Source organism: Chroicocephalus ridibundus, chromosome 3 (assembly GCF_963924245.1).
Source record: "Chroicocephalus ridibundus chromosome 3, bChrRid1.1, whole genome shotgun sequence".
Lineage (NCBI taxonomy): Eukaryota > Metazoa > Chordata > Aves > Charadriiformes > Laridae > Chroicocephalus > Chroicocephalus ridibundus.
Window position 1 is genome coordinate 83,013,024 of NC_086286.1, and position 576,716 is coordinate 83,589,739.

At 37.9% G+C, this 576,716-nt stretch overlaps 2 protein-coding genes and 1 long non-coding RNA gene across 7 annotated transcripts; 2 read left to right on the forward strand and 1 right to left on the reverse strand.

Annotated features, from left to right (window-relative positions):
* Positions 1-99,136: 99,136 nt before the first annotated feature.
* On the forward strand, positions 99,137-375,260 carry ASCC3 (activating signal cointegrator 1 complex subunit 3). 4 transcript variants are annotated; one of them, XM_063329882.1, is made up of 43 exons: positions 100,401-100,417; positions 107,171-107,275; positions 117,373-117,516; positions 118,283-118,433; positions 120,754-121,337; positions 143,769-143,889; positions 146,393-146,600; positions 147,351-147,492; positions 148,071-148,196; positions 171,159-171,359; positions 171,818-171,958; positions 201,317-201,481; positions 212,984-213,160; positions 216,327-216,398; positions 235,693-235,827; positions 271,160-271,351; positions 271,680-271,904; positions 279,759-279,878; positions 284,042-284,206; positions 285,090-285,176; positions 287,425-287,601; positions 289,673-289,898; positions 293,597-293,751; positions 297,592-297,690; positions 298,173-298,341; positions 300,281-300,501; positions 301,900-301,985; positions 303,476-303,642; positions 303,776-303,921; positions 304,030-304,150; positions 306,214-306,356; positions 316,140-316,277; positions 316,375-316,495; positions 319,904-320,036; positions 322,628-322,753; positions 332,627-332,738; positions 333,025-333,159; positions 350,193-350,417; positions 364,141-364,292; positions 364,804-364,954; positions 370,705-370,911; positions 372,823-372,998; positions 373,096-375,260. In XM_063329882.1, the coding sequence occupies exons 3-43, from the start codon at positions 117,427-117,429 to the stop codon at positions 373,241-373,243; spliced, it is 6,636 nt and encodes a 2,211-aa protein (XP_063185952.1). In that variant the 5' UTR covers positions 100,401-100,417; positions 107,171-107,275; positions 117,373-117,426; the 3' UTR covers positions 373,244-375,260. The 4 variants fall into 4 exon arrangements, with proteins under 4 accessions (XP_063185954.1, XP_063185953.1, XP_063185952.1 ...); XM_063329884.1 differs by lacking the exons at positions 100,401-100,417; positions 107,171-107,275 and adding an exon at positions 99,137-100,203; XM_063329883.1 differs by lacking the exon at positions 107,171-107,275 and having other exon boundaries at positions 100,325-100,417.
* On the reverse strand, positions 360,997-389,260 carry LOC134513351 (uncharacterized). Its single transcript, XR_010070383.1, has 4 exons — positions 389,130-389,260; positions 363,919-364,045; positions 361,601-361,702; positions 360,997-361,459 (listed from the first exon to the last, which is right to left on the reverse strand). It is a non-coding gene; the product is annotated as an uncharacterized LOC134513351 (long non-coding RNA).
* A 5,251-nt stretch (positions 389,261-394,511) lies between these two features.
* On the forward strand, positions 394,512-452,243 carry SIM1 (SIM bHLH transcription factor 1). Of its 2 annotated transcripts, XM_063329886.1 has the most exons (12): positions 394,512-394,621; positions 395,407-396,100; positions 406,536-406,618; positions 407,689-407,778; positions 407,919-408,027; positions 408,146-408,231; positions 409,424-409,623; positions 409,736-409,842; positions 410,747-410,894; positions 431,928-432,093; positions 439,426-439,831; positions 443,019-452,243. In XM_063329886.1, exons 2-12 carry the CDS (start codon positions 395,926-395,928, stop codon positions 443,747-443,749), a joined length of 2,301 nt encoding a protein of 766 aa, XP_063185956.1. In that variant the 5' UTR covers positions 394,512-394,621; positions 395,407-395,925; the 3' UTR covers positions 443,750-452,243. The 2 variants fall into 2 exon arrangements, with proteins under 2 accessions (XP_063185956.1, XP_063185958.1); XM_063329888.1 differs by lacking the exons at positions 394,512-394,621; positions 395,407-396,100; positions 406,536-406,618 and adding an exon at positions 406,932-407,070.
* The last annotated feature ends 124,473 nt before the right edge of the window (positions 452,244-576,716 follow it).

Genomic DNA, 576,716 nt, shown 5'->3' on the forward strand with positions numbered 1-576,716 from the left:
ATACCTTGCAGCTTGGCCTCATGTCGGGCTCAAGCATCAGGCTTCTTATCCTTTCATTCCCTCCTGCTTGCCAAAGTCATACCCCAATTCATACCTTCACTTTTCTGTCACCGAAATCCTAGAGAAGAACACCAGTCCGCAACCCTTGCATCCTTAGCAAGTACCCTCTTTTTTGCCAGACCTGGTAGTTACCAACAGATGAGCTGCAACTGCCTGTACAAAGGACCCCAGCTGCGTTCAGACAGTTACTCGGACTATGCGAAGAACGTCATCCCACATTTCAGAAAAGTTCATGTACAACCACAAGTTCATGTAATACTAGTTCACAGAGTTAATGATATTTATGACCCAGGCTGGGAACCTATTTCCTAAAGAAAATAAAAATATAAAACCTTTCCCCTTGTTCTTAACCCATCTTAATTTAGTCATGGCACAGACATAATACTAAAGGCTTCAAATACTTTATAGGCCAATAGTTAAACTAGCTCAGATGGAGCAATGGATAACATGGCCATTGGTGCCATTTTATACACAGAGTCTGCCAATCCCTCACCCCCAACTTCATTTTGCCGAGCTTCAGGCATCTAACTGAAAAATGTGAATTATGAAAGAAAAATGAGCCTTTCTTGGGAGGTGTCTCTCTTATCCCACAAAAATAGATGTTTATGGATCTCAGAGAGCTACATGCAGTAGTAAGAGGCAAAAGGCTTCTCCATGCATTCTTTCTGAAGTTGCAATACTGTTAGAGGTTTATTAATTTGCTTAACTAATCCTAAATTTAAAAATATACTGTTTGACAGTGGAAAGATACCACTCCCCTTCCGGTCTGTGTTTGGTTAGAAAATATTTTATGACATACTTAAAGAAAATGAGAGGCAGACATATCCATAGTGCATGTCTATTGATTTGTCCTCATAGCTTCAGGTTTAAATATTAATTTTATGGCCTTAAATCCATTTGCTCCAGTTTCCTTTGTTAAATTCTTTATTCACCATTGAACTGAAGTGAGGAAACTAAATATTTCCCAAAATAAAAATGAATAATCAAACTTGCCTTCAGCTCCAGGTCTGCCATCCACGTGCTTCCTGGTTATCTTTCACATATATCTTTTCATTAACAAGGTCTGGCAAAGCATGAACTACTCCCAGTGAATGCAATTGTGTAGAGCCATTGCTGTTCAGTCAACAATGAGGGCAAGGGAGCATGAAGTAGAAGGAAAAAGTTAGGGCAGTGGGAGACATTTTTTCAGTAAGCAAATTTGAAATAAAAGGCAAAAAGTGAAATGCCTTAAAAAAAAGCCAAAAATTAAATGGAGAGTAGCAGAAGCCCTCCTTTTCTCCCTAGAAGTCCCCTGACCCTCTCTGCTGAGTCACCTTGAGCATAACTCTTCTCCTTTAACTCCTGACATTGAGCCCTAGTATGACTGAGGTGACTCACTCCCACCACAACTGCTTTACACAGCAACTGTCGCACAAAATGAATTTCCCCTCCCCACTCAAGACCTTCAAAGTCCATTCTAGCAATTTGAAAGCACTACCTCCTTTTATGCCATCTGACATATAAATGACTGAAGATTCTCCAAGGGAGTTTTGTTTTCTGTCCTGCTACACATATTTAATAATCACATTTTACAGTCTTATCAGTATATGTGAACATCCACTGAATGACCATTCTTACAACTTTACTTATAGATTCAATGTAATGCTTACCCATAATTCTGCTAGAGCGCACACTGAGCACAGTGCGAAATCGAATCTGACTAGCAGAAATTTGACTCTCTCAATTAAGGACAAACTAGCTAAGGACTGTTCATTAATGACAACGACAGACAGGTTTCGACTCCAATAGAAGGATTACTATCATAAATGTATAAACATCTATTCAAAGCTGGGCATAAAATAGGATATATTTAATTGTACCAGTATAAAAGCATGCAAGTGTAATAAGAATTTAATTGCAGTGCTACAATTTTGATAGAGTGTGATACCTGTTCAAAGAAAGAGATTTTCATCCAACACTTTACATAATCTTAAGTTTTTGTTTTGGTTTGGATAGGGCAGGCTATGACATAAGAAAATCGAATGTGTCTAGTTTCAAATTTAAACAGTGTCTTCCTACAACAGAGAAAATATTGATCTTAATTTTGACCTCTTCTGCCGTCAAAGGATATAAATATTACCAAAGTAATCAAAGAAATCATTTTGATGAAATGTTCATCTGACTGTGCACATTGGCAGTCTTTATCACAGTAACTCATAGTCACAACAACTTATGTTTTAAAAACACATTTTGATTATAACTTAACTTAAAAATTTTAAATTCTAAAAGATTTAGGATACTTATATTCAGCAGAAATTGACCTTAAAAATATTCTTATCAAGGAACAATTACCACTAGAGAATCAGAGTTTCTATGCATGGGCACAAGTGCTAAATAACCTTAATAAAGTAGTTACAAAAAAAAAAAAAAAAAAAAAAACAAAAAAAATCCACAAAAGACCAAACTTGTGTAAATCCTTTAAACTGATTGTAACAGACAGAAGACTTGTTTTGCTTGTTGCTTCAGGACTCAGCTGGCTAGGTGGCACCGGCAGAGCTGCTACAGTTCCATAGTTCTGGAACAAGCAATAACAAGCAGCTCAAAACCTTAAACACTGACTAGAAGTCAAAGCAAGCTGCCCATCTGCAGTATGTAAGACACTGAGTAGTTTAAGATCCCAAACAAACATTGAGACAATCAGCTCTGAAAAAGGTCAGTTCAATTTGTTTGATTTCACTACTTTTCCCGCATCTTCCCACTCAAATCCATATTTCATGCATATATTCATGCATTTTTTCCATATAAAATGCTTCAAACATTCAGCCTCATGAGAAAAACCCATCTCAAGAGATTTCAAGACAGGCTGTAATGTTACACATTCAGATACCACTTCTCACTCGCCAAAATTTCTATAGATGTGAAAATGCTTATATTTTATATATATGCACATATTGTATTGACATCATTAGAGAAATCTATCATAAACATACCAGTGCTGTGTAGCCCATAGCAGCTTTACATAGTGCTGCCGCCCACTTAGTGATCTTTTTTATCCACATTGGAAAGTGCCATGCCAGCAGAACTACCAATATCCTCATAAAGGCTATACAAGACAGGCCAACAGTACTTGATGCGGAACATCTACATTTTCCACCTATCAGACCAGTCAAATGGCTACTGATAAAATCATTAGTTTAAAGATAAAGCGTAAAAAAAAAAAAAAAAAGAACAAGAAAAAAAGAAAAAAGGGAATGATTGAATCATTTCTGTTATAATTACCTGCACAAGCGATGATGAAAATAGATCAACACAGGAGGGAAAACCAGCAGATTTTTTACTTCACAGAACAGTTTGCTTGATAGTAACTAATTTTTCAGTAAATAAGTCTGTAGAACATGAATGCAATTGTTATGCTATATTAATATTAATATTAATAACAGTTTACTGCACTTCTCTATCCATCTCCCACATTAGTAATGAATTTGAGGCAACATATTGCAAAGGAGATGCATCAGCATTTTTTCTCCTTCTCTTCTGGAATATTGTCTGCTCTCACTTAAAACCAGACTTATCCCGTGTGAATGACCTGTGCCAGGCGCAGTGGGAGCCAGGGGCTCCCCAGGTCCCAACCCACTATCCCAGCCAGGAGTGGGAAAGCTGGGGGGCACCTTTGGCAGCCCCAGCCCCAGGCATTGGGCACCTCTTTGGGGACAGGCAGGGCAGGACTGTGGGGACCCGAACACTGGCCCTGGTGTGGCATTGTTGGGGCAGGGACCGATGGTCCCAGGGGGCTGAGATGGGTCCCTGGGCATGGTAGGGGGAGCCCTGGGAAGGTGGGCAGGAAGAGCAAGAATTAGCAGTATTCTCAGGGCCCTGGAAACCCACATCTCAATGCTGGACACTATTTTCTGTACAAAATTGCAGACAAACTGAAGAATTCAGACAGTTACAGCAGATCTCTCTTTTGGCTTTGTAAGTACTATAGACAGTACCTACAACAGCTGTATTCATATATAGTTTAAATGGGGAGGAATCCTCCACAGGAAACAAATGCCTGTGACTGCATATTCAAGATCTACTCTTGATCTACTGCAGTAGCAAGACATTCCTACTGGTAAGGAATTTTTTAGATATAAAGTGATTCATTTTTTAAACACTCAAAACAACTTTTTGCAGGAAAATTCCATATTCAGCAAAAAATTCCTTAGGGCTCACCCGTTCCAGTCAGTTTTCTAACAGAAGAAACTGAAAAAGCAGGTAGTAAAACCATTTTCCACATAATTCTCAGTACCATAAGGAGAAGGAAGTGTTCCTCCTTTTTCAATTCACACAATCACTATCTCAACTTTTTTTCCACTTAGATGTAGGGCTACATGTAGCAATAAAACGCCATGATTATACAAATACAATCACTTTAACCATTTCACTATTTGGTATTTGGGAATACAACTGCAGCATTTAATTTACTTTGCTTATAAATTTGGTTCATTTTTAGCTGAAGTTTTCAGCCTCTTCCCCCAGTGCTTTCTCACTCCAGTTTTCACGCAATTTAAATGAGAGACTCAAGGACTGATTTCTTGATGAGCTTATGCAAAAGCTCTATTCATCTTTCTGCATCGCTCAGCCAACGCTATTTGTATATTTGTTTACCATGAATTCCCTGCCTTTCCTGTACACTGGCATGATGAAGTTCTGTGGGCCAGTTTTACACCACCTAACCAAACAGCTTAGGTTAAAAAGCATTTAAAGAGATTATACTCCTATGATACTTTTGGACATAGTTATTGGAATCATGTGTGGACTTAAGCTCCCACATAAAAAGACCCTTTATTCCCCAATGACCTCTGAAATTTATGGGTCGTTTCACTCCTAATTTGGGCACCTCCATCAGCCCTTTGAGGAATGACACACTATGTCTTTGACACTATATTAAGACATGAAGACCACCACAAATGTAAACTAACTACGTCAAATCACTAAAAGTGCTTTTCTTTAATGTAAATACATTTCCATTTGCTGGTTTATGCTAGCTCTTCTGTATCAGTTAAGGATTGTATGTTTTCTCATCATCACCTGACCATAATTAAGCTGACATGTAGTAAGCTTGGACTGATTTGAAGGAAAAAAATGTTTCTGTAGCCAGAAGTAGTTCTCTATAATGACAAACGATGATATTTGCCATTACATTTCTAAATTGAGTTTTCTGAAACCACCTATAATTTTTTAATATTAAGTATTTCCTTGTTATGAATTAAATGAGATAAAAATTCCTGTCCACCCATGCTGTCCTTTGCATTTCTAATGCAGACGTAAGTGAAAACACAGATCTACTGCCTAAAGTAATCACTTTGAAACACGTATGATCATAAATCACTCTAAGAATGATTTTTTTTTTACTAAGGGATTACACAAACACCAAACCTGTATTTTTTTGACAGCAGTTCCTGAAAAATACTAACTTACGTCAAGCTAGTACAGTCTAAAATGCACAAAACACACTATGGTTTTATTTCAGAAGTATCAATGCCTACAAAAATGCACATTAATTTATGCTATTTTAAAATAGAGTCCTTGAGTCTGTGTAAAACAACCACCCTGGAACTACATTCATTTGACCAAAAGGAGTAAGAAAACAGCTAGTAATTGAGCGAACTTCCTTTAAAACCATCGTCTGGGAATTTGTAAATCTCACCATCTGAAAAGCCCTGACTTAAAGACGTCACACCTATCTACCATTCAACTTATATCTGCTAGTAAAATGAAAAATATTAGGATAGACAGAAAGCCCAACAGCCCTGCATGGTGTTAGCTTTGAAGGAAGGAGCAAGGCATGAATACCACAAAAATGTCCCTGTCAAATTAGAGTTGCCTGGATTGGTAAAAAAGGACGCTGCAAGCTCTCCTTCTGTACCTTTCCTTCTCGCCAAACCACTCCATCTCCACCACTCTTATCCCCAATTACCTTCTGCTTAATGCTACTGACTGTCCACTCCAAAATGCCCACCACTGAGCTATAGGATGGTTTGTCTACAAGAAGAGCTGTTAAACGTAAATATGCACAGCAAGAACTGAAGAGCAGCTGCAGCCAGTAAGCTTTTGCTTAGTGGCAAACTCCTCTTCAAACAACTTCTAACATATTACTCTTCCCTTTCAAAATAGGGCAACTTTCACTTCATAACAGAGCTCAAAAACTTCAGAATCAAGATGCAATTGTCCAAAATCCACTCAGATTTCTGGAGGCAGAAAATCAAGATGTGCTCAAGGGAGCAAGGTGGTGAATAGTGGCTCAGAGTTTGGTTTTTTTTCTTGGGTAAGTGGACAAAATGAGTTCACTTTCTGAGTAAGATTTCCTTAAATTCCATTGGCCAAAATCTCACTTCCTGAAAACCGTTAATAAAGTACTCTGATAAACATATAAAACAACAAAAAAAACCCACTACCCACAATTTTACGTCATCTTAAAGACCTGATCACACAGTCTCCCTGTCACTCTGCCAACCGGAAAATAAAATTCTATTGCTTCTCTGTAGAAATAAAGGTCTTATTTCTACAGAAAGCCTACAAATGCTTAAACTTCTAAAAGCTTCTTAAGGCTAAATCATTATTAATAGCAAATTCCAACTGAGAAACGCCTGCATTTAGAACATGACCCACATCATGTTCTGAGTGGTAATATTGCCTTCTTACCCCTCTTTTTTTTCCTCAGATAAAGAAGTGAAGTGATGTCAGTTCACACAAGGGAAAAAAAAATAAATTCAATGAGCTAAAAAGATACTAACAAGCATTCCGTAAACCAAATCTGAAGCATCCCTGAAGGATACAATTCGGAGTATCACAAAAGACTGAATTAAATGCTTGTGCAAGCAGAAAGACCTTAAAGTATGGAATGAAGTTTAACAAATCCTGTCAAATCAAAAGTGAAATAAGTTCCTTAAGGGAGGTGCATTTTGTACTTCTCTACAGAATTGGAATGTTGTTAGTTTTGGTATGAGAGCTGATCCCAAGCACAGTTTGGAATCAAACAGTGCAGATGCCCCATCCTGCCACATAATTCTCCAGCTCTGTTACGACATTCCTCTAGGAGATCCAGCCTCCACGAGGGTTGCTGCAATTGCTGACATGTCCAGGGAGCAGTAAAGGACTGCCTGCAGTGTCTGCTAACACCTCTCATACCTGTCATACAAGAAAACCAGGAAAACACATGGAAATTCTTTATCACTGCCAAGAGTTTTAAGCTACCTCAACAAAAGACTGTGGCACCTCAGTGCCATGCACAGTGTGACAGAACTTCAGAATGGCACTATAAAGATGCTAAGGATCTCACAAAGAGTAAGAATACAAGTTATGAGCTTAAGTTGCAGGTGATGAAAACACTTTCGTAACATTTTGTATTCAGGGGGAATCAGTAGTAGTTCTTTCTGGTTAAAGTATCTGTCTTGAAGAGAAATGCTTCTTTTCCTACTTTCTTTTTTTTTTTCCTTTATTGTGCTAAAACTGAACACACTCCTATACACTAACTAGCTTTTATAACAGAAGAAAATCAAACTGAAATTTCTGCATCAAACACTTATATTAACTTTGCAACCATACAGTTTCAATCTTTTTTTCCAAAGTCCTGTGTCTCAGACGAAGGCCCACTCAGTAACTTTGAAACTGTGGAAGGACGTTTCTGTGAGAGAAAGCTAATACCATATATTCAGATAAGAGGAATTAAAATCAGCCTTCTAATAATAAAACATCACTTTTTGGCTAGTAAAGTCACATTTATGGAGTAATATAGGGCATTTAATCTGCTTAACAGACAAAAATCTGCAAGTAACAACTAAGAGATATAACTGATTTTGACTGACTGATCAGGGGTCATGTAATTCTATGGTCAGGTGAACATATGACTCGATATGAGTTACGCAAGGTCAAGAACAATCCAATGGCACAGAAACCGAACAGAGAGTTGGTATGCCTGAGACATTGTTTTAGCAATTAACTGCACATTAATTGTTAAACAAATTGCTTATTTCAGCTAGAGAGCTGCATCCTTTTAAGCAACTCACATAATCTAAAATACAGAATACACAAGTATCACAATTTTTGTTCTCCTTCTAATATTACAGCTTTGGAATCAATTTATTTGGAATAAATTTCTTTACATATCCTTCAAGATCCCTTTGATTTCCTCATGGAATTAATGGAGAAGTACGCACCCCTACTCTGTAATGAAATTAAAATTGGCTAGTTCACAGGTCCCTTATTTTTAGGCCATGTCATAGCCCCCAAGAACCATTTCAAGGAAAAAGAGAAGGAAACAAAAGACACTTGTAACTGAAGATGTGTAGAAACTACAAATTTCTTTCTTTCTTACCAGTATTATATATTGTATCTTATTCTACAGAATAGTGAGTTTCAGACACAGAGGCAGTTAACCATTAACTACAACTGCAGAACAGCATAAAGGGCAGTGATTATACTATTCCCCAGCGATTCCTGAAAAAAGCCACCGAACGTGGTCCTTGTCCACACTTGCACTACAATCACCGCAGCAGCACGTTGGCTGCAGCTGTGGTTAACAGTCACTGTCAGCGACAGATAATTTCATTGCATTAAACAAGATGTGAAAGGGCCACCATGGAAAGAGAAACTTAATAAAGGAGAAACTTAAAACATAAAAAAAACCCTCACCCTAGCACAATGATTTGCAATGAACATCGTTATTTGAAGAGCAGCAGAGCTCTATTGTGTTGTAAATATAATAAAATGCTTCCTGCTCATGTGAATCACTTGTTAATGGGACTATTGTGCCATTGTAAATTACTGTAAAGTAACATTATCACATGCATCATCCAAGCCATTTTCTAACCATTCATCAACATTAACTGTCATTGTGGAAAGACACAGTTTCCTGTGTTTAGAAGCTACAGTCATAGATATATACAAAAAGCAGGAATTTCAGTCACAGATAATTCAGTTCAGATGTTTATTGTACACCTCCTTGTCTCTACACCATTTTTGGAATGGAAATTATGTCCTAAAGTATGAACCAGAAATAAAACAATAGAGCAGACTAAATGAATGATGTGTAATAGCTCGAATTATTGCAACCCTCCAAAAAAAGTATGTTATCTGTTTGAAACATTCCTGAAATTTCCAAGCCAAATTCTGCTCAGACATTCATAAGGAGGTAGAAGTACGTGTGGGTGGATAGGAGACAAGGGAATTTACATACAAGGTAATCTTGTGTTTGTTTTTAATTCTGAATTAGAAAAAAAAAAGTGAATGAATGTTCAATGACAGACATATGAGCATTAAAGATGCCCTAACAGCATCACACGGGTAGCCTGGTCTACCTAGCTGACTGACCACAGGAGATGTTTGTGAAAGGCACATAAACCTGACCACCCTCTGAGGTCCTGGAAGTGGACACTCCCCTTGGATCCCCAGCCACTGGATTAAAGGCCTTGGGAGCTTCATCACTTTCTAGCCCCTCTGTATCTATTTATAGTTCCTGAATTTGTCTAATTCCATTTTTATCTGTTGATATTGTCTGTCTCTACCGTTTTCTGTGGCAACAAATTCCAACATTTCACTGCTTGTTGCTTAAGAAACATTCTTTACCAAAAAAAATTGGTTTCAAATTGATCTCTTACTAATTTCAGGTAGTTCTAGTATCATAGTGCTTTGTGAGTAATGGTTCTGCATTTACCTCATCCATCACCTTTATGGTTTTGCAAAACTTCCTTTACAAAGAACAGTTGTTCAAAAGATATGCTCTTGTTTATGTTAAAATTAAGCTTGGTTTGGGACTAGGTTTAACCATTCTTGTTAACAAGACTGGTTAGTAGTGAGTTTATTTAAGTTTGCTTCAGGAAACGAATTCAACTTCTCAGAGTTCAAAGAATTTCTCTATTTTATCAACCTCAGTAAAATACTGTAACATCTGATATAATGCATTGGGTCTACGTGGCAAGGTTTTGCTAGCAGGAGGGTTGCAGGAGTGGCTTGCGTGAGAAAACGCCAGCAGCTGCCCCCATATCAGACCGAGCCAGTTTCAGCCAGCCCCAAGGACCCACCGCTGGCCAAGGCTGAGCCCATCCATGACATTGGTAGCACTTCTGTGATAATATCTATAAGAAAGGGTAAAAAACACTGCACAACAGCAGCTGCAAAAGAGGAGTGTGAGCATGTGAGAGAAACTCCGCAGACACCAAGGCCAGTGAAGAAGAAGGGGAGGAGGTGCTCCAGGCACTGGAGCATCATGGTTTGGAAAGTAAGTGAACGTATAGCATGCATGTGGGTTGTCCTGGGCCAGCCAAGTTCAATACCATTGAATGATCCTATGTATTTGCCACTGTAATTTTCCAGCATAAACATAGCCATCGCAGAACAGATTTTTAAACTATTTGATATTAATCATCAATTTCAAGGAGAATTAGGTATCCAAGCATTTTTCTGAAACACCAAGAGCTTTCAATCATTTCAGAAGCATTTAAAAAAAATTCTTCATAAGCATGAGTATAGATAGCTAAGTTAAAATGCCAATGTACTATGCAAGACCAGACAAAAAATAAAATAAATATTTATTTGTTTGGAAATAAATCAGCACTCTCCCATGGAGTATTTTGTTCACTATTTTGACACCCTACCTTGAACAGCTATTCAAAACTCATCCACTGAAAGCTTTGTTAGATCTGCCTCCTACAGCATCTTATACTGTACATTTATGGAGACACAGTGCTGGAAAATATGGATTGCCATTTTGATCCAAACCAATACCTATGTTTCTTCTGTACTCTACATTTAGTATAACATTCATATTGTCCAAAACCGGGATCTCAGTCTTCACTTCTTAACATTCACATTTTATTTGTTTGCACTGAAACCTTTTGAAAACTGGAAAAAATTTTAAAGAAATGAACAATTAGCAAGTAAATCTACTGTATTTTTTAAAAGTACATATGGACTCAATTTTAACAGCTCCACAAAAGGTAGACTGCAGATCACCAAGGCAATTTATGAGCTAGAAGTTTCTAAAAGTTACAAAGTAGGTTGTTATACAAGAGACTAAAAATAGCTGTTATGATTTATCAGGTCCTGATTCCTTTGGGGCTGTTACAATTCCGAAGAGAAATAAGACCCCTTTTGTTAAAGCTCTCCTTTTGTGTTTATCTGGCAAACATGACATAGGCTTTATTATTTTTTCAATAACCCATGAAGATTGTTATATACTCATTTCATAATTTGGAGCATAAGTCTGTAAACCACACATACTAATGGAGAGTTTTCTAACAAAAAGGAATATATATTTTTTTAATGTTACTTTAGGCAAAGAAACACATTTGTAATGCAAACTGGTAGAGAATAAGCAATTTAGAGCTATGGCAGAATATCAAGAATGACACTCTCCTTAATGCATCCCATTACATGCAGATGCTGAAGAACACAGTGCTTAATATCATGCACTCGTCTCCGGCAATGAGGATTGAAAGCTTGAGCCTGTAATTCTTGAGGCAAAACTTTTATTCTCTGAAAGACTGCAGACTCAAACCATATGTTTCACTGATATTTTCTTCTTTAGCTCTATTGTATTTTGTTTTGTATATTATGTTAAATCAGATCTTCATGTCCTGAATGTAGTTTTCCTGACTGCTATCCAGCTAGAGTTGTCTTTCTACGCCTAGCAGGTACTACAAGCTGCTGGGATGAGAGAGCGCCATTCTTTGAGAGAAAATGTCTTCATCGTTCTTTGGTTCCTTAAAATGAAGGAAGGAAAAGAAATCTAACCTACGCAGCTGTATGCTGGACCGTATGACAGACAAAGCAAATCTTCTGGCTATCAAAAAGCAAAGTAGAAAGGCCTGGTGTTTAAGAGAACTGAGCTGATATTTACTGCCTGCAGGGTGTAAGGCAAATACCATGGCATAGATGACAGCTTCCGTTTTCCCTTTCTGCTTGATGAAAAGTGCTTTATGAAAGAAAGAAAAATTGCACTGATCCTAGATATGCGCACAGTATATCCACACATCTCCTCATAAATGTTTAACTGAGGCTGTGTGTCCACAGACGGTTCCCTCTGCAGCAGTACAAATTTAAGCAGTTATTCTCCTCTCTCTGCCTTATGCTTGTTTCCACATCTGTGCTGCTCGCTTGTTTTTGTAAATATAACTATCTGTAGGGCCACAGAGTGAACTAGATCAGCAAATTGATCCAAGGTAAAATAACCATACTGAAAATAAAATGTGGCTGAGGGTTGGAGGAGAAATTTTCATTCGTGAACCAGTTCAAAGATAGTAAAGATACACAGTGGTGCTACAGGTAGGATAACAAGAAGGACCATATTATAACAAACATCACAAATAAAGTGTATGTGTATGATGAGAAGAAGGTAACATAATTATGTAATTACGTTCTGCTGTATTGATCAAATTAGAAACTTAGTTTTTTGAGACAATATTTTTAAGTCATTTAGGCTTTTACTCTTTTATGAATTTCATGGAATAAGCATTCCCAGCATGATGTAGACCTTACCTCTATTTAAGCACTAACTTAGGAAAGGCAGATTATTTATGAAAGTGAATGTACTGAAGAATCCTCTTCTTAGGAGGTAAACCTATCCTCGTTCTTCTTTTCAAAGAAAATGCTTTCAAAATTATGAGTAACATGTTTGCTGTCTGGACGGAGGAGGAGGAATCTAACGGTGTGTCCACGTGCTGTGAGGCCAGTGAAGCCATGCCTTTAGACAGAGATACATCTCTGCCACAGACTCCTGCTCTGACCAGTCAAGTTAATGGAGGCTGACACTAAGGAGAGAATTCTCCCGAAATAATCCTCAACCTTGAAATATAATTTTCCTATAAGCACAATTTTATGGTATGAATAAAGACTGATACCTTTCTTTTCAGAAAATATCCTGAATTTGTGATGTTTGTCAGAACTTTAATTGACCCAACTTTCACTTTAGTTCACAAGAATTAAAAATAGCTATCAAGTGGGTTATTATTATAAATGATTTCTCTGTACGAAATCTGGATGGATTTCGGATACAGGTACTCTTTAACAGAAGGTGCTTGGCTCTGAAATCTGCCAGCCTACATTCTGAACTAAATGCTATATAGCATCTTTAACATCCAATTGTCCAGAAACCTTCCCTAAGGCTACATCACTACATTTCAGTTATAACCACCAAAGTCAACAGCAGAGAATACACAACACATTTTAGCAAGTATATTTCTCCACAACAGAATACGCTCACACGGCATCAATATTACAGTGCAACTTGATTCCCTCAATGCTCAATCCTGTTTCTCAGTCACATGATATGTCTACAAAGTACTAGAAATGTATGAATTGTCCTTGCTTGTATATTGAGAAAGCTCGTGGACGTACTATGGACAACGCTACCCAGCTTTGTCAGGTTCTGCCTGTGCTCCAAGCAGACAGCTCTGAGGCAGTCCAAACTTTTTCGGTTCAAGTCAACAGAGCACAGAATTAAGGCACATGATAAAGGTCTGATGCATCCAGGCTGAGGCATGAGAACAGGAAACCAATAGCATGTCCAAGGGGTGGCAAATCTCTGCTCCAAGAAATGGATGCTTTCCTCTTGGTAAAAGTTACAGTCATGAGTTACAGAGAAAATTACAAGAAAATTGAATAGATAATTTTATAGATTTATTCCTCAACCCCCCAATATTCTTTCCTAACTATTATATTTAAAATATTTTCTTGTCATTCAATGAAAAAGAATGATAGCCATACTCTTACAACCTCATCAAAATAAGGAATTTCTTTTTTCTTAAAAAGTTATCTCCTGTAACTTTGTCATAGACAGTACAGCCTCAATTGTCAGGGCAATTTTCTGTTAAATCACTCCTTATAGGTCCATCAGAGAGCTGCAAATATAAATCATTTCCAGAAACCAGTTTCCAAAGTCGGTGCAATTATTATATGCCTGCAATTTTTTTAGCTATAAATGTGGTGAGAATCATAAAAAAAAAAAAATATTCCCACTATCAAATCATCAGCTAAGCACTGCTGAAAGCAAATAGCAATTTAGGCATCACTGTTAAGCTAGAGAAATTGCACCCCACTTGTTGATTTCCAGACTTCTGATAGCGGAGGCACTTAGTGTTATCTCAATCAAGAGCAACAATAAAGCATGTCAGATGCAAAAAGAACCATCAAACGGCCGTAGCCAGATTCAGTCGCAGCAGCTCAGAACATGGAGGCGGCAGGAGGACAAGGAAATCCTCCATTTCACACAGATAGCTTCTGTGGCTCTTTTGTGCACAGGGCACTCCATCCTGTGGAGTGACAGAAAAGTGAATGCTTCAGAGCTATAGGCTTGGTAAAAGTTATATGGGTTGTTTGAGAAACCAGCCCACAATATACCTCCTTCAGCTGCGAGGCTCAAGTGATTGGTCTACTGAAGTCTCTGGCAACTGCTTAATCAGAAAAATTTTACAGAAACCATACAGATCAAAGGAAGGAAGGAAGGACAGACAGAAGGAAGGAAAGACGGATGGATGGAAGGATGAAGTACTTGTCATTTCCACTATCTAATTATCTATGCTTTATCTAACGCCAGTCACGGAACAAACTGTGACTAACACCTTTGCAGAAAGGCAAGTTTGTTACAAATGGAGACTAATCTGACACGGTCCTGTGAGAACAAAAATGTCTGCAGTCAGATTGTATTGACAACTTCACCCCAACACAGTCAGCAATGGAGGAACAGTGCATCAATAGGACAGGCAAACCATGTTACATATCACACACAGCCCCTCGTACCCCAGACTGCTCTGGGGAGGGAATGAATCTCTTAAGCCAGTCATTTCTGATGTCTTGACAGGTACTGCTGAAGAGCAGCCTGTAAGGTATTTCTGATCTGTCATATAGAAGCACTGGTTTGATACGTGGTTTACTGATTCCTCAAGAAGGTACGGAATAAAAAATGTCAGACCAAAATAAAGAAAACAATGAGAGTAAAACCTGACTTTTACAGATAGATGGTGTAGAAGGACTCAGGAGAATTTAGATTTAGCAGTACCATAACTCCACTAAGTGGGAGAGGAGAGGAGAGGAGAGGAGAGGAGAGGAGAGGAGAGGAGAGGAGAGGAGAGGAGAGGAGAGGAGAGGAGAGGAGAGGAGAGGAGAGGAGAGGAGAGGAGAGGAGAGGAGAGGAGAGGAGAGGAGAGGAGAGGAGAGGAGAGGAGAGGAGAGGAGAGGAGAGGAGAGGAGTCTCTCCCAAAGTTATATTTACTGTCATATTTCTCATCACATACGTACATACAAATCTACCAGTGGTGCCATGTACTTTTAAATAACAATCCACAGAATAGCTATTTGAAAATAGGGAAATATATGTATGATTTTTACACTTGGTTATTACAGTTGTCAGGACATTATATGCAGGAATAAGAGGCAAAAGCTAAAGATCATGGTAACTAGGGTCTTGGTTTTTTATAAACATATGTTGAAGAAGAAGAGTTATCCCTCACCTAAATGATAAATGTTTTTCAAAACAGAACACTCATTAAATCATGTGGTGTGAATTTACGAGTGATCCAAAACTGAGGTCCAAAACTGACCAAAAATGGATAGAAATTTTGACTAAAATTCCTAGGGCAATATGATAGATTCTCTTCGCAATTTGTTAAAGAAGCAATTTGTCTGCTTAGCAGACAGCAGAACTACTTTTCAAGTTTGTCTTTAAGTGTCAACCACAGCTCACAGGAACAGATCTGGTTAGAGCAGATACAAATCAAAGAGTAATCATCTATTAATAATAATATTTAAAATGTCAGCAAAAAATGTTGGCATAGCATATATGCCAGTTAAAAGGAAAACAGCATTAGCTAAAGCCAAAGAAAGCTGTAGATTTAAATTTGAGGTAATCAGAAATGGTTTAACAGCAAAGTGTAGATAGTAGTTCATGAAGAAAATCATTCAAACTATTTCACACAGGCCTTTGCAGTAGGGAGAACACCTGGAGAAGCATAGTTTGATTAAGGATAACTAGCAAGGACTCTGGCAGGGAACTGTCATGCTTATCTAGCCTGTTGGAGTCCTTTGAAGATACTGCTGCTGTAAGAGATAAGGGGAATTCAGTGGATGTAATATGCTCGGATTTTCAAAAGTATTTGACAAGGTTCCAAACTAGAGATTAGTGGTTGAGGTAAAGAATAAGGGTTAAAATGGGCTACTGGATAAAACGACTGGATCAGGAGCAAAGTATAAAGTATTGTTATAGAAGGAAACTTCTTACAAATTGGAAAGGGGTTTGAGGTCAATCAGGTTAATAGGCATGTGCGGAAGTCCAGAAATACATTATTTATGTGGTAGTGCCTTGTGAACTGAATTGCCAAATATCCACATCATGTATGTTTGCATGCAAAGTGAATAATGAAAAAATAATATCAAAAGCATCACAAGAAGTAAATCAAAGTGAATTTGAAAATTTTCACAAGCAAGTGAAAAAAAGTTAAATAATTTAAATGAGACTGCTGACCACTAGACCAAATGCTGGCCAGAAAAAAAAAGATAAATGGGGAAAACACCATTGCCAACAACATACAGTTTGAAAAAAAGTCAAAGTTACTGTTACAACAGATTTTTTGTAAATGAAACAGCAAACAACTCTGCAGAGATTATTCTACTGCCATATAAGGTAATAGGCAATAATCATGGATGCTCATGGATCTTGCAGTTGTTATGCATAATGCTGCTAATGCACACAAAGGATACAAACGTGATATTAAAACAACAGAATTTTTAGTGTATCAAGAAAGATAAAGGAGCTATTCTTATCACTGTTGAAGAAACACAGAATCTCAAAACAAGTTTCATTTTTTTTGTGGAGGCATACCTTTTTACCACCAAGAGATTAAAGAGTAAGGAAACAATCAATTGCAGACTTAGGATTCTGAAAGCAAAAAAGAAAAAAAAAATAATATTGTATAAAAGCCTATTAATCTACAAGTGAGTTATTTGGAAAATTTACTACAACAAAAAGGTTGCAAGTTTAAGGAACATCTAGTGGATTATTAATAATGAGCATTGTTATATGAATGCAAAGCTATTCTCAGCAAACATTGTGCCAATGTAAATCATCAACCAGGTTCTACTGCCTTTAGATGACTGCAAAAGTAACCAAAAAATCCATTCATTCATGTTAGCATTCATGTTAGATGTTTAACAACCCTTCCACATTGGTCTTGCAAAAGAGCAAGGTGGGTCAGTTGATTTGAAACCATTTCCAAGAATATTTCTCCTCTCCATTTTTTTTTACCCTCCACCCTTCTTCCCATGTTTGCCAGGAATTAACCTACTAAACTTTTAGAGAAGCTTTGCCTGGTCTATCTGCTTTTCCCTACAGCCTCCAACCCTAGGAGGTGTGATTTCTTTGCACAAATAAATGTCCTTTTTCCCTATAAAATGTGCCTAACTCCAGAGCATTTGGAATTACAGAGAAAGTCAAGCGATTTTGCACTATTATATTTCAGGTGAGAAAAACACAAAAACTCCTCAGATTCTCCTTTCCAGCATCATAATTCATCCTACAACTGTAAAATCCTAATTCATTTCAGGCGCCATCAACTGCCTTCCTTAAATACGACAAATACAATGGTCCAAGAAGATTGCATACATGATCTTATTAATGCTCCATAAGGCGAGGAATTTTAAATATGTAAATACAGTAAAATAAAATAAACAAAACTTCACTAGCTATTTTTTCTTATTATCATTTGTAGATGCATATTGCATACAGTTGACTTAATAGGCTTTAAATTTATTCAGCTCAATCTTTGCTTCTATAATGAATGCAAATGTTGTCTCAGAAACCAAAATATAGAAATAAGTTTTATAATATACTACCCAATGCATTCAGCTCTAGTTGTACAGAGGTGTTTTATAACCCAATACACACATTTTAAATCAAGGCAAACCATTTCAAAAGGCACTCAGAAGAGCAATGACATAAATAATATTGTAGAGGTCCTTATTTCTTACATATCGGTAATTTCTGTATTCAGTTTATTTAGGTAACAAATTACTTTTTGTTCATTTTTAAACTGCCTAAAAAAGTACGTATTGGTTATGAAGGTGGAGGCAAAAAATCACACCACAATCTTCCAGAAATTTATATTAGATTTGCCACTAATATAGGTGCTGCAATTCGGATTTAGTCCATGATATTCTTGTGGGAAACAGGCTAGAAAGCAAATATAGCATGGTTGACTAGCATACAAAGGCACTCTTTAAATCCATTGATGATAATATGTTGGGTAAGGAATATTTTTCTCATCACAAGCATTTTTCAATTTAACTTCATATTAGGTGTGATTGTAACATACCTATCATTTGTCCTGATGCATTGGAACATGGTTTGGTGTGCCGGATTAAGTGAACATTTCATCAGAATTCTGAAATGCAACAAAAAATTGTAACTGATACACAGTACTTCAGAATATGTAGTATTTTTTAAGTATTTCCATGTATTTGCAAATAATTCTTTTGTAGCTAAGATGATATGCCGTTTTTAGCTTTGGCTTTATGCACCAGCTCCTACTCTACCATGATTTTAGTTACCATATGTTACCATGATATGATTACAAAAGAAAAACCATTCCTGAAGGATCAGAATGGAACACAAAATAAATAGAGCGGTATTTTAAGGATAAATGTTATTCTTCTCAGTCATCTCCTATCTTTAAACAGCCGTAAGCTTTACTGGAGAACATGGAAATAATCTTGGATACACAAGAGAACTCCTTGGGTAATGAATTTATTAGCAAGGAGCTAAGGCTTAGAAATGATAACATTAAATCTTTTTTAAAATGCCTTAAAAGAATATAGAAAATATTCTGCTTAAAATATTTAAAAGAAAACTTGAAGTCAACCGTAACTGTGCTAGTCAGCCTCCACAAAACCTGAGAGCAATCAAAAGTTTGCAGAAAATCTTGTCTCCAAAAAGCTATAGAAGATTTTACTGAATTCCTTTCATCTTGCCTATAATGACCCAGGTGGCAAGAAAACATTTGTTCAGAGACAATATTATTGCCTTATTTTTAAAGTGTGTGTTTTCCAACTGTGAGCGTTCTAGTCAAACCTTACTGATCTCTGCCTGAGCATTGGAAATGTTGAATCTTCTGTCAATGAGGATCTTAAACCTCATAAAGATGATGCCTTAAAGGACAGGATCTGCTTGATTATACCAGAAATAAATGTGTTTTATATGAAATGTACAAAATGTATGCTTATAAAGGCTTAATTCATGAGCATCACTCACGTCAAAGCAGCTCTTTGTATAAGGAAATTTGTATGACACATATGACATGAGGTACAACTCCTTTGCATTGCAGCATAATACATATAGAATATATTCTACACACTTATTTGTTGCTAGTCTTCAGAAAACAGACACACAAATCTGACTGGAATAAAATAACATCTTTATTATTGTTTTAGACTGTAAATAACAATTTCCCTTCCAAGGAAGAAGCATGCTAAATTTCATTTCAACTGGATGAAATAATCTCCCAGATTTTTCTAATCTCTTAAAGTCTTGCTAGTCTCTTGATTTTTGTTTTCTTAACTCTTCTATTAGCTGTGGAAACATTGTATTGTGTAACTAGATGCTTCAGCAACAGTTTTTGCCTTACTGTTTGCAAAATAGAAACAATTTTGGAGAACACCAAGTCAAACAGATGGGGGGAAGCAAAATAATTAATAAATAATACTTTGCAGCCATAATAACAGCAGAGTTGGAGCTGACTGAGAAATGTCAATGAATGATTTTACATCAGTCAATTTATGTAACTAAAACTTTATGTTGAAACATTTTCAATAAGAATTTCATCCAGAAAAAAAATCATTGGGTAATCTGGTCCATGATTAATTTTTTAATAGAACAGGAGAAGAGAAAGTGACTTTGCCCCACATCAATAGTCTAGTGGATAGACTCACTTAGCAACTTCAGGCTCTCAGGCTCTCAGTCAGAAACAGAAGGAAATGAGATTCTCTGTTTGAAGTGAATGCCTTGGCTAACGTGGTTTGTCTCTCCCAAAATACCTTGACCTCATGCTGGTGTAGAACAGGACTTTTAGGCTTCAAAAATTTTCACAGGATAGAAAATTTTTTACAACCTTCTCTGCTTGAAATTCCCTTACTAAGATAAATACTTACATCTTGAATTTTAAAGCATGAAAATCTAAGACCATGGTAAATGTAGGCAACTTTCACATGAAAAATGTTACCAAAAAAAATCTTCCTGTAACAACTTGTCAGTATCCGTAGTGGCCGCAATACCTAAGCAATATATGATGGACCATATGAAAGCAGAAGTGAATCATTTAGAATGATTTTTCATAAAGTATTTTGTGTAAGTCATTCACTTAACTTTCTTTGAAGTTTCTCTAGTTTTCTGTGACATGAGGATGTTAATCTCAAACAGTACCTCCCATGTGCTGCATTTTTATTGTATAGACTGTCAAAAGGATAGGGACCTCAGGGTTGAGGTTGGAGAATGCATTAGATTTCATTCAGAACCACCACAGAATGCTGATGAAAGTGTGCTGAGAGCCTGACATCTTTGTTAAGCTTTTCGTGCTTAACAAAAGCAAAAAAAATCCTGACCAACTTTAAACCTTGTATTTCTTAAATAGCGAAGAAGATTTACTTCCAAAACATAAAAATAAAAGATGAGGAAATGTTATATAGTTTTTGTTGCTGCTGACTTCACTTTGAAGAAGTGTTTCTAACTAAGCAAGGAAGAGAGGTTTGCCAGGGGCATATGTAGAGAAATATTTAAATGAGAAAATGAATTTAGAACAGAAAAAGAAGTTTATAATATTTAAACTACGGCACAAGGAGCAGAAATACCATGGAAAATATCTCTGTAGCTCTAACTTGTATTTTAGATTGCATTCAAGTCCTCAAATGGAGTTTATGTCCACTGCAGATAAACCAAGCCAAATATGAATTCAGGATAATTGATGAGGAAAGAAAAGCTTTTAAAGTTGATGGACTGATAATAGAAGACACTCAAGTCTTTAGCTGACAAGGAGAATCACTGACTTAAAATAACTTCTTATAAAAGCAGATCATCTGGTCACTGGTATAAGATCTTTTATGATGAGAAGCCAAATGTACAATGCTGCTAGGTGTACGGTTCATATCTTCAGATGCCTAAAGAGAAGCTATTGCATGCCTGTCACTTTTTAAAGCGAAATAAATTGTCCTGTCCTTTTTAGTCATTTTTCTAAAATTCTGAACCAGAAAGCTATGTTCTTTTATCTGAAATGTGCATTACTTCTGATACCGACAGTTTAAGCCTTAACAAGAGAGTACAAATCACTTTCAACCATATAATACATCGTTTACATAATAAACAACTGCTAATTCCACTGTATTTACATCAAAGCAGTTACTTTATATCTTAAAGTTCCCTTGACTTCAAGACATATATCAAAAGACTGGAAATTGCTTTATATGGTCTTCTTGCTAATAATTTCATCACTAAAAATAATGAGCTAACATGGAATTGCTGACCTCGAGGTAATAATTAAATTTCCTCATTTTTCCCTCAAGCTATGTCAAGAGTATGTGGTCACTGCTTAAAAGTGGTAAATATTAAAAATATATATATTTGTGTCTCTTGAAGGTGTCTCTCTAGAAAATTCCTTTTCTCTAGGTAAATCCATTTACGTACTAGTTAGAGTAGTTGCCCCAGAGTTCTGCAACAGTAAGCACCTCAGAAGGATGAAAGAAATTAAGAAATGACCCCCTCCGCCTCTCTCTTCACCTCCCTTCCCCAGTACAGTAAGACTGCCACTGCTACCTGATGGTTTGGTAACTGGGTGGCAGCACAAAAGCAGCAGGAGTCATGAGAGCTTGCAATATATTTCCCAGACCTGAAACAACTTTGGATAACCCTTTGGATGGTACATATGACATGATAGTACTGCACACATCTACAATAAATTATGGCAGTACTGTTCATTTGAGGACTCATCATAGCTGATATGATTAGGCATGACAGAATGATCGACCTTTTTAGATATACTGGAATAAGCAAGCTCAGTTCTGCCTCAAGTCTCTCCAGCCCTGAATGCCTCCACACTGGATAACTGCAATTTCTCTCAATGGCTGTTCGAGTGCTTTTGCCATTTTTAAATACATTATGTACAAGGAAAACCTGTACTATTGTTGGATAGCTTGCTGAACACCTCTTGCAGAAAGGGGTACAGTCAATTTTACCATCAAGACTGCCACATAAAAGTCCAACATATCAAGATTTCTCTTTTTATTGCATCACTAATACTTTAGTATATGAGGTGAGCTGAACTACATTTGAAGAATGATTCATATCAATTATAAACTTATTTATAACCTCTAAAAAGTTGGTTGTTTTTTTTTCCCCTTGCTACCATTTAAGAGGCAGTACTGGCAATCTTCTAGGAGAAGGATTACAAACTGTGGTATGTAAAAAAAAAAAAAAAAAAAAAAGTGCAGATATTGATGTGCAAGTATTTCCAAGATTCTTTTTGGGTATGTGGCTGAAAAATACTGCTGTCCTCTACGTCTCTTGCTTCTATCAATAATGGTATGTACACTGCTAAGTGGTCATCTTCCTTCTCAGATAAAGCTTGCTAGCCTATTTACTTGGGTGTTAAACTATTAACAAAAAGAAAGACCAAAGCACTTGCTTAGCACTAAATCAAGTTGTATTTTTAAAAAGTTATCCAAAACCAAAAGCCTACGAAGATATTGAGCTAGGGGCTTGAGTAATAAACAAGATGAATCAGAATTGTTTGTTTCCATGCCCAAACTTAAAAGAATTGGTATTGCTGCACCCTTGTGAAATGAATTGCGTAACTTGAAGAATAGGATATAACTTATTCAAAAAGGACAAAGAAAGCGAAGTGGGAACTGAAGCAGCAGTATACCAAAATACTTTTAGCTGTTGCTACTTACTGTACTGGTTTTGGTTGGGTTAGAGTTAATTTTCTTCAGAGCAGCTCATATGGTGCTCTGTTTTGGATTTGTGACCAAAACAGTGCCAAAAACATAGGGACATCTTAGCTATTGCTGAGCAGTACTTACACAGCATCAAGGCCTTTTCTGCTTCTCATACTGCCCCACCAGTGAGTAGGCTGGGGGTGGGCAAGAGGTTGGGAGGGGACACAACTGGGACAGCTGACCCCAACTGACCAAAGAGATATCACAGATCATACGATATCATGCTCAGCAATAAAAGCTGAGGGAAGAAGGAGGAAGGGGGACATTCAGAGTTATGTTGGTTGTCTTCTCAAGTAACTGTTACATACCGTGAAGCTCTGTTTTCCTGGAGATGGCTGAACACCTGCCTGCCGCTGGGGAGTAGTCAATTAATTCCTTATTTCGTTTTGCTTGCACGTGCTGCTTTTTCTTTATCTATTAATCTGCCTTTATCTCAACCCATGAGTTTTCTCACTTTTACTTTCTTTACTTATACTTTCTCTCCCCATCCCACTGAGGGGGGAGTGAGTGAGCGACTGTGTGCGGCTGAGCTGCCGACTGGTGTTAACCCACAGCAGCTACCCATAACTGACAAACAAATGATCCTTGAAAAGATTATGGATCACTATTCAAATGCATAACTAGGCTTCCAAGAATATTGATACCGACTCTTACATTAGAAGTAAAAAAAGCGATATAGGAACCTTTATTCTCAGTGAAACTTGTCAGATGTTTCACCCTCCAGACACAATTGATTTCATTAGAATTTATGGCATATATGTCAGTCTCCTAACTTAGGAACATTTTCACCCATTTTAGAGAAATTCCAGATTCATTTAGTTATGATCACAGAACTAAAATTACTTTGTAGCGAGTGCTCTTGTTTTGAATTTATTTGCCATACCCAAGTGCAGTAAGACAGAAAAAAGATTTATATATGTTTGGTGCTTAAAAAATAGCATTTTCACAAGCCTAGAAGTAAATTATGAGTTAAATCAACTAATTTTATGAACAGAAAAATGTGACTTACAAATAAACTGATTACATTACTTATTTCAAAAATCTGTAATTAAGGAACACACTAATGATTGTATTGGCTTAGAGGGTTATAAAACCAAGACATTACATATAATAAAAATTAGCATATAGCCAATGAAGACTGTAATTTTATATCACTGACTACAAATTAAAATGTAGGGAAATAGAAGGACAAAAGATAAAATATCTGACTATTAATTTTGGAAGATGTAAGAAAATATATTCTAATAATGGTAAACGGTAAAACTGTCAACAGCAATACAAAGCCCATAGAAGTATGTAATAAACATAGCTCATCAGTTTTGGGGAAAACTGTGGTGACAAATGCATCACACAGAATAAGAATTATCTTCCACTTCATCAATAATTTCAGAGGACACTGCATTTCCTTAATTTAGTAGTTTAAAAATTGTGGTTCAGATATTTTTTTACCTGAGAATTTAAGAGCATTTACCAAGGAGTTTTCTGGATCCTAATACAGATTTTCAACAAGACTTAGACCTTTATGAGATACTTATTTATCATGAGACTAAGCATTTAAATTAAAAATAAATGTAAAATAACATATACTGTGAACACTAGTTGAACCTGATGTTCAGAGCACTACGAATTTTCAAGTGTTACTTTCAGTCAGATTCAACTTTCGTATTAAATTTGGCCAAAAGGCACTGGAAAGTCTTAGAGGCATTCTCTACCCCCATCACTGTAGCTCTTTATTTTATGAAACATTTAAAACCATGTGAGAAGATTAAAATCTGATTTAAAGTTCAAAATTTGAAAGCATAAAATCCAAAGCCTTGCATTTAGGATAAAAACAGAACATTCCAAAATTACGGTCTATAAGCAAAAGTTTACCATGAATAGGAGGCTCTAACTTGACATGGTTACAATACTCTAAGAAGAATTTTCAATGGAAAAGCATATATGTAGTCACCTTAAGCAACATCTGCCAATAATTAACATGGACAGACCTAAATAATACCTTTGGCTATTACTTACAGTAGAAGACAGGGGTAACCACACAGCAGGATCTGTGACTTGACTTTGCAATCATGAGCTTGTAGTGACACAGCTGACTAACTATGGCATGTTACAACTATTGTTGATGACTGAGGCAGATGTTTGTCATCCTTGCCAGCAGCCTAAACTGGCAGATACTTGCCTTAACATGAAGCCATCCGTGTGATACAAAGTTATTTTCTTCCCACTTTTCTGTGAGACCTTTTAAACTGATTGACTTTCACTCCATTGCACTGTTATCTTCTGTGCTCACTGCTGCTCTACATCCAAATCTGTTGACCCTTCTGAAGGTCCAACATCTAGCAAAGTTAGACGCTAGCTTTGCTAGCTAGGTAGGTAGCTTTGCTACCTAGCTTCGCTCAGGTAGCAGGAAGATTTCCTGCTTGTGCTACAAGCAATATGACCTGTGAATGCAAGTTTTCTAAACCTTTTGTAACTATGTCAGAATGAATACTGTATTCTGATCTTAAAAATACAGACTCATTTATAGTTGGAGTAGAGAAGAAAAAGCTTCCTGACAGAATGGAAGCATGAAACTTATGTTTTGCACAAGAACGTAAAAAGAATACAAAAAGACCTTCTGTTTTAAAAACATTGGTCTGAGGAAGCTTGATTGAAACAATGAAATTGAAATATACCTAAATAGCAACAGATCCTAGTTGGTTTGCACTAGGATGAACGTGAGAATTTGAAAAGCTGAGAGACAATGTTAACAATCTTCTTAATTTAAGGGGGGGTCCATCTCAGATGTTTGTCACCATTAGCTCTAGCAATATGCAAACCCCACTGTGCTGGTTCCACAGCATTTCTGAAGATACTCATTCAACAAACACACTGCCAAATTGCAACTGTTTTTCTTGCAGAACTATGTTGATTTGTTGTACTGTACTTAGTAATTTTGGATAATAGCCATCTGAAGCATCTTAGACAGACAAGGAAGTGTTGAAGTACTCCATGGTTTTTTGACAATTCCTTATTGGCATCTCCTAGAATTCTTCAACTCATTTCCCCTCTTGTCTTCCCTGAAGTAAAATGCATGTGGCTGCAGCTGTAAAATTTCACTCATTGCCATTTTTGTTGCAGTAAAGTCTTTCACTTAAACTTGATTATGAGCCATTTCTGAAATGCCAATCAGAAAGGCAATATGCCAAGAGAATTAACACGCATAATAGCCACGAAAACAAGAATGAAGGACTACTTTTTTATTATATCATAAGTTGGCTCTGTAACCTTTTCTTACATTATCCTACTTCCTTCCTGAGCACTCATATCCTCAGTATTCCGATATGGTCCATTATGGTATCTATCCACAATCTTCTTTCTGAATACTCTCATTTCTGTTCCACAGGACAGTCTACATGCACATTTTGAAATGCAGTAAGGTAGAAATACATTAACAAAAATGCATCATAAAACCATATGGTTGAATACTGTGGCCTATATGGCCATACTCTTTAAACTCTTTAAAGTAACCTTCACTCTTCACACTTTACCACCTTCACTCTTTAAAGTAACTTTAATTGATCTTGGAGTATTACATCTAACATTAGGTCAGGCTCTGTACTACCCTTATCATGACAGTAACTGAAATTGAAAATTAAGCAACAGGACTAGCAGCAACCAATCTGCTTTGTGCACTACCATCTCACAAACTCAGATCCAGTACAAAATGTGGAGAGGGAAGAGAAATGGATAAACAAAAGTGTGAAGAACACCATTAAACATAATATGTACCTTGCACCACATTTATAGACATAACAGTTAAATACAACTGGAATTATTAAAAAACCAACCAAACAAACATAGAATAAAGCTGAAAGAAGTGGACAAACACTAGTTACAGCCCAGAGATCCTGCAATTGAAAGATCCCAGGCAAGGTACTTCACATCTTCACCTCTAGTTTCTTGCTCTGCATATCTACCTATCTATCTCATTCATTTTTTATCTCCTTGACAGGAACAGCCACATACCACAGCTTTGTATAACAAACAGAACAGAGATGCTGCAATTTAATCCCACCACTCTCATTAGTCCTTTTGCTAAGAAGAAAAAACCCCCACACACTTGAATTCTGTCCAAACTGTCTGCTACCATGGAAATGGAAAATCATCTTGGTAAGAAAATGCTACATTGTATCTACTAATATTTCAGCCAAAGCACAGTCTGTAGCAATAGAGACTTTGGCAGAACTTTATCCCATGACCTGAGAGTTGCTCGGTACATCCTATGAGATAACTAATGGTCTCAGTTCCTGCTCACAGAAAATCCAGAAGTAGCTGAAGAAGTTTGTCACTTTACAGGAAGCACTCACTATCTTTGCATTGTTAGGTCTTAAAGTAATATCTAGGAAACAGCTCTTACTTCCTTCTTATAAATGTTAAGGACATCCCATTAATATTGATGACAATACAACAAAAGCTCAATGCAATTTTAAAAATAACTTGTTCTTGATTGTGGTCAAGAATGGAGTACCTTTGGAAAGTCTGGAACAAGTTGTTGAAGTAATTTAATGAGCCATAAAGTAGTGGGAGTTGAATATTTCTATATTTTTAAAAAGGAAGCCTTTTTTGATGTTTCAGTGGAAAGAGCTTGTGGGTTTTGCATTTGTATTTCAGATTAGACAAACTCAGTTTGTATACAACATCTAGGATGACCTTTTTTTTTTCTCCTTTCCATTTAAGAAAAGATATTGATTTCTACAATGGCAAAACCAGAAGAGACATCTGCTACATATTATTCAAACAATGCAGGACACAGAATTATTGTGTCTGCATACAAAATGCTAGAAGCAGATACAAAAATTAAAGGTTCAGAAGAGTAGAAAGTATGAAGTAACGGTAACATATCATTGCAGAAGAACTGTTAAGTGGAAAATAAATTTTCACACACATTTAACCTATTGTTTTAAAAGAAAGACAGTTTTACCAAGGCATCAAATAGATCATTTCATCTCTTTTTGCCCTTAGTTTCACTGTGTAAATAGAGATAAACCTGTACTTCAAACTGTTTATAGGTCTTCAGAAGAAGTACCTGTTCTGTCTTCTTGCCCAGTCTTGGATCAAAAAGAAATCTGAATTCTGGCTTTCCCCTTACTATTATTCCTATTTTAATGAGGCTGAACTGAAAACATTTGCAATCTAACTTTTGAAAGCTGCAGGGTTTGTCAGGCTTCCAGTATTTTACAATGTCTCTCCTGGCTGCCAATACAGGCAGATGTAAAAATTTCCTCAAGTGTGCCTTGTGTGTTAGTTCATTTATACCTTGAAACAGGCAGATGTCAGGGGAAAGCATGAGGGTAGAACTCATAATCTTGCTGACAGCAATGTTAACATTGTTCCAAAAATTCAATATGAGCCTAATTCTGCTACTACCATTAAAGTCAGTCAGATTTTGGCTCTTGATTTGAACGGATGTAGAAATACAGCTTAGGGGAGGCCGTACAAACAGCACTTGGAGAACAGTGACATTTTAGATTTTGAATACTTGGATGACTGCTCATTGTGAAATTAAGTCATTTTCTTTAGGTTCTACTAGATGCTGATAGCAGTTTATCACACATGGCCTTTCACAGATGAATATGTCACTTATTTGCTGAAACAAAGCTTCTTATTTCCTACCTAGCATACTTACCATATGCCAGCATTTCACAGTAGAGCCAGAACCAGTTTAGCTCAGTCGTCCTCCATACACTCCTTAATGTGACAACAATTCTCAGTCCCCATACTTCCTCCATCCTTCAGCCACCTTTTACACAGGCAAACAGGCTTCCTCAGCAGTGTCAGTTTATAATTACACTCAGAGTTTCTGATACTGTTTCAAACCAGGATTTTTAACCACGATAAGCAACATCTGTCAGAAGTAACCATGAAGAAGCAGGCACTTTGAAGACAGACTGATTTTCATTACCACATAAATGTAAACAGCTTGATCTTTAGCTCCTCATAGCACATATTTGTAGATGTAAAAATATCTTGACCTGGAAGATATCTTGACCTGGAAGAACATTTAGGTTTTAGATTTTCCTTTTTCTCCTTATAGTGGGCAAAGCCATGTTACTCATATTACTTACCAGGGATCCCCCCAAGAAACTTTCTTCCCTCAGAGTGAAATAAGGTCTAGAAATAAGATCACAACACGTCTAGAAAAAAGATCACGACACTTAATGCTTCTTCTGTCAACTGTTCCTAAAGGAACTATCAGAAAAGTCTCTTCAACAGGAAAAAGTACTGTCATTACACCTTCAGGAATAATTTGTGTTTAAACATCCTCCTCGCCCGCTCTCTTTGGTTTCACAACAGTGGTCAGCCTAAACCACAGTGGTCCTCAGCCTCCTCCTGCCAGATGCATTCTCTGCAGAGGAAAGACTTCACAACTTTCCTGCATAACAGCTAGTTACACATGCAGGGAGAAAGGACAGCTTTTGCTGGTCGGATTAGAGGAATTTATGAGTAAGTGTCGTCTTTTGCCTGGTTTTGGTGAGGGGAAGGTTTTGTTTCAAGTTTTTTGCCTGAAACTGTTTCTGCACTTGTGTCTTCTCCCTCTTTCTCCCACAGTAAATGTATCTCTAGGACATTGTTACATTTTGATGCCTGAACTCTTTAAGCCAGGAACTTGGCATGCCCGCTCACAAGGATTCCCAGTAAGTGTTCATGAGGCTCAGACCAGATCCATAATAGCTAACCTAAAGGTCAATGGAAGAAATCATCTTTGACTCCAAAACTAGGAGTCATTCCTAAATTTTGTGAGTTTCCAGAGCAAGGAAACTCTCAGATTTCCATTTCATTGAAATTCTACTTCCTTTATGAAGACGAAAGAGCAGAACAGGTATCTTCTATTTTTATTTTCTTTCTTTAACAACCATCTTTTTCTTCTCTCTCCTTTGATGACAATGTTGCCCCCATTTACCCACACAAGTTAGAAAAGACTAATCTCAGGCACTTGCAAGACATCTTCCCAAGGAAGTCACACTTCTTAAATGTGTTCATCTGCAAACACTGTTGTGATACATGACAGTAAGCAACAAGAGATCCAATTGAATTTGTCACCCTTTACATAAGACAGTTATTAAGCCAGGAAGCAAATTAGTTTAGCTTGGGAGTTTAGTTACCTTATATTTACTGTTTTTATCTGAGGTTTTAGTGTTGGCAGTTCAGGTTTTGCAATTTGCAAAAAAAAAATAAAAATCTTACATTATCTGCACAGCACTTGCATAAGTATTGGTTAATTGTAAAACAGTAATAGGCACAGGGTGTTGATTTTCTGAAAAATCAGACATGAAAACCCATATTGCAGACAAACTACTACATTGCTTATTTTCTTACCTTGACAAATATTGTATGACACACTTTCTCTTTTTTTTTTAAATACATACTTTTAACACTTACATTTCTGCCTTTATATATTTACAAACTTTCATAAATAAATATTCCCTGAAGTTTCTGGCTACCATTTAGCTTGCCTACAGTGAAGCACTAGAAAGGAAGGTTTCAGAGAGACATATAATACAGACTGGGAAATGCTCTCTACCTGCTGCTTTGCAAAATTTGCTCTATCAATCAGCAACATGCATTGGAATAATTATGCCAAGGTGTCACCCTGAAGCATGACAATATCATAATATGTAAATGTACATCCATGACAGTTAGTTTGAGTCACTGGTAAGACCGAAACTGATAGCACCGAAAAATTTGTCACAATGAGTCATAATGTTAAACATTGAAATGGCACTTAAGTTTTGTTTGCTACCTTTGTTCAGTTTGCCATGTGCTGATATTCCTTTTAGAATTTTCCTTGTTTTGAGCTTTCCAAGTCTGTGCTACTGAAAAGTCTGTGATGATGAACTGCGTACAAATCAGAAAACGGAATTATTTAAACCATTTCATAGATTGTATAGTGAATAACATGAAAAGAGATCTCCAGATGGAATATCAGAGAGAAAAATGTGAAACAAAGTTGGGTGGGGGAATTAAAGATATTAATAGCTACATGAGTATGAAAATTAGATATTTTATATATATGGGGATCTTATCAATGCTTACAAATACTTAAAGGGTGGGTGGCAGGAGGATGGGGCCAGTGGTGCCCAGTGACAGGACAAGAGGTAATGGGCACAAACTTGAACATAGGAAGTTCCACCTAAAAATGAGGAGGAACTTCTTTACTTTGAGAGTGGCAGAGCACTGGAACAGGCTGCCCAGAGAGGTGGTGGAGTCTCCAACTCTGGAGACATTCAAAACCTGCCTGGACGTGTTCCTGTGCAACCTGCTCTGGGTGACCCTCCTCTGGCAGGGGGGTTGGACTAGATGATCTCCAGAGGTCCCTTCCAACCTGCACCATTCTGTGATTCTGTGATATTCCGGTATATAATGTTATTTATATTTTTAGATAGCTACATCTATAACTGCAAATTGGTTCTAAACTACAGGAGGAAATTCATCTAATGTGAGACCCATAAAATTGACCTAGTAGTAATATACTACTAGCTCATTAAAAGATGAAGCCTTATACAGCACCATAAATGTACAATGCCTCCCTGAGTCAAATATAAGACATTTTCTTACATAAGTATAAGACAAGGGCCCAAATCCCAGAATCTGGAGAATGGAATAAATTCCATATGCAAAGAAAGATCTGCAGCCTAACCTGCAAGCTTGGAGAGAAAGGCCAAAGCATACAGCAAACAATCACAAAGATGTTCAGGATGAATGCATTCCTGAGAGGAAATGTTCTCAGTACAGAGTCAAACAGAAAAACGCATTTGAAAAAAACCCACCAGAGAGGGTCTTGGATTGTGACCTGAGTGAAGCAAAGTGAACAAATGTTTTTGGGTAGATGGCAAACATGAAAGCTTGTTGTTAAGTCTAATGGAGGGATGATACAAATCCATGTTCACATCATTCTATAAAATGCAATACATGTGATATGCTAGAAATGTGTACCTTGAAAGTATATTACAGCACGAATAGAATTAAATCTGTGTAACACAAACTGCTCTTACTATGCACAAGACATAGAAGTTCATCTTGACAGTGCTCCATTCATATCAATTAGCTACAGGTACAAAAGAGAAATCCAAGAAAAGGGACTCCTTCTAGGGCTGAAGTTACAGGTGCTAAGACGGGTAAAAAAATGTCCCTCAGATAATATTCAAAAGTGTTTGAGTCCCTTGTTAATGTGAGGAGGTCCCAGAATTCCACTGACAGCATTACTTGCTATCATGATTTGGAGAAGACCTGTAAAGTTGTATTGCATGGTATGTCACCAAACAGACAATATTTGAGGTGCTTATTTAGACCCAGCACTATTGAAAAAAAAAAACCAAAACAAACTAAAACCAAAAAAACCCAAACCACCAAAAAACCCCCAACAACAAACAAATACATCATCCCCATTTTGACTTAGCTGTCATCATTATTTTACGGAGTACTTGCTTGAAAACATATAGTAGCTTTTTCTTCATCATTGTGTTGTTACAATGTGTTCATTTATGCACCTGTGCATAGCTTCAGCAATTATTAAAAAGGCCGGAAAACAAAACCAGACTATCCATAATCCTGATTTACAAAGTACATTCTCCAGCTGTCAATTCATTGACTGGTCACCTTACTCTTTTTTTACACTTTGATCATTAAAGCTCTCCCAGTGGCCTCGGGTACATGTTCAATCAGAGAGGAGACAGAACTTGCCTTAAAGACAGAAACACTCTGTGAAAGAAGAGATTCTTCTTATGCTCCAGCAAATTTTGTTGGTTAACAGTGAGTTATAGCACTTTACCTAACTCTAGATACCTGTGCTAAGTCACACCAACAGATCACCAGAATTGTTTGCATGGGAGTTTCAGAGATTCTTAGCAGACTGGAAAATACCACACTGACATTTCAACCTTGTCTATATCCCTGAGCGCACTATCCATCAAAATAAATGCCATCATATCTACACTGCTTATATTAAGATTGGAAGAGATCCAAGTCTTTGTAATGTGCTAGGAGCAGTTGCATTTGGCCCAGAGGAACTGGAGAATAAGGGTAGAGAAGATTCATTCCCCATCGAAATGGGGATGAAAAACCTCTATTGATGCTAGCTTTATTATCCCAGTTGATTAGAAACAGTTACAATCAATTAAATGAATGGAAACAGCGAAAAGAGCTTCAAATTCACACAATTAAAGATAATCTACTCATGTTTTGATATCACCATGGTATTCAACTATCGTTTGCTATATGGTTTCTGAGAAATTAAAATTGAGAGTTCTATACCATCATGAATCGAAAACAAACTGCTATTACAAAGCAGTTACATTTTAAAAAGCGATAGCAATCAAAGATAATTATGTTCACAATTTGTTCTGATCACTTCTGCTACCCATATATATCCATTTGATTTTCCACTACACTTCCCCTTTTGTCAAGTGATTTGAAATACATCAGCTGCTCCAATCACATTGTAATCACTTCATTTTACAATGCAACACAGCATGATGTAATGGAGCCTAAACAATTCTACACTGTGTGGCCGTACAAAGAAGTTCTATAGTATTTTTCAAAAGTGGGGCTGTAAGACTCCCAAAGTATCCATCTACCCCTTTTGTTTGTTTTTTCTAGTGTCATCCATCAGAGAGAGACCCTCCGCAACTCCAGGAGGAGAGGACAAGACACTCTTCTCCTGCTCCAAGCAGCTGTGATTTCAAAGTGAAACAGTCCTGGTTCTACTGGACTGAATTATTTAGTCATCAGAATCCAAAACAAAGAGGTTCTATAGAGATGGAAAAACATGTGGGTTGAATGACAAACAAAGTATTATTTACTGAATGTATTAAAAATTGTTTTTCCAGACACATTTCATCAAAGCAAAGCTCCATTCCTGGGAAAGCAGCTATATTCACAATCAAGACAGATGTACAAGTCATGTGAAATAAGACTGCCGCTGGACTGAATTATTTAGTTGTTTGCTAGAGACTTGATCAAATTCAGCCTCCATGTAAACAGACAAACTTAAATGGGACACAGTTTGAGGTGTTCTACAGCCTGATTGAATTTGATCCTGTGTGTGCATTGGATCTCTGGAAATGCTAGTGTAAGAAAGTCGTCCTTGTAGTGAACATAAAAGATGTTTTGGATTAAATACTCCATAAGACTCAACAGCATCATTCATAAAAAAGCAACAATCAATCATGTATACATGAAGGAGCTTGAATTTCCAATGTGGCCAACTCTTGAAAAGTCTGTGAAAGGTAGACAACTAAACGCAACTGTATTTCCAATAACACATTTCTTTTCTTGGAGAGGTGAAGTCTTTTTCTCATCATATATCCAGATCTGAACAATTTCCTGCCTGTAACATTAACTGTCTGTTTAAATACACTTTTAGTTTACAGAAATTTACTGAAATTCAGAAACTCAACTTTGTTCTTCCAACAGATCACTCTGAATTTTAGAAAACTGCATTTTCTGTAACACATATTCATGAAGTAACAGAAAATATTGTAAAAAATTGATCATAGAAGAAAGGAATGCTTGAGAAGTGTAAATGTATTTAAAGATTGCCTAATATACATAATTTATGTTAATATGATATCTAAACAGTATGTGAATAGAGTCTTTTCATATTAAGCCACCACTTTACCTCTGTTAGAAATGAGTTAACGGTTTACTGGTTTAAGCAGCTGATATTTTAACATTTGTTGCAGATTTTCATTACTTTGTGTTGACAGTTGCAGTTTCAGTACCATATACGATATAATTTTATTTGCTTATGATCAGAGTAACACCTTTTTAATCCTTTTTAACACAGTTTCAGTTTTCAGCTCTTCATTAGCCAGAATAGCATAAAATGGAAGGAAATGAAGTGTGAAACTTTACAAAAAGGAACACTCCTGCCATTTTCTCCATATCTCCAAATCAGTTCTCTTAAATTTGTAAGAAACCAAAACCATAAACATAAAGGGTTTAGATTAAAACACGACATGCAAATTTTATATGATGTTTGCAAGATTTATAATAATGGTGGAGGATGTACTTCACATTGCAATTTTTTTTAAATTCTAGAATACAGATATTTTTATAAAATCTTATACGACTGGTAAGACACAACCATATAATATGATAATCTAAAGCCATACTGATTCTGTATAATCTTAATAAAAATGTGGAAACTGATTACATAAAGTAAAAGAGCAGAGCAAAACAGGCAGGAAAGTATAGCAGTTTTATGATAGCACAAATGAAAGAAGTATCACAAGTGTTCTCAGTAAATTGATCACATACAAAAAAAGTCAATGGTAAAAAGCTATGAGCTAAGCATATAAGCACGTAGGCTATTGCTTAAGTAAAGATACATTGCTATTATCCTTCACATCTTACTATTGAGTAAATCCAAGGTCAGAGTACAAATGTAACTGTTGCCAAACACTAAGAATATTGTTTCTGTGGGGTTTTTATCTCAGCAAAATGTGTTTGTGCTTGCACTAAAACAAGAACCATAAATGACTTTTTTACTTCTAGGGAAACATTTTGAGGATGAAAACTCCTAATGAAAGAGAATAGTGCTCAGTAACCAATTGTCATAGCAGATGTTAATCAGTTGCACAGTCAGCTGGCATATGTCTTCTAAAAAAAAAAAAAAGGAAAGTTGACAGAGTTCTTGACCACCAAATCTGACCAAAGGCAATGAATATCAGTCGTAGTAGTTTACTAGAGCAGTTCACTAGTAGTGTTTCTCTAGAGGAGATTTGTGTTGAGCTGAGATATTGGGATGAGGTTCCAACAAGCGTGTCCTAGTAGATAACTTGATAAAACAGCATAACAAAAGGGGGTGGGGGGGGGCGTGGTGTGGGTGGTGGGCCGGGTGCCTCCATCACATCAGTCATTGAACAGGGAGGTGGCAAGAGGAACTGGAACATTTTGTGTACAGACTAATGCTAACAGTCTGCCAGAGGAGAAAGAGCAAGGAATTGCTTGTACCCCTTTTGCAAACCAGTATTTATGAAGTTGGTGAATGTGAGAGAGAACAAGTGGAGCATGAGAACAAGTGGAAATTATCCCAGCAGAACATCTCTGTACCGACTTAAAGGCCCCAAGTTCCCTGAGTCACCCAGGGCTACAAATGGATAGAAACTCTTCCACAATTATGGTCCTCCAAAAAATAAGTATGTGGGTGTGTCTGAGCCAAATGTTGAGAATGGGTCCTGACTCTCTACCAGAGAAACAGGTGGAGAGTACCCTTAGGCTGCACAGGAAAGCCCACAGCCCACCACCTTATCAGTTGAGCAAGGAGTAAATGTACAGAGGTCAAGCACCTGGAGCACTTTCCCCTGCCCTGAATGATACAATATTCCATGTCCACATTCAAAATGTGTGCGTAACAAGAAAAAGGGGTAGAAACTAGGAAGTGCATGTATTGCAATTTTAACCACGTTATTGAGACTTATATGAATACGCACTGAAGTCAGTAGTTTTAGAGAGTCCACTAAACAAAACAGAATACATATTATCACCTCCCTGAATTAACTTGACACAAATAGTGTGGGAGGCACTGTAGGTGACTAAGTCACTAATGAAGCATAAAGACACAGGCATTTCTGGTTATAATTCTTATTCCCAACAGTGATCATCTGAAGCTGTCTATAGTGAAAAAAATCAATTTCTCCTTATTGGCTTCAACTTTGAAAATCTTTGTATTACTAACAGTATCTACAAATATTCCATATAAAATGAATGTGATGCTTCAAAACTGAGAAGCTTTTCCAAAGCGCCCATTTCCTCACCATGTGGCAGACAAGTTAGTACTTCTTTTAAAGAAGAGTACCCCTACATAAATGCATAATGAGGTTTATAAAACATTGCCTGACATTAAACACCTCTTTATATAGCCCAAAAAGAAGTCAGCTACAGGGAGCACTGACTGTTGTTTTACCACCTACTTTCTTTACTGTCGTGCCTCCACACACCAACAAACTATGTAAACAGAGTCAGCTTTAACTGATGAATCACAAGAGCTGTATTACTGGAGGCAGCTTAAGAGGATGTACTTACTGGGAGCCAACGATTCTAATGGCTTTTGCACTTAAATTGCTTAATACTGCCTAAGGGTGGTTTATACTATCTTAGAGGATCAGGCCAGTGCGTGTGGACCTAAAACAGTGTTACAAAAGGGGCATAACATTGTCGTATACACCTCTCTTAAACTGTATCACTGAAAATACAGAGAAACGATATCAAGCAGTTATTTTATCTTAATAATGTTTTCTTTCAGGTAAGAATTTTAATTAGATTTGCTAAGTGGTAAGAGCAAGGAACTTTGTTTCCCATTTGTGAAAACTGACAAAACCAAATTAGATGTCATTCTGCTATTATATTAAACTTGCCATAAATGAGAAGAAGCAGGAAGACAAGAAAACATTAACATAAAATGAGATTAAGTGACAGGCCCTAATTTTCCCCACATCAACCTTAACAGTGAAAGGGCTAAATTCTTACTAAACAACTGAAGTTATCTAACAATACCTAATAAAGCATGTCATACCTTCTTGTTATACAGTGGTATTTCAGCATAGCAACTAGGATTTAGCCTATTTTACTACCATGTTGCCCAGTTTGGATGTGCCACTACATTAGCAAGTAGCGCAGCGCTACGGGAGTGGATCTGCAAAGAACAGCTGGTGATTAGTGTTAACTCCAGAAGTCGCTCAAGGGTTCTTTAACCAGATCACAGTTTAATTTCACCCCAGAAGAACTGAATCTATGTTCTCCAGGGCCACGGGGCAGTGTGTATCCAAGTGGGGGCTATCTGGAAGTTCTCTATGAAAGTGAACTTCTGAACTAAACCATTAACGTAGGTACATCCCATGAGTTTGAAAAAGTGCCCTTTAAGCCTCTTAATAACCTAGGCCTTTAGAGTGCCAGATCTAAACTTAGATTTACAATATGTATGGTGTCCTAACCAAGGGATAGTTCGATTAAGAAAAATGGGGGGGGGGGGTGTCTCCAATTCACTAGTCATCTTCTGCAATACTTAACTTGGGTTTACTACTGCTGAAATACTTACATTGCGTTTATTAACCTAGTACCTTAGATACTAACTTCAGATGTGATTTATTCCAAAAGGATGCAAATTGAGCAAATACTATACACGTGTAATATCATCAGTGTCCACCTAGCACACGGAAAGGGAAAATTTTCAGCAGATTATAAGCAATAATCATGATATATTACAGGCAATGCTATTACTGTGTCATCTAAGTAAAGCTAATCTTTTTGCATATGTTAATTTAAAATACTATTCCTATATGCTTGTTTAATTTCTGTAAAAACATTTTACTTCAGATAAACAAGAAGCAGTTTTAAAATAATACTGACATTAACCTATGAAATGTCATATCAAAGAGTGTTTCAGTAAATCTTGGCAGATTATATAAATCTGGGACTTGATTCTGCAATTTCAAGTCCCGCAGTCATTTCTGCTGGAGTCTTTATAAAAGTATGTCCATTAACTCAAATAGTAAATGGGACCAATGCAGAAAAAAGATGACAGTGAAAAGGTGTAGCCTGATGCCTAAAAATTCTGTACTATCAATGACAAACACAGTATTTGGAAGTTCCTTGAAACTGCCAAAACTTTGCCCCCGTGCCTATATTTGGAAACTGTTTCTCATTACGCTGCACCAGTAGCATAAAGGGACCTTAAAACAGATATGGAGTCTATAACAATTATATACAGTTACAGTGATAACTGTATATAACAGTATACCATTATACTCCAGTATACTGTTACTGGAGTTATATAACAGTATACCATTATACTCCAGTATACTGTTACTGGAGTTATAACAGTAACATCCACATAGGTCTAAGTACGAACAGGAGTCCACACTTGGATTTTCAGCTGCTGAAGTAGTTGAAAGCTTCAATCATAGATGTGTCCTGTTTCAAATCAGCAATATTACTTGCTGTGAAAACTACAGTACAAGATAAAGCCTCTATTTTTATACTTCTTATATATAAAGAATGTGAGTAAATTACAACACAAAAAGACTCTTGTAAATGAGTATTTGATAATAAGAGAAATCATTTATTAAACATAAAATATGCTATTTCAAAAAAAAAAATTAGTTAAAATGAGAATGGCAACAAGATGGGAAAATTAGGTTAATTACTTGACCAATTGTTTATGTGATATTTTGAGGCTATAACATTTTACAGAAATGCAAATTATTGAGACTATAATTAGCTATACTGTAATTTCACAGTCAACCACTTTGTACCAGTTAGTGGATATTGTATTACTTTCTGGACAGAAAAAATGAATGTAACATTCCAGTAGCTATTTTAATGACACAGATCATAAACACTGTGTCTTTGATGATAGTACTACTTTATTTGTCGTTATAATGCCGTGTTTTACCTATGAATGAAACTTTCATGGGAGGGAAAAGGTGATTTTCAAACACGTACAGATCAGCCACACCAAAAAAAACAGGACTATGACCTTGTACAGGATTGTGCTTACAAGAGAAGCATGTTAGGGCTATCAATTTGTTGTTATCTGTGCATACGCTGAGCTGGCTGACTGCTGTCATCTCTTATTTACTTGTAATTTTCTGTAATTCATTATACATGAGCACTTTCATAGACAAAATATAAACTTCTGAAAGAGGAAAAAGAATTCAATAAACACCAGTCTGTGTCCGCTACCAGTATGTGAAAATCAGAACAAAAAAAAACCACCCCAGAGTGCTTCCTTAAGCGTAGCAAGATGAACATAAAAATAATATGTTCCCTATGAAAAGCAAATTGACTTTCTTAATGCTTCAATTTTCTAGCTTTAACTAAGCAGCTTTACCCATTATACGTGGATTAAAAAATACTTCAGTCTATTTTGTCATATAACACTACAGTAAACTCTTCATGAAGACTCAGTCATACGTAGTGTGTTTGCAGTTCATCGTAACTTCAGAATACCCACATTAGTCAACCTTCTTTTAAACTGTTACATTCAACAGTAATTGTTTGGCTTTAAAGTGTTATATTTGGGAAGTTTTATTCATGTTTTTCATAAATGTTTCAAATTATATCATTAGTAGACCATGATTTCTACTTGTAGTATTCATTCAAGTTTCAGTAATCATTTAAAAGTTTTCTATTTGTAGGAATGATATTCTAATGATTACAAGTTAAATTTAATTATTATATGCCTACCAGTACTTCTGAGGCAATATTACTTATTAATATTACAGACTAATAAATAAGTCTATTTGTGAGATTCACAAACTTCCCGAATTTCTTTTTTTAGTTTCAATCTATACAAACATTATTAAGGGATAACAACCCCGGCATAGAAACATAATGCCTACAATACATTCAGAGTAAGACTAGAATGTTAAATGCAGGATATAGTAGACTGTACGTTGCCATGCAAAAATTCATTTAAGACAAAGAAGTTATTAAATGGAGCAGACTAATATAACGTCATGTAACATACACTGAAGTAGACAGGCCTTTATATTACACTTTTAGAAGAATGTCCAAAAATAATCACAGAATCACAGAATGGTAGGGGTTGGAAGGGACCTTCAGAGATCATTTGGTCCAACCCCCCTGCCAAAGCAGGGTCACCTAGAGCAGGTTGGACAGAAATGCATGCAGGCAGGTTTTGAATATCTCCAGAGAAGGAGACTCCACAGCAACTCTGGGCAGCCTGTTCCAGTGCTCTGGCACCCTCAGGCTCACGTTTAATGTACTTTGACAATTGAGACTACAAAAACTCACAACTGGCCAGCTCTTTATAGGCCATTAACAAGAGTTTCTCAAACCACGGTGTACGATGATCCACAGTATGTTTTTCCCATTAGTGCAGGTATTCATCTGGATTTTTCTTTATTCATATGAAGTTTCAGGTATGATTTTTTTTAAAAAATAATGCAACACCAGTAAGAATGTGGGATATCCTGTTTAATCTCAGCAGAGTATGAAATCTTTTTTCCCCTCCCCAAAGATCTTCATCTGGACAGTGATGGAGTGCATCAGAGCCATTTAGTTCATAAACATTATTTGCAGTAGCTGCAAGACAAAACACTTTCTGTCAAAATATTTCATGAAGGGAAGTAGGATTTATTTTTAGCAAATATGGAAATTCTATACTTTTTTCCCTTCTGCTTTGATCTCAAAATAGCAAAAGGGTGAAGGATGACTATTGTAATAAATATGCTATACTTACAGTAAATATACTACGTCATGTAAGAAATCTGTCACAGTGCTATTGCCACATAGAAATTTTAACAGGTTGTCGTGGTTTGGATTAGAAGAGGTTTAGCTGCAAAGTAAAATTACTGAACAGAAAACTGGTTCTGTTTTACCTCAAACCAGGACACAGGTCTACTTAGCACGCCACTGCTTCAACAAGACTTGACTACATCCTATTCAAAACCTGTCTTAGTGCATGATCCGTCAGTCAGCACACTACGCAGTGTGGGTATGTATGGCAGTGACACACCAGGACTCCAACTTAAAGTGGGACTTGTGCAATCTTGTGCTACACATGTAATAGCCCTGGCTCAAATCAGGAACTATCAACTAAACAGTGACATGCACTTATCTCTTTGGGATTTGGGAAATCTTTTATCTCTTAACATTTTGGGGGCGGGGGGGGGAAGGATCCCTTTCCAAAATAAACTCTTTTCCATTTGTATCTGCCCTCAAAAATTTCCAAAGCAAAATGCTGACTGAAGGAAGAGGAGCTTTTCAATTTGTTCACAACTGCATTAAAAAAAAAAGTCAAGTTGACATCCTTTGGTCAGCCTAACCCTGAAAAACACTGTACATCATATTTCTCATTTCAGGATTACCCTAATTCTCTCTGCTATACAGAGAGAATTGTGCAGCTAGTTTCCATACAGAAAAGATCACCTTCATCCAGAATACTAATTTGAGTGGAGAAATTATAACTGTACATTTAATGTTTCTCATGGTCTTTTTACACTCAAAATTTTGTTTCCAGGAAAAGAGGAAATGCTCCTTACATATAAAGCCAATAATTTACTGTTAATACATTCAAAATATTAACAATCTATTCAAAGAATAATTATTAGTGTGGATCTAATTATTTCAGAAAAAGAATACTTCTATCCAGAAAAAGACTTCATAATACATTAAAAATAAACACATTTCCTATATTCTATCCCTTCTCCTGGTGTTATGCTCACCCTTCCCCTGCTCCTCTGGGTCCTAAGGAGGTCACTGGTTTCAATCCAGTACTGGGGGAGAGGGAGGGGCTGTCACACAAACTGTCAGCATATGTGAGTTCTTCACCAGGAGGAGTATGATGCTCATGTTGATGCCTTCATTCTCCTCCCTCTAGGATCCACTTGGAATCATTCTTATATGTTTACTAACCTGCTTTTCTGCCTTGCTAAGAAGGTTAACAGTGTCCTGGGCTGCATTAGGAAGGCTGTTGCCAGCAGATGAAGGCAAGTGATTCTATCTCTCCACTCAGCCCTTGTGAGACACACCGGGGCTGGGTTCACTTCTGGGCTCCACAGTACAACAGAGGCAGGGTCATACTGAGAAAAAGTATGGATCTGAAGAAGTGGGGTCTCCAGTACGAAGCCTGCACCCCATCTCTTGGCACCCCTGTGCCTCCACTTCCCAACGCCTCTTGCTGTCACATCAGACCAGCATTACCCTGTAATACCTCATTATGTTAGAGTTGTGAACATCTCACTCTACACAGAATAACTGCTTGTTACTATACAAACCTATGGTTGTACTGTACAAAGATAAGCCGAAGTGAAACAAAGTAGGCATAACCAAAGCAAAAATTGCTATTAGCCCTACGCCATGTAAAACACAGCTCCAAATATCTGAAGAGAAGTTCAGACAGAGCAAACGTGACAAGCCTCCGTCCTGACACCTTCCAAACTTAGTAAAAAGCCTGTGGCCTGTTACTAGCAATGGTAACACCATATTACAGGCCTACAGTCTGCGGAAGAATAGACAGAAGACGTAAGCATTCAAGAACAGCAATGACTGGTTCAAAGCAGACATAAGGAAGAGTGTAAAAATCTGACATAATGTTTTCTGAAAAAAAATATGTATCGTAAGTCTACAGATCTGCACTGAAATGCTCTATTTGAAAAGTCTCCATTTCAAAGATCCCTTCCCATAAGATGAAGAGGGAAAATCAGGATAAATGGAACAAGATCACAGTCAGCATAAATATAAGTGAAGGAAAAATAAATCAGCAGTTTACCAGCAAGCTAGGAACCTACGTGACTTGCTGGACTTCCCTTTCTGAATAACAAACTTCCACGTTTAATCAGGACAAACAGAAACCTCCCTTCTGATATATCTTTTACAGTCAACTGTTATTCAGGAATTGGTTAATCAGGCAGTGGTTAAACAAACAGGCAAAGAAAGCCTTTACTTTTACAATCACCTACAATAACTTCATCTACAAAAACATAAACTTTCTATATATTTGCATTCCTATGTATCTTCCATATTATGTTGTATTATTGATTTTGATGAATCTTCATTATTAAATTCCACAAGTATTTGTGAAATGGGGGAAAGCAGACTTGACTCTCAATAGTATTAGAGAGTGACAGGCATTTTATAGAATAAGATATGTTCCCTACCTGAAGCATTGATATGAACAGAAAGAAATACCACCAAATAAAGTGCAACAGAGCCAAAAACTACACCAAAGTTATCAAGCTTTAGATCTGATCTTTCTTTATCAAAGAAACATCATGCAGACACTTCTCATATGGCAGTGAAGTCTTGTGCATTATTGTATCATCAGCTGCATTACATTTGCTCAAAAGAAAAGAATATACAGACTTCACCGTTTCTTGCAACTAGCCACCTCCAACTCCAACACAAGCACCTCAAATCTGCCTACCTGAAAGCAACATAAGGCACAAGTAATATAACTATTAATAAATGCATACATAGTAAGTTCATAAACAGATGTTATGTAACAAGCGCTATAGAACAGATATATGCCAGATGCTCAACCTTCAAATGCCAGCCATAGCATACATATACATATACACATAGCATACAGCTTACCTACCCACATAATTTACAAGTTTGGTTACCAGCTTCGGGGATAGGGTAGTTGGTGAACTGGTGGTACCTACCCAGTAATACCACTACACCTATAGTTTGATCTACACAGAGAACAATAGAACGCCACCATGTTAATCATAGAAATGCCTACACTGCTAATACTTCTGCTCAAAGAATACCCACAGAAGATTGACCAGGCTGCTAATCATTAAGGAGCAAATTCATCCCCAGCATAACACCACCACCGTCACAGAACTTGCCACAAGTTATCACACCAGATAAATTTGGCTGAGCATTAAAATGCTCATTACTGTAATTATGATTTTTTCTTTATACAAATTCATTGAGAATGATCTGAACAAAATTACTCTAGAGCTGATTAAAGCTCATGAATTTACATTATCATCAGCAGGAATATTCAGAGCCAGTTAACAACATGTAAGTGATCGCATTGAAAAATAATAAAACTTAGTAATTGGGTGTACAATACAGAGTGTATCAGATTTAAGAAAGTTTGGGTTGTTTTTTTTATTTTAAATCATGTGATAAATACATACATTCTTCATGAGATAAACGTATTTTTCATTACTGCTGAGGTCCTTAAAATACAGCATGTCAAAAATATTCTTTCATGACTGTAGCTATATATAGCCTATATGTATATAGCTATATGTAGCCTATATATAAAGAATCAAAGTCAATCAGTTATTCAAAAAATGAAGATTAACTGCTCTGAGTGAAAAAATTAAATTCCTCAAAATATGTCCCAGTCTATTATGAGAAGTCTTTATCCCTCCTCAACAATCAAGGCTTACAAGAACACTCTAAAAAACTTCAGATAATATCAGAATACCCCTTAGCCTCTGCCAGTTAAGTATATAATCATTTGTTTTGACTGTTCTTTATTTAGCTCAACAGAAGAGTTTAGTCCTATCTCATGCAGGCTCTCACCACTCTATTAGCAACATTTCTTTCTGAAGTTCAATGAGCAGCATGACTATAGTTGTCAGGTGTTACTTGTTCCCTCATTTCTTCCCTCATATGGAACTTTTCTTTGTTGATTTACTTATTTATGATGTGCTGTCCTAATTATTGACAAAAGCAGAGTTGAGGAGTTTCTCTTTACAGCTGCAACAGAAGGAAACGACTTTTCATGTTTCGTCACTTCTAGGGAAAGATCCACCTACTCCACAAGTCAAAGGAATTTCTGCCTTTGATTGTGCCTTAGTTTCAGTTTCAAATTCAGATCTCAAGTATTCCTGTACTTTAGGGATGCAGGTATCAGGGACGGATTCAAGTTCAGCACTCAGTCTGAAGAAGCCCTAATATAAGCTGTAGAAAGGACCAAATTCACATCCAAACCCTCAAAACTACATGATGTGTTCCTGATAAAAACATCTCTCCTAACTTCATATGTGCTAAATCTCAGTCTAAGTTTTGCATGTAGTGATGTTGTTAGGATTGCCTACCAACAGAGAGGTTGTCTCTTCCCTTTTCCCTTAAATTCTGCAAGTCTCATTTTGAGTTAAAATTAGTAAGACACTGAGTTTGATGGTCATGGTTAACAAATAATACCTGTATCTTCGTGACAGATCTTAGAAAATTAGATATCCACACACATTTTCCAATAACTTTGAAAGGGCAAACCTCTAATGCTCTTAGTCTTTACTGCAAGAAGCTATAGAAACAGGAATCGAGCAGACTTCACAAGGAAGCCTTTCCAGTCTTCCTTATTTCTTTTCATAAGTCAAATGTTTCTATAAAACATTGCCAGAAAAAAACCCCTCATATTAATTTTTTTAAATTAATAACCAAAACAATGGTAATAACAACAGCTCTTCTTACATCTTCAGAAATAGCCATCAAAACCTCTCCTTGTCACTATACCTTGAGCTTCAACCCTCAAAATCCACTCATCAGAAACTTTTGGTGCCAATGTAATATTTACAAGGTAAAAGTAGTGGCATCACATGACATCATACCATAGATTAAATCAGATGTATGAAACTAATGAGAATAGTACAATTTCTTGTGTGTTATGCAAATCGGATGCATCCAGCTATGCAGATCACATGTCTTATATGAAAATTTATTCAGTGCACTGAGTACAAAACAAAACCTGACGGACAATTTGGAGATTTATCATTACAGTTTGTGCCAGCTGAGTCTCTACATCATCAGCTGAAATGCAGTAATTCCTTGTAGTAACCAAAACTCATCTACCCAATTAGTTCCATGAGTAACTTAAATCTGTTTATTAATGCATACCAATCAGACACAAACCCACCACCCACAAGTGTCAGCAAAGCCCTTCTATTGTTAGCAAAATCTAATTATTTCCACATGTGTAACAGAGGCAGAATAGAACTAGAAATTTTTTGTTAGATTATCTCCACATCTGTAATAAGGAAACACACAACAGAAGGTTTTTTTAAACAGACTCTTAAAGAAGAAACTGGAAGAACTGACCTTATTTTTAATTTCTGTTGCTATGTTTTTGATGTATACATTCTTTGAGTTTGATACATGATTTTGGCCTCATTAAAAAGTGGATTAGTTAGCTGCTAATATAACAAAGAAAATATTAAATATGAGCCTAATAAAACATCTGATTATCTACATTTTTATTTCAAATTTATTAAAAAGAAGGAATTATCCACCTGTAACTCTGCTTCTCTGTAAATACCAGATTCATTGAACTCCTAATCTTGGATGGAGAACATGCCTAGCATAAGGCAGAGCTTGAAGAATGTGGTCCTTGAACACCTCGTACTTCAGTTCCAATTCAGAAAAAGACAAGCAGCAATGAAGTTCTCTCCTCTCTCCAAGGACTTTCTACTGCAGTGCCTCAATGAGCAGCAAGCAGAGTTCCTCAAACCTCAATTGTTGCCCAATAAATACCTGTAAAATAAGTTTTTCCCAGAAAAATGACTCTTGAAGAACGTTATTGACACATAGAGAATATTGTATTGAGTGTACCCAAAACAAAATGGGCAGTACAACTACAGCCATTGCTGTGAAAAAGTGCTGTCCGCTGGAATTCTTCGTGGTAGTAATTCTTTGTGGTAGTCAAAGATTATCCGTTCAGTGATTTTCATGAGTTACATAAATCTTTGCTCTGTTTTTATCTTGTACTCTAAAACAAATTCAATTCTTGACGTAAAATTAAGAGATACACACACAGAAAACCTCACACAAACACCTTGTGTTCACCTTGACAAAGTGCAGCTCAAAGGTCTCCAAAGGAATTTGACTCTGGGTTCCAATGTCAAGATTATTTGAGACTGTATTCTACATCCTTTTATCCTAAAACACCTGTAGTGTAGCACATAAACCTTATTGTGTATAAGCTTATAACATGTACAGTTGCAAGATACTGTCTCTAAACTACCTGCAAAAAACCCTGCGGTTCCCCATATCTGTGCAGTTACTGAACACTGTACACAGTACTACGTTAACACCAGCCTCAACAACACACACACACACAGACAAAATTTAAATAGGCAAAAAATGGGAGAAAAGGATGCAGCAAAATTGGCCTTGAGGACAAAATGGGATAATTTGAGTAAAGGTACCCTGTCAGCCTATTCTAAGAAGGCGGCTATCCACATCCCTGTTTTAAAGACTGACAAGATTAGGTGAGAGAATACTTGCCTTTTTTTCTTTATTCTATTTTTCTGAAGACAAGCAGAATTATAAGGAATTATTTATCTTTTTTTTTTCTAAAAACACTCCTGTGATTAGCAGGAGAAGCCAAGACTCCATGCGAAGATCAGAAGGGTAGGAAGGCAAGTTTAGGTTTTAGACTGACTTCTTGAAATACAAAAGGTTGAATCGATGTGGTTTATTGCAAGTAATGTGATTTAATGCAAATTGCACAAGTTTTAACACAACACTGAGAAATAAAGAAAATATTACATCAAAGCTAAGTTACTATTAATACTAATGACGTGGGTATAATGTTCCTGCCTCAGTACAGGGTGATGAACTAGATGACCTTCTGAAGGCCCTTACAGCCCTACTCTCTATAAATATTAAATTAAACTAGAAATACATCAGGGCAGTGACTCTCAGTATTGAATTGGTGCTAAATCAAATTAGCCACCAATAATAATCAATCTTTATTTAGCCTAAGGAATTGTCTGTCTCTCAAATTATAAATCTCAGGTAAGAATTCTACCAAAGCCAGTAAAAGCTGGAGTTTGAATAGGTAAGTAAATTAATAATGTAACCATATCACTTAACGTCTAGAACACAATCAGAGCTAATTATAAAGTTTTCTTTTTCTACTCTGATCAGTTTTCACAGGTACAACTTTCCTTCTCTATTTAAGGCAGAAGCTAAATATCCTTTCTTCACAAGTCCTATGCGATAATAATTAGAGATTTAGGACTTCAGCAAGTATTATTGCAAAGTGATAGTTAGGAAAAATTGTATCTATCTGGATCATTTCTTGTTTTCCCTATTTGTACTACAAAGCAAACATAAACTAGGTAATCTAGAGGAAAATTCTGGCATTATTGTAGATAACTACCTAATCCTTATTGATTCTTTCCATGATTTCAAAACGTTGTTCCTATTTTTGGACATGAGCAGAAAACTATACTTCAAAAAATTAAGCGGAGAATGGATCAATTTTAACTCCAGAAACAGTTCTCTAATAGTTCTACATACTATAGTTTATAGTATGTGTTTATATATATAGAGAGAGATTATAATTTGTAGATTATACAATAATTATAACTCATGCCCTAAAACATGTTTCCTGCAGCAAGGCAACAGCTGCAGCTATATTAATGAAGTTTAGTACCACTTACCCCTAGCAAGCTCATCCATATTTTCCCTCCCTTCCTCCATTGTTACTAAAATTATTTTCACCTGTACAGCTGTTGCACTAAGTCTGTATATCAGCTACAACAGATTAGTTATGATGACACACTGTTTCTATTTTAGAAGCAATCAAAAGATTCACAGCCATTTTTCTGACTATTTCCATAACATTAATTAAATTGCCACTCTGATTTTGCAACCCTGCTCTAAAATCAATTTTAAGAGCAATGCTAATGGGCTGCTTTTAGACAACTAGTCTGAGGGACAGATGTGACATTATTCGTATCTTGAAATCTTCCTTTTTTTCAAAGTCGCTTTTCCAGGCAGATACGTAAAGCTGCAATTTTATATTGAGATCAGGGTCTGCTTTGAAAAGGCTCCTTGCAGATACCCCAGACAGAGAATAGCCCGGCCTCATGAAAACTTTGTTCAGAGAGGTCAGGAGTTATTAAGTGAGTTTCTTTCCTCCGGTAACCTGAAGTGAAGCCTCCAGGACATAGTGCCACAGTAAAGTAATCCCTTCTTTTCATAGAATCGGGTTTTGTTACAAGTCCAGAAATACAAGCTGTAGGGAGAACACATACTACGTTTTGTTTGAAGGAATTGGGAACTTAAATCTACACAGAAAACATTTTCAAGGAATGTGTCGAGGCCACTGGCAAGTGTGGAGGCCAGCAGAAAAACATCAAGGCCCCTGAATGACTCTGTATAGATATAATGTCAGCACTGGGAACATTGTCTGAGGTCAGTGATCTACAGTGCAGAACCCACACTGGTAAACTGTGTTTCCGGGGGCAATGATAAGAAATTCAGTTGTTTGGTTGAAAGTTTCAGATGAGACCGTCAGCCCCAGAAAATAAAGGGCAGAAAAAGTAAACTGCTTGAAGAGAGATGTATAAAACCAAAGCAAAATTCAAGGAGGCAGTGAGAAATGGAACCCAGCACCGAAAGCCAGAACTCCAAACATACCGCTAACCTAATGGGGTCCAGGGAGAAGCTGTGAAGCACTGGCCATTGATTTTACACTGGTGCTTCAAATGACCATAATTTTGGAGAGCTAGAGGACTTTTGTTCTGACTCACACAAAGCATCTGATACAAAAGAACATGTATCCAGCCAATTTCATTTCTTTAGAAAGAGACATTGAGCAATAATAGCATTTTCTTCCTGGTACAGTTTTTACGGGAATAGCTGACTGCAATTTCAGAGAAATTTCTTACAAGCACTGAAATATGGTATGGAGACTTGTGGGGGGGGGTGAGGGGAGGGAGACATTTCTGATGGGGTGTGTAGCTAATAAATACCCTGAAAAAATCACCTGCCTTTGGTTTTATTTCAATCACCATCTGTTCTATTTATTTCCCTAGGATAAAGGCAAAACTATGCACGCAAAAATAGGAAATATTTGTCTTTGCTCCAGTGTCTATGATTTAAAGGTGAATCAATAAGCAATAGGGCTAAATAGGACTAGGCTTACAAGTAACTTGTCCAAATGTCTTTTACAGCTTTGAACAGCAACACTAAGCTGTTCATAACACTTGCGCAACTTCCAGTATCCTCTACCGCATCATATTTATTCATAGGATGTTGAGCCATTTTGAATAATTTCACGCATATCGATGTCCATAATTGTTTCAGGCACTCCAATAGCACATGCTTCATTACTGGGTGTTATTCCAGAGAGATTGTTTTTTGTCAACACTCCCTCCACACTGAACAGTTATGAACTGTATCATTTATTTTCATTATTTTTCTCCACGCTGACTCCATCTTTTAAAAGTGTATTGGCTTTTTTGGCATTATTGGCATTATTTAAAGGTAGTATGCTGTTTGTTAGCATACAGTGTTGTCATAGTGGATGACAACTACATTTCTCTGCTTTTTTATCTCTTTTCACATAAGTTGGTTGAGGAAAAGACCTTGGCGACTGACATTATTATTGCCCTTGCAGAATTGTTTCTGAATAGTAAGAGTCAAAAGAGCCAATTTGATGCAAATATGATGCTCACTTGATGCTACCCTTCCCTGGTAGGAAAGATGGGACTGAAACCCTGAAAGAGTTCAAACCTGGAACAAGTTGAATAATTTTAGTTTATTCTGCCTTCCACAACTTAGTAATGCAGAATTTCACAGCTATCCAGAGCAGAGGCAGTATTTGTCATTTCAGTTATGCCACCCTGCCAAATTAAGAGAGGATTAATTAACTCCTAGTTTCCTTCTCTTCATCATTCCTTCCCGTAGCTTTTGTTTTTTGATCAAGTGACAAAGAATCCTGCATTTGTTACCGCATGTACAACCACATGACCAACATCTGCTTGGCAGAAGGCAACAGCATGTTGTACGTCTGCACACTTAAAGACTCAGTATACCAGAGCCTTAACACAGACACACAATATACATACTACTACATGCTCTATGTACATACATACTCCACATACTGGATAATCTCAATGACAGCACACACATTGTTGTGTTTCTGAGTATCTTACTTACACATATCACATACATATAGGATCAACTTTGAGCTTGCCCAGTTTTATGCTCAATAATTGTCAACTTCTGCTAGGAAACTCATGAATTTTATTTTTACAGGAGTGGCTTAAAAATGTAAGGTTCTTCTCAACTTTTTTTTTTTTTCTGTGGTGTTCTGTAGCATTTCTATTTAAGCTTTTCCCCACAGAAATGAAGGCTTTAAAAAACATTGAAATCCAAAGTTTAGTGAATAGGAATAAAGAGACAACTTACTGAAAATAGTCTAACCCGGTCAGCACAGATCTCCATAAGAGATAATTTGATCTGGAGAGCCAGACACAATTCTTCAAGTATCTTAATAGGCTTATGTTGCACATCTCTGCTACACAGCTGTCCGCGGCATAGATATCCTTATGTCACAATGATCAGGGATTGTAAAGAAAATAATAAAATCCAGATGGCAATGGTTTCACAAAAGATTACAAAACTGTTACTGTTGGTATACTAACATCTGCATGAAAAAGAGACATTTTCCTTTCTCTCTCCTCCTACTATTCTTAAGCCTTTACTTTGATTGCTTTTTCCTGGGGTTTGTTCAGACTGTGATGACAAACCTGGTATCACTTAAGTATCGAGGCAAACTAAAGACAGATTGAATTGGTGCAGCAACATACAAAATGAATCAGAAATCTGTTCTCACGCCTACAAAGAATCAGTGGATCTTCTGTCTTAACGAAGCCTTGGTTTTCAGTCAAGGGGAATAAGAAAAGGCAAACAGGGAACCTCTGTGTCTCATTAGAAACAAAAAAGTGATTCCAGCACTGCTCATCAGTGTTTGAAAGCAATCATTTTAGTATACTGCCAGCTCTGCCTTTTCATTTTCTTTTCATGCTGAACTGACAACTTTTACTCCATCCACAAAGAGGTTGACAGGTGGAGCAGCAGCTGAGCAGCTGCAGGCATTTGGCTGCCTGTAGCTTGCTGCTGGTGGCCGAGAACTTCTCTTCGCTCTGGTGTTCATCTCTCTGGAGAACTTGGGAAGCTAGCAGCACAAAGCCAAGCCTTTTCTACTGCATCTGCACCAGTGGTGCAAAAGAAGCCAAAAAGGTTAGAAGGACTTCATCTGTCTCCCACTATTTCCAAAATACTGATATGCATGTCTACCTCTTGAATTAGGCAAATAGGACAGAGAAGACTCTATTGCCTCTGAACGGTATGACAAGAAACAAAGCATGTTGAAAATACACCGCAACCACAGGTTTCACATTAAAATGTGATTACTTCTCAGCCATAGAAACCTGGTAGATCACAGCAGTTACTCCACTTTAGAGCAGACAGCTCTTTTCAAAAGTCTGAACCAAAGCTGAGGACCGTGTTTGCATTCTCTAGCATGATGACTTCACCATTCTACCACCATCTCCAGTCTACGAGAGAGATAAAATGTGAATCCCTGAAAGCAAGAAACCAAAACCCAAGGCAGTCCTGGTGGAGAGCAGGTACATATCACATGCCCTAAATATACTGCAAGTAGCTGGTACAAGGAGAGGAAAACGCAGAGGTTGCATCTTTCATCTCAGCCACCTTCAGTGCCTTTTCTGCTACTCTGTTCCATCCTAAACTCTTATTACAAACCTCCAGGACAGTTACCCATTCAATCATCTGTGACATATACGGCTGTTCATTCCACTTGCAAATGTGCAATACTGACAGAAATAACTGTCTGTCACAATATTTACTTCCAAAATGAAATGAAAAAATGTGAATCCAAGAGCTGTGTTAAAACATAGTGCAATACATGATTTAGTGTGTCTCTGAACATAAAAGAAATCCTCTACTCCAATCAGGGAAACATGCACAGGGCTGGCAATCAGGAGGTCCTCAGCTTCTTTCCCATTTCTGACATTCTTTATACTTTGTTGAAGGAAGAGTCCAAGGAGGAACAAGTTTCATTGCTGTAGTTTTTCCTTACTACATGCTAGTGACCTGCTGAACTTTCCTAAATCTACCACGTAAGTAGACAGATTTATATAAAAATATAGTTACTGCAGCTTTTAACCTGTCTGGAGATCTATAGCAAACAAGTAACAAACATCTACCCCCTCCAGGAGCTAACTTTTGCTGGATCTGAAGATAGAGAAGGATATAGCCTAGCTAACTTCTGCAAATCATTCTGTTACCCAATGTTAACAGAAATTATAAACTGAATTCAGCTCAGCTACGTTCTCTTGTCCATTTTCACAGTCTCTGCCTTATTTACCACATTAGGTTGTATTTATTTGTCACATCCACACAATTAGGTGACATTCAGAAGCTGCTCACCTCGTCTCTTCATATCTTAACTTAACCTCTGCTAGCCTTAAAGCTAAACAACACACAGACAGACAGTCGTTCTGTCTGTCTTTACTCTGCCCATCTGCCAGTAAAGAATTTGAGTACGTTTGCCAATTTCAGTCAAATCTTAAGGATAAAGTTTAAGATTAGCCAGATAAGTCGATTACTACACAGTTTATGAAACTCTGTAGCTGAAGAGAGAGACCAAAACTCACATGCACCAAAGGGAAGGAAAACTCAGTCTCTATTCCTTCTGTCTGTTAGCCAGCTGCTGGAAATTATTTCCCAAGGACAGCCTCGCCAAACGGCACATGGTCCCCACAGCCAACTTCCTGGGGAAGGCCCGCTCCTTCAGGCCATCGCGTGACCCTCTTCCCACAGAAATCCCTCCCTTATTCCAGTTACGTGGTCTATTTACTCCACCCCTTTCTGCCTTTGGGGGCTGCCATTTTGTAAAGTGTCACATCCTGCATGTGATCACAGAGCGCCCTGTGATGGCCAGCAGGACCAGCTGCCCCTTCCCGTTTACCCAGAAGCATGCCAGCGTGGGAAGTCCCTTCCCACTATGCGCACGGGGCCACTGTTTTGTTTCAGATGGCAATTTATAGTTGGGAGCCACCATTTTGTAAACAGTCATAGACCACCGTGTTTTCTGTGATTGGATCTTAGTCCCCGCGCCTTCCACACGGTCAGGAGAGGGGCAGGTCCAGGGGGAGCGGGGTCAGCAGCCCTTGAGCTCGGCAGCACTGGAGCAGCACCTGAGGCACAGTCCTCCACAGGACTCCAGCTCCTCCTCCCCTGCCCTCCCCTCACCATGGCTCTACAAATATATACGAAGGTATTTTAATTGCTTTCCTACATTTAGCTAGCTAAATTTAGTTGTATGCAATGCTACTGAAAGACACCAAGGAGATTCAGTTCTGGGCTCTGGTGGTTACAATTCACCGTGTCAGGATGGGATGAACCCAGTCCTAGAAATGCGGGTTTTCTTTTGTACCTCAGCACTAGAGATGACCTTTTATTTTGACAGATAGGGCATTTCATCTCGCGCATCATAATTATGTGAATGAATGTTGAATTGCTTATTGCAGTATACATAGCTTTTAGAGACTCCTTAAAACATAATGACTGCCAAATTACCCTGGAGGAAATGATGTTGCAACACTGTAGCAACAATGTAGCTCAATGAAATACCTCCGGGTAAGGAAAGATTAATCTATGTTGAATCGTAACCGATTTCAGTCTCTCAGACTCACAATCTCATATCCACAAGCACCAAGATGTGTGTGAGTAGTCTGCCAAATATTCTGGCCCTAAGATATCTGTATCCAGGTAGTCTGTCCAGATTGCTTGCAATGACATGGAGGACAAGGGGCATCAGTTTTCAAGTTGTTTCCCACGCTTCCTGGGTTTTTCTTAGGAGTGTGCTTATTTTGGATGTGTTTCATCCTGCCCTTCGGGAGCTGGCAGTGATTAACCTCTCTATCCTGTCCCACCTCCGCAAGTCATCAGGATCCAGTTACTGTCTCTGTTTCAGATCTGCTTGTCCTGAAAAATTGTAAGTAAATGTGTGCTGGGATCTTGATGACACGCTACCATAGGAGTCAGAAACACGTGTGATTTTTATAGCCCTTCTCCTCCTGGCATTTTCACCCATGCGTTCACATTCAGTCTCCCTTCATATCAATGTAAATGTTTTTAATGATCTTCCATAGGCCCAGAAGATTCCTGGGTTTCTATTTTCTAATACGTTGTAGTCACTTCGGTACCTGCTGGCAATAAAATGACAGCTGCCTGTTATAATTCACAAGTTTTCCTCTGAAAAGACTCCCAAGCTTCTGGTACTGGCCCCCAGTATTTCAGTATTATATTATAGTAAAATTTCCACCTTCCTGTCTCACAGTTGCAAAAGAAGATAAAAAATCACTTCTTTCTATGTAGTTGTTTTGTCTATAAATTCTAACCTGACCCAGTGTTCATATCCTATCTCTATTTTATTTGATTCTAGTAAGCTTTATGGTTGGTCTTCCCAATTTATCATCTTCCATTACACACATTACATTATCCCTTTTTACGCAAGACAGATTGGAAAAATTTGAGTTTGCCATTGACAGAACAGACAGAAAGAAGTCCGCTGAGTAACAAAAAAAAAGTATTTCTTTCATTTAAAAATAATATTCTAAGTACTCTTACTGTGAGTTGTCATAATACCCTTTCACTGACAGTCCTGCTACATATTTGTCAAGGTCTACCTTATTGGCTAATCAGAACTTTATTGATTATAATAGAGATGTCACCTGACATCAGATAAAGATCTTGACCCAAGAGATAAAGATCTTGACCCAAGTTTTATACGCAGCATTTATAGTTAGGAGTCGCAGCTGTCTCTCTGCTCAGATTAGCAGTATAGCTATCACTGGCAGATAATAAATACAAAGTTTAGTTCACATATCCCTTTAATGAGAAAGTCAGGATGTTGAAGGGAAAACAGCTTTGCAAGATTCAGGCAGACATTTTTAATGAATTCATATTAATAATAATAAACTTATTTTCTGCACACGATTCTACCACAGAGCATGTTTCATACCATAGTAAACATTGAAATGTAACTTCAAAATGCACACAAAGTTTGTATCTTACATTCTGTTAGTACCATTCATATTTCATAATAGGAAAGAAAGAAACTATTCAAATACTTAATCATCAGACCATTATGATAATTTTGAAAGTTGTTTCAGAACCATTAGTATGGTCATAAAACTCTACTGACAAAAGTGTTAAGAACCTGAGCCTTGAAAGACAGATAAATTAAATCACTAAAGAGAGATCAAGCAGCCTCTCCATGCCTTTGTGTTGGTTAGGATTGTCATCTTCCATAGCAGCCCTGAAATGTCATCCTGTTCCAGATACTATACTCCACAAAAACATGAAACCACTATATTGTTAAAATGTGTTCCACAGGCTCCTGCATGTCCCTCGTACACCTCCTGTACCCTTTACAGCCTAGAAGGAAGCTTATGAACAGAGGCAACATGCATGGGCTTGTTCAGCAGCCTTGTAACATCAGGGGTGTCAAACTTGCCTTATACCTTTTATCTGTTTCCTTCTATTCACACTAAAACTTTACTTACTAATTTCATTAGCCGTTGTTAAAGGTCTTGTACATTCTATACCTACAGTTTTAGGTATATATGTATTTTAATGTATGTACTTTCATGTGTATGTATAATTACTTGCTACGTATACACACATATAAATATATACATACGAAGTGCATGTATAAATAAATACCATCTATATTTATGCATATTTCTACACTGTTTTATATGTAAATTTATATATAGAAATACAAATTTATTTATAAATGTGTATTTTTCTCTATATTAGCATTTTGCAGTCCAAATGGGCAGCCAATCACAAGGCATGGCCCTGTCAGAAATGGCAGCTCCTCACCATAGAACCGCAGCTGAAACAACATTGCAGCCCCAGGGTATTTAGTGAAAGGAGAATTTCTGCAACGACATCCTTCCAGTGTGGACAGAAAGGCTAGGCTTGTCCTGACAGCCAGTCACAGGGCTACCTGAGAACTCCTGGGGTATGACAGTGCCCCAAAAAGCCATCAGCCAATCACACAGCGGTATGAAAACCTGTGAGTTACACCACCCTACAAAATGGCAGCTCTCTGCCCTAAAATGGTGGCTGAACAAAATGGTGGCCTCTGTGTACGTAGTAGGAAGGGGCTTCCTGTCATGAGGTACATTTGGGTAAACAGGCAAGAGGCAGCCGGTCCTGACAGCCAGTCACAGGGCACTCTGTCATACATACACACATGTGGGGTATGACATCCATACATGTCATACATGTGGGGTATGGTATTTTACAAAATGGAGGCCCCACAGGGGCAGGAAGAGAAGGAGTACAGAAGCCGCATGACTGGAAGAGGGGAGGGACTTCCGGTGCAGGGAAGTCACGTGATGGCCAGAAGGAGCGGGGCTGCCATGGGACATTTTTGGGGGGATCTTCTTCTCTTAGATGAAGACTGCCCATATGCTGCTTAGATCACGCAGGACAGTTAATTCCTGTTTCTCAGTTCTTAGACCAAAAATATGGTAGAGCTGGGATAACTCAGGAATAGGAGAGGCGTAGGGTTTAGGAAGAAGAGGATGGTGAGCTCTGAGTATCACAGAGGTAAAAACGCAGGAAAGGCAAAAACATGAACATTTTGTTTGTTCACATTAAAACTATTAAACAGCGAGGGATTTATTTCAGCAGAAATAAGGGGGCACGCGTAACATTCTCTTACGGCAAGACTCAAAGCTATTTTATATCAAAGCATCAGTTTACCATTACCTGGTCAAATGGGACACATATTGCAAATGCCTCTTTTCAGAAGCTAGGATCCAATTCCTGAAATGGATCTATCACACCTTATTTTTTATAACATTTCCTAGTAAATTTGGAACATCTAGTTCTAGGGAGTCTTTTTGTTACGCCAAGATAAAAAAAAAAAAAAAAGAAAAAGAACTATTCTGAAAAGCAGACCAAACATTTTAACATTTTAACTTAACAAAAGTACCCTCATTTCTCTTTCTTGCTAACCAGTGAAAAGGGCTTACTTTGACAGATTAACAGGTAAAACATTAAATTCAGTGTTTCAGTGTATGTGCAGTTAAATGCACTTCCATCAAGCAAACTTTTTTCTGCCTTAGTCAGACAGTATCACAGAATAAACTGTTGGAAATTTAGGTGAGGTCCAAGCAATTTCTAACTTCCAATAAGTGATGGAAAATTTGGAAAATGAGTTATAGAACAGTAATGGTACAGTATAGTACAGTAATTCCACAAAAAAATCACTATATTTATCCTAGAATAAATCTATATTAGCCTTTACTAAGTAATTTGTGGCATATCTGGCTGCATTCTGTAGTATAATACGGAAATCAAAAGAATTCTTTGTACTGTGACTTCAGTGTTATATATTTAAGAGTAAGCTCTGGAGTATAGAATATTTTGGTCAGCTAGAAGTGTTTTGGAACATATTCAAATCAAAGCTGAAAATCTGCAAACAGATTTTTAAATTTGATTATTTATTGAAAAAACAGAACTTACATCAGTCCAATCTGATGCTGTTTCAGGTCATATTGACACTGGACCAGCCATTACCAGCAGTTGTCTACACAAGGAAAAGGCAACACTGATTTCTTTTTTGAAGTATTGTATTTTAAGTCATTTACTTCCTGATTATGGCTGTGAAGCTACAAGCTTGCGCATTTATTTTACTATACAAATACTCTTTTTCGGTGTAAAACACTGTATTCATATACTTACCAGTGAACAAAAGTGTCTTCATGTGATTCTATAACTCCTGTGTTTTCTACAATTACCTACTTATAAGCCTCATTGTGTTTTCCTCACTTCAAAGCCAACCTACAAAAAATATCCTTTGAAAACAATGGAAATTCCTTAGATTCACATAGCACTTCAGAAAGTTTGATTTAATGCTATGACACAGTTGACAGTCTTTGATCAAAGAACTTCACAACCTAACCTTGTAAAATATTCAAACCAATCTTTTTGTTTCTGCAGTGCATTCATTAAATAGTCTGCTAGCAGTGTTTGAATTTTAGACTTTAAAAAAAAATCCTGTTGATTCAAAACCAAGTCTTTTTTCTTTAAGAAATCACAACTATAGCAAGCATAAAAAGGTTGAAATAGAAAAATTGTAATGTTATCCATATTATAAGGTTTGGCAGTAGCTAAGAATTCATTTAATAGGTCTAAAGCCTTGATTTTCTATTACTCAGTTTTCTGGTAATCCTTTAGGAGTGGAATTTTCCATGTGCTTGGTCTTACCTTTTGGGGAAACTGATTTGAGTTTGGGAATTTTTCTACAAAACACATTTTCCATTGTGCATATATACCAAAGTTGTATATACTACTTTTCCTTAGTATGTTTCTACTAAAGTGCTTAAACCAGAAACTTCACAGCTAGACAAATTGTTGAAATCGCCAACCAGAAAAGCACTGTGAAATGGAGAAACCATACTGAGTATTTTTAACATTTTAAATTGTCTGTAGGTAAATTTTCACCATAGGTCCAGTCTAGTAAATTAAAAAAATCTGTCTCCCAGATTAAATTAAGTTTACGGAATAATAATAATTAGCAGAAAATATATCTAAGACAGGAAATTAAAATAAAGCTTCTGGCCACTGAGAAATTAATTTCTAGGGCAGTTTCCATCCCAGATAGCATGAGAAAAGGAGCTAAAATGCTTTAGAATTTTGCTTGGGTGGCATATAGAAAGGATTGCATGACAAAATTGGAATTACAAGAAAGTAAAATTAGGCTAATTAGTTAAGTAATTATGTTTATGCATTGGTTCAGCCGAACTAGGGTCACCCATAATCTTTGTCAAAACTTGTAGTAATAGGATGAAACAATTTTGTTCTTTTCTGGTTTTCTTTCAGTGGCACAACATGGTTATGGATTTTTGTTTTTATTATCAGTCCTATGTTTGTTAAATGTTGCTGTGGGGGATTACTTGGCCTTGGCAGGGTGGCAGCATGTAAAACAGATGATCTGTAGAATTCTATGAAACTGCATAATTGTTTACACTGACAACATCCTAGACTCGACCACCCAAGCAGAGATCCCTTCCAGTCTTCTGTTCCACTGTTCTCAGCATGGCCTGCATTAAGACTTCAAACTCTATTTTGTCTGTTGGGGGAGTTTTGCTGGAGAGAGGAGGTGGGGAAAGAATTGTTGTATTCATGGTGTTGCATTTGAATCAGTGAGTGATGGTAGTGGGCAACTCCCTGATGTGGTCAGGGCAACATCTGCCAGCTTGACATGTCATCTAAAGGAAGTTTGCTGCTTGCCAGAGGCCCAGATCTGGGATGTTGAGGCAAGACTGCCAAAACTTTTCCAACACTTGACTATCGCCTCCTGTTCTTCTTCCATGTGGGCACCAATGGTAATGCCAGGGGCAACCGGGAGAGTATCAAAAGTGACTACAGAGCTCTGGGTGTGACAGTCACAGGTATGTGGGCCCAGGTAGGGTTCTCCTCAGTCCTCTCAGTGAGGGGAAAAGATGAGAGGAAGAGACAACTCATACCACATGTCAGCAGTTGGCTGCACAGCTGGTGTCAGCATCAGGGTTTTGGTTTTCATGACCATGGGACCCTGTTCATGGGATCAGCATCTGCTTGGGAGAGATGGGATCCACCTCGGTAAGTAGGGAAAAGGTATCTTTGCCAGCAGCATGAATGATCTGGTAAGGAGAGCTGGAAGGCTTTCAACTGGGAACAACAGAGGAGGCTGAGAGCTACCAGCAGCCCTGTCAGGGAGTGATGGTCAGGGTTAACAAGCAAAAGGCCTAGGGTGATATGAACAAAAGTGAACACAAAATCAGCAAAATAGGGCTTAAGCTATAATCTCCATCTTCTGCATTAGCAGGGAAGTGCCTACAAGGCACCAAACTCTTTTAGGGAAGTCAGCATGGTGGAGTGCCTCTATGAAGTGCCTGCACACTAATACATGCAGCATGGGGAATAAATACAAGCAGCTAGAGATCTGTGTGCAGTTGTAGGGATATGATCCCGTTGGAATCACACGGACATGGACCTATACAAGGTAAATAAGAAAATGACCATCATAGTGTGCAGTAATTCACAGCAATACGGTAGGTAAGGAATAAGATAACTTTTATAAAGGGAAGTCATATCTGGCAAACATATTGAGCTCCTTTGAACTGGACAACAAGCATGTGGGTAAGAAAGATCCTGTTCATATAGTCCTGCTGGCTTTTTGAAAAGTTTTTCATCAAAGATTCTAAAAGAAATTTAACAGTTATGGGATAATGTAGAAGATTGTTCAATGATTATATGTTCAGATAAGAAACAGAGTAGAAAATGGTTGATTTTTCACAGTGAAAGGCGGTAACCAGTCGATTGTTGGAAGCAAACAATGTTGAGAAGAAGAGAGAGAATAACATTATGCCGTTACAAACTCCACAGGGCACCCAGACCTGCAATGTTGTGTAGAAATCCCTCATGGTCAAAAGGATTTAGTAGATCTGCAAAAGTTTCAAGAGAGCAAAGATGATCTAAGACCTAAAAAGGCTCCCATAAAGGCTGTATGTAATCACTCAGCCTCCAAAAAAACCCAGGGATTTTAATCAATTCTTCACTATTTCTTCCCCTTTAAGAACTAGGGGGCAACAAATGAATCTATCAGACAATAGGCTAAAACCAATCAAAAAGCAGTGTTTCTTCACACAATATATAGTTATATAGTGCATGTCATGGTTAAACCCTGCTAGGCAGCTAAATCCCACACAGCCACTCACTCACTCACTCACTCACTCACTCACTCACTCACTCTCCCACAGCAGGATGCAGGAGAGATTCGGAAGGGTAAAAGTGAGAAAACTTGTGGGTTGAGGTAAAGACAGATTAATAAAGAAAGCAAAAGCTGTGTGCACAAGGAAGTTAAAATGAAGAATTCATTGACTACTTCCCATCGGCAAGCAAGTGTTCAGCCATCTCCAGGAAAGCAGGTCTTCATCATGTGTAATGATGGGTTGGGAAGACAAATGCCATAACTCCGAATATCCCCCCTTCCTCCTCCTTTCCCCTCTCCCAGCTTTTATTGCTGAACCCGACATCATACAGTACAGGATACCCCTTTGGTCAGCTGGGGTCAGCTGTCCCACCGTGTGTCCCCCCCATCTCCTTGTGCTTATACTTGCTGGCAAGGCAGCGTGAGAAACAATAAAGGCCTTGATGCTGATCAACACTGTTTTGGTCACAAATCCAAAACATACCACCATATGAGCTGCTATGAAGAAAATTAACTCTGTCCCAGCCAAAACCAGTAGAGTATAGCATGCAGAATATTTGTCACAGTATGCTGTTACTGCTACTTTCATGGGAGTCACACCTGGGCTGGACGAGAGGCTCCTAAATATCTACAAACCATTTTTTTTGTGGCAGAAATTGCTGACGGATGGGAGAAAACCCCTGAGAAGGATCATATATGCTTTCCCTCTTCTCCCCTGCTGTGGACAGCCACTGTTGACCACTGCTGGAGACAGGACAGGTGAGCACAACTGACCTTTAGTCTGACAAAGTGATTACTATTTTTAGTAGACCTGCACACATTTACAAGCAAATTGCAGTCTTGCACATTGACATAATATAATAATGGTCTCTGCTTAGTTCTTTATTCCTAATAAATCCTAGCACAAATGACATCTCAATTACCACATTTCATTACAACTCTTAGATAATTTTTCTCTTTTTCCCCAACTGAGTTCAAAACATGCCTTAAAGCACTCCTCATAAAGAAGTAAAATCTTTTTTTCACAGTAGGATGGCTCAAGGGACAGTTTGAGATCCAGTTAAAGAAGGAACTAGTTACTAATAACAAGTGCTTTAATTAAGTAAGGTCTGTTTCTTTTGTTTCCTGGGTACTATTGTTATGTTCTTCAATATTACAAACTCTTATTAGAACAAGCATGCCTTTCTAATCCTTGCAGATAAAACAAGGTCAGAACATGGACCATTGTAACATCTGCATGAGTTAGCACTCAGGGCTCTGGGATGTGTGAATTGCTTAATGGGTTGTTAACTCAGATGTGCACTGATAATAACTGAAAGATCAACTTGTCAACATTACTTATTTGGCTACTGATCAAAGCACTATAAGAGGATAAGGGAGATAATATGAAGGTCAGAATCATTTTCTATGGGATTTTACTTTAGCACACGAATATTGTTACTCTAATAGGCTACTGAGGAAAAAAAAAAACAATTAAGAAACCCAGGGTGAGCCTATATCACAGAATCAGTTGTGGAACACCATTCCAAGCAGGGAATCAGTCTGAGGTGCTGCATTTAAAACTCACTGGTGAGCCCAAGGAGTCAAAATGCACAAGATAAAATCTTGCTCAGGGGTCCGAACAGGTTCTCATTTTGGTGTCTCATGTGTGTGAAACCTAATTTACAATTCCTAGAGTTTCCTTGAGTTCAAGACCTACTATCCTAGTAACATTCACTAGAGAAGTTCCTATGGCCTAGTTATGCAAGGAACTCTGCAATAGAATAAAACAATGGCTGCCTGGGAGAATTTAATCTAATATAATGTCTAATATTATTTTGAAGGCAGGCACAGAGCAAAGAAGAAAGAAGGTTTCATTCAGTTTCAGTATTCCAATGAAATTACTTAAATGTTATCAGCTGAATGGTTTTGTTTCATTATGTAGGTTTCTGCTTTCATGATTTTTTTTTCTTTTAAGCAGAATTTTGTTGTGAAAAGAGCTTGATGAAAAGAAAATAGGAGAGGGCAAACTGTGAGGCACCAACCTTGGGGCAAAATCATCCACAAGAATCTACGAACTGAATGTGACAATGACTGAAACAGGCACAACATTTGCATAAAACAGTTCCGTCTCCTGCAAGCTTTTCACTATCATTTTATTAACAGAATGTCACAATTGTTAAAGTGAAAAAGATCAAAAGTGGACAAGTTTTGCCAGGGAATATAGCACCCAAGTATGCCCTGTTACAATCTCTCCAATAAATGAAAACAGAAAACTAAAGCCACAAAACTTGGTTCAAGAAAAAAATATAAGTTCCTCTTCAGTATCAGTGGGTTCTTTCAGTCACTTTTAAGGAAGGGAGAAAATAAATCTCATGCCAATGACAACAGCTTATCTAATTGGAAAAATGTCTTATTTCTCCTATATTAGCAGTTTTGCTTCTGCTAGGTGGCTCTGCTAGAAGATACTGCAATTCTTCTCAAGTATGCTGTATCAAATCTATTTTTTTTTGCAAAAAAGAAAATATATCCAATGTGTCAACAGTGATTCGTGGGCTGTAACTGAGCAGGTACAAGTTTTAGAGGTTTCTAGGAAAACCCAGGCTATGTGGTATTGAGTTGTATCTGTCATCTTGAATCCCTGCAGCATCAGGCATGTTAAAACAAAGCTCCTGTCCTACCACATTGTGGGTTCAGACACATCTGAACAAATAAATCACTGTAATACACAAGAGCCTCTACAAAACATGGTTGTCACCTACTGACGTTTATTAAGCAAAAATCTGGCAGCTAAAATACATGAAGCTGATGCCAGTCATTGGGAATATGCAACTATTTATATTTAAAAAGACATATATGTCAAAATAGAAAACACAGTGTGATCTGGGATCTCATTACCTGCTACAACTTAAGGAAAATGATGCAACATTCCCCTCTAATGGGCAACAATATTTTTAAACAGTGGAATCACAAAGTATGGTTTCCTCATCAAAAGTTTTATTTTAAGGTCAGAGTAAATTATTGAGAAATGCAAAACAAATCCTCTAAATTTCAGAAGACCACCAGGTTATTCCTGCTGAAAAGGATTTCTCCAGGAAAAAAAATCAAGTCTGTCTAAAGCAGCTACTCTTCCATTAGCACATATTAGTCCTGCGGATGCTACCACTGGACTAAAAATGAAGATACTCGGGGTGCTCTTCTGTTAATGTTTTAGTTCAGAACGAGTGCCTTTTGTTGTGAATTTTTGATCATTCCTGCTGACATTCATATTGCAGAGCAGTCTTGGAGAACACAAATTGGATTGCTTTCAGAGGAACCTAAAACAGAAGCCGTGCCCCAGAGTGACATACACCTAGTGCATTCAAACCAAAAACTGTCATCACTGCAGAGCAGAGCCAGTCTGAAGCAACACAATGCCCTGCAGATGAATATGTGGACATCAGGTCCTTATCATCACCTGTTTTGCTTTCTGATCTGCTCCCAGTGCACTATTTGCTCATACGGATGTCTCTCAGTTAGCCAAAATGGAGGTAGACAAACTTACTTATTTCTTTTCTTATACCCTTGCATGGCCCTAAACCAACGTTGCAATAAATTCTATAACAATAAATCACAAATGCAACCCCTTACATGTAGATTTAAAAAGTTCTGTAAGGCATGCCAGTACACTGCAAATTTAAAAACCAAGGACATCAATAACACAATAGGATGGAAAGCCTATCTCCTATTGTGGTCACTTTTGCAAATAGTGCTAATGATATTATTGGAATGACCTATTTAATATAATCAGCTCTTTACAAAGTTGGAATTGCAGTATTTTACATATTTTAGACATGCTAAAATATTTTACAGGCTAAGTAACAAACTGAGAAGATACAGGTTTGCTTCAATACAAAGAAAACCTGGGGAAGATTCTTGTATACAAACACCATTTCAAAGCACATGCTCCTGGAGGACATTCTCATCCTGCAGTACTACCATCCTGCCTCAGTTTCATCACAGGGTTCACTAGAGTTAGGAATTATCCCTCCACTTTAAGTGTTATAGTCTTCTCCCAGAGGCAGAATGTACGCTTGGTCAAAACTCAATTCCTTGATCAAGACTTTGGCCCAGCAGAGATTTTAACACACTCAGTAACAGAGAAGCCAATTGCTCTAGCCCACAGGTCCCCTACTCTTGAAGAGCATGAAAAAGCAATTATCTAGGTCATAACTAATTCATCTTAGCAAGGAGGCCAGACTTCCCATATGCAAAATGCTTCAATTCAGAGACAGGTCAGGCACCCTTTGGCAATCACATTTCCTTTCTTTTAGGCCTACTACCCAGCCCAAATGCAGAAAATTTTACCTAGTTAAGTTCTACACTTTTAACTCTTTGGTAATTTTTAAAGATTTGCAAAATACCACAGATTGTGGCAAAAAAAGGCATAAGAGTGAAAGGATAATGGACTTCCAGATTACCAAATTCTTCTAAATAATATTTTGAGATCATAAGCAGTAAGGAGGTTGAGGACTATGAATAATATCTTCCGCAAAAAATAGTGTTTTACTTAATACAAAACCCTTAAAATAGATGTCTGGGATTTAATTTAGTATGGATTCAGAAGTAAGAGTGCCACCTAGTGAGTCGCTGTTACCATGCTCTCCAGCTCCTTGTTGAATTTATGGGAAATCCCCCACCTGCATCTTTGAATTTAGGGGAGAGTGTTCTGGAGTGATCTTTTTTTTCTATGCTGTAGCATATAGCACAAACAGAAGTTAAGAGCTTGGTGCAGAAATCACTGGGGGGAGATTCTATAGGCTATGTTATTCAGGAGGGCAGACCAGGTAATCTCAAAACATCATTGCCCTTAAAATCCATTAAGGTAAGTCATTCTAGCTGGCAAGCTCTGACAGGCTGGAGAAAAGGGATATTCAGCAGTGATGTTAATATATATTCTGTTTCTCTTACATATGTGCTAGTGTTACTTCATCTTGTGAAATTCAAATAGTCCTTGAGGACAGTCTCCATCTTTCTCCATAAATGTACCTAACCCAGCTGGTAAGTCATTCATTCAGAGCACAGATGGGAACGGCACAGATGCTCTCCAGTCTAACTTAAATCATAAAATTCCTGTTGAATCTCACCAATGTGCAACACATAAAACTCTGTGAATTACTGTTCACTACTCACCAGACAACTACAATCAATAAAGCAAAATACTCCAAAGTCTGATTGATATTTGTAAAGGAGAAGTCTATACTGAGACCTATACTCTGTCCCTATACTCTGTCCCTAAGGGACAATATAATCCTCGATCTGTCTGTTCCATCACCTAGTACATACTTTTCTAAAATTTATTTTTTTAATTGCTACATACTAATTTCTAATCCCCACGTTAAGTATCTCAGAGATGTCCCAAGGCTTTTCAGCCAGCCAGCAAAATCTTACAATAACAGATTAAGTCACACAGGGGTAAACAGAGGAAGGGAAGGAAAGCGGGAAAGGGGAGCCAAGGCTACCACGCGGGACTCCCTTTCCTTCCCCTCTCTGCTGACTTCACCTCCCGGGCCATTCCGTTCCACTTGTAGCCACTTCCCCTGACCAATTCACATCTACCCCTTGTATCAGCCCCACTAAGCCTCCCAGGCACCCAGCAGAGCCAGGCCAAAGGCTGTGGAATATACTGGAAGGCATGACTTTACCCCTGTGAAAGGGGTAGAAACAAGTTATTTCTGAGGGAGGAGCAGTCCCTTCCCATAGTTTTCATCCCCCACCTCAGCAGGGGCTGCAGCCTGTGAAGGCAGCAGATGGGGATGGACCAGCTCTCCCCCTCTCCATCTGAAGCACAGGCACTCCACTACTCTCTGCATATTGCCACCCCAGTTAGCAGCTGAATTTCCTTAAGCCTCCAGTGAGCTCTGAATTTTCCCTTCCTACAACTACATACCTTGTTCAAACCAATTCTAATAAGCCAATATCACACTCATTCTTCTCCTAGAAATGGTTACTTGCATTTTCTGTGTGCTTATGTGCATTCATGCCTCTGTCATCCATTTGGATTTATTCCCAGAGCCGCTTTTTATTTGACAGACATTGTTTTCTGTAATTTTTATACCTTGTATCCATGTTTATGGGAGTGTTATTTTGCTCTGTCATATGCCCAGAAGGGACATTTACAAAAGAAGAAAAATATCATTATCTTTGTTTAACACCTAGTGAGACTCAGACACAGAGGTTAAGTGACTTACAAAGCAGAAGTCATTGGCAAAGCTGGAAAGAAGTCAGTTATCTTCCCTCTTTGAACACACTGCCTTCTAGACTGAAAAAACCCCACTGCTGATTGCAAAGGAACAGATCAAATGATAAATATTGCTGGTTCCAATTCTATTACACTATTAAGTAAATCTTCACTTGTCAGGTAAAGCCGTTGGTAACTCACTGTCATTAGTTTCAGCTCAGTGCTCGTAGCCTGTAGGAACAAAGGTACTACATCGAACATCCATTTAAAAAGCAATTCCATAACTTTGAAATGCCACTGGTTTGCCATCACTGATTTTGTAATTATTTCAGATCATTTCATAATATTTAGAAAAACTGTCTAAGAGTAATTGTATTACATGCAAGTTCATTTGTGAAAAACAGCTACCTAAGCCTGAAGCTGTTTTTTCTTTACAGAGATGGCTCTTTTATGTCTGATTTTTATTAAACGGTAGTGATCAGATAGATATTCAACATAAACTCAGAAACTAAACATTAAAAAAAGGTGCAGTAAAGGCTACAAATCTCAAAGCAATTCAAGCAGAAAATGAAAAATGACAGATCTGGTGGTTACACTAGCTGCTCACACAGTATATAAGTAATATTAATACAAGTGTGGACTTCTAAATATGTTCACAGAGTAAAAAGCCCCTCCAACAAATGGATCAGATAAAAATCCTAATTCTAAGTCAGAAAACTGCTCCTGGAATCCCATGAAACAGGCAACCTGAGAACCTGATGACATATTTTGATCATTAGTGGCAGAAAGGACATTTAGGCATTAGGAAAAGGACTCAATAACCACAGACGTCCTTTGCAGCTGTTGTGGGCTTTTTTTTTTTTTTTTTTTTCCCAGCAATCTACCTGTAAAAACTAGAGCTGTCCAACTTCTTTTATCTAAATTCAAGCTGTCTCCTGTTGGGAAGGATGCCTGGCAGTAATCAGGAGACAAGAAACTGTCACATTACTGAAACATTACTCTGCAGAGCAGTGAGCAAAGAGTTATTCCCACACTTTTTTTCTGAAGTTATTGCTTGGAAGCCTGTTCACTTTCCCCATTCTGTGCTGGACTTAATGTTTTCTGTATTTTGCACTTCAAAGCTGTGGCAATTCTTCTGAAAGATGCCCTAGAAGAATCACCTTTAAGGTGAAATGGAGGGCAGCATGCCCTGGATGGGATGCATCACCACTAGTTAATGATGTGTTCTCCTGGTCCACCATAAACACAGATCTAGACAGGAAAGGGGAGACAAAATCAGGGAACATTAGAGGTTCCCATTGTAAAATTATGTCTTCGTGAAGAATGTGGACAGGATCAAGACAAAAATTCCTGCTGTATTTATTTTTGTAAGGTGAGCTTTTATGATCAATGATGATAATCTTGTACTGCAGAAATTTATATTTTCAGGAAAAAAAAAGTAAACTATTATTGACAGTTAGGAAAACTGATTAAAAATCAAGATCTATTTTCGTTATTGCAGTAGTGCTATATATTCTAATCAATGATTTCTTAAGGCTAGACCTCTATATGAAGTAAGACAATCACACTTAGTAATTCCCAAACATACTGAATTAGAATTAGGAATTTCTAATTTAGAAACTTTTTAGGATGTCAAAAATTTCCGCATTACTGATACAGTCTTTATTTTAAACAGTTAAATGAGGGAACCATTACTGTAATTATTCAAGTTCTGTTGAGCTAGTTAGGACTGAAAAAGATCAAAACTTTCCTTCCAAGGTAGTAACAATAACTTGATAGACTTACAAATGGACAATACAAGGAGAAGCGCTGTTCCATGATAAATCTATATGAGCTTCACTATATAGTTTCTTTCCTCTGAAAAAAGGGATGTTTTTATTTTCCCCCCAGGTTATTAGTTTTACTTAGTAAGTGCATCTTCCGTAAATTTTTACACAGAAGAAAACTGACTTAAAAAGAGTACTGAGTCACTGACAAAAAAAAAGTTTAAACTGCAAGGTTCATATGATTCTAATAAGCCTGGCAAATCCAGGGTCAAGGTAAATGTAGGGCAAAAATGAACAAAATCCCTTACAATATAAAAAGTACATGATTCAACTGAGCTGCTTCCAAAGTCAACTACTCAAAATTACAAAATTATTACAAAATTACACATTTTCTGTTACAATTATTATAATAGGATTCTTGCAATAATATGCAGTTCCAGCTTCAGACATCTAACTTTAGGTGCTCAAATTCACAAACATGTGAAATAGCTACCCGAGCCTCTATTACAGTGAAAGTGGATGTAGTCTGTGTAGTCATTTGAGCCTCAGGAGGGCCCAAAGGCAGAATGCAGTTTCCTAAACATATGTGCCTATGGTCATCTGAAGTGTTCTAGCAGACCCAAAATACAACACTGGAAGATATTCATGGGACTTGGAGAAGAATTTCATCTTTTGTACTGGCAGCTGCAGAATATTTGAAGGCAGGTGGAATGATGCTAGCAGCCTAGGTTTACAGAAGTGAATCCTGCCCAGACTGTCAACTGTGGGATATTCCTCCAGTTCTGTGTGCCTGGATCTGCTGGTGATAGGCATGTAAGGCACTGCTCAGTCCAAAGTCCTAGGGAACATTTATAAAAGGTTCTCCACCTCATCATGCAAATTGTTCTGCTCCCTCCTGACCTAGAGTTTGCCACACAGAAAGAATCCAGTGTCCTGTTTTTTTCTGAAGGGTAGCCCGGGGTACCAGCCTCACCTTAGTGTACTGCCAGCTCTTTTCCTGCCTGAACCCCTGCAGGCTCTGCTTGGTGAGTGGACTGTCCGTGGGTGGGAGAAGTCCAGAACCATGGTCAGAAATTTATTGTTTCCCAGCATGTGTGGGCCTTGGATGTATCCTACACCTTAAGCATAGTGCAAGGTCAAGAGAAAGCCACACAGAGGATGTGCTGTTGGAGCGGAGGGGAAAGAAAAGAAAGGGAGAGTCTGCAGCTGGTATGTTACCAGCTTCATGCCATGCAAGAATGATAAACTGCAGTCCTGCCTGAGCTGTTTCAGATAATACCAAGGTGTGGAATGCATTCATTGTATGCAGTGTATCATTTCCCTGTCAAAACTGTAGCTGGTTTCAACAGAGGGAAGGGAGGGGGAAGCCATGTGCATGCTCTGATAAAGATATCTAGGAAGGACAAACTTCTTCATGTGGCACATGTTCACTTCTTGCCCAAAATTATGATCATTTATGTGGTGAATGGACAGCAGTCTCATAGTTCTTTTGCTAGCAGCAAAAACTTTTGGAAATGGTAGTAGCAGCAGAGAACAGCCTGCTAACCAAAACCAAAAGCATATTTGCTTGCCAGATCCTACAACACTCTCAACTTTTATATTTTATCTTAGAAAAATATTTGCTGGTGCTGCCTTGATCCCTCAAAAATAACTTACCTTTCTGTCAGATTGTCTTTAGTCATTCATTCCCAGAAATCTCTGGGAATTAGCATTTTTAGAGCAAATGAGTGAAATAAGCTAGTGGATTCATTTTGATTGGTCAAAATAACTTGTAAAAATATCCCCATATATAATATTATATATCTTTAAACATTATGTGCAATTTTTTTAATAAGGGAGATTACAGTTACAAAATTATGGAGTCCTGTATAAGGTGAATATACAGCAAATACATATTTATACCAATTGCTATGTAAAGTACAAATAGTAGGGGACTGCTGTTGTCCCACAGAGCCCATATTAGTCCAGGATTCACACTGGTATATTTGAGAGAAGAGTGCAAGGATAGTTCCAGCTTCCCATCTGCTGACAAACCCCGTACTCAAGCATAACAGTACACAGACCAAACTGCTATATAAGGTGACAGAGAAGCAGAAAAAACACGGAAGAACTATCAAGATAGGAGCACCAGAAAGGTATTTTCTAGTTGCAGCTTGCTTCTTTCTGTATGTAAATGAAAACAAAAATACATACAGGTGCTTATTGCAACCTTCTCCAATATGTTATAAGAAACATACCCTGAATAAAATGACAGAATTTGATAGATACAGTGCTAGATAGAAATGGAAAGATATTTGAGAGCTATGGAGCTACTGAAGAGGGTCCAGCAAAGGGCCAAGAAGATGATGAAGGGACTGGAGCATCTGTCATACAAGGAAAGTCTGAGAGAGCTAGGACTGTTCAGCCTAGAGAAGAAAAGGCTCAGGGGGACCTTATAAATATCCGAAGGGAAGGTGCAAGAGGCAATGGGCACAAACCGAAAACACAGGAGGGTCCCTCTGAAGATCAGGAAACACTTCTTTCTGTGAGCCCAAGCACTGGCACAGATTATCTGGAGAGGTGGTGGAGTCTCCCACCTTCGAGATACTCAAAAGCTGCCTGGACATGATCCCGGGCACCTGGCACTAAGTGACCCTGCTTGAGGAGTGTTAGACCAGATGACTTCCAGAGGTTCCTTCCAGTCTCAAATATTCAGTGATTTTGTGAAAATTTTTTGCAATATTGTTTCATCTTATTTCATCTACATTTTAGAGTAAATTATAAACAGCCTAAACTAAACATAAGCAACACTGCACTTTCAAGTTACAAAATAAATGGCTTGAGTCAGAAAGGCTCAAGTTAATTCAGATTTTTTTCCTGTGGGACATTTGCATTCCAATGTAACCTTTCAGGTGTGAAAACATGTTTTCTTTCTACAAGTTTAATACCTCAATCATACATTGATCAGGTAGTATGCAGTGAATGAAGCAGTATTAAAGTCAGTAAATATGGATTTCACTCAGGACACATCATCTGTCTTGGCTACTAAAGATCGTTCCATGTAATTCATTTTCCTATAGGATTTTATTTAAACATACACTGTGTTCCTAAAGCAACCATATGTTTTTATCCTCTGTTTTGTTCACTACTTTTTCCACAAAAAGTTAATTATGTAGACCAGGCCAACAAAATTTCTTCCCAGGATATAAAACTTCATACACAAGGAGCAAATGACAAAGCCCTTTAACTTTTATACAACTAAACTGACTAGAAGATCATATATGCAAATCTACAACTACATTTGTTTCTATCCTAGTGCTTTAGAGGCCTGAAATATGGGGATATATTTCATATGTAAGTATAAAATAAGCAATACAAAATTAGCTTATTTTTTAACCATAATGGGAGTTCCCCATAATCTTGGATTGTATTTCCAATATACAAATACCACTCAATGTAAAAAAAAAAAATCCTCGTTATTGAAATAGTTCTAATTTAGAGCATGAAACAACTGCCATACATATGACAAAACTTGTTATTGAACTGTGGAAGTATAGTTGTTTAGTGTACAGCATACACAATTCATTGGTCACAGCAAAACTAGAGGGCACTTTTATTTTAGCTGCTCAGCATCGGAACAGATCTGTTTCCCTGTTATGTACAAACAAAAGTAAATTGAAAATATCAGTATTTGAAAATAAAGGGATAAACTTGGAACTTACTTCTGGAAATCCTCAACATGCAGAGCTTCCACTGAGCCAAAAGGATATTCTGATTTATAGAATACAGAACAGATTTACAGGGCTTGGTTCTTTCAGGAACCTGAGTTTGAGAAGTAAGTTTTGAAAGTGGCACTCCGAATCAGTATTTTGATTAAAAATGTTAACCTACTGTGAGAACACGTCGTGGTTATAATAACTACAGTAACTTAGATTCATATTTTAGTAAGTAGTGGGAAATATATAAATAAGAAGGAACATCTACAAAATATTTCATAACTAGGGAAAACAGAATGAAAGAAAGTGTCTATATGTCATTGAACTCTAGTGGCATGGAAAATTAGGCCCACGCTACTAAGAGCTCACAGAATTGTAAGCTCACCTCTTCCCAATAATTTACATGCCAAATACGATACTGTTTAGACTGCATATTATTTTATTCTGATTCAAGGAATGGAATTCATCTCATATACCTTGAAAGCTAAAGGTGCAGTCAGAAAATAGCTTGTTTTATTCAAACAGAATTTCCCTTTTCTGTATTGTACTTGCTGTCACTTCTAATCTATCCCACGTGTCACACTGAAGAAAAGAGAGGTCCTGTAAAATTGAACATGCATTTGCAAGCTGTTGGGCCATTACAGCTAATACTACTCAATATTTTTTTGCAGCAGCACCTAGAAACAAACAAGCCAGATACTCCTGCTGAGATTATCTCAGATATCTTGCAATCTATACTTGATTCTCAAACAAGTTATAAATATGCAACTTGTTAGTCATCACTTGTGTTCGTTGCCCTTTTTACTGCACTTTGCTTGAACATGTTTCCTCTGTTAGCCAGCAGCTTTCCACAACCAATGTGTCCAGAAAAATGACCATAATGTTCTAGGGTTTCATGTAAACTCCACTTTATTTAGACAACAATGTGATGATTTAAATTTGACAGATTCCCACTCCGCTTGATGCTTTTAAAAGTGGTTTTTGGAAGGGGGACTCAGCCATAGAACAAGAAACATCAATTATTTACACGACTATCCAATTAGTCGGTGACTCTCAAATCCAATGTCTTGGCACTGCAGGGGCACTGACTCGTCAGGGATAGCACCCGCAGTATTTCACCAGCAAGAAGGAAATATTGACAGGAGCAGCTGTGACATCTACTCCCTGCATAGACAGATATCCTGCAGTCAAGATCAGAAAAAGTTAATTATAATTATATATTACCTAGACAAAGGAAGTGGGAAAAAAAACACAGCGAATTTCTACATTAGAGTCATAAACTAAATGGGAATAGAAGTCTACAGAGACAATAATTAAAGAAGTTCCATTGAAAGACCTGATGGAGAATATCTCGATAGTGAATCAGTGCTAACGCTCTTTTACAGCTAGATGATTGCCATCACATGATTGAAATGAGCGAGATTTAAATAGCATATCAATAAATAAAAAAGGTGGGCAGAGCATTTGTCTCATATGCTGAATAGATAATTTTATCATTTTCAGAGGAATAATGTCAGGTTTTCTCCATTCATAACTGTTGAAATAGGTTCTTAGGAAAAATTAAAGCAGTCATAAATCATGCAAACATAAGACCCTCTGATCTAACATAAAATTCCCGATAAAAATGATAGGTGCAATATAAATTTTGAATGAGTAAATGTTATCTGAACTGAAACAGCACTGATTAATTCCAAAAGTGACTTGGGGAGTGGCTTTTATACTTGTTACACCAGCTACTTGCTCTTGAACATCAGCAGTACGAACTCAGAGAAATCTCCAGTGACCATCTGTTCAGAGACATAATTTTGCATTTGCAGTTGATTCTGTGGATTGAAATACAGAGTTACGAGCATTTCTGGCCTCCGCATTTAGCTTGCATTTGAATTGCCTCTGGGCTGTAGAGCTGCTGCAGGCGCGCGCCACACAGCTAGCGGAGTACGAGTCTACAGTTAAATCAGAGCTTCCCATTAAGGCAGATCTGCAAATCTTAACACTGTACTTTGTGTCAGCTCCCTGCAGCACTGCAGTGGAGAGAGACAAGGAGGACAAAGCAACACAGTTGATTCCATCACGGAGCAACATAAATAGAGATACCCGCAGGTATTAGAGATTCAGCTGTAGGGTATCAGCAACAGTGGCTCAAACACTCGGAAAATTAGAAGGTATTTTCAAATGCCCCCAGACCAACCCTGTAGCACTTCCCAGTGATTATTGTGGCAAAGCTGTAAATGAAAAGTAGGTAGAGGTAGTTGATGTTGCCCAAGGAGGAAGGGGGAAAAAATAACATTTGCAACCCATAGCTGACGACCCACATACTAACAGAATGTCTTCCAGTAACGTGGAAGAAGTAACACTACCTTAAATCATATGGGATGAAGCTGTGCACTGCATCTTGTCCCCAGCATGCAACCACCCAGTCCTGCTATAAGTTTTCAATGTGAAACAATCTATGTATGAATGCTCAAGTTTCCAGAGGCTGGGAAGTGGAAGCTCAGGCTCTGATACTCCCTCTATGAGGAAGGCAATAAACCAGTACTATGTTTAACTTCTGAAAACAGGAGCTGAGGTTATTTAGGGTCCCTTTCCAGGAAGAGAAATATGCTTAGAAGGAAATGTAAATCGAAGAGGATTACCTTTCAAGAAATCTATGACTGCTGACCACAGCATCTATATAGGAATAATTGTATGAGTTAAGTATGCTTTTCTGTTTTGATGACCACTAGTAAAGATAATAGGTCCTATTCAGTTGTTACCAGAAACAACTGCATTGAATTTTCTGAAGGCACACGAACTGTCTAAGCCCCTGTACAATTAACAGATATTGAGAAAATATGGATTGTAGAGTGTAGAGCCACTAAGCAACTGCCCTATACAGGGCCAAATTGTTCTCCAGGTTAATGATATTGAAAATATCTTCATTGACTCACTGGAATATGACCACCGGTAGACATCTACATTTTAAACACAAACTGAATCCCACTCCAGCCTTTTTGCCAGACATTTATGCCATGTAGTAGAGGTTCAATTTCCCTACACAACTATAGGTGGCTTCTTTTTCTGAGGTGAAAAGGGAAAATAGGAATGGCATACATATAAATTTATACCTAAGAACAACATGAATGGAAATCAGGGCATTTAGGAATTTGGCAATTCTACCAAAATTATCTAGTTTTAGATAATTCTTTGGGTGTCTGTGAGCCTAAGTTTCTTGATCCCACCACACAACCTCCATGGTCTCAGTGACAGATAAAAAATATCTAGAAAAGGTTCTCCTCTGGACAATAAAAGCTCTGCCAGACCTTGAACCAGTGTGACCCAACCTAACGTGTCAGTGTTTTGTCAGCTCTGCAGCTGTCATCACCCATTAGCTCTAAACCAACAGCTCCAAAGTTCTGTAATTACAGAGACATACACAGTCCATGAAAGTTATATACTGAGAAAAAGAGAGGCTTTCTTTTCCATTACCACAAAGATGATGGAAAGTACAAAAATTGTATGGAATTCATCAGCAATGAAAGGAAAGTTCAGTGAGTTCCAGCTAAATCACAGAGATGATAGTGTTCTGACTGTTCTTTCTAATAAGGAAAACATGAAAATCCGTATGATGAAACGATAAAAGGATTCAATGACTCATTACCACTGATCTGCCTAGCTCTCCAGTCAAGAACATACCTAACCATTTCTTAACTCCAGCCTGATTGCCTGTAATGTCAAATGCATTATGCGGACACATTGTCCCATGTAGCTGAGGGCCAGTCACATGATAGTCCTCATCTGCTGCTTCTATCAAAGCTTGCAGTCACTTTTAGGACACATTGCAATGCAGGAATCATCACTACCCTAGCTAACTTCTGAAAACAGAGAGCAGGTACAGTGACCTAACACACGTATATCCTATTTAGACCTGACTAGTCTCATACTGAGCTAACATGGGGTTTTCTACATGCTCGTCATGTATAGAGCCAACTTGGCGTCTTTAAACAAAAACATCTCTGTATTATCAACACTGTTATCAGCACAAATACAAATCATAGCCCCATACTAGCTACTATGAAGAAAATGAACTCTCTCACAGCCAAAACTAGCACAGGTTTACACAATCCTACTCTGTGCACAAAATACTAGATATGTTACCAGCTATATGTAAAATTTCAAGTTAATACTAAATCACCTTTCAAGCACTGTATTGTCACATAGAATTGCTCAAGAGGCTGATAACGATTAAATGATAGAGAGTTTATACTACTGGAAAATAGTCTGTATCTTCAGTATGCTTATTCTCATTAACCTATTATTCCTATTAACATTTATATACTCAGAATACATTACTGTCTGACAACGATGATCAATTCTGCATCAAAATGAGAAGTGAAGACTGAAACAGTGAACATTTCCGTGAAATACTATCAGTGTTCTTTAATTATATTCATACCATTGTTAAATCTCATCCTGACATTAACCAATTGAAATTAATCATAGAATCATAGAATCATTTAGGTTGGAAAAGACCCTTCGGATCATCAAGTCCACTCTTGATGGACTTCACTCTACAAAGTGAGTGAACTCCACTCTACAAAGTTCTCCCTTACACCATATCCCTTAACACCACATCTAAACGAGCCTTAAACACATTCAGGGATGGTGACTCCACCACCTCTCTGGGCAGCCTATTCCAGTGTCTAATAGCACAGCTTTATGAGTGTCCAATAAAAAACTGAATGTGGGATAAGAAACTGTACCTTCTTTCCAAATGTTCAGCTCATTCAAATTGACAATCACAGAAATTACCAACAGTAGCCCTTAGGACCCTAGTCATCTTCCAGGACAATATGAGAATAAAGAGCTGAGCCTCCCACTGGGCAGATGACCAACACCTCCTTTGACAGAAAATTGATCACTCATCCTAAAACATGCAGGAGTCTGTCTAGGACTAAATAAATCGTTAGTAGACGCTAGCAACTTCATCAACTACAGCCAGCACCTAATCTTCTGTAAGCAAGCTAATAAAGAAACAAGCAATCAGTGTCTCCTGTCACCTGTCAATGTTCCGGACAGACGTCAGGAATGCTGCAGGCCAGGGGCAGCACGGGAGCAGCACTCTTCACTTTGATAGCTCATCTCCTCCAAGGCAGAAACAGAGACAATCATTCATAGTTATTTTACACTGTTCAATATTTCTGATTTTTGAGCAAGTTCATTGCTACTCTAGGGAGTTGCAGGAATACATAGATTTTCCTCAAAATAACTGGATGAATCCTTCATTTCATACTCAGTTTTGTTGTTCGCCCTTTGCCCAAAAAAAAGTAAATACAGAAAATATTTTCAGCACCTGTTATCTTTTGTGTGTGTGAGTGTTGGTGATGTCCACAAAAAAGGTATGGATAAAACTGTACCACTTTTTTCATTTACACTCATTAATTCATCTATGACCAAACCACTTTTCCCAAGTATAAAAAAATCTGCTTCCTTAGTAAATAGTCCCATGACCCAGTTCAGCTTTACGTTTGCAAGAAGCTTTAAATACTTTCTTTTTAATATCTTGTTATCTTACATCATCAATTTTATTCCACCGGAAAAGCAAAATTTTCACATTCAAGTGACATACAGTGACATGTCCCTCCAGTCTTGCCTCTAGTCTCCTCTATTGTGCTTGAAATTGAGATATCACTATGGAGAGAAAACTAGTTCAAACTTTTTCTAAAGGTAATTTTTTGTTATTTAAATCGTATGGACTATAACTCTTCAGTCCCTTACGACCTGGAAAAGCTGGGATCATGAGAGCAAAGGCAAAATGATAGGAAGATAATAAAATAGTCTGACCAGAAAAATCAAAGTTTAAACTAAGATTGTTATGTTGCCTTGTAAGTGAAAATAGTAATCAATCTGAAAAAAAAAAAAAAAGAAAGATAAAAATAGTTATTCTTCTCTGCTCTTTTTCCTCCTTTCTCTAAGAGAGGCTTCTGATCCCTCAGTTCAAATGCAGGTGGTTCAGACATCTGATTTTGCTTTCCATGCACTTGAAGAAAAGGAAACTTATTGTCTGAGATGGGGGCAGGGGCACAAAAACCAGCTGACAGTAAAGGAGGAACTGGATGCACCATATGGAATAATAACAATAACAATATCAATAACTACTATTACTAGTAGTAGTAGTAGTAGTAGTAGTAGTATTGTTATTATTATTTAGACAAATTGTTGGTTTTACCCATAAATCCTAATTAAAATCTGCAAGGCTGTGATCACATTGCCCCAAAACCTCTTGCAGAGAATCTGGAAAGTATTTTTAACATTTTCCTTACAAAAGAACTCTCTAAAATTAAAAGAACATGTACATAAATGTCATAAAGTTAAAAACAAAGAATTTGAATACTACATGTTCAATCAAGACTGAAGAGTATTTAGTCAACTTATTAATAAGTTGCATAACAGTCAATATAAGCTATTGTTTACATACAGGCTAAAAGAATATGTGAAGTTTAATTTATTATCTTGAAGTTGCTTCAGAATCAGCAGAATGCTGTTTAGAGAGTCAAAGTACACCAGATTTTTGCTGCAGAGTGTCTGTCTAGCTTGCTGTGGTTCCTAGGGGTTTTGTCTACATCCATATCTACAATAGCTTCTTGTATACAAAAGATCCATAAGGCATTTGTACGCGTAGTTTAGAAAAGGATAGGACAATGATAACTGTCACCTTTGGCAATTTGAAAGAGTTGTAGTTCCTCTGGCAACATCAGAGAATTGCACTGCTGTTGGTTTTCAGGCTCAGACATGACTAACACAAGACAGTGGCAGAAATGCCATATTGCCTCCAAGTTTTCCCTAACCTTTTGTAAACTTCTGCATTTCACGTTCTCTAAAAGCAAAGACTTAGACATCATAGCTAAAAAAAAAAAAAATGGAAGAAGTTCTATAAATAGAACTTTGAGTGAGGAATGCACACAAAAATCCATTGGAAATTTATTTCTAACACTGATGATCCATAAAGCCTGACACAAGTGATCCAAGAAAGAAAACTAAAATGCCATATGGCAGTTTGCTTTTAAGGTTATGGTGTGCTCAGATAGTCTTTAAAACCCTAACCCATTTAGGCTGCAGTACTAACCCATGGAAGTTGTTATGCCCCTGTACCCAAAGAAAGAACAAATCCCAACACAGAAAGAAAAAAAAAAAGCGTAGGCTTATAAAATCTATGTAAGGACTTTCTACGCTGACCAATCTCTGATCACCTGTGCTCTTGGCGAGTCCAGTTCAGTAGCAGAAAAGGACATAAGCCCCATGCAAATCCTGGGCCACAAAAGCATCCAGAGCTATACCAGGTAGTGAGAGCCTTCGTTGCTATCTGTAAGCGCCCTGGAGTACAAGCTCGTGGGGGTACAACCTGAAAGCCACAGTATGAGGCCACCTCTTAAGGCAGTGCCCAGGATGGAAGTGTAGATGCTGAAAGGTCAAAGCAGGCTTGCCAGAAGAGATTATTTCAATGGAGTGAAAAACAGTGGGATACCTGGTGAGCCTAATGAAGATAGGACAGATATGGCACGGCAGTTACACCTTTGCAAGCAATTCATAGGCTGACTTTTATTTCTGTGAAAACAACACCACCACAATAAAATTGTAAGCAAGAAACATACTGGAGCATTGGTAAATGAATCAATTTTTTTCCCCTTGGTTTGTTCGGACATTCAGAAACTAATTAAAAACATTATCTATCTTGTTGTAAAAAGCAAAGTACCTCCATTGTTCCAAGAATCTTGTGCTAAATCAGATAGCAAACCTGACTTTCCTATATGCACATAGTACTATTCAATTGCTTCAAATATCCAGCCTGGGAAGGTTTGAAAACTCGGAAGCATACTTATCTAATGCTAACATTCCTACCACAACGCGCAAGTTCATTGCCCTCACTTTTTTCAAGCGGTAGTAAAGATCCATTCGGGCTAGAATGCAATGACTTTACATAAGTAGAAATCTGAAACAGGACGATTGCAACCGGGCTGCTTGGGCTCCCGAGATAAGAGTGGGAGGCGGAGAATTCTGCCCTTTGAGAGAAGGTGCCAGGTATACTCAACTCAGGGTATTGCTATCTTTAACTGCCACCAGTGTCTTACTCATTTTGCCAGTCTTTCCAGTAATACTGCCAGGTCTTCACATGTTCCTAAGGCTGAGAAACAGCAAATGAGTAGGCGCTTCAGCAAATGAGTGTCAGAAGGACAAACTGCAGTGCAGGGAACAATAACTCCACCTTATACTAGAAACTGTATAAAAAACATGACAGTGTGACCCCATTTATTTTCCAGAAGTAAAAAGAAAAGGCTATTTAAAATGAAGATAACACATTTTTCTTTACTGCAGAAATTGGCATTTATTTTATAGAACTTAAGAGTAAATTGATTACCTATAACCCTGTTCTTAAACATAAAGCAACATATTTATTTTACTTTCTATATCTGATCTGTAGAAACTTCTCCCTTTTCAGTGTTTGGCTAAATGCAGCACCAAAAAGAAACAGTCAATCCTCAACAGCAGTAGGAAGCTAAAAGTATCCATTAATTAGTTTTATGACCTGATGAGCATAGATACCAGCACTGATTAGCTGATTACCTCATGAGTGCTTGTTACAGTTATAATGAAGCAAATCAAATAACACAATTTGTATTTGGGAAACTGGAAAAACTGAGCCAAATAGTCACTGACACAAGCTGGCAAAAATCAATAGTGCTAAATTTGCACCTCTGTTCCTAAGTGCCGGTAGGTGGTCATTTGGTTAAAGCCAATTACATTTGTTAAACTGATATACTGCACCAGTGAAAGCAAAAGTCAGAACTTGTTGATTTCTGAAATTATGCTGGATTTCACAAATCACTGTGTGGAGTCAGCAGCAAGAATACATGAAACGAAGATGATGATAATACTTCCAGCACTGCTGATTGACAAGCACCAGTCTACAGTAACGAGTTTTGTTACTTAGATGTCGACAAGCATTTTAAAGGATACTGATACACCGAGTTCTGTCATGTTTAAAAGTTTATGCTGACAGCTCGGTGGTTGTGCAGGAAAATGAGGTGGCACGCTATGGCAGAAACAAAGCAAGAATAATGAACATCTGTATCAGTTAAACCAAAAAGTCTCATGATGAATATCTGGGAGTCTAATGATGACAATGCTGCTACTGAACATGAAAAGGTATACAGCCATTTAATCCCCATGACTACTGCAACAGGTAGAGAGAAATATGTCCCTGAGTATCTCTGATGAATATTACCAATGAAAAAGTACATGAGCTGTAGAAAAAAGGAGGTTCACCAGCAGAAAAAAAGAAAGAATGAAAAGTGATGACTGAGAAGCATTTTCTACATGAACCAAAGAAAAGATTTCTGAATGACAAGATAAAATCACGTGGTCTGATTTATTGTATGATGGGTTTAGGATAAATAAAACAGTTAAAATGTCGTAACAGAATAGTCAGAGACATTTCAAGAATGATGGGGATGGCATCTCAGCTTAATGACCTTATTCTTCAGTAAAAACTGCATGAAAATGGAATTCTTATGTGTTTTTCCCTGTACTGTGGTGAATAAAGCAAGCTGTAAAAAATTAGGTGCATAGAATCTGAATGCATAATAAAACCAAAAGTTTTTTTTCTTTCAAGGCAGATGAACAGAAAAATAATGCTAATTCTATGTTGGTTTTTCTTTTGTTTTCTTTTATTTCTCAATACATACTTTAATAAAATATTACTGGGGGTTTTTTTGGGCTGTTTTTTGTTCTTGTTTTTTTTTTTTTTATATTTGGCTAGTTTTATGATTTGTTTTACATTGCTGGATAATGTTTAACTACGGTCCTTAATGATCATTTCATTCCTAGAATTGCTGCTGAAAGCTTGGTTTGCTACTACTCAGAGATAAGCAGCTTCCCTGATCCTCTAAAAGATGTTGGTACTAAAACAACTTCTAGAAGTGGAATGTATGAGGTATACAGTTTAAAAACAACAACTGACATACTGCCTTTTCGCATAGCAATGCTTGAAATAAGTCAAGTTCAGGCAACGGACACCAGAAGGGAGAATGACATCCAGAATTAAGGAACATTTTCAGACACTGTTCTTCCACAACGCAAATCTGAGAGTATTTAACTATTGCTAATCTACCAAGGTATTGCAGAATAAAAGCTGTGACAGCTGAGGCTACCGCACCCCAAAGAACTAGAGAAGTAATGATCAAACCCAACACCTTGACTGCACACAGACATAAAGCAGAGAACATACTCTTATGATATGTTGCCTCTATGTCAAAAAAAGTTGAAGTTCGGAACTTCTGTTTCAGTAGCACCCATGTAAACAGAGACAACTGACTTGAAGACATTTCATGGTAATTTTCTCTTTGGATGATTTAAAATCATGGTATACTGACTCGAGCCAAGTCATTAGATAAGAACAAGTCATTAGGTAAGGTTTTCACAGAACTAAACTTAACAGGGAGTTTTTAATGTTGCCATGGCAATATTAGACAATGCACTCAAAAATCTTTCAGCATTTTTGTTAATTTGCTAGCTTGCTTTTTGCAGAAGAAAGCATTCCAAGACAAAAGGTAACAATATCTCAATCTATTGAGAAGCAAAACCTCTCCATTAAATTTGCTCTTCCTACTGAAGAAACAAAGTATGTAATTTACTTTAAAAATAAATATTATTAGACTTAGTCAAACAGAACCTAATATGAAATACGGAAATCATACTGAATATAAACCCTAATATTGCATTGTAAGTAATTTTCTCTTGTAATTTCTAGCACAATATTGCAGCCTCGCAGCCCAGCAAATACGGAGTTGCCATTGCTTGTAACAGATCACAGGCTTAGCATTAAGTCAATAACACAAGTATTCAGGATGGGTCAGGCTTTGTCTGGACTACTCTTGGCTTACCTGGAGATTTGTTTTAGCATGTAACAGAAACTACCCAATGAGCAGGTCACTACTTCCTACTTTGTTTTAGCTTTTGCTGAGCTTCATACAGTCGTACAAATAACTCCTATTGCTATATATATTTTGTAAGTAATAAATAGTCAGAACATGTAGTTATGCTATGCGCAATGACTTACCTATAACGGTAGTGTGAAATGCTGCGTAGAGGAGCACAGGCATGTGATGACAGTGGAAGCCTTGAAAGCACAGGCACAGAAGACACCAGAGACCACTTGGCAATAAGTAGCAATGGTCATCAATTACTGGTCATCAAAGCAACGCAGCCTTCAGAGCTGGGCAAAACCAGTTTTAGGGGTGACAGAGCAAAGAACAAGTATCTAGGACATGTAAATCAAATACTGTAAATTTGGATGTTAACATTGACTTGAAGACCAATGGAGAAAAAGCCAGGTGCAAGGTGCAGACTGTTTTAACAAACACATAAAAATGACATCAAGTGGATCCTAGAGCGAGGCAGAAGACTTCACCATCATCACATTCCTTGCAATGAGGAACGTGTGAAGCTGATGACCCAGAGGGACAGTAGAAGATTGAGCATAACATCACAGAAAGGGGTAGATACTTGAAAGTTTGTGGATGTATTTTTTTAACTGTATGTAATTTGAACTATAAGTATCTTATGCATTTATACCTTTCACGCTTGGTTGCACTTAAATATATTGTGTTTGATGGAATGTATCTTACCAAGACATGTATGTCATACAGTATAATTCTAAGCCCTCATTATTTATCACTGACAAATTTTCAGTTTCAGAGGAGTGATGAAAACATCCCTTAGTGCTGCGCCCACTTCCAACCCTTGCAGAACTCCTCACAGGGGGTGATTTTTTGTTGATAACTACATATTCATAGGTTATTTATTAGCCACTTCATTAGTCCACTGAATGCATACTTTGTCACTATTGTGTAATGCCGATTTTGTAATCAAGATATGATGTGAGACATGGTCAAATGATTTATAAAAATGAAAGTATGTTACACCCAAGCAGTTCCTTTTAGCAATCAAATCTGTAATCTTAGGGAATGAAATCAAGTTTGTCTGACATGACATTTTCTATGAATCCATAGTGACACATATTAATTATTTTTTAAATAATTCACTATCAAGTCAGATCTTTATTAATTTTTATTTCAAGGATTATTTAGTCATGTCACAAGTTATCCATTTGTTTAGTCTTCTGGAATTTATCTACTATTCGAAGATTTCTTAAGAATGCACATCAGCTGGTCAGACATTCCTTTAATCATACCTTCTGGAATTCTATTCAGACCTGGTGAATTTGGAATCGTCTGTCACAGCAGATGTTTTTAACCTTCTTAGTTACTAATGGACAATATCACCCTCCTATGAAAAAGGCCTTTATTGGACTTCTTTCAAAATGCAGGAGAGAAATATTCAGTGACAATCATCAATGAGCAATGTAGTGTATTCATATTGCTTGAATATTTTTTCACATCCTTGAAAAATTACTCTATTATTGTTAGCACAGCCACCATGGATCTTTTCCCAATGTTGTTAGATTCCTTCAGCTTCTTTTTAACAATAATTCTAGCAGGCAGTTTTTGGTATCTATTTATTATTTCATGTGTTGTATGTTGTATTTTATTTCTAACTTTCACTTTACCAGTGAGGCACAGAGGACTTGCTTTGACTGTGGGATCAAATAATTTTGGTCCTCTAGTAAATTTTCATCAGTTATTTCTGATTAATGCAAAACACTCATCTGTTTGCCAGACTGTATATGAACATAATGGCTAGTCTTGATTCAGCCAAGGTGATTAATTCATCTTTATCTGCTATAATGATGACCAAAACAGAGAAACAGCATGCTGGTGTCAGAATCTTTAATGTTAGAAAAGAGTCATCTATAATGTCTAAAAGAACTAAAGGATGCTTTTTTAAGGGCTATATGAGACCTCTAATATGCCTCTAAAGATTACAGCATTACTGAGAAAAACTTATTTTTCTTTTCCTTTATGCTGTTCTTCAGTCTTCTGGATTATGCTAGTTAGCACAGTGATGTGTCTTTAGCATACCTATTACCTCTTTTGCCTATTTTGTTCTCCTAAAGTGGGTAATAACCACTGATTTTAATGTTCTAATCATGCAAATCAACTAATCAACTTTTAGGAATACCAATTATACCAACTTTCTTCTAATCAATGAGAATTTCCAATTCCTCTTGCTTATTGCCTTCAAACAGCAGCGTATGTGCTACAGTAATGTGTGCCTGCAGCCCCAAAAGCCACACACATCCTGGGCTGCATCAAAAGAAGGGTGTCCAGCAGGTTGAGGGAGGTGATTCTCGCCCTCTACTCCGCTCTTGTGAGACTGCATTCCTGGAGTACTGCATCCTGGAGTACTGCATTCAGCTCTGGAGCCCCCAACATAAAAAAGACATGGACCTGTTGAAGCAGGTCCAGAGGAGGGCCACAAAAATGCTCAGAGGGTTGGAGCACCTCTCCTATGAAGACAGGCTGAGAGAGCTGGGGTTATTTAGGCTGAAGAGGAGAAGGCTCCAGGGAGACCTTATAGCGGCCTTAAAGGGGGCCTACAGGAAAGATGAGGAAGGACTCTTTATCAAGGAGTGTAGTGATAAGAGAAGGAGTAACGGTTTTAAACTGAAAGAGAGTAGATTTAGATTAGATATTAGGAAGAAATTGTTTACTGTGAGGGTAGTGTAATGAGACACTAGAACAGGTTGCCCAGAGAAGTTGTGGCTGTCCCACCCCTGGAAGTGTTCAAGGCCAGGTTGGATGGGGCTTTGAGTAACCTGGTTTAGTGGGAGGTGTCCCTGCCCATGGCAGGGGGGTTGGAACTAGATGATCTTTCAACCCAAAGCATTCCATGATTCTATAATTCTATGATATAGCAGTTGAAAAATATATTCTTTCCACATCTGTTGACCTTGATCACACCCTGAGTTTGTATTTATACCACATTTGCATTCTTATTAAGTTTCCTTTTTTATTTTTGTGTTAATAGCTTCATAGTTGCTCCAGCTAATCTCCAATTGAGAAGATTATCACCTTTTTTCCTGTGAGAAGTAAGCTCCAGTATTTATAAATCCAACCATCTCTTAGGATAAATGTTCGACAAACTGAAACCTTCCCTTTCATACCAGCCATGCAAACAGCGGTCCCCTCTGGTATCTTCTGCCTTTTCAGTGCTATTAGAATGACCCTAAGAAGATTATGTGGGCTTTTGTCTTCTGCCTCCCTTCAAAATAACTGAAGCTTCCTGAAGTGCAGAGTTCCACGTGAATGTCATGTAACTAATTTCAATGTGCATCATCCCTTACTAATATCTCATAAGTATCTGGTGGATTCTCTGTCTTCTCTTTTCAACACAGAGTCATCAGTGATGATTGCTTGCCCTCCTGGGGTATTTGAACCCTTTCTGTATCTGCTTGCTTCATGCAAAAAGAATATGAGTCAAGATATTCAATAGGCTTTTGTTATATTCTTCCAGAAACAAGGGAAGTGTTGCTGATCATCTGATGTTCCAACACTTGTAGAGGAAAGTGAATGTCGTTCTAGGTAAGGAGGCACACTATGTGCAACATTAACATCTCTTATGTTATAATGCGAACCATAATCATGACTTCAGAGGCATTATTCATCACTGATACATACATTCTTCTAAAAATGTGAAGTATTATTATTTATGGAGAAATATAAGATTATAATTAAGAAATTGCACTGTAGTATTAGCGAGATTAAGGCATCAAATGTTTATCTGCTAGAAGCATAAGAAAGCATTTGTCTTCTAGTATGTTAAATACCATGTGGCTGATCTTTGGCTGATAAACATTTATGGCATGGTACTAGTTAGAACCTAACAATGGTCAGACTATTATTGCAGATTTCCAGCAGAGAGACTACACAGTTTAAAGGAAATGGTAGTCAAATGTAGCAAATTAATGGACAGCCTTTTAGGTCTACCCTGCCTTAGCCTTAGTTTGTAAAGCTTGATGTGGTAACAGCAGTAGATTTAAAGTATAGCTCGTTAGGCATAGAAAGTAGTAAACAGAAATCTTAGTAATTTATAGGGCATGTTTTCAACTCCTTTTACCCATGTCATTTTCGCGTAAGTAATGTATAATACAGTGCCCCTGTGCCAGAGTGCAAAATGTAAATTTGGCATCACAGTCCCTGAAGCAGCTTTGTCACCAGTGTGATCGGTGATCGCGCACTGTTCTGTGATTAAAATATAAAAACTGTTTGATCAGATACATGATGAATAAGATGGGGGGGGAAGCACAGTGAATCCAGCAGCCTAACAGAGGTAAAGCTGCTGCACATCCCTGCCTCCAGGTCTAACTAGCAGCAAGGCTGAGAATATATTCCTAGTAGTGTGGCACACACACACAGAGCACATATATACACAGTATATATACATATATACACGGCTGGCCACGCAGATCAATACAAACACACAGAGCACTCACACAGCACCAGTAGCCTCATGCTGTTCCCCCTCCAGGCTGAGCAAGATGAAGGTCTCTCAGTGTGAAATGTATATATACATATGTACAGTGTAGGTCCCTCCAGCAGCTGGGCTCAGTCTGCCCAGTAGTTGCCCCTAGATCCCAGTCTCCCCACTTGCTGGCACCTGGATATCTGAGGCCCCGAGGCCACAGTCCCATTCCAGCTGCTGGTACCTCACTCACAGACACACACACACACACAGAGATGGCTGGAACTCCCCTGGTCCCCAGTACCCAGCTCCTCCTTGGTCTCACCCTTAGAGGCACACCTGGCTCCCCGGCCATCGCACCTACTCGCTGGCTAGTCCAGCTTGCTCTTCACTAGTGCTCACACACCCTCATGCACACATACACTCGCTCTGGCTGCTGGCACCACAGACAACACAGGCTCTCCTCCAGTGGCTGGCACTTAGACCCTCACACAACCACACAGCACAGAGAGGCCCTCACCCAGGAAAAGGTTTAGAAAATGGACTTTGATAAGAAGGTAGGACAGACTGCGCTGATCAGGCACAGGGTATGACCAGACAAATGTACCAACCTTGTTTACCTGCCACTGGACCCTTCAATCCCCTTAACCTTCTGTTTTCCTATGATAGCTCCTCCTCAAATCACTTAGATTCATCTCCTTCCCTGCCTCCTTTCCTTCTATAAACAGCCCGTTATAAGTCTCATGCAATCCCAAACGCTCTTCCCCTGTACCCCATAACGTGTCCCATACCCCTATGCAGTGACCCTCTCAGTCCAAAAGGGCTCCAGAGACTCATCCGGATGGATGTCATCCTGGCCCATGGCTGAGGCTCTCTGGGGATGCCCTGGCAGGGGCCTGGACAGGGTGTCCTCTGAGACCATAATCCAGGTACCCCCGCCACCCACTGTCTCTCTGTGCTCCCTTCTGTGTGTCCAGACAAGCTTTTTACCACATAACCTAAGAGAAACATGTGAGCCATATGACAAAAAAGCAACATATCCCTTCTGTCAAACTAAATATTAACATTTTAAATAAGACCACTCTGTCAAAGGGTCTTTCTGTTCAGTTCACACGACAATTGTCTCCAATGCAAGTAATTGGTTCCCTGAATAGTCTTCAAAAGGGAGAAGGGGCACAACGATCACATCAAAAGGATAATCATACTTATTATGTGTGTTAAAGGACACCTGGACAATTCTTATGAATCCTTTATGAGGTACAAAGAAATAATCTCAGCAGGAACATCTCAACATCTTTTTCTATAGAAGTATTTTAAAAATTCTTTTGGCTAATACAATTCCCCTGAATAAATAGGTGAAAAACTGTGGTATCCATAACAAAAGACTTACTATTCAAAACTCTATTTATTGATTACTTTATGCCAACCACCCTAAGTCAGAAGTGAGCACACCAGCCTCAGCAATTTACAAAGCATGAGATATTACTCATCTCATATTGGGACAGCTCTGTCCTTTTGTGTCCTCAGGCATCACTCTTCCCAGTGTCTCCCAACTTCACTCTGTTTTTCCTTTACATTGACAATTCCCTTTCCAAACAAGGCAAATGTTGACATCTGTGTCTGATTAGATATGTTGGAATAGTCTCTTTTTTTTTTTAATAGCTTTTGAAATGATTTGCCTGAAGTCATTCTCCAAGTTAGTGACTAAGCACGACTTAAAAAGTACTGGCTAGAAATTACTCTATCATGTTTCTAGTGCTTCTGCTTTGTTGCTGGTAGGAATGGCCTCCTGCAGTATATGTGACATGAATCCCTACAGTGCTATCCCATCTTGTGTCAGCAGAGCTTTCAACAAAAATATTTTGGGTTTCTTTAGGTGCTTCACAGGCCTCAGAAACCTCCTAATATAAAAAAAATACACAGCGATAATCTGGATATAACCCAAAATTAGTTTTTAAATAAAAACTTGTATAAAATCCTGAACGTTTCTTTTTCTCTTTGTCTAGATATACATATACACACACATATGTCAGCATTTTGTGTAACCAGTGAACCATTAAGCTACAGTGGACCCCTGCCAGTTTCTCACAGCTACCAACCCCCTTCACATATTCATTTCTGAAACAAACCCCGTGATCAAAATCTAACCTCTTTTTTTTATGGTGCTACACTCAGTGACATGAGCCAGAATGGCAAACATCTAGCAGCATAACTGACAGGAACCTACCACCTGGCACTGAAAAAGATGTTCCACTTTCAACAGAGCTCACAGGGATATCCAGCATCCTGCCGTGAGGCCGTGGGACTTGGAAAAAGCAAGCAGAAAAGGGAGTTGAGATGACATTTGCAAGGGTAGCTGACTGAGCGAATTATGACTATGTCCCAGTTTCAGAATCTGGTGGAATATTGTTGTTCATCTTGTCATTTGATCATGCAAATTTTCCTTTAAAGGGTCAATTATCAGTTAAAATGAGAAAATTATTTTTCTCTCTGTGTCTGTCCAGAAGACCAACCTTTTCTTTCTTTCCTGTGAAAATTTGGCTGGTATTCTGAGGTGATTCTAGATGAATATCATCTGCTCTAAGTAAGTATCACCTTCAGATCACATAAACTACAATACAACCACTTGCTTTTGAGGAATGCATCATACTGGAAACATAGAGCGCTTCTAGTCTGAGATAAGTAATACAAAAGACTAGTTCTCGGCATTCTTGGCTTGAAACTGGGAAATTTCATTGATATAAGGGGGAGCTGTAATGATGTTGCTTTTTCCAGTAATTTCTTTCCAAAACCCATGTGAATCAATCACATTTACCTTCAGCATTATCCAGAATTTAGAGATAAGATATTGATACTTTCTTCAACAAACTACTTTCTTCAGCTGCTCTTCTTTGACAAACTTATTAAGGAAATATAAATAGCACAAATCATTGCAGTAATATACTTGAGATGGAGAACCAGTTCTACCAGTTTTTGTATGTGCTACCAGGACATATAGAAATATGAGGAAAGATCAAATAAAACATAAGATGACAAGTAAGGTCTGCTCACCAGGTTCCAAATCTGGCCCTACAGTATTAGCAATCAATATCAGCCTAAATGAGTGTGAAGTGCAGCCTGTTGACCATGATGATTCAACATTTCAGCTCAGTTCACTTCAACACTACTGAAATTATGTATATAAAAGAATTATTTAATGCGCAGTCTTTCAAAATCACTGAGAAAAGAATGAGGAAGAAACAAGAAATAGGATACCATATATATAGCTCAAACCAACATAATTTCTTTCTGGTTTGTATTTCTGAGCAGACCCCATTCCTAACCACACATATAGTTCTTACATTATAAATAATTTTAAAAAATAAACTAACAAATTATGAAACACAGGGTTCCACTCTAGCCTTCTCCCTGGGCTTAACGGTTTTTAATAGTTCTATACTTCATGACTGTTTACCCAAAACATTATCCAACAGATCGTCTCGCCCTGGCAAGATACTGTGATATCAACACTTAGGCAAGTTAAGGGTTCTCAGACCTGTGAATGCCTCTCACTAAGTCTAAAAACTGGCAGCAACGTGGCTGCTTCACAGAATCATAGAATCATTAGAGTTAAAAGGTATCTTAAAGGTTGTCTAATTCCACCCCCCCTGCCATGGGCAGGGACATCTTCCACTAGACCAGATTGCTCAAAGCCCCATCCAGCCTGGTCTTGAACACCTTCAGGGATGGGGCATCCACAACTTCTCTGGGCAACCTGTTCCAGTGTCTCACCACTCTCGCAGTAAAGAATTTCTTCCTGATATCTAATCTAAATCTACCCTCTTTCAGTTTAAAACCATTACCTGTCATCCTATCACTACACTCCCTGATAAAGAGTCCCTCCCCATCCTTCCTGTAGGCCCCCTTTAGGTACTCGAAGGCTGCTTCAAACATCAATTGTCATTTTCATACAAAGTTTTACTCTATCCATTAACGTAGTATAAATTAGGAGAGGATTGGCTGGAGAAAAGCCTTTTAGGAAGGGATCTGAAGGTGCTGGTCGACAGCAGGTTCCATGCGAGTCAGCAGCGTGTCCTGGCAGCCAAGAGGGCAAACTGCATCCTGGGGTGCATCAAACCCAACATAACCAACCCGTCAAAAGAGGTGATTATCCTACTGTATTCACCGTTGATGTGGCCTCACCTTGAATACTGTGTGCAGTTCCGGGGCCCAGAGTTTAAGAAAGTTGTGAAAGGATTGAATGCATCCAGAGGAGTGCCACAAAGCTGGTGACGGTGCTGGAAGGCATGTCCTACAAGGAGCAGCTGAGGACTTTGGGCTTGTCTAGTTTGGAGAAAAGGAGGTTGAGGGACAACTGCATTGCTCTCTACAGCCTCCTGAGGAGAGGAAATGGAGAGGGAGGTGCTGGTCTCTTCTCCCTTGTATCCAGTGATGGGAGATGTGGGAATAGTTCAAAGCTGCACCAGGAGATTTCACATTAGGAACATTTCTTCAGCAAGAGGGTGGTCAAACACTGGAACAGGCTTCTTAGAGAGGTGATCGATGCCCCAAGCCTGTCACTGTTGAAGAGGCATTCGGACAATGCCCTTAAAAATATGCCTTAGCTTTTGTCAGCCCTGAATTCGTCAGGCAGTTGGACTAGGTGATTGTTGCAGGTCCCTTCCAACTGAAATTATTCTATTCTATTCTATTCTATTCTATTCTATTCTATTCTATTCTATTCCATTTCCATTCCATTTCCATTCCATTCTATTCATCTTTAAACAGTTGCATATGGTGATTTTCACAAAAGAAATGTTACTTTTTTGTTTCATGTTCAGAATGGAATTATGTTTCCATTTGTTTTGCTTTCTTTTTTCATCCTCCTTTGATAAAGAGCTGGCAAATATGTCAATGCAAATTCATGAAACATGACACGTAGTGCAGTCATCTTGCTATGATGCAAGCATGGATCAGACTAGACACATGACCAAGGTACAGAAACACTATGGCTAAAGAAGACCCTTAAAAATAATTCTCTAAACCAATACTGGAAAATCTTTTAAAATATTTTTGATGTTTTCTAAGTTCAGGCTCTTTGTTGGATATAATAATATAAATTTTCTATTAGATTCTGATGTATTTATTTTAAAAAGCAAGTAAAAGGTCATAGTTTTCTGAAAGAAAAAAAAAGCAAAATAATAATGCATTCCATATTCAACTCTTACATATGGAAAGTCATTTGTGTTGAGATGATGTGGGAAAACAATGGAAGATTGGCAAGGAGGATTGTAAACATACTCAAGTGACTAGTGACTTGCCGCTGAGGTGTAGAAAAAACTGTTCAATATCTTCATCAATGACCTAGACAGTGGGATCCTCAGCAAGTTTGCAGATGACACCAAGCTGAGTGGTTCGGTTGACACACCCAAGGGACAGGATGCCATCCAGAGGGACCTGGACAAGCTTGAGAACTGGGCCCGTGTGAACCTCATGAGGTTCAACAAGGCCAAGTGCAGTATCCTGCACCTGGGTTGGGGCAACCCCTGGTATCAATACAGACTGGGGAATGAAGGGATTGAGAGCATCCCTACCAAGAAGGACTTGGATGTACTGGGGATGAAAAGCTGCGTCATACGAAGTGTGTCCAGCAGGTTGAGGGAAGTGATTCTGCCCCTCTACTCTGCTGAGACCCCACCTGGAGTAGTGGAGCTCTGGAGTGCTCAGCACAGGAAAGACCTGTTGGAGCAGATCCAGAGGAGGGCCACAAAAATGATCAAAGGGATGGAGCACCTCTCCTATGAGGACAGGCTGAGAGAGTTGGGCTTGTTCAGCTTGGAGAAAAGAAGGTTCTGGGTAGACTTTATTGTGGCCTTTCACTAATTAAATGGCGCTTATAAGAAACATGGGGACAAACTTTTTAGCAGGGCTTGTTGTGATAGGACAAGGCATAATGGCTTTATTTAAAAGGAGAAAGATTTAGAACAGATATAAGGAAGAATTTTTTTTACAATGAGGGTGATGAAACACTGGAACAGGTTGCCCAGAGAGGCGGTAGATGCCCCATCCCTGGAAACATTCAAGGTCAGGTTGGAGGGGACACTGAGCAACCTGAACTAGTTGAACATGTCCCTGCTCATTGCAGGGGAGTTTGGACTAGAAGACCTTTAAAGGTCCCTTCCAACCCAAACTATCCTATGATTCTATACTAATCATTGTTTAGTCTTGTGTGCTTGACAAGTAGAACATTTGTGTTTAGATAACACAGGCCTGTGATAGACTCAGAGGCACCCTATCGAACACGCTTGAGATTCCTGCACTGCTGTGGGAAAGATCAAAGCACAGTGGTAAACTACACCTCCATGAATCCTTGATAAACAGGCAAAACCAGCAGGTTCGTTGATCCTCTAGCATGGACCAAGCTTGGCAGTGCCCATGTCCCTGCTTGTGTGCTTCTGCCCAGGTGCTGCTTCAGGGATCCCTGGGTTGGCAAGGTAACGAAAATAAATTTACTCTTTGCATTTCATCTGTGGTTTTCTGGTTGTTTCTGTGTCCTGCCTGCGCTGGCTCACACAGTCTAAAAAATCACTACGTTAGAGCAGAGCAACTGGGTGTGTTAAACCTAGGTACACTCATATCCGGTAGAAGATAGCATGAATAGATTGAAGTCAGAGAGCAATGCAGTAGAACCAGTAATAATGGAGATGATATATCCCCTTTATATAGCCTTCATTAGATCAAAAAACGCTCAGGTCTCAAAGAACAAATTTGAATTATGAATTTTTATGCAGCAGTTTTCTGCATATTTTCTTCAGCAATACACTGTGCATTAAGTTTCAAGAACTCACAGACCACTAAAAATATCTTTGTGACTTTTAAATAAAGTATTAAAAGATATGGGAACAAGATGACTGTAAAGAATTATAGCTCATTTGAATGACAGCATCTTCGACGCACCAACTTTCGCTAGCATTGCAGTTGTGGTCATGCACAATATGATTACTTTGTAATCATGGGCAATAGAGATTTTTGATGTTTTCTGAGGAAGCTGCATTATCCTCACATAATAACATTGATTTAAAATTCTTCTCCCAGTGTTAGTAACAGTGGCATCTGCAGAGAGCACTTTAGTTCTGAATGCTTGATACTCTCATCACAGCAGAGATCAACAGTGAGTCAAGGATGTCTGTCGGGTTCGTCTCACAACTTCAACAAAGGCAGAATTTGTTGAATTTTTTGGAACACAGTGGTTTAATAAGTTTTCTCTTGGCAAAGTAAAGACAGGGTCATTCTAATTACTAGTCCATTTCTTTTCTGAACCTGAAATACACTTCAAGTAACTGTAAAATTCATGGTTCACGTATTAGTATTAGTTGTGAAAAAGAAACAAAAGAGTCAATTCAATAGCCTATAAGTTACAACACATTTGCAGCTAATAATTTCAGTGTCACCAGCTGGCAGTACGCTCAGTGACCATAAATTAGGTTTTGCGAGTACCCATTGTTCTCCATATGAAAACCCCTTGTTTAACTCTGAATGCAATATTTCCTGATTAAGAAACACGTAAAGTGAGAAATACAGTACTCAATTCACTCATGTAAATTTTCATGGTATTTCACAAACTTAAAATCAGATACATTTCTCACTTCCCAGGTTCTACAATTTTGGGCCTACTTCACTGAAACCTCTTTCTAAAATTCTAGTTAGAACTTCTCACATGGCCATGCTGGAAGGATTTAATGCAAAAGACAGAGAGAGACTTTTTTACGCCTTTTTATTGGGCCTCCAAGAGGCACAGCAGTCAAACAAAAGGCAAGACATAATGAACTGCAGGTTTAGATGCTACAGAATATTGAAAGGCTGCCAAAGATCTGGTACTATACAAAAGAGAATACACAAAGGATTATTTAAGGTATGGACATCAAACAAATGAGGTAAAAGAAATAATTTTTTTTTCCTGAGGTGCTAATTCCTCTTAAGGTCATCTCATAATTTACATTTCTGTCTATCTTAGTCCATAAATTGGCTGAAATTGTACTCACCTTGTATACCTCCCTTTAGTTAACTTTAGACATTACGTTAATGTATTCACATCTACATTTTAAGCTCCCTTTACCGATAACTGAGAAGCACTGGCACTCTTACAGTATGATTCATCTGATTGTGGGTTAGATGGACAGAGCCTGTGTGCTTCCACTGATTCTTAAGCAAATGCAGAAAAGAAGTACAGACTAGATTTCTGTATAGTAGGAATGTAAATTTTTTAAGACAAAGTCCTCTATATAAATATTTTTTATGACTTCTATACATCATATGTGTTCCAAAAAAAATTAGTAAATACTGAAGAAAATCAGAATTTTTTTTGCTGAAGTACTTAGTAAGTCTATGTTGAGTCATCTGCATTTGATAAAATTAATTCCATGCAATGTCTGGCACTTCTGGTCCATTAAAAATCTACCAGATAATATCTTTATTGTAAAACATCACCTTACACATTCATTCAGTATGAATGCAACTGAAGACAGAGGCCACTTAGTTAAAAAACTCATTCAAAAATTATTTAAAATTTTGAACAGTAGTAGGTTAGTATGTACAACTACTTGTGCATTTAAGGTCTCCAAAAGTTAGCTTGTAGTAGGCTGCAGTATATTCCCAATGTCTGCTGGGAAGTGAACGTCAATAAAACCAAAGAGCTACAAGAATGTAAAGTTTCAATATTTTCCAAGACAAGAAAACAAACGTAACCTAGTAAATGTGATTATTTTTTTCCCATTAGTAGAGGACCTTAGGCTTTGTATTGATCTGATAGCGCAGGGTCTCAGAATTTGTCTGGCCTTGTCTCAGCCTCAGTTGGTTTTAGCTTGCTTTAACAGTTGTTTAGTGGTCAAAAGACTATGGCATGATGTGTTTTATCTTAAGCTTGGTCAATACCACATATGGTAGCAGTCTGACAAACTGAGGCAGTCAGTTTGTACAAAATTATAGCCATTTCTGTCAACTGAGGCTGAGAAGGCTGTAGGGCAACTCTCAGATTTGACTTGGGAGCTAATGAGAAGGAAGCAGATTGTGCTAAAAAAACATATAAAAACATAATCAGGTGACAAGATGGGAGTAAGAAAGCAGGAACACTGGGCTCCCCCTAGCAAAAACAAGAAACACCCCAATGGGAGGAACATTATCCTGAGGGAAGACCTCATGATGCTGACATCTTGTAAGCCTCTCCTGCATTCTCCTTGAGAGGGACCGATAGGTCCCTTAGGATCTAGAGGGAAACTTGAAAGGTGATCATACCACAAAAGAAAACGGTAGATACTAGGAAGGTTTTAGCTGCATTATAAGAGACTTTTCTCTAGGAGAGAACTTGGACTGCTAGACTGTTAAAACATTAATTGGGCTGAAAGTCAATTCTCGGTCCTATATATAGCAAGTTCTCTTTTGCCCATAAACAAAATTTTGACTGCAACACAGACAAAGCTACAAAGCCTGTAATCTTAGGAGATCCATGGGTAACATGACCTTGCAAAGACAAGTTATTCCTTGCAAAGCCTAGGTTTGTAGAATTCATCCTGAATGTCTATTAAAAATATACATAAACACCTTTCATTATTAAGTATACATGTATTGCCGTTTATCTGTTAGAACACATTCAAATTATACTAGTTTTGTCTACAAATGGCAGTATACACCTTACCTCAGTATTGCTGCAGCCTCTCCTGTATGATAAGAAAAAAATGTTTTGGTTTGTTTTGGCTGGAAATTTGCTTTTATGGGAATTACATGTTTCAAGAAGTCAGGAAGGCAGGACAGAACTGTAGTATTTGTTAAGTGACAGCTTTGGCTCACAAGTCTGTAATGGAATTTCCTCCCACCTTAAGGAAAGCAATATGCCAATGACTAATCCTTACTCTCCTGACAGATCCATGCGTTAAAAATATATTTATAAAACATTCACATTTGCTTTGCAAATATAGTACTAAAATTATGCTGCAAAAATTGAAATCCTGAGGTATCTAGCATCAAGTTACAGCACCTTAATTATAGTACTTACTCTTTGCTAGTCCACTATGAAGATTTTTAATAACATGATGATTGAATAAAAGTGGCAAAAATTTGGGATTTCCAGTGTTTAGACTAGTCAAATGCTAAGGATAAGTGATTTAGAAACATTATAACCAGTTCCACATGACTATCTACCAAACCCAAAATACATACGCTTTATGATTCCTCTAAACTGTATATGTTTCCTTCTTTTTAACATGGGATGAAGTATGTTACTGTCTTCTTGGGAATGTGTTTTTGAACATCTCCGTGTGTACAGATACACATGCAGGCACATACAGGCATGAGTGCTTGCCTTCTTTCACATGAGCAGAATCCGTGGTAGAATTGCAGAGATGAAAGCAGTTCAGTGCTCTGAGAAGAGAGTGCCGTTACATGCTTCACAAGCCAGAACACAAGACACTTGAAAAGGCAGAAGTCAGAAATAAATCCTCTGAATGCTAGCAGTTAACTAGTTGGTAACCTCTTAAGAGTCCAGTTGTGTTTGTGTACAGACACCCAAGCATGACGGAGTGATCGCTTTTTTCCTTGCAACTTGGTTCTGTCCTAAAGTTAGCTGTCATCGCTCATTCTTCTTTCCCTCTGAGCATCATTTTACTATGGTGCCTTTGGATTAGAAACCCCATTGCTCAGGAACACCTATGCAAAAGCACGTAAGGTACAGACTGGCCTACAGACGTGCCCTGGGAAGCAGTTAAGCATGCACTGATGGACGAGCCGGTAAAGATCACAAAGGGCTGAAAGCCAGGGAAACCCATGTCCGGGAAAGCCACCGATGCTGTAAGAGAAAACGCCGCCGGGAACTGCCCCCACGCTCTGTCTGATCACGGAGGGCACAACTTGGGCGGGCGGGCGGGCGCAGGTGGCGGCGCAGCACCTCGGCGAGACGCATTTTTCTACACAGAAAAAGGCAGCGGACGCCGCCAGCGCGGCCTGTAGGCCTGGGCACGGCGCCGGCTTTCCGCGGCGCGGAGAGGCCGGGAGGTAGGGCGGGAGTCAAAGGCCCGTCCTGGACGTGGACGGTAGAGAGCCCGGCGAGGCGGCTGAGGGGTCCAGGCCGGGCCGGGGCACAGCGACGGGCACGGCCACACACCACCAGCGCCGCGCCTCGCTTGGCTTCGCCCCGCCTGCTCACTTTACGGCAGTGTCGCGCCGCGCCAGCTCTTGGCGGCAGCGGAACCAGCAGGCCGGAAGGCAGGTGCGCGGCGGGCTCGGGCCGGGCGGGGGTCGGGCGGCTGCGCGGGGTGGCTGGGTCTCGCCGGGCTCGGGCGGCGGCGGGGGCTCGCCGCGGAGGGGGTTGGCTGTTGAGGGGCAGCGAGGCCGCTGGCCGGTGCCGGGCCTTGCCTCCCGGCGGGGTGCCGGTGGCAGGGCCAGCCGCGGCGGGCAGGCTGGATGTCCTGGCCCGGTGGTGGGCCCGGGCCCTGCTGTCCGCAGGCGTGCGGCTGAGCCCCAGCGCGCAGCTTGGCGGGCGGTACGAGGTCTCACTAATAAAGGCCGGGTCCCGTTCTCCTCTCCTTCTGTGTCTGGTTTTGGGCTTGGTGTGTGGTTACTGGGACGGGGGTAAGAGGAGTATTGTCAAGTGGGACACGGCACAGGTGTTGAACGGGCCTGAATGCCTTCAGTACTTACTGCTGATATTAATACATGTAGTGTACTAGACATTAAGAATGAAAAAACAGCACGTGGTCATGTAGAGTGTTTTTCCCTTTCCAATACTTCTTGCTTCGTTTTGGTTGGTAATGGTAAACTTTGGTTGTAAAATGCATGATGATCTCTTGTGCCTTAAGGCTCACCCTTCAGGAAAGTGTATCCTATTGGAATTCAGATAATACCTGTATTTAAAAGCTTTTATGAGTTCTGAATTTAGATTTTGTTGTTTTTAAATACTAACATTTGTGTAGATCCTTTTCAATCTTTAGGCTTTTTAAAGAGTTGACTGTGGAATAGTACTATTGAAATGGAACCAGTAATCTTCGCTTTTGCAGAGAAGAGATCTAATCGTAAAGTTTAGTTATTTACTTGAGTAAATAGCTTGACTTGGTCTAGTCAATGAGTAGAAAAAATATTAGAAATTCCAGACAAGATACAACAAGGGTAATGTATGTCCACATGGTATGTTGCAGAGACAAATTTTTAGGAGGAACAAAACCAAACCCGCTGTCAGTTTAGGTGCAGTCTGGCTTTCATCTGAAAACCATGTTAATTATATCAGTGAGGTGCTGAGTAGAAGTAAACACACTGCTTTTCAGCAGACCCTGTAATAAAATAATTCCCTTTGGATCTGGCTTGCTTCTGCCCATGAGAAAGTAAACTTCCATCATCCTGGAATTAGGTGTGTAGATATTAGGAGGAACTCTCTCATTTATGTGGTAATACTGACCAACTCCCAGCTAGGGCCTTTAATGCATTGAATAACTTAGTTTAAATGTTAGACCTGCTTAGTTTTCTCGAAAAGTTAGCTTGGTCTTTGGAAAAGGTATGGTCACCAGTTCCATTGAATCAGACAGAAGATAAGAAATTGTCAAATGATAGTATTTTGGTCTGGCAGTTCTGTGTGGAGCTTTTTTTGAAGCTAAACCTGAAGTGATGCCTAGGTAGGCTTTCTGTTTTTAAAATTAAGAGGAGCGCACACTGCTCTTTTTCACCCCTTTGTTTTCTTCTTGTTTCTTCCTTTCTGCAGCTGATGCATGTATTTGAAATATACCAATGTGTTTCTCCTCCCAATAACCAGTTTAACAAGTGACCTATAATGTATAGTTGGAAGTTTGTTAGAAATGTTGATAGCTGATGTCTGAGACTAAGAAGAGAAGAAAACAAGGGTTGGACCAACAGATTTAGAGACATTAGGCTCCTAAATCCCAAATTGTAATCCTCAGAATCTCTGTTGTTATCTAAACTTGCAGCTGTTCTCAAACAAAATGTTTGTCTAGTGTCTCTCTCCTGTAGCAGCCAGTACTACAGGTGATGTAGGTAACGTACTGAAAAAAAATATATCGGAAAGCAAATACAGTGATGCCTTCACTTTCATATTACCTTTCAGCAGTCAGTGATTTAAATAACTGATGATCTGCCTCTAAGCTTCAGAGTTCAGTAACTACCAAGGTATCTGACTTCCATTAATTCATCTAATTCTTTTTTTGAGTATGCTTGAACTTACAGTGTTTTTGGCATTTTGTGACAATGAATTCCCAGATTTAATGATATTCTACATGGGAAAAACATTCCACTTGATATTGTTTTCACCTGATATTCAGTTTTATCATGTACCTCCTTACTCTTACATTGTGAGCAATAGTCAGTCATTCTGTATTTACCCATTCTTGCTTTTTAAACATCTCATCACATCATAGAAATGAGCAATTTCATGTTTATTGCAAGTACAATCCCTATGGGGCTCTACAGTCAGGGCATTCTTTATGCGCGTCTCTCTCTGAGGAATTTGATTGCCTCTGTTCGCACAAAACAATGCGAGTATGTTTTTGTGCTGGATTTAGGAGTTAACTTTCATCAGAGCTGTAGTGCTTTAGATTTGTGGCTTAAACAGTGTTGATAAGACACTAGTGTTTTGGCTGTTGCTGAGCGGTGCTTGCATAGCATCAAGGCTTTCTTTTTCTCACCCTGCCTGCCCAGAGAGTAGGCTGGGGGTGGGCAAGAGGTTGGGTGGGAACACAGCTGGGACAGCAGACCCAAATTGGCCAAAGGGATATTCCATACTGTGTGCTGTCATGGTCAGAAATAAAAAGAGGTAGAGGAAGAAGAAAGGGATGTTTTTTGCTTCTAAGGTATCTGTTGTTCGAAGGGTGGTGGGGCACTGGTCAACCTGTGGGATGTGGTGAGCGATTTTCTTTACTTCGCTTGTGGGTTTGTTTTTTTTTTCCCCTTTCCTTCCTCCATTAAGCTGTCTATATCTTGACCCATAAGTTTTATTACTTTTATTCTTCCTGTTTTCTCCCCCATCCCACTGTGGTGGGGGGTGAGCGAGCAGCTGTGTGGCTGCTTGGCTGCTGGTTGGGATCAACCCATCCCAATACTTTGCGCAGACACCTGAAAACATGATTGAAGGAAGAAGTAGTGCGCTCTGGTTCTGTGGTAACAGTGCTCACTGAATTAACCAGTGGTGTGAAAGATCCCTATGCCCTGTGTTCCTTGAGGTAATTTTAGTCACTTGGTATAGAATATTCCTCTTGAAGTTGTACACAACTTGGTATAGTTTGTTGAAAATCCTTTAGGCTAGGGTGAAACCAAGAAAGACTTAATTAGGCTACAGTGCCTATGCTGGACTGCTTGCACATTTACCGGTTTGTCCTTGCTGAAAGGGCAGTTGGTGTTTTCCTTGCTTTATTCAGTCCATTAACATGTGGACTAGAGTTTGGTGGCCAGCCTCTAGCTGAGCGCATCTCTCTTAAGATGTGAACTAAAACTTGGTGGTTTTTTTCTGTCTTCTTAAATCTTGACAATGCTGGAGAAGAATAACAGGAAGGTGGAGAATGTTTTACTCAACTGATATTTTAGGGAGAGAAAAGTTGCTAGCTCTCCCCTTTTGTTGTATGCTGAGTTAGGATTGTAGTTTAGGGATATGGATTATACACCTCCCTAGATTTTGCCGTCATTTGTTCTATGGCATGTATTTACTCTGAGCCATCTGTTACTTTTGCTTGCCCAAAGGCACGTTGGAAGTTTGGCCTGAAAATAAACTGAATCTGATATTACAGGCCTGAATTGTAATCATAAGCTGGTCACACAGTAAGAATAGATGATCATGGAGTGATGGGTTGGTGATCGAAGCATTTATTGTGTGATTTGTAGAGTAAACTTCAGTTTTCCGGTTATAATCAGATTCTGAGGAAGCTGTGAGAATGAATATAGATGAGTTTGTACAGTAGTGACTTCCTTGCTTGAATTCAAATATTTCTTAAAACATAGACAGAAACATTTATATCTATATCAACCCCTCCTTTCTTTGAAACTGACGAAGACTGCTGAACTGAGTTGCTTAGTGAGTCTGTATTTGGAAAATGGATTCTGATTAATTTGTTCAAGAAATTGAAGGCATTATTCTTAGCTGCTGCTGTAAGGGTGAACGAGTTGTCCTCTCCTTGAAAGATTAAGGAAGACTAAAGAGGATTTCTGGAAGTCCTCGCTTCCATTTCTTTCAAGAAATTTATTATTTATGGTGAGTTGACCCCAGCCAGCAGTCAAATGCCCACCCAGCCTCTCACTCACTCCCTTTCGCTGTGACACAGGGAGAAAATATGAGACGTGTAACAGTTGCTTGGGCAGACAAACACCGTAAGCACAGATGTTGTCTCCCCCCTTACTTCTCCTTTCCCTGAGGGTTTTATTGCCGAGGATGACATCATATGGTATAAGAGCTTTGTAGCCTCTGAAGCATGAATATAAAAAAAATGCCTGGTTTTATAATTTTCTTGTTAGTGTGGCATTTTTGTTTATAGGGAGTCTTTAAAAGTTGATTCTATAAATCTGAACAGTTTGTATATCTGCCGTGTTAAGTACTCGTGATACTTGTTCAAAGGCTTTTAACTGTTAAATAGGAGAATCTTGACTAATGTGTTACATACATTCTAACAGAACACAACTACATTTCTAGAAATGTAACCATTTATGAAATTGCACAACAGGAAAAAGTCCTGCTTTAACCTCCTCATATTACTAGAGACATAATGAGGCTATTTTCCTTTTCATTATATCAGCCAAGAATGATAACGTTATGCCGCAATTTTTGTTCTCCTCCCTATTTTCTCATGGAATAAGCACGCGTTTCTGATAGTTTACAAGCTTGGTGAAAAGATGGTTAGGGATCTCCTCACTGTAGGAAACCGTACAGGTGTCTCTCTCAAAGTATCTTCTTGCATGTATTGCCAGCACTGTAGGCAGTCGGCCCAGGAGAGGTCGGCAGCAGCTGTTTGTCTTGATTCTAGTTAGCGCATGTTGTAATATTGCAGGAATGCAGCACTACTTTCTTCTTCTTTTTTTTTTTTTAAGTTCTAATTCTAAACTGTAACAATAATAAATTATCATTAGGAAACTGCCATTTGCTGGTCACCAAATAGCTGATGTGCTGTTTGAAGTGCCTGTGTTGCATGTGAACTCTAAAGAGAAGACAAGGGACTCTGTCTCTTAAATCATGATGTTTCTCAGGAAATTAGGAGTTACTGGGCACTGAGTGTCTTCGGCAGTTCGGTACCTCCACATTGGTAAGAAAAGCTGACAGAGACTTTCTGAAGTAATGTTAGAAAGATTGAGGGGTTGCACACTGCTAAAATCTACTCACACTTAGGAACCTTTAAATGTGTGTTTTTAATGTATTGATATAGGACTTAAATGCAAAATGAAGGAACCCAGTAAATAATGTTTATAGGGTACTTATATGATCTATGACATTTAATTAAAGACATCTTAGTGTATGCAAAATTCACCTTGCTAGAAAGTGGTCTAATTTTGGATAAAATGCAGAGCTTTCAGCTCCGAAATTGCTGTGTATCATTGGGAAGGTATTTACTGTATATTTGTAAGGAAGTATGCACATGACTATAGTATCCCGATGAGAGTTTTCATTGATATTAATGAGAAGGCTTTCCCTACTTAAATAATCTCATCTTCAGTGTTCACTGATGTTACTAACTAGCAGAGTTTTCCTCAAAGTTTCTCATAACTTTCTGCGTCCTCTACTCAAAAACTATGGCAGGTTCCACGTAAGGTGCTGAATGGTAGAAAAAGTGTAAGAACATTTTTTAGGAAGTACTACAGACGTTATTATAAAAATTAAATGAATGCAATAAATCCAAATGTTGCTAAATATAGCAAACACTTAAAATTCCACAATACCCTTGCATTATTTTAATGAAATTGTTGTGTTTGTGTGGACAAAGACAATTGGTTATTTTTACTTATATATACTTTCTACATATTTCTGTATTACTCCTTGCAACCATTGATAAGAATCCTTACTCTCACAAAAAATGCTGGAAATTGGATGAGCTGATAGTTTGGGGAATTTTTTTTATTTAGTAATAGCCAAAGTTGGCCAGGACTCTTGTTTCTTTCAGAGGACAGTTCCATCTTTTTAGTACGTGGCAATTAAATGAGTTTGCTTATATGTTACTAGAAGTACTGTAGAATTTACAGCTTCTTTCTTAAGTGGTCTAAAAATCTGCATGTTTCTATTTTGAAAAATAATTCTGCAGTTTATTTTGAAGTACTTGCTGATTTTCTGCTTCAGATTGCCAGCATTACTTGTATTATTGATTAAATTGCTGAACACAAACATTATTTTATATTTTCTCTAAATGAGAAGTCTTGTTTCAGTGCTTTTGTAGAACAATCATTCTTTTAAGATTAAATATGAATCTTATCCTAGGTAGTATTGTGCTTACACAGCTATGGTGTGTTATCTGCTAGATGCAATGATTTTAATAACTGTAACTAATTACTAAAGTCCTCAAAAAGGACTCTTGATGTATGGTAAGACACTTAATTCAGAATTGACATCCTGTCTTTCCAAGCGACATGGACGTTGCCAGAGATTTTTCTGTGAAGAGTTCACTTTACACCATGCTGAAAAAAATGCTAATTTTGTGATACACTTCTGATGAAGCTAATGATATCCACCACTTTACTTACGGTCCAGTGCGATTCTTGGACATGGTTTTTGATGATGAATTCAGCAGAGTATAAAATAGCAATGTCATAAAGTACTGGAGACAGTGTTATTTAACCAGTTAATGAATCCTTGGTTCTGATTTTCGTGGTACGAATAGCAATGCAACTCATCCAGTCAGTATTACAACTTCAAAAAGACATTCTCCCATGGTTAACTTATCTGTTGTCACATGAATCTCAGAAATATATTTTCCAAGTATGTAAGAGTTTCACCGGTGATATAGTTGGACTTCTCCACATACACAGAAGACTTTGTTTTCTTTTCTTTCAGATCAGTTTGTAAAAATCACTTGTGATACCGTACATGTATGTGCAACGATGTTGTTGGCTAGAAGCGTTCCAGAGTGCTTGCTGTTTTGGGATCCTAAGGATACTGGTACTGCCTCCTGCGCTTGTACAGGGATCTGGGAGGAAACCTAGTGCTTCAGGGGCACTTATACTAGATGTCCTATTTATTGTCTCTTATGAAAACAGTCGTCTTAAAAATAATGGCAACTGATATAGAACATCTTTATATGCCTCTTAAGAACTATTTTCTAGGCTTTCCCATAATACTTTTTGATTTTACCTCTACCCCATTTCACAAACTTTCCCAAAGTTATTTCAGGAATCTTACAGGATGGGTTAATGAGGAATGAGAGAACAATTGTACTCGTACAGCCTTTCCCCTGTAGCTTGAACAACAGTGTACAGGCAGGGTCTTGAGGCTTAGTGTATCTGGCTTAGTCTTTTGTTTTACTGCATTTGAAATTGTTCTTAAATGCTAAAATAGGTTATGCTTTTCTCAAAAGGGATGGTTTGTGCTTCCTTCAGAAGCATTTGGGGGAGATGCTCCACATTCAGAACAATTCAGTTCCAACTTTGAGGCCTTGAAACCGTATTTTGAAAGAGATCAGAGTTAATTACGAAGGATAATAATAGTATTGAGTGGATAATAAACATCCAGTTATTTAGAACTGGGAGATAATATAGTATTTGGGGCATTTGTTTAATTGTCTGTAAATCTGATAAGTGATTCAGGTGCTTAAACGCACACCTGTTGCCAATTTAAAAACTTCACAGAATTAGACCTTGTATTCGGCTCCTGTTTCAGAGGATGCGAACATCCTCTGTGTCACATCTACTGGCCCATGCAAATTTCTGTGATACTATAAAGGGCCTCAAATCTCACTAGATGCTATCCTTAGGCATTAAATCCCACCCAAGTGCCTGCCATAAGGGAAGTTTGAATCTTCCTGCGTGGTTCAGGCACAGGTTTTTAGAAATATTTTCACATTTTTGGTTTTCTATCCAAAACAACAGCTGGTTTTGGAGAGAAGAATGTCAGTGCATGTGCCTAAATGCCTTGAAGGAAATGGGCTGTAGGCTTTGTATGGTACTTCTCTCTCTAGAAGCGTAGTAGTGTCTGGTTACGTGTGTTGTAAACGTAGCCACCATAGACACATGAGGTACTCTCATACTAAATACACAGGTATGAGTCGACAGATTGACAGAGTTGTTGGTGCCACTATTCAGAACGTGAATTTTCCTGTACAGATTCCCAAGTAACATGCCTGGGATGTGTGTTGGGGATCGAGGTAAGAACAGTAGATCTAACAAACCATTTGTCAAATTCGTTTGTTAATGGAGAATGACTTTGTTTCTGCTTTCCAGTCTGGTTTCCAATTGTTTAGGAGCTCGACTTTAGACCTGGCTAGAAGCAGCCTTTAATTAGATTACTTTTTAACATTCACCTAGACAAGATTGGCAAACTTTGGGAGTAAGTGTAGGGTTTGTATCTCCAATTATGCTTTTGGGACTGGGATTAGAACCAGGTGGTTCCCCCTCACCCTCTCCTAAGGTTCAAGGGCAAGTGTGAGTGCTGAGTTTTGGGGAATAATTTCTTCCTGCAGGCATGGACTGATGCTGTTTTCACAGGAAGGAGTGGCAAAAAGAATTCGTCAGCTCTCAGTTTGAAACAGTCAAATGTTCTAGATTATCCCAAGGTTTGTAAGACTGAATATTTTAGTGTCGTAAGAGTGGGGATGGAAGGGTGGTAGAGTTGGAGAGGAGCAAAACTAAGCATAGCCTATTTCTTGAGCACAGTTTTCAAACAGGTTTACTGATAATGAACAGAAGTTGTCCCTGTACGGTATTTTTACTGTTTCTGTAAGGTCTGCTGAAGGTCTATTATTTAAATTGTTACATTTGTCCCTTCTTTTAAACAAACCTATGCTATTCAAGCTTGATTTGAAATATAAAAAAAAAAAAAATTAGTTATTTCCTTCCGTGGAGAATTCCAAAATGGAATTAACTAAATTATGAATAAGATGTACTTACCATGAAGAATATGACTTAGCTACCATAATTGCGGCCATTGGATACACAGTTTGATATTTTGCACTTTGTTAAATAAATGTCTCCTTTTGGTCTTACTCCTTTTACGCTGCTGTAGTAGCTTGAAGGTGTAATAGAATTCCTTTCCTTGTGGTAGTCCCATTTTCCTTGAAGAGTCCTTTGGACTTGTTTTCGTTTGTGTACCAAACTTAAGAACTTATTTCTCAGAAGAAAATAAAAAGCAGAACCTGATTTTAGTTGTACACCAAGCTCATGAGCCAAGTGTAATTTATCTTGTCTTTTGAAAGCTAATTATTAGTTAACTTCACTTGCTTCCATAGCTTTGGATATCCCAACAGTAAGCTTCTATTATATGCATTGGTATTTCAGTTAATTAAAGATATTTTGCATTATCCAAAAGTGGCTTTCTTATTATAACTTTATTATTTAAAAAAGTTAATAAAAATAAGGAAAGTAATATTCTTGCCCTGCTAAAGTAAAGGTCCAGTTTATTAATGTCAGTGGTATTAATCTGAGTCATTATCTCTTCTGCTCATGTAGTGTTACTAGCTAATTCCAAAAAGATGTTTGGATTTTCACAGTACTTAGCAGTTGTCTATGTCCAGGCATAGATGTGTGTTATCCATGAGAGATGTAATGTATCTGACTGCGCACCAAAGCTGATGCTATTTTTGATAATTCCTCCTGTTAACCTGCCTTGATTGCATAAAGGTGCTTACACAAGTTTGTATAGATCGTATTCAACAAATCTTTCTAGAAGATCTGTAATGTGATGATTTTTGCCTCTTGCACAATTATGTTACACTTAAACGCTTCTTGTATCTTTGCAAGATAGTTTTTCAATATGATTGTTTTCTGGTTCTTGCTTTTCTTCTTGGGTTACTGAAGGATTTTGACAAGTAGATGCATCCATTCTCTCCTCTTATGTAATGTAAGGTCAGTTCACCCTCTCAGATGGATTTCACTAATGTTTTGAAGTAAAGTGTTATGGGAGACCACCTTCTCTTGTTCTGAAAGGGCTAATGTACCTGCAAACTGTTTTCCTGGGAGAAGGAAGAGGGTGGACAACCAAGAAACAGCTTCCTGGCATAGTTTAGAAGCAATGCTAGAATGGGAAAAATTGTTTTGGTAAGCTTTGCTTGGGGCCACCTTCAGACCTTTTGTGGGCTTTGGTATGGTAATCAACCGAGGAAGTACAGTTAAGCCCCAGCGGTGGCAAGATTACTTGTTATCACAGGTATAAAGGATTGACTTGATCTGCGCAGGATGATATTTTTAAAGCAGACTGCACACAGCAGAGAAATACAGATTCTTTCTGTTCTTGCCTTCCCATTAGAGCTGAGAAGATAAAAGCTTTTATTATTGGTTTTCTGCTACAGTAAGCCTATTTATGTGTGCTGATTATTACTTGTACAAATTTTCATTTGCAGGTAGTCACCCAGTTGTACCTCCATTAAAATTTTATGGTGAATCTTTAGCAACTGTTATAAGCAATTCTTTTACCTCCTGAAGCGGAGTTGCAAAGAACGTGGCAATGCCGTTTCTGTGGCCGGTAGTTAGTGCTGGGGGCTTTATCCTTGAGTGTGCTTGTAGATTCAAACTTAGGCTGGTGTTCACTACAGGAATGCGTTACAGAGTGTTTCTTACTACCATCTGAACAGGTGCTCTAGCATGGCCTTATCACAGCAGTTATGCAATTATGTGTTCTGTACGTATTATTACAGCAGTTATTTTTGCTGGAGTGCATCCCATGTCCTCTCAGCCATCCTTGGTGAGTTGCAACATGCGTTACTTAGCTGTCATTATTAACTCAAAGGTTTTTTCTTTCTCTCGTGTATCTGTTGTTTTTCATCCTCCCTTTACGTCCTTTGGACATGTATGTCTGTATTTACCTTCCATACACTTCCTGTTTTTCTTTAGTGACAGACATTTCTGGAATGGAGAAAGATTAATCCGCTGGGGTTGTTTTCAACCTCTGTTGATGACACGGTATGAAAGGGAGAAACACACAGAGCACCCTATTAAGCTAAAGCAAAAACACACACTTCCACCTCACCCCCTATCTTGTATTTGTGGCTTATGTCTAGTGTTTAAATGAACATACATGTTATGTATGATGAAGTTGGAAATTTGCTTATAGTACATCTCCACATAGAATCATAGAATGGTTAGATTAGGAAGGGACCTTAAAGATCATGGGCTGGGACACCTCCCACTAGACCAGGCTGCTCAAAGCCCCATCCAGCCTGGCCTTGAACACTTCCAGGGATGGGGCATCCACAACTTCTCTGGGCAACCTGTTCCAGTGTCTCACCACCCTCAGAGTAAACAATTTCTTCCTAATATCTAATCTAAATCTACCCTATTTCAGTTTAAAACTGTTACCCCTTGTCCTATTGCTACACTCCCTGATAAAGAGTCCCTCCCCATCTTTTCTGTAGGCCCCCTTTAGGTACTGGAAGGCCGCTATAAGGTCTCCCTGGAGCCTTCTCCTCTCCCGGCTGAACAACCCCAACTCTCTCAGCCTGCCCTCATAGGAGAGGTGCTCCAGCCCTCTGAGCGTCTTCATGGCCCTAAGTCTCTATTGCTTGGAATGCAGTCTGTCTCTTGCTGCAGGAAATGAAAAAGTTAAGTGGTGGGGTGCAAACATGCAGACATTTCTCAGTCTAGCAATTGAACTACGCCTTGTTCTTGGTAAAGAAAGATGAGCTATTCTGAAAAAGGGGTTGTTTAATTTTTTTCTAATTTTTTTTTTCCACAAACGACAACTATCCTTAGTAATGATCTCAAAGCACATGTAAAACGAACATGTTATTGGGCCAAGACAGATGTTTAGTATCACACCAAAACCATATTGGGCATAATCACAGGGAGCATCTCTCCATCTGACACTACCAAGAGCTGTGTCAGGCAGCTGGTGGTGAATCCCATGGGCATGGCAAAGATTGTGGCAAAGAGGGTGTCTGGAAAGGGTTAATACTGAGTGCATGGCTTGCAATTCCATTATTTTGTAAGGTTTTTTTGGTTTAGTGACTTATGTAATTAAGATCTGAAATCGTCTCTTGTATGAATGATGACACGCACAGGCACTGTTAGGCCTCCTCATTATGTTGAAGCATTTGTTTAAATTCTGGTATTCACTGAGATGAATACCGTGTGTCGAGCAGCCGCTATTTCTTCCTGAGTACATATTCCTTAATCTTGACATATCCCTTTCAGAGATTGACCCAGTCTTGACTGGAGATCAGCAATATTCGACCCAGACAACTTGAGAGAATTCCAGTGTGAAATCTGAGGCTTTTGCAGAAAATCAGATGTCTGAAAGTGTACAATTGTTACTACATCATATAGCACTGCTTATAAAGCTGCAAAATATGATTGTAGTATCTTGCTTTGGCCTGCTGTTTATGATTAACGTCCCAGACATTATTAAACCAATATTATCCCTGGCTGTCAGCTTTGGCGCTAGGTGCTGTATTTGTACTGTTTGCATCAAATGTGCTTGGATAAGAAGTTTAAGTGAATCTAATACAAATGTCCCCTAATACAAATTTACAAATGTTGCAAAATGGCTTTTTCATCTAATGCTTTTATTTGTTTCTTTAAAATGGCAGTGAGCAATACACACTGAATAGAATGTGGGGTTTTTTAAATATTGAGACTTATTTGTAAATAAAATATGAAGTTTATCTCTGTGTTAATGAAGCTGCTGAGGTTAACTGGAGCAATTCTAAAATGTGTTCATGTCACTAAAATGTAATGCTTCAGGATTTTTTTATTTTTATTCCTCTTGCATAGTAGTGCAAAGAAGTAAAATATTCTGTGTGTGGATATATTTTAAATGTCTTAATTTGTCCTCATGGTCTTGCTGTTTTTGTGTTTGGTTTAGGTAATATTGTGCTAAATGTTAAAATAAACATGTTTTTGATGTTTTTAAAATATATTTAAAGTGCAAAAAGTTACTGCACTGTCCCTTTATTTTTTGTTTTGTCTTATGACTGGGATATCTTTTGCCTTTTTAGCTTCCTTTGCATTTGAAATGTTTCCACTTTCACAAGTGAAAGTGGCATTTGATCTAAATACTATGTGGTCAATAGCAAGCTGCTATTAATTGCCAATGTCTAAAGCCTCTTTTTCTTTATAATGTTCTTTGATTAGATTAGTAATCAGTAATAACTTCTTCAGGTTTTATAAATGAGACGTTTACATAGACAGCAAGAAACTTGTTAATAGTTTAAAGAATTATAGGCAATATAGGCAAAACCTAGTGACATGGCTTAATATTCCTTAAATAGTTTAAACAAAATGACTGCTGTGATGTTTTAAGGGACCTATAGCAAGTCAAATACTAGATGCTACAGAAGCTGGTACTTAAGGATAACGTAACTGCAGATTTTATCTGTGATTCTGTTAATGCTATGTTATTCCATCATTTGTAAGTAAAGAAAGATTAGTGTTCAACTTGAAGATGGAGGTACCAGATCTGAGCCGTCCCCTTCTCTTAGGCCTACTGGGCAGCTGGCTTGTTTTATTAGAAAGTATAGAAATTGAGTATGTTTAAAAAGGGCATCTCTTTGACCATAATCTCTGCAACACTTCAGTGGGGAAGAGGAAGAGACAGTTCTGTTATTTGCCTGTAGAAAAAACATAGGAAGGCCAGGAGTGGGAGGAAAACTTAAGTAGTTTGTGAAAATATGAAGTGGAAAACTTCTCTAGTAACGTTCATTACCTTTGTAATATTGCTAGCAGTTTTTAAAAATGTTTCCATTTAATGAATAAAAACCTGCTGAGATTGTGATCCAGGTTTACTGTTAGGTTTATTTTCAAACAATAAAGCTTGAATGGTTTCATAGCTGAATTCTGAGTATAATCTGCTTTTATGTTTTACTTTCTCTCATAAAAAGTTTCCATGTTAAAAACACACTTGCTTTTAAAAGAAGTAAAATAAGCTTTAAAAGTTATTGCCTCTCATCCTCTCAAAGCTTGAGAAAGGTGGATATTGCTTTTTCTGCTTTGCAAACAAGCTTGGTGAAAAGTTAAGGTTTTTTTAAGAGGCAGGGAGTCTGAGATAGTGATAGGAATCATTAAACTTCAGTTCCTTTTCCTAAATATCATTAGCAGAATGGGCCCAAATTGTCCTTACTTGTTGGGGAGGGGGGAGAGGTATTTTTACCATGTGAAGATGCACTGCTCTTAAGGTTAGATTCCCATTCCACTTGTCCCTCTACAAACATGAAATAAGATGGTACCTGTTCTTACACCTTTTTCTCGAGGGGGAATGGGCAGAAGAATGGCAAAATTTCATCTCGCATCTCTATATGTGGGTCCTGGTGCAAAGGATTTAATCACTGCTGCCTTTTAGTTCCTTGTTCCAAAACCTTAGCAGGGTCATTTTGTAGTTAGTACAGACGTTTCAGATCAAGCTGCAGGCAAACAGGTATATTTCTGTCAAATCAGAAGGAATTCTTTGCTGTGGGGGTGGTGAGACACTGGAACAGGTTGCCCCGAGAAGCTGTGGATGCCCCATCTGTGGAGGTGTTCAAGGCCAGGCTGGATGGGGCTTTGAGCAACTTGATCTAGTGGGAGGTGTCCCTGCCCACGGCAGAGGTTGAACTGGATGATCTTTAAGGTCCCTTGCAACCCAAACCATTCTGTGATCCTATGGATTAGTTACCCTTGTGGTCACTGTGGGAAGACAAGCAGTAGCTCATCCATTCTAAAGGTAGTGTGATGCAGGCAGGTATCTACATCAGCAGGCTTTACACGAAAGCAGGTAACTAATATTTTTTTTTTTTAAACAAATGTAAATTTATGCTGCATCTCATAGGGCCACAGCATTTTTGGCCCAGTATTTACAGCTGCCTATAGGATGCTACAGAATAATTGTGTAAGTTCCTACTCTTCACCTTGGTTTTCACATTAACAGTAAAGTAATTGCACCTGTCCCCTGCCTTCTAATTGATGGCTATTCTTGTTTTCTTGTGGTGCCCTGGTGAGTGTGGGTGTCGTGGACCAGAAGTGAAAGGCGTGTGGGGTTTGCCTACAAATAAGGTGCAGAAGCCTTGGGCAGCTGCTCTGCCAGATCAGTCCCCCTGGGGACCGGCAGGTTCTGAAAACACACAGGCACGTGTGGAGCAGCATTTATTAGTATAAGCTCAACTGTAGGGCTTCAGGGCTGGATTTGCTCTTTGTCCAACTTGTGGTCACGGAGGTGTGCCCTTACTTGTTGTCTAGGGTTCCAGGTTTTTTATTTCAGACAGTATTAATAACATGATGAATAAAGGAGGAAGAAATACTCCTTTAAAACTCAGTTCCTAACTGAGATGGGCCTGCTGGAGATGCTTTAAAATCTCCTAGAAGTGTGTGTGAAAATTGAACCTTTTAAAGTGGGTTCAAACTTTCATAAATTACTGTGCATGTTATTTCAGAAAGGACAATTAAGATAATAATATTACAATTATGTTGGTATGTTATTGTAAAGAACCATAATTCTATAGAAATAGGTATTTGAGTGTAGGTATAAAATAGATGGGCAAAATCGAGTGATCTTTAATAGCTAATAGCATTGGAGCAGTAAAAGAGTGATTTACCTTTTTTGTTTGGTTCCAAACAGAAAAGGTCAGGTTAGATTCCCTCAAATTTTGGACATGTTGCTTCTCTTCTGTAATGGTGGCTATAATGTTCAGAGGATGTTTTCACTAGGAGCTACACTGATATGACCTCCATGTCATATATCCACTGAATGTCTCAAAAGCCGTGGTGTTGCTTGGCTCTGCTTCTAGGCTTTAACATGTCCTCTCTATCACCTTCTCAGTTACAGATTTTATCTTTCCATATTTTGTAGCTTCGTCATTATAACGTTTGTCTTGAAAGTATCAGCTGTTGTGATAGCTTTTCTCAAAAAGCATCTTGACGCGAGGTGAGAAAACAAGCAGACCTGACAAGTCAGTGACATTTCTCTGCCTGTGACTGGAACACTGCATCTGGATTTGCTTCTGTGCTGTATTGCAAAGTTGGTAGCTAAAATACAAATGTAGTCATTAAATGAAGAAAAATGTTAAGCATAATTGGATTAAAGCAGGAAGTTCTGTACAGTATATGACTCTGGGTGGGGGAGAAGTCATTTTATTAACTCTGTTTTAAGTTCTTTAAATTCTGGATGGCTGATGGTCTTGCATGCTAAGAATGATGCAGATCATTAGGTTTGTAATGGTATCATTAGTTGTTTCAAAAATAATCTAAATCTGTGTCTATCTGCTACCATCAGAAACTGTAGCTGTGCATTAGGGTTCATTAAACAATTCAGCTGTGGGCACCTTTCAAAATTAAACAACTTTGAGAATAGTTTCAGTAAAAAGCTTGGAACGAGTACAAGTTCAGATGGAGAACAGCTGTGTTTTGCTGTATGAGCCTGTTTCACACAGGAAATAAGACCGCACAGAAATAGGCTGTAGTCCTGGGGAGAGCCCCGTGCTATGTACGTGTGTGTGTGTAACGCTCCCAGCTGTGAGATGAAAACATCCCGAGGCACGCTTTTTTTCAATTTTCCAGCAGCCCCTTTATTCCCTTTATCTCTTCCAATAGTTCAGTGCTATGCGTATTATGATCTTTTTTTTCCTGTTGTAATTTTCTTTGCCTGTTTGCTGGTTAAAGATGGCTAACCGGTTGTCAAGAAGGATGCCCCTGCATCAGTGCTGGAGGCTGTTGATGACCTGAAAGCTCCCAGTGTGGGCTGATTCAGAGGAAATCTTCCCGTGGGTTGTAATCACTTACTGATGTTGGGAGCTAAAGTTCAGTTACATAGATTTCACTATAGTACTCTTGTGTTAGTGGTGCTAAAGGAATAATTGCCACTTCGCCTCATTGCTGGTAACTTTTCTTTAGGGAGGAGAGAGAAGAAGAGCCTGCTGAGTGACCTCTGCATGTTACCGTGTCTTGCCTACGCTCTGTGCCTTTCACATTCCTTCTATTGAATTTTGATTATCAGCATTTTGAGAGAGAGTTTTTTTTTTTTAAAACTTGTTTAATTGAAGTGCCAGCCAAGTTCTGCTTGCTTAAAAAGGTCTTTCAAGTTTGTGATGCGAGTTCGCATTATAGCATTAACAAAGCCATGTTATTTGTTTTGTTCTCATCTAGGTGCTTGAACTGGGATTTGATTTCTCATCCTATGGATCACTGAATGAGTAACAGATGGCCTTGCCTCGTCTTACAGGCGCTTTACGCTCCTTTTCAAATGTCACTAAACATGAGGATTACAGTGAAGAATTAGCTGACTTAACGGTAAAGATATTTTTTTTTCTCTTCTCCAAAGCATAATTGTAAAGTATTAGTGTGTATATAGTTAGAATAGTTTGCTTTCTTCAGTTGCATTGCTATTTAATAAAAGTAGGCAAGCAAGACTGGGCAGAGTGTGTATAGTTTCCTCTCCTTTCCTTCATAGTGTCTTCACTCAAAGTCAGATTTGCTGTAGCTTTGTGATTTATGTGCTATATGGATAAGGTTGCTTGGCTGTGTTCGTGCAGCACTGTTATTTCATCTTTCAGGAAGTTAAGTTGGGCTGGGCTGGTATGTTTGGGTTTTTTTGAGCTTACACAGAGCTGGGGAGCCAAATGTCTCCCTTTGAATATTATATTCACCTCGGACTCTTGTTGGGGGGATGTTTAGAATAAATGCAGTTATACTGAATGTAGGTACTTTTTCCCCCAAGAAATACTGCATTAAAGCAATAGATATATTGTGGAACCTGTAATGTGAAACAAATTTGGAATCTTGAGCGCTGTAAATCGCTTGAAGTTGCAAGAGTTTCACTTTACAGAGAATTCTGCCTTGGAAAGAGTAAAGTAGTGAGAGAGCGTGTATGTGTGTATCCTCCTTCTTCCTTACACTCAGGAAAGGGTGTAAAGAACAGATAATAGGGGAAACTGAATGCAATTGGAAAGAGGTGGTTTTATCAGGTGTTTAATGGTAAAGGAAACTCCATATAGTAATTTGAAATAAAAAAACAAAACAAAACCAAAACCAAACCCAAAACATTTTGCATTTTCAGATTAAAAGATCAAAACTACATGAACAGTTGCTGAAGTCTGATCTTACTTGGAAGAAGATAATAAAGTTTGTTGATGACAATTTGGACAAAAAAGAACATCAAACTGTAAATGGTGATTTAAAAACTATATTACAAGCTGCAAAACAAATAGGTATGTTTTCATTCCCTAGTAGTCTAATAATACACTGCTTTGTTGGGGTTTTTTTCTCAAGCTGCTTTCTGCTTGCATACTTTGCATACGGGTACAATTTTAGTTCTAACTTGATGCGAGGCTTGCCCTGAAATACCTTGGAAACTCCAGTTAATCTGATATGTATATGCACAATCTGGCTTTCTGTTTTATTTTAAAATATGATTCCATTAAGTGGAATCCTTGCTTTTTGATAGTATTATATAGTGTGTGGTATGGTTTGTGATCGACCTTCAGTAAGCAAAAGCAACAGCTTCTTTTGGAATGGCAGTACACTGAGAAAAGAACAATCTTGGTGTTATCTGCTTTAATTCCATGTGATTGGTATCATGAAAAATTGGACTGCTACGCAGGCAGATAAGTAATCTAAAAAATGTTTCCTGCTTGAAGTGTTTGATGTTGAGGAGAAAATAAATAATAAATTTCACTTATCTGGAATTAAGCTTTTAAAACTGAAATACATTATGGCAAAGAAAGTGTGAAAACTTAGTTTTTGATCAACAGACTAAAACTACTAGTTTAGTACTTCTGACACAAGTGACTTTAAATAACGATGTGTATTTCTATGTTAGGAATACGAGTGAGGTTCATGCACCCAAGTTTAGGTCTATATAATTTTTTAGTCTTGGATTTATTTATTTTTCCTGTGATTTCTATATGGCTAATGCTGAGAGGGAGGCTGAGCCACCTTTTTCCTTTGGGATCTATTTACGTATATATTGTATACGCGTGTCTCTTTATGTCACGTATCTTCCATATGTAGGTATCTAATTATCCTGTAAATATCACCTCCAGTCCTCTCCGTGAGGTTTTCTGCTTTTCAAAGTTCACCATAGGGAAATTCAAGAGAAATTCTGAATTTTTAGGCACCTCCATTTATATGTTAAGTTTCTAGTTTCTCAGCCTTGTTCCATTTGCTTATGCTGGATTTCTTTTGCTCTTTCCTGTTACATTGTGGGGAAAAAATGCCTTGATTTTGCTGGGGTTAAAGTCTAACCTAAGTTGAATCAAGTCATAAGTAAGAATGTCAAAGTAATTTGTAATTTTCCCACTAATTTCGTTAAGTCGTTTAACAGGCAGAAAACAGGGACGTAGTAGAGCAAATACGTAGGCCCATAACTGGATAGCAGAGGTATACAGAGGCAGGCACAAGACAGTTTTGATTACTGAAAAGAGAATTGCCACGCTTACTATGCCAGAAGTGCCATTTTGGGGGGGTTTAAAAAATGAATAATACTGTTCCTTTTAAAATAGAGAGTTCATTTTAATAGTTCTTTTGAATTAGCCATACCAGGGGTTTATCTTCAGTTTTATCACTTAAATCATACTGTTCTCTGCTGGAGTTCTGCTGGTTGATCCTGATATAACTGAAGAATTGACCAGATAAAGACATCTTGACAACAGCAGCATGTAAATCTCCACAGTAAGCTTTTAAGATGTTTTAAAATTTATGCTATCTTGTGAGAAAAGCTAATTATACTAAAAACGTTGGAGTAATCTACCCAGTTTTTTAGAACACATTTTTTAAACTTAAAAAAAATTTCTGCATTTTGTCCTCATATAAAACAAACAAAAACCCCAGTATGCTGGCTGGTTTTGTTTAGTTTATGCTTGATGACTTTTAAAATTTTCTTCAGTAGTGACATTTTGGTTCCTGATAGGTGGTTTTGCTTATGTTTTCCTTGAGTACCTTTGAATATTTGTGTAAGAGGTAAATTTGTCTTTTTCTCTAATACTTTATTTGCATAATATGTTGTTTTGTAGGTAGAAAAACTGCCCAAAGAAATTACAGCAAATAAATGCATGAATTTAGATTTCTAACTAACACACATTTTGTAGTAATTCTGCTGGGAATTACTACAAGAATGTAGTAATTCTCAGATGAGTTCTGTATGTTTAGTCTGTTATGAATATTCAGATTAGGCAGTGAATAAACAGTGAGACAAAGTGGAAATTTGTTACCTTTAAAAAGCTCATAAATATACTATTGTGAGTTTAAGACCTCAGGCAAGTTTCTCCTCTAACTTGGAAAAAAAACCACTGGTAATCCTTAATATGAATTTATAGTAAGTACAAGGATAATGAAGACAGATGCCTTATTGTTGTATACCTTTTATAATTCAGTACCTTGCAACAATTGCTACTTGTTGTTATGGTCTTCGTTTCATATCTCTGTTGATGAGACTTGCAGCAAGAAATTGAATACAGTTATGTTTTAGACAATGAAAGAGAATTAGTTTGAAGTGTATAAAGTTACATTTGTTTTTGGTTTTGTTAACAGTTGGAGCTGAAAATGGACAAGAAGCAATTGAAAGCGGAGCTGTTTTTCTCTTTAAGACATTTCACAGGAAAAACTGTGTTGGCCATGATGAGACAAAGGCGATCAAGCAGATGTTTGGGCCATTTCCATCATCATCTGCTACTGCAGCTTGTAATGCCACATGTCGGATTGCTTCTCACTTCACTGAAGAACAGCTTACAGCACTCGTACAGATGGCTGAAGAGCAAAATGGTGATAACAGAGTGTTCTTCGGTAAAAATATAGTGTTTTCATTTGACATGCATGATTTGGATCACTCTGAGGAGCTGCCTGTGAATGGTGAGGCCGATACACAGAAAATTATAAGTTTAGATTATAACAAATTTCTGAATAGCCAGCTGAATCACTTACAGAATCACTGTGATGAGAAATCTGATCTCAAGTCTTCGGAAAAAGTAGATGATTCTTTTTTATGGTGTGAAGTTGGAAAGTATCTGAATGAATCTCAAGGAGGTACCCCTGGAGGGCCAACGACAGAAGACCTCTGCTGTACTTTGTACGAGATGCTTGCGTCTGCCAAAAGTGGTGATGAACTTCAAAATGAGGTATAGTAGTGTATTAACTGTACTGCATGTATTTGAATATTGCAGAAATATACAATTATTTCATATTGCATTATGCCAATATATTTTATCCAAGTGTCATCTGTTCTCTCTCTTTTCTGTTTTTTTCTTTTTTTTTTGTCTTGAGAAAAATTACATGGCAGCATCTTAATTTACCAGGCAGAAGATGGATGCAGCATAAATTTTATGTGAATAGTCTCCTTTCCCCCATAACAGACAGGCAATTATTTTTTTTTTGGCCATTTGCTCAGCTTCTCCATACTTTCTTTTTAAGCATTAGGCAATTTAAGCTACGGTATGTAAGTGTGAGGAATTGCAAAGCCAAACTGAAGTTAACTTTCTTGGGCAGGTTCCATCTCCATTTTCAGAGCCTTCCTGTTGGTGGAAGGAAAGTTAGAGGACTGCGCAGGTGGTGCTACTTTAAAACTTTGTCATATCACTTCTATTTCTTTCGATAAGGAAAGGGGGTGGGTTTATTACAAGAAGGGCAGAGAAAGCTTGAGGGAGAGAGAACAGTTGCTGTGAGACTGGAGTTGAAGGATAAGCGTAGTGGTAGAAGGGGGAAGAGCATGATTAAAGGCTTCATTTGCCATAGGGACCTGAAGTTTATTAATTGTACAGAGATAAAGATTTCGATTTCTTTTTTTTTTTTTTTTCTGGATCAGTGAAAGGCTTTTCAGATATAGTCACAGGGTATGCAGAAATAGTTCCATACTCCTGCATAATGCCTACTTAACGCCTAAGTTTAATCTGTAAAATGTTAAAGGAAATGCTTGAAACCTTTCACTTGAAGCAAGAAGAAATAACTTTATTTTTATTTTGCAACTTTATGATCATAATTGTTTGCTAAATCAGTTGGCAGAAAGTTCAAGCTATCAGTTTTTATGTACATCACCAGTAAAGACTTAATTTCCTTTAGTTTTTGAAACAAAGACTTGCTGGCAAAATTTCTGTCTTGATGTCTTTACAGGAGTTTTAATTTGATAACATGAAGAAATTGTTTACTAATGTACACATACATTTCTGAAGATTATTTAGCCAGAGTCAATCCTTTTCTTTGCATTACTAAAGAGAAAAACGATTCTTTCCCTTGAGTGTCTGAAACCTGTATCTTATTTTGGACTTCTAAGAACTCTTGGTAATAAAAAAATAAATTTTCTCCCCATTCCTTCTTATTTCGGCCCTCAAGTTGCCTTTCCTTGCAACAATCTTATTAATTCATTGTTCATTGCACAGTGTGGATGTCAAGGAGGGGGTAAGACTAATTTGAACCTGATCATCTTTTGTTAAAGGTTGCAGTTAAAAGGGTGCTCTCTGTAAGAGTAGTCATGACTTGAAAATTTATTCTGGGCTTTGGATTTTACCATCACTTAGGGATTTGTTTTTTTTTTTTTTTTTATTACAGCAATTTTGCTGGTGGCATCATTAAAAGCAGATGGTGCTTTTAAACCTGAAGATAACCCATTTCTAGAACTAGGTCATAGATTTGCCGTATGAGATGGTATAACAAGTATGTGATTGATCATGCATACTGAAAATCTTACATTAATTGGGGTGATGCATTCATGCTAAAGACTCTGTTCTCTATGAAATTCTGGTTTTCTTTATGAACCAAGAAAAAAAGAACCATTAATATGAAAGGATATTTCTTTGTAAATAAAAATCCAGATCTGTAAGATACACTTTCATATTTTAAAACAGTGGCCGTGTCTATTCTTCTGTTTAGGAAGATATTTATTATTAAACAAGAAAAGAACATGCTGGTGGTGAGGATATTGGCGAGTGGACTTTTCTAAGACATTTCCATTTGATCCTTTAGCAAATTTTATTAAGATTGCAGATCACATTAAGAATATGAACATTTTTAGATCATTTCAGGGGTGACATCCTGTGTTTTTTTGTAGTGTGTGTATAGGCACACACATGTATGCTGTTCAGGTTTTCATCTACTTAATGAACTCTACAAAGAACTGAAATGAGCTTCTTTCTCCAGCACTGTATAGCTTACATTTGAAGTGGTTGGTGAGGTAGAAGAAATTCTTTGTTTTCACTATATAAGAACATTGCATGCTTCCTTTGGGACAGTTTGTTTATCTGGCACATCACTGGTGACTCTTAATTAGAGGAAAATTGATTCTTATGCTTGGAGTGATATGGGAGTTATAACTTATTTTCTGAGTGTTTAGGACACATACTTTTCATTGGGGACATAAAGTCTAGTAAAGCTAAATGACAGCTTCTGGAGCATGCTTTTTGCTATATGTCAGATCTTGTTGATGAGTATGAAATGGTAACGATGCGGTAACAAGTCCATTATTTAAAAACGGAAAGAAAAAGCTGGTAGCAGACTATAGAGTTTTGCCCAATAACCGTCATGCTTTTTTATTATTATTTTTTATTAAAATTCAGTCTGCAGTGCGTTCCTCAATTCAAGTACTCAGTTCCTAGTGTATGACACTTTCAGAGTGAAGACTTGAGGCATCTGAGAGCATTTTAGCAACTTGGCCACCTAACCCCTCCCAGGGTATCTAGGAAATAGTTGGAGGAGTTTAGTCCGTCTTCGGTTACACCATGCTGTTCTCAGAGGCTGTGTCTCTTTCCTCTGTGAACCCTTGCCATAGTTTATGTGCAAAATTTTTCTGAATTTTATTTTGGAGATACCTTACTCTATTTTCACACTAATGCAGAGGTATCATAACAGAACAGGAAGACATTTCCTATGGAGGTAAAATAACTAGAAGGGAAAAAAGGAAATGCAATCAGAAGTGTCTTAAGATCTAATTTATACTGCACAGATTATGAAAAATTGTGCAATTTATTCATCTCAGGCCAAGGGAAGAACTTTTCCCAAATAAAATTAAGAAACATTAATGTCATTCAGCATATTAGATTAAATGATGTTTCCCAGGCAAAATCATGTTAAATGCTGTATAAATGACTAGAAGAACACTAGGCTATGATGTGAAACAGCAGAACTGTTTCAAGAAAATTACATTGTAAGTAGTAGTTTGCATATTATGTGAGTAGCACGTATGTCTACTTATCTCTATATATGATATATTTATTTGACCATTAAAATAAGGCACAAGAAGTTTACCGCTTAGGTTCTTTTGTCTGCTCTACAGTTGCGACTATCTCCAGCTCTCCGCATTAAAATGTAACGGATACACGTACTTGAACTACAATATCCAGGGCTTCCATCAGTTAAACACAATCCAGCTGTATTGCAAACTGTCATAGTGCGAAGCAAGCCTTCCTTTTTATTTCATTTCTAAGAAGAATTCATTATTCATCATTTCTACTGCAGAAGAAAGATATGGCCTCTTCCTTGTTCCGGGTAATGAAAACTACAGTAAGAGACCAAAAAGTAGTAACGTGGAGTTTGAAGGTGCTGAATCCTTCCTTCAAGGGTCAAAAACATTCCTTTCAAATCAAAGTAGACCTGAAATCAGAAAAGTACAAGTTGTGGAATATAGGTTTTATATGATGGAAAAAAAAAAAAAAGAGGTCAAGAGTTGGGCAGCACCTCTTCCTTAATAAATCCATCAGTAATACATACTCTTCATTAGAGCCACAGGGTTACAGTTTTGTTACTGAAATTCAGTTCTTTTCATGCTTATTTCAGGATGGAAGTTAATAGATTATTTTGTTGTTTTGTTAAATAGGATTTTTTTTCAGTGTGATGTTTGTGTCTCTCTGAATGCTTGATGTAGCAACAGCCTTTTAGACAGTTTTCCCCAGGCTCTGCTGTGTGGAGCTCCGTTGTCTCTCAGGCTTCTGCCTGTAACTCTTTGTTAGTTGTCTTTGTCACTGGTGGCAATATAATGATTTTTTTTTTTTTTTTCCACTTGAGTTCATCTGCATTGTTTCTGTTGCCCTGTCCTAATCCCACCACAAATATCTGCCAATATGCTTTGCTGGTTGAACCTGTAAATGCTCTTGGGATCAGGAACAAGGGGACCTTAACTAATTTGTCAATTCAACGAACTGGCAGGAAGCTCCTCTGTGTCTGCCACCCGCCTTTCTGCAAAAGAAGTACAGAAGAGCAAAGGAAAGCAAAATCTGTTTAAGCTTTCACAGAATCTGGAAGGGACCTTTTCTCTCTGTAATACGATACTTTAAATGAAAGAAGACTCATTAATAAAAGAATGTGGGAAAGTTTGTCCCAACTTCTCATCTGAAGACTGCTCCAGAGTCTTGTTGCCTGGGTGGTTAAAATGAACCCTTGTTATCTGCTTTCTAGCTTTATTCAGGGATGGTTTTATGATCACTTTTCCTGTGCTACAGTTGTCCTCTTTTTTTTTTTAAACCAATTTAAAAAATGAGCATCAAAGAACTGCACTTGTAACTTTTTTCCAGACACTATTACGCCTTTTCAACACTGCCTTTCCTTTCATTTACCCTTCAGGCAGTTCCTTGCCAACTTTTAATTCTTCTATTAATGCTCATCTTCACGAATTTAACAAGTCCTCATGTGGAAAATTGCAATGTTTTAAATGAAGTCCAGATGTGAGACAACTGCTATTTGTTCATTTTCTAGATTAATGAAGTGTTAGACCAAGTGATGTATCATTAGTAAGCCCATGCTACGTTTATGCCATTTTCCAGTTACCTGGAAAGGATATATTTTCCAAAATATATCCTTTAAACTCTTCTCCAATCTTATTTATATTTTTCTTATCTGCAGTGTTATTGCATTTATAGATGTGTGCTCCATGACCTACAATTTGATGTGTCATTTTTTGAAGATTTATGAAAGATTATCTTGCACTGAAGCTGCGAGAACAGCGAGCGCTGAATTTTGATCCTAGCTTCGATGTGACCATTTTTATATCCATGCTCTTTTCTCTTTAACCACCTTATCCTTATAGCCAAAATTTTTTTCTTTAACTATATAAAAATTTGAATTTTAATTTAAAAATTGAAATTAATTAAAGTAACAGGTCAGTAATTAACACTGTCAATTATTAAGAATCAAGGTTTCCCTTCAAAAGGGAAATTTGTGCTGCAGTAAGGGACCTAGATAGTAAAGTCTGCTGGTCCGTGGAACTTGGAATGGAAAACATGCCTGGATACTTTCAAAGCAAAAGGCACTAAAAATTATTCCCCGATGTAGGGATATGAGCCAATAAATAAAAGAAACACATAGCAGGAGATGAGGTTTTTTGGTTTGGTTTGATTTTTTTTCTTCTGTAGGCATCTTTTAAGAAGTCTTTCCAATCTACCCAGTCAAATCTAGTATAGCATCATAGCTGGAAAAATACACAGTTCCTTTTAAGCAGGAAATTCACATATCAAACTCTTATTAAATGATGATTGCAGTTAAATAAGGAAAAGAAAAGGTATTCAGAGATTACAAAGCTTTTTCCGGAGTTAGACAAACTTGGATTTCAATGTGTTTTTTTGATACTTAGTTTTCAAAAGCTAAGTTGTATTTCTAAAACTATGTATCCTTCAGCCTGCAGCAATGACTTTTTTTTTTTTTTAAAGAAATTCTTCATGTCTAAACCAAATATAATGGACAAATCGGACAAATTTGGTAATAGAAGTAGCAGCTTCCCACTGCAGTTTGCAAATCACAGGGCACATAATTCATGGTAAAACAGGACTGGTCAGTGTTGTAATTCTGATCAGAATGGAAACTATTGAGCTCAGAAGTCAACAGATAATACATTTTTTTTCCCTGAGCACTTTAATAACAGTTGGTAATTTTTTTTTACTTTTTTTTTTTCCATGTATCTCATGGATACTATAGAAAGATGCATATCTTTTAGAACGTAGAAAGCCTCTGTGTTTTTGTTTTGTTTGTTTGTTTTTTAAATACTGGCTGCTGAATTAATTTCCAATACCCATATTAATATTGGGTAGTAGGTTACTCTACAAAATGATGGGTTGGTAAAGGAGATAAGACCCCTTAAATTGTCATGGATAATGTTCACTGTTGTGTTTGGACTTTTTGAGGGGAAAACACTCGGTGTTTTACAGTGCTGCAAGGAAAGAGCGTTTTTCGAGGCTGAGTAAATATCACTTTCATCTATTGTGATTATCTTCCAAGAAACCTCACGGTTCTTGGATTACCATCACTCTATCTGATGATGTCCCCTCTTGTTTGAACAAATCTTCGTCCCCCCTTACAATTGAAACAGTTATTATTAAAAAATGGTGATACTGCATTTCACATGACAGTCTGATCGTGACGAAAAGTGTGTCTAGACTGACTTTGATCAGTGCTCACCTCTTATTCTGGAGAATACATGTCATCAACTAAATTTCTTTTAACTCTGTTGTTAATACTATTTTATTGGTAGGTATACTTGTTTCCTTTTGCTTATAAAATGGAGAGGAAGGCAAGCAGCACAGAGCTAAAGCTATGAAAGCTATCTGTAGTTATTATTCAAATGTTAGGCTTTCTTAATTAAATCATACCCATGCATTTTATTGCCCTGCTTTGAGCAGTAAGATGAACAAATAAAATCTGGGTCATTCAGCCTGGAGAAGGGAAGGCTCAGGGGGATGTGAGCTGATCAGGTCTGATGGTAAGGATATCTCCTGTCGGTGATACCCAATGACAGGACGAGAGGCACTGGGCATGGACTGAAATACAGGATGTTCCATATAAACATAAAAAACTTTTCACTGTGAGGGTGGTCAGACAGAGGAGCAGTTTACTCAAGAGGTTGAGGAGTCTCCAACCCTGGAGACTAGATGATCTCCAGAGGTTCCTTCTAACCTCAACAGTTCTGTGATTCTGTCATTTCAGTTGAATAAATAGAAGTAATTGGGGAAAATTCTTCTGTTATAGTTTCTCCTAATTCTGTATTAACTTAAGTCTTCATTTTTCCTGATAGATTTCTTGCATTAAAATCAGTGTAAACTATTCCTTACACTAGTATGTTCTTTTTCTAAGTTAAAAAACTTCTTGTTTTGTAACAAGTTCCTTCGTAGAAGAATCTCATAACATAAATAAATTGAGTAGGCCTTTTAAGTACTTGTATTTTAACCTTACGTGTAACTTAATGAGTTGGGGTATACAGGAAATAAATAGTCCTTGTGTTGCAAGTAATCTCAATTAGATCTTAGTGACCTTAATTTCGTATGTATTAAATTGGTCTCCTAAATTAAGTATCTATAAATAATGGACGTTTTTGTTCAGAGAAATCATTCATTTAGCTTCTTGCATTAAGCAGGAATCTGCAATGGTCATTATTCTCTTAAGAGAAAATATAGAAAGTGTTAATTTACACAACCAAATTTCTAATACCCTTTAAAAGCCTAACATTATTTATGTGAACATTTAAAATTTTTTTCAGGTGTAAGCTAAGACAAATGTTACATTGTGAAATGATGCTGAAATATAGTTCAACAGGAAAGAGCACGTTTTAGAGCTTATAATGCAAACCAACTACAAAAGGATTTTTGAGTTCCTACAGGTTGCACACATTTGCTCACTACTTCAGGTAACCAAGTGGAAGAGCATATACAGCATTGCTCAAAATCACGTTACTTTAAAGTAAGACTAAGCAGGTCTTAAATCTACATTTAGATTTAAGATTTAATTTCCTACTAGTGTAGATTTAATTTCCTACTAGTGACTTGGGTGCTGTTTGTCAGTAGCACACATTACAGACACTGTTCTCTGTATTTACTTCTTGCTCATTGCTTTTAATCAGAACTTTAGTGTTAAATTTTACAAATAAAAACTGTATGTTCTAGTTATTAGTATCCAAAAATTTGATGACCTGAGAAATGTTTAACTCTCATTTCTGAACCTGAATTCAGTTTAATAATTCTCAGGTCTGTATTGAAAGTGATTCCCTGAGCAGTCTGAATATGTAATTTATTAAGAGCTCTGAACTCTCACAGTTCATGTTATAATACTGTGAAAAGTGCTTTGACATTTCATTTTTTGCAGACTTGTGTGGCGCTCAGTTGCCAGTGTTGAGATCATTCTTCTGACGTACTGTGCAGGCTCCAAGAGAGATGCTTTGGAGAAACAGGCTGCATTATCTGTGCACAGTACAATCAGCTCTGGCTCAATATTTGACTAATACTTTTGCTTGGCTCAGACAGCAAGTGGATCTTGTTTGCATATGCTGCGTAGCCATTCCCCTAGTTACAAGCTGACCTTCTCCATCAGAAAAGTGCAGCGTGCGGGCGTGAAAGTAGATGTGTACCTACCTTTCCTTAAGCAAGATATGACGTGAAGCGTCAGCTTTTTGCTGCTGTGTAGAATGCCGGGTATTGGACTTTGCAAATGCTTAGCTCCTCCAAATATCAAATGTGAACACTCTGCTATCGGAAACTCAGCTTTACTTGTCACGAGCTCGGCACAACAGTCTAACTGTGTGTGCTTCAGTGCTCCCAGAAGGTTCTCTGTTCCCTGTCAAAGCCCAAGTTTGGCTTGTCTGTTTAAGCTGCTGTGCCCTTCTCTTCAGGCTTAGGGCTCCCAGCTGCAGCTTTTCTAACTCATCTGAAGCAGAACCAAAGGTGCTCGAAGGGCCCCAGCGCAAGGCAGCTGTTTTCCCTGCACGGTTTTCATCAAGCTATTCTTAGGTGGAGAAAGACTTTGGTGTCTAGGGAAATTTGAATGTATTTTGAAATAATAATTAAACATGTGTAAGTGCAAAGACAAAACCTCTAGGATAAAATGCTCGCATTATTAAATTCAGTTGGAGATTTGTCCTTGATTTCAAAAGCGTTTTGTTTTTACTACTTGTCTTAGTCTCTGCTTATGTTTTTAACTTATTTTACAGGAGTGTTTTCTGAACTGTGTATGTATAAATAGCTGATATTTTACATGCACAGCCAGCAAAATAACACCATTACAAAATAGGATTGCACTAACATGTATTTCTACGTGGCTTGGGAAGGTTTTGCCACTTAGAAAAGCTTCAGTGTTATGTTGCTGTTGCATTTTTATGAGACTTTCCCACCGAGGAACTGGATATCTGGTTGCACACTGACTGGTTAACTACACCTTACTGATTTTAACTAGTTTTAATCCAATGAGCTTCACACTGTTAATAAATTACACTTGAACAACTGGTATAAGCAGATATATTAAGAACTTTATAAAACATTTAGCAAAAACTGAATGCTCATGTAAGCAGAGCATAGTCATACTGCAACTATTTCATTCAAAATGGAAAAAAGAGTTAGATTACATTAAGGGATTTTTTTTTTATTAAAACTTTGACTAAATAGCTTGTTTCAGAGCATGAACTATTTTTTTATGAGCTATCGTATTTATTACTTACTTATTTATCGTAACAGACAAAAGATGTCATGAAACTGCTTTCAAAAATGCATTAATGCAGGGAAAATCTTTGATATTTGAGGCCAAAGAGCTCTAGTGCTGGAGCTAGGCATGGACTCTGCAGAAAAGCAACAAAAGCATTCTGTGCTTCAGCATCTTGTATTACTATATATTATATATAGTATAATATAGTGTATTATATACATAGTTATATATTGCTATATTTTATTACTCAGCAATGTTTATTAAAGCCCTAAATTTGTGGAGATTAGGTTTTTGGAGGCTACATGTAAGAATAGCGAAAAATTGTGGTATTTTCTTTTGTTATGTAAAAGTCATTATTAAGCTGTTCCTTGTTATTTTTTAAGTTCATTACGGACCAAAAAAAAACTGTGGTAGTTAGGTGAGTGAAGGGATTTGTAAGTGGAATTTCACAATAAGGGGCCCACTGACTCTCCTTACCCAACATGATCAAATTAAAAGTTAAATACCCTAACATGCTAGTTAAATTGGCATTCTTTAAAAAAATACAGATGCTGAAAACATAAAAGTATGCATCCATGTATGTGGATATTTAAATAAAAAACAAAAAAGCTACAACCAGAAAGTGTTGTTTTGGCTGAACATCTTTCAAGAACATCAACATCTGTGTGTATATATCCTTTTGTAACAACCTTGAAGACCTTCATTGTAAGCACTGCCAGATACTTTCAGTGTTACAACTACATTTTATAGTTGATCTTAAGTGGAGAATGTGTTAATATGGACTGTCTATTGATAGGGAAAGCAGTTTCAGAAGATGACTTCATCTTTACTATATATAGGAGGTGCTAAAAAATAATTGGAAAAGGGTTCACAGGAGGTCCACTGTATAGAAGGTAGCTTGTGAAATAAAGCATGGAAAACTGAGGAAATGAACTATGAAAAAATAATTGCCGCTCTGGCTTGATGCGAAGACGTAGAAATAGTACAAACATATTTAGTGTGGGAGTAATGCATCAACGAGCTGTGGCTTGCAGGAAAAGGCACTCAGAGAGAGGGAGGGGATAGCAATAGACTGGCAGCATAAAACAAACATTTTGTAAATATTGGCTGTTCATCTTGGTGAGGAAAAAAATCTCACCAAGAGTTTCGGTTAACTTTCAGATTTTAGGCGAGTTTGTTCCCAGTGCTAGCATAGCTTTTACAGTAACCAAGCAATTTTCACAGTTAAAAGAAACGTGCATGAGCAGCAACTCTTAGATCTGTTACACACAGACCAGTTGTCTACTCCTTGTGAGACATTCTTCGGAATGCTGTAAGCTACCTAATTGCTCCATTTGGACATGGAAATTCAGTTGTCTGTAAGGGCTTTAAGCAGACACTGAGAATCAGGAGTAGTTTTTATTATCTCAATAAATATTCGATATCCATTTTTATAAAGGGCATAGCTAGACTACCAGTGCTCTTTAGTAATGGGAATTGTCACAGGCTGTGTCGGTATGTCCCTGTTACATACTTTCTACTATTAGTAGTAGTTTTTCATTATTACTGAACCACCGTTCATTTGGTATCTTATTTTTGCAATATTGAACAAAGTCTGAAGTGATAGCTAAAATGTTATCTAAAAAGGTACCTTAAAAGTTATAAATGGCTTATTTTTGATGACAGAAGAAAATGGAAGTACTTATCTGACTTCCAGAAATATTCATCTTCTGGTCCTGGAGAACTTTTCAACCAGCCCCACCAGTGATTGTTACTAATCTAGTAGTGTTCATAAATTTAGCTATAAGTTTAGGAAACCTATCTAGGATCCTTGTCTGAATGTTTACAAATGGTTATGAATCCCAAGCTTCAGTATCATAGTTTAGAGGTTTGTTAGAAAACATGGAAGAGCAATATCTAGTAATTTTTCCAGGTATCTGTGACGTAACAAAAATCAGGAAGTGCTCATAGCCAGAGTAATTTTTTAATAGTTCACATTCCTCCTACTTTCTATTCTGTCATTATTTGCCTATGTCCTCCCTAAAGTCACTCCAGAATTTAATTTCCAAACCTCTTTGAATTCAGTATGGCTCCTCTTTTGTCCTTGGACAATTTAGAAGACTTTTGGCAGGGAACTTCCCTGAGGACAGAATTTCTGTTGCTGTTGTATTACTTTCACATAGCTGTTTCCTAAAAATTAATCTGTTAGGTTTGTCTCTTAATAACCACCACACGCAAGTTTACTATAAGGAGATGTTCGCATAGTTGAAAGTAAACAAAATTCAAGTTGTCCTTAGAAATTATTATTTCTTGTTTAAAATCAATAAAGAAGTGGGGTAGCTCTTGTTGTAGGGCTCATTTGAGAGAACATTCTGTTCGAAAGGCTACTGCTTAACATCCAGTTTGACTTAAAACCAGATAATTTAAATGTTCCTTGCTATGTATATGCACCACATGAAAACTTGGATATGATACTATGTTGGTCTAAGTTAATCTGTATTTTTCCTAACATATTGTGAAATTATAACATTAGCTGTTAGTTTTGTGTATTTGTGTGTAGCCTTGCATCACAGATATTTTCGTGTAAAAGCAACGTGTCTCATAGAACATGTTTGCTTTTTAGCGTCAAAGTGGCTCTTCCTTTTGTTCAGTAAAAGGTCTTTCTAGCCCTAACAAATTAACATATCACAAAGCTTATTCCCCATTACCTAGTTCATAAAAGCAGTCCCCATTATGGGAAAGTACAGGCATATGTGGATCACCCCTGTGGTGTTTTATCTTTATCTTATCATCAAAGCTTCTAACTTGGCATGAGACTGGCTTTTCAAGCTCATATTCTTCTCTTTGTAATTTTATTAAAATTACTAAGAATTTTTATATTCAGACATACAAAGCTTGGGTCTCATTATTCTTGAACGTAGAGCTTAACTGCTCCGCTTTCATATACAGAAAATAATCCAGTTTGGGTTTTTTTTTATATACGGTTTTCTCCTTTTTTAGTTGTGGCCTTCTTTTTTTAAATCAGAAGTATACAGCTCTGTTGATGTCCAAGGACTGTTGAAACCCCAAGGATGATAGGAAACTTTGTCTTTTTGTGAAAACAGAGCCATGCTGTCTCCCTTCATAAGAAACCAAATTGAATGGCGTTTGAGTGCTGTTTTCTGAGGACATAACTTAAGAAATGATGAAAGAGCCACAGTGAGAGCCCAAAGATGCTAGGTTTCATCCTGGTGCTAAGAGCTGGTCGCTCTCCTTCCTGTCAGTAACTTTTCCTCTTTCCTGTCAATTCCTTCAGTTTTGTACTGAGAGAAAGCTGCTTGGATCTTTGAGGTGGTGTGAGGCTTGATCTATTCATGATCACTTTTGAATCAGGTTTAATATAGCATTAAACTTAATGAGATCTTTTTCTAGAGCAAGCTCCTGTAGCTGATAGAACTTTTAATTTTGATTTTCTTTGATGCAAAGAAGTTCTTTTCATGGAGACGTAAGGAACTACAAGTTCTGCAAGAAATGCAGTCGGATAACACGAGTAAAGATTAAGGCTTACTCATTAACTAGACAAAAAATCATTCTCCTCCAAATCATTTTGTGGAAGGCGGGAAGGGGGAAAACCCTGCAAAAAAAACCCCAAACAAACCAAACCTACAGCTGCTTGAGCTGCAAAAGTCACAGAGCAAGGTTTCCTGAAGCTCTCCATCTTGTGTGGTTTCCAACACCCCACGTTTGCCGCAGCTTTGCTGGCTGAAGAAGAGCTTGTGCTGGTGCGTCCCTGCCCAAGCCTGCGGACACCGCTGGGCTGGCGCTGTGGCCGTGCAGGGGAGAAGGGCAGGAAACACAAATAGCAGTCATTTGGATCAGTCTCCTCTGCTGGCCCCAGAAAATTTCTGTCTCTCTGTCAAATTAGAAGTTACTGAAGAGGCGTAAAACTTGTTTGTTTGTTCACGTACTGGTAAACGTGCAGAGTGATTTGGTAGGCCTTGCTTCCTTGGAAAGCTAGGCTAAAAATTAATCTTTCCTCTGCTGAAGCCCTTTTTTTTTTTTCTACACACATCTAAAGGAATACAAAAGGCTATGTTTCGGGAAAAACTTGTCTTGTTTCCTTCTCACCCACCCGAGCGTGTGGCAGCCCTGGGGCTGGTCGAGGTGAGCAAAGGTGTGAGGCCTTTGGGCCTCGTTCCCTGGGGCAGCCTGCTGGGCCCAGCAGCCTTTCATGGAGAGCTTAATCGCTATCCTAATTGGGATAAAACTAGCTTTCAGTATTAGGGTCCTTTACTAGTCTTCATCATCCACCTCCGTTAAGCAACCTGAATAAACTGCTTGGCTTTTTGGCATTTTCTTGTACCTTGTCGTTACACTTGAGGATAGCAGAAGTGTTGGACTAGAAGCAAACGGCTGCATGCTTGGCAAAGTCCTTTTTCTAAAACAGTCAGGTTTGGGAATTACTGTCCTTTAAGAATATCTGTAGATTTTTGTCTTTTGCAGGAAAGAATTCTGTGCCAACCACCACCGTGTTATAAGTATCTGAAATCATCAGTCCTAAAAAATTTGGTTTGGATGTTTGATTCTGATACAAAAACTTCTTCTACAAATGTATGTTTTCTGCTGGGTAAAGTGAGAATGTCTTAGCCCCGTATCTGCTTTGCTGTTTGCCCTCAGTACAGAATGAAATGGCATCTGGAGTCTCCTATTCAAGTTATGCTGTCTTAGATTTTTTTTTAAATATTTTTTCTCTTCAGGAGAACTTGTATTACTGAAATAGTGACGCAGTCATCTATCTAGTACCTTTACAAATACTCATTCAGTAATTCCAAATTTGCCTGCTCCCTGTGCTTAGAAAAGTGGCAAGTGCAGCAATTAGCTAATTTTAGCAGTTTTTTTCCTTCAAAATTCATAAATAGCTAATCTCAGAATATTTCTGAAGATAAATACTAGTTTAAGAAATCATGTAACAGCAAGTTTTTCTATGTTTAAATTGGTCTTCAGGGCTTCCTTTTCAAAAGGCATGTCAATAGTCTGCTGTTTGTAGCTGGGTTTGACATTATTTCTAATTACTGAAGTCTTTAGGCTAAGTAAGCTGGTGGAAGTTGCCTTGTAGCTATACGTTTGAAATTTTCAAAATTAGTGCATCAGTGTAAGTTTCTAATTAGTCAGTGTTAAAACATTGATGATCTTGGTGATCTCTCAAGTCTACTTATTTTCACTTAAAAATTAAGAAAATTTACCAAGGTGCTTTGGTTTTTGTGCTTGTCTGTCAAGTACATTAGGCAGTTTTAGTACAGACTTGCACAAGGAGCTGGAGGAAAACTTCTAGCAGATAGTTTAGAATTATGCTGTGACAGATTATGCTATTTTTTATATAAGAATAGAGATATCTGTAATCAAAACTGATAGGAAATTAAATAGGTAAGATGACTTTTTAGGCCTATTAAGCAATATTTGCATGTGCTTTCAATTTGATAGTCTGATTTTTTTGAGTCTTATTATATAAGAAAAATAATTATCTTAATTTTTTCCCCTGTAACTGATCAATTTCTGTGTTTTAACTTTAGATTTCAATTTGATTTAAAAGAAGTCTTGGCTAATACCAGTAGGCTGAGTCTTCTAAGAAATTAGTTTTCATGTTTTAATACTAACTTTGGAGTTTTTCTTGCTGTGATTCTACTAGTGTGTAGTTGAAGTAAAATTGCATAGTCATCTGTGGATACAGAAATAGAGTGTATGCAAATGTGCTGAAGAGAAACGATATTAAAAAGAACGATTGTCTGTGTCTTGTCTCTATTTGTGCATTGAACTTTTACAGCTGGATTAAAAATGTGTCCTGGGCTGAAGACCAGATTTCCAGCATTTTTTGTTGCACTGCAAATGAAGTAATAAGAGCAACCAAAAGTTGAATGTTGAGTAAGAATTTGTCATTAATGCATTATCTTTATGCAGGTATCTTTCCCAAAGACAATGTTATATGGAAACTTCTCCATCAGCTTCCTTACTCTGTCTTCTTCTATCTTAAGATCCTTAAGATCTCTCTGATGACAAGTAGTAACTTCTCATTCATCCTTGTGAAGCTGGCACTTGATTCCACTGGAGGCTGTCTGAGGGCCAGGTGCTCCTCGTCCCATGAAAATGCTTGCCCATCGTTCTGTCGTATCTGATCCCAGTGGTTGCTGAGGTTACGGTATGAGAATCCTCCAGCCCCCGTACCGATGAATAGTGATCAGAAATGCATTCTGCATACACATAGCTTATCAGCAACTCACCTTCAAAGTGCTTGAAGTGCATGGCCACTGTGGGGCAGGTACAGTTAAACTGAGCTTGTGAAGACTCTGTGCAAGTCTCCTGGGTGGAAATAGTTCCTAGGATTGGAAGATCATACGTATATAAGTGGACTTAATGTGCTGGGCTGCATATTCAAAAATGCCAGGCTTGAAAAAAGAAAAGCAGATCTGAGAGCAGAAAGACTTTCCCACACACCTAATACCTGTTGTTAATAACAATGGTAAGAAATTATGCTTCATCTGGCCTTTCCTGTTTTAATCGACCTGTAAGAAACATGAAAATACAGAAAAATTGCTTTTTGTTTTCAAATCAAGTGTTCTTCTATGATATTTAGATGTAAGAGATATTAGTCCGTTACTTTTCAGTAGCACAGTAGTAAATGGTGGTCAGTGTATATAGTACATCCACAAAGTTTGTGTTGAATTTTCTCATGGAAAAAAAAGCCTCTATCTTCAATGTCTTTGTTTTTGTTACTGAATCTTTTAAGCAATAGCTAATATCAGTTTTTCTGTCTGGTATTCTTGGGGTAGTATATCCAGACAGATTTTGCAGTAAGTCTGTAACCCAATAAAAAGGTCTTATTTTCCCTATAATTTTTGAAAGGAAGCAATCATTTCAGTTAATCAATAGCTACTAGAACAGAAGAAACTTGAGATTATGCTGTGGAGATGATTCTTCTACAGCTGTTTGAAAACTGTGCCTTGTGAAGCAAAATCATCTGCAAACAAACTACTAAGTGCAGGCATAGCAATTAGTTGTGGAGGTGGTACTCTGCAACCTAGACCAGCTGTTAGGCTGTAAAGGTAGAAAGATAGAGGACAAACGCTGTTTGGCTGACTTTGGTTTACTGTTTCATTTACTGCTGCAGAGCAGTACTGAGTACTAAGACTCAAGCAAGGTACAAGGACTGTTCCTAGTCTATTTTTGTTTGCACGTAAATCTCAGGAAAAATTTTGTTTTTTATAGGATCCCTTTCCACCTCATACAAGATAAGAAAATCAAGAAAATGCCTTTGTGATGGCAGAGAGTTTATGATGTCAAAGTAATACATTCTGTACCTCATATTTGAGGTCACACTAAGAACCTCCAAGGCTCCTTGTAAGTTGTGCCTTACAGAATTGAAAAGTGAATATAGCTATTTAACAATCAGAGTAAAATTTTGTTACAGTCTTGAACTGTGAGTTCCAGAATGAAGATATACTTTTTATGGCTGAGCCTTACTTGAAAAAATGGCTGTTTATCTGGAAGGCTGCTGCCTGTGTCTCCTCACTTTTCCCATATAACTAGCATATATTCAGTAACAATTATTAGCATGGGGACCTTGCCTCACCTTTCTAATACAATATGACACATCTTGTCCTTTGGTTCCTAGATTAATTGCTCATTGCACTTTCTTCCAGATACTAAGGCTATGCACATAAAGTGAAATGTAAAAATCATTCAAAAAAATATGAGTGGCCATATATCACACTATTCTACGTCTTTATGGTCACTGAGTAGTAGCTGAAGTCATCTGTGACCTTTGTTATTGAAGGCAGTGGGGGTTGCCTTTTCGGTGCGGTCTGTTACTGACTTCAAGGAACGTTAATAGTTTGGCTGGTATTCAAGAAACCGCTGATTGACACACAGTCTCTCCAACAGTTGCCCATTCTCTAATTTATCTCATTATAACTTATAAAAAAGGCAGCTATGAACATTCACCAGATTCCTTTGCCTGCTTTCAGGGTCTTGGATGTTGACTTTTCAGGCCAGAATATATAATAATCTATCAAATCTGAAATGCCTACACTGAGTACAGAATTATGCCCCTGTGCCACTTTCTGTGCCAGACCTCTCACAGATTTTTGCAAACAAGATTGCACAGATGTTTTTTCCTAACAGGCTGTCATGAAAGGGTCATGATCTGGGTAGCTATTTTTTTTTTTTTTACATGCACTGTTAAACGTTGTTTAAGGTTTTTCCATCAGCCATGTTGAAGTCATTAATGGCATTTAAGTTACAGGCTCAAGTGCCGGGAACACGTCTGCCATTCAGACCTGCACCATTTTTATTTCAAGCATAAATTTCCCTATTGTCCCCTTGTTGGAATAAGCACTTGAGATGAGTCGTGGAAGCTCAATATGTTAGAAATAAATATGATGCTAGGAAAGTGTTGAAAATATTTCCAGGAACATCCTGTTACTCTGGTAGTTTTTTCATTAAAAGCTCCCATTAGGCTGTCATCAACATGGTCCTCAGCTTCACTGTCCTTCTAAGATTCATTGCGTCTAGTTGGCATTTGAATGCTAGAAACTTCATCCTGCGGACTGTTGGATTGAATATCACCCTGCAAGCTCCTGGGTTTGATTAATGGAAAGCATTTCATTTGGAATGGAGTATAGTAATCAGCCTTTTAAGCTACATAAATTGCTAGGACTGCATCACAGTTTCTCAATTTGCCTTTTCTTCTCTAGAAGAGAAAGCAAAATGTTTAGAAGTAAAATGTTGTATCCAAAATTTTTTTCTCAACAACGTAAAACCTCTGAAGAAGCTCTCATTTTCTATAGTGAATATTAGGAATTTTTATGCAGTTTACACTAGATATTTGTCCAAAGGAGCAGTGCAACTAATTGGGGATTAGTGCTTCATCACTTGGAGAGGCTTAAAAGTAGATAGGATTGAAGAAGTTGCCTCATAGCTTTCTCAAGCTTTCCATTTTACATAAATGGTTACTTTGTTTTTCTTTCACTACTCCGCTTTGAGGAGTTTGAATCTTTGTAGACATACTCTGCAGTGTAGTAGGGCAATCACCTTAACCACCATCATAAGGAAGCCTGTTCTGTGCATTAGGAAATGACACAGCCTCCCATGACTAGTAATGTGTTTGGTTTTTGTAAATCAAGATGCAAAGCAACTTTAATAAGCAGTCGCTTCAGCATAGTGCCTCTGGCTGAACATCCAGGCATGAGACGGAACTGCGGCTGTCAGGACTACATCAGCATTTAGTAGGTACTGCAGGGTGTTGTGGATTTTGCACTTTTACAGCTGGTTCAGCCACTCCAACCTGTGTTGATAATTTCAATTTATACCATCAAAAAATAAAACTTATTATAGGAAAGGTATGTCCTGGCAAAAGGAGGCCCCTTTATTCAGATATTTTCTGTGCCTTGGGGCTTTGTTTCTCCTAGTAGGCATGAGGCAGTTTAACACAGCTCCTAATTTTCTCTTTCCTGCTTTTTGATTTATACAGTCAACCTGTTACTATAAAGTGTAAGTGCTTTCCAGTATAAGATTGATAGCAGTAGTGGGGTGGTTACTTTGTACAAACTTTGGCACCTCTTTCTCTTTTGAGTAAGATGAACTGTGTGGAAGTTTGTTTAGTTTTAACTCATGTTTTCTCTCTAAATTTTCATCAGGATTATTTGGGTAGTAGGACTATATAATATTAAATATATAATTCTTACAGTGCAAAGGTTTTTTTAAGAAAGCAAATTTTGTGCTATTTCTGAAGATAGACTCAGCATTCACTTTATTGAAGTTGGATCCCAATAAGTGGTGGTTGCTCTCCAGCTCATACTGTTTTTCATGAATTACCATAAGGTGCAGCTGCTGCTTAGATCTTTAATGGTGTCTATTGTTATAGAAGTTCAGTTTGTTGTTTAATTTGTTTATTACTTTGAAAATTAGGCTTAAAAACACCAATGAATGTCGAAGTTTTTTTTTTTAAATGGTAGAAATCCTTGTGAATGGACCCTGCCCTGGTCTTGGAAGTCTAAACAAATGAGAAGATTAAGAATTGAAACAGCGGTATTCTGTGGTAGTTCTTAATACCTTAATTAGGAGGAAGCAGTGGATTACTCCTATAGTATGAACAAATCTGATGATTAGTAACATGTTGATCATACAAGTCCTCAAGTTTAGTTATTTTCTGCTCTTTGAAAACTTTTTCTACCATTGTCACCATTTCTACCATCAATGGTAGGTGGTGACAGATCTTGCTCTTTAATTTGTTCTCCATCTCTCAGCACTTATACTTCTGTCTTGGTTTAGCTCTCAATGGTTGTTTTCCAACCGTGATCTCTGTCAGGCTTCTAGTAGGTGTGGGAGACATCTTGTCAATAAGAACAGGTCATTGCTTCTGGACTTCTGTATGCTTTAGCTTTTTCTCCTCAGTCTTGAACAACAAGCTCAGTCTGTCTGAGCTGTTTAAAATATTCTGAAAGCTTCCTTCCTTTTCAGACACCAGCAAGATTATTTAGGTGATACAGACAGTTCTCAAACTGCTGGTGGTGAATGAATACCACACTCTGTCCACCTATCAAGAAGGCAAAATGGAGGGGCTTTTACCACATGAGCGTTGCGTAGCCTGTCATGTGTAGTGCTGTATGGGTTCGGTTCTCTTTGACTGGTAGGCTCTCTGGAGAGTAGGATAGGCAGTTTCACCTTGGCACTCTTCTTTTGAGCCCCTAGCTCACTGGGGGTGGAGTAAGTGATACTGTTTTTACTTCATGACCTCTGGCCATGAAGTTGAATGCATCGTGTAACGTTACTGCTTCTTTGTACGGCTCTGCTGTTCTAATTGGTTGAAATAGTTTTGTACGGATGGTTTTTGTTTCAGAATATATTGGGAAAACAGGAGTGGAAAAATATCATCCTGTTCCAAAAAACAGTGCCATCCATTTCCCCATCAAAACTCATATTTTCTGATTAATGCTTTTGTAGCTTGTTCTTAACAGCTTCTGGTGAATAGAGGTGCTTTGAAGTCCTGTGCAGAGCTGAAGGTCTGCATTGGATGTTTTAGGGCTAATGTGTTGTTTGCCTTCTGTGGGTGCTGGGGTGTGTTTGTTTTGGTTTTGGGGGGTTCTGAGGGGCAACATGGTAAGCCTAAATGTGCTTACACTGTGTGTGCTGCGTGGATGAGAAACTAGTGTTTAAGCCCAGATCTGGTTGAATTGAAAGCATGTTGTTTCCCTGTCTTGCTGGTATTCCACAGTCAATAGGACATTAGCAGTGTTGAGGCAAGCTTGTAATCAGTTCTTTATACAAGTAAGATATTTCAGATACACTTCTTTTCTTGTTGCTTTTATAATTATTTTTTCCTTCCTGCCTGAAGCATTTACCCATGGAAAATACCTACTCCTCAAACTTACCAGTACTAATTTGCCACTTTCTTTTGAAATATAAAAACAAGGTCATCTTCTATCTTTAGATAATATTAGCTAAAATGTGGCAGTAAAGTGACGGTGAATAGCTATGTAAAAGAGAAGAACTAATGATCATTGTTAGTGAAGGCTGGATAAAAAGAAATCCATCACAGCTTGAGATCCTTGACAGCAGAATTGACGTCTAGCCAGCAGTTCCCTGTCCTGTATTTTTGTAGTTTGTTCCTTTTATCCAAGTATAGAATTTTCTATTTGTCCACATTTATTGCCTTCTTTTCTTTTTTTGCCGACTGCTTCTCCAATTTGTCATCATTGATTGTTCTAATGAAAGAAATACAAGACTTTTCAGAGCTTTTATTTCATGGTCTCTGCAAACTCTGCCATCACTGTACTAATTTGCACAAACCATATGTTTTTCACAGAAACCTTGAGGGCCAGGACTAACGCTTTTTCTTTTTTTTTTTTTAATTTTTAAACGACAGCTCATATTATGAAGTACAGATTGGCCTGAAGAAAAGGATCATTGATCTGATGCCCTTGGCACTGTTCAAACTTTTGCAAATATATGAAGAGGCAGCATAAAGTTATTTCGAGGTGTTCCCAGAGGGGACGAGTCTCAGACAACCGCAGAAAAACTCTGTTAGGGAGTTGGCAAATTAAATACAGGACAGCAAGAGACCTCTCTCTCTCCTTTTTGTAGTTAGAACAGAAATACTTGAATCCTACAGTGTTGAAGTCTTACTCTTTCATAGAACGTCACATCAAAGTACACCATAACTTTTATTTTTACAACCTGAAGTTGTATGAATACTATTAGCAGCAAACTTAAAGGACACTAAGGAGAAACTGCCATATTTTTCTTTTTGGGAATTGAAAAAAAAAATGGAGAAAAACTGTTTCAAGCATTATTAGAAATCAAGAATGAGTTCTGAGTAACTTACTGCTCTACTGTAATGTTTTGATTTTTGACAAAATAATTACAGATAAGATGGACAAGGAAGTGCTTTTAATATTTTGTGTGGGCTTTTTTCCCCATTAAAAGCAGTATTATGTGGAAAAGAGAACTTTAAATAGGGAACTGTGTTTATCTACCCTGCTACAACAGAATCATTTGCATAAGAGAATCATTGGGCTAATGCTTATTGGTATGGAATTCTGTTCTGGTGTACATCACCTACACCGTGTGTTTGAATTGCACATGCTCACACACAGAGCATTATGTGTGCAGGTTGTATAATTGAAGTTGATACTAGCATCGTCTTAATTGTTTCTTCAAATTCCTGCTGTACTCCACAGCTGTGACTTTTATTTATTTTTTTTTCCCTATAGGATGTGACTGTGAAAATGCAGTAGGCTATATCTCTTATTCACTGGAATGGGAATAACTTCCTATTTATCTGACTTCTATGAGAAAGCATTGGTTCTCTTGATTTATCTGCTTAGATTGTAGAGGAATAAATTTGCAGCATAGTTTATGTAAATAACCATAAAGCAAGACACATAAAGTTTAGTCTTGAGAAGAGTTAAATTTTATACAAGAATCGCTAAGAGAAATGGATTTTTTTTTAATAGACAAAATTCAGTTTTTAAATGTTTCCAGCTGAAAACTTTCTGTAATTTTCCCTTTTTGTAATTGAGAGTCTGGCTGAATACTAGCAACGATACCTTTTGGGTTGAATTACTTGGTGTTGAAGTTCATTAATTTGTTGAAATAGTGCAGTCCTATTTATAAATTTACATTAATTTGGACAGTGACTTATGACTTTGTTTTCTTTGTAGTTATTTGAACTGCTGGGCCCTGAAGGTTTTGAACTCATAGAGAAACTCCTACAGAACAGATCTCTGATTCTGGAAAGATCTTTGACTTGTCCAAATGATAACAGGTTCCAGACTCTGCAAGGTAAGCAACTACAATGTTTTTGTTCCAAACCAGATAAAAAGTAGTTTCTAACTGTTTAGTTATATTTCAAACAACAGTCCTGTGTATGTGAAAAGTAAGCCAAAAAAAAACCCCAAAAAACAGGGAGGGCATATTTATGTGGGCCTAAACAAAGAAATCATGGTCTTATACAGAGGAAACAAATACATAGTGCATATATTTATTTACTTTTCAACTGCCTGTGGGCAGGTGTAATTTTTAAGTGTATTAACTATTGGCACTGTATCTGTTTTAGTGGATTACTCTGGAAATAAGTTCATCCTTGATTATTCTTCATCTGCTTTCCTGCTTGATCTCTACTTTTGTACTGTCATCAAATGTAGGTCTTGGGGAGAAAAAGCACAGTAACAACCACTTCCAAAAAAAATAAAGTGAAGCTCAAGGATGGACAAGTGAAAGGAAAAAACGGGGTCCAGGTTTTGTACTGTGATTTTTGTTTTTATAAAATAAATTGCCTGCGCAGAATAATTCTTTTAAAAATCTCTTGTACAAATTGCCATTTAAAAACAAGTATTCTCACTTTGTCCTCTGACAAAAATAGATCTGTCCCATTGCATGTTCACAGCACACAGAGTTAGAAAAAAGTGAATAAAACTAGTAATGGTGGACTTAAGCATGGCTTTCTGTCTTGGTGTTTATTCCCTTCTGAAATAAACAAATAATAAAAAAATACATTCAGTAGAAACTGAACTATTGTAGTTTTTCTGCTATGTACAGATTTTAGTTACACAAATATTTTCTTCTCACTTCGGAGAAGTGGTATTTTGGAAGCTATTATGAATTTATTCTTCATTATGCCATCAATAAAATCTGTCACAGTAATTTCTGCTAGAGTGTGGAGAAATAATATTTTCAATGTTGTGCTTTTGAGACAATAGGAGAGCATTACCGATTGTATGCTTTTTTTCACTGATGAGAGAACCCTTCTTTCACTGTGGTAAAGAAGTCAATGATATTTGAGTATCTTCTGAGATTGAAGATGCTCTGCCCCAAGTTCGGTTTATTAATTTTAATAAGGCTTTTTTCTTTTAAGTTGATCAAAATTGTATTTCTAATGGGGACTGAAGTTTTATCTTTCCAGAATTGCATTTGGGGAAGGGTATCATTTGTGTCTGCAGAAACGTAGTTAACTTTGAGTAATTTGTGTCTTAAGAAAATAAGCACGAGTCAAGGAACCGTACATGTACTGCATTTTTGTAGCATGCTGTATTATTTGACTATTTCTTATGTAATTTACTTCCACGGCAGTAAAGGTGATTGTTGTGCTTATCAGACAAATCAAGTAACTGTTCTTTGCCCTGGTGTGTGAATTAAATTTAGTCAGGAAATTGTATGCATTATTGTCCCCTTTTAATATGAGGGGGAGAGTTAAAGCTACAGACATGATGGTTTTAATGTGGACATTTTGACAGTTTATTAGAATTTTTTCAATGCTATTTAACAAGTTATAGTCACCTTATCCAGTATGCGTGCTTTGAGATGTAGGAGTTTCACTGTTAGTGTAGGTGAAAACTAAGCAGCACAAATAGTTCAAAATGTCAGTCAACTGTGTTTATTTGATGAAAAAAAAATTTCAAGTTTTTGACTCTAGAGTTTGACTGCAAAAGTACATATGAAACATAATTAAGTATGTAATAGTCAGTCAAGCCTACATTAAATTAATAATCTGCAGAATTTTGAAAATAGAAGTTTAAAAACACTGGTATAGTTAAAACAAGACAAATCACCCCATTGCATATAAAAGACTTGGTTGTGTCTTTGGCTTTGGACAGTAGTGGCCTCAGAAGGGTGAATGTGACTGGGCTTTTTTGGGTTCCTTGCTCCCCTAGATCGATTGCTTACTGTAGTTGTTTTGTGGTTCTGTTTCTTCTTGATTCAATTCTACTGCTTAACCACATAAAGGGAAAGAGTCCTTGTGGTTGTATAGAATAGGATTTATTTTCTCACTTGTTTAGGAAAATTACATTGTGAGTGTGTTTTCACTACAATCGTGTTACCTAGTAAATATACGCCAATTTTTATGTGAAGAGGCTGTCTAAAAAAACCAGCCTGTTTAATCTGTTTTCACACCATTCTACTCATCAGCGTATACACAGAAGAGAGGTAAGTGGCATTTCCAGTGTCGATGAAGTCGTCATAAACACAGAAAAGAATAAAGCTCTTCCTGTTGCTGCTAGCCCGTCCTCTTACTTTGGGATGAAGAATTTTTGTTTGCCTAACAGTGGTAACTTTAAATGTCCTACCTTTGGGACATGAGCTGCTACTTCTTTTAGATTTCATGAGGCCAACTGCTGCATGGTCATCTAAATAAAGCTAAGCTATCTCTAAAAACACTCCCCCACCCCCAGCCTCCCCCCTGCCAAAAAAAGAAACCAACCAATAAAATTAACCTTAAGAATAAAATTCTGAAAACAAAGATGGAATCCAGTACTTATGGAGATGCATACCTGTTCCCATATTTCAGAACAATGCAAGAAGTTTATAGGAGAAAATGCTAAACCCAATTATGGTTGTCAAGTTACAATTCAGTCTGAACAAGAAAAGCTGTTAATGAAACAATATCGTCGGGAAGAAAAGCGGAATGCCAGAAAAGAAAAACAAGCTGGGGAAGATGGAGAAGTTTCTGGAGAAGGGCTAATGTGCTTTGATCCCAAAGAGCTACGGATGCAAAGGTAATAAATGCCAAAAGTTGAGAAATGCTTCTGTTGTAATTACTCCTTGAACATATCATAATAGTTTATTTTCTTTAGTTTGCTTTGGTGATTAGGTGATTCTGTCTTCAAGTCACGTTTTATTACAAGTGTAGAGATTATTTTAATATGAAAACCTAATTTTCAGGGAAAGAAAGCAGCGATCTGCTTAATGAGACTCTTCTTGATCTTATCTATGTGGGCTGGAGATGCAGATTAGAGGGGCAGGCTATCTTTCTTAGTGCCTGTACGCACACTACTTGCTTAAGATTTATGAAGTCTCTACTAAATCTATCAGAACTATCTTTTCTTTTTCCTCAAGATTAATGGGTACTATTTTGCATGTTGTCTGCTAAAGGTAGTGGGAGGAGTAGAGGAGGGGAGGGGATAAGGAGCAAATAAGCTGTTGTATTTCGTACTGAGAAAAATATAGTGGGACTGGTATTTAACTGTGAATACATGTTGCTGTATTGCTTAAAAAGAGGCAAAACTGCATTTGAGAAAGCCTTGCACTTACCAGATTGAACTTTTGGGTTTTATCTAAACAGTGTGTTATAAGGTAACTGATGCCAGAGAATAACACTTTAAAATTCCTTTGTTCATTATTTTATGCAGTGTTTTTTTCCTTAAATTTCTACAACTGTTCTACAATGACTTTAATATACCACATTCGGTTTTTGTGATGGCTGCCTAAAATGGGCAGAATTATCACAGTTATTTTTCTGCTCACAGAGAACTAGCACTTTTGAATGCTCGAAGTATGCCAGTCCTAAGTAGACAGAGAGAGATGGACTTCGAAAAAATTCATTATCCGCATGTTTATGATTCCCGAGCTGAAGCTATGAAAACATCAGCATTCATTGGGGGTGCAAAGGTATGTGTTTGGTGCATGACCCTTCTTGAACAGTGTAATCTTTCCCATTGAATAATGTGCAGCAGGGTTCCCTTTGTTCCTTTAGAGAGTCTCCTCCTTATCAGAGTCCAATGTATGAAGCAGTGCATCTTTGCAGAGGGTTTTATACACTTTCATACATTCTGTTTTTATTTTGACTCTAGAAGAAATAATCTCATTCTCAATTAATGTATTTGTGGGGTTTTTTCTAGGGTCACTTAAATCATTAAAATACCATTTTTCTCTTTCTATCTTTTTGAAACCATTGAAATGACTTTAACAAAATGAATGCTTTATGAAATTCTAGACTTAATGGCTTTTGAAATTTAATAAAATGGAGTTATCTTTTTTGTCTTTTGGGGACCATTTTCTGAGTAGTAAAACTGATTATTTTCCATTTTGGGGGTTCAGTGCTATCTATAAAATGAATCAGTGAGAATTGCTTTTATTTTGGATTCATTTTTTGAAGGAAAGCGATGAACCATTGTTTAAAGTGGATTATACATAATGACACTTTCTGTTTTCATACTTCCAATTAATTTCCTGTAATACCGTTACAGGTGTTCTTACCAGAGGCAGTTCAGAGAGAAAACAATAAAATGTATGAAGAGGTGAAAATCCCCCATAGTGAACCAATGCCTATTGGTATTGAAGAGAAAATTGTTTATATTAAAGACTTAGATGAGGTGAGTAAACCATTTCAAAGATATTAAATTAGTTTTTACTTTATATTACAAAAAATTAACTGGAAAAGATTACTACTTAATATTGCGGTTTGTGATGTGTAAATGCACCCAGTTAGTTTCTTCACTACTAATTTTGAGAATATTTGTTGGGGAATGTATTTCAGTGGTATAATCCCTTTCATGACGACTCAGATTGGTGAAATTCCTGCTCTAAACGACTTGTTCATGAGTTGCAATTCTCAGTTCCTTTGGCATTACCTGGTTTTAAGCTGGGATCTGGATCACTGAAATGAAAAGATTATGGTGATTCTGTTCTCTTTCTGGAGACCCCATGGAGACGTGACACATCTTGATTTGTGAAGAGTGGCTTGTGACTGCACAGCACTGTTTTGCAGTCCATGAGACTAGTCTTATAGTACAATGCAGTTGTTGGGGGTATTGAGTTACGGTGTTATAGACTGTAAGGGGTGCAAAAGCTTCAGGAATAGTGCTTTTCTTTAAGCAGAAAAAGGCAAATCATTATTAGGAAAATTTTGATGATAGAAAATCATCGTGGGGGGAATCATCAGAGGGCAGGCTGGAAAAATACAACTAAAACATTAACATTTTAACTTTTATTGGTTTAAAATGCTGAAAAAGCTGAGGTAAGGGAACTACATTTGTTTTTAGTATTTGCAGCCTAGAACTTGCAGTATTCATCGCATGTACCTGCGTGCTCCTTATTGTATATGACAAATCTGTTGATAAATGGAAGATTTTGCTATTGATTTCAACAGGTACATAAAGAGCAAGCTGTATGTGCATATGAAGAAGGTTTTAAGTTTCTTAGCTCTTCAGCAGCGTACAACATAGAAAAATGTTTCCCACTTTTTTCCCTGGGGGAAAACAGGAAATGAGAATATAAATCTAATACGGTTACCCAGAACACTTTACTGGGGTTCTGAGTAAAGATTATGCCTTACATAAAGATTTAACTCTTTTTAAAACAGAAGACAGTTTAATTTTAGAATCAGAAACTATTCTTTTCAGCTTGGGTGACAGTAACTAATGTCATGTTTATGAAGTGACTGACAGCTTAACCAGATAGAAAAGTTGAACTGCTTCAGCTGTAAAATGTGACATTTTATATGACAATTTTCAGCATGACAGCTTTTTGCAATGAAATGTCTTTCTCCTAGCAAAATACTACCTACTAATCTGTAAGCTTTTCGCAAGAAGTACCAATATTTCAAGAGACAATAACTATTTTTCAGAAAAAATATAGTTCGGACAGAAAAATAAATATCTAAAAGAAATAGTTTGCAGATTTTTACACATATAATGTTTAAATTAAATGTTACAAAATGCATCAGTTATACAAATTTCGTGAACAATTCGTCTTCTTTGTAGGTAGCGTATGGTCAAGAGGCATACTTCTCAGTTTTACAGTGAAATTCTGAAATAGAAACAATCTTCTTCAGAACTTTTCCCTATGTTTCCTATTACAGAACACCAAATAGGAGTGTCGACAGTAAATACGATTTTGAATGTTTGAACAGTTATGTATTTAATTCCCACCCACAACTTTGATACCAGTTTGCAACAAAAGATGACAAATCTATGAATAATTTGTCCAACTGCAGAACTGTCAGATTCCCATTTCCATGACTGAGACTCATAGATTTGAATCTTATTCAATAACACCTTTTTCTCAATCAGGTAAAGAGACTGAAATTGCCAATGTGTGTATTTTTTAAGATAAACTGGTCAATAAGTAAGTATCTTGGTTAGGGGAAGATTTCTTTTTGCTTTCTCTGCATGGCTGTTCTAGATCTTTAAGCTCATAAAAATCTTGGTTGGTGCTTAAAATTTTGGCCAATAACTGGAGTCAGTTTAAAGGGCAAGAATTTTTTCTGTCAATGTGGTTTATTCTTTTTTTGTTGAACTAGTGTGAGCAAAAGCAGAAAATACAATTTTTTAGCTTTCTCCCTAGCATATATCACAGAATCACAGGTGATTATAGGTGCTTATATATATAGGTGCTTATAAAATAGCTCTCATATCCCTGTATAGGTATGTTTGCAAGATTATTTAAAATATAAATAGATTTGCAAGAAGAGGTGACAGTAAATGTCACTGTAGATAGTTCATAGCAGCACCTGAAGGCTTCATGAGAAAGTTGAGAGTTTTGCTACTATTGACTATTATGAGATGCCATTAGTAGTAGGGTTTTGTTGTAAGACATTGAGTTGGTCTAAATGTACAGATTAAGGTTCTCATTCTGTTTAATGAGTCAATATACATGCAGCCAATAAAAATAAAGGTCCCCAGGAAAAAAGCTCAGAACAACCAAACAGTCTAGTGTTGCCGTTCCAAGGGTATTTATCACACAGATGTCCAAGCACTTGCTGTTTTATGGAGAAATCCTGGTGGTTTTAAAAATGATAAATACTCTTCTTCCTTTGAGTTTATCTGTTTAGTTTTCACCTGTTCTCCATTTCACCAGTCCCATTTCTGTTATGCTTTGGTGAGTTTCTTACCTTGCTGAGAGCCGGCTCTGGCTGTGTTTCCCTGCCTCAGGTGCTAAGATCTGTTCGTCCCAGTATTCAGTTTGCATTTTCTAAGGTGTTTCTCCTAGTAAAATTGTCTCTTTTTTACATCCAGAAAATAGATCACTCTTCTGCTTTCCAAGAGCAGTTTTACTCACTTACTTTCAGGCTTAAGCATTTTAGTTCTCATTTGCCACAGAGCCACTGCGAGGAGGAGGAGGTGGGGCAGGTCAGAGCCCCTGGTGCTCAGCGCAGTGGGGGATGGAAATCCTTCCTCAGCTCTTAAAGCTGAGAGATGTCAGCCTGCTGGGGAGAGGCCAGCTGTTGTTGTAAACTGCTGGTAACCTCTCTGGAGCTACTTTGCCTACACAATAATGATAAAAACAGTGATCCCCTTCTTTTTCTGTATATTTTTTTGGTAATAAAAGGCTCTGTTCTGTGAGGTCCAGCGTTCTTTTCTTGCTTTGAGAAGCTGCGACTAGATGACAGAAATAAAAATGGGTTTGCACTACAGAAGATTTTGACTTTTTCATCTAAACACCTGCCCTCTTTGAAACTTGAGGGACATCTATGGGACATACAGGTCATTGCTTCAGCTACAGAGTATGACAAATTTTGTACAATTAGAAAATTTCCTGGGCCTTCCCCTGGGCTCTTCGTCACTTGATAACTACCTTGCCAAGTGCGGAGAGGTTAGGTCATCAGGAGAACTACTGTACAGCTGACGTTCTAGCTTATTGTATTGTAGAGGGAAGTGTGCTTTTATTTAGAATTGATTTATGGAAAGGTTTTAATGCCTGGTGTAGATTTCTTTTTAAGGGAAAGACATTTATATGCTATTGATAATATACATAACCCTACATCTTGATTTGAAAGTTTCCAGTGGTACCTTCACTCATTCAAAGTTAAAAACCTGAACAGCATCAGTTTTCCCAAAGGACTGAAAAGACATAAACCTCACTGTGAAGTGTGACCAATAAGAAAGGGCATAAGAAGAATGGTAGCAATTCATAAAATTAGTTCTTCACTAATGCTTTGTATCAGCTATGTTGACAAAAGTGGGCCTGGCAATGTACAAAGACAGACCAAGAAGCTGTGCTGAAGTGTGCGCGTTTCACAGAGAAAGTATTTTTAGAAAATGCTTCTATTAGTAGCATAAGCGTTCTAATAGGTAGCAGAGGTGTCAGTCAGTTGTGGTGAAGAGACTAAAGGCAAAAAGTCTTCATTATCCAACTTAATATTCACATTACCTAGTAGGTGAAAATTCTGTTATTCGGCTACTAGTTTGTATTTGTGTCACCTCTGCCTTTTAACAGACAAAGGAGCTCTACAGAAGAATCTGTAAAGTATAGGCATAACATAATACTGGTAATGAAACTAAAAACTTTTTTTGTCAAAAAGTTTTTTGTCAAAAAGTTTAATTTCCCTTTAATTTTCCTGTTAAAAGACAGAAGGTAATGAATAGTCTAAAATGGGCTAGTTTATATTCCTTCAAAATTGTTTCACTTTCAACTGAGTATTAATGCAAGAATTTTTGAAGTGTCACAGGAGCTTCTCTTCAGTCTTTATGTTTTCATCTACACAAAAGTAATTTTAAGGACTCTAGATATTTCTCATCAGTTACGTGATTTTGATCACGTTGTCAGCAGTTTGGGTAGAATCTTTGACTGTGTAACATGCCTATTGCAGAATACACTATTAAATTTTATCTTCAAAGCTCTTAAGATCAGAACTGAGTTCATAATAAGGAGTTCATTTGTATTTTGAACTGTTAGCCAAAAGCTAAACCTCTGGATCATGTAAGCTGAAGTAATCTTTCATTTTAAATGTTTTTAAGTATTAGTTCAGATTTACTTACATTTTTTTCTCATTTCCTTAGGCTGACATAAACATAGATTGAGAAGAGATGAGAGAAATGTATTCCTCTATATATTAATTCTAACGAAACACATTTTAACCACGTTTTAAACATACATAGAATCATTTTTTTATTTGTTTCTTTTGTACAAATATAAGGCAAAATGACAAAACTTCTATGAACTAACTCCAAAAGGAGCAGCAATGCCTTAAATTAGCACAGGCATTAATAGGAAGTTCTTATTTATAGGATTGGCAGTGTAATCAGGATGCATCTTCAACTGCATGCCAGAATGAAGAAAAAACACATTTTAGCTAGGTTTGGCACTATGTTATCTGAAATCTTAGGGCTAGTATTTTCAAAGTTAAGTATTTAGTTTGGTTAAATCCTCCGTGTGAAGGATCAGAGCTTTTCTAAAGTGTTTAACTTCATGATTAGTTAAATTATTCCACAAGCAGATTTTTCTGAAGCATCATGTAATCAGTACTTGGAAGAATCCAGATGCTAAGATGAAACTCATGATACAAACTTACAAAAAAAATCCATATTTTTGTAGCTACCATTCCTACCTAATCCCATTATGCGCTGCAAATATGAGATCAGGAGCAGCTAACCTTTCATAATTTAGCAGCCATAAAAGCATAACATAGCATCTGTCATAAACTGCTGGCATTAGTGCTCTCCTGTTATCTGTGTTGTACCTTTTTCTGCTTTGTCACCGCTACCTTTCTACACTATGATCTGAACGGCTTCACCTCCTGCCACAGTCTAACTCCACCTGTGTCATCTCATATTCTTTTTTTCCTACCCCCATTGAGTTGGGAGCAGGAGATACTGGTTTGCACAGAGGGTGTTGTGCTCCTGCTCAGGAACATCTCTAGCATTCAACGGCAGAAGGGTGCGCTGTGTCCCACAGGAGTCGCAAAGGGTTCTTGCCTTACCGCAAGGCAGCAAATTCCACCCCCAACTTGATATGTAAATATTTATTATTCTTGGCATTTGTTATTATTTGGAGAGCTATGTTTTCATCACTGTATAAGCACACGCGGTTTATAAGTAGCTGGTTGGGTTGGTCACACCAGTTTAGTGTAAAGTATTAGGGCTACAAAGATGATTAGGGGACTAGAACATCTCTCTTAGGAAGAAAGGCTGGTGGACTTGGGTCTTTTCAGTCTGTAAAAAAGAAGACTGAGGGGGGATCTTATCAACACTTATAAATACTTAAAAGGTGGGTGTCAGGAGGATGGGGCCAGTCTTCTTTCAGTGGTGCCCAGCGACAGGACAAGAGGTAACAGACACAAACTGCAGCATAGGAAGTTCCACCTAAACGTGAGGAGGAACTTCTTTTCTTTGAGGGTGGCAGAGCACTGGAACAGGCTGCCCAGAGAGGTGGTGGAGTCTCCGTCTCTGGAGTCATTCAAAACCCGCCTGGACGCGTTCCTGTGTAACCTGCTCTAAGTGACCCTCCTCTGGCAGGGGGGTTGGACTTAGATGACCTCCAGAGGACCCTTCCAACCCCTACCATTCTGTGATTATGGTGCAACTACTTGTGAAAGTGGCATGCTAGCTAGGCTGTTTCAATAATGAGAATTTAAAAAATGGAGTAAGTGCAAGCTTAGATTTATTAGCTTTGGCTGCTTGACATGCAGCTTGACCATTACTGAAATATATTTTTTGTACTTACTCTAAAGGCGTTTTTGTGCCAGCCTTTTTGCCAAATAAATGTACCTTTAAAGTCATAAACTCAGGTCAGGGGAAGTTCCTCTTCAAGACTGTGAAAACAGGTTTTATCTAACAAATTGCTGTTTGTGAAAAATGACTTTAGCTTTTTTCCTAAAGTGGGTGTTCAAGGTAGGATTTATTTCTTTGTGTCATATTATTTCCATTTCCTTATACTAACACTGCTTAGTGGTCTAAAAAAGAAATGTGTTTTTTTCTCTGCATTATGTGAAGGAATTATTACAAAATCAATATTCTCTTTTTTCCTGTAATGTTTTCTTGGTTTTACAATTGTACAAAGTAAGTCTACTGAATAGAAGTATGGATGTTTTTGCATAAATTACATTTTTCACATCCAGAATGTTGGATCATTTATTCCAAAGTTGATCTTGGTGTGTATCTCAGTTGCATGTTTTCCAAACAGCAGTTGGCAGTTGGACTGAATTGAATAATTTTTAAAAATAATTATAATTTTATTGAAATCTTGTCATTTATCCAATGAAGTATACTAGTGAATTGCTCTGAGGAAAGTTTACAAGTTCCGTAATCATTAGTCCCAACTTAAGACAAGGAAAAAAGCCATGTAGGTTATGATACAATGTTTTTAATAGCTGGTAATGTATATTAGGAATTGCAGTCTGTCTCCATATTTCATGGGGGGGTTCCAAAGAAGGTAGAATATGTGCAATAACAGGTTAACAAGAACATTGGAGTTAAGATTCTACAGTGATGTTAAAGCCTACAAATTCTGGCTTAATTTTCTTCAGCATGTGGATTAATGAGTATTTTATCATTACTTTAGAATTCCAGATGCAAAATTTACAATTTCTGCATCACATTGTTTGACTATCTAACATAACTTTAAAACAAAACAGAGAAAAAGGGACTGGATAAGGTAATATCAAATAGACTTGATATGGTAATTGAAATAAAGGTACACTGCAGTGATAGCAAGGCTTTATGAATGTTGTAGTACAACTTTGAATTAATTCCGCAGTGAAATGTGAAAGTCTGAATTCCTTGATTTAACATGGCACACGGATGTCCGAGCTCCAGCGAAGCAGACTTCTTAGGAGCAAAGCTTGGGAGGATCAGGGATTTCAGCTACCCTCCAATTGCCATGAGTTTGAGAAGCGGAAAACTAACACCAAAAGGGAAGGTTAGGAATGAAGTAAATAGATGTGGAATCAAGCAATACTTTACAAATGGATAATTTTGTCCGATAATCTGAGATTATTGTTCTAAACATGGTTCCACCTATATCTACTTTCTCCTGAACTGAGTGTATTTTTGCATCTCTGAAGTCTGTATTAAAATATATAAAGTAGGTTTCCTATAACAACAGAATAAGAGCTTATGTTATTGCTGAAATGAGAGAGAAAAGAATGTGCTATCTCAGAAGAGGTGTACTGAAGATAAAGATTTTCTTTTATAAGGTACCCATAGTAAAACACAAAAAGAAACGAGGTGTCGTCAGGGATAGTGATATCAAGGCTGTTCTAAAATAAAAAAGCAAGAAATAGAGATTGACATTTTGTTTTCTGACAAAACCCATAAAACACAGTATTAGATATGTTCATCTCATAGCCACCTCATGGTTTTCCTCCAGAACATGTTATTTTGTAACTTGTACAGATATTTTTAAAAACATTTTGAAAGGCAGTGGTACCTGGCAGTAAGGATTGTAGTATACCCTTAGCATTTGTAAACTGTGATTTTTGACTAGGCGAAAAGATGTGTTTGACACTATTATAGTTTTTGAGAGGACATCTCTTACCACAGGATGAGAAATTGAAACTATTTTCTCTGAAACATAGATGTTTAGGCAGGTGTGACATGACTGGAATCATTTGTCTTTGTCCTAGTGTCATGTGCAGTTTAGTTGAAGACATTTTTGTAGTCTTGTGCTTTTATTCTTTTTAAGATTATCAAGGCTTTTGTCTTTTTTCTTTAAACGTCAGTTTCTAAACACTATTAGGATAGTATATTGTATAAAACATTATAGCTTTATTTGTTTTTGTTGTGGACTTATCTGTTTACATACTCATATAAGAGTCTTTTAACTTAGAAGTTTGACGGTTGTGTTACGTGAACAAGCCATATTTAAGACACCAGAGATGTTGAGGGTAGCAAGGATGCTATGAAAAATGGATAAATACGCCTTTGTTGTGTCAGTCTGGGTTATGGTTTTATGCACATTTTTATTTTCAGAGGCTTGATATTAATGAAAACGTATGTGGAAAACAGTGATAAATATAGATACAGCAAGAAAATAAGATCCTTATGAACATAGTATTTTCAAATGTCCTTTTCTAGTGAAGTTGTAATTGAAACTTAAACAGATCTTATTATTTATAGATACTTTTTTATTTTAAGTATTAGTAATGTACAACTTTTTTATTGAAAAGAGCTCTGTAAAATCTGAGTTATTGCTTCTTGGGCAGTATAAGTTTGAAGACAAGCAATTAATTGATGAATGGGTCAAAGTCTAATACTGAGAATATCTGTACTGAGAACTTAATTTCTTTTAGTCTGTTCTTTAAACTAGCATGGCTGTGGATGATATACTAAGCAGAAGGTGCTGAAAAATATTTAGTAGATACTGTCATGTAAGAGTTGCATATTCATACAGTTATTTGGTATTTTGATCGCTCCTTTTCACACAAATAGTAAATAGGAATAGGGAAATGCACTTTTTAATAATAGCATGAGGTAAAATTGACTGCATCTGATTTGAATAAAATGTTAAGCCTGTTTCATTTTCTACACAGCTGCCAAGTGTGTGTATATTGTGTAGTGCTGCCTCTGAAATGGTTGAAAATCTGATGGGAACACTTACAAAGGCAAACCAGTAAAGGGCACCAGCTGCTGAAAAGCACCTGCCAAGCCACTGTGGGAATAGATGCATCTGCCTGTAGCTAGAAGTAATTTAACAAAGTACCTGCTTTTACCTGTCAGGATTTTAATTTGTGTAAAGATTCAACCAGTGAAACTAATTCTGAATACCTAAATAATAAAAAAAAATCTGTTGGTTTTTGGGTTTTTTTTGTACAAAAGAACATCACTTCTGAGCAACAGGAGTCTGTGAAAGGTTCTCATTCTCATAACTGTTTTTTGTTTTTAATAAAAACAAACTCAGATATGGCAGATAAAAGTCTCAGCTAACTGTGCATAGTGTCTTACTAAAGGATGCAGTTAGTATGGAAGAGATTATGCTACCGAAGAGGCAGGTTTCCAGTTTTTGTTTGGGTTAGCTTGAGAGACGAATCTCAGGGGGTTTTGTTGAGAATATATGTTTCTTTTTTCATTGCAGCATATTTGATTCGTTGTGGATGGTAATGTGCACTCAAAAATTTTTTACAAGCCGAAGTCATTAGACATATTTCACAAGTATTTTTTAAAACTGTTGTACTTTTTGTCTTTTGATACTTAAATTTTTATTGTTCCCACACATTGTGGTGACCTTACCACACAAGTTCATGATCCCTCACCTACCTTTAGTTTTCCTACGATGGATCAGCAGAAAAACTGTGAATGCTGCTGGTTTAGTTGTGATTTGGGAGAACAAAATAGCTGTGTTCTTGCAGAAAAAAAACTGTGCGTATAGTCTTCCTTTGTAAAATTAAGGACAAAGTCATTTTACATCTGTATTGTAAGACAGTACTGGCTTCTTGGTTAGCAGTAGTGTGAAATTAACTGAAACAGAGAAGAAAATTGAGTTGTAGAAAGATTATGACAGTAATAGTTATTCCTCTGGGAATATTCTTGTGTTTGCCATTCTTTCATTTTTACTTGATGAGTTAAAATTATTACTAGTTTCAACTATAATTACCCTTCAGAGCACTCTGTTAGTTTTTTTATTTTTTGTTAGGTATTGTTTGGAAGAAATAGTTTATGTTGTGTTAGGGATGAGCTAAAGTAAATAGCTTGAAAATATTATCCTGAGGTGGCTTCTGTGTTACCAGTTTAAATATTTGTTTCTACATGAACAGGTATAACTGATGCCTTTGTCTGCATAAAATGGTATTGACTTCATTAGTGTTTATTTAAAAATAAAACTACTGAAAGATATCTGTACTTCAGAAGCGTATAATAATATGAAGTGCTGTTACCCTTCTCTTAAAGACAGGTTTAAATTTCCTTTCAAAGGAAAACAGTATTTGGGCTCCAAATTGTGGTATTGAACTGACTATAAATTGAGTGACTTTTATTTATGTATTAAATTTTGTAGAGTAAAGCCAATGACCAATCCAAGAAGCATTTTAGGTAGACATATTCTGCCACACAGCAGCTGCATGTAGCTCAAAGAAATCCGGCTTTGTGGTTCACAGCATTTTTCCCTCTTGTACTTAATCACCGTAATATTTGAAATCCAATTAGATCTATCTGGTGACTTTGCAGCTGTTATGTTTGACCTCATTAAATGATAATAATAAGTGAAATATTTAAATTGAGAAAACAACTTGTTAAATGTTCATTTTTCATTCTTTAGGGAGGCACATTTATGTCATTGACTGAATGTATAGAGACTTCTTGGTATAAAGCACAAGCAGAGATCTGTAAAGTTTTTAATGAAAACAACTCAAAGTGGGTTTAGTCATTTTGATAATTAAGACTGGAGAGTGAATAATGTGCTTCTGCTGCATCCTGTTTAGGGGATAACCATTTCTCAATGGAATTTCATAGTATGAGTGTGGAAGAAGAACGCAGTAGTCTGCTTTACTTTGATAGCATACCTGAAGGCAAGCTTTCGTTCTTAGGAGTAATTGGTCTTCAATTTAAATTTAACTAGAATATCCTTTATTTCTCTTTATACTCAACACCAAAATTGTTTTTCATTTTTAGGAAATATAATCTCAAAGTGACAATTTTCAAAGATGAGGGAAGTGTATGCTATTTCTGATATGCTGTAACATTTAAAAAATTAACTCACTGAAAATATATTAGACAAATCATAGTTTGCCTGATTTTAATGTTTGTCTTTAATTAGCACAAGTTTCAGTACTCTCCTTGAGACACGAATCTCTTACTTAGGATAAGAATGTCCCAGGTCTTTCAGTAATAGAAAAGGGACTGAGGTTGTCCATCAAGGGATTCAGTTAGAAATCACCAAATAGTTTTAAATATTTTTAAAAGGTTTTGGGATAGATGAGCTACATGACTAGAAGATTGACTTTATATCTGATAGACTATTCATCTCAGACCTGAAGTTTTCATTAACTTCAAGATCACATGGTGAATGCTAATGTAATGGAAGTTTTAAAATTTTTGAAGAGTAGTAGTTGTTTGAGTCTACAGAACAACAGGGACCAACAAGTAGTGTAAAGTCTCTTAAAGCGGGAAACAGATTTTGTGTGTGTGTGTTGTATCATATTCTAACAAAATGTTTTTTCTGAATTCTGATTGGAAAATTGGAAATATCCTGCCACAATCTTTCAGTTAGAATATTGAAACAGAGCACATCAGATACGAGTTATTTTTTCTTTTCATTGAATGAATAAATGTGCTTTTTATGATACTAACAAACACAGTAATAGTAGAAACCATTTCTTTCCTCTGTAGCATGTTGGAAATTAATCTGGAGAAGGGAAATAGGAACTTTGCGTTTGTGGGAAACAAGGTATAGAAGAAGAAGATTTTATTTAGCTCTTCATAGGAATTACTTACCATTGAACGTAATGTAATGAAGGAAATTTCTGTGCAAATGTTCCTCCCCTGCTTTTGCCCTCTGAATCTGAAAAGGATGGGGGTTTTTTCTGAGTCATCTGAGACGATGTAGGAGATAATTTCTTGTGTTCCTGATTCTTCTCCCCGTTGCTGTTGGCACCTGTGGACCTTTGTCCTTCTGGACCTCTAAGATGAGACTGTCTCCCTGCCATGCATAATCCTTAGATGGAGACTTTTTGGCTTCTTGTCAAGTGTATCTTTAAGCTACATTAGAATGCCTCTCTCAAGTTTTGCATCAGTAATTTGCCTACATCAGAAACAAGTCTGTTTAGCATATCAATAGGTACTATAGCAGCAACACAAAAAGTCTGGTCCAGTTGTAAGCTTCAACATCTATCCTTTTCAAAGTATGTGTGAAAGCTCTGTTAAATCTGTAGTGCCATTTGCAAAGCAAGAAGGATCTTCTTCATCATCTTTTCATTTTTTTGTGATACTGTAGTTTTCAGTGTCTTAATTTTCCATTAAGAAATTAAGAATTGCTGAATGGAAATGCCCAGATGCAGCCCATTAGAAAGTTTTGTGTCTTTATCCTGACTCATACGTCAGTTATTCACATAAGTCTGTGTGGTATGGGAGGTTCTGGACTTTGATACCTTTTGTCTGATGTCTGTCTCTTCCTCACGGTCACCATTTTTCAGGTTTGGCCAAAAACTATCTGCTCTTTTCTGTCATTCCTATTAGATTTTCCAGTTATCTGTCTAGGCTACTCGCAGTAGTCACACCTTTTTTTAAGGTGAGTATATGCCCTCATCAACACAACTTACTGCGTAGAAATCTTTTTTGTTTTTTTTTTTTTGTTTTTGTTTAATGCTAGTAGTGGCATATTCTTTCAAAACTGCAACAAGAATATGGAAGGAAAAGAATAAATTGGGTCTCTCTTGATATGGTGCGGTTGTTTCAAAATTCTGCCAATGAGTTCAGAAATGGTGATTGATGCAAGAATTCAACTTTCAAAAGGTAGCTTGTGTGTGCTTTCATATCATACCACAATATCTTTATTTGTGAAAATTTAGCTAAAACCATTTTATATTGGTTGCATAAAAGGGCTTCAGTTTTTGTGCTGTGTGTTAGTAGATTAACTTTTTTCTCACCAATGGCCAGAACTTACATAATTCCTTTCCTGATGCGTTTGTTATCTTTCCTTCTTACCTATTGGATTTCTCCCTTTTTCTTGCGGTGTCTATATTCTTGAACAACTCAAAAAGGGTTTTCTGTATTAACTCTTCGAGTACATTTTTTTTTTTGAGACAGTGTGCCTCTAACAGTGATATTTTTTCCCTTTTCTTTTAAAGAGATGCACTATGTTTTCCAGGGGGAATAAATTAAGGGAGTGATATGCCATCAGCAGAGCTAGGAGTCTGTTTTAGTTGCATACAAGTGTAAGAAATTATGAGTGTTCTCTGAATTGAAAAAAAAACCCCAAACCTGTAGAATAGGCTGTGGCATATAAACATCAGTTACCTCATTGTTCCGTCTAGAAGAGTCAAGGAGATGGTGGTAGTGGAGGTGTCAATACATAGTAATCCAATAGGAACCTTGCTGTTAAGGGTAACAACATTTTAAATGTTTTAATCTTCACAGAGCTTTTTGCATTTCATTCTTCCATGCTCTCGGCTTTGTATAGCATTAGGTTATTTTTAAAGTTTAAAGGAAAGAAACTTTATTTGATACTGTTACTATGGATGAAATGTGAGAAAATTTAAACTCAAATCCTTCTATCCTCATAAAATTTTAACTTCTGATGTTATTAGGAAATGCCACAGCTGTTGCTAATTTTCCTTTTGCTATTTTTCTACTACCTGCATTACTTCAAGGTAATTTTTGCGTCTAATTCACAAATGGCATCAGAAAGCTCTAGAGGAGGCTGTGTTCTGATCTCTGTGTCATTGCTGTAATTCTCTTGGCATCAGATACTTTTGACTGTACAATAGTGTCACTGAAATCAGAATCTTGCCTGTGTGTCTATTTGGATGCCAAAGTTTATGTACATTTGCTGTGTTGTAGAAATAGTTGCTTTTATGGAAAAATCTTTCTGAAACACTTTGTTATGCATTTCCTCAAATCAAATCACCAGAGGGTATAATCATTCTGTCTATAAACTTTTGTCATATTATAACTAGGCTGAGGAACATAGCAATTCTCCCAGTGAGGGGAGGAGATTCCCCAAGCTGTTTCAGTGTTTTAACTCAGAGCAGTGAAAGCCTTGGAGCTATGGTGCTTTCCCATCATTTCCATCAACTTGATTTTGGGTCTATATATGCAAAAGTCTTTGGTTTTAATCTATACATTGAACCAAAGATTATTTCTTAATGTTTTATTTTTAATACAATAATAACTGATTGAATAATTCAGAAATCTATAGAAAAGGTATGACTGCTGCAGTTGTTTGTATAGCATATCTTGTCAAGAGAATAGTTTAGATAATGTTGGTGGCAATGTATCTATAGACTTAAAAAGGATTTTTGTTGAAATTACTTCAGGCGTGTTAGCTCTTAGCTGTCATATATGAAGTTAAATATTTTCCCTAAAAACTCTTGCTTTTGAATGGATCTCTGCTCTTTCTTCAAGAGAGCAGATGGTAGAACCTGACGGTTTAAAAAAAAAAAAAAACAAAACCAAAAAACAACCAAAACTTACAAAGATATGGTGGGGTTTTTTTATTTATTCTTTTATTTAGGGTTTTTTTTTTTATTGGTCTGTTTTTTCAAGGAAGCCCCTATGTTACCATAGTTAGTAGGAGACTAATTTACTACTAGATTTTGCTGCAACTTGTTTTTTAATGCAACTGTTCTGGACTTCCTCTGGATGGAGACTGGTTCTTCTCTAATGAAAGCTTATTTGTTGAAGAACACTTGCTGTTATGACCTGTCCGTAAGTTTCACATTTCTGAGAACGTTTCTGAGAGTAACTGTTCAGAAAAATAACAGTTTCGGTATCTTGGCAAGCATGAAGTCCAAAAGTCTGGAGGGGAAATGTTTAATCAGGATTTAAAAACAGTATTCCAAATAAAGTAAAACCATAATATTTTTCATAGTTTGTGTGCTATGATAGCTTTAAGCAGAGGTATTCCTTTCATATATAATGAACATATGTATATATGGATACATTTTTATTCTTGTGAACTCTCTGTCAGACTCTGGGAAAATTTTGCAGTGTTTGTTTTGAATTTAATTACATTAATATAACCTGAAAGTGTGACAATTTCCCTGGTTTCTGACAGTTACTGCTACTTAAATACCTATTGTATTAACCAGTGAATGTGGTGATAATTTTAAAAATCAATCTAAAAGATGATTTTTAATTCAAATAAAAAAACATATTCAGGAAAGTCTTGTGGGCTATGATTCTGTGTTCTATAGGATGTCATAGTATAATTTTATCCTTTTTGTTCATTATCTGTCATTTCTAGGAATTTCTTCTGGCTTCTTAATCTAATTAAAGGACTGGAACATCTTTCATGTGAGGGGAAGCTGAGGGAACTGGAGAAGACGGGGCTCAGGGGGAATCTTACAAATGTATATAAATACCTGATGTGAGAATGATTAGCAAAGAGGGAGCCAGACTCTCCTCAGTGATGCTCAGTGACAGCACCAGAGGCAATGGGCACAAATTAAAACACATGAAACTTCACCTGGACACAGGAAAGAATTTTTTTACCGTGAGGTGGTCAAGCACTGGTACACCTTGCCCAGGGAGGTTGTGGAGTCTCCATCCTCAGAGATATTTGAAACCAACTGCTCACCCGATGTAGGTGATCCTACTTTGAGTAGGGGGGTTGTACTAGATGAACTCCAACCTAAATGATGCTGTGATTACCACTAATAGTGACATGGGTAGCTATACTATGCAAGACTAGACTAGTCTAGTCACTTGTAGCATGTACAGCTTTGAAACCAGCTGCTGGTTCTCTGGTGCCTGTTGTTACTTGCATCTGTCTAATGTGTTTTACTCCAAGCTTCCTTTATAGCACATAACTCTTCAGGTACTACACTTTGGATGAGACATAATACGTACTTACTCGAAGAAATTGTAATGCTGATTATGGCTCAAATCCAATCCTAAGCTCTATTTGGTATGCTTATATAATTTTCATATCTTTGTGTATGCTACTTGTTCCTACAAAAATTGTCCCCCTAAGTCCAATGAAATCTCACTGGTAATGACTTGGCGCTAAATGGAGCAGATCCAAACATCATGCAGTTTTTCGTTCACATGTTATGAGCCTTAGTTTAAAATATATATATATATATATGCGCTCTGAAAGACAACGTTTCAGTCTTTGAGGCAGGTAGGAAACTATGTTCTCAAATAGTACTCCTAAGATAATATCAAAATAATTTGACCTTTATGGTATTTATATAGTTATATTTTGATTTATTTATTGTTGTTCCTAAATCTCATGAGCTGCCACCTCCATGAAAGTAGCAGAATATGAAAAGTATCATCAGGAGAGGGAGACTGTGGAAGTCCGTAGGCATTACATCTATGTTTATTTCTGAGTGTACCTTCAATAACAAAATAGGATTTACACTGGCACAAAAGTGCTGTAAGTCTATACATGTATAATTAGAAAGCAAGGGGGACTACTAAATGTTCGTAATTTGAAGGGATAATGGGAATGTATTTATTAAGATGTGTATGTGTGTATACATATGTATACATAAATATGTATTTCTGTGTGTGTATGACTGAGTATGCATAGATACATGTTTTAACCAACAACATTCCAAAGTACAGCAATGGGGAAAGGTGACCTAGAGATTATTTGCTTGCCAAAACAAGGGACATCATCTGAGCTTTGTTTCCTCACGTTCATGGATTTTCTGTGAAACAACGTGGATTTCTCATGCTATTGCCAGTTTTTTAACTGAAAGTGCAGTAGAACAACTGACGGCAGAATGGAATTTGTTGCATCTGAAATACATAAGACCTTTTGATTAAAATATATCTACATATATTATAAAATATACCTATATTAAAATTAAGGCAATAAGTAGGAGAAATGCTGAAAGTTTAAACTTCATTTGAGTGCAATGTATTATTTTTATGATAAATGGATAGTAATATTATTTTGTTATAGTACAACAGAAGTAGTCATCATTGTGGAGCATTTATTTTAGGCAGTTTTATGCTATGGAAATTAGCACAGATGATTAACATTTTTTTATTTCAGACCATGAGAAAATTTGTTTAGTGTTCAATGAAAACTGTAAAAATTAATGTGGACAGGACAAAATCTCTTTTAGAATGAGGTATACAATGAGAATGACCTGTAGATAAATCAATAAAATATGATAATTCTAAGGAACATAACACCCAAATATATTTTCTAGATAAATTGCTAAGAATTAAATATGGTTATACTTTTTTCTAGTGTTGCTCTGGATAGATTTGGTAAGACCTGTTATGCTCTGTCTGTGAACACCAATACTGAATTTAGAAGCTGCTACTAAAGTGCTGGCATTGTACCTTGAAGTTGACTTAAGACCACATTGGGCCACCAAGTGAAAATTTGTGATACTGAGGTTAATTGCATCTGATAAGCTGTTTCTGTCAACTAGTGTTAATGCATAAAGTGATAGGGAGAGTGAAAGAAGATCTCTGTTTTTAATGGAACTTGTAGTTAGCGCCCCTTTGTTCTGGGTGAGGGAGGGTGCTATAGACCGCAGCAGGTTTCAGAAGTATGCCTGGGGAAAAAAGTATCTTCTGTATCATATTTATTAGACTGTAGAACTACACAGTCTGGCTAATGAATGGCATGACTAAAACTGCCTGAAGTGGTAATGGCCTGTGCTATTTGGAACAGGCACTAAGTTGTTAAAGCAGTTGTGTTTCTGAGCTGTAGCTTGCCTGCAGACTGAATCGTATGGACTCGTTCAAGAATATTACTTTAATGTCTTTAACAGTTTTGTCCTATTTTTAAAATGCCATTAGAGCACGAACACAAAAATATAGTTTTAACAAAATGACTAATTTAGAATATCTTCATTAAGTGTAATCTCATTTACTTGTAAATGCATTAGTTGTAATAGTAAATTCCTTGGGAAAGAACTGGAAAGCTTACTGAAGTAAAAATGAAGGGTTTACACATGCATATCAGAGCTGCCTTGAATATCATCTTGTGCTTTGTGGAAAGAGTTGCTTCTCAGTGGTCTTTCACATTGATTCATGCTTATGTAAAAATGGCACCACATTAGGCATGAAATTGTGTTTGTTGAGAATAGCACTCACATTGTATTCTGCTTAAAATTCCTTTGGTTTCTGTAGAATTCTAGGGATAAATCAGCTATTGAACAGAAAGCTGGAGAATGTTGCATCTTATTCACCTTCAGTAAAGACACAGATTCTGCCATCCAGTGGCTACCACTCCTTTAAGGAAAAAGAGATTTCACTGCTTTATCTGAAAAAAAAAATTGGTCTGTAGAAGTCTTGATTGACGTTAATATGCCAGAGGGAAAAAAATTGTTTTCAGTTTTCAAACTAGGTAGTTTGTGCAAATGACCAAAAAATCAAATCTTCTAGTACGTTTGCCAAACTATGGACTTCTGTGCATACTGTTGCATTTTTGTCCACTGTCCATTTTTTTTCTTACTGATTTTTCATGGCAGAACTACTGGTTTTGGATTATGCACTTAGCAGACTTACTGTTTGGAATAAAACAATGTTTCGGGGAAGGGTAATCTGTAATAATTTTTTCAACAAATGGGGAGTTGGCTTGAAGAAGTCTTAAGATACCGTTTTCCTCTGGAATTCCTTTCTCTCATAGCCTTTTTAATCCTTAATATGTTCCTGCAGAGTCACCTTTCAGAGAATATTACGCGTTGACTGTGTATTGTGATTAAGAGTGTTGTGTATTGTTTTGTCAGTGCCCACATTTTTCTTGTGAGTTGCTTGGAAATTAGTCAGTGTGTTGAATGAAAGTCTAGATTCTGGTCAGAATACCATTATTTTGAAAAAATGCTTCTGGTTCCTAACCAGGCTTTTATGGGGTTTATTTTTTATTAATCTTTATTTGACTCTTAACGTTCCCGTTCCAGTCGGCTTAGCATCTTTCCAGAAAAGAAGCTGAGGTTCATTTTTCTAATTAGTTACGCAGCTTCCTCTGGTGTTTCTGGGACATCTGTTTGTTTATTGCTGCTTACCAAGTCAATCTTCATCCATGGCATTACTACTTTCCAGTAGGAAAAGAGACAAGAAATTATTTTTATTTATCTAAATATTTATTTATTTTTGCTAACAATTACATATCCCAGGGCTATAATATATGTAATTTCTTTTAAATGTAGAAGAAAAAGATGTCTTACACTGCCAACCTAAAGATTAAGAGAAGCTGGAACAATATATTCTTACAGGCAGTAGTTTTAGAAAACTCTTAAAGACACTTCATTTAAGGGTATTAACAATCACACAACTGTAAGGAGACAGAATCACACAGTGGCAGTGGTTGGAACGGACATCTGGAGATCATCTAGTCCAATCCCCCTGCTAAAGCAGGTTCACCTAGAGCAGATTCGACAGGAATGCGTCCAGGTGGCTTTTGAATATCTCCAGAGAAGGAGATTCCACAACCTCTCTGGGAAGCCTGTTCCAGGGCTCTGCCACCCTCAGAGTAAAGAAGCTTTTCTTCATGTTGAGATGGAACTTCCTGTGTTCCAGTTTGTGCCCGTTGCCCCTTGTCCTGTCACTGGGCACCACTGAAAAGAGTCTGGCCTCATCCTCTTGACACCTGCCAGCTAGGCCCAAACCACGACAGCCCTTTAAACATTTATAAACATTGATGAGATCCCTTCTCAGTCTTCTCCAGGCTAACCAGACGTAGGTCTCTCAGTCTTTCTTCTTGAGAGATGCTTCGGCCCCCTAATCATCTTCATAGCCTTCTGCTGAACTCTCTCCAGTAGTTCCTTTTCATTCTTGAACTGGAGAGCCCAGAACTGGACACAGTACTCTAGATGTGGCCTCACCAGGGCAGAGTAGAAGGGGAGGATGACCTCCCTCGACCTGCTGGCCACATTCTTTTTAATGCACCTCAGGATACCATTCGCTTTCTTGGCCACAAGGGCACATTGATGGCTCACAGTCAGCCTGTTGTCCACCAGGACTCCCAGGTCCCTCTCTGCAGAGCTGCTTTCCAGCAGCTCAACCCCTAACCTACCCCTAACCTGTACTGGTGCATGGGGTTATTCCTTCCTAAGTGCAGGACCCTACACTTGCCCTTGTTGAATTTCATAAGGTTTCTCTCTGCCCAACTCTCAAGCCTCTCCAGGTCTCGCTGTAGGGCAGCACAGTCTGCTGGTGTGTCAGCCGTTCCTCCCAGTTTTGTATCATCAGCAGACTTGCTGAGAGTACACTCTGTCCCTCATCCAGGTCATTGATGAATATGTTGAACAAGACTGAACCCAGTATTGACCCCTGGGGGACACCGCTAGCTACAGGCCTCCAACTGGACTGGGCTGCTGTTCGCAACACTCTGAGCTCTGCCATTCAGCCAGTTCTCAATCCAGCTCACTGTCCACTCATCTGCCCCTCACTTCCAAAGCTTACCTATGAGGATGTTATGAGAGACAGTCTCAAAAGCCTTGCTGAAGTCAAGGTAGACAACATCCACTGTTTTCCCCTCAGCTACCCAGCCAGTCATGCCATCATAGAAGACCTGTAGATGTAAAGCTGCACGTGTTCAACTATGAGACTGATGACTATGTCTGTTGTTCTTCTCTGAAGATACTCACACTTGACTTCATTTAGACAACGATGTTTCTGCTTTTGTTTAAAAAATGCTTCTTTAAATAACGTACATATTGTGCAATGTAACGTTTTGTTAGTTCAATTCTGTAATCACCAGTTGTGTTTGTGAGTTCTCTCCATAGATCCTTTATTATAAACACTGTAAACAGTGTTTAGCGGTGTGAACTATACGGTGTTTATAATAGCTTCTAAAACCAATTATGTGGAATGGGAGAGAAAAGGAAAAATATAACCATTTTCAGCAACCTGTCAAGAAATCTCAAAATGAAGTAACAGGCAAATTAGAAACCTAAAATGACTAAGAAAGCCATAAAAATAGCTGATTGAACCCTGATAGCACTGATGTAATCAGCAGGTCTCCAGGAAACCCATTAACACTTTATAATGGTCTCATTCATGGAGATGAAATGAATTTTGAAGACGATACACCAAATAAACATTATGTATACCAAACTTGGCGCAAAACAAACAAGCTTTCCCCCTGCAATCTTGGAAGCAGAATAAACTGTGAAAGAACATTAAAAGTGAAAAGCGTTGCGATCTTGAAATTCAGTCACTTAAAAAATTGAAGAAACTTGATGAAAATACTGGAAGTAGTTGCATTAGCTACATGTATTTTTTTTGCTTCACCAAAGGCACTTAACAGTTTAGAATAGATATTTGAATATATTTGAGATGTGTCAATGCGGTCTGTGATTTGAATGGAACTTGTTTTTTCAGTGTTGCATGAGAAGTTTTCAACCTGAAAGCTTTGCTTAGACAAAGGTACTGCTAAATTGAAAAGAATATCTTCAAAAATAAATAGTATGTTAATTGCATAGCATTTTCATTGACTTTTATATCAATGAATGTTGGTTTTTTTAATATTTCAGGTCCTCTAGAATAAACTGCAGTTGGCATTCGTTAGGTACATCATTCCTCTACATTTAAGAGTAGAGCATTGTCATGTATTGTGAAAATGGTGCATTAGCCTAAATTTGTAATTGGCATTTCAGTCTCTCACACAGAGACTGCTACCAAGAAGCTGCAGCAAAGTGATAGAGCTAGTGCTGTTTGGCACAAAGTTAAATAAAATAGTTGATTTGAATAGCCGGTAAAGCTCTCATTCCTAAGCTTGTGTTACTTGAGGTAGTAATAAATTGGTTCCTGCTCAAATAATTTGCTTGGAATTGGAAAGAATATTATTAACATTAGAGAAACTATTACCACAGCAAATGACTGAATTAACTAAAGCACCTAGAATAATGGAAAGGGAGATCGTTAGAAGGTACTTTCAGGACTGTTCTTTGCAGGGAATTTGTACTTTTTTTGTTTCCTACAATTAAAATAAAAATTATAATCGCCAAAAATATCAGTAAGATACTTTTCATGATTATTATTAGAAGCAGTGCAGTAATTAAATCTGTAGAAAGCAAATAATTCTGTGTTATGAAGTCTCTTTTAAGTGTCTGTGAAAAGTGACTAAGGAAAAAGCAGTTGAAAAAATTTTAGAATCTTCAAATGCAGACATTGTAACTGTCTACAGTAGTTCTTTCTTGATGAAAATCTCATTTTTCAGAGAGACCAAGAGGAACAAAAAAAAATTTTTTTATAATTGATGATTGGTACTTTATAAGATTTAAACATCATTAAACTGTAATAACTATAGTTGCCTATATTAGCTATATAATTTAATTTTTTAAAACGTGTTCAAGGTTTATTTGGGACTATACATACAAGTTTTATGTTTCTTTGGAGGCTGCAGTTTGTTGTAAATATTGTTGGAGAAAGGTCTGAACATTAACAATTGCAGGACGGAGATTTCCTCAGAAACAAAGAGAAGGTTGTTACTGAATTTGTGTGTGTGTGTGTTTGGATAATTAAACTTTATTGCATAAAATTAATCAGAAAGACTTTTTTTAATAATCTATTTCTTCAGCAGGTTGCTGTGTATTGCTGCCTCTTCTTCCATTAGAATAGCGGTAGTTTGTCGTCTTAGATTTAAAGATCATATTCGTCTAATTTGACTATTGCTGTTTTACTGAAGTTTAATTATTAAAAGGTCATTATTTTACTGTATCGTTGTTGATATATTTATTTATATCAATCTTGATTAAAAACAAATTAAATGCTGAAATAGCGTGCAGCTAAAGACTTTGATTTTAAGAGATGTTGTCCTGCTATATTTTGTTTTCCTTATGGATTCAATATTTGAAGGTTGGGTGGGGGTGGTACCCTCAAAATAAAGACTGTTATAAGTATAATAAAAAACATAATAAATCTATTGCAACAGATATCCTAAGTTTTGTTACCATGTGGTTTTTTTTACTGTTAATGTATGTACACACACACACACACACACACATATATATGAAAAGCTCAACGTATGTGTGTTGTTTGTTTTAACAGATTGGACAACTTGCTTTTAAAGGCATGAAAAGACTAAACCGTATCCAATCTATAGTTTTTGAGACTGCCTACAACACAAATGAGAACATGCTGATCTGTGCCCCCACTGGAGCTGGGAAGACAAACATTGCCATGCTGACAGTCCTTCATGAAATTCGACAGCATGTCCAGCATGGTGTTATCAAAAAGGATGAGTTTAAGGTAGGAGTTTAATGACCACGTAGCAGCTTTTTAACTTGTAAGGTAAAACGCATTTTATGTTATATAGGGAACATGAAATTGGGAAGTTTTCAAGGGTATTACACTTTTCCAAGTAAAAGATAAGGCTAGTTTTGATTTACTTCATTACTGTTGAAGCTGTTCTTATTTGTGTTCTAAAAATCTTATTATGCGAGTTAAAAGCTATGAAAACGCATTTAGCTTTGATGCAGAACCAATTTTCAAAGTGATGAGGCTGTATAAACAAAATCCATTGTCCTTTAAACAGCTGCACACTTATCCAGCAAAGATAACTACTTTTCATATATCACTATTAAGATTTTTCACCGTAAGTGCCTGGCATCATATTTCACAATAAATTGTGATTTGTAATGGTTGCCATGAAACAAACGACATTGCGGGGTTTGCTCATTTATCAAGCGAGTGTCCTTTTGGTGCAGATTGTGTATGTTGCTCCTATGAAGGCTTTGGCAGCTGAAATGACAAATTACTTCAGCAAGCGTCTGGAACCACTAGGCATTACTGTGAAAGAGTTGACTGGTGATATGCAACTGTCAAAAGGCGAAATTCTGCGAACACAGGTATGCTTGGTATTTTTAAATACTGTTTTGTGTGTGTGTTCCTATCTCTTCATAGTCTTTTTTAAAAAGTTGTTGTAAAAGTGTTGATGAAGCAGATGAAATATTATTACTGAGCCTGTAATTACGTTGGTTGTGTTCTAAAATGTGACTTTCAATTCTAAGTTATTAAAACATTAATACATCTGAAATATCTTAAGCAATGGACTCATTAAACTTTTTGGTTTCTCCCATTCAGTCTACGGCACCCCACTTCCCTATAACCCCTGTATAAAATCTTACCTGATTTCCAGCTTGTGAACCTTAGTGGATTGTGCCCCCCTACCCTTTCAGGATTATAAACCAAGTGTTGGATGTATGTGTTTGCAAGAACCTAACATTCATAATTTCAGATTTGGCATGCTCTGATAATCGCCACCTTTGAAAAGCTGAAGGTCTGGTCTGCAAATGGTAAATTCTAGATAAAGTTGAAATGCTGTAGCAACATTGTTGCAAATAGGTCAAAATAATGTTTACCTTTTTTATGGGGGAAAAAAAAAGTTAATAAAGCTGTAGGTTCCTGTTAATGGCTGATTTTACTTTTCCTTTTTAAGGACAAATGAGGAAAAGTATGACATCACTAGAGTAAACGTTTTAGCATTCACAGAAATTAATAAATTTTACTTTTTTTAGCCTCATAAGTGGTATTGCATAGATGGAATTTTTCTGTTTTAGCAGATACTTCATGTTATATTTATTTCAGGCAAATGTTGTTTGTGTCAATGAAATACCGTTTTTGCAAAATATTGAGATAGTTTTACATCTGTTCTTACATAAAGTTCATTGTCGTTACCCTCCCCCTCCTACCTGGTCCAAGAGACAGAATAAGACTTGATTGTATTATCAATATGAATATTTATAAATGTAAGTTGCAGGAATTATTGATTCAGGTGAGTCATATTTTGTCAGTCTTAGCTTTGATGTATTTTACATTTTTATGGTAAGACTGAAGAAAGCTTAATTATAAAGAAAAATTAATAATAAAGAGGACCCCTGCAGTAGGCTAGTAGGAAGTCCCAGATAACAGTCCTTATTAGAAGATGTATATGCATACATCTTGACACAGTCACAATGCTGTGGCAACCAATAAATAACAAAGCAATATCACTGGTACCTTATCAGAATTCCTTTGCAACACTCTGCTTAAAATTTGGGTTTACAAAATAAAAAACTTACAAATAGTGACATTTTAGTCATTTAAATTATTTACATAGACCAAATCATCATTTAAAATTATCTCCTGTTTTCACAATAGTTTTCAGCTAGGGCATGTAATCAAGTAGGTCAGAGTTTTAATAAGCGAGAGAGCATGTGTAATCACTGGCAAAACTGAAGTGACAGTGGAAAAGCCTGCTCTGAATGTAACTACAAACTTTGACGACCAGGATGAATGTAGAATGGAAAAGTGCTATTTTGCTGTTTTCTCTTGCTGTCCTAGGTTGCAACAAAATTCATAAAATCTCACCTCATTACTAAGAATCTGCTTACATCCGGCAAAGTAATGAAAGAAAAAACAAACAATTAATTTCAGGCATTATTAAGAAATGTGTATGGAAAATAGTTTACAAAGTTGGAATTTGTATTACTCTAGAAATGGGAAATTATTAATAGATACAAAGTATTCATTTAGAGCAACATAGTAAGTTAAGTGTAGAAAGACTGTCTGCTTCATCATGCTTTCTTTAGTCCAAAATACCATTGGTAGCGTAATTCTTCATTTTCTTTTGGGGAAGCGGCTAAAGTGGATTAATGTATAAAAATCAAGAAGAAATGACAAGGCCCTAATTTTGCTTCTTTGCTCTTCAAAACATTGCAAAGGTTAGACAAATAATAAAGACCAAAAATTCTGTGACTGAAATACTCATTTTTTGTTGTCTTTTGTTTGTTGTAGCTAGTCAGTCTTTCCTTATGATTAATCAGAATTGTAGGAGGTGCAGAGGAGAGATAACACCAATCCAGGAGTTACCGATGTAATTGCTGCTGCAGTTCTTGCAGACGCTGGAGCCCAGCAGTGGGCTTTGTTTTATCCCTGCGTATCAAAGTGCACAGAAGATACGTAGCCTTATTATAAACTAAGGAAAGGGCACTTACTTGTGCTGGATCTTGCTTATTGCTCTTGGTATATATTGTTTCATGTGAACAACATGAGCTTTCATTATCTATGCACTTAAACCACCTCGTCCAAGCAGATTCCATTCATTGTTTTTTACCTGATGTTAAATTGATTCTTGCTTCAAAATTTTATTTCACTTGTCAGCCTCTCTAATGTATGCGTTTCTCAGACAGGAAAACACTGATATGTGTTGCTGCTTTGTTTATAGTTTCAGAATTGCATTGCCAATCACTACCCTGCTTTCTAGCTTTTACTAGTATAATTGATTAAAAGCCTGTGTTTAACAATAAAGCAGTTTTCCTGTAAGAATTAACGTTACAGTAGGTGGATGCGTGCACATAATTTAAATACCCAGGGATAGTATATATAGTATAGGGGATAAAAGGCAGGAGTAGGATCATCAGCTGAAGTAGGTGCAGGCATTTCTGGTTGGATCACTGTTTCAAAAGATCTCAGCTGATTCTTCTGGAAACAGAGGGCCTGATATAAATTTTCTGTGACAGTTGTCTTCTGCCTTTTTTCTGAGCAGTTACATTTTCACTATCTTCATTTTCATCCTCAGGTGAATCAAATCAGTCACAATGAAAGATGTAAAAACGAGGTGATTGTCAGGTATTAGTTAGAAGTAACACTTCAGTGACAATCCTGATTATTTTCTCCTTCCTTTCCATCCTTCATACTTTGCTTGTGCGTATTTAAATATGTGTGTTTTGTAAGTCATTATGTGCATCTGTTATGCTTATTCCAATGAGGAAAAATTGCTTTATCTGACAAATTACTAACTGTCTGGCTTCTCAGGAATCCGCCCTTAATGTACAGTGGGGTCTGCCTTTATTACTTTTTCTACAAATATTTTGAAAAGATGAAAATGCAACCCAAAAAAAAGTAATGAGTAATTTAAATTTTCATTCCTTTTATGATGGAGTAAAATCTTTTAAATGTTTTTAAAAGATATTCCCATTAAAATGTTCTGTAGCACAGTTTTTGAGAAATAACTTTCTCTGTGCTTTCCATGCTGTCATTTATATTCATCCAGGAGGCAGACGTGTCTCTTGCTGCTCCATACGTTGATGGTGTTACGCATTAGATGAGTTTACTACCATGTTGTTCCATACTATACTTTGAATAGTCATTAACAGTACTGTGGTTCCAACACATACTTCAGAAGCCAAGCTTTTATAAAAAGTTATTTCTAATTTTACGAATAATGAAATTGACTTAAAAATAGAAATAATTGTTTTGTTGACTCCTCGGTCAGTCTTCTAACCTGCTCCCCGCATCCATAAAGTGAAAGCCACAGCTACCACGTATCTAACCGTAAGATGTGGGATGCGTGTTAAAGCTGTAAGACACGATTTCCCTTCATGTTTTTGTGAAAAGGAGTAAGTGTAAATATTTAACTTGTCAGTTTAATGTTTCAGACAGAATAGATCCAGGGTCCATTACCAAATAATTTGTCTATGAATAAGTGCTTCGCTGAAACTGGGAACAGAAGAAAATAAACCCGTTACAAAAATAAATTACTCTAGCTACTTTGCTGGTTCTTGTAGAAAGTTTATCTTACATTTTTAAAGTTTTTTTTCATAGTCTAAATAAAGATACATTAAGTTTTCACTTCCTTTTCCTCATTAAAAAACAATCTAAGGAAGTTTATTTCCCGGCAGTTGATATTTTTTCTATTGGTTGTATTCTAAGAATGTTTGCATATTGACCTACTATTATCTAAGCAGGTTTTGTATACTGACATACTATTGTCTAGGAAACTCTGCTGCTTAGACATCACTTAAACCACAACGACATTAAGTATTCTTTAGCCATAATCTATTGTTTGCTAAGTTGGTTTTGGTATGTTAATGTTTAAATGGAAAATATTCGTAAGTAATAAATTGTGTATTTTGGTTGGTAGCATTCGAGATAATATGAAGTGTTTTGTTAGAAGACAATGGATTATTTGGGTGGTTGTTCTTATGGATTTTTTTGAGTGTACATATATGTAGCTAGCTTCTCAGTCTTTGCTTTATGCAGTCTAGAAAATGATATAACACAACTTCACAATCAACTTCTGGGCTTTCAGATCAATTATCTTTGACCTTGTGTTTGCAATAAATATAGTAGTAATAGCTATCTTTTGAAAGTTTGGTGAATACAACTGGGACTGGAGCAGCATTAGATTTATAATGTAATCAAGTCTGAAGTCACTGCCCTGCACTGGGCACAGTGTATTTTAAGTTGATGATTAGCATGATGCCTTAACTTGTACAAAACAGTGGTAGCCTCAAAGGAGTTTCAGAAATGCCTTCTGGCCATAACAGTTATTAACTTTTATAGGTAGTGGGCATCAAAAAACATGTAGGAGATAATTTCTCTTTCATGTTTTCTATATACATAACATGAAACAAAATTCAGATCCTTGGCATAGCACAGTGAAAAACTATCAGAATTTCTTCCACCTGTATAAACCCTAAAAATAATTTAAAAAATCATCCTGTTAAAGATACTTTCTTTTCTTTTTAAGGAAAGTTATTTTACTCTTCTATTGCATCTCCAGTTACTGTGAATATTCCTCACCCTTAAACTAGTACTTCAACAGTTTTATACAAGATGTGTTACACTGCAGTCCTTGTCAACAGCTAGCATCCTAATTCAGATGAACGCGTATAAGTGAGACTGACATTTTAAACTTGAAATACATTTTCTATCATATTTTTGCTTTATTCTGTGCCTCAGACCTGCAGATGTAAGCCAACCTTCTTTTATTGGTCCTATGCCTCTTGCTTTGCCTTGAAAGCTGCCAGCCTGTAATGAGCCTTACTCACGACAGATACGTCTTGGTGTTAAGGTCAGATTATCAGTGCTTTCTGTGTTGCTAAAATTATGTAGTAGTTGAAAACAAATCTGGTCAAATTTTTAATGCAGGCTAATTTCCCCAACCTTATAAACCTTTATATATCTCTGTTCCTTCCTTCTCATATTCTTGGAGTTAAAGGGTTTCAGAGAGTAGGAGAAGGAAATTTATTGCCTTTTAAATAAATATTATGGGGAAAAGAATCAAAGTGCTATTGTGTGAATAGTCCTGATTCTGTCACTTCTGAACTATTGAATCCTTTTTTTGGTAACTCTCTTGGAATATAGATTTATATGTTTTTTTTATTACAGGAAAGTATTTCCATTTGTGTTATTGTTCTTGTTGATCAAGAAACTGATTTTACAGAAAGCAAGGTTATTAATTTAAAATCTACTATTGGACTTTCTGTAGTGTTTGCATCGTATTAATGTATTTCAAGTACAAAAAGAGAGATGTATATATTTTACTGAAGTGCAAGGTTATGCCTGCCAACGTGGGCCTGACAGCCTTCACAGAAACAGACACTTCTAAAACTTTTAGGTTTCTGCAGGCCTCCAAATATGTCTGTCTTTTTTTCCATCATGGATTTGATAAAAATTAATTGCATGTCCAATTAAAGAAAAGGGGTATCGGAAGCGAATGGTGTATCTGACCTTAGTCTGCCTTCAACCTAAAGGGCTTCTGAACGTTTCGTCTTAATGCAGACAGGAATTGGGAAACCTACTGTAGCATTCACCCATTTGTTTATTTTTTTAAAAAACTGCCGTCTTCATAATGTAATTTCACAACCCTGAAAAATTCCCAGATGTTCAAACAAATCAAATTCAAAGCTTAAATTTGTTTGCTGTAGTGCCCTGTGTCAATGAAATATGCAGAGGCAAGAAGTGAAATATTAGATTTTTTTTATCAACGCAGCTCAGTTTAAAAAACAATATAAAAAAGGGGCAGGGGGTGGTGGTGGCGAAGAAAGTCCTGCTAAATCTGACTTTCACTGTTAGAAAACGGGCAGCTAGCTGTCATATTTGTTCTCTGCTCATTAGCCCGTGTAAGCTAAAATCACATTGTTTTAAGAGTTGATTCTTGATATTGCTCGCAGTTTATGTCAAAACTATCTTAGCATTTTTCGAAGAAACCATCCTTCAATGCTTTAGATTTGGAAGTGATATCACTTCCATTTGCCAAGTGTCGAACATGTTGAGCAGCTTAAAAATATGAATGATTTCCAAGATCTCAATTAAGGAAGAAAAACCACCAATAACTAAGCAGAGTGTCTTTTCATCACCTTATAAGCACATTGTGCCTGGTTTTGGGGTGTCTGTGCCCAGGTGCATGGCAGCAGGGGGCTGCAGGTGCTGGACACAGCACATTCCAGCCAGCTTCAGCAAACCCACCGCAGGGCACAGCTGAGCCCCCCAGCCAGGCTGATGGCAATTCTGTAAAAGCATATTCAGGAAAGGGCAAAAACAGGTACTGCAGTTGAAAGAGAGATAGGAGTGAGGAAAAAAGTGTGAGAAACAGCCCAGCGGACACCAAGGTCCGAGCAGAAGGATGGTGCTCCAGGGCAGCCCATGGAAGAGACCATGGTGGAATAGATATCTGCACTGCAGCCCAAGGAGGACCCCACACCACCAGCAGGTGGATGGTGCCCTAAAGGAAACTGCGGCTCATGGAGAGCCCATGCAGGAGCTCCTCCGGGAGGAATGACCTCCCAGCCTTTATCTCAATCCATGAGCTTTTCCATCTTATTTTCTCCCCATGTCCAGTTGAGGAGGGGAAGTGAGAGAGTGGCTGGGTAGGCATCTGACAGCCATCAAGGTCAAGCCACCACAGCTAGCTTTAGTTTTGTATTTTTTTTAAAATAAAGTTACTGCTTTTATTGAAATTTTACTTTTGGTATTTTAAATCCAAGAGAAATGTTTTCTTACCGTACTGCAAATTTTATTAGCTAGTTGTTTCTCTTTTTAGCTTTAGCTAGCTGTTTATACTGGAAATAAGAGTATTTGGAACAAAAGGGCAATTCTTATCAAAGAGCATGAGTAATACAACAGTACTAATAGTGGTTTTGAAAACACCAGTGTTGCAAATGAAAAGAGAATTTGTGTAAGCTGCATTTGCATTGGCAAATACGTTTGTCTGATTACTGAACAAAATGCTTTTCTTGAGGGGAGGAAATAGCCTGAAGGACTGAATGTATTTTGACATCTTGAAGATTAGCTGATTAATTGTACTTGTGATGGCTTGGCAGAAGTGAGAAGTGAAGCAGAGACCACAAAAACATCAGAGCTGAATAGGGCAAGTAGTTCTGAGAAAGGCAAATGGCATCAGGACCTTTGAGTAATATGGATGATCACTCTGATACATTCTGTCAGCTGATAGACTCTGATATTAAGTCATGAAGGCTGTATTCCCTATTGGAATCTGATACTAATAAAATGGAATAATGCCTTTTTCTTAAGTTCTTATCTGCAATATAAAACTAATCAAGTCTGAAACTATTTGAAGCAAAAGAGGGCTATAAACTTGAGGTGCCTTCTGTTTCATCTACAGCTTTCTTTCTCTGATACACTATTTCTCATTTCCTGTGCTTTAATAAGGTACAGAGGTGCTTCTAGGTAAAAGCAAATAGTGAACTTGATTCCTGCTACTTTTTTTTTCCTATAGAAATGGAAATACATAAATGTTGTTAATCTTCATGCATTATATTCTATGGTATTCTGCTATATATGTGCTTCCCATTTCATGCATATACAAAGCCCATTGTTAAAAGCTGAATGTACACATATAGTAATTTACCTTATGTTCATAGTAAGTATGTGAGATAGTGATTCTTTAGAGTAGTTACTCATTTACATAATTCTCTTAAATAAACACTACTCATTACATTACATGCACTTTTATGTTTATGTGTAACCAGAACTTAGGACGTCTTTACGTTAGGCAAAGGGGGTAAAGGATGAGAGAGTATTTGAAATCAAAGGGTGGGGGTTTTATGCGCTCAGGAATTGGCAGAAAAATTAGTGATGGCAGAATTGTCACTAAATCATGTTAGACATTGAGGGTTTCCTTTTTTGACTGCTGGACCTATTTAACTCTGAAGCCATATAAGTAGATTGAATTGTGGTAAATGTCATAAACCTATGTAAGCAGTACTTTCAATGTTGAGTTCTTCCAAGAAAAAGGATTTTTGTATAAAAGAAAAATATTGGAAAACAGAATTTGGTGGTGTGGGTTTATTTTTTTTAACACTATTTTTCTTGACTTTCTTTCTGTCCATTTCATAGGTTTGGGTAGGAATTAATGAGTCCTGTGGAGGTGGTCTTTCAGGGAACAGTTATAAAGAAACTCTCTTAAGCATTGTTAGTATGGAATTTATTAAGTAGTGTGCTAAAAAGACCTCCTAGCCTGGCGTGATACACATGAAGATACTGGAAACTGGCTATTGAATCTATAGATGCAAAAGTATAGTAAAACAAATAATATGGCTAAGAATTTGACAGATGTACCTGATCAGCAGAGGCAAAAATAATATATTAATTCACATTTCTGCTACCCGCAGACCTCCTTGATTTTGTTGGCTTTGCAGCATGCCCTTAATTGCAAGTATGTTGGCCTTTTCGTTAAACATATAATGCTAAAATGTATGAAATTACATTATATTGTGAAATTTAAACACGGAAAAGTATTGTGTTTCTTATTCCTCCCAAAACGTTACTTTCCACAAATATGTTTCTGTTTCTAAACTGTCTGTGTTGATAAAGTAACCTTCAAAATTTCTTGATTAGTATGGTACCTATCAAACAGAATCTATAGGAACTTTATTTCTCACTTTCCTTTATTGAATGCAGGAATGTCATCTTACCATGCCTGTCACCATACTCATACAAAAATATTTCAATGCAGTGACCAAAAATTATGAATTTTTTAAAATTCAGAATATTAACAGCTCTTCTCCCTTAATAACAATTCTCAGGCTATCGTATTGTACTGCATTTAAACAGAGATAAAATGTAGGAGAACACTTTTCTTTTCTTTAGATTGACATAGTCAATTGTTATCCCATTCATATTACCATAGCATTTTGTGAAACATATATGAAGTGCTTACACTGAAAAATTGCATAGAATATGCAATCTGAAATGCCTTTGAAGCAAGATAGTACTATTTTATTTTCCCATCTCTTGGTGCGTCGTCCCTGTCTGATCTCTTTCTCCTTCTCCAGTATATTTTGTCCATCCCTGTAGGCACTTACTCTGACATTAGTCTTCTGTAAGTGGCCTTCATCTACAATTACATGTCATTGTTCTTTTACTTGGAGTTGTTGAAAAGACCTGTATTATTGCTGACTTCAGATGCCAGTCTTGTTTCCTTCCAGGAATAGAGCGGTTCTTTGCTCTAGAAACTTTGGACATATTCAATGCAATAAAATCTACAAATCTTTTTCGCTACGAAGAGATAATCTGTCATGAAGTGGCTATCAGAAGTGATCCAGAGATTATAAATCTCACAGATACAGAAAAGCCCTCCTCTTTTCAAGTTGTTCATTTCAAAAGAGTTGAGCCTGGTTAATATTCTCTCTTCCGGTATGCCTAGAATTAAAAGTAGTGGTGAATTCTATGCACACCCATAGCTTCAGGAGCAGAATATCCTCTTTTGATCAGTATTTGGACTGAGAGATAATATTTATCAAGAGGACATCAAAATCTAATACAAAAAAGAGGAAGGAAGGGACGTCCGTCTCTCTCTCTAAGAAAACTTGTAGAATATTTCTCGGTAGTACAAACTTGCTGAAAGAAAATTTCCTTTCTTCTGAATTTTCAAAGTTATGCACTATTTAAAATGGGACTCTTTCTTCCTTTAAATGAGGTAAAAACCATGCCTTTCAAATGAGAGAAATATACCAAAATATTTAGAACAGAAATGCTTGATGAAGTGTATGGCTAAGTCAAGAAAGATAAAAATCTTTTTATATAGCGGGATTTCTGTATCCCAAAGTCATCTCTATTTCACACTGTCACCTCCATTTGGATTTCCTTCATTTCATAAGTCTTCACAGTCTGAAAAATAAAATCTTGCTCCCTCCTTCATTGTTAATGCTACCTTCGGGACAAATTATGTTTTTAAAAAAAACAACACTATCCAGCATCTCTTTGAGGCAGTGAGTCTTGATGGGACTCCATAGACTGTTACCTGTCTCTTTCAGTCTTACTTTTTTTCTGTAAATGTTAAGTGTATTAGTAAAGTTCTGAAAGCAAGACTATTAAAATAAAATCAGAAGGGATGTGTCTTTGTACACATGCAAATACCTACTGTATTGTGTCTAAAGTTTTGAAATACTCTTATTTAAGGTTTTGATCTTGTCAGTCTCTCTACCAGTACGTAGTGTGCACTCCCAGTTGATAGTAATCTGGTGATCAGTAACACTCAGGTCCTCGGCTGGGCTGAATTAATTTTCTTTGGCTTTTGGAGGGAGAAAGTGGAATCCCAAAAGCATTTTGATGGATAAGCAGAAGGAAAAAAAGATAGTAATTTTTCTGAGAGTATCCTCCTCAGAGATCCAAAATAGAGAGTAACAAAAGGGAAATGAAGCCATAATCTGGATGAGGTGAACTTGCATTTACTAGAGTCTGAAACTGGAGAAAAAACTTGGAGCCCTCTCCCTTCCAGGTTGGGCTCACTTCTGTAGTGTCACTATGCCCATCTGGCTCACCTCAGAAACAAGTTTTCAGTTTCTTAGCACTGTAGTGCTATTTCTTGACTCTTTAAAGACAAGGAAGGAGCTTTTCCATGGTGATATTTTTAGGAAGTATTTGGTTTTCCCACAGTTTTCTGCCCTCCTTACACCAACTGGAGGAAATAGTAAAGCAGGTGAAAAAAATTGATGTTAAACAGCAGAGAGGCAATTTGGGGCCTGTAATGTTAATTCTATGACTGAATTCTTTAACCCTCAGAAATAAAGGCAGTAAACTCTGTGACTTTGTGTGTAGGGCTCCTGGTCGTCTCTGATGATGAAAATGATTAAGAAACAAATCAAGCTTTGCTTGTAGAAGAGATTTCTGGATAACTTTTCAGTGGGTTCAGTTAATAAGCTTGTTGCTTAGTTGAATTGTTGTCTGCATTCTTTTTATTGTTTTTGTTGCTGGGACAACTACATTGCTTTTTCAGGCTGATGTTATCGATCTGTGCATTCAGCATTGTACTTCAGTTTTTTTGGCTTCAGGCTTCCAATACCCTAGTGGGATTGTTGGAAGCCCTTCTGATTTACTGCTGTCCCATTAATATATGGGCCTATGACAGCTAAGATTTTGCCAGGGGAGAAAAAGTACTTATACACCATCAAACAGTAGCAGTTTGAATAAAAAGTAGTAGTCCTTTATAAGGAACTGCAGGTGCTGCCTGTGACCTAAATTAATTTCTAGATTTATGACAGAATCCATCTTGATTTACTAAAATCAGGCTTCCATGCTTCAGAAATCAGAATTGCTACTCTATGACATTCATTTACGTTTTATTTGAAATAACTTATTTTTCAAATAGACAGATATAGTGGCTTATTACAAAACATGTCTACTTGCTTGCTGTTATTGCTTGCTGTATTGCTTGCTGTAGAATTTTAGTACAGCCTTTGAGTAACCTACTTTTGTTTAATAATCAAATGCCACATATTCTGATAAAATGTGTAATTGACTGGCATTCTTTGGTATGACTCACTTGGCTAAAATCTATTTAGATTGGGTTGGAAGGTGGGAGTTAATTTTTGTTTTAGCAGTAAAATGTAGTTGAAACGATGCCAGATAAGATTACAGTACTTTTGAACAACAGGAAAAAAAATGTTCTGTGTGCTCTGTGGTTTAACTACATAAGGGATGTAAGGATATAAGAGGTTTTTTGTAATTGCATTCTTGGTTGTGTGTTCCCTTTTATTGGAAGTAATTATGTTCATGCCTGACTTAGCTCCATTTCCTACAAGTTTTTCTGAACCTTTTTGAAAACAAAGTTATGAGTGTTTTTTCCTTTTTTTTTCTTTCTTTTTTAATGAACTTATATAACTCTTTGGTGTTGGACTTCAGCACTTAAATGAAAATATACAAATATTCAATTTGGATGAAGAGCCCTTGCTATAAGTATATATTCTTTTTTTTTCCTCTTGAGTGCGCACATTTTTTCATTTACTTTAAGCTTAATCAGAATAAATTCACTTTTAATATATCTGTACTTGAAGCACTTCCATTAATCACTGTCTCTGCAGAGGTTTGATATTATAGTGGAACTTTAAAAGTACTAGTGTACAAATATAAGAAAAATAATTGTCTTTTGGATACACCATTGATCCAGACTGCAACTGAATCTATTGAGAGGAATGCTGTTGCTCTTTGGTTGTATGGCTAAGACCAACAGTGTCACCTGCAGGTGAATCAAGTAGATTTCTTAATTTTTCAAGTGGAAATTTCAGACACACAAGATAACTAGATAAGTAACTTATTGAAAATGGGAAGATCTGATTTAATAACTTTCCAATGAATATCTTAAACCAATTTTGCTGCTTATTCTTGTTATGAAATTAACTGCAAAATGTCATTCAAAGTATTTTAAGAAGTGCTTACTAAAAAAATTTTGAAATCATTCTTTGATGTGTATAAAGGATGTTTATTAAGAATATTCTGCCCATTTATTATTAAAATCAAATTACACTGAAAATGTGTGTGATTTATGACGTTAAAATTTGTTTACAGTGTATGGTTTTTTTTATAGAGATGAAAATCATTGTTTATCAATGTTTCAGTGTTTATGAATCATTATGAATTTCATTGTTTAGGAATCATTGTTTACCAATGATTCATCTCAATTCATTGTGGTAGAATATTGCAGAAGTGAATATGAAGTAAAATGTGAAAAGTATTGCAATTGGGTTAAAAAAAATAAAATTAATAAACACTTTTTAAATTTGTATATGTAAAAGATTGCTTTTAGATTATTGCATCCATTACATCAATACAATAGAAATTAATGGTGCCAAAGTTTTCTGAAAGTAGAATGACATACAAATTTAATTTATGTTACAAGAGAGGAAGCCCGGTTGAAACTGCTAAGTTGCCCTCCCACTTTTGCAATAGAGTGCTGAAGCTCTTATGGGGCAGCTGCATTTGAGCTTTCTATTCCTTTTATGTCACTCAGGTGGGATATAGATACCTATGTATATCAATCAGTCTTGTGGGTTCTGAGCATAGAAAGAGTCGAATAGTTAGTGTAGACTGTCACGTGTTGGCTAGTGGGCTGTAGTATTTAGAGACCTCCGTGTTAAGTGGTTACCTTACGTAAGAGTCAGTAGAGGATTAAGCTTATTTCTTGGGTCTTCACAGACAACAGTTTTGGTTTGTACTGTTTTTAGAATGGTTTTGTCATTTAAGAAAATACTTCAGACAGTGGCATCAGTGGCATCAAAACCCAAATGTTACTTCTTCATGTCAAAGGCATAGCACTAGGCACAAGATCTCTTTGCTGCTCCTTCCAATTATTTGATCTTGCTTTACAGTGTTTTACACAGACCATCTTATTTAGGTGTATACTTGCCAAGTTCTATTCACTGCTACGCCTCTCAAAACGGATAAATGTTTCATTGATTTGGTTACCTTGGTATTGGGGCAAGGGGGAGAGAAGTGAGTTTCTAGTATAGTAGGAAGTTTCAAAGACTTTTAATTCAGTTGTGTACTAATATGCAAATATTTTAGATCCAGTATTATAGCTGTAATAAGTTCAGTTGGCTTAATGCATTTATGTCAGGCACCATGATTCTTGAGTTGTAATCTTTTATGCAGAAGTTAGAGTGTTCACTTAACGCGCTTTAGAAAGTGCATTGTGTGTAAAGGTATTTATTTTATGTAGGATTATTAACCAAATGGTGTGGCATTGAAAAACGGATTGAATAGTTACTGCAATAGTTTCCAAAGTCCTTTATAAATCACTTAACAAGGATGTGTTACTAACGAGTTCAATAAGCTACTTAAGTATTTTTTAATCTGGATGGAAAACTCCAAGGCTTTCAGACTTAGGAGTCTCTTGCAGTCCTGTGAATTTGTTATTCCTAGTTGATGCCTCCAAGCTCAAGAGGTTCATCCTGATGAGCAGGAAATCAAACAAGAATGGAAGGAGGCCTGCAGGACAAAAAGCAAACATAAGAAGGGGGCATGCAAGAGGTGGGTGCAGGAACAGGTGACCTGGCAGGATAGTAGTTGCTGTTTGAGCTCAAAGGGACAGGGTTAGGTGAGCCAAAGACCAGGAGTGATCTGAAGGGCAAGAAGAAAGGCTTCCATGAGTGTATAGCGAAAGGAAGACTGGGGAAAACTGCTGCTGAATAGGGCAGGGGACCTGGTGGCAAAGGACATGTAAAAGGGTGAGGTACTTAATGCCTTCTTTTCTTCAGCCTTTGTTGTTAGGACTGGCTTTCAGCGATCCCAGGCCCCTGAGACAAATGGGAAAGTCCAGAGGGGGAAAACTTAGAACTTGGTGGAAGTCAGGTTAGGGAAAGTGCAAACAAACTGAGCATAATACAAGTCAGTGCGATCTGATGAGATTCACCCAAAAGTCCTGAGGGAACTGGTCAAAGTCATCATGAGGTCATTCTCGATTACCTTTGAAAGGTCATGACGATCCTCTGTCAGGAGACAGAGCATACCCTCAGCAAGTTTGCAGGTGGTACAAAACTGGGAGGAGTGGCTGACAGATCAGATGGTTGTACAGTCGTTCAGAGGGACCTTGTCAGGCTGAAGAAATGGGCCAACAGAGATCTCATGAGGTTCCAGAGTTAAATGCCATGTCCTGCACAGGAGTGGGTCAGTAATCCTATGGACCAGTCCAGGCTGGGGGCTGATCAGCTGGAAAGCAGCTTCCCAGAAAAGATACAGATGTTCTGGTGGACAACAAACTGAACAAGAGCCAGCAATGTCCCCTTCAGTCTGGGCTGCATTCAGAAGAGTGTTGCCAGCAGCTCAAAGGAAGGTGGTCCTTCCCCTCTTCTCAGGCCTCGTGAGACACATCTGGAGTGCTGGGTCCAGTTCTGGCCTCTCCATTATAAGAGGAACAGGGACATATTAAAGCGAGTCTGACAAAGAGCCGTGAAGGTGATTAAGGGATAGGAACATCTGATACATGAGGAGAAGCAAAGCAAGCTGGGGTCATTCAGCCCAGGTATGAGAAGGCTCAGATAGATGTCATCAATGTGTATGAGTACATTGTGTATTCATGTGTAAAGAAGACTGAGACAAACCTCCGCAGTGTCCAATTGAGAGAACAAGAGGCAATGGGCCCAAACTGCAGTACAGGAGATTCTCTGTAAACATAAGATTTTTTGATTTTTTTTTTTTTTTTTTTCCTCTGAGAGTGGTCAGACACTAGAAGTTTGTCTAGAGAAGTTGTTGAGTCTTCACCTTGGAGATACTCAACACCCAGCTGGCCGTGGTCTTAAGCAGACTCCTCTAGGTGGCTCTGTTTTGAGTGGTGGCTTGGACTTGCAGATTTCCAAAGGTGCCTTCCAACCTTATCCATTCTGAGATTCTGTAAAAATCAAGATTAGTCTATTTTGATAGAATTGCCTATGTGATATTTACTGCGTGTATCAATAAAAGATGAGCGAGGAACCATTTTAGACACCATTTTGCCTGTTACAATGTTCCTGTATAATGATTGAAGATGACATTTTGTCAAACAAATTTCAGATTTTCTTTTCCAGTGATGGAAAGCTAATAAGCAGTATGCTTTTCATATTTTTATATGTAAAATTAAGACTAAAAATCCTTAAAAAACATTGCCTGAATGTTGAATTCTGAAGTACAGTGAATCTTAATAAGTAACAATAAAGACTGCCTCAATTGAAGTTCTTAATAGCAAAGAATCCGAAATTGAAGTACTTCATGCTATGAACTAACTGCTCATCTTTATATGAATAATAATGAATTTATTAAAAACACCAAATAAAATATTATTATAGGGTTTTGTCTCTGAGGCTTTTTTTGACACTGAGGATGTAATCTTCAGTAAAACTTGTAAGAATATAATTTTCGAGAGTGGCTATTATCATTAATACTTTATCTATGAAGAACTTGGAAGAATGATTTACTTTTGTTGGTTTTAATGGTCTTTTATAGCTCAAAAGATTCTATTCAAAAGGAATCCACGTGTCTATAAAATTACTGAGCAACTGTTTTGCGCTTCCAAATACTTTTTTAAGCACAGTAAATTTTACAGGATAAAAAAGCAGTCTTTTATAGTTAATGCAAATGATGCATTAAGTTAGACCCTTCTCCCAGAGTACAATTTAAAGGTACTCAGAAGTCCAATTATCTTTGATTTAGATGTAAAAATTGCCGAATAACAGCTGTGCCTGCTGAGTGAATATTCCTCTGCAAAAAGATAGCTTATTTGAGTAGAGCTGAGGACAGGTTGCTCAGGGAATGCTTGCCTCTTTTGGCTCTTTTTCAAATTTAACTGCTCCTGGTCATTTGGAAATGCAAGTAGATTACAAAATAGCATCAGAGCAATTGAGAATTTATATTCTCTAAGTTGTCATTTCTCATGTTACAGAATATTTTAGGTTGTTTAGCGTTTATTGTGACTACTTGTGGAAAAAACCCCACATACTTCAAATTAATACTTACAAATGTTGCACATAATCTTGCTACATTTGACTGCATTTAAAATTACAGCTTTTTCAATACTATTTTTTAATATAAATATGCTTATCTAATATAAATTACAAATTTTTTTAAAGAGCCTTTGATACTGAAGAATCACTTGACGTGCAATAACTATGTTGAAATATACTCTAATTTACAATAGAATCAGAGTATATAACATTAGTATAAAGTATTAGTATAATAAAAGTATTTTATTAGCATAAAGTGTGTGAGTATATACTACAGCATATAGCATTACAGTATATATTAGTAACATTAAATGATTAATATAGAATATAATTAGAATATTTAGGATATGTGTTATGTACATTTATTTAGAATTGAAATTTGAAAGATATTTTTTAATTGAAGTTTTGAGGATGTTTACCTTGGTGTGAATACAACATTGAGTGCAGTTGTGTGCACTAAGCTGATCTTAAAACTGTAGAAAATAATATGGCAATTAATCTAATTTGTCCTTCTGCGAAAACAGATGTAATACATATATTTCACTATTGATAAATATTGGTCTAATTTGATCTTACAATACCCTGGTCACGGAGCTTTCCTAAACTTCCTGGTGAATTTCCTTCAGGAGTTATCTGTCTTTGCTCTTAGAAGATTTTTTTTATTATTTTTTTAACAGAAATCTTTTTTCAACATAAATCGTGCTCAAATGTTATTATTGCTTTCCTTATCCGAGTGTCTGTCTTCCCCATCCACTGCCATTTGCTTTTTGAAGACTCTTGTAGTTGTAGTTATCTCTATTCAGCCACGTTTATTTAGCCTAAGCATCAATTCATTTAAACTTTTCAGAAAGGTCATGCTTCGTTTATGTTTAGTCATTCTCGTTTTTCACTTCTGGACTCTCAGTTGGTTTGCACTTCTTGAATTAAGTTGCCCAAAACATAATGTATTGCCCCAAGGTCAAACTGCTGCTGAGCTGAGTGGAAGGTTTATTTAGCATGTCCAAATAACAGCCTTTCTGTTCCAACGTTTCATATTTTGAAACAGCATAGCAGTTTTGGTTCATGTGCAGACTGATCTGCTCTTTCTCTTTTCCCTGTCCAGCTACTGTCTTGCCAGTTGTTTTACATCCTATACTTGTTGAGATAATTATTCCTAAGGATCAGATTAATCTATTTTGGCTTTAGCCATGTAAAAGTTAGGCAACTAGTCTAAACTAGTTGCACAGACTTATAAGGAGACCACTAAAGAGAAAAGACTTCTAAAGCTGATTTGTATTAAGACCAATGAATTGAACCGGCTAGAGGAACTCTAGACAACTAGTTTAGATGGTGAATTTCTAAATTAGCGGGTAAGATAGGCAAGATGAATCGCATCCACGTGTAGAATCTTGAAATTGTGTTACTGACTGTCATCCACTAATGCATCTGTTCTTTAACTTATTAAGGCATTTTTAAATTCTTACTCCATCCTCCAATGCATTTACGGCTCCGTGCAGCATAACATCAATTGAAAGTTTAGTGAGTATAATCTTTAGTCTGTCATTAGTATTATTGATGAAAATATGCAATAGTATTGAGGTGGATAGATTCCCATGGAACTCGATTTGATTTGATCCTTTCATTACAACAGCGAACTGTTGGTGTTTCTTCTGAGTGCTGCTTAAAGTATCCTGCTTAAATCCAAAGGGTGTGCTAGTTTTTAGTTAATAGAGCTGGAGAATATAAATCTGACAATCATACAGGAGGTCTGTTGCAATCACCTTCAACAGTGGTTATCATTAACGCTAGCATACATAATTTTCTCTGGAGTGTAGACTTGAAAGCAAATTTCACGAAATCACATCTGCATGAAAGCAAATGAATTGGTGTTTGGGTTGTCGTTTTGTGAACAGGTGTCACAAAATTTGCAGTCTGGTCTTTTTTCACATAATATTGTGTTAAACCACATCGTGGGGTAATGCTTTACCGGAGCAGAACAGAGGGGGAAAAACCTGATCAGGAACAACTGCTTCTTGAAAAACAGTTCCTCACCTTTAGAGAAAAAGTTATCCCTGTGTTCCAGAGAATAGGTTTTTCATCTCCGATTTTTTTCAAGTACCAGGAAAAGGAACACAAACTCTCTCCCCCTGCACTGGCTAATCTTAAAATAAAAATAAATAAACAAATGGTTATAATTATGTCAACAAAAGTTATTCTAAACTTTTTATATTTACAGTTACTGAGATGTGCAGGACATCATGATGAGCTTTAAAAGAGTGCCAGTATAAATACAGTGGAAAAACTGGTAGCTGAGGTAGTCTTTTATCTTTGTCTCCTGAAGTTGGGCAACCCAAGCCTAAAGTTTCCCTGTAGAACAGAGGAGGAATGACTTTGAAACCCTTTTCATTGCAACTTTGAGAGAAAAAAGAAAAAGGAAAACAAGCAAACAAAAAACGCACCAACCAAGTGGATAATATTTCATTTCTCAGAAAGATAAATCTATTTCCAAAAATTGTTCTTGTACTTAGTTTTTCCTTGTAAATTCTTACCCAGTAAACAAACTATCAACTTTAGCCCAAATATTGCTATAATGATGTTTAGAAACATATACAAAACCACTCTACACTCATGTTTTGTTGTTATTCTACTGTTCTATATGAAAAAGGGGCTGGGAGAGAAGAAAATGCAAAATAAGGCTGGGAAGATTTGAAAGCAAGCAGGCTGGATGCAGTGTCTCAAGAGACAGACGCTTGCTGAAAGTTGTCAGATCTGATTAAGGGAGCTATTGGCATCAATCAGAGCTGACAGTAGTATATCAGAGGTTAGTATAACTATAATTAGTGAACTGATTAAGAGCACAGAGGAAAAGAGGGTAATGTTTTGGATCAAAGTCCTTTAAAACATTTAGATCATTACTTAAACTTGAAGGCTGAGTGGCTAATTTTATATTTTACAGTATAAGAGCTAAATTTCACAAAGCGTGCAAGCTGTTCTTTCTCACTATGGTTATTAAAATAAGATTTGTACTGACTCCAAACAGTTTTTCCCTAGGAAAAAAAATAGAGAGCAGGTGCTCTTATCATATTACTCCTCAGTACAGCTATTGTGATCCTAATGTATATTATTTTCCATAGTTTCTCCTCAGATTAATGTAACTACTACACATGTAAAGCTTTATATTCTTTTAGTAAGAATATAAAAAACTTCAGTGCTTTCACAGCAGCAACAAAAAGGAATTCTTCTATCTGATTCATCAGCCTGACTGAGTGTACTGGGTTTGATTCCGGTTTATTTTGACTCTGACAGAGTCCGTTGTATTGAGGTTTAAAAGTTGCGTTGGAACTTCTAAATGAATTTTGTAATCACTGGGACATCCACTTGTAATCACTGGGACATCCACGACTGTGCTGGAAGCATAAAATTTTAAATCTTAACGTACAAACTTAAATCTGTTCATCATAACTGTGAAACTGAGTATACAACAAATAAAACAACGTTGAAAAAAAATCAGTTCAACAGGACGTGTTCAATAGGATGTGTCCTAAGTATCTTGCTGTGCTAAGGAGGGGTGCTGATACATTGTGAATCAGTTGCCTTTTCATTAGGTGGATTCACTGGCTTCTGTAAAGGAACTAAATCACCGTGAATTCCTAGGATTAAGTTAAAAATAAAACATAACAAAGTTGTGTTTCTTCAGTTAAAAATTCATTTGTTGTTTTAATGAGTTCTGAATGGCAGCTGTTACAATTTCTGTTGTTCCCTTGTTGATTTCTAGACCTGTTGTTGATTGATTACCGGTGTTAGCTGTGGTGGCTTACTAATTGCTGCTAATATGCACCAATATAATGCACCTCTGTAGGTCTAACAAGAAAATATCAATCTTTTATGAAGATACTTTTATAAGTATAGTTTTATTATTGAATCTTTCTAAGGTGCTTTTATATTTGTATATATTTATATGTGATCCTGTATTGCCATTACTTTAGACCACAAATACATGCTAAGATTTGGTATAGCATCATCTATTCACCCAAATGGGCATACTGCTCATCTGCACATCTTTGTGCTGTAAGGAGTCTGCTTTACTGGAGACATAATTCTTTTTTAACGGTGTAAAACACAGCATCAAATGGTTGTCTCTGATTTATGAAAAACAAAACATTTCTATTCATTATTTATTACTTCCTACCTTCCTGCCTCGAATTCTTGTTTTGCATTACTACCCTCTGTTTTACTTTCTATAGGTTTATTCTCTCACTCTCTGCCTGAGCCCCAGCTCACATGAGGTTTTGTGAAATGCTTGAATAAATCATACAGAGTAAGAGTGCAATAAAAAGAGGAATAAAAACAGCATTATGAAAGTGACTTGCAGGCTGCTGCTCGTGTAACATATTTTGATTAAGTTTTACCTCAGAGAGTGCCAAAGTGGTAAAGTGTCCCTCATGGGGTGTGATATCACGTATCTAATATTAAAATTTGTGAGAAGCTCCAAAGCATTACTGATTAGAAGGGAAATATTTCCAAATTGTACAAAGCCTCAGCATAGCAGCTCTCCCTATAGAATTGCAAAATATGCTGCATTCCAATGAGAGGCTGCTCTGGGTGGATGTCTGGAGTTGTGTGGAGTTGTGTTTCTGCACAAGTAAAGCTCTTGCACTGAATTTTCTGCCAGAACAAAGCACCAAGATAAATAGTTATAGCATGAATAGAGTAAACTGTGTAGTTTGCCCATGTCCCTTTGCCAAAAAGCTGTCAGAAGATGAGCAGTGCTGGCTGTGACTGAGCAAATTTTGCTGTAGGATCAGCCACATATTCTTAAATGCTGTTTTCAAGTGTGCGAGGGGAAATTATAGATGTGTGTAAAGAAGTGGGAGAAGGAGAGAGAAGACCAGTAGCAAGCCTTTAGAGGACAAATGCTCACAATGCCACAGGCATCGGGTGGTTATTATAAGATTTGATTTTCTTTTTCCTAAGGTTACTGAAATAATAGGAGGGTTACTTAATAGGAAGTGGGAAAGGTACGAAGAAATGTTACTGCAAAATGAAAAAGAAATGGCTGTTAATGAAATTACAGTGGAAATGTGTATTTCTTGTTGATTTAATCAATGCTTTGAGAAACAATATTATGCACTTCAAAGAGAAAGATAACATAAATTGAGTATTTGCTGTTTATTTAGCAGCTATTCCGATGATTTCAAAGCAAAAAGGAAGTAGTGCTTTCATATAAGTACGCTAAATAGGAAAATATCTCTGTTGTGCTGCAAGGGTACGATGACATGTGGTCATGAAATTTTTGTGGATCTCGATCCAACTTTGGGAAGATAATTTCATTTTGGAAACTGCCCGTAACGAACAAGCTTTATTATTGTGATCATTTGACATCCACAGCATTTTCCCGATGCGGAGGCCTCTGGATTTGTTCATTATAATCTTGAGATTATTCTGCAGTTTCTTTCTAGAAAAAATGGTAGATATTAATGCCCAGTATATACAATAATATGAATTCAAAGTTACAGATCAAATGTTTGAAAGTATGTGTGTTTACCATTATACATATTTTCACAATTCTGATATAATAAAGGCATACATTTTTATGTTCTATATTAATGAAAGGTGTTGAAACTGCGTGTTGGTCCGTATTACTACTGCTCTGCTTACAGTATGGCAGGGTGCAGGCTTATTTCAGCAATAGTGCCAGTGCTCAGAATATCAACACTATCCAGTCTAAGTACAAGGTACTTTTCTACCTTTTATGTTAGAGCAAGCTACGTAAGCCCATATTAAAATACGATGTGCTCACGCGCAGGGCACGTGGGTAAACAAGTGATAGAGAATATTAGTGTAATGCTTTACTAGAAAGGACTTGCTTACTGCATTTATTAGTGCAGTATAAGAACCTGTGTAGTAAGGTTCTTATAGCCCTACAAGATGATGATTTTATGGAATCTATGCTGAGCTGGAGGTGTGTTGTAGTAGAAAAATTTTGTGTACCATAGCAGAGAACTTAACTGTTCCTGCCTAGATGACAATGAAGTCTGTTGCTGTGGTTGGTTCTTTTAAATAATGGTCATGGCTAAATGTTAAGATTGACCACTCTTAATAGTGGTTGTTATTCCTGATGACAGATATTTGCTGCTTCTCTGAAAAATTCCCAAAAAAGATGTTTTCCCTACCTTCTGTGAAAACTTCCACATACCGTTGCACACCGGCTTGTCATCTCTAACAGTTCCCGGCCTAACGTTTGCATAAGACTACTACAAAATTTTAAAAAATTTAAAAAAGAAAAAAGAAAAATCAAACATTTTCAGTTACCATGATTCTGGGAAACACGGTACGTAAAGAAGTAATTCTAATAACTCATTTGTGAACACAGTAGCAGAAAAATTAAAACACAAGTGAATGCTAAGCTGAAGATTAGTGAAGTGTTTGGGAGGTGGAGCGACTGCTCTATTTGTGCAGTTATAAGAGATTTTTCTCAAGAGATTTTTCTCAAAAGATTTTGTTTTGTGCATCCTCTGTTTTAGTCCTTCAGAATTTTTGTACACCTTTTCCCATCTTGGTTACTTTTATATTCAGAGCTTTTTAATTCATCAATTCAATTCAGATTTGTCCTCTGGGATTGTTTTACTGGCTAATTCTAGTGCCTGTAAGATTGGCAATTCTTTATTTGGAGTTAAAATCTAATGGTTGATAGCAGCTTTGTAGTTCTGGAAAAGACTTTACTCATTCATTTTGTAAAGATTATTTTATTGAACAGCTCACTGGCAGCAAGATCTGCTTTCTGAATGGGGTTGATTATAGCAGACTAGTTTTCAATCTTCTGTTCCTGCTGTTTTTTGGGAATGTTTCTTTTTTATTCTCAGGAACGTCCATATAATCTCTGCCATAAGAAATTTAAGAATGTCTTTCCTTTGTAATAATTTCATTAATTCATTCAAAAGTATTGTATTTAAATAATAGTTGAATTCTGTTTATCTGTACGTCAGGAATAAAAACTTTTAAAAACCTGTTGGAAGAGAAATTGCCAAAGGTACGATTTGGCTTGTAGGGTGTCTACTCAATCACAATGTGCAAACTTCTATAAACCCATTGTCAGTCACAAAATTTAGTTTGTTATCAGGTCTGATAAAGCAAAGACCCAAAATGAGAATATCTTTAAAATTTGCCATGCATGCCTACTTCACTAATGATGCCTTATCTTCTAGAAAGGTTTGAACACATATAAGGTAGACTATTTTGAGAATCCACTTCTAAGATAATGGGACAGGGAAAATTTAGTTTACTAACCTGATGATTCACAGCCAACTGTTCTCCCTCTTTTTTGTAATTGGAATGGTATGTTGTTTAAAACAAATATGGAACACCAGTCCCTTTCTCCAGTCACCTCAGTTGATGTTTAACCTGACGTTTGAGTCAGGCAGTTCTTTATACATTCTGGTTTGACAATATCTGGCAGATAGTAAGAATGATCTAGGTCTTTTCTAATTGTTTTCTGGAAATCACAGTAATGGGAAGTTATCTGTTGTGGTTTTTTCTTAGTTTTGTTTTATTGTTGTATGTATGAAAGGGACAAAAGGTCAGATAAGTGTCAGACATACTTGGGGGCTGAAGTGGCTAACGAGAGGAAAACTGTTTGTGAAAATGGTCTTGAGGAACTTAAAAGCAGTGAATTTTGTAGTATGGGATGTTATAACTAAACATTTAATGTAGCTTGTTCTGAAATATTTTCATATGTGCATTTGACCTGTGGGAGTGTGCATTTGAGAGGACTGCCATACTTTTACTAGCCTCAGAGTGTGTGCACAAATTATTCAAGCAGAAATCAGGTGCTAGTTATGTGCAAGATGTGTTTGGGAGAACTTAAAGCAGAAAAAACCTCAAAGGATTGCAAGTGAGCTATTGAAAAGGTAAACCTGCAGGCTGTGCCAACTGCTAGAAATTAATGTTGGACTCTAAGAAATCAATGGAAGGTCATTTGATTTCAGTAAGACCGTAAGTGTTTTCAGACTAAGAAAAAGCCTAAAAGACAACAAAAACCCCAGCATTTTTCAGCGTGTTGATCTTCTGAAACTATGGTGAAAATGTAACTTCCTCTTACTGTAAAGTTTGGCTTCTGAGGGGACTGAAGAGAAACTGACAAAAATAGTTAGCAAATCATGCAATTATAGAAAAATGCATTTTCACAGTCACTCAGAATTTTGTTAATTGACATTAAAACTATCAGGTAGTGTCATCCCTTTTGACTTCATTTTTCAAAGTGAAGTCATTAGACTTACTTGTTTGCGTTCCTACATGAACATTATGTAAAGTAATGTAGGGATGTGTTAAATAACCCCAAAGCTAAATTAAATAATTTTGAGTTGAAAGATTTATTTTTATTTTTTTAAAAACTGTTATCTTTTTTTGGTATAAAAGTGAAAATGAGCAGCAGTCCTCATCTAAGACAGAGGACTTTGTGATAAGCCCATGTTTTCCCCAGTAAAAAAAGTCGGTGTGGAATAGTTACTAATGATAATCCAAAAAGCATGGGAAAAGGAGAACTGTATGTGTGGAGAGAAATTTAAGTTGACAGTAAAAATATTGACAGTTAACCCATTTCTATTCAGCCATACCCTAATACAAAAAACAGATTGGAATGTCTTGCATGAGTTGCAGTTCATTAAGCAAATGTGACACTTTATTTTCTAGCTATTTCAATACTGAAAGAGGTGAAGTGGTGAAATAGCAATATAAATGAACACGCTTCTCAGTGTGCTGATAACTCGAGTCAATGTGAAAAAAGAAAATATTAAAAAGATGTTTCAAGACTTGGTTATTGCGTCCTTCCCTTGCCCCCAAACAGAAAGCAGAATCCTTGGGCTGCATCTGAGTTTTGAATTTATAACTTTGCGGATAAAATACCTTGTCTCTGAAAATGAATTATAAAAAGAAATGCCACTACCGCATTTAAAACTAATTGTGAGGCAGATCATAACGCTGCTTTGTTTATTATTTTAATTGAAAAAATAATCTGTATCTTTGTTAACATTTGCTGATAGTCAACATTTTCTTTTAGCTGATATTTTTAATTAGCGCTTTATACATTTGAATTCAATTTATGGTTTGAGACTACAAAGCTCATGTGTTTGGGGCTTTTTGGTGGAATTTTTTTTCAGCTGTAATTTCTATTCGCAAAATAAATATAAGAACCAATCATATTTTCTGGCAAGACGTTCTCTGGATAGCTCTGGTCTTCCTAAATGAGACACTATATCAAGTATAGCTTTTAATTCAGGTCATTACTTTGAATAACATTGCTGTTTTAAAATAAGATCAAAGTAAATGACCATTATAATGAATATTTAGTCATCACTCAGAAACAGAGAAATTAATGATACCATTTTAAATATATATCCTGATAACATGACTGACATTTAAAAAAAAAAAATGTGATCTGAACATTGCCAATTTAGATTTAGCAAATTAGTTAAGTAGCTTGCATTTGTAGTATTTCACACCTTAAAGTCTTAATATGCATTGCTAAATATATTTCCTGACTGTTTGCTAATTAATGTTCTGTGGAAGTACAGCTGCTAATTTTTTGTGGTTGACATGGCTCATTTTAAAGTGATAACAGTTGCATCTGTAGTAGTGTTACAATTCAGTTCATAAATTATGGTCATGCATTTTTACACCTACTATTTTGTAGGAGTACAGGCATTTGAAAAATCTGTATTTGCTAACAAAATGCTCCTAGTAATATTTTAACAAAACGTAGAAACACCACACACCCCACCATTCTCTCAGTGATATTAGTGACTCGGTGAGTCTTTCATGTGTTAAGTTTTAAATATTGCAGGACAGGAACATCTTTTTCTGTAATATCAAAAAGTCTCTTCAGGAGTAATTCTTGGTAATTAGTAAAGACTGATATATTCTGATGGTAAAACAGTTGGACTGAAACAATATTGTGAGGCAGTGCAGGGAAAATTTTTTCTCCGGGGAGAATAAATAAATGTTGCCAGGATATATCTTGTGAAAATTGAGTGAAGAAAAAAGTATTCATAAATGCATGTGTTTTGTAAGATACAATTTTTTTTTTTCTAATACTTTGAAAGAAACACAGCAGGAGATAAGCAATCCAGGAAATTCCTGGAGTGCATTGCTGAGAACCTCCTCCTCCAGGTAATAGAGGAACCAATGAGGAGAGGTGCTCTGCTGTACCTCATACTCACCAACGAGAGCCTCATTGGGGAGGTGAAGATCAAAGGCAAACTTGATAGTGGCAACCATGAGATGGTGGGGTTCAGGATTGTGAGGGAAAGAAACAGGGCAAAAAGCAAGCTCACAACCCTGGACTTCAGGACAGCAGACTTTGTCCTCTTCAGAGATCTACTTGGAAGAGTCCCATGTGATAAGGTGCTGGAGGGAAGAGAGGCCCAAGAAAGCTGGTTAATATGCAAGGATGACCTCTCCCAAGCTCAAGAGCAGTCCATCCCAAAGAATAGGAAGTCAGACAAAAAAGCCAAGAGGCCTGCATGGATGACCAAGTTGCTCCTGGCCAATCTCAAACACAAAAAAGAAACATACTGAGAGTAGGAGCAAGGACAGGTAACCTGGGAGGAGTACAGAGACCAGAGACATTGTCTGAGCATCCAGGGATGAAGTTAGGAAACCTGAAGGCCAATTAGAATTTAATCTGGTTGGGGATGTCAAAGACAAAAAGACAGGCAACAAAAGCAAGACTAAGGAAAACGTGGGCCTATTGCTGAATGAGACAGGGGACCTGGTTACACAGGACAGGAAACTTGGGAAGGTAGTGGAGCCGGTAATCCTGGAAACAATTTCCAGGCACATGAAAGTCAAGAAAATCATATCATGAGTAGTCAGCTTGGCTTCACCAAGGGGAAGTTATGTTTGACCAGCTTGATAAATTTCTATGATGAAATGACTGGCCAGGTAAATGAGGGGAGAGCAGTGGGTATTGTCTACCTAGGCTTCAGTAAGGCCTTTGACACTGTCTCCCATAAGATCCTCATAAAGAAGCTGTTGAAGTATGGGCTGGCTGAGCAGACAGTGAGGTGGATTGAAACTGGCCGAATGGCTGGGCCCAGAGGGTGGTGATCAGTGATGCAAAGTTTAGTTGGAGAGCCAGTGACTAGCCACGTGCCCCAGGGGTTAATACTGCATCCAGTCTTGTTCATCATCTTCATTAATGATCTGAATGATGGGACGGAGTGTACCCTCAGCAAGTTTGCTGATGACACCAAACTGGGAGGAGTGGCTGGTGCACCAGAGGATTGTGCTGCCATCCAGAGGGACCTTGACAGGCTGGAGAAATGGCCTGACAGGAACCTCAGGAAGTTCAACAAAGGCAAGTGCAAAGTTCTGCCCCTGGGGAGGAATAACGCCATGCACCAATATATGTTGGGGGCTGACCAACTGGAAAGCAGCTTGGCAGAAAAGGACCTGGGGCTCTCGGCGGACACCAAGTTGAACAAGAACCAGCAATGTGCCCTTGCTGCATTAGACAAAGTGTTGCCAACAGGTTGAGGGAGGTGATCCTTTCCCTCTACTCAGCACCACTGGGGCCACACCTGGAGTACTATGTCCAGTTCTGGACTCCCCGTGTTTTAATAGTTATAAGTTCTTTTTTTGTGAAATAAGTGAGACTTTAAGGTAAGCTTTGTGCCTGTCCCAGTAACCTCAAGCTTTGATACATAGTGACTCATTAAATTTGTTATGAATAGGAAATAATTAATTGTCCTTAAATCATAGTCGTAACTTGGAGGCAAGTTACTACTGAATTTCAGCGTGTAAGATTCAGTTCTATGGGGGTTTTATACATAGAGGTTGGCACTTAAATAGGAAATTATTTTTATGGAATAGTATATGAGAAACCAGCATTTCTATTTCTATTTGAAACAGCTGCTGAGAATTTTTTGGGGAGAGGAGTGAGATGCTCTCTTTAGAGTGACCACTTTATATCTGATTTAAAAATGCTACTTTCTTGAATTCTTGTGTTAAGGTCACGTGAAGTGACTGCTGAATATGTTGTCATTGTGGAGAATGGAGGGTACTGCAGTTGTTTGGCAATTGGAGATTGAATGTACCTCAGTTTTATCTGTCTGATAGTCTGTTACTTAGGGATTTATGCAAAAAGAGAAGCCATTGCAAGAGCATGCCAGAAATGGCACCATAAAAGGGACGGGCGTATTCACATGAAACAATAAGGCTTGGAAGTTACCTTTTCCAGGACTGGTGGAAGTTGTTAGATCTGTTTTACCAGTGCAAGGATCAAGGTATCAAAATGTACAACTTGAAAGTATGCCTTAGGGAGAAAGCATTTCATAGGGACCTAGGAACTATCAGCTCAAGCGTAGGTATAAGGGGGGGGTCTTAACTGTTTACTGTGCTGTGGTGAAGGTTAGAAATTTTTTATCACAGATGATTTTTAGTGGGACACATACGTTCAGTGACCCACACATTTATATAAGGAGTCGATTCTGGATAGCTGCTTAGTTGGTTTAATGTGGAAAATGTATACAAATGCTGCACAGTAGTTTGAAGTTATCAGTTGATATTTCCGTATGTTTTTCCGTACTGAATCCTACTAATGGCCATCCAACACATGTAGATGCAGAAAACTGTGACTGCCTCATATATAAAGTAGGTAAAACTTAAGATACCTTTGTTAAGTTTGTTAAGTTACATTTACTCTCTGGATTATTTTTTTTAAATGCTTAATATTTCTTTTTTCTGCTCTACTAGATGCTTGTGACTACTCCAGAGAAATGGGATGTAGTGACAAGAAAAAGTGTTGGTGATGTAGCCCTCTCTCAGCTGGTAAAACTCTTGATTCTCGATGAAGTTCATCTGTTGCATGAAGACAGAGGACCGGTACTCGAAAGTATAGTAGCACGTACATTACGTCAGGTAAGAGCAAAAAATCTTCAAAAGAATTTTATTTTGTTTGAGAATGGATAGATATCAGTGTAGGAGAAATGGTAGACACTGAAATCAAAATGATTAGGCAGAATTTTGATTTATAGCTTTTATACCAATTTATTTTATAGCTATTCAGTCCTAAGAATGAAGAAAGGGTTTTGTCTTCTACCTTCTCTTCTGTATTATATCAACTATCAGATTCCTACGATGCATAACTTATTACAGAGCTATTTCTTTCTTTACTTATGATTTATTTACTTAATTTACTTACTGTACAAGTAATGGCAAAATTAAACATTTTTAAGTGAACAATAATCAGGTTAGTGTTTTAACATAACCAAGATGGAAAGTGTTTTCTTACCACGAATGCTGATTTTTAATTAGCAGTTTTCCTAGGAGAATTTTTTTTTTTTCAGTTAAGAGTGGTGTCTTAAATCTAGGTAAAACTTTCAGTACTGCTAGAAAAATATTATGTAATTTTTATTTTAGCATAGTTGGTACTTTTTTTTCCCCATGCTTTAGTGGTACTTTCTAAATGCCAAGATTTGAAATGCCAAAAGGAGAAGAGGGTGAATGTGTGGGGTTTTTGTCTTAAGTCTTATACAAAAGAAGGATTTGGAGTTAGACAATAAATGAGATTGGTCTCAATGGTGAGATGTGCATTTACAGTAAGAATAAAATATGGAATTTAGGGATGAATAAATAGGATGGAATTAGGATAACAAATAATACAAATAATGGTAAGGAGAGGATGGAGTGACATTCCTTTTTCTTATATGCAAAAGTATGTCAATAAAAATAATCTGTAACAAATTAAAAATAAACACCGTTGGTATTGTTATGCTTCTTGTTTGTAGCATGTTAAACATTTAAAGCCTTTTAGCTTTCAAAGTGCTTTTTTCTTGGTAAGTTTCTTCTACACTAACCTTGTTAAGGCTTGCTGAATCATCTAATTCCATCTCCTCTAAGAACAGAATAAAATGGATGTCTGCTGTAATCCAGTACAGAAAGTCTAAAGCTCCTGTATAAAGAATAACATAAGTAATAATTCCTTAGAAGTTAAACTTGGAAAGGTTTTTATGGAGAGAGGGCTTTGTAAAGTTTAGACTACTTCAAGGGCACTGAAGCTTAACCTTTTTGATATTTTATTTTCTTTCTTAAAAGTTTTTGATAACCTTGTTTTCTTCAGGTGTCTTTAAAATAAAGCATTTCAGCTTTTAGCAGTGACCATGATGGTCATTGCCTTCATGGCAGATTGCAAGACTCATTCATTTTTTAACACGAAGTTTTGTGAGACTTGTAAGGTAGGCTTCTAGAGCCATTTTATCTGCCCTACATTATGCAGCTTGGCATCCTGTCTCTGCTTCATTTGGACACAAATCTCCCATAGATCCTTTTCTTTTCTGCCTGTGCAGGTAACTTAAGGAATATAAAATCTGAGGCAATTATGTCTTGGGTACTGAATCCTACCCTTAGTGCATTTATTGTAAGATAGCAGTATCTTGCTTCAACACTTGTTTAAAAAATAGCTCTCTAGGGTGCTTTAATCTTCTAGGATTTCAAGGTTTGTTTTACCTACCAAGTTGGAGCTTGACTCATCTGGAATTGAAGCTACTCATTTGTAACCCTTCCTTAAGTGAAACAGTTGGGAAGAAAAACAAAACACAAATCTTGAAATTAACTGTCTCACCACCTTTCTAAAGACCTTATTTATGAATCTTTACAAGAAGGTAGTTGAAGCGAGGGAAAAATTACAGTATAAAAGGATATTAAAGAAACTCTACAGTTAAACAGAAGACAAAACTGCTTGTAGAAATATTCAGAATTATGCAATAGAGAACAATTCCAGCCCAAAATATTTTGAATTGCAAACATCTCAGAGAGCTTGGGGACATAGAAACAGGAGATGTTTTGTACAACTGTTTTACCTTTTTAATATAGAAACAAATAATAAGAGGGTTAGTTTTAAAAATTACACTGAAATGTTATATACTGCAGCATCTGAGCCTGCAAGCATAGCTCTATGAAGTTTGCAGCATACATCTGTAACTAATTATGAAATTACTGGAACTTTTATTTCATGACTAAAACAGGTAACATACATTTTCTGATTTTAGAAGGATTTCACTGGAGTTAAGTGAAAATACTATTGTAGGTGTTTTAAGTGTAAAAATATCATATCTGATAATGTTTTAATGATGTTTTGCAAAGAAAAAATATTTAGTTACATTTCTTTGGTTCTGTTCCCTGTGGATAATTCTGTGTTATGCATTTTGATACAAATTCATAAATGTCCCTGGAGCAGGAACTAAACCCAGGATATTCAGCCCATCCCTGAAGAATGTCCCTCCGACTTCGATGATTCTGTATGAAACATTAAGCTCCTCTCCAGCCCTTCTGAAAGTAGTTCTAGAACATACTTTCATTTATACATGTAGAAATACCATATTTATTCAATATTCATGCACACAGGATGTAAAAATAATTGTTCAATTCTTAAAAATTAATAAAAAAATAAAAATAAAAAAAACCCACTGACAACATCAATCTAAAATATCCTTATGTCAATTACATCACTGCAGTAATTGCTGAAATCAATTACCTGATTTGTAAACTGGTTTAGACATCGGAAATATCGACTATTTTTTTCCTAATTTGTAGCAGAGGGATTCAGAAAGTGATTAAACAAGTAATTCAAAGAAAAATCCATTGCAGATTAATAGTCACTAGATCATAATGGGGTCTGTGGTAACCGGGGCTCTGCTGGCAAATATCATTGACATTTTCCCAGTTTTTGTACTGCCCCTTTTGGCCACTGTGAAAGACACTGTCTTGAAGTAGTTGGATTTTTGGTCTGACCTGGAACAGTCATTTCTTGTATCACTTCTAGGACAGAACTGTGATAAATTCCTTTGAATACTGCTTCAGCCTTTCAATAAATCACTGATAGCTGCTCCAATAAGGGGGTCTACCTATAGTTTCATCTGGGTGATACTTCCGTAGCTTGTATACGAGACTATCTTCTGAGACAATGTCATGATTCCTGTGCAAGTCGGGATGTATAACGTAGTGGCTTTTACATTTTGCAGGACTTGGTATCCTGTCATATAGAAGAAGTGTCTCTCTTGTTTTGTTGGAGTGTGTGAGGGTTGTTTTGCTTAGATGGTGCATAACAGTTAACAGACAATGGATTTTTTTTTTTTTTTGGTCTTTTTAAGAATTAGTGTTCAACAAGCTACTTGGAGCTACAACCATGCCAGAAAATAATGTTTTGAAATGTGTATTCATGTGCTGTACAAATACAGCTATACAAATACGTTCTCAAAACAGGAATATCCTGATGCGTTAGCAGGTCTGTCCTAATTTGTACCTCAAAATACTTGAATTTTTGTTGTATTTTCGTCTGGATGAACACCGAGTCACACCACTTACTGTAAGACTTTAACATGTTCATTTTAACCTATGGCATTTTTTAAAATCAGGTTGTTTTTAAACCTCGGAGGAGCATATATGTTGGAATTGCTGACACTTTTACTCATAGCAGAATGAACAGCATATTCGTGCATGTTTGCACTTTTCAAATTTTAGAGAATGTTTTTGCAAGTGATTTAAATTGACTTCGCTTAACATTTTGGTGGGAAAATTGCTTTAAGCTCTGTTATATACTGTAGGTATAACATCAAACAACTTCTTTGAATCCAATTTATAACTTTGATGTTTAAAGTTTTAGTCTCGAGCATAATGCAGATGTAAAACTGAAATGCTTAAACTTTTTAATCAAACTTTCCACACTTCTGTAATATCTACTAAGCTTATTAGCTTGAAAGCAAAAACATGACCGCTTTTAAAGGACACTGAATTATTTTGTCATAATTATTCAGAGATTTTGATGACTTCTTTGCTGGTTATGGATATTTTTTCACAAAAAGCCTACTGACTATTATACTTGAGTGATATATGAGTTTTGATACCTTCTCTCAACTATGTGAATGATAAATTAAGTAAGAGAAAATCCATAGTAAAAGATTTCTCAGATTTTGGGGAACAGAAGCTCCCATCGTAGACACATAAATATTGTTCTCATCACAGTCTCATTCTTCAAATTTGAGTTTTAGTTGCTTTATGTTTTTGTATTAGACCAACAAAGTTGTTAGATAAATAATAGGTGGGACAACACAGCAGGAGGTAAGCAATCCAGTTCAGAGGGGTGCTCTGCTGTACCTTATACTCACCAGCAAGGGAGGGGCTCATTGGGGATGTGAAGATCAAAGTAGTAGTGACCATGACATAGTGGAGTTCTTCTCCTTCGCCTGGAAATTCTCATGTTTCATTTCTGAGCTTTCTTTCCTCATAATACCTTATTTAAGAATAATAACCTTTAAGAATAAATAACCTTTTCCTCTCAGCCGTCATGTAGTTTTCCTTGCTCTGGATGCATTTCCAATATCTCTACTTCCTTATTATCTCCTCTGCCTCTTTTTTTCTGTCACTTTTTTTCCCTCTCTTACCTCCTTACTAGCAATCGCAAGCAAACAAGTTCAGAGGTTTCTCACCCAATGCCAAACACCTAATTGTTATCAAATTAGGAATTTGTAGGTGCTCGGAATCCCATTCTTGATTAAGGAAATTTGAGCAGCTAAAAATAAAAAAATTCAAGGCTGATCTCTAATGACCTAAAAAAAGCTGATTAGGTCTATATATGTTGTCTCTAATGGTAACCCGCTGTAGTTCCTCTATGTGTCTTTTGCGACTATAGTGGCATTGTCATTTCATTTCGTTCTTCATTTCTCATCTTCAGCGACTGCTTTTAGTCTTTTGTCTCTTTGATATTCCTTGTATAGGCTAATAGAGTTTCTCAGCATCTTCTATTACAGGGTAAACCAAACAAGCTTACTGAAACCTTCTACAATAATTTTTTTGTTTCCAACTATAGTGTTGTGGGTCTTCTTTTGCTGAACTTTCTTACATTTGCGATTGTATTTTTAAAATATGTCAACAAAACTGGGTATAGAACTTTTGCATTAGTTTTGGTTGTGGTATATACCGAGGTAGAGCATTTTCCTCCCGTTGCTCAGTTCTATCCTTTTTATACCTCTAAGAGTTGTATGTACTCAATTTGCTAACACATCATCTTTGGAGCTTGTATTCAGATGCTTGTTCATTAAGTCCTCAGACAAACCTCTTTATAGTTGCTGCAGGTTTCACTTGTTGTTATAGGAATGTTCCTTGAGAATAGTGTCTCGTTTTGCAGCTGTGGCCTGCTTTAGAATGAGCTAAATTAAAGGAAATTTAGTTTGAATGGGACCATCAACCTAGATTTATCTGTATGGCTGACACGCACATCAGTTATATTAATTCTGCCAATCACCTGCTCTTCTTGTCACGGGTTACTGTTTATTTACTTCATATCATGGATAAAATTATTGAATAGAGTCGGGCTTAGAAAGCAATTAGAGGCATCTCTTTTTAATTGCTGTTTTTCAATTATACATTCTCTTTAAAATCTGTCAGTTCATCAACTTGTGATAAATTTAATACGTGTTTTGTGGCTATTCTGTGATGTTATTTTTAAACGTATGTTGCACAGCTGTATGTCTAATGCTTTACATGAGTCTAGGTCTATCTTGTTATCTTTTCTGGCAACCTTGTAGCTGTGTAAAAATGACTTTTTTAAAACAACATACTTTTTTAAAACAAAACCTAATCTCCATTTGTTTGGAAAATGTTATGTATCAGATATTTGAATTAATCTTCAGAAGCTTTTCTATTACTTTGCATGGAAGTGATGTCAGGAAGTCATTCCGTATGTCATTTTTTATTATTGATATGTGAACATTTTTCCATTTTTGTGATACATCCATGGAGTTTAAAAGGTAATAGTGATTGTCATATGTTTTATGTTCTTTCATAATATGATAACGCAGTTAAACTGATTTGTAGAAGGGTTCATATTTCTTTTTGTTTCTTAGTTTGCGAAAGAAACAGTAAGCATAGCATGAAGAGGCATTCTGTCATTCAAGAAAGACTGACATGGCACTGTGCAGGGCATACAAATCTCTTAATAGGAATATTCAAAAATGTAATTTCTTAAGGCAAAGTATTGCATACTTAATATTTAGCTGAGGGAAAATAATATGGTTTCTAATAGTGCTTTCTGCATGGTTACATTTTTTCAGTACCTCTAGATTTTTAAATATGTTCTAAATGGAGGACTGAGATCACAGTATTTTCAGGGTTCATTGGAACCAGAGTAAAACTCATTTATAAAATTACTTAACTAGATGGTTGCCTAGTAACAAATGCATTCTGTGCAGAGTGTTTGAGTTGTAGATAATGTCCTATGTGGAATCTTCAAAACAGTATTAGTAATTGCATTTTTACTATGTACTTTTGATTTTGCAGTTTTACTGTTTTTTCCAGTTTTGTTCCTAAAACTAGGAAATTGACAGCTATGTGGACTGATTGACAATCTCTTAATTCTTTCATTAGACAGTAAACACGATATCAATAAACAAGTAAACATTGGTGAAATGTTCTAACAACTTCCTTAGTTGTTTTGAAACACCTTTAATTCTTTTTTTTTTTTTAATGTTCTAAGAATTGCTCCCTTTTTTCCCTTTGTTTTTCTTTTTTTTGGATAATGTGAAAAACATAGGTCTTGTGCGAAGCTGAAATTTAGAGGTATTTTTGATGTAGGGTGATATCTAACTAATAACTAACATGAATCCTCATATGCAGTACTTCATTCTTACCAGTGTTGAGCAGAGAACTCAGGAATCTAAGTTAAGAATTTATCTTCTTGCACATCTAGACTGAAAACTAAGAAACGCTTGTGTCTGTCTTTGTGTTTATCTCGTCTTTAGTGTACATCTGAATATCAGGTTAATTTCTAACCAGTGGACAATTCTTCAAAGATTAGAATGTGTAAACTTGTCTGATTCACTTAAATCTGTGCTCAAGTTGAACAATCAGGGATATGTTTTCCAGCTTGATTGTAATTAATTCTGTGAATGTGATATCTTAACACATGGAAATGGGAAGACTGCCAAGATCAGAAAGTTCAGGAAGAACTTTAGAAGTCAGATAAAAGAGTATCGCTCTGCATACTCTGTATGCTCTCAAGTGGTGGCTGTAATGTAATGAAATGATATGCAAATCTTAAAACCTATCAGGAAGAAAATGATCCTGCTTTGATCAATTTACAGTCCAGAGGGGCACTTCCTATACCTGATCCTTTATCATTTACAATGTAAACGCAGTTGGTGCTTGAGTGTGGCAGTCGGTACTGATAGATATCTTCTGTTTATTTTTTCTGTATACATGGAATTTCATAGTGTGATGATCGTGTTCTGCGAGCATGTATGGTGAACATGCTGCCAATTCTTCACATGCCATCCTGAATGCTTCTGAATTAGATATACTAATTAGATATGTCAATTAAATATAGTTATGGTAATTTTATTTCTTACTTCCTGGTGTAATATCAAGTCAATGAAATAGAGTAAAGCTTTCAAAGAACATGTTGTGCAAATACTGTGACAGTACAGTTTTTCTAAGAAAGCCTTGTATGTTCCAAATGCTGCTTATATTTTTACTGAGATAATTAAACACATACGAAGACTAAAATGTTTGAGATTGTGTGCCAGTGTGAACAAAACGCACTTAGCTGTGTACCACCAGCCAGTGGTAGGGAATGTTAACAGAAAAATCTGTCAACCAAAATGTCTTTTCAGTAAGCCATGGTGGAGGCCTGACCCTCCATGGTGGAGGCCCCATCCCTGGAGACATTCAAGGCCAGGCTTGATGAGGCTCTGAGCAACCTGATCTAGTTGAAGATGTCCCTGCTTACTGCAGGCGGGTTGGACTAGATGACCTTTAAAGGTCCCTTCCAACCCAACGCAATCTATGATTCTATGATAATTTTTACTGCAATTTCAGAAAAAGGCTATGTGTTCATAGTGTCTTGTATAAGAAGGCACAATCTTTAATGGGGGCTTCTAGGACCAAATAAGGTCCTTCTAGGACCAGTGATTCAGCACATGAAAAGTATTAGTGTTTGAGTAGATTGTATTTACAAAGGATGTCTGCACACTTTTAGGGCTTACTTTTCTTTAGAAGCATCTGAAAGCAAAACATTTTAATGCTTGCTCTTAAAGGGACAGTCAGAAAAGCAGTTGAAAAATGCAGACAGAGAATTCTGTTCTAAAAATGTGTTAGACTTCTAAAAACCATTATGAAAAATAAAGTCTCTGTAGTGCTTGGATAGATGAATAATAGATACATAATTGTAACTTAATTATAATCACAGACAAAATGCAAAAATAAGTCATGTTATGGTTGCATATTCAGGTAATTTTGGTTTTCTAACTTTTAAGTTTAGCATAGTTTTAGTCACTGCTGTTTGTATATTGCCATATATAATTAAAAGAATAAACAAAACTTGTTCTATATATATTTGATGATGTGCAGACACGTAGGGTTTTACTTTGCAGTTCAAATTTGGTGTAAGCATAAAATAATTGGGAGAATTATTGTGATAAATTTTGTCTTTTATGGTAAATGTACCTCTTTTTGCTTCTTGATTATTTTATATATACATATAAATCATTGATATTTTGTCTTGCTAAGTGGATATAAAAGTAGATGGTAAAAAATAAAGATATTTTGTTTGGATGGCCTTGAAAGAAGTTGAAGATATTGATGGAATGACTTAGAGTCTTAATAGAGTCTTTATTTAATTATGAAGACTGAAAAAATGTTACTATAGAGCAAAAGATGACGTTGCCTGGTTTCGTATAGCACTCCAACTTGATTTTTGTGGCTTGATATAAATAGAAAACTAATCGTCCAAATAATTTCCAAATTTTAGATTTATAAATTGAAAAAATTATGTAGGCACTATATACATATGAACAAAAAAATGTAAAGTATAATATAAAATATACAAGACTGTATTTTGTTTTAAAATGTGCTATGCGTATTAGTAATTTTAATGACTTGCTTGTGTTAACTTTCTGCTGTGGTTTTCGTGTGGAGTTGTAATTCAGGGTTTTCAATCAGCTCCTCAACTCCAGGGCCAACTGCCAGATCAGTGAAGTTAAATGGCTTCTTTTTACAAAGGTTTTGAAAGTGGCAAGTCTCAGTAAACTGTAACTGTTCTCTAGGCATTGTTTGGATTTTGAAAGAAAACTCTGAACAAACAGCTTACAGTTAATTGGTGTAAAAATTCATACTGCCATGGTTATTAAGCAGAGTTCTTGTTAATTGTTTAAATACTTGAAATGCTTTTCTATCCTCAGATGGAACTGAGCACATTTTCAAACTAGTGCTCTCAGGCTCTGAGGAGATTTGAAAAAAAATGTTATTGAATTTAGCAAAATCAAATAATGTTTTCCAGATTGGATCTCAGTTACACTTTCAGATTGTTGTACGTAGTATCAGGTGATTGTGAACAAAGTACAGGACAAATATATCAGCATCTGGTTACTGTTCTTACAGATTCAAGCTTTTTTAAAAAAAAAAAAAATGTATAGACATTAAGTGAATCAAACTTTTGCACCGGGTGCAGGTGCCCAGGCCCTGGCAGCAGGGAGGCTGCAGGGGCGGCCTCTGTGAGGAGAGGCCGGGGCTGCCCTGGGCCGGACACAGCCGGTTCCAGCCGGCTCCAACCGACCCAGCCCCAGGCAGGGCTGAGGCCCACAGCCAAGATGGTGATGCCACTGGAAAAACATATCAAAGAAAGGGAAAACCACTGTGCAGCAGTTGAGAGAGATAGGAGTGAGGAAAAAAGTGTGAGGAACTACCCTGCAGACACCAAGGTCAGTGCAGAAGTAGGTGGTTCTCCAGGGGACTGAGACAAAATCAAACCAAACCAAAACCAAAAAAACCCACACAAACAAAAAAGAAAACCACCCACTCCCCCCCAAAAAACCAACCCCAGTCTCAAACCTGTGTGGCTGAGGTTGACTATAGCCCTTAGGTTATCACATCATCCAGCTATTGTGTAAGTTGTGTAGTGTCTTACACAACATCCAGTTGTGTAAGAAATGATCATGCTTATTTGTACTCTTCAAAGTGAATGCGGCTTTTATTCCCTGCAGATGGCAGACTTTTGAAAATGGAATCTCTCATTTATCCCAGTCATCTCAAAATTTGCATTTACATATAAGATTTTTTTGTACGTGGGCTTTCCTCTGCAAAGCTGCTCTTTGAATAAAGTGCAGGGCGGTTAATCAGAAGGTTTTCTGTGTCATTTAGTTGGTTACATCCACAGTTTAAGCATCCAAATTTTTGCCATGGGGCATGTCCATTACCAGGCAACATAGTCACTTGCTTAGTGTGCTTTGATGTCTGTGGAGCTGTGGGGGGTGGTTTCTTCTAGGATTTGGTTTATTATTTTGGTGTACTTGTTATTTGCCAGGTCTCTGTTATGGTATGGTGTATTTTATCTTACTTGAGAATGCTCTCCATATACTTTTTAATCATCTTTTTAAAAACCTTTAATTCAAACACCTGAGTGATTCAAAGACCGTATTCTAAGTAAAACTTCATATCGTTTTGAACAGGTAGGTAGAATTTACAAGCCTTACTCATCATGGGACATTCAAGCATTTGAGAAACGTTGAGAAGCGCATATATGATTTCAGTTATAGTGTATAAAAAGCCTTTTGATGAAAATTACTGTGAACTTTGCTTCTAAATAATTATGCTAGTAAGAAAGCTGTCAGCCAGCCTACACGGCTCTTAGTATTCCAGAAGGAAACGGGAAAATTCTTGTGTACTTTCCTCATTCAAGTCTCTTGTCTGGTTTCATTCTTTTTGAAAATTACCTAGATATACATATAATATGCAGGCTTTTATAGGGAACAGAGTATTTCATTGTGAAGCACCAGTTCTGTCCCTTATTGAATGGGAAGGCATGTAATGCAAACATTTGGCGCATATTAAAAAATAAAAAGTTTCAGAGCGACTTCTTGGTATTTAAATATCTTCAACCTTGCAGAAGTACTGCTTCATACTGGAGAAATGAACTAGAATAGGCTAAGAGAGTTGTGGAAATCTCTAAGCAAAAGCCAAGACTGAGGAACGGCATAAGTTAGATTCTCCTTTCTTTTCAGAATTGTGCTGTGATTTGAACTAAGGAAAAAATGATACCAAATTATCTGTCCTAGTTTTGCCTACAAATTGGACTATCCCTTCTTAACAAAGCCAGTTTTACTGCTATTGTTCCTCCATATCAGTTAATGACTGCTAACTTTTTGGAGGGCAAAAGTATAGTAAAATAGAAAGATGAATAAGCAAGATTTGATGGAATTGCAGGGTGCTCTGGTTTCTTCAATATAGGATAATTACTAACACATCTATTGTTCACCTTTTGTGGAAAGTGTTAACTGCTGCTTTCACAGTACTGTTTTATAAGGGATGTTTTAAAAGTCTCTGCTTTGATTTCTTGTCTTATAACACTTGGATCATTTACTTGTTTTTTAATAGGTTGAATCTACACAAAGTATGATTAGGATTTTGGGCCTTTCAGCTACATTGCCCAATTATCTCGATGTTGCTACATTTCTACACGTCAATCCCTGCATTGGACTGTTCTACTTTGATGGCCGTTTCCGACCTGTACCACTGGGGCAAACCTTCATAGGAATTAAGACAACCAATAAGGTAAAGAATGGCAAAGAAAGGGTTGTTGTTTGTTTTGATCACGCTTTATGTAGGTATGTGTAAGGGGTACTGGTTTATTACGCTACAGGAGTTTTAAGAAGCATATTTTCTTCTCTATAAACATAATTGAAAGCTGCTTTAAGACTCATATTTCCTCAGTTTAAAATACTTGTGTAAATAGGTCTTGTTGCAATTGGATACAATGGTATCTAGCTTTGCATTGCCTCAGATTCATTAGTAAGTTTTTCTTGATTAAGGAGAAATCATCACCCTCAAGTGCAGAGTCACTGTAGCAGCTGATTATTCTGCCTTTCTTGTTTCAGTTTTTCATTTTGTTAGAAACAGTGATGCTTCTTGTTTGGTTGTAAGGCTGCATGAGGAGTGTTGTAAGAAAAATATTTGTTTATTAAATTGAGGTAATATATATATTAATATGACATGCATTAATAATAGTTGGATATGAGTTACTGATTAAAACCATAGTATGCTAAACCATTAACTGTCACATGTGCACGTCTGATAGAAAACACATTAAAATAGTCCCTAAATAAGCCTCTTAACTCTTTGTGTTCTTGCTCATTTTGGGAAGCATTAAGGCCACGGTCAGGTATAATATTCTTATTAAAAATTAAAATAATATTCTTATTAAAAATTCTTATTAAAAATTATGTGCCAAGTAGCACATAAATTACAGTTCTTCTTTTAATACAGGAATTAATATAAACACTTTTCCATAAGATTTCCTGTGCATCTCACTAGCTGATAATTAATGGTTATACAGCTCAGCTTTTAAAAAATCTTATTGTGCTATGATTTAATTTCATAGACGTCAGAACATCTTCAATCAAAAGTTAATTTCATAGCTTAATCAGTAGTAGCATTTTGTTTTCTTTTTTGTAAAAATGGACATTGCCTTTCTTATTAGGTTATTTAAATAGTTAATTTCATGTGCAGGAAAGAAACTTATTTTACAACTGTAGGGAGCCATTTCAAGTCTATACACACAAGACTAGTTTACCATATGGTGCTTACCATGATTTTCATGTTTTAACCTTCGTTAAATGTTTCAAGTACGTTCACCATTATTTGCTGTCGCTTTTCTTTAATCTTTTCCTGATACTTGATTTGAGTATTTATTTTATTTCCACTGTATGCTAAGAAAAAAAGGAAAGACTCCATTTCTTTGTGCTCGCTTTAGAATGTGTTTGTGATTTAAAAATCAAAGAAATATTCAAGTTATCCTGTAAAGTTTGAAATAATTAAAAAAGAACAGTAGGTTTAAAAAAAAAATGGGGAGATGAGAAAATATTAGGAGGTAATAGTTACTCTGAAATGTGAGTACCTGTCAGACTAAGACAACTGTTTTGGTAATACCATAGCCAGGAGTTTGTCTTTTTACTTTTCAGAAGAATTTCATTATGGATTTCATAGAGTAAAATACATTTTGCAATCGAGATAATACACTTTATAGCAAATGAAAAGTAAAAGTATTAAGCTTCTCTGAGAAAGGATTCTATTCAGGATAATGCCAAATTAATGCCAATATTAACATCATGCTGCTCTATATGAGAGGAGGAAAACAATGTAAAAACCCAAAGAATCAAAAGCATTTCTTGCAGAGCATCACCAAGTGCAATAAATACTATGTCTATATACACACTGATGAGCTGCAAGGAGATAGAAGGCTGTTAGTTTATTTAGGTATACGCTTTGCCACAGCTTTCTGACATCCTTTATCCAAAAAACCTCCCAAAAATTTGGAATTAATTAGTGATTTGCTGAATCACGTGCAAAACTGTAGGCAAGCTTTCAAAGGCAAGGCCAGCATGGTGTATTTATTATGCATAGAAGTTAACCAGGAAACTTCTTAAAACTCGGTTCATTGAAACTCCTAGAGCATATGGGACCAAGACTAAGTTTGGCTTCTTCAGTCGGAGGTCTGTTAATGTCAGATACTTTTCTTTATGCATGTTTTTGTTTTCTTCTTTAGTTATAAATGCAAAGAATACATAAAGTTGCATTTGTAGGTACATACATATATGTGTGTGTGTCTACTTTTGTATTTACATACTGCCTATATTATGTTTCTCCTTAATGATTTTCACTTATTTGAAAAAATAATAATTTAAAATGCTAAGCTCTAATTATTTTCAGAATAATTAGACTGGCTATTTGTCTCTTGCACACATGTCCACATTGTCGCATCTTTTTATTACTATGCTTGTAAGATACCAAATACGAATGTTGTCTTCTTCCCTCTAAATCTGTTTTAAAGCTGTGCTTTTCAACTTTCAGCTATTCTAGATAACTCCCGACTATTAAATTTCAGTTTTTTAATTCTTACATGCTTTGCTCTTGTAAGACGTTTCTTTGTGTCCAAAAAAAGTCCAACTATCTTCTTTCCACCCATGAATGCACGAATGAAGAATGGAGTGATTGTTCTGATTTTGAACTTCGTTTATTTATTTTGATTCATCACAACTTCAATACTGAGGTGCATTCAAGTAGATACGTGCTATTTATATTGTGATACATTAAAGAAATAGGAAAAAAAATCTTTAGCTTGAAGAATACTTTTTATTTTAACTAAACTCTTTATTTTGGAACCTTCCTGAAACATTTTATTTATCCATAATTGGAAACTCTGCACATGGTACTCACCCTCTTCCCCATGCATGACCGAACATGAAGAAGTTTCCGTTTTCTACGGCAAATAAGCTGACAATCTGTAATTTCCTGGATAAGTATATATACAATGTAAAAACTATTTTTATAGTACCAAAGGGAAAGAATTAATGTTAGATAAGATGATACATTAAATGGATACTTCATCAATATCCTGTAGAAGTAAGGTTCCTCAATATGAAACAGATAAATTAAAGAATAGAACTGGGTTACATCTCTTTCATCATTAAGAAAAAAACAAGTCACGTAATAAATATTCTATCCGCTGCCCTTACTTGTATTTTATCTACTTAGTTTCATGTTCTATTTGTGAATTTAAGAATAAAAAAAAGATATTGTTAGGAATGGGAATCAGTATATTATAAATTTAATCACATAATCATATTTTTTTTCATGATTCCCTGTAAACTGCTTCATATGTAGTAGAAAATATATAAAGATAGAAATGCTTTTAATATGAAGTATGATGTTTGTTTTTCAGGTGCAGCAGCTGAATCATATGGATGAAGTATGTTATGAAAATGTGCTGAAGCAAATAATGGCTGGACACCAGGTATTTATTTTTTGTTGCAGTTTGCATTCAGAACACACATAAAGACATTAGTTTTGATCATCATAACAATGTATTAATAATTTAAAAAAAAAAATGTAATTGTTTTGAGATATGTCACTTCAGAGGTCATCTCTACTCTTGAAAACACTTTACAGAAACAGCATGCAAGAAAATCTAAATTGGGTAAATAGTGTTAGTTTCTAGATAAGGTGAAAATTCCTAGTACTTTATATCCCTTAAAGTAATTAATGTATATTTATGTCACTTTTTTAAAATGACAAGGCAAAGTAGGTCAGTACTTTAGAGACCTTAGACTTAAGTACATTTAATGATTAAAAAAATTAAAATAGAGCATATAGTTATTCTTCTTAGACTTTCCCATATCTTTCAAATCCTAGTGTCTCCTGTTAGAGATGAGGGATGAGAATTATGCAGAGTGTTCAAGACATGGTACACAAGGGCTCAGCATCTGTCATTTGAATTATCCTGGGTTTGGGTTTTGTTTTCTTTTTAAAGGTAGTAATGCTTCATTTTGCTTTACAGTAGAGGTTTCTGCAGTGAATTTTCAAGTTCGATGTTCCCCTCTGCTAAGATGGTGGGCTTACCCTGTGCCTGAATAGTTTATTATCATTGTACTCCTGAATCACCCCCACACAGCATCTCATTTTTGTTAGAATTGTGCACATGCAGCAGTAGTTGTAGCAGGTATGGCACCTGTTCAGAGCAGGAGCAAATGGTAGTGCAATGTGATCCTTGAAGAGGCTTTTCATTAAATCACATATATATAAAACTCTTTCCCACGCAGTCACACTAAGAATTGCACATTTTCTCTTTTTCACAGAAAATTGAGATTGTGTTTTTTGAAAGATGAACAGTTGGTTTATGACTTGAGGGGGAAAAAAATATTTCAACAACAGCTTCGTAGTCCTCCTGCTCCCCCCTGCTTTAACACCATTCTTTCACTTCTCTTGTTGATGTCAGTTACTGTTGTTACATTCAGAAAACTTTCATGAAGACTACATAGGGAAATGCTGATTTTTTCTGAGTGAAGACTAACAAAATTTGTTGGCAGTACCAAGGGAACTTTAGTTTATTTTCTTCTCATGGACAATTATGCACATACCTTACCAAATTCCTAACACTGAGGTACGTGTAGTTGCTTATCTTTCAATTTCTTGTTATGATTTCATGGATTTTCACTTGCTGTAGATAAACCTACAAGTAGCAGATTCTTTAAATCACTATGTCTAAATAAAATAACATATCTTGGATTCCTGGCAGGAAGTTGGATGCTGTTCCAGCATAGATGTTGTACTTTTCTTCCCCTCTCTTTTCTTCACATTGAGGAAAAAACTGTCTACAAACATATATAGTATTATTTGAAAAATTCAAGTACAATAAATTAATTCTAGCAGGAGATGGTTTTGTAGCTTTTCTTTAGAATAGTTTTAAGTTCCTGTAGTAGCAGCTGAATGCATGAGTGTGTTGTTTTAAAGCATGAGCTACAGCTGAAAGATGTCAAGTGAAGAACTGTAGTCTACTTAATGCTACAGTTTCAGCAGCTAACACTATTGCTGATCTCAATTTTTGAAAATTGTATTTGAAACCAACAACCAAATAAGGAATGTATTTTCAGACAAAGCAGAAGTGTGGTTTTCCTTGCTATATAAATGTTGGTTTGATTTCAGAACACTCTGGTTAATTTGGTTCAATTGATTGTAAATGTTAAGCATTTTCTTTGCTTTAAAATGTTTCTTCTGATATGTTGTAGAACTCTCTTAAATACACGTCTAAATACTAACCAGTTACACTGGACTTTTCTTCAGAGTATTTAAAACATACTGGTCTTGATACTTAAGAAACAAACATTCATATCCTGAAATGAATTATATACAAACACTTCGTATACAGTCTTTGACAATGCAGAATCAAGCATATCAGCTCATTGTGTAATACAGTTAATTATACTTTGTAGTATTGTACCACATATTAAAAATTGGGGCTTTTTCCTTTTAATGACTATGCTATGACAAATGATCTGTCTAATCATTAAACCAACTCAGATGTTTAAAAAAGTGGAAAAAAAATATCAAAATTGAAATGCCTGCCCTATAGTGGAAGGTAAATATGAGTGAAGGGGATAGCGGAAGTGAATATGAGTAATATTACACTAGGAAGGTTTTATTTAGTGTCTTTGCACTTTTGATCTTCTAAAGTTACCACCTTCTTCTGATTTTCTTAGTTTTTAGAAATCCATCACCTTGTGTCCACGTTCGCCATGTGTTACCATCATGTTCTGTTACCTTTCTTAACTGGTGTTATCCTTGAAATCTGTGTTTGTTTACATTCTATGTGTGTTATGTTTGTTTGCTTTTTAAAAAAGATGTGGTTATTTCTAAATATACTGCTTAAAAAGATATATTCACACCTTCCCCCCCAGGAATTTCCACAGCAGTTGTATATCTGTATGGAATTCAGGAAATGGTTGGAATTTTATAACTATTCAAGCAGTAATATGTGACAGACACAGATCTCATTAGCAGTGCTCCAGAGAGCCAAAAACCTACTTGTTCTGTTTTATGCTGAAGTGCAAGAAAGCAATACCAGAATCAGAGGAAAATACTCTCCCTCTTCTGAAGTTCTCTGAGTCCACCTTCCTTTGGCCATCAAATTTTCACAGTGTTGTCTCTTTTAAGATTCTTTATCAGAGTCCTTGGAATGTCTTAATAAACTAAATTCGACATTGTTTGTTTATCTACTGTTCTGTTAACTTATTTTCGAAGAAATCTACCATGCTAGAACCAAATAATTTCCTTTTATGGAAATCATGTGGATGTTTCCCTGTCATATTATAGGTTAAATTCTGTTGCTTGACTGAGTTATATGTTCATGTGTTTTAATAGATGTATGTGTGTTTTCATTTTTTAAGACTAAGGCTGGTAGGAGGTAGTTGCGTTCTACAAGCATGTGTTTTGACAGATGGAGAGAAGCTTTTTATGTTGATTTTTCAACAGTCATCCTCTGAAAGACTTCAAGCTCTTCCTGGCTACTGGGAAATTAAGAGTTGGTGATTCAGCCTTTAATTTTGATCCATCTGCTCAAACTAATGAGATATCTCATTTGTAGGCTTCACTTTGAATTACCAAATGCAACTGAAGCTATAACATTTGTCTTATAGCACAGTTCTCCTCTTGTTTAACTTGAGGAAAGATATAATGATAGATGGCTTGCCCTACTGAGTTTTCTAGGGTTTTCGTTACAGAAACTTTTTATCATGACTGAAGAATTAAGATCAGAAAATGTCCCGAAGGCTTTCAGGTGCTTTTTAAGTCGGTGTGCTCTTTTTGCAGGATTACTAACAATGTAGATCTTCATTAGGAGGTTTCACTGTCAGATCTTACCTCTTAAGACTGCTTTAAGTGAGAACTTCTAGTGCTGTTACGTCTGCTTTCCTGGGACTGTCCTTCTGTGCTCAATAGTAGCTGGTGAATATTTGTTTTCATGTTGTACTTTGAATTTACTATGTTCTTACATTATCTGAAAAGATGTTAGATCCTCTTGGACTGATTTGCACTTTGGAGTTTTATTTCTACCTCTTAATAAACCAAAGATTCTTTAAACAAAGAAAAAAAAACACAACTGAAGTTACACACCGTTCATCAGAGAATATGAACTCCATGATCAGTTGCAGGTAGCATATTTTTGCCAGCATTTATCTACTGAGATACTGTTCCCTTGAAGACTGGGTGAAGGCTTAGTCACCAAAAATTATCATTCCCTCAAAGCCATTGTAACTGTCTTTTGTCAGGCAGTCACCACGAGTGGGCCACATGGATTAACAGCATTAATTCAGCTACAGAAGTGAAAAACTTCTTACATTTTACAGCCCTGTGAGAAGGGCATATAATGGTGACGAGCATGTAGCACCCTTCTGAAGCAGCCTGTGGAGAACCTTGTGAGATCAGCAAAGACAGTGACTGAAGACCAGACGTATCAACATCAGTTCTATAATAAAATGAAACATTGCATTACTGTCCAGCTTAGGAAAATGCATATCATACTGTCTTTATCTTCCCAATGTATGAGGAGGAAAACACCCTTGTCGTGTTATGTTTTGAGAAATTACATAGTATTTTTAAGATGTTTTTTTTTTCCTCTCTGAAACATATCATAATTAAATTTATCTTTATGTTAAAATTCCTCTGTTAAAAAAATATGGAGCTGTTGCTCTTTGCCAAGGTTCAGTTGCTTAAGTTAGTATCCTAGGGAATTAACTCTTTTTGACTCTGACCATCACTTCCGTTGTATAGGTTTGCATCCATCGTATCTCGTGCTTTTGCTGACCTTTTGCTGTTTTATCCAACTAGCTTGGTTACCGAGAGATGATCATTTGTTTCTGTCATTGTCCCCATCACCTCTTCAATATTTTTGCTGTTGTGAGTTTGTCAGGACCTTACTGTTTGCTATCTTCTTCTTTTTTTTTTTTTTTTTTTTTTTTGGGTCTGAACATTCTCTCTTGATCAAAAAAAAAAAGTAAAAACCTGAAATTGCATAAGATTTCTTGGGATCTTGTTGTTAATTTCTTGTTGTTAATTTCTCTTTCTCAAACTGCCCTCATAAAACTCTCTTGGTTTTGCCACGTTCCCCAGACTACTCATCTCTTCTGTTTCTACAACCTTTTCTTATTTTTTTTTCTCATAGCTGATTCTCTTTGATATTACTTAAACCTTCAAAAGAATTCCTGTGTTCTCTTTGCCCGCCGCAGATACCTAAGTTTCAGTCCTGGTTCCTTACCCACTGCACGCTGCTTGTTTGCCATTTTGGCTGTTTATTGCAGTTTTCAACTTGGAGTGCCTTTGTCATTCTCTTGTGTTCTGGAACCTCTTTTCCTTTTTAAGACAATGAATGTTTCTGTTTTCCCACTGCTTCTGAGAGTTTTATGTGACTGAGATGACATACTCTCTGTTTTAACTTTTCTTCCATTAGCACTGGTACTTAGTGAAACTCCTTGAAAGCTCATTTTCTCACTGAACTTGCTATTTTCAGTTCATAGCAAAAGCTGACTGTTCGGTGGAAGTTCTGACGTTTTTCTGTGGTACTCATTGCCCTTGCTGTCTGTGCAGGCATTGAGGCTCAAGGTGTCAATACTTAAATACTAAGGAGACATCATGGCTTTACAGGAAATAGTTTCAATTCGCAAGGAAGAGCTTTTCTGGTGGCCAAAGATGCCAGGTTGTCTGTTGCAAAGAACCTGGATTTTTGAAACAGTTAATAGCTATTGAAAGCCTCATCACAACATCTAAAAGCAAAGGCAGTAGTAGTATTCCTACATACGTAGCAACAACTCCGGTTAACTTGGGTGCCAACAGGCTTTAGGAATGGTAAACCAGTGGAGATACAGCAGCCTTTTTAGAATTAACATGCTGGGACTAAAAGTGTAGAGGAAAACCACTTGAAACAATGAACAGCCATAGACAAACCATCTGTTCTCAATGATGCACTATGAGTGATGATTTCAGTCTGCCCATTTTCGGTTTATTTCAGTTCAATTTTCTTAATAACTTTTTGAAGAAAGGTGCTTTTTCAGATGCCTGTTAGTTTCTGAGCTTATGCTCTTCTGATTTGAACTAGTTTCTTAGGTTTAGCTGGCTGCTTCTGTCTCACCATTTTGCTTTTGCAGTATTGTCTCAACTTCATCTGGTATACCTATGACAAGCTTTACCTCTTGTCTTTTAAAATGAAATTTGAATTATTTTTTTTAACCTGCAGAATACTTGTTAAATTTTTAATTAGTGTATGCATTGGGTGGTTAGTATGCAGTTCTCTGGAGAAAAACCTTGCTTTATTAATTAGAATTTATGTACTTAATTAAAACATTAACAATTAAATTAATACATCAATTAAAACATTGTTCTATACCACTGTTCTGCATTTAGTTCATTAGAAGTAATAATGAGATGCCATGTATTTTTTTAAATCTTGGAATAATTTCTAAGTATCACCTTGCATAGATTTTTAATACTTTACTTTTTCAAAACATAATTTTTGATGTCACAAATGATAAACAGATTACACTTGAATTTATATAGTCAGAAATGGTTTTGTGCTATATATTGCACAGAAAGCATTCACTTTGTCTGTAATTGTTCTCTATTTACAATAATTAACTTGAACTTTGCAGTACTAAGAAGTGTCATCTTGTTTTTCTTACGCTATCTTAAGCCAAAAAAGAAACACTCAGTAGTTATTTTAAAGCTATTACATTAAATTGTCAGAAGTGAATTTGACAGGTATTAATTTCATCTGTAAAAATGATGGATTAAATTTCTTTATCAGTTTTCCAGCTCCTATTTGGTTGCAGAAGCCATGTGAAGATAAAAGTTTAATAAGCTTAGTTACTGCAACTGTTGACAATGCTTTTATAGCTGTGTCATAAGATAAGATTTAATAAAACAGTATTTTCTTCAGAGGTCTCTCTGGAACTTCGTACCTTGAGAATTAAGCTTGTCCTGGTATTTTTGCTGTGTGAAATATTGCTTATAGCACACTTTGGACAAATAACTCTGAAAAGTTACTGGATTTGTTAAAATGTATTCTTTATCTGGATTGGTTTTTTTTCTAGACTTCCATGTTGTGGCCTAAAGAGTTTGTTTCAGTCTGGGTTTTTGTAATTCTGTATCTATACAGACTGCTTCTAATCCATCACCTGGTGTAGCTTATTTGCATATATATGTGTATATATTGCTTCTGTATTTATATATGCACCCATATATGTAGGTACATAAAAATACACAAATGCAGAAGCTAAAGTGGTCTGGCAGGATAGATGAATTATGACTAATCATTTTGGAATGTATTTATCTGTCAGCTGATTGAGTGAAGGCTTGAATACTTTGTATAGTTCTCTTTAGAAATTCCTGTGCAATTTTTGCGCAATTAGGGCCCATTTCTGTGTATGGTTTCTTTAACAAAATCACAGACAAACTAATTCAGTGATGGTGCACTATTTTTATGTTCTGCATCTTCATTATTTATTTATGCACTTCATTTCCACAATAACTGCCTTTTGCAATTTTAAGGATATAATAGTTAATATAATATTATGCCTGAATAAATGGAACTTTGTCTCTTACTTTAATTAAAATTACTATATTGTTGTGCTGTGTAGAAGATACTCTTCAAAAAATGTTACACACCAGATGTTTCATGTTATTGTCAAATGATACATACATACTATTTTTCTTTATATTTTCCAGTCAAATCTGTTTAACTTTAAGCATTTTAATAACTTGTCAACTGCCTATATGAACAACTGAGGAAATTGCTGGAAACGGATGCCATAGGTTATGTATATTCTATTATTCTTCAGTTAGGTAGCCTTCTAAATTAGGTAGCCTTCTAAATATCATGTGTTCTATTTCTGTGCCTTCTATGCTAGTTTTTGCATGTATATTTGTATTTACATAGTAGCTTGTCTGTGTATGTGTACTCAGGTGTTCGTGATGTGTTTGGTTTTGTTTTTTTCTGATGATGTAGAAAACCTGTTGATTAGGAGGAAAATAGATTCTGGATGAAGATATCTTTTTTTTAAAATCAGTACTGCTAAGAAATAAGCTAGAAAACCTGACTGTTCTGTTCTTTAATTGTTTAGTAGGTTTATATATATTATTGGATCTTAGACAAGCACAAGATATAGAGGTTGACACAGTAATTTTCTTGCTCTTTTTAGTTAAGTAAAAGGAATGGGAACAGATATGAAGATTTCTCAGTATCCTCTACGTTCCTTTCCTTCAGTAAAGCTGAATAGAATCTGTGTATTGCTACTGGCTCCTGGTTAATTTTTTCATATTATGGATGGTGTGTATATGTATGTATAAATAGTTTTGAAAACATAAGAAGAGGTATGGTAGACATGACAACTCTTATTCTGGACTGATATTTGTCAGAAATATAATTTATGATAGTGTAGAAATATTTTATTATATGAAGTCAAAATAGTTAATGTCAGAACAGGACAAAGGGAAGTTGTTGAAACAAATTCTTGCATGATCTTGTTTTTCTAAAAAAAGATGCAGTGAAAATCTGCTTATAATTTTGAATAATAATTGTCATTCAAGTCCATTGGCATCTGCAAAAATGCAATTGTTAACTGCCTAATGACTTATATTTGCATAGTAATAGACTAGCTATTCTTGCTTAATTTTCTGTACAGGAATAGATATTGCTATTTCTTCTTTCTATCCTGTCAATTAAAATTCAGAATAATTTCTACTACCTGTAGGAGTCGGTAAAGTATTGTTTGTTTTATTGAATAATTCGCTCTCTACTTTAATTTTCACTCTTTCATTTTTCGTCTGCATTTTGTCATATATTTGGCTAATGCTACAAATTGAAGATAGTGTAGATCCCATTATACTTTTCTGAAACGTGTTTCTTTTAGTGTCCAAAATCCATATTTAAGCATTGATTCCATAACCGAGCATTTATTTTACAGGCCATATAATGTAGTTGAAAATATAATAAAACAAGCTCATAAACACAAGTGCTTGCAATTTTTAAAGTAATTAATAATTTAGAACTTCCTAATGTAAATTAAATCAGACAAACCATTCAGCATACATTAAGGGAAAATGTTTATAACTGCTGTATAGGTACAAATGAAGTGAAATGAAGTTTCATATGGGCAAATACTTTTTGCTCAGAAGCATCCTTCCATTAGTGCTACAGCATACACACTGACTGTTCTTCAGTGTAAAGGTTTGGTATCATCAGTCTCCTATTTTAATGCTAGAGGCTTAATGTCAAACTTGTGGTTCCAGAACTGTTTTATCCATAGCTTTGAATGGAAATGACACTGAACCCCTGTTATTTTTCATTTTTACTTAGTGGCAGAGGGCACAATGTCATGTTTTACATGAACATAACTGGATGCCTCTCTGAAATGCCTGTGCACTACTACATGCAGCATGTGGAACAAAAATGATAAATTAAGGGGCTGCGTCCAGTAGCTGAGCTGAGATTGTATTGAGATCGGAGATATGATGTGATAGCTCACGTGACTGAGTGCTGCAATGGTTGGAAACAGGCTCTTAAGCAAGGTCAGGTGAGGACAGCAAGAAACTCGCTTGTCTGTGAGAGCACAGCTGGTATATATGGAGGTCTGCCCAGGGATGGTGTGGTGAACCAGCTGAGAGCTTAGGAGGAGGATTAGCCAGCAGACGTTGTTGTGGGAGTTTGCTACAGACCCACCGATCAGGAATAAAGTAGATGAGGACTTCTTCAGAAAACTAGAAGAAGCTTCATGTTCACTGTCTATGGTCGTCCCAAGGGACATTAGCACCCAATGTCTGCTGGAGAAACAATACAGCAGGGCAAAAATAATCCAGGAAGTTTCTGGACTACATTGATGACAACTTCCTAGCACAGGTGATTAAGGAGCTGACAAGGGTTGATGCTGTGCTGGACCTTGAACTTAGAAAAAAGAAAGGACAGGTTGGGCTTGCGAACGCTGGGAGAAGCCTTGTCTGCAGTGACCATGAGATGGTGGAGTTCAGGATTCTGATGGAGGGAACAAGGCAAAAAGCTAGACTACAGCTCTGAGCTTCAGGAGAGCACTTTGGCCTCTTCAGGGATCTGCTTGGAAGAATCCTGTGGCAGGTGGTCTGGGAGAGCTGGTTGATTTTCAGGGATCACATATTCCAAGTTCAAGAATGGCCCATCCTGATGTGCAGGAAATCAAGCAAAGGTGGTCTAAGGCCAGCATGGATGAGAAAGAAACTCCTACCAAAACTCAAACATGAAAAATAAGCACACAGGAGAGTAAATCAGGGACAGGAGACCCAGGAAGAATATAAAGGCATTGTCCGAGCGTGCAGGAAAGCCACACCCCATCTGGAGGTGAATCTGGCAGGGGGGTGTAAAGGGCAACAAGAAGGGCTTCCAGAAGTACAGCAGCAGCAAGAAGACAACTGGGGAAAATAATGTCTCTTTGCTGAACGGGGCAGGAAACCTGGTGACAAAGGACATGCAGAAGATTGAACTATCCAATGTCTTCTTCACTTTGGTCTTTGCCTACAGGAATTCCAAGGTCCCTGAGGCAAATGGGAAAGATCAGAGCAAGGACTTCCTTATGCTTACCCCTACATAAATCTATGCAACCTGATCGGAGACACCCAGACATGCTGAAGGAGCTGGCCGATGTCATTGCAAAAGCCACTTATAATCCTTGAAAGACCACTGTGATAAAGGGAGGTTCCTGAGAACTAAAAGACAGAATATGTCATCTCTATCTTCAGAATGGACAAGAAAATCATGTCTGTAACCTAATTAGCAGGAGCTGAGTTGAGGTTATCATGTTAAAAAATGAGGGGGGAAAAAGTCAGAGGATGAGGAAGTAAGTTAATCAACTTCTCGTTTAAAAAAATATTCCTTGGTCATCCCAGGCTAAAATGTCTTTTAAGATATAATCCTAAAAAGTCAATTTAATAACTAACAGTAGTAAGGCCATTTTTTGTGGTGGAATCTACCTTTCATGGGGAAATCTATGCACCTTTTAAATCATCTCTTGCCACCTGGAAATCAGTGAAACAGTAAGTTTTCAGAATGCCTATAAATTGTATAGAAACAAGAAAAAGATATCTTAAAATACATATATATGTATTATTGGAACTATCTGGGACTATTCCAACTGTATTTCTTTTGCACCAAAGACTTATGACACCTACAAAAAAAATTTTTAAATGGTAATAGTTCCACAAGTTCTGTGTTTAAAAGTCTGCGATTAAATGGGAAGATCTTTTGCTCCAGACAATACAACAAAGGTAGAGTAAAGATAAGGAGAAAGGAAGAAAATAAAACCAGGAGCAAGTTTATACTAAGAATTAGAATAGAGTTACAACAATAACGATTGTAAACAAGTCAGAGAAGACAGAGCCGGAGGTGCACCAAGAAGGAAACTGAAAGAGAAATGAAAATGAGGAATAAGAAAGACGGTAGTATTTCAGAATCTGTATGATAGTAGAACTTTTTTTATGGATAGATTTAGAACAGAAAAAGCTAACTGAAGGAAGGGCAGATAGGAAGAAAATTAAGCAAGTAACTCCAATAGAATGTCCTTATCATACTTTTTACATAGAATTTCATAAGCAATACAAAAAGTAGATGGGACTGCATGATATAACGTTCATTAGGGTGGGCACATCTTAAGTAAAAAATACATTTCCACATTAAAAAAAATACAAAAATTGAAGTTATAGTACAGATGTCCTTAAAAAGTAGTAGTATTACAGATAGATAAATGAGCAAGTTCACATTACAATAGTAAAAATATCTGTAAACTAAATAGGACTTACTACCCTTAAAAGCTGGTGTATCTAAATAGAAATATAATTAGATAAATAGCTATGTTAGAAATTTTTTTTAATTACATTCTGTTGAGGTTTTTTTGAAAATCCTAGTTTTTGTTTAAACAGGGATGTTCAGAAGTAATTTATTTGAGTGAATAATTAAATTAAAACTTAGCAGAGACAGCAATTGATGGTAATCTATTGAGAGTTCAAAATACATTAGAGTACCAATTAGCTGATGTGGCATTATAGATTCCTTTGTTGTTGTTATTAGTTAATATTAATTAATATTTTCTGTTAAAATATTGCATAGTATTGTGTAGCTTTGTTCTTCAGCAGAGTTTGTACGGGTGTTTTAATGGTGACTCTTACTGAAATTTTTTGGCATTTTTGACCCCTCAAGCTTGAACGAAAATTCCTGAATTCTAATGCACATTATTTAATTTTATATGATGAGTAAATTCAGTCTGCTTTTTACTTGTGAAGAATTTTCGATACAAGAGGAAGGATATGTAAATTGTCTCATTAGAACTAGTTTGGAGGCAGCTTAGTAATCCTTCAATTTTCTGTAGTATAAAAGAAGCTCTTAATACAAATGCAGATTATATCAATATTTCTTTTAAATACAAGATGTACTAAAATTAATTAAAATAATTAGACAATAAATTCCAATTCTCATGTCACCTTGGTAAGGGACGCAGCCTGTTCAGCTTTTTCTGTTCCCATGGTGTTGTTTAATATGCAAAATACAAAAATCTGCTAAAATAAAAGCAAGATTTCTACATTAAACATTTTAAGTTTTAGTATAGGTCACCTTATAAAAATTCTTATTTCATATATTGCTGTTCTTTCAGTTACTAGTTCTGGATAGTGATTTTCATAAATTATTGTGATATTAGTGAAAGGAAGGGGAAATCACATTTATACACCATCAGGCTGTCATTTAGATCTGGTAATCAAGACATTCTGATTTTTCAGTGAGTATCAAGAGCTATTTCATTTATATTTGCATGGAATATGCTTTTCATTCTGTAAATGTTAGGGACCGGAATTTTGCACTGTACCTCGGCAGATGGGGAGAAATCACAACGCAAGAAAGAAACAATTTTATTATTCTTTAGAATGAGGCTAGACGTTAGCGAGTTGTACTTAGTCTAGGAGATGGTGCAGTTTAATGAGGTGCAAAGGCTGATGTTTTTAACATAAACAGGTGCAGTCAGTGCTCCTTGGGGAGAAGTTTTGAAACCTCATTAGGAATTGAGTTTTGTAAAATACCTGGAGGCGTTTCGTGCTGGCATTAAGGGAGAAAGTGGTTGGATGGATTGATCTGTTGATCCACATCCCTAACTGTTCATTTTCAGTGGAAGTAATACCCGAGTCAAGAACTGGATACCGCATAAAAGAACATGTTATAAGGATTTAGCTGAGTGAAGCCAAACAACGTTTTGAAGCTAGAATGAAGTCTATATACTTGTCTCTAAAGTACATAGTTGATATAGACATTGCATTAAATAAATTCATTCTTTCATCTTAATTTCTTTGAAAGATGTGATGCAAAGTCAGTGGAAAAACCTAGGCCTTCTGTCCTCAAGGAGAGTTGTTAAGTGAAACAGAGATGCTGAACTGAAGCATTCAAGTGACCAGCACTGTAATAACAAGATGGAAAGATACATGAGAGTCAGTGTGCTTCCCCAAAAAGATGAATGCACCATTTTGGAGTTATCATACAGAATGTTACTTTGAAAGCTGTGTTTTCCAGTAGGAAAAGCTAGCACAAACATCTTTACTGTCCAAGGCTGAAGAAAGGTATTTCAAGGGATTTCAAGTACCTGATTTATAAGTATTTGCGAACCATTGTAGGCATTTTTGTTATGTGTATGTGGGGTGTGTTTTTTTCTTTCTCCTCTAAGTGAAAATAGAAGTCCTACTAGTGTCTAGGTACGCATCTCTGATAACAAAAAAGTACTAGTTCTCGTAGGTATTTTGAATAATAGCGCAGTTTTCAGTGCTATGGTGATGCAGTAACACATTCCAGGATTACAATCTGGAATATACAACACTTGGGGAATGCAAGCACTTCCTGTTGTGAATTTTAAACAAAGTCTTTAGTGAAGGTGTTTGATTTGTTTCATCCTTCAAGAAAATTCTGGGGAGGTAACCTAGCTAGAGACTTTTGCTTTCTCCTTTCTTGTATATTTTTTATCATTTAAAAGCTTTGGTTTCAGGAGAGCAGCAGCAGACGCTGTCAGCACTCGGGCTATATACACCAGAGCTAGCTTTGAACTGCAGAGTACAGATCTAATTACACAGCTTGTAGCTGTGGAACCACTTCTCTCTATTCTAAATTAGTTTTTCTAACTTATTTGCATAATTTAATGCACAGAGATTTTGCCACTGAAATATAATATTCTCTGACGCAGTTAGGACAGGCTAAATTAACCCTCTTAAGACTATATTGCTCTCTTACAATGTATTTGGTAAATACTTACTATCTTCATTGGGGGAAAAACATTCAACAAGGTGCTATATGTCAGTTTTTAGCTAGGGATGGTTCTTTGCAAACATATTTGGTGGCGTACAGAGATTACAAGTAAACATTAACCTTAAGATTGGGCACCTCTAATCAGCTAATAAAGTGTTCTGTTTTTTTTAATCAGACTTGTCTGTTAGCCTCTCACTGAGAAGTTCTTTTTATTGTCAGAAATTTGTACAATCTTTTTAAATTTAAAAATTTGTTCTGGTGTTGATATGTGATGATGAAATACATAAAAGTCAATGAATTCAAGTATGCATTATTAGTTTAAAAACAGTGGCAGGTAAAGTTCATAAAGAAAATGTGGTACACATCTGAAATTTAGCTATCTTTCTGTAAGAACTGTAGAAAGGCTTCTGGGTAGAGTAGAAATTATACAATGCTGATTTCTTAGTTATTGCTTGCATAATAAGGTCTTATGTCTTTCTGAATGAATTATTGTTAATATGTGTGACATTGTCATACAATGGGAAGAAAAAGACGATACATAAAAAGTGTTACAGAGAATACTAAATGTGGTATACTTTGACCAGTGAATATTCTGAGTTTTTATGCATTGGACCTTTATTTCTTTTAGTTCATTTTGTGCAAGAGTTTCATATGTTAAAGTAGTTCTGTGTCAGGACACATCTTCATTCCAGAAGTTTAAAATTGTGTGATGGATACAATAGAGAATAACAGGAAAAGAAGAGATGGTCTGTTACCAAGGACAAAGAAACACTTCACTGAAAATTTAGATTTTTGCCTGCCTCTGACAGTTTATGTCTGGTGTTACAGAAGCTGAAGATGCTGAAGTGTGTACTAATCAGGGCTCCTAAATTTTGAGAATTATGACATAGGAAGCATTGATCTGATGATTAAGAGTATTGGCTGTTCATGGCTTCAATAGAATTGATAGGAGCTCTGCTTTGAGTTTATCAAGTCTTATGTAATAAGAACTGTGATCTCACATCTTAAGTTTTACACTCAGATAGTGAATACACTTAACCTTAGTTTCACTTGCGAGATGGGAATATGAGGAAACAATGTTGTATAAATTTTTCCTTGGTGTTAAGTAATCCTGACTTCTTGTAACGATTAACCTCACAGCAAATCCCATTATGGAATTGTTAATTCTTGAGAGTAGGCTTTGATCAGAGTATGGTAGATAAAACAAGGTAAAAACTAGATCCTGATTCATTAATTGAGTGTTGTCTGTTTCACTTACAAAATGTGTCAGGTAATGTTTCTATGTAAGAAGGAAGATTAAATACAGACTGTGTTTGTTAAAGACTGGCTTCCCAATTTAGCACCATCCTATTTTCTCCATATTTTGCATGGTAGCCTAACCAGCTCCTTCAGGTCAGGGCTGGCAATTCCAGGATTGGTGGGGTTTTTTTTGGTCATCTTCAATTCCCTGTCCAGTACCCTGGACTGTATAATTTTATTCCTGCCAAGAATTAATTTTTTCTAGAAATTTCAATTTATTTTATTTTATGGTATTATTTCTTAAGGCATTTTGGTCTTCTCTAGTGCCCTTCATAGCTGTGCTTTTAATATCTGCATTTCTTGAGCTCTTATGTATCTTACCTAGCATCTCAAGTAGATGACTGCAGGTGTACCTAGTTCTGTACAGTTATTACATTGGTAAATTTTCCATAGTGCTACATAATCTTTTTTGTCAGTTTTTTAGATTAATCCTTAAGTCTGTCATCATTTCAAATAAAATCAAGGGACTAGACCTTGAAAAAGGGTTCAGATGCTTTCGTACTAAGACAAACTGGTTATTGAGTAATGTGTTTTAAAGTATGTCAATTGGAAGAAAAGTGTTGCAAAAGTAATGCTATGTAGTCATTTTAGAAATGTTCAGTGGCCTGGATTTAGTTATACAATATACTTACATTTATATGTTTGTATAATATTCTATACCAGCTATAGTATGTAATATTATACATATAGTATGTAATTTTACATATAGTATGTAATATTATACAATAGTGCCAGCTATTACATTTTATTTTCCTACAGAAGTTCATATTACATTGAGTTTCTAATGTTTTTGTATGGCTAGTAAAAGTTAGATATGAATGTTACTGCTTTGTCCACCAGTGTACTACTTTTAGCACAGTTTCATCCCAGGAAAGAGATTGGATCACATCTGCTTTCAAGGTGAGGTAAAATTAAAGGCAGGGAAGAAACCTGAAAAATAAAAACAAATTTTCTTATAAGTCTTCCAGATAATATTTCCGTATCTTTTTGGTGTTCCTTATCATTGTTTTAGTAGGGCCAGGGCATCAAAGTGACCGTTGACTTCAGAGTGTCAGTTCCTAAAGGCTCTGCCTGATTATTGTGACTGGAACTAAGAGGAATTTTCCTCACACGGTTTCAGGAATGGGCTCTATACAAGCGTTGCAGTTGCTGTTCATTTTTATAATAATTTAAAGGATGATTCTTTAATTAAGGTCCTATTTTTCTACTGTCATCTTTTCTGTGCTCTACTTGGTGTAACTGTAGTGACTTACGGGTTTACGTGGTCTCATTTCCCAGTACAACTTCTTTACGCCCTTGTTTTTTATAATAGGTGTAGGCCACCAAACTGTTACACCTAGGTTTTTTGGGTTTTTTACTGTAGCTTGTTTAGTTTGAAGTTACTTCCTAATATGACTCTTTCTCTGTATCCTGTTTAAACAAGCCATAAAGAATTATACTCTGGTTAATTAAGAGGTTTATTGGCTATAGATGCACACTTATGTGCAGATTTGCTTGCTATTTTATTTGACTTGTTTTATTAGTTCCTTTTAAACTTTAAAAGCTTTCCTGCTTCCAGCTGCTCTTTTAGCTTTGTCTTTTTAGCCTTACAACTCCCACGCACTCCAGAAAATTCAGTCAGACCACACTTCATTTGGTCTTTGATTAGGAATTTTTAAAAGGTCAGGAGAACCAGTAAAATATTTATCAATATTATGTCAAAGCATGCAGAAATATATTAGTCTAATATGTTTGAACTTAATTAGTATTAATGGTGTGTAAACACTATTCTCAAAGTCACCATTTTAGATGTAAGATGTAGGTAGTGATCTCAAAATTAATGCAAGACTGAAATAAAATAAAAGCTAAAAGATTAAAATATAATGTAAAACCAATCAACAAATCTATTTTGTGGTTAAATCATAAAACTCCTTAGTGCATATGTGACACTGGTTTTTTTCTTCTTTTTTTTAAATTACCTGGATAAAAAAGACCGTTCCTATTTCACCTTAATGCCCAATACTGAATTTCCTCAGTTTCTTAACTTTCAGAATTTAGCTATTTGCACGAGATGATTGATTTTTCATCTATTCGGCAAAGAGTCAGATGTTAATGTGACTCCATTTAAAAAGGAAACAAATTGGTAAATTATAAAATCAAGTTGATTTTAAATATGAAGGTTTTTTTTCAATGAAACCTGTTGACACAGAGTTTATAATTGAGAATTCACTGAAGAAGACATAGTGAATCTGATAATAAAAGGAAATTGCTGGTTTGAGTATTTACAGATTTTTATTCAGGCTTTCTATAGAAAAAAATTACAAAACGGTAAATAGACAAGTTATCGTTAAACAATTAATGAAAACAGAAGAGACATACACTGTACTTTTGTTAGGTTGTGGTCCTCTTACTTTCTGAAGAAACTTTAAAAAGATTTTGCCAGTATGTTGTTTTTAAGTTAAAGAAAATTGGTATGTTGCGAACTGTGACATGTATCTTAGAATATTTGTACTCTAGATGAAAGCTAATAATTGTAGGGGTCATGGTGTTACTAAACTGATGATGGAAAGATGTTCCATCAAATAAGCTAAAACAGGTAAGGAGCAGTTGCTCCCAGTAAGCAAATAGTTATGCACACATTGTTTCTCTTTTTATTTCTTCTCTGTATTGTCACCTGCATTGATTGTTTCTAATTATAAATTTATAATTTATATAAATGCACAACTATTATGTCTACTTTTATATAAAATATGTATGTTATGCATTTATAATTAGATTATGAATTTCCAAAGTAAGAACAGAGGCAATATCTTGTTTAGTTATACCCTAACTATCACTACTTTCTTAATAGTGTTTCATTTAAAGTAATTTAATCGTACACTGCAAGTTGATACAAGGATGATGGTGCCAAAGGCCAAAATTAAACCCACGACTCTGTAATTTGACTTACCAATCTTAAAATTCAACTGAAACTACCTTAAATGAGAACTGTAAGTCCATGGTTACATTTTTAATTAAAATTAGATGGACTTGCAAAACAGTGTTTGGCATTTACTCAAGAGAGAGGCATTTAAACTTTTCCATATATGAGTTTTAAGAACACAGAAATTGTCATACCTGGTCAAAGTGAAGAGCTGTCTGACCAAGTATGTGGGGTCAATTTAACCAAACCCTCAGCAATACAAAATGCTTAGGGGGACAATATAGAGTGTTTTCCATAGTGTACCTTTCCCAGCACTGTGTGGTTAACAGACATTCAGAACCGTTATTAAACTGGAATTACGTGTATTTAATCACTTTTCCCTTTCTACACCAATTGGGGGGGCTTCATCTTAAATGTGCCTTGCAGGGAGTCTTAATTTAGTATCAGCTTAAATTGCTTCATATACCTATCTAAAGGAATAAGTATTAACATCTCATTTCTGTCCCTCAGTTCAGATACCATATGTGAAGGTAATAAGTATAATCAAGTGACAGTGGGGTTGGTTGGATGATACCCAACTGTATTTCCAAACCCTACTGCAGACTTGCATACAAGTAACTTTTGATTAGTGCTCAACAATTAGTTGATATTTTCAGGGAATTGTCCACGGTGTTTCTAAGGTATCTTACTGAGTGATAGTATGTGGTTTAAAAACCATAATCATGTCTGTTAGTTTAAAATTTGTATTCCCATATGTGTTTTGCATTTGTTGGTACTTAATTTTATTCTTCTCTTTGATTGTTCGGTGGTTTGGGACTGCAGTATCCTCCTGAGATTCTTTATAGTCAGTTTTTGTTTCAGCTGTCTCACATAGTGAAGTCGTACCATCAGGAAACTTATCACCTCACTGTTTGCTTTCCAGATCATTTAGGATGTGTGAAATAACAGAAATCTTTACATCAATGGTAATCTCCCTACTTTGTGAAAGTGAACTATTTATTGCCAACAATCATTCCCTATCTTTTAAAGACTAAAGAATTAAAAAAGAAAGACAACCTTCTCAAAAGCTCTTTGAAAACGTTAAATACAATATAGGCAGGATCACTCTTCAATTTCCCTAAAGCAACATTAGTTTTCATCAGTATGTCATGTAATAACTATTTTTTTTCATTCATATAGGGAATATTTTGTAATTAAAGTGTTTTCATTATTTGATTGAGACATTATTTAAGATTTCTCATCAACTCTGTTTCTTTCTATCTTAAGGTTATGGTGTTTGTTCATGCTAGAAATGCCACAGTACGAACTGCTATGGGTCTTCGAGAAAAAGCAAAGAACAATGGTCATATTTGTCACTTTTTGTCACCCCAAGGATCGGATTATGGACAAGCTGAAAAACAGGTAAATGAATAATTTACGTTGGTAGTCTTCACAGTCCTAGAATTGATATTTTTATGAGACAGTCCAAGGCGGAAATAGAGAAAGCATTTTTGAGCTTCTGGGAAGACATATTTTGCTCTAAAGTGACGTGTGGAATTGCTGAATTGAATAGAGGAAAGGAAGGAGTAATGGTGAAGGAAAAGTGCTGTTACTTTCAGTTTTTTAAACAAAAGCTGGTAATAGGTTGCGGTTTATGCAGCTTGAACTATTTGACAGTAGTTTTCATGTAGTCTGCAGCTCAGGAACTCCGTAAACCACCAGTTGCCACAATTCGGGAGAGTACGTCCCCTGCTTTTTGTGCTCTTTCCCTAAGCATCTGCGACTGTCCACTCTTTAAGACAGAAAACTCTCTTAAAGTCACTACAACTTAGCCTATAAATTTAACACCTTTCCAGACCCATCTGACTTCCCTCATGCATCAATTAATGGTGGGCAATCAAAAAGTAATCTATTTGGGATTCAGAAGTGGGAAAGCCATTTGAATCTCATAAGGGTTTAGCCCTTTTAATCTGATCTATTTTGAGCAGTGGCCAAGTACTTGCCATCTGAGACTGTACATTTTCATGCTTTCTAAGAGTTCTGTGTATGAATTGTATTAGTTGACCTTCCAAATTTTTTTCTAATATCTAACATACAGAAGTAACTTGGTCTGCAACAACTTCTTTTCATCTGTTCAAGCAATATGCCAGTATTTCTGATGAGAGGATATTTCCAAAACAATTCTTAATTCAGTGTTATATGTGACATTTACATTTGGTGGTATTAATTGAGGTCTAAAGATTAGATTGTCCTGTTAATATTTCTTAAAATGTTCTTTCTCTCTGCCCAGCTAAATAGCAGAACATAAAGGAGATACTTATTCATTGTAGAAAGTTTAATCTATGTATAAGATACTTTCTCTCACTGGAAAATGTGTTGATAAACTCTTAAATATTTTGGGCCTCTGAGAATTAGGAATCTTGTGAGGGTTTTAGATTCTGTGTCTGCCTTTAGTTGTAATAAATATGTTACCTTATTTTATATTTCTGAAGAGAATGTGAAGGGATTCGTTCAGATTTACTAATTATGAATGGAGCATAGATGGTAGAGTCAGTAAATTCAAATTTCTGAAATGTAGAGAAAATTCTAATTTAAAGAAGATTTTTTAAAATTGGGGTCAAGTATGTTCTTTCTGTCGATACTTCTGAGAGCTATGATAAGTATTTTTAAAACTATGGGAAGTTATAAATTCGTGTCCTTATATTTCATGAAATATAGTATTAAAAAGCCCCACTTTTTCTATTGGATGTTAATATCTGCTACATTATAAAAATAACATCAAACCTGAACCTGGAGATCCCATGTTTCTACTGTAATACTGGTAATTAATGCTGAACTTTTTCCATTAGATTTCTTAGAACAAAATCTGAAACTCTTAGTTTATTAAAAATAATATTAGGTTTTAATGCTAATACAGAAAAAAATATTTTAAGCTATTGAAAGTACCAGTGCTTATTTAGAAAGTCAAAATTATTGCAAATGAAGTTAGGAGAAGTGATGTGCTTATTTCAGCAGTGCCTATTTTGTGAGGTATCTGTCAAAGAAGTATTTGTCCAACTCACTCTATTTCAGTGAAAACTACTGCTGTATGTTTAGTTCTTCCCTTCATTGTGGGATTAAATAAATTAGAAATCATATTCTTATGTTAATGGGAACTGCAAGAATGTCACAGAGAAAACAAAAGTTCTAAACCTATTTGGAAAACAGGTTATTACTACTTGTGCTTGGATAGTGATTTAAGGTAGCATTTATAGAACAAATTAAAGAGAGTGGTAGATAAGATGGCCTATAGGTTGGTTGACTGCATATCTGAAATAACCTCTTTTTCTAAGGGCATTTATGCATCAGACTGAAATCTAAGGGACACTGAGTAAAACAGCAGATTTCCCTGCTCTTTCTTCTGTCCCCTACATCCCTACCCCAGCACACATACATTTATTATGAATCCCAGCATCTGTTCAAAATCAAATTTTGAATTGTTTGAGGATTCCAATGTTGATCTGTGTGATCTGTAGTTCCAAATGTTGATCTGTGTGAAGCATTGTAGAAAAGCTGACTTTGCTTTAGAAAATAATTACAGAGGTTTTCTAGCTTTTCTAATAAAGCAAACTGGCCTTCATTGTAATTAAAAGCAAATGAATTCTTCTCTTATATTTCATGGGAATATTTGTTCCTTTTGACTACTTTCTGCATTATTACAATAGCAAAACTGCTGCTTTTGCTATTTTGACTTGTATGTTATATGCTTTTTGACTTGTATGTTATAAAATGTAATTGGAGAAGCACGACCGGTGTTGTGAAGAAACACTTCACATCCTACAATACAGCCAGAAACTATAGTTCTCATTATACTACCTCAGAATCTTAGGAAGGTAAGCTAATAAGTAATAATAAAAATAATTGAAAGATTCCCAACAAAATTCCACTAAATTAAGTGGTTATTTTGATGCTAAATAAATTTCACTGGGAATTCCCTGAAAAATTTAAAAACTGTCACAACAAATGTGGTCATTGTATGAAAGATATGATTATTCTCCATTGGAGATGCCTGAATCTTTTATGTCAATATGATTTTTTTTAACGTAATGAGTAGACATTACAACAAGAAGTCTTTAAACATAGAATAACATGAAGCACATACCAGTGTTGTCTGCTTTTTTTTTTTCTTAAGATGTCAGTGTCTTTCACATTAAGTAATATCAGATTTGTGATACTAGTAAAGAGAGATTCTCTCTTGATTTATTTTTCAATTATGAAAAGTGCACTTGAAATCAGGGTATTTTTTTTAATGAACTCGTTGTCTGTCCCTTACGGTAGTTGTCATCTTTAGATTGTATGCTACCTGTCAAAATAACGTATTCAATCAGCTCCCTTTTCCATGAGGGAGTGAACTGTTGGTTACCAGAATTTGCCCTGGTAGGGTATCCTGGTTTTAGCCAGCCTCTTTCCTGGCTGCTCTTCAGCTTCAGCAGGAAATTCTAGTCATAGTACTGGAAAAGGCATTTTAAAGGGTGTAGTAGTCTACGCTACATCAAAAGGAAGAATCAACTGTGTTTATAGCATTTCTGACTGCTTCAGAATTTAATGTGCAATATGAATGTGTTTTGATGTGATATAATACTTACTACTTGTGGATATAGCAGGCAGATCGCATCTCTGATACAATGCATCTTATGTACCATATTGGTAAAGACAGAGAAGGAAGAGAAGGAGAGGGAGTTGTGCTCTCTGTTAGTTAGATCTTTGGCTGTGCAAAGCTCCACAGCGAAAGCAAAGATGTGCAGCTCCTGTCTGGTTCAAGATCAGAGCAGGAAGGAACAGACAAGGATGTTGTGGTTGAGGTCTGTCATGGACAACCTGTCCATGGGGAAGTAGTGGATGTGACTTACTGAGAGCTAGTGGGAGAAGTGCTGCTGCTGGCAGGCCTTCATTTTTATGGGAAATTTCAGCCATCTTCTGGGGTTTTCAGGCAACCCAGGAGATTCATAGGCTGCGTTTAGAGACAGCTTTTGAATCCAGCCAGGCCCCTCCTTGGCTTGCTGCTCAAGCAGGGAAGAACTGGAGGCAACTGTTGCCATGAATGGCAAGTTTGCTTGCAGTAATTGAGCTCAGTATTCAGAGGAAGGCTGTGATCATAAACAGCAAGAGTTAGGACGGTGGTCTTTAGGACAGCAGTCTTTGGCTTATTCAGAGAATTGCATGGTGGAATCCCTTGGGAAGTAGAAGAAGGAATCCCTTCTGTGAAGCAGAAGAATCTCTCTGCTTTTACGCTGAAGAAATGGCTTGAATAGGGAAGCGTTTATTTTCACTTTAAGCAGAGACGACTTAGTATCATGATGCGGGAAGTGGAAAAGAAATTGGGAAGAGAGAGGTAATGAAAATTAATATTTAAGTTGTAAGCTTAGCTTTAAATGCTATTAATACAAAATGTGAATAAACCATAGTCACTATATGTGTTCATTCTAAGCAAATTCCAAAGGGAATTTTGAACTCGTATGTGGGGAAACCACAAAGGAACTTGAAGCATGAAAGTGTAATGTGAGGAACTGTGGAATCTTTCCCAACAGAATTTGAGAAGTTCTTAAGAACTAGTACCTAGGAAGAGTATAAAAGATGAGGCCCAATGCAATTACAAATTAAGCTGGTGATGACTGTCTTGGAAAGCAAGACCAAGAAGTATGACTTTTAATAACAGAACAAATTCAGAACCAGGGACTGATAAGAAGGTACAGTTGTGAAGACTATAGCAATGAATGAGAGAGAATTGTGTTCTCCAGCAGAGTTCACATAATGTTCTTGTGGCCGCCCTGAGTCTAACAATGACTATCAAGAGACAGTATAATTCGTTGCATTCTTCCAGTGATCAGTACATGTGATATGCACATTTTACATTAATTCAAATTCACATTATTTTATTTCTTATGCATGTAAATATGACCTAGATCTTGGGGGAAAATGTTATTGTTGTTGTTATTATACAAACTATATGCTTCAGTGTACTTCAGGGCTTCTTCATTGACCCACATAAATAAACTAGTAATAGCAATAAAAATAGAGTGAAGGCCTAGTCATACTGAAGTCTGTGGCAAAACATCACCAATAACTTTTCCCTGTATAATTCTATTTGTCCTCTTTCAGGATGCATTCAACAAACACAGTTAAATTATTTTATTTTTACTTACCAGAAAAAGTAGGTATTTCGTTGGTTCTGTCTCTGCTACCTGATAAATGTTATCTACAAATAGAGTTTTGAAGATATAAAGGAAATCTAATAGTTGTTCTCTGTTCATAGGAAACTTGTTGCTGTTTAAAATAAAAATGCACATCGTGTATTGAAATGATTATGTTACAGCATATACTTTGAGGCGTATTTTAATTTATATACGGTTATCACAATAAGGATACTAATCCAATAAGATATATAGTCTGCCAAGGCAGCAACTCTGCATAAGCAATCATCAATAATCATAAAATGAGTAATATGCTAGCAACATTTTGCTGAGCAATTAAGGCTAACATATTAAGACTTATGAGTACACGAAAGATTTCAGTGATTACAGCATGTAGGGGATTGTTATTAAAACAATTACTGTTCAGTCTAAATTTTCTTTCTTAGCAGTAAATATTTCTAATAGAAGTGACTATAACAGCAGTAATCATAGGATGGGTTAGGTTGAAAGGGACCTTAAAGATCATCTAGTTCCAACCGCCCTGCCCTGGGCAGGGACACCTCCCACTAGACCAGGCTGCTCAAAGCCCCATCCAGCCTGGCCTTGAACACTTCCAGGGGTGGGGCATCCACAGCTTCCCTGGGCAACCTGTTCCAGTGCCTCACCACCCTCATAGTGAAAAATTTCTTCCCAATATCTAATCTAAATCTCCCCTCTTTCAGTTTAAAGCCATTACCCCTCATCCTGTCACTAGATGCCCTTGTAAAAAGTCCCTCCCCATCTCTCCTGTAGGCCCCCTTTAGGTACTGGAAAGCTGCTATAAGGTCTCCTCGGAGCCTTCTCTTCTCCAGGCTGAACAAACCCAACTCTCTCAGCCTGTCCTCATAGGAGAGGTGCTACAGCGCTCTGAGCATCTTTGTGGCCGTCCTCTGGACCCGCTCCAACAGGTCCATGTCCTTCTTGTGCTGTAACGTATGTGCATCTTACGAAAGAGTTTAATAATCATGTGTTTTGTCATAGGAACTTTCTGCACTAAGATTTGTAAAGATTTCAAAGTGTAACCGATAAAGACACAAGGCACAGTGACGTCAAGCTGTGTGTAATGAGATTTTTTTTTTCCCTTAACTTTCTGCTTCCCCTCCCATAAACCCATCCTGGAATTAAACACCTGAGGCTGGAACAGCACTATATGAAGCATGTGCAATACACATCTACATTTAGGTAACCTGAAACTGTAGGATTTTTCTCCTTCACTGGTAGTTCTAATACTGGGGAAATTTACTGGCTAAGGTAAGAACTCTAGTACCACATAGCTCTACAGATAGGGCCTACATATATAGGTGTAAGTGACTGTCACCAGGAATTATAGCTGTTCAGTTTTCTGCCATTAAAACTGTCAGAAAAAAACATTGTTATTCTAGCCCAAGTGTGGTTCTGAATTGAACGAGTGAGAGTGGTAGAAACACTGCAGAGACTCACTAATGGATTCATAGTTTTTGTGGACAAGAAGGACCAGCTGTTGTGAAATGTTAATAATGTGATGTAGAGAATTGAGCAAGGCCTGAGTTTCTGTTTGAGCTCCAGCAATGATTTCTAACCTGTATATAGCCTTGATATGTGTCATTCTTTATGTCTGAATTGGCCTGCCTACTGCTCTAGACCTAGGATTCACTAAATTATTTTCAGTGTGAAAGTTCTTATTCATTTAAATAATAGCAAATTGTTATTAGGGGTAGGTCGAGCTACTCAGTAAGTGTCTTAATGGCAAATTTATGGTTGCCATGAAAATATACTGGCAAGAGCATTGATAAATATTCTTCCATAGGTGTTTGCTGTTCAGAGAGACTACTACTCTAGACAGACTTTGTCTGACCTGGCACAACAGTTCTTATGCCTTATACTATAAATCATATACATCTTATGCAATAAGTTGAGTATCAGCATGATGAAACACATGACTTGTAAGAGCTTTTCAGGGTTCTTTTTAAAATCCATCCTCAAAACACGACCTAGGTTGTTTGTTCCCAGATATCTCAAAGTTCAACCCGTAGGTGAGCCAAATGGCACTGTGGAACTGACCTGTCTTTGCAAGCATTTACTGTTCCTTCTGAGTGCTTTTGATTTCCAAACTGTGCCTTTAATCAGCATGATTGCATTTTAAATTTCTGATCACCAGCACAAGTATGAAATATCCATGGGCCAAATTTGATCTCTGAAGAACCTCATTAGACATTCTGTCAAGTCAAAGTTTCTGTGTACAATTAATTTCTTTGATCATTATTGCCTAATTTTAATCTCCTTAATAAGTGAAATTCATTTTATATAGTACTGAATTCCCAGTGCCAGACCATATAAATGGAATTTCTGACAGAAGTCTAACTGTATTATATCAATGCTATGTGATGCAGAATGATTAATTTAAGCTTCATAATGATAATATCATGTTTATCTGACAAGAGCTATCTTGTATAAAAGGGTGTTTATTGGCCCAGTTCCCAAAATATCAGACTGCAGGCCATTCAGTCTTGCCGTTTCATCTGACATGAAATTTAGCAATACCTGGCAGAGAATAATCTTGATAATGTAATACAATCCTTATTTTGTATTCTGTATACAGTGTTCACTGTAATGGATGAAGAAGGTGTTCAGAAATATCTGAAATCCCATCTATGACTTAAAAGAATGAGTAATACCCAAATCATGCATGTTCTAGTCTAGACACAGCAAGCGTAAGTGAAGGCTACTTGAACACACAGGAGGAACTGAAAAATAGAATAGTTAAAAGCATTGGATTCTTTGCTGTCCTTTAAAATTTGAAAGCAATTTTGCTAATCCTCTTAATTATCTGTCAAATGTTTTTAAATTATTAGAAATTAATTTTTAGAGAGCATTCATCAAATATTTGATGTGTAATCATTTGTTTGACATTTAATTATTTCAGAGCAAATCCCCATTTTATTTTTGTTTTACTAATAACATATCTAATATTTGATATGCCATTAAAAAAACTATAAAAATAAAATGAGGATATGTATTCAAATACATTAGGCTATATTAAATGTCAAACATATATTGAAGTTCCCTATTTGTTTTATAATTACTATATTTTTTTACATTTGAAAAATATTTGCTAATTATCTCTCAGAGAATGGAATGAAGCTCTTTATATTTCTTTCATGGGATATTTTATTCAGTAGTCCTGCTTAAAGGTCAGAGACAAAATTCATGAGGTGATGTGGTCCTAACAGTTGATGGCTTAAAGAAAAATGTGTTCTGTATAGAATGATCCTATTGTTTTAATGAATCCTGAGCTGTGGAATTTAGTATTAAGAGGGATGTAGATGGACATTTAGGTCTTGGAGAGGCCTATTTATGGAGAAATATATTGTGAACAATATATAAAAATCTTGCCTTCGGGTATTTTTAGTAGTATTCCTATATATTAGGGTTAACTTAAGCATTAACTATTGTGAACTGAAATAAAAAATTGACAGAAACAGTAAATGGTTTCTTTTTGCTTTTACTTTTCCTGACCTTTAGAAAGGAAAAACATTGGAAGCTTGATGTATATTTGTTGTTATGAAGGTTACTTTTTTGTGTCACTCTAGAAATAGTATTTGCACAGCTTTAGATTTGTAGTTCTGTTTTCTATTTGTAGTTCTGTGTACTCCTGTGCATTGTATACAGTCTACTGGAATTTTCTAGTGTTTTTATTATGAATTAGAATGTATAAAATGTATGGCATAGATTGAATTCCGTTTTCGACTATCTTTCTGAAAATCAATCTCTGATCCCAGGATTTAGTATTTGTTGGCTTGTCTCTCAAGCTCTGATAGTTACAGCTCTGAGGGAACAAGTAACAGTCTTCTATCTTGTGAAAAATAAAATGGACTTTTTTTCCCCCTAACCTATGGGCTTGCTCGTATATTCTGTTTTATCTATCATGAGCTTCAACTTGATACGCAACAATGCTTAGTTTTATCCTGTTTATCATTGGAAAGCTGCCTCATGAATATTTATTCCACTTCCAGAAGTTGTACTGTGTTAGTAATGGGACTCCTAGAAGCAAAATGGGTTAGCAAACCTTTTTCGAGAATGATCTCTGAATTTGCAAGTACAGCTGACAGGGGTGCTGACGTGCTGACGTTTTTGTTCAAGGAACTACAAAAAGGTGTTTTATGCTTTTGTACGCAACTTCTCAGCAATTTCAGAGTTATTCAAGTTAAAATCAGTAATGGAATTTATCACTGTAAATGTAAGATTTAATGCCATTTCAAACTAATCCTCCATGGAAATGCTCTGATAAACTGTAGGATAATGTGTTGCCTATAGCATCCCCTTTCATTGTTGACAGAATTTCCTATTAATACTAAATGTGCTTAGTAAGATCATTTGAAATTGTTGTCATATTTATAATATGATTAAGCTTCTCTCCTTGAATCAAGTCTATCACAGCCTCCTGCAAGGTAGTGCATCATTTGCGTTCAGTAAATTCAGATCTTACGGTAAATCATTTTTTAAAATGTCTTCTTTATTTGTGCTTGTAAATATAGAAACTGAAATTCAAAGTTGCATTGTTTAAAATAATGTTTTTAATTGTTAGTTTAATTCTAAGATATTTTTTATGTCTTTGATTAAAATACACTGAAACGTCCTTCTCTCTGGGATGTGGGAACAATGTTAGGCTAATAGAGGTTCCTTGATGTCAGACTGTGACACTACATACTGTATTGAGTAACTCTAACAAGTTATTTGGTTGATTCTGCAGTCACAGATGTTTACACAGTCAGTAGCAGTATATGTGTATTTTTTTCCTTTAAAATAGGCATAAATATTGGTATTACTGTAAAACTAACTCATTTCAAAATAAATAAGTGAATGTATTAAAAGTATAATATATTTAACCATTTTCCTATGCATTCTTAGCTATTTCTTACATCAGAATTTGTGATCTTGTCTCTCCTGAAGTTTTAACCTCATTTCACCTACAGAGAAAAAGCCATGCAACATTCTTTTTTCCTTTGTGAAAATATCCTTCAGCTAGCTGCTAGAGTGTTTTAAAATGTAATCCAGGTCAAAAAAGAAAAAAAAATTATTGTGTCTTTTCACAGTAGTTATTAATTGATAGCTTCCCTGGCTAAGATGATTTCAACTGGAAATCTCATTGTTACATAAAGTATATATGGAAATCAAATAGCTATCCTAATAATAAAGAAACGCATTTCAAAAGAGAACTTCAAAGCTGTTTGGGAGGGAAAAACAAAACCAAGAAAAACTCAGTATGATTGTTTTCATATTCACAAGCTTGGGAAACAGGACTACATTCTTTCCACTTTAGTAACACAGCCTTCTACCCACTTTTCATTTTTGCCAGGGTTTGCTTTCACCCTAGCTAATGAAGTTCAGGTATATATTAAAAATACGTAAGATTTCTTGAGAGGATTAAAGCTCCCTTTTCTTCATGTTTTCTTCTGTCATTTGACAGATTCAAAGGCTGGCAATATCTGGTCACTGTGAACACTCCAGCAAGAAGAAATTATAAGATTAATATTAAAGTCAGCATTGGTGCTTTCTGCCTTGGCCCCTCTTCAGCCCTCCCTCAAAGACCTTGGTTGGCTCAGCTGTTTTCAGCTGTTTTAAATCCCTAGGGATTGTTCCAGGCAAGAAATTTAAAAAAAAAAATGCTTAATTTACTAATGACCTCTAGATTACAGGGGTCGTTCCTTTTCCAAGATGTGCCAGTTAGCTCTTGGCTGCAATGTGTAATCTTGTGTGATGTGTTCACAGTGAGAAAGTAGACAATAATCATATTTTTCAGGCACCTTTTCTTTACCACATTGGCAAATGGTTCTGGTCACATGCAATTTAAGTAGCTTAGTGTAGAAACCGTATGCTGACTAGAAAATAGTATTTAAAGTATTCTACTTAGGAATTCATTTGTCATGAAATAGTGTAGCCACAGTAGTTATTAGTAATGAAGAGCAATGATTGAAAATTTAGTAAGAATTTGTGGTTTTTCTGTTTTGTGCACTGACAGTGAATGTTGCTTGTTGATCAGTTGTACGTTGTATTTCAAAGTAGTTACATTATTCTCAAACAGACTTGATACTGTTCAGTGATTGGCATTCTGTTAGAAACTATATTTGATTTCTTTCACAGGAACAAAACAGTAAATTTTATGAGGTCCAGTGAATTGTATTCGCTTTTTGTTTTTTCTCTGGCATCATAGTTGACATATAAAGGATCAGTGCAAAAGTGTCAAAGTACTATTCTTTGGGGTTGTAAATGAAGGAGATAATGGAGAGGGGTTTTTTTGAGGTTGGTCATTGCTTTAGAGATGCAGGCCATCACAGAACACCCTTTGTAGTTGCCTTTCCTGAAATTGCCAGCATCCTGGTCTGTATCAGGAACAGTGGGGTAATTAGTACTAGGGAAGTGATCATCCCCCTGTACGCAGCACTGGTGGGGCCCCACCTTGAGTACTGTGTCCAGTTTTGGGGCCCTCACCACAAAAAAGACATGGAAGTGCTGGAGCGGGTCCAGAGGAGGGCAATGAAGCTGGTGAGGGGTCTGGAGAATAAGTCGTATGAGGAGCAGCTGAGGGAGCTGGGCTTGTTTAATCTGGAGAAAAGGAAGCTGAGGGGAGACCTTATCACTCTCTACAACTATCTGAAAGAGGTGGGGGTCGGTCTCTTCTTTGCCAAGTAACAGGTGATGGGATAAGAGGAAATGGCCTCAAGTTGCTCCAGGGGAGGTATAGACTGGATATTAGGAAAAATTTTTACTCTGAAAGTGTTACTAAGCATTGGAACAGGCTGCCCAGGGAAGAGGTTGAGGCACCATCCCTGGAGGTATTTAAAAGACGGGTAGACACAGTGCTTAGAGATATGGTTTAGTGATGGTTTTTGTCAGAGTTAGGCTGATGGTTGACTAGATGATCTGAAAGGTCCATTCCAACCTAGGTGATTCTATGGTTCTATGAAATAAAATTTGGAACAAAACCTGTAGTTCATAGTTATCCTGTAGAATAAATCTAAATCTATGTGCTTTCTTCTGGGGTTGCTTGAGTTTTTCTGTTTTCCTTGAGAGTTTCTTTTGCTCCCTGAGGATTCATGTGAATTGATTTATCTATTTAAAATGTGAAACAATAAGTGTATAGGATATCTTTAGACTGTGGGGTTTTTTTAAATTGAAGCTTTTGACCTGTCATAATTGAAAAATGCATGTTCATAAACACCTAATTTATAGGAAACACCACTGCAATATGACTATCTATCTCACACTGTCTCTTTAGAAACATGATTAGAATAAGCGCAATTAAACAAATACACCTGTTGCATGAAATATTCTATTCACTTACCTATTGATAGATTTCCTCCTGTTGAACCCAGACTGTGGCAAACATTAGATTTTTTTTTTCCCAAGGTACATTTAGATGCTTAATTCAGTTTTTCATTTAGAAAACATTTTCTTAACAGATGGAGAAAAATATTAAGTTTCACTTCCATTTGTATTCTTAATTTCATTTATTTTCAAAATAAGATAGCTTTCCAAGTACAGTTTATGTTTTTTATGGTTTGATGGAATGGATGCTCACTGTTTCAGTTGTTGTCCACTTTACACTTCCAACTCCCCCAAATACCATAATTTAGGCAAATTTTCTTGGGGTTTTTAACTATTCCTTTCATTTATTTGCACAATACGTACAGTAGATCAAAACTGGACAGAAGCATTTTTGCACTGAAGTTTGCAACGACATCTAGTTTAAATGAATTGTGAAATAATGAGGACGAGTGCACACTTTTAAGAATTTTAAATAAAAGAGCAATTAGGAGCAACCATTAAGAGTGAGTGAATTGAATTTGATCCACAGTCTGTTAATACCACATACTGAGAGCTGGAGGTGCTTTGGAGAAAACAAAATAGGTTAAAAACTAATTAAGCATATTTTCAGAAAGTTTCCCAGAGAACTGCCAAATATTTATTGCCATACATTTCTTTTTTAGGTTTAAGTTGTGTTATGTGTATAGTCAGTCTCTGGTTTTTAGCATATCCTCTCTCTGTTTTATATTATCAACACTTCTCCATGGTAGGAGGCCAGAAGATATGGAAGCCTTGATATCTCCATTTAGTTTTATCTTCTGGTGGTTTTGAATTAATCTTAAGCTCCTTTGAACTGGAATTTCAAAAGTCAACAAAGATTCAGAAGAATCCCTGCTTATTGGAAATAATTTTCCTGGAAAAAAGCATTATATTGTATAAAATCACAAACAGCTATGCTTTAGGATTTACAGATACCATTGCATAATCACAGTAAAATTGTAATTTTGCCTAAATTTTACTAATCTCTTATGAACACCATAATTATTTCAGAAACCTCTTTTTGTTGCTAGCAGATTGTTACATCAAGAACACCAGAGATTGATTACAGAAGATTTCCAGGAACATAAAAATCTAAAAAACTCCACTGCTGGGATTTTGAATGAGCACCATGTAAATATGTATTTGGATACATCTTTGCAGATGGACCATGTTAGTAATTTTTAGCTCATTTGACCAAAAGACAGAACTCGAACTCAAAGTTGTGTATTATGCTAGTGGGAACTGAGAGAGTATCGTGTTTTTGTCAAGGTTAGAGTATACAAGAACTGTGCATGAACTATAATGAAAACTGATAGGTAACAAAAAAGGAGGTTACTCTTTATTGTGGAATGATAATAAAATTGCTAAAAAAATGGGAGGCAGATTTGGAAATATATGGCTTGTGAGAAGCTGCTGCAAGAGTGCAGATAGGAACACAGCAGTATTAGGAGACTTGTGAATTTCAACGCTTACGTACGAATTCTTTGAAAATGTTCACCATCCCACCAAACAGACCGTCTTTGGACAATATCAGTACAAGCAGATAAAGAATTAATTTTCATCAATAAAGCTAAAAAACGGAAAATGGGTAAGCTTCTGGAACTTTAAATTTTATTTACATAAAATTACAAGAAAATTGTTATGCTTTTGGTAGAACAAGGTCTGAAACTAATTCATTTTTAGTACTCAAATGAGATATACTGAAAAACACTGACACTGGAGTAAGTATTTTCCTAGGATATTTCCTTCCTATCAAATACTAACTTTACTTAATAGGTCAACCAACTTGACTAAGAATCACACAGAATCACAGAATGGTTTGGGTTGGATGGGTTCTTCAAGATCATCTAGTTCCAACCCCCCTGCCCTGGGCAGGGACACCTCCCACTAGACCAGGCTGCTCAAAGCCCCATCCAGCCTGGCCTTGAACACCTCCAGGGATGGGGCATTGACAACTTCCCTGGGCAACCTGTTCCAGTGCCTCACTACCCTTACAGTAAAGAATTTTTTCCTGATATCCAATCTAAATCTACCCTCTTTCAGTTTGAGGCCATTACCCCATGTCCTATTGTAACACTCCCTGATAAAGAGTCCCTCCCCATCCTTCCTTTAGGCCCCCTGTAGGGACTGGAAGGCTGTTATAAGGTCTCCCTGGAGTCTTCTCTTCTCCAGGCTGAACAACCCCAACTCTCTCAGCCTGTCCTCATAGCAGAGGTGCTCCAGCCCTCTGAGCATCTTCGTGGCCCTCCGCTGGACCTGTTCCAACAGGGCCATGTCCTTTCTGTGCTGAGGATTCCAGAGCTGGATGCAATACTCCAGATGGGGTCTCATGAGAGCGGAGTAGAGGGGCAGAATCACCTCCCTCGATCTACTGGCCACCCTTCTTTTAATGCAGCCCAGGATACGATTGGCTTTCTGGATTGCAAGTGCACATTGCCTGCTCATGTTGAGCTTCTCATCCACCAGCACCCCCAAGTCCTTCTCCTCAGGGCTGCTCTCAAGCCATTCTCTGCCCAACCTGTAGTTGTGCCTGGGATTGCCATGACCCAGGTGCAGGACCTTGCAAGATTTGGTTTATGATCTCCTGTATGGCTATTATGTTGACAGCTGCTGTGGAACCAGCAGACTCTGTTTCTTCTCCAAGCAAGAGTCATATATAATATATGCACTAAATATTTTAAGAAATTCTAAAAACCCAGAAGTGCCATGTCCTAGTTATTTACCATACTCCAAATGGAAAAGCCATTTCAGATTAATACTGTCAACACTTCTAATGCGTTCTCTAGAATGGGATATTAGGAGAATATTAAGAACCAGGGTGATATTTCTAGAACATTTGGACACCAAATGTGTGGGATGAATTGGAAAGCATTTCAAGCAGTGGTTTTATTCAGCTTCAGACTTTTGTTGGGTAAAATCATTCCTAACCTGAAAGGAAAATTAGAAAAACAACAATAGACAAGCAGGACAGATCCTGTTTTGACATATTTGCAGATGATGTGCATATGGCCTGAAAACTTTTCCAACAAATTTACACAAGACTTTCGGATTTGAAAGTTTTTTGGCTTAGAATTTATATTTCTTGGTATAGTTCACATTTAAAACAGTTCTAATTAGACAAGTAAAACTTTTCAGCATCATCCTGTCTTTGCGGAAGAATATTTTGTTCTTTTGATAATCAATAATAGTTAGGAGATCTTAGCAAAGATTTTGTATATTTTTTTTTTTTTTAAGTCAAAACTAGTGGAGCGTAAATTGTGATTACTTTTATAGATTATATGTATTATATATTAAAACCAATATGTGATTATAAGCATTATGATATCTTGGTTTTTCTATGTTGATATCAACAATTACTTAATCAACCATTGGTCCATTTTAATTCTAATTAAATATATAGTTCTTTGTTGCCTTTTTAATAAAGAATGGTCTCAGCATATAGTGGAGTTGTCATGTTTCTGACGGTGCTTGCGCAGCCAGGGTACCCCATTCCTTTATCCTGCCCAGTACCTGCCCAGTACCTCGTGAGTAAGTTTCTCACATTTATGTATTGTGCCCCTTGCAATAGAAATCAAAATGCAAATATATCTTTTGTGTATCCCACCTTCAGATATCTGATCTGCCCAGCCATTTAAAAATGTCTAATGAAACATATTTGAAGCTTTACTGAAAATATTTATCTGTACATAAGTTTTGCTATATTGTGATGGTTTATCACCTTTGTAAGAAAACTACATACGTGATTTCAAAAGTTTGCAAATTCTATGGTGAATCTTTTCAGTGACAGAAGGCAGAAATTGAGAAAATATGAATTGCTGAGATGGATGTGAACATAGGCCAGCAACTTCCCTAATTACTGATGAAACTTAAGCAAAGGTTCTAAAAAAAAAAATTAGCCAATTGGCCATGTTTCCCAATAGATACAAGAGGACTAAGACCAAAATTAAGTTTGTGTAGGTAAAGATAAATAAAAACATTTATAGTCAGTTCATTTTTCCTAACAATCAAAAAATATCTTCAGATAAGAAAAATAAATGGGGTTGTTGTATAACTGTGTAACATACTAGTTGTTACCTGGGGAAAAATATTATGTGCACAACTGCCGATTGCTAGAACTCAGCAAGACCTGAGATGGTCTACCCTGCACACCAACAAAGTACTTGTGACCAAAAGAGTTTGCAGCATCTTGGTTCTTTGAGAGGTAACATTTACTGGCTGCCACTCAGTTTTCACTGGCAAATTCAACCTCCACTTCATAAGTCCTACGCATCAACCGTGAAAGCTTCAGGGTTTCTGATGTGTTTTTCTTTTGCATTAAAGGGTTTTTTTTCCAAATAAGGACTTGTAAGAGCTTTTCTTTTCAATAATGACCTTGAGTAGCATTTTTGAAGAAGTCATGTTGATTTCTGCCAGCTGCTATGGGGATCATATTTCTATGTCATTTTCTATAGGTGATGCTGTACGATTCATTTTGATTATGAGTATTAACACTGTGAGGTGAAATTTGAATTTGCCATGTGCAAAACTGTCATTATTTCTGTGCTTAAATTTATGATCTCAAGTTTAGCAATTGATGTGCTAAGGTTTCTTCTCTACCTTCTTTTTTTCTTTTTAAGGTAGATAAAAACTGCAGGAAGCTAGTTCGACATTGGCTTATAAATTTGGAAGTGCTAAAATTGAGAACTGTTGTCAAAATGCTAAAAACCTAGTAGTGCGTGGCAAACCCTTAGGCTCTAGAATTTAGAGTACCAAAAGCTTTTCAAAAGCCTTTCTAGACTCTTTGTAATAGTAATAAAAGCAGTTAGCTCAAGAATCAAAGGCCATTGCATCAAAGATGAAAAATACTGCACATTTCCTGTTTGTGAGGGTGTGTCTGGCTTTGATATACATGAATTTTGTAATAAAATGTAGAATTCCAGTGCAAAGTCTTTGATTCTAGAGATCACTTTTTCCAAGTATTGTGCTATGTCTGTTTATCAAGGACAACAACCAGAAATCTGAAGAGAGATGGAAACCTTTAAGCATCGCATTGCCATGTTTTCATTTAAACTGTAGTATTGCTGAATAATTAAACATAGTCCTAGTTGGTTTGCAATTGAAGCATCTCATTGAAAAGCCTATTTGAAGCTAATGGGAAAGAAACTCTTGGCTTTGGAGTAAGCCCTAAGGACACAACTTAATACAGCACAAAATAGTGTTTCATAGAGAAAACACAGCATAGTGTTTAACTTTTTGCAGATGTGGATTTTCCGCAAGCTTCTGGAACTGAAAGCAGTAAGCAACTGTGAATTTGGCACAGTGATTCGTGGGTTAAAAACACTCATAGATTCACCAGTATTACTTATAATTCTTTTATGGTCCCTTACACTCAGAAATTATTTTCTGGGCTCTTGATTCAATAGTTATAAGGTAGTAAAAAATGTGTTTGTACTGCAGCATAGCATGGAAAACATATTTGGTTTCTTGCTCCATGGGTCTGTAATTTCAATACAGCTGTAATAGTTATTTTCAGGTATTCTTGTAGATTTTGTTCCTGTGAGGAAGAATATTCCTTGAATTAACCACCAAGATCTCTGATCTAAGGAATATATCCAAGATGATGGTTGTAAGAGACTTCAGTCCTTTCTGTTCTTTCAGAGTACTATACAGGTCTACAATTTGTTGGTTCAGAACCAAGTAATAATTCTTTATTGGTTTGACAATCACAGCCCTATGCGTTATTTTTTTCCAACACGGTCCAGTTTCTTCAAATTTCAGATTTCCACACTTGTGGGAAAATTAAACATTAAATGAAAACAGATATTTCTGAAACTGTAATAACTACAGAAACAGGTGGAAGGTTGCCAACAAAACCCACAACTAATAAGAAACTTGTAAAGGGAAAAATAAAATGGTAATTAAAAACATAAATAACATAGCTAGAGCATATTGGAAAAAACCCTAGGTGTATAAGATGCTATCCACATGCATATTCCTATTTTATGTAAAGTGTCATACAGTTCTCATCTTGAAACAAAACTAGTACTGGGAAATAGTTAAAAACTAAATCAAAAAACAGTAAATAAATAATTTCAGTTAGGTATATATGAATTACAACTATTAAAAGGGCTCAGATTTTGGGGGGAATGTGTGACTACAGCAAAATGATGCTGTTACAGAGAGTCTGGAAATCTCTCATTGGAATTCCTCATATAAGGGTTCATGATGTTGAGGAACAAAGTAAATTTAAAATATCTCCAAAGTATTTTTCTAGTGTGGAAATGAATGTTTCTAAAATAAGGGAGGTGAAACATTACTTAATTTTAAGAAAACAAAGCTAATCGAGATTCTTTTTTATTTTGGTTTCAGATTTTATGGTTTTCAATGCTGAGTATTGAGAGCCACCTTGTGGCCATACTTTTTAATGCACGTGTATGTTGCTGATTTTATGGTAGCTGAAAGACACTTGTTCACTGTTTCAATTGAGAGCATTCTGACCACTGGGAATTAAAAATAAATACATAAATACGTTCTATTTCCAGGCATCTAACCTGAAGTGCAACTCTCTGCTTGACCTGAGAGATGGGTCCTTTACATTCATATGAAATTTCCAAGATATTTTTTCTTATTTCCTTGTTGCTTCCTTTCCTTTTCTCTTCTTGTGTACTTTAATGGATGATAGTATAATCATAGAATCACAGAATCGCCCGGGTTGGAATGGACCTTTCAGATCATCTAGTCCAACCATCAGCCTAACTCTGACAAAAACCATCACTAAACCATATCTCTAAGCACTGTGTCTACCCGTCTTTTAAATACCTCCAGGGATGGTGCCTCAACTGCTTCCCTGGGCAGCTTGTTCCAATGCTTAGTAACACTTTCAGAGTAAAAATTTTTCCTAATATCCAGTCTATACCTCCCCTGGAGCAACCTGAGGCCATTTCTTCTTGTCCTATCACCTGTTACTTGGCAAAGAAGAGACCGACCTCCACCTCTCTACACCCTCCTTTCAGATAGTTGTAGAGAGTGATAAGGTCTCCCCTCAGCTTCCTTTTCTCCAGATTAAACAAGCCCAGCTCCCTCAGCTGCTCCTCATAGGACTTATTCTCCAGACCCCTCACCAGCTTCATTGCCCTTCTCTGGACCCGCTCCAGCACTTCCATGTCTTTTTTGTGGTGAGGGCCCCAAAACTGGACACAGTACTCAAGGTGGGGCCTCATCAGTGCTGCGTACAGGGGGATGATCACTTCCCTAGTCCTACTTACCACACACTTCCTGATACAGGCAGGATGCTGTTGGCCTTCTTGGACACCTGGGTAAGAAGGCCAAGATAGATAAGTAAGAAGGTACACAAGATAGATAATTTACATGTGTAGTAAGTATAACGTATAATGTACTTGTATAGTGTATGTGTACAAAGTACGTGTATAGTAATGTACATTCACTGTTGCTAAAATACACAAATTCTTGAACAGTGCATGTTTTAGGAACTAACAAAATTTGACATTTTTAAGCATTTGTTTTTCTATGTTAGTAATTTTTATGATTACTGGAATAACAGTATATAGTAAATAGAAAAATTTAGTTTGTATTTCCTTTTATGAAATATATGTATGAAATTAGTTTCAGGCATCAGAACTGGGATTATTTGGAGTAAACGCATGAGGACGAATTGATTACTCCTGAGCACAGCTTCGCAAAATAGCTTTATGAATTTGTGTCTTTTTCTGGTGGAGAGACATATCAGTATTTATTGGGATTATAAAGGGGCAGATGTAAATAAATACAGGAAGTCATCAGTTAAATAGCAATCTAGATTTTCCAGAATTCAGTTTTCTGTTCTGTAATATAACATATATGCTGTGTGTAAAGGTGGAGGTTGAAGCAGTACCAGTACTCTACCAAGCATTTTCTTTTGGGATTTTGAGGGGTTAAGGGTGGGATTCCCCATGAAGTTTATACCTACTTCTGATATTAGTGGAAACCTCTTTTCCTCTATGGCTGAGTTTGTACTGAGGGCTCTTGGACAACTTCAGGGTTTCACAGGTAACTCATTCCATCAAACACAAAACTCTTGAATTTTACTCTCAAACTAAAAATTAAAACAATATCTGTAGAAATTTGCACCGATAAGAAAAAAAATCACTTAACATCTACTATTCTTTTTCTTGTTAGGAGAAACTTGAGATTAACTGGGCATTTAATACCATTCTTTGTCTGACAACAACTGTTTGGGAACATTTCAGTTATAGTATGTTCTTATCAAATTTGTCACATTGGGGAAAACTGTTTCTTGTCATACTTTTAAGTAACACTATGACCTGTACTGAGTGTGGTGATGACACATTCTGTGAATGTATTGCATAATTTTGTCCATGGCAAAGAAAGGGCTATGAGAATGTAGTATTTTATGGGAAGGTGCATAATTATATTTGGAGTTTCTAACAAGTACAAAATGAATTTACAATAAATAATGCCTCCTGATTAAGTTGCCATTGTCACCAATGGAGAGGATGTAATGCCTCCATTCCTGTTTTTACTGTAATGTTCTTTAGTTCTGTTATGTTCAGGCATTTAAAGCCTTTAAAATCTGATTAATTTTTGTGAATAGGGCCATTAACTTTGCAATTGTTTCTTCAGTTTCTCTGTCATAGGAGGTATTCAGTATCAGAATAAGCAGGAATTAGTGTGAAGACAGATAATGCAAATTCCAATTTACTTGGAATAGTGAGTGATAATTAAGAGCTATTATTGATATATGCCATCTGGGAGTGTTGAGACAATACCACCTGAGTCGGTTACAATAGAAATTTGTTGCAATGGAAAGTTATTTGAGGATCTGTTTTGTCTTTAATTCTTTCCAGGATAATACGTGTTCATTAGTCTAAATCTGAAACATGCCAGTGGAGTGCTTTTCAAGGTAAAATTGTAGCACACAGATTTTAGGAGACTGCACATGGTAACTACAAATTGCTCCTGCTGTAATTGGTGGAGTTCAGTGCGTCTCGGGCAGTGGAGCCAAGAGGATGTCCGAGCTCAACCATGAGCAGACACCGGGGCAGTCAGGGAGCAGGAACGCTGTACGAGCCCTGACGCCCATTGACTGTGAAGGGTTCTCAGTCTCCTACTTAAGCTGTACATGCATGTGGACATCTACCATGTTTTAAGCTCAGACTGAACCCTGCCATATCAAGCTGCTGGCAAAGTGGCCTGTCTCAAATGGTCAGGCAGTTACTTTACTTTCTAGGGACATTTCTCTGCGTCAGACAGCATTAGCTGGCTCTCTTATCTTCAGTTTTAGCAGCGTGCAGATTAAACAAGCACGATGGAACTATCTACTTATCTCAAGTGATGCCTTCTCAAAAAAGAAATAGAGTAGCAAATATTTTCTAGGTTGATCTCAAGATTGAAAAGGCTATGCCAAGAATTATAAGCCATTGGTCTGTTTTCTATAGATCTGATCAGAAGGGCTGTCTGATATTATCGCAGAAAACAGGCTCAGTAAGTTTTCCTCTAGTGAGTGGTCACTGGGGATAGTAGAGATAACACCAGTGTTATAGGTAAGCGTAGCCTCTCTGTTTCCATTCTGTGTAAAATTTCTCTGACAAAGATAATTGGCAATTCTATATTTGGAGCTCAAAAATGAATTTAAAAATTAGCTGAAATACAAATACAAAATTAACAGAAGGAAATACTTTTGTTGAATAGCTTCAGATGTTTAGACTGGAATTTGCAAAGTAAGGTATTCTTAGATCTGTAAACCATTTTCTAAAGATGAGTGATGATGTGATCAAGTTTTCTTTGTAATATATTTTATATTATTTATTATTTATACATTATGTTTACATTAATTTTATATACAATATATCATTTTACGTTAGGTTTCAAAGTGCATAATGAGAAAATAAAGCAAAACAGTAAAAGTTTTTAAAATATCTGTCACACTGAATCTAATTAGAAGTCTGTATGGATTGCAAGAGTCAAAGATTCTCCACTTTTATTCTGATTTTAATTCGTAATTCAGTATTAGCATCTTGAAACCACTGAAAACTGATATCCTGGTGATAACCCTGTAGTGTGTGTGTGTTACAAAACTCCACAAACATGATATTTGCCTTAGCACTGAACCATGGTATGTGCTTCAGTTCTGTCCAGTCAGATAAAGTTTCTCTTTATATAGGAAAGCTATTAATATTTCTTGAAAGTGATTGCAATGTTAGCTATAGAACTATTTTACATAGATGGTATTAGCTCTCAGTCTTAAAGTAGGGGAAAATGTTTTCATTTTTATGTATTTTTACTTTAACTTCACTTATGTTTGTCATTTAAAACAATATAAACTCAGTTTTAAAATGTTATTACTTCAAGTGGTAAATTATATAGACATACTAGTTTTAAGGCAAGTGTTGGCATTGTTTGCTATTTGCTTTCCTCCTAGCGTCCTAACAGCCCAACAAATGCAGCATTACAGATACAGGTTCAACTTTTAGGTAAAGAATTTTGCAAAGCCTTTTGAGATTAGGCTGCTCTTATAAGAAGGCAGAGTTGTGAGATTAAAAACATTTTTAAGGAGAGGAAATGCATGAAGGAGGTAATGATTTGAACAGATATGACTATTAATTGTACAGAAGAAAGACTAATTAAAAGATTAAAGAAAATTAAGTGTCACAGTATGGCATCTAACACTTTTGAACAGTCATTAGCACTAATGTATGCACGATAAGTAAACAGACTATGAAAAATGGAAATTAATCAGGGTTGGAGAGGGACTGTGGAAGCAGCACAGCAGCTCTCCTCTCACCTGTTTTGTTCTGCTATGTGCTGCATTGAGAAAGTAACAATCCCCTTACTTCTTACTATACCAGGTAATTTAATCTCTGTGGTATGTTTGATATGTGAGATATTTTCTTAAATTTCCTCTCAGATCTATCTGCTATGTGGGTAAGACACTTAAAGATAGCTTGCTGAAGAAACTGCGTAGCCTGCTTTAAAAGAGTGGTATATGAATCGCAATATCTTAACAATAGTGAGTTCCTCAGTTTTGGCAGAGAATTTCTAATCTAGTTTACAAACCCCAGACAAAGCAAATCGATGAATTAACATCAATGCAGTATTTTTTGCTCAAATCTCTGTAAATATACTATAAAACTTACTTGCGCAAGAAAGTAAGTCCTCTGCTCAAAATACCAGCCTTGGAGAGGAGGTATATGTGCTAGGTACATGCTTGAAGAACTGTAGATGTAGAAAACAGTCTTTCAAAGACAAATTTAATTATACATAATTGTCTTCATCTCTGTGATTTTTAAACTTTATAAAGCAATTATCTTGCAGGCTTCATGAAGTATGAAGCATAATGTTAGTAAGTGATGTAAAATATTTGGACTATAAAGGCTGGATTTAGGGGGATTTTTTTTGTTAGAGAGGGGGGTAATAAAGGCTTTTGTTTTTTTTCAGAAGATAGAATTTAAAACTACAAGGGATCTCACAATTTAGCAGAGGTCTGTGGGAAAATACCCTACATTTGAACAGGATCTGGCTGTAAAATTGAGCTTTATGGAGGTGACCCCACAGTGCTCCTTTCTTGTATCTGCTGGTTTCCTCTGGCACCAAGCCTAATAGTTGCCTCAGTTTAACTGACAATCTGTCTCTAAATTCCCAAGTCTGCTGGCCAGAAGAGCATACTTATTTCATCACTTATTATTTCATCACTTATTAGGGCTACTTCTGTGCCCTTATAGGTGTGTAAATACATCATGTTACCTTTGAAACTGACTTTGAGCAATGTTTAATAGTCCACAGGCTTCACAGTTCTGCACTGAGATTGCGGAACTTCAGAGAGCAGCCTGCCAGTAATTTGGAATAAAACTAACAAAAAAGACAACACGGTTTGTTAAAGGTGTTGATAATAATCAGATGACGGCACTGATAATCAGCATAAGTCTTACAGATGTCATTTCTAAGATATAGGGGTTTTGTCCTGAGGATACAGTGGGAAAATTTATGAAACAGTAAGGCAAGGAGATAATTCAGGGAGATATGAGGTTATGGAAATCTGATGGGACCTGCATTAGAGTTGGGACAGGGGCACAAGGAATATAACATTGATAGGAAACCAGGTTTCACTGGTACCACCACTTGAAAGTCTATTGGTTTCTTAAGAGATTAAAAAATCTCTTTTGTTAGTACTTTATCAGATAAAGGAAATAATTATGCTTTACTGTAATTAATCAGATTATACTATATAAATATTGCAATATGAAAATACATAAACATCTATAATTTTTCATATCCTTTGGAAATTTCTCAAAAGTGCTTGTCTTGTAAGATTTAACAGTCGGTGACACTGAACTACGAAGTGTTACTAAGGAGTCCTTGAAATTTTCTTAAAATAGCAAAGACAAAGGAGGAATAAAATGTCTTTAGTTCTGAGACTTGTTTAATATTAGCACACAAATAAAAAAACCTTTATGTGATGCTAATTACATCATGAATTTTCTTACGGGTCTTTGTATTACACACATATCAGTGAAAAAAAAAAACTATGGTGCTGCAGATGGTCTGATGTTGTAGTTTGGTTATCTTTTTTTCTTGTTAAAGTTCATTTTAAGTAGTTCAAGTTATTTGATGAGTGGTGAGTAAAATTTTGACCTTTTTTAGTTTAGGAATTTTTACCACTTTTATTGACTTGCATTTTTTTTTGTCATGTCTGCTTAGTTTATTTCTTCCATGCTGAAGGGCATAAGCTAGAAAAGTGAAGAAACCAAGCCACAATACCAAATTAAAAGACGTTTAATACCTAGGGTTCATGTCTCCAAAAATTATTTTCATGTTTTAAGATAAATTTCAGCTTTTCATGGTCAAATGCCAATCTAAAACTGTTTGAAAACCCTAAGGATTATTAATTCATACTGCATATTTCCAGTTACCTATAAAACTTATAAGATAAATTCCATTCTTCTGAAGAATCCTCAGTCTGTCACTTCGCGTAGCTGTGAAGTTGTAGTGGACTGTTACGGTTTAATTATGAAATGAAATACGCTTAATGTTCACAAATGGATTTTTTCCTTTCAGGGTTAGTGATGTCTCAGTTAGTATAGTATTTGAGGAGGAGTTGCACTAAAAATCATGGTGCTATGTAATAAGCAAGCTGCAGCTGTATTGGAAAGATCTGGAAAACACTTGCTGCTTTCATTGTCTCAAAGTGAAAATGCATCCAGTATTGTCATGGCTCAGCAAAGTGGTAGTTTTGAGTGTTACAAAGCAGAGAAGGTGTTCTCAAATATAGCAAATATTTTTGTAGAAACCACGCAGTATCAGTTTCCTGTTGAAGCAGAAATATTGAAGTCTTTGCACAGTTAAGCACAGCAACAAAAGGTTTAACCTAGGTCTCCAGAGGATGTCAGTATTGAAACTGAAACCAGTACACATTCATCCTTGCTGTTGCAATTTTACACTTGCATGGCATCAAACTGTGTCTCTCTCTATCAGTTTCTTTTCGTGCTGTACATCTTCCCTACTGGCTATTTTTCTAACAGCATACTGAAAACTTCTGCTGACAGCAAAACAGACCAAGACAGATAACTTTTTAATCTGTGTGCTCCAAATGGTTAACAAATATGATGGTAGGACTTCCTGTTTCAAGGGCTGGAGAAGAATAGATACCTTGCTGCATTTTACAGAGAGAGAACAATTTCATTCTAAATCGATGAGGAAGAAAACGAGAGCTTTACATGATTTTGCATGTGTTTTAAAATCGTCATGTTAAACAATCTTAATTGATGTGCATTTTCATGTTATTGCTAAACTGAAATGTTTTGACTCTTGTTTTAATAAGACTTGAGATTATTTAGGCACAGATCTCTGTTCACTGCGAAGTCCAGATTTTCATCATAATGAAGCAATACAAAAATGTCTCTAAATATTTTTATTGTACTTGCTATAAACAACAGAAAGATGCTTATCGTTGTACGAAACGTGAAAATTAGTGTTATTTTTACTGCATTTTCACTCAGTGGTGAAGCTTAAACCGGGTCATTAAAACCAACATTTCCTTTCTGTCTAAACATAGTGCTGTTTTCCATGTGTGTTTACAGAGAAGAATTATTTTTCATTCTAAGTTTTTAAACCCTTTTTCTGAGAATCAGTAATTCATTCAAGTATAAGACAGGCACCACAGTCTGGCTTGAAGTGAAATGTTAGGTTACTATGGTCCCTGTTATAAAATTCTGGCTTAAACTGAGGTAGTGTATTGTCTATACAAATAATTCCCTTTTTTTGCTTTATAGCAGCTAGGTATTAAGTGAGGTAATTTGAAACTATGTATGCATCCTCAGTGACTTGTTGCAAATCCATCATTTGTGCATGGTCAGACTTGCGTTCGCAGTTTGTTCTTAGCTTGTCTGGCTGGGTCAAAAATGTAATATTTTAGCAATACTAAATTTTTTTAGCTTCTATCATCAGTGAGATCTGTAAACACTTATCTTCTGTGTTATAAATTATAGAACTGAGGAATCAAAGGTTAAATTTAATGTTTACCTCTTGTTTAGGGTTTTTAATGTGACTGCTATTCTTTCTCCTCTCATAGAATCTTACATCATTCTCTATGCACCATGTAACTTTTCCAGTGCAAAAAAGATGGGGCTGCTGTGATGTAACTTTGTGTACTGTAAAAAGAGCACACTGAATAAGGCAAGAAATTTCTGGACACCATACCAATCTATTTTTTAACTGGCAGCCATCACTCTCTGATGTGCCAACTGGATGAAACACAACCTTGTGCAATAAATAGGTTATGATCTGTGGTAAGGCCAGGGCAATAGAAAAATGTGCCAGAAATTCTGCCTTACACCTCCTTTCCTTGTGAATCAAAAAGAGAAGAAAAGGATAATTCTTAGGAAATTTTTTGAAACCATTCAGAAGAAAGACATAAGGAATAATGTTCCTATTTGTACAACTGAAAGTACGTTTTAAACCTGCATTATTTTGCAAAATTGTAGTATTATCTATCATATGCAAAGTACATCAGGGAATCATTGAATTGCCAGATTTTAAATTTCCAACAGTTACCACTTCTGTGGTAGTGTTCCAGCAATAATTAATATTTTCTTTATTAGCAGAAAAATTATAAGTTTTCACTCTTCACTTTTGAAAGCAGACAAGTCTTTTTGGTCCATGTTTACAGAATTCATTTTCCCTTAAAGGGAACAAGAGCTTCCCAAGTTTTTTCTTCAAAGAGCACCTCCAAATACTGACCCTGTAAAAAATAGAAGAGTTAGCAACCTGGTCTGACAAGTAAACAAATAAGTCTACATAATAAAGATAGCAAAATGGTATACTAAAATACAAGTATCATCTAACCGTATCTCAAGACTGATAGTCATACATAATGAAAATTGTATAGCTTTGAAGAAAAGAGGCCATTATTTCACTTGAATAAAAAAATAGAACAAGATGGTCATAACTTGGATAGGCTGTTTGGCAATTGTTCCTAATTGTCTAAATTTCTCCTCCCTTCTCTTTTTCATACAGTTTTTCTAATTGTGGTGTAAATACATTAAAACTGAATTCTTTGATAGTTCACTCTGCAATGACTCTGTGTTTTATGAACTACAGAAACCCAGTATGTTATATATACCTGAAATATTTTTTTTAGTTTTCACTGAAGGTAGCTCTGCTTTGCAGAAAATTGTGTGCATGTAGAGAATTGCTTTTAGTGCAATAACTGAAAAATAGTCTGTGGCCTTCTGAGGACTAAGGACGGATAGATTCCTATTCTAAACAAGTATTTCTAAATTACAAATTGCCAGGAGACAACCCTAGATCAATAGAAACCTGCATACACATAAAGAGGAGAAGGTTCAGAAGAAAAACAGTTATAATACTATAATACAGAAAATTAGTCCTGAATTATGTGCTCCTGATGATTGCACTCAAAGAATTGTTATCTTTACACTGGTAGAAGGCGGCGTTTAAGCAAAGCAGTCACACTACTCTCCTTTCTTTCTCCTTCAGAGGTATTTTTAGAGCACTTTACAGAACTTACTGAGGTGATTTGAGTAAAATTGATCAGAGCAGTAACTCATAGGTTTAAACAATTCTAACTTTAATACAGTGAACTTAAATCTCCAGAGGGAGACAATTAGATTATTGACTTCCAGGAGAAATTCAAACTGATTCACATTTGTTTGCTGTAATTACCTTCTTCAAATACTGTCTTGCCAGGTACCCACTGATTATAACCCAGTAAAAGAATAAGTGTTGGACAGAGATATTACTTCAGGGTAACTATACAAAGTTAATAGCTAGATACATTAAAAAAGTGAAGATGTAGAGAATGAGCATGCATACTCATTAAGTTGAATAGCAAATTGGCCAGCCTGCCTGCATCCAGAAATGATCTGCTAGGTCATGCAAGTCATCTTAGTTGAGGGGAGCTCTCAGTAGTCTTTGGGTTCTTCGGAGAAACCAGCTGCAGGGTGAAGAGTCAGTCAAGCTAATGCTGCTATTCCCAGGAAAGAGCGAGGGATGTAATAAGAGGGAGAAGCACTACCTGAATCTAATATATTGAACCATTGGGTGACTGATTTATAACTTTACAGAAGAGCTTCATGAGAAGCTGTTTATGTATGATTTAGTAGGCTCTATGCTATGTGTATTACTATGTGTTTAGTAAATACTAATAATTTTCCATTTCATGCTGTTTCTCAAGAGGCATGGAAGGTAATACAAGATAAGGACCAATTGTTTAATATATATTCATCACAGAAATGTAGTCAACTTTTAAATCCTTCAGGGAAAATTTTGTTCAAAGTTAATTCTTTGCTTCTGTAATAAAATAATAATTTAATCTTGCTCTTAGCACATAATATGCCACTTCATCCTTGTCCTAGAAACAGCTGCTGATAGCTTAGTTATTATGCAGACAGTACAAGTTGAATAATACAAATAAAAGTTCTAATTCATAAAAGGAGAGTCCTCAGGTAAAATCATTGTAGCTCAAATGCATTCCTATTTTCCCTCTTTAGACTCCAATCTGTATTTCTTCACATTCAGTTTCTTTCATAAACTCTCGGGTAGTGTCACAGCTCAACTCCATGGTTTAGTATTTGCTCTAGGTTTCTTATATTTGCTCTAAATGTGCACGTTAAGAACCTCATGCTTTTTTTCTGTAACAAGAAATTATTATATTTTGACTTCATATTTAAAAACCCCTTCTCGTGTTTTTTTTGGCGCTAAGTTTTGATCTCTCCCCTTTGAAACAGTAATTGCAAATAAAAGAATACAACTTATGTTAAAGATTTAACTTGTATAGATTAATTAATATGCAGTAAATTCTGAAGAGCAAAAAAGGTGAATGGTCATGCAATCCTTTGATCATTTCTTTCCATTTCTCTCAGTCCTCATGCGTACTGAAGTCATGTTTGGTTTTTGTGTTTAAGGAACAGGAATAAGCCCACTAACAGACTCTCAACTTCTCTTTTTCATTCTGCTTCTCTCAGACACCTTTCATTTCCTGAATGGATGGAGTCTTTTCCCATCTTACCTTGATATCATAAATTTTGAAAGACAATCAGTATTCTTTAAATGAGATAACAGAGCAGGTTCAGCAGTATGATTAATATGCATGAGGAAGAGGAGGCTTTTGTCTTGTTGGAACCTCAAACACTTTAGAAGGTGAACCTAAGAATTACACTTTTGGATGTCTTCAGGAAAGTTACAAAACAGTTATTTTGGAAATAATTGAATTGTATGCATCACATAGTAGTAGTACTAATTAAAACCGCCCTTCATTGAATGCTGCAGAAAAAGATAACTTTCATTGGTTTAGGTGTCTCTGATATCTGTGCTATCTGAGCACCAGCACTCATCAAGTAAAGCTAATTAGGCCTCAAAATTAAGAGCTAGTACTTTGCAGGGTGTCAGGACAGTGCAGAGAATGAAGGATGGGAATAAATTGCTCTGAATTGCTCAAACCAGTGAACAAATGTGATGGCGCATTCTGAGCAAACTGCAAGTGCTGCCCTATTGTGAACTCCACAGAAAGGAAATTACAATGATTGAGTCTTACGGTCACAAGCACGAAGTTTTGCTATAGTAAGGTGATCGTGAGAAAAATACTAGAATAGCCTGTGCTGTTTCTGTTACTGGAACAAAATACACGGTAGGCAAAAACTGTGTTATTAGTGGGGCAAAACCACCAAAACTCAAAGTTGCAAACAAAAACATCTCCAAAATGAGGAAGCAAAAAGGAAAAATAAGTAATTTACAGAAAAAAAAAGAAATCTAATTTTACCACGCAGTGGTGAACTACTTAGTCTGTCCTAGATGAGTGTAGCAACTGGAGATTAAAGAAAAGACATAAATTGATGTTTCACTTATCAAGAAGGAATTTATTGGCAGCTGCTTCTCATAATCAAGCTTTATTACTCCTTTTTACTTGATTTTAGATAAAATAAGGAAATAATACCCATAAGCCTATTAAAAATTTCATTCTTTGGTTCATGTAGTATTGGCAGTTCAGACAAAAAGCATACAGTTTATAGTCTTTATGAACTATGATACCTTTGTGATAATAGATGCAAGCCAAAGGGTAAGGAAGGGTGTTGTCTTTAAGTATTTAGCTGACGTACCCTAAAGTTTGATTGAATCTTTTTTTCTGCTATATATGTCTCACTTCTCATTAAAATTAAGTAGGACATTTTGCCGTGTCTAATTGTGACATTTTTAATGTGTCTTAATCAAGAACTGCATGAAATTCAAGATGTTTAAAGGAGAAATATAGGTGGCAGCAAGCTAAACAAGGAATTTATTTAATACATACTGTTTTAGATGCACACACACATGTAAGCAAAGGTCATAAATCTACAGCCCTCTTGAGCAATAAGGGAGGCGAAAGAAAATCAATTCTAATCAGGAGACCAGTGCCAGACCTCATAATAACAACTTCTCCATACACCTGAGGCACTTAGTAACATTTTGTATAAATTTTAAGCAAAACCTTTTAGTCTAATAGAACAAGATGGGTGTAGTATAACTCTTTATAGTTTCACTTGCCTTATTTAGTAGTTGTTGATTTTGTTGTCTCTGCAACCATTAAAATCCAGATTTAATAGAATAACCATGCAATTCATTGGCACAAGAGTGTAGGAAGTTTGTTTGCAAATATGTTGCCGTTAAAGGATATGCTGTGTAAGCAGTCTTCCAAGCCATTACTAAGATATGTGATTTATTTTTTTATTTTATTTTCTCAAGTGTGACTTTATAAAATTAGGTTACTTCATTGTTCTTGAACTAACTTGCTTTGCCCACAAATTTATGGAAAGAAAATTAATTCAATTTCTGTGCGGTTAATGGAATCATTGAGGATAGTTAGTGATTTGATTTGCTTGACACTTGTTTTTTTCCTATGTCAAAAGTGGGCTGTGAGTTTTTCATTTAAAAAAGTTCATCATCTGTGTTGGAAAAATTTTATTTAATGTGTCTCTAAACTGGTTACGGTGCAACCTGGAAATCTAGCAGTTCATAGATTCAATAAATAAACAAACAGACAAAACCTGCGAATATTAAGCATTTTAAAGATGTTGTTTTAGAATGTGTACTAGATTTTAGAGTATATGGATAAATTTTCTGAAAGCAGCTATATGGATACGTTTGGGTGTACCTATTATTTTTAAACGATTGATTAATCTTAAACTTGTAAATACTTGAATTATAGTCAGATTAGCATTGCCAATCTTAATGTGTTTTCTGTCACAAACTTTTCCCCTTTCTCCTCCTTTTCCTATATTCACAAAGTCCTTTCTCTAAACTAGTGAAATAGTAATTCCTAACACTGTGAACAAATAGTTTCCTTCCATATATTGTACAAGATTTCACTCTTCTTAGTTGCCCAGTAGTAAATTACCCTGCCTTTCAATTATATTAGACAACATACGAGTACTGCGTTCAGTTTTGGGCCCCTCGCTACAAGAGGGACATTGAGGTGTTGGAGCGTGTCCAGAGAAGGGCTACAAAGCTGGTGAGGGGTCTGGAGGACAAACCTTATGAAGAACGACTGAGGGAGCTGGGGTTGTTTAGCCTGGAGAAGAGGAGGCTGAGGGGAGACCTTATCACCCTCTACAACTACCTGAAAGGAGATTGTACAGAGATGGGGGCTGACCTCTTCTCCCTGGTGACAAGTGATAGGACGAGAGGAAACGGGTTCAAGTTACGTCAGGGGAGCTTTAGATTGGATATTAGGAAACATTTTTTCACTGAAAGGGTTATTAAACATTGGAATAGGCTGCCCAGGGAGGTGGTGGATTCACCATCCCTGGAGGTGTTTAAAAAAAGGGTAGATGGGGCACTTAGGGACATGGTTTAGAAGTGGCTCTTGTCAGGGTAGGCTAAAGGTTGGACTCGATGATCTTAAAGGTCCCTTCCAACCTCAGCAATTCTATGATCCTATGATTCTATAAGCAATCATGTTACAAACAAAGGAATATAATTTTTAAATTGTAGAGATTTGACAAGATTTCATAGAATCATAGAATAGTTTGGGTTGGAAGGGACCTTTAAAAGTCATCCAGTCCAACCCCCCTGCCATCAGTAGGGACATCTTCAACTAGATCAGATTGCTCAGAGCCCCCTCCAACATGACCTTGAATGTTTCCAGGGATGGGGCATCTACTATCCCATCTCTGGGCAACGTGTTCCGGTGTTTCACCACCCTAGTCGTAAAAAATGTCTTCCTTCTATCTAGTCTAAATATACCCTGTTTCAATTTAAAACCATTACCCCTTGTCCTATTGCAACAGGCCCTACTAAAAAGCCTGTCCTCATCTTTCTTATAAGCCCCCTTTAAGTACCGAAAGGCTGCAATAAGGTCTTCCCGGATCCTTCTCTTCTCCAGGCTGAACAACCCCAACTCTCTCAGCCTGTCCTCATAGCAGAGGTGCTCCAGCCCTCTGAGCATTCTTGTTGCCCTCCTCTGAACCCGCTCCAACAGGTCCATGTCTTTCCTGTGCTGAGGACTCCAGAGCTGGATGCAGTACTCCAGGCGGGGTCTCACCAGAGCAGAGTAGAGGGCCAGAATCACCTCCCTCGACCTGCTGGCTCTTTCAGCTACCGATTATAATATTTAAAGTGTAATTTTTTATATTGAATAATTGTGCTTTTTAAAACTAATTCTTTTAATACCTGTAAAGTAGTCATGTGACACCAGTACAAACAGCTCTACTAAAAAAGTGAAATTTCTGATGGTTGTCCTATCACATAGGAAGATTTGCTTTGTTTAAGACAAAAGCCAATTAAATTATTAAATGTTTACACCACGTTCTGAATGTAATCAGTATCAATCCAAATTTCTGTGTCACTGTGATTCTCAGATTTGCAGCTGAAGTAAGTTTTCCACATGCCTGTTTTCTGTGAGATTTGTTGTTCATATACTGTAAATGCAAACTTTAGTGCATTTGTGTTCTTTATGCAGTATTTGTTTCCATTTGCTGGCTCATAAAGAATAAGCTTCGTGAACTGCACTGCCACTTTCTCTATTTCTTATTTATTCATTTTTAAGCACTACAGCAGTTAATTAAATTTGCCAAAAAAATCATGTGTAGTTAAAAGCTGAGTTTGATTTCCCTTAAATGAATAGTAAATAATTACTGCTAAAGCAGGAAAGATCAGATATTGAGAAGCTGGATAATTGCGAAGCTGAGAAATGTGTTTTTCCTACAGTATTCTTCTTTTCATGTCCTCCTTCATAATTGCATTCCCATCTCCCTATTTATTTCTGTTTGCAGAGATTTATTGCTCATGTTTGGCAGTATGCCAGTACTGTGAACCATATTTTGCTTTGCTTTACCCAGCCTGTATCCCTTAAGTCAACTTTCAGTTGCTGTGTGTCAGGTACTAGTAAATGCGAAGATTTAAAATAATAATAATAATAATTTTATCTAGAATTAATTCACTATAATATACAGGGCTGAAAGTACAGTGATAGTCAAAAAATTCTTAATGCTCTTGTGGTCTGTGGAAAAGTAGAGATTCTCTGCTGGCAATGATAATAAAGAAATCTGTTTTAGGGAAAGATTAGAGTCATCGTCATCACAGCCCTCCTGGTGTCATATTCAGCAGTGATCAATTTTGGAAGACAGTGAGTGCAGCAGTTACAAATGTGGAAGAGATGGGAGGAAAATCAGAAGTGTTTGTGGAAATTGAGGAACGTTGAAACATTGAATATCTGAGGAACCAGTAGCCAGGGTCAAGGGTAAAGAGACTGTATACAGCATGCTTTCTGACCTTATATTTAATCTCATAAAAGCTTGGTTGAAGGTCCTTTATTCCAGTTTACAACAGGTTGCCCTGCCTTTCCTCCTTAATTGTAATAAAAGAGCTGTACTTCTTGTGGTACTTGAGCTTTAGCCCAAGGCCATGTTTCTGAACAGGAGGACAACTATTCCCATTGGGCTAAAATGGCATGAACTCTGGTGGTTTGGGTTTCCTTTTTAAGTGGTTTGGTTTCTTTTTACCTTCACAGTTCCTTCTAGAAGACACACTAGAAGCAACTTGAGTTTCAGAGTTTGGTGTTTGGAAGGGTATTAGTTTTTCTTAACTTTGAGTCAATACTCAGTTTAGGTGAAGCATGATAAGCTAGCACCCAGAAATAAGGGAGACATGCTTACGGACCTTATACACAGTGGGAGGCTGGAGGACCTGAGATTTTGCAGACTGAGATCCCAGCCTCCTATGTGTGGGGAAGGTAAAAATGAGGGGCAGATGAACAGTTTGATTCCATACTATGAATTTATTAATCTACGCTGTGCTGAGCTGATGGTGGTGGGAAAGGGTATCCCCTCTTTAATGTTAAGTATAGTGTGTGGCCTGATGCCTTAACCCTGTTTTAGCTGCCTACATATTCTGAAAGAGACGCTTTTAAGAAAAAGCAATATGTGAGTTCTCAGTTTTGGTGTTCATACTGGTTATCAGTAAATTTGGATGTCTGTTTAAGTGAAGCTATATTTTTATGAAAGTAGTCTTTTAAACAATTAAGTGTATTCTTTGGAAGGTAAGAATAAAATTCTAATTTGACTATAGGAAATCATTATATACTGGCATTGATAAAAAGTTTTACATTAATAGAAATAGTTCCTTTTGTCTGACTCATAATAATATTCAATAGGGTTTTTTTCCTGTAATGTTTTTAATACAGTGCTTCTTGTGCTGTAATTAGAAGTGAATTTAATTTTTATGCTCATCCATTCTAGGTACAGAGATCCAGAAATAAGCAGTTACGTGAGCTGTTTCCAGATGGATTTAGTATTCATCATGCAGGAATGCTGCGGCAAGACAGAAGTTTGGTTGAGAACTTGTTTTCTAATGGACATATCAAAGTCCTAGTTTGTACAGCTACGCTCGCCTGGGGTGTCAATCTTCCTGCTCATGCTGTTGTTATTAAGGTAAGAGCTTCCATTACTCTGCACATGGGTATGTGTCTTAAAAGAAACTTGTAAAGAGGCATAGATAACAAGATCTTTATTGTGGGTTTTGGGCCTGGAGGGGAAATGTCTGATTGACTTGAAATGTTATTTATATCTCATTAAACTGATTCTCTCCAGTGGGAGTCTAGTTTGTATAGTAAAGATTTAAATATAGCAAAGATTATGAAAGGATTAGTTAAAGTACACTTCTGAAATCATGCTATATTTGCCTAATTTCAGTATTCAGCTCATCAGGATTATATTCATGTGTATTTATGTTAATTTTTATTAACTTTTCCTCAACCAGGGAACACAAATATATGCTGCAAAAAGAGGCTCCTTTGTTGACCTTGGAATTTTAGATGTCATGCAGATATTTGGTCGAGCTGGACGGCCTCAGTTTGACAAATTCGGAGAAGGCGTCATCATTACAACTCATGATAAACTCAGTCATTACCTGACTCTTCTTACTCAGCAGAATCCCATTGAAAGCCAGTTTCTTGAAAGCCTTGCAGACAACTTAAATGCAGAGGTAACCTTTGAATCATTTAGAGAAACTAGCAACCTTTAAAGGGTTAATATTATTTGAAACAAAAATGCAATATTGTCACACTTGGTATATCTAAAATGAAAGTTTTATTTATTGCTGGTAGTCTGTAGGTGTGTCTGTTTAAGAGGAGTGAACATGTGAAAATGTGGGCCTTTTACAAAGGTAGTAGATATTAAAAGTAGTACGGAGGAACAAAATATCATTAAGATAAAACAAAACCAAAAGATCATTCAGTAGAAACAGTTAGCATTTACCTTTTAATCAGAAGTGCGTTATTGGAATTTAGTAAGTGTTCTGCGTAACTGCAAATTAAAATCCACAAAAAAATTAAAGCATGTCTGTACATAAACAAACTTACTTCACATGGTTGACTGCAGTATAGGAAGAATAATGTACTTGGCTTGAACTCTTCTCTTTGTTCTGTTTTACAGTGGTAATCGCAACTAGTTTATTGTAAATAGCAAATTCCCAGTTTGCTTCAGTTTAAATCTTAAAATGCATTTTTTTTGAAAATGATGTGGTTGTATTGAAGATACTGACGTCTGTCATATTAAAATATAATGATTCAAAAGCTATCTATTGTAATAACCAATTAAAAATGTGTATATATACATGCATAGACACTTTTTACAAGGAACCCTCAGAAATTTAAACATGCTTAAATGAAGAGGAAAATACTGTTTTTCAAAGGCCGCAGACATTTTTTCAATAAAAGTAAAGGAGTTCAGCTAAACTGAAATGTCCAGTGACGCTTTAAAACTGATCATCCCTTTGAAAGATATGACATTTGTTTGGGCTATTAGGAATAGTCTTGTTTTTAAGATGCTTCTTCTGCTGTATCTATATAGATCTTACATATTTCTGTTCATTTTTTACCTTTTCGTCACGTTGAAGTCTGCATTATTCAATCATAAATAATAATTTTAAAAGGAAATCCTGGAAAGGAGCAGAAATTGATACAGTGACCTTTTAAAATGTAATGATTCATTCCTTGATTCTTTACAAATGACACAGTTTGATCATTCATGATTTTGGTTGTGGGTTTGTTTTTTTTTTTCTTTTAAGGGGTCTCATAAGCTATTTCTTCATTCCTGTTAACAGGAACAATCTCTGCCCAAGTACAGTCACACATCAGAAGCAGAATGAGGTTTAATTGTATTCCAAATATTTCCACACACAAATGTGGGGGAATGAAAAGTATTGACACCTCTCTGTGCTCACAGCTATTCCTCTTTACCTCAGTGCTCTGGAGCGGTCTGAGTACAAGGAGGGAGAGAGAAATTGAATTCCCCAAGACCATGAGACACAAATGTGACGAAAAGGAGCCGTTTGCAATTTTCCCATACCTCTTTCTACCACAAAGGAGAGAGGAAAAATAAACAGAAAGCACGTTAGCAGTGGGCAGGTGTAGAGCTCTCAACCATTTCCTTCTGACAACATTTTTACATTCCTGGAGGTAGACACCTGTGAATATTTTCTAAGTTGAACTGGGTGGGTGTTCAGTTCTTAATATATTCTTAGAATGTAAAACAATTTTAATTTCTCCTAGGCTTTAGGCTTGTGGTTTTAGCAGCAGTTTTTAAAGGTAGTAGTATCTTCTCTTTTATTTTTGTTTGTTTGTTTGTTTGTTTTCTCTGCATTTAATAGTAAGGACTCTACTAGCTTAAAAGTTGTTAAAAAAATAAAAGTCACTGAAGACTTAGAAAGGTAAATACCATTCCCTAATACCAGCTGAGTATGCCCAAATGGATACTTAATGAAGAAAAAGTACCAAAAAGCAAGACATTCAAGAGAGAAAGGGCTCAGTAATTATGAAACACTAAAAATTGTCCAAAAGACAATTGCCAACAATGAGTTTCGGGAATTTTAGTTCAGACTGACAACAGTAAAAGCAGTCTCCATTCGTGAAGCTTTATGTAGATTTTTACTAAAAAAGAGAAAGATTTGTTTGTCCAGGGAAGTATGTATTTCTGCTAAGTAGTTCCTTTTCAAATGTGTACACGTTACTGAAATTCCTTCAAGAAGTAGAGAAAATCTCAATAGAAATTTAGTGACTTTTAATAGTAATTGAGTATCCAACTAGTTCTCTGAAAAATATTGCTAGGAAAAATAAATTGAAGGTGTAAAATTAAGAAGTTAATCCTCCTGCCTTGTTAAAATAGTAGAACAAAAGAAGAAAAAAAATAATGGAATAGAACAATAATTCCTTTTCGTGGGAGGTAGTCATTTAAACTTATCCAATCAAGGATACATAGGGAGTATGTGATGTACAGTGTAATAAAAGCTACTTCTGGTGCAGCACTTCTGCCGCAGGATTTGGGGTTTGGTGAATACAGCACTTTTAGCACAGGATTTGCGGTTTGGGGAAAAGTGCAGAAAACTGGCAAATTAGTTTAGACAGAACTATTTCTTTTCAGATTTTATCTAATGATAGTGTTATCTGAAAAGAACAGTGTACTCATGGCTTTAAATTACTGTAGGTTCTGTAGCTGTAGTACAGTTACAGCAGCTGAAGATGCAGTCACAATTTTGTTAATCACTGTGATAAATGGTTGTTAGTAGAAATACCAATGGAAAATGTCGAAATGCAGTAGAGTAACAAGGGCATGAAACCACCATTTTTGTCATCTGATATGTGTGATGTTACTTATCCTTTTGTCATGACAATCAGGAAAAATTAGCACCTGCCAGATTACAGGAAATTGATACTATGAGCAGTTACAAGGAGCTATTGTGTTAGGTTTTTTTGATAAGTAACTTCATCTTTCTTTATAATTGGAGTCAGTCTAAACTTTTATATATGCTGATTTGATTTAAGTTAGTGGAATTGTCTGAGAAAGATATAGGTGTTGTAGAAATTGTTATGTTTATCTGGAGATGACTACTCCATAAGCTGCAGCATTCTGAAAAAAATAAGTACATTTTAAAATATATGCCATCGTACTGATCAGTAGCTAGTCTTAGGAAGCACATTCAGTTTTGGTCATCTTTTATTGACACTGCCCTTTTGGCAGTAGCAATAGCACTATATGGAGACAAAATATAGGTTTATTGACTGATTTGCTACAGAAATCTAGACAGGATGCTGATGACCACTGTCATCCTTGCCATAACAGAGTGTGTCGTTAGCACCAGGAAATCTGCACTAATATGTAATAAAATTATATATTTTTGGAGCAGAGTCTGCTTTTATTGCAAGTCATTCAGGAAATCCAAACGCTTATGCTGTAATTATAAAGAGAAAACAATTAAAGGGCAGAAGCACTGCTGAATTGTTCAAATTCTTAATTTGTTATAGACAGATCAGTAGTTGAAAGAAGAACTAGTAAAATCAAGGCAGCAGTTGGAAATATGAGAAGACTCCATGTTTCCGCAAGAATATGAAGTTGCTTTTATAAAGACTAGATCTCTTGGCAGAAATAGGTAGGTGGTAAGAGTGAGGCAATGATTCAAATATTTGGGGTAATGTAATCCTAGACACACAATCACTAAGTGGAATCCAGAGCCTTGGATTTTGTACCTAGGCTTATGTGGTGAAGGAGTCAAAATTTGGGTAATGATGCAAAAAAAAAACAGTGTATTTTTAATTCCCATTTCAAAATTAATTTTCTAGAAGCAGAAAAATTTCAGAGGATGGGCAAAGGAATAGATCAGCTTCTACGAAAGGTTAGACTAAGGAACTCTTTGCTGTGGGGAGTTGTATCTAAAAGGTAGAGTAGTTCAAAAACTGTGCAAAAATTGAAAGGTATCCAATGCAAAGGCAATACCTTTAACTAAAGACCTGGAGATGCAATAGTTTAAGAATTTGGGAGAAATTTATATGGTGCTTGCTTCTCATTGGCACCTTCTGCCGTTTTGTGTTTGCTGTTACCTACTCTCAGAGACAGAATGCTGGCCTTGATGTCCAAGTGCATTTAGGAAAGCTACAGAGTGGGAAAAGCTGAAATATACCCAACTTCATTGAGTTGAAACCAAAATTAAGACTTTGAACATGTATTTCAGCACCTCGATCCACTGAGAATTCTCTCCTGCAGATTTGTGTTGAGTTTTTGTTTGGTTTTGGGGTTTGTTTCATCTGAAAATGAGCAGATGATTATCAACATAGGCATGGAGATGCCCTTTTCCTTTTCTGCTGAAGTTGTGCCAGTGGGCATAATGCAATATAAAAAGGAATAAAACAAACAGCTGGTTAGGGTGCTTAGTAGAGAGGAGCAAGTCCTGGGTCAGTTGACCAGCTGGCAAACAGAAAATACCTACGGCTGTATTTTCTGGAAATACAGGAAGAAAGATAAGATGCAGGGGATGTGGTTTAATTAGACCATAAACTTTAACTTATCTGGGAACTATCATCAATAGCTCATACAATTCAGGTCACCATGCCTTCCCTAATTGTTTCCACCTGATAGAGCCCTCCCTGACATCCACAGCTGGACCCCAGCTTGTTGCTGGGAGTGTTCCTTTCCCCAGAGAGCTTAGCAACTGAGAGGATTTGCAGTGCCGGACAGTAGGTATACCTTCCCCAGGGGTGTGCCTTTCCTTGCCTTTACTTATAATTTTGTTGTGAAGCCAGGAGTGTGAAAGGTGGTGACTTGTTTAGTTTGGACAAACCTCATAATCTATTTTTTGCCTTGCAAGAGTGGGCAAGTAGTGTGGTTCTCAGAAAAGACACAGAACTCCTTCAAAGCCCTTCCAAAAAAATCGCTCAGGAGCTGGGTGACTGAGCAGATGGTCTGTGAATGGGCAAAGCGTAGGCTGGGGGTAACTGAAGTTTTCTCCCTGGGTGTCCTGGTCCCTGGGGCCTGACCTGACCTGCATAAGACCAGCAACCTCGTCTATTCTCCCCTCACCTTCTTCTGCTGTGTCCAGATGGTAGGCAAGTCATTGGAGTTAACAGATAACGACAACTCTGACGTAGTTCAGTTGTACTTAGAAATAGTCCTTTGGTCACATGTGACTGGAGGAGATTCTGTCCCACTTGGGAAAATTCTAGTAGCATTCAGAAATTATTTCAAAAGCCATACAGGAACCATAATCGCTTCAGACGCTGAAAGGGTAACTCAAAATACACTGGTTTCCAAAGCAAACAGAAAATTGTGTATAAAGTTGTTAGAAAGACTCCTTGCTCTCTTACCTTAACAACAAATATTTGATTCAGATCCATGTAATGCGACTCAATTATACAAACATAAAAATAATCATTTAAAAATTCTTATGTAAAAGATAAAGTATATTATATAATACATATGGTATATATTATATATATAATATTTTATGCCCTTTTCTTATGTATATACAGAGATAAAAACTTCATTTTGCAAAAAACTACCCCCAAAAAGCCATGCTGCCTGTATCTGTTTACACTTTTTTGAAAATCAAAACCACCTCCTCTGAAATACTCTTCAACGTGATAAAGTCTGTGGGATAGCATTTGTAAAACAAATGATTTAATGAAAATGCAGACTACTGAGCACATCACCCGGCGATGGTGACATCAGCCATTGAACAAGTAGTTGAAAATTTGTGATGGTGATGATTTTTTTCATTTAAAATGACACAGTAAATTGGATTAATATAGTACTCAAGTTTTCATTTTGTGAGTGCAACATAATTATTTGTGTTTGAACAGTTAAAAAAAAGTGTTTTGTGACAACTGGTGCAATCAGACAATACAATGTCAACGTAGTAAATAGTTCTACTCACTGATTATTCCATCTGTAACTAAATACCTAATAAATGGCTGAGGAAACGCTGGAAAATTTAGATCTTTTTTTCTTTTATTTTAATAAACTATGGCCTTGTCTATTTATTGATTTTATGAATAGTACATATCCTAGGTCTTAACAGAGGTCCTCTCCTAACTTTGTAAATCATTTATTTCATAACTACTCTTCAGCGTTTGTATTGATAAGATAACTTCTGTCATTCATACTGCTTTAACAAAGGTATACATTTTCAAACAATCCATAAGAACTTTACTTGAACACTAGATGGCAGCAAATATCTAGAAGTTGCTTTTTTTCTTTGTCTCTGCATATTATTCAGTGAATAATCAATAAAGTTGGGGGAGGAAGGAAAGTGCGGTATGAGATTTCAGTATGGCATCTGAAACCTGACTGTGTTTCATAATAACTTTTTTCCCCTTAGCTTTACTTTTAACTTATGAAAATAATTAATTTGTAAGTAATACAGTCATATATTGGAACAAATGAGGCAAAAAGTGGGTGGTTTTTTTGTTTCTTTTATTTGTCAGACTTCACTGTGTTCAATAATGACAATTTTATGTTTTCATGATTGTGAAAGTGGTTGTTTGGGGGAAAATGTTACTATTGGACTGTGTTGTGCTATTTCAAGTTGTGTGTACTGAAAGATATTTGAATTGTGGAGAGAAACCCAAGGCTGAAATTAACCTGTGTAGCAAATTGAGTAGTAATAACCTGTGGACTGTATTAGATGTTTTCCCTGTAGCAGTATATGAAGAACTGAATGTTTTTGTAGCTACCTCAGTGCATTTTATAGCTATATACTTTGCAAAACAACACAGTGGGGCTTCCCCCAACCTCCTTATGCCGTTGAAGAACAAAATATCACTTGAAGAACATGTGAGACAAAGGTTGGGGTTACTCCATGTTATTAGTCATTGATATCAACAAGGTTTTGCCAGATTTAAGTTATTTTAACTCAGGACGGGTTTTGCTTGCATTATTGTTTTTTACTAGATATTATGCTATTTCAAAAAGAATATCTTTATTATTATTAAGATCTAGATGCTTAGATCTGAACGTGCATATGAAATCACTTGCAGTTGTAGAGGGTTTTTTAATTTTTGCTTAGTCATGTGGAACGTTTATATGAAATCCAAACACTAATAAACTAAAAATAACTTTTAAAATGTAGTAATGGATTACAAAAATTCAGTAAGAGGGACTTTTGCTTGTTTTAAAAAAGCAGCAACAACGAAAAAATATTTGTTCATGGGACATGCAGGAAATATTAAGTTCTCCTCGTAAAATCAGGTTAACTGGAATAAGCAGTAAAAGGCTTCTCATTAATGTAACGGATACAAAATAGAGCTGAAGTTGTGAAGTAAAAATGTGTGTCTGGTAAATAATTTGGTAATAAAACTATTGAATTAGCAAAAAAGTCAACTAGCAAAAAAAACTTTTGGTATACCTGATTTGGCCTTGAAAAATAAATATTTGTGTATATATGTACATATTACCTGTTCAATTTTGTTATGTTTTGGTATAACAAAAATGTAGCAGGTACCTGTATGTTTTACTTGCCAGTTATAAAACGAGAAAACGATTTGCAAAAGCTGTGTGTAAACAGATTGCCAAAATATGAGGGCATGATGAAGAAAATCCTAAAGATTGTCGGTATCATTTCATTTAGGACTTGAACTGGAAATCGCTTTTACATTGGTATGAAAAGTTAATCTTTTAAATGTAGATTATTTTTTTAAGGTACTCTTACTTAAATTACCTTGAGCATATTCACTAAAGAATTATGTTATTTTGTTTGTCTTTTATATAACAAGCTTGCTCTGTATCATCTTTGAATTCTAAAAATTGTAAGTGGTGTAGGAAAGATCGTGTGGAGCACCGTATCTATAATATTATGTCACAGAACATACCGTGTTATTAGATGTTCATAGGATGAAAATGTATAAATGGTTCAAGTTATTGTCTATGATTATTTTAAAATAATTTAAGCTGGAAACATATTGACACTTTGTTTAATCTAGTGCTAACGATCTGAATTCTGTGTGGTTTTAGCCAAATATTTATGTTCAGCTGTAGCATATACATTTAATTTTGTCTCTTTTCTTCCTTCCAGATTGCTCTTGGAACAGTAACTAATGTGGAAGAAGCAGTAAAGTGGATAAGTTACACTTATCTTTATGTACGGATGAGAGCAAATCCATTAGTATATGGCATCAGTCACAAAGCTTATCAGGTATAAAATGCATTTTAAAAAAAATCTGTAACCTGTTCTGGGTCTCTAATCCTTCCCTGATGTGAGGATAAATATTTGCTATTTCTACTTACCTGACATCAGCAATTCTTTTAAAGTGCTTAGAAAAAGGAAGATATTTTCCGTAGCAGAGTATTTTCAACACTAAATGAAGAGGCCCCTTCTGTTCGCATAAAAAATACGTTTTAACTGGCCAAGTTATACTCCAAAGGACAACGTTAATTCTTATCAGACAGTTACTTTAACTTCAGCTATTGTCAGTGTTTCAGTATTATAGGCTAGATATAAATGATAAAATACAGCATTCTTACATTACTTGCTTTCCCCCCCACCCCATCAGCTTTTGGTTTAGAATGTTTCATCCCATGATATCTTGTAAATTATAAAATGACATTTTTAATTGGATTTTTTTTTCCTCTCTTGTGATTTAGTAATAATAAGATTTTTTTATTATTTTTTTGTTTTGTTTATTTAGAAGTGTTCTATGTAGTGATATAAATCAGAGCACATAAGGTTTCCTTCAAGTTTAATTCATTATCTGTAAATTTTAGGAAGTTGCATAGTTCATAGATGATCTAAATAGTATTCCTTTTTTCTGTACAGCTGTTTATAATCTGTGTTAATATAGTTTAGACAGCATAATTAAGCCAAATGCAGGTGAAACTCTCACAACTGTATGGTAACTGCAGTTTATTTCACATGTCCTGAATCTGTTTTGTGACTTCATAATTTGTCATGATATTGTGAGCAGCAGTTCCCATCATTGTCACATGTAGAGATATATGTCAGGAGATATTTTTGGGGTAGCTTTTGTGTCTGATAGGGGAAGCTGAAGAGGAAGTAGGTAGGCTATTGTTTAAGCAATCTTCTGCAGACACCTTAGAATTCTGGGCATCTCAAGTCTTTTCTATAAAAAAGCCTTACAGTACATTACCATATGTTAATATAACACTACATAACACAAATCACAAAGTAAATGAACAGCAAAAATTGCTTTGCTAGTAAGAAGAATGTTGTCCCATTCCTATAAATTCCTTCTTTTTATTTTTTTATCAGGTATTTTCAACCACTGTTATTAACAAATTTTAGACGAAAAGAAATGCAACCATGCTGGTAATAACCGTTGAAACAAAGTAATAAAACACTAACAAATATTTTTTTATCAATTAAAAAAATAATGATCAAGAGTTGCACCCCCTCCCCTTGCTTTTGTTTTTTTATTCAGCTGCTGAGAAAAGTGGAGGTTGCCAGGAGGTTGCCAGCACTTGTCTTTTCCTGCCACTAACTTCCTTTCTACCCCTTCTGATTTGATGTGCCAGTAATAGATGTTCCTATTTTTGTGTTAAGGCAGTAACAAATTATATCAATTTGAAGTGTTATCCATTCATGTAGGAGCAAAACCAATGCCAATCCCCTTATTTTCTAGATAAACCAGTTTTAAACTTCAAAGCTAACGCGTTATAGACAGTATACGGATGGTATAGTGCCAGATGCGGGCATAACCACAGATTTGCTCACTTAGGCCATTCTATTCCTTCTGTTCTGGTTATAGGTATCCAATTTTCGTAATTGGTATCTTATTGCCTCTTTGTAATGTTGCAGCGTGCCAATTTCTATCTTTGTTTTGGCTGACAGCCAGCGTTACCCATTCAAAATCCATATATCTGCATAACCATCATGGGTCACACTCTTCCCAGCTGTACAGTAGGGCTAAGAAGATGAAAACTCCTTCTCCTTTCCCTTTCCACAGGCGCTCGCCACATCCAGTCATTACTTTAAAACACAAAAGGTCCAGACTGTCCACACAAAAAGGGTGTGTTGTAGTGCACAGGGAGACCAGGGCAAGCACGCACCTGCCATGCACTGACACATTCTGCACCCCACGTGTTACCTTCGGGATATTTGTGTTCCCCACCTAGCCCGTTTCTGGGCTGTGCTCAGGAGTAGGCTACTCCAGGCCCACTGCTTTGATTTGTGACTTTTCAAGTTGTTTGCCAGAAGTGTCAATAATGCCTTTTACTGAGTTGGGAAAATGGCCAAAATTTATGATGAGCAGCAAGAAGAAACAAAGGGAGGAAGGGAAAAGTGGAGCAAACTGAGTGTCATATTAGTGAAGCCTGTGGTATGAATTACAGGCATTTTCTCATCCTTTTAGGGTTCCAAAGGTAGATGAGTTTTTTTAAGGTAACCCCTTCGTTTGTTTTCTCCTCTTTTTGGTTCCACTCTCTCGTGTTCCCACAGTAAGCAAAGCTTTTTATCCCTGTAAACTGTATGTTTATGTTTAGAACATCTGTAAAAGTCAGAGGAGCTTGTCCCTAACACTTCTCTCCATTAGCTGGAGAAAACAATGTGAATAATAATGTACTTTATCATGCATTCTTGACTTTCCATATACTCCAGAACAGCTCAGTTTCTTGCTGTGGACATGCCAAGGCTCGTTTTTAAGAGTGTGGCTTAAAGCTGTTCTCGGCTGGATCTTTTACTCTGTGGGATTTCTAATTATGCGTGTTCAATGGGAAGGGTGCTAACCATGGATTCTCTAGACTGGAATATTGTTTCACAGCCTTTTCAAGTTGGTGACCTTTCCTTTAAAGTTAAAACCTTTGTATTTGTAAAAAATCCTAGTCTACTGTTACAACTTTAGCTTTTCTGGATGTAAGGAAAAGATTGGCAGGTAATTTGGGCTGGCAGAGGAGTATGGAAGCGTTTTGATTTTTTTTTTTTAATTATTGTCCCCCCCCTTTTTTTTTTAAGATATGTTAAACATCTGGCATCCTGATCACTTTTTTTTTTTGACCACCTCTGCTCTGAAATCTGACCTCAACGCATGACTCGCTATTGAGAAAAGCACTCTAGAACCTTTGTCATCTTGGCTTTTGACTTGAAACTGAGGCAAGCCATAACTAAGGAGAAATAGCTTCAGAGTAACTGGCAAAGACAGAGAATATTAGGAACTACTCTTGTGGCTGCTTTGTGGACATGACTGTATTCATCTGCAGCTTCAGTGAATACGAGGTGAAGCACTTCGGTGCAAAGATGAAACTGAATCCTGGCCCAGGGAAAACCAGAGCAAACCAGAGCATAGCAATTCTTAAAGCCTGTTCCTTTTTGCAGCCTTTGTCATACATCTCTGGTGCAGATTTACCAAAAGGACTGGAATGACTTGCTCTGTAGGAAATCTGAACTATACAAGCCCTGAAATAACAGTGCTGCTTGTGGACTAGAACAGAATGTCAGTCTTTTTGAATTTGGTGGCTAATCATTGCTTGTGTAATTAAAGCCATATCTCAGGTGCACATACACCAGAGGGTTAACATGACTATGAATCCCTTTTCACCCATCCCTCTCAGTCTGAGTATCCCAGGGGCATGCTGTGGAACGCACAATTATACAGCAGTCCCACTGAGATGGCAGTTTTGTCCTGCTTTGTATGTACTAATGAGATAATGTACGTTATTGCTCGGAAAAAACATGCAAGTTCCTGAACTTTGATATGAATAGAAGTATTGTTGAGCACAGCAAGCTCCTTGTGTGCTTTTAACGTGAATGTTTATACAGTACATCTATAACTCAATAATTAGAATATCCCAGCTGACATACCCAAAGCTTTTGGGGACATCAGAGGTTTTTTGCTGGTTAACATTTTCCAGCCATCCAATTTGAAGATTATTCTATTTGAGATACAGTTAGAACCATCTTCATGTCAGATACCCAAACAGGGTATATCTTCAGCCATTTTCATAAATAAATAGGAGATATCATAAGATGGCATGGTTTTGTGAAGTGATACAGTAATGATAATTTCATGAAGAATTTTATCATTACAATTTCTTTCAAAAACTTAAATGTAAATTTGTTTCTTAATCATGCTGTTTCGTAAGTAATATTAGTCTACATTGTATTGATAATCTCAAAGCATTGTAAAAGAAATATTATTCTGATTATTTTGTCCTGTACAGGCTGGTTTTGGTCGGTAATGTCAACGTAACTGTTATTAGTGAGATCTCAGGAAAATCGTGACTTAATAACTGTACTTTCCCTTTGTTTGATTTCTGGCTTTGTAGGACTGGGTTATCTCAATAAAATTATTTATTTAACACTTTTTTTTCCTTCTATGCAAATAAACGTGTGCCTTTTGTGTCTAGATGGATCCAGGTCTAGAAAAGCACAGAAAACAACTGGTAATTGAAGTCGGCAGAAAACTGGACAAAGCCCGCATGATTCGCTTTGAAGAACGAACTGGCTTTTTTTCTTCAACAGATTTAGGCAGAACTGCCAGCCACTACTATATTAAATACAATACTATAGAGGTAAAATATGATGTTCTATTTCTGGGGGTTTTTCCTTCTTTTTGAACCTATACTTAAAATAGTTGTAAGATATTACAGAATATGTAGCTGATTTGTTCAATATATTTTCAAATCATATTTATTGAAAAGGGGAGAGAGGGAATAGAGAGGGAAAAGAAAGAAACAACGTATCAAACAACACTGAAAAATTAAACTTGGTGTGAAGTGAGACTTGAAATTCCTATATTCTCTGCCTTCTTTTAGGTGGATTATAAGAAACATTTTGATATCAACATGATATCAACAGTGTGTGCAACCATTGGTACATCATAGCATATTCAAGAATAGAGTCTGATAACAGAAAAGTTTTTCTGCATGAAAATCCTAGCAGGTTCCCCATCTTAAGCAATTTTTGGCACTATAACCAGATTGTGTTGTAAGCTTGTAAGGAAGATGCATTTGTACAAAAGTTTTGTGCAATTTTGTATTGGAAGCTTAATTTGATGTACACATTCATCTTAAAACCATTCTTTTGTAGAAAATAGGTCTTTTTCTTGAATAAAAGCTGAAGACTTGGCATTAATAATTTTAACTGTTTACTGTCACTTAGTATAATTAGTCTCACAGATTTATTCACTCAAATATGTCCCAGACTTTTTTTGAAATGTCCATAGATTGCATATGTCTCAATTTTGGGGTGCCTAAGTTTAGAGGGACTGTTCTTCTGCAAGTGCCAAAAAGTCATTCTGGAAATTGTTCCTGTTTAAATTACATCACTCTGGTCTTCCAGTAGCTTACATTTTAACCTTATATGCCTTTTAAAATCTTGGTTAATGTTTCTTTCTCTTGTGCTATTTGTATATTTTTATTGTCAGTGTTAAATGAATTCATTTTATTCTAACAGACTTTCAATGAATTGTTTGACGCTCACAAAACAGATGGTGATATTCTTGCTATAGTATCAAAAGCTGAAGAATTTGAACAGATAAAGGTAAAGTTGTATCCTTTCATACAAAGAATATGTCTTTGAACTAGACACTTCTATACTACTCACTCCATAAATAGTATCTATAGACCCAAGTTTTGTTAAATATTAAGCACCATTTCTAAGTAGGCATAATTGCCAAGAACTATATATACTCTCACTCAAATTTATATGTAGTTCAGCTTGAACTATAGTGCACATTTAATAACTAGTTATGGATCTTTGAGAATTCCTTTTAAATGCTTTTAAGAGCTCTTCAGCTCCTCAATTATTAACAGGTGAAGATAAGTGTCCATTGGAATGGTGTACCCAGGGATGAGATAGTTTTTCTGTTTGAAGTTTAAACCATTATTAGATGTCTCCCTGAACAATGTGCTTTATCAGAAGCGAGGCAGGACTCACTGAAGTTAACTCTGTGATATACTTCATGCAGAAAACAATATTAGTTTAGAAGAATGATAAATTTTGTTAATCTACATAAATTTGAAATCTAGAAAGTTGTTGTAAAAGATTTTGTTGTGCAGGCTAGACGATTACTGTACTATCATACCCCGTTCAATTCCAGCCTCCCTTTTTGCCTCCCGTGTGAGTAGGACACAAGACAATACATTGCAAACCGGCATGAGCTTGTTTGCCCATGCTTCCATCTCATAGAGGTGCGAGCCAGACTCCACAGGGTTTATTAGCTCGGGCTCATTGCCATTTTACCACAATTATACAACTTTCAGATCAGAGTTGGCTCTCATTCACCTGGCTCTGCGATCTGGCAGTGTGAATCCCTCACCATCTACATATTTACATATTTGCACACATTGTCTGAGTATTACGATCTCTTTATCTAATGGAGAAATTCTATTTTGCTGTAATCTCTTCTATTATAGAAGATAATAAGCGGTGAGGTTTCACAGTGATACATGCAACATTTTCCAAGCTAGAAGGGGATTTTTATGATAGTGATATTGCTTTGCTAGGTCTAAATTTAGCATAATTGAATATTTAAAAGGAAAGCATATGGAAAATATGATGTGGTATGTTCCTATATTTGTGATAAAGTTAGTAGTGATGCTTCTTAACTGAAGCATACCTTTTCTAGTTCGCTTTCTAATATTTTTATTGTGTGGCATCAGTGCAACATCATTTCCATTATTTTGTGATTCATTTGCTGTGCAGCTCTGAATGTTAAAACTAGTAACTGATTTTCACAAGAATAATTCAGGATTTACCCCACTGTGTGATAAAAATTGTGACTTTTGTTAATATGAATCATGTCTCCATAATGCCTTTTAAAATTCTGTATTTTGAGATAGGTAAGGCACCATTAGCTGAAATACAGATCTGGATTTGACCTGTGCTGTGCTATGCAAGAGCAGAAAAAAAATTATCAAAAATGCTGTTGTAAGCAGAGTATAATATTCCCCTGACACTGGAGTCATCTGTGCTGGTTGTGTCCTTCACCTTTTTCTTTCCTGTAGGGCCAGTGGCTGCATAGTTGGGGATTTTAACCCAATTGTCGTAGGGTCTTTTGTATGTCAGGTAGTCAGGTCCAAATGAAAATTACTTTCAGCTGGTTCCCTGCAGGGACCAAACATTTACCCTCTTTAAATAAGTTTTACACTAACAGGCTATCAGTAAATCAAAGAATATGTAGATTTATGCTGGTTTTGCCATGCGAGGGTCATCAGTTAGAATGTGAAATGTTATGCATTATTCAAACCATAGATATGAATATTTCTTTACTCATATTAAGACTTAATCTTATTAACAGTGAAAATTTTAATATCATGAATCATAGTACTTCACAGTTTTGAGTTAAAAACGTATTACGCCACATGCAAACTATGTAACTATAATGAGTACATTTAATGTTAATTCAAGATTGCCCTAATCCAGATGGACAGAGGTTTTACTCTGGTCAAATAAAAAATGAAATCTCATCAGATGAAGGATGGTAGGGTCAGAAGATTCAATTTTTGTGGCATATCAAATTTTTGTATGTCAATGGCAACCTTAATAGATGGTGATGAATAATAAAATGTAATTGTGTCACTATTAAGATAGTTTCAATTATGGTCTATTAGCTACATTGTGGAAGATATAGGTTTGCTGCTTTTTTTCTTCTTTTTTTTTTTTTTTCTTTAAAACTAGAGACTCCATTTAAATATAATGTAACTATGTTATAAGGAAAATTTGATTTCAGTGTAAAAATTTTTATCAAATTGCTCCAGACTCTTCATAATGTATAATTGTGTTTTAGGTAAGAGAAGAAGAAATAGAAGAGCTGGATACCTTACTGAATGATTTCTGTGAACTTCCTGCTCCAGGAGGTGTGGAAAACAATTATGGCAAAATAAATATCCTCCTTCAAACATATATTAGCAGAGGGGAGATGGACAGCTTCTCCCTTATTTCAGATTCTGCGTATGTTGCACAGGTAAAAACGGTATTTTTTACTTATCTTCTGCTGTCTTCTGCTGTTTTCGTTCTCACAAGTGTTTACAATTATGTAAGTAGGCCTTGATCTGCAAAATTTTTGTACATTTTTATGCAAATTGATTTGAAAATCAAAGCCTTGTGTGTGTGCACATCTGTGGTATAATAATTTAAGTAGAAAAGATTTGCAAAAGCCTACGCTGGGAGACTATTGCATTTTTTGTTAATTATGAATGTCCTTTTTGTTCTTATTCCCCCGTAGTCTTATTATATTTAGTAGTTCTAACTGCAATTGCACAGAAATGTTATTCTTAATTTACTGGGTTTTCTTCTAAATCTGGAAAACGGTTGCAATCTGGTTTTATGTTTTGTTTACTTCTGTATTTCATTCTGCAAAACATAATTTGTGTTTCATCCACATACCTCGGTTGACACAAGAAAGATGTGCTATTACAATTTTATTGCTAGACGTAATCACGCAAATTTACATATGAGTCTGTTTGTCAGCTTGATTTGACACCTGGATGGTTGATAGTTATACAGCGTGTTTAGTTATTACACAGAATAATATGAGAACTGCGAGTCTGTGACACAGAACTGCTTGCTTACACAACTAGAGCCCATCTCGGAAAGAAAGGGGTGTTGCTTGAAAGTTTAAAATTCTCGATCCCAAAGAACTCAAAGTGGCAAAATGCTCGTAGACAATCCTAGATGTGCAACAATAATGAATGTGGAAAATATATTATAAAATCTTACCTTTTAGCCTATCCTGTGTCTCTCTTTTTTATTCCTTTTTTTTTCCTTTTTAACAGTCAGCAACATATTGCATTGAATCATTTTTGTCTCATCCTTACAAAATCATTTTGGAAAGAACTGATTTTAAAATTGCATTTAGTTGGTGCTAAAGATGAGAGTCAAATATTCAAAAGTATCACGTATAGGTATAAATGGAAAAATTCTGAAATCATTATGCACATCATAAAAATTGTGGTACTTGCACAGCAAGATCATTTCCAGTATGATTCTTTTAATCTTTGCTTTCAAGACAATTGCTTTTATTTGTCTCAATTACAGCATTTTTAGTGAGGCAACATGGTCGTCTTCTCAGATCTTCATAAATTGTACATGCGGAACCAGTGCTACAAATTGTGATTTTTTTTTAATTGGATAGTAACTATTAAGAAAATCATTCATCCTTTCTAAGTAAAAGAAATGTGCTTCTTTAGTAACATATGCTTCCTATCATGACCAAATAATTTTCTATTTTTATTCCTGTTGGCATTGCAGAGACAGTAGAGAATGATTGTATTCTTTTCAATGAATCAAGAACAGAATTGCTAATCCAGGCATAGTACTGGTAGGCCAAAAAAAAAAAAAACAACACAAAAAACCCCCACCGCTTCATAATACATCTTGATAAGTTTATGATAGCAATATCATAACTTACATTTTCAGTATAAGACTGACATCATTCAAGCTTATGTTTATAATTTATTTTCCAAGTCCAAGGCAGATTTATACATTTTTGTTATACAGTAGTCTCAGAAGATAGTAACACGTTTAAAAAAAAAGTCACTACTGTTAAACTTCTGTGCAAGTGTTGTGAAATTCAGTATGAAATGGAATGCTATTATGGAAGCACAACTGAAGTGAAAAATTAAAACTTAAATTTCCATATAAACTGAGTTTGCAGATACATATTACACGGGGGAAGAAAGAGGAAGATATTAAGTATGGTAAGCAAATTTGTTTCAGAAGTGATTCAAACACAATGAGTTTAGAACTTGCTAATGGTAGCATAACTGTGATCAAAATTCTGTGGCAGACCTGCCACTACAGCTTTAATTAGTTGCACATGTTTCTTTTCATAATTTCTGCAGGCAATCATGAGGTAGTTCTGCCACTAGGCAGTGATGGAAAAAATAAAGTTTTCAATAATGTTTGAAATAAGTTTGAAAAGAAAAATCTATTGTTATGGTTTGTCAAAGATGAGTCTATGAGATCCTTTTCATTTTACAAAGAATACTTGAGAGAATTACAACATTTTTGCTTTTTTTTTTTTCACTCTCCAGAATGCAGCTCGTATTGTTCGAGCTCTTTTTGAGATTGCCCTTAGGAAACGTTGGCCTGCAATGACATATCGACTACTGAATCTCAGCAAAGTCATTGACAAGCGACTGTGGGGCTGGGTTAGTCCTTTGAGACAGTTCTCAGTGTTACCACCATCAGTCCTCTCAAAGTTGGAAGAGAAGAATCTCACTGTAGACAAGATGAAGGACATGAGAAAAGATGAAATAGGTGAGAAACTGGCAACGCTGATCTGCTTAAACTATTAGTAATCAATGGACAAGTTAGAACTAAATCTGAGCCATTCATTAATATGCCCACTCTGGTCTGGAATCCATGTAAACACATTAATATGGTGTTATGGTCTGTCCAATAAAGAAGGTTTATTCAGTCTCCGCGGCTTGTAATACAGCACAGCTTTGAGGGTAAGACTAGCCCATGTCCTGCCAACCCCAGAACACACGTGGAAAGGAGATATATGTTTACATGTATTTACACTTATGTATATATATACATATTTATGTTGACTTATGCTTCTCTTCTTGCTCACATTACATAATACACTACTATAAAAGGCATCTGTTTATTTTTCTCCGTTGGCAAAATATGGCCTTTTTTTTTTATTGAAATACTGTTATCGTGAAAAAGAATAAAAGCAGATTATTATGTCCTGGTATACTATCAATAAATGACCTGCTTCTGAAACACTGCATTAATTTTCATTGAACACATGTGTCATTGCGGCAAAACCTTAATGGAATTTTTTTAAGAATTTGACACTTCGATAATGAGACAATCCACAAGCCTACTGATAGATATAATGTCAATTTCTAGTATGAGTGTATAGACTATTGTGCACAAACTGTCCACCAGCTGGTTGAGGTTGAAAAAAAAAATTGTTTATAATGTATTTATTTTTCCTGTCTTAGTGTATTTTTCTTATTTGGGCTTTCTTTGCACCTGTTATTGCCAGGTTGTTCAGAAACAAACTGCCATTTTTTTAAAAATCTAATTTTACAATACAAATACAATTCATAGTCACTGCTTTTTAGAAGTTATGACCTCTGAGTTGATATTTCTCTCATTTGACAAGAAAACTACATTCCTAACTTAGAAGGTTTGTTACATGCCTAATTTGGGTTGGAGAAAAGTTGAATAAATATGTAAAAGTTTGCAGAATTAGAGGCTATATTTTTATTTATAAGCCAAAACACTATGAGAAAATTTTAAAAGCTTACTTTAACTGTGTATTATAATATATAGTAATTTTAAATGTATTAAAAATATAATTTTATTTCTAGTGCTAGCATCAGTGCTTTTCTATTCAGAAGCCTTATAGCACTTTTTTATTCAGATTTGTTAATTTGTTGTGTATTTGTGAAGTCTTTTTAATACTTAATATTCTTTTCCATTAATTGTATTAGTGGTTTTTTCTTTTCCTTTTTTATGCTTCTTTCTCCCCATACCTGCCCTTGGAGAAGCAAGACATTTTGTATTAAGATGCAAAACCAGTTTTGCTTCCTTCAACGTAGTAAAACTAATATTGATAAGATGGCAATGTATCAATATATACCTATAAAATGTCTAGTTTTAGATTAACTTAGTTTGAAAGTAGGTGAGAGTAGGATTTTACTGTGAAAACAGGTCATTGCTGACTATATGTAATGATATTTCATGTTCAGCCTTCTAAACATCAAAGCAAATTGATGTGTGCTTCTCTCTGCAGTGCTGTTACTTGGCATGGTTCGTCCTGTCGAGCCTCTCTTTCTGACACCAAGGGTGTGAAGGAAGTGCTTGCCTGGCAGCCACCTTATTTTTATTTGAATTCAAAGCCATGTGGAAATGAGAAAAGGCACAGTTTCCAGGCGCTGCCTTGTTGTCTGACTCCGTAGGACTAGTTTTCAGTCTTAGGGTTTCTTCCTTTCTAATGTTATTGTGACCTTGGAGATGATAGAATAAAACAGACAGGAGCTATCTGGCTAACTCAGTCCATGGCTTAGGGAGAGGTAAAAGCATCAGACGCGTGCCAGCTCTCCCAGTGAATGAAGAGTGTGTTGTGTGCACAGATCCTGGATCCCGGTGTACCACAAATTGGTCAACACCAATCTATGCTCTGTTGCAGTGTAATCATGGAGTTTCCAGAAAGCCAAGAAATCACTGTGTTATCTGAGATAAATACTTCTGGTTTTTCAGAATACAGATGACAATCGTTGTGGAATAAGCAAAATTTCTTCTAAGCATACCTATTTTCTCAAATAGACAGCTTTTGTTCCGAAAGTTTTAGTATTTCTTAAATGCCATCAATAGTTTCTCATAATGTGACTATTTAAAACAAAGGAGGGGGTAGGGGGAAGAGAGAGTTTTATAGTATTTTACAGTAGTTGGGAGAGGAGCCTTATTGTCCCCTAACATAAGTGTACAAAACTTTGTTGCTGTCCTGTACAAACACCTCATATATTGTGATAATAAAGTAATTTTTGGCATGAAAAAGTGTACTTGCCTACATAAGCTTATTGATTCATATCTTTGAATATTTGGCACCTACCTTTATTTAACACAATTTCTGAAGTTTTACATCTAATTGCAAAAGCTAGTCACAGTGCAAGTATGTTATAATACTGCATATATCACCAAGTTGTACCAATATAATTGTTTTGGGTTTTAGTAATCCACTTGCTGGAGGTGCCCTTATTTTACTAACTGCAAATTAAACTGATTAAATATGTGTTAAAATTTTTGCATTAGGGATTTGCTTCTTAAGCAAGATCACCGTTCATTACTTCAGAGTATAGATACACTCGTGTGAGGCAAAATCTGCCAGTTTGTTAAATAAAACCAAAGAGGGAAAGTCAGGATGAATATAAAAAAATTAGGAATTGCAAGGTATTATGCTTCTAAATTTCATGTCATAGCAAGAAAAAGTTTGTATCACCTTTCACTTTGCACATAGTGCAAATAATAGGATTTCCTCTCTTTTTTGTCTTCTTTTTTTTATTTTTAATGGGAAAGCTTGCACAGGAACCACATAATGATATCAGAAAGTATCAGTAGCCTTTTGTAAGGTAGCCTTTATCCGTGAGTACTTATATCCATTGCAATTAAAATTTAAAATACACTCCACATAATTGTATAAGCAATTTCGGCGAACATGTGATAAATCAACCTTCTTTCCCTAAATAAGCTAGAAGTTGCAATATTTTTCAGGAAAAAGAGAAATCACTGCTACATACCTTGTTTTATATTTAAAATGAAGAGCAAGGGAGCAGAGATTTCAGCTATGAAATACAAGTAGGAAATTTTTTTATTAAATATAAGCATTTTATTGCCTTAGTTACAAATGACTGTGACAGAAAATAAAAAGCACTGCAACGTTTAGTTTTTCCTTTGTCTCAGTTACACACTGGTGTATTCTGAAAGAGAGAGCTACTGTGATATGTTTACTAGTTGTGTACATTTTAAAGCTGTTAACTACCTTTAGCCAGTTTCATTAAAAGCGTTCTGTCTACTTTGAATCACTACACAGGAATTGCAGAAGTTCAAATGTGTGTCCTTCATTAAGTAAAAGGTCAGTATTCATGCTTTAAAAAAGAACTATATGGCTTGGTAAGAGCTTGGTCAAAAAGTCAGGAAAGGAAAGGGAAGTGGCTTGACATAATATGTTTTCAGTGTGAATTCTTAATAGTTATTTTAACCCCTTAGTTATAGGCAACAGAGGGGTTAATACTGATTTTTCTAGGGTCTAAATTGCTAATTCAAGTTAAGTATTACAAAATATTCAGACATGCCAGGTCAGGAGAGTCAGACATTTACGCACCTAAGAGCAAAACAAGCAAGCAATAATACTCCTCTCTAAAAGCCCATTTGAAAGTCGGAGTTGTATTATTTTCCCTGGAAATGCAAATTGGTTACACCTAATGTTTTCTTGGCAGGTCATATGCTGCATCATGTGAAGATTGGGTTAAAGGTAAAGCAGTGTGTCCATCAAATCCCCTCCATCATAATGGAAGCAACGATTCAGCCAATTACTCGCACGGTGCTCCGAGTTCGGCTGAACATCACTCCTGACTTCACGTGGAACGATCAGGTAAAAACGAAAAAGAGGTGGAGGAAGGACGGGAAGCATTAATTTAGCTTCATTAAAGGAGATGATCACAAGGAGTCCATAGCTGTTCGGTTAAGGAAAAAAATAGTTATTTTAGCTAAAAAGCAAATTTGGTAATAGGAATGGAATGACCTTTAAGACTTTTCTAGAAGAAGGCACCCAAAGATCATCATTTTATTTCAATTAATTGTTACAGGATTGCGCTGTTTATAATATGTTGAAGCAAGTGTTTATACTGAATATTAATAGTAGTCACACACAGATTTGAGTTATATGCCCAAAAAGGAGAAGCAAGAAAAAGGGAGGCACAGATGGTGCTCTGAAGTATGAATGAATGTAAAACGCAGAAAATAAAGCCTTGAAATACAGTTCATGTATGCCAAGTTCTGCTGCTCTTTACAGCTTTACAAGTGTACATTCACAACATCAGTGCCTGATTTTTTTCTGTTGGGAACTTGTCTGAACAGAAAAACTGAGATATGTTTGGAATTATATTCATCTATATTTTATAGTGCAGATTTATATGAAAGGAGTTGTACTAGTTGCACACCCTTTGATTCAGAATCTGTTCATTAGAAATAGATTTAAGATAAATCTAAATTAAATATAAATGTCCACATGGGGGCATTGTATTGTTGCTGGTACTTCTGAAACTTTCTACAGAAACAAGGCAAAGATACCTAAATGGGCAAGCATACAAGCATATTTTTCTTTTTTTTACGCTTAGGAGATTTATGCTTAAGATAAATTATTCTGAACGGTAGATATTAAATATCTGTTCTTTTATTAAAAAACTATTTCAAAATCCCTTAGATTACAAATTTACCTTAATCACCAGTAAATTAGAGTTTTATTCCACAAACATTTAGATTATTTTAGAATTTATTTTCCCTGCCTAAAATTTCCCTAAATTTTAGAATTTCTTTTCTTTTCTTTTGAAAGTTTCACCAAGTTAGCTTATGAATGGGAGATTAATGATCAAAATATAGAAACTCAAATTTTGTTCACTACCTGGATTTATTACAGAAATATTTGAATGGATTCTTAACATGAATTATAACATGAGTTATTTTTTGCTGCCTTATTTATGTGCAGTACTTCAGAAGAAAAACAAGCATTACTTTTTAGGATTGAAACAAATTTTTATTATTCAATCTTTCATCCACTTTACCTGTAATCTATTAAAGACCAAAAAAAACCATGACTGTTCTTTATATTAAACTGTATCTTAATACAAAGTAATTTCGCCATCCGTTTTTAGGTTTTTCTGCAAAATCAGATTCTTCAATATTTTTACAAATTGAAAAGGGGTCTACACAGAATTATACTCTCTTACTTTGATTCTGAACTTCTGAAGTTATAGCAAAACTTCAGCAAAAATCAGATTTCTGGTCTGACCCTTAACACCGTTTTCCTGATGGTTGCTTTGGAAATATTATGATTGCTTTATCAGTTCAACTTATGGAGCTCTTTTTATGTGAATTTCTATATTGGTACTCATCAAAACTTGGAGAAGTTTTTTTTCTTTTTTTTTTCTTTTTGTAAAGTAGCTGTTGATTTTCCTGTTTCTTCGGTAAATGAAACTTCTATCCTAGTAAATAAACGAAAAAAGCTGTTAAATTTTAACAGTCTCTAAAAATGGATAACCGTCTTAAATTCAACCATTGATGCTCTGAAATTGCTTCTCCATCATCACACATTATTTTAGCAAGCTATTCAGAAGAAGACGGTAGAAACTTACAGGTGTAGCTGTTATTGGCACAAAACCTAGCTGCCAAAGATTCCATTCAAAGAATGGGAGTAGTCAAATAAAATCAGAATATTAAAAATTTAAATACCATACTCACCTGAAATACCTTGCTTGGCTAACATTAATGGTTTTAAGACTGTTCCTTTGGATACTTAATTCTAGATACTTGGATTGGATACTTAATTGGATACTTAATTCTAGATTGGATACTTAATTCTAGATACTTAATTCTAGATACTTAATTCTAGAATGGATACTTAATTCTAGAATGATCTCATCACAAATTTTGCACTTGTCTTTACAAGAGAAAGAAGATGTGTTTTAGTAATTTTGAGATATGACATCATTTTGATCTGTAATGGTTGCAGCTTTCAGTGCTGGGAGCCCTTAAGTTCAGTAAAAGCATGTGAGCCATGTCCGAGTGGAAAATTCTTACTATAGTTAGAAGTAGAGGGCTAGATCCATACCCAGACAGAGCAAGTAAGCCTTACTGCAGCCAGGAGGAGTCCAGCAGAAATACAGAATAATGTAACTAGTATTAATTAGTCAAGTCATATATCAGACATGCAGTTTTAGGAGAATGGTTGCTCAAAATACAGATATGCGTCAGTTCTGAAGAGCTCCCCGGAGTTCTTGAGAATCATTACTCGAGTGCATGTTGCGTTGCCTGTTCCCACGTTGCCCTTCTTTCCCCATGCAGCTTAGTCACAGGACTCTCCAAAACTAAGATGCTGTTACAGTTGATGATAAAATTTCTGACCTTTGAACTGTATCGCCTTCCTTAATACTTCTTTCCTCTCTTAAATTCTCCTAAATCCTGATGAAGTAATAGTCTCTGCAGTTTTTTAAAATGTCGCCTGCACTGACCTATGTCCTTTCAGTTTCACTGCTTCCGTTCCTAGTGAAGCTGCTAGTGAAATTCAAATGTAATGAAAATAAATGTCAGTGTCTTTACTGTCCATGTACTAATCTATTGTGCAACGTTTTAAAAAAGAAACAAAAGCACTTAAGTTCTAAGACATATTTTTGTCCTCAAAAGCCAGTACAGACTTTTTTCCAACACATACAAAATAATGAATTATGCTGACAATAATGTGTGCTGTGTGAATCAATACCAGATACCTGTAGCATTAAAATTGCTATTAGAAGCAACTATGCGCTTTCTTGGGTTTTCTCCTATTAACTAGAGTTTAGGAATAATTCCAACTTTTTTTCACCTTCATACTAGTTTTGTACCTTATCACAGTCCTCATCAGAAACATCAAAAATCTATGTTCATTTAATAGTATGTCTTCCATAGTCCTTTACTATGCTTTCTCCTTCTTTTCCTATATACTTTTGTAAAATGCTTGCACATTGGCACAAGTTATTTATTCTGACAAAGAAACGAAAATGCTTAACTGAGCATCCTACCTAGATATGATTTGTGGCTGGCATTGCAAAATAAGGTACACAACAAAGCAAACAAAAATCTAGGATGGAATAAAGTGTTGCCAGGTGGTGTGGGAATCATCAAGAGAGAGCTCTGTTTATGTTCTTCTCACTTCACCTGTAGCAATGACGAGAGCTACAGCCTTCTGAATCCACTTACTGTATCTTTCTAGACGAGAGGGGAAGAGAGAGAGGAGGAGAGAGGAATGTCACAATTCAATGTCCAGTTTTTCCTGAGAGAATGGTTTTGACTGAAAAATGAACAGTGGATAGCAAAAGACAATACTCTATACAGAATCCAAACACAGAAGTACAAAGAGGAGGAAGGAGAAGGAGTCCTTTTTTAGAAGCCTAGAGGAAACCCTGGGAATTCAGTCTATTTATAAACAGCTGAGGCATTAGCTTCAGTTGCATTTATGTCATGTCCATTTATGTTATACGTTCCTTAAGCAAATTCTTCTTGAAACGTAATCATTAAACAGACTAATCTAATTAGAGATGTCATATTGTTCATACCTCTCATCTCTATATTTCTGTATTCCTTTGTAAGCCTACAACATTTAGAAATATATCTGATACACCCAGCAAATCTAGAGAAGCTCATTACAACTCTAACAAAGCTATCTTTTCTACTCTTAAAGGTACACGGCACTGTTGGAGAGCCCTGGTGGATTTGGGTAGAAGACCCTACTAATGATCACATTTATCATTCAGAGTACTTCATTATTCAAAAAAAACAGGTAATGGATTTTATTCGAATCTCATAGCAAGGCAAAAAGCAAGTTAGTGAGATATGGATTTGTAAAGTCAAACAATGTTTTGACCTAAACAGATTTTCAAATCAGTAGCACAGCTTTCAGTTTCAGATGTATGTGATAAGCTTGGACTTCCACAAAGAAGTTTTATAATATCAGATGTCCCTTTTTCTTCTCCTCCTTTGGTGGGACAGTTATTTCCAGGTGAAAAAAGAAAGACTGTAATGGTTTTGTCTGTTAAAGAAAAAGATGAAGAGCAAGCCTTATTTTTATATTTTGAAGTCCATGGAAACAAAATCTGTTCCCAGTGGTGAAATATTTGATAAACATGTGAACATTTTACACATGGAGTTGCACACATACTTTATTTCTTTGTGTCAGTAAAGCTTATGGAAGTGAGGCAAACTATGATTTTTCAAGTTACTGATTTGTCTGTGCAGTAATTATTGTCTACATGTTTGCATTAGGTCATTACTAAAGAACCTCAACTGCTGGTGTTCACAATCCCTATTTTTGAACCTCTTCCTTCTCAATATTACATTCGAGCTGTGTCCGATAGATGGTTAGGAGCAGAGGCTGTATGTATCATAAATTTTCAACATTTGATTCTTCCAGAGAGGCATCCACCCCACACAGGTAACTTCAAATGTGATCATTTTGTTTTAATTCATCTTGTTCTTATTGATTTTCCTTATAATAGTGCAATAAATCTCTTAACTTCTGCTTCATCATAGAAAAGTATGTGGAATTCCACTTTGTGATATATTTGTATTATGGAGACCGTTTCTTCACTAACTTTAAAGCTCTCTAAAATTTAAAATTCCTGAACAAAAAGCAGCTCATTTCATCTCAACATAGTACCAGCCTTTTAGTTACTCCAGGTTCTCTATAAACCATAGGAAAATTGAAACTATCATATAAAACTAAGCAAATCTCTGTGTTACAGTTTGTCTTATCTTAGTGCTTGTAAGCATTACATTTCTTCTGGACTGGTTCAAAGTAATCTTGGAGTGGATGGTTGTATTTTAATTGGCACTCAGCAAAGAAAAAAAAATGAACAGAGTTAAAATTTTGAAAATATGAAACATTTTATTATTTTTACTAAAATAAATTCATCACAGGAAGCACTGTTACAGTACCGAACATCACATTTCAACTCAGCACTGCTGATCAAGTCATGGCCTTCCCCTCCCCCTCCTTTTTTAACACTTGGCACAGAAGCATATGTTTGTGTTTTGCTTCTTTTTTTCTGGATACATAAATTGCTTTATACATTCATTGTGCCTGATGTCATTGTAAAACCTTTCCACTGTAATTACATTTGGCTCATCTAGCAGTCTATGAAGTGAGTGCCTTCAGAAATACCCCGTTCTCATACGGTGTTGTCCTTTGGCATGCATAAATTCACATGTGTTTGTGAAGTGTTTAGCTATTGTTATACTGTACCTACGCTGTCTGGAAAAGCATGTGTAACCTTTTTATCTAATTGACTGATCACTGACTACTATTCAGAAGAAACAGAAAGATATTTACACATCACCAGTTATGGAGCCTCTAGGATTTATGGTAATTGATTTCAATTCCCATCTGGTTCCCACTCAACAATGAAGTACGTAGAGGCCCTGCTAGGCAAAAAACCTTCTTTCTCCTCAACAGAGCCCAAGAAATCACAGTTTCAGTGGGAATGCTAAAACAGCCATAAGGTATCAGTGAAAAGCATGTGAAGAATATTAGGCATCATTGCCTCACTAGATTTTATGACTCCCATATCATACCTTAATGTGAAGCACCCTGAAAAGGCAAGGAGACGTCCAGCCACAAAAAAAAAAAAAAAAAAACCAAACCAAACTTCAAAGCAAGCATCTGCATAGCAGAATCACTGCAGTCTCCTTAATTTGGTAGGATTCCAAATCCAATCTGGTTATATATATCATCTTCCAAATTCCACAATCTCTAATTGTTTGGATAGCAGATGCCATCAAGATACATTGAGAATCATATATTGAAAGGCTGTTTGTTTATTTATTAAGATTATGTCTTTAATTACATGTTTAAAGGATTAGATGCAAAATTTAGTTGTACTAATCTGATTTGTATTACGCCAACAACTTAGAAACTCCAAAGAAGCCTTCCTTCTTAAAGAGAGTTTTTCCCTTGAATCTGAAATATACAGACTGCGCATGCTGTCATTCGACTCTGCATTCTGTTATCATAAGAAGCCGGACATGCATATAATCTGATACAGTGGGTTTAGAACTTACTACAACTGGGATAAAAGGAAACAGCTTTAAGAAAAAGAATAATTTATGCAAATGAATGGTTCACAGCTATCAGAATACTAACAGCAGTACTTCCAGAAATACTTCAGAGCTATAAAATCAACTTTTCCTTGGTCCTCATCGAAGTTAACAATGACCCAAATGTGGACTCTATGTCATATGAGATATTAAGTAAAATAATTTCCAATGGCAGTTGTTTTCCACTAAAGTATTGGTTAATGTCTTTATCTTCATAATAAACTATGTTATGTCGTGGCATCTCTTATCATGCACTTATGATTATTTTGTGGTTTTAGAGCTTCTAGATCTTCAACCTTTGCCTATCACAGCCTTGGGACATCGGGAATATGAAGTTCTGTACAAATTCACACACTTCAACCCTATCCAGACCCAGATATTTCATACGCTTTATCACACAGACTGTAATGTTCTTCTTGGAGCACCTACAGGTTCTGGAAAAACTGTTGCAGCTGAATTAGCCATCTTTAGAGTTTTTAACAAGTATCCCACATCAAAGGTTTGTAAAATAGGTTTACTAGAACCATGTTGTATAGGCATGTTTTCAGCAATACAAAAGCCTAGAAAAAGACTATGGCAAACTGAATTTTGCTTTCTCCAATTTATACCTGTCTGGTTACAAAATGATACTGCATTACGTACATTATGCTTCTATTTCAGCTTTATTTATTAATCAGTGTACAACTGGTGTTAAATCTAAAAACACGTCATATGGGATTTCGTTTTCTTTACTTACCTGCATTTCCTGCTTTAATCTCTTTCTACTAGTAATAGTACTGTTTTATAGCTATTAGTTCCCCTCCATGTGAATACAACTAGCCCAGCCTCTCTTATTTAAACGAATAAGTTGCAATTAATTACTAAAAGCCAATTTTCTGTTACAACTTGCCCCTGTGTTTTATTTCTTAAAACAAATTGTCTAAAAGGTGAACAACTTAGCTTTTGGGGTTTTGTTTTCAAAGTGAAGATATATCTGTATCTTGACATAGCCATCTTGTCTTAGTTAGCCACATTTTAGCGTTAAAGTCTTTGGAAAAGGTATTTGTATCTGACTGTGAGATTTAATCAAAGAATAACCTTTGAAATTAACAGAAATCTTGTACATAAATCCCTTATTCATCTTTGAAATTCCAATATCTTCATGTGATTTGTTAGTCCAAGCGAGGTAAACAAGACAGTCACACATTTTCAGCTTATCTGTTAGACTTACAAAATAGCCAGTTCTCAAAGGAATATGTCTTTTAGGTTTTAATAAAGCTGAAAACCTGGCCATATATTTTAAAGAATGTATGTGAATTCTTCACATAGCACTTTCTTCATGTTCAAAAGCTTCAGACTATTTAACCATAAATCTGTAAACAAATATTGTTTCTACTTGTCAGAGTATTACCTCCTGCGCAGCAGGCATATTTGAGGAAAATATTGTGACATTTTGCTTAAAATAATTGGCTTTTTAATTGAATTGGTAATGTTTTAATAATTTAACGATATAACTAGAAATCAGGTAAGATATTGCTTGGTGGAAATTCTGAATATTTCTATTATAGAATGTTAGCTTGCAGATTTTACAGTCCTGCCAAAAAATGTCATTATTTGTATAAGTGGGTTTTGATATTAAATGATGCGGTAAATACTTCCATTTCAATAAATTATTCTTTCTCTTTCTTAATTAATTTGCTTGTTAATGGCTCAGGAAACAAAGCAGTATTTTCAAGTGTTAAGTCTGTTTTAAAAATATAATCCTGTTGTAGGTCATTTAAGGAGCTCAGACCTTAATCAATTTATAGATAATGAGTATGTTCAAATCTCACAAGTATTAAATAATTTTTTTCTTTACAGGTACACTTTATTAAAGGTTTCTTGTTTAACTTCTGGTTATGTGACTTCTCTTTTGCAGGCAGTGTATATCGCACCCTTAAAAGCACTCGTTCGTGAAAGAATTGAGGACTGGAAAGTTAGGATTGAAGAAAAACTTGGTAAAAAGTATGTTTCTCCTTACCTAATAAGAGAAATGAGAAGCAAAAGAACAGCCCATCAAGTATGAATAAAATCTACAGAATACTTTTGAGTGTTTCAAAATAGGTTTTGATTGTATATTATATAGCAAAATCAAAACTAAATAAGGGATACACTTTGATACCCAGTCAAAGCGGGTGTCAAACAAGGGATACACTTTGATACCCATTGTCATTACTTGCCAGTATAACAAATATGAAGCTCAGATTTTGCTGCAGCATCCTTGGAAATTGAAATTGCAATCCAAAATAAGTGTTCTTTACAAACCTCAGCTATAAGGAATCATAGGAGTTGCATGAACTGTATACTAGTATTCATATATTGTCCTTCATATATAAATTAGATATACTTTTATTCCTTGGTAACACTAATTTCTTGTTGATCTTCTCATGTGTTGGAGTTCAGCCATTAATTAGATGACATATAAGGTATATCAGTTATGTTAATGCTTTACAAAATCATACGTTCTTGAGTTAAAAATTATATCCATTGGATGCATTATTTAGGCCCTTTTCCTTTCCTATATATAGATATATAGCTCTTTTTGTAAGTTAAATGTTTCAATAGAAAGAGTGTAATTTCTGTGTACATGAAATTACCACTGAGATTCCTGCTATTATCATAGTAGTGACGTATTAATTGGCAATTTTTTAAATTTTTTGGCTATTTTAATGGACTGTGAGGATAAATTAATTGCCTCATAATCTTAAAATGTTTTCGGGTAATACTTCCTTTTTGAAATTTACTCTGTCACTTGTAACTAAAATTTTGAACAGAATATACACACTTTTTTTATGGAGAATTTTTATTATATGTTCAACTGGATGTAGAATGTGTCATAGAAATGTCAAAAATCCATTATATTCACTCTAAAATGATGGATCATCTCAAATGCTGTTTGTAGAACTAGTCAGGATAATAAGGCAAATAATTGGAAAAACTCTGCTAATCTTCCTGAAAAATGACCTCAGGATAATTTCTGCTCCAGTCTTAATGGAACTTCACCAACAAATGCAGATACACTACAATCTATCCTCGTTATTCAAACCAGAGATCTATACAGAACAGGAGGCAGCAACTTGGTAGCTTTCTAGAAAGCTTTCATCCTGGGTATGGCAGGATGTTATGATTCACGTTATATACTACGAATATTCTTATTTTATCTTCATTTTGAAAAATTAACCATAGATGGTTTGGGACTCATATTCACCCTCTTCTTTTTATATGGTTTTGTTAAGGAATGGTATTTATATGGTGTTTGGTAGGAAAACAGAGACAGGTTTATTTACTTAAAGCAATTCTGAAAATCCTGTTAGAAGTAGTTGACCATAAACAAAATGACTTTGGTTAATTTTGTTTCTCCTCTCCTTTAAGAGTTAATGTTTAGGAGTTAATATTTGAACATTAGGATGTTCTAAATCTTTGTAAAGCCAAGCCACTGTCTTTCTGGATTACAGGGTTGTAGAGTTGACAGGAGATGTGACTCCTGATATGAGAGCTATTGCCCAAGCTGACCTGATTGTTACTACCCCAGAGAAGTGGGATGGTGTCAGCAGAAGCTGGCAGAACAGAAGCTATGTTCAGAAAGTTTCCATTCTTATCATAGATGAGATCCATCTGCTAGGTGAGCATGTTTTGGATTTTTTTGATCAGAATTGTTGCTAAATTTGTGTGCTGGTACTTATGACGTGAATATACTTTTTGACATCTGAACCTTTTCTTTTTCTCTGTTTTTCAATTGACTTTTCCTTTACTAGGGGATGAGAGGGGCCCAGTATTAGAAGTCATTGTGTCTCGAACAAACTTCATCTCATCTCACACAGAGAAGCCTGTAAGAGTAGTTGGTTTATCCACTGCTTTAGCAAATGCCAGAGACCTTGCTGACTGGCTAAATATTAATCAGGTATGAAAAATGTTTCAGAAGATAGATATGTATTTGTGCTGCAGAAAAGCAAAATAGCAATTTATGAGATAATTCAAGGTAAAACTTGAAAAAAATGTTTCCTTGTAGATGGGTCTGTTCAACTTCCGACCATCAGTACGGCCAGTCCCTCTGGAGGTGCACATTCAGGGCTTCCCTGGCCAGCATTACTGTCCTCGCATGGCTAGCATGAACAAACCTGCATTTCAGGGTAAGCAACAAACTCCCAGATCTTTTCCTTCTTTCTGTAAAAGAAAGAAAGACTTCGAGCACTTTACACAGTTCATTTGCAGCACATTTACAACATGTGTTACTGTATGTACTCTTGGCATGTATAGGGGGAATCTGCTCTGCTAATGGCCCAAAGCTATTTGTCTGAAACATAAAGTGTGCTGCAAATGCAGCATATAACAGTGGAATGTAATGTATTTAGAACAGAAGAATAAAATTAGTGCTAATGAACGGGAAATAAAATGTGTTTTCTCTTAGTGTTTGACACCATAAAGGAACATTTGTGTAAAAATATTTGAAATTTAGAAAGTAATAAAACTATTCATATTATTAATCTGCTGAGGTATTTTCATATGGACCGCTGTATGTAAGCATTAAAAAAATTGTGAACAGAAGTTGCAAGTCAGGGTAACCTCCTATAATTCTAGTTTCAAAGCAATAACCATAAAATTCAAAATTTGTAGTGCATCCAGATATGCTTCTGTTTTCAATTTTTTATTCTTAACAAAGCTGGCAAGCAGGATAGATTTAAGAAAAACTCTCGTATTTTATTTGAACATGTTTTGGTTTGGTTACATAAGGAATATTTATTATATCAATTAAAAATAACCTCCAAAATAAATTTTGTAATGTGAACTGCTGTTGATTGTGAGGTGACATTTGTGAGGTGACTTTTTAGCTGCTTTAATTAGCCTTATGACAGAAGCAAAGTATTGATTGTGGACTAGAGACCAATCTTGACAGCTCAAGATTATTTACACCTCCACAAGAGCATTGTACAAAAACACTAATGAACAATAAATCTGTCTTGGGCTGTTCTACCACACCTGTTCCTGAAGCAACAAAAATCCATTAGATGCTGGGCTTTTAAAATATATAGATATATTGGCATATATAGTTGTAAGGTATAAATACACATGAATTATCTTATTTCAATAATTTCACGAGTGTATAGTGTGTGTGTATGCAAGAGCACATGCTGGGTAGTGTTCCCGAACTGGGGAACAATATGTGATGGCGGATAGTATGAAGTAGTTTTCGGAAATTAATAATCCATAAACTTAATTGCTAGAATGAGAATTACATGAGAAAACACATAGATGGATTTATAAAGTTTTAGAGAGAGTATTTTAAATTCCACGTACACCTGTTTATACTTCTAGAGCTTCTTGATGTTAGAAAATCTGTGGATGTATGATTTATTGAGGGCTTTTTTCCCCGCTTGTTTGGCGTGATACAGTCAATGTTATTTTAGCATTTCCATGGCCATACTCATTCCTGAGACCATAAAAATTTTGCTGCAACTTGAAACTTTTCAAACATGGGCTGAGCAAGAAAATACTTTTTTTTAAAAGTCCTAAAACATAATTGGTTTAAATAGATCAGACTAATTAGTAAACAACAGAATCAGTTATTTTGTACCATAATGCCTACTTTTCATGGCAGCTATTGAAAAGTTACTTTCTACTTCTTTTACCTTTTCTGGTTTTGGTAGATTGAAGTGATCCTTTGCAGGCAGACAGCGGTTTATGCAGTCTGAGCTCTGGGTCAGGCAGAAAGCAAGCTTTGAACCTTGATGGCACTTAGCCTGAGACAACATATCCTAATAGGGTAGAAAAAATGTAACATACTTATTAGGCTGAGATAGAGAAATTCACAAGCTTTGAAGTCTAGAAAGCTTGTCCAGCTTTAACGATGTTTTGGTGGTTTGGTTTTTTTTCCTAACAGCTTCTTTTAATTTGCTTATAATGATCACTGAAGTAGCAGGGCAAATTAACTCAGACTTAGCTAAGCATAGTTACATGATCTTTGATTCAGAGATGGTATATGCTCACCACAGTTGTATCTATCTGGCAGAACAGAGAGTAAGTATACTAGATGATCTCCAGAGGTCCCTTCCAATCCGTACCGTTCTGTGTGATTCTGTGATACTTAGTATGTATATCATCTGCAGAGAGGTATATCTGCTGTCTAGGTATTGCAAAGAGAAACTAATTTTTGTCATTAAAGGGCCTAATTCTTAAGTTCTGTTTTTCTCAACAGCAATTCGGAGTCATTCTCCAGCCAAGCCTGTTCTTATTTTTGTGTCATCCAGACGTCAGACAAGGCTTACTGCCTTAGATCTGATAGCTTTCCTAGCCACAGAGGATGATCCCAAACAATGGCTGAAGATGGATGAAAGAGAGGTAGAATCATTTTATTTGTATTTGTATTTCATTGATGTTTGTTTGAAAAGAAAATACATCTAAAAGAAGAGAGTCATGTGAGGGTAGATCTCGAAACAGCTATGCATATGCTAAATTTCAATATGAATTAAAACTAGCGTCAGCATTAAGACTATATAAGCATCTTTGCAAGATCTGAACTTTAGAACGCAAACTCTTTTATCTTTGTTTTTCCTGCATATCTATTATTAATACTAGTTCCATTGTCCCAGACAACATATATCACATGGTACAAGTCTTTGATACAGAGATAAGACAAAGAATAAAAGAAAGAGGACTAGGGTTCTCCAAAGTTTACAGCTGGAAATCTGTGACGTATAGATGTTGAGCTGGAATTTAAACCAAATCTCCTTCAGTGTTTTAGGAGCAAAATCATCCTTCTCATAAGATAACTCTATGTGTAGAGGGTTATGCGTTTGCATATATATCTGTGTGTGTGTATGTACATATGTATATACATGTATCTATACATCTATGTTCATACATATATACATATACAGATACACTGCAGACCCAACCGTTTAGGAATGGTTCAGTCTTGCATATCAATGAAATACATCGATGTTATGGAAAAAAAAAAAAAGATAGCTTCTGCCAGTATCTTTGTTCTAAGAATATAAAGATTACAAAGTCAAACACTCAGATGTTAAGCAGTGCTGAGTAAAGGTTTAATTTTTATTCTTTTTCAAGCAATATAATCTTTAATTACATTTTCTTGTATTGTTTCTCAGAAGAATCCTTCTTTCATTTATTGCAAAACATGAATGGCGATCAAATAATAAACAACTGTTCAATATTCTCTTTTATCTGCATTAATCAAAATGTATACTAGATTTTATTTATTGCACTGGGTTCAGCGCCTGCTGTGAATACAGAATTATTTATTTCCTTCTGGATTAATGGTCCCAATTATAGTGTATTATTGCTTCAAAACATATTTTTTTTTGGTTGATATTCAGATTTCCTAGATTTTGGAAGTTAGCTTTCTATAATGGTTGCAGACCTTCTGCGTAGGAATTTCCATTGCAATGTAATGCATTACTCATAAATACAAGATCCAAATTGAATATTGTATGAATATTTATATATCAACAGTTGTATGAATAGTTATATAGTTGTATACCAAAAAGTATAGGTTTTTAGATGAGATAATTTGATTTTGTTTGCTATTTGCAAAAAAATAAAGTGTGACTTTTCTGAGATAAAGCATAACACCTGTATCCTTCCTCTTCTGGATGGATTTTAAAGGAGAAAATGGATGTCTTGGCTGATAAACTACTAATACTAAAACACGTCTCAATTTGATGCTGCTTTTCTAACTGTATAAACGCTATTTAGTGTTTTCTTGAGCATAATAGAAATATTTCATATCAAAATTATTACTGCATAGTACTCTAGTACCTTGTGCTAGTTTACTGTAGTAATCTTGCCTACAATTACAATATGCAACACGCAGCTTGCCCTAAATGACTTGCAGTAATATGAATAGCTTCCTCATGTCCTGTGAGCTACCACTATCCAGAAAAGAACTGTAACTGAACCGTCTTCACTTGCTGGAAAGGGATTTTCTATTGGGAGTCTTTGAATTTCATACATTTCAGAATAAACCTCTGAAGGTTTTGAAAGAGGAGCCAGCAAGGACAAGCAGGCTTTGCATTTATTAGTTTAATAACCTTTGCATATGATTGGTATTTGAATTAATAAGGTGTATGTTTGGAGCATAAGATACCTACCAAGTTACTCAGTTCTGATTACGTAAATATAAAAGACTGAGGATTAAGTCCTAAGTTGTTATATCTTACCACTTTTATACAGAATACAGTTGTGTTTGAAGTACCCACGATTTCAAGGGGACGTTTCTTTAGGTAATTATGGGACCAGTTTGTAGTTTTATGTTTTGAGTGAGCATGATTAGCCTGAGTTTCATTTGATATTGAAGCAAAAGACAAAGCTATAGTAGTGCTACATATATAGTGTATGTGCTGTTTAATTCTTTATGCAAATAATATTTCTTTTATTTAAAAATTCTAACTTCAAGTTATATTAAAGTCAGGCTTGGACTAGGTGAAATAGACAAAATATTGTCTGTATTGCTGTGGCATTTTTAAGGATTAAAAATAGAATTAGTTAATACTTGCTTTATAGTAGGTATCCCCTGTCTTAAACACTTACCCAAATATTTCAAGTGTTTCTCAATTCCATATGGGATAAAAATGGACCAGTTCGAAGAAATAAATTGTTGTTGCCTTTAAACAACATTTTTTGTTGCCTGTCAGTTTTTCATGTTTGTTTTTTGCCAACCAGTGTTCCTTTAGGGGACCTTACAGACAAATGACTTAATTTTCAAAATATTTGTAATTGTTAATTGTGAAATATGTTGAGATATAGAGATTTTTCATAAATGGGTGTATACAAAGTTTACAAGCTTTACAATAGGCCTTGGCATTTTTCTTCATTTCTTCAAAATGCTAATTTTGGCTGACATAAGATTCCTTTGAGAACTCATTGGTTAGTTTTGTTTAATGGTGTAATTGGTTTTGCTACATGATGGCCAAATGTTAATCTATGTTTATGTTAGCTTCCCACTGGGTAGACTTCATAAAGCTTCTTAAAATGCTGTAAACAATGCCATCCATAATTGGAAGACTGATATTGAGGTAGACACAGATTCTTACAGCAATTAGAGTGATTTTTCTCTGTTACCCTGCATGGCAGCTTTTCTGTGATGGTAACAGAGAGTTTCAGGCCTTGTTGGGGAGGGATTGGAGTAAGGAAGAGACCAATACTGGATTTTTGTTATCTGTTTATCAGCTGTGCCATCATGTTAGCTTCCCTCATCTTCTCTGTAGAGATTCTCCCTGTAGTGGTAATGCCAAACCAGGCTCTCATGTGAAGGGTTCTGTTCACAAAACTCCAGACTGCTTGTCTTCACAATACTCTCAGATAACAGCCAAATCCACCCCCATCTCTGCCACCCAGCTCCACGTATCAAATTCAGACAATATTTCAATCAGTTATATTTCAAAGGGCATGAACTTGTGTGAAGCTTCTGGAATGCATATTTGTATGTATAAATGACGTACAGAAACAACTCTTCAACTGTTGCCACCAAAGTAGACAACAGCATACCTGGATCATGGAGGAATCATACAAGATGTTCTTTCCCTCAAAGGAGTTGGTAGTCTAACAGGTGCAGCTGAATTATAGTCAAGAAGGAATTTTGTTCTACATCCATCATGTATTACAGGCAGCTCCATTCGGTTTTGGAGATGGTTCTTCCTGGATGCTTGCCTTGAATTTCATGTCTGATGTACAGTTTCCTGCTAATACCCATGTTCCTACAGTATTCAGAAAGTTGAAAGGTGTTCAGAAAGTTGAGACAGGAGTCAGTCTTCATAAAACTGAACAGTACTTGATGAAAATTGCTGTTTCTAATACTGACAAGTTTTTCAGTTCTACTGGACCTGTTTTTGCACAATAGATCTGTTTAATAGATTCTATCCAACTGAGTTTCAGGCTATGTGCATGTTTTTTATGAAGAAAAGTCCACACAGATACCTCATGTCTAGTTTAGTCTGAGCAAGGAAGCCCCCAGTGCTGTTGAAATACCCTGCTTAGTGAGATTTGTAGCCAGTACTTCAAAGCTCATCCCTACATTTGCTAATTGCTATGCATAGCACATGCAGAAGTTCTTCATGATTTAAGCAGAAATGCTACATTTTGCCCAGAATATGAGTGGGCACTGTCTTGAAGAAGACAGAATAATTACCTATCTTAGAGCCTTAGAGGTGGTGTTTTTTCTTGCTCTGTAAGGTGCATTGTCCATACACATTCCAAAATGAGCTCTCTATCCCTCTTACAGTTTGCAGTCCCGACACAGAATTTATTTTTTGCCAGAGTGAAGAAGCAGCTGAAGCTGCCTTCCTAGCCATTTGCAGTAGTTGCAAGGACGTCTCAGTAGACATCACTCTGTAAAGATCATCCTTGCTATGCTTACAAGACACAGGTGCATCATGACATAAATGTGAATAGGTGGTGCATCTTAAAGAAAAGACTGCCCCTGAAAACTGAATCATTCTTCTTTTCTTTTTATTGTTCATTGATGCCAATATGCCAATGAAAAAAGAAAACCTTATGCTTACCCTCCTTTTTGTATAATCATGAGATGATTTTTTAAATATATGCTTTCTAGCTAAAATTCTAATTTGGAGCTGTCAGCCAGGACTGTCATGTTCAAGCTTGTGATCCATTACTTATTTCATTAAAAGGGACAACAGCTCAGATTATCCTTCTGGAAACAGACAGTGCCACCAGTTTGTGGTGGTAAGCTTGGGTAAGATCAGTTACACTGTTCTACATTAGGAGCTGACTAAAGAAGAACAAGTCCTTCTTTCAGAAATTGCATCTACATCTGTGGTGGTGGCAGATGTTGCAACTATTTTACAACATAATTTATTAGAATCAAGTTTTCAGTTTATTTATTTTTCTCTAATGTTTTTACTGCTTTTTGTTCTTAACCTAAAACAAAAGTACAAAGTAGTACTTATTGTTTATTGTTTGAAGTTAGAAGGCAGTTCTCACCAGCAAACAAGCAGGGTGTTTTCTTATTTGTGTTGTTTTCTTTTTTAAGAAATTTATTCCCTGGCCAGATACTTGGATACTTTATTTTATTTTTTATATTTACAGTGCAAGGACTGAGAAGAAATGTACCCATGTACACAGCTTTAACTTTAACCACAATGGGTTTTGCATTCTGCTTTGTGCATCATTTTACCATCTGCATCTTGTTAAGACTGTTCTTTATGAAACCTCTAGAAATAACTAAAATCCTTTAGCACAAACATACCTACTGTAACGTTCAATAGCATCCATACCAGGCAACAGCCAGCTTCCACTGAATTCAAGGGCACTTGAATGAAGGGCATTCATTGACTCCAAAGGAATGAATCAGTCCCATACTGGTTTTGCGATTTTAGAGATGTGAGTGTATAAACATGTGTGCACTAATTATGGATTTGTATATGTGTTCGTACACTTTGTGGAAATATGCATATGCATGAAAGTGAATTAAATTTCTGGTTTGCATTGCTAAAAAAACAAACCAACAAAAAAAAAAAAACCAAAACCCCATCACAAGAATTGTTGGAAAAACAAAAGATGACTTTTCCTTCTCTAAATCAAATAACCTGTTATGTCCATGTTATTGTTCTGATGTAATGCTGTACTATAAAACAGGAATAGAATAATCTGGTCTGTGTTGTGAGTAGGTATATTGCTGTCTTTTAGATGAGATTTTTAGGGTTAAATGTGTATGTTTTAATAATATATCTCAACTGTTTAAACCATATTTTTAAAAGTTTCTTGAATAATCTTATTTGAAGTGGTTCAGGCACCTTGTTTTGTGTGGGAGAGTTCGGGGGTTTAAGTCAACTCTTCATCAAAAATAATTTTATAAGATTACTTTTTTTTTCCTGCCTTTAAAGATCAGGAGGGTACCCCAGAATGATTTCTAAGTGTTTCACTCATTATAGAAGTTCGGCTTCCTTCTACAAGATGTTGTTTTTATGACACAAAAGTGTGTCATAAAAAATTAACATTTAGTTATAACAAGGAGATGTTTTTATTTCACTTAACATCTGTAGCAGATGTGAAATATGTAATTATTTTTGTAAAAGACTTCATAACTTTCACGATTCTTTTGTTTGGCACATCTTTCTTCTATTGGGCATTTTAGACAATTGATAAGCATTATTCAGTGGCATATGGTCTGAGTCTGACGTGCTTTGAAAAGAGTACAGAGTACTAATAATGAGGATTCTGTGAAAATGGGAAAACCAGCACAACAGATATGCTTTGAGAAAGTATGGGTTTTTAGCATCTTGAAACAATATATCACACTCAAAGGGACAGAATTGGGCTGCACAATCTGTTAGCTCATTCTTGTCCAATCTGGTCTCCTCCTTTCTTTTGGAGCCAGCATTGTCATCAACTTGCTGAATTATACTCTGACTGGAATGTATTTCAGGCACAGGGTAATGTATCTACTTAAATGGAATCCTATCTTTCTACAAAAGCTTTTTAAGTATAATAAATTTAAAATATAAAAAAGTTCTATTAGCTTAAAGTAAATGGTTCAACAGTTTACATATGTGCAGGAACAAAGAAAATGACTACTTACTAGTTTGAGAAAAATCTAGCTTGTTCAGAGATTAGAATATAAAAGGTAGAAATAAACTTTATTTTTTATAATAAATATTTTGCAATGCTATTAGACTCCCAAATTGGGTTTCAAAGGTTTTTTATTAAAAGGTAGATTCATAATCAACCTAATGTTAGCAAAACACAGGAGGTATTTTTGTTTGTCCAAAAACGTGTGAATGATAGCAAAACCTTTTCCGCATGGGCCCAATCCTGCCTGTCCTGGAGTTCAGGGAAAAATCCCTCCTTGCACTAAGTTCCCTGCATCAGTGTTGTATGGGCGTTTTTTATGTCAGTACCATGTATATTTCCTTTTATTATTTTTAATACACTTTTTCTGTTCTTAAGATAAAATATATTTTCTTTACCCTTTTATGAGTTAATATTACAGTTGTTTTCAGACAGATAAATAGTAATGAAGTTATAACAATTCAGAAACATTAGATTTGTTTTATAGTCATGATGCTGTGTCTGTTTCTGGTTAATGAACCTATTAATTGTGCCATTATTTCTTAACAGAAAGTGATAATATTCTTACACTACACTGACATAAGAGAGTTATATTTTTAAATAAATTGTCATGAGAATTTTAAGCCTTGGATTGTGCCTATGGGTAAAATAGTTGTGTTTATTACATTGATTTATGTGAAAGTAAGGGGTCAGCTAAAAATGACTAGGATTCCCTGCTGCTAAAATGACAGGATAGTAGTACAAGCGCCAGCTCTCCTGCTAAGGGTTCTTTAGTTTTCCTGTGGTAAATTACACTGCTTTGCAGGTATGACTAACAGCACCACAGGCCACCGCTGTAATACAAGTCAGAGGGGAAGAAAAAATAACCACCACCGATTGTAAAAGCAAGAAGAACATCTTTGAATAAATTCCCAGCAGTGTGAATTTAGGATGTTTTGTGCTGGCAACTACATGGCAAAAAGGTTTAGCTCAGGTTTTGTACTGAAAATAACTAACACTGTAAAACTGCACGTGCTGAAGGAGCAGTCTAATCACTACAGACTAATCCAAATCAGCTAATTTGACCCCTGTACTCTTCTAGAGGAAAAGGGAGTTTAGATTCATTATTTTCCCAATACCAAATTCTGCTCATGTGAATAATGAAATAAATGTCATTGGGACTGGCTTGTTCCCTTACATTAAAGACATAACTATCATAAGGTGACGATTCTTGAGGAGGAGGAGAAAAAATAATTCAGCAATATAGTATCTTTTGTCAGTTTTTGAATGCAGAAATGGAGTAAAATGTAAATGCATTAATTTTTTTTTTTGTTTATTTTTCTGATATTTACCGGTGCTGTTTTCTACTTTTCATCTTAATTCCCTGTCAAATGTATACATATACATAATATTTTGCAAAATGTCTATCTAAGTGTAAAGAGCCTGTGCAGTGCTAGTGCCGCTTCGTAAATCCATAGCACAAAAAGCATTAATAGATTTAAAAATATATTTAGCAACGTATGTTGATGGTCATAATTGTAGGGAAAACAGTATACAGGTTCTCATTTCATCAAGCTTTTTTTTGTCTTAGAAGAAAAAAATCTTTAAGATGGGTCATAATTCACATTGTCTGCACTGCAGTCACATGTCTACATGTTGACTAGAGAAATCAAAGGTTTGCTGATTGTATCTAGATAGATAAACTTTATCCTTTAACATATCCTCCTTTCATTCAGTTCTTTACTATCTTCTACTTGTCTAGCCCTCTTGTTTCCTTTTCCTAAATAGACTTATCCGTTCTTCACTTCTCAATTCATTGTTTTTTCCTTTCTTCTTCCTTTCCGTTCGTTTCAGTGTTTTATAGTCCCCCTTTCACTCTTTTCTCCTGTAAGAATCCTTTTCTTTTCTACATGCCAGCTCAGTTTATACAACAAACCTTCCATGTCTTATAACATAGGGAACTCTTAGGAACATCCAGGCAACTGCATTGTGGGGGCAAGTAAAGTTTAGGAGCTTCCATTGACAGATCAAATTGATTGGACGAAGCCAAAACTTGAACAATATTTTTTTTAAATTAGGTTCTCTCTTACTTCTATCCGTTCTGGTTCTGTTAGTCAATAGTATTTCAATAAATAGACTTTTTAAAATCCTTTGTAATTTGCCCTTCCTGGCAAAATTTATTGATTTACAAAATCTGTGTTGTTTGGTTGTGGGTTTTTTTTTAATCCTGAATGTGGACTATTATATTCTCTGGCTTTTTTATACCTTTTAAGGATTTTTTTGATAATAGTAGTGACATATGTTACTTGGGCTTAGATAGTAACTCATGTTAGTAACATTAAGGTCTGAGAATTATAAAACCCAGGAAACATTAAGAGAAGTTTACAATTCTGAACATTGGAAGTGCAACACCTCAGAGTCCTAAGTGGAATTGAAGATAACACTGTGGTCGTGCAGGTATCATATCTCAGTACTTTGAGATACTCAGTCCAAGACGAGACTGAATACTCAGTTCAAATTCTTCAGTTACCCTGAGTAATTTGTTCTGCACTGCTACTTTTTCTCTAACCTTGGCTATGCCTCCTAGGTTAACCCTGAATGATACTGCCCGTAAGTATGCAATATCATCATGCCACTGCTGGTGGCACCAGGAAACCACTAATAAGAGATGAGGTTTGAAAGTTCCTGGCTATAATTATATTAAAATCACATAAAATAATAAATGGCCTTAAAAATAAAACAACAGAAGAAATACTGAGAGGTAAAATTACTTAACAGGACAGAAGTTATAAAGCTCTTGTTTGTTATTAGTGAGGGGTTTTTCACAGAGGTCATCTACAGAAAGAAGTAAGCTTATTATGGAATTTACTACCTGAAAGAAACATAGTTAAAATGATAGTAGTTAAAATGATTCCAAGTAGTCATTGACATGAGATTTGAAAAAAATAGTAGTAGTAAAAAAAATAGCTTTTTGTCTGGACTTCTAAAAGTTTTAAATGAAGACCCTTATTGTATGTTGGGATTCACTACAGGGTTTAAGTCTATAAATTACAAACTCACTCTCAAAAAAAATGTTCAGATTAATTTGCATTTCAGCATGTGAATAGGAAACTTTTTTGATGAATGATAATTGCAGAATTATCAAACTGAAGAACTGTGTCTGTCTTTTCATGGGCATTAGAGAGCACCAAATTTATTTTTTATGACTGTTACTATGTTAGTGGTTGCAGGGATTTGCTATGTTTTTATACCAGTTCTAACCCGTTTGATACTAGGGATTGCATTAAACAAACACAGAGCAGAGTGCACAGCATTTGCCAGACCTGTCAAGATATTTTCAGCATTTTCATTTCCTTATCTGCACTATTTGTTGTGTCAATAAAGTCATGTGCATTTTGTATTCCCCCCATCATTAATCTAGTATTTGATTTTTTTAGGCTAAAACCAGACTGTTCAGAAACTGAAGACTGTCTTTTCCTGTTTGTATAAACAGCATTGAGCAAATTATCCTTGCTATAAAAAAAAAGATAACAACCCTAAAAGTTTAACATTTCTGAGTAATCTGTTTTAAAACATGCAACTATTCTTCTGTTACAGATGAATGACATTATAGGGACAGTTAGAGATTCAAATCTGAAGCTGACACTTGCTTTTGGAATAGGCATGCACCATGCCGGTCTGCATGAAAGAGACAGGAAAACTGTGGAAGAATTGTTTGTGAACTGCAAAATCCAGGTACATTTGTTGAGTCCTGCCGTAATGAGTTTTACATGGAATTTTGAAAGTTGGCTTTTTGTTATATATACCTCATTAATCTTTCTTTCTGTTTTAGGTTCTTATTGCCACAAGCACATTAGCTTGGGGTGTAAATTTTCCAGCTCATTTAGTAATTGTTAAAGGAACAGAATACTATGATGGAAAAACAAGGCGTTACGTGGATTATCCCATTACAGGTACTTACATATATTATGGAAATGCTCATATGTTGAAATGTATTTCAAGTGTATGCAAACGATCTGAATTATTTAGTAACTGATCCCTGAAAATACCTAATTTGGGTAGAGACTAAAAGTGCTGAGAAAAGAGTTTCTTTGTGTAATGCAAGTGGTGAGAGAACTCTTAAGATTTTACATAGTAATGAAAATGTTTCTATTTTGCAAATCTTTTTTCATGCTAAATCCCTTTAATGTGTATGATTCAAAGTAGACATTAAAAAATTAAAGCGACAATATAAAGTCATATTTAGCTACCTAGTTAATTGTGTAAAAGGAACTTTTCATGCCTGCGAATAATTTTTTTCAGTTTTGAAACCTTTTTTAAATAGAAACAGATTTTTAACAATAAGCTTAGCCATGGTTTGAAATGCAACAGTTGAATCACACATGCATGAGAACATAAAATTTATATGTAGTCACTGGACAGTAAACGAAAAACCTTAACTATTCTAGTATCTTCAGTGATGTAAGTGATACTTCAAGTAAATGATACTTCAAAAATAAGCAGATAAATTAAATATTTGAAATTCCGGTTTGATATAGACTTTTATTGCTTTCTGGCTCCAGTAAACTCCACTTTTCATAAACTGTTCTGCAATGTTTTCAACAAGCTTAAGAAAGTGAACCATGGAAGAACTCCTTTCAGAGTTCAGACAGGGAGAATATTTGTCTGGATGGTACTAAGCTTGAAGAATGAGGACAAGCTAAATTTATTCCAGGTTTCCTGTTCTATTTTCCCTTTCTCTTTTGGCAAGAGAAAGTTTATTTTTAAATAATCCTATATATGCCAGAGATGTGTACACCAAAGGATAATCTAAATGTTATTTGTAATGTAAATAGAGAGCTTGCATCTTTCTAACCACACACTGTCTTTTCAGCAAGAGCAGCTGAAAAGACATTTCAGCTTACTAATGAAAAAAAGCTCAAACTGAAAATATTACAGGGGTTACTTCTCCCAGTAACCCATCACAGAGCTTTAAATTAAGTGGTTAGTGCACTGCAGGAAACTTGGGATTAATTTCCAGACCAGCTCTCTTGTTTAAAGATTCTGGAATGACCTGGGAGCTTCGCCATGCACATTTGCATTTTGTGACAGACTTAGGCTGAGGTAAACTTAGTACAAACGGTCTCTGCAGTGAAGTAGTATCTCTCTCCCCCCGACTGGAAGAATAGTGACAACTGACTTAATTACTGAGTGGGGAACAGTGATGAGGAAAGAAATCAACTAAGTTTTAAATTTTATGTTGAATCTGTAGGACTGTCAGAGAGAAGTAATCAAGAAAATTATATATTCAAAAGAAATCAGAAACTCAATAAGCATTGAAGACTTACTATGCTGTTTTAGAAATCTGTTGTACAAGTACTCACGAAGGCTTTAGGGAATGCTTATACTTTCACTCGTTAGTGCCTTTTTGAATTCAGGTGACTTGGACATTGGGGATTGTTCAATTCTTGAATTTTCAATAAGGCTGGGGGGTGCAGGGTGGAGGGGTGGATGGAATACCATCATCTGTGATGGAAGCATTTAGATTTTGTCGTCTGCACTGCAACAGAAAATGCAGATTCCTTACTTTATGAAGAAACATGTGGTGTGGTTTGCTTAGAGCATTTTTATTTTTAACTTTCTAGAGAATATTTATGCATCTGGAAGTTCTGTGGATAGGTAGTACAGTTTTGCAGCAGCAATAAAATGAAAATATAATGAGTTTCTTTCTGAAATACTTCCAAAATTTCACAATACTGTCTTTAATGCTGCCCTCAAGTTATGCCTTCACTGTTCTGTCATGGTATAACTTCGTTTCTTCCCGCTGACGTTACCTTTCTATATCAGTGATGCATTTGGCTCCAAGCAAGCAGCCAAGGGCAGAATGAATCATTCTGGAGTGTTCAGTAATTTCAAAATTTCACTTCTTTAAGTGAAGTCAGAGGCTTTGGGGAGGGCCTTTTCTCAGTTACCAGACATTTAATCAGCCAGTTGGATCATATTTAACATTTTAGGAGTTTAGTCCAGTGATTAAAAGCAGCCAAGCAACATACAGTCAGGAAAGAAAATATTGGTTTTGGATAATTACGTAGTGGATATTGGCAAAAATAATTTCCTGACACTTTTTGGTAAGTCCATTTCCTATACGTTATTATGCACAGTTTAATTCATCACATTAGAATAGCAAGCAGTTGTTTCATCACCCCCGTGTGCACATACTTATTCAAAAACATCGTTTTCAAACTAGTTTCATTTTACATTTTCATATCGCTGTGTTACTAAAACTGGTTTTCATCATTGGGCTGTTTTTCTTATCATTGTCCGTTGCTATAGGCCATTCTTCACCCTCTAGTTTTCCCTTCCCCAACTGACCATTGGACCAAAAGCTTATTGATTCTGAAATTGCTTTTCAAAATGCCAGGTAGTGCAAGCCACATCTTGTGCAGGTATGATGGAGCTCATAGAGAATACACAAAACATAAAAAGCTTTAAAATAAAGATGTAAAACTTACTTATGAATTGCTTTCCATTGTTTCTTCAAAGTTAAATAGCAGTTGGAGGCACCAAAAAGGAATCAGAGCTCTGTTGAGCAAGACACAAAACAACCTATGCAGATGCACTCTCTGATCATGAGAAGATGCAAACAGATAGATGATAAGCCTACTTGTCTTGGTGGCCGGGTGGCAAGTTGAGCATGTTTTGTATAAACTAGTATTTTCAGTGTTTATAGAAATCATTAACTAGTATTTGTAAGCAATGACTTGTAGGCAGAGTAGCAGAGGTAAGCTTTAACTGTACCTGCTTTTAAATTTGTATATTGTGACCTGTTATAGGGACAACATATGATACGAAATCGTCTCTACCCCAGAGCTAATACGTAACTGAAGTTAGGGTGGTAAAGACCATAGCTTTCAGGAATTAGAATTTGCCTTTACCTTTTTTTCCTCTAAAATATTCAAAACGTAGGAAATCAGATATAGCAGAAAAGCTTATACAAGGAACTGTCACTATTGTGAAGTCAAATACTTGAAAATTAGGAAATAATAGACAGTTCTCTTACTCATCATCTTTAATTGCATGTGATCAAACAAGGGATGGATATGGAATGGAAGGAGAGTAGAGGAAATTTATATTAGTTGTAAGCTTGGATTCTATTGCAGTGGGTGGTCTTCAAGTATGCAGGAAGATACTCTCTGCCAGCAAGAAGTTCATCGTAAATTTATCTGAGATGGAAAAAAAAATTTAGATCTGTGAAAATCAATAGGCCATACGAGGCCAAAGAAATCCAAAAATCCTGTATTGCACATTATAAAGATGTAAATACATTTATTTATACATTCAAATAAATACATTTGTTTTATACATTATTTTCTCTTTGACAGATGTACTTCAGATGATGGGACGTGCTGGCAGACCACAGTTTGATGACCAGGGAAAAGCTGTAATTCTAGTTCATGATATTAAGAAAGACTTCTACAAAAAATTCCTTTATGAACCTTTCCCAGTGGAATCAAGGTAAAGATATAGCAATCAGAAAATCTGATCAAACTATAAACAATACTACAAGTGAGGGATAGAGAAAAACAAAACAAAATTCCAGTGCCAAATATTTCCTAAATATCAGGATCCTAGAGGAAAAACATTTTCCAAAAAATATTATTCATCTTTATGCAGAAAAATCCTTTCCTCCGTGTGTTTTGAAGCACTGTTGAACTCTTTAGTCCATTCCCAGATAATACTACAAAGGCTTCTCTGCTTCTTAGTGTTGTCTGAGACATTTGGATGAGAGCACAAATGGTTCTTCAAGGCCAGTGTGTAGGACAAATATACATGATCCTCAGAACCCTCTCTGAAATTATGTGACAAATTCTTAATAGGAAAAAAAAAGTGAGTTTCTGGCACTTTTTGCCTAGAATACCTGTACCATTATTGATATCACATTCTTCAAAATCTCACAAGTGCAAAAAGAAATCTGCATGGTGTAAACTACTAATAATACATTTTCAAAACATCTTACACTTCAAAACGGCAATATTTTTGTCAGAAATGTAGAAACACCACCTTTTTGCAGCCTCTCTGAACTTAGTTCATACCAACTTTGCTGTCCAGCATAATGTAACTCGTGCCTTCGTTGTGATATTTATAATATACTCTGTTGTTCAGCAAGAAGCAGGACTAGTTACGTAGGTCTCATATAGATGCATGTTTTCATGGAGGAATTCTCAGACATGTAATAAAGCATGAGCGTTACTGAAAGCTTTTCTCCATGATGAAGAATTCACAGTATTGTTCTCCTAGGAAAACTTCATCCCTCAACATAAGCGATAATGGGACCTCTGTCTGGTCAGGAAATTTGTAGGAGCTTGAGAGTGCTATCCACCTGTGAAGTACAGTTGAAATGGGCTGGTGTATTTGAAGGTTAATTTCTGTGGTGCACAGACAGACGTAAAATTTTTTCAAACAAAGAATGTGGAGACATGCACTTCATTTCCTTAGGAAACCACACTTTTCTTTTTATAATGTATAAATTGCACTTAGCACAAAAGGCTAGGAGTTGATCTTCTTCAAAATGATAGCTAATAAGTCAAAAGAGCAGTGTGATTAAAATGATGATAATCTATCCAGACTGTATGGCACTAGCACGAACTAGGAAATCTCTCAATTCATTGGTAAATAAAAAACTGTATCTTCAATATAACAGTGGTAATCACACCTTGTTCCTGTTCGGAATACTATAAATATTCTGTGTTTCTAGTAGCTCATTTTGTCTGTATATATTTACTTTGTAGTTTGATATATTCCATCTTTTACTATAAACAAAGACTATTTGATAAATTTTCATATTTATATTCACATATTAGTAGAAACCTCGTCCAGTTCTATGTTGGTTGTGATCCGATTAACTTAGAGTTGTCTTGGTCTCTTTTATGATCAAGTATTTAAAGTAAGAGGCTTCATAACTTCAAAGAGAAACTGTTTGGGTTTTTTTGGAGGGTTTTTAGTTTTAGAATGCTTTTCCATCTGTTCTACCAAAGAGCAGATATATCAGCTTTGTGTAGGATTTCAAATTTGTAAAATTAAACTTCATATTTTTTTAATTAAAGGTTTTTCTAAAAGCCATTGTTTGTGTTTTAGTTAGACTTGAGTACACAACTCGTATGACAGGCCTTGTGCTCTCACTGATCATGGGTCTGAAATATAGCACATTAGAAGCAAAAGAGAAAGCACTCTTTATTCTGGAATAGCTATTGAATCATCTGTCCAGTTTCTGTTGGACAATCTGGGTAGAACAGGTTCTTACCTTCAGAAGTGTGCAATCAGTGGTATAGAGCAATTAAAACAGCTACTCATACCAAATTATTCTTTACTTTTAGCAACAGGGCAAGAACAGTATGAAAAGAAAAAGCATTATAATACAAGAAAAAATAGGTTGATCCTTAAGGATATTTGCCATTCCCTGATTGAACTCTAGCCAGGCATGATCTCATTAGATACCCTAATGGAGGTCTTTGTTCCATCTAATGACACTAAACAGTATTTTACTTTGTAAGAATAATTTTAAACTGTTTTTTTTTCTTCTGTGTTTCTGAGTTTAGATCTTTCAGGGTAAAAGTAGCTGTGCCTTTTTTTTTTTTTTTTGGTTGGATGAAGATGAGGCAAAATCTGGGGGAAGCAGTTTTGATGTAATTTTAATAGCCCTCAAGTATTTGTCAAGTATTAGCTAAGCTATTGCCACTGTTTCATTTCCTGTTTGTCTTTCCATATGATTCTCTATTGGATTAAACCAGCATGATCATATGGTCAACATACAGTATTCAGAAGTTACCACTGAGTAGCTCCATCTGAGTACATTCCATGAATGACTTAAACTTTTGCGTTCTTGGTCCAATCAAAAAATAATTTGGGTTTCATTCCACTATCATGTAAAGAAGATGACTGACCTTGCAATTACATTCCCCCTTCTTCCCCTCTTCTCTTTTACCAGAAGATAAATATATATTTTCAGATTAAAAGTAATAAACCTTTTAATGCACAACTCTACAAAATATATTACCAGTCTTTGTGATTGTAAAGTCAGCTAAGTCCTCTTGTTTCCTGTTCTTCAGCTTGTTAGAAGTGCTGGCTGACCACTTGAATGCTGAAATTGCTGCTGGAACAATTACTTCTAAGCAGGATGCAATGGATTATATCACCTGGACTTACTTCTTCCGCCGACTTATAATGAACCCAACGTGAGTATAAAATACAAATGCAATTTAATCTAAAGGTAACTTGAGGGTAAAGTTGATCCAAAGGTGACCCTGCTGCTGTTGGAGCCTAGAATACTTAGCAGTCTCCAATGTAGGAGCGTTACTGGCCCACACATGGAATGAAACTTGTGTGCACATTTTTTTAATATTTTTTTTCTCTAAATATAAATGCATTTCTTGGCAGATAACTTTACAATTTAGTGACAACTATAAAATAGCCTTATTGAGGGGGCTACATCAGCATCCCTAAAATAAAACTCCAGATTGTCGCATTCCTTTAGGTATTGTATTTATAACGTGTTACTTTTTTTTTAGCTACCACATTGATATGTTCTGCCCAGTATTCTATAGAAAGTCTATTAAGACCTGGATTTTGCTGATAAATGAGGGAATAGCTATCAGCTGTTTCTCTGTGATAAAGTTTACTTTCATTAGGGTATCCTGGTGAAACCATGTGTGCAATATTTTCAATGATCGTTATCATGCTGCCTAGCTCCAGCTGGTATGCAGATCATTCTGAGCTGTTCCAGCAACATAGCCTGCCTTTGCCACAGCATTGTTTTGGGTAAATGGTATGCTACCTATCATGTGATCATTCACCCACCAAAATAATGTGGCAAATAAAGAATTGGGCATTTATAGCACTCAATATTTCTTGATGTACTCCAGAGTGTTGTGTTTCTGAAATCAGGTTAATGTCCATAACATTTGGCTGAATTTTCAGCTGGGTTCTTTATGGTCAACTGGTAGGAGCCCGCAGGTGATAAAATAATTTCCTTTAATTCTTTTTTAGTCTTCATTAGTTTTGAATTCTGCATCTACTCCTATGCTGAGAATCTCCCACAAAACAGAATTCTATCTATCTAATCTTCTTGGGAAATAAAAAATGCAGAATGATAGAACTGTAAACTAAAGAAAACACATTCAGTTCTCTTACTTCATAACTAACAAAACGAATACACTTATGTGGAAGGTATTTCTCCCCTGAGAGTGACAAACGGCTAAATTCTGGTTTTGTCTAGGTTAGATGTGGGTAAAGGCATGTTTATTTGTATGACTTTGGAATTTACACTTGATCCATATTACAAATAATGTTAAAAATTATGCCACTGCAGACTCCATTCTTTTTTAGTATAATGAATAAGTAGTGTTATTTTAAAATGTCTAGCTCTTGAATCGCTGTGTTGAAGTGATTTTGTTGATTTGTCTTTGGCAAGCTTTGATCATGTGGTACCTGTGGTAGGTAGATTTTTAAGACAGAACTTGTAGCCCAAAGGCAAGTGTAGAATATAGAAATGTAGTCTTTTGATTTAATAGGCAGGCTCTTCCCAATATAAAAGAGGTTCCCACTGGAGTGTGAGACTGGCATGTTTACTGACAGTCCTTTCTTTCTCAGCAGTTGCTTTAATGTGCAGTGTCATGGAAAGCTAAATCTGAAGTTATCACCATATCAACGTTTAGGCAAAAGTTCTGCTGTTCATAGAGCATTGTGGGAAGAAAGGAGAAAAAACAAAAGTGAGATGCAAAGCCTTTGTAATAAGAAACAAGATGAACAGATCTTGACTAGTCATGTCCTTAATGGCAGGATAGGAATGCATATTGAAGTTTCTAATGAAATTGGAGTCTTTCATTGGGATGCTACACGTGCAGGTTGGAACAGTTCACATGTTGTGCTCCTTTACCCTCGGTCTCATCCACGCGGAGGTACTCAGCATTCCGTCTGTACTCTGTCATGCAGGGAGAAAAATTAAGGACTGTGTCCCTGACTATGAATTAACTGTGTCAAAGAGGTCCCTTCTAGAGACCCAGTGCAAATGCAATGGATGTGCAGACTTTCCATTCTTTGACATGTTAATAAATTCTATTAAGTTTCATCCAAAGTAATAAACCAGCCAATTAGTAGAGTTCCTGGGCCTACTGTCTGTTATTTCCAGACCGCCTACAAGCCAAGCAGTTCCAGTGCGGTAAATGTTTGAATGAGATACATCAAAGAAAAACTGAAGAGTTTTACGAAGAGAAGTCAGTGATACTTGAGATAATTTTGAATAATTTGCAATATAGTAGTGGACTTCACTGTGCCATAGATGAGCATATGAAATGGTTGATATTACCAAACAAAAACTATTTGTTGCCTTTAAATAATCCAAAGGTTTTAGGGTTTATTTTTTCACAAGAGTAGGAGCACAAGGGCTGAATTTTGGTTTGGGTAGTTACACAATGCCCACCCAGTGTCACTTGATACAGTGTTGTTTATCATGTCCTGCCCCAAAGCAATTTTGTTGACTTTCTCTCCACTGTGATACAAGAAGTATTTCCCAGCCAGCAGGTGATTTTACCTTAGCGGTGAATAAGTAATTCCCATGTGCATGATTGGTAAATTGCCTTGGGATTCATTGGCATAAAAGTCATTGCATGTGATGCTGTAAATCCCCAAAATAATGGGCTTAGATAATGTGCAGAAGATTTATATTCTCATTTATTGCCAGTTTTAGCTACTTGTATATTAAAGCTGCATAAACAAATCAGGGATCATCCCATTCCAATCCAGTATCATAAAATGCCTTACTGAATGCTTATAATTTGTACTGTTTAAGTAATGTTAATCTACCTTTGTTGTGAGACAGAGACCGAAATATCCTTTTGCTGTAAGTATTCAGGTTTCTTCTAAACATGCAGTCATTACGAAAGTTTTTCTGTCACACTTGAGATAATTTATTAGACTTGTAATAGTGGCTTTTTTTAATGGTGTTGATGAAAACCTTGGTATGTTATGATACTTCTTTTCATCAAAACATTTTAATTTTCCTGTTTGATGAATCCCTGTATCTTGAAATCTGTGAAATGGGTTTTAACTCTCTAGTTAAGAGGAGCAATTGAGATGTTTATTTGGGGGAGTGGAGTAACTGAGTGCTAGTTTTGTTCAGAGGCATACTGACTAGCAAATGAGAGGTGGGGGCACAAATAAAAAACTGTTTATCAAAGTATATCAGTCTCAATATCCAGAGTTTTTTCCCTCTTCTTTCCCTCCCCCAAAGCAATTATTCCTAAATGTCAAGGTTTTTGAATTTGCGTGCGAAGACAAAGTTTCTGTGCTACTTCAGTCAAGTACTACAACGTGTTCTCCTTTCCACATACAACTGTAGTTGATATGTTCTTTACTTAGTCAAGATCATACAAGACAGATCAGCGAAGTGCCCTGTTCTTTGAAAGGGGCTATTTTGAGAGGCTCGTCTATCTCCTTCCCTTGGCTGAAATTCCTTGACTATTTCATGCTTTCACCCTTATAAAAGATTGTAATCTGCAACTTTCTACAAAAGAGAAATGGCTATGGGAAACATTTTCTGTAAATCAGGTTATGATACTTTCCAGATACATGTGCAGTAAAAGAGAAATAGAAATTTACAACATATGTAAAGTTAAGCAGAATCGGCTTTCATTTGGAAAGTTAATTTTTAGATATTCTGAGAGCACATATCACATCACTGTTAAAATGTGTGGGGTTTTTATGTATTTATAAATACATATGAGGATAGGTGTATATACATACACACTTATAAAATCAGTTTTCTGTGTAAATTCCTTGTGAAGACCTGAAAAATTGTTTTATTAATTCATTCTTAGAATTATTATTACTGGTTTTTTTTCACTTTGTGTCAGTCTTACAAAGTTTTCTGGAGTGAAAGAATAATTTAGCATAAATTATAATTAAATTATCTCAGACTGATGCTCTTATCATCACACACTTATATTTTACTTTAAATTTCCTTTTCTCAGTATGATTAGCTGAGCATGTCTAATAACATGTGAATAAAACATCTGAATAAAAATTATGATTTTAGACTGTTCCAATATAGTTTCTGATATTGAGGTGACAGCTAATATCAGCCAGTCAGGATAGGATAATATGTATTTCAGTGACAAAATCACAGTTATTCAGAATTTTAGGGCTAGTTTGGAATTATATCAGAAGGGAGGGGGGATTACTGAAGAGAGTTAAATTAACTAAGATTAAGAGATAGAATGGAAAAGTTGGGCAGTAGATACTAAGAACAGAAGATAAGAAGGTGCAAGCTCATAACAAGGGCTTGTTCTTTTAAATTATTAGGGTCACAGTGATGTGAAAAGTACAGTAATGGTAGTTCATGGTATGCTTTTACAAAACTATTCACACAAATTAAGTTTTTCTGATTCTCTCAGACTGGGAAGCCCCAGGCTGCTGAGTATTTGAGCCACCTCCTGTTCCCCCGTCTGGTTCAGTCTTAAGTGAGAATGCAAAGCTGAAGACCCCGCATCTCCCCATTCAGAAAGTGAATTCCCGTAATTGTCTTCCTACTCTTGGATGCGATTTACCTGTACAAATTATCTGTTGGAATATATCATAGGAAAATTAAATGCCCGATTGATATGTAAGGAAATTTACATATGCCTATTCCCTCTAATTTCTCATCTTATAAACGCATTTTAGGAGATAAACTTTCTTGTAAATATCTTCATTAGAAGCACTGATGTGGAGGCAAATACCTTGCTGGTGTCAGAGAAACTGAACTGAACTGAAATCTTCTTAAATAACCACAATGTACAATATACTAACAACTGATTAAAGATAGCAATGTATCTATTTCCCATACCTGGCATAAGTGAATATATGAATGCAAGAAAATATGGTACAGGTAAAATACATATAGAGATTACTGTCTGCAGCATTTGGGCATGCTGTAATGCATTTTAGCAAGCCGATCACAGACTCCAGAGTCAGTCAGTGATGCCTTAACAACAGAAGTGAGTTGATACATTGGTTCGTAGCTCTCTGGCTATGAAGATCCATCAATTTTGCAGTATACTCACTACCATTTCCATGGTACCATTTGAAGATGGCAGCTGCTGAAGGCCACAAGCCGATGAAAGTAAACACAACTGATGACTGCAGTAAAGCGATTTACAAAAATTACTGTCTGGGCCCCCCCATACTTGTTCATAACAAAATTCTGCTTTCAGGACTGTAAAATCACAGAAAGAACTCTTTCTTGCTATCAAGTGAATGCTGTAGATTCTTCTTTTTTGTGCGTTTGTTTCAAAAGGCCTTCTGGCTAGCAAGTTTTTTCTTTTAATATTTTTGTCTGACTCTGCCACCGATTTTCATTATGTGTGCCACTATTACTACCGTATAATCTGAACATAAAAAACATGGTGCTGTAACAAATGACTTCACAGCATTGACAGTTATAGCAGGACCGTTTCAAGGCTGATGAAAAATTTCCCAGAGAGATCTCAGGTCAGGTTTACATAAGCTAAACAGGAAATGATTGCCAACGTTCACATTAAATCCTAAATGTTTTGTGTAACTTCATCTACATTTTATGTTCCTGCACGTCTCTCTGTCTTTCTCAGCTGATGAAATTCCACCCTTCCTTAGATTAGAGAAAGAAGTTCATGTTTCACGGTTTGTTGTTCTTGCTAAGCTCTACAAGGTTTGGGATTTAAAATATATTATTTAAAAGACAATAAAAAGTTCCTTCGGTTTCTGATTGTTTAAATTTTACATACTTTGTAAATTTTTATGATACCTAGGGGTTTGTTATTGCTTTTCCCCAATGGACTACTAATGGAAGTTAGCCTGTCTAGCCCATGTGCTAGATGCTGTTAGGATAAAACTGCCTTTGACTTTCACACCTCTCAGGGGACGAGTAATTGTTGTGTTCAAACAGCCTGTAATTGTGATCCCGCTGGCTTTCTCAGTACGCTTCTGGCTATTAGAATCATTAAACAACTCAGCACCTGTTAACAGCATTGTAAATATTCAACCCTGCTTGTGTGCAGGTTGAGTCCAATATAGGAGAAGGCTTACAGAGCCCAGCCTCATAAATTAGAGCCTCTGACAAGTCAATTATTGTGAAACTGGGCTTCACTGTGAAATAAATGAAATGGTGTGCTGATAAAAAGGTAGGCTGTCTGTTTATAGCAAAGGGAAAATAATGACTAGATGATTCAATGCAGTGAGCATGAAACTGCATTGTTTTTATTCTTTATCTGTAATTAAATAGTTAGGTAATATAGCTTCATAGAGGAACTCACATACGATGCAGTTTTTATACTTGGAGTATACCAACATGCAAAATTCAACTTGCATTTATGTCTGTGCATTCAAAATACTGTCTAATGTCATGATACCTCTGTTTTCACTAATGATTTTAACATAGTCTTTCTAGATGAATGGCTTTGCTTTTTATTAGGGGAAAATGTGCTGAGTGACCAAGAAGCTCCTGTGGGTGTGCTCAAAATTATATTTACCCCATTATAGATAGTAGTTAAAACACACTGGTACCACTTCACTCAAGATTACAAACCATTTAAGATTTTTCTTTGCATTGTTTTATTTGCACTAGGCAGCTATATATTTAGTCCTCTGACAAAAAATTACCAAAAATCAGCAAATTTAAAATTCACATGGTTTTTAGAAGACATTAATGCCTTTAAAATAGCATCTTTTATGATTTCAACTGCACTGTTAAATACTGCAGAGCACAAGATAAAATCTGCTTGAATTACTGTCCTAGATTTCAGTCTCGGAACAGAATTTCAGTGTATTGCCCCTGTCTCTTCCTTTGTTTTATCAGTATTCATCATCGATGTTGTGGTACTGCAAATAATAGTGCTGCGACGATACGGTAAAAATCTGAATACCGTGATAATGAAGCGCCTTAATTAGAATCATTTCAGTAGTGCTATATTCCATTTAGAATAAATACTAATGAATCATTAGTGGTTTAGATGTATAAAACAGAAAATCTTTTCACATCCTTAAACAACTTATGTAGTTAATTTGCTCGATTATTTTCAGAAGGTAAACAAAATGTTACAAAGTCATTTCTGCTAATAAACAGAATCTAAATGTGTTCAGTGATAAGATGGCAGGCAGATAAAAGGTGCAGGTGGAAATATTTACCATTTTTTATCATTACTGTATTACTTCAGTAAATTTAAAAGGGGACTCATGAAAATTAAGTTACATTGAAAACAGTGTTAAGAGTACTTTTGCTACAAATAAGTTTTCTTTGCGTCAGGCTGATAACGTGTGGCTGTCTACCATATAAAACTTTTTAGTCAATATAAATATTCCTTTTATTTTTATTTGGTTTTAGACAATAGCTGTGTATTAACATTGAGAGTTTTAAGTATTTGAGATCATCCTGGCACGAACCCATATAAAATATCACAGAGTTGAATATTCCACTGCCATATATATACACTTTGTTGTTGTCTAACATAGCTGACTGTTTCCTGCTATCAGAACAGATTTTTTTAATCTTTTTCTCATAGTAGTAGTGTTTTACACCAATTTTACCCAATTATAAGTGAACATTCAAAGTATCAGAGAATTAACCCCATAATTTGGGATTAATAACAAGGGAAAAAATCTGGAAATGACTGTACTGCTATTTAGCATGCAGGTTTTTTTCAGTTATGCTATCGCTATTCAAAAAGGTAGATGTTAAAAACTGTATTTAAGAAAATAACAGTGCAAATGAGAGTCTGCTAATAAAATAGTCATGCAAGGATGCTTGCAGTATATAAAAATGCAATTCCATCTTTTGAAATTTGCTATCAGCAGCATTACAGTAATCAAAATAGAGCTTAATTCAGAAAATGGGATTCATCTGCCCAAATATAGCATCAACAACTGAACTGATTGTCTAAAGTTCTTTTTTTTTAGGCAATGATTACATTCCACCCCATCCTAAAGCAGATATATAAAATACTTCAGATGAATAGCATTCTGCAAGCATGCATATCTCTCCATTGGCAGTAAAAGGAGTTAAAAAGACTAACTCAGGTGTAGCTGTAACTGTTTAAAATCAGCTAAAATGAATCTCAGCACACTGTTTTACAGCCTGTTGTTCACCTGCACAAAATAACACTGAAAGAACCTAATCTCCATTACAGCATGTGGTATTGTTTCCAGTGGGGATGCTGAGTACATCGTAACAGTAGGAAATTTTAGTAAAGCAGCTAGTATGAACAAAGGAGCATCGTTCATCGTTGCAGCAATCTCAGTAGTCTATTTGTGCGTCAGTATTTTACAGAATTAAATGAGCAAGGACAACCTTTTTTACTTTTTTAACATTTTTTTAACATTTCAATAAATCGTCACATTTTTTTTCTGTTTGAATTCCACTCGGAAATTGCATGATTTAATTGCTCTGCTTAAATTCAGAATTTTTAAACTTTCTGAGCATGCTCAGTTTTTCTTTCCTGCTCGTTGAACTTAATTGTTACTTTCTGAATTGGTGCCTTTGTTGAATCTAGGACACAAGGTCTTACTACATTTTTATCTGGAGTTTTCTAGGTAAAAGCTCTTTATGCAATTATGTTAGTGTGAGTAAGAATCTTATAATACAGCTTAAGTTCTACAGTTAAGGAGTGCAAACTTCAGTCACCGGGTCTTTTTTATATGCTGGCATAACAACATGTTTTGGCACACTTTCCAAACATTTTTCGTTCATACAGATAACTAAGAACGAGTGTTACTATATATAGTTTGCCTGAAAGTGAACATGTGAAGTAACCACATTGATAAATACCCTATTCCTTTTTTTAGCAATTTGAGCTTTGATAATAAAATGACATGGAAATACAACAACAAACACCAACATCTGGACTGGTGTAAGGTTACGTTTTCAAGAAATGTCATTATATGCCTAGTTTTTATTTTCAGAGTTCAAGGATGTAAGGACAGTTGCTATACTTGGTGGGTTTTCTTCCTTTCTCTTGAAGTTAAAATACTGTTACTTATGTTAATATTGCCTTACATAATCAGGAAGATATACTTACGCAATCAGGAAAATTTTTCCAGCCCAGTTCTGTTTGTATCAACCTTTCTATTAATAGACAGATAAATTACAATCTTTCCATGTGTACCTGCTTGTATTATGTTGCTTACTCCCTGTTGTGGTTTAGATCAGATCGGCCAATGGGGAGATGACAGATGCTCTCCCCCACCTCTCGCTCCAAGGAGAGGAGGAGGAGAGATAGAGAGATTTATGAGTTTAGAAGGAACTAAACTACTTCAATGGACTATTAAAATAAAAAAGAAAGAATGAAATATATACAAAACCGTATCAAGCTCCCAGGATGATGTCATCGGCAGGCACTGAAGAAGTCCCAGACTGGACTCAGCGACAGATGGGAACTGGATTCCAGATCTGGAGTCAGGAACCCACTGATCAGGATCAAAGGCAAACGAACAGACAGGATCCTTCTCGGATGTTGGCCATTGAAGAAAAAGGCCTGGCCCCTTGATCCCTCAGCTTTTATACTGAGCATGGGGCAGATGGGATGGAATACCCTGTTGGTCAATTTTGGGTCACCTGTCCTGTCCGCTCCTCCCTGCAGGTGACACCACGCTAAGCTTTTCCACTTCCGACCTCCAGCAGGGCAAATATCGAAATTAGCTGACCTTGGTTCTTATAGCAATAAGTATAAGCAAGAGCCTCTCTGCATACCTTTCCTTGGTGTAATCAGGTCTTATCACTCTGAGAACAAACAGTTTTCTGCACAATATGCTGTTAATTTCAGAGAGTTAGAAGAGGCTTAGCTAAGAAGTAAAATTACTGAACAGAAAGTTGGTTCTGTTTTACCTCAAGGCAGGACACTCCCACAAACCATTTAAGAATCGTGAATTTCATGTTAGACTATATAAGGAAATAGTTCTGTGTTTAATTGTTTAAAGTGGATATTGCTCTTCCAAGTATGTGTGTGTATCATAGCAGCCTTGTAAGTTTTTCTATAAGACATTATTGTTAAAAATCTTCAGTGTCAAAAGTATTCATGTAATGCATCTGTTTTCAATTTATCTAGTTACTATAACTTGGATGATGTGAGCCATGACACTATGAATAAGTACCTCTCGAGCCTTGTTGAGAAATCCCTCTTTGATTTGGAATGCTCCTACTGTATTGAAATTGGGGAGGTAAGACTAATCTGTGCCTTACAAGATTCAGTAAGATGCATGCTCCTAAAAGTTGGGAACAGCAAGATACGTGCTTCTGATTTGAGATGTCAGAGTTTGTCTATGGAGCTATTTGTAAGACTTACACTGAAAACTGAGCTTAATTAGGGTTGCAGCTAAATTATGATGCTAAACCATTTTTGCTATTCTATCTTACAAAGTAGTCTTAAACTATTTTACAGTTTTGTAGGAACCATTTATATTGAACCATGTAGGAAACTTGTATATTTGATTCCTCTTCTAACAGGATAATCGCAGCATTGAACCTCTGACATATGGCCGCATTGCTTCCTATTATTATTTGAAGCATCCAACTATTGGGATGTTCAAAGACCAGTTGAAACCTGAAAGCAACATTGAAGAATTGCTCTTAATTCTGACAGTAAGTACTGATATTTTAACTTAAACATATGTAACTCTTGACTCTTAAAGGCACTTAAAAGTGTATGAAAAAACACTCTGAAATTAAGAAAAGCCTTTCTTCCCTGATCTGTAATTTCATTCTTTGTTATTTAGAGTAATATACCTGAATCGTTTTTGTGTTTCAAAGTGTTTCATCTAATCAGTACATCAAAATTACTGTATAGACCTGTTTCTCTTCTTACGTCTTTTATAATGTTCAGGATCTATACAAATCTGATATTTGAGTTTTTTTCAAAGTAAGTTAGCTAGAATACTAAAATGCCAGAATACTAACTGCATATCAACATCCTAAATCTCTACCAGGGCCATCACTTTGCTCTGGGACAATCTGGAAGATAAAGCAGCTTTAAGAAGTGGGTGAAATGTATGGGGAAGACCTGTTTCCTAGAATGCCTTCTTTTCCTTCTCCCAGCCACCTCGTGATCCCTGAGGGCCAGCTCATGCAGTTAGTCTAGTGCAATGCAAGGCAAAAGATTTTAGGGTAGAAAATTGGAGACAGAGTGTATAATGCAGTGTGATAGTATTACATTCTCATCATAAAAGAATCAGGTTTTACTCCATTTTCCTTTTTAAGTACTCATATCTACAAAATCATCTTTTTCAAAATGGTATTACTCCACTTGTACATTTGGTGTAACCCAAATGTATTACTCCACATGTATTTGAAAACAAGAAGTGCCTGAATATGATCCAGGAAAGCTTATTTCTGCCCGTTTATGATTATAGCCTGTTACTTGTTTATAACAAGTGGCCCAAATTCTTTAATATTCTGATTTCCAAGTGTTAACTTCAAAATCTAGAGTCTCATCTTATAGCATTTATGTGTTACTTTTATATTCATTCTTGTTTTGACATGCTGCCGAAATTTCTCTGAGGAGAAATACAAGAAGAAAAATTAAAATAGTGCTATTCAACAGTTTGCATCTCAATAAAACCTGATCAGCATTTTATGACACTAGGAAAGCCACTTTTCTAGTACAGGGACTTACTTTCTGATAAATTTGTCGCCTGCTGCAAACATTCAGAGTGTTACAGCTCAGAAATAAAGGCCACAGTAATCTTTTATAATGGAATGTGTTAGACAGCCTAAATAGGGGAATTGCTATCACTGACCCTGCAATATCTATTGTTCTGTTGTCAGAAAACATTGCAAATTATATGAAATTCACTGTATTCAGCTCAATTCAAGATGGTAATCAACCACAATTCCTGTATATGCTGTATGTGAAATAACTGAAATTTTAAAAAGAAATACCCACTAGTGAACAGAAGTTAAGTAATTTAATGCTGAGTATTCAAGGTGAGAGCTTTACTCTAACTGCTGTCTTTTTAAAATCTCCTCTTCTCTCTAGAGAAAATTTTCTCCACCTAGAAACTTCAGAATTTTTTTTTCAGACAAATCTGGACAGGGAAAGTTAGAGAATAGCATTAGCAGAGATGGGGGATATTTCATGACGCTGCCTAAGCTAGTGAGCAACATATGGAGGATGAATGATGGAAGCAGAACCTAGTGCTATCTATCTTATATCAGGGCTCCTCATCTATTTAAATAGCTTGCATCCATGAAGCACAAAGGTAAATGGCAGCTATTTCTGTTGTAGATGAAACCTAGGACCCTACTGTTGGGCAGAGATTGTAAAATTTAGAATTCATTAATCTTGCTTTAATTCTAATTTTTTCTTTTTTCTTAGAAGTCTTAGAAGTTGTCCGTTTACAGTCATAAGTGGAATGAGACTAAAAATAAAATCAGTTAGGGGTCAAAATGTGCCACGTGTCAATTTGAAAGATGAAAGCACTGTGTGAATGCTGGATGCCATTATAGCTGACAATTTTTCCTTGCTTTTTATGCAGATGTTGATTTTCAAAATTACTAATGAAATTACTAGTCTGTATTGTTGAAGGTGTAAATTGAAAGGTTTTTTTGATTCTGATGCAGTGTTGAAAATAATTGCCATTTCAACAGAGTTACTGCCAAGGATTTTTTTTTCCTCTAAACACCGTGAATTAATGAGTTTTATAATTACGGCAGTTGCTTCACACCTCTATTGTTAACCAATGACATTACATCTGCCTTGCTCCACTGGTGCCCTCCTCCTTCTTATTGAAGCATTTAGCAGTTTTGGCAATGGGGAATTACATGGCATGGGGTAAGTAGTCTAATTAGCTATAAGTGAAAATCCTGAGGGAAAAGGATATTTAAAAAGTAATTTGAAGAATCTCTTAATGATGCTGGAACTGACAGCGTAGCTGTAGTACAAAAAGGCCTGTTATCGTTGCAAAACACAATTATAATTGTGATTATTCTGCTGATCACTCAGTTTTAAAGTTTTGAATTTTGGACTGTGTTATTTAAGAATAGCCATCCAAAAAATTTCTCAAATGCAGTTGCAGGATTTTGTAGATGTGGCGTGTGGGTCTTTTTTTTTTTTTTGGTACTGTTCATACTCTTGCAAACCTTGAGACATTTACAAGTTTACTAGATTGGTTATTAAGAAAAATTTCTTCACTGAAAGGTTTGTCAAGCATTGGAACAGGCTGCCCAGGAAAGGGGTTGAGTCGCCATCCCTGGAGGTATTTAAAAGACATGTAGATGTGGTGCTGAGGGACATGGTTTAGTGGTGGACTTGGCAGTGCCAGGTTAATGGTTGGACTCGATGATCTTAAAGGTCTTTTCCAACCTAAACGATTCTATGATTCTGAGTTGTCTGATGTAAACAAGGAAGAGACAAGTGTACAATTGTAACAAAGTAAATACTGATCTTGTGGGTTTGAAATGGGATGTATACAAGTTTTTACCAAATTGTCAATGTGTAACTTGGAAACAAGCAAAAGTTTGTTCAAGACAAAACCAGGAAAAACACAAGATTGCATTCAAGAATTCAGAGATTTATGATCATGTTAAGGGTTTTAAATCTGAGTTTGACTAAGGGATTTTGAGTTTCAGATTGATATTTTGCCATGTTGATGGGAGTGTTCAGAATTCAGGATCATTCACCAATGAATTATCAATGAATCTTTGTAATTCATGTGAAAAAGTAGTTTTGAGTCATCTTGTTTCTAGTACTGATGGGTCTCTCAAAAAAGTCACGTGATTTGTTTCCACTTAGTAGTCAAGACCATTCATAGCCTTCTCCAGTATCTGTTCTTTTCTCTGTTTTTATTTTATCTTTTCATTTGATCATCTGCCAGCATTTTGCAAGATCAAGATGAAAAAATTCCAGTACGGTTTAGGGGCTGAAATATCTGTAACATGAACAGGAACATGGCACAGGGGAAGAGCCCCACAGTCATGTTGTAAGTACACGGTAGTTAAGTGATACAAATAGGTGAGGTACAATCCCCTCGCGCTTTCCCGTCTCTCAGTGAATCTGTACTCGAGATGTTTAATCTGTCTTGGGTTTGCAGTTAGCAGGCGAAGTTCAGATTCAGTTACTTTTGTAACTGACTTGTGCTAGCGGACCTGTAATTTTTCGGAGAGAAGATGTTTGATGCTTTTCCATAGAGCTTTCTTTAAAACTTTCCTAACTGTGCTGCAGACAGTAGTAATCCAAATGAGCTTAATCACTGTTGAGTTATGGTGCTTCTTGCATTAAGTATTATTGATGAGAAAGTGTTCATGAATTATTACTGACAGGCTGGATTTCCCTGAGGTACCTAAAGACTGTTTCTTTTATTCTGAAAGTTAGGTGTGGAGATTAGAACAGACGTCTGGGTAAAAAACAGTGAGAGATACTTCGGGGTAATTTTTGTCATTTCCTGTACTAAATCAGCAGTCACCGCTAATAGTTTTAAAATTAAATGAAGGTTTGTTGTACCTTGAGCAAAGGAGGTCTGTCTTGATGATTGATCAGGACTGTGATGGCTAGATCCACTAGCTTCATGATTTTTTGTGATTTTTTACTACACTTATGTGGTTATCTGCTTATTCATGCTTCAGTTACCACTTGGAACTTCTAGATAGTATCACAGTGTTTTTAATAAAATAGTTTAAATTTGAAAATTGTATTCGGCTTCATGAAAATAAAACAAAATGCTACAGTGAATTTTAATAGCATCCAAATTTCATCATCTATATCCACTATATTCAAAATATCTCGTACTCAGCGGAAAGAGTACTTACACATGTGAGTATTCACACATTAAATTTGTCTTGATTTTTCTCTAACCCCAGTAGATGGAGCAGTTTTGAATGTTGCTGCAGTACTTGAATACAGTAATTTTTTTTTGACATCATGACACAATTATTTCTTATTTTTCTTTTTCCAAATGATGGTTTGTTTTTTAGTTTTAAAGGATCATATGCTGCCCACCTTTCCAGAAAAGCACAATCAGTTGGTAAATCAAGATGACAACTAACTGAACATGGCATAAGTCTTTCATTTTTATGGCATCAATAAGAAAGAGTTATACTCAAAACCAGAAAATATAAAAGCTTCCCGTCTCCAATACACATGACTTTCTAATCTACGATTAACAGATTTTTTTTTTTCCTTACAATCTTCTTACTCCACTTGTGTCATTACTTGCCAGTTTAAAAAACTGAATCAATACTCAGGAAAGTTAAAATAAAACCTATTTTAAAGTTCAAGGTTTCTGACATACATTTCCCATGAGGTAGGCCATAAGACAAGAACTGTTGTCTTGGAAATAATGTGGTACCTTTTTTTCTTTTCTTTTCTTTTTTAATTTGTTTTGATTGCAGTGCTGCATCCAAGGGAAAATCTCGTGAAAGTGGATATAGCTGTGGTAGTGGAAGCCAGTAGCCTCAAGCTATATCCTCATTTCAAACAGCTGCTTTAGTAACCTTTTCTGACAGAAAAATGAGGAAATAAATTCCTTTAACAGGAGCTATAGATGCAGTTACAGCAGTGAACCACTCATGCATACTAATGAAAACTATTTTGATGAACCAGGAAACTGTTACACTTGTATGTGCTAGGGTAGATAGGAGTACTGACCTGGTCTTGTGCTTACAAATGTGAACGTTGGCTGCCATCTGTGGCAAATCAATGCTTGTCCTTGGTATATATGCTGGAAGCAAGTTCAGTGATAGCAAGCTGGTTCAGCTGACTGCTTGAAGCTGCAGGCAATTCAACCGCACACCACTTATTTATTTATTTGTTTATTTGTTTATTTATTTAAGCAGAAAAGTCTTTTACTTACCACTTGGCAGTTAGAGCTGTAGCCATCCTCATTATGCAAGATTTCAAACTATGCATGGTTGCGTACGGGCAGCCAACAGTTTGCAAAGGATTCACATTGAAAATGAAACGGCTTTTTTTCAGCAGTTATGTCATATGGCTCTATTTTCAAATATACAATATATTTGTTGAAATGCTGTCTGGTTTTGTTGAAAGAAAATTGAAGTTCTAAACTACATCTTCGTTAAGGTAAAGCCGAACGTTTTATAATACGCAGTGCTGCTTTGATGAATGGCTGTGGGTTCTCATGCCCCCAGTACTCCAGAAGGCTGTCTTACAAGCTCAGTGTGCCTTTAACAAGTCAGTACGGTTTCTACCTACTTTGTGCCTCCCGCTTTGTAATTAAAGCGCGACAGGCAAATTTAGGCCCTCTGCAGCCTGCAGTTCTTTTGTCTTCCCTGGTTTCTAGTTATTGCCTTTGCTTTTGATATAATTATACTATTGTACTATAAATTGTAGCAGTTACAATTATATTGCTGATGAATTTGTTTTCACAGAATTCAGCTCACTTAGTGACACCAGCTCAGCCTCACTGACTGCTGTTTAAAGGCACACAAATGTTTTTCTCTGTCAGCAAAGAAGTTATTGCTCAGACTTGTAAAACTGTTAAGAAAGAGGATGGCATTTTGTAGCTTGTTTGCTGATTGGACCGGAAATTTCAGGATAAGGATTGGTTTGGCTGAAACAATTACATCATACAAGATTGGTATCCAGCCTATATTGTTCCTTTAGCATAGTAGTTTTTTAAAAAAGGACATAAGAGGATTACTGATCAGTCCTTAATGAAGTATCTGACACGTGTGTTTTCCTATTTACATTTAGATTCTTTGTCTCATTCTTTTCTTTACTTTTCCTGATGGAACCTGGCTAGCTTCAGAAGGCTGAATTTTATTTTAAATGTTCATGTTATGTATTTTCACAGATGAACTTTTAAGAAATCAGCCTCTCTTATTATTTGCCTAGTATTTACAAGGTGCCTTATTTCACAGTTACTTAGGTAGCTCCTGCTACCTATAATATTAGAATAAGTTGCAGAGGGATTTTTGCTACCAAAAGGCCAAAACTTTTCTTAGCATTTGAAAAATTTAATATATATATTTATAAATTTGGTATAGCATAGTAAGCTTGCTTTTAGAGAACAAACAATTGCAGATTTTCTTCACCTCTACAGCTTAATGAACATGGGCCAGGCACCCAGCAACATATTGGAATTGTTATATGTGAAAACTGTCAAATTATGCACTTTTCTAAGTAATTTTATCTGGGATGATGCTTGAATACAGCTTTCCTTAATTTATAGTATATCACTGACCTATTTCCCATGGAAGAGTCAAATCAGCCATCACCGATTTGATTGGGTTGCCCGCATGCCAACTTCCCACTGCTTTTCCTTTCTGTCTGCCAGTGGAAAAATATAGCAATCCAGCAAAGATTACTCAAACTACTAGTTCTCAGAAAGAGAAAATATCTCAAGTCTATTCCTTTCACTTTAGAGGGTGAGAAAATGGCTAAAATCCCTCTCACAACAGGTCTCTCAAATCCTTCTCCTGTAAAGGTGAAGGCATGCTACTATGTTCGCTTATGTTTATTTAGTGTGTGTATCCATATCTACTTAGAAAATACTTTTAGGTACAACCGATACATACAATATTAAGAAATTTTATCTTAAACATACTAAATCATTGAATGCATAATATTCTCTAGGTTAATGGGGCGAATTCCAACTTTTTTACCATTTGCTTAAGGCAGCAAGCAAATGTAAACAACATGAGGTGTAGATAATAGATTATTTTTTTCTTTTGTATATGATTGTCTTAATATTTACTATATGCAGTCATATAAGATGCTAATTTTTAATACTTCTTTAGCTATAAGAATGCGTGTTTGCTTTCTCTTGATTCACACAGAACAGATGGATGCTTGACTGCCTGCTAATCCACAGCTGGAATGGTTTCAGCGGTTTCCACGTTGCTGGGTTAGAGTGGCTTTTCTAGTGGACTGAGAGGGCAGCAAGAGAGGGATATCATTATTCATCAGTATCCCAGTGGGATCGCTGCCAGCAGAGATTAATTTTTTCTGTTATGCTTGTAAAACAAGCTCAGGTGGAGTCTCTAATCCTCAGGGCACGGGTGGCAGATCAAGGAAGATGCTACAAAGCTAGTTAATTTTCAGATTCTAGGGGAAACAGAAGCTCTGTTAGATGTATAAATACATGATTGCAAATTTAAGTAGCTCAAATCCAAATGGGATCTTCCCAGACATCTGGTACTGAAAAATCTCTGTTTTCTTTGTCTTTTAAAAGAAGTTCTTAAAACTTTATATCAGAGGCAAAATACGTGCAACTCTCTCTTAAATGTCAGTTATCTTTCCTTTTTTTTTTTTTTAATACAGTTCTTACATTGTACTTTAGATGACTGCCTTTATTTACAGATAGAAAAGTCATGGTATAAGTCTATGTAGGAATACTGAGTCTACAGTATTGTCACAAATTTGTGTGCAGTGAACATAACCAAGAAGAATTATCACTTGCCATCCAGAAAGGACTAGATCTGCCCTAGCAATGCACAGTACATCCCATTCAGGTAGCTCAATGTTCTGTTAAGGTCGTATGTGGTACAAGGGAATTTTTGCCATGTTATTCGCTGTATCAGACCACTGGTCATTCACGACAGAAGCGTTGATAGAACTTCCTCCCATCAGGCACACCGGAATACTGACAGATAGTCCATTTGTTTAATATACTTCAAATAGTTCTCCTTTTATGGTTTTTTTTTATTGATATTGTTGTGATTACCTCACTTCCCCACCCCTGTAATTATCAGTGTCTTCCGTCTCTGTGTTACCTTGTAGCTCTTCAAAACATTGGGTCAGATTTGCAAGCAATGTTAATCCACACAGTCACACTGAAATGAGTGGAGATGTGCCAGTTTTTATCAGCAGGGAACTACCCTTATTGAAATTTACTTGCAGCAGCTGTCACTTCCTCTTACAGTTGTTTTTTTATTATTATTATATTAAACTATTTTCATTTGAAAGTGCTCAGAGTGAGACCAGTAGCACTGGCTTGCTGAAAAGACATTGTGCGTGTAGGCACCTTCCAAGTTTCCCATATATTTCTGCCAGTTCATATTGTTCTTCTATTATTCTGGGCTTGAGCCTCTCTTGAACAGAGGCTGCTTGTCATTTCACCACATGATGACAGGTATTCACGCCTGTGAACTTTTTATTCCCTTTTGTCTCTGGTCACATAGTAGTCTAGATCCGGAATTTAATCCAGCACAAAAATGCAGCAGTGTGCATTTGTGGCTCCCCGCTAGGGGAGCTGCCACAGGTCAGCAGATCTGAAATCTGTTTTTCAACACACAGAGCTTTTACAGCTTGCCATTAACATATACAGTATGTATGGGCCCCATTTCACATACAGAATTAGTAGTGCTTACTCCTGTCTCCGTGCCGAGTAGCATTAACTTAATGCAGAGATCTGTTAACTTCTTCCCTGGGTCTGGGCTCTGCACTGGAAGATCCCAATGGAGGATCAAAGCCAAAGATGGAAAATGACTGATCGGTTTCCCGGGGAAAGCCGCATGCCAAAATTTGCTATTACAATTTTTATTGCTATCATCATCTCAATCAGTAGTTGAGCCAGCTGATTCAGCCAAGCTCAGCTTCAAAACGTGGACAAACGTCCAAATGGAACCAAAGTAGATTTCTCATGACAATCAGACTTTTTTTGAATGTATACTCAGAGAGGTTTTCCCAGTTTTGTGTTAGCGCATTACTGAGTTCATGCACTGAAAAGCTTTTCTGTATTAGTGCAATACAATTAGTTTCAATACAGCCAAAACCAGTCACTTTTAAATCTTTCCCATAATATGACTTCAGATTACAGGGGAAGAAAGTTGTGAATCACTGCCCCATGTAGGTATTAAGATTTTAAAAAATGGGGTGATGATAACACATTCAGAATACGCATGAATTCTCATGTGTTCAAAGAATTCTCAAGAAAAGTAGTAGGAAAAGTCAGGCATCTTGGAGAGCTGAAAATCTCAAATATACTATTTCCAGTGATCAAATGTAATAATTCTCTCACATCACTATAATTCACTTTATAAACGGAATTTATACCATTCAATTTATGTTTTTTTGCTATGGTTGAAGTAACTTATTCTAGGTGAATGATGTGTATGCCGTACCAGTTTCCTTAAACTGTGCTTACTTATAATCAGTAATTTAACTTAAAAACCTGAGAGTGAACTAAAGCCACCTCTATGAAAGTTGTACAGCCTTAATACTATGAAAGTACCTACACATTTCGGGGAAAAATGGATGTATTGTAAGAATGGTTTTTATTAGGACTGGCCAAAAAAGTAGCACTGAATTATGATTGTGACCACAAACTTTATGAAATAAGGATTGTGAGACACAAGACTTACTGAGAATCATGAATTCATTCCTTGTTTTAATATGTTTTAGCGAAGTATGCAATTTAAAAAGGAAATTATTCTGAAACAGAATGGTTCTGTAAGTATATTTTTTACCATTTGGTAAACTAATTGCAGTGATTGTATACTGTATTTTCCTGTACACTGAAACCGAGCTTCTCTGATATACTTAAGAAACTTTAGGGGAAAGAAAGGGAATAGACTTTTCAAGTTAGTATAGAAGTCCTAATAACTTTTTTTCCCATGTCAAATTATTGTTATTTTATATAATCCCCCCTCTCACACACAGCAGCATGCTTGCATTTGCTTTTAGCAGCTCGATGCTGAAGCAGAGGTCTGTGATTTAACTTTGTACTTTAGAAGTTCCCAGATCTGCCAGGTCACTCTCTGCTACTGGTAGCTAATATTGCTGACCTCCTATTGCTCTGTGCGGAGTGGCAAAGGTCTTTCAGACTCCTGACCTCTGGTCATCAGGAATGTCATCAGTAGTTTGTAGTTTGGATGTTTTAAGTAAGAGGTGAACTTGTGAAATCTAAACCCTTCAGGGTGTTTTTAAGTGATCACTCAACTGTTTCATTGCCCTAGCTTGTACTTTTTATGATGTCTGTAATTGTAAAATTTGTTATCATATGCAGCTTTTTAAAAGCAAAAATCAAACACTTGTCTGTTTAAAGTGAGAAGTCTGAGAATACAATTATATGGGATTTCTCTGATCAGTAACGTGAGAACTTAGTAAGAATCGTAAGAACTTTTAACTTGTATGTTCTTATAAACCATGTTTGTAGGTCCCATTACTGAAATGTGCCCGTTTTAAATCATAGAATCATAGAATTGTTAGGGTTGGAGGGGACCTCCTGAAAGGTAGTTATAAATTAATTTTAAAAAAAATAATAGATTTACATAATTGCATGCTGGTGGGTTTTACAACTTTATCTCTTCAACTTCTCATGCTCAACTGGAAATTTCCAGTGCCCTCTCTGGTAAATCTTAAATCTGGAGACAGCGCCCAGAGTAGCCCAGCCTCACCATTTTGCTCCTACCTAGTTAATTGGGTTAACTTTACAATTTGAACTCTACACTTTTCTCTTTTTTTTTTTTTTTTTTGACACATATCTTCTAGCTGTAAAAACGCATTAACCACTACTTAGGTAATAAATAAAAACGTTAGTGTTTCTTTCAAAAAGATACTGAGCACCCCTTATCCCTTAGATGTTTCTCTCCATCCTACACATATCTGTTTGTTTCCCTCCTGTCTTTTTTCCAAAAGCAGAGTGGAGTGTACTCCGACGGAGTACTAGAGAAGTGGCGGGATCATTTTCCCATTACCCGAGCTGGAGTGGAGAGCTAGGGCAGGCAGAGTCCCCAGTGGCAGGCACCGGCGCCAGAAAGGGAGCCCCTTCTCCGCAGCCAGGGACAGCCGCTGCCGGGGGGCTGCAGCTCTGACTCCCCCATGGCCCGCGGCGCAGGGACTGGCACGGGGCTTTGCTTTCTGCCTTTCATCCCTGCCAGCCACCGACCCTGGAAGGAAGGGATGGGAAAGCTCCCATGGGAAAGAACTGCACCGCAGGGTTGGCTCTAACGTGCTGGATGCCATTGGATTGCACTGCACACACGCGTGCAGTTGAGAGGGAGAGATGTTACAGGGTGTATGAAGGCAAGGAGCTTATTCAGAAATGGCCTCTGTGGTGAGTTACAGTATCATGTAGTAAGTAGATTCTAATCTGACCATTTTTGTGGTCGTCTTCTGCATCACGTTAGCCACTCTTGGAGATCTCTACAAAACCTCCACCTGCTCTGTTTCTTAGCGGAGCCTGTCAGGATGCCCTAAAAATCTAGAACGTCACTTCTGCAAAGTTTGTCTTAAAAGTATAACTTTACAGGTGTAAAACAGAGTGAGGAAGTTCTTCTTGCAATGTCTGCTGTCTAAAAGACGGCTTCCAATCTAAATATCCCTGGGTAATGTAGCGGCTTCAATTGGCTTGTAGAAATGACTTCTTTTTTTCTTTTTGTCTATAATATGAATCTTGAAAACATGCATCACGTTTGTTCTTAATACTTATAAGTAGTAATATATGTTTATAACTGTCTTTAACTGGGATATTGTCCTAGACCTTTTATATCTAAGAGTAAAAAAACCACCCAAACATTTTAAACTTTGGAAGTCTGAATTATGTCCCATAAAACTGAGACCAAAGCATATACATTTACAGGCTACCAATAAACTCCTTAAAATAGGAGTTTATAATGGAATCCCTATCACAGATATGATTTTCAGAGCGGTAATTCTAGCAAGTACTTCTCCAATTCCATTTTTTGACCTATTTTACTTTTTGGTGTGAGCTGAAGAACAACTTTTAAGTATGTGGTCAATTTGGGCTTTTTTTCTTTCTCCCTTTTTTTTTTTTTTAAAGCACGTTTTCTCACATTCATTTGTTTTCTGAATATAAATCTAAGCTTGATTGTGTTCCAGCTGCCTTGCAGGATACATCTATGTAAATTTAATGTCTTTCCTTATAAATCAAACTCGCACTTGCAAATGTGAAGATAAGTTAAAATATAAATATGTTGGTTAATTTAAATAATTTTCATAATATATACTTGTGTCTTTATTGTGTCACACAATACAGTCTTGTGCTCTTGGGAAGAGCATGGACAGAGGAAGATTAACTTGGGAACTTTCGTTCATGTTTGTATTTTCCTTATAATACAGTTGACAGGGTCAAATGAGACTTTTGCCAGCACATGAATGGAGATATATATATATGTATATGTAAAAAGGGGAGTAAATGCAAATGTTTTTAAGTGCAGAAATTCAAGCATCCTCAAAGAAAAATTTAGAATTTATGAATCTATTATAAGACATTATTACACAGTTACCTAGCTGCTCACAAACTATCAGCGCGTGTTCTTTCTCTGTTTTGACCATGCTACTTTTCTCTGTCCTCTACTAAGGGTGACACAGGTATCACCCAAATGAGGACAGTTACACGCTGCTTTAAGGATTGGAGTCCAGCTACTTCCTATACACTGTAGCACTGCGTGGAAGTGACAGGTCAGGATGCTGCAGTAAAATGCTCCGTAGCGCTTTGTACAATGGAACAAAAGACAAAAGCCAATTATATAGTAATATTCTTGTTGAGCTTATATTTGCCTATCCGGTTACTTAAGGGATCAACATATGCTGTTGTCACTTGGAAAAATAAATTGCATATTGGCATAACTTTGAACTTCTGATAGCAGAGAACTAAAATATACTTCATAATGTATTATTAGTGTTAATTGCAGAACAGCTGTAAAAAAACCCCCCACATTTATTTATTGCTGTTTATTTTTTATTTTTCATTCTACGCACGAATGGATGATTTTTGCAGTCCTTCAGCATGTACTCAGACTAACAGGATTTTAAGTCGTTTAAACCAAGGTTCAGGTGAAGAGGATGTGATTGCTATATTAGCTAAAAATGATCCTCACCTTTTTTCCTTTTTTATTGTTCTGTTAGTTACTTTTAATACTAGTTTTCTGCAAGATTTTTTAGTACTTCAGGTTAATGACTGTAAATTTTGGTGTCAAATTTTCTAAGAATGCTTTTCCCTTGTTTGTTTCTACATCAGAAACTTGAAACAGAGCAAAATACATTGCAGGTTTATGAAAGTTGAAAATATGGTGCGTTTGGGTTCACTGTACCTATATAAAAAAAGAACTTCTATGCAGTCAGTCAATTCTAAGGTAGTTTCAATAACAGCATTGCTAAAGAAAAGACTACTGGTTCGACTCTGGAATGTGAGGAACTATTTTGGGTTTGTTTTAGACCCTCATTGTTACAAATTAATCAGCTGCTCTTTAAAGTCTAGAACTCATTAACTTTCTGAGTTTTACTGTTCCCATGACTGAACTGAACTTAAAATATTCAAGTTTACTTTAGCTGCTCACCTTGATCCCGTTTCTGTCTGTGCGCCACAAGTATCCTCCTCTCTCTTGTAAACAGACGGCAAAATGTAGTTACTTGAGATTTAAAATATTTCAGAAGGTTTACATGTGGTATAAGTTTATAGTTCAGCTCTCGCTATAAAACAGTAATTTTAGCCACATTTTGTGGGTAGAAAGAAAACCCGGGGGGTTTTAACCCTGTGAATGCTGCAGAGCACAGTACTCGCCATGTTGGATACCTTATTTAAATTTTAGTTCGGTCTGACTCCTTAAATGCCTCATAGTAGCGGAAAATTGCAGGAGATATATTTCAAAATGGGATGAGTTGTTTACTTTTAGAACAATTCTAACAATTCAAATAAAGGGTGGTGATAAGCTGCATATCTGGAACAGGACTCTAAGATGGTTCTGCGGCTGGTGTTATGCAGGAAACAGAATTCAATTATCCAAATAGCCCTTTGGCCTTGTAAAATGTAACTATCGAGTTTATGCGGGTCTACGTGTGACATTTCTCACTGGCAAAGCAAGTTACTGTCTCCTGTATGACCCTGCATCGCATACAAGTTGAAATGCAGGTTTGAGAGGATTCTTAGACCCTCCAAACGATGCAGCAGTCTCTAATGCCCAAAAGAAGACGTTATTGGGAAAGTCCATCACAGACCTACAGAAAAGGGAGATGTGACATGACTCCCAAACGCATGATTGCAGAACCCGTAGCTAAAATTCCTAGTTATCTCCTGCTATACTCCAAGTTGTGCTTAACTGTGTAGGTGCTTGTAAACATATTATTCACACATGGGCTGCAATAGTCCCGATTTAACAGAATAAAAAGGGCAAGTGAAAAATGTACAGCAGTGCTTTGTGGTTTCACTATAAGGTTTGTGTTAAGTTTCTTGACTTTAGAATGAAGATTAATGATTGATACGTAATTTGATCTGTTTTCTCGCCCGTGGAAGTAAGAATGGTATTCAGATACAGTGTACTAAAATACTACATATTATATATTGCATGAAATAGATGAAGCTATAGCCTTTGCAGAACAGATTGAGATTCACAATGAAAAGGAAAACCAAAATGAAAAAATATTGAGTGAACAGCAGGGCCCATTTGAGGTGATTACAAAGGATGTTTCTTTATTCTGTCTTTTCTTGTGCAACCTGAAAACAGTAGCAGGGGGTTACAAGCAGAGTTCATCACAGCCTTGTCAATCACTGTCATTTAACATTTTGCAATGGAAGATGTCTTTATTCAAGGACAGCTGGGCAAATCAGAGAAACAGATTTGCAGTTAGTAGTCTGTCCAGCCTACACTAAGCAAACAAGGACAGGGCAGACATACTGGCCTCTCACATAAAAATATAATGGACTCTGCTGACCTCGGTGCCCTCCATTCAGCTTCATTCTCAGTTGTATAAAAGCTTCACTACCCATTCTCAATTTCCTTTAATTACCTACATGATGCAGATAAGAAAATGAACCTCACTTACTTACAGTCAATGATCACAAACAGGAAATTAAGTAGGCAAGTTGTTTAAAATAAGAGGAGTGTTTCGGAGGTAAATAAAACATGTGCTGGGGAAGAATTAGGGAAAACGCATTTTCAGGAGTACCAATTGGTCTGGAGTGACTTGGCTGATCCTTCTTCTTTCTGCTACTTTAAACTGCAAAGCAAAACTAAGTAAAAAATCTCCTTGGTAAATATTCTTTAAAATATCTTTGAAGGAGAAGCCAGTTAAATAAAAAGAGTGAAGCAAACATGCAGCCTTCTATAGGGCTTAAAAAGATTGTGACCTTAGGTTCAGAGAATAAATGACCAGAGTTTTCACAAGAGATCTGGCAGAGACATCCAGGATTAAGCAGCCGTTGTCTTTACTCAGTCTTCACTTCTAATCTGCAGTTGAGATATGAAATAAATTAATGACATTCTGATTTTCTTTCCAAATCTTAAATTGTCTAATACCTATCTTTCCTGTTACACTTATATCAGAGTTGAGGTACACATTCATTGTGCTGTTAAAGAAAATAAAAAATGTGCTGTCAGTTTCCAAGGGGGAGAAAAACATCTGTGTAACTGTTTTGAGGAGCTGTCAAAAAAGGTTCTATGAGGTAGGATATTAATGAGTGGATATGGTACTTTGCAAGTCAATTAGGTAGTTCAATTAGGTGTTCTAAAATTGCCATTTTTCTTTCCCTCTTTCTGCTTTGGTTACCATTGTGAATACTTCATTAATATGGGTTTGCAGGAAGTCTGACTGGAGATTGAAGACTAAAATGCATCATATTGAATCTATAGTTGAAGAGGAATGTAAAACCCTGAACACTTTCATTTAATGGTCTCTGCTAAGCCCACGGTTTGGAAGACATTGGCCTTCGGGCTACCCAAATTACTTTTTATTTTATGCCAAAAGAAATACGCTTACTTAAATTACAGATGGAAAAGATAGCACATATTATAAACTCTTACTTTACTTGCAAGTTTTATACTTTAGAAAGATCATTCTCATTCCAAACAAGAATATGTATACATACAGGCATAAGAGGATTTTGTGGAGGGAAAATAAAACGACCAATTAAGTCACAGAACTAACTCTTCAGCTAAAATTATTCTTCTTAGGATGCTTCTGTTGAATTTTCTTTCTTTCAGAGGCAGTGGGTTTCCCTAGCAGGAGAATAAACATCTCTGCTCTGGCTACTAGAACTTGTTCCTCTCAGCCCCAAGGATGTTGCTACTCATAACTACATTCAGATTACTTGTTGGTGGGCAGCTCCTTCTTGCGACAGGGAGAAAGTTCTTAGACGGCTTTCTTTTTGGCATGAATGGTGTTAGTCCCACTCTGGAGCACAGAGGATGGTTTTCACCACCCATTTACAATTTTGCTATTTGCTTTGGTCGCCGATTATCTGTTGCTTAGACACTGGCTGCCTAAAATAGTGAAAATATATTTTAAAAGAAATGTACCAGAACTGTTTCAAACGCACTGTGTTTTGAATACAAAAAGTAGAAACCTTGAAAATTGAAAATGTGAATTATTGACTTCTTCATAGCTAACCTTACAATGTTTTTGTGAGACAACCAGGGTAGGATATCTGTAGGAGGTCATCTCAAATACTGAGCCCGTCCAATGAATGTACTTATTTCACTGCTTTCATTTTCTTCTTCTCTAACGTTAAAATCAGCTATGTGGGAAAAAAATTAAAACCTATAAATGTGTGAATATTTGTGAATATTTTACTAGCTATTGTTTTCCCGCACACATGATTTTGATAAATAAGTACGCTTTCTACACATTAAAACGCTGCTATTTTAACAATGAAATCTAAATGTAGTAAATTAAATGCATATACTTTTAATGTCCTAATAAGGAATAATAATTATTGTGAAGTCAATTACAATGGTTAATTTTTATTATTTTTTTTTTAAAGAATGCTGACGAGTACACAGATCTGCCTGTGAGACACAATGAAGATCAGATGAACAGTGAACTGGCAAAACATCTTCCAATTGAAGTCAATCCCCATTCATTTGACAGCTCACACACAAAAACACACCTCCTGCTGCAAGCCCACTTCAGCCATGCCATGCTGCCTTGTCCAGATTACGCCACTGATACAAAGACAGTGCTGGACCAAGCAATTAGAATATGTCAGGTATAGTAAAGACAGTTCAATATTTAACTCGTGTTGTTTTACCGTATATTGTCAGCGTGTCGTAATATTTTGACTATAGAAAAATCTGAAGATTTCTTGCAGTCCTGTGGAGCGCTGGTACCACAGAGTATGATACCACTTTGTTTAGGGGGGAAGGAGATGCCCATAAAGATGCCCACTTTACACAACTGGAGGTGAACAAATTTATGGTAAAAGACTGTGGTACCCTGGTTGGAGGCATCTGTTGCCATAGGGCTCGCCTCTCCTTTCATATGCAACAGCTTCCTACCTTCGAATCGATGGGCCAAGGATCGATGGGCCAAGGCCAATGGGATGAGGTTTAATAAGGCCAAGTGCCGGGTCCTTCATTTTGGTCACAACAACCCCAGGCAACGCTACAGGCTTGGGGAAGAGTGGCTGGAAAGCTGCCCGGCAGAAAAGGACCTGGGAGTGTCAGTGGACAGCCGGCTTAACATGAGCCAGCAGTGTGCCCAGGTGGCCAAGAGGGCCAATGGCGTCCTGGTTGTATTCTGGTGCCCTGGTTGTATTCTGGTGCCCTGGTTGTATTCCTGGCTTGTATCAGGAATAGCGTGGCCAGCAGGAGTAGGGAAGTCATCGTGCCTCTGTACTCGGCACTGGTGAGGCCTCACCTCGAGTACTGTGTTCAGTTTTGGGCCCCTCACTACAGGAAAGACATTGAAGTGCTGGAGCGTGTCCAGAGGAGAGCTACCAGGCTGGTGAGGGGTCTGGAGAACAAGTCCTATGAGGAGAGGCTGAGGGAGCTGGGCATGTTTAGTTTGGAGAAGAGGAGGCTGAGGGGAGACCTCATTGCCCTCTACAACTACCTGAAAGGAAACTGTAGAGAGGCAGGGGTTGGCCTCTTCTCCCAAGGGAATAACGACAGGACCAGAGGAAATGGTATGAAGCTGCGGCAAGGGAGATTTAGATTAGATATTAGGAAGAATTACTTTACTGAAAGAGTGGTCAGGCACTGGAACAGCCTGCCCAGGGAGGTGATGGAGTCATCATCCCTGGAGGTATTTAAGAAACGTGTAGACATGGCTCTTCAGGGCATGCTCTAGTGCCCAAGATTATTGTTTGTGGTGGGGTGTTGTGTGTGGGGTTGTGGGTGTGGAGTTTAGTAGGTGGGTGTTGGGGTTTTTTTTGTGTTAGGTTTTTTTTTTTTTTTTTTTGTGGTTGGACTCGATGATCTCAGAGGTCCCTTCCAACCACTAAGATTCTGTGATTCTGTGAATCATGGAATATTGTATGTAAGTCATTCCTGTGTGGGTGCGCTCCCTGCAGATTGTTCTGCTGACCCCCAAGAACCTGTCTCTTATGGGTACTTTGATTTTTATAGCACCCAAAAGTGCCATGGTCACTGCCAAGCATAAATAAAACACATTTTGAAATGCGATTTGGGACAAGATACAGGGTTTTTCTGTTAGCTTGTGAAAAGATATGTCTTCTATTTCCCAATTATCACAGTCAGAAAGCACGCTTTTTAAACAAGATTTTAAACTCAGCCTGGAGGCTTGTGACTTTTACTGTTGTACTGCAGTCGCAACCCACAGAAACTAACCTCACCATGCAGAGTACTGATAACAAGAGATGGCATGCACAGCTGCGTGCTTCAAAAACATTTTAAAGTAGAAATTTGAGTTTGGAATAGAGGGCTGCCATATCTGAAAAGTGCAGTTACAGTTAGAGCAGGAAGGGTGAGCTCTAGTTGATGCAGAGAACAGCCCCCCCTCTGATTCTACTGGAAAGGAATAATATTCTCTTTAGCAGAACTGCACAAGGACTCATTCACAGGTTCTTGAAGATCAGGCAGCCTTCAACAAACCATTCTTTTTACCTTCCTCGGTTCCAGATCTGTAAAACAGGGACAGTAGCTCTTTCTTCTTACAGTTTTTGTTTGCTCAAATTTTAATATCCTCCACGATCTGCACGTCAACTATCAGAATGAGGTTTTGATCTTGTTTGAAGCCTGTTGGCAATGTGGTAACTGCAGACATCATTGTGTCAAGCCTACCAGTTTGTAAAACCACTCTATGAGAAATTATTAATCGGTGCTCTAGAGAGACTACGTACCGTGGGCAATTCCATGTCCCGTGATCTGGGTGGGTCTCAGCCTTACGCTAGCAAAACCTGCGAGCTTGTAATACCAATATTGAACAAAGCAAAACTAAAATGAAGAAAAGGAAAGTAAGAAGCAAATGACTTACTTATTGTTACGCAGCCTTAAACTTGGCAAGCAGCAGTGCTTGAATGCAGGTCTACTCCAAATATTTCAAATCAATAAAATCATGGTGCGGAAAGCTTCCATGTATGAACAGTTACTCTTCATAATGCTCAGTTATTAACAACAAGAGAACAACGGCACTTGCTTAGGTGAGAAAATTCACCTTCGTTTCAAAGAAATTACATACTTAAAGTTCATTTACACATTTGTGGAATTAGTGTTTGGGTGGTTAATTACATATTTGGGAAAAATGTAAATTAAATATTCTTTTTAATAATCATTTTGCTCAATATTTGTCCTGCTCTGCTAATAAATGTAATTTTTAATCCCGTTACTGCATAATAGGTATTTCAGAAACACCAGTCACTCAGAAGGAAAAAAACTAAAATATTCAACAGTTCTTTTAAACTGGAGTGGAGTTCAGAAGAATCCCGTGCCATACTGGGCCTTGGCACTCCGGCCTTCTGTTAACTACTACATAATGATACATATACAGTCATGGGTTTTTTTAAAAAAAGTTACCCTTTTAAAAAAGAAAAAGAAAAAAACATGCAAGCATTTTTGTATTTTGAAGTTGGCGCATGGTTTACGTCTCTTGGGAGAATATTTGTTCCATCTTATTAGTCACGCTTTCCAAACGGAGGTTAAAGTTCCCAGAATCTAAGCAATAGACAGGGTTACACTTTCAATACTGGTTGTTACCTTTTTCCTTCGCCCTGACCTGCTGATGAACTCTGGGTCAACAGAGGTGGAAAAAAAGATGTTAGTTGTGAGAAAAGGAACTGAACCATAGCAGGATCCATTGATAAACACATTCAGTGGGTGATGTTCTCTGCGTGTATGAACACGTGCTCGCGCCCCACCAAACGTAAAATTCAGCACCGAGACAGGAATTGGTTTTTGAGTTATGTTAAACTTTTGTTTATTTACTTACAAAGTACTTTAGCTGTTAAGGTTGTACAGCTAACCTTCAAACTGTGACCTGAACATAAACTGTTATTTTTGCTGGCGGGTATGTGAATGACAGGGTTTCCATATCAGCGCTGCTCTTCTGTTACAAGGAAGCGAGATCTTTCCAAGAGCTTTTACAAGTGGTTGTATCTCGGTAGGTACAGCAGGCCTCCACCCCAGGTCCCCTGCAGGTCAGATTTCCCATCTCTAGCTACGAGACGTAAGCAAGCCTCTTTCCATCGCAGGCTGTTAAACTCCTCCGCTCTTCTGTGCTGTCTTTCACTTGAACCAGCCTTCTCGCCCATGGCTCCTTTTGCATCCCACCCGTTGTGTCCTCCCACCCATTCCTCCAGCGTCCTCTGGGCTTCTTTCATCACCAGTGGTTTTAGGCTGAGTAGTGTTAGCGGTCAGTCAGAAAACTATGTTAACAACATCAGATAGACATAGCTGATGGATTTCAGGTAAGATTCCACTCTTTCCTAATAAAAAAACTTTATGCAGTCACTCTTAAATTGATTTTCCTGAGATGTCTTAGACGTTTTAGTTTTATGTTAGAATTCTTTTCCTCTGTACTCAGGACGAAAGACAGACGTCATAAGCATTTAACAGAATCTGAGGAGTCGTGGTGCTGGCTCAATAAAGGAATGTGATTGTTAACGTAGAAAATGGAAGAAATATATTCTGTTACAGTCTTCCTATAGTTAGCATTTGTTAGGTATAGATGGAGTTCTTTATAGCAAGACAAAATTTAGTATTTATTTACCCAGTATGAAATACAGAATTCTTTCCCTTTTACTGCAGAAATCTGGGGGATTGCAATATGTAACCTTCTGGAAGGTGAATGCCTCTCTGCCCCCACACCCATCTCTGTAATGAGCGGCCACGGAGGCGTTGACTAGACCGAAGGAATGTCCCTGCTCGATACTGAAAAGCTCACTTCAAAAAATAACAAGTTTGTTATCAGTGACAGGCCCTCATAGATAAAGCACAGAAGGTTCCCATGGCTCAGAAAATCTGCCATGACTTCCTGTGTGATCTTGGGCGAGTCATTTAATTTTTATTTGCCTCTGTTACCTTTAACACAGTTACAGCAAACTGCAGATTCTCCTCAGGCCGAGCACTCTCTCTGCGTTATTTTTACTAGGGAAAGACAGAGGTGTCGGTAGGATGGTGCCGAGCACTCCAGCAGCTGCTCAAAATCAAACACTTCTCCACTTCTTGCAGAAGAACGTCAAAGAATAATTCTAATGAAATGATTTGTCTAATATTTTTATAGAATATAATTATTATTGTAAAGACAACACCCCACCTTTTTTCCTATCTCTGATTTAAGACTATGTGAAATGGACTAAATCTAATCTCTTTTTTACTTCTTTTGTCAAGCCTTATATTTTGTGACTGTGTATTCAGCGATCAGTTCTTACTCTGCTGTTCTAAGGCTATCGCCTATATTTGCATTAATTGAAATGGATAATTGAGGCAGTAATACCGTCAGCCTCAGATTCAGCAGGGCAGTCTCTTCTAGGAAATAATGTGACAGTTGCTGGCTTTGCGTTGGGATTGGCCACAAGCCTCCACTTGTAGTATAATCGTTGATAAAATATTTTAATATTGCCAGGAGCAGAACTGCCATGGAGCTCAGCCTTAACCTTTGAGAAGTGTTTACCTATGGATGTGTTAAACGCATCTCAGCAGGGTACCTGTGCACTGAGAAGATGGACATGAAGTCAGATTCTAAACTGCAAGGACTAGTTTGCACGGGAAACGAGAACCCTGTAACGCTGTCACTCATGGCCTGCCTTTCCCTTTCATGTTACTCCTCCAGACCATCTGATTTGGACCGGAAATAAAAAACTCTCTGGGTTAAGCACTGCATTTCCTTAGCTGGACGACGACATGCACAACACCGCTTTACCCGTTCTAAATTAGTTAAAGTAAATAAGTTCTTTCTGGTCATTTAAATTGCAGCTTTTGCTACAGTTTTGCTTATGAGAATCATCTTTGTGGTACGTGTTCAGTCATCAGATATTGCACAAATATACTGCCCCGTTCGGCTGTCTCTTAAGAGCTTGCTTACGTAGTACATGCTTCCTCTACGAAACTGCAGGCTGTTCTGGCTGATGGTGGGAGCTGTATCTGCTGCTCCGCACCCAAAAGGTACTTTCCGGCCATATCAGCACAGCTGCAAACAGCAAGAGGCGCCCGAGCTGCGGTTCCCCGACTAAAACAATGAGAACGTCCCTCAGCTTTGGACGCCCATCTTCCCCAAACCCCCTCAGCTCCTCACAGCCACTACAGCTGTCGGCCTGGGGAGCCATCTCCCTTGGATCCTTTGTTTTCCTGCCTATGAGGACATGGAGAAGTTCTTAAGCATCCCAAGCGTGTTTTGAGCTGATCTGTTGTCTGTGGTCAGTGGAGGCGTGCCCCTTACTCGCTGCAAGGTGCTGGGAGTTAGGAATGGCCTATTTTACAGCTGTGTATGGAAGATTTGTCCAGAAGTACCCAGGGAAAGAGATAATTGTTTTGTTTAATGGGTGCGTTAGCAACTATAAATAAATGGGCAGCTTTACTGAAGGAAGGGAAGAGAATCAAATTAACTTGAAAATGCAGAGGATTATTCCGAAACAAGTGAAGAGCAGAGGCCGTATCTCTTTAGCTACTACACGCATTCTTTGTGTATGCGGTGACGGCACCATCAGATGCAGTGGTAGCACCATGTTTGCCATTTTACTTAAATACCGGCTGCTCTCACGCTTGGCTGGCTGGCTATTATCCCACTTTAGGAAGGTGGAAATAATAGAATAATTGAAAAACTTGTAGCGCATATGCTCATTTATAAATCCTAAGCAGCAATGGATAGCTCTGCGGTGAAAGGATCTGGGCATGGGAAATGCTGAGGTGGAATTACGTGCTGCCTGCTTGTCTTTTATAAGTATATATAGAGATAGATAGATAGATAGATAGATAGATAGATAGATAGATAGATAGATAGATGAGATAGATAGATAGATGAGATAGATGAGATAGATGAGATAGATAGATGAGATGGATGGATGGATGGATGGATGGATGGATGGATGGATGGATGGATGTGGGGGAAGGGTGGGTTACCTTTGTGGCAGTGGTGGTGGGGTTTTTGCTTGCCGTGGATAACTGGTGACCTGGTGTATGGAAGCATCTTGGTGACAGTTTAATGATCGTTTGGTGCTGCTTACACATAATCCCTCCCCCACCCACGACAAACCTTTTCCCAGTTGGGGCTGGAGGAAATGAGTAATGCTTAACCCATTTGTGTGATCAATTCACTTAAGCAGCTACTGTGAAATGTTAATCACAACTTTAATTTGTACTGCATTAGCATTTTGATTAACTTGTAGGCTTGCTAGCACACTTGAAGCACTTTTACTCATAGTTACAGCTCGGAAATGACTTTTTGATTAATTAAGTTTGTTAGACAGCAGCTGAGCTTCCTGAATGCTAACCTTATGGGGCTAAAAGTTCAGGAGAAAGTTACTGGGAATAACTGTTGCTGTTGAAAAGGATTCTTGTGAATGCACTCAAACATTTTTAATTATTGACAAAATATTACATTATTACTTTGAAACTGACTTTAAACTCTAAAGAGGGCAAATTTATTATGAGAAAGATGCTGTATATTTTTCATGAGTTTGGTAGATTTGTGTAAGATTTGGAACAAATGCCATCTTTAAGACATCGGTTACATTTAGGAAACTGGGATTTCTTGCCATGAGATTTCTCTCAAAAAATTTTATTGTATTTACAGTTCACTACCATAGTAGAGAATATGAATTTATTAATTACTAATTTGAAAATAAATTGGATATTGGGACTCAACAAGTTCTGAACATGTTGGGTTATGCCCGACCAAGTTTATATTGCTGGTATCACATTCCATAGCTGCTTTTCTCTCTGTAATTACTATTCCCCAAAAAAATCAGTAAGCGCCCAAGGGTCGCACTCCACTAAATGTAGACAGTAAGTGATTTGTCCTTTCCCTGGTTTTGATCGTACTAATAATGTTACTATGGAGGGTAAAGGATGACTACAGGGATAGGAATCGTACAAAGCAGCTAGGAAGGTCGTAATTTGCATACATCAGAGGGACCTTTATGATGATGGGAGAATGAAGAATTAGTCTCTCGTCGGGGGGAGCAGAGCATATGGAGGAGGGAGATGAATGTGCTTGTGAAGACTGAAGGGAAGGGGATGCAGAGGGCACTATAAAAGGAATGCCTCCTGAACAGGATTAATTACATCTTATTCACTATCTCTCTCATAAAGTGCAAGGTGGCGGGGAGTGGTCACAGGCTGAAACTATAGAGCTGTATGATTTAATTGAGCTGAAAGAATCCCCCCCCCCCCATTTAATACATTTCTAAAAAGTAATCTTGGACTAGATCTCTGAAGTGCAAAGGTTCTGCAGATACCTGTTTTAACAATATATAACGTAAAAAACGGAGTGACCTTAAAACCCTCTGTAAGACTTCTTCAAATAAATTCCAACTTTTCAAGTCAGTTGTTGTTTCTGGAGTATATAATTGAAGCATCGTAATCATGATTTATATAAAACCATGAAACTTATAGTGCATGGCATGCTTTAACATCTGGAGAAATATTTTACTTGTATTAGTATGATGTGGATCATAATACGATATTACATACTGGAAAGCTTCCTATGTTTGAAGCATGTGCAAAAAAGATTTATTATTATTCTGAAATCATAGTTTTCAGGAAAATGGGTAACATGCATATGCTTTTTATTATTATTATCTATAAATATTTGTCATACAAACTGTGTACTCCTAAACAGCTGTAATTAGGCACCATTCTAATGATTTTAACAGATCTATGTTAAACAGATCTATCTAACAGATAGATCTATAACAGATCTATCTAACCCATATTTCTAAGTGAAGTCTAGTCCTAGACAACAGAACTTACATTAGCAGGCAGTGAAGATGAGAGTGGGCATATTCTGAGCATTTGATATGACACTATAAACAAATTCAGGGACAAAAACAGGTACAAAACTCAACCAGGCTTAACTCTGCTTTTTGATCTAACTGTGCAATAACAGTTTAAAGTATTTTAGTCATACACAGTTTATTTATATTAAATTATTGTTTCCTTCTTCAAAGCATCGCTGCAGAATAAGACTTGTATTTGTTTGGCCAAGAATGTGTTGGATTTACTTTATGTAAACTTTCAAGTCTAAGGTGAATGTCATTCTATATAGAGGGCTGTATACATTTGTGTACCAACCTTCCATTCCTGAATGAAGGCGCTCAAGAAAGTGTCATAGCCTGTGAAGCACTGATACAAAAAAATAAAATTAATCTTTTAAGAGGGGAGAAGTTTGAGCAGTGTAGCTCCCCGTGAGTACTCCTGAAGTTTCAGCCCCCATCCACCAAGTCATTACCACCAATGGCACGACTGTAGGCCGTCGACTTTTAGCTGAGTAATCACAGCTGTAGTTCTCAGCCACAGCGGCACTTCTTACATTATCTTGGTCTCCTTAGCTAGCCTCTGTATCCAGAGCAGTTATCATCGTTCATTTAGCTTCATTGCCACTTTCCTTAAATACAATTTAGCCTCAAAATATGGACATTTATATTTACAATGTGTAAAATTAGATTTATATTTACAGTATTTAAGTAGAAACGCTTAGTATATTCAGAGTTATATGGCAGGTGACTTCAAACAGAAGAAATTATTCCAAGCAGTATGCAGTGTCTGTTAATAAGATGCAAGCTGTTTCATTTTAACACTTCAATAACTTCTCTTAAAGGAAAAAGCTATTTAAGTCATTCGAGTAGATCAGAAATTCTGCTGGTTGTACAGTCTCTGTTCCCCTGCCACCTACCCAGTCGTACAAGAGTGATCCACAATATCTGCCTTTCAAATGAAGGATGTGAAAGTAATACCAAAAACAGTGTTAAAACTTCGCAAAAAGTTTCTAAAATAAAAGATATTTCAGTTGCTAGGCAAATCTCCTAAATGGATGGGGGGTGAGTGGGGCGGATACGTTCATTACGGAACAATTTATTATCTGTTATTTTGAGCACATATTCAGAGTGCCTAAAAACACCAGAGAAAATCCATGTTTTGCTGTCAGTGCGTGTGCCACACACTTGCCTCTCCCACATCCGGCCTCCATCTTTGCTTCCCCTCAAGGCAGGGAATTATAAACCATAATTTAAATTCCAAGCATAGGTAGGAACTTTGGCTAAAAAGAGTCAGAGTGTAAAATCTCAGCTTCGTGTTAGACCGGAAAGGTACAATTTGATCAGTTTAAATAATTCAGTGCTTAAGGCTAACCAACCACTGCTCCTGAAAATAAGACGATGGAAACCTGATAATAGATGCTGAGGGTTTTGTATTAATGCACTCCTGGAAAGAAGAAAGAAATAGCAAGATTTTTGATCCAAACATTTTGGCATTCAATTCTGAATATCATCAAAATGAAAATTTTTGCCATACCCGACAGGTACACCGACATCCATCGGTTATGGAGCATCACCATTTTTGCCCTGCCCCACCATGGTTTATAGCTTGTTGCTTCCCATGTTGACACAAACCAAGCCATTTTCGATAATGTCAGACAAAATGTTAAAGGATGTGTCACTAATTGCTGTTATTACTTTGTGGTGGTCCAAGTACGACACTTGAATGGCTTAAAAGCTAATGCCTGATTCTTTCATTGAAACCCATCTCAGTACAGGCCTCTGCTTTTATTCTCCTAAGTGCAGGACGAGGCCCAAATAAGATGATGGTAAACATATTTTTCATTATAACAAGCAATATTTCCCTTGACTCCATCTATTTACCCCACCTTTTCTACTTTAGCTTAAAGAAGTGGTGGGCTTAGAACTTTTTTTTTTTAACTTGTTGGTTTACTAAAAAATATTTGTATGTTTTTTTCTGTAAGTAAAAGCATCTTTATAGTTTTGTTGTTTCACTTCTTGCACTTACTGTCCTCTTCTATTAATTTTTTCTCTATGATGAAATTCTCCTGGGTTGGCATGAAATTCTGAGGCTAGAAAGGCAGATAACCAATTTGTGCCATTTCTCAGTTTAGAAAAATATTCTTAATCTGTTCCAATCTTACAAACTATAACACATTTAGAAATTACTTACTTCTTTGCCAAATTTGAGTTAAAGTTAAGCCACAAATTTCTAGAAAATCATTCTGGTTTGTAGTTAAAAACAAGAACAAACCAAACAAGCAGCGACTGGAGAAAGTAGAGAGACTAAATGTTATTCATCAGATAACATAAATATTAAATACTTATCATTTTTTCTTTTATATTATTTTCTTTATTTAGTTGCTACATTTTATATAGCTAATTTAGAGGTAGGGAAATGACTCAATTTGTTACCTTGAGTATTTATAGGAATTTCAATAACCATTTAAGTATCAAGCATCTGTGTGTTTTACACTTAGCGGAAAACGAAACGTGTGCGGGTTTCCAAGGCAGCGGATGAAACAAGCCAACTTTACCATTGTTCTGACGTTTTCACAATGTCACTGTCTTGGATTTCACATCCAGATAGAGATGCTGTGAATAAATTCTACGGGTGAAGAAGCAGAAAATAAGGAGGAAAAGAGGATTTGCCATGTGGATTCTTTATAACAATGTGGAACACAGAGTCTCACACACACAGGCTTTCCTTACTCCCTACGGGATATCTATCCGTAGGCCTCTATCAATTTCTAGGAGATTTTCTAGGTTGAAAGGATCCTCCAGTTAATTTCAGTGTATAGCTTGTTTTAGATTTATCTTTCTCTTACGTCTTCTCTCTTCCTTTTCCCCTTTTCAAACCTCTGTTAAAAGGGGTGGGGGTAGGGGAATAGATTATTTTTTTAAAAAAAAAAAAAGGAAGAAAACAATGAAAACAGTGTTGTGCATGTATCCTCAGAAGCATTTTATGAAAGTGCTTTGTGTTGACTAAAAATACAACTTACCATATTGTTCTTGCTGCTTGTGGAAAAGCCAGGATACCTATGCCCCCAGTGTTCTTCACGTATATACAGCAGTCTCGTCATTGAGGAACATGATGTTTCGGGCTGTGTCAGAATAGCAGAAAGGAAAGAACAAGAATCAGGTAGCGCAGAATAGGAGAGAGACCATAGTGTCTGAGCAACACACTCAGAGACACAGACTGTACCGCATGTGTAGCCTTCAATACATTTTAAAATGTGGAAGCACGTAAAGAGCAGCTCACCCTGTAAGTTTAAAAGATCACTCTGATACATGCTGAGAACGATTCTCTCCTCATCTGACTAAAAATCATGCGAGCCAACACATAAATCTACAGGCCATGAAGCTGCTCCTTTCAAATGTGACTTCTAACACAATTTTTCTTTTCTATTGGGTAAAAAGAATCACCTGGAAATCACCTCCGTAAGCCAAGTGAAAAGACAGAAAAAGAAAAACATTCACGTTGTGGTGTGTTTTCCTTCAAAAAAGATGAGTTTAATGTTAAATCTAGATCTTTATTAGCCAAAAGGCACTTTTATCCACAATTCATGAGAAATGAGACAACATTTGTGTAATACAGGATAACACTTCAAATATTTTTCTAAGTGTCACTGATCTTATCACCCTGATCTGGAATAAAACCTGTTGAAATTGCATTGTAAACCGCTAAAATAAACTGTGTGACTGGCCCAGGACTGAAACTAACTTGTGTCTTTAAACTCAGTATTTCTCCAGAATCAGTGTAATTTAATTGAAATAGCTCTGCGTGTGTAAACAAGTCCTTTGTTTAAAGAAGATTTCACTGTTTAGTTTGCCTTAAGTAAATGCTGCCTTTTGTTTGTCTGTAAAACATTTGATTAAATGTAAAGACTTACATAGACAGCTTCTCCTCATTACACTAGTGGCTGGAAAATAAGTTAAAATGATGGAGGTATCTGCTGTCTAAGGAAGTATCAAACAATATCATTGTCTTTAAAAGAAAAACCCATGGAAGCATCTTAAGTCTAGTCTTAAACTACAGCTCTCCTACTACCAAGAAGATGGGATTTAAAGAAGTGTTGAAATTGTTCAGTATACGAGATTCTTTTCTTGCTTTCTTAAAAAACATTTTCTAGTATTTTAAGGAAACTCCAAATTTCCTACATGGCAAATCGCTTTTAAATATGTGACTTTCTACTGAATTAGAGGGTTGTAATATGAAGACCCACACTTCATTGTGATTGTAATGGTACTAAACAACAAAATAAGCATGACAAACAACATATTATAGCATAATTTTCTTCACAGTCTGAAATGTTTCTACAAATCATAATAATTGTTTTAATGTACTCTAGACAGGGTGAAAAGTATATATTCAAATGACTGCATTTACTGTTAAAAAAATTTTGTTGAAACCAAAAGCTCACGTTTGAGCCTTTCTCCTTTGTTAAGAATTTAAGAGAGAATTTAAGAACTCTTAAATTCTCTTTCAGACTAACCAAACAGCATTTAAGTCCAGTCAGGAAAAAAGCAAGTATAACAATTTTTTCATGTCAGCGCGGCCACTTACAACACACAATCCATAATAAATTTTGCAGATTTAGATCTTCCTGCTGGTGATACTTGTCTAAAACATAGTAAGTAGAAATGGAACAGAAACTCACCAGACATGGAAGGCAGGAGGATCGTTAACACTTTGAAATGTGATGTGTAGCTGGATAAGGGGTTTTTTGTTTGCTTGGGGTTTTTATGTACTTTGGGAGAGCTTTTCAGATTCAGGATAGAGATGCCAAAAGAGAGACAGCCAAGCATCCCTCGTTCTCAAGACAATCAACTGTTTACAATGCAAAGGGTGAAATCCATGTTATTTCTGACTGCTTTTACTCACCCGAGGTAAACTATAAGCTATTTTGTAATCTTTCTTCAAGATTTCAAGTTAGGTGCCAGTGTTGAACAAAACCTCAAAAATGCTCATTAAGCTAAATCTTAGGGCTTTTGTCTAGTCCAATTTTTTCAAGTCCTTAGGTTAAAATGTGAATAATAACTGCTGCTGCTAAGTGGCTTTAGTATTAATTTTTGATCAAATGTAAATATGTTGTTGTTGTTCTTAAATAGTTAAGGATTTTTGAATAAATACGCAATTCTGGTAACGCTCTCATGTCAAAATATAAACCAATACTGCAGTTAATTGTAACTTCTTCCTTTATAGTAAACTTTGAGATTTATTCCTTTCATTCTGAGTTGGATTATGTAAAAGAGAGCTTATTTGTAAAGAAAAGATCCCAGCTTCTGCTCTCACCCCCAAAAACGTAGTGTAAATTACCTTTTCAAGGGTAAGAGATGATGATGATGCAGGATTTAATCCATCTGTTTTCAAGGTTAATTCAAAAGGTGCCTACTGCCCTCAGTAAAGGTTGAAGTAAATTCCTATGTCGAAGTCCTAGAAATTCCTGTATGTTAAACATTAAATAAATGCTTTTACTTGTATGAACGGGTACACAATTATACTTGCATTCTCATTTTTTTATACATCTCCTTTGATTAGGCAATGCTGGACGTTGCAGCACATCATGGCTGGCTGGTGACTGCGCTGAATATAACCAGCCTGGTGCAGATGGTGGTTCAGGGTAGATGGATACATGACTCTTCCCTCCTTACTTTGCCCAATATAGAGCTACACCACCTCTACCTTTTCCGGTATGTAATTCTTCTAAGCATTTGCAGGTTTGCGGTTTCATTCCACCTCTGGCTGCTGATTGTGTTTGAATGTCGTTGCTGTGCCCGCCAATGTGCATTAATGCACCAGAAGCAGAACTCATTCTTTCACAGCGATGCTTTCCCAAATGGAGTTTCTGTTTCTGTTTTCAATATTCATTGATTAATTAACCCCCACAAATTATTTTGAGAACCATGATTCCAGACAAATTAACAAGAGATCACTGGAAGGGTTCCAAGTCCTAACAAATCTAACTCTGTATATTAATTATCTCTTTATTTTAATCCACTATAAAAATACATTAGTATCTATCTTAATATCGTAGATAATGCTAAGCTCTACAGATGCCTAGATGATGCAGTAATTAATGCTACCCAAAAATAAATGACCAGCATTTAATAACAGAAACCAGTATCAAGTTTTACCACCAAAACAACTGAAAACAAATGTTTGCTTTCCCTCCCTGGGCACGTGTTTTGCTCTCTGGGTCAGGAAGTGGAGCCAAGGCAAAAGGAAGAGCATGCACGGAGGTTACCAAGGCCCTATCGAGTGTCTTCCCGAACTAATGGCTGCCTGCGAAGGAAAAGAGAATGTTTTTGCTTCCATTGTGGACAGTGAATTGCAAACAGCACACATTTCACAGGTAATACTGTCTATCTCTGGTCATTATCAATGTGATTGGAAAGGAAGAGTAGTTGGGAAAATACTCTCTTCACTTCCATTCGGCAAATGTCATGTGATGTTCCGTATAAAGTGCAACACGTTCATTGCTCTAATTTCAAGCTGCCGCTAGCATTACCGCGTTTCTCCTCTGCCTGTTTTCTTAATGTTATTTTCACTTATTCCCTGCTAACCAGTAACAGAGTCTGGCTTATGGCTGATATTACCACATCTCTTTGCTCTAAAGATGCTTCTCTCGGTCATTCAATCTGCTCAGTGCTATCCACCTTTTCATAGCCAGCTATGCGCTAGGAATACATGCATCGCAAATGTCATCAGAGCTGGTCTCTGAAGTGGTCTGTCGAACATCATTTTTTTCTGACAATACCCTTAGTAAAAGATCCAGCACTCATTTTCTGTTTGAAACAAAAAAAGCAGATGAAAATTTCACACCTCGCAGAGGGAAGAAAAAATACTGTCTCAAAATGTTGAGGCTGCTGGAGTCTTATTCTCAGTTTGGTTTTCAAGCCATTTTCAGCAAAGGGCAGCTATATTCCATAGTATTCATCACATGCTAAGCCTCTTGATTTCAAATAAATGTACGAAAGATGAAAACTTCAAAAGCCATACTTCAGATGTTTTTTATTTGAATATTTAAAAGGACAGCAATATGTCCTGTGTTTGACTGTTCAGCTTCAGTTAAACCTTTTACTGGTATGCAAACAAGAAGAAAAGTACTTAAATGTCTATAACAGACATCTGCATTTGTAACTAAATTAACATCAAAATTTTGAATTAAGAAAATGTATTGACATCAAAACAAGGCTTCCTTTAACAACAGATTTCTAACATAATACACATTGATTTCAGTCCAACTTTCAGATGTGATAAAAAATTAGAACATTGTTGTAATTAGTTCAGGGAGAACTCAGAAGTAAACTTACTTAATTTATTTGCATAAATTGCCATTCTGTTATCTTTAAAAGCAAATGCAAATTGGCTCAGTCTGATATGATGATGGTTATTTGGCTCAAAAGTGCTTCAATTTGCGTAGCAATCTGGTGTCGTCTCTGCAGTGAGGCGATCCCAGGTAACATACAAATCCTGAATTATTCCAGAAATTAGTATGTTTAAAGCATCAATTTAAGTGCTAATTGCAGTAGTAATGAGAAAAAGCAGTACTACTGTGAGATTTGCATCTACTGCCCCATCAGTATGCCTGGAACGGCTGCTGACTGGCAGAGGATTTGGCTGCTAATTAAATAATTGTATGCATGGCAGTGTTCTCGTCTGATTCAATAGATGAAGATTAATCCTCAGATAAATATGTTTGGCTGGTATTGAAATGTCTTAGCAGTTTCTTCAAAAATAGCTTGTGCGTATGTGGTGTGTACGTTCACACTGTGAATGACTCTGTGCCTCTATATGTCTATGTTTGTAAATACAGATGCATATAAAGAGGGAAAAACATAATGCCTTAGCCTCATATAAGGAGAAAGTTTCATTTCCATGAGTTGGGAATGGCCGTATTGGGTATAGCAAAGCCATGACTGTATTACGCAGGTCACTGCAAATGTGAAACATTTATACCAACATCTTATATGCTTTATGGCATTTATTTTTTTTCAGAAAAAAAAAAACCAAAACTATTGTAATAGCTTGTAGAGAGTTAAAATTCATATTGAGACTGCCTGTTGAGTGCCTTCATATGTAAAGTACTTCAATGCACACTTAGACAGGGACCAACCAAGAGAAAAATTCTTCAATAAATAATGCATCTTTGTGATATATTTTCTATAAAGAAAGAATATAAAATTACAGAGATTAAGCCTAGCATTCTGGCACCAGACCTGAACAAAGTCAAATAAAGTGGTAAGCACACCACTAAATTGCCAAAATCATTCTTTTCCTAACAAACCTTTTACTTGTCACTCACAGTATATTGAACCTATATCTTAAACCTCTTACTAGCATGAAACTGGTAAAACAACTTGAGCTTTACATAAATTTGAGGCAGACAAGAAAAGGAAGAAATTTCACATTTGGAAAGAAGAAAACGTCTTTTAAGCAGATTGGTAATTAATTTTTAAATAGCAGCTCTTGAAGCTGCTCATGGATTCGGAATATTAGGCTAAGTCCTGGTGAGACAGATTATTGGCAAAAATGCTAATGATGTTATCAAAGGTTCATGAAGAATTTCTCACGTGATTATGATTTGAATCTATAGGTTTGGTAGGTAAATACATGTATAGTATAAATGTACATGTACACGTTGGGCATGTTGATGTATTTAAAAAGAGATAATATGCGCTTGTGTCATCCTATACAACAAAAAAAAACCAGTAAAATTGTCAAGAAATACCTAAGTGACATGGGAGCCTGAGTTTAATTTTCCAAAAGTTAGTTATAATCCTAAACCTCACTGAAACTCAGCAACGCTTTAAAAGCTGACAGCCTAAATTCAAAAACTATTTAGACTGTAACTCTGATCTTTGGACTAACCTCCGTGTTTGTTTCAGTGATTCAGTCTGAATCGTATTTCTTTAACAAATCTTTTTCAGTTTCAAAATCACTTAGGCATAAGGCACCTTTTAAAATACTAAGCTGATATTTATATTATTGAAAGAGAAAAAAGAAACTTTAAGATTGAAAAAATATTATCCCTGCTGTAGTATTGGCTGCTTTTATTCTGGAATTATCTGTGTTTCTATGATCTTTTTCATTTCCAGCTGCTACAACTTGACTTTTTTCCTCAGTAAGAAAAGCATTTCTTCATTTTCCCCACATTGCACGGATGATAAAAGGCAGCCTGCTGTCCATGCTCTATCAATGATCACGCAGTACTAACTTTGCCTTTCATTTTCAAATACACAAGACCTGGAGAATGACATATTACAACTACTTTATTATCTAATTAGAAAGTTATTCAGAGTTACTTTTTTTGCACTATAAAAGCTACATGAGGACATGACAGCCTTTGACAAATAGAATGTGTTGGGGTTGTACCATATAAACCAGACTAAATCATAGTCTTAACAGAGTGACAGGTAACACAACTAAAGGGGTTAATACATTATGATCTATGCTGAAATTAAATTTGTTCTAACATAATTGTAATGACTCTTGTCCTCTGAGACAGTATACATAAAAGTTTTCCAGGTAGATGATACCTAAAGCATAACCAAAGGTGCGATCACCAGACAGGTATATATTGAGGTGCCTCTACTGAACACAGAAGTGCGCTGCGTTGGTGCACAGAGAGTCTCACACGGTAGGTCTGTACGGTTCCTACAGTGAGCTTCATCTTAAAAACCTTCACATTAAATAGAAAACATTTTGCCACTTAAGGTGTTACTACTTAAGTTGTCTCATCCAGTGTGATCTGCTGGAAGTGATTTTAGTAGCGTCACGTGTGTTAAATGTAGTGAAATCCTGGCAACAACTAATTAATTGACTGTGGTGGTTTTTCTCCTTCTTCAAGGTGCTGCCTTTTTACCTCCCTTTTCCCTTTCAGAGTTGTGACAACAGGGCTATCTTTTCCCTTAACGCTTAGCTTTTATTTTCTGTTACAATTTTCCTGCCCTTTCTTAGCTAAGGCAGTATTAAGAACATCAGTGCAATTCATCGGTGTCTCCTGCCTTTACACTGCAGTTCCTGAGTGCTCACAGCTGGCCCTCCCCACCTTCTCCATTGAACGGACACAGCTGTTCATGCAGCACACAGAAGAGGCGGGGAGAGAGAGAGATTAGTTGTAGCCTAAATCAGTTTTCTCATTTAGTTCAGCCAGGCTCTGGTAACGCAGCCATTTTAATCCAACCTAAGTCCGCACTGCAGCCGAAACGGGCAGTCCTACCCTCCCCGTGCCATTTTCACCTCTCCTGACCCAGCTCACCGCACAGCTGCACAAACGCTGCGGATGCTTCGGACGAGGAGGTGGGAACAAGCATCTGGGGACGAGGGGAGGAGGGATGATATCAGCCCTCGTGCTGACAGTCAAAATGGCCTGTAGCCAAGTGGCTTCATGAATGTTTGTGCCAGCAGGGGAGGAGGCTGGACCACTTCTTTCACTGGCACTGAAGGTTCATGCTTATTTAGAGAACTCACAGGATTAGAGAATATGCTTCCACAATCAGCTTTACGCTGATCTAAGTTCATGCTATCACCACCAAAATGAGCAGCAAGCTGACCCATCTAGCTGCACAATCACAGCATGGTCATGACAACGTATCGGCGACGGAGGGGGAAAGAGCTGGCGAGGAGGATGTTGGAGAGGGGGATGGCACCACCTTTTCCTATGGCAGTGCAATCTTAGGGCTGCTTACGCTGACTGCTATATCCCTCATTTATTAACATATACCATTACATGTATGAATCATGGCAATGATGTCTCCGAAAAGCAAACTGAGCTTTTGTTTTAGGGCACTCTGTCTTCCAGCACGGAAAAAGTAATCACAGAGACATCAAGCACAATCTAAATGAAAATAGATCTTGTTGAAACACAAGTTGGTCAAACCAATACATGAAAAATAAAATATACTGTAGGCTTTTTCCAGATGAAACATTTCTGTTCTGTGCCAATATTGCCCATGAGACTATGGCTACCCTTTTCATTCCCACAAGTTCTCATTTTGGCTGGCTCTTTACCAAGATCAATATTCTTTTTTTCCTTCTCCTTCCCACCCTCTAGCTTTTCATATGTGTTGTTTGAAAACAGGGATGAAGTGCTGATTCACATTTTGGTCTGGGGATGGAGGGGAAGGAGGGCAGGGCAGAGGGTGGTTCTTGTTTTTTTGTTGTTTTTCTTCCAGTGCCAGTCTCATCTGTCTTTTTCAGCCATAGCAAGGCCACAAATCACTGCTTCCATTCCACAGCCCACTTTTCCTTTTCTTCTTCCTAACAAATTTCATTGAGTGAACATGCTGATTTTCTTTTTACTAAATGAAAGCCTGCATTATTCCTCTCCATTTTCGTCACAGCTGCTCAGAGCTGCTTTTTCTCGTCTGACAGAGACCAAAATGAGAGGTACATAGAGCTACGTTTTCAGGATGCCTCTTTAAGGTTGAAGAAAGTGTCATGTTCAGCTGCACAAACTGTATGCCTCTAACAACAGTTCTCTCCGCAGGGATGAGAAAGTTGAGGGCCTGTTGCAGTTCATGAGAAACCACAGAGACTTAAAGATTCCTCAGGAGGACTGTAGGAAGGAGGGTTTGTTAAGATCAATGCAAGAAAGTCTTAAAAAAAAAAACCTAGGGATAACTTTGGATATGCAGTTGAACTTTTGGTTAATTATCTGAACTGATCCTCTGAACTCTCTGAGGTTTGCCCATTGCTAATTAGCACTGCAGTGACTTGTTCTTTATGGATTATGCTAAGGAAGTTTAATTTAAAACTTAATTATACTAGTTTTTAAGTGGCTTATAGGGAAAAAATACTTTAATCGGGAGTGGTAAAGAATTTTTCCTGTGTTCAGACGTCAGTAATCTTAGTGAGGCACATGCAATGTGCTTCAGGAGTTTCACGTTTGTTGTATTTGCTTAGAAGAAAGTAGAGTAAGAGGTTAATGAAAACTATTTTATGCTTATGATTGAGAGTCATACGATTATATATGATGTTCTAATAGACAATAAAATATTATAGAATAAATATGTAAACTGCACATTGAATTGTTATTGTTACAGTGACAATGATAGTCTAGATTGTCTTGTAACCCACAGGGATCTATTTTTTCTACAGGCTTGGAATTTCTTGTGCCGTTTGCCAATTGTAAACGTCAGCCTGAGCATTAAGGGCTGTTGGGACGACCCAGTTCAGCCACAGAACGAAGTGCCTGTTCCTTCTTTGACAACAGACACGCGAGATGACAAAAGATGGATCAAATTACACGCTGATCAAGAGTATGTGCTCCAAATACATCTGCAGAGAACCCAGATGGGGTATCAGGTAGATTCATTTATCATTTCCTTCTCAAGTGCACAAGTTTCCAATAATCCATTTACATTATCAATAATGCTTTATACAGCACAACGGGGTTTTATGGTTAAAGTATTATGTAAATTATGAACACTTTGAAAGCCTTTTCTTTGTTAGTAATGAAGCAAATGGTTTTTCATGTTGCAATAGGGTAGTAAGTAGACTCTTAGAGTAAAATCCTACAGCAATTCAATTTCATGAAAAAATTTTCTCTATTTTTTACAAACCAGAAACCCAGAAAGTTCATTTGTTTGGGTACTATAAGCAGTGACAGTAGAGATGATAACTTCACAGATGGTATTTAAGTACTCGCCCGCTACAAACTCCTACCACTCGTGCTCTTGCATATCCTGCTTCCCCAAACCAGTTTCTAATCTTCCCTATTATAGTCCCGTGTACCTCCAAACTGCATACCAGACCCGTACCTATTAATATGTTTCTAGTCGTAACACATCCTCAGACCTCTGCTGAGGATAATTTGCATGTGAAGCTTTTCAAACAACTTCTACCTACAATTCTTTTCCACATCTAAATTTCAGTCCCACCCCTTTGGCCAGTTCAAGCACATCCCATTTCCTCTTGGGCTGGTCACCTCACCGGGCCTAGCCAGAAACACCAGCAGCTGCACAGGTTTCCAGCTGCAGTAACTCCCTGTACCTGTTTGTCAGCTCTTGGAAGCGTCAGGACCCCACCTCCTGCATTCCAATCAGGCACTGCTGAAACTGTAGCTATCGCTTACTTACAGCTGCATTGTTTTCATTTGCATACCATAATTGGCATATGGACCACCATGATTGTAATTTTGCTAATGAATTTCTCTAACATTTCAAACAACTAAGAATGATGATTACCAGCATCTTTGTTAAGATGCAAAGAAGAACTCAAGATAAAAGCAGAAAACAGTTTTGGATGTTAGTTCTGAGACTCTGAAGACAACTGCATTTTGATAAAAATAGTAACAGAGATAGGTATGTTCTGTTGTAAATCCTGAAGTTAACTTACATTAGTTAAAGAATTATATTTGAAAAGTATTCTTCTTTCCCAAAAGACTTCTTGTCCTGACTAGAGCAGGTTCACCATAGCTTCAAGGGAAGACTGTCTCATTTGTAGGAAGGAAAAAGGGTCAAAGCTCCTCCATAAGTCATTCTGTTTGCTGTGCCTGTTACTGACAGAGGCTTTTCCTAACCAGAAGCCCCAGAGAAGAAGGGAGCAGGAGCATTTCATGCAGCGATCACTGTTGTATAAGCCTCTCCTAAAATTTGATCCCTCTGTTGTAAGAAACAGCTGGATCAAACTGTTTCTGAAGCTTCATTGCTACGGTGGTGCTTTTTCTTCTGTCTAAATCTTCAGTTAAACCTTTCCATCTACAGAACACGAAATGAATGCTGATTGAGTCTGCATCGTTACATCTTCAGCTTTCAGCAGTAAAGTCACTGTCTTAAAGAATCACTGAAATAATCTTTCCTTTTGCTATATCAACCTCAAATAAAGACTTCAAGTGCTGTTTTTGTCTTTATATTAATCTTGAACAATATTGTTTAGCTTTATTTAAAGACACTAGATTTGCAATTAACCCTTCTGCAGAGAATAGCATTCGGAATATATTAGATGAAATTACAAAGAAACAGAATTTCCATTCGAGTTTTAATAGCTTACAAAATAAATGGAATAGTATCTCATATTCTGGATTTTATTTTATAAAACAAAGGTTTCATTTCTTTTTAAAAAACCTCATCTGGAAAGAAATAACAAAAATATTTTAGTCTGGCTAAATTATATGTAACAATTCACAACAGGTTTGACATTGTTTTCATTCAAGGAAGAATGGCATTTTGGAAAGGTGATTTCTAGTTTTCTTAAGATGTTTATTTTCCCCAACAGGGAAAGCAAGACAGTAAAGCAGTGGCTCCTCGATTCCCCAAAGTTAAAGATGAAGGATGGTTTTTGATACTGGGAGAAGTCGATAAAAAAGAACTCATCGCCCTGAAGAGAACTGGATATATCAGAAATCGAAATACTGTTTCTGTTGCTTTTTATACTCCAGAAACTCCTGGAAAGTATGACAAATTTACAAAATAAGTTCTCTAATGGTTATCCTTTCCAAGTAGTCAAGACCTAATTTGCAAACTAACGATTCTGCTTTTTGCGTTTTAGGTGTATCTACACATTGTATCTCATGAGTGACAGTTACCTTGGCATGGACCAACAGTACGATATTTACCTGAACATTATCCCAGCCAGTACGTCAGCACAAGTCACAACAGAGGTGTCTGATGCCACGAGTCACCTGGCTCTGAAGTAAGGTGATCTGAAAAGTGCATTCAAAAGAACTGGTCTTGCAGCTAAGACCTCTGGTCATTCTGGACATCCAAAAATTCATTTGCCTTAGTGGAACCAACTTCAAACCTCAAGACAACTAGGAAACTGCAAGCGACTACTGTATTGACTCTGGTAACACAGAGTTAGCCACAGTGGCCTTACTCCTTTATGAAGATTTGTCTTTTCTTGTTTCATCTTTCTTCTTTCAGAAGTTACATTGTTAACTGAATTTTGACACATCAAAATAAAAGACAAAAGATGCTGTAATTTGCGCAAATTTAGGGCTATAGTCTTCATTTTGAAAAGTGTTCTGTAGCCTATGTATTAATGTAGTTTAAATAGTCAACTTTTTTAATTTATAGGGCAAAGTACACAATTTGATCTAAAAACCATCTAAATATTGACAGATGTGTTATATTTCATCTTTAATAAAATATGTCCATAAGAATGTTTCACATTAGATTCTTCAGTGTAAAATATGAGATATATAGTAACAAAATCCTCCACATGCACGTACTGTATTTTGAAGGCAATAATCTAAAGGAAAAATTTCACAAATTTATATTAATTATATATGCACTAAATCTGGTTATAAAGGCATGATAAATAGTATAAAATATTTCCAGTATAGCAATGATGCAATTTATATAGATCATAATTAAAGTTTACCCTTTACATATGTTCATACATATGTATGAACATACATATATATACACCATACATACTTATTACATATTTACAATTCCTTTAGTGTTTTCTCCTGAATTTTGAAGGACTAAGGCATATAAAATCTGGTGCCTTGTTCTAGGGTTCAGTGCTAAAGTGGGCAACTACATTCTGTAAAGAAGGCAGAGGGAGGCTCCAAAAAGGGGCTTTACAACAGACGGCTTGACAAGCAGGGAAGAGTTCTGCCAGACGACAAGTAGCATCTAAGAGATAGATGCCCAGCTCAGTGATAGTACCATGGAGGCACTTCTGTCAACAAGACATAAGTCTGAAAGAAAAAGGTAGTAGCATGTCTGCACCACAGAGTGATGAGATGCTTACCTAGATCTACACATCCTGAGGCCAGTCCTCTTCTCAACCTTAAGGGGATTTGAAATGCTGAGCGAGTACTTGGAGGAAGCATACTGCTAAAAGATCGCACATCTTCATACGGATAGACTAGACCTTAAACAGAGTACTCTTATTTGAACTTGTTCGGCTTCGCATTTAGCTGACAGCCATTCCCTCTCTGAGGGATCATTTTGCTACCGTTTCCATTGTGTTTCACCAGATGAAAGAACACAGCAGAGTTGTTGCCTGGCAGCTTCCCCCCTAAAAAAGACAACCCTGGTGGTGTTGCACCCACACAGAAACGCAGAATGGTGAGGTTGGAAGGGACCCGTGGAGGTCACCTGGTCCAACCCCCCGATCAAGCAGGGGCCCCTAGAGCTGCTTGCCCAGGACCATGTCCAGACAGCTTTTGAATATCTCCAAGGATGGAGACTCCACAAACCCCCTGGGCAACAGGAGAGAACAAAAACAGAAAGTCGTCACTATATTTACAGACGGATAAATGATACGACTTCCTCCTTTGCCTTTTAGACTATATCCAATATAATATGGTGGTGTGTCACACAGATTTTTTTCAAATTGGTAGGCAAAAATTTGGCTAGACACACATTTACTTAGTCCTACGCCCATTTTTAAGAGACTTGTTTTCTCTAATCTGCAAGTATATTTTCACAGAAATTAAGTCCTTTCTTTGGGAAAATTCTTGGCTGAAACAATATATTGTCTCTCAACAATTTTAATTAATTAGGAAAAAAAAAAGCTATGCCACAGTCAAACAACATACCAACGTAGTGACGCTAGCTCTTGTTGCTTTTTAAATGCACATCACAAAACAGTCTAACTGCGGAGTAGCAGACAATAGCTTCAGTATTCTGTATTAACCAATTAAAGAGTTTCTGTAATGTCATTTGTACCATTTGTACTGTGGTTTGGAAATAGTGTATATAATTTCCTAGCATGTTAATTGTTTTTACAAATAGTTCGGTGAAATTTCTAAATAACATATTTGAAACTTTTTTTTTTTTAACAGAAGTATTGGATTCATGAAGACAAAGTCTGAATGAATATAGAAGTAATTTAAGCAAATTGATTAGAATCAGTATTTATCTGAAAAATCCAAGATTAGGAATTCTGATGCATCTGAAACAGCTGCTTAGGAGGAACAATCAATATGTTCAATCCAGTGGTATCTAATGGTGCAAAGTGAGAACAGCTATCTAACAAAAGCACAAAAATCAAACACAATTGAAAAAGAAATGAGAGATAAATACTTTGGTGATGTGATTATCACCATTATGGATAAATGATCAAATTAACAGCACATACAGAAATTTTTAATGTTAATTTAAATTTCTCATTGCAGTTTGCAAGCAGGTTTTTCTTCTTCTGCGCGCCCCCCCCTCCCCACCCCTTTCTGGGAGCAGCTGCAGTTAGTGCCTGCCTGCTCAGGTACGATACTTCTTCCAAAACTTGGAAAGAGCAACAAAACCCATCCACATATTGTGTATAAAGATGTATTTAAGTCTGCCTATGTGACTTCACCCTTTCCATCTTACCCTGTCCTACTCTAATAATGGCATCATAGCAGTAGTTAGCAGGCGCTAGAGGAGGTTTGGGAATGTACAGCCACCCCCCTTCGCTTCTTAAGGAGCTCTTATGATGCAGTCTGTTGTTTAGAACCTTACTTAACATTTCAGTTTTCATCTAAGTACTGAATGTAGCACAGTGACACCATGAAGCCATCTTCACTACTGCAGGTCTTTCTCTTTTGTTGTAAATTGGATCTTTGGAGGCCCTAATTTCACCCAGATGAATTCAGGGTATTGTGCTGCTGACCAAAAATTACTCTTCCTCGACATTAGTTTGCTTCTAGAGACCATCTCTGGATGGTCATCCTAAAGGAAACATCAGGATGTCTCTCATCAACCTCCACACTGGAGTCTAGCATAAGGCTGCATTTAAAGAAAGGTAAGTTCTGTAATTCCAATTTTCTAGTTGTGAGGGATGCTTATAAAGAGAAGAAGGTATCCCATGTGCACCTGCTCTTGCACATCATGGCCTGAATCCAAATTCCTATGTTTCTTCCACTACCTGTAAACCCTACAATCACACCTGTTCAGAGACAATTATCCATATTAGTGGCAGTAAATTATCACAGAAGGCATTTTTTGAGCTCATCTCTCTGTGATGTGGTATGGACACTATTCTAGTCTATGTAGTAAGTACTGAAGCAGGACAAAGTAAGGTAATACAAGCAAACCGTATGTATTTTTTCCACATCCTAAAGTCTGAACTAATGCTGAGAGCAGAAAAAAAAATGTGTATGATAATTCTGTAACTAGAAAGCCAAGCCATGGATGTAAAAAGAAGCCACCCATCCATCCAAGTGTGCTTTATGCCTCCTACAAAATGGCAAATTTGCCTAAGTGATTTTTATATAAAACTTTTTTGTTTGTTTTAAGTATCCTTTCTTCCAACTAAATTGCATACCTTTCGCCTTGATTTAGTTGCTTACATTCTAATATTGCCATTTAATGTGCAATATCTCACCTGGCCTCTACATTCAGCTCCAGAACATGCGCCATCTGCAGAGGGCCATCAGATGAGAAACATGATGTTGCTGTGTCTGTCACTCTCTGTGGATGCCTCAAGTAACCTAAGGCACCTGAAATAGCACTAGGTATCTACATTCAGGTAACCAAATTGAGCCCTTATTACTTGTTTAGTCATAGGTAAGCAATTCAGTTGCTTAACCGCATCTAATGCACTTTAAAATCACCAAAGATATTTCAGTTGCCACTCCAGAAGACAGCAAGTCTTCCATAAGTCCTGTGTCACTTCTGCTATCCCTGTGCAGGTATGCCTATATCATAGGGTGGGTACTTACTTACATACTTAAGCTTAATTAGCAAATCAAGCCTATGCTATTGTGTAACTCAGAAGAACCATAAGTGTTCAAAATTCTCTCTTCCAAGGTATTTTATGAGAAGGGAGAATTCTCCTGCTTCATAAGAAGAAATATTTTCTGACAAAAGGTTTGGGTGCCGTAGGATGCCCAGACAGACAAAAAAGGCGAGTGGGGCTGGTGCTGAGAATGGTCACCCCATTTCTACTTATATGCTATGCCTATTCTATCAGCTACGTTTGATTCCTACCTGTCTTTTTGAAAACACAGCTTCTTAAACAACACGTCTTTTCAGAGCACACTGCAATTCAGCAGGCTGTGCCAAGACTTACATCCGCAAAAATTTTGACGCACATTTTTCTGAAGTGATTTGCAAAAGCTCAGGAATGAACTAACCAAGTTTGTTATTAATGTCACACACTGGTAGCAGTAAGAGGTTAAGCTGCTTTCATGAAGTGTGTGTGAAGGGGACTTCTATATTAAAGGAACTCCTCTGTAAAGCAATTGTACACTAAACAAGTCTCTGTGTAAATAATTGCTATTAAGGATTCAATCTAGACAGAAGAAACAAGCTGTACAGAAAAAGATTCTCCACAGTGATTACGCCATCCTGCAATTAAATATGTTTACAATATGTCTTGTACTCAGATCTTCTAATGAGCTCCATACTGCATCAGTGCGCTTTGAATCCAGGACTCTCCAAGCCACTAAGCCTTTCTTCTGCATCTCTACGCCTACAAAATCACAACCACCTTCTCGGCTCAAATCTCTCTTAAGAAATAAAGAAAGTTAAAGCTTCACTAAGCCCACGCATTAGGCTTCACTGCTACCTTTCTCCTCCACCTTACTCTTGTCCTACCAAGACTCACAATAAAAATATGCACCCAAAATAGAAGGCTTGTATCTCTCCTTGCAGAAGATCCGTACACAGAATTGGTGACATCCCATTGCACGATGACAAAGGTCACACAGGTAAGAGGATAAAATGGACATCTCATTTAAAAATATCATAAGCGGCCATTGGGGGGGTGGGGGATGTCTAAATCTAGATTTTAGAATAGAAATGAGAACACGGAGGGGAAGGGAAGTAATATAAAGATGTTGGCTAGAAGTATCGTTCATGTGCTACAAAACCAATGCAATAAAGAATGAAGTGTGTTCATGGCTGAATATTATCATTCCCAATAGTAATATTCCCACTAAGTGTAATCATAGCAGAGGTGAATTGGGCGTTTTCGAAGAATCACGCTCTCCATAACATGACACCTGCACAAATAGTTATAGGGCTATGCTATTAATTACTGGCAAGAAGAACAGTAGAAAGGGGAGTCTAGAAATATCACCATCTTTTTCTAACTACACTCTAAATCTCTACAGAAATGCGATAAACAGCATTCTTCACACACTAGCAAATTTGCACCTTGGAATGGAAATAACTCAGTTTCTACCCTGTAGTGCTAATGTGGGAAAATTAGACTTATGTACTTAACAGCAGTACTTTCTTCTAGCTAACAGGATGAAATTGTTTCAGATGCCAATAACACATGGTGAGTTCCCATCATGTATTTGTCGGCAAATCCAACTAATTAGGGACTAATTACTCATTGTAGCAGCACAGTAATATCAAGTTCTGATAAACTGTCATCTTTGTAGCTGTGAAGATTCCGCAATTAAGCCTTATTTTATTTTCTCAAACGATTGCAATGACTAAAAGGAGAGCTGGAAAAAAACACCAAGAGGGTTCTGCCGTCTCTGTAAAAAGGCCCTTTCATTCACCCATGACAAAGCAAGATTTATCCTTCAAGTTTCTTTTTTGCTATTTTGCCCTGCCTAAAATACAACATAAAATAGTTCCACTCTCTACCAAGAGAGACTGCATGACTACCTGACAGTTTACCCCAGTCACAGCATCTTGCTGTTCCTTTTGCATGGCTCTGTCCTGTCACATCCCACCCCTGCCAACACGGTGATGCAGTCTCCCATGTTACACTTGGACTAAACTTTCTGGGATAGGACTTCTAGGGGAATTTCACTCTCTGTTTATAGGATGCATAGCACAGAGGAAGTCCTGGTTCCTGGTTCGCTTCCTGCAAGCTGAGATTTACAAATAACTGCATAAGGCCCTCCTGTGCTAAACTCAAAATATGATGCAATGTTACTCCAAAAATATATTAAGCAAATAAGACAGGTGCGAAATACGCAGCACAGTTAGCAGTGTGATTAAGGCAAATGCCAATTTAATTTTCGTTTTAATTCTAAGCGACTTGATTCAAAGAGGGGATGAGCTGATCCAGGAAAAGAGGGATGTGGAGATTTCTCAGTTCTCCCTGGTAATGAAATGCTCAGAACTGACCAAAGTGAAATGGTTATGGGCCATATCCACACGTGTGATACTCATCTAGACAAGTTCTGCCTCTATGCATCTCGCACATTTTTACTTGACTCCTACACACAAACATTGACAACATCTTTCAGCCTCATCCTTGCAAATATTAGGAAAATACATGCTCTACACTTAGAGAGCAGTGCCTCCATAATTTACATGCAACAGCATGTGCATCAGAAGGCAAACCCTTCCTGCATCTTCACAAAGACCCCTTAGCAAAAGGTTTAGACATTGTAAAATGCATTCATAAAGGATTAACACTTTGCTTTCATCCAGTTATATATAGTTGCAATGCTACCCAGTAACTTAGAAGAAATCACAGCTGGGTAAAGTTTCTGAAACTTTTGCTAAGAATTTTTGCCTTCTGTTGGTAAACAACACACAGATATGGTCACCTACAAATAATTATCCTTCATAATTTTTTTTCCTTTTAATTGAATTCCACATCAGTAACTTGCAGCTGGACTGCAACAGTAGAGGACTTTTGCCCTTGCACTTTTGGTGGTCCTCAGGTTTTGCCTTCACAGCCTGTGACGTACCCAAGGAGTGCTGCAATAGCTTTTTCATCCTGTTCAGTCTTATCAATAGTCTGGCCACAAACTTAAAACTTGGACAAAAAAGAAACAAACTTGCTCAACAAGTGGGGTTTTTTTTGCAGATACGCTCATCATCCAATTACTGCATTGTCATCCCATAAGTCTACAAGACTTAGGAGAATTGGTAACAGCTGACTCAACAATACTTTTTTTTGGTCCTAAAACTGTTTGACTCTTCAAGCTGGAAGTACAAGAAAAGAGGAGATACCACTGTAACCCTGAAGACTTGACTTAGACAGAGCACTTAATTTTTCAGTGAGTTTCACTGAAAAATGGCTACCAACTGAGGAAGTTGGTAAAGTTAGGGGGAAGAAAAAAAAAAGAGCGAGAACAAAAGTTGGGAAAAAAAATGTGAATGAAATATTCTGGCTTGTACCCCAAGATAAGAGTTTAAGTTGAAACAAAGACTTTCTTAGGATAAGGACTGTGTATCCTTTGGGAGAAGGACACTCAGTAAAATCATTATCCTGTCAGGATGAAATTATTTGATTTTACCTGCTCTAAGCATGTCTAGAACTAATCTGTCTAAGCTCTAAACTACCCAGATCATGTTATTCTAAATGAATAAACAAATTTGTTTTCTTTTTTTTTTAAAAGTGACATTTGAGTAAAAGACTGTGCTAAAATAATTTTTAAAAACATGACTAAGTGATGAATGAAAGTAATCATAATGGTAAAAAAAGATTTACTTCATCAATGAATTAATTTAATCCAGCCCTATAGAACCAAGAAATGCTAGCAATCCTCTAGAATTGTGTCCATTCATAAAGCCATGAGACATAAAGCAATAACATTAAAACTCTTTAGATGGTTAAGAGTAGGAGAAATTACATTCGGGTTACACAAGCTGAATGAAGCATGATCATATTGTTGCAATACAAAAGTAATAAGATGATGATTTTTATTTTGTTGATGTGTGGGAAAAGTGATTTTTGCAGGTTTTTTTCTGTTTAGCTTTTTGGCGACAGAAAAGCAGGGCATTGTGCATCATCTTTGGGCACATAAATACAATCTGGAGCTGCCTGGAAAATTGTCACACAACATGCAGTGACAGCTCTTCCCTTTTGTTGCTGGAACCAAAACACCTGCATCAATGTTACTCTGTACTTTGAGACCAGGAATGCTCTGAGAAAGACCGATCATTCAGTTCGTTTTCTGTCTGGTTGGTAGGAGGTGCTCAGTCAGGTGTCGGCTCTCAGGTATTGTGCTTTGACTCCCAAATTGACAAGACGCACCCAAGTTCCACTAGAGCATGTGCAAGTTTACATCCACTCCTCTGCCCTACGCATCCTGCCATAGGGGTGGAGGAGTATGTCAGCCTTCCAGGTCATGCTTCAGTTTCCTTCACTGGCAAGAGAGTGTGCCCAGAGAGATGCTCTGACACACTGTTTTTCAGGCACAAGAACCTAAATTTCTATTCCAAACTGAAATGCACCTCAACTAAATTGAACCTTGTCCAAAATTTTTCCCAGAAGCAGGGTCCTCAGGGAATACTGACCTTAAAGAACCAAAGCTTTTAAGAAATAGGGATTATTTTTTTTTTTAGAAATAAATGGTCCAGACGGATTGCTAGAATATTCTATTCCTTGTAAACATTAAATAAAAAAAGGAAAAATCTCACCAAAAGGATACTAACAAGAATGCGAAACACTTTGGTTCTTCGTTTTAAAAACATGTATTACCTACCTATTTTTCTTGAAGTCTTGGGGAACTGCTGGATTAATTTAATCAGAGCAGTGAAAATCTTTTTGGAAATATGGATGCTGCTAAGGAAACGAACAGAACCTGGAAAGAAAGCCCAACATTCAGTTTACACTGAAGTTTCTTTTCTGTTGATGCATTGCCCTTTGCTTCAGAGACCAGAGGATGAAATGCATTCCCAACATATATTATTAGCAGATCAAATTTAGTTTCTGCTATTACTTTCAAGGGATTTGGTGAATAGATGGTAGCATTAGCATTATCAAATCCTTCACTGAGACCTAGGACTCAAAGATTAACAGCTGCAGATTTTATAACATTTTAATTCAGGGATAAATCGTATTTTCTTGCATTGGATGGGTAGGTGATGTCCTAAGGTTATTTAATTCTTAGGAACCATTGACTATAGAAACAGGCTAAGAACTCATGACCATGAAAAATTGCTAATCAGATGAAATTAGATGAACAAAATATCCCTAATGAGAAAAACAGGGTAAGAATCCCATCTCCAAGGGAGGGACAGAACTTTGAATCACACAGACAGGGCTGCTGTGAGGCAACAGTCCTGTTTGTTTTTATTATACAGTCTCACCCGCTTTCATTACAACAAATTATTTTGGCATGATGGCACAGCTTCCACAAAAGCATACCTCCACCATTTACTTGGTGGTTAGGGCACATTAGGGGAAAACACGGTCAGAAAAGGGAAGAAAGAACTGAAGGAGGGAATTTTCTATGGGAGCAAATGCGATAGTGGCATGCAGCTAATTTTTAAATAAGAAAGCACAAGTCTTATCTCATTCTGAATGACAGCAAGCCTCTATTTTCAGGGGAAGGTTCCAAGTAACGTATCCTAAACAAACAAGCACCTCTCCTATAGTCTTAGGCAAGGTACCAAATGTGAGCTACATTTCTGTGTTCCACCTTTGTGTGAGGCTTTGCTGTTCATATGCAGTTATCCGTTCTCATTTAAGATACCTGATCTTCCATATTCACCAGATAGGGGAATTTCAGCACCTCACATCTTGAATTCCACTCTGGGTGCACGTGGGGGTGAGATTCTTGCTATTTAAAAATCCTTTCTTAGCTATAACCCTAAACAAATGCATAGTCTTTATTTTATAAAATATAGATGCTCTTCTTTCCATTTTACCCACCTATGCTTGTAGCTCTCATGTTACATCATACCAACTTGATCTTAAGAAGTAGTCCGCGTTCAAAACTGGTCCATATCCTTACATTTGGAAGTACAGCATATGACATTAATATAGATGGTTATGTCAACATTTCTCAGGGAAGGAAGAATAAATAGATTCATGGTAGAATACTACACACATATATATGTATAATTATAGTTATATAAATATTATAGTAACATGAACATGTTACTTATTAACATGAACATAACAAGCCATTGAAGTTAGCAGTTACTGTTGCCACCACTATTGAAAAAATGAAAGAACCCACCAAAACTAACATTCAGAGGAGAAATGTCACTTTGATGTTTTGGAAGAGCAAAGATATTACTGACTGGAATCAGATCCCTGTCTATGCGTTAGGTTTATGCGTAACTGGAGAAGACAATCTCCTTCTAAAATTATCTTCCGCTACTCCATTTCTTTACTTATACTCCTTTAATTTCCTGCAATTAAAAAAAGGGGGAGACATGACCACTTTGTTCACAGTCATTATTTCATTCTTTTATCTGCCATTTATCTTTCCATGTAAGAATCCCTGTCCAGCTCAGATCACCAATGCAACACTGTTCTGCCATCTCTCCTCCAAACCACAAAACTTCATGCTCTGAGAAAGAGCAATCTAATAAGACAGAGGAATAAGGATAAATCAAGTAATTCACCGTTTGAAATTTATATTTTTCCTAATTCTTCCTTTCCCATTATTATGGTCACTCTTCCATTTCAGCCCTTACTTCATCCCCATTTCAATTTCCCAACCTGTCTAGCATTGCTTCTCTTTTCTCTGGTGTACCTTCATTTCTCTTGTAGATAAAAATTAATACATACATCTAAACAAGTTCAAAAATTATTTTCTTACTGCTACCCAGCGCATTCTTCTCTGGGCTTTCTGTATTTTCCAGTGCCTTTTCCATTTCTATGCTTTTATCTTCAACTTGTGTTCCAAAGTCTGATTGTGGCCTTGCCTTTCTTTTTCCATCACCTTTATTACATGATCTGTTATAATACTTTAGTTATAGTAGTTTGGTTTTGATCCCAAGTGCTGATCACAAATATCTTTGTGGCAGATCAAGCTCTCCACTGAAGGAACTCCATGCCAGCATCTAATTGTGAGCTACAGTAAAGATAAGCTACACCAAGCCTCATTTTCACATTTTCTACCCATCCATTTAGTGTATTTGCTCACAATTACTCCATGTTTTGAGCAATACGTAAAATAAACAACGCTTATTTTGTCTGAACGCCTATTTTGTCTATACGCCTTTCTTGACAGAAAAAGGAAAAAAGCACTCCTTCCTTCTCTTGGGAAAAAAGTTAAATGGTGTTAGGCATCTTCAGGAGGTATCAATATGTATTTTGCTGTCAGTAACAATCAGTAACACCTAGCAATAAGATTAGACTACCCTAGAGTTTTCTGTCTTTCTCATTTTGGCCACCCTTTACCTGCACCTTAGAACACTGTCTGCGATTGCACTTTTCCCCAGCCAAACAATCACAAAACCAGGAGTTTTCCACAGCTACGCTTTCTTCGTTCTTTCACTCATACTGAAAAGGAATGAGCAACACAAACATAAATCAGCTTTCATTTGACCACAGGAGATACAGGTTGTTTTTTTCCCCAAGCCTAGACTATGCTCTTCTACCATCTGAGGCCCTCGAGCAACCAGTTAAGTAACAGCTGACTGAGAAACCAGCCAGGCCACAAAGTGTCCACCGAAAATTTCATCTCCAGGGTTAATTTCAGCTAATGCTCTCTTGGTCATGCAGTACTACTGAAACTGTCATAGGCAAAGGCTGCTTACCACATGACTGTTTAAGAACAGATTCCTTTCAATTTATGTATAAAATAGCAAGTTCAAATACTCCACCACTCAAACAGCATCAGTTGTCAGGCCCCACACGTGCACTAGATTGGATCATGGCACAGAAGGATATAAATCCACATTCTTCAGATCATAAATCAGTCAAACTGGCTGACTGACTGCAGACAGGATGCCTGTAGCACTGGGTTATTCTCCAACTGCCCATTACAAGATTCCCCTGGTGCATTCAGCACTGTGAGAACCAAGATACCGGTTGGATTTTCTTGTGTTATGTTTCAAATTGTTGAATATGGATATCTCATGACGTTAAAAAATACGCAGTTCCAATGTTCTGATACTATACAACACTTCTCCTCACAGAACAATACATTTCTCAGCAAGTATTTCATTTCTAAAATAATTTTTAAAAAAATATTAATTCAATTCATTACAAAATAGCTTGCCTAAGCACACATTTAAGACAAACTCATTCCACTTCATGCTAATTCTTGAATCTATGTTAAAAACAGAACACCTCATGGGTTGTTTTTTTTGCTTTAAAGTGAGGGGAAAACCCTATAAGAAGACCAGATCTGGGGTACAAGATAACACAGACAATTTCCAACATAAATGCTAGTTATTAGGTGTCATGTAGAGTCAGGAGTTGCCATGGAATCCATTTGCTTCTAAACCAGCTCCTCCTGCTGGAATACTTTCTCATTATTATTTCTTTCAAGTAGCACAAAAGGAGCCGGCTATAGAAGAAATGTTATTTTAGTGTAAAGTTTCGACTATGTCTGCAATCAGACATGAAATTAAAATCTAAATTTAAAGCTATATTTCTGTTCAAATGTAAAGCTACATTACTGTGGTCAGAAGAATGAAATCGTTGTAGACTTTTTATAGATTCAGCAAAGCAGAGAAAATAAATTATAGCTAAAGTCCTCCTTTCAGCTGTCTTCCCATGAGTGAAAATAAATGTCATATCTGATGTCTACTGTTTACGTTTTTGCTACATTATTCTCCCATTATGTTTAACTTTTTAACATTTTCATACTAGTTATTCCATGCAACAGCAGCCTCATTACCAGCCTAATTACTAATGTCCTGGTATACAGAACAGTGTGAGCATGCTGGACACTGGATTTATTAGGCCAATGAACTCACTTGTTGTGATGTCAGTTTCAATAGACAGATTTTTGAAGAAAAAATGCGATCATGCCTTCAAACTCTTGACACGCCAATTATTGGGTTCCAATTCTTTTGTATACAATGTACTGCAGTAAGACTGGAGGACAATACTGGAAAGTAACCAGCAATATTAGAAAACTATGTCAGTGATTTGCAGCTTGGCATGTTAATACTTATTTATTAATATTATTGTTCATTATAGACATTGACTAGCTTTGCATCTGGAAGCCCTAAACAGAAATAGGATCCTATTGTGATCAACACTGTATGGAGATAAACACAGCCGTTGCCTCCAAGAGCTTGTATTGTATGGTCCCAGCCTTGTAAACTGATCTGGGTAGATAGATTCTTGTGCCCCCACCGAGTCCCCCAGCCCTCCAAGGCGGTCAGAGCTTCCTGCCCAACTCTCCTACGTGGAGAAATGGCAGGCAAGCTTTGGGTGCAGGGAGCCTGAGCCACTCTAATCCATTCCTCTCCCACCCTTTAGCAACTGAACTACAACTCGGCTTAGGCAAGTCCACCATCTTACCAAACTTCTGACCCTTATTTACAACTCTCAAACTCAAAAGTTTTACTCCTGACAAGAAATCAGAGGAAGCTCTGTGCCATGCAACACCCTTCCCTCTCCAGACCTGTGTTTCCTAAGGTTCCATAACTGCAGGTAAACTGCCACCCGTGGAGAGGTCTGTTGTACTTCTCAGGAAGCAACAGAGTACAACAGCTTCTGGGACAGGCACTACCCTTGGAAAAGCAAAAGAGCACAGATAAGCACGCTAGGGACAGAGAATCCTTTGCCCTGGAGGGAAACCAGAAGGGGCACTGGAGCCCTACAACGAACAGAAGCAGCCCAGCATCAGTAAACAGCAAGGGCTGGGCTGGAGAGGACAGGACAAGGAGCTAGAAGCCAAGCATAACAAGCAGGCCAGCAGGGCAGGGACCTCACCAGCCAGGGCCCACCTTGCACTACCTGAGCGAGGAGAGCAGGGCTGGTGCAGAGATGGCAGGCAGGCTCAGGCAAGAGCCCAGATTATTAGGCAAGTCCATAACAGCAAGGCAGGTCCAAAGTCAAGCCAGGAAGTCAGTCTGTGGGTCTGGGTCCAGAACAACAGGGTCCCTAGCCAGGTACAGGCATAGCTGCTGGAGCCAGGAACCCCTGCAGCCTGGCTCAGGTAAGCACTGAGGGCAGTGGGTGGAGCTGCCAGGTGAGGCTGCTCAGGGCAATTAGGGCTTATTAGTACACTCAGGGACCTGCCATCCACAGTTGTCTCCTCTCTCACTAGTATGGCTGCTCTGACAAGTGGCTGGGTTAAGTGGCGCACCGGGAGTGTTTTGTGCTGAAGCCAAAATTAAAACTGTGCTCCAGTAGGTTTTGGCACATTTCAAAAACATGGCATTAACACCACCAAGCTATTGCCAGGCCAAAGAAATGACAATTCCTTTTTCATCTACCAGCTACATCTGAGAGGAATTACACAGGGCGAGCAAGCCCTGGAGCTTCCTCCCTCCAGCTGCAAGTAGTGGACGCTCTTCAGGAGAGGCACTGCAGGGAAACTGTCCTTGTCATAGGCTCTAGCTTCAGCTGGTTACACCCAGCCGTCGCATTATGTAAACAGAGTCCCACCATCAGTGAATAATAGCCAGAATTCAGGGTTTAGACAAAACATTTCAACAGCGAGGCAAAACCTAAAGAAAAAAAATATTAATCACAGGCATATGCCAAGCCTTGGGAAACACCCCCACCCCTCGGCAACAGATTTAGCAAAAAAAATAGGTTAAAACTGAATTCAGGCTTAGGAGTCTGGTGCTGTTTCCCTGTGCCCCCTTCCAATGTAAACAATTGATCCCACAGTGTCTTCCTTGGAGACATCATCTCCACATCACTTCTGAAGAAAATGGTTACAAACTCAGTTCATACCGCAGTTGGAATAAGGCATCTATTCACCACGTGGGGAATGCAGAGGAGAATAGCAAAAGGCTTGCAAAGCACCCAAATAATTCAGAAATTCCTAAGTGACAGAGGGTTGCTCCCAGCTTAGTGTGCAATGCTCATAAACGTAATTAGACTCATAACCACAAACAGGTACGAAACTAAAACAAGTAAAGCTCCACTTAAAATCCACACAGAGAATGCCTCCCACCTCACCTTACAACAAAACTACAAGCACTACAAGCATCCTGATGGTTATGATGCACACCAAGTGCAAGGGGCACCAGCTTTGGAGCTGTCAGGCAGTCTCACACCCTGCATCCCTCCTTTTTGGTCTGATCAAGCCTATTCTCCAAGGTGATGGGAGGCCAAAAGCAGAGTTTCATTGCAGCAGGGAGGGGTGGTTCCTCTTGCTATTGATTTCATCTGAAAAAGCACGTGCTATTTCGAAGCAAAGTGCATCCTCGAGATGGGTTATGCTGCTTTCCTTCACTGAAACAAACCAGTGGTACAAGTCTATTTGTGACCTCTTAATTATCAGGTTGATAGTAAGAACAGGCTGTGCAACGGATCCCACTATTTTAAGCATTATTCTTTGGGGTGCTGAAATTTAAACAGGCTTCTGCTGACAGATTTCCCCCCGACTAATGAAATAACTTCTTTGCTAATGAAAGCCAGGCCTTGGGAAAGGAGATTTCAGTGATAGCGAGGGGCTGGAGGAAGCCTGACACAGCTCCAGCTCTGCTGGCATACGTAAGCGCGTGCCGATCTCACGCTGTACCTGAGGCCTGGAGCAGACCAACCTCCCAAGTAGGCTGGTCTTCACCACCACCATCAGGCCTGGCTTCCGCGCAGACGGCCCGCTCTGGGGCGAAGCCTCTACGAGGACGCTCCTGCTCTGGGACATGGGAGAGCAAAATCCAACCTAGCAGGCAGAAGTAAATAAAATAACGAAAAGGGGATGCTTCCCCCCCGGCCACAAAGCTCAGACACCCCCTCTCCGTTGAGGGGCGCGGAGCGCAGGGCCCACCCCGGGCAGAGCAACGGCGGGGGGGAGTGCGGAGCACTCCCAGGCCGCCTCACGCGGACCCCTCTCGCCGCCTCCTCACCTTCTCCCCGGGGCCGCGCCGCAGGTGAGGGGACGCTGACTGGGACAGCGGGACGGCGTTGGGCCAACACATCCCGGCGTGTGTCTGTCCCGTCCCTCCGTCTGTGGGTCCGGGGAGAGGGCGGCGGCGCTGTGGGGAGGCGGGGGGGGGGGGGAGGGGGCGGGACGCGCTATGAGGCGCCCTTTCCCGCGCACAGGCGCGCTCGTGCCAGGGTCCGGCGCGGCGCGTGGGGCGCTGCGCGTCTCGCGGCCGTTGGCGGGCGGCCGTTGGCATCGGGCGGCCGTTGGCGTCCGGTGCGGGGGAGGGCGGCTACCGAGTCACCAGAGAGCCCAGCGGAAACGCGGCAGCCGAACAAAGCCCTCGGCCGCTGAGGGCACGCTCCCCCGGAACGCTCTAGGGGCAGCCCGGCTCTGCCCTCCCACGAAGGAGAGGCGGCAGAGCCCGGCGGCGCCCGGCTGCCTGCGTCCCCCGGGGCGGGGGGGCTGCCGCCGCCATCGGCGCTAAGGACCCACCCCTCCTGTCTCCGTCAGGAAATAGCGTGGTGGCGACCTGGAGGGGAGAGGGGTCCACTCGCGAGCCGAGGAGAGCGTGTCTTGCGTGGGGGGGGTGCGGAGGCCCCGCGGGAGGCAGCGAGGCCGCGGGTGTGGGTCTGGGAGCCGCCTCCCCGCCGCCGGGCAGGCCCTGTGTGGCCGGGGGAGCCCGGTGCAGGTGAGGCGAGGGGGGAACTGGGATCGCAGCACCGGCACGGCCCGGGCCGACAGTACCGTCCGGGGCAGGAGGGGAAAAAATAAACAATCGTGCAGGAGGAAGGAATCTAAGAGCTAAGGGAGGTGTCTGTGAGGACATAGGGAGGGCAAGAGACGCCCTTTAAAGTTTATAATTTCTTCAAAGTTCATTTCCAGTCCCGTATCCGTGCCCAAACCTCTCAGCCCTTACGAGGGAGTTTCAGCTCTGTTCGGACGTTCAGTATACCAGGCTCCTTTTGAAATGCAGAAGGCAAGAAAAAAGTGCCTGGGGGTAATTGTTACTGACCTTAAAGTAGGCATTTTCCCCTTGTTTCTTTTTATTTAGTTTATGTTTTCGTTTGCTGCTCCACGTAACAGTAAGATAGCTTGACTTGCCGTCATTAGCAAGAGTGTATTCAATAAGATAAGGGCTAAAAGGTACTGACCTTTGACTCCACTGGAAAAATGAATATAAATCATCTCGTTACATGTATGCCAAAAACAATAAAATTGAAAGGAGTGCGTGGTCAAGAGAAGTGCTCCCCCCCCCCAAGCATCGCTTAAAAAATCCACAGATGCATCGTCAAAAATTGTTTAAAAGAGTTAAGGAAAACAACTAACAATCACGCTGGTGGTCGATTGCTCTAATTTTGCAATGTTTCTGTAATTATTTTTAAGAGATGCATTCGGAACCGCTTATATCCGAGAGCTGGTAGCCAAGGGTCTGTTAACTATTTCCTGTGTTTTGTTAGAGTTGTTCGTCTTTCTCCTTGTCCTACTCCCCTGAACATCCTAATAACATTAGCAAAAGAGCAGGAATAAAGTACTTAGAGCACGGCTTGAATCTCGGAGGTTAAGATCTAGATCAGTTAAAAGATATTAATTGCTTCTGAATGGTCTCAAAGAGCATTTGCCGTGTGTATTTATGTCAATAACGCCTTGATTAGGGCACGTATGGAAATTGACATCACACTCCAATTCACCGGGGTACGCAAGTGCGTGTGTCTGAAGTTACCGGTCTCTTAAAGACAGTCTGGGTCTGCAGCCCCCACCCCACCCCCCTGGGGCGAAGGGAAGGCGTCGCCAGAGGCGTCTCGCTTTCCAAGGCGTTTAAAAGGCGGTGTGGGGGGGTTGTGAGCTCTCCTCAGCCCCCTGGGTCCGTGCGAGGCCGAGTCCTGCCTTCTCCCCCCACCCCGCCCCGGTGCAAAGCGGGGGGAGTTTTGTCGCGTCAGAAGAATCTGCCCCCGTTACCAACACCAGGCCGATGGAGTGTTTTTAGGCAACCGCGAGAGTGACCCGCATGGTTAATTCGCTAATACTTACCTTTTTTAAAAGGCTATCAGGAAAGCAGTGTGTAAGCGATGCCTCATGCTTGAAAAGATTTTTTTTCTCTCTGCATAAGAAACGGCCACCTTATTCTTTACGGGGGGAGGGTAGTAAACACATCCAAATTCATAAACTTTATTAATACTGTGATACAGTACGCCAAAATGCGCTGGAGAAGAAACTGGATCAGACGTGTCCTATAGGGAAGTGACCCAGTGGGGTTTTTCTTTTTTTTTTTCCCCTCCCGCTTTGATTTGTACACTTCTTTCTCCCCCCGCCTCCCCCCCCACACACACACACTTCGCCGCACGCACACACACAGTTGTGCCTGGCTACACAAGTTTTCTCCTACACGTAGTTGGAAACCTGTCTGTGAAACGCTTTGTTTTCACCCCCAGCCTTTCTTCGGATGTCCCATTTTATTACGCGTCTTTTGAAATCAAATTGCGCTGTAGTACCTGCTTATTCAATTTGCCAATATTATCTGTTTTCCGGAGTATTCTCACCCGAGAATAAACGCGGCGGAACCCAGCACAGCTACCCTACACGCGTCAGGCAGCCGGCGGGTCTCTCTTGGCCCCCTCCCTCGGTGCCCCGACCCGCCGTGCCAGCGGCAGAACGCCGCCGCCGAGCTGCTCCGCTCCCCACTTCAGGCGCCGCGGAGAGCGGGCGAACCGGGATCGCGGTGTGTCCCCCACCCCGGGGGGCTCAGCCCCTCCGCTCGCAGGTGTCCCCTCCGCTCCGACGGCTGGTACGCCGCGGAGTAACGGCGGGACGGTCATCCCGTCGCGGTGCATCCACGTTATCGATTAAACAGCACCGTGGACTCCCCGCCGGGACCGACGGGCTTCCCCGGGGAGCGGCGGCAGCCTCGCTGAGCCCACCGCCGGTGACAGCGGGCGCCGGGCTGCTACGAAGACCACGAATTTAGCTACCGTGGGCTGCCTTTCTCTGTATACCTGGAACAAGGCAGTGCTAGCGCTGATCTCCGCCGTCAGAAGTCGCGTATTTTGACGAATAGACAAGGCTAATGTCTGTGAAACGGCCAAATTCTCCCATCACTCGGGAGCTGCCTCTTGGGATCTGCTGGGAAATGTCCCTGCCGTAACTGACCCCGCGCTTGGAATTCTGTAAAGATTTGTCCATGCTTAGAATAACTTGGAAAGCTGAGTAAATTCCCTTTCGTACGCTCGTTCTTTCGCATCTTGTACTTTATCTACGGTAACATTTATACGTTAAAAAATCTACAGTGGCGCTCGTCGGGTCCGAGCCCTCGGGCTCCGGCCACGGGGGGAACCGGGGCGGCCGCTGCCACCCGCCCGGGCGGCCGCTGTTGGGGAGGGACCGGGTCCCGGTACACAGGAGAAGCGGATCCTCGGTGAGCTGCTGTCCTCGCTGGGACTGCGTGGGGTTGGAGAGGTGGATGCTCATGTTCCCTGGTATGAATTAGCAGAAGTGTATCCTACTGATTTATTTATTTTTCCCAAACCAAGGGTGTTATAAAAGACATTCTCTGCGGCTCATGTTGACAAATAACTCGTGAGCTACCTGACAGTGTTAGTCCAGTTGTTGCCCATATGTCTAAATACCCTCCAAGAGACGTCAGTGCCGTTTAGCAAGAGAATTACCTCAAATGAAAACCAGAAGGAAGATGTCGTTGTTTTTTCTTCTCCCCCAAACCCTCTTTACACCTGATGGCAGTAACACACAGGGAAGATTTTTGAAAATTCAGTGTCACCTTCCCCCATGGCAGCGATCACTTTACAACATGATGGGAGGCGGGGAGGGGTCCTTTTTTTTCCCCCCTTTTTTTTTTTTTTTTAAATCCATACCTTCACTAAATGACTTGCGTTCGTGTTTGTTTAACAACGGGGCGCTTCGGTAAACAAGACAATCAAAAGAACATTTAAGACTACGTGGATACATTTCTCTGCTGCTTGTAGACGCCTGGACACCCAGAGGAGTTGTTGAACGCCTCTCCTCCCATCCTTCCTTTATTTACCCAAATGAACACAGGGAAAGCTTTTAACCGAAGGGAGATTTAAGGTGATAAGCAGCGAACAGGCTGTCGGCACCGGGAAGCCTGGGCTTCAAGCTGCAGCCCTCAGTGGGGCGAAGGGGATGGGGTGCTTCAAAGGCTAATTTTTGTTGTTGTTGTTGACATTTTTCTTCTTTCAAAAACCGAAGCCGTTTCTTCTTCTTCGAAATATCCCGACGGTCGCCTTGCCAGTGCGATTTCATTTTAAAGAACTATTCAGCCGAACTCTCGCACCGACTGGTTTGGCAATTCATTCAGGCTTTTTGAGCGTCTCTTTTGGTTTTAGGGAAGACTCCACAACCCTTCTCTCCCACCACCCACCAGGCGCTCTCTTTCTGCTCTATCTACTCTTTTTTTTGGGGGGGGGGGAGCCGCGTCTGTTTTTTTTTCAGGGGACCGCCGAGATTAGGAATAGTCCCGCTCCCCGGGAAAGAAAGAAACCCGCTCTCTCCTCATCCACTTTGCGTCCAGTTCTAAAGTGCCTCTGTCTCCTGGTGTAAGAGGACTGGGTTGGGGCTTTTTTGCCTCTTCTTTTGGGTGGTTTTGTTTTTATTTTTTCGAATCACCAAGATTTGTTCAAATCTTTTTCCATCCTTCTCCCTCCCCCGCCGCTCGGTTCCCACTGTCCCAACAGCTCGTCAGCCCGGAGCGCGTCGCCTGGATCGCGATGACCAAAAAAAAAAAAAACACACCCACTTAACACCCCCCAAATTAATAAAAATAAACCCCAAGAGAGTGGGCAGGTACTTAGGAGGAGGGGGGTAAGGGGGCGTCGCGCGGGGACGCGCGCGAGGAAGGTGTCCCCCCCCCCGACGCGCGCCTCCGCGAGACGCTCCCCTTACCCCCCCCACTCCCCGCGCGTCACCGCCAGGTCAGAGGGGTGACGCCCGAGGCGCGGTGACGTCACCATCTCCTCCACCAGTGGGAGGCCGGGCGCGGGGCGGCGGCGGCCAATGGGAAGCGAGGTGGGTCCGTGAGTGGCATTGGCGGAGGGGGGGGAGAAGCGTGGGGGGGGGGAGGGAAACCGGGGAGAGAAATGAAGTTGTGCTAAAAGGCTTTTAGCCATCAAGAAGTTATTAGGCATTTCTCAGCCGCAAATTAGAGATTCTTCATTAATACCAACCTCGCCCCCCCACCCCACCCTACCCCACCCTAAACCACCCCCCACCCCCCGTTATGTGAAAGGGAGAAGCCTGGGAGCCGATAAAGGGGATGGGGAGGCGGCAATGTCTGTCTGCCCATCGGTGTGAGGAGCGGTGACAGGCGCAAACTTTTTCCTTCCCCCCCCCCCCCCCCCACTCCCCCCCCAACCCGCCCCGTGCCATTAATGAACCAATTAAAGAGTTGGGCTCCTCACCCCGGGAGAGCTCTCTCCTGCAGGCTGCCGGGCTCAGGGACACAAGGTAGGTAAAAAAAAAAAAAAAAAAAAAAAAAAAAAAGATGCAAAGCCCCCCCCCCCCCCAACAGGCTGCCAGCCTCAGCAAGGAGCCGCAGTGATGTGTGGGGCTGGGCTGTGGGTCGCTTCCCTCCGGTGGAAAAAGAGGAAAAAAAAATAATATTAATTTGGTTAGAAAAAACGTGATGTTTGGGGGTAATTCCGGCCCGGGGCAAGGCCGGGCAGAGCGTGGCCCCCTTGGCTGGGGTGCGGCTGGGGTAGACACCCCCCCCCGCGCCTTTCGATCCCAGCAGGGGAATGAGGGGAGCACCCGAGACGAGGGGAAAATTAGAAAAAAAAAAAAAAAGGCAGAAATACTCCGGGATTGGAACCGCGGAACCGCTTGGCCCGCTGCTGGGCACGGTGCGCGGGCAGGTCCGGCCGCGGCCGGGGCTCGGCGGGACGGTGCCCGGCACCGGCCGGTAACCCTGATCCCGCCTTTGCCGGGAGCCGGTTTCTGCCTTGTTTTCGTTCCGGCCATGCCGTGCGCACCTGGGCCGGGGGGTGCGAGGGCTGTGGGAGGAGAGTGCGGGGCAGGCTCCGCTACGGGCGCGCTAGATGGGGAAAATAGACTTCTTTTTTTTTTTTTTCCTCTCTTTCTTTCTTTCTTTCTTTCTTTCTTTCTTTCTATCCCCTCTGGTGGGAGAAAACACTACACCCGCCGCAGGCTGTTTGTTGATTATTATTTCTCGCGGCTCCGCTGCGGCGTTGCGTGGCGGCTCTCTCACCCCAGGACTGCTGTTGTCTTCACAGAGGCTCCCCGGGAAGTCACAGAGCGCCCTGGGAGGCAGCCCGCGGCCGGGCGCTTCGGGCCTCGGATTGACAGCGGATCACGGGAAGAAACGGGATTATTATGATCCTCTTCCGAGGAGCTATGCTGCCCGCCATGAGTAGGAAAAAAAGCCAGAAATACCTCGTTTGGTTGCTGTGTGGTGCCGCGAGCTTCTAGCTTTATATATATATATATTATTATTATTTCATTTTTCCTGCAGTTGCTTGGAGTCTCTGAGCTGCATTGGATAAATGCCTTTCCCATCCGATTGACTCTGCTTTTCAGAGAATTTTTTTTTTTTTTTTTTTTTTAAGAACACCTCTCTGGTCTTCGATGCTTGTTTGCATTTTACGCAACTAAACGGTTTCTCAGAGTAATGGCCGCGCTCAGAATCACTGCCTGATGCTCTGGAGAGATGAATCGCGGCTGAAAGTTTCCCCTCCACCTTTGGATGAATCTCTGGAGTTTAAATTGTAGGAAGGAAGGGGGAAAAAAACACGATGAAAGAGAAGTCCAAAAATGCTGCCCGGACTAGACGGGAGAAAGAAAACAGTGAATTTTATGAACTGGCGAAATTACTACCCCTGCCCTCCGCTATCACCTCTCAGCTGGACAAAGCATCCATAATCAGACTCACCACCAGCTATTTAAAAATGAGGGTGGTTTTTCCAGAAGGTAGGTGGGAATGCCTATTCGCCTCTATTTCCGTTACGATCCAGGTGTCGGTTGTCGCTTTTACTTAGAAAAAGTAAATCGCGTGGGGTGGGGTGCGCTCGGATGCAGGCTGCGCTCCGCTGTCACTTTTCTCTGTCGTAAATACTTTCCCTTCAGTTCCTATGACAGGTTGGGTTGGGGACTTACGGTGCTTTTGTCAACACTTGAAGGCACTGAACTCTGCTGCGTGTTTTGCTAAAGCAAACACGGGTTTTCTCCCCCCCCCCCCCCCCCCCCGCCCCAGTCTCCCAGTTAAAGATGTGCATCCCCCGCCAAGCACGTGCGTGGCGAAAGAGGGGACGATTCACCCCTATTTATAGCCGTACTATGGGGGGGAGTTAATATATGGGTAAATATTTACATAAGTCTATGCAAAGTCCTAAAGCCTTAGTTCAAGTATGGAGCAAAGGTGCGGTTACAGGTACAGCACACGCGTACAGGCGTGCTCACACACACGCAACCTAAATAAATAAGCCAAGCACACCGAATCGCATGGTGACTGTGATGTGTCTCGATCTGAGGATCGTTAGGGCAGTTCGAGGGCGTTAATCGACCTCGGAAGTTTTTAACAGAAGTTTTATACTCGGGACATATTCAGTTCCCCTTCCCACCACGCGTCCGAGGCTGGGCCTGATTCTCCTCCACGGTCAGGCGACAGTCAACTTGGCGTTGACTTCTCACGGCAGCAGCGACTGTCCCGCCTGTCTGGCAAAAGCAGACTTTAAGCGTCCAAAAGTATGCCTTGCTTTCGAGCAGAATTAGGATTTAAAGTGACCGTCTTGGGGCTTCTAGATCGGCTGCCAAGAAAAACAAACAGCACAGAAAGTTAAGAGGGTCGGAATAAAGTTCTCCTGTGTTCTCGCTCTATTGCTTTTATAAGAAGTAGGAAACAAAACCAAAAAATACTTCAGTAATCTTTCATTTAGATCGGTCAAGTGAGATATTGTCTGCATGAAAGGAAAAGTATTAAGAGGTTTTTTCTGACCCAATAACAAAGTTCGCTACATCTTTCGTTGAAAAGAGTGTGTACATAAGAAATAGCATAACAGAGGCATGTCCCTCTGTTTTCTGTAGCTGTACCTCGGGTCGGTCGATCGGTCTGGCCGACTATTATGTTTTAGAACTCAGGAGTGGGTATACGGCCTGTTTTGTTGGTTTGTTTGTTTTGTTTTGTTTTTAAACTTGATTAAGTCTGTCAACTATTGGTCCCAAGTCTATTTTTTAAAAGTAAACATGCATTCGGGTAGTAATTTGGACTGGAGGGGATACCCCCGCCCCGGTTACATATGAACGCTTATACCTAGAGTTCACAGCAGTAATTTCCAATCCAGTGCATCTTGCAACAGTTCCTTTAAACAACCTCCCATGTCTCCGAGTCACTTAGGACAAAAGAAGGGGATAAACGAAACCTTTAAAAAATAGTATTAATTAAAGCCTTCCTCAGGCCACTTTCCTCCTCTGTGTGATCTGCCACCTTGAAGATCATTATGCGGGACAACCCTCTGTTTCAAAGGAGTCCGAGTTGTCCTTTATACTGTCAGCGCATACTTTATAAAAATAAAGCTATTGCAAACTCTGATGCCCGTGATGTTCCTAAAAGGATTATTAGCAATGATTTGTCAACTCCTGCGGTCTCAGTAGGCTACCTTTCTGCGTGATTTCGAGCAGGTCTCGTCAATTACTGGTGCCTATGTAGCGGGTTGTTTGATCAGAAGAAGCATATGGTGTTGCTTGTAGGCTGTGAGTAATGATGGGAAAAGAAGAATAGCTGATCCCCGTCCCTCGGTGGCAGCGCAGGATGTTTGAATGCCCTGGGGAACCGTGTGGCGAAGTGCGCCGGGGCCGGGGCCGCTGCCGGCCGCAGCAGATGCTAATTTGGGCGCGGAGACAGAGGGGGCGGCTTAAACGGGGCTTCGGAGGCGGCAGAGCCTTCGCAGCCTAATTAAAGGCAAACTGCAAATTAAAAAGAAAGGCAGCGAGCAGGCACGGAAGGGCTCGTCCCTCCGAGGCCGCGCTGCCGCGGGAGGCCCGGCGCCGAGCGGGCGGCAGATCCACGCGGGACCGCGGCTCCGCGCACCCCCCGCGCAGGGCCGCGGAGGGAGGGGGGAGGCACTGCGGGCTGGGCACAAAGGCCCGAGAGCGGAGGCGGGGGTGCGCCTCGTGTCGTTTCTCCGCGACCCCACGCGGGTTTTCCTCTCCTTCCCACGCATTTGCCAGGAGGCGGGTGAGCGGGGAGCGCGCCCCGGCCTGGGGAGGCGAGGAACAGGGGGGGCGATCCTGGTCTCCCGGTGCCCCCAGCCAGAAAAAGAAGTCATTGCTTCGCTGGCAAGGGAGGACAGGTAGCGGCAGCCACGGAAATTACGCACGAAAAGCAAAAACCTTTCTGAAAGAAGGACGCCGGGTAGGAACGTTGGATGGATGGAATGGAGGGGGGGGTCCGTTTGCTTGTTTTTTCCTTGGGGAGGAAAGCGATACAAGCACCGGGACAGACCCGGGGAGTTGGCCAAAGGGCTGGAGACGGGTGTCAGAAGGCTCGGGAGCGCGGCGAAGTGTCATGTCATACATTTAAAGTGGTCTTGGAGGATTCAGAATAGAGAACCGTTGTCTCACCCGCTTCCAGTGTAACTCACACCCCCTTTCCCCGGTACAAGAATGAATTTCCATCTGCCCGGAGAGTGCTTGCATACGGGCTGGTTGTAAATAATCACGTACAGAAAGATATACGCTCCCCATCGCCCCGCACACGCGGGGCTGGGGACAGGCAGAAAGAATCGGTGTGCATTTGTCTGCATATTTTTACGTCTGAAAGGTTCCTAGAGAGAGAGAGAAGGTGGGTAGATTTCGGGTTCATTTTGGAAACAGGAGAGTTTTCTGGGAGTAAAATGCTAGGAGAGTCACGCACAGAACAATCACGGTACCGTTTCCGTCTCACCCCCAGAAATGTAAACACAAATCGATGGCACCCAAAAAACTTGATAAACCGAGCAGAGATTTTCCGGCGGGCTCCCTCTCGTAATGGGTGTATAATTCTCACAAGCTATTAAAACGCCTGGGTTGTTCTCTCTACCCCCGATTTCACTTTACTAGGTCTCCAGCAGATAAAAACTGTCAAAGGCGAAAAGCGTTCAGCTGCTTAGGTAGCATAATTTCAGTGCTAAAACTATTCCGTCTCAGGAGGAGAAAGCATGTAAAACATATAGTAGTTTTCGGTGATCAGACAGCTTTTAGAAAGGCTGAAGATCTGCTAAATCGCTGAGGACAGTAAGGAAGTTGTTGGGGATTTGGTTTTTTCTTTTTTTTTTATTTTTTTTTTTTTTTTAAGCAGAACTTCCTAATAAATTCACCGGTGAGTTAACGTTCATTAAAAAAAAAAATCCTAAAATTTCAATTTTATATTAAACAGTTAATGGCAAGTAACGTGGTCTCAAAAATTTCTGGAAAAATCTCCGGGATGTCGAAGAATTTTTCTTCAAAAAAGATCCGGTCGCTATAACTAGCGGGGTAAATCTTCGCTGACCCTCGCCAGTATCCAAAAGTGAAGGGAGAGGGGAGGAAAAAACAAAAAAAAGAAAACAACTAACACACCCTCCCCCCCAAAAAAAAACCCCACAAACAAGTGGCGCGATACATTGTTTGTTTGTTGTTGTTCTTTTTTAGTTGGGAATATTTTGAGGGTCTTACTCTCCTTACGCGAACAGAGAGGGAAAAGGAGGGTTTGCAGTCTCTGTCCTACGGGGCACGGATCGTTCCGGCGCGGAGAGGCGTTTGATTTTCGAGACAAAAGCACAGGCTCCGTTTACATAAACTTTAGCCGAATCAGGATGGTTAACATTTCAATATTGAAACCCTTAATCTTGTTTTATTTTAAAGGGGGAAGAGATCAGCAGAAAAAAAAAATCCGTTTCCCACGTGGATAGGTGATTTAATGCTGTTTTTCTTACTGCTAAGGGAAATGATTGAGCATTAGGTTTCAGTGTTTATTTTCTTACAGAAGTTTTTCTCATTTAAGCTGCAGTTTACTCTCCACGCTGCCTCTCTCTTTAAGTCCAGTTTTGATGTGAACTTAAGATGTGAAGTGCAGAACTAAACTACCAGCATGATCGTTGAAAAAGCAGATTTATGTGTTAGAAAGAATACTAAGTAAGATGAGTGGACAAAACCATATTTTATTTAGAAATATCCTCTCTCTTCTTTGCAACGTATGCACCTTTTAATGTTGGAGAATATTTTCCCACTTGCATATAAATAGCGTGTGTTCTCAAGTGCATTGATGCAAACCGTTCCCTCCCCAGTTTCTTCGGAATAAGGGCTATTTGAATTTGCATCTTCTGTTTGCGCTCGAAAATTTGCCGGATTTTTTTTTTTCCCTCTCTCCAATTTGGACACGATTCCGTTTGTTTGCATTTCAGAGCGCAATTCCGTTACCCTGTGTGTGCCAAAATGCTGGTATTTCTTTCTAGAGCGAATCGGTCTCGGCATTATTTCCACTACCGTTTTCTTAATAGGGCTGTTTGTTTAGTCAACGGGACTTTTCCTCCCTCTTATTATTATTTTTATAAAGAAAGCGGGATGCTAACTTATCTCTGCTTCAAATGAACACATGTGATTTACCGAGATAATAAATCTTTACAAAACCTTGCTAATGGCATCCGCAGGCAGTTGGAAATGGGCAGCATTTTTTTTTTTTTTTAAACATAGCTTATTCCATTTCATCTGAACCCTCCGACGGCCACCCACTCCTTCACAGAAACCTCATTTGGCCGAGATTTTGAGTTATCATTAACCACTGCCTGTTAAATTAACTGAGAAATCAGCCCTGTCGGGCGCTAGGCGATGGCAAAACGGAGCGCTGGCGGTAGGCTATTTAATTAAATGGTTAATCGAATCAAGCTAATTCCTCGATAGAACATCCAGTTGCCTTTTCGCTTGCCAGTGGCTAGGATGTACAGCTTCTGTCCCTGCGGCTCCCGCTGCTGTTATTTATCATTTTCCCTCGGCAGCGAGGGAAAACGACCGCCTTGAAGATGGGGACAGAAGTGTCCTGCCTCCCTGTCCCCAAAAAACCATCCGTGCCCCGCTTCTCCCCAGAGCAGCTGCAGGGAGGGATATAAGGCAGGGGCGATGGGGAGGTAGGAGAGGTGCTGCGTTACGAGCAGCACACGGAGGTGAAATACCCTCCGTAAAGCTTTACGAGCGGCTCCGCCGAGCAGGTTGCACGAAGCCGGCGTGCGGGGACGGCAGGGAAGGGGAGACCTCCGGGGCGGGGGTGGCCGGGGGTGCCGCATCCCTCTCCCTCGGCGGGGTCAGCATCCCCAGCGTTGCGGCCGGCGGGCGAGCTGCCTCTCCTCCATCTTTAACGGGCAGAGAGCGGCTGTTCAAAGGGCAAAAGCGAACCCACCCAAACAAAAGCCAACGGAGACGTCCCCGGGCCGCGGCCCCCGGGAGGCGGCGGACAGAGCCCGGGAGCGGAGCGGCGGTGGCCGCTGCCCGGAGAGGGAGTCTTAAGAAGCGCCTGGAAGCGAAACGCGCGGTGGAGCTCCTGGGACCCCCTTTAGGCGGGAGTTCTCCGCCGCTGCCCCGGCGGGACGGCGCCCAGCGCGGCCCCGCAGCGGAGGGCTGCCTCCGGGGGAGCCCCCCGCGCCTCTTTCCATCCTCAGCAACGGGAGAAAGCGCTGCCTACGGGCCCCCCCTCCAAGCCCCGGCGTGCAGGGCTGCCGTGGGCCTTGCACCCCTACCCGCGCCCGCGGGCCTCGCCGCGCCGTGCGGCCGGCTAGGGCTCAGGGGCAAGTCGCCGGGGAGGGATGTCCCCAGGGGTGTCGTCCCCCATCCCCCGGAGGTAGCTGCCTCTGAAAGCCTGCCTCCCCCCAAAGGAGCGGGTCTGGAGCTCAGGCTGGGCTCTCCACTATGTGATTTTTTTAAACTGGGACGTCAAATCGCCCGCTCTGCCCTTGTTGTCGCTACCGTGAATCCGGATTGCGCCGAGATTTCATGACGGATAGTCCGTTGGGGAAATCGTAGTAACCGCTTTTAATAGCCAGCAAATCAACATAAAGGAGATAAGGGTTTGTATCTTCTGGCCACCCCACCCCCGCCGTCCACCCCCGCCCCTCTTTGCCAGACAAAGAAGGGTCTCGAGGTGGGTTCTGCGCTGCAGATGCTCACAGAGGGACAAGTAACCCGGAGATCAACCAGGGCCAAGGAGCTGCCCGGGCCTCCTGGAGTCTCATTTCCCTGCGCCTGCCTTCCCCCGCCTTTGCCTAGGTCAAATTAGAAATGATTGAGGATTCTCTTCCCCGTTCCGTGGGACAGAGGAGCTCCTTGCGACAATATCGCCACTGGGTAGGGACAATATCCACCCAACCCTTCCATTGGCTGCCGGCATCAAGGCTCGCATCAATCAAATGATGATGGGAAGGACAGGGCCAAGGCAGCCGAGCCCTGTGGCGTGGGCCGTGAGCCCGGCTTTGGGGGGTCAGGCTGTCGGTGGGGACCGGCTGGCCAGGTGCCGGGGGTGGGCACGGCTGGGGAGAGGGCATTTGACATGGACTCTCCGGTGTAGCTGTCCCATGGAACGGGCGGAGGTGCTTGTCGGTGTGAAAAGCGCAGTGGTTTTCCATTGGGAAGCGTCGAGGGAAATGCTGAGTCAGCACGCTGGCTTCCAGCAGGGTCGGCGCAGTCTCGGCGCAATCTCGGCGCAGTCCCGGCGCAGGCTGTTAGGTAATGAGACTGTTGTTAGCAAACCAAGCAAGAGCCTGGCTAAAATGCCCCCTTTTTTTTTTTTTTTTTTTTACCCCTTCCTCCTGATGGTGGACACTTTCTTGCAGCCCAAATTGTTTATCTTCTTAGGGAGAAAAAAAAAAAATCCTCAAGTGGAGTAGATTGTTAGGTAGGAGCCTATAATCTATATTTTGTCAAGAGTATCAAATTCATTCCGAAAGAAAAGCTCGATCCATTTATTTTTGCTGCTTGAATATCACAGCTGGATGATGCCTTGAGCTTACGCTAGATGGTTGCTCATCATTCATTCGCCAAGAACTGGCCTAAATGGTGCCTGTGGGATTAGGTCAATTTTAGTGGATCTACTTCGCCTCATTTGGTTACTAATTGGTTTCTTGTTTTATAAATCGAAATCTCATTTTCAGGAAATTACAAAACCCATGCAACCAGTCCATTGAGGTAATCCGTGGGTCGGGGGTATTTAAATGGAAATGGTTCTACAATGCATCAAGTATTAAGCAACAATAAAACTTCGCCTCTATTTCCAAATGAAATGTGAGCTCGCAAGCCCCTTAGATCCATAATAGATACATCCCTTCTAAGGCTACTTATGTAAATATGATAAACCAGACTGTGGGGAGGGGGGACGCAGGGAAGAAAGCAAATTTTATCTGCGAAGGTTAATGTGGCATATCTTGGAAATCTTCCAAAATAGATTATGTTTTGCTTTGTCTTCGGCCACTTTAGCTGGGAAAATCCTTTGCCTAAAAACGATTTAGTTATCCTTCCCCTCACAAAGCTGCTTGTTTCTATTCCAAACCTATTATGCTGTTGGCTCTCCAAATTACAAGAGAATCTTTAGATCTTGTTTCCAAGCGTAATCCTGAAGCAAAAAGGGAGAGCTGATTTCCTTGTTTTGTTTTAAATAGACAATCAAAGGATTTACAGAATTTTCTGCGGTAGGTCAAGTGCAAGAAATCACAGTTTGCCCCCTCGATAAAAGGAAATTGGATGTTAAAGGGAATAGACATGAAAAAAATATAAAAGGGAATATTAATGGAGAGGTTTTCTCGTATAATCTTTAAAAACAGTATTTAAGGGGCATCAGGGGACCCCGTCGATTTTGGAGAGGCTGGGCTTGGCAATGAATAGAGACAGTCTCCGACCTGAAAGTGCTGAAACATCTGAGAAGTACAAAAAAAAGATATCGTCTCGTGTGACAGGATTTCAAAAAGCCGGCTCAGGTAGACAAGTGAAAACGTTTGATTATAAATCATTAATAGACACAGCCCAGCAGCGCGGGGTTTCCACCTGAAACCCAACGAGGAGTTCAGCGCCCCGTGAAGAACCGCCTTCCCGCGGGGAGGTCAACCTGTGATGCCCACGGGCTGTTCATTAACCCGCCGGGACCGGGTTATTTTCCCTTTCAGAAGAAGAATAATTAGAGCCGTAAACGCCGATTAATAAACAACTTAAATCATAGGCGGGGAGCGCAGATTTAGTCCTGGATACAGAAACCTGTCATTTAGATGTCCCTCCAGGTCGGGGGACGTCGCAAAGAGCCGCCTTGGCCGCCTCTGCTCTAACGGGCCGTCCTGGCTCCCCAGCAGAGAAACCTCTGATGAGCTCGGGAAAAACAAATACACAGCGGGTTTTTCTGCCTTTCTCTGGAAGCTGTGCAAGATTTGCCAGCTCCTGGCTGATTTCGGCTGTCTCCCCGGGGATAGGGGAGCGATGCCTCCCGTGCCCCCCCCGTGCATCCCCTGGCGGCTTCACCCGCTCCAGAGTGCGCAGGGAAGAGTGAAGCCCAGGAAGTCAGGAAAAAGTCACCGGGTCCCCGTCAATTGGCGTGGAGGAATTAATGGGAAGGAGCCTGTTTCTGGCTGGCACCTTTGTATAACGCTGGGGCTTGCAGGATGGGGGCCAGACCAGAGAGACGCCTTTTGTAGGGCTGTGAAGTTAAGGAGGAAGGAGAGAAGTGTAGGAGCGATGAAGAGACAAGTTGGCGTGAAGAGGTGGACGGGGAAGGGGGGAGAAGAGAGGGAAAGGCGGGGAGGAGAGGGGTGCATCCCTGTGCCGCTCCGGCGGCTGGGAGGGCGGGCGAGGGCCGCCGTGGGATGCCCCGTTCAAACGGCGCGGAGGAAATCGTTAGGTTTGTTTAGACCGGCAAACACCTAGGTAAAGCTGGTCAATAGCGAGGGATGGCCGCTGCTGCCTGCTGTCGCCACCTCGCCTGTTTGCCTCGAAATCGCCGGAAAACGGGGTCTTGCCTTCCCCCAGCCCGCCCTGCGGGAGGGAGACCTCGCCGGCTCGGCTCTCACCTCCCCTGGGCGATCCGCACCCCAGCCATCAATCAGGATTTGTATTTTTTTCCTCCCTTTTACTTTGTCTTAGTGTCTGTGCCTGTCAGGCTGAGCCTTGTTTCATGCCATGAGCGTAAAGTGTTTTAACTGCCCCGTTTAAATTATTTCAGCAACAACACTGTGAAAAGACATCACCCATAAATAGTTTTACTCAGGTGGAGTAATTTCCATCTGGCTTTTATTCCTCCTCACTTTGCATAGGAGAAAACAAGCGGCATTTGAAATATTAGGTCCGGAGGGATTAATTTCTGGAATGGGGGGCTGTTTGGAGAGAGATCATACCTTCTGTAGAGAGACCCATCGCGCCTGCCAGAGCAGCGGGGAGGAGGGAGGTGAATCCCGGAGACAGGGCAGGAGGTGAACCGCTTCCTGGGGCAGGAGGGAGGACGGTCCGTGCCGTCGGACAGTGACTTGCCCGGGCCGCCCCAGAAGCGCCTTACCGCAGCCATGTCGGCTTAGCGACAGGTAGTTTGCTTTTCGTGGGCTTGAGTGGGGACCACTAAAGGGAAAAGCGTTTTAACACGGGGCTCCGGAAGGGCTGGAGGAGTCGCATTTGCTCGCTCCTCTCTCCCTCCCCAAACAGGTAACTACAAACCTTCCAGGTGAGAGGACGGTGGCCCCGAAGAGAGAAAGAGGCAGGAGGTCACAGAGCAAACTGGAGAGTGATCTCTGCAGAGTAGGGGTTCTAAGCCCATCCTTATCACTCCTTCTCGAAAACCAGCTGGCTAATTACCGGGCAAGTTGTGGCCGAGCCCTGCCTTCTGCAGAGCAGTGCTCAGGTGCGGGCAGGACCCATCCGCAGCGCTGGCCCGGCAGCCCCCAAGAGCTTTCTCTGCCCAGACACTGTCGTGCCACATTAACCGCATCCTTCCCTCGACATCAAAGGCTTCCCCCAGCACACCCCTTTCTTTCATTTTAAATAGTTCCCAGTGTTGCCCAGGATCCCTTCGGTGACGTTAGGAGGAAGGCGCTTTCCCTGAAGTTCAAGGAGCCAGTTCCCAGTAGCCGAAGGCAGCACCAAAAAAACCCTTTTATCTAGCACGCAATTTCACTTAGATCTTAGGAATTAACTTAACCGTTGACTCAAAATAGGACTTTTGGTATTTTTCTCTCGCGGGAGTTAGGTCTTTAAAAAAAGTACACAAAAGAGGCTTCTCTGTGCAACGAAATCATGTCTGGTTTTCCAAAGATTATATGTATACATGTTTTAGAGCGAATACAAACAAAACATTTTTTAAAATTCCTCTCCAGCAGGCTAACACGAGTCAATTTTTCATCTCCTCACCTTACTTTTTTTGTGTGTCTTAAATTAACAGGACTTGGAGAAGCCTGGGGCCACTCTAGCCGAACCAGCCCGCTGGATAATGTTGGACGGGAACTGGGATCCCATCTTTTGCAGGTACTGGTCTGGAAACGGCAGCCATATGGTATTAATGATTAAAGAAATCGTTCCTTCTTCTGAGCCTTTAATTACCACCTTGACTAATTTTTAACTGTTCACGTGTTTAGTAAAACAAAAAAAAAGGGGGGCGGCGGGGGCTTCAGAAATACGAACCGTCGCGGTTGGATGTCTTGTGTTGTAATGGGGCTGTGGTTTGGTCCCGCCGGGTCCTTTGCCCCAGCACCGGACAAAACAGGGTCCGCAGCGAGGGATTCACAGCGTACCCCGGCGTGTCTTCTGGGACCAGAGAACAGGACCGTGACTTTTCCCCAAATTATTAACAAGGCGACAAGTCCCGGCAACGCGCTGAACCTCAGGGATGTGTAGAGACAGGGAGAGGCTCTAGAGACAGGTTGGGGGAGGCCGTCCTGGGCTCAGCAGGCGCAGAAATTAGCATAGACACAAAACAGGTAGGACACATTTGAAACCTCACTGCTGTTTGAAATATTAAGGAATATTAGCTGTTACCGTCACCAAGCATTTTTGGTGGCGTTTTGTGGCCTTTTGGGAGCCTATTCTGCCCTCGGCACACCCAGAAGTCCCATCTATGTCTGCTGAAATGTGCCTGATAAATTTTCTGGTCCCTTATTTACACTACGGAGAGTTTTAGATCCTCCTCGCTCCCTTAAAGTTTCCTTAGCAAATACTCAAGCGCTAAAACTCCCAGTGACATTTGGAATGGGATAGAAGCGTTCAGGATTTCTAGGATCGACATACTAATCACCGGGCAGCCAGGAACTCTTCTTAGATACTTCCCAGGTACTTTGCATTACCGGGACCTTTTGAACTGGATACCTCTGAGAAGTGAGTTGTATCCCAGGGGTCCAGGAGCTTCGGAGAGATTCCTGTTCAGGACTTGCCCGTTTCCTTCCAACTTTTTGTATAATCACAGCCTGAACAGGGATGCCCGTTTGCTAAAATAAATCCGAGGGACAGGTATTTCATGGATCTACCTGTCTTCATGGGTGGATCTATCTGTCTATCTATTGACACATTTATACTTCCCACCCCTCAACCCTTTCCTGCAGACGTTGGACGGTTTCATATTTGTCGTGGCGCCGGATGGCAAGATCATGTACATCTCGGAGACGGCCTCGGTGCACCTGGGCTTGTCGCAGGTACGCTGGGGTGGGGTGGGGGTGGGGTTGCTAGCCCCCGTCCCTGCCTGCCTCCCTCCAGGCTGCTTGCGGGAAGGGTGAGCGGTGCCGGCAATTAACCCCTTCCTCCCTCTCCTCCTCCTCCTCCTCCTCCCTCGCAGGTAGAGCTCACCGGCAATAGCATTTACGAGTACATCCACCCCGCCGACCACGATGAGATGACGGCGGTGCTGACGGCCCACCAGCCCTACCACTCGCACTTTGTGCAGGGTAAAGTATACAGCCCCCTACCCCCCCACACTCCGCTTGGCCTGCGCGGCCGCGGAGGGAACCGCGCAGGGGCGCGGAGCCCGCGGCTCACCCCACCTCTGCCTTTCCCCCCTCCCAGAGTACGAGATCGAGCGGTCCTTTTTCTTGAGGATGAAGTGCGTCCTGGCCAAGAGGAACGCGGGCCTGACCTGCGGGGGCTACAAGGTGCGTGTCCAAGGCCAGGACATCCCCTCCCCCCCTCCCCCGCAGCCGTCTCGCATCCCTGCTCCGGCAGCGCCGAGCACGCTGGGCGGGCGGTGAAAACGGGGACGGGAGTGGGGATGAGCCCTCTGCCCGCGGGGGCTGTCCCAGCCCCGTGCTCTTTCATGTGGTTCAGAGCCAGAATTTCTCTCGGAGTTTCAGGTTAAAGAGCTCAAACCACAAAACCAAGCAATCGAGCTCCCCGTGGGGTTTTTTGTTTTATTTTGCTTTTCAAACTGAACCTCGCACAACCACTGACGTTTCCGAGGTGTCTGGGAAGCTGGCAGGTGACACAATGGCAGCCCTGGGTTAATTTATTTCTTTATTGGGTAACTCGTCAGCTTCAGGGGCAACTCTCCAAGTCAAGGGTTTTGCCCGGGTGTTTCACAGGCTTCTGCTCAGGGCTCCTGGGTGGAGACAGCCCCTGCACCTTCTCCCTGCTTTTCTGTCAGCTGCACAAAGCCGGACAACGGTGGGTACCAATAACCCGAGAAGGCGTTGTGCCACGACGTACCGTAGAACAAGAACGTCTGTTGAACTTACTCTAGGAAGAAACACCCTAATGATAGAGAAGTAAGGGTGGAAGTACACAGCAGTCATCTGCAAGGATACATTTAGGAGATATACCTAAATCTACGTCCAATCCAAAGATACTTTCTGGCTACGGATCGTGTCTGCTCTATCTGTATAATAGACATATCTTACACATGTGACATATGCACACATGTAAACTCTTTCTCTCACACGCATACACTCTTCATTACAAAGTTGTAACTGGCTTGGCACTTCCGCGTCTTTCCTTTTTAGAAGAATAATAAAAGCGTAGTTAGGAGGTGGTCCAAAAACCACTTAAGTCAGTGGAAAAAAAAAAAAAATCTCGTTGACTTTAATGGGCCTTAGATCAGTGCTGAACTCTTGTATGGAAAAAACCCAACCCCAACCCAAACAGAAAAGCAGAAAACCCACAGACGGTGCCGCTTTGCCGGAGCGGTGGCGCGGGGCAGCGGCTCCGGGGCACCCGGCGGCCGCATCGGCACCATCCGGGTGGGCGGGGGGGGTCTGTCCAGGACCCCTCGGCGGGGAGGGACGGCTGCTACAGCACACCCTCCCCCCCACCCCGCCAGGCAGCCCCCGAGCCTTCCTATGTCTCCGACAGGTCATTCACTGCAGCGGGTACCTGAAGATCCGCCAGTACAGCCTGGACATGTCTCCCTTCGACGGCTGCTACCAAAACGTTGGCTTGGTCGCCGTGGGCCACTCGCTGCCGCCCAGCGCCGTGACGGAGATCAAGCTCCACAGCAATATGTTCATGTTTCGGGCCAGCCTAGACATGAAGCTCATATTCTTAGATTCCAGGTAGAGATGGGGTTCTTTCCAAATCTATTCCCCTAGCTCCTCCCCTCTTCTCCCTCAGGCCTCCTCTCCTGTCCTCTCACCCACTGATATTTGCTGCTTGTGTCTCTTGCAGGGTAGCTGAGCTAACAGGTTACGAGCCCCAGGACTTGATAGAGAAGACCCTTTACCACCACGTCCATGGCTGTGACACCTTTCACCTGCGATGCGCACATCACTTGTGTAAGGAGATAGTGTTCTTGTATAGACCCTGCCCCTCGACCCCCGCCTTCTCCCTCTGCAGATGGACTTTGGGTTTGCTAGGATTCACCTCTAGGTCGGAAGGGGAAAAGCCAGCGCACTGGAGGGGAGAATAAACAAATTCTGCAACAGGTTTTAATGGAACAAGTCTTTAGAGACTGAACTCCGAGCTGGAGGCAGGAGGGAGATGGAGGGGATCGGCAATGAAAGGCTATTTTCCCCTCCTTAGCTCCCGGTCGTAGGAGAAGAACTTCCCTGCACAAACCTCAGGCACTCAGTTCACTTCAAATTCCGGTTAGGAAAAACTCTTTTTTCTTGCTCCAAAAAGCCATGCCAGTGAAATCCAAATACTTTTGTTCCACTTCCACCAAGTCTCACAAATCTTGTCTGTGTATCTAATTTTGACTGCAGTAGTGAGCCCGATTCGGAGAGCTGTTCTTTATTCTATTTTGATATCATGACGACATTAATACATGGATAGTAGAATAAAAAGGATATTAATTTCCGGTAAATTTCCTTACGGAGAATGTAACGAGAAGAGATAAAACCCAAAACCAGATTTATAGAATTAAATCTCGATGACGATATGTCGGGGTGGGGGCGGGTGGGGGGATTCAACCCCCCCGGTGTATTCGCCCTGCCCCATCAATCTCCCCGAAGAACCTTTGAGCGGGACCGAGACCAGCCCTGCACGGGGGTCTCCACCACCCTTGTCCACGGGGGTTTCGGTCCACGCTGCTTCCCCATGTGATGCTAAGGTGTTCCCAGTCCCTCCCCTCGCCCACGGGGACCTGGGGGGGTGGTGGTGCTGCTGCACCCCCTTCCCATGGCCGATCGGAACGGAGGCGGGAGCCGCGCTGAGGGTCTCCCCGCTTTGTCCCCGCAGTGCTGGTGAAAGGGCAAGTGACCACCAAGTACTACCGCTTCCTGGCCAAGCACGGCGGCTGGGTGTGGGTGCAGAGCTACGCCACCATCGTGCACAACAGCCGCTCCTCCCGCCCGCACTGCATCGTCAGCGTCAACTACGTCCTCACGTAAGTCAGCCCGGGGGCCGCGCTAAATTGCGCGGGGTCGAGCGGAGCCGAGCACCCGGGGTGGCGGGGGATGGGGCGGTGAGCAGCTCTGCGGGCCCGGGCCCCGGCGGCCGCTCCTCCCGCCCTCCGCTCCCCCCCGATCACGGCTGCTGACCCCCCTCGCCGCCCCACTGACCAGGGCAGGCTCGCCAGGTCTGCTAGGAAACACATTGAACACTTTCATCTAGATGAAGGGTTTCCCGTCTGCCTGTTTCTTTCTCTTTCGAGAGGGGGAAAAGATTTAGAGGTTTGTCACCCACATATTTTGCTGCCTTCCCCCCCCCTTTTTTTTTACAGTTTAAATGCACCCAGCATTAAATTTTATTTAATGCAGCGTAAAAAAAAAAAAAAGGTTTCCACGTACGGAGTTATTTATACTCAACAAACAGGACATCTGTTTTTCTTTTCAAAAATCTGGGGTTTGAAGTTCTTAATTTCATCCAGAGTCTCTATCAAAGCTCCGAGATTTCTTTTTTGTTCTTGGAGAGCGATCCTTACGGTGAACCACAAAGAAAGTTGGTGACCAGAAGGGTCAGTTAAACTTTAAATAAAATAAAATAAAATAGATTAAAAAAAATAATCAGAGTGACTGCCGAGGTACCGTATATCTCAATGCATCTCCTGGTATTTGGGGATTTCTAGGTTGTGTTCTAGCTCCACTGCTTAAACTGAAACACAGAGGCCCAGTGAGGGAGGGGAAGGTCGGCCAGACTATTTTGAAGTGTTTATCCCCGTGATTGTCAGCATCTCCCCTGGACGTGGCAGTAGCTGCTGGCGGTAGCGCTGATGCTTCACCGGGATCGCAGGGCCGGTCAGGCCGGGGGTACCTCGTTGATCCTGGAGGCTGAATATTCCTCTGTTACGCTGCTCGTTTTTTATTCTGGAGACAAATGTAGGTGTTGGAAAACGTCTGAGAGGCACAACCCTCCTCTCTCCCAAAACTGCGGCGATTGCAGCACCACGACCTTGCCGTTGCGGGTTTTGTGCATGCACAGGTGGCGAGCGGTTTGGTAGCCGAGTTTGAGACATGCTTGCCAAAACGAAGTGGCTCGTTCGGGAGGCAGCGGCTCTGGTCGTGTGTGCGGGCGCGGCTGGCGGGGTGGGGAAAGGGATGCGGGTGACGGCGCCTGCATTGCTAGTGCGTAATCGCCTCGGGACGTAAAGTGATAACGGGCATCGTGCTCCTAGGTGGGCAGACAGGGGTTATTGTACCTGCATGAAAAAGCATACATTTGGCTCAGCATTCTGGTGTAGGGAGTAAACTGCGATTCCCCTTTAAAGAAAATCCCTTTTATTCGCTTTAAAAAGGGATGCGGGGCGCGGCGGGCTAATACCCTGGCATTCACCCAGCAAGGATGCGGATTAGCAGAGGCACCATCACCTCTCTTCTAGCTGTTCCATGCATTTGTATGTCCATTTCCCCTATACCAGCCCCTCTCTGTATTTTTCGCGTTTTATGCGTCTCAGTCAAGTCCAAGCACTTGCCTGAGGTGAACGGGGAACTGCAAAGACAAGAAATCAGTGTGCCGTAACGCTAAGAAACAAGGAACCCGAAGGCAACTAGCATGCTAGAGTGGCTTTGCACCAGGAAGGCTACATGTTTTCCTATGAGCACCTGACATTAGCGGTCGTTTCCCTCTCCTTTAATCCCGAAAGAGTGAACATCAATCACGGAACTCTACCTCAAATGACCCGAGTGGAAATGCAACATCCCAGCGGATCTGCTTAACGTCAGCTGCAGATCCGGCTCGATCTGTCCCCTGCTTGCCGGGGTGACCACCACGGCCACCAGCATTCCAGGCAAAGCAAGCAGGGAGTACCCTGGTCCCGCGGGGGCCGGTCAGATAAACCCCTCGGAGGTGTTTTTCAGCAGCGGGACTGGTCATACCATGTGCGGCCCTACCGCCTCGGGCTCCGGGCCAGTGCCGCGGTCACCACCAGTGCCACCGAGCCCAGGGTGGCTACCAACGGCTCGGAGGGGCCGGGAGCATCGCAGTCAGCTTATTCGCAGTCCGTTCGCACCTCCACGGCCGACTGCGCAAGGGCGCAGAACAGCCCCTACGCGCTCCGCGGCTCCGCGCCCCGGCAGGTTTTCCGTGCCGCCTGGAAGGTGGGCTCGGGGAGCCCCGCCGCCTGACACCCCCCGCAAAACAGCGTTGTCAGGAGCGGTACCAAAACAGCGCTATTCCTCCGCCCCAGCTGATTTTTCGCTGGGGGCAGCGCCTTTATATTTTCGTGCGTGTATAGGGATTTTTAGAACAAGGTTATAATTTAAACCTGTTTTCAGCTAGGCTGATGCGTAGGAGGACTATAGCTGTTCTTTCAAGATTTCCCCGTGGAGGACGAGGTTACACCGCGGCGCGACTTCGTTCCGCCTCGGTGTAAGGCTCCCCTTGCGCCCTTTGCTTAATTGCCTGGAGTGGACGGCGAGAGGGCAGCGAGGGAGGCAGGTTCGCTGAAACGCAGCTGGTGAACGCTGGAAGGTCCATCATTGGATGCGGCAACTGTCATGTGCTGCCGGCGGCTGCAATGCAGGCACCACGACTGCATTAAAATCTAGTTTTGGTACGTTCGAGGTCCTCGAGGTCTCATCAAGCCTGCCTGGCTCTTCATTAGGGCGCTGCAGAAGAAGAGAGCGCGTCCTTCTTGCTTCTGTGGCAGGGCTGCTGCTGCTACAACCGCTGCCCTGAGTCCAGGGGATGGGCGTAGCTTCCACTGCAGCATCTTTATTATTACTGTTATTATTATTATTACTACTACTAGTAGTAATATTATTAGTTATTAATAATTAGTAGTTAGTAATAATATTAATTTTTTAAAAAATTTTATTATTATCCTACGGCTAGCCTGCCGTTCTGAAAAATAAATGAGAAGAACAGGCCCTGCCGCTTGCCGGGGGGGACTGCAAGAAGAGAAATGGCTGGCTTTTAAAAAAACGTGACATGTAAGTCAGCATCTGCAAGCGGTAACCTGAGGTGGAGGGGAGCTGTTGAGGAAAGGTTCACGGTGGGAGGGTCGGGCGGGAGGGTGCTGAACTCCTCGTACCTAGAGCCGGCTTAGTTGTCTTAATGAGCTATTCAGAGTCAACGTGTTATTGCTCAAATGAGGAAGGTAGGTGGGGAAAATGAGAGGTTATGGGGACCTGGCGTTTTCCTCTGGTAAGAGCTAGACTCCGTTCCAGGAGGGCCGAGTAAAGGTCCTGTAGCACTCAAAATTTCCGAGTGCTTAATATACTTTATGCCGGTATAAATCCTATAGCTACGGCGTTTCCTAAAGGATGACATCGGATTATTCCAGTAAACCAGGAACAGCTGAGATGCGCGGCTCCTCCCACGCTTCACCCGCGCGGCATCGGGTGCGTGGGCAGAGCCGCTTGTGCCGCCGCAGCCTCCTCACGTTATAAACCCAGCGAGGGAAAAATAGTCCTTGTGGCGGAGAAAGACAAACCTTTGCGTATGGGCCCGTGTGTAAGGAAGCCGGGGAGAGAGCAAAAGAGGTGTAAACTGGTGGTTTTGTGTTCTGAAATAACAAAGAGAGTGGCGTTTGGGCTCGCAGGGTGGAGCTTGAAAGGTGGGATGCCTCTCGCCAAAGATTCCCGTGGAAATAGGAGATGCCGGTCTTTTTTTTTTTTTTCTTCACGGAATTGTGGTGAAAATAGCGAAAGGGATCAGAAGGTTTGGAACGTATGGTGCAGGTTTTTGACCTGCTGGGTCCCTGGTCCCCCCCACAGCACTTCTTCACCCAGGGAAAGCCCCAGGAGTCTTGTTGGTTTTTTTGTCCCGGTTTGCTCGTGGAATAAGGAGCTTTTTCTCACTATTGAGAGGAACCTGAGCGCTCTGATGTTCTGGAAAGGAGCGGGTTCTGTGTGGTATAAGTACCAAACTCGTCTGGAGGATCAGTTTCACTGCAGGCTGAGCAGGAAGAGCGAGAACCTCTTACCTTGTAGCTTCCCAACTCCCCTGGGCGATATAGATGATGAAAACGGAAAGAATGAGAAACGGACCCCCAGCCCCCAGTTAAGAAAATAAAAAGGGGTCATTTCCATCTTCCAAAGCTTTAAGAAAGGGAATTCTAGGCTTGAGAACAAATGTTTGTAGTAAGTATATATGCTGAACTAAATAGGAACGGTGGCAAGGGCGTTTTAGCAACAAGAGGAAAGGTTATTTCTTGTGTTATAGCAGTGTGTCAAAAATTAATATAAATGACCTTTAAGGACTCCAGCTTTAAAGCACACACAATTGCTCTTCTTTGTATTCCACTTGGCATACGTGAGTACAGACACAGAATATTTGTTTCTTTTCTTATTTGTTCTGTACACACAGTTGCCATACCATTGATTATTAGCTGTGCATGTTTATCACATAAAGGGACTCAAGTATGAGTCAATTAATAGAGAATGCAACTGCTGAAGTTAAGTTTATATTTAGATCGCAAACAACCTCCTTTTAAACAAATGGATAACGCAAAGTGCAAATCCTTTGGCTTTTTGAGCACGAGCAAATATTATAATAATCTGTCCCCAGAGAAAGCTAAGAAAGCCTTCCTATATACATTTCATTGTCCTTTAGCATTTAAAAGAATAGCAATAGAGGTAACATAGACAGATAACATGGATTAGGTAGCTAATTGTGATTAATCTCGGTTCTGATGATATAGTAGGTATACGATATAGTTCCAGTTGACCTCACACTGCATTATGTAACTGGATGATTAGCAGCAGAAGTTGAACGCAATTTGTTTGAAAGATTATTTCACAAATAACTGCCATATTGACGAATGTTTTACTTAATAATGTGGTAAATGCAATTTAGAATAAATTAACTGTTAATTGTATCTACACAGTTCATCTTTAGATTTTTATTGCTATTTCTAGCTTTGTGTACTACTAGATTTTAAGTGATTGCATAAGCAATGTGGTATCATTCTGAGTGATGGCTCAGACTTTGAAAACATTCCTCCTGGGCATAGTAAGCAGTCTTTAGGAGAACTTGTGTTTCATGTAGAAACAGAACTCTGTCCATATTTTTGGACAGTAACAGTGAAATATTTCCATAGCTTTTCAGAAACGTCCTCTTTTTGGCCTGTCTCTGGGTCATCGGGTCTCATCTCCTTCTATTCGTAGTCAGTGGGAGAATCCACAAACAATATTTCCATACCTATGGGCCCGCTTTTCTTAAGTGTTTCTCCCAAATCTGGAACTGCCAGATTTGGAACTGGCCAGAGTCCTCTTCTTAGTCAAAAGAGAGATACGAGAGAACATGTATCTACGAGTGTGTGACGGAATGTGTAGGACAGTGAATACACTGGGAAAGTTATTATTGCAGAAGAAATCCTGCACACCCTTACTCATATCATTAGTGGAACTAGTTGTATGAGTAAGATTAGCCATCTAACTTTAATATTTGAGATAAGCTTAGTGACTTCAACTGGATAATGTATTTTTTCTTAAATAGTTTTAAACAGTAAAATCAAACTTGACCTGCTGCTTTTCCTTTATATTTCTCTGTATTAATGGGAATTTTGCCACTTAGGTAATTGTGCACAGAACTGGGTCCCACTCGATATGTTGAATCCACAATGTAGGAAAACCTAAGACTGGAAAGCCTACCATCATTCACATGATCGGATTAGCAACGTAAATATATAAAGGAATTGTTTTAATCAATTAAAATGCTTGGGAAGCATTATACCTCAAAGAAAAAAGTATAAAAGGATTCCTCTTGAACTACTCAGTGCAGTATTCTGTTTGTTCGCCATTAGTTTTTATTACAGGCTTGTCTCCCTGGAACATTGTTTATATATTTCTTGCAAATAGGAGACAGGCTCTTCCAGGTGTCCACAATACGTTTCTGCAGTTCTTCTTTGTTCATGTAGGGGCTTTCTTAGCTACCATTTGTTTAATTCACTCCAAATTTCTATGCTTGTATTTAAACCAGGTGACTGTAATGGCCAAGGCACTAAAACTGTGGACCAGAGTCTACAGTCACTGCTTGTATGAAGAAAGTTTTATTTGCTAGAGTAAGGATTAAAGGATCGCAGGTCAGATCCATAGGAAAAAAAAAAAGAAAAAGCAGTCATTAGTTTAAATGCGTGCATACTGATAGTCTCACACAGCACGAAAGTCAGGGTTGCAAATAAGTGTCTCTAGTCCAAGAAAGAAAAGCGACTTCAAATGCTTTCCACTCCATCCTTTTCCCATTCAGTGTGCCGGCTGTTCCAGGCCTTTGGAAACTCCCTCCTCCCAAACAGGGAGTTACAGATCTTGTAAAATGATTGTCTGGGGCTGAGACACATTGAGCAGCGGCAATGGCTGAAGCAATTACTATCTCCAGCTGTCTGCCTCACTCCACTGATGAAAGGTACAGGGCCCGCTGCAGGGACTCTTATTCCTAAAATGCCACAGTTTATGGTTTAAGGTAAACTGCCACAGATTTCTTTTTACATGGAAGCGTTGGACTGTACACTGCAGCACAGCTGTTCCTGCTAGAGAGGTTGTTCACACTTTATCCTTACTCTGCCCTTCAGCACTTTGAATGGCATAAATGAGGCTTGTGAACACCACTACAGCAGCTGGGTGCTTCAGTCCCTTTGGGGATCAGCCCCAGTGGTCTTCCTACGCGGCGGAGGAGGGGGAGACCATAGGCCGTGGAGCTCAGGATTGTGTTCACTGCTCTGTGGTAGTTCAGAGAGCTGCAGACAAGTGAGGCAGTTGGAAGAGCATCTGCTAGTTTTACCACACAACGTTTATGTCTCATCTATGGATTGTGTTAGTGGCTGTGCAGAAGAGGGAGGCCACGCAGTGGAACTGCTACCAAAGGCTTCCCCTCCACGCTCTCACCCTCTCAATACTCTGCGCAAAACTGGGTGCAGAACTGGCTCCTGCTCCCATAAGAGCAACAGTGTGTTCCTTAAGCAGGTTTACAGTTTTACTAGCTCTGCTTCTGTTTCCTTAATCTGTTGCGTGTTTGCTCTTGCTGCTCTGTGCTGCATCTCAGTGCTGCTGTGATTCCCATGTTGTTTCACTGTAATTATCATGAGGTGCAACAGGTGTGTAAAGTTACTAAAGGGCTTCTAAAGTGAGCTCTTTCCTCTCCGTTATGGTGTTCTTGCTAGCTTTTATTCGTACACACGCAAATGTGGCATTTCGACATGGCCTAAATTAAGTGTTAACAAATAAATCTCCTTTGTCCGTTCAACAGTGGCAAGTATCTGTTTAAAATCTAATTCTCCTTCCCTCACCTCTCTTTTGTACTTTACAGCGTGGGCCAGGCTCCAGCACACATGTTCGTACTCAGTAGGTTACTTCAGAGGCAGCCCCTTTCACTTTGATGACACTATTTATGGAGGCAGGCATCGCTCTGTGTGAACAAGGGTATAGCGTCTGACCCTTCTGAAGGCTTGGGATGGCTGAAGTCTGGAGTCAATCACATGATCTTTAACACAGTGAGACGATTTATTCCTGTTGTTGTCTTTTGTTATCATCCACTTAGTGCAATTAAATCGCAGAAGTCCTGATTTACTAAAGCACTTGAGCACATGGCAGGCTCTAAAAGTGCTTAGACATAACTTTCAGTACATGATTATATCCCAGTGAATTCAGTTTTGAAATAAAAAAACCCTTAGGCACACGCTTAGAAATAAGAATATTCCTGGGCTTTGCCAAATAGAGATGGCTTGAAGGACGCATTTGTTACTGTGTTGAATTGGGACCTAATAAAGAACAGCCGTAGTTTTTCAGCTACAAACCACTGTGTATAAATCTTGGGGGCAGCAATGTTGAAAATAACAGCTATTATCTGCTGAAGTTCCAGTGCAGCTATGGAAACTCAAATGCCTGGCTAACTAAAGTTTGGCTACATCCCTAGCATTGTGTGGATATTTTGACATAACCTAGAATGAAGACCTTTAAACCCATTCAATATTCAACGCTCTTACATCTGTGCTGTCGGTTGGGAAGTGAACGTGCACAGTGTGCCCTGAAGGCAGCCTGTTCCCAAGTAGCCTGTGGCTTTCGATCATCTCTGTACTACGTTTGGCAGCTGGTAGCCTGGGCTGTTGCTATAGAAAACTCTCTCCCTCTGACTTAGGCCCTGGTTAACTGAAATCCACCCAAAGGCATTGCACACTATTTTTTTCTTGCTGTTTCCAAACACTGTTTTGTACACAGAACAAAATAATAACCTTTAATGACTGCTTCACGAGGCATGTCCCAGCAGAGTATTTGCTCAAATAAAGGCTCGACTTGGGGATAAATAGCCTGATAGCACCCTCCCATTTGCAGACAAATTGCTGAACGGTGTTCCCCAAAATAATTCTGTTGATCTTAAGCTGTGAGTAGGAGAGTTAAAGAAAAAGTGTTGTCTTCTGCAAGATGGTCAGCCTCCTGAGTGCTTTCTAGTCTGTGAAAACCAGCAACGGGGGTGGGGATGTGACTTCAGTCCAAAGAGAAATGCATACCTGTGTGACTACAACTGTGTAACTTAAGGTGGGAATATGCAGTTAGGGCTTCTCTGGTGATATCTAGTGAGTTCAAGAAAGCAGTAGGAGATGTGGTGCACAGCAACATTTGCCCAGGTGTGATACTCTGGAGTTGCTGTATACGTGCTACAGAAGTGGTCACCACACGTATGGTAAATCTCATACTTTATAATACACTGGACCTGTTGTACAAACCCAAATCAAACATTCATTCAGTCCAGCTGCAGATCAGCTGCAGTGTTGGTCCAAGCACAGTTGTGGGATGGCAGTGGAGTCGGTCTGCATGTATGCTGTGGACATTTTTATGGGAACATACAGTGGCCTGGTCAGAGGCACTTCTGCGCATCCAGAAACCCTTGATAAATGTGCACGTGAAGCAGTAACAACAGAGTGGCTGAAGCCAGCTAAGGCCCCTGCCTGTCCAAGTCAAAGCAAGGACACAGAGGGCAAAGGTACTAGTCAGATGGTAGATTTAATTTTCAGAAGAAGATTGTAGCTAGGTGTTATTGTGCTTTATTAAATGATTTTTATTTATTTGTTGAGAAATTTTAGATATGCTTAGTAAGTATTTCACTAGTTATAACCATTCAACACATTGGAGACTTATCCTTCAGTTTCATAAGATGGATTTTAGCATGGGTATGCATTTCTGGAACTATCTATGTTAATGGTGAGTTGTTGTTATAATTACTGTCAAAAAGCACTAACTACCATTAAAAGTCTCTTTTCCATATTTGATAGAAGGCGTGGGGTCAGCAGTAGTTGTGCAATGTATGGTGGTTTAACTTAGTCTCTGGCCCAGGGGGTCTAGGTAGTCAAGCAGGTTATCTTGTATCAATTTTAACATTTAATGGACATGCTTAACAAATAGAACTGCGTATAATGTATACTTTGAGGAGACAGAATCAGTGATTACCAGGAAAGTATCAAATACAGTGGAGTATTACTTGTTATCTTATAGCCTCATGATATTGGCTTTTCTTCCTATTTGTCTCCTGTTTTATCAGCATAACCACTTTATACATTGTATGCCTATCAAAGCTGGATACCTATCTGATCCTATCAAAGTCTGATACGAACAGAGCCTTAGACCCAAGTGACAAGTAACGTTGAGTGGGATCTGGCTGCTGGAGAGGTTTGACTGTGAGTGGGGAGAAGCTAAAAGGCAGTTGTCATGGTTTCAGCTAGCGCTATGTTTTGGATTTGGGATGAGAAATACTGTTGATAGTGCACTAATGTTTTTGGTTGTTGTTAAACACTGAAGGCCTTTTCTGCTCCTCACACTGCCCTGCCAGCGAGTAGGCTGGGTGGATACAAGAAGCTGGGAGGGGACACAGCTGGGACAGCTGACCCCAACTGACCAAAGGGATATGCCGTGCCATGCGATGTCATGCTCAGTATATAAAGTTGGGGAAGAAGAAGGAAGTGGGAGATGTTTGGAGTTATGGTGTTTGTCTTCCCAAGTAATCGTTATGCGTGATGGACCCGTGCTTTTCTGGAGATGGCTGAACACCTGCCTACTGATGGGAAGCAGTGAATTAATTTATTGTTTTGCTTTGCTTGTGTGCACGGCTTTTGCTCTACCTATTGAACTGTCTTTATCTCAGCCCACAAGTTTTTCCTCACTTTTACTCTTCTGATTCTCTCCCCTGTTGCAACCTGGGGGAGTGAGTGAGCAGCTGCATAGTTCTAGCTTTCAGCTGGGGTTGAACAACCACGACATCAACCTAACTCAGGTACAAATAATGAAATGAGAAAACAGGTATATTAATTTGTAAAAAAGACTGAAAAGCCATTCTCCCCAAATGCCAAAGCCCACATGCAAGTCCTTGCCTGTCTTCCTCCCTTTACCTCCTCTAAAATTTAAGCAAAGTAAAATTCAGTTGAAAAGCATTCAAGTGTCTTACCATGCTCGCTTTGTGGCCAGACAGTGGTCCTCAGGGGCAAAGTGCTCTTCCCTGGCCAAAGCTGAGGAACTCTGGACAAGTGAATTAGCAAGACTTTCACTGTAGATAAATCTTGCTTCTTCTGAGGAAGGTGAAAGTCTTATGACAAGAAAGGACTAATCTGATGAAAGAGAAGGTGATCTACTGTAAATGGGACCTCCTCACCAGATGGAGTTCATGAATCCTTTTGGACTCGACATACCTCTTCACTATGGGGCACAGCTGATCAGAAAAAGCAGGCTGGAATGATGGACAAGTATGTTATGAAGCATGCAGATAGGAAATTTCCCAGGGAGGAACAAACAGAATGAACAGTAAACCATTTTTCAAGCACATTTTTTTTCTCAAATAAACTATTCCCAGATCACAGAAGATTATCCAAAAAGTCATAAAAGAAAATCTAACTAATTTTTTTAAGGGTTCACCTTAGGATCTTAGGAAGGTTGTCATAAGAAAAGCTTTAATTATGGGAAACATAGAGGAGTTGATAAAATCTGAAATATCAATAAATTAACTTTTACAGTAAGTTATTGAAAGTAATAACAGCAAATTGTCAGGACCACTCTTCACTGCACAGTTTCAAAGGAACTGAAGTATGAAATTGCTTAACTACTGTGGTATAGAGTGTAATTTAAGAACAGCTATACAGGATCAGACACATACAGGTAGTGACCATGGCAAATACTTTGGAAAGGGTTTAAAAATAGGACAAGCATGCAGTAATGCTTCCCTAGCGCTTTCTCCCTGTCTTCAAGAAGTTCAAGTGTCTTCCTAGAAAGAGGTGAGATATTTTAGTGTATTAGCTATCAATGTTTTGTGTTTTTTTTTTTCTCCACAAATTTGTCTGTTTACTTTTTGAAACCATGTGAGTTTTTGCCAAGCTTAAGTAAAAGAGATAAAAAAGGGCTCCTTTTGTTGTGGAAGTGCCACCTTTTCATTCCTTTCATAGCCCGTACTTGCATTAGACGAGCAAGTGAAAAACTGCTTCCTACTCATTTTCTCTGTGTCGCTCATAATTTACAGATCTTATTTTGTTTTCCCAGCCATCTCTCTCTCAGCCTGAGAAGTCTCCTTAATTGTTCCTCATAGAGAGGCTGTTCCAAGTCCATACCCTTGCTGTCCCACTCTGAGTTTTTTAGGTTTTCAGATGGGATGGTAAGAGTACAGGATATCTGAGGTGTCAGTGCATGAGGGGTTTGTGTACGGTATGAGGTATAATCCTCATTTTTGCAATCCTCCTTTACTGCATAATGATGCGATGATGTGCATTTTCTTACACGCAGGGCAGTCTGTGTTACCAGTGATCTCTCCGCAATGTGATGCATCTTTCGTTTGTGAAAATTCTCAGTTTAAGTGGTGAAACATATGAATTAGAGGATTATTCACCAAAATGGAGTTTAAGGCTACTAGTTTTAGAAACAAAAATCTGAAACTAGATTTTAAAGACCATACTTAAGCCCCACAGAGGAGAGTGCTGTGTATGCCCCTAATAACTCCGAGTCCATAGCTGCATAACTGTCTTTTGTGGTTTCTAAATACCCAGAAACAGGACTTTTATCCATCTTTTTGCCATCTTTTCAGTTACCATTACTTAAAAAACATAAAATAGTCGAATCTTGAAAGTATCTTGACTGTTTTAGCCCTTTTCCTTGCCATAAGGGGATAGAACTGGTATGAGGCTCTTACTCTGAAAAAGTGCCTTGATTTTAAAATGAAAACACCAAACATCCTTCATGAAAATCACGAGGAGCTACTTTTGGTTCTCCTTATTACATACTTAAAGTGATACAGGAATCTTTAGGATTTAGAAACCTTTTAATTTATAATCTCTGCCAAAAAAAAATAATCAGCATCCTCTCAAATCCTTTTGTCCAAGCATATCATATACCTATCTAGTATGCTATTTCCAATAATTTCTGCTCAGTTAGGTACACAATAACAATGGTATTACATGTATTCAATCAAGTATTTTTATTCATAGAATATATCTCAAATTTATTTTAGCAGTTTAAATAAGTGAGTTTAATGTATATTTAGTCAAGCATTACAGTAGTAAGGGCTTAAGTAGATTAGAAATAAATGAATCCAATTAAAGAACATGTCTGTGAAATTTGATATGTCATAGGCATGAACGAACTGTTTGCACAGAAGCTGCAAGGAAATCATTAATGATTAACTATCTCAAAGAGGTTTAATCAAGGATAAATGGTATAGGACATAGTTAAAAACATTTGTGTTGAATACATGGAGATTCTGAAATAACAAAAACATGCTTTGCATCACAGTGACATGAGTACTAGTCTCGGGAAATGTATTTTTTTGTTATCTGTGGTAGACGTGCAGCTGAGAGTTAGCTTAGTAACATTAGCTATCATGCATTGATAACAGGAAATTGTTCCTTCCAACAAAAAGCTTAAGTTTAATAGGAGAGACAAAGATATTTCACAAAAGAAATGTTTCCTACAAGAACACATTGTTATCCTCCCTTCCAGAGCTAATATTCGGCGAAGTTAAGGTAGGGATTCTCAGAAATGATCAGCACTGGGCTAAATGTGACCCTACCAAAACTAAAAGTCCCATTGGCCACCTTGAGGGCAAACTGAGGCCAAGGGCTTGCTAAAATCCTATGATAACATGATTTGTCCAGTGTGACACCAGTAGTCTGTGGGACGGTTGAGAGTTGAATCTGTATTACTTGGCTAATAGATCGGTGTCTTAAAGGTGTCAGTAATATTCAGGGTATATTTTTTAACACATAAAAATATTAAGGAGTCTGAGATGGGAAAATCTACCCTGTATAATAGCAGTCTGTTGCACTGTTGTCAGTCTGGCTTTCTGCAAAATAGGAACCGTCTTAGATAGGTGAGAATTGATGTCTATATGGCATTAATTCCTAAAGGGGTGCTGCGTACACGCACTTGCTGTTGCACTGAGGTGACATTGGTTCTTATGGAGTGGTTGAAAAGGAGTAGTTGGAAGAAAAAAAATCATATTTTTAAAAGTCTCATTTAACAGACCTTTGGTTTATTCAGAAGTATTATTTTGAATGTGCAGGTGAATTTCAAGTAATGGAAAACCCCAAACAATTACAAAGTAGTCACCACAATAATTTAATAAAGGCTGACAGAATGGACATGAGTCATGGAGTTCTGCAATGTTTAACATGCCTTCAGATAAAGTATTCTTAACTATTTGGTGGCCATCCAAAAAAAAAAAACCACAGCAAAAAAACTAACATTGCAGGCTGTGTAATTCTAATCCAAATTTCTCATTATCAAACAGATTCTAATATATGCAAACATTTATAAAATCCTGCCAAATATATTTGTCCATTTAACTTGGCAAGCACTGAATATACATCAAACATGACTTTTAGCCAGTTGTGCTCCTAGGCACCTCACATTTGAAATAAATGTTACAGAATTAAATTCCGGTCATCATATTTTATTTATTTAAAGCATTTTTTCAGTGCTACCTCTAACTACAAACGGTAATTATATTCATATATAATTAGCCTAGGATGTCTTAGGCATTTTATTCACAAACAATAATAAATCCCTGGTGCATATTTTCATCTAGCAAATCTAGTAAATAAAGGCAAATACAGTGTACAAAGGGCTCCTTTTGGAGCCAGAGATGGCTAGGCATGCAGTTGGGAATGACAAACTGTACCTTCAGACTGCTGGAAACTCTGCCACACCATGATTATCTGGAGGGCAGGATGTTTTATTTAACTCCAACTGACAGTTAAATGATTGCATTCTGAGATGAGAAACCAATCAGGGAATATATACAATTTCTCTGACAGTAGTTGTCTAGAGGATATCCTCAGACGTTTGTGTTAAATGATCCGTGTAGGAAACTTTGTGCTTCAATTTTCCTGAATGTATCAAATCATTTAATTAAACTTCCTGGTTTGGGTTGCTCTGTCTTTAAAAGCCCATACAGGAACATGATCTCATGTACGTGTATCTCATGGCTGGAGAAGCTGTAAACTTTGACTCAACAAGACGTAAACAGCTACTGTGGCTTGTGCTATTTATGGAGATAAATGTGTGCCTTGAACTCAATGAAGGGATCCAATATACAGATCTCATACTTCTCCGAGCAGATGCATTGCTTGCCATTAAGGGTACTAATGATAAACAACCGCGTGAAAGATTTCTGGGGGGTATTTTCAATTACTTTGGTGACCAATAGGTCAGGCCTATATGGGACTTTTCACTCGAGAAGCTTTAGAAGGGAGGGTTCCTAATATCATCCCAATAACTGATGGAAAAATTGAGGCAGGGAGTATTTCTGAGGTCACACAACTGAATGTCAGTGTAGTTTCGTAACAGTGAGGTTCAATGGCTTTTTTCCCACTTTGTCCCGAAATTTGTCTTCCTATATGAGCAAAGTGAAACCTCCTTATTTTGACTGGTTCTGGAAGATGCTAAAGGGTTTGCATACGCTCCTCCTGACAAGTCTCGTGAGCAGACTGAGGCCTTTGTAAACATTTCTGAGACACATTGTACATGAACAGAGGACACAGCAGACGAGGAAATTGTCTGTTTTGTTGTACCATCTGCTGATTTAGAAAGCCATGAAGATGACAAACAGCCAGAATCTGTTCTCTTTTCACTCATCTGCTGAACGGCGCTCTGTTAGCATTGCATGAGCTGGAGTGTGGAAATGTTAAAAGTTGCAGGCATTGTTTAAAAGCAGAAGAATGATACATTACAGTATTGTGGTCAGACATGCATGAGGAACTGCCAGACTTTTACCACCTTCATGGCTGATTTTAACTGAACTGCAACAACTCAGCAAAATAGGCTGAACATTGATGACATTAACACCTTTCATTTAATCTCACAATTTCTATTCTGTGTTCTGTTAGACTGGCAGAAAATCTGACAAATATAATTTTTCTGATTTTTAGCTACAAGAAATGCAGAGTGCATATGCCCCTTTTAATAGATTTTTTTCTTCATTTAAAGCTAGAGGAAATGATGAATGTATATTACGTGTTCAATAGAAATAATAGTGCAACCAATTAAAATTACACCTTTCTCTTGCATGAGCAATGCTTTCCACTTTGCTTCAGTTGTGTGAATGATTGTACCCATGCTGTAGGAACGTGCTGCATTAAGATCATCTAATGCTTTTACTTTCAGCTTGTACTTCATTAATTACTTTAATATGTGTAAGGAATGACAAAGGTGTAGTTATCCAGTGTTTGTCAGGTTTAGGTGGTCACATGGTGCCTTTTTATTCTTTATTTGCTACGATTTCCAGTGACAGTATGATCCTTGCATATTTTTCAGACTATCAATTGAAAGATACCTCAGAATAAGAGTAAGATCTGTTTCCAGTTGCGTACTGATATTTTGATTGGTGCTGGAGAGAATGAGCTGAAATGCATTTCTGATCCAATGCTGGAACTTCACTAATGAAAACGGAGTTTCTGTGAATCTTCTTTAAGGTGTTTAAATTTAGTGTCTTTTGATGGAATTAAATACACTGTAAATATCTGCCTTATTGTTGCTTATATTCTCAGTCACTGCATGTATAGCTTATTCTTTCTTTCTGGCATGTTGTGGCATTAACATAAAAAGAAGCCATTTCTTATGGTTTTTGCAGAGTTTTTCATGGGCTGAGCATTTTTTCCTCTTTTTTTTAAGGTTTTCTTCTTGTTTTGAAGGTTATGCTGCTTATGACTGTAGATATATAAGATCTCTGTTCTTGAGTGTCCTGGTTGTCCTTCTTAAGTTCTTTTGGTTGAATCTGGATACTTATTCTTCACTAATGGATGTCATTATTTTACTCCTTCCTCTGGATACATCCTGTTGAGCTGCTCTTTCTGTTTGAAAGCATTTTTCAGGGCTTAAATTCTTCTCTGTTCTATAGCCAACACTGTGTTTAAGTAGGGAATCTTGATATCTTCAAAACTGTTTGTGCTTTTAACACTCTAACGTTAATGTCTAGTCTCACTTGAGTGTTTAGATTTTGGTTAAAGTAGTCCCAAACTTCACCCTTTTACTTGAAAAAACACAGCTACAAAAAAGCCCAGCTTGTCTGTGCAGTTTTAGTTTGTCTTGGGCCACACTGTGCTCCCTGGGCCTCTGTCACTGATTCCAGCCTTTCCAACATTATTTCTAGCAATGCTGACTCACCCTTTCCTCATCTTTTTTCCTTCAAAAAGGCTGTGAAGAAAAACTCTCGTTTTTTTTCCGTTTCATGGTGAGGTCTATCCACACACTTAGTTGACATATTTGTGCAACCTCTATTTTTTTGCTGAGAATTCAGGTTTTGTGGTGCTCTGCTCCCTAACTGTTCTTTTTTGGGTCTATCTGCTAATGAGTCATTATGTCTTCCTCAACCTTTCATTAGACAGACTGTTGCCACCATGTTTCATGTTGCACATTTTGGCAGTGGTAGTAGGCAGAAAGTGTCTTCTAAAGCTGAATTGCAAGAACTTTTCATGCAAGTGTTGCAGACCCTGCTGGCATCCCAGTCATGTAAAAACAGGTTGACTTCCTCTTCCAAATGCTTTTCTGCTTCAGCCTTTGTCCTTCTCTATCTATGCAGCTTGCTATAGCTAGATCCCTTTAGTAAAAAATGCTTTGTACTTTCAGACTCTTTATTGCAGGGAAGCGCAGTTGGTACAGCCATCAATCCTTGTTTTTTCGTGATGCTAGCTCTAGTACATCAATAAGTGCTTTCAAAATTAGGGTCAAGCTTTATAATGGGCACTGGAAGACACAGAGGCATGGCACAGAGTGGAAATGCTTCTGGGAGTTAGACCTGAGAAGAAAATGGGAAGCAGCATATTGTAGCAAGAGGATTTTACGCTTTGTCTTCTTATTTCTTTTCGCTTACAGTGAAACGTGGTGATCCAGTCTGTAGGTGCCTAATACATTGACCATACTGGCCAGATTCTCATATGGGGGGGAGGGACAAGACAGAGGAGAAATAATACATTTTTGGAAGCATATGCTACCAAAAGCATATGCATCCAAGTTTTTTGAGGAGTCAAAGAGGACCTAGAATTTCCATCCAACTGTGGAACGAGTGGCTGTTTCCCATCATGAAAAGGTGGAGGTCTTCAATGTGTTTCCCTTTGCAAAGAAGCATCACTTTGGTCTTGTCTGGATTCAGTTTGATCCATCTGTTCTTCATTTAAGAGCTAATTTCCTGTAGTTATTCTGATGTTTTATAGTGATGATAGTTGCATCAGAAAATGAGATAAATAGTAGATTGTCAGCAACATACTGTTAGCAATTGAACACATGCCATATCACTCTCTCTCTCAGCAGTCTCATGTAGATAGATGTAGATTGTATGGATCCCTGTGGGATCCTGAAGGTGAGGACCTTGGAGGAAGAGGCTCGTATCCATCACCTTTTTTTGAATTACGTGTAGAACACAAGATGCAGTACTACCGTGTTGCTGGGACTGTGTAATGGAGGTTTCAGGTGTCTGAAAACAGGAATCTGCAGATTACAGTTTCATGGTTGGCGGAAGTTTTATAAATTACTCCAGGAAGTTGTCAGAATTTCCATCTGTAGTTTGTGTATCACTAGGAGTCCTGGTTCCTCTAGTTCTTTGCCTCACAGTGCATGTGGATATACTCAAATGTTTTAATTTCTTGGTGGAACATCTTCTGCATCTGACACTGAGACCACAGGACCCTTCCTCCGTGTTTTCTTTGGGTTTTGGTTTTTTTTTTTTTTTTTTTTTTTAACTTCTGGTATTTATCTTGGCCTGTTACTATTGGTGTTCTGGTGTCTATCTTGTCTCTTCTGAAGGGTAGCTGTGCTAGTATAGGATTGAGACAGTATTGAATCATGCCTTGGTGATGTAAAAAAATTCAAGTGTTTCATCTGCAAGGAGAGTACAGATGTGTTCTTTTTCTAAGGGGAAATTTTGCATTCGGCAGCAAGAAGTTCAGATAGATTTCGTCTTATCCTTTGTTTAATGATATTACTGTCTAAGCAATTGTCTGCAATAACAACTTGTGGTGTTTATTCTAATGTGTGGTGTTCTGGGGGGGTGACTGCTCAACATAACAATACCAAGGACTTGGAAAAGTAACACATAACGGCATGCAAGGTTTTGGGTGGCCTGATTTGCCTGGTTTTGTTTAGATTCCTGTGCCCTAGAAGTTTTGTGCAGTGTAGTCTCTGTGATTCGAATGCTTGGTGCTTGCACAGAGCATAACAGCAGGCAAGTGGTGTTGGAGTGACAGTCTGTGGTCTGAATACTGGAGTCATCTTTCAACCCATTTTTTAAAACTCTTCCACTGACATGAGAAAGCAGCAGACTGTTACAGGGTGGTGTACACCAGAGATGGGGAGGTAATGGCAAGAGTGCAGAACTACAGGTTCTCCAGCAAAAAGGGAGGCAAAAGGGTTGGCAGGTTTATAAATGAAACAGGACCTCCTCATATCCCTAAGGCTGTGAGCAATTTATCTGCTTAGTTTTGACTAATTTTCATTTCTGGAGGCAACACTTTCTGAATCTGACACCGAGACCTTTCCTTTTCTTATAATCGAATAGTCAGAGGGAATGTGTATATCAGGATGAGACTGATACTTTTTTTCAGGACTATTGATAATATCTTATGCTATTGTAGTAGTTAAATATGAAGATTAATTAACGTCCTTTCTGATGTTTTGTATAACATAAAGATAATTTGGTAGACTCAATTATGGAGACAGATGCTTTGCATATCAAGTCAAGGTGTCTGGATGGAAATTCTGAGGGTAACCACGGGAAAGATTAATGGTTTCAAAATATGTGGATGAGCCTTACCTGTCAAATAGGCCAAAGCAAATCCCTACATTCAGATGCTTTGACTGCAGGCAGGATATTTGAAATGCAAATATTAAAGCAGAGGCCTATCTTTATTGCAGTCAAAATTTGAAGAGATGACCTCATTAAGAAGTAATTTCGCTTTACAAAACATTAATTATACTTGTCCAATCTCTGTCTACTATTGACTGGAAACAGTGAAATCAGCATAGCTCTAATGTCAGTGATTCATTTTCATGTGTTATATATACATGGATATGTATACATTGTCTGCATTGCCGAAAAAACTAAGCCTCTTCAACCAACAAGTTTGTTGTTTATCACGTGCAAAAAAATTTTAGCATAGAACTATCATGAATTAATTTATCTGTTCTGCAGATTTATCTGTGGCATTCAAAGATTCACCCTATTTCATTTATTTCACTAATTTATCCAGTTTATCCTTCTGCCCCTGACTTTTGTCTGAAAACATTTCAGTGGCCTAAACTGTGATATGCTCAGTTTGTGGTGCAGTTTCTTTCTAAAAACTGTTAGACTGTCACGGCTTACATCAATATATGTGTGATTATAGAGCAAGATATGGTTGCTAAAGCTGGGTGAATAATTTATTATTAATATAATGCATTAAGGATGAGTCTTTAGGATTAGATGGAGCATGGGGTAATGTGTGAATGAATATGTTGCCTCCTTGACTGCATAAGAGAAGAATTATTCTTCCCTTGCTCTCCTACTTCTCTGCTGATTAACACAAAGGAAGAGAAAAGCCATGAATCCTTCCTCTTTTCCTCCAGGTAGGTAGGTCAGGAAGAAACTCTTGCTTCATTCTCTTTTAATAAATCATTGTCAGAATAGGTTCCGTATGACTACATGAAAGCTGGAGAGCTCATTTCTTACTCCCCCGGGTATCAGCAGACATGCAGATGTGTGGAGAGGGGTGCAGACTAGTGCATATGCCCTCGTTATGCTTAGTGAGACATTGTGAATAATGCCAGCTTTCCTTACTTTTATGTGTTAGAAAGTTTGAAGAAACTAACACTGAACTTCACAAACTGCCATTATATGTAGCTCCCTGTAGAAAACGTCTAGTGTCTTGTGAGTGGGGGTCAGACCATTTAAATCACAAGATTTGTATTTATTTAGCTGTTTTCTCTGACTGGTAAAGTCTTTCAGTATAAGAAACTTCAAACAGAGGAGTAAACAATTCTAAGACACATAGAAGAAGAAAAATTCAAAAATTTGCACTGATTGCCTGGAACCCTGTAAACAATGAAAAATACAACCTTAATGATGAAGTGTTTTCCATTAAAAAAGAATGCTTTGTTCAATTTATTTAGACATCTACGTAGACTGTTATGTTCACCCCCCCACACGCATGAACACACACATGTAGACACACGTGGTAAGTTTGTAGTTGTACAGTTAAAGGAGTTTTGAAGAAAATGTATCCTATTTACTGCTTAGCTATGTGACCAATGCGGAAATGTAATATAAATCTTAGAAATGTCCATCCCATTGGTTTTTATTACTAAAGAAAGTAGATCAGGATGATAACAGTTGGATGCAAAAAGCAATCATATTTTCAGTATAAAAATAGTGCTATTGTTTAGTAAGCTATACTACTTAAATGTATCAGGGGGTTATACTGACTGGCCTTGGATGGTTTTATTCTTTTTCCTTAAAAATATCTTTTGTTTCCACCTCCTGCTAAGAAGGAAGGAATGTTTCCCATTAAGATATGAAGTGAGTTTGTTTTTCACTTTCACCTTTTATATAGGGATACTGAATATAAAGGACTACAGCTCTCTTTGGATCAGGTCACTGCTACCAAGCCGGCATTCTCATACGCAAACTCAACTCCGACCATAACGGATAATAGAAAGGGAAGCAAATCTCGCCTCTCGAGCACAAAGTCAAAATCAAGGACATCGCCATACCCACAGGTAGTTGTCTTTGAAAAACAAAATTACATCTTTCTGAATATCTTGATTTCAACTGCTATTTTATCCATGTAATTAGAACAGGTCAAAGAACATGATACTCAATGGGAATAAAGGACAACAGGTTCTAAGAACTTGAGACAGGAATATGTTTCCTTAAATGGTTTCTAAAAAGCTGGAAACATGTTTCAGCATGCATAATAAATCATCTTCAATAACAATAACAGCATAGGGCTCAGACTTAATGAGGAGCGGGCAGAAGGACAAGCGAAAATGTTGGTTTTGAAATACTTGGTATGAGAGGATTGTGAGTTTTGCCATTTGAGAAAGCTTGCTTTTCTTACTTACTCTTTACTAATTCCAGCATATCTAGAGAGCTGCCAGATGTTTGACAGCAGTTTAGTACCGAAATCTTAGTCAGAAGGGCTGAGTTTTGAGGAGGGAAAGCAACAAGCTAACTTGCTGAACTGGAAAAAGAAAGTTTATGTATGTAGAAAGCTTTGAAAGGGAGAAAGCACTAGGAGGTGGCCACTGGCGTCAGTAGACTTTAATTTCCCAGATTTCATTTTCAGGCCTAATGTGTGAGGAACGTGTCCCCCTTCGGAGAATGGACCAGACTTGAACTGGAGCTTACCTAATACATTTCTGCGGACAATGAAACTGCACTTGCATACTTACATTGTCAACCCTTTAGCTCAAATAAATGTTTGTTGAAATAACCATTATGTTAACTAAATAATGATGCAAGTCTTACTGCCCTTATGCCACCACACAGTGGACATAAATGTATGCATTCATGATTGAAGAGCTATGTATTTTTAAAGAGTCCAGGTCAATATTTAATTGATAATGACCTTGATGGCTACAGTTTCTCTGCAGGCACAATGGTTTCTAATCTGACCTCTAAGAGTGTACAATGTGAGCCCAAGTGTCTACATCACTTCCTTGTTTTCTTTTGTTTTCCCCTCAAAACTACCCAGGGTAAGAATTTCAGTTAAATGACATCTGCTTTTGGCACAGGGGCTATTCAACTGAGCACCTTGATATGAACTCAGATTCTTAATTTTAAAAATCTAATTTTGCCAAAGATTGTTATGGCTCTTGTTGTTTAATCATTTGTTCATATGCATTTCTGTGGGTTGTTAAAGAAGAGTCTTTCTCTTGAATGTCCTACACCAAAAAATTGTAATAAAACTGCTTTAAAGAATCGGGAAATATACCTATAATTAATTCTAAATTAGATTTTTAAGATTACTATCTTTGATTTACTGAAATTGCCCTTCATCTCCCCTTACACAGTCCTTTCAGAAGTCCTCATTTGCTAGCAGGACAGTTCTAACTGAAGACCTGTAATCCTCTCACATCAATCTGCTTTCTGAAAGTGCGACTTTCATCAGTACTTCCTTATTCTCTCTGCCACCAGAAAAAGTCCTGACCTAGCAGTGCAGCGTTGAGATCGTTGGTTTATCAGGGATTGTGGTCTGAAAGCTCAGGACATTTAGTTTTCAGTTTTGCTTTGCATCCTTGTTACCAGCTGCCTGGTAGTAAAGTCACAGATTTCGTCATTCAAAAAGAAGCAGCTGTGCTGGTTGCCAATATCTTGAAAAACGGTCATACCGTTCATTGTAGCACATCACCACAAGCGACGTTGGCAGCTTGGCTTTGCAGCCCTCTCATCCTTCTCCACCACTGAATAAACTGTTGAAAGACTAAGAAAAGCTGTTGTGAAGAACATGCAGCAGGTGGTATGGCCTGTGTCCCGCGTAATTTGCCAGTTCAGTTGCAGAGAATTAGAGTGTGACTCAAAGCTATGGCTGAAAAGTGAGGCCATGGGTTTTGGCTTACACAGGAGCCTGAGTTTTGGTGGAGGAAGGAAGCAGGAAGTTTATTAGTAAAATAATGGCAGCGGGGCACAGTATTTCTTAAAGTTAAGAGAATTTAGGAGATTTTAAATGTATGTAACATCTTTTTCTTTTTTTTTTTCTTTTCCCCTTACCGTTTACTTTGCTTCACTCTTGAAGAGAAAAGGGAATCATATGCTTTATTGGGTGATGACTGAGCATCCTCTCCCTTGCCAGCTGTGTGCCCCTAGGAGAGCTACACAAGTTGTGAACTGTATGAAAACGAAGTTCATAAATTTCAGCGGAATGCTTACCACCAAGGCAAAAGGTGGATGTTTTAGTCACCTAAGACAGTGTTAATGTTTTTTACCTCAAATCTTGTGCAGAAGGAGACATAGTGTAGACTCTTTAAACAAAAACTGAGTTTGTTAAATTGGAGGCATTTGTCAGCATCTGATTGACACGGACTGACGTTAGTGCAGGTGGCTAGTGGGATCTGTGAAAACAGCCCCAGGCAGGGGAAGGGCAAGCAGAGAGGAGAGCAACCCAAAATTCATGACACAGCTGCAAGATTTGCACAGATGCTTTGAACAGTGGTCTTCTAGTCCTCTTCTACCAGAGAGGTGGAGAGCTGAAAGAGGAGGATAAAAACCAGGAGAGATGAAGATTTGCAGAAAAAGGAAATCGTGAGTTGGTTAAAAGATGCCTGTAGTATTCTCCCATAATAATAATCATTGTGAGGTGCTCACAAAATCTAGCCCTGGACCTCATTTATTTTGTGTTCCCAAAAGCTAGCCCTGGACCTCATTTATTCTGTACACAGGAAATAACAGCAAGATTGGAAAAACATTTTAATTGTGATCATCTGAACAACTGCTTTGGAGTTTAATCTTCCATTAATGATGATTGTTTAAAGAAAAGATTTAAAATTGTCTGTTGTCTGCCTCTAATGGGAATGTTTTATGGTCAGATCTGGATAAACATTTATTGCTTCATAACTCATTTTAGTTCTTGGGTAAAGATTATATATATATAAAAAGAATGCACGCATATAAGTAAGGATGTACCCAAGAGCCGTTGGATGGAGGCTTTGATGCGTGCTTACAGCATGCATGAGTTTTTGGAAGTAGAGCCTTCTCTAGTAGATGTATATTATACACCTGATTTTGCAGGTAAATTGATTTTATAACTCCTTTAAACAGATAATCTGGATTAATTCTGCAATCCACCTCTATTTGGGCTTATCACCCAATGGAGTAAAGATAATAGAATCAGGCTGAATTCTAGTCAGCCTTTTTTTTTGTTGTTTCTCTTTTCATTTCTTCCTGTAGCCTAAAGCTTTGGCAACTTCCAGTGTATTCAAAAGCAAAGCAAACCCCTCTTTTTATAGTAAACATAACTCCTGATCTGGTGAAGAGTCACCAGCAGTGGGGGTTATTTTAATGGACATGCTGTATTACTTTAATCTAAGCCTTTCACCATCTGTTCTCCCTATAATAGTGAATGCAAAAAGAACATATTTTACATTTCAGGATTACATTAGTAAAAAGTAAGATAAAAGTGATTTAAAAGCATGCATATGTTCTTAGTACAATGCAGCCTGCATCTGTGATGTTTTTTCTCATGGTTAAGACACAAATCAAGAGGGAAGCTGCTAATGCTGATGTAGTGAAAGTTTTTCATGGAAAAGAGGACTCTGAGAGGGTTTCACTATATATTTAATGTTTATAATGATAAAAACCTGAGTAGGCTGCCAGAAAATTAGATATCTATAACATCTATTGTTTGAACATCTGGCACGGTGTGTGGAGCAGGCTGACGTTGCTGTGTGTGACAGGATGAGTGCTCAGGCCAGCGAGACACCTGTAGGAATGGAAGGTCAGGCAAAAGAAAATCACCTGAGAAATATTAAATTGTCTGCTGGCCTAATACATTCCCATGGGCTTTTGTAAAGTAAGCTTTTCTTAGACATGGAATTTATATTTTCCTATTTCCTTCCCCCTACAGCCCTCCTGAAGTTTTTCTTGGAGTGAAAATAGCATCAGTGATGGCCTGTAGAAAGGGGCTTTCTCTGTCAGTGCTAATCCCGCTGGTGTGCTGTCGCTGTGATGGTACACTGGGTTAGCAGTCTGGAAGACATTTCTAGTATCTGGAGGTGGCAATTCAGTTTCCAAGAACCAGCTGGAGGACCATTTAATTTATTTATTGTTGTTATTTATGCCAGAAGACAATTCAGAAATCACCTGAGGGGATTTCAGGTGTTGCTTGTCTGAAGTTCTTTATCATGTTTAAATGCTGTCTGCTGGTTAAACTTTGTCAAAAACCCGAAAATAATAAATCCTGCCTGATACGAGTCAGAAGGCAAAACTTAGCAGGAAAGAAAATATTTCTGGTGAAGCAGGACTGGGATTGAAAAAAAAAATAATATTTTCACTACTTTTAACTGGCCATAATTATAATTATTTATGATTCCTTTTTCTATGGTCTTTCATCACTTGGCATATGGGACCCTAATTCTGACTTGAGAGATAGTGTTTCTACTCCCGTTTCAGTAAAGCAGTGTCTTTGATCATCCTTTCATTTCTCCCCCCCCATCAACATGTCACACATGCCCGTATTTGGAGTGTCCACCTGTCAACATCGGATTCCCAGAAGAGGCAGCAATAGGACTGCAGTGGTCGAGGCAGCCTGATGATGCCCAAGAGAGATGTGATTAGCTTTAAAGGGAATTAGACGTATTTTTGGCCTATGTCTGCTTATGTTGTACCTTAAGAATAAGCAGTCGTGTCAGACCTTCGTAGACAACGTGGGCCACAAGCAATTCACTGTGTTAATTTAATTCTGTCCGTGGCCTAGCAGCTGCTACGGGTCAGATCTCAAATAATCATCGTTTACATCAAGTACAAAGAATATGCATGAAGTATTGTTGGTCTTGACTACATGGCTACATGACATTACATGGTGCATTTCTGATATACTGAACATGTACCCTTGGAAATGGTTTCCCTTTCTTTAAGAAAAGTGCACAAAGGCCTGTGCAATTGAATCCTCTGTGTCTAGGTTCAAGATAAACAAACAAACAAAAAAATTGAGCAAGTTTTCAGTTAAATGGACAAATTCCCTCCAAGCGAAGTTATGTTGGACCCTGAGGTGTCCCTAGAGACAGAGATCTAACAGAAGAATATCTGTTAGAGCTAAATGAAATTAAGAGTTTTCAGTTTGAAAGAATCTTTAGCATTTATTATCATCATAAATTGTCCAAAAAGTGAAATTTCATTATAATATTATTAGAAATTAATTTTCCTTGTCCTCCTCATGAAAGAAATATATAATATGAGTTTTGGTTTTAATAAGGAAATAAATGAACTTTTAACTTTTTATACTTACATTTATTCTTATATTATCTTATATTTCAGCTTAACTTTTTAAATTAAATTTTTAAATTATGAAAGTCAAACCCAAAAAGAGCACTAAAAATAATTCTAAAATTAAGAATAGGTACAAAAGTAGTTTTCCTTTTGTGAATTTCCATTTTAACTAAAATTTAATAGTCAAAATCTTGTTGATAATTTCTAATTTTTTCATTGGAAACTTCATTTTTTCTGTATATTTTTGTCAAAAAGTTTAAAATACTGTAGATATTTATGAAGATATCTTTGTGACTAAGTAGTTTGAAGACATTAGATCTGAAAGGATAATAGAAGAGTTAGATGTTCCAGTTGGTCGCATAACACTGTGATGGCTGAATAAAGTTTCTAGTTAACATATTCTGAATTACTGGCATTTAAAAGAACTCTTTTGAGGCTCTGTAACTATCTTAAATCCATGCAAAATCAGATTTATCCATTCATCTCCATTCTCTTGAAATGGATATAGTGGTACTAACTTGCCGACCCCCTCCATATCTACTGGTAGACTTTTTGCCTACGGGTATTCTTCTGACAATTTATAACAAAATATAATCGATCTCCTCAAAGCCGTGACCTTTTCTTTCTTTTCTTTACATAACCTATCGTGTTAATAAACAGTATTCACAAATATAAACTGGAATACTGAAGAAATACCCAATTAAATGCCAAAACTGAAGTAGTTCCACTACTGATGTTGCACAGATGGTTTAAGTTTCTGTAAGTCAAACATCTGGTCAGTACTTTCGATTGGTAAGTGCATAAAACCTTGATCCTGGCTGATAATGAGGAGTTTCATAGCAACTCAATCTAATGAAAAGGAAGGTAAGCTTATGTTTTCAGGAGAGAGGCCTAATGCCTATTAAAAGAAAAGGCAGAGTGGGCATCTGGAAGGTGAGTGACAGAATGAGAGAATTCCAAGTTTTCATGTTGTAATACATTGATTTGTGACACGAGTGTGCAGTACTGAAGAGGTGAGCATGTACAGCTTTGGTCTCATCCCAATCCATAATCACGGGTGAAATTGATTTAAAGATGTTCCATGAAGTTTGACAGTCCCAATAAATAAAAAGTTTTAAAAATGAGATAGCTAAATCCTAGGAGGTTTAATAAGCATTCTTTTTTTTTTCTTTCTTTCCTCAAAAGTATATAAAATTTTGAAACGTTCATTATGAATATCTAGAAATCTGTGACATTTAACTTAACCCTTACTTCTCCCTAAACAAATGCCCATGCTCCTATTCTGTCTACTTTTCCAACTGCCTGCTAGTCGCTTCTGTGTTGGGAGAGCCCTGCTTAAGCTGGGGTGCCAAATGCCCACTCTGCCTGCTTTGGCTAACAATCACCTTTTCTGGCAAATAGTTTCTGGATTTTCCTTGCTGCCACATTGCAACAGAGCTGTGATTTTTACCTTCCTACTGATCTGCCATCACTTCAGAGCTCTACTCTGTAGTGCTTTTGGTAGTCCCAGAATCTACAGGAGGCTTCCTTTTCTTTACTAATAGGAGGAAAGAAGTTCCCAGATACCACTCCAGGTAAGAAAAAAAAATCCAACAACAAACAATATATGAGAAAGAGTGAGGGAACCCTTAGAAAAAGAACTTTAACAACTCAAAATACATTCAGTTCCTCCTTTAACAGCTTGAAATACACTCAGTTCCAATTTGGCATGCGAGAATGCTCCAGGAGCGGTGTAATTTCAGTCCCTGTTGAAAGTGTTTTACCGAGGAGTGTTGGAGCACCATTCCTGAGCACAAGCACTAAGTTTCAAAGCAATAAGAAAAACCTGGACATATTAAAAAAATATTGAATTGCAACATTGATGTTGCTGAGCCTAGTATTACACATCATAAAGGAGATGGGTCGACATGGGATGTTTTAGACTTTCATGAGGTCTGTCCTGTCATCTGTGAGCTCATTACAGACTGTTGTACAGGGAAGGACTAGGACTGCAATCAGAAGGTGCAGATGTGTGGGCTCGGTCACAAAAACCACCCTGTCGCATGCACACTCCCGCTTTTCAGTGCCGTTACTTGCAGATTTCACCCAGGCGTAGTAATTTCCCCGCTGCTTCTCCTGTTTTGCAGTATTCTGGATTTCACACCGAGAGATCCGAGTCTGACCATGAGAGCCAGTGGGGCGGGAGCCCCCTGACCGATACGGCTTCTCCCCAGCTCCTGGAGCCCTCGGACAGACCGAGCTCCCAGCACCATGATGTCTCCTGTGCCTACAGACAGTACTCAGACCGCAGTGCTCTCTGCTACGGTTTTACACTCGACCACTCCAGGCTGACCGATGACAGACATTTCCATACTCAGGCCTGTGAAGGAGGCAGATGCGAAGCCGGCCGGTATTTCCTTGGCACGCCACAGCCGGGAAGGGAGAGCTGGTGGGGTTCTCGTTCAGCGTTGCCTCTGACGAAGTCGTCCCCTGAGAGCAGAGAAGCGTATGAAAACAGTATGCCCCACATAACTTCGGTGCACAGGATTCATGGTAAGAGATAACAAGGATTTGCAGAAGTGGCAGCATCTCAGATAAAGCAACATGACATAAACATGCAGCTGTTTATGTGAGAGACAAAATGAGAGAGACTCTTGACGCATGCCCTTGTCTCAGAGATCACATCTACGGAGATGAGGAATACTTACAGTTCAATTTGAGTTTGACAGTCTGGTTTATGTGCAGAAAAAATATAATTTGTTGTATATTTTTTAGTTTGTGAAATTAAGGTGGGAATATCTGACTGGTGAGCTCTTAAGGATGATCTTAAAAATATGAACAAATTTATACACTTGAAAGAAATGTGTAATTTCTTTGGCTTAATATCAAACTACTTTGGATGGAATATATTTAGCACAAAATTAGTTAAAAATAAACCTAAGATGGATATTAAGAAACCTTTGAAGTCTTTGGAGAAACTGTTCTCCAAATTACTTTTTTTCTCTGCACTGGTTATTACTAGATTTGCTATTTTGCTGTTTCATTTTATTTAAAATTAGCAATTCAAATTAACATTTGCTTTTGGTTTCAGACATTTTATCCTCAGCTATAATTTTTAGTCAATTTGAGTCTCTCCGTCCTTCCAGCACCAAGCCTGAAGCCTTGCTTGGTGTCTGGGAGGTTGTAACCTCAGCACATTAGCAGATCTTCAGAGGCTGAAACTGATCAAGAATCCAAGTGAAAGGCTGATCTTAGGTTTGGAAAAATCCAAAGGCCCTTGAATTTAAAGGGTAGGCTAAAAGTTGAAAGACTGCAACTGACCCAAAAATCAGAGTTTGAGATTGTAAGGATAGATGCAGAATTAAAAAAAATGCTTTTCTACTGAAATAATCTGTCAAAACATAGGTTGTATCTGAAGAAATCCTAAAAGCTAATTACATTAGTACCATTCCATTGACTTGCAGAATGAGGCTTTGGAAATAAAAAAACCCCAAACCTGTATTATTTTACTTCAATCCTAGGAAAATTATGCTGAAAATAGAAGAATGATTAAATATCAAGTTCTAGGAAATACATTCAGAGGAAAAATGAGGAAAGAAAAGGATGCCTACATTTTGCTGATGAATACTGTTCTCCACTTTTCCTGTGAGAACAAAGTTCCTTCCAAGTGTCTGTTCTGTACTTCTGTCATACTTGGTTTTCCTCTATCTTCTTCTTCTCCAAAAAAGAGAAATGAGCAGAATATGATAATTTTGCTGGCAAGTTTTATGCATGGTAATTCTTACAGAGCATAGAAAGATAGTAACATAGAAATATTATACAATGCAAAAGTGTTAAATATTTATTCTGTACTTTTATCAAGGATAATCAATCAAATGGATAATATAATTTGATTTTAGTTTGTTCCTTGGTTTTGCTGCAATTCCAGGTGCTGCAGTTATTTTCTTTAGTGTATCGGGTCTTACATGTTTCAGTGGGCCTTCAGTCTGCATGTAGCTTTGGGATTAAAACTTGACACGTTTGTCTCAGTTGAGAGGAACACTTCAGCTTCCCTTGCAAATGTGCCATTTTCATTTAGATTTAGGCAGTTCCAAACCTTGGCCTTTCACAATTGAAACTCTTTTTTGACAATGGTATGCGAATGTTGCTGTCAGAGAAGTTTATTTGGGCAGAAGACATTTTCTTCCCTTTCTGTTCTTTTAATGCGTCTTCTGGTAGTTCTGGCTTAGAGTCACCTTACAATAATGACAATTCGCTGACCAGTACGGCAGGCCCTGAATATTGCATGTGAGCCCATGTGTTTCTGGTCACCCTCATGAAGTCTGGGGCACTGTAAGTATGGTCTGTGCAGTGGGACAAACAGAGCATGTGGTTTAGAGCCATGGCTGACCAGGTCCCCAGAGAGTCATGGCGTGCCTGACACACTGCCTGCTCTGGTGGCTGGAGATCCCTTCAACCTCCAGGCCCTGCCATTTTGGGCCCAGACCTTAAGAGGATGTGAAGGATAAAATTATGCTTGTGAGATACTTGCACCTACAAAGGGCAGGATATGTTTATTATGAAAGCTCGTCACTGATTTTTTAAAGAACTCTGCAATGCAGTGGTAGCGATCTGCCACCCAAACAGACCCGTAGCCCTTGACCCAACACAAAACAGGGGCTCTAGTCTGAGAATGGTTTTCCTTTGAGGAGTTCTGTCAATCAATGGGCCTCATCCCCAAAGAAGACTTTGTATGTGCTGAGGAAAAGGCATCATTAAGTCATTTGTGCAAATCCAACACATGCCCTCCTGCAGGCACATATCTCTTCAAATCCTTTATTAAGCTCTTTATTATAGTGTGGTCTTAGTTGGCTGTTCAGGTGTGGGGGTCACTCACTTTCTTCCTAGAGAGGACTGACAGGTCTGATTCTGTCCTTTCAGCTACGTGCAAGCTGAACACCTTCTCTAGTACGTCTATAGGTCTTATTATTTAGACAGAGGTAAAAATAGTTATATTTTCCTATTCTAAAAGTTTTATACACCAAATATTTATGTGTTGGGATATGAGATCACATTTTCCCAGCAACTCTGTCTGTGAGCTATGGGTTCTTATGCTTCTAAAGAATAACTGCTTCATTCCTTCTGTTTATTTATTGCCGTGTAACCCGCATAAAGTCACCACGGGGCCACAGACTATTCCACAATGATTTCTTTCTCTGTGTTTTAGCTCCTGGAAAGGGCTAAGAAGACACGCTGGAGTCACGTACACTTGTAATTCCTTGAGATTTTTGTTTTCACCATGGTCCCAATTCACTCAGACTTTTGATGCAAAGAGGTAGCGAGGGGTCAGGGGCCTGAACATCGGTGTTGTGGGCACTTCAACCTGCCCTAGGGTACCCTGCCTGGTCTCTAGCTGCTCCAGGAGACACGGAGTTCCTGTAGAGTTGGTGCTGTATCTGCTGGGCCTATGCAGATGCTTGGTTACCCTAGAGCATCTCAGATGGCACTGGATGTCTGTGTTGACGTGCTTAGATCTCCTCTTTATATTTTCAGCTGTGTTACTTGTTCCATGAGCAGACTGGAAACTAGAGATTGTTACTGAAAAGCAAGGAGTCTACCACAGTCATTTTTGGTGACTTTGTTACAATTCACTTGCCTCTGTCTTGGTTTTCTGTCTGTAAAATAAGGTTCAGAGTACTTGTTCTTCAAGATTGTTTGCCTCCTTCAACCTCAATGCTTGTTCCCTTTCTCTCTTTCCTAGGGAGAGGACACTGGGATGAGGACAGTGTCGTTAGCTCACCTGATCCTGGCTCTGCCAGTGAATCAGGCGACCGATACCGTCCTGAGCAATATCAGAGCAGTCCGCATGAGCCCAGCAAAATTGAAACTCTAATAAGAGCCACCCAGCAAATGATTAAAGAGGAAGAAAACAGACTACAGCTGCGGAAAACGACTCCTGATCCTCTGGTCTCCATTAATGGCACAGGGAAGAAGCACGCTATCTGTTTTGCAAACTACCCTCAGCAGCAGTTGGCAGGGGACGTCTGCCGCGTCCCGACAGTTGCCAACACTCCTCCCTGTGAACACATCCAGCAACGAGATGGAAAGATTATGAGCCCGCATGAAAATGACTATGACAACAGCCCCACAACACTGTCTAGGATAAGCAGCCCCAATTCTGACCGAATATCAAAATCTAGCTTGGTACTAGCTAAAGACTACCTGCATTCAGACATGTCCCCTCATCAAACCCCAGGGGACCACCCAGCAGCCTCTCCAAATTATTACAGCTCCCACAGGCAGTACTTTGATAAGCATGCTTACACATTAACTGGATATGCCCTGGAGCACCTATATGACACTGAAACCATTAGAAACTATTCACTAGGCTGTAATGGATCACACTTTGACGTGACTTCTCACTTAAGGATGCAGCAAGATCCAGCACAAGGACACAAGGGGACATCCGTTATAATAACCAATGGAAGCTGACGCTTTTTTCTAAAAACTTTTGTGCTTTAAAAAAATAACCTTTGAGATCTAATTGGAAGATATTATATGTTTTCATGCCCTTGTCGTTACCAGCATTTGATATACCACAGTGCACTAGAAAGAATAACCTAAGGTTTGGGGGGATAAGTTGGTTAACACACATTACTTTTAAAAAATAAAAATGCACTGGCATGCAGGGTTAGAGTGGATGGAGCTAAACTCAAAGTTGGTGCCATGCAAGGTGAGAAGGGTGGAAGAGGTCTAGGCAGGGAGCGCTTGGGGCAGGCTAGCAGAGTGATTTATGCACGTTGTGTAAGAGGTGGTTGTTTGGAGACGCTGCCAAGATCAGACCTTCTGAACTGCATGTGCCCCACAGGCCCCAGCCAACAAAACTGCTATGCACTCCTTTTACACAGAAAGTTGGAATGTGTTCCTTTGAAATACACATCAAAATGTGTACTTCTGGTGATCTGTTTATTCCCTAACGGCCGAGTGTGTTTTGCTGCTCCATGGTATAAAGCATCCATGGCTAACCAATGCAAAATCAAAAAGGGGCGAAAGAAGAGAGAACTCCCCAGAATTGTTATTTCCTTGTACTCACATGCATAGCTATTTACATATGCTTGATTTGAGAGGAGTCAAATGAGCAGTATCCTTATGATTAGTATGATCAAATATTTACTTCTACTGTACTTAAAAGCAGGAGGGCCTTTCTCAGCGTAGTTTTGAGAAATGCATAGGGCTTGGTTGTCTTGATGTAGAGATGGGAGATTGTCCTCCTTTTTTTTGAAAGGTCTCACAAGGTGGGTAGTGGAGTGAAATGCAAGAAAATTGTCAGGAGAAACAGGGATAATAGGCTGGAATGAGGAGTGGTTCAAGATAAACACATTTAACCCTATGGCTATGTATGCCATTTAGTATTAACTATAAAATAAGGAAAAGTGGTTGTAAGTGGCCAAATAATTAAGGATTAATTTGAAACACAGAAGGAACTCAATAGAATCATAGAGATTTTGCTGTAAAACACAAAGGCAATTGCATAAGTGTAAAAATATGAGAGGTGAGAATAGACAAAAACTGCATGGTGGTTTGTCCTACTTCTGGTAAGATTTTGGAGTAAATTAAGAAAGTATAGAAAATTGTAACTACTCAGTCTGACATACAGTAAAGTTATAGGTATGACTTTGACAAAGGGATATGCATTCTTTTCTTGCTTGCAGCAGAAAATTTAATGAATATCAGAACATATTAGGGATAGCAAAATCAGTCATATGTACATAAAAAAATACTAAGGGAAATCAGGGTTCCAAGAAATTCAATTGTATTTAGAATGCTGATATTATCAGGGTCTGTCCTAGAGTTATAGAAGACATCAAAAGAAGCAGAGAAACTTTTTGCAATTTTAAATAATCTCATGAACAAAGAGACACTAATTGATTGGAAAAGAGTAAATAAAAAGCACATGCCAAAAAAAGTAAAATAGGGCATATGTAGGCACAATTGCTAGACCTGTCCTTCTTTGTATGGCATTTATATGAAGTCTTATGGTTGACTGCAACGGTAGCACCACACCAATGTGGAGGTAGGGGACTTGAGGTGGTTACTAAAATGAGATTAGCACTAGGTCTAGCTTCATTTGTAACATTAAGAAGCTCGACATATGGGACTGAGTCATCAATGGGACTAAATATAAACCAGCATGCTATGGGTGGGTTAAAAATATCTATTTTCAAATAAAACTAATCAGAAGCAAAAGCTAAATAATAACATTATAAGCCACGTAAGTAGAGATGTACTTGAAAGCAGAGGAAATTACCTCTCTGAACTTGGAATATTGTGTATAGTCCTGGTCACTCCAAGGCAGATTGTGAATCTTGAATTGAGTAGTACCTTACTCCATAAGCAATCTCTGTTGACTGCAGTGTGATCACTCCTGGTGAAATGTACGTTGAACACAAGGAAGAGCAACACAGTCTGGTCTTTATTATCTAAAGCTCATAATAGAAAAGGTGGAGCAGAGCTCAGCAAAAGATAAAGAGACTGAAAGATCTAATAAAAACTTTAAATAAACTGGGTCTGTCATCTTTGTAAGGGAAAAGAGTAAGGGGGAATGTCACTGATGTGCACCAAGCTCTGCACAGAGGAGAGATAAATAATGGTCTAAAACTATTTGAACTAGCGGCAGAAACGAGAGACAGGGCATTGAATGTTAGCCAAGGCAAAATGAGAACAAAATGATTTGGCAAGAAGTTTATTTGACTAAGGGCCAAATGAATAACAAAGGTCATAAAGAGAAGCAGCTAGAGATTTTTGTTTGTTTGTTTGTTTTAAGATAAAAACAAGGCAAATAATTGAGGGAAAGAAAAACATTGACAACTGTTAACTCAGAGGAAGGAATGGACCAAAATGGACTTCTTTCAGCCCAACAATTGTATATATTCCTAAAGCATAGGAATGAGAAAGTATTTTTGATAAATCTAGTTCTGGATACATATTTATTTCACTTATTCCTATGAATAATATGAATAAACTTGTATTTGGAGTCTCATTGTACAGTATTAAAATACAATTTGCAAAGCGAATTAGAGTAGAGGTACATGGTATCATATTATCCCTACTAGTACATATAAAAAAATAAGTCTAAGTGTCAATATTATTTTGTATTACAGAAGAGTTTCCTAAACTGTTTGGATGAATGGGATTTTGTCAGCACCCAATTTTCTTGGGGTCACCAAGCACTCTTGTTATCAAGCTTTTAATTAGAAGGCAATAGAGTTCTGCAGACCAGCTGCAGTTCCCTGGCTGTGGTCTAATGGCCACAAGTAGTCAGGAAACCACAGCTTGGGCGCTGTTGTTATTTGCGTTCTGACAGGCACTTTTGAAAAATAGAAGACTTATAAAACAAACAGGCACAATATAAGATGCTTGTACTCCATATGATTTCACCTAGGAAAAAAGCCAGTGTGCTATGCAATAAAAATTCCCCATTCTTATTTGCTGTGATCCCAAAATAAAACTTCCCAAACTGTAGTTATTTATCCTGTTTTCGATAGTTCCAGTCCACTACAATGACGAATGCAGCAAAACACACTGTAATGAACGGAACCCCTTATATCTCAGTAGAGAGGTCTGCACATGCAGCCACGTTGTGCTACAAGCAAAGGCTGATGCTCGCTCCCCTCGTGGGATTCCAGCAACTGGCACTCCTTAGCGCTTCAGTACAGTCTGCCGGAGATAGATGCCTTTTGTCAGCTAATTTGCCATCCTGCTTCTTTAGATAGCCAGGAATTTCTTCTTAATTGGCAGAAAGCATCGAGCGTTGTAAACATAGACTCCGCGTGCTACATGCTACATGAAAGCAAGTTTGCAATCTTAATTATAGCATATAGTATCACTGCAGCTCATATAACATGTACTTTTCAATATGGTATAAAGCTTATTTTTTCCATTACATATTTATTTAATTCAAATTTTCATTTAGTATCCTTTAAGGATATTTTCGTCTTTCTTTTTTTCTTTCTTCCTTTTCTAAATCAGATGAGATGAGATATTTTGCAAAATTGAAAAATGCAAGGCATTTGTACCAAATACATTACAAATGTATCACATTAGCTAAAGGTTATCACTTTAAAGAAGGTATGTAGGTTGTGTTTTGGAACAGAAACAATATAAATTGCTGTGTTGCATCGTTTCTCTAACATAATAGTGTTTTGCTATTGGCAGCAAATTAATATTTTGTAGTTACTCCAAATACAGAGTGACCACAGCTCTTTCAAACCATTTCCTATTGATATCAGTGGATGATATGTTATGGTTTTGGTATATGTCTTTTGTTTAAAGAAACAAAAAAGATCCCTCTTCTTTATACAAAATGGCACCCCAGGGGCATGGAGTTTGTAACTTTGGACAAATTTGCAAAGCATTTCTAAGATTAGAAGAAGAACCTTACTCAGCAATTTGTCCCATTGACTCAAATGGGAATATTTGTGGAGTAAGGTACTACTTAATATTTGTAAGGGCAAAAAAAGCTGACTTCTTGTGAACCGGCAATAGGTTTGGCGTTTGTTTGCAAATTTTTTGTTTAAATCTCAGGAAGTGAGTATGGAAACTATGGAAGGTACTAGCTGTAATGGCCGTGTTTCTACAATACAGGTTATTTCTACACGCTTTGAGAAAATGAGTGCATCTTTGCACTGAAGAGCCCCAGAAGTATTTCTTAAGCTTTAAATGGCTTTTGTTGATGTGTCTGCAATACTGCCACAGGTTACACAGTGCAATTCTGCTCTTTTAAACTCTTTTAATCACTCTTATCTGAATCTCATTTTTGTCTCTGGACATGCAGCATTTATTCATTAATGCCCCTAAGTATGTTAACCACCATATGTTCATTTATGTGAACATCCTGAGTGAGTTGGAAAAAATAAAAGCTTGCAAAGTATTTCTGGAAAAGACACAGCTACCCCAGAAAATCAGACTGGCTGTTGCGAAGGTCAGTTAACCTTTCAGTCAAGGAACAAAGCTGTGGCGTACGCATTGTTTTCAGACCTTCTGCATACAAAACTGTATATAACGGGGATTATAGCACACAGTACCAAGATTAGACCTAGATATGTCTATTTTAAGGTGGTTATAGTTAATGTCTGGCAGCAAATGGATTCAGGCTCTGGTCTTTCCATGAGTTGCAAGTTTACTTAAAACACCTAAGGGTCTAAAGGCAATACAGGCTTTGTTAATAGGAACAATGGTGGATGAACATGCTTTCCTGTAGGTATACTGGATTAGGTCCAGACGCCTCCACAGTGTGGAGGAGAACCTATTTTATTTTATTTGCATTAGTATTGACGGTTAAGTATTTCGGCTGTATGCACTGAGATGCAAAAAAAAAAAAGAAACAAAACAAAACCCAAAACCAACAACAGAAAAAACAAAACAAAACAAAAAACCCACAGTTTTTTTTTCTGTAACTGTTCAGTTTGGTGTTAGTAAAGTCTGCTAGAGGTGTAGCCGAGGGTTTAACTTTTATTCTGAAGACCAATAAATTAAATAGTCTTCTATTCAGAATGATGACAGCACTAGTGTCACTCCATTTCACATTTCCTTAGAGGATTTATTAATGAAAAAAATTTTATGTGGGGTTAAACTTCACTGTGGCATTTAGCTTATGTATACAAGAGTTCTGTGGGTAAATCTGGCTCTAAGTTGCTAGGAATACATCCCTTTCTGAAAAGAGGTAATTTATGACTCCATCTATGAAGCTGTATTTGAAAGGAAAGATCAAATACAGGAAGAAACAAAGCTTTTTGTCTGGTTGTACTCACTAACTCCCCTCTCACATGGAGTTCTCAAGATTTCCTATTGTTCTAGGATTCAAAATACAGTTTTTAAATGTTTTTATTTATTGTAATTTGGACTGCATGCATTTTTTTTTTCCAGCTACCGACACAGTGGGAAGTTTAGAAACACAAGAAATAATCTTGCTCACACATTATAGAACATTGGCACCTTTACATTTCTAAGGAAATAAAGTCTATTAGGAAAAGTATTTTTAAGGCACTGCAACTTTTTCCCCAAGGTAAATATTTCAATGCCTAAAAAATATAATAATCTAGCAAAAAAAAAAAAAAAAGCACTTCAGACATAATGAAGCGTTTCGTGTTTGCTTTAAACTAATGGGTTATATTTATGGAAAAAAAGACACAGATTGCCAGCATTTCAAATACCATGCCTTGCAATGTATAGGGTCTAGTGACATTGTAGCATAACATCTGTAATTTGAAGTTTTCCTTTGGAATGTAATGTAGGAAACACAATTTAGCTATGTCAACAATATCTTGCAAAGTGTTCCCATTTATAATTATTTATATTGTAAATAGCTTTCTGAAGTAAATTTGAAGTTAATGTGCATAAGATGTATTTATTATGTGAAGATTTTTTTTGGTTTAAAATATAGCTACCAATATGGAATTTTTGTCTGGTTTTCTACATTGTAAAAACTAAGGATTGTCCTACATAGGACACATATTCAGGAATTCATTTTAATTAATGCGAGTATTTCTCGGAACTGGGAGGAGACATGGCAAAAGGAATGTATTTCGATTCCTGTGAATCCTAAGTGCTCTCTGAATCTTGAATGAAGTTTATCAAATATGAAGGGACACTGATAACGTACTGCCACCCCATTTAAGAAAGATGTCTAAATCTGCTCAAATACTATTCTGTCAGGAAGAGCTGACTCACGGGAGCTTAATTAAGATTAATTGTCTACTTTGTGAATAGCCTGCCATGTTTCTTGAAGCCATGCACCACCCCCGTGCCTCAGCTAAATCAACTTGCTGACATGGAGAATGATACCCCTTAGGTGCTTAAAATACTATACTCAGATATAGAGCAGTGTTCTGACAAAGGACTAGGTTAAACTGCGTTCAGGCCGGAGAGCTGGCTATTACTTGGGCTTGTGGCTTGTATGGTTCAACTGACCCATAATAACATGGGCCACCGTGCAGCAGCTCAGCTGCTGCAACCCTTGCCTGCTCTGGGGTTTAGGTCCTTCCTAGCTCGAGGGTTCAGGGTCACAGCTCTCACGTTCTAGACCAGTTTCTGAGCCATCAAACACCGTCCTCTCAGTCAATCTCGTTGTGGTTTTTCCCTGCAGGTGAACAAATATGAGACTGATGGTGTCAGAGAGTAGATGGTGTCAGGGCCTGATGCTGCGGTTGGGTAAAAAAGCAGCTTTCCAGGAAAGAAAGTGGTTGGTCACATATTTTCCATTCACAAGACTGAGAGCAAAATACATAAGCAGCGGGGATGGGGGTGAGATGCACAGAAGACTCAGTTTTGAATCTCAGGTAAATCAATCGCATAAAATGGAGATGCAATTGTGCCACTGGCCCTTTGCTCCTGCATGGACATAGGCACTCAGTTCTCGGAGACACTCCTGGGAATTAGGGAATACTCTGCAGCAGTGAGTTAGATGTTTAAACTACGTTCATGATTTCAGCATATCCCATGGGGTAGTTTAGGCCGTTCCCCTCTCCTTGGCCTGAATTTGGCCTTGGTTCTCCATGCAGGCAGGAAATGGTGTCATCTTTTCCCCAAACGATGCTATTTAGCTGTGCAAAACATGTGTCGGGTTTCTTTCCTTCTTTTTTTTAATTTTTTAATGCATGGTTGAGGGGGTTCAGAAATGCCCGTTATTGACCTACCTCTCTGTCTTTGAAGCCCATGCTGAAAAAAAGACACTGAGAGGCACTCATGGGACCATATTGTTCTTCACAGGGCAGCAGTGGTCCTAGTTTCTCCATGCTCAGCTCTGCAACAAAACTGAGTATCATCCTGGATTCTGTGTGCTGAAAGTCCTCCCACATCCATGCCTGCTCTTGTCCCTCTTCTAGTGCATAAAGAATACCCATTGCCCACTGGTCTCTATTGACTCTTGGCTCTTACATTCATTGGCAAATTGCTCTGCAGTGAGGAAATCTGCTGTCATGGCCATTGTAATAAAAGTGTGTGATACCATCAGGAACTTCCTCTATCCCCATATGGTGGCCATCAGAGGCTTCGGCATCAGCAATTTCATTTGATGCAGCTCCTTTGACTGTCAGAAGGTCACAAATAGCCTGCTGCTGTGCCGCCCGGCATGCCTGTGTGAATAAAAAGGGCTATCCACCGCAGCAGAAACCCTGACAGACTACATGGTTTCTTCGTGGATGTTAACAGGAGTTCTCCTAGGCATACACACAACACCCTGGACTATGGTTCAGAGGCCAGGTGCAAGGCTCTGTGTACGTGGAAACAGATGGACCTCACCATCATCAGGCCTGCTCGTCCTCGCAGACATCTCTCTCTGCCCACAGTCTGTCATTGCCTTTCTCCCCAGTCCTCTAATTTTCGGCACTCTCAGGCATTATGCCTTCTATTTCTCTTTTCTCCCTTCTGCCCCAAGCCCTGGCCTGTGATTTCACAAATCCCGTGATCTAGCTTGCCCAACAAGTGTCGTCTGTTGATCCTGAAAATCTTGTTTTCCTTTTTATGAGGAAAATGGCTATCCAGCAACTGTTTCCGTCACTTGCACTCCCCTTTCCCTTTCCCTTCTTCATACAGCTGGTGTAAATGCCATACTGAGGACCCTGCAATCTTTTTCTCACAGGCATTAGTTCTGCTACAAGAAAGCTATTGGTTGGGGGAATGGAGGTGATGAACTTTTCTGAAAAGCTACAGACAAAAGATGATAGATGCCTTCAGCATACCAAATACACATACTACTTTAGCTGCATTGCAGAATGTCATCGCTCTTACCCTGCAAACAGAACATAAAGATGAAAACTGAAACCAGAGGACATATGCCTGTGTTGGAAAAATAACAACAAAAGCTACTGTCACATGCACCTGAGAGGGAAACGCAAAAATTGTGTCTTTGTCTAAGCATGCATTAACTTACATGCAAATAATGAAATGTTCATTATTACTGTTCATCTCATCATTATTTTTCATTTGTTCATTATTATCACGAACTGCCATCAGCTTTGTCCTTTTTATCATTATGTATATTTCCCACCTGTTATCTATACTCTTTTAAATCTATAAATAAAAAAAATTCTATAATAAAAATTTATATTAATATAAAATGCAGAGCATAAACTGAGGCCTAGGAAATAAAAACCAGAAAGTAGCAGCATATTCCAAGCTTTCAATTGACTATAAGCTGCATTATTTGGTACCCAGTGTAGCAGGTGGTAAATGTCATATGGGAGCCATCTTTCACTTCCAGCAATATTCCTGGGAATTGTTAGTATGATGTATTTGGTAATTATACCAAACCTGTGTTACAAACAGATGAACTTGTAACATTATCAAATGTGCCACTTTTTAATTTTTTTTTTTAAAGTAAAAACGTGACAAAATGGCAAGGAAAGATTAAGGTTCTTTTGATTATTTGATTCACTTTCAAAGGACAGACTGGAATTTTTCTATGGTTCTTCTGTCTCCTTTGAAGCCTAAGGTAGTTCTGAACTGGTCAGCCTCTCGGGGTGGTTTAGAGCAGCCTTGAGGTTGCACTGATGTTTGCCACCTACCGTGGTTGTCTACGTGTCCATTACACGAAATGGTTTTCTGGCTTGTAGAGAGTTTACAAGCACAAGAGGGTTGAAACAGTGGTGAGCATCTCACCAGCATTTAAAATACTTTTTTTTTAACGTTGATATTGTCTGTTTTGCAAGATAACACAGGTTAGGTTGCCACCTTTCTCCTGTGCTATTAGCTTCACAAGTGGTAAGAAGGTAACAGAAGATGTGAAACTGTGCTTTGTCCCCCCCCGCAGTCCAGCAAGACTGAGTGAACACCCAGAAGACTATTCTCATCAAGGCAGAATAAATGCCTGCCTGCCTGGTGGAGTCCTGCCTGCACGCAGCCAGATAAAGCAATTTAGGCGGGAATGCCCTTTTGCACTGACAGTGGGACGGCTGGTGAAACCACGTTTGTATGTGCAAGCCAGCCAAAAGCCCATGCGTGAAGGTCAGTGTTTTCCATGTTGGTGCTGTGCCCTGTCAAAGGACAGTAGGATGGCAGTGTGCTGAGCCTTCTGCTGCTTTCCTCTTACCTTTGCATCCACTTGCAGCCCAAGATGGGGAGCGCAGAGACTGCAGAGCAGCTCACGCATTTCTAACAGGAGTCAGATCCATTCGTCTGAAGCTTCTTAGTTTTGATTCTGACACAAGACATTTCATCAGGTTATGAATTATTTTCACAAAAGCAGAACCGTGTCTTGTCTGTCTGGTTTCTCTGTGGGACAGTCGTGTCGGTTTTATTTTATTTTTTTTTTAATACCAGTGAAAGGCATCCTTTGTGTTTTCAATTTGGAGTGCATCAGTGAGGTGAAAAATCCAGCGTTAGTGTTATGTCTATTTTAGTCAACGGCACAACTGTGCATTTCAGTTTTTGTTTCTGCCTTTTCTTTAATCACAAAGGCAGAGCCTTTCTTCTGTGCCGCTTTCTATCTAACCTCCAAAACAACTGCAAAGTATTAGAATGACTCCAGTATCCTCTCCAGCATGAATGTTTCTTGAGCTCAAGAGAAATGCCCACAGTTTCATTAGGCTGGTTATCTGACAGACTGCTCATAGAAAACAGCTGATTCTTTTTTTTTTTTTTTTTTTTTTTAACTGAACAGCTTCGGCTTCCTGTGATCAATCTTCTTGGCTACAGCAGTAAATATGCTAAGCTGCAGGTGCCAGCAAGCTTCGAGACGGTCTGAGGCATGGATGCTGACCCACGGTTGTGTTTTGTGTGTCATCAAATAGCCTACCTATTTGGCCTATTCATTAACTTTGTTTTTTAACTTAATGCGTGCTTATTTACTTAGGGAATTAGATCCAGTGTGGGAGAGATGCAAAACAGCCAGCGGTTTAGGAGTTTAGTAAATAATCTCAGCTTTGTTCAGTTTTGCTCTAGGTCAGGCTGCTGCATGGAGTAATTCCATATGGCAACCTGATTTGAGCTTACTCAAAGTAAACCTTAAAATGGATTTTGGCAAAATCCATCCAGCCATCAGGAACCCATTCTCAGTTTCTGCTGAGGATTTCCTGATCGCTTGCTTTATTTAAAAAAAGAAACAACAAAAAAACAACAGAAAAAGAGAAAAACTTTGAAACTTTTTTACTGTCTGAAATACCCTTCCTCCGCCCAAATCTTAGCCATCAAAAAGCCCTTTAGGCGGCTTTAATGTATGCTGGGAGCTATAGAAGTTAGGAGGTGCAAAAATGGCTTAGGCGACTTTGCCTCCCCCCAGCTTGCTTTGCTCCGTGCCTTCGGAGATGCAGGGCGGTGGGTGCAGCTTCTCGTGAGGGAGAGTTGTGACGGGGGGGCACAGCATTTGCCTGCTCTTCACCTTTCTGCCCCTGCTCCTGTGCCCTGGCGAGGAGCAGCAGCCACCTGGTCCCTTGCCAGCTTCTGCCATGGAGGGTGCATGGGCTACCGAAGCCTCTGCTGCTCGGGGAAGGGTAAGAGGGGAGCACGGGGATTTGAGCGGCGAGAGAGCCTCCTGCGGGGTGCCGCCAGTATGCGAAAGCCAGGGGTAAAATCCTGGCATTAATGAAGTCGTTGACAGAAATACTTTGGTCCCACTGAAGCGTGGCCAAAAATGTAAAAACATTTTGGAAACAACACTCGAGGCAGCTCAGTATGCCTCCCTCGATGGAGCGAGTGGAAGCGTAAGTAAACAGAGAGATTTACTCGTGTTCGAAACAAACATAATTAAAAAAAAATGTGGGTAGGGAAATGAGTACACACACACAAAATCCTCTCTTGTCATTTAGCTGAACGATGTCAAATGCCAATAAAAACCCTGAGATAAAACTTGGGATAGAGCGTAGAAATTCTGGTTGGGCTATTTCAAAGGGGGGCTCTTAGGAAAAGCTGCTGATTGAAATCAATACAGCTAGACCCGGAATCTGAAAAGACCATTTCTGAGACCTGAGAGGGTCACTGAGCAGAAGTGTCGGTTGATAGTATTGCCTTCACCAAGGTGCTTCGGTGTTTGCTTTAGTGACTTGTAGCTGGTGGCTGAGCATACATTTAACATCCCACCTGAGATCGCCCTGCTGGGGGAAGGGAAGTTTTTAAAGACTTCTATAGTTTAAACAAGTCCCACATTAGCACGTCACAGATTCTGTATATTAATCAATAATGTTTGATTAATGTACTGCATCAAATGAGTTGAGAAGGTTATTTTTGGTGGAGAGAATTGAAAAGGGATTGAAGTTATCTGTTTTCTGCTTATATTCTTTAAACGCATTCATTCATTCATTCATCTGATTTTTTGACGAGCTGTGATTTATCACATGAAACTTTTTTAAACAGCCCTTGGTTAATATTATCATTTTCCATGCAGTAGTAGTGATAGTGGTATTTATTTATTTATTTATTTATTTATTTATTTATTTATTTTATTATGCAGCACTTTATTCGGTAACAGCTTTACAGGGAGGTGCAAAATGCAGATACTTTATATCTTTAGAAATTACATTAAAAATTTCCTGGTAGCTTATCAAAAGGAGATGGAAAAGTGGTTAAAAGATAAATAAACAGAAAAATCACACTTCCATTTTTTACATAGCATTGTTCTGTAAAATTGCAGTGTTATAAAAGTAATGTCAAAAATTCAAGGGTAAGAAGTGAATTTTTCATTTATGCCAAAACAAATGTACTGTATTTTGATTACAGGATACTTTTGCAATGGCTATTTTAAAGTGCTGGGTTTGATACTCACTTAAAAACATGCTGTTTTTTGAACGGGTGAAGAAATCTTTCCAATTCAATTACACTGTATTTGTATCACAAGGAGGTGCAGAGGGGAGAGCATTCAGATAGAGTTTGCCCAGCCCAGTGTTTCCTTTTTAATTACTATCTATTTTTAGCACTCAGCAGGTCACTCCACCTCACTGAGGTAAGTGAAGCTGTACCAACTTGTTCCAGCTAAAGATCTCCACATCTCTCTAGTTGTCATGGTTCCCTATCAGAATGAAGCTCATGCAACCACGTTGCCTCTTTGCCCATCTGTCAGTCACTTCATCCTTAATATCTTTGCAACTCTTCAGTCTAATTGAACCAAGTTTTCGAAAGAGATGTCAGTCTAAATTCCAACAATTTTTGTAAAAATAGGATCCTATGGAAAGGCAAGAGACCTTCTATGCTGCAGCTCAAGTAAAAGTGAAATATAAACTTTCCTCATACAATAACATCAGAACATGGAAACTCAGACATAAGACACCAGACCTTAAGGAGTGAGGTTCAGTGGGCTATCTTCTCACAGAACTGTGTATTTTATTGTATTTAAAGTTACTTTGATACTTTCCATTCAAACCTGACCCATGAGAAGGCTGGATGCTCTCCTGCATCAGGGAAATGTTCGTTGACATGGTGAAACACCAATGCTCAAGCGAAAATTACTTCAGAAGAGCTGTGTGGCCCACCCAAATGTGTCACTGACGTAAAAAAATGGTCCAACACAAATGGATTTAAATCTGTAAAATGATTTAATTTTTAAAAAAAAAACAAACAACTGATTTAGGACTGCTTGTTCAAATAGGAATTAAATAGAATAAAACATTATATATGTATTTTCAAGCAGTGTTCTTACTTTTCCTGTAATATTTCAGTTCAGCGGAATTTTTTCCCATAGCTTGGGAATTATTTAGGGTGATAATGAAGACTGCTATGAGGATGTATACAGAAACAGCTAGTTCTATAATCCAAGCATAACGGATAAGAGGATACTCACTGTGATATTAGACATTTCTACAATGGCCACATAAATTCTATGAGGTGAAGAAGAACAAGGAGAAAGCATGCAAATTCACAATGGTACAGTGCATTTGCAATATAGATTGTACTTACCTTTTTATTTGCCACAGACAATGTAATTTATGTGCAACAGAATGGAGATTCAAATGATCCAGCATCTGCATAACACTATAAATTACACTGTACTGACTATGGTAGAGAAAAGAAGACTTTACCAGTATCGAGTTCAAATGAAACAGTGTAAAAACCAGTGTCCAAAAATGAGTCCCAGACTAATGGTGAGCAGACCTTTCCAAGTACAGAAGTTTGACTATATTTTGGTGTAAGTACATTATACAACATATGGGTTTTCAAACACACTATTCCAATTCACTTTTACTGTCAGTCAGAGGCAATAATATTAAAATAATAACAAGCACCTGAGGTGACCTGAGGTTTCGCAGTATTTATAGGAATGCATCTAGGTTAAGATCTTTAGTGTGTCTACCACCGTACGATATTCCACATGCAGTCTTTTGTCCTTCTTAAGGGCTTCCTCTTCTGGTGAATGGAGGATGCTTTGCTAGTTGTACACCTCCATGCCCTGGAAAGTGGGTATCTATTGCTTGGGCGCTGCAGTTGTGAAAGATCTAATCACTGCCTTGGCCAGCTTTACTCACAAAATTGCAAAGACAATCTGAAGGAACTCCTTTATTCTCTCATAGGTTGCACAGATTTGAATTTACTTTGTTTCTGACCTCACAGATAAATTCAGATTATACAGATTTCAGAAAGCAGAGGAAAAAAAGACTAAGGCAAGAGTCACTCAGGTGCTTACAAGGAAAAAAGTGGCGCACAGAATAATTACAATTCTGGCTGGAAATTGATGGATGCATGTAGAAGGAGGGTAGACACAAGACCATGAAATGAAGTTGGCAGAAAGGCCAACTTAAGCTTCCTCTAACTCAAAAAGAAAGATTCAATGAACTTGCTGGCAACTAGTATGCTTTGTCTACCTGCGTTTGTTGATTGGTTATCTTTTGCATGAGAAAAATAATTTTAGCGCTATAACAAATATGTCCACATCTATATACCTCACTCAAAAATATTTCACCACCTCCAGCAATAATTTTCCCTGAGTAACCAGTGAAACACCAGGTCTTCAGTGAAGAGGAAAGAATAGATTCAGTGTTTTTAAAATAGTCTTTGTCTTATGTCTGGTAAATAACATAGGGAGACCTGCCTTCAAGTCTGATTACTTCGGAAGTAGAAGAGAAATAATAATTGCTATCAGAGTCTATGCTGCAGTTTCTGTTAAAGCATATCGTTTATGTCTTCATTAAGATGAGTTTATTCTCAAAAAATCCAGAAAGACAGATGCCTTCGGGTTATTTATATTTTTATATCCTTTTCCATGCGATGATAAGAGAAGACATACTGTCATTTTTTTTTTTTTAAACAATGGCCTTATGGCTAGCAGACAATGAAATGAGACATGCAAACAGCTTTCCAAATGCTGTTAAGCTTGACAGGGCACCAAGTGTGTGGTTAAAGACCAGTTTTGCAGCCTTTGTGCTTGATTCCCATCTCAGCCGCACCAGTGTAAGGTGGGGGAGCTGCCTCCACTGCGATCAGAAGCCGTCCACCTCTGTACAGTTTTACAGAAGACTAATTGTGGCAAATTGACCTGAGGTATTCCTGACTTAAGATGGTGTAAAAGAGGAAGAGAGGGCAAAATGAACTTTTTTGACAGCAATATCCATTGTGCTTACTGATTCTTAGATGTTGCACAGTCATCATAAATCAAACAGCAGGTGGTTTTAACTGATGAAATTATTCTTACTAATTTTTAAACTGTCACAGACAGATCTAAAGCAAGTTATGTGGTCGAGTTGGAGTGGACTGTTTTTTTCTTAGAAATGTGCAAAGCATTCTGTCTTCAATTCTGAAAATGGAAACATGACTTCTTCCTGGCCTTGCCTGGGCATGCAGGGCTTGCTGGCTCAAAGGAGGAACGATATTTGCTCTAAAAAAAGAAGGACAACATATTAAAAAATGTTCCAGAAAGATCAGGCGACATCTTCCCCGAAAGATCCTTAACAGCTTTTGTAACAGTACCAACAATAACTTGTGTAGTTTTAGGACAAAATGTGCCAGTAACAGTGAAAAGAAATAAAATCGATGGCCATCTCAGACACAGAGCTATTGCTCATGAACAGATTGATGTGTTCACGCACAATTGCTCTGAGAGGCCCTAGACATGTTGGGGTCAAATTGGCAAAATAGGTAGCAACTGTATTCTCGCAGCAGCGTCCAAAGGAGAGAGGCAGATGTCTATTCTATCTTGCAAACACATTCTTTTACAATGTGTTACTTCATCTCTTTTATTGCACAAGAGGAAAGTGAGAGACAGAGAATCAAGGATAACACTAATGATAGACCATATGGAATCCATAAACAATGTTGTTCTAGAATAAGATGGCCTTTAAAGGGGGTGGGGGCCTTATTGTACTTGGGCCAGACATTACCTAACTCCCCAGGTGAAAGAAGGAGAATAGGTGAGAATAGGGAGCAGACGCTGGGAGCATGCAGTTCAGAGCAAGGTTTCTGGAAGATATAAAGAGCAGCTTGAATCCCTTTAAAGGTCTGAGTTCCTTTGTATTAAAATAGCCTGCTCCTGCTCGCTGGGAGCTGAACCTTCCTCACGAAGACTACTGAAGAAAATACCGTTTTGAAAGTGGATTAAGAATTTGGCATGTTGTTTGTGAACCACTTAGGAAATCCTGCACTTTTATGTGAAGACATGGGGCTCCTAAGGGGGGAAACGACTGAGGGAACATCCTCTGGTACAAAATGCCCTTGCTTTGACAAAGGGAAGCCGGTAATAACAACAAAGACTCAGGGCTGTCCCAAAAAACCGGCGAGGAGAACCGCTGCGCTGCCGCTTTTACAGTCTTTTAAAGCTCAACTTGGATAGCACTGTACTCAGCAAATCACCCTGCTGAAAGTGGTCATTGCTCTTGGTGCTAGCGTGGGAGCCAACCTAGCCCGTGGGCCAGCATGTGGGCCAGCCGTCTGCAGCAGGGAAGCCAGAGGAGTTGGTTGTTTCTCTTTGTATTGTGTCTAACTAGCCAATGTTTTAACCGCATGAGCGTAGGGAAGAATGATAGTGTCTGTCTCCCCCAGCATATGTGAAGGTTTCAGGTTCTGGCCTTGCTGTATTTGACCTCATTTAGGACAAGAATGCTTTTATCTAAATCAAAGCCAATTTCTAGTATTAGTCTGAACTTGTGAAGACCCCCAGTGAACAAAAATATCACAGGAATTAGGCAATACGTTCAGAATGCATTTTGAAGTTTTAAGCATGTGCTTAAGTGCTTTCCTGGCTCTACTTTAATGAAAGATGGAAACGTAATGTGGAAATATGACCGAGAAATTCTGTTTCATTAAAATTGGAATGAATCCCAGCGATGAACAGAACTCAAAATGAAGTACTATTTTGAGATTTAGAAGTAGCTTCTCTCCAATGTTTATTCTCTCCACTTTGCTGCTGCCTGATGTGAGCCCATGGTGAGAACACCACAGCGAGCCTCCTTGCTACATTTCTAATGTGAGGTTATTGGATAGTGGTTTGCTGCACTAGGGCATGCTAGAAGGACAGTATGAACAATAGCTGAAGTATGAAACCACAACAGGAGATTTCTGATTGCTTATCCAGAGTTTATCTGACTTCCTTGAAAAGGTTACAGGACACAGAAATGGGTCACAGCAAATGGTTGATATAGGAGAAAAAAAGCCATTTCTGTTTTCATTTCTTCTTTGATGTAATTCCATAATTTATCCAGTCACAGCAATAAAATAGAAGCAGGTTGAGGGAGGGACCTTCGTCTGATGCAAAACATCATAGCTATGCTGATTTCTGCAAGTTTGTCTGGGCGACAGGGCACAGACACCCAACTCGGCATGTCCCAAAAGGGTTTTCTAGTTGGGGGCCTGTGCCTTTTTGCAGCGGTGACCAAATCACCAAGCAGAAGCAGCCTCTAAGCCATCTCAGCCAAGGCCAAAATGAAGCGCCAGAGCAGGGCGCCCTTTCTGGTGGGGAAGGGGAAAACAAATGAAGGGGAAGACAGTCGAATGCGTAGGGAAATAGTGAAGGATTTTAGGAGGAACAATACTCTGTTGTTTTCTGCAGGATCTTTTGGCTGGGTTACACAAGAGGAGTCTGGGTTTTGTCTCTCTGCGCAAGGGGAAGCAGCAACTCGGGAGGAGGTAATTGTGCTGAGACTTGGAGAGCCCCTGTCCCGGGAGTAGCTCAGTGCTCATCACACATCCTTGCTTTGGGGGCTGGTGCTTTTGAACAGTACCTGTGAGAACGGTGCTACCACTAGCATGGCATAATGAGCAATGTGTGACGAAGGCTGCCAGGCTGGGTCTGAGCTCAGTGGGTTACTCTAGGTGTTGACAGGCGACTTAGACAGTCCTCCTTTTCTGTATTTGCTGGAGCTATAGATTTTGACTGTGAGCCAAAAGCTAAATGGGTCCAAACCAAAGAAGGATAGGTCAGTCAGTCGCTAATACATGCGATGGTCTGGACACAATCTGGATGGCGGGATGACGGGAAAGGTTATCTATGTGCTCTGTTTCTCATGTGCAGCCATTGTCGGTTACTGTTGTAAAATGTGACAACATAGTCCAGCCTTTTTCATCAGTCATTTAAAAAAAAATTGTCACAATATCAACCTGCCATACTTCTTCCTTTTTTAATTTCATAAAAGATAGGCAGCAGCATCTTTTTACTGAGAGTATTGCGCATTTAAGGATCCTGTAGCACAATAACGTAAAATGGCAAATTTATCTCTGAGTACGATCAGCTCTTTTTAACATGCATACCCTGGACATCCATGAAAATCCAGTGAACACTACATTATTACAGGCAAATACATGAAAGAAAAATGGACCATGAAGATGATATATATGAATTTTTTTCCTATTGTGACTTTTAGTATCACTTTTTTTCATATCTCAGCAGGAGACCTGAGCTATGCTGAGCAATTGCCAAATGGCATGGTAAACTAACAAGTGGGTTTTCTGTGTGTTGTCTCCAGTTTAGTGGAACTTCGTAGGGCAACAACCCACTAGTAGATCACAACTCATTTTGGCAGGCCATTTTGTGTGCATTACTGACCTTTTCTTGCTGTCCATAAATCCTTGACAATGCTGACACAGAAACGCACCAACTGACCTTTCAAAAAATGTTGGAAATAATCCGTTCCAGCTGCAGGCTGAGGACACTGACCATATTCAAATATAAATCTCTCCATCAGCACCATGGACTGCTGGCAGCAGCAGTGTTCACAGTCCCCAAACTGATTCTCCACACCAACAGGCCCGACATCCCTTATGAAAACGAAAATTCTCACTGGCTAAAAGCAGGAAGAGGAAACCCCCATTTTAAAGCTGGTTATGTATGGAAAACTTAGGACAATGCTGGTTTGACTTTCCCCAACAGCTGGCTAGCAACTAGACCATCGTCCCTTGATAGCTCTTGGTGTAAAATGTTCTTAGCACCTGTAAGTCCTGTGGAGTTCAGGCTCAAGCCCAGAACAAAGTGTACATTTCCTGTTTTTGAGCTGACATCCTTTCTTCACGTTTTAAACCCTTGTGGCTTTCCTCTCAGAACTCTGTGCAATGTATTTTCACCATTTGCAGAGTGCAATGTTTGGTTTCCCCTTTCTTCTAAAGGAAAAAAAACCCAACAAAACACCTTGATAACTGACTTTCCAGCCATGATAAACTATTGCAGTTGTGCAGGGGTCCTCTTGAGACTGGATCCTTGAACCAGCTGCCTGGGTTAGCTAAGCTGTGTTACTGGCTGTGGATATGTTCTTAACTTGAGGTCAGCAATGGATGAGCTGCTTTGAACGATCTCTTGATGAGCATTTTCTGTAGGCTGAGAGCACTGTAGCTTTGCAAACTACCTTATCTTGGGGTATTTTGTTCATGTTCCTAAATTAATTAGTTTTGGCTTATATCCAGTGAAGAATTTCCCCCATGGCTTTCCTATCAAACCATGATATCAAACCTGTTGGAGTGGGTCCAGAGGAGGGCCACAAAGATGATCAGAGGACTGGAACACCTTTCCTATGAAGACAGGCTGAGAGAGTTGGGGTAGTTCAGCCTAGAGAAGAGAAGGCTCCAGGGAGACTTTATTGCAGGCTTTCAGTACTTAAAGGGGTCTACAGGAAAGCTGGGGACAAACGTTCTACTGGGGCCTGTTGCAATAGGTAATGGCTTTAAAGTAAAAGAGGGAAGATTTAGACTAGATATAAGGAAGAAATGTTTTGCAATAAGGGTGGTGAAACACTGGAACAGGTTGCCCAGAGAGGTGGAAACATTCAAGGTCAGGTTGGACAGGGCCCTGAGCAACCTGACCTAGTTGAAGATGTCTCTGCTCATTGTGGGGTGGTTTGGACTAGACGACCTTTAAAGATCCCTTCCAACCCAAACTATTCTATGATTCTGTGATGAAATATGTTAGTAGATATGTGAGATAAATATTACATACTTCCAAACAGCTGTGCAAACTTGTGCATTTCTTTGGCAAGGAGGTGTACTAGCTCCTGTTTCAGGGAGACTTGTGTTCCTCCATGGAAAACATAGAGTAACTGAGAGAGAACCTAGAGCTGAGGTAGAAGCACAGTTTTTTGCTGAAGAAGTGATAGAGACCAACCATCTGGCAGGGCTGAAAGAGGAACTGTCTTCTCATATGATTAGCAATTACATTCAGGGTGCAGTAATTAAACTTAAGACTACTGAAAGGAAGACCAAATATGTCTCCCATTGTTGAAGTACAATGTTCTCTAACTGTCAAGGTAAGGATAAGATGCAGGTGGGAGATTCTGCATGTTGCAAGGTGTCTTCTGAAACATGTGGTGTCAGCCTCTCACATGTATAAGAGAAAGTTCCACTTAGCTAAACAGAAAAGACAAAAAGTCCCTATCCAGTTATTTCAGGATAGTAGCTGAAAGAAAATCTCTATTATATATATATTAATATTACAAATCACACTGGATCTTTATTATGGGAACTAATCATTTTAATATTTTAAGTTTCCAGAGAAATGTTATGCAGTCTGTTTAAATTTATTTCCAGAAAATGTATTGGTGTGAATAACCAGGAAAAGATGACTAAATAAATAAATGGAAGTTTGCAATAAAGTTTTTTTTCTTTTGTTTCTTCCTCATTAAAGATCCAGGGTAGTAAACCTCAAAATGGTGTTTTTTTGGCCCACTTGCCAGAATCTGTTTTCCTTTGTCACCCATGGGCTTGATAATACAGATTTGACTTTGCTAATATGCTTCTTTCTGTTTGCTTTGTGTTTAATTCTGTGAAAAAAGTAGTAGTAGCATGTTCTGCATATAAGAGTGCTTCACATTTCCTTTCCAGCTGGCTAGTATATATTTTTTGTAATTGTTGTTTCTACATTTGTTTCAAATTTCCCTGCCTCCTTGAAGTAAGGGATAATAGTTTTGAGAACTAGTGCATGGGTATTAAACTCATCTGTGTAAAAGGGAATTCCAACAGCTTGGATGAGATTCTAACACTTTTTTTTTCCTCTTGTAAGGCCAGAGACCATGTAATGATCTAGTCCAGCCTTCTGTATAAGGCCATAAACTTCACCAGGGTTCCAGAGCTTCTTGTCACTGTGTGCTCTCTAAGTACACCATAAATACTAAGCAAAGAAGAGTCTGATAAAGTCCTTCTGAAAAATTGTGGTGAGAGCTTTTGCTCTAAGTCTAAAAACTGGGCCTTTTGGTGGCTCTGCAGTTAGCAGATGCCTCTTATAGCTGCATATAATTTTTTTGTAAAAAGACAAAATAACTTATTTTGCATGACTCGACTATTTCAGAGCCTTTAGGTCTTAAAGGAAAACAAAGATTTAAGTGCGTTTGTATTGACAGTATACTTTTTGTGCAGAATGCTTTGATACTGTTTCATTGACTGAACATCTGCTTCTTTTCATAGTGTCCTTATGTAGATCAATTATTTTTTTACATCTCAAGATAATACTTTATACATTCTGCCTATATTTGTTGTTAAAAATGTTGACAATTTGTTCATACCATGATTTTTGTATGTCGTCAGCACCTATATTCCCTTGTGATGTAAGAGGTCTTTAACTTCAATTCTAAAAGTTCCTCACACAGAAGGAGCTGGAACCTCTAAGTTTGAATTACACATTTTCCTTAATATTTGCTTTGTTTTGCTTCAGCAGCTCATTACTGAGCTCACTGAAGACATTGGTAGTGGACAGCACAATGTTTCCATAAAGAAATGCAGAGGTTCTTTTCATCCTCTCTATCACTCCTCTAGTGAATTTGAAAATTTCATGGAAACAGGTGAATAAATGTGAAAAGAAAGAGATTGGTAGATTTATTTAGCAGCATATCACCAAAAGTTCCTTTCATCCTTCATGATCTTGCTGACAAATAGTTAGGCAACCACATCCTCTTTAATGAGAACCTCTCCTCTTATTTCAGCTTTTTAGACTGAAAGGGTTCTCAAGCATTGGAAGTCATGGAATTGTCATTCCTGGAGGTATGTAAAAGACAGGTAGACTTAGTGCTTAGCAATGTGGTTTAGTGGTGGCTTTTGTCAGTGTTAGGTTGATGGCTGTACTTGGTGATCTGAAAGATTCCTTCCAACCTAGACAATTCTATGATTCTATTTTTTCTATATGCTTATATTGCACTTATGAAGAAGGATCTAGCCTGGAGTCCTGCTTTTATGGTTCAAGCTTCCATTGGAAGGCCATTTAAGCTAAATTCCCATTTTTCCCCTTTCCTCTTTCTCCCACCTCAAATTTCAGTAGCTGAGTTAACAAGAAAGGGGTTTTCCCCTTTGTTTCCTGACCATTTTCATCCCCAACCAGTCATAATGTTGATGTCCCTAAGAGTAACCACATGCTGTTGTCACCTCCCCAGAGGATGAACAGTTAGCTCACTGCAGTACTGGGATTTGGCCAAGCTTTTTGTGTAGTGTTAACTCATACTGAAAGAAAATGCTTTAGCTTCTCTGGTAAGAAATTAGTAAACAAAAATCCATCTAGCATTTGGCAGCAGCAACGCTTAAACCAGCTTAAGCGGCTCCCATCCTTTGATAGCTACCCCTCTGCTGGATAACCATGAAGAGAACTGAATCAGGTGGAAAATTACCCAGCTGACAAAGCTGTGCTTCTGCTAGATCAGCTCCTGGCTGGGGTTCACTGTGCAGCTGCCGGCGGGAAGAGCGGGTGGCGGTGCAAGGAGCGAGCACCTTGGACAGAGATTGCCCCCACCAGCGGTGCTATTGGAGGAGTCACGCTGTTAAAAGAAGCGTAGGTTGTGGCACGAATCCCTTTATGAATCACAGCTTCAGGGTGAAACCTCTTCATACACCCACAAACCGAAAGCCACCCGTGTACCAACACTGTGATGCCCGCAGATGCCTGAGACAAAAGTAGAATTATTTGTAGGGAAGATGAGTTTGGGATGAACTGACTCAGCTGGCGGAGCCTTCCATTTCAATGAATTTGTTGTCCAGATAATTCCTTTGAAGGAATTATAAAGATGGTTTGAGGAAGTAAAATAGTTTCCAGCCGTCAAGAACTGATGAAAAGTTAAGTTCTTTTCTGTGGTAAGGCTCCTAAAAGTATGTTAGTACAAAGGAATAGTTTCTTATTAAATCATAACATCACTAATGTTTTTTCTGAAAAGTGCAATAAGAAAATTTAGTACAAGTTGACCATAACTAGAACAACAATAACAGTCCTGTAATTGTCTAAAATACTATTTAGTGTTTTTCTTATTTTATCTAGATGATTTGGGTTTCCCAAACATTTAACTTTGCATACTTGACATGAAGGCAGGTTTTTTAAACGGTCCTTTTAGTGCATTTGAGGGAGGACAGATTGCCCTTTCTTTCACCTCTTAGTTCTGCTGAGCTAACCACTGAGTTTTGTAGTAAAGAATGAGTTTCAGACTGGACATGTACAGGAAACACTTGGATAAGTATCAAATAATTTTTGCACAGCTACTTTCTGGTCACTCCAGTTCTTTTAAGGAAAAATTCTGGGAACTAGTAACAGACAATTTTATTAAAACATGGTTTTATTAAAATAATGGTATCCACAAAAATGACTGTTTTTCATGGGCTAGTAGAGTGTTCACATCTACTGGTAGTATAACGGGGTGGGATGATCCTGCAACAATTTATAACTACGTAGTGGCTTATATTAGTGTCAGATAATACAGATGTTACTATACATAACATAGTCTCTTTGGCCTTAGTGTCATCATAAATATGGAAAGATACTCTGCTTTGACTGAAATAGTAGGAAAAACCTAGGAAAAAGGAAAACGAGTATTTCATCCACAATGAATTCTGACCTTGAGCAGTCCAAGGGAATATAAACTTTGAAAGCAGAAGTTACAATTTTTAAATGCAATGTAAATAAAATTGTGTCTTATGTGGGAACAGTAATAACATCTATGGGAATATGTTATCAGTGTCTGCTCTCTCAGATAATTTTTGGCGAACGCTTCCTGCGAGCCCACAGGTTGGTTGGTTTGTTTCCTCACAGTTTTGATGGAGACGACAGTCACCAAACTCTGTCGACTTCCTTCAATTGCCCACCTAAAGTCAGAAACTCCATAGACCTTTGCCAATATTTACTGTTTTAAAGCACCTAGTGTACAAGGTTTCTGTGTGCATGTTATGAATTCTCAGTGTTGGATGCTAACATTTCTTCTCTTTTCAGTAGAGCAGATAAAGCAAGACACTGGGAAAACCACAGATCATCTTTGCTTGCCAAAGTGAACTGTTTGAAATTACTGTCCTTTGGCATGAAAGAGGTAAAAGATAACTTTTAGTACTGAGAGTAAGAAAGCAGGGAACTAGATGCAGAAAGCCTCCTGGGAATTTTTTTTTTCAGCTCTAAACCTTTTAACAGTTCTAGAACCAAGGATGGAGGTGCTTCAAATAGAGTGAAAATACTGCTTCCAGGAAGAGACAGGAAGGGTGCACCCAGGATACTAAAGGTCTAAGATTTATAAGTTAAGGCCTCTAGTCAAACTCTGACTGGCCTTTGGGTTAGAAACAGATTTCAGGGAACAAGAATCAAAAGACATGGCCACTGAATTAATTCTTCACATTCACAGAGCCAAAAGTGACCACAGAATGCTATCAGACTCATTTAGGTAACAATGAAGTATAAGCATTAGGACAAACGTCAGATCTAGTCCACCCAGAGACTTTAAGTGCATTTATTTGCCATATTTGTACTAGTGCAGCTTCATGTTGGTGATTAGGTAATAAAAGAGGACTCTTCCATGAGGCAGCCTTCATCTGGCACTGAACTCACATTCATGCCAAAGTTCCCATCTGCAAATGCAATGAGACCTCCATTTCTTTGCAGCTTAACATCTAAGGCTTAGGCAAGATTTATCCCTAACAGACTGGCCAGCTGTTAGTGTTTTCTAACATCTTAAAACTTATAGTAACTTCTGAATTATCAGTCTTTTCTTTCTTTATTTTTTTTTGAACTTTTTGTTGATGTATTCTTATTTGCTGAATTTTGTAATTATCCTCAGTGAAGTGCTTTAAAAACCCTCTTCCTTAATGGGACCTGGTTCCTTGATCTCTATTAGTTCTCAGCACATAGATATGGATTAAGAGAGTACTCAAAAAAAGGCAGGAGATCCAGGTTCGGACTTCATGTTCTCATTCCCCCTTCTCTCTGAGACCCCCAACGAAAAAAGGGAATACTGAAACCCGCAGGCTGTAGGACTGTGAAAGAATTGTCTTAGCCACTAGCCTGGAGAGTAAATTGTTCTGTCTTGGGAACTGTTTACTCTAAGTAAAGCAAGAAAGGGGGGAGGTTCACATGAATGTTCCCTACGGGCAACTTGTTAGGATACTTCCACTGAACGGTAAACATAAAGTGTGTTTTAATGTCATGAATGGCGTGGCAAAAGGCCAAGATCCCATGGGGTGTACCAATAGAGAAGATGTTGAAAGTCTAAGGTGGTCCTTTCTTTATTGTTCTTACTGGAGTTACTCTTCTGCGTTTAAACTGGTTTTTAAAAGTGTCCCCTGAAACATTATTATGTTGTATACAATAATTTTAGTCACAGTCCATGGGCAGTATTTCTAAGATCTTACTTTTCTTACATTTCCCCCAATCTGCCTTCTATTTGTGGAACTAAACCAGTTTCCAAAGAAAAAAAGTATGGCATACTGCCCTAGTGTTACATGGAATTGGCTGGCTATACTGGGCTCAGTTCTTATCAGATCTTCATACTTTTCTGGTGAGATAATAATTCTTCAAATCAGAAAAAAAGCTGGATCAACTGAAGTCCAAAAAAAAAAGCTGATGACTTCATTATATAAGTCAGTAATAAGTGATCTCAAATATACCAAAAAGCTGCCCCATGTGGATCCTCTTTTCCAGTGGTAACGAGATTGATTTACCTAATACTAGTCCCACTCCCCCTAAGGGAAAGGGAAACGTCAATAATAAAATTCAAGAAAGACCGTCTCTTTTTAGTCTTGTGAAGAGAATAATAGGCCCATCAGTTAACATAGAAGCTCAGTGGACATACGGTTTTGCTCTCGGGTTTGTAATGTTTCATTGAGATGTCTGCTAATGTTTTACATGTCTTGTCAAGAAATTATTCTCTCTTGCTTTTGATTCAAGGTATAAAGACATGCCCTGGTCAGAGTGGGGAACCTGTGCTGTATTACAGTCCCTGCCACATCAAAGTTAGTTAAGGAGTAGCTGAATGGGAGCAGAGAGCAAATGGGACATGGTGTCTTTCTTCTGTGCACTTTTGCGCATTGCTTTTTAGCAATGAAGCGTTAAAAAAATGCCAGCTTAAATTTTGTGGATTAATGCTTAAAATGCTTAACTTTTTTGCAGATTTCTGGGCCTTCCATGTTTCTGCTGCTCTGTAGTTTCAGTCTGCGTGGTGCTAACTGTTGTCATACTGTCTGCAAAAGTGAGAGAGTATTTGCGTAGGTGTCAGTCCCCAGCTGCCTGAGGAGCTGCAGGGCTATATTATGCCTCCATATATTCCATAGCTTTCTTATGCTCCCTCTGGGAATACTTAATCACATTGTTTTCTCCTTCTAAACTGTTGTCGGGTCCTGTTAACTTAGTCCTCAAATAGCATGATTTGTTGCAAACGTTGCAATTGGGAACTTGCAGATTTTACCACTTAAAAGTAAGATCAGGCTTGCTGTGAATTCCAGCATAACTCACAACTCTGTAAATCAGAGTTGTTTTGGACAAGTAAATCCACATTTCTGCTTCTTTCGCATTGGAACGATCTGATGTTCTTTGTTTAAAAAAATAGGAAATAAAGCCACAGGGAGCCTTCCACTTCAGTACAGCCACATTTAACTCCTGTTATCCAGTGGAAACCTGAAATCAGGTTCCTGGTAACTGGACCTGGTGAACTAGAATCATAGAATGGTTTGGGTTGGAAGGGGCCTTGAAGATCATCTAGTTCCAACTCCCCTGCCATGGGCAGGAATGCCTACTACTAGACCAGGCTGCTCAAAGCCCCATCCATCCTGGCCTTGAACACTTCCAGGGGTGGGGCAGCCACAGCTCCTCTGGGCAACCTGTTCCATGTCCCACCACCCTCACAGTAAATAATTTCTTCCTTAATATCTAATCTAAATCTCCCCTCTTTCAGTTTAAAACTGTTTACCCCTCATCCTATTGCTACAATCCTTGATAACGAGTCCCTCCCTAAGAGGCAACCTTCTCATTTTGTCATGGAAAGGCCAAATCATTAATTTAAAATTATCTGTTTCTAGCAATTAACCCTTTTTCTTTTATCTGGGATACACTCCTTAATGCACCCACCTTCCTACTGGAGCTGGCCACAGAAGTTAAATTTCTTGTGCACAGAACAAGGAAAAAGATGTAGAGGGGCATGTAGTGCACTGCTAATTATGTGAGCTAAATGCTGTCTTAGAAAACTCTCTCCCATCTATATTCTTCTAAGAGAATTCCCACAAGCAATTCCTCAGGCAATCGATTAAACCTGTTTAGCATGTTTGATTGCAAACAACTTTTTAATTTTTTTTTTTTTTTGGCAGTCTCCACTTGAGCTCTTGGAATTTGTGTTACTAAAGAATCTGTCACTTATTACTGAAAATCAAAGCAATGGATATCTCCCCTAAATCAGGTGATGAACACAGCAGAAAAGTAGAGACGAAAGGAAATATGTCTGTATTTTGTGAAGGGTTTGGGTGATGAACATCAAGTGATGATGGGAGCAACCTAATGAAAAATTGGTTAAAAAAAAAAAGACCGTGAATTATTATGTGCCAAATAAATACTGTCCATGTTGTATGTTGCATGAAGCCTAATGAAATAATAATGGTGTTCAAAATGACTCTCTCATACTGTGTATGCATAAAGATTTTGAATTAAAATTGCACAAGCAACCTGATAATTGGTATCTTCTGAATGCTTAACTTAGAAACCTTAATGTGCTTACTGAACTAAGTGAATTTAGGCGGTGGTATCGTTTGGACTAAGGAACTAGGAGGGCAGAATATAGGCAAGACTTCAATTTACTTTAAGTCAAAAAAGTAAAAATTCATTGGAACTCTATCCAAAGTTGAGAGTCACACTCTCATGCTGGCTGAAAAATAACCATCTCCAAAATAAGAGAAAAATATGAGAAAAGGTATTGGATTTAAGGTTTAGGTAAAAGAATATGGGTGAAAAGAAGGATAGTTAAGCAAAGGAAGTGACATTCTGGAGTTCATGAGGTATAGAGAGAGCAGTTAAAACTTGTAAGATAGCAAAAGCTGAGTCAAGTTAGACATCACAAATGAATTCAAAACAAAGAACAAAAGGCTCTTTAGCCTTATAAATAAAATGAGGGTGATGGAAGAAGGGAGGCTACTCTGCATTTTGGAGGGGTAGGAATGAATGGAAGCTTGTCCTACCACTAAAATAATACTTTCCTTCAATTTTTAATAAGTGATATGAAATACAGGTGAGAAGGGGCAAGACGGAATTTCATGTCCTTTCCAGAGTTCTGAGTGGACTAGAGTATGAAATTGCAAGATTTGTGGCAGGATATTTTAAAATAAATTTAGCCACTGTTACCATATGACTGTAGAACAACAAATGTAAGATGTATTTTTACAAAGGATAAAAGATATGCTGCATTTTTTAAAAAGTTTGAGGGATGTATGCAGTAGCTGTTGTTTGGGGTTTTTTTATGAGCTAAATGTAGTAGATGTAATATATTTCAACCTGAGTAAACTGATATTGTGCTCTGTGAGAAATTACTGCTTAGTGTAGGCAGGAGAATTGTTTTGAGCAGAGACTATATTGAGTGAGTACTCAAAGAGAGGTGTTGGCGTGTAAGGTAGCTGCCAGTGCTAGTCCTGAAGATATGAACTAAATACACTAAAATATAAATATCTTGAATAATCACCCTGGATTATAATTGCAGTGAAATGACACTGAACACACAGAATTACAAATTCATGCCTTTGTGGGTTAACAACAAAATTCAAAGGTCATCAGTAGAGGAGGAGAAAGATTTTTTTTATCGTAAAATGGCTATTATCCACAGGTGGGAAACAACCGTAGGAAAGGCAAATTCAGTCACTGGATTTATTACGCAAAGCTTTTTCAATAGAGGTGAGGAATTAATTTTACCCTTATCTGGGGTAATCTACCAGAATATTGTGCATGGATCTGGTTATCTGGTTAGGAACCTACAATTCAGCTAAAAATTCTAAGTGAGGAGAACGGGGTGAGCAAAAGGTGCAGAGCTAATGTGTGAGAAAAAACTAGAGGAGCTGGCTTTGTGTAGCATAGCAAAACAAGAGCGGGGAGAAATTTTACTGCTGTCTCAAAATGTAGAATGGGAACAAACCCTAAGGAGATAAAAGAATTTTTTAAGCTAAAGGACAACCTTGATCCAAAAATAACATGAAAAATGTAAGGTGAAAAATAAGGACAATTTTGAATGTAGAACACAACAATGTTCTAGAACAGAGAAAATTAAGATTAAAAGATAAAAGATGTGGCAATAAGTGAGTAGTTACAATTGCCTGCAATAGCCGCTGAGTAGGCTGAGTGACTGAGATATTTTCCAGTCCTATACTCCTCATAATGTAGTTTGTATACGTAACACATAGTCATGGAATACTTATGGTATTGATTCAGTTTTTCTTGAATAACAGATACAAGGGCTGCGGCAATGCTAAAATAGAAATAGTGAGACATATGCAATAATTGATCAACTTCTTATGATCAGGATTTTGCCTTTATTTGAAACAATAGAACAATTCCAGAACAGATTCTCCAAAATCCTTCAATCCATCCCACATCAGAAACCTGTCAAAAATTATTAAACAGTACAGTGACATAGAAATGTTCTATTTGATTTTTAAGCGTCAATTCAGGAATCATGACTCTTCTCCCTATGATTTCTCAGTACAATACAGCTGAAACATTTTATTTTTCATAGTGATGATTCATTTCCCTTCCAGACTTCAAATTTTTCCCATCTTACTGAAAACTTTTGATTTGCTTATTGGTGGATCAGTGCCTATAGTTTTAGTGAACTTCACTGGATGTTTTTGACCCCTATTAATCACAAATTTAATGGCTAAAAATCCTTCTAATCCTCAGTATATATTTGTGATTATCTTTCAATTCACCAAAACCATATTGGAAGCCCTCAGGAGACCTGATGCATAGTTTTTAAAATAAGACACTCTTTGTGAAGTCCACATTATGCAACTTGAATTGCTGTGAAATGAAAAATTCATAATAACCTTTATTTATAAATGAAAGTTTAATACTTGTCGACCTGAATTCTGACCTCTTTTGTCTAGCAATCCTAATTAATAAATAAATTAATGTGCACATAACACCTCTAAAATACCTGTGAGAAGTAGATGTGAGTATTACAGAGGAAACCTCATGTGCAGGAGAGTGGTTATCTGGTTGTATGAACACAGAGGGAACAAGTTATGTACTCTGAATAAGACTTTGTCTACAAGTAGGCAAGTCGTAAAAGCTTATAACTTAAGAAGAGAGTGATAGTGATTTATAAAGCACTGAGAAGGTGATGAGGCAACTTCAAGAAGGAGAGTAACCCTAAGGAGGTTAATCGTTCAGACACTTCAAGAAACAATACCTTTTAGAGTTCACATACTGTGTTTCTGAGCCTTCTCTTATCACAGGTGAAGAATATTAACTTGAATTAGTTATTCATAGATAAGCATGGTAGAATCAAGTTGGTCTTGATGAAAGGTAATATCGACTTAGGTAAGGATAGACAGGTTTAGACCTGATCATCTCCTGAGCTGCTTTGACCGTTGCTTCTGTGACCCTCTGTGGAAAGTCATCAATGCTTGCAGGTTTTACATGAGATCTTACCCTGACATAGGCAGAGTCTTGTCCACTCTCACGCTTGTAGTCTCCACTTCTGCTCAAGAGAGTGTGTGATGTGGTGGAAGGAGTACACGCCATGGTCCAAACAATGTTCCCATTAAAAGGAAAAATGAAGGTTGGTGCATTCATTAGACAAGCCAGCTTCCAACACTGATGAAATCTTGTAAGTCACTGAAGTTAGGAGTGGCTAGACAAAGTCAGCAGACCACCAGTGATGCTATAACCTATGTTCATAGCTTGAAGTTGGCACTGCATGATTAGAGAACATTTTAAAAGGACCTCTCTCCCCTTCCCATTTCTGTCCTTTGCTGTCAGGTTTCCAGTCATTCTTCTCCACTGAATACTCACTCTTTCTTTAGTTTCCTGATACAGGTGGCTACCACTTGTAGAGCTATCAATTTCTTTGCCCGTTTTAAAACAGCTATTATTTATGCCAGTCCCTGCTTATCATCCTCTTTATTCGTTTAGACAAGAACAGCTACAAAACATTTTAAACAGCTTGAGATAAAGGTTAAGCTTAAAGATCACATGTTATCATGCACAGCTTCAAAATAATGGGTTAAACCTGCTTCAACACAATGTTCCGAAATCGTGTCTTTAATGTGCATTTAATTTGTGCCACTCTTTCAGATGTAAGAAATGTGAAAACATGAACCAAGCTAAAAAGCTATGGCCCATAAAGAAAATCATCTGCAGTAGCGTAAAAGGTACATGCCACACTTTTTTTCACTAGTCTTCATATGCAAGATCATAAGGAACTGAAAACCACACCCTTTTTTGTAGGACTTTTATGACTTTATATTTTAATAATATTATGTATCAGTGACATATGTCTCACTAGAGAAATGTAATTGTTGGAAGTCCTGCATTTATCCTTCAAATAATTTTAGAAGTTTTCGCATTAGAAATAATGGTAAACTCACAGCCCTCGTTACAAACAATAAATTATCACTACATGTCTTGCTATTGAAATAGATTACTTAGCCATTCACCATTTGCCACGGGATGCTCTCCAGATGTGTTGCATCTGAATTTCTCTGAATTTTCACTTGAGTACTATGAAGTTAATCTGTTGTTTAGCACACCAAAAGAATCGTTAAATATCTGCTAAACATTATACCAGTTTGCAGTGTTCTGGTGTACGGATTTTTTTTCGTCTCTTTCTTCCCTCTCTCCGTTCCAGTGATCTTTAACAATACCCCACTGTTGCAATGCTGTTCTTTTTCCTCCTTCAAAGTATAATTTTATGCTAATCCTTGAGCTGTTGAAGAGGGCATTAGCTTTCAGCTCATTTTCTGATTTGTTGTGCTAGGGAAACTTTGTTACTCACAACCTGGCACAACCTGAATTTTCCACAAACATTACCCATTGCTTCCATAGTTTAAACATTTTTTTAAATTTGGTAGCGATTACACGATAAGGATGCATGGTCCTTCTGTCTACTGTATATCTCACAATCCAATTGCTGAGAGGGCTGAACTTTCATCTCTATGTTGGAATATGGCCCAGATTCTGGATTTCAAAGCAACTAAAAGGAAGACAATCATTAAGACAATGTTCCCTCAAATCCCAGTTCAAATAATCTCAAAGTCTATGCAAAGCACAAATGCTGACCTCACAGAACTTCCCAACCTCCAGAATAGTTCACAAAGATCTGAAAACACTTGCAAACATATTTCTGAAACTTTGCTTTTTTTTATTGTGGGCAAAATATCCCTCGGTTGCCATTAGTTTTGCCTAAATCCCATGGAAATATTCAGAGCTTCCTGGTGTATTCAGCAATTCAGAAAAATGGCTCATCATCTCAGTTTAGCTCAGTCTGCATGATTGCTTGTTTACTTAGTCCCCACTTATTTTTTTCAGGTTCACTATCAGGCTAGACAGCTCTGTCAACTCAAAAAGACATGCTTTTTTCAAACTATTGATCTCTGTTGCTCTTCCAAATCCTTTAGTATTGGCTCTTAGGATTACTATAATGCTATAATCATTCTGTTAAGGATTCAGATTTGTGGTGGACTAAAAGATGGTAACATCAAAAGGATTGAAATGCCCTTGAAGCAATCAATTTTTGTTCATCAAATACAAATGCTGAGAGGCTGCTTTCAGCTAATAATTTATAACTGAATTAATGACACATGGCTTCCGTCAGTAATGGTCTCCTCTCTGGGATCTTTTTTTTCCCTTTCTGTGATCTGATTTCATATTCTGGGAAAGGAAATCAGACTGCTAAAGAATTTAATCAGAAATGGGGACTGTCTGAAGTTAAAAGCTTCACTTTCTTGCTTCAAATTGAGTGCTGATGAAATCTTTATCTTTCAGTTTTGGCAAACTTGTATTTTTAAGTCAATCCTACTCATGTGGAATTGTATTTCCACTTTTTTATCCTACATACAAAGAGTTACTGAGTTGTGGGAAGCATCTTACAAAAGTTTTAAGTAAGTCCCTTGCATGTGTAGGACTTCAAACATTTTGGTTAATGAGAAATTTTCCTTATTAACAGAATGGTGCCAAAAAATGGGCATAGGCAATTCACCTTTTCTCCCTCCAGCCTCCTGTTCCTTCTGCTTCTATGCTGGATTCTGGCAACAGGTTCAGAGTAAAACTGCCACTTCTGCAGTTTAAAACAAACTTAAAATAGTTGACTCTCATTTCCTGTCACAGTCCTGTTTCTCCTTTTCTACTTTTCTGGTGATTTGAGATGAATCTATTTGTTCAGAAAGGCTATCCAAAACATTGAGAACTTTTTCTTCTTTTTTTCCCTTGAATTTTGTGTGGAAAGGGGAATATCCCCCAGGCTTACCATCTGTCAAAACATTCTGAACAAGAATAGCATTAAGAAGCCAACACCAGATAGGGTTAGAGAATAAGGAAAAAAAAAAAAGAAAAAATAAAAGAAAAGGAAAGAAAAAAGCCTTTATAAAGGAAAAGTTACACACCTGAATAAATGCCAAACTATTGGACACCTGCATAAACTGATCTCAGCTTCATGGTGATTGATTAAGGACAACTTAATAACGCAGCTGTGTGATGAAGTTGCTCTGTGATATAGTTCTACTATAGTGTGGTCCTTGTTTATAGCTGTCAGTTAGCGTTTGGGGTTGGTTATGCAGAGGAATGATTGTTGTGGCAGAACTGAAAAAAACAACCATGATGCCAGATTTAGGAATGAAATATCCCATTAATATAGCTATTACCTTTTCCCATCTCTTTTTTTTGAATCACAGACTTTCAGAATCACTGAAGTAACTTCTTAAGTATTGCTTACCCCTTTCTTACATGTATGGTGTGGCAAGCTTTACAAGTAATCTTGTATCTATACATTATAAGCAAAAATAGCAGGTAGGTTCTCATGTGTTCTTTAAGACTTATAGGTAACATGTTTCCCTTCATACAAACCATCTGCTCATGTCCAATGAATCCTTTTCTTCATTTCCTTTCTTCTTCTCCAGTTATCCTCCACCATCTCCTCCCTCTTCCCCAAACTCCCTGCAGTTTATAATTGGTTTAGAAATAGATCAAGTTACTTATATTTAATAGCTGAAAGTACTTACTCAGGATAATTCTGTTGTAGCAATTTGTATCCAATTAATACTAAATCTTCAGTCGTAGCAAATCTTCAACATAGATTGCATTGGAACTTATCTGTTATGCCTGTGTATAAAAATGTATGTGGCATGGATATCATCCAAGTATTGCTGAGCTTATTCACATATCAGTTGATTTTTGAAATTTTAAATTTTAAAACCTTTAATTGGGGACTTAAAAATGTGCAGAACCTAGACTCAAGGCACAACAAAAACAGTCAACCAACACCGAAATATTTAAATAGAAATAAAAAAGAATGCATTGCATAAGTTAGAAAAGCAAGAATACAGTAATATAGACTAACCTATTCATGAAAGAAATCTCCATATCAGATTTGACTTGTACACAAATCATCAGTATCTGAATTTGTTCATTCTCAGTTAGAAAATGATAGCTAAAATTCCGCAAGGTGCTTAGCACCTCAAATGGACCACAGCCAAGCTTCACACAAAGCCTTGCAAAATCAGATCAATGTATGAAAACCAAACACAACATGAGCTTTTTGAAATATTAAATCAAAAATAGTCACTAAATGTTTGAAGTAGGTACAATAACTTGGCCTTGAAAAGTACTCATACTTGATAACACTTGAAAAAGCAATGTATTTTTAAAAAATGTTTCAAATAAACTGAGACGTATTCCAAATAAAAGTTACAAAATAACTGAAGAACCATAATAAAAATGATCAATAAAAAAAAGCTTTTAAACTAATTGAAAACATTTTAACATTAAGCTTTATGACAATCATGCTCTCTTTCTTAAAACAGCCTTACACGCAATCTTTGGCAGGGGAAATTTTGTTTTAAATCCCCTCCCACTCTGCAGTATAATGCAGTCCAAATGTCTTCACTACTAAGAATGGAGAAAAGACAACACTTCTCTTCATAGAGGTAGCTGGTAGTCCCAAAGCTCATTTATGACAAATACCTGGACCTTCTCTAATTTTGTCTTCCAAGTAGTGAAGAGTTTCCATCATCTTTCTTTCCCTTGGTGTTCTCTTCTGTTAGTTTTTCAGTGTTTGACCTGAGACGAAAGTTATGCCTCGTATACAGACGTATGGAAGCAGCCCTGATAGTGGACTCTCAAGAGGCCTCGAAGACGTTAAACAACCTTCAGCTCCAGAACAAAAGAGAGAGAGAAATGTCTGTTTCATCATCGAAGGTTCTGGGATTCTTTTGTTGTGCAGGGTGCCAAGTTATCTTTTGTCTCCTGGCTTGCACCTCTGGGCTCACAACATCCCTTTGACAATGCTGAGAGTGACTGTAATCGAAATCATCACTTTGCCTGAGCTGGAGTCCTGAAGAAGGCACTGGGATTCGAAGTGTAGGAGATAGCCCCTTCCAGAAATAGCAAGTCTGGATCCCCAGGCCTGTCCTTTTTCCACTTTTTATTACATGAGCAGCCCTATCCCAAGTCCTCAGAGCTGCAGAAGGAAATGCTGCCCATACTACCGGAAGCTGGCTCCAATTACCAGCCTTTAATCGAGAGGCATGAAGATGCTGAGGTACTGTCATCCTACAGACACATGGGTATGAACTTGAAATCTGCAGCTAACTTCAATGGGATGGTTCACATGCCTGAAGTTCAGTTAGTGTGTAGCTTCCTGCCGGAAGACTGGTCATAAAACTTCTGAGTACTTCAATGACTTTGGGGGCAATGGACCACCGAGCGTTAGGAGGTGCATTCTGTGTGAAGGCATAAGAAAAGCATTCAAAACAGCTTCAGCAACAAAAGTACTCGAATATGCTGTTTACCCCAGCAGTTCCTGGCACTGTTGTTGCTGGGTTGCAGTCTCAGTGACATCAGAGTCTGTGTTAAGGGTAATCTTCAGAAGCAGATACATGACAAAATAAACGTGACTCACTGGATAGTACACAATGTCTTCCCTGTCTTGATCAGGGTTGTGGGCAGGTGTTTATCACTTGCCAGTTAATTCATACAACCGAAAGCATTGTTGAGAGAAACCTTTAAAACTCTTTCACTAACCTTGTTTGGCAGTAAATGATCCCAGAGGTTATGGCTGATACCTAGAAGCTATAACTAGCTTGAAAAGTGTTAGTAAAACACCTTCCTCAGCTGGCTTTTGAAACACAAGAGAAGGGGAAACACAGTGTACAAGATATGTGACCATATTCAATAGCCCTTTGAAGTCTCATCTGCTGGAAGAGGTCCCTAACAGCCTTTCTTTGGTCTGTAATAGGCATCCTTGGTCTGAAGAGGAAGAAGGAGAAATGCTGAGGACATGTATTCAGCTTTAGGTTAAGGCTGAGTGAGGTCCAGTCAGTAGCACGAACGGGCACAACATTTTTCTCTTGGGATGGAGTCAGGTAGGAAAACCCATGCCTACCCTGTCAACCATAGGCGAGAAGGAAACATTCGCACTTCTGCCTCTGCTGTGTGATATACCCTGACTGTAAGTAGCTGTGAAAGAATCTTCATTCAAAAGTCTGACTTGATTTGATTTGATTTGATTTGGAAGAAATCAGGAAAGGCTTTAAAGATCTACCAGGTTGCTTACATGTTCACGCTTGTCAGGATCTGCAAAGCATCCTATTGTCTCAGGTAAATGAATGTGGGTATATACGGTCAGTGTTTTATAGGCCCATATTTGCTAAGCAAAATAAACCAGTGGCTATTACTACATTTTTTCCCATCTTTGTTGTATACAGTCTAAAATAAAATGCCATTATTTCAGAAGGATGGCCCATCTCTACAACATTTTCATCATGTGCAAAAAATAACTCATAACTTTTTCATCCAGTAATGATAGCAAGGACTATGACATCTAAGCTGGAATTACTTTTTTGTGTGGAAAAAAATATATTTAAGACTTAAGGCATAATGTAAAAACACAACTCAGATAGAAAGTCTGGGTAAAAATGTGAAGTAAATTATACTCATTGTTTCAAAGACTTCAAAATTTTTACTGTTACTAAGTTTTTCTAGTCATGTACCCAGCAAATTATGAAAGATGCTTTGGTCTCATATTTCTTTCACACAGGCACCAGCAGAGTAGTCTGAAGTTAATATACTGAGAACGCAAAATATGGGGCAAGCCACTGAAAAATGTATGACACTGTTCCCCATCAGTTCCCTTTCTGAATATATATTGCATCCAGTTTGGGTGGAAGTGGCAGTGTCAATATTCATGTAGATCCTGGTAAGGTTCCTGAACAGCCAAGGCAGCACAATTCAGCAAAGGAAGCATCATTTATCTCAGCACTGGTTATGAAATGAGGGGCAGGGTGTGGGTGGCGTCATTCTCTGTCATATGAGACAGAGTCCGTCAGGTTGACCTGAGCAGCTCCTTGTGTGCCTTGCATTTTGTCACCAGTTAATAGAAGCTAACACATTCAGTTGCACCATCCCCCCGGCTCTGTAAAGCAAACTGCATGCATCTGAAAGCCAACGCAGTGCAGGACTTAAATCCTCCTGGTAGCACTTTAACAACCGCCAGCGTGGGTCTGATTTTCCAGCTTGCTTGCATTTGCTCTGAGTTGTTTTTATAAGGATCTCAACACATCGAGTTCACTCTTTGTATTTTTCTATTGATTTTTCTACAACCAATGTGAAATAGAAGTATCTTTTAGGCTCTTTGTTTAACTGCATTTCCTTGTGTTTCCCCCCCTTAATCTTTGTAAACTTAATTCTTGCTGAGGTTATGGCAGTATGTTTGTTATCGCTTCTTGTCATGTGATATTTATCTAGCTGTGACTGTGATACTGCTTGTGTTTCTGAAACGGCACTGGGCTCCTCTGTTATCTTTCTGCAGGTGTTGGATTTGCCACTCTCAGTGCAGTTTGGTATCCTCAGTAATTGCTGATAGTCTTTAAAACCAGCAATCTGGGGTTTTCCCAGAAAGTTTACCTCCTGATAAAGTGTTTGGATTTTTGTTATAGAATGAAGATATACCCAAAAAGTAAGAGGAAAAAAATAGTTCACTAGATTTTTTGCTGATTAATCGGCTAAATCAACTGCACATTTCAAATCCTAAAATGCAAAAGGAAATAATCAATATAGCAACTTGAGACTTAAACATGCTGTCAGTTGCTAGGTTTCTGCCAGTAAGTACAATTCATCTGCCCAAGGTTCTGTCTTCAAATTGCTGTAGAAAATATGGATCATCAGATTTCATCACTTTAAGCATAGTCCTTCTCTTCAACATATAAAGAGTTTATACAAAGAAAGGCATTTTAAAGCATTCCATTTTCATGGCAAGTAGGACATCTTACAGAATAAAACCTTGTGTGCTTTTTTCGGAAACTTGTAAGTTGATGACCCAAGGAAAAAGTAAAAATTAGTTACTTACAAGAACTGACCTTTATCTAGAAGTCGAAAAAAATGTAACCTTGGAGAATCCTGGAGGTGATTGTTTAATCGTGAGTGTATTCTGCTGGAGCAGGACTTACTGTCGGTTCTGACAGAAATCTATTACCTACCCAGAACCATGAGCTTCTCTTCTACTTTTTTTAATGCCTGAAAATATAGTAGCAGCAGCAAAGTTTACCCACAATGCAAACTTCATGGAAATAAGAGGGAAGAAAAGAAACTTTCAAACAGCGCTATTTTGAAATAGACTGACCTTCTTCAATAGTTTTCAAACATCAAAGGATTATGTATTCTGTCTGCAAGTTAGTTTTCTGAATAAATTATTATTTGATTCATCTCACCATGATCTATTTTTAGACTTTTGGGAGACTTTTGAAAGCAAAAGTGCTTTTTTTTTTTTTTTCTTTTTTTTCTTTCTTGGTTTGGATCATATGGTTTGGAAGCTTACAGCTCTTTCTTGCTGCCTGACAGATTCTCACACAATTACCCTTCCAGCATATTCACCCTTGCTGGAACTTACTTCTTAGGAATTCCTCCAGTGCCCCTTGCACTCGTGGATGTCTGTATATTCTGCTGATCAAAGAGCCTTCTTCTCCATCCACTTATCAAATGGTTTATTTTTACATAATGTGTCTGTTGACACCACAGCTGCTTTTTTGAACTGGGGAGGGGAGAACTGCAGTTGAATAGAGAAGATGACATTAAAATTGAGCTGTACATTTTTGCAAGTAGCAGTGGAGCCGTAGCTGTGCTTTTTGGGGGTTTGTTGTCCTCAGCGGTGTTGTCGTGTACAGCCAAGCTGACTACCTGTGTAGCAGTCAAGCATGAGTTGGGGCACGGCTGTGTTAGTAGACCTACCCAGCTGCTCTGCTGAACCTGAGGCCCCTACTTTGTAGTGTACTATTTCCCTGCATAAAGTTAAATTTAATCCAAAGTCAGTGGAAAAAATAGGCTTTCTTTATTAGATAACACGCTTTAAACTGGTATTTGCCAACATGTCACTCCTGACAACCACAGACTGGAAAACAAGCTGCAGATAGCTGTAACAAACTTACATGAATGAAGATTGTAGATTCTTGAATAAAAACATATGATTTTTTTTTTCTTTAATTTGGCTTCAGGCAGACCTGGCTTGTTCTACTGGCAGTAATATATAAGTACAGTTTTGTGGTATCACTTCTATTTAGGGCATTTTAATATACAACCTTTTAATCTTGAAATATTTATTCCATATCCATTTTTATGCTGTGTGGGATAATAGTATTAAAAGCAAAGGTAATTTTCTGTCAGCTTCCTGGATCTCTGAAGCAGGCAAAGCAGATCTCTGTTGCCTTCAAAAGTTTTCTCAAAGATGTATTGTAAACCAAACCAGTTTCTGAACTCACCATATTTCTGCCAGGGCCCTGTCCCACCAAAATCTCCATTTGTTTTAGTATCATAGGATCAGACTCATAATACAACGTGTGAATTGCTTGCATTGCTCTGTCTAACTTCCATTAGTCGTGAGGCACATAGGTATAAAACAGTCTCAGAGCTTCCTCTCTTTCTACTGTCAGGAACTTACTGGGACTGGCCTATGAAGCAAGGAAGTGCCTTCTCCTCCTTTCTGCTTGAAAGATTTTCGCACCAACCAAACTCTATTTTGTGACCTTGCTTACCTGCTATTGTAGAGAAACCAATTGTATTTTTGGGAAAATAGGCTGCAAAATAAAGAAATCTTGCTCAGAAAATGGACATTCAATGGCCATTGAAAACAATCAGTAAATAAAAAAGTGACAAATATCCATCAAGTTTTGTTCTTTTTTTAAAAGAGCCCACCGGAAATAGTTTCATTCCTTGAAAGCAGTACACATTTATATCTTACTCACTCTTTAATGTGAAAATCAGAATGTGCTTGTACATCTTCTCAGCCAAAATCCTCGAGAATTAAGATTCTCTGGGGAGCTGTAGAAGCTGATAATACAACAAAATTATTTCAAAGTATAGTCAAATACTGGGGGAATTGTTGTTCTAAAAGTCTTGCGATTATTTTATAAGCAGCTAAGCCATATTTACCACTGACTAAGGTACTGGCATAAGTGGTAAATGCCAGTACTCTGTGGGGGCACTTGCCACACAGGAGGTGAAAGGGTTGGTTGACGCAGGAAAAAGCATGCGGAGGATGTGCTTTAGGTAGAAAATAGGCGTCCGTATCTCTTACGCCGTTTTGTCTTATGCTGCCTTGCTCATTGATATGGCTTGTGCATCTCTATCAATCTTTCCTCTTTGATTCTGTGGCACAGCTCTGGTACCACCTGTGTCTCACCCCACTGATTTCTTCAGCCAGAGGTTACTGCTGTGCAGCAGAGGGAACAGGCATCGTCCTTCAGGCCCTCCTCTGCTTGCAGAAGATTCCTGCCAACTCCCATGGGATGCTGCATATGAGACCTCACTGGCTCAAATTATCTAACTTCGTTGTAGCATTCCTTCTTGAACGTGAGGAAGGGAAGCAGATGTCTCTTCCAGGCTGAGCGAGAAGAGAGGGGGCTTCCCTGGTGTTTGTCACCCATGCAGTTGGCTTCTCTGCTACCTGTGCCTTTGGAGCAGGGTGGATATTACTTAGAACAATACCTCTTCTGTGAAATGGGAGCCATTTTTCTATCTCTCCCTTCACCTTGCCATGCTATTGCCTGTTGTTTTATGTCTGAGCTTGAAAGAGATGCAAAAACTGGTGCTTCATTTCAGGCCCTTCTGCCTTTGCGGGGGATCCCATTACCCTGCGTGGCAGTGCAGCTGCAGTTTCACCAGCACAATGCCCAGCTGTGGGATGATATAAGTCAGAGTAATTCCCCTTGCTTGTATGCTCCATATCTCCATCTCCATGCTTGGTTTGGGGCTCTTGGTCTTCCCCTCCTAGAGCTGTTCTGTTGCCTGGAGGCACCTTGTGGTGAGCTTAGTGAGCTCCCTGCTCTGGAGCTACAGCTCCAGGGCTCACACAAGGGGAAAAACCACAAAGAGATGAAGGATATAATTTTATCTGGCACAGATTGGCAAACGGTCCTTTGATGGACCTCAGCATCTCTTTGTCCATGCCTCTACATCAGTTTAGGACCAAAAATAAGAGCAGTATTGGTGTCATTGCAAAGACCATTTGAGGTATGCAGAATTTAAGTGTGAAATTCTAATCTGGGCAAGTGTTGTAATCTCTCGGCTGTCTCAGTTTCTTACCTGTAAAGTGTTGATATCACAAATTAAAGGATTGCTGTCAGTGTAGGTACACCACTTTCAAATCTGAACAGCTTCACATTTGTTACTGTAGCCTGTTTATCTGGCCTTTGCTCCTGGTACAATTCAATTTAACAAACTTGAAGCCTGCAAGCAGTCAGCACTTTGGTTTTCCATCTGACCAGTGTGGTGCCTAAACTTTCCTGTGTTCATGTGTTATTTTGTTACTCAATCAGTCACTTTTTTCTCCCTGCAGAATGTAACCTACTCAAATAACTGTGATTATACATTCATAATTGCAAAGTCAAAATAAAAGCCTAGAGCATATGGAAATGATCAGAATACGGTGTAATAGCAGCAATGCCATTTACTGTATATAATCAATTTAGCACACCAATAAATACATACATATATAAACCTTTGACAAGCACACTATTCTTTTCTATAAAACTTTTCATTTAAATTCTGGTGCCATTGTTTTGGAATAAATTTTCTTGTCACAAAGATATGGCTTTTTATTTGATTCAGTCTTATTGCATCATTAAAATATTGATATCTTTTATGTTTTGCAAACATTTGTGGACACACCATTAAGCAACATAAAACACAATGCAGTAACAAATGCCTGTTTTATGACTGCTGTCAGACTATATATTCTCTAATGGTCTAACATTATCAGCAATCTAAGCCTAAATTATCACAACTAAAAGTCTATGAAATACAAGACACATATATAATCTCCAGGAGTCAATGTATTGAAACATTAGAATTAAAGGTTCAGGCAATCAATTCAGCCAAAAATGCAGTTTTGCGGAGGAATTTTTCATTCAAGCGGCAAAAAGGAAAAGGAAGGAAGCAGCAAGTTATTACCAAAAAGATTGCCCATACCAAAGAAGATATAGTTTCTCTGGACATTTATGTACTGTCAGCAGGAGGAAGGAAAAAAAAAAAGGTGAGCTAGAGAAAGAGAAAAGGAATTTGATAAAGGTACAGGGTTTATATCTTTATAATTTTTGTTGTGAATGCTTTTTGATCAACGACATTGTTCCATTACCTGTTCATAAGATTAATTTGTGTTGTTCTCCGACAGTTTTTATTTGGCCTGAGAATTTTACTGTGTCTATAGGAGCAGAAGAATTTAAGACAAGGATGATAAATTGCTAACAACACACGGTTCATTCCAAGATGTGTGAAAATACTCTCTGTGCTGCTAGAGAATGCAACTAATGAAAGTGTATCAGGGACACTAGATTTAGATAGTGATAAAGTCCAAGGTGTTTTGTTGTGTACGGCATGGTTGGCAGCGGTCAGCGGTGAACCCATACAAGGAACGAATTTGCCTTTTGCATGATGACCATTTAGAAGGTTTTTTTCATCTCCTGTGTAAACCCTAGAAACGAACTTTTTCTTTTGGCTGTTTTCTCTTGTAAAGGTGATGACAGGATCAATTTCATTGGCTTAAAATGACAATATTAATCACAAGGGTCTGTCAAGATACATAATGGCGATATATATTGGAGAAGCATCTTGGCAGAATGCGCTTCTTATTATGAATCTCCCTTTTATTGTAGTCTTTGACAGCAACAGTTTAAAGGGTAAAGAGAGTTCTAAAATCTCGGCACCACAGACAGACAATGTCAAGTAAAGAGAAGCAGGGAGGAAGAAAAGCAAACAAGTTTGAAAGAAAGTGTCCAGACTCTCAAATGCATTCCTAATCAAACAGCAAAGGAATCGTGATTTAGTAAGATTCTAAAGTATGCCATTTACTCTCCATCAAAAGGTTTGTGGGTTTTTTTAACTTTCTTTTCTAAACTAAAAAGGTAGAAGGCACACAAAAGTCTGCTACCTAAGATGGTTTCGAAACACAAAGGTTCTGTGTTTAGTTTACTTTTTGGATTAGATGTGTCAGTTCCAACAACCCCAACTAACCTATGCTCTCGCCTATCCTCTGTGCATCTTGTCCTTCTTACAGAGATTATACCTCATCTATTAGGCTCTTTTTTATTTTTGTTCCCACTGCTTCCACAGATTTTCTCCAAACATTTCACCACTTTTGAGGATCTACATTCTTTGCCATTTGTTTATTGTTCCTCTAATGAAAGTATTGGAGTTGTTTATGGAATACTAATTAAAGCCTCTTTACTGCTTTCCCTTTGGAAATGAAATGGAAACATTTTCCATTGACTCAAAGAAAAATAAGTGGCATGGAGCTGATTTGTCTTATTCATATTATAATTTGCTAGACATCCTCTTTTCCTTGCCTGCTTCAATTTTTAAGACTGTATGTCAGTAATAAGAATTTAAGAAATATTTGTTCTTTATATATTTATCTTTTCCTGATTAATCCAAGAGATAAAACTTAATAAGTGTTACTGTGGTTTACAATTCTATACGTTCTTTTTGAACTCTTGGGAAATTATAATAAGATTTATTGTAAAATGGGAGTGGGAGTTTGTTCGTGAGTAACAGTACGATTCTGCTGAATTCTCTGGAGATGCACTGGTTTATCTGGCCTTAAAAATTTATAGTAACTTAGAAAGCTAAGTGCAGGATGATCCATCATGGTCTAATGAACTAATTATTTTTCAGTTGTACTGAAAATGAAAGCATAGCTGATACCCATTTCTGTAGGGAAACTACAGACACGGCATTCAATATCCTCCTAGACTAGACACTTACAAACTGCATTTATGTAAACTCTCTTGAATTTGTTGGCTAATAGCTATTTGAGTAAGGACTGCTTACTCAAGGAAAGATTTTCAGGCTCAAGTCCTACCTCAATATTTTCCACTTTAACTGGGCAATTATCTCACCCTCCTGAGCATATTACAAATTATGCAAAACTATAAACAAGGTGAAAAGGGCAAGAGGAAAATAGAGGTAATGTATGAAGTATGCATCATGCTATTAGAGTTCTTAAAAGCAACACGACTCACAATTTGGATACAGCATAATATTAATGTGAAGATGAATACGAGATCCTTTCCTAGCTTGAATATTGCAACCAAAACTTTAAAAATGGAAATAGAAAATAAATGGGGAAGAAGCAGACACTTTGTGTGCTACAGGCTAACTTGCACAACGATTTTTGTAAATTAAAAACATAAAAATACAATATACAAATACAAAAGTTGATAGATAAGGAAAAAATGTTTTCTATTTCATTTTCCACAATTTCACAAGTTTCTATTTGTGCTTTTTTAAAAAGGGCTGTGATTTATTCATGGCAAAATTGGATAGGTGTGAATTTGAGGAAAGTAGTGATATTAACAAACAAAAATTAAAGTTTGCAGGATGTGGCATCGCAGAAGTATTTTTTTTATTTTTTGATATCTCCTGATGAATTAAAAATGTGAATGTTTTTGTTGGAAATATTGCTGAAGGAAAATGCAGTGTTTCACTAATTACTGAACTTCTTAAATTAGATACAAAGGTAGATACAACTCTGAGAAGAATTAAATTGAAGACAGTACTTGTGTGTGACCAGAGAGAGAAAAACAGGTTTGTGAAAAGCTGGTGATGGGGAGCTTACCAAGGAATCTGCTGCAACTATACTCAGGTCTCATCATCAGGCAGATACAAGTGGTTTGGGTTTTTTTTCTTTCTTTTGGAACAAAATTACGTCCTTCCTTGAGCAACTGAAGCTCTAGCTGAACTCAGCTAAAGGTAGATTTGAGAAGAGAGTATTGTCCTTTTTTTCAATTTACTAATCCATTACATTTAACATAAACAGTTTTTGATAACTCATCTTGCAATAGCAGAAAGTTGCCACAGTAATTCCAGGAAAGGAAAAAACGATCTTCTTGTGGTGTTGGTCTTGCATGCTCTGAGTTAATGGTACTGTTCATAAATGTTTAGAATAAAATATTTGTAATTTTTCCTGGACGCTTTCAGCAATGCTGTTGCACACATAGGATTGCATGCATAAAATTGCACGCATAAAATTGCACACATAAGATCTTATAACATAAATCTACATCTTGGCACTTACACGTCTTTTAAATCATAGTTTTTGAGGAAAAGTCTGAGTTCTTAATGCTTTTATTCAGGTGTAGGGAAGTCAGTTCAAAGACAATGCCCTGCTAATTAATACAGTGTGGGGCAATTTATTTTTTTGGCGTGAACGGTTTTTCTTGATTAACTTTGGCTATTTCTGGGTGAAGGGCTCTCCAACGCAAGTAAAAATACAAATAGTTTAATCATAATTTAGTGGAATACTACTTTATTTGTATACATTTCATTGTATTGTTTACACAACCATTTAGCATTACTTTAGTTATTTGATACACAGAGTTAAGTTAGTCACACGACTTGATACGTATGCCTGATCCTCTCAGTAGCATAATACTATTTCTCTTCCTCTTTTTGTCACAAAAACAGTCCAAAAGACTATTGAACAATTTTCTCCATCTTGCCTGAAATTATTTTTGTGAACATTCTTTAAAATAGAATTTTTCTTGAGACATGTGCTGATGGAAACATGAAAACTAAAACAAAACCAGCATGACTAGCTTGAATAATTATTTTGTCAGAGTTCTTTTGTGTTTCTCACCCACCTCTAAGATTTTTAAGTACTATGGCTTGAAAACGGTTCCTGACTTGACCCTCAGCCCTCTGCTCTGAAACAAAATATTAAAATGGAGAAGTTATTCAGACTTACTGTTTCTGGAAGACTTTGTAAGCAATAAAATTACTATAGTTCTGCAGCATAGAGAAGAAGGATGTGGGTAACAGTGTCTCTGCTCTGCAGATGTGTTTCATTTGGGCTTCTCTACTATTGGCTACAAGAGCTTTTGAGAGACATGGAATATTAGAACAATTAGATCATTAGCTACAATAAGGAGCTTTCTTTTTTTTTTCTTTCTTTTTTTTTCCAGTTTTATATCATCTACTTATTTACTGCATCTTTTAAAGATTGTATTACTGAAAAGTAGAAATCGTGTTTTCTAAAAAACGTCGAACAGAATGCCTGATTTATTCATACCTCTCTAGAAACAGATCTTTACTCCATGCGGGATCAACATACAGTGCCACAAAATGTATCTTAACCCCTGCCATCCCAACTAAATAACAGGAAAATCTCAGTATGACAATCCCAAATGACATGCCACCAGTGACTACACTTCTATCATCTCTGACAAAAAATATCTGATTTTAACCCAGCTAGCATATTAAATGTTATTAAAATTCCTGAGTACGAAATGATAAGGTGAAGATCTTTCAGCTCTGGAGTGAAGATGATATAATATGTGTTGGCATTTACGATAAGAAAATGTGTCTTTATCCAGTTAAGTGATGGAAGGTACTGCATTTCATACAGGGCTTGAGAAGAAGGGAATCCAAATGCTGTACTGGCAAGTGGCCTTCTTGTGATATGTCTGTAGGGTCATTACATGTGGGTTTTAAAATTACTTTTTAGAGGCTCATTATGACTTACTTTAAAAAGCAGAGAGAGAATGAAAAGCAACTCTCTTAACAGATCCTGGTAATATTTTTTGGTTTAGACAGCATTTTGTAAAGTGTTCATGTACAATTATTTTGAGTTTTAATATTACATATATTTACTTTCCCTTAAATTATATTTTGATGGCTTAATTTTCTTCAGCTATCCTGTTTTAAAATATGGATTGGATTGGATCTCATGTATTGCTCTGCTGGACTTCCACATTGCTGTATTTAGTGCACAGTTTGTTCTGCTTTGTGCATATAAAATACTCTGGTTGTTTGTAAGGATTATATTTCATGCAATGAAGAGAGGAAGAACTGGGTGAAGAGAGACTAATGACATTTTTTTCTCTTAAAATTCATACTGGAAAAAGATAGTTTATTTCTATTAGGTCTGTAGTTGCTCCTGAAAGTGTGATTCTCTTTGAGGACTTTGAATTGTCTCCAAAATCATATTTTTTTGGTAGGTTCCTCACTACAGACTATGTGTTTGCAGTGTGAGATTTCTTCCGTGCCTATCAGATTGTTCCTTTATCCCAAATATTCGTTGTCATTACGTCTAGACTTTTTGCTGTCATAAACTTTTTGTGAAGATTCTGTAGAAGAATGGTTTATATACCACTGCCTATTATTGCACACTAGGAGAAACTAGCTGACTACTGATATTACTGTGATACGGTGATCTGTCACTCTGACACTACAGTTTGAGAAAAGGCTTATACTGTTTTCTGTTTTCAGATGTACCTGTATGATTCTGCGACAAATAACACTCAGCTAAAAAAGGGCAAATCAACATCACATCAAAATTCCTTTTTCTTGAAGAAGAAAAACAAATGCCCACGCCCCGCAACTAACCTTCAAATACTCTAAAAGTCTGTCCAATGAAAAAGATGTTCTGTAAAATTTTGAACTGGATCAATTAGTTTCGTATTCTTTCATGTTAACTTCGATTATGTAAAAGGAGGTTAGACGCCACTTGAGTTCAACCGTATTGTAAAGGAAACCTTTTAATGTTGGTTACATTTCAAGGCTTGTGAAGGGGGAAAGATTCTGACTTGATGATCTCTCATATCAAACAAGTGTTTTTTTAAATAATTATCTATAAAGTTATGAACAATTTTCCTATTTGCTGCCAGAAATTAAGTAAGTAACATTAGAAAATGAACCCTGTCTTTTTGGTAGAGAGAGATAAAGCCCTGATGTTGTTAATTTATACAATAAGGAGGAAGAGTAGCATGTTGCGGACTATAATCTCTCTCACTTTTTTATGTTATGAATTTAATTAAACTTGTCAAAACACCTTTTTACGAACAAACCCAGTTCATTTGATTATTTTACTGTTTCTACTATTTATGCTACTACATTTCTTGAAGTTTCTTTTTATTTAAGAGTGCAGAGCATGCCCGTCTCTGAATAAATTGCCTCCTAAAAAATAGAATAGTAAATTTGAAAACATCTTTCAAATAAAATGCTAATTTGGAATCTAATTATAATAACTATGATAAATTAAAATTATTCCATGAGCCATATTTTAGGAAGATTTGCTCTCAGAGTACTGTTTATGAAGAGTTAATCTACTGAACTTCTTATATGTTTGTCTTGCCTGGGTGACAGCGCCCAGGGACTGAAAGAATCAGTAAAGCTCCATGAGTCCAGGTGTATACAACACCTCAGAGAGCTGTAAGGCTGAAGCTGTAAATTGAGAATTTCAGTCTCTAAACATTTTAAGAGACACTGATCACTTTGATCTTTAACATAACCGATTCAGATTTTCTGTCTCTTTTCTATTTTAACAGTTTATGGGCATTTGCTTTATTTTTTCTTCACTTGCACATTTACAGGTGTTGAGAGTGTGGTCAACAATGTTATAAAGAGAAACAGAAGTCTCATATTTCAAAAGTGTGACTAGAACTTCCCCGGTTGAAATGCCTTATTCTGGGCATTTAAATTTATAGTTTGAGAGACAACACCTGGAGGCCACACAAGGGCCATTTTGATCACTATGAAATGGCCATTTTGATCACTATGAAGTTCACAGATTTGATGAGAAGAAGTTGAAGAAAAGCCAACAAGAGAAAATTGAAAAAGCTTGGTCACTTCGCTGCATTTCTCCTAGTCAATGATTTCATGAGAAACCCAAGCATCTGCCATCTGGGAGACAGTGGGAGTTACAAATTCAGCTTACTGAGCCATTAACTCTTACAATCCCTCCCTCCCCTTTTGTAAATACGAGGAGTTGGTACAGCTTTAATTACGTGGGAGGTTTTAAACGAGTGAAAAAGGCATGTAATGCATTGTTATGCAAAGGATTGGGAGGAACGTTCTCTGAACAATATTCAGGCTTTTTATTCAGGTGGAAGAAACAAACCTCTCTGTGGAGCTAGCTGGTTGGTCTGTAGTTTCATCTGAAACTTGACCTATCTGTAAAACTCCTCAGTAAGATAAATTGAGTAGCTAGAGAGGTTATGGACGGATCAGGGATTGCAGAGAAGTAGAAATAGGATGGCGATACACAAGGAAAGAACAGAGATGCTCTCGGAGTGTGACCTTGAGAAAATCTGAGATGTAATTTTCGGGTCAAGCATGGCCTGAAAAAGAAGCTTGTATCTGTAGGCAAATCAATTGTCTCCTATCTGAGTTGTCCTGGGACTTCAGATATGCTCTGTGAGTAAACAGGAGTTTATCTAAGAAACACCTTGACAGAGTCGGTCTGTCACGGCAACCTGCAAATCTGTTAAATTTGGCTAATGGCTCACAACAAAGAAAGGCAACAGTATGGCTATCCATGGAAAAGCATCCTAATTTAGATTTTTTCTAATCTGTACATAAGATTAGAGTACTCAGACTGAAATGCTTGGTTCAAACCTACTTTACTGTTAAACTTTTTATTTACTGAAATATGTCAGTTTCTGCTTAATTCAAACAAGTCATTTCACTCTGTGTCATTTTTATCAATGACAAATATTATTTGTGAATGTACGGAGAATTTTATAGAAGGTAATAAAAAGTATCCCACATTGTCCTTAGCCTATATTCGTGCGCACAAAGATGACTCCAACTCACCATGCAGTGACGGCTGAACATTTGGACATTCCTGTAATACCTTCAGCTGCTTCAGGCAGCTTGCTAGGGTGGGATTTTTATTTTTTTTTCCAGACAGTTTGATGGCCTGATTTTACCCTTAATGTGAATCAACAGACAAATGGCAGTGAACTAACAGTCTTGAAAAAAAGTACATGTTCATCAAAGTCATTCTGGTAAACAAATTGTGGCAGCTCTATTAATCATGTCAGTTTTATGCTCCCTTCTTTCTCCCTTCCCTCCGTTCAGTGTAGTTGTCACGTGCCATGTTTGCCTTATGTCAGCACAAGGATATTGGAATGAAGACAGACAAACCAACACAGAACTATATTTAAGTAGTCCACCTGAACCACCCACCCTCTAAGGCTCATGGTCAGTAAGCCAAATTGTTACATATCAGTTAACGAGGACTGAGCCATTTTTTCCACTAACCTAATTTAAAAAAAATAATATTAATATCACAATTATTTTTATTCCTGAGCTGGTTAGAAGCTGCATGTCAAGCTGTAGCTTCAGTCTACGCGGAGTCTTCTGTGACTCCTGTCTGTATGCAGAAGTTGTTATTTCATTTTACGCCCGCAAATTTACATCGCTAGGTAACCACATAATTTCGCACGTGTAAATAGAGTACCCATAAAATCTTACCGTTTGTGTACACGGGAGCATTTGTGGGAAATTGCACGCTCGTTTTACAGTCTACACTCCTTTTTTTGAAATTAGCTATGTGACAGTAAGATTGTTTCCAGATCTGTAAGTTTTTCATTTTTATAAGAATACTGTGACCAAATTCAGAAAATAAATCTGTGGCTTTTTTTTTTAATGCATTCACATTTTTCCATTTTGCTGTGAAAACAAAACAAAAAAGCCTTAAGTAGAACTTCTGTGAGAAACCCCACATGTATAACCATCTGTTTTCTTGCTAGCTATTTTTTCCTAGCAGTTAGGGTGGCTTCTTGAGCTTTTACCAATTGCCAGGCTCAGGTCTTCCGCCCTGAGGAATTGCACACCTTGCAGACAGATGTGGGTATGCAAGAATCAGACCCACTCTCTCTCCCCCTCCCTACCTCACTTCCCTGCACATACTCACATCCCCACGCACAAGTGTTTACAAGGGGAAACCTTGTACGACTTTTTAACTTTGCCCCATTAGGGCCAGCGTATGAGCTATTGGTGTAGCACAGCAAAGCGCAATTTCACCAGGCGGTGATCTTGGCAAGTGACGAATTGAACCTTTCTAAGCAGCAGCCCAAGCGTTAATAATTCAATGGCCGTAGAATTGCAAGCAGCAAAGCTTATTTCACCTCATGCTGTAACTTGTGAGCTCCTTTAGGATGTGCATAAGTATGCAAGAGCAGACAATAAATTGAACATTGTGCAACTGCTGTTTGACCTCCATATATTTCGGCCCGTCAAGAAATCTTTTTATGTGTATTAGCCGGGGTCACGCACAAGCACCATCTCCATACAAGGGACTGGCTCTCTTAGGTTAAATGCTAAATTTGCAAAGTATTTGCATGGAAAAAAGTCTCTAACCTATAAGTAATGCCCATTTCAGAGTGACACTGCCTATTTTTTTAAACATTTACAGCATAGACCTAGTTTGCAGTAGAGGTTTTCCACTTCCTCTCCTGCTGTCTTAAATGAATGCAGGCTCTGATATAAGTAGTGGTAGATATGGGAGCTTTAGCAAAGAAATGCAAGAGCAATACCAGCAGTTGCCGGTGTACTTGAGACAAATGGATTCAGCACAGCTACAGAACACTTCTTGGATATTTTCTATTATAAGAATACTGCAAGGAACAATGGGAATGGCAGTTTGACAGCATAGGAAAAGTAGGAAAATCAATATGATTCTCACTGGTTTAATATTACACAAAGGACTGATTTTTTGGGGGGGAGAGATACTTTTAATACACAAAGTACTTTTAATACGTAAGTATGAAGATAAGATATTCTTAATACATAAAGACATATATTACTCATTTTAGCAGTGATATGTTAACAGAATATGACTTTCTTTTTTCCTGAGAAAATATGAAAAGATATATTTCCTTGCAAAGTTTAGCTGGAACTGCAGCTGGCCTAATGCTTTGAGTTACTGATTTTTACAGTATGCATATAAACACGTTGGTATGGGAAAAAACCCCACAGTCCAAACCAGCAACTTGATTTTTGTATTTCACCTTATTTTAAGGAAACTACAGCTATAAGAGAGCAAACCTAGGAATAACTAAGGACCTGACTCTCATTCCTGCTCAAAAATTTTTATACTGCTCCAGCATTAAGTGAGAATTAGCTTGGTGTGCTTCAAGGTCTGAAGAAACAAAATTGTCTGCAATTTAGGTTAGAAATAATAATAATGATTCTAAGGCAGGCTCTGCTGTAAGGGACCCCAGTTGTAGTATTCATATCCAAACTTCTTTAACATTCTGTAGTTGGGGCTTGTCTCAAAAGCTTTACTGATAGTGTCAGCTGTGATACTGTTGAGTAGAATTTAACGGCTGAATAAAAGTTTGAAAGCTAACCCAGCTGACTTTAATCAGTTTATTGATTCAAAGCTATACAAAAGTAACCAATTAATATCACAAAAGACCTGACTGGAATAACAATTTATTGGAGCATGCTGCTGCCATTTGCAATAGCACAAACCTAGCGTGCAAAATTAGTTACTTCTTTTTACAATTTATTTTTCGATTACAGAGCATTTACAGTATTATCTTATTATCACCTTTTTGCTTTAAAAGCAACAGAAAATTAGCAAAATGTCGGTTACCAGGGTCAGCTTTATAATATTTCATCTGACATTCTTAAGATAGGAAATATGATGTATACACAACATATAAATCCTCTAGGGACCAAAACTCACTACTTATCCTGTGCCCTCAGTAAATGAGAGAAAAATGGGACTTAGTTTATGAACTGTTAGGGTGTTAGACTTAACAAAATATTAGGGGAATTCCAACTAAATCCCAAACACAATGAAAGTACCAGAAAAGTTTGATTCAAAACTTAAAAAGGATGTTAAAAATTATATTTTAAATAAAATAGTAAGTAATTAAGATTAGAAATGAAATAATCTATTAACAGCACAGGCCAGCGATACAAAACATAACAGTAAGAGAGAACATTCAAAGTCCAGAAATTCAGGTGGAAGTACATTTTTTAAGAATCCCCATTTACCGTTCTGAAGATACCATCTCTGGCAAAATAAGCACGGAAATTATTGATGAGGCAGCATTATGTCGGATGCGCAGAATCACTGCTTCTAGCTAGGAGAACAGTATTTCATCCAAATAAAATGTTGCAATGTTTGGGGTAAGAAGTTTTGCTTCATGGAGTGTGCTTGTAGAGTCTGCAAACTGCTTGCTCTAGTTTTAAGGATGTGCGAGTAGCGTGAGAAAATGTTTAGTGCTCAGAATTAAAACTGGCTCCAGAGAGTTAGTGGCTTCTTATGTCATTGTTCAGAAACTTGTTTTAAGGCCGTTTTCATTCTTGCAGGTTCCTCTGCTTATTGGTCACTCCCACTGAAGACAGGAGTGGACATAACTCATAACTCACCAAGATGACACTAACAAGTCCTTTTTTCTTTTTACAGAGTAGGAGTGCAAAGAACATCAGATGACTCTTTTAATAATAATAATAATAATAAAAGAAAGGTAGAGACTTTTTAATACGCTGAAACATAAAAAAGGTGCTAGAGCATTCAGATGCTTCATGGATCAGCAAACTACTAGAACCAGACTATATTATCCAACTGATGTTAAAAAAATCCTACAAAAGGACATAAGGTTTAGCTGCTTGCTTGCAACTGTGCAAAGCTGCAAAAGTCCTACTCAACCACTGCCTAATATGGGAGGCAGAGTAAAATAGAGAGGAGACTGTGCTTTTGGAGTTTTATAGGCCCTCATGTTTTGTTTCTCTGTGGACCTGGGAGCATCTTAGTCTCAATAGCACTGAGCAGTTTAGAGCCTAATCCCTAGCCAAACCCCACTGTGATTCACAGGATTCATTCCTGAGGGGCTTCGTCAGCTAAGTGTTCCCAAACCATCCATAAGGGATCAATATGTTGTGTGCGCTCCCCCCTCAACACTCAAAAGTATTGCAATTGGGATGCCTCTTGCTCTTTTCTTCTAGACGGCATCGACATTGTCTTATTAATGAGCCCCACATGGTTCCCTCAGGGGTAGGTTCCCTGGCCTTCTGTTGTGGCCTTGACCCATGTGTATTACGAGTGGGGTGCTGGGAACCCTGCGGAGGTGGGAACCTCAGATCTGGCCTCACAGCACCCTCCTACACGCATCTTTATGCTGCCTCAGGAAATCCCCCTCTCCCCCAGATTTCCCAGTCACAGAATGAGAGATCCGGGCTCACCACTGATCACACACAGAAGTCCCACATTGTCAGGTCTTCTGAAAACTCCCACTGCTCAGGTAGTCTGCCTACCTGAAGAGTTCATCTGTACAGTTTATACCTTCCGAATCTGCCTACTGCATCACGTGTCTGGATGACATGAGTGAACCACAACTGTATGACATGAGCTAATCACAACTTAATGACAACTATGTGCCTTAATCACTTACTGTACACAGTCTTGGTCACTGTTTGATTGGCCCTGCCCTGGAAAAGCCTTTTTCAGCAGGTCCCAGCATCTCCTATCTCCAATGTGTACGTTCAGGCAGGAAAACAGATATAAGCTTTATTTGCATATTTAAAAAAAAACACAAATGAAAAAAATAAACAAGAAAAAAGTGTTTGATGCAAAGAATGTATTTCAGCTTACCCATTTCCACATTCCAGGGTCTGCAGTTGCAATGCAGGCATGAGGCAGAGGGGAAAGCTACCTTGATATCAAAGATGTACAGGGCTCACGTAGTTTACTCCAGAAACTCACACCTTGAATCAGTTCAGGGCAGTGGGGGTTTCTCTAGCAAGCCATTACTCTTTCTTAGGGATAGCAATCCCACAAGAAACTCATCAAGCTGCCTTTCCCTGGTGACTTACTCACATTGGTGGCCCCCACCATGATGAAGAATATATTTGTTGTCTTTGCGTGTTATTGTGTCCTACTCTTTTTGCATGTGTCCTACTCTTTTTGCAGGCTTTTGCATGTAGAACAGCTCACTGGGGTCCAGATTGAGGAAGAATGAGGCTGTTGGGGTGGCAATGGAAAAGATGCTAGTCCTCCCTGGGGACTTTGTATATTGCATAGAATCATAAAATCATAGAATAGTTTGGGTTGAAATGGCCATTAAAGATCACCTAGTTACGAGCCCCCTGCCATGGGCAAGGACACCTTCCACTAGACCAGGCTGCTCAAAGCCCCATCCAATTTGGCCTTGAACACTTCCAGGGATGGGGCATCCACAGCTCCTCTGGGCAACCTGTTCCAGCGCCTCACCACCCTCACTGTAAAAAATTTCTTCCTGATATCCAATCTCAATCTCCCCTCTCTCATTTTGAAGCCATTACCCCTCATCCTATCACTACATGCCTTTGTAAAAAGTCCCTCTCCAGCTTTCTTTTAGGCACTCTTTAGGTGCTGGAAGGCTGCTATAAGGTGTCCACAGAGTCTTCTGTTCTTCAGTCTGAACAACCCCAACTCTCTCAGCCTGTCTTCACAGAAGTGCTCCGCCCTCTGAGCATCTTTGTGGCCCTCCTCTGGACCCACTTCTACTGGTCCATACCCTTATGTTGGGGGCCCCAGAGCTGCATGCAGTACTCCAGGTGGGGTCTCACGAGAGCAGAGTAGAGGGGCAGAATCACCTCCCTCAACCTGCTGGTCATGCTTATTTTGATGCAGCCCAGGATACAGTTGGCATATTGCATTGTTATATCCAGGACATAACTATGGTGCTATGTGGGTTTCAGGTGTAATCATTTGCATTTAGACTGGTGCTTGAAGGTGTTTTCCTTTTGCCTGAAGTGCTCGTGAATGATTTAGCGATTTGCTCTTTTGCATTTGGTGCAGATGTTTGTCTTAGAAAAGACCTTCTGAGGCAGCCTGAGACCATTTACAAAGGCAGCTCTTAGATGACTCATCCTGAGATGAATTACAAGATTGATGGGCAAAAGTGGAAGCCCAGGTTATGAAAAGATCCATGAAAAGATTTGGGTGAATGTTTTTTCCTCTACATTTTTCCCACTAGAGGGTGAGTTGTTCCGTGTGGAACTGAGGTGTCTGAGCAGAGATTCCTTCAGCCGGGCTGAAAGGACAGAGTGGATTGTGTACTTCTTGGAGATTCATTGCTGGTTCGGGCCAAAAATGTTGACAAGGGGATATAGTTAACTAGGGAACCATCACCCAAGATGCTCATCTCAATGCAATCTGGTTTTCACATCTCAGGGTCCTAACACTGTGGAACTGAGTACTGTTTTGGTGCATACTTTCAAGCAGGTCAGGAGACAGTATCCCTTTTTTCCAACACCTTCTGTAGCTACTAGAGGATTTTAACACATTTGCATCACAGGAATTTTTCCTGTTCTTTACCCATGTCACTTGTGGGTGAGAATAACAGGGTGCTTTATCTGAGACAATGATAACATGCTCATCAAAGATAGAGAGTGTCATCCTGTCTTGTCTCCTGCTCAGTGGTGGCAGAAATGAGCCCTGGTTGTCAAATCCCTCCTGTCTTGTGGTTAGTGGTTAGGACAGCTTGCTGGAGGCTTTGTGGCTCCAAAAAATACCTGAAGACATTCTTATTTTCAAAGCTCTGCAGTAAGTTTATTAATATAATTAATTTACTCACTCACTGAGGGGCAAAGTGTTCACATATACATGAAACTGGCTGAACAATGCTTTCTATTTCTGACACAGGCAAAGACTGCTGAAACAAACTCTTGATTAAGGTACATTATTTTGATATGTATGTCATTGAAGTTGTTCCTTCATGCAGGGAATATCAGGACCCATGTGACAGAGAGCACTGAATAAGCAGCTATATTCTTGTGCTTAGAACCATTGCACTTGTGAGACTAAGAGTATGTTACCAGCTTTGTGTAACCACTTTTATGAGTACAATATCCGAAGCTATTGGTTTTTATTCATTAATGATCTAGGGAAAAAAAAAGCATAATTAGAGAAGAGTCAAATATAAAAAATTGAATTAGACTAGTGGTACTTAGACTAATCAAGACTTGATAAGAACTGTAAAAAGCGTAGGGAAAATAAAGCACAGTGCCAATCGAACCGCTCCTAAATGCCGAGATGGAACAGTCTGAATGAATTCTGTCAATTTTAAATTCAGTGCTGGCATTCAGGAAAGTAAACCTTGGCATCATTGAGTTTGCCTCAATGACACTCTCATCACTCTCTGCAGCTACAGTGAAACTAGTGAAGAAAATGTTGCAAAAGTGGTGGTGGGGGGAAAAATCACAGTGTTATTGTAGTGCCAATAATAATAACTGGCAGTATGCCCTCAATTGTTTTCCATTTTGGATATGAGATCCCATTTAGAATACTTCTGATACATAAAAAATATTTTTAATGCGTATATCAGAAAATTTGCAGCTGGAAAAATAAAGTTACTGAAGGAATGGTGAGACTTTGAAGAGGCTGGCGAACATCAGAATGAGAAAGTAAAGACAACATAAGTTAACATGGTTCTGATTGCGAGAGGAGGGATTGTTTAAATAATTTTAAAGTTGAAAATTTTCAAAATAAAAACATTATACAATGTATAATCTCTTTCTGGAATTAATTGCTGCAAAATCCCGTTGCTTGCAAAATCCAACCATTTATACCTATTTGGGCAATAAGAAATAGAATTAAACAAAAGAGGTTAAGATCAAGTGTGAGGATTCTGTATCAGAATGAAAGTTATTTACTTCCTAAAAAGTTAAGGGGTATTTTCTTCCATTATTAACCCTTTTTTGCACATTTCAGAGGACCTTGTGCCCTTTTGTGGAATATCTGGCTCTGGCCACAGTTGGATCAGGATGCAGGACCTCCCATTTAACCCAGTCAAAATTGCTACATTTCTAAATGAGAATTGCACTCTTAACAGTGCTCCCCAGCAGGTTATTGTAAAACCTTGATACATTTTGAAGAGTCACTATGTATGTCCGGTTTGTGGCTAACTTCTTCTGGAGAATAAGAAACATGTAGCACGGAAAAATAACGCGCCACCATAAATGGCACAGACAGCAGCGCCTGTTCGCTCTCCCACTAACGAGGGGCTGAAATCAAAAGCAGAAGAATGATTTGCTTCATGTAGGAACCCTGTGACTGAGCAGAGATCTGCATTCTCTGATGCCCTGTCCTGGGTAGGTTTTGCCTGGTCTGCAGGTAGTCTTGGCCTTTTAATGCAACATAATCGATAGTTAACTAATCTGCCCTTTTTTCTCTCTCTTTTTTTTTTCTTTCATATTCCCAGTGGTTTTTATTTTTATTTTCAGTAGTTCTGGGTAATCCAAATAAGAAGTTTTTCTAATCCTCTCTGACTGATCATGTTTCCCCTCTGGCATTTAGTACATTTTTGACAGGACATTCTTCTTGTTCCAAATCTGAATTGACTTTTTAGGGATTTCTTTGGTAATAATACATCCAGGAAATCAAACAGAGCAAAATGCCTTCTTTGATAACCAAAGTTCCCATAAGAGGTGTTTTCTGCTTGTAGTCAATTTCAGAAAAATATGAAAATCAAACATTAGTCAAATTTTTAATGAATATTGCAGTGAAATGCCTGACAATAGATTTGCAAAGGAGCTCAAAAGTTGGAATGTACTGCAGTTTGTTTGTTTTTTCTTGTGTAGTGCAGATGCTGAGATTTTGGGAACTGTAAATTCCAACAGAAGAAAAGAAACAATTTTGTGTGAAATTAAATAAGAAGGCACGTGAAAAAGATACTTTCATGTTGCTGTTCCACTTTTATGCTGATTTGTAGTCAGGTATAATGTTATGGTGAACCACACGACAATTTTAAGAGTAAGAAGAGAAATTTTCCTTAGGAGAAAAAAAAAAAAAGTTAACGAAATTGGTAAAAAATTATGGTGATTGAAGTTTTCAGAGTATGCTCTGTAAAGTCCCTTGCTTTCTACCGTGCCTGTAATTTGGATCAGCCATCAGGACAGTGTGTACTCGAATAGGAGAAAAGTGCCAGCATGGCTCAGAGAGAAAGCTCTGCAAATTGCTAGCTCACCTCTGAGCTCTGGTGTGGATTATAGGATCAAAAGTCATTACAATACACGCTTTGTTTGCTGTTGTATGAATGAAAACTAAGTTTACTGTGCAGAAGGTTTGGCGGTTGGATTTTCACAGGCGGAGTAAAACAGGCTTGCTCATATTTCTGAGTGACATTTTCAGGGAGGTTGAATTTGTTTGGAAGTATCCCCATGTTTGTGGGTTTGTAAATTTAGATCTTCACTAGTGAATATGGGTAATTTAATCACAACTGCCCTTCCCTGAGCAGAAGTGAAGCAAAAATGCAAACATTTCCATTTCCAGTGGCTGTGCAAGACTTCAGAGTTTGATGTATTTTACTGGAAAAATTTGTAGTGAGATTGATTTTTCAAAACCACTCAGTACTGTGCTGACTGTGCTCATCCTTGAATTAGTGATAGAAAAAGCAGACCAGTCCATAATACTTCAAAAGTTTATTCTAAGAATTCACTAGGTGTTAAACACCGATGAGTGCTCCAGGCTACAGTAAGAATTATCTCCCCAGTTGCAAATTAAGCCATATGCATGTCTTAATGGTACCTTCAAAGCAGTAATTAGGGATGGGGGCAGTGAGGATATTTATCTGTTCAAATGATGAATGCATGTGTTGAAATAATGGAAATAAATTCTGTAAAAATAAGTTGTCATCAGGAAAAAAAAATGGACAGAAGAATACAAAATAATCATCAGAAGTGCTCAAAAGCAGGTCTGGGTCAATTGAATTTTTTTCTAATCCTTACAGCAACAGTGAAACCTTCCTGACTCTGACTCTTGATGAAATATCAACCTGTAAAACCTCTGTGAACTGATTAGAAAAGGAGAAATCAAATCAAATGAAATCAACGTAATCATTTTAATCCCTTGAAAATATCTTGGTACTTCAACATGAGAGGGATATTCATGCGAAAAGCAAAGCTTTTATTTTGATGATATTTGTAAAAAGAAACTTTTAGGCAACTCTAAATCCATTTTTTTTTTTGTTTGCAAGCTAGTGTGTTCAAAAAAATTGCCCCTCTGATCAGAATATTTTGATTAATGCCTTTTAATCCCCCAGAATATTGTGTTGTCATAACGTTCCTGACCAGGTGACACAGAAGCGTTAGATGGAGGATGAGTTGGATGAGGTCCTTAACTTTGTTAGTGAGTCTAGCGTGAGAACTATCAGCAACCAGCTCTATTGGCACAGCTCTGTGTCACAGCTTAGTAAGTGTATGCCACATAGGGAATGAATTGGCTCTTAAAACCACATAGCTAGATGACAAGTTTTTCTTTTCTGCTATAAAGCACAGCTCTGGTGGAGATAGATAGAAATTTAGATGACAGGGTAAAATTTTGTGAATAAAAGTCCTTGGTTTTTTCATTCACAGTAATTTTTCCCCCCACTCAAATTTTATGTCATTTTGATGTTTGCCCACTTACTACAGTTGAGATCCTTAAGAAGCTGGAAAACCAGTATCAGACCAGGGGGGTTTTGAGGACAAAGACTACTAATTTATAAGACAAATGCATAATTAATAGAGATTAATACCTCCAGGCCGTGATTCAGATCTTAGAAATTTTGAATAATCATTTTGCCCTTTCTTAATTGACCCCAGAAGAAAGTTAAGAGTATGCGTACCTACTCTGAACATATCAGTTCAAATGAATTAAAGCTGGGTAGGATGAGCATGGGTCCAAATATCCAGAATATGAAGCACATGCAGGTGCTTCTTGGTTGAGCTGTGAAACTATTCTTTGTTTTCTGTACTCTGCATGTCGGGTGGTGGGTTTCATATTGTTCCCTATGTGCTGACTACTGCTACAAGGTAACACAGTCTAATCAACAAAAGCAATCAAACACCATTCTTTTGGATATCTGAAAGTTAAAACTCTTCTTGATTCATCAGAAACAAGCTTAATATGTTTCTGTTTGGGAAATCTCTGAGTAAATTCTTTAGTTTTTGGACTACTACTGCAGACTGTGTTATTTGCACATAAAACATCCATGGGCCTCTTCCTTCAGTTCTGCCCCACTACTGGTTTAAATCAGTGGGGTTACTTGAACAAGGACTTACTGCTGGGCTCTAATTCGTAGGACCTGAGTTCCTAGGCCACTTAGACCCCTTTTAGAAAATACCTCCATTTGTCTTTAGTTATGAGAGAGAGGTAGTCATCTTCTATCCATAAGGTTATTTTATTTTTCTAAAGAGACATGCCCATAGAAGGCACACATCGATCATGGCCTAAGGCTGGTGAGGAAGCTAATTCTGTCTTCTTTTTGCTAGAGGAAGGAGTTACTGAACAGTTGGCATAACTAGGGTCACAGACAAACAAGGGAATGAATAATCAAACATATTCCATGCAAGCACCTTGAAGGCAATAACGTGTTAAGTAACAACTAACACAAATTGTCAAACCAGACCAGTATTTCCTCACACCAGAGTCCTTTGACACAGAAGGGAATTTCCCCTGGTTTTATGTTATTTCATGAAGATGGATCTCCACCTGGCTGGCAGCTCTGCAGAAAAGAGCCTAGGAACCAGAATGGACCCCAAAATGAACATGTATTCTCAATGTTAAACTTCTGCCAAAAATATTTTTAAAAAAGCAAACACTGTATCAGGATGTATAAACATGAGTATTATATGTAAACCAGCTGCTCTGCTGAATACTGGCCTCAGCTGGAGCATTACTGCATCCAATTAGAGGCACCATATTTCCAGGAGTTTGTGGACCAAAAGAAGGGGAGGGCAAAGCAGAGAAAAAAAGATTGATCAGAAACCTAGAAAATGTGGCTTTAAAGAAAGAATTAGGATGGGGGACTACAAGGAACAGAAAACTTGAGTGGTTGATGTAAGTCTTCAAATATGTAAAAGGCTGCTGCAAAGGTGAGATTTACAAAATGTTCTCCAGGCATTATTTAGGACTTTGATCCATTGATCTTTAGGGTGAGAAATAGCATGCGAAAATCCAGCTAGGAAGATTTAGGTTAGACATGAGAAGAGATTTTCTATCAATAAGGATAATTACACGGTGGAAGAAATTTCCGAGGGGAGCTAAGGAGTGTCAGTTGCTGGAAGTTTTTAAGAAAACATTAGACAAACATCTGCCAGGAATGGTTTAGGTATAGTTGATTCTGCCTTTAGACTAGTTGACCTCTCTACTAACTCTGTGATCATGACTGTTTATCCTGAGTGATTTGCAAGATACTGGTTTAAAGGTGATAAGGTCAAATGTGGTGGATATATTGATTTCCCACTGTCACTGGCTAAGCTGGGTGCTGGTTGTGGAAATGATGAGCTAAATTTACCAGCAGTCAGAGAAGACAGTGGAAGAGGGCAGAGTTTGAGATGAGTACCAGGGGTGATTTCCTTTTCCTCTCTTGACCTCTGGTTTGAACTTAGCTGATGGACTTGCCATCTGTAACTGCTTCTTAAAGGAGCATGCTTTCACCCGTGTGCTGTAAGAAATGGCATTTCCAAGTTCAGAACTGATCACTTCAAGTGGGAAAAAACTAGGGTAAGAGAGCGCTTTGATAAGTAAGAATGCAGCAGGGAAATAGCTGTTGCAGGTCCAAATTTCAGTAAGACAGAACAGAGAGACAGAAAGAGGTAGTTCACTATCAAAGCAATTTAAGTTACAACAGAAGGTCATTTGAACCTTGGTGGAAGTGGGAACAAGCAGAATTTGGGATCTGCAGCCAAAGAGACAAGGCTGACATTTTACCATCCAAATTATGAGACGTTGTACCATATGGTCAAACTGTATTTTTAAACTGCCCTCATCACCCAAATATAAGAACCCTCCAGTAATGTATTAAGTGGGGTGATTTATATCTGCCAGAGGGGTTTGTTCTTTTGATCATTCCTTTTCCTGAGGGGCACTGTACTGTTCTGGTTTAGGAGTTTTTTAAATGGTATGACTGATTAAAAAAATGTTCCCCAACACATGACTTTGATATTCATGTTTCATTCCCAGGAAAGCTTTAGGATTTTTCAGTCCAGCCGTGTGAAGCTAGTGACTTTTCACTTGGTTAGTTTTGTTATTTTATTTTGAATGATTCTGTGACTACACAGAGTCTACCTTAATTCCAAAAATCACAACTTTTGGGTTGAAAAGGTAGAGTTTCCCACTTTCAAATACTTCATGAGCAGCAGTACTTAGTAGTGAATGTAGTATCTAAATGAGGGAAAAAGCTAAGAAAGGTAGGAAAATAATTTTCCCTTTGGAACTTTTTTCCAAAGTCCCTTGGAACTTTTTTCCTTAATATATAAAAGTTAGTGCTTTTTCCCCCACTCATTTGTTAAAGAAACAATGCTGGCATTCTGTAGCTCATGAATTGTCTCTTTACATGGCAGATGAACAGTTTCTGTGGAGCTATGCTAGCTGAGGACAGTTGAAAACTTTTAATATGTGATCAGAGAAGTTCAGTCATTTCTGGACTTCAAGAACTTCCTACATGAAGGACTTCAAAACTGAGTCTAAGCAGTCTTTCAAAAATGTGGGTTGCTACTGACTTCACACGGACTTAATCTCTTGCCTAATAACAACCAAAGATTGGGTTCATTGAACTATTAGTTACAGTAATAATTCCAGGAGGTTTTTCACATCAGGTCTCAGTATTAAGTACCAGACATTGCTGAAAGATAAATTTTGTCACATTTCTATTAATGACTGTGTGTTTAATGATTTCTGTCATGTTTTATATCCATCTCAAGATGTTTACAAATACTGATTTTCACCCATCATTCAAACCTTATTTTTGTCAAAAACAAATTGGCTGAATTACCTACCTTTACCTTATTTCCCTTTACATCATATACACACTGTACATCGTCTAAAGACCTTTTATTCTTCCTCAGGTTGTCAGAATTCATATGCTTGGATTCTGATGCTCCTGCTGGTTTAAAGAAGAAATGCAACACTAATAAATTATAATAAATTGTCAGTCTCAATGGGTCTGTGACCTTCAATCAGTAGGGGGTTATGTGCAACACTTCATTTCCCCTTCTTTTAGCTCTGGTTGTTTCCCTTGCTGTTAGGCAGTTTCCTTGATTTATGGGTGGGCCACCAGCAGGACATCTCACCTGCAAAAATAGTTCACACTGTGTTGTTTATTGTACTAAGTAGGCTTCATGCTGGCTGAGGGTTTTTACAAGGGAAAAGAGCTGCTGTCAGTCTTTCCATCATTTGAGCAAAGCTGGCTCCAAAGTTCTCTCAAATTTCTACATGAAGTCTAGGAGGAAGAAGCCAGAGTGAGCTATTGGCCCTTCTTCAGTGCGACAGTATCCTTTGGCTTTTTTGACTAGAAGTTCAACAGAAGATGAGAACAAAACTAATGAAAAACAGGGATAAAATTTAAAAAAATCCACTCTTAATTTAGAGCAAATATTTAATGCTGCCCACATAATTTTCTATATCTGATTTTTCCCCATCTTAAATTATTACCTGCTGTGTGACACTTTGCCATTTCTTGTGATTAAAACAGAAATCTTTGATTTGCTGAAGGAAAAAAATACCCAACCTTAATTGTCCCAGTACTGTAATTTTAGTGGAAATACAGGACAGAAACATTAGTTATACATTTAGCTTCCAAAACGTGAATTAAAAGGCAAGAAAAGCAACCAGCAAGTCAGTAGAGTTACCTGCATGGTATATTTTTTCTGTCTTTATATTTATGAGATCTTCTAAGCGAAGGATATTCCACGTTTCACCAAGGCAACGTCAAAGTAAAGAAAGAAAGTAAAGACACTGGGAATATCTACTGATTTTGCATATATTTACATTGTCAAGGTCTGTAATGGGTCCGCTGTGTCACTCCAAAATTGGTAAAAAGTTCCAGAGATTGTCAAAACATTTGGAGGGATGCTTGCTATTGATGGCAAATAAATCACCCTATATAGTTCAGAAATAGCCCTTTTCCCTTCAGCTCCTCTTTAGCTGCTTTGTGCTATTGTGTTGAGGAGTCACTGGGTGGATACTGGCACATTGGTCAGTTTTGTTGTATCACCAAGGCTGGACTATTACAAAACTTTCCATATTATAGAACCTTTTTCAGCCGCTTACCTGAACAAGACCAAATTCTTGACTGAGCCTGTAGAAACGCACAACTCTGTAGTGCTTTCTGAGCTTTGCCTCAAGTGCAGTTAGGATGTGATGTCATGATGGCCCATTTTGTTGCTGTTCACTATTTATTCATTTTCTTCACATGTCCCCGGGTGTTTCTAGTCTTTTTTATAAACCTTGCTGCCTTTCTGGTGCTGCGTTTTGTTACATGTAGTTGAATCAAAAATTTTTGTAGACACTTTTTTTTTTTCATTTGTATGGGCATTTTAGGTTTTTGAGAGTGTAATTATGGTTCAAAGGAACAAGTGGCACAACAGAGAGAAAATAATTTCTTCCCAGCCAGACTGGGTTGCGGAGCATCCTAAGAAGACATTGTATATGAAATCATGCTGCTTATCTCATTAAATTAGGATGAACTGGCATATTAGCAAACATGTTGTGATGCCACCAGACAACATTTTTGAAGTTAAAAGCACAGGTTAGAACTGTAAGCCCTAAAGATTAACAAGTTAGGGTTACATATGAATGCTGCGGGCACCCTGAAGATACCCTGCTTTGTTAAGTCATAATGTTTTTGTATAACTCCTGATTGTGCTTACCAGCAAAACACATAGAATCATAGAATCATAGAATCATAGGGTTGGAAGGGACCTCTGGAGATCATCTAGTCCAACCCCCCTACCAGAGCAGGGTCACCTAGAGCAGGTTACACAGGAACACGTCCAGGTGGGTTTTGAATGTCTCCAGAGTTGGAGACTCCACCACCTCTCTGGGCAGCCTGTTCCAGTGCTCTGCCACCCTCAGGGTAAAGAAGTTCCTCCTCATGTTTAGGTGGAACTTCCTATGTTCCAGTTTGTGCCCATTGCCTCTTGTCCTGTCCCCGGGCACCACTGAAAAGAGCCTCGCCCCATCGTCCTGACACCCACCCTTTAAGTATTTATAAGCGTTGATAAGGTCACCCCTCAGACGTCTTTTTTCCAGACTGAAGAGACTCAAATCCCTCAGCCTTTCCTCATAAGAGAGGTGTTCCAGTCCCCTAATCATCTTTGTAGCCCTCCGCTGCACCCTTTCCAGCAGTTCCCTGTCCCTCTTGAACCGGGGAGCCCAGAACTGGACACAGTACTCCAGGTGCGGCCTCACCAAGGCAGAGTAGAGGGGGAGGATGACCTCCCTTGACCTGCTGGCCACGCTCTTCTTGATGCACCCCAGGATGCCATTGGCCTTCTTGGCCACAAGGGCACATTGCTGACTCATGGTCATCCTGTTGTCCACCAGGACTCCCAGGTCTCATCCATCCATCCATCCATCCATCCATCCATCCATCTATCTATCCATCTATCTATCTATCTATCTATCTATCTATCTATCTAATCAATCATCTACCTACAACTTTACTGAGGAGAAAGGAGTCTTGCTGTAAGTGTATTTAAACCTACTTAAAAATTGACATACTCACTACCTCACACAGAAATACTGTATTCATGAAATAATTTTTTTAAAAATATCACTTAAAAACCTACACTTTTTTTCAGAAAAAAAATGAAGTAAGAAATAAAGTAAAAACTACTACCTCCTATTTCTTTGTTCAAGTATTTGTTTTCAAATGCGGACATTTTTGATATGCTGAATTATAATTATAATACCATTATAATACCATTTTTAGAAATTAAAGAAATGGAGAATGATACTTCCATAATGTGATTAGTCAGGTCCCCAGCATTAAATGTGTGAGACTTTATCATTTATTCTGGAAAGAATGCAGCCAGAAATGTGATTATAGTTTATATGTGATTGTTTTCAAACATTTTTCACCTGGAGACACTTTGAGAAAACGGTGTGTCTGAATTCACCTTTTTTCAATGTGAAAATTAAGCTGACTGATCTCAGCCAGTTTTCTTTTTAATTTCTTCTCTCACATCTCTCAGAAGTAGTCAAGGGACCGCAGGGACGATCAGGTCACTTATTCACATATATTTATTAGCCTGAGTAGAAATTGTCCACTTGGCGAATTATTAAGATACTGTTGTCTCTGTTCCCAAACAAGCCTTAATAATAGTAACTTATGAATAAAATTCTGCTGGTTTAGGTCCTTCCACTGATACAAAGATAAGTAGCAACTGTCTGTGATACATTTTGATGAATGCAAATTAAAGATAAAGTGAAATAAATCTTGAAGGCTGTGCTTTCTGGGTTAGCCTGGGTGAATAAACTTGTCCTGTGTTGCATAGACTTCAGTTTCAAGAGATCTGACTCAAAATCAGGGCTCATTGTTTGTCAACAATATATTTGCTGACCTGATCTTAAAGGCCAAGGGGTTTTCCAGTTCACAGAATCTCCTTGCAGCTTGGTCTGCTCTGCTCAGCCTAGGAGACATTGGCAGAGACACACGGGGAGGTCTCACATTGCTTGCATGAATTACGCCTGGGTCTGCTATGTAATGACTACAGCTGCACTACTCTCATTTTTTCCAAGTTGTTGATTCGAATATACACAGTCAAAATATCCAAAGAATTTGACGGTCCTTAGAAAGAGTGGACTTTTCTTGCCAAAATTAAACATGATTTATGGCAACGCGTATTAAAATTTTGACTCCTTCCACATTGTGTCAAACTCTTCAGCAGGTCTTTGTGATGCATATGTGTTGAACAATAGGTATGGTTTAAATCAGACCTCAGTTTTAAAGTTTCATGCATCTGCACATCTCTATTCATGACTAGAAGGAATAAACAAAACAGGATCTGTCTGAATATTCAAGGAGATGGCAAAGTCAATTTCTCTTGATGGATGTTGGAGGCTCCTATTTAATTCCTTGAACACTGCTGCCTTCTGACTTGCTTGCAGAGTGTTGATCCTTCTTCTGCCACTCCTCGTCTCATACCCAAGTAACCCATGTAGACCTTAGCATGTAGAGTGGTGTTCGTTGTCCCTTCCACTGAGGACACCATGGCTGTCTTAGAAACTTTCTAGAGATTTCCGTAGTACCAAATCCTTTTTTTATCCCTTTTCAAAGCCACTTACCCAATGTTGGGTTTTAATATGTCTGTCCACCAGTCTTCCTAATATTGAATATCAATTTATCCACTTCTGCTCTTGATCATCTCCATGGTGCTGGCCACACAGGTTTTCCTTCATAAATAAATCTCCAAAACTGCTAATCTACTTTCAGCCAGAGCCCTTTCTGATGATCTCTGCTGGATGATACAAGTAATCAGCCAGGGATACCAGACAGACAGTTGTAGATTGTTCATTTCCAAAAGGAAAACATGAAATGAAAAGGAAAACAAATACCCTGATAACTCCTCTCCCCCTCTTTTCTTGAACCTGTAGGTTTTGCTGGCATCAAGTAAAATGGGCTCACAATGTTTATTTTGAATTGGATTTATATCATATAAACAAAAAAAAAATCACCTTAACCAACTGAATAAATAAAATTAATATTAAGTTGTGGTTTGCTTTGCCTGCTGAATTCTTATATTTCAGTTCTTATGTTTGTTCTTCACTGTTAAAATGCAAGATGGTTTTGTCCCACTGAAATAGAATAGAATAATTTCAGTTGGAAGGGACCTGCAACAATCACCTAGTCCAAATGCCTGACCACTTCAGGGCTGACCAAAAGTTAAAGCATGTTAAAGGCATTGTCCAAATGCCTCTCAAACACCGACAGGCTTGGGGCATCAACCACCTCTCTAGGAAGCCTGTTCCAGCGTTTGGGGAGGAAGTGAGCCTGTCCGGCACCTGTTCACAGGGACAAGGAAAACTAACAAGATGGCACTGGCATCACTAAACTTGCCATCAAGATCTCAATGCTTGGCTTATTCTGAACTCCAGTGGCAGCAAGTGTCTGCTCGTGTAACTCCAAGAGCCGTATTTGTGATATGAAGAGAAGGAACACTACGCAATCTGGTTAGTAATTAGCACTTCACTTTCATCACCTCTGAAACTCAGTGGGTTTAATTCTTTGGAAATTTAACTGAAATTGCCTTCCTTTATGTTTGTAATTTCTGCTGAATAGTCAGTTTTCTAAGAATGCTGAGTGGATTTTTTTTTTTTTTATTGTTAAAGATACTTGTCACTTTTGAGCTACGTATTCTGAAGTGTTTTGGAAAGGAAGTTAATATCATTACCCGTACTGAAAAGCATTTTCTTTTGGCTGTCTTTCTTTCAGCCCCCCATAAGAATATTTGGCTCATAATGTTTAATATTTTACATAATATTTTACTTATTTTCCTCTTGGCACTGAAACAACAGGGTCAAGTAGGAAATCTGGAATATGTTCCACATTTTTCCCTTCTGTCTGTGATCAGTAAGCTGCAAGAGATGAAAGGGATTGTGACTTGAATGCTTCCTTTCTGTATTTTTTTGAACCCTGAAAATAGTTCTGTATTCTTTCTCTTTCATTCGTTTTTCTGCTATCAGCATAAATAAAACTGATTGGAAAAAGCGGCAATTTTCTTCCAAAAAATTGACCACTGTTTTAGTGATTTAAAAAAAATTGACAATGATTCACGGGAAAAAGCAAGACTAATATTTTCATAGAAGTGTAACAGGCATGACATTTTTGACAGTGCGAGCTGCGTATCCTATATGCCATAATATTACATGTGTATCTTAGGAGAGCAGTGTGCAGAGCTATACTCTGTTTCTTCTTGAATTCTTCCCTCCAGTATTCAGATTTCATATATTACTGTGGACAATTAAGTAAATCAACACATATATTAGTGTCTATGTTGCAGTATGATCATCCTATCCTGTTGTAACTATCAACAAAATATGACACAGACTTGAAGAATTATAATTTCAGTTTCATGTTGTATGGTTGTAGATATATGGCAAGTACCAAGCCGTGATCAGACAGCTGTGTACGTAATCAGATAAATGACTGAATTTATGGAGACCTTATTAAATAAATATACAATGTATATAATGAATTAGATGTAAATGGTTAGGAAATTACTCTTTTAATTCAAGCAAAAATGCTTGCTTCAGAAATATAAAATACTCTGGAATTCAAATTTATTACATACAAAAATTTCAAATTATGACCAAAGCCTGGAGAAGGAACACTAAATGCACAACACATTTTGAACAAACTAAATAAATTTCATTACTTTTTTTATTTTTCACAGTTCATGATACTAAATTTTCCTGGTGGCTTTTTTTTTTTCATTCCCTTTCCTTATTTGCATATGAAATAAAGCAGGAAAATGCAATTCAAATACTTGTTCCATTGTCTTACAACTGAAACTGCAAAAGCTCCATTTTAATCCCCTCCTTTACTTTAGAATAAACATATCGTTTCCCTAAAATTGCTCAGAGATAGCACCATGTGTATGTGCAGCCTGCCTGGCAGTACGCCATCTCCAGCACAGCACTGTGCAAAGGTCTGCATTGGTATTTGTCAGTCATTTCTTGGCGATTTATAACGGAGCTGAAGTCCTTCCTCCTCCCCTCCCCCATTCCCACTACTGCAGGAATTTGTGATGAATAGGATGGAAAATCCACAGCATGCGTATTAGTTAACAGGAGGCTGTGACTACAGTTTAAATCTGAACAGAAATCGAGAGGCCTCAGAGGAATTAAAGGGGTTTTAATTCATTTAAACTGACCAGCCCTGGTTTAACTACTCTACGATTGTGAGCCTTTATCATCTAGGATATCTATTACACTCTACTAAGCATGAGAAAATATACATATTTTTCTTCTTTACAGCAAAATGATTAGTCTCCTTATTCACCAACATGTCAGGTCCTTTTGAGTTGCAAAACCTACAAGTACATAATTCAGCTGAGGTTTAAAAGCAGAAAATATCTATTGAGAAACCATGGAAAGTTATTATGCAGACACTGGGAAATATCCTGTCTGTGTCTGACCAAAGAGCCAAAATTAAACATTGTGTAGATCCAGTCCTATAACAGTAACACCGAGTTCAGTCTCATACTGAGTGCTCCCCCTTAAGCCAAAGACAGTTTCAGTAGAAGACTGGCTGGACAACTAGTCTGCGGAGCAGGTGCATTCGGCAGTGCCCTCCTGATTCCTTAGATGTTCAGCTCTAAGGAGACAGTGGATCATTCCCAGGAAAGAGGGAGAGATGCTGTGTTTTTAGGTCTTCCTCTCAGTAAAAGTGTTGGGAGCAAAGGTCAGGACGTTTCCCCTGACCCTCTGAGACTATGCCAGGATACTGAAAAAGACAAAATATAATTTGGTGAACCTATAACTAGATATCTGTTCTTTCATTATAGCATATAAAATTTAATCTAAAACCGAGTTAATAAAATCCACAAACCAACATGACTTAAGGCTTAAAAGGCTTTCTGGGCATTATATGTGTTTTGACACAGAAAATAAAGCTTGGCAAAGACAACAGACACAAAACATGAATAAGAAAACCAAAGACTCACACCAACTACTCTTCAAGATCATGTTTTTTACAGCCCTGTGTATGAATAATAGCCAGATCATTTGCAGTCCTTTAGAGTCTGCTCTCAAATGCCTCAGTGTAGAATTGAAACAACAATGATTATGGGAAAACTTATGATGAAGTATCTCAATCTCAGAAAGTATAGCCCTGCATATATTTGGCTAAATGAATTTTAAATCCTCTTCATGGTTTAAAGAAATACATTTTCCTTCTATGACAAGGTGATCTGCTTAGTGGATGAGGGGAAGGCTGTGGATGTTGTCTACCTAGACTTTAGTGAAGCCTTTGACACTATTTCCCACATAGTCCTGGAGAAACTGTCTGCTCGTGGCTTGGATGGGCATACTCTTCACTGGGTAAAAAACTCTGGCTCAGAGAGTCGTGGTGAATGGAGTTAAATCCAATTGGTGGCTCGTCACAAGCGGCATTCCCCAGGGCTCAGTACTGGGGCCAGTTCTCTTTAATATCTTCATCAATGATCTGGATGAGGGGATGGAGTGCACCCTCAGTAAGTCTGCAGTGGCACCAAGTTGGGTGGGAATGTTGATCTGCTCGAAGGTAGGAAGGCGTACAGAAGGATCTGGACAGGCTGGATCAGTGGGCCGAGGCCAAAGGTATGAGATTCAACAAGGTTAAGTGCTGCGTCCTGCCAGCAGTGCGCGCAGGTGTCCAAGAAGGCCATAGTGTGGCTAGCAGGGTAGGGAAGTGACCATTCCCCTGTACTCGGCACTGGCGAGGCCCCACCTCAAGTACTTTGTTCAGTTTTGGGCCCCTCACTACAAGAAAGACATTAAGGAGATGGAGAGTGTCCAAAGAAAGGCAGCAAAGCTGGTGAAGGGTCTGGAGCACAAGCCCTGTGAGGAGCAGCTGAGGGAGCTGGGGTTGTTTATCCTGGAGAAAGGGAGGCTGAGGGGACACCTTATCACTCTCTACAACTACCTGAAAGGAGGGTGTAGTGAGATGGGGGTCAGTCTCTTCTCCTGAGTAACAAGCAATAGGACAAGAGAAAACAGCCTCAAGCTGCGCCAGGGGAGGTGGAGGTTTACATTGTATATTATGAAAAATTTCTTCATGTAAAGGGTTATCAAGCATTGGAACAGGCTGCCCAGGGAAGGGGTTGAGTCATGATCCCAGCAGGTATTTAAAAGACACGTAGATATGGTGCTTAGGGACATGGTTTAGTGGTGGACTTGTCAGTGCCAGGTTAATGGTTGGACTCAATGATCTTAAAGGTATTTTCCAACCTAAATGATTCTATGATTCTATGATTTTTAGGGGCATTTACAGTATTTAGCACGATGAAGCCATTAGGTCTTTTATCACAACTGTAGTGTCACAGAGGACTGTTTCACTCTTTCAGGAGCAAGGTCTTACTACAAATATCAAACCAAATCAATTCAGGCTGTCAGGATTCTGAGGTTCTGTATCAGTGATGGATGGCTTCTGACTGCTGGTATTCACAAGTGTATTTTTTCTTCAGGCTTGGCTGTTTTAGTTCTATATTCCCAAATGCTATGGGGTATTTTATATCCCTTTGCAGCTTGGAGCAAGTCAAATAAATATCTTAAATTGGATGTTGACCAAGTTCTTTATCCTAGAGTGAGGAAAGGAGCTTTCAAGGTATCTAATCTATATAGCTAATGTATGTCTAAAATACTTCTCACATTTAGTATTTCTCTTGAACTGGCAGTTGACCAACTTCCCTAAATGTGTCTTTGTACCACAAAAAAAAAAAAGAAAAAGAAAAAAGAAAAAGAAGACTTATCTTCATTAAGTCTAAGGAATTTAAATGTTATTATTTGCTAAGTACTAAAAAAGCTGAAGATCTATTAACAGCCCTAGCGCCAGAGCAGCTGCTGCTGGACATACAATATTAATGCTCTTATGTCACTTCAGAGTAGAACTCCACCTCCGCATTTCATCATTGTGCTGAATGCGGCAAACCTATCCATGCAAACTTTGCTAACAGCATAATATAAGTCTACAGGAACGTGGAAAAATGTCTTTTCACTGAGAGCACAGGGATATGCTGTGACTAATTTTTGACTGCAGTTTCTTCACTAGTGGTATTCGGTCTCCAGTGTGTGTAAAGCAACACAATAACTCGTGGGCCAGTGTCTCCAACCCTGCTACTACTCATTGTCGTTAATTCCAGTCATCAGTGAATGATCATTTAAGCAAAAATGCTGTGTATTTAATGCACGTCTGCCTCTACTCACCTGTCCTTAGAATTTATTCTGTCCAGGATGAGTCTGACGCAGGAAGAAGATGAAGAAAATTACAGTAAAGCAAAGCCTCATGAGTTAAATAGTATCTACAGCATTTTTGTAGCCCTCACATATTCACATCTGAATATGTAAAATAGTGTGTTTTCAAGCTGTAGGAATAGGAAGATCAGTTGCGGCTATCTATTTCCAACTTTGAGAACATCATTTGTTTCTTCTACAAGTAATTTTTCATTGTGAATATAAAGAAAATCTTTCAGGCAAATTTATTAGCATACTTCCTAATAATCTGTCCCACTTCATTTCAGAGATAGTAATAGACTACATATTATGTGTTTGCATCTGACTTTTATCACTGATATTTATATAAAAGATACATAATAGTAGAGATCATACGTAGGCCTGCTAGCACGGGTTTTCCCTAGAGCTTTACCTATGTAAAAAGCATAGGGTACAAAACAACTAAAAACAACAAGATTAATTACAAATAACAGAATAGGAAGTCCTATAACCACTTGCTAGGAATGCAATGTCAATAAACATCTATACGGTATCATCTGTTCAAAAATATATTATCAGTATTACAGTTGGATGAATACTATAAAATGTTTAAGAATAACAATCAGTCTTTAAATGATTTAGCTTTGTCTGTTTGTCTTTTTGAATATTATTGCAAATGATCCTGTCAAATCTGTGGATTTCTAAAACAGTAACTGCTTACTCCAATCAATGGACTAGATACTGTCTGTTGTATTTCTGAATATGAACATCATATGGACATTCTGTTGCAAGACAATTGTAAAATTATGTGAATCCAACTGCAACTATTTGAGCATTAGAAATGGAATAACAACTGTTTCATAGCAAAAGTTTGAAAGGGTCACAGCATTATGGCACTTCTGTGACTAATAATCACTCTTAGCTGGAGAGAAATTCCATTAAATCAGTGGTAAAATCATTGTAATAGAAAACATACATTTTCATTTGAATCAGTGTGAACATGATTAGGAGGCTCAAGTCAGTATTAGTTTATACTTACTTGCATGTCAAATCAGAGCATTACATAATTACTTGCTTATGCTCTTTTGTGCATGTTTGCCTACACAGACAGTAAATTTACTCTGCCTTCACTTATAATAAATTCAACCTTGTTGTATTAAGTTCTCTGGGTAACAAAAATAGATTAGATTTATATCTATTCCCTCTACAAAGCAACACAGAAATTCCTAAAAACGCTGTCTTCTTGAAAACCAGGCACTGGAAATTTCTATCAGAACTTCTATGTGAAGTTGTTTATTTTTGTTATAATTTTTACTGAAAAGTTTGTTTCTTTTTCATTGGAAAAATAAATTACAGAATCATAGAATCACAGGAGAGCTGAGGTTGGAAGGTACCTTTGGAGATCTGTAGTTCAAGGCCCCTGCTCAAAGAAGGGTCAATTACAGCAAGTTGCCCAGAGCTGTGTCCAGTCAGGTTTTGAATATCTCCAAGGATGGAGACTCCACAACCTTTCTGGGCAACCTGTGCCAGTGCTTGGACACCTTCACTGTAGAAAAGCCTTTTCCTATGTTTAAATGGAATTTCAGTTTGTGCTCACTGCCTCTTCTCTTGTCACTGGGCTACACTGGGAAGAGTCTGTCTCTGTCTTTGTCATCCCCCACCTACCATCATGTTTTTGCACACATTGACCAGATCCCCATGAGCCTTCTGTGCTCCAGGCTGAACAACCCCATCTCTCTCAGCCTTTTCTCATACGACAGATGCTCCATCCCTTCTACATTGTTGTTGCCCTCCAGTAAGTTCATGGCTGTCTTGCACCAAGGAGCCCAGAACTAGATCCCCAGGTCCTCTGCAGAGCTGTTTCCCCGTTGGTTAGCCACCAGTGTTTACTTAGAGCACTGTGAGAAATGAAATGTTTTCATTGACTATTCAACCTGCAGCAGATTTGGAAATGTTATTCTGAGATGTCTTTCTGTCCAAATGCATTAGTCAGAATTTACTATGGGCATAAATAAACTGCTATGGGCAGCTTGGAAATGAAAATATATGAGCAGGAAACCAAAAAGAAATTAAAAGAACTGCTCAAGTAAACCAGGTCTATAAAAAAATTAACTATTGGCCTTATCTATCTTCTTCATACGTAACCTACAAAAGTGATTTGAAGCTCAGTTGTCAAAAAGGTTTGTGATGATAAAAAAAACAGTGGTGTAGCTCTACCCTTTTCTTCTTCTTTAGGCCAGAAAAATATTTGTTTTCTAATAAGTTCTGATTAATAACCAGAATTTGCATGCGGCAAGTATTAGTAGTGCTATGCCCAAATCTCAGAAATCAAGAGTTAGATTCATCTCATCCATCTTTACAGGAGATTGGACACATGCACCCAAGGGTCCCTTTATAATCAGTGAAGAGACACAGGCTTGAGACTGTTTATTGCCCTCTTTAATAAAATAGATAAAAACTGAGACGTCAATTTAGAACTCTTGGAGTCAGTGTCAGAAAATGACTAATTTATTTTCTGTTTTAAAGAAAATAATATTTTATTTCCTCAGATGTACATTTATACATTTGGTAATGTTCACATTTAGGTAGACAGATCCGACTTCAATCCTTGGAGTAAAATTCACACCCTTTAGATGGACATATTTTTTTCATATCCTTCATAAAGTGGAGACTCATAATGGCTTTTCTGACTTAGTGTGAGGGCAATCTGGTCTGCTGTGCTTCCTGCAACATCTTCACTCATGTCTGTAGTAATTAAAGTACCACCTAATAAAGAGTGTGGTAGCACCATGAGCTCCTACCCTTCCTGCTGAACTCAATCTTTTTTATTTTGGGCATGCTCAGAACAGACTTTGGGAACAAAACTCCAAGCTTAACTTTATTGGCACATAAACAGATTTACATCAAGGTCAGCAAAACTGGAAGGTCTGCTATTTAGCAAAGTAACTTTCTTGTCAAAAACCTGGATGCCAGACAACTATGTGCCTAGATAAAATGTCATAAAGGGGTAAGCAGATTCAGCCCATATTCTTTGACGCAGGTACTTAAATTCTGCCTGAATTTTATCTATCTTTGTTCCTCTTGCTAAATTAGCATTATGGTTTTTAGCCTGATTGCGCTACTTCAAACTCCTGAGATGAAGAACAAATCACCGAAGAAGGGCTGTGTAATATGAACAGTAATACAGAGGCAGTGTAGCCTGACTCTCAGCAGTAGATTCTGAACATCTCTGGCAGTAGACTTTAGTATTACTGTTAGTATTAAATAACTTACAGACAATAAAGTTAAGAGATCTCTTTTACACCTGTTCATCTTCTATATCGTATAATGTTGACAGCCTCCTTTCTCTTCAAAAAACAATGGCCTCCTGTAGTTTGCACAAGGTTTTTTTTTTCCCCCGTTACAAAATGGTTATCCACTTTTTCCTTCTTGCTGAGCCTTAGTATGGTTTCTTTAATTCAAAACAAATGTGCGTGCTGCATTTTTCAACACAATTAAAGGCTAGCTCCTGATAGAAAAATAGCATTAGAATGAATTAATTGTTGGTACTAGTTTGATACCAGATACAAAGAATCTGGTTTTAATTAAGTGTCCCTCTGGTGAAAATGCTGTGTTATAAAAATGACAACTCAGCATGCATTTGAATACTGCATTATAACTTCTATGTCATGTTTGCATAGTTTACTGTTTTATGAAATGTATTGCTGTGCTCTGCCCTACTGGAATTGAATTGAATTAAATTATGAAACTCAAGCTGGCACAGAAATAATGGACTGAGGATGTATGTAGCATTAGATTCTTCCCACTCCTCCTAATAACAAATAAACCAAAATGTCATCTGGTTTCATTTTTTTGGAGGAAATGGAGCGGTATAGAGAAGTCAGGAGGGGTGCTTTCGTACTTTTTAATACTTGCATTGCAAGATGATGTAAAATTCTGAAATAACTTTTGCCTGGCTGGAGGAACACTCAGAGGAAAGTGCTTCAAACATAACAAACAAGATCTCTTTTGTTATGATCTTATTTTTAGAAAAAATTATACTATGGGACTGTCAGAGTAGCCGTTGACAGTATAACTCAGGACAGAAAACACCAGAAATATATCTCTCCTTCAAAAATGAGACTGAGCTTCTAAGACCAGTAAAGCCCCATGAGACTTTTCACAGCTTCAAGGCTTTAAGTTAGGGTGTCCCAGCTATTTTGAATGAGGGGGGGTTTCTGCTTATCTGCTGTCCTCCCTCATCTGTCCTCACCAGCATGTTCTGCTTTTCCTTTCATCATCCTCTGCATGTGAAATGATTCTTGAACTTCTCAACCTAGTTTTGGATTCTTCCTCTGATTTAGGCAAGGGAAAAAGACCTAATTGAAAACTGATTGTTTAATGTGTGACTATGTGATGTTTAACAGCCATTTCTGCGGTATTTAATAGTGAGTGAAGTGTTTCACTTATCTGACCGGGCTTTTGGAACCTCAGTGTTTTGAAGTGTCTGGGAAATACTGAAATAAACGTGCTTAATATGCATGAATATTTTTCTATTTCATCCTGGAAAAAAGCAGTTACAAGTTTTTTGAAAGCATTTCAGCTATATTTTAAGTGATGTAAATGATAACCAAGGTTGCATGTCAGATTTAAATTGTTTAGAAAAGCTGTATGACATCATAAATACTGATGTTGCTTCTAAATAAAGCGTATCTTTTAATCATTGATCATTTTGTCTTTACTAAAATTAATTTAACTTACCAATTGTCTGTGTAGGAAAATTATTAAAACAGGTGTAAGATAAAGCTGTCACGGAGATTTTTTCCTTGCTTTTTCCCAATTAAACACAGCATGTTTGATCAAACTGATTCCTTTTTTCTTTGGAGAAAAAGCCCAACAACAACTGTGAAAAGATCACACGGAGAAGAATTGTCCTCAGCATTCCCTTAGAAGGTTATTCCATATTTCCATAATCAGAATGAACACCTACGGAATTTGGCAAGCAACCCACGGATTGTTCCTCAGCCAATCTAGGAAAAGTTGGCCATCCTCTGTTTCAGGTGAAAATCTGTGCCTCTGGTCCACACTCTGTCCCATCAACACCGGGGAAGATCCCTATTAAAAAGAGAGAGTATCTAAAATGTACTACCTGACATAGAAAGATAAACATACAGTCCCTATATACTTGTAGCATTCACAGTCTAGTCTCACACATTGAGAACATTCATGTAGAAGAGGGAAAGCAAAATAGGATAAAGGAAGGCAACAATAATAATATTTGAGCTCCTTCATCACCTTTGTTTTTTTTTCTTAAAGTTGCAGAAGGAGCAGAAGAAAAAGGGAGGCTTGAGTGGGCACATACGAATAGCTAGGGTTAGTGAAGGGAAACTAAAGAGTTTAAAGCTTACGGCAGAAGAAGATGATGGGATGGTTATAACAGATAGGACTTATGCTGCCAGACTATAACTATCTTAAACTTATCAGCATCCAGTCTAAACTAGTTGTCCAGTCTCCACCTGTGGAGACTCCTACGAGGCCTTGCATGACCCTGTCTGAGGCCGATGTATAAAGTGCACGGTATAAATAACTTTGGTCAATATACTTACTCTCTGTTGACTATAAAGGGAGTTGAGATAACTACCCTAAACAAAATACCTAACATTTCTATGGTGTAGTTAGGTGAGATGAATCAGTATGATGAGCAAAATTTGGAAGGAGGAGGGGTATTGAAAAGATAGGGAAAAAAGCTGATAAACTGAAAAGAAGGTAGTGTGAAGGAAGGTGATAGGAAAAATAAAAAAGAACAAACTAAGAGGAAGAAGTGTAATAAATTAAAAAAGGATGCAGAACATATGAAAAATATAATCAATATTCATATGAAAAATGAAAGAGGAAGGAACCTAGCCGATATCTCTGCATGTTAAGTTCATAAGTCTACAGACTCAGGCTCTGAAAAGACCCAGATGCTTTCCCTGGCAGCTGAATTTTCCATTATCTTTATCAGGAAGTCTATGGAGAAATGCCTGTAAGTATGCAGCTCCATCTTTGAGTCATTAAGTGCATTATCACCCAAGATTGTGGTGAAGAACAATCTCTGGAAACATCCACTGATAGTAGAAACAAGGTAGGATTCATTGGCACTGTAGAGTGATAACTGTATGGATGCTCCCAAACCATAGCAGCAGTTTATGAGATACCATATTACACCATTATATCCTATGATAATGTGTGTACTAACGTTGAAGAATCTCTTCAGTAGCATTGGCAGTTCGATACAGAGCATTTATGCGTGACTAGAAGTTTGTGCAAGAAACAGAAGACCAGTGCATACAATAAAAATACCATGGTGGTTTTGATTCTAATGTGTGACACGACATTGGTGAGTGATACATAATATGCACAGATCAGGCTTCCACTTGGATAAATAATATAAAATTGATTTGTTAATAGATTAGATGATCAAACAGCAGGTAAAGCACCAGATAGGAGAGAGAAACTGAATTGGTTACTTAGGTATTTTTCCTCTTGGAGGAAAGGATCTATATCTAAATTTTGTAAGCAACAAAATCTTTGTCAGCTGATCAGTTTTCTCCCAAGGTGCAATGCCAAATCACTTCACATTTAATCCAAATGGACAATCATTTGCAAGCAGCCACACCAAAGTTGAGGACAATCTAATTTAGACTGCTCATAAAATATACGTACTATTACTGTTCTTTCATGTTCTTTCATGAAGTCTGACTTCGGAATTATTTTTGGCTCTTTTATCATTGCAAATATATATATATTGCAAATATGCTTGATAACAGAAAAGTAAAATGAACAAAACAGGCTCAGACAACTGTACTTTGAAGGTTATCTGTAGCCTGTTCAGATTCTGTATCTTTTCTTTGTAGAGATTCTACTGCTTTTAGGATGTTATTTATTCCCAGGTTGCATTCATCATTTTGTAACTTTTTTTTTATATGAATGGCCGGTTGCTTCCCGGAATAGTTGTTGCTAAAGCGTAACTGAGGGAGGATTTTTGTAAGTTTTAAATCCTGCTTGGTGACAAAGAGAGACAATAGCTGTTCCTAATGCTAAACGTCATTCAGAGAAGCAGGTCAACATTTCCTTACATATGGAAAAGGGTAATCAATGAGAAAGGAAATTAATCACTGCAAATCAAGGAGATATTAATGATTTAGAATGACTGGAGCAAAACTGAAAGGGTAAAAACTTTCAGGGTCATCATAGCAGCCTGGGTATTGTCTCATGCAGCTATAGTAGCTGATTTTCTGGCTTAGTTGTAAATTAAGCAATTTTACAGATTGGGAGAAGATTCACCTTTCCTAATTTAGGTGTTAAAAGTTAGTTGTTTAAATTCAGGTTAGTCTCCCTAGGGACCATGTGTAGTCAATGAGAGAAGCAAGCAATTCATTTCATCTTAAACTGGTTCTATTAAGATAGGCAACATGAATTGTTTTCTGAAGTTACAGGATTTCTTCTATTGACCATAAAGGAGACCAGGGTGACTTGGACTACTAAAATGAGGAATCTTAGATTACAGAAGATGAATCCCAATCTGGGTATATTGTTACAAATCAATTGGTATTTGGGTCTGTCAGCTATATTTCCCTGTTTTGGTGGGAGGGGAAAAAGAGCCCCACAACTGAATTAAAAGCTAATACTGTATTATTTTTATATTGCATGTTTTGAATTTTTGAATACAACTTCAGAAGCAGAATGTTTTTAAGACATTCCTTACATTCTGATAACTAACAAAAGGTGGTAGAGATAAGAAATACAATAAATATTTCAAAACTAGATTGAAGCTTGTTATTAGTCTTTGAATAATAGCAATTCCTGTTCTCTGAATAATAGAATTAAACACAGTCTGTTCAGTTAACCATGCCACCAGAGACAAAGGTAGAAAATACCAATGGCTGCTAGATAAATAATAAGCCCTCTTCTAGGAAGTCTCATATCTACCTAATGATTAGCAATTGTTTTAAAATCTGAAAGATATGTTTGTATGTCCCAGCTACAATTGTTGGTAGTATTAATTAGTGTGGTGCTGCATATTCTTGTTGTCCTGTAATATTTGATTCCTCTTTAAAAGACTTTTCTTGAGCATAACCATGACAGTATTCTGTCCTTTAATTACTGGTTGCATGAAACTTCCTTTTGATAACCAGGTATAAAGTCACAAAGTACAGATTAGCAATGCCAACACATTTTGTATATTGTGTTTTAATTTTCTTTCTGTTTAAAAAAAACATGGCTTGAAGAAAAAGCTTTGACTTCTCTAAATGGAAGTCCAAATCAGTATAGCATGTGGTATTTCCACAGATGTGAGCAATTTGATTTCTCCGCACAAAAATCCATAGCATACAAATGAGCATGAAAATTTGGAAGCATCAACACTAATTCCTTTTATATCTGTGACTATTATTTAAAGACAATAATCGTTGAAGAATTTGCACAGATTTAAGGGCTGTATTTTTTGTATTTTTAAAAAGTGTTTGTACAGTGACAGACTTTTCCCTATTTACTCTACATTACAGACGATGCAGCTGTTGCCTTCAGAAGGTGGAATGTAAGGGGTATATTTTCAAAGCATGTTCTAATAGCATGATTTATTTTAGACCCTGTTATCTGTTGACTGTAATGCTTGGATAACTTCTTAAGGATATCTTTTGAGTTTACAGGATAGCTTTTTTAGGAAACAAGGTAACTTTTAAAGAAAATAATTCCCAATAGCGTCTGTATATGAAACTAGTTCGATTAAAAGAAAAACCTTGAAGAGCTGTGCCTTGATAATTCTACTGCAGGCAGTCAGAAATTATGCTGTTAACTCCATGGGTGCAGAACGTGCCCTGCTGTACTTTTTGGGTAGCAATGAATTGTAATTATTCAGTCCTGTACAACTAACTGTGAGTTGCTTTAAGTTTTTATAAATAAATATAGCAGTTACCTTTTGTTTTTACTTTAAGAACTGTATAGTGATCATACAATTTTTTGTTATTTTGTGGTTTTGCTTTTGTGTCTCTTTATATAGATAATTTAAATGAAAATTAATTATATTAGAAGTCACAATAGCTTTCCAGACTCAAACATAAGCTTTTTTTCATTTTGTTCCTCTCGTTTTATCATATTGCATTTATTTTATAATTCAAACGTAATCCATTTGAATTATATGCATACTGAATTTGGTGCTCTGCCATGTATGCATGGAACACTTCTGCTGACACACCAGAAAGCTGCACTGCCATTCACTGAGACCTGGACAGGCTAGAAAGGTGGGCGGAGAGGAAACTATTGAAATTCAACAAAGGCAAGTGTAGGGTCCTGCACCTAGGGAGGAATAACCCCATGCACCAATACAGGTCGGGGGCTGACCTGCTGGAAAGCAGCTCTGCAGAGAGGGACCTGGGAGTCGTGGTGGACAACAAGTTGACCATGAGCCAGCAATGTGCCCTTGTGGCCAAGAAGGAGAATGGTCTCCTTGGGTGCATTAAAAAGACCGTGGCCAGCAGGTTGAGGGTGGTCATCCTCCCCCTCTACTCTGCCCTGGTGAGGCCACATCTGGAGTACTGTATCCAGTTCTGGGCCCCCCACTTCAAAAAGGACAGGGAACTACTGGAGAGAGTCCAGCAGTGGGCTACAAAGATGATCAAGGGAATGGAGCACCTCTCTTATGAGGAAAGGCTGAGAGATGTGGGTCTGTTTAGCCTGGAGAAGAAAAGACTGAGAGGGGATCTTATTAATGCTTATAAATATCTAAAGGGTGGGTGTCAAGAAAATGGGGCCAAACTCTTCTCAGTGGTGCCCGGTGACAGGACAAGGGGCAATGGACACAAGCTGGAATACAGGAAGTTCCATCTCAATATGAGGAAAAGCTTCTTCACTTTGAGGGTGCCAGAGCACTGGAACAGGCTGCCCAGAGAGGCTGTGGAGTCTCCTTCCCTGGAGGTATTCAAAACCCACCTGGATGCATTCCTGTCCAGCCTGCTCTGGGTGAAACTGCTTTGGCAGGGGGGCTGGACGAGATGATCTCCAAAGGTCCCTTCCAAGCCCTACAATTCTGATTCTGTGAACCTCACTGTGTTCAACAAATGACGAAGGGATGACAGTCAGTTCATGGCTGCATCCCCCACAGCAGTGAGTGGGAGAAGGGGAAAGTGCTGGGGCTTCAACAAAAGGATGACAGGAAAAGAGTTTCTGTGTATGGTGAAATTCTAGTTCCCAGTTTCAAAAGTTTCTCTCTATATATTTACAGTTTCCCAGAATAAATGGCAAATAGAAAGGAAACACAATCCTTCAAGAGGGAGGACAACCATTTATTCAGGGAGGCTGTGGTCTTCTTCCAGCATTGTGAAATCTCCATACATAAATCACAGAGTTCTGCTCGATGCTGACAGCATGATACGGACCTATTCACCGGCATAGCTGGAGAAAACTTTCACATGCTGTTGATAGCTTGCAAATTTGCAGAATAATTCTGCCTGGGTTGAATCACCCAGTCCTTTCCACAGCCAAAGTGTGACATATCTGCGTGTTATATTTCTGATCTTTGCCAGAAGTAAAGTTTTGTAGGAAATAGTGAACAAGATAAGAATAAGAGTTTTTGGAACAGAAAGAGTAACAGCAAAATAATTCAATAATTCATCCAGTCCCAACAGAAAGTTTATGTAAGGCCATACTCTGAGATATGTGGGAAAGATGATGCTAAGTGAATATGCAGAAACTGTAAGTGAGAGGGAAAAAGGAACTGACATTTCATACCTTTATTGAGTGGGTGAAGTATTAGTTTAGTTGCAACAGCATTAGTATGAACAAACACATAGCCATTTACTTCCAGTCACATATTTATTGATTAGTTATTTCCTCACAGTAAGGTATCATCAGTTTAGACACTTGATTTTGTTGGAGTGAACTGGTCTAAACATCATTGCAAAAATACTAGCAAACATGGAATGGGGTGGTCAAGTGTAGCTGATGGATACATTGAATAAGAACTCATTTACTTTAGAAAGGATTCTGCTTTTTATTTTTTTTTTAAATATCTTGATTATGCTAAAGCTCTTTCTTACCTATATATCCACCTTCTGCACCTTTCACCATCCTACTATCAGGAACTGCTGACACAGGACAAACATTTCACAAGAAGATCTGGCAACAGGTGAATAGACACTGCATAAACAAGAGAATACAATGTCATTTTGTTTCCAACATTAACCTAGTGGCATACTTGAATTTTTCTTCTTGTTTTTGGTAACCGCAGCAGTAAGTGGTTTCGCTGTAGCTTCCTGGGGCACTAGTCATAAGCAATGACGGTGTTGAGCTAGACACTGCACCGACAAAAAACAGCAGTACAATTCCCACCTCAGAGCTCAGTCTCTAGTTGTAAGGAAAGAGACCGCAAATGGATGGAGTCCATGGATGGATGGATGGATGGATGGGACCACGAGGTAACAGTGAGACAACCTGCAGCCTAAACAATGTCAAGTTATTGTTAAGTTTCCTGTATGTATTGTGATAAATAGAGTTCCTAAAGATAATTTAAAACAAGATTACATGTCCAGGTATTTACTTCAGAATTTTTTCCAAAAATGATTTGATTTCAGCTGCCTGTTGCTTATGATGTGATTGATGCAGAATGACAGTGTGAACCTGTTTAATTTGAACAGACTTTATAAATGTGGGATTACTGGTAATAGCAAAATGAACACTTCAGAAAAAAAAACAAAAACAAAAAACCCAAAACAAAACAAAAAACCCACTCAAAACTGTAATAAATACCTGAGCAGATAATCATGCTTTGTGGTATAAATTTAAAAAAAAAAAAAAAAGGGAAAAATCCTGTAATTAAAAGTAAATCCTGTCACTCTGACTCATATGAGGACCCAAAAATTTAGACTATGCATCTAAACATGAATTCCTCTTATAAATGAGGAACATAAACTTGAGGCACTATTTTATGACACTAGAGCTCATCGCGTGGGATTTCCCACACTAGTTGAGCTGCTCCTGTATTGCTCACTCAAGTGTTTTATTTCCTTCTCCAGGATTCTTTCAGACAGTTAAGTAGGCAAAAGTAAATTGTCTTTGAAAAAAAGCAGTGAAGTTATTCTCGTAGCAAAAGGCATTGGACAGGTAACTACAATCAGCTATTGCTGATTTTGGCTAACTTTACGTTTGACTTCGACATTGTTTTTACATCTGTCTCATCATAAAGTAATCTTTGAATGCTTGTGCAGATAAATTGATTTCTTTACAGGAAACGGACCAAATAGGTTGCAGTAAGAGGACATTGTTTTTAATAATAAAGGAATAAACAAAATTGCTGGCTTGGAAGCATCAGCGAAAAGCAACTACTCTTCTCAAAAGCAGTATGCCTCATTAAAAAAAGTAAAAGTTTTCCTACACAAAAGATTAAAATACACTGTTTTTTCATTAATTTGCATAAACCAAGCCTATTGGATTTAATTCAGGTCATTTGTATCATGGGATTACCATTAAGCTATGGACATTATGCCACCATTATAACTATTTATTCAGACCAGTGGGAGTTGGCGTAGTCTCTTTGACTAATAAAATATCGCCTTGTTGAAGTAACCATATTTCACTCATGCCAATATCAGCGCAATTGCCTGTACATTGCCGCATGCTCAACTCAGCTACTGCATATTCTACTAAATGAGGAAAGCTGCGTGTCATTGGATGGTTATTTCCCTCTCTGCAGCTTCCCAACCCCAACGAGGTGCCAGGGAACCCACGCCTGCTCCCTTCCTAAGCACAACACCCTCCTCCGGTGGCTCCTCCTATTCCTTGGGAGGAGAGCTGCCTGTCTGATTTTGGAGCTCTGGCAAAAAGCCTGAGCTCATTGATTACAGATCACTGTTAATAAAGAGCATTTGTAATGCAGCAGTGGTGATACAATCTCCACAGCCAGTTCATGATGGCCCTTCAGTCTCCACAATTAAGTCGTCCAGCAGGCATGCCCCCTGTTGCAGCTGCTCTGTCAATCTCATTTTGTAGTACAAATGATCTTAGACCCAGTGTTTGACATGGGGTTTTAACACCAAAGAAGGCAATTCTGCAACTTCAAATGAGCCTAATTGGTTGTGCGCTCAGGCGTTCACTCAAGCTGCTTCAGTCCATCAGAGAGAGATTTCCAACTAATTGAACAGCTCAGAAGAAAAAGAACCACGGAAATCACAATGCACTGGGCCGTTTGAGAGGGTTTTTCGTGATAAAAACCTTCAAAATAAGATATTTTCTTTTTGTTAAATCAGCCACCTGTCAATCTAGAAAGCGGGTTCATTGGTACAGAAGCTCTTAATGAGGTATGGCCTAAAAATCAGTGGCTGTTAATAGCAATGTCTACAGGTAAATGTAATTTTTTTGATATATTTAAAAATGTTTATTTTGGTTTGTCAAAGTATTTTCTTTAGAATGGCAAGCTTTTCTTATGGTGCATAACAATTACGTGGTAATCGACAGACTCTGCAAATACAGGACATTTCTTACCCGAGGAATGCCATTTGAGACGATCTTACTGCTAAAGTGTGTAAAGTTATTCATGTGTACAAGTGTTGGGACTGGGCTGGGTGAGATTCTGCTCACGTAAATATTTGCCTTTTTTTTTTTTTAGCACAGCTGAATTTAAATTTGCATGTTTGTTCTAGGAAATTATAAATCTGGTTTCTCTTCTGAATTGCACCTTTTTTACCTCTTGTTTTCACTCAACCGATTTAAATAACTTTCCTTCAAAGGTCAATTCAGAGACTTTTGCCCTAGTGTTTACATACTGTATGTCTAATAATTCCATATCTATTCCATGAGTGATTCAAACCTATAATTTATGCAATATTTGTATTTGACATTCAAGGTAGTAGTTCACATCTGAACTGGTGACAACTCAGTAGCTACTTTTTTAGAAAAAAGGAAGACAGAACAGACTAAATAATATATTTTTATTTCCTTCCTGATTAAAATAGGAAAAAACTTAAGACTTTTGCTTCAGTAAAGACGAGTACAGAACTTCATTTTTTGAAATGAAGGTGTGTTCTGGTGAGAAGCTGATTAACCCAATCTAATAAAGCACTCCAGCAGCTGTTTAATTGTAAGCATGTAAGTAGTCCTCTGATTCCAAATGCCAAGTTGCCCTTGCCACTACCAGTATTTGAACTGTGGTGGTATGGAGGTACTGGACCCATCTTTAAGTCCCTATTGAATGGTATGTACACTTTAGGCAGGGACAATGCTTATCTCAATGAGTATGCAAATCTTGCGGGGGGAAAAAAAAGGTCTGTCTACATATGCATATATACATGTGTGTCTATAGATATAAAATATAAACTAGTTGTTCCAGCTTGTGGAAAATATCAGAGGCTTATGCCTCTGTACTTGATTGTTTTTCAGCAATATTTACACAATTAGACTTTGAAATAATGATATATCAAAAAAAAAAAAGACCTCTGTTGACCACAGTGAATGCAAAACTCCGTGAAGTCCATGAGAGGTGATTATCAACCAGGTAATTATAGCAGCAACAATTATATGTTGTTGTCATCTTTAAAGCCCAGTGGCAGTGAAACTAAGCCCAAAGCAGTTAACATTTTGCTTGAAGTCTTATAACCTCATGTATCCTAATATTTTACAGGTGTCCATAGAAGTTAACTGCAACACTCTCATTTGACTTCAGTGAAAACAGAATCAAACACTCCAGTTTCATGATCAAAGACTAAATTCTTCCAGTTGAAATGGAAAGTGAAGAATAATATCTGCATGTTCAGAATGTACATTTTCCCAATCACTTGAGGTGCCTTATTGCTCTGGTGTTGAATCATGACTCAGAATTTTAAAATTCCAGCATATGTAAGAGGATATAAACATAACATGGTTACTTAAGTAAAATATCCTTTTATTGCAGGAATATTTACTAAATTAAATTAAAACATCACGATGCTTATCTCTCTAAGGATCTATTTCAGTGTGAACTATACCCCAAGAATATTTTTGTGTAGAATCTGAAGGATTGTACTATACATATGATATCAAATGCACTTGTAATCCTATAGTGAAGACAGTAATTGTTAAGTGCCTTCTAGGTCCCCTAACAGTGGGGTGGAGCTGTAGCTACAGGGATCCCTGTTGCTGAACTCAGCAGACAAGCTGCCCATGTGATTCCAGATGTTTCTGTTTTTTTGGGGCAGGGGACCTCCCAGGATCAGAATGCCAGCATGTCTGAGGTAGAGAAGCCACCCTTTGACACTGGAAACTTGGTAGACCTAACCCTATAGCTCTGCAAGAAATTGAGTTGAATCCTCAGGGGCAGATGGGCTAAACAGATCCATGTTGTCAACTTCCTTAGCCAATTGCATCTGCCAAAAATCTCATGTTTAATTTGCACACACACACACAGAGTATATTTCTAAACCAAGAGGAAAACACAAAAAGCCAAAAAAAAAGAAGCCGAAAACCTTATGCAGAAAAACAGCTGCTCTCATTTGTGCTATGAACCAGCTGAGTCAGCCCTTAAATCGAGCCCTAATTAATTTGTGCACACGGTGTAACCAACAAAGAATGGCAACAGACAGAAGAATGGTTCATGTTGAGGGGGATTAGTCTTTAGCAGAAAGGGTGCCTGAGAGAGCGAGCCTGATGACAGCTGATTGCTGCCAGGAGGACCAAAATAATGGGCAGCCTGCAAGAGAAAGAGAAAAGCAAGGGCTGGTGGAAGTAGTCATCAGGTGTTTGCGGTGATGAAGTTCATTGCCCGCACTGTTTACTCTGGTGTTCAGCCTTAATGCCCATTTGGAACTGGCACAGTGAGAAGCCTTGTTAAAATAATAAGATCTGAGCGAAAGATGCATTGATGGAGTCAGAACTCTGTGCAAATGTCTGTTTCACAGGGGATATTCAGTCTGACTGGCATGTAGGGTTCAGGCACTGAGCCTTGGAAAGAGCTGAGTAGCCTGATGTTTTCGCCCAGCAGCTCCTGTGGACACGTAACATCTGTGCTTAATACAGCCTCCTCTAATGGCAACTGTTTAAGTGGGTGATATCGAAGAGATTTTTGCCCTTTAAGATTTGTTGATTCTGTTAACATCCTATTTTTCATCTAGGAAACACGGCACGGTGTTACTAAACCACTAATAACCTAAACATTGCTCTGCACTATTTTGAACCTGCCTTGCTAGAAGTGGAAATAAGTTAAACATACTTCTGTGGTTCCATTTCTTAAAATCCAAACAATGAATGTTTAATATTTGATAAATATACAACATATTAGACTACCCTTGTGGTTTCTCATGTGTGAATGTGTTAATATTTAATCAGGGAAAAAAAAAAAAGGTGCAGCACTACTACTGCTCTTGAAGTCGCTGTAAATTGCCAGGAGTGAGTACCACTGAAATTCAAGCCCCAGGTGTTGCAAGCTAAGCACTGAAAACTGATGGTCTGCAAAATCCTAACTCTCTGCTCTCATAAATGTTTTCAGTATTTTGTTTTACATATCCATTACAGCAGGACTGGCTTAAAGTTGTTAGCTGGGAATTGTTGAACAGTGCTTTGCGGAGGAATGAGTAGCAATTTCAAACCAAACCAAAATATTTTCTGTGATTAGAAATTCATCCCAGTTACAAAAAGACATGGCAATGTCCTGCAAAATGTATATGTAGACAAGCCACGGAAACGTGTTCATGCCTATATAGATATCTGAATGTTTCACCAACAATAAATGTCATTAGTGACTGATAACAGACAGGGGAAGCTATCAGATATTTAAGAATTAATGCTTACAAAATAGGAGAAAAAAAGAAAATCCTACTGTTCCTATAGTTCCAGTAAGAGATAAGCATAGAACAGCCATCAAATACAGTGTAAAAGCTACCATGAACTCACAGGCATGTTAAACCAAATCTAGTATAAGATGACAATTTGAATCAACACGACTGGAAAACCTACATCCACCATACATCAGTTAGCTCAATTTCTCAGTCACTGTTCTTGATTTGTAAGAAACGTAGATATACTGTCCTGATATGAAAAAAGATAAACAGTGTATTTTGAGTATTCAAACTGGCTAGTCTTCTGATCAAAGCCATGGAAAAGTTCATATTATGCATAGTCAAATAACAAATTAAAACGTGTTTACATAATCAATGCCAGCTGACGAAGTTAACTGTATTGACGTCATATACAATGTAAAGGCTCAGTACCATGTTACATTCTGGTTAAAAATAGTTTAATAAAAAATATCATGGAGACCATATGAAAGAAATTAAATTGGTCTGCAAATGCTAATTTCAAATGGAAAATCTACATCCAAAAAGGGGCAAAAAGTCTAGTAAGATCGTGCCAGGTCTTGTTCATGAATGATATATACCCATTTTCAGTTGTGATCTAGAGGAAAGCATAAAATCATTGCTTAGGAAATGATGATGATGATAAAAAAAATTGAATGACAATAAAACTATAAGGAAAAGATTGCCTGACAATGAACTTCCTTTGCATGGAGTGTGGAACAAACTAAGATGTCAGAATTTGCCTTCATAAATTTATACTGTGAACTATGAACTTATACATTCTGCATTGAATAAAAAAAAAAATTAAAAAAATATTTGACCACATTTACTCTAATATCTCATGTTTATATTGGTTGCTTTTTTAACTCAAAAAACTGCTTCCGATCAGAAAAGCAAGTATCTTGCTCTCAAATTGTAAATCTCAGCATTGCCTCTAACATCTTTCTTCCAGAATGTAGCTCCAGGATAACCTTTATGGTTCTGATAGAAGTGCATATTCAGATGGAATATGAGTCCATCAATTTTTCTCCAATTAGTCCTGCTAATGTAGGACTACGAAGTAGGTCATGCATACCAGATGGCCGGCATTGATCTGGAATTAGGTGACATGGGAAAGAATCCAGAGCCACAGTAACGAATAAACTAGGTATGAATGAGGAATATCAGCTCGGGGCTAGAAGACAGCACAACCGGCAACATTGTTTAAAATTGTATAATCCATTCTACAAAAAGCAAACTGAAAAACTAGAGAAATCATAGAAAAGTCACGAGAATTATTGGAAGTTTGAAACATTGCGAATATGCAGGTTATGGTTAGACCATTTCCTAAGCTTTACTTGGATAAATAAAATGTATTAAGCTTCCAGAGGAAGACATTGTGAGGTTGGATGGCTATTTAATCTAGCAGAATTTGTTTTCTGATATCTCACATTCCCTCAAAACACAGAAAAACTGAAAATACATTAACATGGCTTGAAATGTTGTCTTTGAAATAGTGAGAAAAATAATAACAACAAGTTTACCTGGGGATCAGACATGGCCAGGACTAACCCCTGTCCCCAACTGCAAGTAGCACAGGACAGTTAAATCCATAAAGCTAACCTCTCCTACACCCCCCTGCCCAAAAATCCCTGGTTAGCCTACTGGGAGCAGACCACAGGCTGTGCCCTCTCCTGAATATGCCAGGGAAATGCTTGGACCTATGGGGGCTCTGACTAAAGCTGTGCCAAGGAGCATAAATACAATTAAACAATATGGAAAAATTTAATTAAGTTTAATTTAATCCCAGTTTACTGGGACAAAGGCAGTCGATGTACTCACATAAAATTAATCTCCCCTCTTTACTTTTTCCCCTGTTCACTATAGATTGTCCTATACATAGAACCCCCTTGTCCTCATGGCTGACTGACCCCACCACCAAAATGGTTAAGGATGATGTTCTGATCTCAGGTTTGTCATTAACTTGGTTCATGGCTTTGGGCTACTGAATTAAGCTGTTTCACCAGATTCTACCTGCCCGATCTAGACATAAAGTGTGCTATCTCTCCTCTCCCCAGGGTGATTTTATTCCTCTAGTGGCTCCACTGCAAACCTGGGTGAGGTTCCTCACTGAAGGATGTGAACTGAGTGGGATGGATCCAGACCTTTGCGCCTTAGTTGTTTATCCGTAAAAAAGATGCTGAGTTACCTTCCCGAGGTGATGAGAAAAATGAACTGCTGTTTTCCAGTCTCAGAGAATTTTCCATGAAAAAAATCTTGTACGGCTGCTGCATGTTTCTTCTTTGCTATATAGTGATAGTGTGCTTTATGGTTTTGCAGCAGACCAATTTTCTATTAGTTTTCAGTCAATTATTCAAATTATTTTCCCATTAAATTAATACACTTAGTAGAGCATAGACAATTCTAACTCCAAGCAAAGGCACTTAAACCACATACAGATAATTCCCTTGTACAGGAATCCTGTCAAATCCACCCTCTTCCCAAGGAAATTCTGTCTTGGCAAATGATCTTTATCGCCAGCCACAGCAGTGTGCTCTGCCCCAATCACTGGAATAGCTCTAAGCTCTCTCTACCTGAGGCACCCCTAATCCAAAGGTTAGTCACACCAATAGCAGCCTCAGATGTTTTCTTCTGCAAAGAAACAATTTGGTTTTACGTCCGTCCTTCGGCTGCCTTGGCTCAGCTTGGGTCCCCTGGGGTATATTGAGCTGGCGGGCTTGGGCAGTGAACTTCCTCCCTCCTGCCGGATCGAGGCAGCGTCCAACAGTTTGCACAGCTCCGACTGCAAGATGGTCTTTTTTATGTGGATGTAATGGATGAGGACTCAGGGGCAAACGGTTGACCATTTCATAACACGGACCCTGTGATATGCAAAGCTCTCGTGGAATAAGGACTTATGCTTGATTTCAACTCTGCACTCTCTGTCTGTTCTAATATCCTTTCAAATTGTGTGACAGGGTTGAGAGACACGGCAAGAGGAAAGTGCGTTAAGAGGTTTACAATAGTTCTCTTTTTTTCCAGGAGCAGCTTTAACAAGAAAAGACCATGTTCCTGGCACAGTCCCATAGTAGACATTAATCTCATCCCTCTGGGATGATGAGGGAATGAGACCCTTGAAGACTCAGTGCCTTTTCTGAGAATTACTTTTAATAGTCCAGCTAAAATGATCAAACTGACCAAATCATGGACCAGTGCAAACCAGAAGCGTCCTATTTAAATTGTTATTTCATGTTTTTTGCTTTCTCTATCCAAAAAAAAAAAAGTTTTTGAATGCTCTCTTTCAGTTTAATCATCCTTGCATGTTTTCCTATAGTGCTTGTGCAAACATTTATGAAACACTTGGTATTCTCTTTTCTAATGTGACCTAGTGGCAAAAGCTTATCATTTCTCAAGAGACTTTGAAGTTAAAGGCACCAAGGCTTTCAGGGGAAATGCAAGCGATCGTTTCTATATGTTGGCATTTTTTTCTCCATAGACCTGGAAAGCAATGTGGTAATGAAAGGTTTATTTGTGATGGCTAGATGAACAAGGGACAGTTGAATAGAGGGCAAATGTTCCGCGGTTTCACTATGTTCCTCAAGTTGCTTTTCTTCAACTGAAGACACTAACACTTGTGTTGTTTTTGGTTACTTGGCACAGTTCTCATCTTGATATATCAGATTCTCTCAGTCTGTGGGCTTTTGCCTATTTAATACCTCTCTTTTGGTGATTAATGCTGTAGAGTCCTCTGCCAAAAAATCCTTCAGCCAGGCAGCAGTTGGGATGAAAACCTCAGGGCTCTGCCAGTGAACCCTGATTGCAGGACCAGGAAAGGAAATAAGAGGATTTGCAGGTTCTGGTGTGTACCTCTTCTTCTGTATACGTTTATCATATTCACGTCTAAAAGGAAAAAATCCTGTTGTCTTGTTACTGAAAGGGTACACAACAGAAACCAATTTAGAGGAAAATGTGGTTATGGAAAAATCAACAAAAATATATTCACAGAATACAGCCCATGGATTCTGTGTTAGCTCAGAATTATATCTGATTACCTGTCATATACATTCTTCTTTTTAAAATGATAAAATCTCTAAGTCTCTTTAATCCCACTTGTTTTAAAACCTCAGATTGGCTGTTTACTTAATTATCCAAAATGGAAGAGGAGTCTCAGGCTTCATTCATTAAGTGTAAATATTCAAATCAGCATAAACTGTGTGACATGCACTGAATACAAGCCAACCTGTTACGCAGGTGGTCACCAATGCCTGGATACTTCAGGCAGGTAACTGCATTTGCAAGTACTTTCTGGCATATATAAAAGCTGGTTTAAATATTAAAATGTTATTTTTCCTCTAAGCAAATAAAGTACATCATGCAAGAAATATTAATAATTACTCATTAGTATTTATGGAGGGCTAATATATTATTATGAAGCCAAACACTAGTGTTACATATTCAAATAACTTGATGTTATTTCATTTTTAAATTGATATTGAAAGGGGTTTGGTTTGATGCTGATTTTTAATATTATGCGCCATAATACAAAACGGGACTTATATAAAAGTGCTAGGTGAATAGATGATATCGTTACTAGGAATCTCATCAGTTGGTCATATGATTGAAAGATAAAACCAACAAATGAATTTAAGTTGTTGGACAGATATGAGATCCTTGGGTTTTTATCCTTTCATTGCTTTAGTTTTGTTTTTATCATATTTCTTTTGCTTACACGGCTTGCTAACTATGTAGTTTCTATAGCAACATCCATTGACCGTTGAAATAATGAAAGCCACAGCAACTCTCCTGCAGTGAAATCCCTCATGCTGACAAGAACAACTCCTATTTTCTTTGTCCAGTGTTCCCCATTACTTACATGACTGACTCATTTGTCAACATACTCGAGACATTTGCTAATTACTTCTGAATTTGACTAATATAGACAAGACAGCTAAACTGCAGTGTACCTGCAGACTAGCATTCTAACAGACTTAAAATAGCAATCCGTTTAGTGTGCTGGAAATACAATTTCTTAATGGTGGAAGGATTTCAAGTATGTATTTGCAGTATTTAGAAGAAAGGACTACTTGAATTTTGAAAAACAAAACCAATGAACAAATATTAGTTTCTTTAACTTAATTTTGAAGTTTTTTTTAAGGCTATATCTCTGAACTGCTGTATTTTATGGCTTTTGAATTTGATTGCAAATCCGCATCAAACAGGGTCAATGCCCGGATGCTGGACCTGAGGGAAGGATGTAGGAGGAGCAGGAAGTGGTTCTGGTCGTTCTGTAGGTGGCACTTGAGTTTTGTATCTCACTGAATCAATGGTTCATCATGAAGTTAGTGGGCCCTTTACTGTTGCAGGTGCCATCTTTCAGCTGGAATAGAGAAGTAACCGCTCATACTAGCTAAAGAGCCTCTAGCACTTTCTGTGTTAATCTCATGATGCTGACCATTATGCCATGCAAGTAATTGTATTTTTCCAAATTAATTTATCCAAATAGTTATTCTATATAAAGCAGGAGTAACCTGTTCATGGCTTTTAGTCAGATGTAGCTCTTCCTCTATTGAAGTGAAACTTCCAGACCTGTAAAATGGAGAGTGGGGGCTACATACTCTGGACTCCTGGTTATGTGGGTAAGCAAGCCCATGGAGGCTTCTGCCTTGCCTTGCTCTGGCTCACCCCAACCCCCTATAGGCAGTGAAATCTTTGGAGAGCAACTGTGGTCTTTTGCCTATGGACCACTTTCCAAAATTTTTCTTTTCCCTAGCTTTCCAATCTGTGTGGCTGCTGGCAGTATGAGTGCATTCGTATGAGACTAAGAAGAGTGATAATGATGGGTGTTTCTGATGTAGAGTGACGATACCCTGCTTAGCTTCTTCTCTTAGAGTGCTATGCTTTTTTGCTGTGAACTAGTAATTACTATATGCACGCTGGAGCCGCACGTAGCACTTACCTACTTTTGTAAGATTTAATGCTGATGAACTGATTTCAAATGCTGGTGGAATTATTAAGTTGAGCATTAATCAAAATCAAATAATGAGTCCTGGTAAATTGTAAAGGCACTTGACATTTTTCAGTGACTTTTTCCCCTTTTAAAAAGATTAGTTTGAAACTAATCCAGACACCACAAAAGTTATTTATTGTGTCCTTTTGGATTTGCCTCAACAACGCAAAATATGACTTTGGGGTTTTTTATTTGATTGCTGGCGAGATTTATCCCTTTTTAAAGTAGCAAAGTAGAGGAAAATGTAGGGACAGGAGTAAAACCTAAGAGAGTTTTAAATATTTAAGACAATTTAAATATTCATATAACGGTTTGACTGAACACGGTTTCTGATTTCATTTTGCAGAACAGCAATGAAAAAAACAGTGCAGGTGAGCAATGTTGTCAGCCTGGTCAGCACAAAGCAGCATTGCTGAGAAGAACAAGGAGAGAGAACATAACTGGAGAAGACGTAAGTTCTGCAGAAGGTTAATTGCTGTTCTCTGTAAGGCTACTGTAATTGATAACGTTCTATTTATTTTTTTTTCTGGTCATATGACTTGCCTCTGTTTATAGAAAGGATAAAATACAAGCAGCAAAAAGAAATGTTGTGATATGTGAAAAGGTAATATTTTATTTGGCCATAGCTGGTTTAATAATTAGCTTTGGTTCATCTTGCAGCTGGGTTCATGAAACACATTGTTTCACTCGGCTTTCTTTTTTAAAACGGAAGAGCTTTCACTGCAACGGGCCAGCTCCGAACTTTATAGGTCTTCAGCTCAGCAGTGGGCATGACTGATAAGGAACTGAGTCATACAGGGAAAAACACAGAAAATTGTCTAATTGGGCAGCTCTTGGCTTGCATGGGACATCACAGGGCTTAGAGGAACTCAGCAGGAACTGAGAGCTTGTGAGTCTGGGAATAGCTGACATTAATCTTCATTCCTGAGGTTAGCAGGCGTTGGCAGCCACAGCTTTGGATGTGTTGTAGCCAGTGGCCTCCTGCAAGGCCTCCTGGCTCCCACTAAGTTTGGGACCATATTCTTGCACTGCCCTCTAGAACTAAGCACTGGGTGCAGAAAAGTTTGAATCAGTCTGTTGTGATACCTGTGGGCTAAATGAGCCTAAATCCCCAAAGTGCCGTGGGCATGTTGAAATGCTTATTGGGTTTCAAAAGGAAAATTCTCACCAGCTCTCATTTTTAAAGGGAAAACACAGGTACTTTAGGCATGTGGTGTATTAGGAAGTAGTTATTTGCTGGTTTTGATCATCTCACTGTTGTTTAGCAATGGACTTGAATCCCTAAAGTCCATATATGTCCTCAACTTCATGTGCTTTATCTAATAGCAGATAAATCAGAAAAGTATGCTTGAATGCATATGAGATCAGGTTAACACCTACAGAGATGTAAGGTTAGAAGAGGAAAGACCAAAATCTGCCATGGTGCATTTGATTGAAAGTAAGTAACTTGATCTGCTTCTTTGGAGCTGCTCTGAATTGGTGCGTCCAAACCCAGCATTTCACTCCATATCTGCAAAGCGAAACAACATCTTAGATTTTTCCTGCTTGAACATCTCAAACTTTTCTTTTAGCTTTAACAAATTTAAAGATATTTCTCTTTCCACATAGGACAGAAAAACGTGGATGCACTACTACTATATTGGATAATATAGCTGGGGTCTGAAGCTCTTTACCTGGATTCATGGAAAAGCCATTTTTTTCAAATTATTTGTTGCCTCCACCTCCGACAATTTCAGATAAGCCTTTCACATGGGAAAAACAGGGTCTTCAATAAACTGCTTAGTATTGCTTTAACGCAATTGATTTTTGTGTTAGAGCTTGGTAAGCTCTTAAGAATTTAAAACCCATCAGGCATTTAACATACAAATGTTCATCACTCAGGTTTGCACCAGCTTTCATCTGAAATAAACCAGCAGAAGTAAGCAGAATTGCACAGGTGTAATTCGCCAAAGAGTGTGATCTAACTGGTTTACTTTTCCTATCACATCAAATACGCTCCTTATGGTGAGTCTATCTCAAATTTAGTGGTGAAAACTGGCTAAATTTATTAGTAGCATGGATTCTTGTCAACGTTTATGCCACAGTAGCCAAAATCAGCTACAGTCTCTTCAATTTAATAATGTTGTATTTGGACAGATGATTGTTCACTTGAGTATTTTGAAATAGGAGTCAGTTACTGTGCAGACTCTGTTCAATCAATTTCATGGCTTGGATACATTGTCCTTAGCTAATGGGTATCAACTTAATTGCTGCATGGAAATGTTCCTCTGCTGTACAATTCTTGCCATGGTGGTATGCTGTTTTCAGTAATGGTCTCTCAGGAGTAGATTGACGCTAATTTATATATTTAAATTCATTCATAACTAGCTGACCGTTTACTAGGGCATGAAAATTGAGAATTTAATTTGATTTTTTTCAGATGAGCTTGTCAAATCTGTTTATTGCACAGTACAATTTTATGGGCATAAATGTCTAAATTTACAAATTACCTACACTGATAGACCTTTGAGCCAAAAAAAAAATTACCGTAAATATTTTGGATAGTCAGCCTTGATGGATATAGTCTGGTGAATTTTTTACTGGAGGAAAAAAAAACCAGCATACTGTTTAGTGGAGCATTGTTACATCACTGTTATGTTCATTTTTAGTTCAGTTTCAAAGTAAGTAACAATCATAAGGAACCTTTGATAATAAAAAACTAAGCTGAACCTTGTCTTTAAGTTCACATCTCTCCTTTTCATAGACTAATGTGATATATTGAATATAATATTACCTATTGAACCTTTAAAGTTGTATTTTCACTAAAACAAGTCTGCATTGAATCTACAGGCAGTTCTGATGCATCTGAAAGCATTCATAAAGCTGTAGTATATTAAATCGATACACCAGACTGCTTCAAAATTGTTCAAAATCCTTTCTTAGGTGATGCTTATATATTCTTCTCAACGCATAAGGATGATTCTCTTTGCTTATTAGAGATATTTATCTTACAGTGGGAAGAGCTGCCAAAGAAGACACTGAACACAGAGGCAGCCCAGGTGATTCACACAGACCAGATGCCTAACTTCCTCATGGATGAACCGAAGTGATACGAACTACATGCTACATCAAATGAACACACAAACAAGAGTATCTCTTGGCTGTTGTATTTTTGACATGGAGGGAAGGTAACTGTAGGGTTTTTTTCTTCTTCCAAACGGACTGAATGTTTTCATACCACTCCAGAGCTGGAGTGACAGGAAAAAAGTAAAAGGACAAGTCTGTTAGTAAAACCCATAGCCCAAAAGCAGAGCTCCCATGCTCCACTCCTGGTTTTACCTCACGCCGTAGCCAAGTCGCATCATTTCTCTAGCATCTCTGTTTTCCTTGCCTTTCCATAAAATGTGGGTAGCAATGCTATCCTACAGTAAACCACAGATATGTAAGAGTGCATTAAGCTTCTTGTATGACAGTTCTCATGCAAGTGCTAAATATTCTGTTATGTAATATGGATGTTCTTGCATGTGGTTGTCTTTTGATGTTAAGGAAAGACTGAAAAATTTTAAATACAGCACAGATTTACAGATGGGTGATATGGAGACAAATGATGAGGCAGTCCGTCTGCTGCCCTCAGCGAAAGCATTTTTCCATTTCAAGGAATTTATATTTTAATACAGCTAGTTTCCACACAGTATAAGATTTTCTGCAATTCTGTAAGACAAATTGGATCCAAAAGTAAGTGGCCTGCATTTCCATCCATAAAATGGATTGATTCTAGATTACAGACAAGACAACCAGTTCAATGACACTGGTAGAAGACAAAGAGGCTCTTGAGAGATCTAAGTAGTCCATTCACCAGTACTCTCTGGCCCATACCCAGCTATGAACTGGCTTCCCTCTTGTCAGATTTTTATGACAACCAATTAAATCAATATGACTGTTGAGACATATGGCAACAATAACGCTCTGAGTTTCTGCCCATTACCACTCCAGCAGGAAACCAAGAACACGCAGTATTTGTTATTGCTTATTGCAGGGATTCACTGAAGAATATCTCCTTCTTAAATAATAGATTCACTGTGACTGTGTCAAAGGCAATCAATACTGTGGATGCTATCTGTGGAGCTACTAACACATCAGCGTGCAGGAGGAGTTCTCCTGCTTTTCTGCCGTCTGGAGCCATATTCAGAAAATGTTGCCGGAATCTTAATGCGCATCTGTTCTTGCCAAGACATATTTTAAAATATTAGATATTAATCTTCCTACAGAGAACCCTCTGAGACAAGCCTACACTAATGCGCGTTTCTGGGGTTTCTGCTTCATGGATGACTAGACATTTGAGTGGTGCAGACTGCGGTGAGAATTCACTAAACAGAACTTCTTTCAGTGAGCACATTAGAGTTGTGATTTGTAGCCTTTATCAGCCACGAATTTATTTTGGAAAACACGCATTTTGCTCCCTGTATTTCTAGGTCCTGACAGATTTTTCTTCAGATGATGCCACGTCAGTAGAGCTCGACAGGGAATTTTAGTGCAAGGCTTTTTCAGTGAAAAGTTTGACTGGACTTTCCATTTCAGCGTGATTCAGGGCGTAAAATGGACATGGTCCAAAGTCTCTGGGTTTTCTGATTAGTCATTCTTAAGTAGGGCTAATGACCAAGGAGTCTGGGGATTCCCCACTGCTTCTTTTTTTTTGGCAGGAGTTGTTGTTTTGTTGCTATGTTGGGAGGAGAGAGGTCTATTTTTTACTGTAACTGTGATTTATGTGGTACACTGCGTGTGCTCCCAAGGCGGAACAAGTGTGGACATATTTAAGAGGAAGAAAACCCATGGGGCTGCACTGCATAAGATGACCATGAATTTGAGACATGGGAAATGTAGTGATATTAGATCCAGAGAGAACTGTATGGCACTGCGGTTAAATGACTGCTGGTACCTCAGCTGGCTAGCTTCTGCATCTGTATCCTAATTTTAGAATAATAAGTAGATCTCCAAAGAAGCATAACAGCTCTCCTATGCCAAAGACTGACAGGGCCTTTTTGATGTTCCTTCTAATTCTTAAGTTGTTATTAATCTGAATCACATAGAAGCACAAATTTGTGCATTGTGTGTGATTACAGCTTTCCTTGTGTATATAATCACAAATGGTTTTAATTTACAAAATACCCACTTTAAAACTACCATATATTAGATATATATTATGGGTAAGGAATGTGCAGACTTGTAATTCTGAAATTAATTTTTCTGATATCTTTTTAATGCTTTACTACAATTTAAGTCTGACATCCTTCAAGTTGGAACTCAAAGTCTTCAAGAATATGTATATATTTATAAATTTCACTTAAAGAGATGCAAGAACACCCTTTGAGGGTGACAGAGCACTGGAACAGGCTGCTCAGAGAGATCGTGTAGTCTCCATCTCTGGAGATATTCAAAACCCACCTGGATGTGTTTCTGTCCAGCCTGCTTTAGGTGACCCTGCTCTGGCAGGAGGGTTGGACTAGGTGATCTCCGAAGGTCCCTGCCAACCCCTACAATTCTGTGATTCTGTGAAATGTACTTAGCCCTTGTTATTGCAATAATTTAATGGTTCTTAAATCAGATGAATCTATGAGTAGGAATAAGGCAATGTTTTTTCAAGAGTTTATGAGTTTGAGACCACATTAAATTGCCATGCTTGTTTCCTTCTTCTTCTTTTTTAGTTCAAATAAACACGCTCCCTCCCACCTCCCCACCCCCCATCCCCCACCCACCCAGATATTTAAGTTCAGTACCAAATGAATTCTAAAATTTTGGCTTAGTTGCTCATAACGAAGTTGTGGGAGTTCATGTGATTAGGAGGGAACAAAACCTTTTGGATAGAGCCAGCCATTCATGCTTTTAACGGATGTCAGGTGTCCGCTTCCTTCAAGGCTTACTCCACTGATGAGAATAGAATTAGTTATAGAACAAATTATTTTTCAACATGAAAAAAAGATGATAACTTCTGATCTAAAATAAAAAACTGCAGATTAGGCTTTAAGCACACTTAAAAGGTGAGATAAAACTTGCAAAATCAACTTAGGTTGGGGCTTTTGTATAATGCTGTCACCTAAACCATTGAACTGATTTAGAGAGATTATCCACAGCATTATATAGCTCTAGAGGCATCTACAGATTTCTAGATATCTTGCTGGTGGTCTTGAAATTTTGCTAGATGTCTTAAATTCACATACGTATGCATGAATGCTTTGACTCGAGCAACTGGGTGACCAGTTTCCCCCTTGATTTTATCATGATCCATCTGGAAGGCAGAAAAACATGCGAATACATTAGCCCTGAGAAACACCAGGTTCTACACTGGTAACACTGAGTCTAACATAGAGAGCACATACCCCATTTTGGTTACAAAAGACTAATAACAAAGGTAACATTGCTGAAAGGGAAAAGGAGAGGGTTAAAGCATGGATCTGTTTATATATAATGACCTAGTGGTTTGAGCAACTGCTTGGGAAGGCAGAAACCGAGGGTCAGTTCCCTTCATAGGCTGTGAACATAAAAATTTCTTTCATCTTCCACTTGCCAAGTATGTGCTGCACTTAATCCAGACAATGTGTCAGAGGCATCTTCCTGTCATCTGACTGACACTGGCCACCATGGAGTGAATCAGTCATGGAGTCAGAAGAGGAACAAGCCAGGAGGGACGAGGCTTGGATCTGTTGGTGGTGTGATGGCTAGGATATTCAGACTGGCCAGAAGATGTCTTAGTCCTGGCTTGCGCTCTGAGGACTGTTTCTGTAGAGAGCAATATATTAAAATATAAATTCTACTTAATTTGAAATTAGTTGCATATACCAAATATAGGTCTAGATTTTGAGAACAGAGTACTTCCACGTAAGTCTAGAAGCTAAGGAGAAGGAAGGCACATCAGAAGTTTTTAAAAATCTCTTCTGTGTCATGGCTCTTAAGAAGGTGGTGAAATTGCTTTATATACCATCAAGCTTTCTTGAGCGTTTTTTCTTGGACTAGGCACCATGGTAGCACCTAACTCTGTCTAGCAAGTTTGAAGCCTGTTATTGTCAATGTCTTAAAATCTAAGTTGAGTGTCTAATGTGGACATTTTTGACTTTTCTGTGACATTTAGTTAATCTGTTTTCTGAAGGTGTCCCACCCATTTCCTTCAGTCTGCTAACGCTATTAATTAGCAAGTTCTGGTAGCTGATTGAATGTGTTTGGATGATAGTTTTAAGACAGGGTGTTATTTTATAAACTATTATCTATAATTACAAAAGAATATTTAAAAGTTATTTTAAAGAACATTAATGCTTTTAAAATATTGTGGATAAGAGGCACAGAAATGGCTAGTTCTACACATTTTACTGATTTCCTTCATAACATTATTGAAAGGACAGAAATTTTCATAGCTATTCACAGGGCTATTTTTATCTGGTAAAAGATAGATTTCTTTTTAGGAAGTTCTTTCTTACAGAAAGTGTTTTCAAATATGCATTTCAAAGCAGCACATGTAAAACATCAATAGAGTACTTCATATTAACATTTCTGCATCTTTAATTTTTACCACTATCAGATCACATGAAGGGAAGGCTTTGTGTTTGGAATCATTGTTTCTCTGAACCTCCTTGACATTCTAGAGACATCAGCCTCCCCTGGAGTACGTCTCTGATAGTCCATCTAATTCCTTTGTTTCACAAGGGAACTGAGCTGAGCATGGCTTTGTGATTTTTTGTTCTTGAAGTACTATAAAGAAATAGATAATGATCGCATGCAGCGTTCTATACTGAATGTTGGTGGCTACTCAGATCAAAGCAGGGAATTGCTTTCTTATCCATTGCTTTAGAAAAACACTCATCTAAATGGTTTGGGGAAAAAGGGCATTTTCATAGCTTCTTGCCACACATGCACGCCTTGTTGTATTTGACCAAGCTTAACATTGTTGTCAGTTTTCATAGGTGAATGAGAAAAATAAATATTTCCACTTATGCTTATGCTTCTAACATAATATTTATATTATTTAATTAAATTTGTCATTCTGGTCTCATTACCAGTGTCATTCCACCATGAAAATGCTAACATACTGATTTTCTTTTTTTCTGCGTTGTTTCACAACACTTCATCGTGCAGTGTGTAGCCAATTAACCTTGGCTTTCATAGAGATAAGCTGCTTCATTGCCACTGTAGAACTTCAGAATGGCTTGTAAAAATGCTGAAGAAATTACCAAGAAAAATGCAAATTCGAATCATGATAAAACATATGGCTAAATATATTATGCTAAAATCTTGTTCCAGCTATCTTAGAATGGCTCTCATTTTCATCAAAAAGCTTTCGGTACTTCAAAGAAGGTAATGCCAGGTACTTGCCCGGAAGCCAAGAAAACCCTCTCCCAGACAGGTGTTGTTAAAAGAGTGCATTGGGTGAATCTGTATGAAAAGCATCATCTTTAGATGTTGTATCTTTATTTCTATCAATTCAGTCTCTTTCTCGGAAATGATTATGATAGAAAACCACATTCCTAGTATTTGATTTTCATCTTCTGTGATTTAAAATGTCTAATTATATACAGTGTATAACCTAGTGAGCTGTACCTACAAGTACAGACCTAGCTAGAGAGCAAAGCAGCTGTTCACAATAGGTCCAAGAACACGAAACCAAACTGATTTATGTCTCTTTCCCCAGTTACAGGAAACTGGCTATTATTTGTTATTCATGCCTGTATCTTTTGCGTAAAGAGATACAATATGAAATGTACGCTTCTAAAAAATTCTTTCCCCAAGAGGCACAGAAAGGCTCATAAGAGCATAAAATGCTGTCCAAATTAAGCTGCTAAGCATGGGGGTATGAAGCATAATTTGAAAAAAAAAACAACAATGAAACCTTTCTTTCCCAGTGCTTTAGCAATGATTTCATACAACTAGTTCTAATAACTCTTTAGGACATGACTGGCTGAGTAAGGAGGAAAGATGGAGAGCTACTACTGCCATAAGGACACTCTTATGGTTAATTCACAGTATTTTTGCCAGATGCCTACAGGAGATTAATCTCAAAGTGAAAAATATTAATGGTCACTTCCCACTTTTTGATCCTTGTTTTGGAGAGCTGTGCAGCAGGAAAATGTGTTTAACAAAAACTGCAACAAGTTGGTTAGTTGCTGATTGAGAGATTCTGGTGGCCAATGAGGAAAGTATTGAGGAAAAAAATTAGAAAGAAGTCTTTCGTTTTAGATTTTGAGAATGATGTGGAATTAGGATTTAGAAACCCTCCTCTCTCCAGACTATTAAATCCCTCCCGTTTTTGCCCCCATGCAGTAGGTGTTGTTCTGCATTTTACACAATAAATCTTATAAGTACAAGGAATGTGGAGTCTTTTTAGCGGTTAGTCAGAAGGGCCTGATTACACGTCCAGAGTTAACTCAAGAGCAAATATGTAGATCTGAAAACCTAAATAGTTACTGCCTTGAGAGGTGCAATAATGCAAGGACATGATGTCATACAGAATTTGGGCATTGCCTCCTTTCTTTGAGAGGCGTCTATTAGAAAACACTTTTAAAAAGAAGAAAAAAATTTACATTTCCAAAGAAGTTTAAATAACCATTTAAACAACAAACCAAGCTGAGTAGTCCAATTATACATTAGAGACCGATTTTTCAATTAAATTGTAAGTTCAATAGGAGGTGTGCTCACATTTAGTGTCATGTCTGTCTAACTTTGCCAGCTACTTTTAGTTGCTTGCAAAATAGGAGTATTTGTATAAACTTAATTGGTGATGCAGACAGCCGATCATTAAATGATTTAGCTGAAGGTAGAGTTGCAGCCCTAGATTATCGTCTGCATTAGAAAATGTGATACTTTTAGGAAGTTCGTCATAAAGAGTTAAATCCTCAATTTTGCAGGCTACTGGCTTGACTCTTGGCTCATCCGAGCAGTTCTTACACACTTGGGCTGAGCTCAAATAGCGTGTATACTGCTCTAAGTATATTGTCTTAGTGGAGTTTCTCCTGGTTTAAGGTTGCGTAAGAAAGATGCAAATCAGCTGGATGGCTCTGCCTGTGCAGCCAAAGGCATGCCACCCACGGAACAATCTCTTCCTTCCAAACCAAATGGTGTAAGGTGGTTCCTAACTGTCTTTTCTTGAGCGGAGTGAATAACATACTGAGCACGTGGCCTACACTATCCTCTGGGCGTGCTGTAGTGCTCCCATAGGTTCAGATGCTGGTTTTGGGGTATGTGTCTTTTTCAATACAAATGCCTTAAACAATATGAGGAGTGCCACCGCCACCAGGCCATTGTTTTTGCAGCATGAAATGGCAGGTAGGTGTTCGAGAAGGTGAGCCCCGTCCAGGTCGAAGGTGGGTGCTACCCATACTCAGGTCAGTCTTCTCACAGGGATGATGTCAGGGTTAAACCACCCCGGGAAACATGCGCAGCTTGATCCTGGAGGAATCGTCTGGGTCACCATGAAAGAAAGCTTGTGAATAAGTGAAGGCAGAGAGACAATAAAAGGGTGAAACAGAGCCAAAACACAGAGGTAAAGTATTTGTCAGTGGAGGCTGACCCTATAAGACTTACTAATGGCAAGAGCAAGGTCTTGTCATGTAAATAGGAGTCCTCTTACATAAGGTCCAGCCTCATCAGTAGAGATTTGTATGGCTGGTTATAAAGAGCATCGCACAGAAAAAGATAGTGGAAACGTGCAAAATACAGAGTCACAAGATGCGCTCATTTTCATTTGACATCAAAAAAGTCTGCCAAACAAATATTTTTGTAATGCATAATTGTGAGCAATTCAACAGAAAAATTCCCAAAAGATATCGCCAATGTTTCTAGCTGAACTGGTTTTTTCCCCAGGCAAGTAATCAGATTTTGGTAATGGTTTTAAATTGCGTGCTTACATGTTACAAATGCTTTTAAAGATTTTAAATCTGTACCTGGTTTATATTCAGATTGTGTCTTTCTGTAATTTAAATCTGGTGCTCTAATGAGGAAAATAGTAACCACAATAATCAAAACAAGATCATGGAATAAAAGTGATTAAAGTGAAAATGCAACCTAGCTATATAAAATAGTGCTAATAGTAATAGCTGAAGCAAGGATATTTAAGATCTAAGGATCTTGCATTCTTTTTTTATGATCTAATAGAAGCTACTATTACAGCACTATTGTTTTGCTATAAGGCCTCTGAGTAAATGGAAAAATGTTCTTTCTAAAGAACTTTCCTCAGAGACTTAATAAGCTGTTTTAGCGGAAAAGACATCTGATAAAAGTTACAAAATTCTTGCCATAAGTAAAAGTTACCTCTTCTCAAAAACGTCTCTCCTCCTTTCTCTCTCACTCTTTTCTTTCCTGAGTAACTGTAAATCCATTATGGTCCCATTCGCATCCTGCGTGGTAAGCAACTGGGAGCTGTTATAAGTTAAAGAACTAGTATTTGGCACTTACGCATGTAACTGAAATACTGTTTCTTCCTGCATAATTTGGGTGTGCTTTTCATCAGCAAGAATCTGTGTCTGTAGTGTGAAATTCCATTAGCTGATACTGGAATCGCCTTAATGCAATAGCATCAATATGAAAAGGCTCATGCCTAATTCATTGCAGTACCCCCAAGCCTCCCCCCACCCCGATGTATGAAGGCATGATCCTCCTGTAAAAGAATGCTGCCTAGGCCTTCCTCCAGAATACAGCTCTCTGGGTTGAAATATGGGACAAGTTCATTTTTTTGTAGACTTCAGGTACCCCTGACCTCTTGATCTTTTGTATGTCTCTATTTTTTTGGCTTGACAGACCACATGCCAACGTGCAGCCCAGAATTCCTCACCCGCGTGATTTATTGTTTACAGCTGTTCGAGTATTTCAGACATGGCAGCTGCTTTTCAGATGTCCTCAAATTAGAATGAAAGTCTTAGATAGAGGTCTTAATGCAAACCTGCGTGCTTGCAGAAAGAAAGGGGAAAAGCTGATGAAAAAATCATCTGAATTCTGCTCTAAAAGCTCTCAATTGATCCTAGCCTTGAGGGCAAAGGAAAATGTTTGGTTTATTTCGTAAGCTCATTAGGTGTGGGAGAGCCTATTTGGCATTTGCTATTGACCGGGCCTGAGCGAAAAGTGATCACTGGCAGGATGCTCAATAAGAGATCAATAACAAGCGTGTGATTGGATTAGCTACTTGATCAATGCTTTGTGCTAATATATTAACAAGCAAATTACCGGGCAGCCCATAAGAGCAGAGTGCTGACTATAATTGTATTACAAACTATCGTGATCTAATGACCCTTGAAGTGCAAAAGGTTATTTATACAGTCAAAAGGCCTAAAAGTGCTTTGAGTGATGCTGCATTATTTCAGAAAGAAAATCTTTCCCTCAATTAGCTAGCGTTCAATCATGTGGTTAAAATACACATGCGTATTTTGCATTCTTCCAAAATTTTCAGACCAGTTTTAGCCGTGTTGGTGGGATAGAAAGGGGAGAATGAGTGACAGTATTTAAGCGGGCAATTAAAGGTGGCAACACTTCCGCAAAAGCTGGGAAATCACTGGAGAGGAGAGTGGGGAAGGAGGTGGCTCCTGGGGGGACAGGAGAGCATTATGAAGCAGCACGGGGGATTGAGTGTGAACGCTGCAGCTGAAGGAATTGCTTAAAGGCATCTAAGTCTGCAGACAGGGCTGTGCAAATACTTAAATTTAAATCTGAAAATTCTGTATGAAATTTAGAAGTAAGACATAAAGTATTGTAAAAACAGAAATCTCACACTTTCTACAGAGTCTGTGTTGATTTGTCTGCCACCAGACCAGAATAAGGTATCTGTCGCTTAGAGTTATGTTGCCTGAGTTCTCAGCACACAAACTGTATCTTTTACGTTTCTGTAAAGAGCGGAAAAGCATTTTGAAAAGCAAGATCAATGTGGGTCTTGAGACAAGGGGACAAGCTTGTCTTCTAAATGTTGTTCTCACAGTTAAATGGAAAATTAGGAACAATTTTTGTAACACACCCCCTGCCCCCCAATTCTATTCACTTTCTACTTAGGTCTCAACTTTCCATCGTATAGTGCAAAAACCAAACTGGTTTCATTTCTGTTCTTTATGGTCATTATCCCTGATATGCAGCAGGAACAGGGCAGGTAAGCACAAAAGTGTTCAGAAAAACAAGCAGCTGTGAAGTCCTAGACTTCATATTCACCTGGACCAATGTTTTAGCTGCAATTTCAGATTTCCAAGGCTTTGACGTTGCCCTCCCCCTTTGCCTTTCCTCCCTTCGGAGGTTAAAACCATGGCAGTGAGCTGTTACTTGGGGGCGGTTGGGGGGCTCTGCCGTGCTGCGGGGGCCGAAGGGCACACCGGCTGCAGCCACCAGCGAGGGGCAAGGCCTGGCCCAGGCTCCCCGTGGCGACCAAGGTCCCTGCCTGGGCTGACAGTGGCCGGCCGCAGCTGACAAAACAAGCTGCCAGGCTGCTACCCTCGGGGTCCCGCTCGGGGGAAGAGGAAGGGCTGTCAATCAGCGCACACACAGGGAGGGCGGGAAACATGATCGCCGATGGAGCCGCTTCGGGTTTTGACGGGTGCTTGTCAGTGGCTTCTGACTTCTCAGGCGAGTTAGGGTGTTTTGCCTGGTGAGGACATTACCTGCAGCATCAGCGTGGGCTGGTTCTCCCTATACACGTGCAGCTAGAGGAGCGTGTTGCCCATTTCCCTTCACTCTCTGTCTTTTTTTTTTTTTTTTTTTTATTTTACAGAAGGAACTTCCCACAGATGTCAGATGATGAAACAGGGCTCTCTGACAATGATGGCTTCGAACCATGTGTGATTCATTTGACTTCTCCTTTCTTTTCTTTCCTGTTTTAGAATTCCAAAGTGACCGTCTGAAAGTGAATGTTTTCACAGCAACCAACACCTTTACAAATGACTTCAAAGTAATCTATTTCCTTTCCAAAGGCACATGTTAGGACTTGAAAAAATATCTGCAGTCATTATTTTAGAACAGGTTTGGAGGAATTAAAATTTTCATATATACACACACACACACACACATATATATATTTGCTTAATTCAGCTACAGGTCTTATTTACCTAAAAAATGTATAGGCCCCAGAGAATGCAGTAAAACTAATTGCCTGTGACAGAACAGCTCAATCAATGGGTCTTCTGGTCGTCAGGTCATTCAGCATAATTTCAGCGCATATGTTATATTTTATGCCTCCACGAAGAAATTATTAAAAGAACACTTTGCCATCCATCCCCCTAAGCAAGCACATCCAAAATCTTTCTTGCCAATTTTAGACTTCAATTTGAAGCTGAAGGTAGCAAAGCAGTTAAAGAAAGGGCATAATTTCGAAACAGCATTGAGCCACTGAACAAGCTATCATTTTTATTTTAATTGGTTGTCGCTCCATGGGTCAAAAAGATATACACAATCCTACCACCTGCAGTGTGAGGGAAAGGGAGTGGTCACATGTAGCTCGTAGTTTAGTTAGTCCCTATTGATGCTAAAGTTAGGGTCTAAAACTCCTTAGGAGATTTTTTGTTAAGAAATAGCTATATGCCATCTAAATTACTATTTTTTGGTGTATTTTCTCACAGTCGTTCTGATAACTACACTTGATAAAATCAATTACTTTTCAGATTTTGAGTGTTACACAAAGGGTTTTGTCAGGTTATTATAGACTAAGTCTGATAGTTGGGAATGCCATTCACTTTATGCAGCTTGAACACATCCTAGCAGCTTAAAATAAAAATTAACTCTTTTCCCCTCTAGCAAATCCTCTCTCCTAGTCTTCACAGGCAACAGGCTCCCTTCCAGTAATAACAGTGATAAGGAAAATTGTAGCTCCTGACTAAGATAAGGTTTGCCAAGATTGGATCGAGAGCATTTTTAAGGACAATTTATAAATCATTGCCAACTCTAATCCAATACTGTTATGTCAAAACCTGCAATATAAAACAAACCTACAAAGTGGAGTTAATGATTATGTTTTCAATGGAGAATAAGGCTTCCTTGCTAAACAGTAAAATGCCATTTAATTCTTAAGCTTCCGTAACTCATCCACAGGTTTATCAAATGCTTAAAATGAGCTGTTAGAGAAAATCGTACATCTTAGCAAAGTTCCATAAAGCTATTAGCTCTTCTTGCGAATCTGTAGCATAATACTGCTCTCCATTGCACACAATATGTGGTTAATGGTACTTCTAGGAATAACTGCTAGAGATGTTTCTTCCTAGAAGAACCAGTTGCACAGGACAAACCCTGCCATCTTCAGTGAGGGCCATCTGATGAAATCTTTAGTGAAAAAGTACTGCCCCTATGCCTCAGATTCACCAGCCAGCCTTGTCATGGCTGGTTGGTGAATCTGAGCTGGGAGACAGAAGAGTGGGCAGCTGAATGTCAGAGAGAAAGGGAGAGAGAGAAAAAAAAATAATTCAGTAGTTTCTTAACTGTAGGAGTAATGTATAATGGGATGGGAAGATAATAATATACTGTTAGGCCAGTTCAGTGGTGCCTCTAAATGGATAAGTTAAAAGAGAAATTGAGTTGGAACCTTCTGACTGGTTTGTGCATTTACTTACACGGTGGCAGCCTTTGAAGCACAATTTATTATGCTTCAGACAACCAGCTAGATAAAACAGTAAAGTCCCAAGCAGATACTTTTCAAAGCCATAAACCCACTCTAACATCCTGGCCTTGGTCTGTATCTACGGTGATAATAACTGTGTGTCTCAGGATGGGCATATCTTCTTCTTCTAAGAGCGGGAAGAACCACCGTGCCCTGGTAAACTGTGGAACCAGTTCTGTCCTCTTCTAAAGGGAAAGGAAGAGATCTGTATCGTGTTTATCTCAGCATCTTAGATGATAATGTTCAGAGCCTTCTTCCTTTCTCCACCTGACACAATGTCATTTCCCACTGCAATGGTATTATTTGCTGGGCTACAGAAGAAACTGATCTTGAGACTAAAATCCTACTGAGCTGCAAGAGATAGCTTTCTTCTTGTAGAGTTTCTTTCTGGGATTGCTTCAAAACCCAGACAGGCATCCCTGCGTTGGTTATAGTTGGCTTGAATTTCAACCCTTCCTTAAAAAATGCAGGGATTGAGATGAAATTTCTTTTGAAATGAAAACTGAGATTGAGACATAACCATACGAAGCCAGGAATTTATACCGCAGGCTAGGCATAAAGTACCTATGCTTTAATCAGGTCTCTCTCTAAGCCTGTTTTATGACCATTTCATCCTGGTTCTTTGATGAGACCATTTCAGGGTTTCATTCATGTTAAGTCTTGATTTATATTTAGAGAAGTTAACTGTTGCCACTGACAATCAGTAGTGCTGCAACTGAACAAGGATGGGTAGTTGTCATGAATCCTGATTTAGGATCCTGCTGACTATGCCAATTTGTCGTGAGTGGGCAATTTAGACCGCTTAAAGAACCACTATCAAAGGTATCAGCAAAAGTGGTTTTATTGAAATAAGATGTTGTAAACTTAACAAAGTTCGATGGCAAGGTGCACTCTATTACTTACTGCACAAAGGATGTAACGATGTTTCAAAACTACCAAGACAGAACCAAAGTTACCAAGACAAAATCAAAATTACCAAGACACAAATCAAAGTTGCCATAATACAAGGTTATGCACGATATCAGTCACTTACCAAAAATCTGCAGTTGGTGAAAAGTCTCTCTGCCTCGAGGACCAACCTTGAGAGGTGTCCCAGGTCAAGAGGAGATCACCGCCACGCAGTCAGCTGCTTAGCAGGGAGAGTCAAAGAAGGCTCGCTTAGGCTGTCATATTTATGGAATAAAGTGGTTGGCGTGTAGTCAAATTACATGTCATGGAAAAAGTATGCACGAGACTGCTTCACCACTGAGGACCCTCAGAGAAAAGGAAACCCCTCTACGAGCGAAGGGGATCAAGTTAAGCAGGCTAAGGGGTTTGCGTGGGCAATGCAGCTCTGAGACCCAGCATTATGTAGGGTAAAGTGACCCACATTTCTGTCTTGGCTGACTCCCCTGGTTTGGAAATTGGTGAGGAAGAAGCGGCTGCTGCAGGGTGAATCTGAAGAGTACATAAGGAAGAATTATAGAAAAGCCTTACCAAGATAGCCATCCAGTAACCAGTGAATGGGATCAGAGTTCTCTGTGTGCTTTTTTTAGTTTTTAGCAGCAAACACAAATGATTTTTGGCAACAAACCCAAATACCTTTCTTGTGTCACTGGCCCCCTTGTGAATCCCCTGTGTTGTTGAGATAGTCTTTTATTGTATTGCCTTTTCTGTAGCTTTGGTTAGAGATCTTGCCCAAGGATTTCTAACCTGTCAGTGATCCAGCTCACAGGCATGAAGAACATGAGTCTCCCACAGCCCAGATCTGGGTGCTATTGTTGTCAAGGTATGTTCTCTCTCAATTCATTCTAATTAAAAAGACGATTTCAATAGCGCAGGATCTGGAACTCTGCCCCAGCTCACAGCATAGGTCCTTCTAATATTTTTTCAGTGTTTCCAAGTGAAATGGTTCCAACCTTTTTGTATACACTACAGCATCTTTTTGGATCAGGACCTCTGAGTTGTAAAGTAGAGATGATAATGGTTGTATTGTTGCTATATTGTCCAAATAATGAGTTGTAACTATACAATATTTAAAAACACTTTCATAAAAATATTTTGCACATGCTCTGGGTAGGAAAAAGGGAAAAATAAATACTGTTAGCATAGAACAAGTTTTATTCTTTTTCTTTACTGCCTGGAACATTATGTGTGCAACTTCCAAAAATACTTGTAAAACTGAGTCTACACATATCCAAAGGCAGAGAAACAAGTACTCTGTGTGTGACAGTGATGGCATGGCATTTTTGTCTTTCTTTTCTCCCTTGCTCGGCACAAAACACTTCAATGCAAGATATCTGTACCATATACATAGTTTACATGGTGCACATCTGCAAAAGTGCTATAGCGTGGGTATTTCTGGGAGTCAGTGGCATTTCTTACTCTTATTAGTACTTCATGAAAAAATAAATTTAATGGAATTAGTAAACATCAAAGTGTGCAGAATATCCTTGCACATATATCAACATACCAAACAACTTTCCAGTGTTGTTAACTGCAGAAAAATCACTGGTGAGATTTACCAACTCTATACACTTCAAAACGGCTCACTTAAAATCCCCCATTCCTTTGATCAAATACCTGGAAAATATGCCTTAATGCATTGACAGTCTGGAATAATCATGCTTTGGTCATTCTAATGCATAGTTAACGTTCAAAATCACATACAGATTTTTGAGAGAGAACAACTTTCCTCTTTTTTTTTTTCTGTGGGCATTGCATTGTGCTAAGGCAAAAGCCCAGTTGCTTTGCAAGTTTGTAGGAAACGTTTTCACACTTAACATTCAGAGGTTGTTGCTGGTGATATGGTTACCCTCCATTGTGGTCAGCATTGCATCAAGGTTTTCTTGATGGACCTAGATGTACAGCTGCATATATAAGCTTTTAATTCAGACATTTATTTCTTATTCTCTATGAGGTGCGGGGTATCTTACAAAAACTAGCTATGATTGTGAAGAATATAGTTATTTAATAACGGGCAGCAAGGTCCTACAGTCCTTGCATATCCAAACTGTCTTTACTTCATAGGAATATTCCAATGTGAGCTATTATTTTCCATGGTGTCTTACTGTCATTAGTTAATGTAATCTCACTGCACATCTATAACGTCAGCAATTATTATTATTAGCTCAATTTCTTATGCAGGAAAACAGACATTGAACATCTGTGCAATTTGTTCAAAGACTTACCTCAGCTAAATGGGAAAGCAATGAAGAACATCCAGATCTATCCTTAACCACATGACAATCCTGCCAGACCTAAAAAGACATATTGAATTCTACTTAATCACTTCTTGGAGCATGATAAAACACTCACCAATAAACTTTGATGAAATAGACACTTTCAAAGTATTAATGATTGGCCACTATCATTACTTTATAAGTAATTAATTACGTTATAAAGACAGAATTGTCCCTCCCATCTGCTATATGGATTTCTCGATGCATCATGCCTGCATTTCTGTGCTAAGGCATTTCTGTGTCAATGTCACTACTAAAGAATTTGTTATTTTGAACCCTAAACAACTAGTTCCTACCTTCAAACATTTCATTCATGTTAACTTTTTTTTTTTTAAAAATTGAATAATAGAATATATTGGCTTAATACTTATGGCAAATCGTTGAACTATTCTCGTTATTCCCAGTAGATGAATTGATTAAGTAATTTATTTTGAGCATATTAGTCATCCTGCAAACTTCCTAGTGGTCCTTGGTGGAGCCTGCATTTGTATGAATGCAAGTTTTATATGCAAATCATTTTTATGGGTCTTTCAGCACCCTGTCATTTTTGTGCAAAATCAATAGAATGTGCACACATCAAACCTAATTTAAATGTGAAAATAGCTTTCATACCCATGAAGAGAAGCTGTTTTAGAAAACACAGGGTTTTTTTTCCTTCTCAAGTCAAACTGGACTTCTGAGAACACCTAGTTAAGTGCCTCCAAAAGTATCCCATTGTTCCATGTTACTCTCATTTTACAATGTATGTCTGTATTTATTTTTTTGTTTATCCAATGTCTTTCATTGTATGCAAATAAGTATATTGATTTGGTAGTGCTGTAGTATTTAAAAATGTTCTTTGGATTTCTGAAAACTTTAACTTGTTCTTTGTATTGTACGTTGCCATTGTACTACCTGCAATATTTATGCGTTAAGTGTCAATGACCAAACTTTAGTGATGGTAGAAGGTCTGTGCATTTGTGGATACAATGATCAAATAGTATTTCATTTCTAATTTGGATTTGTGGAATATTACCCTGAGGTAAAAGAATATTCACAGTATTATAAATTATGAGAATGGGCTTCTTGCCTACTGAATGAACTACACATCCAGTCTGTGCCTCACTAAGGTTTCTGAACAAGGAATGCTACCAGTATTTAGAAAATTGTACCATATCATGGAATTTCCTTTACTCTTTCATCTTTCTCCTTAGAAACTCAGTTAAAAACTGTTAAGAGTGCTAAGGTTGGAAAGTGGAGAAATTAAATTTTGGAAAGACCAAACTGAAAGTGATGAACACAATCTTAACATTATCCTCTATACACAAATATACTTGTGCACGTGTATCTGAGATTCTTCTACTTGAAGAGTTGGTGATATTTGGTGACTGATGGTCTACAATGTTGTGGGGTGCGAATGTGATAATGGACTACAGTATATGCGTACACTTTGAAGCTGTGATGGTGTATCGGCCCCTGTTCAGGTCCCTAGTTTTGCCCAGTTTACAGATTCAGGGGAAATTATGAAAGAATGTGGCACCTCAAAGATCCTCTGCTTCCCTCCTTCAGTGGATGAAGGGGACAAAATATGAGACATTTGTTGAACAGAACAACAAAAAATTTAGTGATGCATTACTGCTTCATCCCTCTTCTCCTTCCAGAATGTGAGGGCATGAGACAGAATCATGTACACTGTTTTATGTAAATAATAATCTGTCTCGTTTAATTAAATGCTGTGGCCTTACATTGGAGCTATACCACTATAAAACTGAAATTATAGTCTGGATGAAGACTGTTTGATAACACATACATACAGAGGGCAGAGCTAGAAGCATGGAAACCTTTGTTTCTGAATCTGTCTGCTTTCTAAAGAGAAATCTCTTTAACAGCCATACTATTATTTCAGTGTAGTTTTCATAGAATTTCACGCAGACATGCATACATAACTTTCACTGGATACTTTCAGTGCCTATTGTGAAAGACTAGGAATGAAGAGGAAATAAGCAGTTTGAGGCCACTGCGTTAAGCTCTGTTTTGTTTTGTGGGTGTTCCTGAGTCTTACAAGAATTTGCACTAAGTGAAGTCCAAGTAACATCTTTGGAATGCATTTGCAAAACTATTTGTAAAATAGTATGCATTGACATCCTTCTAAACTGGGAAAAAATATGTCTGATATGACCCTCAAATTGGCTGGTATATTCCCTATCCCATTTAATTTACATAAGTGACTTCTTTAAAAAAAACAGAATCTGTGGCAAAAATTAGGGGTGTGGCATAAGTAGTGATACTACTCCATTAAGATGCTGTTTTAGGATGGTGAGCAGTAAACCTGGTGTTCACTCTTGCACATGTAATTGTTTTTAACCAAATTAATGAATAACATTTAAGGAAATCGGAAAAAAGCAGCAGATTATCATTTCATTTTATGGCCAGGTAGTAAGAGGGCTAGCCAGTTTTGCTACAGATGACAGCACATAGTAGTAAATTGAGATCTTGTCGAATATTCATTTTTAAATGCTAAAAGAAAATACAGTTCAACTCATGGAAACACCATTCAACCTTTTTGGTTGAGTTCATCAGTCACTAGCCTTTTATAGTTTTATTTACTTATTTGGCTGTTTTAGAAAAATTCTCCATTGCATTAACCACATTAAAATCCTTCTTCAGAATAAGATCAACACCCGAGGCTAAATTTAAACCTCAGGAAAGGTAAAAGAATCTTTAATTTATGAAACTGAACAAGCAGACTTATCTAAACATCTCTAGGGCTTTAATGGGGGATATCTATAATTCTCTGAATTGTATTCCTTTCACAGTGATATTTTGTAATTCCATTCTATTACCCTTGCTTAACATTAATGAGATAAAAAGATCACATTATGGCGATTGATGTTCTTCAAATTAAATGCACGTTTCCATGTACAAAGCTGTCTGCTAATTTAAAAAACATAGCATGTAACATAGAATCATGACCATGGTCATCACTCAGCTGGGATCAGATAGCATTTTTTTATCTATTCATTGGATTTAACAAGGCATGAGATGGAAGCAGAATACAAAGTGTGGGTAGATTATCCCATATACCCCCTTTTGGCCACTTCTTGGCAATCTCAGCAAGGAAACTGAGGCTTCATGTTGCCATGGAAATAAACCTCAAGGTCAAAGGGGCATATGGAAGGTCAGGCAATGACAAAGGAACATCTGAGAGGCCATCTGGATGAGTGACCTGACATAATTAGTCATTAATCCCACTCTTGGGAACAATAGAGTTAGCCGAGAATGTGTTTGGACTTTGATCGTGGTCAGGGTGATCTCATGGGGAAAAGGGAAGAAAGCTCCACTTGGTAACTAAGCAGATTACCCTGGCATGCTGTTAACTAAAGAAGAGTAGTCAGAAGAGGCCAGTGGGATATGCATTTTACATATGCTGTGTTTTCCCTTTAGTTACTACAGGCCTCTCTAGAGCCATGTGGCTCTAGGATTAGCTTTTGGGTAGTGATTTCTTTTTTTTTTTTACAGTTTTCAATGAAAAGAGAGCAAGTGTCCCAAAATACTTCACTTAAAATTCCCAGGCAACAGATGGGAAGAGAGCTGAAGAGCCAAAGGCATCGGCCAGCTTGGTTTACAGGTGTCAATATTTACTAAGCAGAGTTGCCAGGGTGCCTTTTGGGAAAAAAGGGAGAGAATGGTTAATCAGTAAAACAATAGCAATCATCCCTGTTGCCTGTTTTATACTGAATGGTTAGAATTATAAGATGACCGAGTGTGTGGCCAAAGCTCCCCATCAGCATCTGTCTTTCTATTCGCACTCCTTTCCCTTGCATGTCATGTTTTCATTACTGAGACCAGTGCCTTGACGAGAAGATATCCCTCACGTGTATCTGAGATTCTTCTACTTGAAGAGTTGGTGATATTTGGTGATTGATGGTCTATAATGTTGTGGGGTGTGAATGTGATAATGGACTACAGTAAATATATGCAACCCAGGACAAGCAGAAATTCATTTTTCTTTTGGATAAAAAAATATGCTTTTAATTGTGCCATCAAAGGAAGTAATAAATGAAATAGGCAGAGGAGACTGGAGATTGTAGAGTATGAACAGATTTCAGAGATAGTTGTGGGGTTTTTTTTTTAAATAAAGTGAAATGCAGCATGTAATGTGCTCATTTTCAGCAAGGGTGTATTTGTTAAATATTTTCCTCTTAAAAAAAAAAAGATATTTGTTCCATCATATTGACAATCTCTGCTTAAATGTATTGTCTTGGCCTGTGACAAAGGCATTTTCCTAGGCTAAGAGCAAAAGCTAAGCCACTGGTACTTCTCTATAAATACAAGTAAGCATCCATAGAGAAGGTCAAATATGACATCAGCAACTGCTATCCTTTGCTGTCCCTGTATAATGAAAGCAACTTTTGCAAATAATTTCCAACAACAACAGGTTCCACATTTTAAATTAAGTCTTTAATAATTGACCAAACCCAGGAGGAATATGTGCTGCTTCTCTATAATTAGTACTCGACTTGATAATGCATAGAGGAAAACCAGTACTTTCTTTTTTATTGTTGTGATTTTAACACCAAAGGCCACTATTTTTTTGCAGGATCATATAATTAAGCTGTTTTATTAATAAACAGTAACTAGGAAAACATAATATTTGCCAGCAAGAAGCAGCAAAATCCTTGGAAATGGTAGGTTTGTCAATCTCTTCTCTTCATTCCCTTCAAAATTACCAAGTGAAAGACTAACAAAACTATTGGTTTGTACTTTCAGAGAGCTATGGTGGTTATACTATGAAATTCTAAATCCTTTACCCAAATTAATTTTATTGTTGTATTTCAGTTAGCCTAACATGTTATGGACTATAAGAAATTGCTGATGGCAATCCAGAAATGAAGCTATATTATTTTTGAGGAGAAGTTGTTATTCCTTGAAGCACAATCAGTATCATAGCTGTCATTAATGGATTAGACCTTAATGAATAGACTTTATATGAATAAACACAAACCCAATCTTTTCAGCTTCATAAGAATGCAGAGGCAATTTTGGGAATTATTCTGGAAGGAATAATCCAGCCCACATGATCAGTGGCATTCACACAATGGCAAAACTCAAAACTATACAGGATGAGGAAGACATTAATTTGGAACAATATATGAGCAACAAATAACCTCTTTATTTTTTGCGAAATCATCTTGTTTTCATTTGAGAGAATTATGCTGTGCCTATTTTATTAGGGAAAAAGATTTCCACATTGTCCCGTTTTCTTTTTTCTTTTATTTTTTTTAAGAATAAGAGTGAAGAAGAGGGGGATTATGTAACATGTTGGCCATTGTGCATGACTTCAGTGCAAGACTACATTCTTCCTTCCTTGAACATCATATCCAAATGCAAGCACTTGACTTCAGTAACAGTATTTTAGCCTTCACAGATAGTAAGTGTTAGCATAGAACCGGTTGAGAGAAGTCATTGTATTGACAGAGATGACCTTGCAAACCTATAGATTCTTTTATTTCCTTTATAGTTAGAATACCATGTGTTCACAGGACTTTATCCAGACTTCATGTACCATACTGTCCACAAGTAAGTCAGAACAGAACGGCTGAATGGGGATATAAACAAGCCATTGTTAAATAGCATTGTTGGATTGCCTAAGGTTTGACTTGGAGTTGTTAAGATATTGTATTTCAGAATGACTCACCCCAGTGCCAGTGGTAACAAGCTGCATTTGGTTTCATTTATCAGTACTATTAAATAAAATACATCTTCTGCGTCCCCACTGACGCCTAATACCTAGACAATACTCCAAGGACAAACCCTTTCCCCTGTGGACTTTGATTTAACAACTCTATATCATGCAGGGATGTGTTGTTTTCATACTTTTCAGTTTGTTTATTTCTTGGTTGTGTATAGCTTTGAAGATAAGACCTTCATCGCCTTGTTTTAATTAACATTTGGGGAGATTCAAAAGTGTTTAATTCTTGATCTTTTTGCCATCTACCATAGGCAGGATCACATTGTCCCTCTGTTGCATCAGTGAGACATTTCTGCCCTTGATGCAATGAGTAAGAAAGACACTACGGTCTATTCCCAACTTTGCATAGGTTTCTTGCGTTTCTCTTCATAATTACTAAAGCTTTGCATGCAAGAAATCTAGGTCCTAATGTACCGATTCACTGCACGTGCCAACACCTGACTGATGACTGCCAGGCTAGGTGAGGTGGCATTTTAGGTTAGACCCTGAGCCTGGGTTTCTGGTGTCCTTGTTGCAGTTGCGCTCAAGAATTCCTCTCATGGAATGGGGTGGAGGACAGAAACTAACTGCGGAAAACAGCAAAGCATTTTTCTTCAGCTTTCCCTCAACTGCATCTGTCTGAGGGCTCCTTGTTTGCTCCAGTGCTCCGCTTTCCCCCCAGGTCAATGAAACTAATGGGGAAATTAAAAAAAAAAGAAAAAACAAACACTTTTCTCTCAGCTTTTAGCCTCCACTTTCCAGGCTGTCTTATCTGTGGCTGGGTGTTCTGGCTCACCAAGGAAAGCTCAGGACATCAAGTGATGCTGGCTGGTACCTTGCTTGGGATCACAACCCAAGAGCTGGGGATTGCACTTCAGCTCGGGCACTGAATTAACTGGTGGTGGAGGCGTGTGTGATTTCATACAGCAAAGCTGCAGGACTGCAAGTGTTCATTTCCACCTACCTCTCACAATATTCCATAATCCCTGAGCTGCTCTATTTATTCTCGCAATACTTGATTGAAAAATGGCTTAGAAATACTGAGAAAATTCTGGTGATAATTGAAATATCGATTGAGTACTGCTATTGATATTCTACCTCGGAAGATTCAGAGCACTCTGAGGTTATTTCCAGTCCTGTTATTTGTTTTCACAAAATGGAAGCCAGAGGTTATGAGCTGGTTTCTTATGACCTAGAAACATTCCAGATATAGACAAAGAAGTTGCAATAAGTTTACTGCTGCTTCTGAATTTGTCATTGCATGTAAATGAGAAAGAAAAACAAAAACCTTTGAACTCAGTTTTTACTGCTAGTCTTTGAAGATTGACAAAGTTATAAAAATATTTTTAAAGGAGTTCTGAAGCAGGTGTTTACAGTATTAAAATTTTATTTATCTAAATAATTTAACTGAATAATGAATAAAAAGAATTAAAATACTATCAAGTTATTATGAAAAAGCCTTGCAGCCTGCATGTCCTGGGCTCAAATTCATACTCGAAAAGAGGAAAGGAGTGACTGATCTTCAGTCCTTTGCATGAGCTGAGGAGCCCTGTTACTGGGCTATCTCATCTGCATGTGTAGGGAAACTTCCTCCTCCTCCATCATTCTTTAAATGGCCAAATTTGAGCCTCAAAACTAACAGGACTTCATCCCAAAAGAGTTTGAAATTATTTGACGCTTCTAGTTGTTCCTTTTTGATTTAAACTATTTGTAAGACATGACTTAAATTCCTGAGTAAGTTTGGATTTACTAAAACTACTTTTTCATTTGAGTGTGAAAAATGACAAATAGATATCAATTCATTCATGCCTAAATTAAATGTATTTACGCAGATGTAGTATTTGGCAAAATTAGATTTATATTTATAAAACTGTAGCAAATTTTTATGTATTAGAATATAATCAGGGTAGATACACCAAGAACGAATGGGATGTTTAATTAATCTTTATACTGTTTATAGCAGCTGTTAGGCATAACCACATTCCTAATTTTAACCATTACCAAAATATTTAATACCATATATGAGCCTGGCTGAAAGAAGAATTGTGTGGAACCAGCCACTAGGAGACATTTCAAAATACTATGAAGGAGTTTCCTGAAGCAGAACAAGTACAAGAACAGAAGTACTGACAGAAACATTAATAGAAAAGTGTAAAATGCTAAGTAAAGTGAAACACTCTTGAGTTTGGTATAATGCTTTTTGAAACTAAAAATAATTTAGGTTCATATGAGAAGGGTAAATAAATAGAATAGTGCACTTAGTTCCTAAGGAATCATAGTAAACAAAAAAAACTATAGCTGAATTTTCTTGTTTTTTTCATAACAGGAATACTGAGCATTTACTTGCTTGTAATAGAGGAACTTAAACTTAGGTCTTGAAGCTGACATTTCAGGTCAAAGACCAGTTTGGAATAAGTTTTACCACATAAATCTTTTTAGTAGCTCACACAACACTTCAGGAAAAAAAGACCCCTCAGAGGAAAATAATTATGTTTGGTGAAAGCTTAATGTGTTAAGATTCTTATTAATTCAGTGCTAAGATTCACATAGTAAGCCTTAAACTTGCTGGTGAAGTAGATAAAGCTTGTACTCATGTTGTCATACTGTTATTACAGAATTCAGAAACAGGACTGAAAATCCTGTTGTTGACTGGGTAAACCAATTAATTAAGCTAGTATGCAGACTTGATATTGTTCTACTCATGCAACTGTTACCATAAAAACAAAAAATAACAATTTTGTTCTATTACAGTTCATTTGAAAGTATTCCTGTGCTATAACTGAAATGTTCCGTGATTGGTGAACTGTCCTAAAAACTTCTCTAAAATAAATATTAACTTTTTGGCTTATGATTTGGGAACATTTGATCAAAGCATTATATATATATTCATGTAGTAAAAGTGAGAATCACTGAAACAGTAATTCCAATCAAGCAAATAGGAGAAGCAGTTTTGTAGTATGTTCAAATTTAAAGGGGAGCGTAACATACTAAAATTGTCCTAAGCATGTATCTGTCAAGAAGACTAATATAGAGCCTAAAAAAGCCTTAAGATTTCTTACTCACATTAATGAATATATTGCCAGACTGAAACTCACAGTGCTTGATCTATGGTGCTCTTAAAAGAGAAAAAAAAAAAGTTGAAACACTCTATAAGGTGGTGTCAGACATGTCAGGCAACATTCAGACAAAACAAATGTTTTCAGAAATCAGCTGGGTGATTTCTGCCCAGCTCTCAAAAGCCAGTCAGTGTTACTACAACGGCCTTTGCTATTAGGAGTGGACTCCACAAGGCTACAGCAAGCGCCTTCCATCCTTACGTAGCACACAAAAAAAGGTAGAGCTCAAAGAGTACTACAACAGAGAGCACGCTCAGAAACAAAACTACCTACACCCAGAATCCCTAGAAGAAATCTTGAAGGACTGTTGTCTGGCAGTCTGCTCTGTCTAATTGACCACACCAGAAAATCATTAAGCTTATTCTTTTAGCCCGCCATCTTCATCACCCAAAAGGAAATTGTTTCGGGGATGGAGTGCAGAGGACTCTGGAGGGAACATACACGTGCTCAAGCTCTGAAACTGGGCTTAGCCATTTTTACTGTGAAGTGCAGATGGAGGGGACTTGTGTGCTATTTTTGAGACTAACATATAACAGGTTGATCTTTATTACTTCTCAGGTTTACATTACTGGTTTCTGAGAGCGCTATTCTGCTCTGTTTCAGAGCAAAGTTAAAGACGCAAGTTTAAATCACTAAGAATCATGGCTTTCAGTCTTCACCTGTTTGATTTTGCTTTCAAAGGGACTGCATCCACCCTCACAGTCGGTTACCAGGTCTAAGCTGGGAGCCAGGATCAAACAGTTGAGAGATGATAGAAAACAGGTCCATAAACTACTTCTCACTTATTCCCAAACATATGAGCACTTCCAACCTGCTTGTTTGATTTTGGCATGAGGCAAGTTCAATTTTAGTTTTAGTCTTATGTTATCAGCTTGCCTCTGCCTTGAAAAGGAAATGCTCACAGAGGTATTGCTGGGAAGCCGTTTAGGAAGCTGCTCCTTGCTGCCTCTCAGCTGTACGCTAATGGCTTCCAGCTGAACTAACTGCATTCATGCTTCTCCCCCAGCCTGTCCCCCTGCAAACCGCTGCTGGAGACGGCCACAAGCCCAATCAGACGTCTTAGGTATCAGAGCCGGTCGACGCTGTTTCTTAACAGCAACTTTACTGCTTTCCTGCCTATCTCCGAGTGAGTTCCTGTCTTCAGCTCTGCTCCTCCAGTGGTCTTCGGCGAAACGGGGTTAGCACTCGCCCAGGCGGTGTCTGTGCTTCAGCTGGGAGCCATTAACTGACAGCTTGTGAAATGGCAAGGAACAATTTCCTAATTGCCTGTCAGCTGTAGCTGCCTGAGGAACTCTTCCAGCATGTGTCACAGCAAAATCAAGCAGGTTATTTCAGTTATTTCAAACAACCCCCAGCAGAGATATAGGCTACTCTGGTTTAATTTTTTTTTTTTTTTTTGGGATGGGTTTGTCTGGGAGCTCTCAGAAAGTCTGGTGGTGGAGGAAGCCGTACATCCTTAAAAACTCTTCATTTTTAGTTACTTGCTCTCAACCCAGACACAGCTATCCACCATCACACGGTCACGCTTTATGCACATCAGGTACAGAGTTAGGAACCCCCCTGTGACTCTATGTACAAAACCGTGAAGGTTTGCTGGCAGCCTGGAGTACAGCCTGGACAGAGCGACAAGCATCGCTGCCTTGAGTATAACTTGCGGGTTATTTTATTGGGAAGGTAGTGGAAAAAGAAGTCAGTGGTTGCCTTTTGCATAACACCTTACTGACGGAAGGATTCATGCAGGAGGAGAGATGTCTACGTTAACCACTCCAGCCTCAGTTCAAATGGCTTTAAAGCCACATCTCACATGAGGCTGTTTTACCTGCCAGGGTACAGAGGAGTCTGGACTAGGGAATGCTTCACCATTACTCTTAAAACCAAATAGCAGCGCAGCCAGGAGTGCAAGGGCCTTCAGGTCAGAAGAAGAGGAGGGAAGAAGTGAGTCTATTTGTCTAGAGCCTATTTGTTAGATCTATGAGGTGTTAGACTGGGTTCCTATTTCCTGAATGGTTTGTGTATTTTATCTCAGCCAATTTTATATATTGTTGCCCCAGGAGCTGAACAAGTGGGAGTTAAACTGTTTTTTTTTTTAGTTTTCACCTCCATAATCAGGGATCTTCCAGTGACAGTATTCTGCCACTTACCACAGTGGCAGTAAGTAGGAAGAGAAGCAGAAAGGATGACTGAAACACCTCAGCTTTATCTCACTTAGGGCAGTACATGGAGGGATGGGGACTCGGAGCCAGAATTTTGCGAGTTGTGAACTTGCAAAAACCGAATGACATTTTTTATACCAAGAGCCAAATGTGCTCTCATGGTTCTAGATAAACGTAAGAGAGTGAACTATTAGTCTGGAGGTGAAAGAGCGTGATTTCTCTCAATAAATCTGTATCCGAGAAATGTGCATAGTATCTGCACATTAAAAATGAAAAGCAGCCTTTCTAACTGTTGTCAGCCTGTGAAAGTCTGATTTTTATCTTAGAAACCTCTTTGTTTCAGAAATTGCTTACGCTGAATGGGTGGAGATTAAATAAATTGGCAGGCTGTCTCCAATCAGGCCCGTGCTTAAGAGTCCAACAGGTCTCCAGGCTGAGACCCAAGAAGACCAGAAGGGGCCAGGCAAAGCTATTTTGGAGAGATAGCTGTTCAGTTTCATACGTGAGATTGGCAGATAGCTCGAAAGCTGTTAGTTCCACAGATATTTAGGTCTCCAACCCCACCTCACTAATGAGTAACGCTCAATAGTAGTCTTAAAACAGAGTCTGAGGGCTGAACGTCACAACCCAGTGCACGTGTGTTGCACGGCCAGCTGTAAATTCCCAGATGGCTTTGTGCTTCATACTGCAAAAAGACTTCTCTGATATGTTAGCATGACTTAAGTGACCAAATCAGCAAATTAAACCAGCTGCATTAGGTACTGAAAATGTGCCTCTTTCAGAGAGCAAACTGTACGCAGCCTTCTGGATGCCAGAGTTGCAGTGTGTTCTGCCATTAGAAAAACTTGACTGTTGGGAAAGACACAGAGTTCTTAAATTCTTATCTCAAGCAAAAGGGGTTCTGTATTTTTTTGACAGCGTGTTTGAGCAAGATGTAGTCCTGCTGGAAAAGGAAAGAAGCTGAGGCTGCTCACATGACTGCTCTAATTGTCACAAACTAATTAAGTGCTTTCAGCTGTGTCCATATCATGTCATTGTTTACTTGGCTTGTTCACACTCAGCTGTAGGTGGCTCTTTCAAACATTCCTGTGTTTATTACTTTTGTCCCCTGTATCAGTATGGTTTTTGAGGTGATATAATATTGACAAACATGTCAAACTTAATTTTCACACCATGTCTTGTAAATAAATGGCTTGAAAACATGCTGATGGTCACTATAAGGGAATGTGTAGAATGCAGACATGGGTGCTTGGAAGGAACAGTCACCCTTGAAACTCCAAATCTGTAGCTGCTTTCAACACAGATTGAGTGACTGGCTTCTTTCAGGGCTGGGGTGTAATTCCAAACATCAAATGCCAATTTCTTTTTAGACTATTGTTGCAATATACATAATATCCTTGTGGCAAGCAAACTATAATTACAAAAGATATATCAGGTTTCTATTTCTAGGTGCCTCAGGTAAAGTTTTGAAATGTTTCATTTGTGAACTGAACTTTCTCTTACTGGTTCCTTCCGAGGCATAAATTTATGAAATGTGTGGTAAAAATCTAGCTATTCTAGGCTTCTGAAGCTGACATTAAGCCAGTGTTTAACTCATTTCTAGTACATTATGCCTATATATAAATCAAATATCCTTTTAAAAATTACTAAACACACAGCTTGTGTGATATGCCTAGTGAATGCTGGCAGCTAATTTTGATTTATCAACACCAACTGACTGACTAGACATCATAAATTAGAAGTGATGAACAAATCCTTATTAGATTTGGCTTACCTTATTTGAAACTAGTTTGGCTTTGTCTGAAAAAAAAATATGCAGGGTATTGTAGTAAGTTTGTGGCCTTTTCTTTTTAAATAGAGCTTCCCAATCGTGTAGATGGTTGGAAGAAACACAGATCCAAAGTTGCCTGCTTAGCACTGCCATTCAGACTGACCCACCTTTTTCCCACTGCTCGACATTTGACATGTAAGTTACACAAAACACAACGAGGTGCAATTGTTCAGGAGGTTGGACTAGATGACATCTGAGGGTCCCTTCCAACCTAGATTAGTTTATGTTTCAGAAGGTAATGAGTGAATACAGAAGACATAAAATCAGAATAACAGGTTTTCTACACCTGCTTTCCTCAGTGCTTTGAAAGGAACTACATCGTTGTTATTATTATAAATTTCATTCAAGTGAGTTTAGTTTGAGCATTAGCAAGTCACAGCCACGTTACTGGAACTGTATTCACTTTTAGGTCAAGCTACTGCTGGGAGCAAATCTGAAGGACCTTAGCAGGGTCTGACTCCTTCCTTTTGAATGGAGAAAGGTCTTATCAGTCTTTTTTGGTTTATAGGGGCAGCACTAGGTAGAAGGGACAAGAGGTCAGCCAGTGCTTGAAAAAAAGTCAATGTTCTGACTGCAAATTTGGGTGAATAGACTAAAGGTACTAGAAAACATATTGCTCCTGGCACCTGCAGTGTGAGTACCCTAGGAACAAGCATGTAGGAACAGAAGAGTTTTGTACAAAATAGCTATGATAAGGACGAGCCCTGATAGGAAGCAAGAAATTATGCTGCAGTTCAGACGTGGAGCCTGCAGGCACACACGAGTCAGCTCTACATGAGCTCACCCCTGTGCTGCTGGCACCATGACCCAAGGGCTTGCACAAGCTAATTTACCCTGTTTCCTATTTAACAATAATCCTCATGTTACTACTGCGGGCTATCAAGCTAAGATATACCCTCAGTCTCTTAGTGAGAAAAAAAAAAAAAGGAATAAACACTTAATGGGATGACAGTTCCCATTGTTCTCAAATTGCACCCAGATACAGTGGAAGCATTCCACTGCTGCAGCATGTGTTCAGTGGTTACAGTCATGGGCAGCAGTAGAAAATTCTATGACAAATAGATGTTGATCACGTTTGAAAATCTCACCCTCAGTTTTTGCTGAACACTCCTATAAGGAGGCTCCTTTATGCTCTGCAGCGCTGTATTCAGTGCAGGAATGTAATGGGAATGCAGTATGTATAACATTTATATATCATTATCATCATCATCATTATCATGATGTGTTATCTGTCTGGCAATCTGCTTGCAATATGAATGACAATTCTTCATATTGGTCATGTTTTTCCATGAAGCAGATAATTATTGCTGGCAGAGAAAGGCAGCTTGGATTTAAGAAGGCACCAGATGTTGCTAAAACTGCTTTTAAACTCCTCTTTGTTGCTTCCTGGAGCTTGCAGCATACAGAGAAATCACAGCAAAGTACTGCTTTACCAGAACCGGTAGCCTAATCTCTTCAGCTGTTTCTGTTATGCTTTAACACCAATGTCTGTGTTGTGGACACCCGAGGAAGCCAGTAAATCTAGACCAGGTCCTCTCTATGGTCCACTGGCATCAATTAAAGATAACCAAGGCAGTATCTACCTTGTTGAGAACAACCATCACTGGGACGCATACCAAAAGATAGCTCAGCTTGGGGTAAAGAACCACCTAAGTTTACTTGAAAGCCAAATGTCTTTCCGTTTAGCAAATATTTTGGACTGAGTTTGGCAGCAGAGGACACCAGCTTCAGAGTTTCTTACTTAAGATACTGTTTCCATTTGTTCAAGACCTGTATTTTCTATAGGTTTGTCCTAAGGTCCACATCACATAACTACAGTTAATTACTTGAAAGTTCCTGAACAGAGATACCATCAAACACAATTTTATCATAGGTTGACATAAAGGAGTTGGGAAAGGAGTTATGGAAGGAAATCAACTGGACTGCATGTTTTGCATGAGTGTGTTATCTATGGCAAGAACCGTTATCAACACACACTATTACATACACAATAAATTATGGATCTCAAGAAGTACACATTTTCAATCATTTTTTCTAGTTTTATAAGGCTTTGTTTTCTTTTTTCTTCTTTTCTTTTTTTTTTCTTTTTTTTTATAATGTTTGTCAGCATTCTGACTTCAGTTAGCTAAAGGACTTTTCATTAAGTTTTAAAGACAAATGGCTTAAAATCACAGTAACTTTCTTTTAAGGTCTCTTGAGTCTGGTTCTCTCTTTACAGACAGTAAATTACACAAGTGTGATTATGTTTGTGATATTTCACTGGAGATACTCCCAGTCCTACAACCGTAAAGCAACAAAGAATCAAGTGTCTCATGTAGATTTCAATTTCTCTAGATTATGCTGGGGTATAGTGCAAAAAGGGCAAGCAGAGAATCTTCCGGAACAGTAAGCCAGTCCGTTTTAACCTCATCAAACAACAAACAAAGTCCTTCAAAGAAATCATATAATCAAGCATTCATTTGCATTGATAAAATATGTAGTTATCCAATTGAAATAGTGATTTTGATGATCTTTATAAATAGTCATTTGTGCCTGAGATACATTTATAAGCCAGATCCTTAGTCAAGACAGGTCAAACCACCTTCATTTCCTGTATCATTATCTACCATCTGGACATCTTACTGTCGGTAAGTGGAGCAAAGTTTAGTGGAAAGAATAGTTGGAATGTTAAAAGTATTAGCATTTCATTATTTTTCTTAATTAAAATGTCACATAAAATGTCTCATATCTAGATGCCACGATCTCGTTTTCTAAAATGCTATGCCTAAAAGACAAAGCTAAAGGTTAAAATTAAATACAATTATATTCCCCAGGAATAAAATGGATATACATTAAAAGTATAGTTAGGCTGTAAATTCATTTAAGCTTTTAAAAATTACAAAGGAATATATAAAATGCAAATTAAAGGAGAAAATCTTATTTATCTCCCCTGTTTGTATGGTAATTGGCTGCTTTTAATGAATTAATCTCATGCACAGACTCCTGCTAAATTAGACTACCTATAATGTACTGTCTTCAAGTAACTTCACATTCTCATTATGGCCTCCCTAATTTCTAAAGTAAAATTAATATAATTAGGGAGCAAATCAATACATATTGATCTGGAGTTACTTCAATGGAACAAAAGAATAACAGATTAAAGGGAGGTGATTTTTGTTAGCATTGATTTTTTTAGCATGCTGAAACAACAGTGTTGAAGAATTAAGTCTTAAAATATTTTCCTTCCCTGAATGATATCTTCTGGTCATTTTATATTCTCTGTGAAACAAACATTTTTGCATGGCTGCGTTTGAAAGAAATGAAAAAATAATCTTTTTGCCCTCTGTATTTGGGTGACTGTTTTCTCATGGCATAGTTTTCTTATGGCAAAAGACATTCGTTATATTTTCTTTTCATGGAGATCCATTTCAGGCTGCAAATTATTTCATCAGCCTATGTTTCTTTTTCTGAGTGTAAATTAAAGGTGGATGCATGCTGGCAAACACTACCTGAATAAATAACTGGTGGTATACTGGGATATAATCAAGCGTATGCAGTGAGAAACTTGAGGTTCATAATGAGAAATAATGGAAGCAGTCACAGAAATCAAAGCAGCAATGCTTTTCTACATACCCACCAACTTATTTCATGTGGAAGAAAATGACACTTCCTAGCAGAAGAGAGCAAGTTCTTTTTACTGTATTCAGGAAGACATATTGCTATATAATGGCTTTAGACTGACATTTATTAGTAGGGTGTGAAGGAAAAATAATAATGTGTTACCTTGGAAGATGAAGTCCATATTCTAAAAGTTGCCGTTGGGGATGGAAATGTCTCAGGTGGTTCTAGACAAAGGCTTGTGCTGCTCTACGTTCCTCTGGAGCCTCCGCAGGGCACCAGGCTGCTGCTGCAGGTAGACTTTACCCAAACTCATAAAGAGCGTGTTGATTGAAGTCAGGGGCAGTTAATTTGCTTTTCACATCTTAAAGTCTCTACAGAGCGTAAACCCTTTTTCCTAACTCATATTTCATTTCTGTATTTCACAGAAGCTTTATAATATGAGAACAAATTCCCTTGCTGCATGTGATAAATCTAAATTGCTTTGTTTAAAAAGGTAATTAATTTAGAGTTTTTCTTTCAATTTTCACACCATATGAACATGAATAAAGCTTTTCATGGTGTATAAATTTATGTGCAGTGATTACCCAAATGAATGGCAGAAACAGCTGCACCTTAAATCTTTATACTGAATATTCTGATTTACTTTAAGCTAAATTGCAGATTCTGGTTGCATTTCAGACATTCATTTAAATATAATTTTAGGGAAACAATAGCAGTACATATAAGAGATGTTCTAAATATTAGAGGAAGAAGAG

Excerpts from the sequence above, each read along its gene's own strand:
- ASCC3 (XM_063329884.1), top strand. The coding sequence starts at position 117,427 with ATGGCCTTGCCTCGTCTTACAGGCGCTTTACGCTCCTTTTCAAATGTC. Across the intron at positions 171,360-171,817 it reads TCAAAAAGGATGAGTTTAAG|ATTGTGTATGTTGCTCCTAT; the intron begins GTAGGAGTTTAA and ends CTTTTGGTGCAG. Across the intron at positions 216,399-235,692 it reads AAATAATGGCTGGACACCAG|GTTATGGTGTTTGTTCATGC; the intron begins GTATTTATTTTT and ends TTCTATCTTAAG.
- SIM1 (XM_063329886.1), top strand. The coding sequence starts at position 395,926 with ATGAAAGAGAAGTCCAAAAATGCTGCCCGGACTAGACGGGAGAAAGAA. Across the intron at positions 408,232-409,423 it reads TGACCTGCGGGGGCTACAAG|GTCATTCACTGCAGCGGGTA; the intron begins GTGCGTGTCCAA and ends TGTCTCCGACAG. Across the intron at positions 432,094-439,425 it reads GGACATCGCCATACCCACAG|TATTCTGGATTTCACACCGA; the intron begins GTAGTTGTCTTT and ends CCTGTTTTGCAG.